This window comes from Schistocerca americana, chromosome 7 (assembly GCF_021461395.2).
Source record: "Schistocerca americana isolate TAMUIC-IGC-003095 chromosome 7, iqSchAmer2.1, whole genome shotgun sequence".
Taxonomy (NCBI): Eukaryota; Metazoa; Arthropoda; class Insecta; order Orthoptera; family Acrididae; genus Schistocerca; species Schistocerca americana.
The window spans coordinates 532,630,445-533,207,160 of record NC_060125.1 but is presented as its reverse complement, the minus strand read 5'-3'; the positions used below and the strand labels follow the sequence as shown (position 1 = coordinate 533,207,160).

General features: G+C 41.8%; 4 protein-coding genes, 1 long non-coding RNA gene, 4 other non-coding genes and 1 pseudogene across 22 annotated transcripts in view; 3 read left to right on the top strand and 7 right to left on the bottom strand.

The window, feature by feature from the left end:
* Nucleotides 1–23,050: 23,050 nt before the first annotated feature.
* LOC124621892 (SET and MYND domain-containing protein 4-like) lies at nucleotides 23,051–162,653 on the bottom strand. Of its 5 annotated transcripts, XM_047147365.1 has the most exons (12): nucleotides 160,636–160,764; nucleotides 134,156–134,366; nucleotides 92,445–92,616; nucleotides 84,059–84,191; nucleotides 79,647–79,855; nucleotides 70,475–70,679; nucleotides 64,347–64,579; nucleotides 60,695–60,889; nucleotides 36,194–36,401; nucleotides 29,872–30,087; nucleotides 23,972–24,023; nucleotides 23,051–23,641 (listed from the first exon to the last, which is right to left on the bottom strand). In XM_047147365.1, exons 1-12 carry the CDS (start codon nucleotides 160,650–160,652, stop codon nucleotides 23,444–23,446), a joined length of 2,049 nt encoding a protein of 682 aa, XP_047003321.1. In that variant the 5' UTR covers nucleotides 160,653–160,764; the 3' UTR covers nucleotides 23,051–23,443. The 5 variants fall into 5 exon arrangements, with proteins under 5 accessions (XP_047003321.1, XP_047003324.1, XP_047003322.1 ...); XM_047147368.1 differs by lacking the exons at nucleotides 23,051–23,641; nucleotides 160,636–160,764 and adding an exon at nucleotides 162,637–162,653 and having other exon boundaries at nucleotides 23,650–24,023; XM_047147366.1 differs by lacking the exons at nucleotides 23,051–23,641; nucleotides 160,636–160,764 and adding an exon at nucleotides 161,328–161,564 and having other exon boundaries at nucleotides 23,650–24,023.
* Trnap-cgg lies at nucleotides 134,924–134,998 on the bottom strand. The gene has a single exon. It is a non-coding gene; the product is annotated as a tRNA-Pro (tRNA).
* Trnap-cgg lies at nucleotides 135,225–135,299 on the bottom strand. Its single transcript has one exon. It is a non-coding gene; the product is annotated as a tRNA-Pro (tRNA).
* LOC124621894 lies at nucleotides 161,630–163,399 on the top strand. Its single transcript, XR_006980584.1, has 3 exons — nucleotides 161,630–161,676; nucleotides 161,807–161,908; nucleotides 163,091–163,399. It is a non-coding gene; the product is annotated as an uncharacterized LOC124621894 (long non-coding RNA).
* A 40,568-nt stretch (nucleotides 163,400–203,967) lies between these two features.
* On the bottom strand, nucleotides 203,968–459,199 carry LOC124622267 (beta-1,4-mannosyltransferase egh). Of its 3 annotated transcripts, none has more exons than XM_047147931.1 (4): nucleotides 459,021–459,199; nucleotides 457,376–458,208; nucleotides 205,458–206,072; nucleotides 203,968–205,421 (listed from the first exon to the last, which is right to left on the bottom strand). In XM_047147931.1, exons 2-3 carry the CDS (start codon nucleotides 458,177–458,179, stop codon nucleotides 205,500–205,502), a joined length of 1,377 nt encoding a protein of 458 aa, XP_047003887.1. In that variant the 5' UTR covers nucleotides 458,180–458,208; nucleotides 459,021–459,199; the 3' UTR covers nucleotides 203,968–205,421; nucleotides 205,458–205,499. The 3 variants fall into 3 exon arrangements, with proteins under 3 accessions (XP_047003887.1, XP_047003888.1, XP_047003886.1); XM_047147932.1 differs by having other exon boundaries at nucleotides 203,968–205,417; XM_047147930.1 differs by having other exon boundaries at nucleotides 203,968–206,072.
* On the bottom strand, nucleotides 395,148–395,231 carry Trnas-gga. Its single transcript is given in 2 exon segments — nucleotides 395,148–395,182; nucleotides 395,192–395,231. It is a non-coding gene; the product is annotated as a tRNA-Ser (tRNA).
* Nucleotides 447,918–448,035, bottom strand: LOC124623374 (annotated as a pseudogene).
* Nucleotides 459,200–492,586: 33,387 nt separating the features above from the next.
* Nucleotides 492,587–549,917, bottom strand: LOC124622105 (mitochondrial inner membrane protease subunit 1-like). 6 transcript variants are annotated; one of them, XM_047147712.1, is made up of 5 exons: nucleotides 549,722–549,917; nucleotides 517,037–517,234; nucleotides 507,168–507,318; nucleotides 493,995–494,051; nucleotides 492,947–493,085 (listed from the first exon to the last, which is right to left on the bottom strand). In XM_047147712.1, the coding sequence occupies exons 1-4, from the start codon at nucleotides 549,839–549,841 to the stop codon at nucleotides 494,035–494,037; spliced, it is 486 nt and encodes a 161-aa protein (XP_047003668.1). In that variant the 5' UTR covers nucleotides 549,842–549,917; the 3' UTR covers nucleotides 492,947–493,085; nucleotides 493,995–494,034. The 6 variants fall into 6 exon arrangements, with proteins under 6 accessions (XP_047003666.1, XP_047003663.1, XP_047003664.1 ...); XM_047147713.1 differs by lacking the exon at nucleotides 493,995–494,051 and having other exon boundaries at nucleotides 492,933–493,085; XM_047147710.1 differs by lacking the exons at nucleotides 507,168–507,318; nucleotides 517,037–517,234; nucleotides 549,722–549,917 and adding an exon at nucleotides 505,693–506,129 and having other exon boundaries at nucleotides 492,587–493,085.
* A 116-nt stretch (nucleotides 549,918–550,033) lies between these two features.
* The window catches only part of LOC124621757 (zinc transporter 1), a 262,842-nt gene continuing 236,159 nt past the window's right edge, over nucleotides 550,034–576,716 (top strand). For all 3 annotated transcript variants that reach the window (XM_047147169.1, XM_047147165.1, XM_047147170.1), the window contains exon 1: nucleotides 550,034–550,289. The gene's annotated coding sequence lies outside the window, so the exon portion shown is untranslated. The remainder of the gene's footprint in view (nucleotides 550,290–576,716) is intronic.
* On the top strand, nucleotides 564,384–564,458 carry Trnas-cga. The gene has a single exon. It is a non-coding gene; the product is annotated as a tRNA-Ser (tRNA).

Genomic DNA, 576,716 nt, shown 5'->3' with positions numbered 1-576,716 from the left:
ATGTGGCAAAGTCAACGAATATTAAAAAGAAAAAAAAAACTGGTTGTGGTGACGGATTGAACAGTAGCTTAGCTAGAGGTTTAGGTTACATTGCAAGGTGACATTTTGGTTGTGAGTTGGCAATGATAACGTATATGAATCTAAAAAGACTGCATGTTTACAGATAGACGAACTTCTCATACAGAACATTCCTCTATATCCTGTGCTACAATATTACAAAAATAATTATGCAGCTTAATATTGTTGGGATATTAGCTTTGCGTAATGCACTAAGATCAGGTATGTTGGTTACGGTGTGTGTTTACGATTTCAGCAGTGCTTTTTATTAAGGCATTAATATGTCGTAGACCTTTCACTCCCCATATATCCCAAATAACAAAGATGCACTGAGGACATCACACCTGCAGATCCAACTCTTTTTACACTCTTTCACACTATATTTCTTCATATACTCACTTTTTTAACTACCACCTGTAGCCTTTTGACTTACAAAGGCTTGTGACTGAATTGAATATATGAATTTGACATATATAAATTGAACTGTTTAAATATATTTAAATTTGATAATTAATAGTTTAACATTGCAAGGAATAAAATAAAATAGAGCAAAATAAAAGTGGTTGTGGCATCGAGAATCATTTCTGAGCCAACAAATTGGCTGTCAGTGCGCTTGATCATTGTATCATGGTACTGACACATTAAGTATCATATTCATCATCTTCTGCTTGTAAATATTTACATAGCATTTTACCTTTTCCTATGCCCCACTCTGGTGAAATAGTTTAGGAACTTGAAGGAGCATCTACCTGCTTCTACTCACATACTCTGAGCCAAATTGGTGTTCCCCGTCCCAAGCCTTCCCCTTGTTGGATTAAAGTTTGGGGTAGGTCTTCCTAACTCTTTAACTGTTACTTTCTCACCCAAAGATCTACTGGAAAAAATGCCTCATTAGCAGACCACTTATGAAATTTGCCATGTTGCTTGACAGTACTTTACACAATGTCATAGAAAAATGCAGACCTGGTTCTGTGAGGAACATAGCACCCATAGTGCCAGCAGGGGTGATGTCACATCAGAGCATGCACAGTCAAAACAGACAGCTGCATCCCTTCTCTGAGTTGATTGTAGAGCAGCTGACTAATATTTCAGCCCTCAACACTGGTTTGTAGTTATTACAGAGAGAGTGCTACAAAACATGTTTTTGTCTGTTTTATGTGCATGCCATCATGCATTCAAAGAGAAATTGAATGATTTTAGTGTGATTACCTGCTCATTTGAAGAGAAATGTGATCATTTTAGTGCAATGTTTTCTGTATGCTGTAGCATATTAGCACATGATAACTGGCCACCACAGCTAGTAATGAAGACATGGAAAACACTAATGTAGAATTCAACTAAATGAAAACTACAGAACTCAACAAAACCACAAAAACCATAAAATTGAAAAGGAAATGGGTATTGAAAATTTTACTTGACCAGTATAGCGTTACCATGAACCCACACCCAATTCCAAATCTTGGTACTGGAAATGTACTTGATATGTATAGCTCAAATGAAGCCCATGATACCAATGTATATGTATAGTAGAAATACACTGACAGAAAAAAATGCAGCACTAAAAAATAATTATTGTAGAGTAACGAAATTTCAGTAATACATTTGTCTAGGTAACATATTTAAGCGATTAATGTTGCAAAATCACTGGTTAATGTAAGGGTGAGACAAGTCATTGAAAGTGTGAAATGCTGGTACATTCATAACTGGTGTAACTGCCCAGAATGTTGAATGTAAGGATGCAAACGTTTATTCATTGTGTTGTACAGGTGTCAGATGTCAGTTTGTGAGATGTAGTTCCATGCCTGTTGCAGTTGATCCATCAATACAAGAACAATTAACAATGTTTGAGGATGATGCTGGAATTGTCATCCAATAGTGTCCCATATGTATGTCATTGCAGACAAATCTGGCGATCAAGCAGGACAAGGAAATATGTCAACACTCTGTATAGCATGTTGGGCTATAATTGCAGTATGTGGGTGAGCGTTATTGTGGTGGAAAACTCCCCCTGGAATTCTGTTCACGAATGGGGGCACAATGAGTCAAATCACCAGACTGAAGTACAAATGTAAACGTAGGCTTTGCGGCCATTGTCACAGTCAATAAAATTATTCTGAGTTTGTGACCGCATTGTCAACTATAAAATTTTGACATTTTCGCGACTATTGCAAGATGCCTTCCTCAGCATGTGTTGCTAACTGTTGAAAGGTGATAGTATAATTACTTATATAGTATGGAGCAGTGCTGTCATTGGATATGAGATGAGGAGGAAAGGTATTAGATGTTCTTTTATCAGCCTTTGCATTGTGTGTTGTCATGGGCAGAAATAGCATTTTCCATTGGAGTTTTCTTTATTGCTTGCCATTGGTGGAAATCGGCAAATAGGAAATTGAGCAGCGACTGCAGCTTAGCGGTGTTTGCTAACTGCCTAGTATCGGCTAGAGCATGTCAAACTCTGTGTATCCTCCACCGCTGTGGTCTACCAGATGCCTGTTCCTTTGGGAGAGCTGTGCTTCTGCAAGGCTATCAGTGTTGGCAGCCAAGACACTGGGAGTCGGTACCCGTCTTTTCTATTCATGTTGTCAGGTCGCTGGGCTATTTCTATAGCCCCTCTGATCTTTCTCCTCAAGCTAAATGGCTGTTTCACCTGTACGCAGGCCTCTCGAAATTCAGTCTTCATCCTGGAATCAATGGCTATGACATGAGGATGATACACAGAACTATGGTGCTGAAGGAGGAGGGCAATAGGGAAATGCAGAATGAAGCATGGAACACTGTCCTGCTACCATATGTACTAGAGGTCACTGAATGTCTGGCCAAAATTCTCCATCAGACAGGTATTAAGCCGATTTTTCATAGCAACAACAAAATAAAAGACTTTCTGGGCTTGACGAAAGATACAATTGACAAATTTCATGCCGCCACAGTTTATGAAATCAGGTGCGAATGTGGATTGGTGTATGTAAGTGAGACTTGGCGTCCAATAAGCACAAGGTTATCTGAACATGAGTGATATACCTGTCTCAAAAAATACAACGAATCAGCGGTTTGTGGAACACCGGCAACAGTGCAGGATGAAGACTGAATTTCGAGAGGCCTGCGTAGTGGCAAAACAGCCGTTTAGCTTGAGGAGGAAGATCAGAGAGCCTGTGGAGATCTGGGGTGCAAATTTCTCGACCTCCGCTATCGGGTTGAGAAATGTAGGGTCCCCCTGAATAGGTCAGGCGTGCACTACACGCAGGAAGCGGCTACAAGGGTAGCGGAGTATGTGTAGAGTGCACATGTGGGTTTTTTAGTTTAGAGAATTCCCTCCCTAGGCCCGACAAGACGCCTCCTGGGACGCGGCAAGGTAGGAGTAGGCAAACTGCAATAACAATATTAATCTGCTAATAGTAAACTGCAGGAACGTCTATAGAAAGGTCCCAGAACTGCTCTCATTAATAAACGGTTACAATGCCCACATAGTACTAGGGACAGAAAGTTGGCTGAAACCAGATGTAAACAGTAATGAAATTCTGAACTCAGATTGGAATGTATACCGCAGAGACAGGCTGGACAGTGAAGGGGGAGGCGTGTTTATAGCGATAAGAAGTGCAATAGTATCGAAGGAAATTGACGGAGATCCGAAATGTGAAATAATTTGGGTGAAGGTCACAGTTAAAGCAGGCTCAGACATGGAAATTGGATGTCTCTATAGGCCCCCTGGCTCAGCAGCTGTTCTGGCTGAGCACCTGAAGGATAATTTGGAAAATATTTAGAGTAGATTTCCCCACCATGTTATAGTTCTGGGTGGAGATTTTAATTTGCCGGATGTAGACTGGGAGACTCAAACATTCATGACGGGTGGCACGGACAAAGAATCCAGTGAAATTTTTTTAAGTGCTTTATCTGAAAACTACCTTGAGCAGTTAAACAAAGAACCGACTCGTGGCAATAACATATTACACCTTCTGGTGACAAACAGACCCGAACTATTTGAAACAGTTAACGCAGAACAGAGAATCAGCGATCATAAATCGGTTACTGCATCGATGATTTCAGCCATAAGTAGAAATATTAAAAAAGGTAGGAAGATTTTTCTGTTTAGTAAAAGTGACAAAAAGCAGATTTCAGAGTACCTGATGGCTCAACACAAAAGTTTTGTTTCAAGTACAGACAGTGTTGAGGATCGGTGGACAAAGTTCAAAACCATCGTACAATATGTGTTAGATGAGTATGTGGCAAGCAAGATCATAAGAGATGGAAAAGAGCCACCGTGGTACAACAACCGAGTTAGAAAACTGCTGCAGAAGCAAAGGGAACTTCACAGCAAACGTAAACATAGCCAAAGCCTTGCAGACAAACAAAAATTACACAAAGCAAAATGTAGTGTGACCTATGTGAGAGGCGTTCAATGTATTCAAAAGTAAAGTTCTATGTACTGACTTGGCAGAAAATCCTAAGAAATTTTGGTCTTATGTCAAAGCGGTAGATGGATCAAAACAAAATTTCCAGACACTCTGTGACCAAAATGGTACTGAAACAGAGGATGACAGACTAAAGGCCAAAATACCAAATGTCTTTTTCCAACGCTGTTTCACAGAGGAACACTGCACTGTAGTTCCTTCTCTAGATTGTCGCACAGATGACAAAATCGTAGATATCAAAATAGACGACAGAGGGATAGAGAAATAATTAAAATCGCTCAAAAGAGGAAAGGCCGCTGGACCTGATGGGATACCAGTTCGATTTTACACAGAGTACGTGAAGGAACTTGCCCCCCCTTCTTGCAGCGGTGTACCGTAGGTCTCTAGAAGAGCATAGCGTTCCAAAGGATTGGAAAGGGGCACAGGTCATGCCCGTTTTCAAGAAGGAACGTCGAACAGATGTGCAGAACTATAGACCTATATCTTGAACATCTATCAGTTGTAGAATTTTGGAACACGTATTATGTTTGAGTATAATGACTTTTCTGGACACTAAAAATCTACTCTGTAGGAATCAGCATGGGTTTTGAAAAAGACGATCGTGTGAAACCCAGCGTGCGCTGATCGTCCACGAGACTCACAGGGCCATAGGCACAGGTTCCCAGGTAGATGCCGTGTTTCTTGACTTCCGCAAGGCGTTCAATACAGTTCCCCACAGTCGTTTAATGAACAAAGTAAGAGCATATGGACTATCAGATCAATTGTGTGATTGGATTGAAGAGTTCCTAGATAACAGAATGCAGCTTGTCATTCTCAATGGAGAGAAGTCTTCTGAAATAAGAGTGATTTCAGGTGTGCCGCAGGGGAGTGTCGTAGGACCATTGCTATTCACAATATACATAAATGACCTTGTGGATGACATCGGAAGTTCACTGAGGCTTCTTGCGGATGAAGCTGTGGTATATCGAGAGGTTGTAACAATGGAAAATTGTACTGAAATGCAGGAGGATCTGCAGTGAATTGACACATGGTGCAGGGAATGGCAATTGAATCTCAATGTAGACAAGTGTAATGTGCTGCAAATACATAGAAAGAAAGATCCCATTTCATTTAGCTACAATATAGCAGGTCAGCAACTGGAAGCAGTTAATTACATAAATTATCTGGGAGTAAGCATTAGGAGTGATTTAAAATAGAATGATCATATAAAGTTGATCATCAGTCAAGCAGATGCCAGACTGAGATTCATTGGAAGAATCCTAAGGAAATGCAATCTGAAAACAAAGGAAGTAGGTTACAGTACTCTTGTTCGCCCACTGCTTGAATGCTGCTCAGCAGTGTGGGATCCGTACCAGATAGGGTTGGTAGAAGAGATAGAGAAGATCCAACAGAGAGCAGTGCGCCTCGTTACAGGATCATTTAGTAATCGCAAAAGCATTGCGGAGATGATAGATAAACTCCAGTGGAAGACTCTGCAGGAGAGACGCTCAGTAGCTCAGTACGGGCTTTTGTTGAAGTTTCGAGAACATACCTTCAATGAGGAGTCAAGCAGTATGTTGCTCCCTCCTACGTATATCTTGCGAAGAGACCATGAGGATAAAATCAGAGAGATTACAGCCCACACAGAGGCATACCGACAATCCTTCTTTCCACGAACAATACGAGACTGGAATAGAAGGGAGAACCGATAGAGGTACTCAAGGTACCCTCCGCCACACACCGTCAGGTGGCTTGCGGAGTATGGATGTAGATGTAGATGTAGAGAGAGGCTATAGAAATAGCCCAGCGACACAACAACACGAATAGAAAAGACGGGTACAGACTCCAAGTGTCACAGCTCTCCCAAAGCAACAGGCATGTTGTAGGCCACAGTGGTGGAGGGTACACAGAGTCTGACACGCTCTGTCCAATACTAAGCAGTTAGTAAACGGCACTACACTACAGTCGTTGCTCAATTTCCTATTCGCCTATTTCCACTAATGCCAAGCAATAAAGAAAACTCCAATGGAAAACACCTATTTCCGCCAATGACAACACACAATACAAAGACCAATAAAAGAACACCTAATACCCTTCCTCTTCATCTCGTATCCAATGATAGCACTCAACCATAGTATGTAAATAATTAAACTAGCGTCCATTCAGCAGTTAGCAGTACACCCTGAGGAAATCGTCTTGCAATAGTCGCCGAAACATTGGAATTTTATAGTTGACAATGAGGTCACAAACCAAGAAGAATTTTATTGATTGTGACATGCAAATATGTAGTTAGGAGTGTAAGATAACCAAGTGCTTCCGCTGCCACACGAAATCGCACCACAAACTATAACTCCAGGTGCAGGTCCAGTCTAGCATGCGGAGAGAATAGTTGCAGGCCCTCAACTGGCCTCCTTCTAACAATCACACAGCTATCACTGGCACTGAACCAACACCAGCTGTCATTAGAAAGCACAACCGACCTCCACCATGTCCTCCAGTGAGCTCTTACTTGACACCACTGAAGATGGAAGTGGAGGTGGTTTTGAGATCAGTATAATGCATGCTATATGGTGTCTGGCTCAGAGCTGTCCTTGAAGTAACTGATTTGTTAAAGATCATTGTGTCACTGCGGTGCCAACTGCTTCTCATAATGCTGCTGCAGATGCAGTATGATGTTCTAGAGCCATACATCGTACACAGTGCTCTTCCCTCTCAGTAATTCCACATGGCCATCCAGAGACTGGTCTTTTTGCAGCCACACATTCTCATGACTAGCACTGCCAGTAGTCTTGCACAGTGGCTACATTACTGACAAGTATTTCTGCAATATCTCAGAAGAAACTTCTAGCTTCTCATAACCCTATTAAATGACCTCATTCAAAACTAGTGAGGTGTTGATAATGGCATCTTTGTCACCTTAAAGGCATTCTTGACTAACATCAGCTCACCAAGTCAGATCTCAAAGGTAACTAATGTTCATGACTGTTAAAGCATATATTTAAAGCAACCCTGATTGCAGTGTCACTCTTATGTGACTGGTATGAAATTTGAATAGACTTCATCTTTAAGATAAAGAAACATGCCTACCCACTTCCATTTATGTCCCAAAACTCTTTCTTGGTGTTGCAATTCTTTTTTCTTTTTGGTCAATGTATTATCAAAGCCTAAACAGGCCAAAATAATTACAACACACTCCATAAGATCCACCACTATAAACCTATAAACTACTAAATATGAACTTCCAATACCAAGCCAAACTAGCCACAAACAATATAGAAACATGAATATTCCACACTAGAGGGCTTCACTGCTTACTGCAACATGGCCTCAGCGAACACGGTCCATTTCAAAGATGCTGCACCACAGTGACTTCACACGACACAATTATGTTACAGGTCAAAGCCAACATGTGGTGCTGCAACTAAGTATCACACCTGTAGGGATCATAAGGAGAAGATTAGATTAATTGCTAATGTAATTTTTATGTGTGCAGTGAGTACTGACACATGGACGTGGGTGGGCAGATGAATTAAGACACACACATTGTCATTCTTGATAAATGTATTACAGAAAGCACACACATACAATACACATAATGGCACTACCATCAACAACATTCTTTTTACAGAGATGTTTCTTGCACTCTACTTGAATTGCACCAAAGAAGCACATACAGAGAAGAGAAGTATACACTAGAAACCCTTGGCATCTGAATGCTCTGGGAATGGCCCTGAAGTCGAATGATGATCACCGCATTAAGTAAACATAATTACACCACGTCCTATCGGTGGGCATCATAAGAGAATAACTTTTCAGTTTAACATTGCAAAAATACATTATTAAACATAAGAACACAAATGAGACAAAATTTAACGGGCAGATAGTCCAGCATGAAATAATACTTGTTTTAAGGCTAACATGACTCTGAATCTCTCAGTTTTAATACCGCTAAAATCTTTAGTTAGAATGTCTGCAGCATTGTCATCAGTTGACACATGCTCAAATTAAGGAAACCATCCAAGACAGTCTGCCTGACTTTATGACAGTGCACTCTGAATTATTTGTTTCCTTGTGATACACCCGTTTTCTTGGTAATCCCAATGACACCTGTGTTGTCAGCACTGATCTGCAGGGATATTGTAACAAATTCAGAACACTTAATCTCATGTAAAAAATCTGCAAACCATTATACATGTTTCGAACACTGCAGTGTATTCAGCTTCTACTGTGGGGGTTGGCCTTTTACTCTTCTAGGTAATTGCTGCTACAGCTAACAGAATTTATTCCCATATGGAGGACACAGTGATAGACATCCCTGGGGTTGTGAAGCAGCTGAATGGGTTGAAAATAAATAAATCGCTAGATCCTGATGAGATTCCAATTCAGTTTTACGGAGAGTACTCTACTGCATTGGCTCCTTACTTAGCTTGCATTTATCAGGAATCTCTTGCCCAATGTAAAGTCCCGAGCGACTGAAAAAAAGTGCAGGTGACGCCTGTATATAAGAAGGGTAGAAGGACGGGTCCTCAAAATTACAGACCAATATCCTTAACATTGGTTTGTTGCAGGATTCTCGAACATATTCTCAGTTCGAATCTAATGAATTTCCTTGAGACAGAGAAGTTGCTGTCCATGCATCAGCATGGCTTTAGAAACTATCGCTCCTGCGAAACGCAACTCACTTTTCTTTCACATGATATCTTGCGAACCATGGATGAAGGGTATCAGACGGATGCCATATTCCTTGACTTCCAGAAAGCGTTTGACTCGGTGCCCCACTGCAGATTCCTAACTAAGGTATGAGCATATGGGATTGGTTCCCAAATATGTGAGTGGCTTGAAGATTTCTTAAGTAATAGAACCCAGTACGTTGTCCTTGATGGTGAGTGTTCATCAGAGGTGAGGGTATCATCTGGAGTGCCCCAGGGAATTGTGGAAGGTCCGCTGTTGTTTTCTATCTACATAAATGATCTTTTGGATAGGGTGGATAGCAATGTGCGGCTGTTTGCTGATGATGCTTTGGTGTACGGGAAGGTGTTGTCGTTGAGTGACTGTAGGAGGATACAAGATGCCTTGGACAGGTTTTGTGATTGGTGTAAAGAATGGCAGCTAACTCTAAATATAGATAAATGTAAATTAATGCAGATGAATAGGAAAAAGAATCCCATAATGTTTGAATAATCCATTAGTAGTGTAGCGCTTGACACAGTCACGTCGATTAATTATTTGGGCGTAACATTGCAGAGTGATATGAAGTGGGACAAGCGTGTAATGGCAGTTGTGGGGAAGGTGGATATTCGTCTTTGGTTCATTGGTAGAATTTTGGGAAGATGTGGTTCACCTGTAAAGGAGACCGCTTGTAAAACGCTAATACGACCTATTCTTGAGTACTGCTCGAGCATTTGGGATCACTATCAGGTCGGATTGAGGGAGGACATAGAAGCAATTCAGAGGCGAGCTGCTATATTTGTTACTGGTAGGTTTGATCATCACGCGAGTGTTAGGGAAATGCTTCAGGAACTCGGTTGGGAGTCTCTGGAGGAAAGGAGGTGTTCTTTTCGTGAATTGCTACTGAGGAAATTTAGAGAACCAGCATTTGAGGCTGACCGCAGTACAATTTTACTGCTGCCAACTTATATTTTGTGGAAAGACCACAAAGATAAGATAAGAAAGATTAGGGCTCATACAGAGGCATATAGGCAGTCATTTTTCCCTCGTTCTGTTTGGGAGTGGAACAGGGAGAGAAGATTCTAGTTGTGGTACGAGGTGCCCTCCGCCACGCACCGTATGGTGGATTGTGGAGTATGGATGTAGCTGTAGATGTAGAATTGTGTACCCAGTTAAAGATGTACTATTAGCTGGGTTATTTTCCCAGTCAGCATCATTGAATGCACTAGCATCAGAGCAACTGGCATTAAAACATAAGCTCAAATCTTTAGTGTGCTGCAGGTAACGAAACATCCTTTTTTCTTTGGGCTGATGAGAAACACTCAGTTTAGAGTTGAACTGAATCAGCCTTCCTGCATTAAAGGCAATATCAGGTCAAGTACATGTGGATACATAGAACAAACAACCCACAGCCTTTACGTAGAGTTTTTGGTCAAATGGCATGCCATTCTCATTTCACGAAAATGGTTGTCATTACGTGGTGTTGTTATGTCTTGCAGTCATGCGTTTTGAACACTCTCAAAATGGTTCAAATGGCTCTGAGCACTATGGGACTTAACTTCTGAGGTCATCAGCCCTTAGAACTTAGAACTATTTAAACCTAACTAACCTAAGGACATCACACACATCCATGCCCGAGGCAGGATTCGAACCTGCGACCGTAGCGGTTGCGCGGCTCCAGACTGTAGCGCCTAGAACCGCTCGGCCACTCTGGCTGGCTGAACACTCCATTTTGTACTGAATGTGACTAGTTCAGTTTAATTTCACTTGCCCTTGAGACTGCTCAATCTTAAGTCCTAAAATAAACATGCCATCTATTTCTTTAATGCTAATGTGAGATTTCAAAACATTCTTGAATTTTTCAGTTCTCTCTTCCTCACGTATTACAACATCATCAACATGAACCCCAATAATCAAATGATAGAGAAGAATGCACAAGGATCCTTTTCACATTGTTTAAAATGCAACTTTTTCATCACGGAGCAAAAAAATCATTACAATTTTTACCTGTTTGGTGAAGCCCATACAAACTCTTATTCAATAAACACACTTTATTCCTCACACTAAAGAATTTTGGTTGCTCCATGAAAATGGTGCCATTTATGAGCCTATTAAGATAAGCAGTTTCTACATCAATGTGTTAGATTTTCCATCCCCTAAGTATTGCAATTGGTATCAGAATCCTCGAGCTACTTTGTCTCATTACTGGGTTGTAGCTTTCTCAGTAATGTACTCCAAAACCCAGAGCAACTAACCTTGCTTTAAATTTAGCAATCTCATCTCTGCTTCTCATTGTAATAAACACCCACTTACTTTCTATACCCTGATCAGTTTTTGATCTGTCGATAAGTTGCCATGTATTGTAGCATTTTAGGGTACTCATCTCTGACTCAATGGTTTTTTGTACACCACTTGCCATGTCAACTGAGGCTAAAGCTTATTCTACTGATGTTGGATCAGGTGAATTCACTTGACACATGGTAGGAAAAAAACGTTCAGAGAGACACAAACCACACTTTTTGGTTTTGCCAGATATGAAGGCCGTCGTAGCCCTACTTCACTATTTGCTCTAGGAATTTCATTTCCGAACATGGTATCACACTCCTCACACACATCACTGTCTCCACTGCCTTCTACATTGTATCCACCTTCTTCTCCTACCTCAGATTGACTACTATCTCCTCGAACAGCTGTTGATTCAACTGCATCATCTGCTACCGGTTTTGCACTCCTTGGTGCTGTGTTGTTGCCATCTGTTGATAGATCAGGAAAGTTCATCTGCACCATACTGGTGTCGTCTGTTGTCACCTCATTGCTGTATGGATCAGCTATTGCCACCTTCTTTGTGATTACTTCCCCTGGAAGACACAGCTCTTTGTTGACTGTAGCTATACTCTCTCACCAAAGATGATATCTCTTCTCAAAAGGATTTTTCTTCGTCCAAGGCTCCACGGATGACATCCTTTTGATCTTGCTTCAACTCCAAGATAAGCACATTCTTCTGTCCATTCCCCAAGTTTGTCAGATGTCAATGTGCTTGTCAGGGCTCTGCAGCCAAACGCTTTGAGCATTTACATGTCTTTTTTAATAAGTTCTTTCTGCTTTCAGACTTCATATAGGATTTTTCTACCAAGGGATCTTGTTGGGCCTCTATTTCAGATGTAGCAGGCCAACATCAGAGCTTCTCCCCAGAAGTTGATGGGCAAACCACGTTGGAATAGTAAACACCGCACAATTGATGAGGGATGTAAACTTTGCTTTTCTGGCTTAATATGCCCTCTTTCTTGAACAACTGTTCAAATTTGCTGTTGATGTACTAAGTCCCATTGACTGATTGGAATCATAGTGGTTTTCTCTGTGTCTCACACACTGCCCTAAACTCCACAAAAGAGACAAGCTCATCGCTTTTCTGCTTTAATACTATTTCTACTGAACAGCTTGAGTGAGCAACCAGATAAGTAGCATGGGTGCTCCCCCTAAGGAGATCTGTCTAATATAGCCCACATCATTATGTTCTAGAACATTTTCAGTAGTAGTTTGGCTTGGTTTGAAAGGCTGTCTTTTCATTTTTCTTGCGCACACACACTTCACATTTTACTTCATACTTAGAGGCTCCAATACTTTGGGTAAAACTTCCCTGTGTCCAAGTCTTTGGTGCCACAGAATTTCTGCCTGTCTGGCTGTTGCTTCTTTTTCCAACGACTGATGTGTTTTGTCATTGTAGGACATCACTGTATTGTTATGCATTTTATAATATTCACAGTGCACTAAATAGACGTAACTATCTGATGATCTTCTTCTCAACACTTCCTTCTCACCATTAGACACATTAACATAACTGTTTTTGAATATAATGCACATTTCTTTCTCGTCAATTTATTTCACAGGTGACAAGTTCCCATCCAGTTCTTTCGCCAGAAGCACTGATTTATCCCCACATGACATTCTGATTTCATGACAATACTTCCCTAACCAGTCACTTCAGTAACTTTCCCACCAGCCAGTTTCACTTCTCCAAAGTTGGCCATGCCTAAGTCCTGTAGTATCTCTTGGGAATTAGCCATATGATGTAATGCTTCAGAATCCAGAACTCACACCTTTTCATCAGCATCTCCTTCACTCCTGGTCACAGTCATGACCACTATTTCATCACCTTCTTTTGCACTTGCACTTGAGTCTTCACTGTTTGGATAATTCTTAGCACTATTGAGTTCACACCCACCTGCCCTGTATACTGATTTTTTGGAGTTCAGTCTGCTTGCTTGGTGCACCCACTTCTTGTTTTCCATGGAAATGTGGGCACTCCTTGGCAATGCGAGAAACATAGTATGTCTTGCAGTCTGTGTTCTTGTCACCTTCTTGGTTTTGTTTATAATGTATGTAGTGGTTCCAGCAAAACTTGTGTTGTTTATGACTTCCACCTTGAGCTGCATATGCTTTGGTTTCTTCTCGGCTCTTTTTGGACTCTGAAACTTGTTCCAGACACTTCCCTTCTAATTCTAGTCTGTTGATGACAAGGTCTGTGGTCAATCTGTCTTTATCTCTTTCTAAACTCCTAATGAGGCCTTCATACTTCTCCAGAGGCAGTCCTAGAAGCATGAAGCCTGCTACTGTTTTGTCATCAAAGGATCCTTACTTCACTAATCTGTTGGCAGCCAGTATCTTCATTACATAGTCATACTGTCTTCTTTCTCCATATTTACAAGTCCCTTATCTTGGCTATAGTGTTAAGTAGGCAATTGTTGCAGTGTATTTCTTCCTGTTTCTTCCACACTTTCGTCACTAGTTTTAGAGTGCCAGTCATCTCTAGGCAGCGATCTTCAGCCAGCATTAGAATGATGGACAAGGCCGTCTCATTTTTCTTCTTTTTCTCTGCATCCAATTGATCATAACGTGTTCCAAATCCAGGTCCTGTGGTATCCCATGCCTGATGATGTTGCACCAGGGAACGAACATGAATTGACCATGAGGAAAAGTTAATGCTGCGCAGGCAATTAATCTTCACAGGTGTTCCATCATTCTGAATTGTTTCCTTTGTTGTCAGTTTAGGCAGACTGTCAAATACATCTTCTTCATCAGTTCTTGTACCTTGTATTCTTTTTTCACCAAATTCAAACAAGCTCATCACACCCATGCACAGGGCCCATAACCTGTTGTAATTCTTATGTGTGCAGCGAGTATTGACACATGGACATGCATGTGCAGTTGAATTAAAACACATACGTCGTCATTCTTGATAAATTTATTACAGAAAACACACACATACAATACACTGAATGGCACTACCATCATACTGCATGCTTGTTACAGAGATGTTTTTCTAATGCTATTCAAACTGTATCAAAGAAGCACATATAGAGAAGAGAAGCATACACTAGAAACCCTTGGTTTTCAAGTGCTCTGGGAATGATGCTGAATTTGAATGATGGTCATCACATTAAGTAAACATAAATGCAACAATTACCACTCACACAAAGGCATTTAAACTCTCATTCTTCCCATGCTCCATATGCGAATAGAAAGGAAAGAAACCTTAGTAATTGTTACAAAGGGCAGTACCCTCTGCTATGTTTTTCACAACGGTTTACAGAGTATGGGTATAGATGTAGTAGAATGCAATAATTAAGAAAGATTAATCTTCATTATGGATTTATGTAAATTGAAGAAGTGTGCTCTCTCTCTGTCTCTCTCTTTCTCTGTCTCTATGTATTACATATTGCCATGTCAATGTCCTTTTTTGTTATCACCATAAGTGATCATGAAACTTACTGGCAGATCAAAACTGTGTGCCAGACCAAGACTCGAACTCAAGACCTTTGCCTTTTATGGGCAAGTGCTTTACTGACTGAGCTACGGAAGTACGATTCACAACCCATCATCACAGCTTTACTTCCGCCATTACCTCATTTCCTCCTGTAGCGGTTTCCGGTGACTAAAGGGAGCAGTGTGGTGCTGATGTGCCAGACTCACACTCCCATTTTATTATTGAGCTTACGTGGAGTTGTTTTGCCGATCTTCTTCTGAGGACAGCCGGCTGCGGTTGTCTGCCCAACTCCTTCTTCGAAGATAAGATGCTGTTTTGGAGGAATTTTTTGTACTCTTAAAATAACTCCGTACACTGAGGATACTTTTAAACCAATCTCACTATATTTTCACTTTCACAAACAAGACACCGGTCCAACAGATACTCTTACAAACTTTATAACAAATACAATCTAGAAAGCTCTAGCAAGTCCACCATCCGGACCTCACAAAAGTAAGTAAGTGTCTTTTCTTTTCTTTAACAACATTCAACTGTTCTCAGTAATGACTGATGTAGCACCATCACGGAGTATGGCGCATTTGCTCCTTGTGCTGTGCGTGTAACTTCTGAGGCAAGCGCTGCGACTACCTGCCTGCACAGATCAACCATCTGATACACGCCAGTCCTGCACACACATAATCATGGTGCAGTAGACACAGTTACACTTTCACACACTCATCTTTAAAATAACGCATGTTCAAGGCGGTGGAAATATGAGTGTGTCTAGAATTGACCCCGAAATTCTCGAGGCACTACACTCCCTTCCAAGCTTCACAGAAGTCTCCTGTGAAACTTGCAAGACTAGCATTCCTGGAAGAAAAGATATTGTGGAGATATGGCATAGACACAGCCTGGGGGATATTTCCAGAATAAAATTTTCACTCTGCAGTGAAGTGTATGTTGATATGAAACTGTGTGCTGGCTCGATACTCAAACTCAGGACCTTTGCTGTTCATGGGCAAGTGCTCTACCGACTGAGCTACCCAAGCACAACTCACAACCTATCCTCACAGCCTTAATTCTGCCAGTACCTCATCTACTACCCTCCAAACTTCAAAGTTCTCCTGCAAAATTTGCAAGACTAAAATTCCTGGAAGGGGGATGTTTCCAGAATAAAATTTTCTCTGCTGTGAAGTGTGTGCTGATGTGAAATTTCCTGGCAGATCAGAACTGTGTGCTGGATTGAGACTTTAACTTGGGACCTTTTCTTTTCATGGGCAAGTGGTCTACTTACTGACCTACCCAAACACAATTTACAACCTATCCTCACAGTCTTACTTTCTCCAGTACCCCATCCTCTATCTAGCAGACTTCACAAAAGTTCTATGAAACTTGCATGACTGACATTTATGGAAGAAAAGATATTGCAGTGGAGTGTGTGCTGATTTGAAATAAAACTGTGAGAACGAGCCGCGGGGTGTGCTTGGGTAGCTTAGTTGATAGAACACATGCCCGTGAAAGGTAAAGGTCCCGATATTGAGTATTGGTCCAGCACACTGGTTTGATCTGCGAGGATATTTCATATCAGCATACACTCCATTGCAGAGTGAAAATTTCATTCTGGAAGTACAGATCATCTTTCCAATGGTTCTACGAACCATTGTAGCTTTCTTCTAAGCAGTTAACTGTAGAATAACACTTGATGCTGGCCAAAGTACCTTACAACTATCTGCTGAGTGTGATATGCCGATTTAATGAAGTTCTGCATCATGACATTGCTTAAAAGAGTTTAACACATTAGACATCCAAAACAAGAAACAATCATATGGAAATTAGATATGAATACTATCATCATAGCAGAGTTATGTTCATCATTTAGGTATTCCTGAAGAGGCAGTCTGAACTGATAAAACATGGCATACATCATCATTCTTGATAAATGTATTACAGAAAAAACACACACATACAGTACACTGAATGGCACTACCATCACACTGCATGCTTGTTACAGAGATGTTTTTCCCACGTTACTCAAACTGTATCGAAGAAGCACATACAGAGAAGAGAACCATACACTAGAAATCCTTGGTGTTCAAGTGCTCTGGGAAATGGTGGTGAATTCGAATTATGGTCACCGCATTAAGTAAACATAATTACAACAATTACAGCTCACACACAGGCATTTAAACTCTCGTTCCTCCCATGCTCCATATGTGAATAGAAAGGAAAGAAGCCCCAATAATTGTTACAAAGGGAAGTATCCTCTGCTACACTTTTCACAACGGCTTACAGAGTATGGGTATAGATGTAGTAGAATGCAATAAGTAACAAGTTCCATCATACAGTAAAACCTTCAGAAATGTGGAATGAGTTGAGGAATACAGTAACAAAAAGAAGCAGTTGTTTGAAAGTAATTCTCATTTTGTTGCCTTCTTCCCATGATTTTAATGTAAATCCAAGCTGCCTTCTCTCTGTGGTCTTGACTATGGCATGAGCTTCCAAATTCTGCAGTTTGACATAATTATGTCACAACTGGCAAACAAAACGTTTTGTTGACCTACTCGGTTCTATCTCTTCCAATGCTGTATTCATTAAATTTTTAATTTAGTATTGCAAACTTCATTTTGACCTGCAGGATAAGGGGGGCCTAACTGCTATTTATCCAACTTTTCCAGATTCTGTACAGAGGTGATTGCAAAGAGCAGTAGACTCTAGCTCTGCCCAGCATCTAGACTGCCTGGGAAGAGGAGCTGTACCTACAGATGCAACACTGAGCACCCATAGAACTGTATGTGCCATACAGAAATAACTCGTACTAAATGCTCCATGAAAGTGTCTTTTTCAACAGTGATACTTATCACTAAGAGTTCCAACTCTCAAAAGCAGCATTCAGTGGCATTCTTCTTAATTTTCCTCGCATTACTCTGTATTCTAATTGATGAGACATTATAGCTAACTTTTGCAATGTCTCCAGAATTATATAACCTCACAATCTGGAACAAAAAACTGACTTCACATCTCTGCATTCACTACCTGCTATAATGGCTGCTACACTACCACATATAGTACTGTTCTTGTTAGCTCTGTAATTTTGGCAGTGGCCACATATGTATCACTAGTGGCCTCCAGCTTTCTGACTACCAAAGGCTTCTAAAAATTCACCATTAAGGAGACTGACAACCAGGAAAAATCTGACAAATAGTAAGACAATTTTTGCATCATTGATTTGACCCTTATTACTATCTTATTGCACTCAGAGATACTATAGATTTGACCACTGTACTAGTTGCTTGCCATGTCATAAAAGCCTACTGGTTTCCATCAACATGTTTGAATCTCCGGAGTGTTGAGTATGAGGATAACAGTTTAAAAGGTGGGATTGTACTGTCACATAACAAGAGTTTGCACTGAAACAAAAAAGTTTGTTGTCACTATAATCATTGCTTCCTTTGACCAACACCTTTTACATTCATTAAATAGCTCTACAAACTAATGCCAGGAGCTTGCTGAAAAGTGCCACACAGCACGAGTGAAATATTTTGCAGTAGTCATTTCCACTTCAGCCAGTCATAAAACAAATATTAGTGTGATTTCCCACTACTTCTACATACTGTAACCTAAACTTCTTCAGGCCCTCAAGACCATAACTTCAACTTCTGAGAAAAAAAAACCATTAAAGAATTGTCATCATTCTCAGCTCACTGTAGGACAACCAGTTCAACTTTAGAAACCTATTCAGCTCCTTCTTTGTGCTTTTCCAGGTGAAAATGTACACAGGGAAACTAACAGGAAACACACAGCATTAAAAATAGCTGCTGCATACTTGGTTATACTATGTAGCTGCAATTTATATGCAACTGCTTGTTTGTGTTGTATTTACACTACTAGATACTGAAATGTTGGCTTGCTTTACAATGTCTGTTGTGAAATGAATTCATTGTTGGATATTAAATGCCCCTGAATAAAATAGGTATTTCTTTTATTATCTTGCATAAATGAAATGTTCAAATCTTTAACTGTGGAAAACCAGTGCAGTTATCTTCAAACAAAATAAAAAAAAAAAGCAGTTGCTTAGACAGTCATCACAGTTGTTGAGTTGTAAGGATTGCAAAAAAGTATTTACAACTTATAATATCTCATTTATAATACTGCTAGTGAGAGATGTTTGTAAATACAACATACATACTTGTAATTAAGTTCTATCAGAATGTAAATAATTTAAGAGAAAAGATAACACTTCACCAAATAATGGAGGCATTGAATCATTGGCAGACACACAAACAAGACTGTTTACATATCTGTTGGCAACTCATCATCTCCACTATTAGGTGAGCTATATCTTTAGTACTGTATTATTTAACTGTAAGTGATACAGTTAATCAGTAATATTTCTGAGCTCATTACATTGATATGTCCTTGTATTTGAATTACTGGATGTAAATTGAAACAATATTATGAAAAGGGTAGTTACTACTCTTATAGCAGAGATGCTGAGTCACTGATAGACACAACAAAAAGACTGTCAGAAAGTGAGCTTCCGGCTAACAAGGCCTTTGTCAAAAACAATCAACATATACACACATGCTCTCATGCAAACTCTACTCACACACACACGACCACAGTCTGTGACTGCTGAGGCCAGAATGTGAGTAGCAACACATGATGGGAGAGGCAGCTGAGTGGAGGGGGTAAGGAGGAGGCTGAGGCAGGAAAAGGAGGAGTAGCAAGGTAGGGGTGGGAGACAGTAATATTCTGCTTGTGGGAGCATACAGAGACATGATGGAGAGAGGGTAGGGAAGCTACATGCAGTCAGATAGTTAGATGGGGGTGGGGGCTGTAGCAGAAAAGGAGCAAAGTAAAAAGACCGTGTGTGCACTGGTAGAACAGGGGGCTGTGTAGTGCTGGAATTGGAAGAGGAAAGGCTCTAGATGGGTGAGCAATGACTAACGAAGGTTGAGGCCAGGAGGGTTATGGGAACATAAGATATGGTGCAGGAATAGTTCTCACCTGCGCAGTTCAGAAAAGCTGGTGTTGGTGGGAAGGATCCAGATGGCACAGGCTGTGAAGCAGTCATTGAAATGAAGAACCCTGTGTTGGTGGCGTACTCAGCAACTGGGTGATCCAGCTGTTTCTTGGCCACAGTTTGTCGGTGGCCATTCATGTGGACTCACAGCTTGTTGGTTGTTATGCCCACACAGAATGAAGCACAGTGGTTGCAGCTTAGCTCACAGAACACAACATTGCCTTTTTGGTATAGGTGATGCTTATGACCACACTGGAGTAAGTGGTGGTGAGAGGATGTAAGGGACAGATCTTGCACCTAGTTCTATTACAGGGGTATGAGTCAAGAGCCAGGGGTTGGGTGCGGGGTTTGTGCAGGAATGGATGAGGACATTGTGTAGGTACAGTGGGTGATGTAGTATCACTGTGGGAAGGGTGGGGAGGATAGCGGATAGGACATTCCTCATTTCGTGGCACAACAAGAGGTAGTTGATACCCTGACAGAGAACATGATTCAGTTGCTCCAGTCCTGGATGGTACAGAGTCCTCTGTGGCCGGACGGTGGGACTTAGGGAGATAGTGGGTGACTGGAGAGATAAGGCATAGGAGATCTGTTTTTGTGCAATGTTGGAAGGGTAGATCCAATTGTGATGATCTCAGTAAGACCCTCGGTGTATTTTGAGAGGGACTGTTCATCACTACAGATGCGATGGCCATGGGTAGCTAGGCTGTATGGAAGGGAGTTCTTGGTATGGAATGGGTGGCAGCTGTCAAAGTGGATGTATTGCTGGTGGTTGGTAGTTTTGATATGGGCAGAGGTAATGATGTAGTCATCTTTGAGGTGGAAGTCAACATCGAGGAAGATAGCGTGTTGCTTTGAGTAGGACCAGGTGAAGCAAATCGGGGAGAAGGTGTGAGGTTCTGGAGGAATGTGGGTAGGGTGTCATCACCCTCAATCCCGATCACAAAGAAGTCATCAGTGGATCTGAACCAGATGAGGGGTTTGGGATTCTGGATGTTTAGGAAGGATTCCTCTAGATCACCCACGAATAGGTTGGCATAGGACAGTGTTATTCAGGTGCCCATAGTTGTACCCCTGATTTGTTTGTAGGTAATGCTTTCAAAGGAGAAGTAATTGTGGGTGAGTTCCTGTTCCTGTTCTCTACATGGTGATCTGCTTGTCACTATTGATGCCACCTCCCTTTACACTAACATCCCTAATGCCTGTGGCCTACTGCTACTGAAAGTACCTTTCCCAACGTCCAACGGACCTACACAATGTCCTCGTACATTCCTACACAAACTCTGCCCCCAACCCCTGGCTCATGACTCGTGCCTCTGTAATAGAACTAGATGCAAGATCTGTCCCATACATCCTTGCACCAACCTCCTTCTTAGTCACCATGACCAACATACCCTCATGCACAGTTACTATTTCTTTGAAGGCTTTACCTACAAACAAATCTGGGGTATGGCTACAGGCACTCGCATGGCACCATCCTATACCAACCCTTTCATCCACATTCCTCCAGGACCTTGATGCCTCCCCATTTTTTTCATACAGTCCTGCTTAACCCAACAAGACACCTTTCTTAATGGTGATCTCCACCTCAAAGATGTCTAGTCAGTACCTCAGCCCATATCAAACCTACCGACCACCAACAAAACCTTCACTTTGATAGCTGCCATCCCTTCCATACCAAGAAATCCCATCCACACAGCCTAGCCTCCTGTGGCTGTCACATCTGTAGTGATGAGGGGTCCCTCTGAAAATATACTGAGAGTCTCACTGAGACCTTCACAGACTGTAATTGCCTTCCCAACCTTGTACAAAAACAGATCTCCCATGCCTTATCTCTCCAGTCACCCACCACCACCCAAAGTCCCACAGTTCTGCTACACAGGAGCATTCCCCTTGTGAATCAGCACCACCCAGGACTGGAGCAGCTGAATCACATTCTCCGCCAGGCTTTTGACTACCTCTCATCATGCCCTGAAATCAGGAATGCCATACCCACTATCCTTCCCACCCCTCCCACAGTGGCATTCTGATGCCCACCGAACCTACACAACTATTCTCTTCCATCCCTGCACAAACCCTGCTCCCAACCCTTGCCTCATGACCCAATCTGTGAATAGACCTAGAAGCAAGACCTGTCTGATACATCTTCCCGCCACCACCTACTCCAGTCCAGTAACAAGCATCACTATCCCATCAAAGGCAGGGCTATCTGTCAAACCAGTCATGTGACCTACAAGTTACGCTGCAACCACTGTTCTGTGTTCTACATGGGCATGACAAACAAAGAGCTGTCTGTTGGCATGGATGGCCATTGACAAGCTGTGTCCAAGAAACAGCTGGATCACCCCATTTCTGAACATTCTGCTGAACATAATGTTCTTCATTTCAGTGACTGCTTCACAGCCTGTGCCATCTGGATCCTTCTCACCAACACAAGCATGCCTGAATTGCACAGGTGAGAACTTTCCAGGCAATATATCCTATGTTCCTGTAACCCTCCTGGTCTCAAATTTCATTAGTTATTGTCCTTACCCATCAAGCCCCTTCCCTGTTCCCACTCCAGCAGTAAACCACCCTCTGTTGCATCAAAGTACCCTCAATCTTTTTACTTGTCTCTTTTTCTGCCCCACCCCCCACCCTCATCTAACCACCTGACTGTACCTGGCTAGCCTACCCTCTCTCCACCTCATCTCTGTGCTCTCCCATAAGCAGCACTTTACATCCCCCACCCCGTACCTTGCTATCTCTCCCCCTCCCCATCCCAGCCTCCTCCTTACACCCACCACCTGTTTGCCTCTTCGATCATGCACTGCTGCTCGCAGTCTAGTGTCAGTAGCCAGAGACAGTGGCCATGTGTGTGTGTGTGTGTGTGTGTGTGTGTGTGTGTGTGTGTGTGTGTGCCACGCATGTGCGTTGTGTATTTTTGATGAAGGCTTTCTTGGCCAAAAGCTCACTTTCTGACAGTCTTTATGTTGTGTCTGTCAGTGACTCAGCATCTCCGCTATATGGTGAGTAGCAACTTTCCTTTTCATAATATTGTTACATTTCTCCTAGATTTTCTGTTGTTGGACCCAAATGTGTGATTTTTAGTTAGTTTGTTGAATTAAAATGCAACACTTAACAGCATCTTCCATAATTCCTAATGTGTGCTTTGATTGCCTTCATGCTATAATATACTTTGTGAACTTCATGTTTATTCTCCAAAATTACATTCGCAGCTTCCAGATCTTGACCAGCTATACATTTTAAGTAAGTAAGGTATATATAAAAATGGTGGACATAAAAGTTTTAACTTGCAGTAATATCTGTGACACCAGTTGCAATGAGCTACCACAGCTGGTGTGTATAATCTTTATTTTCTGCAGATCTTTACCTTCAAACCATAATATTTTTCTCCCTCATATCTTCTCTCTTTTTATGATCTGGGACACCTACTCATCTATATTTTATTTGTATTTATGTACTAGTTACATTTTCAATTTTTCTTCCATTGTAATGTTTGGCAGTTCTTTAAAGATATTTATTTTTTAGCAATCAGATATGTATCAGTTTTTAAGGAGAATGTGGCTACTGTTTCAACACAAAAACATTGCCCTTATCAGCCAAACACAGATGCAGTGCGTCCGCTGCCAGCTGTGTCTCTCTGTGTGGAGGCCGCACACCTAGTTCATCGGTTGAGTTCACAAACTCTGCCAACAGCTGGGTGGCACGTGACACATCTCCTTCCTCCGTTAGATTCAGTGCAGGATCAAATAGGTCACATATATGTCTATATTTTATTTGTATTTATGTACTAGTTACATTTTCAATTTTTCTTCCATTGTAATGTTTGGCAGTTCTTTAAAGATATTTATTTTTTAGCAGTCAGATATGTATCAGTTTTTAAGGAGAATGTGGCTACTGTTTCAACACAAAAACATTGCCCTTATCAGCCAAACACAGACGCAGTGCGTCCACTGCCAGCTGTGTCTCTCTGTGTGGAGGCCGCACACCTAGTTCATCGGTTGAGTTCACAAACTCTGCCAACAGCTGGGTGGCACGTGACACATCTCCTTCCTCCATTAGATTCAGTGCAGGATCAAATAAGTCACATATCAGTGTGCCAAGTTGATTGTTGAGGTCATCTCTCTTCCTTCCAGTACCTTTTCTGCCAAGATAAACAAATAGAGATATGTTTAATGCAAAATTTATGGTATAATTTTATAAATACTGGAATAAATGTGAAAGCTACATGTTAGGATAATTACTCAGTATATTCACAATATTAAGACAGGATAAAATTGTGCTTACTTGTTACTGATCTTCAATATAAGTGCATGCAGATGTCAGCATATACTTGAAATTGTAGTTTCTATTTTAGTCATTTGGTTTTGCTTATTAAGCTTTTAAAGGTAAGTACTATAATTAGCTGATTGCTAGGGTCTAGGGTAACATCTTTGACTACCTTGTGGGTCATATGATTGCTCCCAGCCACTGCTTAAAGTTTTAATAATAACAGCCAAAGGCTTCGTATAAGGAGTCAACCTTGTTCTGCCAGCAGCCTTATCAAAGAGGGGGAGAATGGGGACAGACATTCAGGGCACTTTCTTGCCCTTGGAGGAGAAACTGCCTCTAAAAAGCAGCAGAATTGGGATTTATCAATGGCATGAGGATACAGGAGGCAATGAAAACCACTGCTTTAAGAACACACAATGTGTATTCATGGGACATGTGGCCTATAATTAAAAAATGATCTCTTGATTGGCAAAAAAAAACTCCGCATTAATCCTCCATTTTGGTTTGCCTAAGGGTAGGTCAGCATGAGAAAAAGATTAAATAACTAAAAGAAGGTTCCTATGAATTGTAGCATGGACTGTCAGAAGTCTCAATGTGGTAGGGAAGCTAAAAAATTTGGAAATGGAAACATAAAGACTCAAACGGATAGACTGTGTATCAATGAAATTAAATGGGAAGGAAATAAGGATCTCTGGTTCCATGAATGTAGGGCAATATCAGCAGGTGTACAAAACTGGGTGAGAGGAGTGGAAGATGACTTGTGATCAGATGAATATAGGGTAATATCAGCAGCAGTACAAAATTGGATAAAGGAGTAGATTTCATCAAGGTAAGCCATAGAGTGATTTATTATGAATAGTTCAGTCACAAGATTATTCTCATTAGAATCAACAACAGACAAGTGACAACAACAGTGCTCTGAATATAGCATACCAGCATCAAGAGCAGAAGATAAAGAGAGAGAGAAAGCATATGAAGATATTAAACTTGTTTTCCGTATGTAAATGGAGATGAAAATCTAATAATCATGGGTTATTGAAACTCTGTAATAGCAGTATGGGCTTGGTAATAGGAATGAGAGTGGAAAAAGACTATTTAAGTTCTGCAGTAAATTTCGGGTACTAATAGCACATACACTGTTCAAAAACTGAAGTTTAAGGGAATCAACTTGAAGAATCAATGTGGAGAAAGTAAGATACTGAAGTGCTGAGGAATGATGAGGGGCAGTTAAAAGTTCTCTAGGACTGTAGATACTGCAGTAATGAATGCCACAATAGGGAGTTCATTTGAAGAGTAATGGACATATCTAAAAAGAGCAGTCACAGAAATTGAACTGACAAATATAGGTACGAGAAAGGCAACTGTGAAGAAGTTTTGGGTAATGGAACAAATACTTCAGCTGACCTATGAAAGGAAATGGTACAAAAATGTTCAGGAAAAAATAGGTATGCATCCGTACAAGTCACTTGGGAACAAAATAAATAGGAAACACAGGGAAGACAATAGTAGCTAGTAAATTGTGAACAAATTGAAAAAGAAATGGTCATCAAAAGGACTGATTCAGCATATGGAAAAGTCAAAACAACTTTCAGTGGAATTAATAGCCAAGGTGTCAACAGTAAGAGTGCAAAAGGAAGTCCAGTGTTACATGAAGAGAAGAAAGTGGATAGATGGAAAGTGTAACTGAAGACCTGTATGAAGGAGAGGAACTGTCTGATGACGTGATGCAAAACCAAATGGGAGTCAATATGGAAGATATAGGGGATCCAGTTTTTAGAGCTTTGAAACACTTACAATTAAGGAGATAGAAGGCATAGATAACATTCTTTTGGAATTTCTAAAATCATTTGGGGAAATAACAACCAGTCAATTGTTGAAGTTGATTTGTTGAACATATGGGTATGGAGACATACTGTCACACTTTCAGAAAAATATAATCCACACAGTCCTGAAGATAACAAGAGTAGAGAAGAATGAAAATTATCACACAGTTGGCTTAACAGCACATGTATCCAAGTTGTTAACAAAGTAATATACAGAAGAATGGAGAAGAAAATTGAGGATCTGTTGGATGACAGTCAGTTTGGCTTTAGGAAAGATAAAGGCATTAGAGAAGCAGTTCTTACCTTGTGTTTGATAATGCAAGAAAGACTTAAGAAAATTGAGGACACGTTCATAGGATTTGTCTACCTGGAAAAAGTGTTCAGTAATGTAAAATGGTGGAAGATGTTCGAAACTCTAAGGATAATAGGAGTAAACTATAGGGAAACATGGGTAATATACAATATGTGCAAGAACCAAGAGGGAAAAACAAGAATGGAAGATCAAGAACAAAGTAATTTGGTTCAAAAGATCTAGGACAGGGATGCAGTTTTTTGCCCCTACTCTTTAATCTATTACATCAAAGAAGCAACAATAGAAATAAAAGAAAGGTACAGGAGTGTGATTATAATTCAGGGTGGAAAGAAATCAATGATAAGATACACTGATGACATTGCTGTCCTCACTGAATGTGAGGGTGATATGTGTAACTTGTTAAGTGGAATGAGCACTCACTGTGGATTGAGAAGAAAAACAAAAGTAATGTACAGTCACAGAAATGAGATCAGTAATAAACTTAAGACCAAAACAGACAAAGTGAAGAAATTCTACTACCTTGGGAACAAAATATACATTACAGACAAAGCTAGGAGGACATTAAAGTACATATTCACATGCAAAGAGAGTATTCTTGGCTGAAAAAAGTCTGCTAGTATCAGACATTGTTGTCAATTTGAGGAACAAAGTTCTGAGAATGTAGTCTGGGGCACAACATTATATGGAAGTGCATCTGTGAAAAAACTGGAAAAGAACAGAATCAAAGCCTTTGAGATGTGGTGCTATAGAAGAAAGTGAACTGAGAAATTAAGAAAGTCAGAAGTTCTGCACAGAATCATGAAGGAGAGGAACACTTGAAACATTGACGAGAAGAGGAGACAAGATAATAGGACATGCATGAAGACATGAAGGAATAACCTCCATGGTGTCTGAGGGAGCTGTAGAACATAAAACTGTAGAGGAAGACAGATTTTGGAATACATACAGGGTGCTTCACAAATATATGCAAATATTTTAATGTGTTATTCTACAAGTAAAACTAAAGAAAAAGTTTCATATAAACATAGGTCCGCAAATGTTTAGTTCCGGAGTTGCGGCTAATACAATATGTTGCCTGAAATTTAGCAACTTTGCTGATATGAAGCCATCATAAAACTGAACGATGTTAAAATAAAGCACCATTTCCATTTATTTTGTTGTTATTGGTCTGGTGAATCTAATAAAAAATGTCCCAGACGTGTATCTGCAGTAGTTTTCCAGAACATCCAGAGAAGCAAAAATTATTATACAAGTAAATTTGTTTACTTTCCATTAAGAATGTAAAAACATTTATGTCATTGTTGGCAGCTGTAAGTGAGTTGTTTCAGTCATTTCCCAACCTTCAAACAAGTTAGTTTTCTGTATTGTTCAATGAAAGAACATAATAACAACAGCGTATTGAAGTGAAACCACATAGTAACTGTTGTAGTTTTTAGATTATTTATGAAATAGGGACGCCTTTCAAATTTATGACAGAGGAATACACAAATATGGTGTTCATTTATGGCAAATATGATGGTAATGCTACGGCTGCAGTTAACGAATATCGCATACATTATCAAACTCAGAGGATTCCGAATGCACGAACCGTTAGCGGAATGTTACGGGAGACAGGTTCTCTTCCTAGAGTTCATAATCAGTGTGAGCGTTCGATATGAGTATATTATGGATGCTGTTCAACATAGCCCGGGTACTGGTACACGATGTATCTCTCAACGATTAGGCATTTCACAATCTAAGGTATGGCATACACTGAAGTACAATAATCTGTATCCTTACTATAAACAAAAAGTAAACATTTACATCCGGGAGATCCTGCCCTTCGCTTGGAGTTGTCCAGCTGGGTTAAATATTAATCAGCAGTTACACAAATACATGTTATTTACTGATGAGGCACAGTTTACTCGAGATGATGCAAACAGTTTACATAACGACCATGTATGGTCTGAAGCAAACCAACATGCAACAGTGCAACGCAATTTCCAGCAGAAATTTAGTATAAATGATGGTGTGGTATAATCAACACACACTTTATTGGACCATTCATTTTCCCAGAATGTCTAACTGATCCTTCAAGAAGAAATGCTGTGCTTGCTCAAAGATGTTCCACTTGCTACACAATTGCAAATGTATTTTCAATTATGATGGCGCACCTCCACATTTCACCAATGCCATTACTACACATTTAAATGAACGTTTTCCCCAGAAATGGATTGGTCATGATGGTACAAGTCTGTGGCCACCCAGATCACCCAATTTAACGCCAATGGATTTTTGTGTATGGTGGTGGATGGAGCACACAGTTTATGAGGACAGAGTCAATACACATGAGGCATTACTTGCTTGCGTTATGGATACAATAGACAAAATTAAGAACAACACTGTGAAACTGAAACAAGCAACAAAATCTGTTCATACATGTGCAGCTAAATGCATTGAACTCTGTGAAGATATTTTTAAACATTTTTTTGTGAATGTATTGTGAAATTGTATGTAGTCCATACAACTTCGTACAACTACAACACTGAGCTTTGTTTTGTCCTGTTTAACATGAATTCGCATGTGCTATGGTATTAATAAAAGCTGATTATCTGACATATTAATACAACATTACGATCATTTTTCCAAAATTACATTCTCTACGACATATGCTAAAAACCTTTGTGCAATTGTATGGCATTTATAAAACAAATTGGGCCAAGTAGTCAATAAATTTAAAAAATCATAAAATTACAGCTTTGCTTTTCTGGATGTTCAGGAAAACTACTTCAGATACATGTCTGGGACATGTTTTATTAGATTCACTAGATCAATAACAACAAAATAAATGGAAATTGTGCTTTACTTTAATCTCGTACAGTTTTGCGATGGCTTCATATTAGTGAAGTTGTTAAATTTCAGGCAAAATTTTTTACTAGCAGTATCCCCATAACTAAACATTTGTGAACCTATGTTTATATGAACTTTTTTCTTTAGTCTTACTTGTAGAATAACATATTAAAATATTTGCATATCTTCGTGAATCATCCTGTATAAAAAACAACTGAGGACATAGATTTCAGGTGCGACTCTGAAGTGAAGTAGTTGGCTCGTGAGAGGAACTGACATAGGCCATATTGAATCAGTCAAAAGAGTGATTAAAAATTAATAGAATTAGTAGATACTAGTGAAATGAAAGAAGGGATATGAGTGAAGACGCAAAGAAGCATCACTTACACAGTCTCAGTCTTCCAGGACATTAGATACCTGCTATCCACTTCACATCTCTTGATTTTACACTATTGTAAATCTTGCTTTTAGACTCTATTGTAAATGAGTATCTTATTCCATACATGGAAAATACTTTAAAAATTTTTCTACTGATTACAGACCATTCATATTATTGTCCAGCGTTTTATATGCTACAATATATTCCAGAAATAAGTGAGTACTTCCTTTCAAAGAAAATTTAGACTGTGACCTGCATTTTTGGAACTGTGTCTTACTAAGAACATAGTTTTTTGTAATACTAATAATGATTTGCAATCCTGGAATCCATTTAATGATGTTAAATATAGACACCAATGACACAAGTCGCTCCTTACCTGAATACTGGTTTGCTATTAGTCAGTTTCTCCAAGTCAGGCCAGTTCTCAGAGCATGATTTGCAATGACAACAAAACCAGTACCGACATTGCAGCTGTCTCTGTCTGTATTCAAGTGAATGTTTTGTATATACTGGACCATAGTTCTCAGGTACTTCTTCCCCTGATTTTAGGGGGCGAAGTGCATGCAGTATTAATGCAGAGCCCACAAAGTGTCTGAAAAAATTACAAAGACCATTATCTATGATTGTGATAGTAATTTTCATATTATTTCCATCTAGATGTTTGACTGAGTTGTGATGTTCCATTAACTATACTGTCGCGTTATGTTAAAGTAAGACCTCATCAATAATGTTTCAAATCTTTTAGCCTTTGTTTATGTGTGGCACACAGGTGTGATGACAGTATAGGAGGTGAGACACATTAGTTGGCAACATATATTTTTACAGAGAAGAAGTGTGGATACAAATTGTATGAAGAGAAGACACATAATGTTTGAGAGAATATCAGTTGTAGCAAATGTTGTAGAAGCCAAAATAATTTGATACAACAGTTTTTAAGGAATTGCTAAAGTCTAGTATGTCACTGGCAGAAGAAATTTTCCATTGGATATCGAATCTCCACAAACAGATATCTCACCTACTCTCTGCCCTCCTCCCCTCCCCCTGATTTTTGTATTTGTCTATCCTCAGTACAGTTGGGTCATTTACATCGTGGGACCTAAGTGACTGGCCTTTCCTTTATAACTTTCCCCAGCCCTCATTCATTTCCATTGAAGCTTGAGATCAATTCCGATTTTTAAAAATTTGTTTTCAGCTACTCACTAAATAATTTTGTCAGTCATTCACTGCTCTGACATGATTTCTCTTTTTCCTCTTAGCTTATACTGTCATTTTACAGTCATTCAACTTGTTACTTTGTGTAGAATCTTCCTCTCACTCCATTCCAAATGTCTTAGTGCAGCTTTTTCACCATTCAGAGCGTTTTATTTGTCTCTACTATTTATTTTATCAGTTTTTTCCCCAGTTATAGTTCTGTCCCTATCTTTCCTTTTGAAAGCTGGAATACCTGGTTCAGTACAACACATGAAGGTAAAAACAGCCACTGTTCAAGAAATTGAAAGAGTTATTAAATCCCTGAAAAGTAAAAACTCTGCTGGAATTGACAACATCTCTAAAAAATTATTAAAATACTGCTCCAGCCATGTAAGTAAAGTCCTTTGCCACATTTTTGATGCATCACTTAAGCAAGGAATAGTTCCTGAGAGGCTTAAGTATGCAGTTGTAAAACCGCTATATAAAAAGGGGGATAAGACAGATACTGCTAACTATAGGCCAATATCACTACTGACAAGCATTTCAAAGGTTTTAGAGAAACTAATGGATGCCAGGATAGTTAAGCATCTCAGTGAACACAATAGCTTCAGCAAAAGTCAGTTCGGATTTCAGAAAGGTTTGTCAACAGAAGATGCAATATTTGCATTTACTGGCAAACTCTTGGAATCTATCAACAAAAAACTGAAAGTAATTGGCATATTTTGTGACCTAACAAAAGCATTTGACTGTGTAAATCACCAAATTCTTTTACAAAAAGCTGCACATCTCGATATAAGTGGTGCAGCAGGGAAATGGCTCGACTCATATCTGTCAAACAGGAAACAAAAAGTTGCAGTAGATAATCAAGATGGTGTCCCAGTATCTTCGGAAAGGGGTACTATCACATGTGGAGTGCCGCAGGGCTCAGTTCTGGGTCCCCTACTTTTTATTATATTTATAAATGATCTTCCTCTCTCTACGGAATATTGTAGATGCACCATTTTTGCGGATGACACTACACTACTTATTGATACTTATTGATACTTATTGAAACTTGAGGTAACGGCAAATAAGGTTTTAAATGAAATGGTGAACTGGTTCAACATGGTCTTATTTTAAATTACTGTAAAACAAACTACATTCAGTTTCACAAAACATCCAGAGATGAGGAAATATTTGTAAAGATAGGTGAGCAGACAATAACCAGGGTAGATTCCTCAAAATACCTAGGCTTGCATATTGATAGCAAACTGAATTGCTCAAACCACATCGTGGATCTGTGCGAAAGACTAAGTTCAGCAACATACGCATTGCGCATTGTTTCTTCTTATAGAAATATGGAAACCATGAAGTCAGCATATTATGATTACTTTCATGCAATTATGGCATTTGGAATTATATTTTGGGGAAATCAGCCACTGGCTAAAAAAGTACTGTGTGTACAAAAAAAGAGCCATAAGGAGCATGTGTGGAGTCCATCCTAGAGCCACATGCAGGAATCTTTTTAAGAAGCTTGAAATACTTACATCCACTGCGCAATATATATTCTCATTGATGTGCTTCATAAGGAAAGAACAATCCATCTTTAAGCTGAATAGTGCATATCACAGTCACAATACTAGAAGGAAACGTGATATCCACTATGAACAGCCAAATCTAAGTATGGTGCAGAAAGGAGTCCATTTCAGTGGCTGTAAGATTTTTAATGCCCTCCCTTCAAGAATTAAGTGTTTGGTAGATGATGATCTCTTGTTAAAAAAAACCTTAAGGCAGTTCCTATTGCAAGGATCATTTTATACATTAGAAGAGTTCCTGAACTACAGTGTTTAACATCACTTGTATTGTAAATTGCAAATGTATGCCCAAATTTGTATTTGTAATACTGAATATTTTTACTGTAAACATATATTTTGCAATATTTATTTCTCTGTAACACTTACTATTTTGTAATCTTTATCTATCTCTAAAATGTATTTTTGTAGTGGGACCTATGTTACTGTTAACTGTTTTTTGTTTTGTAATCTCTATCTATCTCTAAAATGTATTTTTTTGTAGTGGGACCTAAGTTACTGTTTACTGTTTTTGTTTTGTTTTATGTATTACCATAAATTCTGACAAAAAGCTTGTAAAATTCACACATTCCATATCCTGTGATAGTGTCACAACATGGATCACCGGAACAAGAGATAAATAAATAAATAAATAGTTGTCCTTGAGTTCTCACTGGCATTTTTTGCTCCTTTTAAGTTGTCTGGTTTTATAATCTGTCTCTTGTTGACATTTCATTTTTTTTACTTCCATTTTGTTCTGTCCTACTGTTTGTCTGTTGTCCTTCCGCTCTGAACCAGTTTTCTGTATTACCCTTGTAAAACTCTAGTTAGAGAGAAAAGTGCTCAGTGAAAAAGAAGGCATTGAGACATACAGGCACACTTCCAAGTTCTGTTCAAACACAACTCATGAAACTTAGTACCTAAAGCCATAAAGAGAAAGAAAATGTTGAAAGCTTGAAAAGTCACAAAGGAAATGTTGCTTTTTGAAAATATTTATTGAATATGTTACATCGTTCTAATATTTATGAAAAGTTAAACTTATTTGGCAGGTTGGAACTCAAAACAAGGTTCCTACCTTTTGCAGGCACTGAACTACCAACTGTGCAATCCAAGCATATTTCACAGAGATGTTCATCACAGTGTATACTCCATTAAATAATAAACGAATGCCATCTAACTGTCAGATACAGTGATTATTGAATTACTTCTCAACACACTTAACTATGGAACTGATGGATTCTTATACAGTTGAATCATCTTTTGTATTCTTGACTGTAAAAACTGTCATATGAGATTGAAGAAATGTATGTAAAAGCTATGTGCAACTATTTGTTAGTGTGTAAACGGTGACTGAACAGAAGTTTAATCAGGGGTAGAAAGTAATGTGGAGCAAAATTATTAGTATGGAATGGATGATCAAGCTTATCCTAGTGTAAATATTGCAAAAAAAGAGTTGTACATTGAGATGTAAGTGGCTGAACATCTGTGTGAATCAATACAAAACCACTGACAGCATATTCTTAATGGCCTATAAATACACTCCTGGAAATTGAAATAAGAACACCGTGAATTCATTGTCCCAGGAAGGGGAAACTTTATTGACACATTCCTGGGGTCAGATACATCACATGATCACACTGACAGAACCACAGGCACATAGACACAGGCAACAGAGCATGCACAATGTCGGCACTAGTACAGTGTATATCCACCTTTCGCAGCAATGCGGGCTGCTATTCTCCCATGGAGACGATCGTAGAGGTGCTGGATGTAGTCCTGTGGAACGGCTTGCCATGCCATTTCCACCTGGCGCCTCAGTTGGACCAGCGTTCGTGCTGGACGTGCAGACCGCGTGAGACGATGCTTCATCCAGTCCCAAACATGCCCAATGGGGGACAGATCCGGAGATCTTGCTGGCCAGGGTAGTTGACTTACACCTTCTAGAGCACGTTGGGTGGCACGGGATACATGCGGACGTGCATTGTCCTGTTGGAACAGCAAGTTCCCTTGCCGGTCTAGGAATGGTAGAACGATGGGTTCGATGACGGTTTGGATGTACCGTGCACTATTCAGTGTCCCCTCAACGATCACCAGTGGTGTACGGCCAGTGTAGGAGATCGCTCCCCACACCATGATGCCGGGTGTTGGCCCTGTGTGCCTCGGTCGTATGCAGTCCTGATTGTGGCGCTCACCTGCACGGCGCCAAACACGCATACGACCATCATTGGCACCAAGGCAGAAGCAACTCTCATCGCTGAAGACGACACGTCTCCATTCGTCCCTCCATTCACGCCTGTCGCGACACCACTGGAGGCGGGCTGCACGATGTTGGGGCGTGAGCGGAAGACGGCCTAACGGTGTGCGGGACCGTAGCCCAGCTTCATGGAGACGGTTGCGAATGGTCGTCGCCGATACCCCAGGAGCAACAGTGTCCCTAATTTGCTGGGAAGTGGCGGTGCGGTCCCCTACGGCACTGCGTGGGATCCTACGGTCTTGGCGTGCATCCGTGCGTCGCTGCGGTCCGGTCCCAGGTCGACGGGCACGTGGACCTTCCGCCGACCACTGGCGACAACATCGATGTACTGTGGAGACCTCACGCCCCACGTGTTGAGCAATTCGGCGGTACGTCCACCCGGCCTCCCGCATGCCCACTATACGCCCTCGCTCAAAGTCCGTCAACTGCACATACGGTTCACGTCCACGCTGTCGCGGCATGCTACCAGTGTTAAAGACTGCGATGGAGCTCCGTATGCCACGGCAAACTGGTTGACACTGACGGCGGCGGTGCACAAATGCTGCGCAGCTAGCGCCATTCGACGGCCAACACCGCGGTTCCTGGTGTGTCCGCTGTGCCGTGCGTGTGATCATTGCTTGTACAGCCCTCTCGCAGTGTCCGGAGCAAGTATAGTGGGTCTGACACACCGGTGTCAATGTGTTCTTTTTTCCATTTCCAGGAGTGTATTTCTTGAATAAGGATACCTCCATGAAGTACTGAGTTCTAAAATCATAAAGTGAAACTTTGCATAGTGCATTGCTGCTCTTACTCTAAAAGGTGGCGATTAGTGCTATCATCATCATGGACTTCTTCAATTTACAAGAAATTTGTACATGATCATTTCACATTCTGTGTACTCACATCATCTGATGTGTGTAACAGACAGGGCTGACTGAACTTCAGGTAGGAATATGTTCTTTGTGGTCAGTGCCTTTTGTTACAAACTAATATTGTAGTTAATGTGAGAAAGAGTCAGAGCTGGTATTTTGATCTCCTAAGCAGCAACATTATCAATGATTGGGAGATCCCATTTCTTGTACTACCAACAGAGACACACTCACTTCCTGTAATACCTATATATTACCAACTCTGAATATCTGTAGTATCTTTTGCCTTTATTGTAGTAGCCAAAAGACTACAGTCAATTCCATGCAATGGTGCAGTGGGAAGTACAAGGTTCTTACCCTTGACACAAATAAAGAAAAGTGCTGCCTCATGCAATTCACATTTATGAATTGGGATTTTTGCAATAAAAGCAGTTTTTTGGAAATTGGTAATAGAACATTTGAAACTCCACAGAAGAGCCCAAATCATCTAATCATGAAAACTGTAATAAGGCACAAAATAAATCACTTAGAAGTTTATGATTCACTGACTAATATAATGTATATGCACCCCAGCCGTTACTTTTTAAAAGTTTTGTTTATTTTGTTTAAGAACTATGTACTTGAATCACTTCATTGCAAACATTTGAAACAAGCTTTACATACTTCTGTCACCTCATAATGAATTCATGTATTTTTCTACTGTGTAATGATACTTAACTACTGGATGCAAAACATTACAAAATACTCTTTGAATCATAGATCTCCCCTGAATGTCACTTTTAAATATGCAGTACTTTTTTTTGATGGGTCAGTAATGCTAGCTATTGTTCCATGTTGTATGATTTGTAAAATTACCTTGCAAGAGCAGGATAGCAGTCATGATTGAAGAATGAAACAGTTGGGTAAAGCCCAACTCCAAGGTATACTGTTTTTGATCCTTTTATTATACCTTTTTGTCTCACTACAGTCTCAAATATTTCATGTGCATTAAACTGCAGCAGTTGCAGATGATGAAGTAAGAGAGCACCAATGAATATTTCATCTGCATTAACACTGTACTCATCTGAAACATAATATAATACATATTACAAATCTCCCAAGAAATTATCTTAATTTATGATCCAGAGATTATAAGTAAAAATTTTGAAGCAGAGTCATAAGAAATGTTCAGTAGCTGTCTTTTAACAGACACTGTCCATTAAAAAACAGCTGTGAGCATTGCATATAAAAGCATTCATATATATAAAGGCAAATCACAAAGTCCTTTCCCCTATTTTTTTTTTTTTTTAGCAAAATTATGGCTGTAAATGCAAAGTTGACTAATCCATTTTCAGTGGTGGGCCTTTCTTGGACTGACTCAGCCATGTCTGCTGATAGATCCACGACACAGCGCTGCTGTCAGTTGTTGAATACAGGAGTTTTGCTTAACACCTCCCTGGTGTACAAGCAATGAAGTATGATTTCTATTGTTCGGAGCAAAGGACAAACACCCACTGAAATTCACAGGGGTGTCTATCTGTGAGAACTGTGAAGTGGTGATGTTGTGAGTTCGCAAAAGGCCATGAAGACTTGCATGACAATGAACATTTGAGGAGGCAGCATTCATCGCTGACTGATAACATTTCCTGCATGGGTGCAATGGTGAAAGGAGATTGGAGTGTGCACCATCTCATTACCAGTAACAATGTGTTCCAGGAAACTGTCACCCTCCTCAGCATACCACTGCAGATGATTCAGTGAAGCAATCATTTGCTTCCCTTTCATCATGTCATCCAGATACTTAAACACCCACGGACTTGAAACCTTTCGTTTACCTAAAGACCCATGAATGATGATGTAAACATTTTTGTATGAAATGCCAAGCTCCTGGGAAATATCCTTGTGGTGCACACAAGGATATTTCCCAAGAGCTTGGCATTTCATACAAAAATGCTTACATCATCATTCATGGGTCTTTAGGGTACACGAAAGGTTTCAAGTCCGTGGGTGTTTAAGTATCTGGATGACATGATGAAAGGGAAGCAAATGATTGCTTCACTGAATCATCTGCAGTGGTATGCTGAGGAGGGTGACAATTTCCTGGAACACATTGTTACTGGTAATGAGATGTGGATACTGCATTTCATACTGGAACTGAAGCAGCAGAACATGGTGTGAAAACACCTGGGTTCCTCTGTGACAAAAAACTTCTGTTCAGTGCCATCTGTTGGGAAAATGATGTTACGGTCTTCTAGTATCACTGTGGACCACTCCTGCTGGATTTCATGCCTCTAGGTGCAACCAGCAATGCCAACAGTTGTTGATCCACTCTGTCATGTCAGTGGGCTGCCATCAGGAAGTAGTTCCAAGTGATTCTTGGTGTGTACAGTGTGGTTAACCCCCGCAGCAATGGCAGGTCACTTGTGGCAATCAGAAACACTGACAAGCTCCAGTCATTTCACTGTGAGAGGCTGGATCACCCACCAAAAAGTTCCGACATTGCTCCTTTTGATTTCCATGTTTTCAGTCTGTTGAAGAATTTCCTGGCAGGACAGCAATTTGTGTGCAATTATGGAACCAAGACCGTAGTCCGATGATGGTTCAACAGACAGCCAGACAAATTCTACCAAAGGGGCATCTCAAATTTAGTGCAGCAATGGGTTAAATTCTGAACTGGTGTGAGCAATATGTCGAAAAATAGTGTAAGGTATGATGAATAGTACACATATTTGTAATTACCTCTATGTACCTTATTTCAGCTAATGAATAATAGGGCAAAGACTTTCTGTTTCACCCTCATGCAATGATCAGTAATTTATTATATCCATTATTAATATGTAATAGTAACAGTAGTAGATTTATTCATCCTTGGATCACTTTTATAAGTGTATTGGACATGTTGCAGTATGGTAGTGTAAGAACAAAAAACATAATTCGTACATGATTATACCAGGGCATTTACACATTTACAGATAGTTGACAAAAATTGGGCATCTCGTAGTCTTACAATAGGAACCATCTCAGCATTTACCTGAAGTAATTTAGGGAAACCAAGGAAAACTTAAATCTGGGTTGGAGACTAGAGCCAGCATTTTTTCAAATACTGTAACAGCCAGTCAAAAAAGTACATCCTTGTTCGGTTTATCCTAGTATGCAGTATTGTTTTGCTACTACATTCTTGTGAAGAATTTAATTCAAAATATAAAACAGCTAGTGCTACAGTATTCAGTCAGTCTCACCACCACTCCTGCACACACGGTACAACATTATCAACTGAGATCAGAACCATTTCATGTGCCACAACTTCACTTATGCTTGCCAGAAAAAAATGAATCAGCACCCTTCTGTACTGAATGATCTAATGCATCAAGTTAACAGCTCACCAAATAGTTGAGGTGCTTTCATCAGTAGGTACATGAACTAGACATAATGTTGCTAGCTTTTGGACAAGTCCTTCTTCAGAGCTACAAGGGATAGTAATAGTTTTAATTATCACCTTGAAAAAATAAAAATAAAACAAGTAATTTTTTGTTTGTTTGCAGGTGCATCTCTGCAGCTCTGGTACACATTGAAACCACCACATCTCGGTTTTGTACCACACCAGAAGAGGAGCCATATTAAATGGCACATCCAACTGATAAAACAGAGATGAGCTGAGCTATTTTACACACACACATACACATCCGTATGATGAGTGCAGCAGTGTACACCACAGTTCTGAAGAAAGATTCATCTGAAAGCTAGTAACATGCCTTTTTTATGTGCCTATCAACAACACCACACATCACCTATTTGGTGAGTTGTTGCCTTTACTCTTTAAATTTTTTATATTCAACTGCAAACTTTCTATTACCACAGTTTTATCCCTCTGGAGTGAATGAGATGTTGATCTCATAAAGAAGAGAAAATGTGCTATTATCTATTGTGGAGCTTTGGTGAAAGTTTTCTTAGAAAAAAGAAAAAAAGGAAAAAAAAACGTTAAATACAGAAGTCTGTTATGAAACATGAGAGGTAATTCACAGACATGTCTAAGCACCAAGCCACTAAAGACAGGCTTGGCTGATCAAATGCCCTGATTTGACAGTTTAGGGGTGCACCACATGTGTGGGTTACAGGTACGCATTGTTCACTTGGAGGTAGTGGCTAGGCTTCAGCCGCTGAGCCCATAGCAGATGATACACTCCAACTCCGCTACTTGCTGAAACAGGAGCCTGTGAAATAATATGCTTGCAGAAGGGCTTCAGATAGCCTGTTGGTTTCATGCTGCTGGGTAAAAAACAGTTGTCTGGCTTTTGGAAGACAATGGAAAGAAACACCCCATGGGTGGCACTTGGGACTGAAAATATTATTTTACAGCCACAAACTCAAAAAAACTAAACTAGTATAGCTAAAATTATGAAAGCAGACCAAATTGAAGAGAAAATTGAGACTAGAATGTGCATCATACATGGTATTGAGACAACCAGTAGTTTTTAAGTTATTCATGATGCTAGTTTTGTAAAGACCTATGAATTTTGAAAATTCTTGAGTGATTCTGACAAAGTCAATCTCTACAGATAGTTCTTAGTGAGCTCTATGAGAATATAGTAACAGATTTTTTAGATGCGGTTCTGTGAGTGGTGTGTTGGTTGCAACTTAAAAATGTTAGAAATTTATTGGAAGACAGTTTCGATGGACTACAAGAACTTTACCTGTTGCTCATGAGAATTAGACTTGGATGATATTTCACGAATTAGCTTGGGTTCAACTTTGATTTTGAAAGCAAGTGCTGAACTTGTAATATTTTACTCCAGTTAATTATTGCGGGACTTCGCTCTTGTGAGCAATGTTGAACTTGCAATATTTTCTTGCCATTTAACTTGGGTTTGTTTTTCATTCTGAGAGCAAGTGCTGGAGTTATATTATTTTTGTGAGTTAACTTGGGTTGGACTTTGATTTTGAGAACAGGTGCTGAACTTGTATTATTTTTGCCAGTTAGCTGAGGTACTTAAACATTTGAACACAAGCTGTGAACTTGGATAATTTATGATAGTTTGCTACAACTACTGAGTAGTTAACATAATGTGGTGTGCTGCTCTTAGAATTTTATTTGTAAAGTATTCAATCTGATGTTATGGTAGTCAGAAGCTAAAGGTATAATAAACATTATTTATTTCAATCTAAAACCAGTGAGTGTTGTGAACATTATTTGATCTCTGCTCACAGTCTGTCTGCATTTATTATTTTGTAATCAGTAGGACTGTTTATTGAGTAATGCAGGAGTTGTGTAGTTATCCCCTAGATTTTATCAAAGCCAAATGTTACTAAAATCAGCCGTGCATGTAATAAACCATTAATTTGGCAGGACTTTAGAAAAAGACTGGGGAGGCAAGTACTTTGCATATGACTTGTGTTGCATTTAGTAAGCTCTTTAATTGACTTTGTCAATTTATTTTACTAATTCATTCCTTGAGAAGTGAAGAATTACAGCTCCTCTGGCAGTAGAAACTGACGAAAGCGATAAATCGCAAATTAAGATGTAGAGGGTTGAAAACCAGACCAGTGTTGTTTTATATTAGATAAAATGGGGTCCACATCTTGCTTAAAGGAAAACCTTTATCTCTATTAATAATGTCATCAGATAATTGTATTTCAATGGATTCCTTGAGCACACGATCCCAGTAAAGAGAAGCCAGAGCAATAATTTGCGTCCCTTCAGATAACATGTTACGCCCTTCATTGAGACAATGTTCGGCGATGACAGATTTTTCAGGATGGAGCAAACGTATGTGATGCTGTTGTTCCATACATTGGTCATGAACAGTGCAAATAGTCTGTCCAACATAGGCTTTTCCACAATGACAGGGAATTTTATAAACTCCAGGATTTCTCAATCCCAAATCATCTATAACAGTTCCAAACAGGGCTTTAGTCTTGGCCAAAGGCAAAAGAACACTTTTAATATCATTTTTCCTAAGAATTCTAGAAATTTTTGAAGAAATACTTCCAACAAAGGGTAGAAAATCAACTGATTTACTAGTATCCATTTCTGATGTTCATTCAGTTCCACTGTGATTGTGTACCCAGTGACCGCACCTCAAGATGGCAGCCAGATGGATCCCTGAAATATTGTGTAGTGAAGACGATCATATCCAGGAGCATACCCATGAAGAGCATAAACATGTAAGATGCTGGGAAAATCTAAGGAAACACATAAAATCTACACTGTCAGGAAAATACTTACTGCTTGAGATGAAATTCCAATACTGCTAATAAACACGTTTAAAAGTGGAAACACTAAGCCTAGATTTTTGAACTGTTAGTTCTTGCCTCATAAAATAAAGAGGAACAGGTTGGAGAAGGTTAGAAATGAGTGGCAGGTCACCAGGAGTCCTAGATGAGAAGGTTGTGAGGATAAGGGAGGGCCCCAAGTGAGTTATGTGCTTGATGAATACAGGCTTCGAGTCATGTAGCACTATTTTCTATATTATTTCCTTTGTGCTATATCATTTATATATCTTTTCTGTTTATCTGCCTCAGTTATCTTTTTCTATCAATGCTATTCTCTTTGTGTCATGTACTTCAGAGTGGCTTGCAGGGTATGGATGTAGCTGTAGCTGTAGATGTGTTAGGATGTGGTAATGACAGAGGAATCACACAACATATATACTTTTGAAGTTATTGAGGACTGAAAGTTAAATAGCTTTTCTTTAACTTTTATGATGCATTATTATTATTATTATTATTATTATTATTACTATTATTATCATTCTACTTGGACTCTTATATCTTTATCTCAATATGGTTTATAAATTATCCGATAGAACTGCTGGCCCATACATATGTTCAAGAAAAAAATGTGTAGTACTATGAAAAGGATAGATTGTTACTCATCATATAGTGGAGATGGTGAGTTGCAGACAGACACAACAAAATGACTGCTAAACAACAAAATGACTACTAAACAACAAAATGACTACTAAACGTGTAAGCTTTCGACCAGAACGCCTTTTTCTGAGTAGACAACATATCCGACTAAGCACATAAGCTCTTGGCCAGAAGGCCTTCTTCTGAGTAGTCAACACACACACACACACACACACACACACACACACACACACACACACACACACACCAACTTAGCTCACACATACATGACCATTGTCTCTGGCTTCTGAGACCTCGGTAGCCAGAGACAGTGGCAAGAGCAACTTTTGATGTGTCAAGTTACTAGTATTCTCTATAGAAAGCCATATTCATGAAATGATTTAGTGAAATTACTGGTAAGTAACAGGAGAATATATTGTCTGTACAAGAATGCATATGCTGGTTGGCTCTTCAACAAAATAAACAACATCCTTCCATGACCAGTCTGACAGAGTAAAAAGGTCACACAAAAATGCAAGAATCTAACAAATAGAGCACAAAGGCCTCTTGGAAGAAAAATGTGTCCTCAGCATGTACTTAGCTGCCAATGGCATTATGTAATTAAATACATCAGTTTTCATCAGCTCATTGAAGTTAAGCAACTTCATTTGTGGCCTGGCTATACCATGTACTGCAGGCTGCATTCCCTTTGCTTTTATGCCAAAGGGGAGGAGCGGTGTTGGTGTAAACTCTCTGATTACTAGTCTTTACGTCAACATCCTAGATTAAACTTCAAACTTTTGTGTGGTGTTTCTTGAAGTAAAAGCATGTGATACACATACATTACAATTACCTGCACTTAACCAGATACACTTAAACACACAGGTCTCACACTTTACAAGGAAAAGGTACCACTGTACACAAAGGATAGAGAAAACCTTTACAATAAGGCAGATGAATCTACCCTCTGGGGTCTCCCAGCCAACAATGCCATAAGACTACATTTTACTCCATACTTACAAGTGTGTGCAAAACTACAAGGTGACAGTAGTTTTCAACTTTCAGCAATAGTACCAGGACTTCCCTTCAGTGGCAATATTGTCACTGACCATCTACCCTTAACTGAACACCTTGTATCACATTTTGCCAGTTTCTCCACATTCAGAGTAGACGTACTTACATCAGAAATGCATTTTGGAGTTTACATACCTATTCATCTCTTCAAAGCACATAAAAGGATATAATGCATCATTCAGAGAGTGGGAGCTTTATTGTGCATTATGTAAACTTCCATCACTGCTCATTATATTATATCTATTATAGTAATTAAAGCAACTGAAAATTATTTAGTGGGGTCAAGAACTTGCATACAAGTGAACAAGGGAAGGTTAAGAGCTGTGGGTGTATAGCCTAGTACCAATCACATTCCCCTGTTTTGGTTTTTATACTGTTTAATTATTGTTTAATAGATGATAGTAAATGCCTGGAAAACACGTGTAATTTTGAACCACTTTAAAATCGAATACTACTTGCTTAATAACTCCTTATTGTCATCTTTTCCTTTGGATCCTCTAATATTCTCCCTCTCATATCATTTCCATGGTTTGCCTATCACCAACATTTATTTCAGTTTTAATGGCTTGTCAATCACCAACATTTACTTCAGTTTTAATGGCTTGTCAATCACCAACATTTACTTCAGTTTTAATATCCACTAGTATTTAAAATAACTCTGTTCCTCAAAATTCAGCCTTCCTCCACCCATGATGCGACATACTGACTCATTCAACTCACTCTGACTACTATCCAACACATGCACTCTCAAATTGCAGAATTTATGTTGTCAACCCTACAATACCCAACTAATACCTCTCCCTCAAAAAAATTTGGCTCTCCACATATATGAAATGCTTACAACTAGCACAGTACCACCAGGTCCTGACTACATCCAAAATGGGGGCCTCAAATAAAAATGAGCATTCCTATTTCAATAATGTGAAGGCATCATTATTGTTTCTGTACTGAAACCAATGAAAGTTCCACATTCCATGTTTCTTCTATGGACCAGTCTGCCTCTCCAACAGATAATGCAAGCTACATGATAGCATGGTTAACTGGCATTTACACTGATGCTTCAGATTGTGAGAACACTTGTCTCAGCTTCAAAGTAGTTTCTGTAAGTTCTGATCCACCACCAACCATTGTGTGTGCTTGAGAATGGCAGTTAGAAAATCTTTCATGCACAGTCACCACTGAATTCATATTTTCTTTGACCCCAAGAACAGCAAATAACTCCTCCTGCAGGCACGACATCCTTGGCACACATTATGAATGGGGTTTCAGAGGCTGCATGCCAATATTGAACTGAAAATTTCTGTCACTTCTATTGTTCCACATCTGGACCATAACTACTGTCAACAATCACTGTGATCAAGTCAACGAACTGCGACAGGGATTGGTCCTCAGTGTGACCATTTTAGCAGTTGCCATCAATGAAATTGTATCTGCAGTGGGCCCTACAGCTCATTTTCCCTGTATGTAGGTGACTTTAGTATATACTATACTGTTTCATCAGAATGTGCCACTGAAAATCAACTTCAGGGACTAATCTTTAGAGTACAAAGTTGGAATTTGAAGCATGGATTTTGATTCACCCCTCACCACCCTAAAGGCTATTAACACACTTCTAAAGACTTGTGGGTTTACATAGTAATCTTGAATACTACTTAAGAAACATGACCCCTGGCAACTTGTTTGACAACAAGCTGACATTACACTACATATGTATTCTAAATATAGACTTATATTAAAATTAAATGTCATTGGTTACCTTAGCAGCAGCACCCGGAAGCTAACATCAAAGCTTTTTTTATCCCTGTATAAATCTGTGAGACTATCACGCCTAAAATATTGTTATGTTTCATATTGATCCACAACATCATTGGTGCTATGTGTATTAGACTCCATAAATTGTTGTACTGTATACACGGCATCCAAGAAATCATCATAACTCTCTTGACTTTGTTCACATGGAGAAGTAAAGGTTGTTTTACTGGCGTCTCTGCTTTGAAGTTGACAAATAGGATCGTTGTCAACATTGTATTGTTTTGTTTCAGCATTGCATCTTTTCAGTTGTGAAGCCATGGCTGATGTGAGTGGACATAGTTACACTGTGAACCATGATTATTGGCATTTGTGTGGGTACAATGATATCCACAGTCAGTGCAAAAGATGACAGAGATAACAAGAATGTTTAGAGATTGCTTTGCTTTGGCAAAGCCTCACTTCATTAACCATCCTTGCTTGATTTGCTGAAACATGCTTTTGTTTCAGGTAATGTCAAACACAGGCCATGAAGTGGACATAAAAAAAAAAAAATGAGTGAAATGTGTGCTGCCGTCAAGCAGTAAAGTGAGCTGTCTCAAATTAAATTCATTCTCAAAAAAGTAACTGCCTAATGCCTAATCACTCATGATAACCATTTGTGTTTAACTAGGAGTGACAGACACAATGAAATCAACTCACAAGGGAACCTCCCCATCGCACCCCCCTCAGATTTAGTTATAAGTTGGCACACTGGATAGGCCTTGAAAAACTGAACACAGATCAATCGAGAAAACAGGAAGAAATTGTGTGGAACTATGAAAAAAATAGGCAAAATATAGAAACTTAGTAGTCCATGCGCAAGATAGGCAAATTCAAGGATAGAGTGAGCTCATGAGTACAGTGGTCCTGCGGTTAGCGTGAACAGCTGCGGAACGAGAGGTCCTTGGTTCAAGTCTTTCCTTGAGTGAAAAGTTTACATTCTTTATTTTCGCAAAGTTATGATCTGTCCGTTCATTCATTGACGTCTCTGTTCACTGTAATAACTTTTGTGTCTGTGTTTTGCGCAAGCACCGCAAACTTGCAGTTAGGAAAATATTAATTGACCTTGTTATTGAAGTCGTGAGCTATATTTACTGGATTCATATTGCCCACGGAATACATCTCACGTATTTAATGCACTCTCCTCCAAAGTAGCGAACAGTCAACTGCCAGCCAGAGAGCCTCGTTAGCAAGAATACTCTCTCTTCCGTGCGCTGTAGTTGACTGAGGGTCGTGTGTTTCCATGTTTGCTTAGGTGTAGCGTCCCCATACTACGGCGCAGTTACCTCGCATCGGGCGGACAGATAAAAATTGTCTGAAAATAAAAAATTAAACTTTTCATTCGAGGGCAGACTTGAACCTAAGCACCTCTCATTCCGCAGCTGCTCACGCTAACCACAGGACCACGGCGCTCATCAGCTCAGATGGTCCGTGAAGTTGCCTATATTGCGCATGGACTACTCAGTTTATATATTTTGCTTATTTTTTTCATAGTTCCACACGACTTCTTCCTGTTTTCTCGATTGATCTGTGTTCAGTTTTTCAAGGCCTATCCACTGTGCCAACTTATAACTAAATCTGATGGGGGTGCGATGGGGAGGTTCCCTTGTCAGAACTGACCGTCTGCTAGGAGTGAGATTAAAAAAATTTAAGAAATAATCTTCAACGTTCCTTACTGGACTGCATACATAGGTCCCAGTCTCAAACACTTTCACAGCAGGAAGTCCATCTTGTAATGTGTTTCCACCTGTTCAAGAATTTAAAGAAAACTTGGTCCTAGCATCACAACAATTAATGAAAACCTCAACCTGGAATGATTTGTACAGAAGGATCTAGAAACAGTTAAAGAGTTGATTATCCATTTTTGCCCAGCTAAGGGGTGCAAGCAGTGCTCTTTACTGAACATGGGCAGAAGTTTTACAGCAGGGTTAGCATCTCTCACTCAAGTTGTAAACTAACTCCAGACAAGGAAGATAAAAATTTTACTTATGCCAGTGATTTGATGAGCTGCTTTTTTGGATCAGTATTCAGTGTTGTAATATCCTTGTCTCATAAACCTAGGACCTATGTGATGAGCTTCACAGAACAGGTACTAAGGTTTGTATTGTACCAGGTCATGCGGATATCTCAGGAAGTGAATTTGCTGAAATTACTAGACATAAAACTACAACTAAGATGCATCACCCTAAAAACCTGAGACATTGAGTAGCAAGCCACCACCACTCTCAGCAAACTAAGGACAGTTAAGAAAACTCCAGTTGTATAGTGTATATTCACCAAGTTTCCTGGAAGAGGTTAATTGCAATGTACAAATTATACATTGGCCAAACAATGTTCCCCCATAATGTGGTGTAGTGTCTGAGTGGTTCCCATCTAAATGTTGGATATATCTTCACTAGGTTTTCTATACTGGCTGATTTCTAATCTTTCCCTTATATTAGCAGATGAAGAAACAAGTGAGCTCTATGGTTTGTGAGGGAATGTAAGAAATGGAGTGTCTCCTCCTGTAGACAAGTTTTGGGAGGCACACCAGCCATTGGCTGTTCCACATTGAAACTCTCAGTCTACAGATTTACAGCAATCTCTTCATTTATTTGCTTCAGAGTAGTATATCGGTTCCTTGACTAGCTCACCTTCATGTTACTCAGAATTTTCACTAACTGTGCCACACCAAAAGAACTCTGTGCAAGTGAGAACAGTGATATTAATGGCTCTGAGCACTATGGGACTTAACATCTAAGGTCATCAGTCCCCTAGAACTAACCTAAGGACATCACACACAACAGTGATATTAATCTCACCATATATGAAACATCGTGAAGATAAAGATACTGATGAACTCAAAGTTTAATGAAAAAAAAAAAAAAAAAAGAACATAACAGTATTTGGGGAACAACAAGTGAACACATGAAACTCAGTATACCCATCCAGTGTGTTAATTTCCTCACACTAAGACCTCTGGTCTTTAAACTTGGTGTACCTATGACTATACTGCCTACCACTATCTCTTCATATTTGAGTGTGCAATAATTCTGTAAACTGAAATGGGATTAATTTGTGAGGAAACACCTTCCTAACATCATTCTGTGCCCTGTCCGTATGTTGCTGATTCCACAATGAATGGGCCCATCCATGAACTGCTCTAGGCAGGACTCAAAGGCTCACAGATCTACTCCTCTGAGCTTCTGATATACCATTGCAATTGCAACTCCTCGAAGATCATGAGACATAGCAAATTGGGCTAGCCCCATTTGCTAGAACTCTTTCTTAACTACATTTTTTTTTATCTTTTACACATAGTACATGTACAATAGTTACTTAAAATATCCAGTTTCTTATTTAAGCAGAGATTATTAAGGCTTTATTATTCACTGCAATGTTTCTTAAATACTGATAACAATAAGACGATTAGTTCATCCAGAAATATTCTCCTTTAATATTAGTGACCAACTATAAATGCAAACCACGTGAAGATGAAATTTACAGTGAGCAAATAGCTGTTTGTTTCTAAGATGGGTTAGTTCATTTGAAAGTCCTCATTCATGTCTTCTCAACAAACATCTAACTATTTCCAAAAACTCCACATTTAAAAAATTATTCATAATCAAAAAAATTCCTGTTTCAGAATGTTCCAGTTAAACTTGCAGTTATTTCCCATATTTAGTACCATAGTTTTGTAGCCTAGATTTTTCTGATTCCAAAAATACCCAATTTCATGAAAATGACTTGTTAATTTGGTAAACAATGGAAAATCCAGGATGGAATGTAACAATATTATGAAAAGGAAAGTTGCTACTCACCATATAGTGGGGATGCTGAGTTGAAGATAGGCACAATAAAAATATTGTCACAAATAAATAAATCTTTCAGCCATTAAGGCCTTTGTCAAGACCTTGTGTCTATGTCTATTGTTGACAAAGGCCTTAATGACCGAAAGCTTTATTCATTTGTGACAGTCTTTTTATTGTGCCTATCTGCGACTCAGCATCTCTGCTATATTGTTAGTTTGTTAATTATTCAATTTGGAAAATTTCACCATCTTTAAGCTTTCTGGCAGGCTTTGGCAATCCCCAATAAATAGCAGTCATCTTCATAACATAGTATGTATAATTTTGTTATTTTCTGGCCATCTAACTTATAATTAAATGGATGTGCTTCCTTGCTGATTGTTTCTTTATGTTTTTTTTAAAAAGTTCTCACATTTTTATGTTAATATTCAAAATGTAATAATAAATTACATTACTTATAATTGAATGTACCTATAAGTAGACATTAATACAATAGTAGTTCGAAAAATTTCTCTCGTTTTTGTGTTAATATTCAAAATGTAATAATAAATTACAATATTTATTATTGTATGCATCTATAAGTTGACATTAATACAATAGTAGAGTCAGTTCTTGTTTAGCTTCTAGAATATGAACATAATGTTATAAATCATTGACTCGTTCCCATTCAGTACAGCAACAAGATGTAACTATTGTGGTAAGTATCTGTGTTAAGTAATTAAACTGCGAACATCTCTGTGTCGCTATCAGTCAGTCAGATAATACCATTTATTTCATTAACATTATGCAGTCAGCTGCTATGTCCATGCCAAGCTGTTGGAATTTAATTATCTATGTGATTCAGTACAGCAACTATATCCGTTGAAGTCAAGGCTGAACAGAAAAATGGTCCAATTTGCCATGTAACAAACTTAAATCTCATGTTGTTTGTCAGTCAGAACTCAGTAGTGAAGGTGTACAGTAGATATGCTGCCACTGTGTTAAAACAATAACAGTGTAGGTGAAGTTCCAACCTGTGATATATGACCTATTAAAATTCCCGGATATGAGCTGATTGTCATAATGCTTCTTGTGTTAATAAATGTAAGAAGATGGCAAGTTAATTTTTGTAGTGTTGTGTTCATTATTTAACAACTTTCCCTTAAATCAAATAACCACAGGACAGACAATGGAATAAAGCAGCTAGACTTCTGACCTTAAGTCCAGGTCAGTAACACTTCAAGCATAATGGGGTAATAGCCCTATTGTGGCTTTGCTAATCTTTGTCAACTTTATATCGGCCTATGACAAATGTTTCCCATATCTCAGAACTAGTTTCAAAACCTTTAAATAATTCATTCTAGCACATTCAGCACTGCTTATTCTGCAAACTGTGTGTGATTTGTTTAAGGGCGTTCGAGGATTTTGCCCTGCAAAACAGGGACCAATAACATAATGCTAATAAATTATGTGTGAGTTGCTGGCCATTACTATGCTTCAGGAGGCAAAATGTGTAGTACTGTCATTATACATATATAAAAGTGAAAGTGATACTGTTGCTAGCTTTTGGAAATAATAATTCTTTTCTCAGGGAGGACAGAGATTGGTTGGGGAAGGTTAAAAATAAAGGGCAGGTCACTCTGATCCCACATATTGGTGGATGTATCCCTCTCATCAGGGGGTCTGAGTGACTTGACCTTCCATGTCTTGTGTTTTTACATTCATTGGATTACTTTATTATGAACTTTATAAGCTAACGGTCTGTAGACACTTGGAGCCAAACCAACCAAAACCTAGATATTACTTCTTTTATCTATTTTATTGACAGATCTGGTCTTTTATCAACGACTTTTCTGCAGGTTTAGCACTTTGATTAATAGTTGAGTTACTTTTGATTAAATATGTTGCTGTGAGTACAACTCCCCCTCCCCTCCCTGCCCATACCCCCTCTCCCCACCCACCCCACGAAAGCTCTTGTTCAGTTTGCTATTGGAGATAATAGAGCTTGCCTTGTTCATTAGTGCAGATTTAGTCTCTCAACTTTTCCACTGGGATGAAAGCTATAAGGAATATTGTACTCTAGCAGAATTCCTTTTCCTTCGCACCAATTCTTAAACTCACAACTGATGTATTCACCACATTTATCACACCTTGTTTTCGACGCTTTCTTACGGAACTGATTATCATTTTCTAACACATAGTTTCTTATGAATTTTGCAGCCTCTGACTTATATCTTAACAAATAGGTTACACAAAAATGAATGAAATCATCTAATACTGTCATGTAGAATCTGTAGTCAATAAATGCTGGGCAATCATCTTTCTATATACATCTTGTGTCAATATTGACTGCATTTCACGTTTAATGTTTTCTTCATACAATCCACTTCTTGTTTTTAGTCTTTTTAGAATGAGTATTTTATCTTTATAAATTTGAACAGAATGTTTGTTGTTGTTTCCTGTTGTTACTATTTTTATTGATTTATTTTGTTTGACAACTTTTACAGTACATACTATCATAGTCTTTCACGTTTGTTAATTTTTCCACTTTATTACACATCTATTCTGCACACGTGCTATCAACAGCCATGACTATCTCTTCTTTCTCGTTAGCTTCTTCAGAAACATTTCCTTTTTTGCATTCAAATACAATAAGTGCAGTGTTTTCTTTCTTCTTTTCTGTCTTCTTTCTTGTATTCTTCAGGGACGACTCTTCTCTCCAAAGGGGGCAAGGGAGGCACTTGCCCCTCCGGGGATCTGGATATAGACTTCTTATTTATTTATTCATTTTGATCCAACATCAACTGTCTAAGATCTGAGATTCATATATTTTTAGAAAAAAGGGTCTTCCATCTTATGAGTGTACTAAGTCTAGAAACTTGTGTTTTGAATACACAGTATTGTTTAGGAGCCATAATTTTAATTTCTTTTTTTAGTTCTATAATGGGCAGTTTGGAGATATTAGGGTGAAAGCAATTCACTAGTTTTATGTCTGCATAGTGAGGGCTTTTCTCATAAAGTGTAGTTCTTTGAGAGATATTGTGGGGTCTCTCTGTACCTCTAGTGTTGTGGTCATGTATTTCTTTATTAAGTGTTTTATTACTGTTTAGTGCCATAATGATTACATACTGTTTATGAACAGATAATATCTTAAATTCTTTAAACAAATTTCTGCAGGATTCCCTGGCACACTTCATTCTCATAATTCTAAGTGCCTTCATCTGTACGGTAAGTGCTCTTTTTGTATTACTTTTACTGCTGGATCCCAATACCTCTATCCCATAGTTTGGATGGGATTCAAATAGTATAAAATATATTTGCCTCAGAGTGGTAATGTTACAAAAAGATGTCAGTTTTCTTAGGCCATATATGGTAGGAGATAGGTTTTCACAAATATCATTTATGTGATCAGATTGATTTAACTCTGCATCAAGTGTCAGGCCAAGAAACTTGGTCGAGCATTCTTTTTTAATGTATTCATCAACCTCTAAAATTTGATTTTCATGAGCTTTTTGCCTCACAAGATCAAATTCAATGTAGACTGAATTGCTTGTATTTAATTGTAATTTGTTTTCATTACATTTTGCAGAATTATGCCTGCTGCAATATTGGATTCAAATTCAAGTTGTGAATAGTTAGCATTACAGTATATTAATGTGGTATCATATGCATATAAGATAGCTGTAGCTGGGTTTCTTGTAGACTGAATGTCATTAACATAAATAATAAAAGGAAGTGGTCCTAATACTGACCCCTGTGGAATACCAAAATTAAGGGTCAATTCTAGTGTCCAATACCACCCATCGGCTTTGACCAATGATGTAATGTGTGATGTTATTTTGTTTGTGCCGCAGATTGCTGTCGATGAACGTTAAATGATTTCTCTGGATTTCCTCGTTACACTCATATATTAAAAATTCGACGTAGATTGTTTTGTTTTCATCTCGTAATTTGTTTTCGGCATCTTTTGTTAATGAATGTAGTCATGATTTATAAGTAGTCGTGATTTATAAGGTCTTGTGTTCTCACGGTGTTCGTTATGGATGAGTCAGTTATTTTTACTGCGAAAATTCTGCTTCAGAAAATGAGTGACCGTAAATCAACTACAAAATTTTTGCAATCATTGGGAGTCATTGTGGGGAAAGAGAAGGATTTCACTGTTGCAAGGCCATTTAGATGAATATTGTTGGAGGAAGAGTATTCCTAAAGGTTATTGTTTATTTCTTGCATTTATGAAAGTAGTCAGCAAAATGTACAGGCCTCGTTTCGTTAGTTAGGTGTTGGTGGGTCCTATACTTTTTTCTTGTTTTACGTTGCGGTTTTTTTATGTTACTGTATTGTGCGAGTGCTACTTTTTTGGTTTCTCTGGAGGGAGCTTTTTCTGTCGTTTTAATATTTTCTGGTTACAATGGTGGGCCGAGGGGTATTGCTGTGTCTTTGTCGGAGGGTTTATGCGATTGACTCGTGGTTTCATTTTTTTTATTATTTTCAAATTTTGCGCCTGATTGAGGGCGGGAAGAACTGATTTGAGTGGTACCTCATTCGTGCCTGGAGTTTGTGTTTCTTATTATTTTTTCATTAGTTATTCTGGATTTTGCTTCTTTTGTAACAGTTTCACCTTCTGACATTATTATGCCTTGTTATGTTCTTATTTCGTTCTCGTCAGCCTCGATATTTAACTCCTTTGGAATTTCATATGCGGTATGTTTCTTTTTATATAGCCACTATTATGTTTTCCTTTTTGATGTTTTTGCTACACTTGCCTTAATTTTACTGTCACTCCTGGTGTATCGATTTTACGGAGTGTTATTTGGAGCTACTGCAGCTGGTGTGACTTTCGTGTAGTACAGTTATTGGTTGTAAGATTTGGTCTTTTTTGCATTTTATTTCTTTACATGTGCAGTAATCTGTGTAAAGATTTTCATTTTTTGAAAGTCAGGTAGTATTCTGTAGTTCAGTAACAAGATCATTTTTTTACACACGTTTCTGATATGTGATTTTTGCGCAACAAACAGTAATATTGGAATCGGTAATTAGAAATGACCTCCTACATAGGTTGCTTCTGGTTACCGATTCCAACTATTCGATGATGAATTATTTAGATCGTTTTTGCAGTACGTGTAGAAAATACAATAGAACAGGCTCTGCTAACGGTACACTACGCCTTCCACATCGGTGTCAACAGGTTCTACACAACGCTGTTCTATTATATTACATAATATACGCACTTTTAATTGCTCTCGTGTTCTTATTTATTGCAGTCATCTTCAACTCGTTTAAATGAAATTCGCGCGTACATAATAGTCACATTAAATGTATTATTTTATGGCATACTACATTCATTTGTTTACGAGTATAATCCGTTCCATTCATAGATTGTCCATTGCAGCATCTTTGCCTTGCATATGACGTCATTGGTCAAAGCCGACGGGTGGTATCGGACACTAGAATTTATCCAAAATTAATGTCAGCGGTATTTGATTTGTATGCTCCCTCTATAGTGCTAATAGACACAAACTGCTTCCTATTTGTCAAATAGGATCTAATCAGATTATGGGCTGTGCCTTGAATGCCATAGTTCCACAGTTTGTCCGGCAATATGGTCATATCAACACAGTCAAATGCTTTTAATAAGTCTAGAAAGATGCCACATACATGTTCTTTATTATCTATTGCTTGAGTGATGTCTTCGATTAAGTTGGATGTTGCTGTAATGGTGGATGACCCCTTGACAAACCCGTACTGCCCCTTAGAAATCACTTTTTTGCTTACCAGGAAGTTCCAGATTCTTATGTACATTACTTTCTCAAAGATTTTGGATATTATTGGAAGAACAGATATGGGTCCAAAATTTTCTGCTAGATTTCTGTTTCCTTTTTAAAAAATAGCAACAACTTGAGCAGTTTTCAACTCACCTGAAAATAGACCATCTTCCATATAAAAGTTGATAATTGCTGATAAAGGTGATGCAGTTTTATGAATACATTTCTAAAGAGTGTCCAGACTAAGACCATCATATCCTGTTGCTTGAGAATTCTTCAAACTACTCACTATTTTAATTTTTCCTCTTCACTTGTTGGTGCCAAAAATATACTTCCTGACACTGGTGTTCCTCTGAATTTGTATTTGTGGTTTTTAAGCTGACTGTTTCTGATGGAGCTAACAGAGGCAATAAGTAGTTGTTAAATAGATTTGCTATTTTTTCTGATCAGTTTCTATTTTACCATTTATCTGAAAGTGATATTCTGTTGTATGGTGCCCAGAATAACTATTTGTCTATTTTCTAGTGACCATGATGTTTTGGAAATATTATGGTCTTGCGGTAGCGCTCTCTCTTCCTGTGCACGGGGTCCTGGGTTCGATTCCCAGCGGGGTCAGGGATTTTTCCTGCCTCGAGATGACTGGGTGTTGTTGTGTCTTCATCATCATCATCATCATTCATCCCCATTATGGTTAGAGGAAGGCAATGGAAAACCATCTCCACTAGGACCTGGCCTAGTACACCAGTGAGGGTCTCCTGCATCGTCCCCTATACTCCTCGGAGTACAGGACCTCATCATCATCATTATTTGAGTTTTGAATGACGCCTGCAAAATGTTTCTGTTTTTCAGAATTTAGGAGGTCTCTATAGTGTTTCTAACCTTTTTTGAACTCTTTTTTTAATTATTTATTGCTCAAGTCATTTAACATAGCATAGTCGTACCATCTTAGTTTTTCTCTAGCGTCAGTGACTGAACTTGATATCCAGTTTCAGGTTACAGCAGTGATGGAATGCTCTTTTTTTATTAATGGATAGGGTTGGTTGAAAATGTAGTATAGTGCACATGAGAATTTGCTATAACTGTAATGTGCTGTTCCAATCTACACTGTGTAGCATATTATCAAATGAGTTATATTTTGGTCTGTATTCATCCTAACATATCTATAGCAATTGTGTGTAGGAGCTTTTTTTATGTTCACATCTAGTTCTACTGCATGATGGCTTGACAAAGCACTTATAACAACATAAGATGTTGGATCATAAAGATGAATACCACTGATTATGTTATCGATTGCAGACTGGCATGTTTCAGTCTCCCTAGTTGCAGTGTTTATCAGGTATCTTACATTATATTTGAGCTGAGGTACTTGAATATTCTAGTGTGTAACTTATCTGCTAATACATTTATGTTGAAATCTCCGATAATTACTAACTTATTCAGGTGTGACGTAAAAACATTATCTATCATGTCACAAAACTTTGTTAAAAAACTTCAAAGTTTCCACTTGGGAGTCCATACAAACATATAACATAAATATCATCACTTGGTATTTTTACACATGCTGCACATTATTCAGTTGTCCCTTCTAATGAATATTTACTTACATTCACAGAATTAAAATCAAATTTGCTTTTTACATACATTGATGCACCCCCACCTCTAGTGGAAGATCTGCAAAACTTATTAGCTAGTATCTTGTATAAAGGTTTAAAGAGTTCTAATTTGGCATCAGATAACCAGTATTCACTAATAGCAAGTAATCTGACACAGTTTCATTTACAAACACATCTAATTGTTCACATTTATTGCTCTGGCACTGTACATTATGTTGGATTATTTTAAAATTGTAAATACTGTGTTGTAAATTCCTCTGATTTTACGACTTAAATAAAGTCATATCTCTGTTTATCACGCGGGCTTCCTCCTCCTTCTGCTTTCCACTAAAAATATTTTAGATGGGATGGAGGTACAGACTTCCGTCTGATGTCTGCAGTTTTTTTAGTTGACAGTGATGGTTCTGCTAATGTTGGAGTTGGCTCTGCTGCTGTTATGGGTGGTTCTGCTGTTGCTCTTGCTGTTGATTTTGCTGCTGGTATTAGAGTTGGCTCTGCTGTTGATGGAGCTGTTACTGCATGTGTTGTTGTTACTGTAACTGTTCTTGACGTTTTTACTGCTTTTGGTGGAGATACTGCTGTAGGAGTTGGTTCTGCTACTATTGATTCATACTGTCTTTTGATCAATTCCTAAAAATAGTTGTCTGCAGTGCTATTAATGTTAAATTTAGTATTGCCGAGTGAAATGGGAAACATGTTAGCTTTACCAAGCACAACATAACTTCCCATTATTTGATTATCAATCTGCCATGGTAAATTATACTGTTCCCTTGTTGCAGTGGCAGTTTTGATACTGTTGGCAGATGTGAACCATTACACAGCTGAAATAGAGTCCCCAACCTTCCCTCTGCCATTTCCTTGTACAGACCTTATCACGATCCAGAAAGGGGCAGTCTCAACACCGAGCGTGAAGTAAACATGGCTGCAGAATACTTGTCCAACATTTGTCTCCAGTTACCAAAAGGGGATCCTTTCTACTGCTGCACAACTTAATGACAAAAGCGGCTTACCTTCTGTCTGAAGGCTAAAACAACCTGCCTAGGCTCACTGAGAATATACTCAGGTTTACATGCAAGAGCAATTGTAGTAGATTCTGAAGAACACAACCATCCAACACTGTAGATGTGTTCATATATTATACTTCATATGCGGGGCCAAATGCATTTGTCAGAGTACCATTCTCTGCTCTGGAAGAGGGCAAAAATTGTGAACAAAGAAATACTGAATGAATGGATGGGTATTAAATTTTGAAATGCAATATATCTTGTGTTCTTCCCCTCAAATTAAGTTCTCTGGGCACAAATTAGTAATATCAAAAGAGCAATTTTAGAAGTTTGTACCCTCTTGGGTAAATTTTTCAGACACCCATGTTTTTGTGTTTCTTTGTTCATAGAACAACAGTATTTTTTTATGGTTTGTCCTTTTGTGGTGAGGACAGGACTTTAAAGGCCTGCCTAGGCTCGCTGAGAATATACTCAGGTTTAGTATTGCTGAGTGAACTTTATTTTTGTTTTTAAAGTAGTGCTCTTGTTCTCTGTTATTACTTTTCTTTCATATAGAACAGTATTCTTTCTTCTTAGGCTTCTTGCATTCCCTTGAAAAATTTCCATGTCCCCACAATTGCTACATATTAGATCCTTCCTGTTAAAAAGAATATTAAAGATGATACTCTCTTCATCATTCTTCTTCTGTTGTGAGCCTTGGAAATAAATTTCCCACAATCTTCTCACTACTGGGTGACGAATCGCATAGTGAGGAAAACTGTTTAAATTCACCTGGCAAAATAGACAGAAACTTGGGTATGAATATACTATCTGACATCTTTTCTGACTGTTGGTAGTTCAGTTAAAGAACTATATTCTGCAGTGCCCTTACATTACTTGCCATCTCATTAGTTTTATCACATTTGAAACTATTAAGTTCTTGAAGCAACTGTTGAGTTCTTTGAGAAGCATTTCTTTTGTATGTTGCTTTAAGTTTATTGTACACAGACTTGGAAGTTTCACAACACAATACATGTGGCTTTACCATTTCGTCTCTTGTTCTCATAATGTTTCAATCTGCTGTCCCATTGCTGCCATTTCTTCTTTGTTTCTACTATTTCACATTTTTCAAGTGATTCATTTCCATCCATGGTATGACACAGATCTTGTGGTTAAACAATATTCTAATTTCTACACCCCACTTGCTAAAAGTACTGCTTTTTTAGATACCTGTTTATCACAAAGTTCTTTATTTTCTTGTGACATTTTAGTGTGACTTATTATTATTATTATTATTATTATCCCACCCCCCTTTCATTATTCACGTCTTCTATTTTTTACCTTTTTTATTTCTTTCTTTAGAGGTTTACACCCATAACCTGTTGTGTATTACTTTTATGTAATTACTTTATTGTGAACTTTTCAAGATACATGCACAGATTAGAGCTACATAAATTGTTGCATTGCCATCTTCCTACAACATAGACCACAGACAAATTTCATATACACTAACAACAATGTAAGTAAAGGTAGATTGCTACTTACCATAAAGACGACACATTAAGTTGTAGACAGGCAGCTCGGACCAGAATGCAACTGTCACATGGAATGGAAACAACAGTCTGGAGGAGGAGGGAAGGGAAAGAGACAGCACTATTCAAGTGGAGGGAGAGAGGGGCACTGTTTGGTGAAGTGTGGAGGGACTAGACTGCCAACAGGCACAGCGTCAGGAGGTTGTGGAGCAGGGAGGTGGGACAAACAGAGCAGAAAAGAAGAGGAGCGGAAAAAGATGAATGAGTGCAGTAGCAGAGGGCAGCACACAAAGAGATTGGGAGACAAGGGTGGGGAGAAGCTGATAGGACAGTGGGGGTGAAAACTGTTGGGGGAAGGGTGTGGGAACAGTATGTTACAGCAGGCTGAAACCAGGATTATTACAGGAACAGAGGGTATGGGAACAGTATGTTACTGTAGGTTGAAGCTGGGATAATTACAGGAAGAGAGAATATCTCATAAGGATAACTCCAATCTATGCAGTTCAGAAGATCTGCTGTTGGATGGGAGGCTCCAGATTACTTGAATAGTGAAGCAGCCATTGAAATCAAGCATGTTATGTTCAGCTGCATGTTGTGGCACAGGATTGTCTACTTCACTCTTGACCACAGTTTAGCGGCAGCCATTCTGTGTGCTGTCCTCTGCCAACACTCCCACCCATCTTTCCCCACTCCTCTCCTTTTTTGCCCTGTTTGCCCCACCTCCCTGCTCCACAACCTCCTGGAACTGTGCCTGTTGGCAGTCTACTCCCTCCACAATCTGCCAGACAGCAGTCCTCTCTTCCCCACTTAGACAGTGCTGTCTCTTTCCCTTCCGTATCCCCTCCAGACTGCTGCTTCCACGTTGTCATTATGGTAAGTAGCAATCCATCTTTCCCTACATTTTGATATTCCAACCTGGAGTTTCCATTGTTTTTATATACACTCTTAGATAATTCACATTATACTTGTTATTCCAGTTGCTGACCTTTAAAAACTCTCACAACAAGCTTTGCTTTTTTCCTGCTCTTCAACACTTTCAACATCTTCCCAACCTTCCCCATCGTATCCCTCCCTACCTTCTGAGGAAGAACTTACTAGTTCCAAAAGCTAGGAACTGAACCACTTTTACTTTTACTTGTGTCTATCAGCAGTAATACACATTTTGCCTCCTGAATGTAAGAATTGTCCAGAAATTATGTGTTGTAATTTATTAGTTTTTTCAGTTGAATTTCTCTTTGATGAAGTTATTTATAATATTATGTTGTTAACTTCACCAAGAGACTACACACTACTCACACTGAATGTACAAACATGATCTGGAGATAATGCATTTAATGCTTTGCTTTTCATAATTATTTCCTTATATGCATTTTTTAAGCAGAGACTACTTATACTTGAAGCAGGAAGTATTCATTCAAGTTTTGGGGTAAATTTTGTCATTTACAATGATTTCTCATCTTATTCTTGCCCTGCTTCCTTCTTTCCCCAATTATATTTACCTTTGGAAATTGTCATTGATTTCGTGCCACTATTGTAACCAAGACAGCATTACACATTGTTGATATAACACAAAACTGAATTTTTTTAGTAAACTCAGGTTCATCCATACACTGAAAAACATCTAACAGGCATAATTACCATGAAATCCTTTTTTCTTTAAATATCAAACCATTCTTCAGTTTTATGATATGGAGAAATAACCATGAAGCAAGTCTAATAAAAATCTTACCTTGCAATGACATGAAAAGGATAGTTGCTACTCGTTATAGAGTAGAAATGTTGAGTTGCAGATAAGGCCTTTGTAGTGTGTGTGTGTGTGTGTGTGTGTGTGTGTGTGTGTGTTTTGTCTATTTTTGACAATGGCCTTGTTCACAGAAAGCTTATTTTGCGACAGTCTTCTTGTTGTACCTATCTGCAAATCAGAATCTCTGCTATATGGTGAGAAGCAACTATCCTTTCATAATATTTTTACATTGCAGCTTCGATTTTCTGTTGGTTGAAAATCTTACCTTCATTCTTTCCTGCATTTTTCTCTTTTGCTGGGAAGAATTTTCCACTGTCTTGCAGAATTCGAAGAAGGAAAACAGCCATCAATGTACGCTGAAAGAAGTCATGTGGAGTTCTCTCCTCCTTGTGTGTTTCAAGATTCCAAACACGCAAGTACTCTTTAGCATGAGAATCTAGTTCACACTTTTTATTAGAACCTGGAATGTATTTAATGATATTATTAAAATTACTTTACATTTCTCTAACTCAAATGTTTAGTGCATAATTATTTTGAGGGTCATCCAGGAAGTAACAGTTGTTTTGGGCTATTGCAGCTGTGGGTGTGGCCACAGCTGCGATTTTGGTGGCATAACATTTCTACTCTCAGTATGTATCCTGTGGTGGTAGCATGTGGTCTGTGTCTCTGGTAATTTACTTTCTGTGATGTGTTAAAATATACACTGCAACAGAAAATCCCACCACTTGTGAGGTGCATTCTGTGATTAAGTTTTTGATGGAAAAGAACTGCAAACCAATTAAAATTTGTTGCAGTCTTTCAAATGCTTACAAAAGAAGAATAATGAGTGAAAGCTGAGTAAGGCAACGGAGTACTGATTTTAAAAATGGAATGGGAACACACAAATTCTCCTAAGAAACTGAGGAAGTGTTTGCAAATGCTGTCAGCAAGGAAGATCATAACTACTGTGTTTTGGGACTCTAAGGGAGTGATTCTCATTGATTTCCTTGAACATAGCACAACAACTAACTCAGGGAGGTATTGTCAAACACTGACAAAGTTAAGGTGGGTGATACAAAACAAATGTTAGGGAAAACTTAGCACAAAAGTTTTGGTTTTTCACGACAATGGACGTCCACACGTGGCCATTCATACCCAATAACTCCTATGGGATTTTAGAAGGGATGCATTTGACCATCCACTGTACAGCATCGATTTGGTGATGAGCGACTACCACTTCTTACCAGCAATGAATACGTGGCTCACTACGCAGTGCTTTGATGCTGACACCAAACTACCTGCTGCTATAAACCAGAGACTGCAATCACAGGTGGCAGGTTCCTACAGAGACAGTATTGAAAAACTTGTACCACAGTATGATACGTGCCTTAATTAGAATGACAATTTTATTGAAAAATAGCTTAAGCATTTTCCTTTAAAAAATATATCACAAAATTTGGTTTCTGTCATATTTTTAATTTTTTATTTCAGAACATCTGTTGTTTCTGGATATCCCTCGTAGTTACTAAATAACAAAAGTACCTAGAACCTGTACATTGGAAAAGAAAAGTATGTTACAACTGTGTGGCTTGTCATCAGGGTCAGTTTAAGGCCCAAGCTACAAAAGCTGCCATTTGGAGCACTAATCTGAGAGGGGGTCCCAAGTGCAAGATCTGTATACAACTTGTATCACAATTATTAGCGAAACCTGACATGGTGAATGTGTATAAGGAAATAGGAAGGGGAGAGGGCATCCCCAATGATTCTATTGAAAAAATGTTCTCAAACCTGCCTTGCTTCTGTTGTGAGTTTACAAGTATAGTTTTATGATTAGTTATGTAGACAATGGTTTTTGTTTCAGAACATATTCTGTTCCCAAAAATTATTTTCCAGCTTCATCATTGCAACCATCACCTTGTTTATTACTTTAAATGAAGCACAATCCAAATAGGATCATTTAGAAAACTCCTTTTGGATTTGAAGCTCAAGATAAAAATTCTAACCAAAGCTAATCAAACGGCAGAACTAGTTGCACAGAATTATAAAAGCCTAGTTCCAAGTACAGATGGGACAACTCTGCAACAAATGGAGAAATTCATTACTGGTTTAACCATGGGCTTAGCACCAACTGCAGTACCAGGAAGTCATTCTTAGATCAGTCATGGAGTGAACTTTTGGTCATTTCCATACCTTTCTCAGCTCTAAGGTGCTAAGCCACTGAGAAATCTATGAATAATAACAGTGACACAAGCATGCCACTAATTCTCTGCTTTGAAGCATTCTGTACCCTTGAACGTTCTTTTTAATGTTATGATCCAAATTTTTGTAGCTAATAAAATATTCCCATTCTTGCCCTTCAAAGAGTCTTCTTTTAAAATATTTTTGGTTTCTGAATTAGTTGCAAAAGTTTTTAAAACTTTTATGATACTTATTCTGAAAGAAAACAGCCTTGTGCCTTGCAACAGCAAATGTAGATCTGCAGACATATAACACAAATCATTAGTCTTCAGAATCAGAAGTTTCTGCATGTAGCCCAAGAGCAGAATATTTTTAGAGGCAAAAGGACTATTTAGAGTGCATGTTGAAAAGCCAGTAACAATCGAAGTTCAAAGCAGACAGCAGCACAGGATAAAGAGAGGAGAGGGGGGGGGGGGGGGGGGGGGGGAGGAAGAGTGGTGGAAGAAGGCATTACAAAATTTGGATGGGGAAGGAATGGTATGGACAGTAGAGAGAAGGGCAAATGTCTGAAAGTGAACAGAATCAATTTTCTTGTCTTTACTATGTCTGAAGGACAGTTTAAAATAGGTAGTAATATTTGAAGGATATGATGTATATGGTAAAACACTGAGATAATATGATATTTTTAAGGAGTGTAGAAATAATTTGCATGCTGTACTGAGAAAGAGTATGTATACATGTCATTCATAGATGAAGAGGCTTGTATAGGATAGTCCAGTCCTGTAACCCGGAAGGTGTACACGATCAAAGGCAGAGCCACGTGTGAAAGCACCCACGTGATTTACCAACTGACCTGCCTACACTGTGATGCATTCTATGTGGGAATGACCAGCAACAAACTGTCCATTCGCATGAATGGACACAGGCAGACAGTGTTTGTTGGTAATGAGGATCACCCTGTGGCTAAACATGCCTTGGTGCACAGCCAGCACATCTTGGCACAGTGTTATACCGTCCGGGTTATCTGGATACTTCCCACCAACACCAACCTATCCGAACTCCGGAGATGGGAACTTGCCCTTCAGTATATCCTCTCTTCTCGTCATCCGCCAGGCCTCAATCTCCGCTAATTTCAAGTTGCCGCCACTCATACCTCACCTGTCTTTCAACAACTTCTTTGCCTCTACACTTCTGCCTCGACTGACATCTCTGCCCAAACTCTTTGTCTTTTAAATATGTCTGCTTGTGTCTGTATGTGTGGATGGATATGTGCGTGAGTGCGAGTGTATACCTGTCCTTTTTTTCCCCCTAAGGTAAGTCTTTCTGCTCCCGGGATTGGAATGACTCCTTACCCTCTCCCTTAAAACCCACTTCCTTTCGTCTTCCCCTCTCCTTCCCTCTTTCCTGATGAGGCAACAGTTTGTTGCGAAAGCTTGAATTTTGTGTGTATGTTTGTGTTTGTTTGTGTGTCTATCGACCTGCCAGCACTTTCGTTCGGTAAGTCACCTCATCTTTGTTTTTATATATAATTTTTCCCACGTGGAATGTTTCCTTCTATTATATTGATATCATCTTTGTTTTTAGATATATTTATCCTATACATAGTTTTATAATCTCTTAAGAACATTTATTTCAGTTCAAACTACTATTTAGAATGAAAGTTTTTAACAAATAACAGTATTGTTACATGTTGGGATTTTTTATTCCAGGTCATTGTCATAGCACATTTAATTAGAAACAAAAATCTAGCATTGTTTTACCTTTCCCATCTGTAGTCAAGTGAGGCTTTAGTCTGCAAAAAAAGTGCAATCCTTCAGGTTCTTGTGTTATTATTCTCAGAGCAAGCATGCAAAGGATACTCATGCCTGATCCTAACATGAGTCCCAAGTAACGGCATTCATGTTGATGATAAGTAGTGAGAGCCTTATCACGGCACTCTGATGAACAAAAAGCAACACCTGAACATGTAGGGCAGCCCACTGCTGTTTCCAGCCTGCATGACAATAAACAACTGCATGTCATACCTGTATGATCATATATTTTTCATATATATATTTTATAAACATACAAAAGGTACAAATATAAACATACAAATAGGCAAAAAATGAGTTTAGCAATAATGGTAATTCCTGGATGGAATAATGCATAAAATAAGGGAAAGACAATCACTCATCTATAGCTGACTAATGTGCGGAGTATGGGATCATGTAACAGAAAACAGCATTCACACTAGCTTTCAAGTTCTTTTCCTGTTTTTCTTGAAAAAGTGTACATATTCACGCACAACCACACAGGCACCCAAAAGCACACTCCCTCATTAGGACTGATTCTTGACTAATGAAGGTAGTTGCCTGGGCTAGTGGAAGTGAGGAAAGGGTATGGAAGGAAACATTAGGCAAGATGGGGGTAGTGGGACAGAGTGAGGTATGTATTTCAACTGATGACTCGGCACTGCACAGCAAGGCAAAAAAAGAGGGGGGAGGGGAAGGAGAGGAAGGTAGATGTGAAGAGGGAGGCAGGGGAGGTAGAGAGAAAGGGAGAGGATTGAAAAAGGGAGAGAGAGAGAGGTGGAGAGGGGAGAAAGAGATAAAGAGTTAGAGTATGTAGGGAAGGGGGATCGTGAGAGTGCAGAATATGCTGGGGAGACAATTCTAATCTGCCTAGTTCAGAAAAACTTGTGCTGGAAGGGAATATCCATATGGCTCACATAGTGAAGTAACTGTTGAAGTCTTTGTGTTGTGGTGTGCAGTGTGTTCAGCAACTGTATGGTCAAGTTTATGGTTTCCCACAGCTTGGCGGTGGCCACTTGTGTAAGTAGGTAGTTGATTACTTGTCATGCACAAATAGAACACTGTATGGTTATCACAGCATATCTGATATACAACATGGCTGCATTCATATGCGCTCCTGCCTTTCATTGGGTAGGCCTGTGTCTGGACTGCAATAGGTGGTGGTGGGTGGTTGTATGGAACAGGTCTTGTCCTAGGCCAACCAGCAGAGAATGATCTATAGAAGCCAGATTGGGAGCAGGGCTGGAATAGGGATGGACATTCTGTAGGTTGGGTTGATGGCAGAACACTACTTTAGATTACGTGGTTAGCATTTCCCTCTGACAAGGTCTAAATTCTGGTGAAGGATGTGGTTGAGCCTCTGAGGGCCAAGGTGATGCTGATTGATGAGAGGAGTTTTGGTCAGTGGCTGCTTAACAGATTTACTGGTGTCAGAGGAGGAGATGCCACGGGAGGTCTGTTTATGGATGAGTTGGGTAGGATTTTCTCTGTCAATAAAAGTTCTGGTAAAGTTATTGGGATATTCCAAAAACTCCTGCTTTCCGCTGCAGATGTGGTATTCACTGGTGGTGAAGCTCTAAGGAAGAGACTTTTTGACTTGGAATGGGTGACAGCTGTCAGAGTGCAAGTACTATTGGTAGTTGGTGCACTTGATATGAACAGATTTATTTATGGAGCCATCAAAGAAGTGAGGATTGACAAGTAGGAAGGAGGCTGATTGAGTTGAGATGGACTAGATGAAGCAGATTTGGGAGTAGGTGTTGAGGTTATGGAGGAAAGAGCATAGGTTGTCCTTGCCATGCAACCATGTCATGAAAATATTATCTATTAATCTGAACCACACAAGGGATTTTAGGTGTTGACTGGATAAGATGGATTCCTCCAGATGGCACATAAATAAGCTGGCCTACTAAGGTGCCATGTGAGTACTTATGGCAGTACCATGGGTTTGTTTATAGATTTTAGCCTTCTAAGGTAGATTAATTGTGGGTCAGGATGTGTTTGGCTAGAAGGGTTAGGAAAGAGGTGGTGAGCTTGGTATCAGGAGGATGCTGTAAAAGATAGTGTTCCTTGGCTGCAAGGCCATGGGCATGGGGGATGTTGGTGTACAAAGATGTCACATCCACAGTGACTAACAAGGAGTCTAATGGTAGCGGAGATGGCGAAGGCAGTGAGCAATGTTGTGATTGTAGGGCAAGGTGTTACAGATGATAGTTTGGAAGTGTTGGTGAACGAAGGCAGAGGTTAATTCTGTGGGAGCATTGTGTCTGGCTACAATGAGATGACCATTAGGGATAACTATATTCTTTTAATTTGGTTTTGATGTCTGCTAATTTTTAATTTCCTGCTTGATGTGTACCTGTGACCTGTTATAGACTTTTGCACCAGAATGTAAAATTCCATTGTAGACTCTATGTACACATCGGTGTATGTGTCCTTGTTTGGAGCATTGGGAAATTTTAGTGCTATTGATTTTTAATTTTTATTAAAAACTTATTATTTTTTGCCCATTGTACAGGTGTTTTGTGGCAGTGTTTACTGATTGCTGTAATTCTTCCTTTCTTTCCTACTCTAATATAGTAGTGGTGTTGTCTGCAAATATGAAAGTTGTATGAGCATCTGTGTTTATGCTACGGTTGTTAGTATACAGAAAGGGCAGAGGTGGTCGCATTGCTGATCTTGGGTTACATCATTTTTAATTAGATTATATAAGGAAAAAAAGAAATTGTTACACACCATAAGATTACACATTGAGTTGCAGAGAGGCACAATGAAAAGACTGTTACACATTTGGCTTTCGGCCAAAGCCTTCTTCAGAAAAGGAAACACACACAATCATTCACAGACACAAATACACCTCATGTACACATGCCTGCCAACTCTGGCAGCTCAGACTGGAGTTGCACTGCCAGAGGTGGTGGTCACATGTGCATGAGGTGTGCTTGCTTGTGTGAATGAATGTGTGTGTGTTTCCTTTTCTGAAGAAGGCTTTTGCTGAAAACTAAATGTGCAACAGTAATTTCATTGTGCCTGTCTGCAACACAATGTGTCATGTTTCCTTATGTTATTGATAGTCCAAACTGGAGTTTCCATTGCTTGATTAGATTATACTCTGGTAAGTGGTCAGAAATAGTTTCAAGGTTAACACTATTGTGCTTGATACTGAATGCTTGTTTATGATTGTTCAGAAAGGAATTGATTCAACTGTTAGACAGACCTTGAATATCATACTTTTCAAGCTTTGATAGCAAATTCTTATGAACCATCTCGTCAAAAGCCTTCAGTTGGTCATTAAATAGTCCTGTTGATTCCTGTTTCTTGTCCATCAAACTTAGTATTCAATTAATTCACTCAGGCATATATTATTGACCTCTTATTTCTGAATCCAAGCTGTTCATTACAAAGGATTTTGTTTTGTTAACAGATTCCATAAATTTGTCATACATAACATTTTCAAGTGTTTTTGAAATGCCAGAGGAAATAGTGATGGGTCTATAGCTATCTACATACTTCTCCCACCTTTTTTTTATAAATTGGAATTACTATAGATGTTTTCAGTAACCAGGAAAAGTTCCTGCTTAAACTGAACAGTGTGTAAGTATTTCAGCTCAGTTTAGAGCACTCTTCTCTATGATTGTTACAGGAATGACATCAATGCCTGCTGAGTTATAGTTTTTTAGTCCTTTTATTGCTTTTCTACTTTATCTTGACAGTGCTGATGTACAGATCTTATTTTAAATTTATTGGTTTGGCCGTTCTTATTATATTACGTCCAACACCTCTGAAAAAACTGTTACATATGCTGGGTGCTTCTGAAGGATTTGTTACTTTTTCCATTTTTGTGTGATAGTGTTATATTTTTACATGATGCTATGTTTCCAACATTTTCTTTTTTTATATAAATTATTTTTACTTGCAGTGTTTTGGTTGTGAATTGCATAGTTCATTGTAAATTCACTTCTTTTTATTAATCACAAATGTACTGGTATGTAAGTGTAACAATTCCTATGAAGAGACTTGGTTGTCAACTTTACAGCATATTCTTATTGTATGCTTCTGCAGAAAAAAATACTTCTTTGACTTTAAGCTGCAATTCTCCAGGATGTTAATCCATAGCGCAGTATTGAGTGAGTGTATGAGGGTTCTTCAAGAAATATCTTGCCTTATTTTTTATTCTTGAAACCAACAATGGTATCACAGTGTGGACGCAAATGTCCAGCCTTGTGGGCAGTGGTGTGATGCTTCTAATTATTGGTAAAAGTAATTACAGTGATGTAGGCGCAACAAAGAATATTTATCACAAGTAGTGTAATGAAACTTTAGATTCCATGAGCTACTATATAAAGGAAAGATGCCATGTTATCTTTTTCTTATTGTTTTTCTTTTTGATCTTGTTGCTTAGCTCTTGTCCTACACTCGTGGTTCTGTATGCAGTTCAATGTATTGAGGCTTGCTGACTCTTCATATAAGTTGAATTACCATTAAATAATAATCAGTGCTGAACTTAAAAAAATTTGTTCTCGCTGTGAAACGGGAACCTTTTTGTCTCCTTACCATTTACATAAATGTGGCCAATGCTTTGTGCGGGTGGAAGTTTGTGTGGTATTTTAATTCCCAGAAGTAGCTTAAAATAAGTTTTCTTTCTTTTCTCGCACTCTACAGTCTAAACAACCTCCATTTTACAGTAATGTTATTTACAAAGTCCAATTTTCAGTTTACACAGCATAGTTATTTCTCATTGTTGAAAATTTATATTTACATAAAACCACCTCAGCATAAGGTTGCACTATTTTGGCTTGAGCCTGATGAAGTAATATTTCAGAATTAAAAGAATTTTCAATTTATTTTGAGTCAGAAAGAAAAATATTTAATATCCATACCAGATATAATTTTTTGTAGCAGTAAAATATATCTATAATCTCAGAATAATAATCCCAAACATAATAATATTTTCACTATATGTAAAGTATATATGTTTGAAGTGCAATCTCCATTATTAAATGTAGGAAGAGAAGTTCATAATAATAAAAGGTATTTATTCTTGTTTCCCCAATAATTGTTTAGGGAGATAGTTTCTCAATTTCCCATAATTAAATCAACCAGGGTTTTGTTCAGCAGGCAGTTGGCACCTTCACCATGATAATGCACCCACTCATCATTCTCAATTAATTCAGTTTCTTGGTGAAACACAACATGGCTGTGGTTTGTCAGCCTCCCTGTTCTGCTGACATTGTAGCAAGGGATTTTTGGTTTTTCCTAAACTGAAAATGACTCTGAAAGGGACCAGATTTCGGAACACTGATGATATTGTGCAGAATTCAACAGAGCAGCTATGCACCATAGCAAAAGAGGCTTCCCATCGATGCTTCCAGCAGTGGCAGCAGCATTACGAGAGATGCGCACAAGCTGAAGGGGACTACTTTGGAGGTGACTAGTGTCAAACAGTTGTATCTGTATGAAGACTGATTTTATAAATAAAGGATAGATACTTTTTGAACAGCCCTCATATGCTAGCTGTCTTGTCTGCAGGTCAGTAAAATGAGAGATATTTCTAAGCCCAATGCAGACAGAACTTGGCCTTTTACGTAACTTATTCTCATGTTTATTGCACCTCAGCCAACTACCTAAACAGTGGGGATAAAGCAGTATAATTCAAAGTATTTGAAGTATATAAATTAATCACAATGGAAAATTTGTTATCAAAGAGCAACAAGGACAAAGGCAATTTCTAACATGGTATGACACTGCAAATTTGTGAATTATTCCAGTGTCTGTGGACAATTTAATTTTTCAGTGTTTTATTTGAAAAATAAATGTCTCTCTCTCTCTCTCTCTCTCTCTCTCTCTCTCTCTCTCTCTCTCTCTCGCTCTCGCTCTCGCTCTCTCTTTCTCTCTCACTCTCTCTCATGCACACACAACACACACACACTTTCACTCCCTCTCCTTTTATAAAGAAACTTACATCAGTTTGATGGAGTTTGACACTATTAATAAATTTGTACTGCTCTGAATGAATTATTTAGCAGTCTGAAAATGTATGAGTAATTACTATTGATGTAAAAGATGAAATAGAAGGCTCTTAAATATTTATTCCTCACCTTTGGAAACAATGGTGGCAATGTGTTCCTCCCATTTCTGGGAGCAAAACAGATGCATAGGGATGCTCTGCTACAATACAGTCTCCAGCAGCAATTGCATTCCTGGTGACACAGTACCTCCCTTTGTTATCACTATGAGCAACCTTAAGATAGGATGATGCTCCTGGCATTGAGCGATTCTCACCACCAACTACAGCTGGTAGACCTGTATACAAAAAATTATATGTATCGGATACATTCCCTTCATTTTGTATTCCATCAGCATATTTGTCACATTCATTCAACACAATTAAATTTACTGCAGTTAGTCCTTACTGTTAGCTTTTTATATATGCCTGACAGTGAGTCTCACTCACATTGGGTACGCCTGTTCCACCACGTACAACAGCGACTGTTAACCATCCGTTACCGTGGGTAAACGAATCATTGATGTCAATGCTGAAGTTCAGTCTGCAACCACAAAACACTGCAGGTCCGTCCAGTAGAGCGTGTGCAGCGACAGATTTGATCGTATTCTTTTTCTTGTCGGCGGCAGATGTGGTCATTTCCACATCTTCAATTGTTTTATATATAGTCTGTCTTGCACGACGACGGCGACTGTATCTTCTGTAAGGCATCTTGGCAGCGTCTCACTCACTGTCAGGCATATATAAAAAGCTAACAGTAAGAACTCAATAAGAAATCCAGTATAGAATGACAATATTCTGAAAAGGATAGACTGATACTCACCACATAGTGGAGTTGTTGAATTATGGATAGGCACAACAAAAAGACTGTCTAGCAAGTAAGCTTTGGCCAAAAAGGCCTTCATCCAAATTAGAAAACATACACAAACGCACTCACGGAAATGCAACTCACACACACATGACCACTGTCTCTGGCTGCCAAGGCCAGAGACAAGAAGCATCACATTACGATAGAAGCAATCTGGCTGGCAGGGGTAAGGAGGAGACTTGGGTGGCGGGGGAGAGGGGGGGGGGGGGGTAGCGGTGAAGTGTGGGGGACACAGAAAAGTTCTGCTCATGGGAGCATATAGGGACGAGGTGGAGAGGGGATAGTGCATCTAGGTGCAGTCAGGAGGAGGTTAGACAGAGGGCAGGGGAGAATGAGGGATTTTGGGAGGGGGGGGGGGGGGGGGGGAGAGAAATGAAAAGCCTGTGGGTGCACTGGTGGAGTAGAGAGCTGTGTCATGCTGGAGTGGGAACAGGGAAAGAGCTAGATGGGTGAAGGACAATGACTAACAAAGGTTGAGGCCAAGAGGGTTACAGGAACATAGGATTTATAGCAGGAAGTGTTCTCACATATGCAATTCAGAAAAGCTGGTGTTGATAGGAAAGATCCAGATGGCACAGGCTGTGAAGCAGTCATTAAAATGAAGAATGTTTTGTTGGACAATGTGTTCAGCAACTTGGTGGTTCAGATGTTTCATGGTCACAGTTTGTAGGTGGCCATTCATGTGAACAGACCGATTATTAGTTGTCATGCCCACGTAGAACACAGCACAATGGTTGCAGCTTAGCTTGTAGACCACATAACTGGTTTCAGAGGTAGCCCTGCTGTTGATGTAATAGACTCTGCTTGTGACCAGACAGGAGTAGGTGGTGGTAGAAGGATGTATGAAACAGGTTTTACATGTAGGTCTGTTACAGGGATATGAGCCCAGAGGCAAAGGGTTGGGAGAAGGGGTTGTGTACATACGGATGAGGATATTGTGTAGGTTCAGTGGTTGCAAAATACCTCTGTGGGAGTGGTGGGAAGAATAATGTGTAGGACATTCCTCATTTCAGGTTATGACGAGAGTAGTCGAATCCATGGCAGAGAATGTGATTCAGTTGTTCCAGTCCTGAGTGGTACTGAGTCATGAGTGAATTCTCCTTTGTCATTGAACTGTGGGACTTGCAGAGGTGGAAGGTTACTGGAGAGATAAGGCATGGGAGATCTGTTTCTGTACAAACTTGGGATGGTAATTAAGGTCTGTAAACACCCCAGTGACACCCATTGTATATTTTGAGAGGGACTACAGATGTGACGGTCATGGGTGGCTAGGCTGTATGGAAGGCACTTCTTGGTATGCATTGGGTGGTAGCTGTCAGAGTGAATGTATTGCTAATGGTTGGTAGGCTTAATATGGATGGAGGTACTGCTCTACCTTTGAGGTAGAGGTGGCTTTTGGGTTGAGGTAAGGCCATGGACATTAGGGTTGTTAGTGTAAATGGAGGTGGACTCAATAGTGATGAGCAGGTCACAATGTGGTAAAGGAACAGGAACTGTGGAGAGTCTATGTAAGAACAGGTTATTATCTTATTCAGCTGCTGGCAATAGGCTGAAGGTGTTGGTCTGCAAGAGCAGAGATTCTCTCAATGAGGGCACAGTATCCAGCCATAATGGGGCATCATGGGCAGTTAGGTTTATGAACCTTAGCAACCATGTAGAAGGTGGGAGTGAGGGGAGTTGTAGGGTTAAGGAGAGAGAGAGACTCCAGGGAGAGGTTCTGGGACAGATTTGAGGTGAGACTGGAGATCCTGCCAGATTTTTGAAATGGGTTAGTGTGGCTTGGTTGTAGATGGATAAATCTGCCACCTGGGAGAGTCCTTCCACCAGGTAATCCTTGTAGTTCAAAACAACAGTGCTGGAGACTTTGTCAGCAGATAGGATTATAAGGTCAGGATCAGTTTTTAGGTAGTTGGTTGTGGTTCTTTCTGTGGATGTAAGGTTATCTTACATGTTGAGGGATTTGGAGAATGATGGTGAGGCACAGTTCAGGGTTAAGAAATTCTGGAAAATTAACAGAGGGTGGATCATAATTGGATGGATAAGTGAACTGAGTCTGGCAGGGTTCAACATAGGGCTACAGTTGAGTCTGATTGGTGGGGTTGATGGCAAGAAGGTGTTTCCACTGTAGGGACTGGGAGAAGGAGAGAATGTCTATAACAAGTCCTGCCTGATTGAATTTGTGAATGGGACAAAAGGAAAGGATTGATACTTATATTGGGCAAGTGAATGGGACAAAAGGAAAGGATTGATACTTATATTGGGCAAAACTTTTGGAGGAGTAGGTTCATGACCATGTTTTGGGTCTGTTTGGATTCTGGATTCTGTGTGGTGGTGGGAGAAATTTTTTGAGAGTGGGATAAGTGTAATAGGTCTATGAGGCAGGATTTGTCAGCTATGAGGGGATGTGGGGAATGTTTGAAGGTTGTGGTGGATAGTGGTAGTCCAATGAGGCAGTAGGTGGAGAACATGTTGGAAAGTTTTTTGAGGTGGCTTTGTGCATGATGCTCTAGATCCTGAAGGGCAAGTGTTTCAATGTGTGATATGGGATCCAGGAATCTGGGGTTGCATAGCAGCCCAACATCAGCTCCCAACCGAGAAATCCTACCTCACAAACCTAATACATTTATCCCACCCTCAAAAACTCCCTCCCTCCACCTTACAGAATCCAGAACCTAAACAGACTTGAAACACAGTTGTGAACCTTTCCTGTAAAAGCCTCAGTCCTGTGGAAGTATCAGTCCTTACCAAAGACCTAACCTTTTGCCCCACTCGCAAATTCAATCATTCAGGAAATGTTAAAGACCTTTCTGTCTCTCTCCCAGTTGCTACAATGGAAACACATTTCTGCCACCAACCCTACCAATCAAGCTCTACAAAAGACCAATGTTGAACCCTCCTGACTCAGTTCACTCCTCCATCCAATTGCAGTCACCACCACTGCCCCAAAATCACCTCGAACCTAGCCTCACCATGATTCCCAAAATTCCTCAACACACAAGAGAGAACAACAATTCAACACCTAAAAACTAATCCTGATCTTATAATCCCACCTGCTGGCAAAGGCACCACCACTGTTGTTTTGAGCCGCAAAGATTAACTGGCAGAAGGACTCTGCCAGCTGTCAGATTCATCCATCTACAAACCCTGTCATCGTGACCCCATTCCAAAAATCCATAAGGATCTCCAGTCTGACGTCAAATCCTAAGCACCATTCTAGAACCTCTCCCTGGAGTCTCTCTCCTCACCCCTACCACTCCCCACACTCCTACCTTATAGATGCTTCTTGAGGTCCATAAACCCACCCACCCAGGATACCCCACAGTGGCTGGTTACTGTACCCCCATTGAGAGAATCACTGCTCTGACAGACCAACAACTTCAGCCTATTGCCAGCAGCCTGCCCTCCTATACAAAAGATAACCTGTTCCTCCACAGACTCTCCACAGTTCCTGTTCATTTATCACATGGTGCCCTGCTCATCACCCTTGACAGCCTCTACCTTTGTCTAATATCCCTAATGCTCATGGCCTTGCCACTACTGAACACTACCTTTCCCAACACCCAACAGATTCCAAACCCACAAGCTCATTCCTGGTCGCCATGAACAACTATATCCTCACCCATAATTACTTCTCCTTTAAAGGCATCACCTAATTTACAAATCCATAACACAGCAATGGCCACCTGCTTGGCACTATCCTATGCCAACCCATTCATGGGCCATCTAGAGCAGTCCTTTCTAAGCACACAGAGTCCCAAGTCACTCACCTGTTTGAGACTCACTGATGATGTCTTTGTCATTTCGATTGAGGGTGAGGCCTCCCTATCCACATTATTCCACAATCTCAACACCTTCCCCCCCCATTTGTTTCACCTGGTCTTCCTCAACCCAAGAAGCCTCCTCTACCTCAAAGATGGTTACAACAGTACCTCCATCCATATTAAACCTACCAACCACCATTGATGTCTCCTCTTTGACAGCTGCCACGAATTCCAAACAAAGAAGTGCCTTACACACAGCCTATCCACCCATGCTCATCACATCTGTAGTGACAAGCAGTCCCTCTCAAAATATAACAAGGATGTAACTGGGGCGTTCACAGATCATAATTACTCTCTCAACCTTGTACAGAGACAGATCTCCCATGTCTTATCTCTCCAGTCACTCTCTATCTCCCCAAGTCCTACAATCCAGCCACAGGGGAGCATTGACTCGTGACTCAGTACCACCCAGAACTGAAGCAAGTGAATCATGGCCTGAAATGAGGAATGTCCTACCCTTTATTCTTCCCACCACTCCCACAGTGGTATTCCGCCACCCACTGAACCTATACGATATCCTCATCCATCTGTACGCAACTCCTACTCCCAACCCTTTGCCTCAGGGCTCATATCCTTGTAACGTACCTACATGCAAGACCTCTCTCATACATCCTGCCACCACCAACTACTCCTGTTAGGTCAAAAGCATCATCTACCCCATCAAAATCAGGGCTACCTGTGAAACCAGTTGAGTGATCTACAAGCTAAGCTACAACCACTGTGCTGTTTCTATGTGGGCATGACAACCAACAAGCTGTCTGTTCACATGAATGGCCACCAACAAACTGTGGCCACCAAACAGCTGGACTACCCAGTTGCTGAGCACCCTGCACAACAAAACATTCTTCGTTTTAATGAGTGCTTCACATGCTATGCCAACTGGATCTCTCCTATCAACACCAGATTTTCTGAATTGCATAGGTGAGAAACCTTCTTGCTATATATCCTATGTTCCTGTAACCCCTTGGCCTCAACCTTCATTAGTCGTTGTCCTTCACCCACCTATCCCTTTCCCTGTTCCCACTCCAGCACAACACAGCCCTTTATCCCACCAGTGCACACTCAGTCTTTTTATTTGTCTCCTTTTCCGCTGCCCTCCCTCCCCCAAAATCCCTCAGCCCCCACCCTCCGACTAACCTCCCAACTTCACCTAGCTGCCCTATCCTCTCCCCATCTCGTCCCTGTATGCTCACATGAACCCACGAGCAGCACTTTACTGTTCCCCCATCCCTCCCCTGCTACCCCAACCTCCTCCCCACCCTAGACTCCTCCATGCTTCCACCATCATGCTTCTCCCATCATGCGCTGCTTCTCACAGTCTGGCCTCGTCAGCCACAGACAGAGGTCATGTGTATGTGAGTTGTGTTTGCTTGAGTGAGCGTGTGTATATTGCCTAATTCGGATGTGGACTTTTTGGCCAAAAGCTTACTTGTTTGTCAGTCTTTTTTTTTTTGTGCCTATCTGTGACTCAACGTCTCTGCTATATGGTGAGTATTGATCAATCCATTTCCTAATACTAACAGTAAGAATTATTAAAATAAATTTGTGTTAATATGTGAGGAAATGTGCAAGCTTTTGGAGCAGTTAGCTCCTTATTCTGATAGAAGAGTTGAAGGGGAAGGAAGAGGGATGACAGAAATGGACTGGCAAGGTTTAATAAATGGGGAAAGTTACAGAACGTAAACCTCACCAGTCCTTTTCCTTCATCCTTCTGGATTCCCAATCAACCCTTCTGCCAGAACAAGGAGCCACTGGGTCTGAAAGCTTGCACATTTTCTTAACTTTTGTATGTGCTTTGTTCCTGCTGCCACTTGGTGAGTAGATTTTTAACCTGCCCGATTATATTATATTTTCAAAAACATTATTTTCACTGATAAATAAATATATGTGTGCTTCAGTACATGAGTGCTCATTGTTGCTATCCAAATGTCCTGTCATATTCAGATTTCACAACATCAATTCCTTCTTTCTTCTTTACTTTTAGTTTTGTATTTAATTACATTAAAATAAAAAAACTAAATTTCAAGTTATATGACATATCATTAGCTGGTTCAGTTAGGGATTTTGAAACTGAAGCATTTTATTACTTTATTTAATTATACCCCAATTTTGATAAGATGTTTGGATTAGAAGCTCAACAGGTGTTGATAAGAATAGACATTATGACTGTGTGTTCTTGTAGAACTCATCATATCAACATTCATATACTGGTATGTAACTGAGGACTGCTGTCCATATTTTTACAAGATATACCATCACAAGTGAAGTCTGATAATGTTGACAGAATGAATCATGTTGCCATTATTCTATTGGTGCTGAGTTAGAGAACTAAAGAGAACTGTAATTCAGAGAATCTAGTTCATTGGCAGTGCCATTACAAAAAATTCATGGCAAACCAAACAGTAGTACCAGGAAAAAGAACAAATTACTCAGAAAGCAAAACAGATGAAGTACATAGTCAAAATATAATATTAAGAGTTACAGCTTCAGAAATGTAAAGTGAAATTTTACATTCATTGGTCATTTTTACCTGTTTTTGAAATAGTATTAATGTTATTCAGAGCATTTATAATAACTGTGGCAGAACTGCCAGAAAATATTAATATCTTTGCCTTTTTGTACTTCGTTTTACTTACTTTGGTTGTTGACTAGTTGGTGTGAGACATTCGTCATGACTGTTACCGTGATTGTCGAAAACTATTTCTTTGTGTTTTGATTTATCTTGTGCCAATAAAAATATTGCATAGTGAAAGTAAATGGTGTTTTCGGTGTTATAAGTATAACACTCGCTATGATGATGATGGACAACTTTCTTAACAAATTTCAACCTTAATTACTCCACTAGAACAATAGTGGAGTTATTGTTCAGATAACTTACAGGAATGCAGCCAGATACTGTCTTTGAACAAGATGACATCTTCACCTGGCTACATTCCCATAAATTATTTGAACATTTTACACACTGGGAGAAACTCAGGTTTCACACTGAAGCCATTGTTTCTAGAGCTCAGATTTCATAGTTCTGAAACACCTACCCTACCTGAAGTTTTGGAAATGAATAACATGTATAAATTAAATTTGATCCTTGAAAAGCCAACATTATTTGTGGGAAGCTCTCTAAGTGTGTCTATTAAGAGCAGGAACTGCAGGTTTTACTCACATCTTAAAGCATGAATGAAAGAAGATCGATTCAGTGGGATAAAGTCATGTCAGTTAGAGTGGGTAGAGGGAGAAAGAGATGGAAAGCAGGATGAGGGATTGGGCAGATAGCTAGTAGCTTGGAGGGAGGCAGCAGGTGTGAATGCTAGGAATGCAGGTGGAGAGGCAGCAGGTGCATGGGCTAGGTATGTGGCACTCATGTACCGGTGCTCCTGAGGTGTGGCACACAATGAAGGCAATGTGGAGGAACGGATTGGGAGGAGGTAACAGAACACAGGAAGGGGTTAGAAGATGTCTACCCAACAATTTCCCCTTCCTCTGTCATATCGACCCTCCCAATCCACACCTCCACATCCTCTTCATTGTGCAGGGGTGTCTATCCAACAGTTTCCTCTTTCTCTGTCCTATGAACCCCTCCCAGTCAACACTTCCATGTCTTCTTGATCATGCGCCACATCTCACTGGCTCTGATACCAATGTGTCGAATGCTTAGCCTGCATCCTTTCCATTCCTCCCAGGCTTCAAATATGATTGTCTATCTACATCTATATCTACATGACTAGATTATCACCTATTAGCTGAACAGAGATTTATTATTTCCTCCTTACTTTCTAATATTAAATACTAAAACCTGTGAAGAAAGAATCATGTATGATCTAGTAAGTCAGTAATTAAGAATGGTAAGTAAAAAATTACCAAAAAATAAAAGAAGATGTATATTTATAATAATTCAGATTAAAATTATAATGAAAAGAAGTATTTCCCCAATAAACATTTTTCTCTTCTGTTCTGAAAAATGTTAGTTGATATCCACACAAAATTCCAAATTCTCCTTCTTCCATTAATCCACTGCTTCAATATGTTTTGCCTTTTGTGAGTTCCTTTACTTTTATATTAACACTCCTTTGAATTAAACTATTCATAAATGCCAGAATTCATTTTTCATTCTGTTGTCGAGTATGCACTGATTTGAAACTTCCTGGCACATTTAAACCCTATGCTGAACTGGGACTTTAATCTAAGATCTACACCTTTTACCAACATAAAAATGATAACTAGATCATAAATGATTCTTTCTTCACAGATTTTGGTATTTATCATTAGAAAGTAATGAGGAAATAAAAATCTCTGTTCAACTAATAGGTGATAATCTAGTCATATGGATTTTGACCGCAAACCTACATCCATGCCTGAGGTAGGAATAGAACCCTGGACCACCGATTTGCAGAGCAGTGCTGTTATCTCGAGCTCATGGAGACTTGTGTATGTGAAAGATGGAATACAGTAAATGGTAATTTTCTCCAAATTATGGACTGATAGTTCTTTCTGAAATAAGGACATGATAGAGCTGGGAATTAAACAGCTATACAGTTAGTAGTGCACATAAAGTAATTGCAAAGAAGAGTTTTCATGTGTACCTGGTTTCATTTCCTTATTTTCTTGCTGTGTGGTGCTTGTGACACTTTTCTGCAGCGCTTCCATTTCTTCTAATATAATTATCCTTGAATGTTGATCCTTTGATGAAGCGTTCTCCAGCAACTTAAGTGATAGTTGTAGGCAGACACGGGCTTTTGCAGTTTCTCCAAGATGTCGGTGGCAGCGAGCCATTCGCCAATATAGCTGAAATCTGACACATTGGTAGTTAGATAGTTATTCACACATAATGTACATCTTGTTTGCAATATCTCACTCTGATGTGGGACACATTATCTGATTTTTTTAAAAGAAATATATAATGCTCTCACTGACCTTATGACTCCTGGACATACATTTACAATACTGACTTACATTAACATCCATATCAAACACAGAGTGTATGTAAAGTGGCTGCAGTTGTTGCTACACAACATCATGAGGCATTTGACATCCACTGCTGGATAAAAGCCTATCTAGACTTCTCCATACTGATGGTTTTCAGCCATATGTATTCATGTATTTCTTGCCTGCATATTTTCTAATGTCGTTTGCCCTCTTCCTGTAGTTTGTCATCATGGTCTTTTCTCATCTCCTGGAATCTTGCTTGGTCCATCTATCATAACATTTACCTGGCTGCAGGTCCACTCTACCCCCACTTCATTTTCAAGATGAACATAATTACATCACCTCCACCAGCCTGTGCCTGAGTCATTTGTTTGTTTTCCCATCTCCAGTCTGCATCTCACTGCCCTAAGTCGAAAGGATAGATTGTTACCCATCTTATGGAGGAGATGACGAGCCACAATAGACACAACAAAAAGACTGCTAACCAAGTATGCTATCAGCCAAAAGACCTTCCTCTGAATTAAACAACATATACACACATGCACACAAACACAACTCATGCACACATGACCACTGCCTCTGGCTGCTGAGTCTGGCCTTGGCAACTTGAGACAGTGGTCATGCATGTATGAGTTCCATTTGTGTGTGTGTGTGTGTGTGTGTGTGTGTGTGTGTGTGTGTGTGTGTGTGTGTGTGTGGAAGGTCTTTTGGCTGAAAGCTTACTTGCTTAGCAGTCTTTTCGTTGTGCCTGCCTGCAACTCAACATCGTCACTATATGGTGAGCAGTAATCTATCCTTTTCATGATATTGTCATTATTCCACCCTTCATTTCCATTGTTTGATTTTGTCCTAACTCAGAACTAGTAATTCACACTGAATTTGAACTGTCCTTTGTTTTGAAGATCGTATTTAGTTTACCAATCCCACTCCCAGTCATATTTTTTTCTTCTTTACTCTTTTGGTGTCTTGTCAGTTTTTGCCTTTAATTGCTCTAAGTGCAAAAAATGGTCAACTAGTTCTCTGAATTAACAGGCAATTTGTACTGTTTTCTTTTTGATTTCTCAGCTATACATTACTGTAGTCTTATTGTACCTGGTTTTCAAGCCAACTTTCAACTTCATTTATTGTGAAATTGTCTGCAATAGAGGCCATAAAATAGAGTGTCATCCTTAAAAGAAAGATGATGCAGATATGATGTAGTTACACATATTTCTCCTTCTCTGTTGCAGCTTTCTAGGACTGCTAAGAATAGTTTTGGCGATATTGAATTTCCTTATTTCACTTCTCTTTCAGTTCAGGAAAAGTCTTGTTTCTCCTGCAAACCTTGCACAATTAGCACGCCTGCAAGGTTTTGCAGGAGAACTCCTGTGAAGTTTGGAAGGTAGGAGACGAGGTACTAGTGGAAGTAAAGCTGTGAGGATGGGGCGTGAGTCATGCTTGGGTAGCTCAGATGGTAGAGCACTTGCCCGTGAAAGGCAAAGGTCCCGAGTTCGAGTCTTGCTCCGGCACACAGTTTTAATCTGCCAGGAAAGTTTCAATTTTAGTGATTATCTTATACATTATGGTAAGGAGACAGTCAGTCCCCAGTACATCTCTCCACAAAGGCATGTTTGGAGTGAAAAACTGAAGAATTAAAAGTGTGAACTGTCTTAATGTTCAATAGACTCAGTATCACTTGTCTTCTCTTTTGCCCCACATTTAAAGGAATTTGTAACTGGAAAAAGGTTATGGCAACTATATATGGATATTTCTAGACTTTTCAGAACCACATTTTGGTGATAACATCTACTCACTGGAAAAATCTTGGACATAGTACATTGAGGTAAAAGAGTTTGATATGAAAAGACCATCACTGATAAACTAAGAAATTTTATGCTTCCACTTGCACATATACTTTCAGAGTACCTTTTTGGTAAGTACTGAGTGGTTGTGAAGAAATTGTCTGTACCAGTTGCATTTTTATGTTTATTTAAAACCATGACAGGTTTTGGCCTCCAAGACCATTTTTTAATGTTATACGAGTTGTGATCTAAAAGTAATGGGAATTTTTGTTTTTCTTGAAGTATCTTAATTTATTCATCAACATCAGCCTTGCTCTTTTCAAAGTACTCCCCCTCAGATAAGATGCACTTTTGCCAACACTTTTCCAATCTTGGAAACATATCTGGAACTCACTTTTTGGTATGGTGTTCAGCTCCTTCAGCAATATTTTTTTATATTATTAATGGTGGCAAAACAACGTCATTTCATGATACTCTTTAGCCTCATAAATAGAAAGAAGTCACAGGGGCCATGTCCAGTGAATATGGTAGCTGAGGCACCATAACAGTTTTGTTTTTTGCCAGAAAATCATGAACAAGCAATGAGATGTGAGAGGGAGCATTACTGTGGTGCTATTTCCATAGTTGGGCTTGCCTCAGTTGTGGTTGTTTTCTTCAGGCTGCTTCAAGTAACTAGCATGTAACTTCCAGGTAATATTCCTTAATGACTGTACAACCATAAAGCAGGAACTCATGAGGCACTATCCCATTGTGATGAAAGAAAACAGTGACAAGAACCTTCACATTGGATCTAACTTGTCAAATTTTTTTTGGTCTTGGCTCTTCAGGCAGTTTGTATGGGATGGTTGGGCTTTGGTTTCAGCTTTAAACCAATATATCCATGTTTTGTCACCTATTATAATCCTCTTTAGAAGTTCTGGATTGTTGTCAACTTCATTCAGCAGTTCCCAAGCAATGTCTATGTGATGTCATTTATGGTTGAAATTGAACAATTTTGGAACAAACTTTGATGCTGCACATTTCATGCCCAAAACATCCAAAAAATTGTTTGGCATGAGCCAAAGGATATGCCGACATCATCAACAACCTCTCTGATGGTGATTTTCCAAAACCATTTTCTTTACTTCTTCCACATTATCATCAGTAATTGATGTGCTAGGATGTCCAGGGTGGTCATCATCTTCAAAATCTTCTCAATCCTTTTTGAAACATTTATACCACTCCTAAACTCTTGTTTTATTCATAGTAGATTTGCCAAAAACCACAGTCAACATTCCAAATGCAAAGCTGTACTTTATTCGCTTTCTCAAGCAAAATTTAATGCAGTTTCTTTGATTCATATTTTCTGAATGCAAAAATTTGCTGAGCACTTGAAAACTTTTTTGAGTGTCAACAATAAACTAAATATTCAAAACAGCTAAAAATGAAAACTCACTTCAGGAACAAGTGTAACAACAAGATAAAAAAATTTAAAAATTGGGTGTATGAAGGCCAAGAAATTAAAAAATTCTTATTATTTTTTGAACTATGGAAAATCGAGGATGGAATGTAACAGTACTATGAAAACAATATTTGCTACTCACCATATAGTGGAGATGCTGAGTCACAGATAGGCACAACAAAAAGACTGTCACACAATAAGCTTTTCAGACAAGGCCTTCATCAAAAATAGACACACACACAAACAAATGCAACTTGTGCACACTTGACCACAGTCTCTGGCAGCTGAAGCCAGCTGGTTTGGCTTCAGCTGCCAGAAACTATAGTCATGTTTGTTTGTCAGGTATCCTCAGAGGGCACAGGACGTCTGACATATACCACTAGGTAATGGCCTCAGGTGCCGCAGCCAATCATGGTTTTAAATAAACAGAAAAGTGCAACTGGTGCAGACATTTTATTCAAAACTATTACCACAATTGCAGAATTGCCAACAAAAATGTTCCACTACTGCACTAAAAATTAAGCATTGAGTGACTTACTGTTGTTCCCACCTGTGCTTTTGATACATTCAAATATCATATTTAACTTAGTAGTAGTGGCAAAAATTTTGTGTAAAAAACTGATAGGACCTTTCTAGGACAGATTATAGAGATCTGATTTTCTCATAGATATTAGAACAGTTCCAAAAGTCAGTTTTTGAGCTGAAAATGATTGTGAAGAAGCACGATACATAGCTCATGTCCACAAAGAACGAAGATTTTTTTTGTTACTTCATTGATGAACTATAATCTTTTAATAAAGACATCAATTTAATCACAGCTGTGAATGAAACTGGGAATCTGACTCACCTGCGATTCTCAGGAAATCCTTCACGAATTGCTAACTGTATGTCTTTAATACTTTCTTGGTACTTGCCCATCTCAAACAAGACCTCAGACCTAGCAGCAAAGGCATGTGGCAGTGTCTTTGATGGTTCTGAGTCTGAAAAATGTAAACTGATATTAATTCACACAAACATGTTGTATACTTAATGCCACCTTAGCTCCACCTTCCAGTTTCAAGCAACTGAAGTATGAAGTCTTAATATTTTACTATAAGACAGGAATGTGGGAATACCAGTACCATAGCATTTGACAGACAGATAATTCCTGTAAATTAGATGAAGCCGGATGGATGAAATGTGGTGGCAGAAGCAGCATTCCAGTTGGCAATGATCAATATTTATTGATAATTTACACACGCTTTGTCTGAGGCAGTTGTTTACAGACTGTGGCAAGCAGGTATCACTTTTTCACCAATTAAGCCAGTAATATTTTCTAATGGAAAATCCAGGATGAAATAACAATATTAATTAGGATAGATTACTACTTATCTCATAGATGAGGCATTAAGCAGTGGAAAGGCACATTTGAAAAAAGAGACTGTTGAATATTATTATCTATCGGACCAAGTCCGTCGAGGGGCATGAAAGGGAAGCAGTGGTTGGGAAGGGAGTGAGACAGGGTTGTAGCCTCTCCCCAATGTTATTCAATCTGTATATTGAGCAAGCAGTAAAGGAAACAAAAGAAAAATTCGGAGTAGGTATTAAAATCCATGGAGAAGAAATAAAAACTTTGAGGTTCGCCGATGACATTGTAATTCTGTCAGAGACAGCAAAGGACTTGGAAGAGCAGTTGAACGGAATGGACAGTGTGTTGAAAGGAGGATATAAGATGAATATCAACAAAAGCAAAACGAGGATAATGGAATGTAGTCAAATTAAGTCGGGTGATGCTGAGGGAATTAAATTAGGATATGAGACCCTTAAAGTGGTAAAGGAGTTTTGCTATTTGGGGAGCAAAATAACTGATGATGGTCGAAGTAGAGAAGATATAAAATGTAGACTGACAATGGCAAGGAAAGCGTTTCTGAAAAAGAGAAATTTGTTAACATCGAGTATAGATTTAAGTGTCAGGAAGTCGTTTCTGAAAGTATTTGTATGGAGTATAGCCATGTATGGAAGTGAAACATGGATGATAAATAGTTTAGACAAGAAGAGAATAGAAGCTTTTGAAATGTGGTGCTACAGAAGAATGCTGAAGATTAGATGGGTAGATCACGTAACTAATGACGAGGTATTGAATAGAATTGGGGAGAAGAGGAGTTTGTGGCACAACTTGACGAGATAGGTAGGACATGTTCTTAGGCATCAAGGGATCACAAATTTAGCATTGGAGGGCAGCGTGGAGGGTAAAAATCATAGAGGGAGACCAAGAGATGAATACACTAAGCAGATTCAGAAGGATGTAGGTTGCAGTAGGTACTGGGAGATGAAGAAACTTGCACAGGATAGGGTAGCATGGAGAGCTGCATCAAACCAGTCTCAGGACTGAAGACCACAACAACAACAACAAGTCCTTTGTCAGATGAATTGGCACACACACTCATTCATACACAACTTACACATACATGGCTATTGACACCTCTGGGCACTGTCCCCCTACTGGGATAAGTAGGGATCTCAGTTGGATTGGGTAGTACGGTATGGAGAAGGTGGGGGGTGGGAATGACGAGGGACAGCACGGTAGGGCTGGGGAAAGATACTATAGTGCTGCCTGTGAGAGCACACAGGAAACTGGCAGGGATAGGATGGTAGGGTGCTAGCTGTAGCATTAGGAGACTGTGCTGGGAGAGGAGAGCAGCAGAGATGGGGAAATGATTATGCATGAGGGTAATGGAAGTTGAGGCCAGGCATGTAGGATATATTTTAACTGCAATTTTTAGCAACTTCAGTGTATAATATCACTTTTCACACACAAAAGCACTCCCAGGGTGGAGTTATATCAAGTGCTACGACCAACTGTCAGACTCTGAACTCTTTTATTTGAGACATACATATTCAGTAAGATGCCAAGCCACAAGCTTACTAGTTGTGGCAGTTAAAAACAATAAAAGAATATGTTTTCATCTTTTAGAATTGCAAATATTAGCCTCCAATGTTCCATGTATGAGGACACTTTTAAAAATTAAAAATTTCACAATACAAGTTGTAATGCAATGATGAACAGAAAAGTTAACACTTAACATTGAAAACAGTTGTCTAACTGAAGTTCATGTTGTTTACTTAAAATACATTGTTAAGCTTTCAGGATTAATGGTGGATTAATAGACAATGAATTTCATAATTTTCATAAGCATTATCAGCTATATACACAGTGAAAAACTATTGAAAATTTTAAATATCATTCTATGTAGCTAAAGGAAAACTCACTTGAGAAGTATATAAAACTAGCAAACCCAGCAGTGCTTCACAATTGCTAAACATGGGTGGGAATTGGACATATATCTTAATCTCCTTCTCCCCCCCTCTCTATGTCCATCTTCTCCTTCTTCCCCTTTCTCAGTCCACTACCTCTTCTCCAGTCTCTGTCTCTCTCTCCTTCTCCTCCTCCCCCCTCTCTTTGTCCAACTCCTCCCTCGCCCCTCTCTGCTCACCTCTCTTCTCCCTTGTCTCTGACCTTGAACCTTATTTACTGTTATTGCAAATGAAACTTTGGTTGGACATTGAAGTCACTTAAAATCTTAAAATGAATGGTAAATCAGTTGGGATCATTGGTACACAGTGTATGGGAAGGATCTTTCCAGCTGCTGGATATGTGAGAATAGTATCTTCAATGACAGTATTTCGCATAGTTTTAATCAGCAAACAAGTAGGATTACAAAGCACTGGATGATTTGATTCCATAATAGTATTCTAATCATAAGCCAATAAGCCGTAAATTCAAATTTCCTGTTTTCTGTTGTTGAAGCTGACTGCGAGGAGGGGGGGGGGGGGGACAGCACATTCTTGTGTGTACAATATTTGTTTGAAATTGTATGTAACGAGAAGGAATGTGTGGTAAATGGGAGAAACAGTTTGTCTAATGGTACAAATGCCCTGCTATTGTAATTGAAACCGACTGCGAGAAAGAAATCGATTTTCCGCAGTTTCACAGCACATCACAGTACAGAATTTTTTTTCTCACAGTTGGGTTTAACAGAAAACCTATACATTGTTGTTTTAAAAAATTCATAGCCTATGTCTGTCTGAAGATTTATTAGTGTATCATGTAAAAATTTGAAGTAAATCAGTCAAGAACTTTTCAAGAATGTTTCCCTTTTATACAGGGTGATTGCGTGATTATGTTACAAAACTTTCAGGGATGATGGCGGAGAAGGATAAATGAATCAATTTGATGTAAGGGACCCTGGTCCAGAAACTACTGAGTCAAAAGTTAGAAGTTACTATCTTTATGATACTTTTGACAGTGAAATACATGTACCTCTGCTGCTGTTGCTATAATAGTAGGGTAGGTATTCCATATGAGACTTAGTCATTGAGGCTGGGATGATAACTTAACTAATCCACTGCAGATGGCATGCCATGTAGTGACATGAGCAGTGCTGCTGTACAATGTCTGTACTATAGTACACTGCAGTCTGTGTATACAATTGGAAGCACTGATGTTGATCAGCCCTAAACAAACTGAGTTTGTACAGGATAAAATATGTGCACAGAAGACATTTGGCTCACACCATAAACCCAAAGATGGTCCAACAATAAAGTGAAACAGGGAAATTGGTGCCACAGTACAACAACCAAAGAGGATAAGGAACTACTTGGACTCCTAACATAGAAGATCCAGAAATTTTTATAGAGTCAATGAGGTGCCTGCAATCAGCGTCCAATTAGTTGCACATAAATGAATGTTTTGCAGAGTATTGTGTGGCAAGTGTTAAGGAAAATACAGCTACACTCCCACTATCCACAGAAAGTGCATGCTTTGACTCCTGCTGACTTTAGAGTTCATGTCACATTCAGATAATGGTTCTTGCAGCATCTTACAGTCAATTCTCACTTCCCTGCATGTGTATTTTTCATGGCTGAAACCTGTTTCACCAGAGACTGAATGCTAAATAATCACAATAGTCATGTTTGAGTCAATGAGAATCCGCATGCTATAGTTGTGAAGAGCCATCAACACAGAGTATTAGTCAATGTATTGGTAGGCATAGCCAGCGATTATGCACTAGGTCCATTTTTTCTTCCTCCCTGCATAAATGCGCCAGTGTACACAGTACTTATCAGAGACCTGTTTCTGCACATATCACACTTGTTATTTGTCAGTGGGTGTAGCTCCAACATGACAGAGCTCCACCTCACTTCAAACTGAGGGTTCGTGAGCACCTGGGTTAGACATTCCCTGAAAAGTGGAGAGGCAGAGGATGACCCGTTTCCTGGCCAGCATGCACTCTTGATCTCACCCCACTTGATTTCTTCTTGTGGGGCCTTGTGAATAGTCAGAAATTCAAGACACCTGTCAAGACTGAAGAGGATCTTGTGACAAGAATTCTTGCTGCCTGCGACACTTGTCAAATGACACCCGAGGTATCATAACAGGCGCGACAGAACTTTGTGCAATGATGCAATGCCTGCATTGACACTGAGGGTTGGCATTCTAAACAATTGTTGTAAAGGTAGCAGCTTGTGAAATTTAAGCAGGTAAATTGAATTCATTATTACTCGGCCTCTCTGACATCAAGTTGCTAGTCCATCAATAGGCGAAATTATCTGAGGATTTTGGAGAGTATTCGGCAGGAATTCTGCATGTCATGATCAGGGTTTGGAAAGTGGATCCTATGAGTGCTGATTGAGGCTAAGGCAGAACTTAGTAAATTTTTGCTTATACCTCTGACTTGCTCATTTTCAGACTAGGGCTCCGTACCTCAGATTGATACATTTATCCTTTTCTGACATCCCCAAATGTTTGTAACATCATCATGGAATAACCATGCGTGTATGTGTGTGTCTTAAAAATATGTAGCACCTGTCTGTCCCAACGTTTGTTAGAGTATCATGTAAAATACATCAGTCAAGAATTTTTCGAGATTTTTGGAAACAACTTTTCCCCTCATTTCCTCTTTGTGTGTTACAATAGAAGATTATGAAGAGACGGATGGCTGGTCATTGCCTTAACAATAAATGCATTTTGTGATTTATTATTATCAGCAATAAATATAGTTTAAAAGCAATGGAAAATTTTATGTAGTAAAAGGAAAACTGACTTGAGAAATGCACAAAAAATGCACAAAATTATGGAGAGGCAGATGGCTCACCAGTTCTTACCTTCAAAAGGCAAAGTTCAAGTACTGCCAACAGACACATTTAAAAGATATAAACTATTTGTTTTGGAACTGTTTGTTCCTTACTCTGCAATGGAAAAATCCAGGATGGAATGTAACATTATTATAAAAAGGATAGTCGGCTACTCACCATGTAGTGGAGCGGCTGAGTTGCAGATAGGCACAACAAAAAGACTGTCAGCCGGGTGGCAGGGGTAAGGAGCAGGCTGGGGTGGGAAGGGGAAGGGATAGCAAGGTAGGGGTGGGGAATAGTAAAGTGCTGCTTGTTGGAGCATACTGGGACGAGGTGGAGAGGGGGTGGGGCAGCTAGGTGCAGTCAGGCGGTTAGACGGAGAGCATTCTACATGGGCATGACAGCTAATAAGCTGTCTGTCCACATGAATGGCCACTAACAAACTGTGCCCAAGAAACAGCTGGACCACCCCATTGCTGAGCACACCACTCAGCACAATGTTCTCCATGAATTGTGCAGGTGTGAACTCCCTGCATTATATCCTATGTTCCAGTAATCTTCCTGGCCTCAACCTTCATTAGTCTTTGTCCTTATTCTCTAGCCCCTTGTGTATCCCCATTCAAACAATACACAGTCCACTATTTGACCAATGCACCCACTGAAATGATAATTAAATCAAGACCCTAAGCTGTAGACAGGTCTTGATATACATCAATGGGGACAGTTGAAAATGTGTACCCCGACTGGGACTCGAACCCGGGATCTCCTGCTTACATGGCAGATGCTCTATCCATCTGAGCCACATTACCAACTTAATGTCCACACACTACATTCGTAGTGCCCCTGCCCACTGCACTCATTACTCATGGCAGACAATCTGACCGAGTCCCGTAAGAGTTTGGGCAATACAAGTGCATCCTCACAGAAGAAGAAGGTCAATGGCCGGTTAGCTTTAACTATATATGGAGATATCTGTTATTTCGGACATGTTCTTCTTTCTGTGTGGATGCACACGCATTGCCTGAACTCTTACAGGACTCGGCCAGATTGTCTGCCACGAGTAATGAGTGTAGTGGGCTGGGGCACTTTGAATGTAGTGTGTGGACATTAAGATGGGAATGTGGGTCTCACGGGAAGCGTCCAAGGGATAAATCCCTGCAGTCGCACTATCCTCTGTGCCCTCGGTGGCTCAGATGGATAGAGCGTCTGCCATGTCAGCAGGAGATCCCGGGTTCGAGTCCCGGTCTGGGTACAAATTTTCAACTGTCCCCGTTGATGTATATCAACACCTGTTGACAGCTTAAGGTCTTGATTTAATTTCAATTTCATTCTAGAGAGTTGCATGGTCACCAATGATATCTGTTCTTTCGGACATGTCCAAAAAAACAGATACCATTTCCATATATAGTTAAGGCTAGCTGGCCATTGACCTTCTTGTTCTGTTCAGATGCTCACGCATTGCCTGAACTCTTACGAGACTTGGTCAGATTGTCTGCCACAAGTAATGAGTGTAGTGGGCAGGGGCACCACAAATGTAGTGTGTGGACATTAAGTTGGGAATGTGGGTCTCACGGGGAGTGTGCAAGGGATAAATCCCTGCAGTCACACTGCCCTCAGTGCCCTCAGTGGCTCAGATGGATAGAGCGTCTGCCATGTAAGCAGGAGATCCTGGGTTTCAGTCCCAGTTGGGGCACACATTTTGAACGGTCCCCATTGATGTATATCAACACCTGTCGACAGCTTAGGGTCTTGATTTAATTATCATATCATTCTAGAGAGCTGCATGGTCCCCAATGGTATATGTTCTTTCAGACATGTCCGAAAGAACAGATTCCACCTCCATATAATGCACCCATTGTCTTTTAACCTCTCTCCTTTCTTCCGTCAAACCTCCCAACTGCACCTAGCTGCCCTACCCTCTCTCCACCTAATCACTGTATGCTCCCAAAAGCAGCACTTTTCTGTCCCTCACCACTACCCTGCTATCCCTCCCCCTCCCTGTCCCAGCCTCCTCCTTATCCACACCATCTGGTTGCGCTGCTCACAGTGTGGCCTCAGCAGCCACAGACTGCAGTCATGTGTGTGTGAGTTGTGTTTGTGTATGTATATGTTCTATCTCTGATGAAGACCTTGTTGGCTGAAAGCTCATTTTCTGACTGTCTTTGTGTTGTGCCTATTGGTGACTTAGCATCTTCGCTATATTGTCAGTAGCAGCTATAATATTGTTAGTTCCTTACTCAGTGAGAAAGGAGGAAAACATTGAGAGGACCTACCAGTAATGAGGATGAGGGGAACAAAGGTGAAGGGCAAGATATCAGAGAGAATAGGGAGTCAAATATTGACTGTACCAAATTCCATCCACAGATGATATAAGATCAGAATGGGGCAAGGGGGAGGGAGACTGTAGTTTGCCCTCCAGTGGACATGTGTGTGTATAATGTGCATCAAGTACAAATAAAATTGTTTTGAACCATACGTTGTTGTTTCACAGTTGTGACCCCATACCTATTCACTCATTACTGTTTCAGCTAACATAGTAATAAATTGTGTTGTCATATGTCCAAGCGAGCAGCAGTAATATAAAATAAACAGCGAGCTAGATGAGAAAATATTTGTATTTCATGCAAGAAAATTGCTCAGATTATCAGTTAGTAACTCAATCCCACAATGAGGCAATTGTCTATGAGTTAATTAGTAATCAAATAAACAGCTGGCTGGGATCTGGTGCAGCTGCACTGTTTAATGCTTCAAGTGGGTGATTAGGTTGGTGTAACACTTATCCATGGCAAGAGAGAGATAGAATGAAAGTTTTTCTTTTCTTGTGTTTTAATTAAACAATGATCTAATTCATATAATGTAAGATTAGTTATCATTGTTCATTAAACTGAGATTAAAATGTTATTTAGCTCATACATGTTTATCTTGGTAATGTAAAGATAGGTACTCTTCACATGTGTACAAAGTATGCCACACGCCCGCTCATATTACGAGAAACGGTGCACCCGCTTGAGCATCAACAGACTTTAAGTCTTCTTTCTACACACACACAAAATGGCCATATCACAGTAAGGGTCAGTTAAAAATCAGTGCAATATTCAGACATGGATAGTGGCACTGACCTGCTGACATTGCCCTCAGGAGAGCCTGCGTGAATAAAATGAGTGCCTTGGCATTGTCTCCATTAGACATTTCCTTGTGTCCCTCCAGCAACTTTTGCTGTGCTATAACAGGATCCTTTGCACGGTACAGAGGACGGACGTGCTTCATTGTACTCAGAATTGCTTCACGAACCTAAAAATTATAACTACAGCTATAACAATAAATAACATTATCTGATATCAATTATGCATCAGCTTCATGAGTATCATACATGAGTCCTGTGTTTTATATTTAAAGTTGACAGAAAAGTTTCAAAACATACACACACAAATGACCCATGGTCAGTCCAATATATCAAAACAAAGTTGTTGGACAATGGTACTGTGCAGAGAGGCACATAATTTTCTTTGTGCATAACACTCTTCACTCTTGCATCAACTTATATACTGAACGAAGTATTGTTTTCTTCAGTTACATACTGGTTAAACTTTTCACAGAATCATCCGAGAAATGTGCTGATATTGAGCGACAAGATGATTAGAACTGATTACTTCAATGTAAACACCACTAAGCATGGATCTCAGGCCAGGCACTGTTGTTATATATAGCAACAATATTAGATATGTTTACACCACAGTAGTGGATTCGGGCAACCTTCCCTCTCAGTTTTAATATATTACTTGGATACTTTCATGAAATGTTTCAAAGCCAGCATTGACAAACATTATATCACTGCACCTGTCTTGTCAAGAGCTTTCGAATGCCATTAAAAAGTATACATTTCTATTAAAAAGTAATCATACTTTCTTCAATACCTTGGAGCTTAACAGATGCTCAGTGTTGAGCTTATCAGCTTTCAATATGTTGGTTGATAGAAATGTTATAAGTATTAATCATACAACAAAATTACATGCTTTTCTGTGTAGCTTCACTTCAGAAAAATGTTGTTTTATGTCTTGCTCCATTCATGACATAAAATGTGTATTACATTAATAATTTAGGAGTAAAAGCAACAACTTTCCAAATAGTAGAGAGGTTGAGTCACCAATAAGCACATAAACAAGACTGAAATCTTTGCTAGCTTTTGAATGAATCCATTTTCAGGCTTGAGCAAGTGTAAAATCAAACACACACACACACACACACACACATATATATATATATATATATATATATATATATATATATATATATATATATATATATATAACAAAGATGATGTGACTTACCAAACGAAAGCGCTGGCACGTCGATAGACACACAAACAAACACAAACATACGCACAAAATTCTAGCTTTCGCAACCCACAGTTGCTTCGTCAGGAAAGAGGGAAGGAGAAGGAAAGACGAAAGGATGTGGGTTTTAAGGGAGAGGGTAAGGAGTCATTCCAATCCCGGGAGTGGAAAGACTTACCTTAGGGGGAAAAAAGGGCGGGTATACACTCGCGCACACACACACATATCCATCCACACATATACAGACACAAGCAGACATATTCGGAAGTGCAGAGGCAAAGATGTTGTGAGGTATGAGTGGCGGCAACTTGAAATTAGCGGAGATTGAGGCCTTGTGGATAACGGGAAGAGAGGATATATTGAAGAGCAAGTTCCCATCTCTGGAGTTCGGATAGGTTGGTGTTAGTGGGAACAATCCAGATAACCCGGACGATGTAACACTGTGCCAAGATGTGCTGGCCGTGCACCGAGGCATGTTTAGCCACAGGGTGATCCTCATTACCAACAAACACTGTCTGCCTGTGTCCATTCATGCGAATGGACAGTTTGTTGCTGGTCATTCCCACTTAGAATGCATCACAGTGTAGGCTGGTCAGTTGGTAAATCACATGGGTGCTTTCACACGTGGCTCTGCCTTTGATCGTGTACACCTTCCGGGTTACAGGACTGGAGTAGGTGGTGGTGGGAGGGTACATGGGACAGGTTTTACACCGGGGGCGGTTACAAGGGTAGGAGCCAGAGGGTAGGGAAGGTGGTTTGGGGATTTCGTAGGGATGAACTAAGAGGTTATGAAGGTTGGGTGGTCGGCGGAAAGGCACTCTTGGTGGAGTGGGGAGGATTTCATGAAGAATGGATCTCATTTCAGGGCAGGATTTGAGGAAGTCGTATCCCTGCTGGAGAGCCACATTCAGAGTCTGATCTAGTCCCGGAAAGTATCCTGTCACAAGTGGGGCACTTTTGTGGTTCTTCTGTGGGAGGTTCTGGGTTTGAGAGGATGAGGAAGTGGCTCTGGTTATTTGCTTCTGTACCATGTCAGGAGGGTAGTTGCGGGATGCGAAAGCTGTTGTCAGGTTGTTGGTGTAATGGTTCAGGGATTCCGGACTGGGGCAGATTCGTTTGCCACGAAGACCTAGGCTGTAGGGAAGGGACCGTTTGATGTGGAATGGGTGGCAGCTGTCATAATGGAGGTACTGTTGCTTGTTGGTGGGTTTGATGTGGACGGACATGTGAAGCTGGCCATTGGACAGGTGGAGGTCAACGTCAAGGAAAGTGGCATGGGATTTGGAGTAGGACCAGGTGAATCTGATGGAACCAAAGGAGTTGAGGTTGGAGAGGAAATTCTGGAGTTCTGCTTGTGTCTGTATATGTGTGGATGGATATGTTTGTGTGTGCGAAAGTATACCCGTCCTTTTTCCCCCCTAAGGTAAGTCTTTCCGCTCCCGGGATTGGAATGACTCCTTACCCTCTCCCTTAAAACCCACATCCTTTCATCTTTCCCTCTCCTTCCCTCTTTCCTGATGAGGCAACAGTTTGTTGCGAAAGCTTGAATTTTGTGTGTATGTTTGTGTTTGTTTGTGTGTCTATCGACCTGCCAGCGCTTTCGTTTGGTAAGTCACATCATCTTTGTTTTTAGATATATTTTTCCCACGTGGAATGTTTCCCTCTATTATATATATTTGTGTGTATATGTATTCTCTAGCTCAAAAATGGATTTGTTCAGAAACTAGAAAAGTCCTCATTCTTGCTTTAATGCCTGTCAACAACTTAATGCCTATACTATTCAGTAAGTTTTTATCTTTACCACTGAATTATTTACATTCTACCAAAACTTTTCATTACCATATTTAAAATTTCTTACATGACTTACCAAGTAGGTATAGCATTTTTAGGTCTAATCAAAAAGGACCACATGTAATGTTTTCGAGGCATTAAAACACTTGTGCATCTAAAATGCTATCAGATATATTTTTAAGTAATTCTTATTGTGATCGGCTGCTGTTTATAGTCAGTGTTTAGGCTAAACTAATCATTCTTTTCAACATCTCTGGTGTTTCCTAACCCAGTTTTAGCCTGTGTTTAGTATAAGTTCTATGTAGTTTCATCAGACTGTAGAAAAATTGCTGCTGGTAATAATAATGGTCTGAGCCCAAACTAGGAAAAGCAGTCCTAGATTATCATGTCAGTTCCACTACTGTATGATACACTCAGATGATACCTTTTTCCAGGCATCTCTCATATCCATGGGTGCCCTTCTGAGTACCATGTACCACAACTTATCATTCTATGAAACCATCTTCCACAGCTCCACAGACCAATGACAGCATTATTGCATATTCATTCTTGTAATCAGTGGCTTCTGTGTAGCAACATGGTGGTGGAAACTGAGTTGCTTCATCTCTTGATGGACTGTTCTGTCACCAACAACGGAAGATATTCTGTAGTAGTGGACAGTGATGCGTGATCATTATTAGACCACATCTGTTAATTCCTTGACACAACCAGAGAGTTGTTTGGTTTAGTGCTCCTCTGACATTTCCATATTACAATAACATCACTAACAATGGACCTGGGAACATATGGCTCCTATGACATTTTCCTGAAAGAGTGTCCCAACTTGTGGACCACTGCACTTATGATCCATTAAAATTCTTTGGATTCTCTCCATGGACTAAATTCTCCTGATCTCATTTGTGACTCACTTTGCCAGAAATCTTAATAGCGTAAGATGGCCAAAGTGTTTGGAGACTTTTGCCACACTGTTTCATGAACAGTACAATAATCAGGTTTTTGGTAATAGTTTATGCTTTGTCTTCTTCTAAGAGTAAACAAAAATTAACATTAACAAAAATTTTATTATTTATGACTTATTTAAGTTATTTCAGAAAGTAGCATTGTGTTCTTTGGTTTGATTGTAGACCATCACAATACTGCTCTGCAGAACTTTTGGAATAAAATTTCTTTATTTCATTGATTTGATCACACCAGCAGCACAAATATACCATATGATATTGGATAATACAGTACACTATTACATAAGATGAAAAACACATTTACCCATCCAACAGTATTTATTTGTGCCTGAAACTTCTTGTCAATAACACAGTACACTGAAATATTGTTTTATTTTAAATATGAGAATAGTTTGCAGTGGAATACAATTTAGAAAAAGCTGGTTATATGTGAATTATAGTATTTCAGATATACATCCAGGGCATCATCATTTCTTCTTTTGTTGTTTTGGCTGAGAACCTCCCAGCCATTGCCAGGGCAAGTCAGTAATTGACTTCTGAGTGTGAAATCATACCTGGTTATTCATTGAGATGCCATATAAAATAACTGTTGCTAAATGAGATAAAGTTATTATCATATCTGACAGCTAAGGAAGAAACTGTGGGAATAAACTGCAGGACAAATTAGGTAACCATTTCTGTGTGCCAAGTGCTATAAAACCTGGTGCACCAATCAAGGAAATTATTTTAAAAAATGTGGACAAATTATCTGATGACTTCAGGAACCTATATGTTAATCGTTATTGGTGGCTCCTGAAAGATCTGTGGGAGAGTTGCAGAGAAATGCAATAGATTCTCTGGAATGCACACTTAAACTAAAACACAAAATGAATTTAATAATTCATCCAGTACCTCTTAGGCATAACTCCCAAGATCTAAATGGAAAAATTATCTTTGAATTATGTCATGTTAGAAAAAATCAGTACTGCCACAAATGTGTGTGAAGAAACTGACTGTGAAATTTGAAATCAAACGACTGGAAAGAAACTAATATACAACTTATGTTCTACATTTAAACAAATGAGGAGAGATACACATTTGTAATAGGCTTGTTTCTTTCATACACATAGCAAAATAAATAAATAAATAAATAAAAATAAAGCAGAAAGAAAGAAGAAAGTAAACAGACAGGTGTTTATGGACTGGTATATAAACAGAATCAAGCAAAAAGGAAGAAACAGCGGCACACTTTCCAAGCTGAATTTCAAACCAACAAATACAAGAGCAAGGCAGTTATTAATGGATAGACAGGTGGAAAAGGACTGCAATAAAGTGAAAACTGGAAATATCTCAACAAAAGAAAGGCAAAATCCCAAATCCAGTGAACCAACAAGCCACATGTCAAAAACTAAGAATACCACCCTGGAAAAAAAAAATCAGGATTTTCGCTAGAGACACCAGTACAAAAAGTGAGGTAAGCAGTCAAGCAAGAAATGATATATTCCCTGTGCCTAATTTTAAATTGCACCATCAGGATCTCCAGTCACTGTCTAATAAACTTAAGAAATAGAAATAATGTTAAATGATCTAAATGATATTTCTGTCCTACGATTTACTGATCACTGATATAAACAAGATATGTTAGAGCTGACATACATCCCTCAGTTCAAACCTGCAAACAAGTCTTGTATGACAAAAAGTAGCAAGAGAACTCATTGCACCTAGTTGTTTAAATCCATGGTAATCTTGTCTGTTCCATGTGAGTACATTTTGCAGACAGTGACCCACGTTAAAAGAGACATTGATCAGTACCCAACAAACAGGTCTCTGCACAAACATGGAATCGGATCCAGCCACCACTTATATCTCAATAGAAAAAACAAAACAAAAAACCAAAATAGTGTGCTATATAATGGAATTAGACTATACAATAAACTACCACAAGAGATCAAAGACAGAAGTGAAATACGTGCCTTCAGGAACACCAAAAAAATTATTTGTTTGACAAGTGTTTTTATACCATAAAGGATTACCTAAAATGATGTGTAAATTTTGTCAACATTTGTGCTAATGATTAATTACTTCAATCTAGAGGCATTTTACAATATGTTCAATAGAACAGTGCAGTACAATGTCTGAGTGGGTAGCTCAGTAAGACAAATAAAAAATAAATAAATATTAAGTCATGGGGGTACCTGTGTATATGTTAAAGAAGATATTGAATTCAACAGTGTAACTAAACTCCATAATCTGACCAGTGAGAAAGCTATAGAACTATCTACAGTTGAATTACCAAGACAAAATACAATTGTTATTTGCATGTACAAGTCACCAGATGGAGACATAAAGGTGTTTGATATCACATGAAGGAACTTTCAAGAAAAATATAATTATATGTGGTGACTTCAATATTGATTTCTCAGTGTCCAATAAATTCAAAGATGATATTATAAATGTACTACAGTCATTCAATATAAGCTCAGCTGTAACTGAAACAACTTGGAAAACTGCTTCTTTTGCATTTATAATTGACCAGATTTTTGATAAATGCACACAAATGTGCCTATAACACACAAGTGCTGAACATGGGTTTGAATGATCACTATTCTCACATTCTTATGAGGGGTTTGCAGGAAACTCAGGACCCCATGGAATACAATGCACTGTAAAGAATTTCAATACAAAAAATGTATAAAAAAACACAAAAGTGCTTCTAATACAAGTCCATAAAATTTTTTAATGCCATACCCCAACATATCAGGGAACTTCCAATTCAACAATTCAAAAAAAAAAGTAAAAGAATTTCTTCTTGAGCTCAGCATTTATGAAACTGATGAATTTTTAAGGGAGGCAAAGAATATGGTATGACTACACTTTGTGATCAGTTTTTATATGCTTCTGTATATGAGTAAGTCTGTAATTGGCTAAAGTTACTATGCAATATCAATTTGTACCAGAAGTTTCTCTGTTTTGTTTTTGTGTGAAGGTACCACAATTATTTGTGTAATATTTATATTGTGTAATATTTTTCTTGTTTTTGTAATTATTTGTGTAACATTTATACTATGTAATATTGACTTTTGTAATGCCTCAGATGATCTCTGAGGTCTCTACAACAATGAAAATCAATCAATCAACATTTTTGTTTTCTTCTGAAGGGTGAAAACTGGAATGGTGTAAACCACTGTAACAATACCAATGAAAATTATGATAAGCTTATAGCAACATTTAAGCACTTTTTAAAAATAGCTTTCCCCAAGAAAACAACTACACCCCAACTCTGTTCAAAAAACAAATAAGTGGGTTACAAAAGGGATCAAGATATTGTGTCAAAATCATAGGATAGTGTATGAGTACTCCAAGCAAAATATTCGTCCTGATTTTATTGCCTACTTCAAAAGATACAAATGAATACTAACACAAGTTATTTTAAAAAATTGACAAACTAATGTGTAATTCAAAGAATAAAAACCTTGCCAGGTCATTTAATCACAGTGTGGTGTCGATAGTGTCAAGTGTAAATATATATGAGCTGTGACATATATGGGAATTAAGTTCTCTATATCCCGATTACCGATCCTGTTCCCATAGCTTCAACCATGTGCGTGCGCTTACAAGCAGGTACCCCCTGCCTGCCCCCCTCCTTATACACAAACACAGTTAGTTTCTCTGCATCGCCTGAAACCAGCTTTTGTCGACCCTGATGGTCTCACACCACTGCAGTCAGACTCTGCAGACGATCCATCCTTAATCAAGAATGAAGACATGCTCCCATCAGCCTCACCACACACCTCTTTTGCTGAAGACAGTTCGCCGTTGTTTGCTGGTTTCCTGACCTCGCCCCCTGTTTCACCCTGTGCAGGTTTTGTGCTCTCACCTCCAACGTCAGAGACAAACACACAGTTTGTCCTGCAGCGTGCTACTGCACTGAGTGAATGACATTTCTATAGTGACGTTCGACGACCGAGTGCTCATTCTTTTGACAGATGCCGAGGTCCTGCCATCGGACGGTTCCTTACACATCAACATTGCACACAACCTCAAACTCCCATGCAAGTGTGACAGAACATCTCTAGGTGCTTTCATTTCTATGGATGGCTCAGTCCACTTAAGGGCCACACACGCCTCCACCAATCCGTCGACTGCCCCACCTGCTTACTCCCGGGCTGGCCGCCGTCTCATCCAAACACGGTAGCTGACTAACTACGAAGTGGACCTGCCTCTCACCGCTCCGCCTGCAAAACGCACCTTGTTCCAGATGGAAGTACCAGTGGAGCGCCTGCCTACGCGCACGATTTCCACTGACGTCGACGCCCACATGCCCTCACCCGTGGACATCTGTGGTACTCTGTACTGTGGGAGGGGAGGGGGGGGGGAGGGGGGCTGTGTGGCATCGATAGTTTGTATCAACCATGAAACTTAAGATCTGTGAACTCTAAGTGCTCTGTCGAGCCTCCATCTTAACTTTGCTTTAGTCAGTTCTTTGTTATACTTCATTCTGTATGGACACAGTGTCAAGTATAAATATATACGAGCTACAACATATATGGGAATTAAGTTTTCTATATCCCAATTACCTAACCCATTCCCATAGTAACGTAGAGCTGGTTATGAATGACAATAAACTAAGTGACTCCAGACAAATGGCTAGTGCTTTCAACTATTATTTCTCAAATATAGCACAGCAGTTGATAAATACACATCATGGGAAACAGCCAGGCAGTAAGAGTACAGTCAGATTGAAAAATGTGTGCAAATCCATTATTCATGTATCCAGTGATGCCTGAAGAATTGTCAAAAACTATAAAAGGATTGTATAATAAATATTCAGGGAGTGCTAATGATATACCAGATGCCATCATCAAAGGTAGCATGACATTTATTATGGAACCATTAGCAGACATAGTAAATTCATCATTTCCAAATAGTCTAAAAAGTGCAAAAATAACACCTCTGCATAAAAATGGTGCAAAATGTGAAACTCGTAATTACAAGCCAGTTTCAGTTTTTTCAGACTTAAGCAGAATTATGGAAAAATGTCCCTTAGAAGATTAATAGCATTATTAAATAAAGAAAGACTGATAAATGACTCACAACATGGGTTCAGAGATGGATTGTCAACCTAGTCAGCAATTTTTACCTTTTTGAATGAAATAATAGCAGCAGTGGATGATAAGCAACATGTATCTGGAATATTTCTTGATCTTAGTAAAACCTTTGATGTTAATGTTCATGTTCATGACATCTTCTTGCATAAGTTAAGTAATTGTGGAATTAGAGGCTAGTCTGAAAGGTAAATCCAATCATACCTCAATAGTCAATTACAAATTAGGGAAATAAAGTATATAGACAGTGAAACTAAAAAATATCTAGTTTTTGCAGTAATGAGCAAAAAATTAAGTATGATGTCTCACAATGGTCAGGTGTGGGACCTGTCATATTTCTGCCATATGTAAATGATTCGATTAATAAACTACATGATGGAACCACAATGCTCTTTGCAGATGACACTAATATTCTAATTATATAATACAGGGAGAAAAATTTGCAGGGATGCAACACTGGTTATGCATGGCTTAGTACAGTTGTTCAAAACCAACAGGCTGGTCATAAATTCTGAAAAAACTATGACAGTTGACTATCACAGAACACAAAACCTCCATCTTCCAAACCCTGTTTTCACCATTGAAGGAAAAATGTCTCAAAATAAACCACACAAAATTTCTAGGCATACATATTCTGGAGGATTTGAAGTGAAGATACACCTTAACCATCTAAATGAAAAACTGAATTCATTCATGTATGCTGCTAGTATTCTCAAGCAAAATATAAGCTGCTCATTAGGGTGGTGACAATGTGCCATGATAGTATCCAGTCCCTAGCAATGTACAAAATAATTTCTCTCTCTCTCTCTCTCTCTCTCTTTTGGAAAGGGGGGGGGATCTACAATTTTAAAAAAAATGAAATACTGAAAAAGATTATCAGTATGATAAAGAAAGCTAAATGAAGAGGTTCCTGTAGATCTTTTTTTAAAAATCTGAAAATACTGCCTCAGTCTTTTGTGTGTGTGTGTGTGTGTGTGTGTGTGTGTGTGTGTGTGTGTGTGTGTGTATTAAATACTACTTTTTACAAAAGGGAGCATCTTAAAAAAAGAAAAGTCCTCAAATGTATCTTTGATGTCCACAAATATGAAACTAGACATAGCTGAGCCTACATGCAAACACAGTAAGTAGTAGCTTATGCAAAGTAGAAATATACCATACTGGAATTATAGAACATAACCATATGCCTTTTTCTTTAAAATGCATACCACCATTTAATACATTTAAGGTAACAGATGTTGCTTGACCACCACTCCTACTATGTCTCTTGAATTTCTATAACATTATAGTAAGTAAACCTCATTTACCAAATATTGTTAATTATGTATTATGTCATTTCATACTGAATTTACTTTTTGTTAATCATGTCTCAAAATAAACCACACAAAATTTCTAGGTATACATATTCTGGAGGATTTGAAGTGAAGATACACCTTAACCATCTAAATGAAAAATTGAATCAATGTAGATAGTCAATTTACATTTTTATGTACTTTGATTGTATTGAACATGTCATCACGATGACTACTGTAATCATAAATTAATTATGTTTACCCTTGTCATGTATCATATATACAAACGATGTACTAAAATGATTTCTCAGACCAAATAAATAAATCAAAAGGCACCTACTAATCTATATTGGGGAGTTCAATATGTATGCATGACAGATTGCATTGTTATTTATTTATTTACACGTCAAGTTCCGTAGGACCAAATTGAGGAGCAAATCTCCAAGGTCATGGAACGTATCAGTACATGAAATTACAACATAAAGGTAATAACAGATAAAAATAAATGTTTATGAACCTGGAAAAAGTCAGTCCATAAGTTTAAGTAAACGCAATCAACAATGCAACAAGAATCAGCTTAATTTTTCAAGGAACTCATCGACAGAATAGAAGGAGCGACCCATGAGGAAACTCTTTAGTTTTGATTTGAAAACACATGGATTACTGCTAAGATTTTTTTTTAATTCGAGTGGTAGCTTATTGAAAATGGATGCAGCAGTATACTGCACACCTTTCTGCACAAGAATTCAACGAAGTCCGATCCAAATGCAGGTTTGATTTCTGATGAGTATTAACTGAGTAAAAGCTGCTTATTCTTGGGAATAAGCCAATATTGTTAACAAGAAATGACAGTATATATATACATATTGAGAGGCCAATGTCAAAATACCCAGACTCATGAACAAGGGTCGACAAGAAGTTTGTGAACTTACGCCACTTATTACCCGAACTGTCCACTTCTGAGTCAAAAATATCCTTTTAGAATGGGAAGAGTTACCCCAAAATATAATACCATATGACATAAGCAAATAAAAATAAGCAAAGTAGACTAATTTTTGTGTTGAACAATCACTCACTTCGGATACCGTTCGAATAGTAAAAATGGCATTATTAAGTCCTTGAACAAGATCCTGAATGTGGGCTTTCGATGACAACTTACTATCTATCTCAACACCTAGGAATTTGAACTCTTCAGTTTCATTAAACTTATGACCATTCTGTGAAATTAAAATGCCAGGTTTTATTAAATTGTGTGTTAGAAACTGTTGTGACAGTGCCACGACATTCAAAAGTGCCACTACGTTAGTACGCGAACACGGCGATAGAGGCGCTCCGCAGCTCGGCCAAGCGCGGGAGCGCCACCTGACTATGAACGGCGCCGGCCGCATGTCACGGCACGGCAGTCGAATGACAGATACGGTGTGAGTAACATATAACCCGCTAGTGTTTCTACTTTTGTATATCCACGCAATTTATTAGTGATTAAAGGTTATTACACTTTTTGGCGACGAGGTCGGATATTTTTTTTCCTGCGTTGTGGAATTGTGTGTTCATGTCGCGGCAGACATGGAACAGCTTATGCAAGCGCTTATTGAACAACAAACACAGCTGATGGCTGCTATTCAGGCGTTGTCGACGTCGCTTACTCATCGTCTGTCTTCCTCTTCTCCGCCTCCGTTCCCTCCTTATGACGAGGCCGCTGAAGACTGGGAGGATTATGAGAAGCGTTTGCGGCAACACTTCTTGGCTTTCGGCGTTGTCGACGCTCCTATGTGTAAGTCGTTATTTCTCTCTTGGATTTCCCCATGGATCTATCAGCTGCTATCTCAGTTAGCCCCTCTGCGGGAACCTGCCTCTCTGGCCTTCCAAGAAATGTGTGACTTATTGTCTAACTATTACCGAAAAAACACCCATGTCGTTGCCGCCCGCATGGCGTTCTACCGGTGTTGTAAACAGCCCCATCAATCTTACCGGGCTTGGGAGGTGGAACTACATGGTCTGAGTCGGAAATGTCAGTTTGTCACGGACACTCATCATGAGTCTTATGCTGATTCAGTGGTTAGGGACGCTATTTTACGGCTTGCTCCTGATAAAGAAGTTCGGCAACGTGCCTTACAATTGCCAAACCCGTCGTTGTCGGAAGTTCTCAGCATCGCTCAATCGTTTGAAGTGTCTCACGCTTCTGGTGCGCAAATAGACGCGTGGTGTGATGTAGGCGCTGTACAAACCACTTTCGATGCGGACAATTTGCCTGTTTCACAGGGAAACGACGATGTGGCGGCGGTGCACTCGCGTCAACAACGTCGCGTTGGGCCGCCACGCTCGCAGCAAAAACAGCAACCACAGAAGCAGGTTCGTTCCGCCCTTCCTTCTTGTCCACGTTGTTTCGTACAGCATGACAGAGCCGCGTGTCCAAAACGTTGGGCCACGTGTAATTCATGTAGGAAAAAAGGCCACATTGCTTCTGTGTGTCAGTCCCCTAAAGTTCCTGTCGACGAGGACGAGGCATCAGACATGGATGTTAACTGTGTGCTTTCTCAAACGAATAAGTTGTTTGTTACTGTTCGTGTTCTGGATAAAGACATTCGCATGCAAGTGGACACTGGCTCTGCAGTAACTCTCATTAATTCTCGCACGTATTTGGAGTTGGGCTCCCCTCCCTTGTCTCCAGTTACGCAAAAACGTTCCTTTCTGTTGGTCCGCCGAGTGTGAGAAGGCTTTTGTCCACCTGAAGGCTCATTTGCAGTCGGCGCCTTGTCTTGCCACATTCCGTCCGGGTCAGCACTTGGTTCTGGCAACTGACGCGTCACAGTAGGGCCTAGGGGCTGTTCTCGCCCATCGGTATGAGGATGGGTCGGAATGACCCATCGCCTACGCTTCCAAGACCCTCAACGATGCCCAACGGTGTTACTCTCAAATAGAAAAGGAGGCGCTCGCTATCATTTATGCTCTAAAAAAGTTCAGCGTTTTTTTGTATGGTTCTAAGTTTCACCTCATCACCGACCACAAGCCGCTGGTCTCTCTGTTGAGCCCCTCGGCGTCGCTTCCGGATAAGGCAGCTCACCGCCTGCAACGTTGGGCGTTATACTTGTCTCGTTTTCACTATGAGATTCACTATCGCCCCACGGCCCAGCACGCCAATGCTGACGCGTTGTCGCGTTTGCCGATGGGCCCCGACCCGGTTTTCGATCGAGATGAACTACTCTGTTTCCACATTGATGAGGAAGAACGTCGTGCGGTCGAGGGTTTTCCACTTACAGGTTCGCAGGTCGCGTCGGCTACTGCACGGGACCCGGTCCTGCGTCAGGTGATCGGTTTTGTTCAGCGGGGTTGGCCGGACAGGACCAAGGGCCGGGCATCGGATCCCCTTCGCAACTACCATGCCTTGCGCCTTCGTCTGTCTGTTCGTGAGGGTGTTGTTCTTCTGGCCACGGATGGCGCATCTCCACGGGTTGTGGTGCCCGCCTCTCTTCGCAAAGATGTTCTCAAACTATTGCATGAGGGCCATGGGGGGATTTCTCGGACTAAGTCCCTGGCCCGCAGGCACGTTTATTGGCCCGGTATTGATTCGGACATCGCCCACATGGTCGCTGCGTGTGATCAGTGTGGTCAACAACTGGCTGCGCCTCGTACTCTGCCCTCTCCGTGGCCTGATCCGGCGCAGCCGTGGGAACGGGTGCACGCTGACTTTGCCGGCCCCTTCCTCGGCACTTATTGGCTACTGTTGATTGACGCCTTCTCGAAGTTTCCGTTTGTTGTTCGATGTCCGTCGCCCACCACTGCAGCGACGACGCTGGCTTTGTCCAACATCTTTGCGCTAGAAGGTCTTCCATCCACGATTGTCACGGACAATGGCCCTCAGTTCTCTTCGCAGGCCTTCCGTGATTTTTGTACTGGACAAGGGATTCATCATGTTACAGCGCCGCCCTTCCATCCGCAATCGAATGGGGAGGTCGAGCGCCTTGTCCGCACTTTCAAAAGCCAAATGAAAAAATTCCTTAGTGACTTTTCCACACATGATGCTCTGTTGCAATTTCTGAGTTCTTATCGCTTCACGCCTCTGGGTGATCGCAGCCCTGCTGAACTCTTGCATGGCCGCCAACCGCGCACTCTACTGCACCTGCTTCACCCTGTCAGGCCTTGTACTGTGTCCCCTAGTGCGGGAAAATACCCGGTGGGCGCCGACGTGTGGGCACGGGGGTATGGATCTCGCCCTAAATGGATTCCAGGGGTGGTCCAGGCTCTTCGCGGCCGCCGGCTTTGTGAAATCCGTACGGACGATGGCATGGTTGTTCGCCATTACGACCAGATGCGCCCGCGAGTGGTGGCCACGCCGGTACCACCGCCCCTTCTTTCGTCTCCACCAGCCCGAGAAGCCAGTCCTGTCGCTGCTGCCGATCTTCCGGGCGTGTTGCTGCCGCCGCCGTCGCTACCGCTTCCGAGTACGCCGGAACCGGCCCCAGTCGCGACGCCGCCTTCTCCGGGACCCATCTCGCTGGAGCACACCCCCAGGTCCACGACACCTATGGATGCTGCTCCAGAGTTTTCACCCATCATCTCGTCCAGGAGGCACGTTCCACGCGCAAGCGTCCGTCCTGGACATTTTCGACCATACTCTCGTGTTTCTCCGCGGGATCTTCTCGGGGCCTCCCAAGAGGCCATGGATGTCTCCGCACTGTCCGTGTCTCCAAGGAAGTGAGTGTTTTTTTTTCGAGGGGGGAAAAGTGTTGTGACAGTGCCACGACATTCAAAAGTGCCGCTACGTTAGTACGCGAACACGGCGATAGAGGCGCTCCGCAGCTCGGCCGAGCGCGGGAGCGCCACTTGACTATGAACGGCGCCGGCCGCATGTCACGGCACGGCAGTCGAATGACAGATACGGAGTGAGTAACATGTAACCCGCTAGTGTTTCTACTTTTGTATATCCACGCAATTTATTAGTGATTAAAGGTTATTACAGAAACTGTAAAAACTTATTCTTACTGTGATTTAGCGTTAGTTTATTTTCTACAAGCCTTGAACTTAGGTCATGAACTGCACAGTTTGAAACCAAGCCAATGTTGCACCCAACATCCTTTACTATTAAGCTAGTGTCATCAGCAAACAGAAATATTTTAGAGTTACCCGTAATACTAGAGGGCATATCATTTATATAAATAAGGAACAGGAGAGGCCCCAACACTGATCCATGGGGCACCCCCCCACTTGACCGTACCCCACTCAGACACCACATCACAGCCATTCTCAGCACTGTGTATAATGACCTTTTGCTGTCTGTTGCTAAAGTAAGAGGTGAACCAATTGTGCGCTACACCCCATATTCCATAATGATCCAATTTGTGGAGCAATATTTTGTGATAAACACAATCAAATGCCTTAGTTAAATCAAAAAATATGCCAGCATTCGAAACGTTTTGTTTAACCCATCCGCAACCTCACAGAGAAAAGAGAAAATAACACTTTCAGTTGTTAAATGACTTCTAGAGCTGAACTGTACATTTGATAGCAAATTGGTGATATAAAATGATCAATTATCCTTACATACACAGCCTTTTCAATAACTTTTGCAAACACTGATGGCATAAAAATAGTTCTAAAATTATCTACATTATCCCTTTTCCCATTTTTATACTTGTAGAGCAGCTTTACTACTGAGCACTTTAATCATTCAGGAAACTGACCATTCCTAAAGGAAAAATTACAAGTATAGTTAAGTACAGGGCTAACATGTGCAGCACAGTACTTTAATATTCTGCTAGGCACTCCACCATAACCATGAGAGTCCTTAGTCTTCAGTGATTTAATTATTGACTCAATCTCCCTCTTGCCTGTATCACTGAGGAGTATTTCAGACATCAGCCTCGGAAACGCATTTGCCAAGAAAGTCATATGATTCCCTGTAGAAACTAAATTTTTATTTAATTCATCAGCAATGCTCAGAAAATGATTGTTAAATACTGTACATATATCTGATTTATCAGGAACAGAAATATTTTTACTGCGAACAGACTTTATATCATCGACCTTGTGCTGTTGAACAGACACTTCCTTCACAACTGACCATATGGTTTTAATTTTATCCTGTGAATTAGCCACTCTATTTGCATACCACATACTCTTTGCCTTCCTAATAACATTTATAAGCACCTTACAATACTGTTTGTAATGGGCTACTGTAGCTTGATTGTGACTACTTCTAACATTCTGATATAATTCCTGCTTTGTTCTACAAGCTATCCTTATCCCACTAGTCAGCTACCAGGCTGCCTATTGTTGCTATTACCCCATTTAGAACATTCTAATGGAAAACAACTGTCAAAGAGCAAGAGAAATGTGTTAAGGAAAACATTATATTTAACTTCCTGGCAGATTAAAACTGTGTGCCGGACCAACACTCAAACTCGGGACCTTTGCCTTTTGCGGGCAAGTGCTCTACCAACTGAGCTACCCAAGCACGACTCACACCCCGTCCTCACAGCTTTACTTCTGCCAGTACCTCGTCTCCTACCTTCCAAACTTTACAGAAGCTCTCCTGCGAACTTTGCAGAACTACCACTCCTGAAAGAAAGGATATTTCGGAGACATGGCTTAGCCACAGCATAGGGGATGTATCCAGAATGAGATTTTCACTCTGCAGCTGAGTGTGCGCTGATATGAAACTTCCTGGCAGATTAAAACTGTGTGCCCGACCGAGACTCGAACTCAGGACCTTTGCCTCTCGCGGGCAAGTGCTCTACCAACTGAGCTACCCAAGCACAATCCACGCCCCGTCCTCACAGCTTTACTTCTGCCAGTACCTCGTCTCCTACCTTCTGATCGAGTCTCGGCCTGGCACACAGTTTTAATCTGCCAGGAAGTTTCATATCAGCACACACTCCGCTGCAGAGTGAAAATCTCATTCTGGATACATCCCCCAGGCTGTGGCTAAGCCATGTCTTCGCAATATCCTTTCTTTCAGGAGTGCTAGTTCTGCAAGGTTTGCAAGAGAGCTTCTGTAAAGTTTGGAAGGTAGGAGACGAGGTACTGGCAGAAGTAAAGCTGTGAGGACGGGGCGTGAGTCGTGCTTGGGTAGCTCGGTTGGTAGAGCACTTGCCCGCGAAAGGCAAAGGTCCCGAGTTCGAGTGTTGGTCCAGCACACAGTTTTAATCTGCCAGGAAGTTTCATATCAGCGCACACTCTGCTGCAGAGTGAAAATTTCATTCTGGAAGCATTATATTTGTCATCTATGTTATCGGCACTATAAACAACCTGCCACTCTTGTTTCTTGACAAAGTTTAGAAAACTCTCTACTGCTGTTGGATTAATTTTCCTACATAGTTTGAAATTAAACGTGACATTTGTTTGAGTACTAAAGCCTTTTAGCGTTAAAATTTGTGCATCAAGGTCTGAAAGGCCATTCACCCTTTTACTAACAGAATGCCCATCCAGTAATTAAGAATGAATAAAAATATTGTCTATAGGTGTGCAACTGTTCCCCTGCACCCTAGACAGAAAAAACACAGTCTACATCATATCATGTGAATTTATGAGATTTATCAACATCCTTTTTCTTGCACCATCATATACAAAATTTATATTGAAGTCACCACATATAACTAATTTCTGGTACTTCCTACAAAGTGAATCAAGAACCTTCTCTAGCTTGAGCAGAAATGCTCTGAAATCAGAGCTAGGGGACCTATAAACAACAACAATTAGATGTTTAGTTTCACTAAATTCAACTGCCCCTGCACTACATTCAAATATCTGTTCGGTGCAGTGCCGTGATACGTCTATGGACTCAAATGGAATACTGTTTTTTACGTACATAGCCACTCGCCCACCCCACAAGAAACTAATTGAAAAACAGCCAGCTAATCTGTATCCTGGTAAACAAAGCCTCTGAATTGTCAAATTATTTAAGTGGTGCTCTGATATGCCAATAATTTCAGAGTCAACATCTATAAGCAGTTCACTAACTTTATCCCTAATACCTCTTATATTTTGATGAAATATGCTTATTCCTTCTCTACTTGGAAACATTACATCCTCAGAAGGTGACCACTTAGTCAGAGGGACTTCCTTTAAGCAGGTATACCTATCAGCTGACTTCAATCTAAAAAAAGACACAGCTCTATCACCAACTAGTACAGGAATTTTTCCATGAGTGGTCCCACCACCCAATACACTGTCACCTATAAGCTTTGCTAGTCTCCCCTTCCCATACCTATTGAGGTGCAGGCCATGCTTAGTGAATCCCGATCTACTGATAGACCCAACTGGCAGCACTGAGATGTGACCCATGATCTCTGCCATCAGCGCCCTCCCCAGCCCCACGTGCCTGACAGCCGCATTAAGATGAGGCCGTTCATGATGCTGTAACAGTTGCACAAAATGCACATTAGTGCCACCAGTTTGAGTAGCTATCGTTACCAGGTCACCACCTACATCATATTCCCCGTCCCTGTCAAGACTGTTTCCTGCTCCACCCACTATCACTACCCGATCCTCCTTCGTAAAATTCCTACATAACTCCCCTATGCTGTCAGTCACTTGAGCCAACCCTGTACCAGGCTTCACAATGCTGGTGACCTGATACTCGCTCCCCAACACTTTCTGCAACTGCTGGCCCACACCTCTACCGTGCGAACTACCTAGCAACAGAACCTTCTTCTTTCTGTTGGACTTTGCAACTAAACTACACCTCCTAACTGCTGAGGACTGCTGCATGTTCCCTACATATACAGCTACATGAGGCTGCTCTCCACTCAACTCTGACAGTTGGTCAGATCTATTGCATATATGCAAAGTATAACTGTCTGAATACCTCCTCTTCCTAGCTGCCTTCTTGCTAAGTGCCAGTTCCCATTTCCCACCACCCTTCACCCTCCTCAACCTATCTAGTTCCTCCTTTGCACATTGTAACTGCACCTGAAGGGCACAGATCTTATTTCTGCTCCTCTATCAACTTATTTCTACTACAGATTCTGCATTCCCAGGAGAGGATCTCACTATAATGCCTACTGGCTTCCCTACTGCATTCCCCCCAATGATAACACTTTGAACAAATCCCACACCATAACCCACTACTCACAAACCTATGACAAAGCCCACACTTCTCACTCATGGTAAAATTTTACAGTTACTGAAAAAAGCTATACGTCTTTCTACTTTACCGAAGTTTAGTTACACCAGTAGAACTATTTATAGAACTACTAAGAAAGCAACTACTTGTATTAATACTACTACACCACAGCTAATAACAATACCAACAAAACTTCACAAAATTATTATTTAAAACCAAAAATTCAAATGGCCACTGGAACACTCAATGAAGTTAAAACACTGAATGAAAATTTTACTAAAATATTTCACTAGAAACAATAATAAACCCCCTCCTGGTATCTGCACTGAAGACTTCCAATAAATTACAGAATTCTCACATGTTACGAGAAATAATTCATTTGATTCTTCTAAACTGTAAATTCACCATAGATGAGCATGAGAAGATGTACTTCAGCCTCAGCTATCACTCCATAATCTGGGTCAGCATGTTTGTTAGAATGTTCACAAGAAATTGTGCCATTTGCTTGGTGTGGTAGCACTTTTGATGCTGTCCTGCAGTGAAGGCTAATACAAACTTTCACAGATTGGTGCCAAAATATTGGCCCCTATCTTTTCTCTGTTGCTTCCTCATATAGCCTTTACCGAGCTGCAGAAAAGAAGAGCTCCAACACCCTGACATGCAATACCCATCCCAAATTCCCAGAATGCTTCTCTTCTTCCTCACTAGTCTAACATCTGTCCTCAATTCCCCCTTTCCCCACTTCACAATTTAATGACAATGGTAGTCTACCTTTCCTCGATGCTCAGACAAGACTTTTTGTGAGACTACATACAGTTGTAAATCGCAGAGTGATTTTACTAGACCTTGAAGAATGTGAAGTGTGTTCAGCTGTGGCATAAATGCAACAGCTGGAAAGAGAAAATTTAATTTCTACTTTAGAAAACAGAAAAAAGTGTGAAATATCAAATCAAAATAGACCTCCCCCCACCAGGATATTGCAAAATCTTGAAATCTGTCGAATGGAACAGAATGAAAGGTGCAGTCATACAGTTACAAATTTTGCAATTCTAGTTTGCATGACTGTACAACACCAAGTCTAACTAGGGAGACATACATTGCCTTGGTTGAGTCCTAGGCTGTTAAGTCAGCTCTGTCATCCAATATGCCCATGGTTTTGAGAATTTTCCTAAATTCACGTTGTTGAATGCTGGCCTGGGTTACCGAAACAGCCCAAAAATGTAGTTATCATAACATATTCTGCTCAACTTCAATTATGACACCAAACATTTAAAAAATAGAAGGCATAAAAGTGACCCATGACCTTGGTTTACCACAATCCAATGTAAAGTTTTATAACAAATATGGTATATGTATGGCATCAAAGTTGTATGAGCAATTTTTTAAACCTTATTTATTGTTCCTCCAGTTTTAAAGAGTGGCATTTCTTGATAGTTACTTTTGTTGACACATAGATAGGTATTCTGTTCTTCTGACTTGTTTTCTACTCAAAATTCTTAATATTTTAACATTTTTGGTACTGGTAAGTGAATACAAATACATTCAGTGAATACTTCACAGCTTCATTTCCTAACCTATTGGATATGTTTAATTGAATCATACAAAAATGTGATTTCAGATCATTAACTCAAGAACTGTGGCAGCCATAATAATATGAAAAATGTAAAAGATTTACTTTGCATATGCTAATGTTATATGCTTAGCTGTTAGGTTTCAAACTGTTTTACTTTCAAAAATATACTGAGTGGAAAAAATATCAGTCATTAAAAATATGTTATATTTAATGTACCTTTTAGCACTTTGTGCATAAGTCTTCCAATTTACTGAATCTGCTATATAAAAAAAAAGTCAATTTAAGCAACTTGCCTCCTCTTAGACAAGTTTCTGTGGAATTCCAGGGACTCTCATAGTCTGTGAAGAATGACAGCAGCTGAAAAGCTGCAAGTATAAGTCTGTACGGATGGGCTCACGGTAAATAAAATGTGCTAGACACCCTCTTTTGTTCTGTCAAAGTAAGACAGCAGATACCCATTCAATAGTAAACTTAATGTTCCCTTGGAGGGACCTGATAATTATGAGTACTCCATCAATTAACTTTCACCATGAGGCCACAATATGATGGCATCATGAACATATCTCAAGAATATCATCAGAAATTCAATATTAGGTGCATTTTCTTCAGAATCCTCCATAAATCAATTCAACACTATCAGTGAAAGTGCACTACCCAAGATGCACCATAAATTTGTTCAAAACAAATAAAAGTAAGTATAGCTTAACAAATGCATAATAATGATGCAACCAACTCAAATTTGGTGCCAGTCACTGACAAAGAATCAGTATACCAGAACCCTTAAATTGAAGCATTTTAATCCTTTAATAAAATTTGTTGAATTATAGTGATAGCATTCGTATTGTATTACAAAAGGTGTCAACAGAGTCGCTACATATTTGGCCAACTACTAAATAGTTGCACCTGCATTGTACACTTTTTGGACACAGTACACAGCTACAACTACAGAGGCACTACCAACTAAGCATTCGCCACAGTGACACCATATCATTCTGGTCATTCACCACATAGGAGGCTCACACCACAGTAACCTTGTTATGCTTCCACCATAAGACATTAAAATAGTCCAGCTATCTGCCGATATTTATGACTCATGCCATATGAAGCACTGAAACTAGGAGCTACTTTGTGCATCTGGCAAATAGATCATAAATGCACATTCATCTGCTGATCATGGGTAAGAGCAGCTGCACATCTTTGCCCAGAAGTTAATGACCAGTTTTGACCAGTTGTCACCACTGTCATAGTTGTCACAAATCTATAGTTATTGCAGTTTAGGCCTGAAGCTATTGACGAGTGATTACCGGACAGTCAATGCTGATTGTCAAAGTGGTTATTGTTATTTTAGACTGGACTACAAGGTGAATCTTAAGTTTTGTGAATGGTTTTGAACTATAAAAGAAACAAGATTTACAAATAAAATACCTTTGCTGACCTTCAAAGTGATCACCATTAGCTAGAACACACTTTTGACATCAGCTGTAAAGCTTTCAGAGACTGTCAACAAACACTTCTCGTGGAATTGCTCAAAGCACTGTGGTTACAGGTTGTTGGATGTCTCTATCAGTACAAGAGATGAGACCTGATGCCACCAATACGATTCAGAGAGAGTGATAGTCAGTGGTGTGGTGTTCATCATCTTCCCTACCTCCCTCGGGTAGAAACTCATCAAGGGTCAAGCAGTTGCCATCAAAAAAGGCAATCAACATCATTTTGATCTTGAATTTTGTCATTCCACTCATTTTGGGAGGCAGGGAAGATGAACTCCTTACCATTGAGTGTCTCTTGGTCCCTGCATCACATTGGTAACACCAGGTTTTATCTGCTGTGATGATGCAAATATTCGACAACACATGACCACGGCACTTCAAGTGATTCCACAAGAAGTGTTTGCTAACAGTTTCCAACAGCTTTACAACTGATGTCAGAAGTACATTGTAGCTAATGACAATTACTCTGAAAGCCAATAAAGGTATTTGTTTGTAACTCTTGTTTCCTGCATTATTTAAGACCATTCACTGATCTTTTCAGATGCACTTTTCTTAAACTGTTTAACAGCAGCCTTGTCTGAACTATTAAATTTATCAATCATCACTGACTCTAGTAGTATTCACCTGGTGATGAGTCTGGTTGAAGGTGTACAAGCATATCACTGAATTACAGTGCCCACTTTTCTTTAATAGTAGGTTCACTTTCTGCTACCCTTTATTTTGGGTGACAAATTTCTTTGGTGAATACAACAAAAAGCTGGTGGTGAGAATGAACCAGGGTTTTCTAAGGATGATTAGAAATTTTACGTAAAACTGCCATTGAGGATCCATGGATTTAAGGATTTCTGAAGAATTATTGCCAGACATAAAATTTGTGGCTACTAAAAGGTGAACAAGAGATTTGATGAGTGCATATGAACAATTTTTGTGGTAACACATTAGGCTAGCATGGCATACTTAAAAATTTTTCTCACTGTGGGCTACTAACCCCATTTCCTTTCCAGGAAGATTTTTAAGAATTTAGTGTACTGTTCTGACTCGTATTTTTCAGAATTGGCTTGTAAATTGTGATTTATTCATCTCATAATATACAATGCTAATCATTTGATTAGAGTTCAGGAGACACATCAAAAATTGGGCAATACAACTTCACTGATATAAAATTATAGTTAATAAGATAGAGTAGTGTTTAAAGGTTAATGTAACGTTTTTGTGAAAAGACATCTATATTTACATAACAAGACAACTGATAAACTATTTTCCTCTCAAATATTTGGTTCATCATGTATGAAATCTTCGACTGAGTAGTAGCATAACTGAAGTATAGTATCACATAGCCTTTTTTCGCCACTGAATCTGGATTTATACTCAGAATGTTCTGGGCTTTTAGTTTTTTGTAAATTTTCATTCTCACATACTGGGAAGTCTGAGCATAGGAGTTTAAACAATGAGCAGGAAGCATATGACACATGGGCACTTGAGTCGCTGAGTTTGTGCAGCGCACAATGATAATGAAGTGAAAGCACAGACTGGGGTGAAATGGCAAGACAGAGCACAGAGGAATGGGAGACTGTTAGGTAAAGGGTGTATTCACAGTGGGTCAGAAGGATTATGGGAGTGAAGGACGTGTTGCAAGCATAACTCCCTCTGATGAAGTTCAAAAAAGCTTGCACTGAAGATAAGGATCCAGGTGGCGTGGCTTGTGAAACAGCCATTGAACTCAAGCCTGTAGTTCTCATGTTCTGCACTAAGTGGTCAGCTCTGTTCTTGGCCATTCATTCTGGTAGACATCAGGTTGCTGGCCATGCCAATATAAAATGCTGTGCAGAAATTTCAGAAAAGTTGTTATATGACATGGCTGCTTTCATAAGTGGACATTCTGACCATCACCACTCTCTTGTAACACAAAGCGGATTTATTACTTTTAAAGTAAGATAACAATTTGTGTTGCTGGTCACATTTTCAGAGCACTTTCCATGCTGAGACACTGACACAATCCAGAGAGAGGTAGCAACAGTAGAATTTGAAAAAACAGTTTTTATAGTACTCATCTTTTATTCTCCTCCTCTGTTGTAAATTGTAGGCTTGTAGTCCATTCTGAATTGTAACTTTTTATACTGGTATAGAGGATGCTGATTTGCTTTTGCTAAATAATATGAACATTGGTGGACACTTTGGTGTTGAACACGTATATTTTCAGTCATTTCTCTTCACAATACAAATCAACATCAGCCACGACGCTAACATAATGCAAATAACTTGTACTCTATCCTTGCACTTCAAACTCATACTACTAACTGCCCAAACCCAAAGATTTACCTCTAATAACATGTAACAAAGAAAATACTATCATATATTGATCTTCTTGTGCAAAGTCACCTTTCAAACATACATCTCAAAAATAAAGTACAAATAATTGTATATCATGGCTTATCTTTTTAAGAAGTCTATTATCATCATCGTTATGACATTAAGTGTTTATTTATGTTGATGTTTATAAGAATCAAACAATGGAAAATCCAGAATTGAATCCCAACAATATTGTTGTTGTTGCTGCTGTGGTCTTCAGTCCAGAGACTGGTTTGATGCAGCTCTCCATGCTACTCTATCCTGTGCAAGCTTCTTCATCTCCCAGTACTTACTGCAACCTACATCCTTCTGAATCTGTTTAGTGTATTCATCTCTTGGTCTCCCTCTTCAATATTTACCCTCCGTGCTGCCCTCAAATACTAAGTTGGTGATCCCTTGATGCCTCAGAATATGTCCTACCAACCGATCCCTTCTTCTAGTCAAGTTGTGCCACAAATTTCTCTTCTCCCCATTACTATTCAATACCTCCTCATTAGTTATGTGATCTACCCATCTAATCATCAGCATTCTTCTGTAGTACCACATTTCAAAAGCTTCTATTCTCTTTTTGTCTAAACTACTTATTGTCCACATTTCACTTCCATACATGGCTACACTCTATACAAATACTTTCAGAAACGACTTCCTGACACTTAAATCTATACTCAGTGTTAACAAATGTCTCTTCTCCAGAAACGCTTTCCTTGCCATTGTCAGTCTACATTTTATATCATCTCTACTTTGAACATCCCCAGTTATTTTGCTTCCCAAATAGCAAAACTCATTTACTACTTTAAGCATTTCATTTCCTAATCTAATACCCTCAGCATCACCTGATTTAATTTGACTACATTCCATTATCCTTGTTTTGCTTTTGTTGATGTTCATCTTATATCCTCCTTTCAAGACTCCGTCCATTCCCTTCAACTGCTCTTCCAGGTCCTTTGCTGAATTACAATGTCATCGGCAAACCTCAAAGTTTTAATTTTTTCTCCATGGATTTTAATTCCTACTCTGAATGTTTCTATTGTTTCCTTTACTGCTTGCTCAATATACAGATTGAATAACATCAGGGATAGGCTACAGCCCTGTCTCACTCCCTTCCTAACCACTGCTTCCCTTTCATGCCCCTCGACTCTTATAATTGCCATCTGGTTTATGTACAAATTGTAAATAGCCTTTCTCTCTTTCTCTTTACACCTGTCACTTTCAGAATTTGAAAGAGAGTATTCCAGTCAACATTGTCAAAAACTTTCTCTACGTCTAAAAGTGCCAGAAACGTAGGTTTGCCTTTCCTTAATCTATTTTCCAAGATAAGTCATAGGGTCTTTATTGCCTCACGTGATCCAACATTTCTACAGAATCCAAATTGATCTTCCCCGAGGTTGGCTTCTACCAGTTTTTCCATTCATCTGTAAAGAATTCGTATTAGTATTTTGCAACCGTGACTTATTAAACTGATAGTTCGGTAATTTTCACATCTGTCAACACCTGCTTTCTTTGGAATTGGAACTGTTATATTCTTCTTGGAGTGTGAAGGTATTTCGCCTGTCTCGTATATCTTGCTCACTAGATGGTAGAGTTTTGTTAGACCTGGCTCTCCCAAGGCTTTCAGTAGTTCTAATGGAATGTTGTCTACTCCTGGGGTCTTGTTTCAAATTAGGTCTTTCAGTGCTCTGTCAAACTCTTCACGCAGTATCATATCTCCCATTTCATCTTCATCTGCATCCTCTTCCATTTCCATAATATTGTCCTCAAGAACATCGCCCTTGTATACACCATCTATATACTCCTTCAACCTTTCTGCTTTCCCTTCTTTGCTTAGAATTGGGTTTCCATCTGAGCTCTTGATATTCATGCAAGTGGTTCTCTTTTCTCCAAAGGTCTCTTTAATTTTTCTGTAGGCAGTATCTATCTTACCCCTAGTGATATACACCTCTACATCCTTACATTTGTCCTCTAGCCATCCCTGCTTGGCCATTTTGCACTTCCTGTCGATCTCATTTTTGAGACGTTTGAATTCCTTTTTGCATGCTTCATTTACTGCATTTTTGTATTTTCTCTTTTCATCAATTAAATTTAGTATCTCTTCTGTTACTTAAGGATTTCTATCATCTTTTTACCTACTTGATCCTCTGCTGCCTTCACTACTTCATCTCTCAAAACTACCCATTCTTCTTCTACTGTATTTTTCCCCCATTCTTGTCAATCGTTCCCTAATGCTCTCCCTGAAACTCTCTACAACCTCTGGTTCTGTCAGTTTATCCAGGTCCCATTTCCTAAAATTCCCACCTTTTTGCAGTTTCTTCAGTTTTAATCTACAGTTCATAACCGATAGATTGTGGTCAGAGTCCACATCTGCCCCTGGAAATGTCTTATAATTTAAAACCTGGTTTCTTAATCCCTGTCTTACCATTATATAATCTATCTGAAACCTGTCAGTATCTCCAGGCTTCTTCCATGTATACAACCTTCTTTTATGATTCTTGAACCAAGTGTTAGTTACGATTAAGTTATGCTCTGTGCAAAATTCTACCAGGCGGCTTCCTCTTTCATTCCTTACCCCCATTCCATATTCACCTACTACATTTCCTTCTCTTCCTTTTCCTAATACCGAATTCCAGTCACCCATAACTATTAAATTTTCGTCTCCCTTCACTATCTGAATAATTTCTTTTATCTCATCATACATTTCATCAGTTTCTTCATGATCTGTGGAGCTAGTCGGCATATAAATTTGTACTACTGTGGTAGGTGTGGGCTTCGTATCTATCTTGGCCATAATAATGCATTCACTATGCTGTTTGTGTAGCTTACCCGCATTCCTATTTTTTTATTCATTATTAAACCTACTCCTGCATTATCCCTATTTGATTTTGTATTTATAACCCTGTATTCACCTTACCAGAAGTCTTGTTCCTCCTGCCACCGAACTTCACTAATTCCCACTATATCTAACTTTAACCTATCCATTTCCCATTTTAAATTTTCTAACCTACCTGCCCGATTAGGGGATCTGACATTCCACGCTCCAATATGTAGAATGCCAGTTTTCTTTCTCCTGAGAACAATGTTCTCCTGTGTAGTCCCCACCCGGAGATCCGAATGGGGGACTATTTTACCTCTGGAATATTTTATCCAAGAGGACGCCACCATCATTTAACCATACAGTAAAGCTGCATGCCCTCGGGAAAAATTGCGGCTGTAGTTTCCCCTTGCTTTCAGCCGTTCGCAGTACCAGCACAGCAAGGCCGTTTTGGTTAGTGTTACAAGGCCAGATCAGTCAATCATCCAGACTGTTGCCCCTGCAACTACTGAAAAGGCTGCTGCCCCTCTTCAGGAACCACATGTTTGTCTGGCCTCTCAACAGATACCCCTCCATTGTGGTTGCAACTACGGTACGGCTATCTGTATTGTTGAGGCACGCAAGCCTCCCCACCAACGGCAAGGTCCATGGTTCATGGGGGGCGTGGAGGGGGGGTGGGGGGTGGTAACAATATTATGAGAAGGAAAATTGCTACTCACCATTTAGAGGAGATGTTGAGTCGCAGATCGGCACAACAAAAGGCTTATCACAATTAAAGCTTTCCCCAATAAGGCCTTCATTGACCACAGACACACATATGCATGCACACAAACACACTCACACACATGACTGCAGTCTCAGGCAACTGAAGCCACATTGCAAGCAGTAGTACTAGTGTATAATGGAAGTGGCAATTGGGTGGGGGTAAGGAGGAGGCTGGGGTGGGGAGGGGGAGGGATAATGTGGTGGGGATGGCGGACAGTGAAGTGCTGCAAGTTAGACGCTGAGCAGGGGAGAGGTGGGGAGGGGAGGGGGGGAAGTAGAGGAAAAGGAGATAAGTAAAAAGACTTGATGTGGTGGTGGAATGACCACTGTGTAGTGCTGGAATGGGAACAGGGAAGGGGCTGGATGGGTGAGGATAGTGACAAATGAAGGTTGAGGCCAGGAGGGCTATGGGAATGTAGGATGTACTGCGGGGAAAGTTCCCACCTGCACAATTCAGAAAAGTAGGTGGGAAGGATCCATATGGTGCCAGCTGTGAAGCAGTCATTGAAATGGAAGATGTCATGCTTGGCGGAGTGTTTAGCAACAGGGTGGTCCTCTTGTTTCTTTGCCACAGTTTGTCAGTGGCTATTCATGCAGACAGACAGGTTGTTGGTTGTCATGCCTACATAGAATGCAGTACAGTGGTTGCAGCTTAGCTCGTAGACCATATGGCTGGTTTCTCAGGTAACCCTGCCTTTGATGGGATGGGAGATGTTAGTGACTGGACTGGAGTAAGTGGTGGTGGGAGGATGTATGGGACAGGTCTTGCATCTATATCTATTACAGGAGTATGAACCATGAGGTAAGGGATTGGGAGCAGCAGTTGTGTAAGGAAGGGGAATCATATAGTATAGGTTCGGTGGACAGTGGAATACCATTGTGGGAGAGGTGGGAAGGCTAGTGGACAGGACATTACTCATTTCAGGGCACAATGAGAGGTAATCAAAACCCTGGCAGAGAATATAATTCAGTTGCTCCAGTCCTGGGTGGTACTGAGTTACAAGGGGAATGCTCCTCTGTGGCCAGACGGTGGGAGTTTGGGAGATAGTGGGAGACTGGAAAGATAAGGCACGGAAGATTTGTTTTTGTACATCAGTGAGACCCTCAGTATATTTCAAGAGGGACTGCTCGTCACTGCAGATGTGACTACCACGGGTGGCTAGGCTGTACGGAAGGGACATCTTGGTATGGAACGGGTGGCAGTTGTCGAAGTGGGGGTGAGTATTGCTGGTGGTTAGTAGGTTTGATATGGATGGAGGGACTGATGTAGCCATCCTTGAGGCGGAATTCAACGTCTAGAAAGATGGCTTGTTGTGTTGAGTAGGATCACGTGAAGCAAACGGGGGAGAAGTTGTTGGTGTTCTGGAGGAATGTGGATAGGGTGTGCTTACCTTCGATACAGATAGCAAAGATGTCATCAATGAATCTCAACCAGGTGAGGGGTTTAGGATTCTGGGATTTTTGGAAGGATTCCTCTTGATGGCCCATAAATAGGTTGGCATCGGATGGTGCCATGTGGGTGCCCATAGCCAGACCACTGATCTGTTCGTAGGTAATGCCTTCAAAGGAGCAGTAATTGTGGGTGAGGATATAGTTGGTCATGGTGATTTAGGAACGAGGTCGTTGGTTTGGAATCCATAGGGCATTGGGAAATGTATTGTTCAATAGTGGTAAGGAATGTTAGTGTACAGGGAGATGGCATCAATAGTGCTGAGCAGGGCATCGTATGGTAAAGGGACAGGAACTGTTGAGAGTCGATGGAGGAAATGGTTTGTATCTTTTATGAGGGAGGGTAGGTTCCAGGTGTTGGTCTAAAAGGGCATAGACTCTCTCAGTGGGGGCACAGTAACCACCCATAATGGGTCATCCTATGTTGTTAGGTCAATGGACCTTAGGAAGCTTGTAGAAGGTAGGAGTGTGGGGAGTGGTAGGGGTGAGTAAAGAGATGGACTCTGGGGGGATGTTCTGGCATGGGCCTAAGGATTTGAGTAGTTACTGGAGATCATGCTGGTTTACTGGAAAGTGGTCACTATGGCAAGGTTTGCTGGTGGAAGTATCTGACGGCTGGCAGAGTATGTACTATTCCTCTTGAAATACATAATGCATCACTGAGTCAGTTTAGTAATATTAAATGACTGAGAACAAAGCTAAGTCATTTGCAAATGGTACATGTGCAGCCATACTTAAACATCAATTAAGTTAAATCCCTATAAAGAGACTAGTTTATGATATTTCACACAAGTAACCCATGAAACATGTAACTATCTAACTTGTCAGTGGACCGTTGAGTTATAACATAAACATCTTTACTTTAGTCCAAGCCTTTCTACAAATTTCCTTTAAGAATGACTTTTTTAAATTTTAGTATTGTATATTTATGACCTTGCAGACAGTGTTATTTGTAATCTCAGACATTTCATATATGTGCAGTTATCTATAATGAAGTACTGTCTGAAAAAGACTGCTCAAATATTCTTGACAAGAACTCAAAGGGGTCAAAAGATTGGCTGCAGGTTTTAAAAGTTCATAGATGTAGTATCCTATGACTGCAATATCAGTAAGCCAAAATTTGAATCAGTCACCTCATACAAATACTTGGGTACAACAGTTTGTAAGTACAGTAGAACCTCAGTTATTTGGCCTTCAGTTAACCAACTCCTGGGATTATCTGACCATGTGTTCAACCATCCATCTACACCTCGTGCCAAAAAATGTGCTAGCATTATCGAACAATTTTACTCATGTCACAAAAGGTCCAAAGCACGAGTCACACTCCTTCAAAACTATAAACATGTCAGCTTTTCTGTTTATTACAAAGCTCAAAAAAGTCCTTTGATGAATGGTAATTCGTTTAAAGAATAGCTTTTGTTGCATTTGTTCCCACTGTTAAAAAATACTTGAGATCACAAAGTCTACCACCCCGCATAATTGTATTTTTAGACAAGGCCCCAAGCCACTCCTCTGAGTCTGAGCTTCAACAAGTTGGGATAAAAGCTATGCCCCCCCCCCCCTCCCAACATGGATTTAATAATCCTACCAATCGACAAGGGTGTTACTGGTTAAAATGACATTACAGGAGGAAATATGTCAGCACTTTGTTAGAGAATACAGAAAAGTGTTGTGAGACTTTTGAAGCAATGAAAAGCCTTAACATAAAAGATACAACTTACACAATTGTGCAAGATTGGGAAGAAGTTATAGAAACTACTCTACAAAAATCATCTAGAAATGTTTTCCTAGCCTAAACCATGAACATGAACTTCCAGAAGCTAATGAGTCAGACAATGCAGATTTAGTGACTGATTTGCAAACATTTCAGAATGATATTCAACTTGCTGATGTAGAGGAATGGCTAGTAGAAGATAATGTTGCTATTGTCACCAATGAAGAATTTGGAAGATGACTAGGTCATCGATCTTACTTTGTGACAATATAGTGTTGACCAAGAGGAGTCAGGTGGTGATTTATTTTATTTGTTTATGTATTTTATTTTATTTATTTATCTCTTGTTCCGGTGATCCATGTTGTGACACTATCACAGGATATGGAACGTGTCAATTTTACAAGCTTTTGGCCAGAATTTATGCTAATACATAAAACAAAACAAAAACAGTAAACAGTAACTTAGGTCCCACTACAAAAAAATACATTTTAGAGATAGATAGAGATTACAAAATAATAACATATATCTAAAAACAAAGATGATGAGACTTACCAAACAAAAGCGCTGGCAGGCTGATAGACACACAAACAAACACAAACATATACACAAAATTCAAGCTTTCACAACAAACGGTTGCTTCATCAGGAAAGAGGGAAGGAGAGGGAAAGACGAAAGGATGTGGGTTTTAAGGGAGAGGGTAAGGAGTCATTCCAATCCCGGGAGCGGAATCCTTTCGTCTTTCCCTCTCCTTCCCTCTTTCCTGATGAAGCAACCACTTGTTGCGAAAGCTTGAATTTTGTGTGTATGTTTGTGTTTGTTTGTGTGTCTATCAACCTGCCAGCGCTTTTGTTTGGTAAGTCTCATCATCTTTGTTTTTAGATATATTTTTCCCACGTGGAATGTTTCCCTCTATTATATTCATTACAAAATAATAAGTGTTACAGAGAAATAAATATTGCAAAATATATGTTTACAACAAAAATTATTGGTATTACAAATTTGGGCATACATTTTCAATTTACAATACAAGAAATGTTAAACACTGTAGTTCAGGAACTCTTCTAATGTATAAAATGATCCTTGCAATAGGAACTGCCTTAAGGTTTTTTTAAACAAGAGATCATCATCTACCAAACACTTAATTCTTGAAGGGAGGGCATTAAAAATCTTACAGCCACTGAAATGGACTCCTTTCTGCACCATACTTAGATTTGGCTGTTCATAGTGGATATCATGTTTCCTTCTAGTATTGTGACGATGATATGCACTATTCAGCTTAAAGATGGATTTTTCTTTCCTTATGAAGCACATCAACGAGAATATATATTGTGCAGTGGATGTAAGTATTTCAAGCTTCTTAAAAAGATTCCTGCATGTGGCTCTAGGATGGACTCCACACATGATCCTTATGGCTCTTTTTTGTACACACAGTACATTTTTAGCCAGTGGCTGATTTCCCCAAAATATAATTCCAAATGCCATAATTGCATGAAAGTAACCATAATACACTGACTTCATGGTTTCCATATTTCTATAAGAAGAAACAATGCGTATGTTGCTGAACTTAGTCTTTTGCACAGATCCACCATGTGGTTTGACCAATTCAGTTTGCTATCAATATGCAAGCCTAGGTATTTTGAGGAATCTACCCTGGTTATTGTCTGCTCACCTATCTTTACAAATATTTCCTCATCTTTGGATGTTTTGTGAAACTGAATGTAGTTTGCTTTACAGTAATTTAAAATAAGACCATTAATGTTGAACCAGTTCACCGTTTCATTTAAAACCTTATTTGCCGTTACCTCAAGTTTATCTACTGAATTATCAATAAGTAGTGTAGTGTCATCCGTGAAAATGGTGAATCTACAATATTCCATAGAGAGAGGAAGATCATTTACAAATATAATAAAAAGTAGGGAGCCCAGAACTGAGCCCTGCAGCACTCCACATGTGATGGTACCCCATTCTGAAGATACTGGGACACCATCTTGACTATCTACTACAACTTTTTGTTTCCTGTTTGACAGATATGAGTCGAGCCATTTCCCTGCTGCACCAGCTTTTAGTAAAAGAATTTGGTGATTTACACAGTCAAAGGAAGAAGACAAAAAGATCAGCCAGCCTACAGCAAAGAAGCAGTTCAAGACTGGCGTCAAATATTTGGAACAACTGCCAACTGCTACAGCTATGCACATATAGACAAGAAAGAAACGGCATGATCCAGTCGCAAAGTCAAAATTTAAGAAATAGAAAAAAGAATTGTTTTACATTTTTTAAAAATAGATTTTCAATGTCTAATCGAGGTAGTAACATACATAAAATGGAATGATCATACAGGCTTAGTTGTAGGTAAAGCAATTGGCAGATTTTAATTTGTTGGTAAAATATGAGGGAGCCTACAAAGGAAATCACTCACAAAATACTCACACAATCCATCCTAGTATACTATTGAAGCATGTAGGATCCATACCAAATAGGACTTACAAGGGATATTGAATATATACAATGAAGAGCAGGGTTTGTTTAACCCATGGGAAAGAGGGATGAAGATGCTTAGAAACTGAACTGGTAGGTGCCTGAAGATAAACGTGAACTACCTCCTGAAAGTTTACTTACAAAGTTTCAGGAACCAGATTTAAAAGAGGAATCTAAGAATACACTAGAAGCCTCTTTGTGTAGAGATCATGAAGACAAGATTAGACTAAATACAGTGAGCACTGAGAGATTAAGCAATCATTTTTATCGTTCTCCATATGTGAATGGAATTGGAAGAATCCCTATAACTGGTACAGTGAGAAGTACCCTATGCCATACACTTCACAGTGGTCATAGAGTATAGATACAGGATTGAGTTTTGTGTTGTAACAGAGCCAAATCCATATATCATAAAATATAATGCACAACTTATATAGAACATGATACACTTACATACAATACTAGCCATTAAAATTGCTACAGCAAGAAGAAATGCAGATGATAAATGCGTATTCATTGGACAAATATATTATACTAGAATTGACATATGATTACATTTTCATGCAATTTGGGTGCATAGATCCTGAGAAATCAGTACCCAGAACAACCACCTCTGGCAGTAATAACGGCCTTGATGAGACTGGGCATTGAGTCAAACAGAGCTTGGATGGCATGTACAGGTACAGCTGCCCATGCAGCTTCAACACAATACCACAGTTCATCAAGAGTAGTGATTGGCGTATTGTGATGAACCAGTTGCTCGGCCTCCATTGACCAGACGTTTTCAATTGGTGAAAGATCTGGAGAGTGTGCTGGCCAGGCCAGCAGTCGGAACATTTTCAGTATCCTGAAAGGCCCGTACAGGACCTGCAACATGAGGTCGTGCATTATTCTGCTGAAATGTAGGGCTTCGCAGGGATCGAATGAAGGGTAGAGCCACGGGTTGTAACACATCTGAAATGTAACATCCACTGCTCAAAGTGCCGTCAATGCGAACAAGAGGTGAGCGAGACGTGTAACCAATGGCACCTCATACCATAACGCCGGGTGATATGCCAGTATGGCGATGCTGAATACACGCTTCCAATGTTCGTTCACCGCGATGTCACCAAAAATGGGTGCGACCATCATGATGCTGTAAACAGAACCTGGATTCATCCGAAAAAATGAAGTTTTGCCATTCATGCATCCAGGTTCGCCGTTGAGTACACCATCACAGGCGCTCCTGTCTGTGATGCAGCATCAATGGTAACCACAGCCATGGTCTCCGAGCTGATAGTCCATGCTGCTGCAAACGTCATCGAAATGTTCTTGCAGATGGTTGTTGTCTTGCAAACGTCCCCATCTGTTGACTCGGGGGTCGAGACATGGCTGCACAATTGGTTACAGCCATGCGGATAAGATGCCTGTCATCATGACTGCTAGTGATACGAGGCCATTGGGATCCAGCACAGCATTCCGTATTACCTTCCTGAACCCACCGATTTCATATTCTGCTAACAGTCATTGGACCTCGACCAACACGAGCAGCAATGTCGTGATACAATAAACTGCAATCACGATGGGCTACAATCCAACCTTTATCAAAGTCAGAAATGTGATGGTACGCATTTCTCCTCCTTACGCGAGGCATCACAACAACGTTTCACCAGGCAACACCGGTCAACTGCTGTTTGTGTATGAGAAATCGGTTGGAAACTTTCCTCATGTCAGCACGTTGTAGGTGTCGCCACCGGTGCCAACCTTGTGCGAATGCTTTGAAAGCTAATCATTTGCATATCACAGCATTTTCTTCCTGTCGATTAAATTTCACATCTGTAACATGTCATCTTCATGGTGTAGTAATTTTAATGGCCAGTAGTGTATAACAGTTTTCATAGTTAATCTTTCAGTCCTTAAATTGCCTCATAGTACTGCATTATCATTTTTCAATTTTCTTATTTCTCTGTAATTTTTCTTTTTGTTGTACTCATCATTCTATAAATGAAATGGTTGACTAATTGTAAGTCAAATAATAATAATAGGGACATATAAAACACTGTGTCATTAACATCACATAATTCATGTAGTTTTCATATAAAGTTGTCAAATTTTGAATAGTTGTATTTTCTGGAAAGAAGATTACACTAATTAATATTCTAGTTCTTTTGAGTGAATATTAATGCTCAAAGTAAATAAGGGAAAAAACTGTTTAATTACGAAGCATGAAATGTAAATTTGAAAAGTTTTGTAATTTTGTCAGAAAAGGGAAATATTGATAAAAATTATTATTGTAATCATGGGAATATGCAGAAATTTTGCCAAGAGGGAGTAATATCAAAATTTCCCCATTTTGAAATAACTGATATGGTGGTATGAAAACATGTCATTCTGCAATAACTAAATTTGGCAGGAAGTACACAGAACTCATTGCATGTCAAAAGCCAAATAGTTATCTACTTAATATTTTTAAGGTAGATTACTTTCATACCTAAACGTTATCTTATTAATATGCCACAATCCGAACTTACATCCTCATATGATTAAATACATGTTATCCAATGAGTTATGAAATAGATCTAAATAACAGTCACAACATTTATTCATACTCCTATGATGTTAGGTCAAGATTGAAAATTAAAAATCTGAAATGTGAAACTTGAGAAAATCATGCTGGAAATATACAAAAATGCCATATTAATATTTCTCGAAGTGGAGAAACAAGGAATAGACTTTTTTAAAAAAGGTTTATGCCCTCCATAAAACTTTTCTTGCTTATTAAACTTCACACCTGTTCACATTAATGGATTTATTATAGTACTTTCATAATTTCTATTTTTTAGGTGAACAAACAGTGTTTTAAAAGCTACTTTTTTCAGTTGGTTAGATAAACTGTAGTCAAGGACCAATATATAACTAGATGAATGTGGGAAACTTTCCAAAACCATCCTCATACTGGCCAGTAGAATCAGCTTTTGGCAGGCTAGGACTACACCAAGGTAATCCTAGTCTCTCCAGTTTATAACTTTACTGTGCTAGATGTCATAGACTTTGAGAAGGCCCCATTTCTGGAGAGCATATTTTTTGCCCTTGACATTTCATTCTCTTTCCACCTCTTCAAACAGAGAACATTTTATTTTCTGAGTGTGCTATAACAGCTCTGTTGTAAGTGAATTCAGAATCAGCAAGCCATCATTGGGTTTTTTTTTCACAGGCAAATGGTGAGCTATTATTGTAGTTTCACTGTGCATCGAGAGGATGGGATGTCCTTATGGGAATTGGGGACCCATGACTGGCATGTTAGCTGCTGCCACGCTTATGTGATGAGAGTCCATGATGGAATCTGAGTGTCAGGGTGTTAGGCTGGCTTCTTTGAACACAACAGAAAAAGATTGAAGACATTATTTTAGCACTGTTCTGTAAAGGTGAGTATCCATCTTGATTGCAAATCAGCACCAAAAGTATAGCTGTGCCAAGGAAACAGCACAATTTTATATGGAGAGAATGACAACTAAGCAAATCCAAGATAATATAGTGACTGCTAAAGCTGCATATTTCTTTTCATGGTGGCAGTCTTAAGTCTGCTGTTTAGTGAAGACACAGACAGTGACTGCTAGAAATTCAGGAGAAGTCTGTAATGAATAAAAGGCTGTACCCAGATGCCAGGAACTATCTCTGTTCTTCTAAATCATCAAGTAAATTTTAACATGAAATCTTCAGTGATATTACTCAATTTATGATGCTGTATAATAGTGTAAAGCCAAACAAAGACAAACACAATTATGATTGCCAAACATTAAATAAATGACCATGGCTGCAACTGCATGTGCAATGTTCATCAGTCTAGCTGAGTTTTTAGTTCATCCTTGGCTCAGTGTTATCAGTACTAGGGCAAAATTGTTTGGTACAGATTTCTTATGAATAAATGTAAAAACCTGAAAGATTTCATCAACTGCCACGGATGCCTCCAATTCCGCAATATGAGGACCATTTTAACTACTGTGGCACACTGGACTCGCATTTGGGAGGACGACGGTTCAATCCTGCATCCAGCCATCCTGATTTAGGTTTTCCGTGATTTTCCTAAATCACTCCAGGCAACTGCCGGGATGGTTCCTCTGAAAGGGCACAGCCGACTTCCTTCCCCATCCTTCCCTAATCCGATGAGACCGATGACCTCGCTGTCTGGTCTCCTTCCCCAAAACCAACCCAACCAACTACTGCGGCTGCCCACCTCATACATCGTAGCACCTACTATCAGCACCCCACTTCATGTCCAACCAACATGGGATGTCTGCATCACAGGGCATATATTCACCAGGAAAGCCTACGTCATCTGTGTTGTCAGCACAAATATTTACCAGCTGCCGCAACACCACACAACACCAAGTCTCCACCAACAGCTGTCAGGGATCGCTACCCATTCGTGGAGCCTGCAGAGCAGCTTCACCAGAGGTCACAGCTAGCCCAGAAACTACTTTGATATGCCAGTCACGTGATCTGGCAGTTACATCCACCAAACGGGATTTATAGGGTGGCGCACTGCCAGCAAAGAGCAGTTCGACGCACCGCTTGGAAGTATACAGGGCTACAACACTGGCAGCCTCAGCCAGACACCTCTTCTAGCTGGCCGATCTCCTGGAGATGGGCTTGGTATAGTCGACAAATGTCTTGACATTGTAGAATTGTTTTAGTATGATCTCTCCCTGTGAAGAGATGGGTCTTTTCTATTATTATTTGTTATTTTATATTTATGACAATCTGCAGTTGGGATCTAGTCTGTTGTTCTTTTGGAGATTGTATTATTGTTTCATTTTGGTGAGAGCAATAAGTTGTTTTTGGACTTATGTTTTCCGCATTTCTGTTCTGCTAATGTCGATACTTCAGTGGTGACGAGGGAGCAATAGGAGTCAATAACAGACTGAGTGTTGACAGTGGCCTTAAAATTCTGTTCAGCTTCTCAAGGACCATGATGGGTGTGGCCCAACGGTTATGGTGGACCAGGGTTAGGATGCGGGTGAATGGTACCGAGCAGCACTTGTGGAACTAAGGGACTGCTGAGGATAGGAGTTCGATATCGGCTTCAAACCCAGAGACCTCCAGAGGTGTGGCAGAGGACACGTTTAGTAAGTCATCCAGAAGCTGCTGCAAGTGATTGTCTGCCAACAACGACTGGACAGCTGGGCCCATGTCATGTGTCTCGAGGCCCAGTAAGGGAAAAAGATCCATTCCCAATAAGTTGGTGGCCTTGGGGGCAGCGAGGACCAAAACCCAGGCTGTGACATCATGAGTGAGGTTCTGGACCTGAGCCAACAACCACCCCTGCAGTCAGATGAGGTTGCTGCTGTAGCTCTTCAGGGAAGTACAAAACGGATGAAGCAGTGGTGAATCCAACTTACGGTGGGAATCCCCATTGATAGCGGTAGCGGAGGATCCCATATCCACTTGAAAAGGGAGACGAGTGTCATTCAACTGCACAATCACAGTGATCACTGCCATCATGTGTGGAAAAACTGATTGCACGAAGGAAATTGGTGGCAGTGGGTTCATCTCATCCACCACGGAGTTGGAGGCATCCAAAGTAGTGAGGTCTGCAGGTGGCTCCTCTGCAGTCTCCATAGCTGTCGGCCCTTGGGAATGACAGTGCTCCTCTCCCTGCCTGACTGCCACCTCCACTACTGCTGCCAATCACACTCCAGGCAGACCCTCTGGCAGAGGTCCCTATGCCCACGGAGGTGGATCCTGCGCCTGCAACCATGCATGGTCTCCTGTTGCCGACCCACCCAGAGCCTGACATCAAGAAGAGCCTTCCACTCACCTCGCAGAGGGGGGAGGGAGGAGGGGGGGGGGGGGGGAGGTCTGCTGTGGCCGCCCACTTCATACGTAGTACCACCTACTGCAATAGCACCCCACTTCATGTCCAACAGACATGGGATGCCTGCATCACAGTGTGTATATTCACCAGGAAAATCTACATCGTCTGTGTTGTCAACACAAATATTTACCGGCAGCCACAGCACAACACAACACAACATCAGGTCTCAACCAAAGGCCCCAGGCATCGCTACCTGTTCATGAAACCTGCAGAACAGCTTCACCAGAGGTCGCAGATAGCCCAGAAACTAATTTGATATGCCAGATACATGATCACAAATGGTTCTCGCAGGTACATCCACCAAACAGGATTTGTAGGGTGGCACACTGCCGGCAAAGAGCAGTTCAATGCACTGCTTGGAGGTATACAGAGCTGCCACCCTGAAAGACAAGGCCAGACACCTCTTCTAGCTGGCCACACCTCTTCTAGCTGGCCAATCTCTTTCAGACGGACTTGGATTAGTTGACAGACATCTTGACATTGTAGAATTGTTTTATTGTGATCTCTCCCTGTGAAGAGAAGGGTCTTTTCTATTATTATTTGTTATTTTATATTTGTGATGATCCGCAGTTGGGATTGAGTCTGTTGTTCTTTTGGAGATTGTATTATTGTTTCATTTTAGTGAGTCCAATAAATTGTTTTTGAACTTGTGTTTTCCACATTTCTCCTCTGCTAGTGCAGATACCTCCTTAACAGAACACAACAAACACAATTTTTTTCAAAATGCATTTTTAACGGTTTCTGGTACTTTAATATGAGCTGCTTACAATTAATCAGCTGATTAGCTCCTGTACTGGCATGATGTCTCCACTTGTTGTTTTACTTATTTGTATTATTTTTGTACAGACACTGTGAACCATATGACCATGAAATTTTGCTGTATCCACCTTATTGTTGACACTCACAAATAATTCTATAGGTATAACTTTCTGAAGAAGGGCAGTAAGTGCCAGAAACCAGTAAAGAAATTAAATTTCTTTCATGCAACTAGTTTCTTATTATTTCATTATATACAACTACAGTTGCTGAGGATGTATAAAATACTAAATTGTATTAAAATATGTAATGTTTCTTCAGTCATCATTTAAATATATGACTATGAGTTTCATAATTGGTTTAAGATGTGAGAAATGGATTTTGTTACTGTGAAAACTTCTGTTCATGTGTTAAATTACAAGAAAAATATAATTCTCCTAATACATTGTAAACTTGTTATTCTGATATTGTCCACAGATTGTAATACTGAAGAGCTCATTGAATTTAAAACATCTAGCTTAATAAAAGAAGAAACATGCATGAAAAAGTTGGTATGCTGAGTTTTGTAAAAATGTGTAATTTGCAAACTTTTTCTCAAGAAAGCCCATTAGTGATGAACTTCAATAATTCCTTCATTAACCCCTTTCTATGGAATAAGCTGAATTATATTTTTGAAATTTTTTGAATCAGCAATATTGAGTACACTAAAAAATACTTTTTGTATAAAATTTTGAGTTTTCTTAAGTGATCCTCAGTTCCTGAATGAAATATTTCCTGCTCCAAAAACTACTTCTTATTACTTGTGATAACTCATTTTCATTATTGAGTATAAATGTGAATTTCCAAATTAATGTTTCAGTATACAGAAAAGAGCCAGTTGGATATTTTATGTGATTCACCTACAAAGTTCAATTTGCTCAGTTTGTAAATGAAGGTTGATTGCAATCTATTTTAATGTTAAAGCATTATCACAAAAAGCAGGATGCTAACAAAACAATAGTATTTGGCACACTATAAAAATTATAGTACACATTTTTTTTTTAACTGATAATTTCATGCCATGGCTTTTTATTTATACCTGTGGGTCTGAGTAGCAAATTGATATTCTTTCTTCATCTGTGCTGAGCTTTGAAAATGTCTTGTGAATCCATTTTTCTCCAAGCTGGTCTTCAACAGATTCTGCATAAACAAGGAAAAAACCTTCCTTCTTTGACTGCAGTGTTGCTTCAGAGCATATCCTGGTGAATTCTGGATCAATACTAACATTATTTGCTGCCATCCTGAAGAACCTACAAATAATTTTTCAAAAAGGAATAACTCATCAGTGTGCCTGACGCTAATTATACACACACACACACACACACACACACACACACACACACACACACACACACACAAATATATGCACTTTGCACCATACATGTACTTTAAAGTGCAGGAATTTATGTTATGGAATACTCACATTGTACATATAATGTTTTGTTTGAGAGCCACCATAAGATGAAGCTTCCTTTTGTATGAAACTTCGTGGCAGATTAAAACTGTGTGCCCGACCGAGACTCGAACTCGGGACCTTTGCCTTTCGCGGGCAAGTGCTCTACCAACTGAGCTACCGAAGCACGACTCACGCCCGGTACTCACAGCTTTACTTCTGCCAGTACCTCGTCTCCTACCTTCCAAACTTTACAGAAGCTCTCCTGCGAACCATGCAGAACTAGCACTCCTGAAAGAAAGGATATTGCGGAGACATGGCTTAGCCACAGCCTGGGGGATGTTTCCAGAATGAGATTTTCACTCTGCAGCGGAGTGTGCGCTGATATGAAACTTCCTGGCAGATTAAAACTGTGTGCCCGACCGAGACTCGAACTCGGGACCTTTGCCTTCCGCGGGCAAGTGCTCTACCAACTGAGCTACCGAAGCACGACTCACGCCCGGTACTCACAGCTTTACTTCTGCCAGTACCTCGTCTCCTACCTTCCAAACTTTACAGAAGCTCTCCTGCGAACCATGCAGAACTAGCACTCCTGAAAGAAAGGATATTGCGGAGACATGGCTTAGCCACAGCCTGGGGGATGTTTCCAGAATGAGATTTTCACTCTGCAGCGGAGTGTGCGCTGATATGAAACTTCCTGGCAGATTAAAACTGTGTGCCCGACCGAGACTCGAACTCGGGACCTTTGCCTTCCGCGGGCAAGTGCTCTACCAACTGAGCTACCGAAGCACGACTCACACCCGGTACTCACAGCTTTACTTCTGCCAGTACCTCGTCTCCTACCTTCCAAACTTTACAGAAGCTCTCCTGCGAACCATGCAGAACTAGCACTCCTGAAAGAAAGGATATTGCGGAGACATGGCTTAGCCACAGCCTGGGGGATGTTTCCAGAATGAGATTTTCACTCTGCAGCGGAGTGTGCGCTGATATGAAACTTCCTGGCAGATTAAAACTGTGTGCCCGACCGAGACTCGAACTCGGGACCTTTGCCTTCCGCGGGCAAGTGCTCTACCAACTGAGCTACCAAAGCACGACTCACGCCCGGTACTCACAGCTTTACTTCTGCCAGTACCTCGTCTCCTACCTTCCAAACTTTACAGAAGCTCTCCTGCGAACCATGCAGAACTAGCACTCCTGAAAGAAAGGATATTGCGGAGACATGGCTTAGCCACAGCCTGGGGGATGTTTCCAGAATGAGATTTTCACTCTGCAGCGGAGTGTGCGCTGATATGAAACTTCCTGGCAGATTAAAACTGTGTGCCCGACCGAGACTCGAACTCGGGACCTTTGCCTTCCGCGGCAAAGGTCCCGAGTTCGAGTCTCGGTCGGGCACACAGTTTTAATCTGCCAGGAAGTTTCATATCAGCGCACACTCCGCTGCAGAGTGAAAATCTCATTCTGGAAACATCCCCCAGGCTGTGGCTAAGCCATGTCTCCGCAATATCCTTTCTTTCAGGAGTGCTAGTTCTGCATGGTTCGCAGGAGAGCTTCTGTAAAGTTTGGAAGGTAGGAGACGAGGTACTGGCAGAAGTAAAGCTGTGAGTACCGGGCGTGAGTCGTGCTTTGGTAGCTCAGTTGGTAGAGCACTTGCCCGCGGAAGGCAAAGGTCCCGAGTTCGAGTCTCGGTCGGGCACACAGTTTTAATCTGCCAGGAAGTTTCATATCAGCGCACACTCCGCTGCAGAGTGAAAATCTCATTCTGGAAACTTTCTTTTGTATGTTACTCAACTATAAGTGACTTCACATGCAAAACTTTAATTTTTTGTTGTCTTGTTGAGATGTATCAACAAAGCAATGAAGCTCACATACTACTAGGTATAGTAAGATGGTAGAAACCTGAAACTGATTGTAGTGAGATTTTTGGAGTAAATCTAAGTGTGTATCAAAGGAAGAGGCTACAGAGAGGTGGAGGTGGTATTTTCATTGCAGTACAGAAGGAACTCAAATCCACTGAGGCAGAAATTGAAGCTGCATGTGAGAATGTTTGGGCAAGACTCAGTATCAGGTTAGGCATAAACTTATAATCTGTCAGCCACCAGATTCACTCCCTGATGTACCTGGAAAACTTTAGAGGAAAAGTCAGCTCACTAATACATGTTTACCCCTATCATGCCTTCATTATTGGAAAAGAATTTAAGCCATTCAGCAGCTGATTAGGATCATTACAGTTTTGTCAATGGTGCATGTGACAAGACATCCTGCAAAACAGTTCTTAATTACCTCTCTGAAAACTTATTAATAGAACAGGTAGCACAGATGCTGACTTATGGCAGAAATATATTAGTTCTAATGGCATAAATTGGCCTGACCTCTCTGAGGATGTCTGATATCACTGACCACAAGGCAGTTCTAACAACAATTGTTCCCAAAACACAAATGACAACTAAAACAAGCAGAAACGAAAATAATCCATTTTTGACAGTATAATATAATTGGATAGGTAAAAAAAATCTACTCACCAAGTGGCAGCCAGAGAATGCACACACACACACACACACAACACACACACACACACACACACACAAGTTTTAACTTATGCAAGCTTTAGCCAGTGGATCCTTCTTCTGGCAGAAGAGTTGAAGGGGAAGGAAGAAGGGTGAAGGAAAAGGACTAGAGAGGTTCGGGAAAAGGGATGCAGTTCGGAAAAGTCACCCAGAAACCCAGGTCAGGGGAGATTTAGCACTGCGCAGAGTGGCAGCGGTTAGAGGCGCTATGTCACAGATCGCACGGTCCCTCCCGCCGGAGGTTCGAGTCCTCCCTCGTGCATGGGTGAGTGTGTTGTTCTTAGCAGAAATTAGTTTAAGTAGTGTGTAAGTCTCGGGACTGATGACCTCAGCAGTTTGGTCCCTTAGGAATTCACACACATTTGAACATTTTTTTGGAGACTTACCAGATAGGATGAGAAGGAAAGCCTTTCCTTCTCATCCCACCAGGTAAGTCTCTCCTGACTCAGTATTCTGGGTGACATTTCTGAACTGTACCTCTTTTCCTAAATCTCTGCAGTCATTTTTCTTCACCCCTCTTCCTTCCTCTTCACCTCTTCTGCTGGAAGAAGGAGCCACTAGCTCTGAAAGCTGGTATAAGTTAAACCTTTTTGTGTGTGCATGTTTTCTCCTGCTGCAACCGGGTGAGTAGATTTTTGTATCTATCCACTTACATTATATTGTCAAAGACACATAGAAGGATCTACATGTTCAGTTAAATGGAAAATAGGCAGTAGTGTTGTGTCTCAAGGATGAATGTGAAACATGTAAGTCTTGGCAGGATCATTTAGAGGGACTGTGACTAAAATTTGGAAGGACAGTTGACCAAGTCTGAATAAATATGTGATCAATCGAAGTGTTTATGATGGAGGGACCCTCCATAATGTACATGCTCTACATGGAAGCTTCTAAGTAAACAGCAATTGCTGCTTAGTAAATATAAAACAGAGCATAGGTCTACAGATACAGAGATGCTGAAAGAAAAGCATTTAGCTGTCAAAAGGGCAAAGTGTGAAGTTTTCAACAATTACCGTAGGCTAATATTGCTTAAAGACTCCTCAGAATACCCAAAGAAACCCTGATCACAAGGAAAGGCTATCAGTGGCACCAAAGTTGTCCAAACTCTCAAGGATGACAAAGGAATTGAAAGCAAAACAAAACAAAAAATGCTAAAATCTGTTTTCAAATGTTTATTTACAAAGGAGGATCAATACTGCCAAAGCTTAAATCCCACATCACTACAAAGATGAGCAATACAGGTGCCGGCAGTGTTGGGAAACAGCTGAAATCACAAAAATGAAACAATACTCCAGGGCCCAATGGAATCCCTATCAAATTATGTGCAGAATTTGCAACTGAGTTAACACCTCTTTTAACTACAATATACTGTAGATACCTTGAACTAAAAACTGTGTCCAATATCTGGAAGAAAGCATAGGTCACTTCCATATACAAGAATAGTAGCAGAAGTGATCCATGAAAATTTTGTGCAGTATTATTGATATTCATTTGTTGTAGAATCTGAGAAGTTATTCTTAGCTAAAATGTAATTACGTATCTAAAACTGAATGACCTCCTTCATGCCAACCAGCATCCTGAAAGCCATGTGTCAAGGCAATCATAAATAGGCAGTCTTTCTCAACTTCTGAAAAGTATTTGATCTGTTCTTCATTCATCCAGAAAATTTCTTCCGATTGCGGCAATGTCATTTGCACATGAACATGCAGTCTGGAATACAAGCATGCACACCCACTTACACACACGCGCGTGCACCTACCCACACACAGACACAAACACACACACACACACACACACACACACACACACACACATTACATATAATATAAAAATATATTGTAATAGTCCAATAAATTAATTATGTTCTTACTGTAGGAGCACTTGCAGTTTTTGCACATTCTTTCTTTCAAGTCTGCTGTACTTCACAAGGTCTAAAAGTTCTGCAGCTGAATAGAAGAAGTGATCTAATAAAAATGTCCTTAGGGATTTATAAAACAAGGACAATGAGGAAACACCTTTTATTTTGTATGTCAAACCATTCTACATTCCTATAGAACTATTTGTAGTGAAGGTTTTAAAGGCTGATATTATTACAGACTGGACATGAAATTCGTCTTTTTGCCTTGTATTATTTGTGTATACAGAGAGGTCCAGAAAAATGTAAACACTCTTTGATAGTCAATATTAATGGAACAAAATTATATACCATTATACATCTTGCCCCATTAGCAGCCAAACAACACCAATGCCACTGAACTGTTGACTGAACTGGGGCTGTCAGTGTTGTTGGTGTCTTAGCCACACAGGATGCCTCAATGGTTTCTTGTAACTCATCCAGTGTAGCTGGCTTCTTTTGATAAACTTCAGTTTTCAAGGTCCCCCTAGGTAGAAGTCAAAAGGTGCAAGGTCTGAAGATGATGGTGGGTACTCAACAGTTCCTCTTTGACCTATCCATCATCCAGGTAGCTTTTCATCCAAATAGGCTCTGACATCTCTGAGGCAGGGCACCATCTTGTTGTTGGTAAAATCTTTCATTTCAAACACCTCTCAGATGGCAGGTAAAATCAATGTTTGCAGCATATGAAGATACATCTCACCAGTTACAGTACCTTCAAAGAAGAATGGCCAATCAAACCACAACGACAGTCCACACCAGACATTAACACCTGGTAGATAAACATTTTTGCTCACTTGAACATGAGGATTTTCAGGAGCCCAGTATGCGCAGTTGTAGTGGTTTACAGCACATTTCAGTTTGAATTGTACCTCATCAGACCAGATAACTGTCCCTGCAAACCATACACCCTAGCAAAACATCACTTCAAATGACCCATAGTACTCCATCCTTCAATCTGGGTCACCCTCGTTCGTAGTGTGCAGCAACCTTGGAATGCACGCCATACACTCTGCAGCCCTCAGTATGGCCATATGCTTGATTGGATAACCCCACTGTCACATGCACCCAGCTTCACTGATTTTTGAGGTAATCTAGTAAAATGTTGCAACACAGCAGTACTGGAAGCTGGACTTGTTGATGTTTTTGGTCGGCCAAACCTTTCCTTATGCACTTCTTGAACAGTACCACTGGCTTCAAATTTATGTTGAATACAATAAAGTGTTATACATGTTGGTGGCTGAATTCCATACACATTATGCCATTGCAATTGCACCTCCATCATGTTTTCGTACTTCTAGTATCACTCAATGACAATCTTACTTCACTGACTGCTGCACTGTCATCTGCTAGAAAATTCACACCAAGATCTGTTGTGAAAACAGTGGCCTATGCTGCCATGCAAAATTGCAATGATGTGTCATTTTATTCCACTCACTCACTCACTCACTCACTGGTCATACCGGACTCGAGAGCCCATTACCGCAGCAACGTATTTTCGCCATCTGTCCCTGTCTTGGGCTATTTCCTTCCATTCACCTTCAATATCTAGGCTCCTCAAATCAGCCTTCACATTGTCCTCCCATCTATGCCTCGGTCTCTCCACAGGATGTTTTCCCTGTAAGTGCCCTACCAGTACTCTGCACACTGCCCTGTCCTCATCCATTCGAGGTACGTGACCCGCCCATCGCAGCCTACCTGATTTAATAATACTGATTATGTCAGGGCTTGAATAGAGTTCGTGAACCTCTTCGTTATGCAGTTTTCGCCACTCTCCACTAATGTCATCCCTTTTTGCTCCGAAAAGTTTCCTCAAAATTTTGTTTTCAAATACTTGAAACAGCTTTTCATTTTGCACAGTGCGAGACCAAGTCTCACACCCATACAGCATAACTGGTAGAATAATAGTTTTGTATATTCTAATCTTTAAATTCCTAGACAATATCTGTGATGAAAGTAATCTATTCAGTAAGAAGCAGCACGCATTTCCTGCCCGTAATCTCTTCTTCAGTTCGGATTCAATCTCATTTCTCGAAGTGATGTCCACGCCTAGATACTTAAACGTGTTCACTTTTTCAAACTGCATGTCTCCAACTCTTAACATTTCCTGATCTACTGCTGTTGGCATACTAGTAGTAACCAGGTATTTAGTTTTGTCTTCACTTATCCTTAGACCTACATCTTCACTAGCCTTGATTAATGCATTCGCATTTGCTGTTACAGATTCTTTCCTATCGTTAATGATGTTTAGATCATCTGCATACCCTAATATCTTAATATTTCCATTTAACTCCACACCCTCTGAATTATCTGCTGCCATTCATACAATATATTCTAGGACTAAATTAAAAAGTAGAGGAGACAGAGCATCTCCCTGCTTAAGTCCGTTCTTTATTACAAATTCTTCTGACTCCAATTTCCCCACACATACTCTACCTTTTGTGTTTTTCAAACTCGCTTCTATAAGTCTAACATACTTCTTTGTTATTCCAAGTTCCAAAAGAATTCTGTAAAATTTTGATTGCAATACTGAATCATATACTTTTTTTAAAATCTATGAAAAGATGATGAACTGGTTTATTGTATTCCCATTTCTTTTCCAAAATTTGAAGCAGGGTGAATATTTGGTCTATAGTTGATCTGCTCCTCCAAAATCCAGCTTGGTAATCCCCCACAATTTCATCTACATATGGTGTAAGCCTGCTTTGCAGAATATTCGAGAAAATTTTGGAACATACTGGTAATGGCGATATCCCTCTACAATTATTACAATCCATTTTGTTGCCCTTCTTAAAAATTGGGATCAGAATCGACTCCTGCCACTCTTCAGGTATCATCTCTGAGTTCCATACTTATAGTTATCACTTTGTGAACTACTTCCATCAATTTCTGTCCCCCATTTTTAACTAATTCTGCAGTTATGCAATCTGATCCTGGTGCTTTATTTTCAATTAGTTGATTGCATCTCTTACTTCCTTTAACGTTGGCTCAGGTATCTGGGGTTCTGCTATATGTATTTCGTATGCCTGCTCATTCCTGCTTCCTGATGTACATTTAATAGATGCTCAAAATACGCCCTCCATTTACTTAATATAGCACTGGGATCTGTCAGTATTCCCCCAGCATTCCCTCGAAGTGCATTTGTCCTAGCCTTGAACCCCTCCCTATACCCATCTATGTCAAGGTAAAGTTCCCTAATGTTTTTTGTTTTACTGTTTGTTTCCATTTTTTTAATTTGATTGTTCAAATAATCCCTCTTCTTTACCCGTAGCCTACGACCAACTTCCCTTCTCATGTTCAAGAACTCCTGTTGTTTTCTATCTCCCATTCTATCCCAATCTAATCGCGCTTTTCCCCTTTCCTCTACCAATTTCTTGCATTCCTCGTCAAGCCACGGTTTCCCCCTGTTCTTCTTAATTGTTCCTATTGTGACCTTCGCTGCCTCTTTGATATTATTCCTCACAGTGATCCACTGTTTATTTACATCCTCATCTTGATCTTCATGTGTCCTGAGAGCATCAAACCTATTTGAAATTTCTATCATGTACCTTCTTCTAAAGTTGTCATCATATAGCTTGTTAGTGTTGAACCTAACAAGTTCTGCATTGTGACACCTTGATGTTGCTGTAGATAGCCATTGGTGAACTTTGGCAACTACAAGAAAATGATCAGAATCGCAGTCTGCTCCCCTGAAAGTCCTAACATTTTCTATACTAGTGTGCCATCTCCAATCTACAAGAACATGATCAATTTGGTTTCGGGTGTGTCCATCCGGAGAGACCCAAGTTGCTTTATGAATGTCCTTCCTTTTGAAATATGTGCTCCCAACAATCATGTCTTTTGAAACAGCAAAATTAACAACCCTTGTGGCATTATCATTCAAAATGTTATGTAAACTTTCTTTCCCAATTGTAGTCCGGAATGCTTCCTCCTTCCCTATCTTCGCATTAAAATCACCTATGATTAATTTTGTATTGTACGAGGAGAACTCATCCCACAGTTGATCTAGTTCTTCATAAAAGCTGTCTTTAACAACCTCTTCAGTGTCCTCAGTTGGTGTGTGTACATTAATTACTACTAGTCTATTCCACCTGCCGGACAACACTGCAACTGATAGTCTGTCACTAATGAACCTTATATCTCTGATTGCATGAAGCACTTTTCTCTCTACTGCGAAACCTGTTCCGAAACTGTGAACTTCTGCACCTCCATAGAAAAATGTATAGTTACCCCTCTTTATGCTACCCTCCCCCTGCCACTGAGTTTCTTGAATAGCTGTAATGTCTACATTGTATCTATCTAATTCATCTAATAATGTCTGGCACATTCCTGGCCTGTTCAAACTTTTAATGTTCCATGTTCCCAACCTGAAAGTTCCTTTCGGCCTGAATCTCTTCGAAGTAGGTTCCGCCCGGCGAATGGGAACCTAGTTTACCTCCGGATTATTTTACTTCAAAGGGATCCATGCCCATTAATGTTGCTGTTTCTTGATGAATAGATGTGATAGTAAGAGAAGAAGAAACAGGGATGGTTCATCACACCATCGCCTGCTCCCCACTGGCCGTCCGAGACTGCTTATTTTTTGTATTCGCAGCTACCCTTCATATCTGAAGGATACATATCTGAAGGATATATATATCTGAAGGATAGGGAAGGAGGAAGCATTCCGGACTACAATTGGGAAAGAAAGTTTACATAAAATTTTGAATGATAATGGCACAAGGGTTGTTAATTTTGCTGTTTCAAAAGACGTGATTGTTGAGAGCACATATCCACATATCCTCGACCTGGGGACGTGCTGTGCCGTGGTGGTAGGGGCCCACAAGACAGGTCATTTTATTCCAAAGAGATTAACTATCAAAGAGTTCTACATATTTCTGGACCTGTTTGTGTTAAGGCTTTTGTTTATCTCTTTTAAATTCTTTGTCACATATTTACATGTTTCTAGAATAAAAATACAGAGGAGTTGGAGGACATCAAAGGCTTTTGGAAAAGGGGCCCTCAGGAATCAATTTGTCGTGCACAGTGGATTACTCTTATAACTCTTTTGTGGGTCAAGAAGGTGACTGAGCTAGCAGTTGTGCTACCCCAAAATATACCATAATCTCATACTGTAGAATGCTGTGGAACAGGGTAAAGTAAGCAATTTGAATGATGTGGAAGCCCTGTGAAAGTGGTTAAAATGAGAAGTAATGGAAGAGGCAATGGCTGGATTACTGAAGGAATTAGAACTTCTTGCCAGAAAAAATCTGCAATGAAAATAATTGCACAGCAGATGTGCACATGCACTACAAAGCATTCTCAAAAATTTTACAAAAGGTCATAAAACAGGCAAAAAATTGTACAATAAAGTTAAAGCAATGTTGGGAAAAATAAGAAAACTAATGACAATGTTGTCTTGTTATTACAGAATAAGTGCAACAGTAAATACATTCAGCAGCTACTTCATTGGAATAGCTTAAAATGTAACAAAAACTAACTCTATTGGAATTCAGCTGCCAGCAGGAAACAAGATCACAGCTGAAATTATCAATGTTTGAGGATGATGTGAGCAGGGAGGAAACAGTCAAATATTTGCAGATTTAAAAACATACTGAGCAGGAATTGATGGCATATCTAACAGAATCTTACAGCTCTCCCTCCAAAACATTATTGACTCACTCACTCATATACGTGACTGCTCATTAGAGATGGGCTTCGTCTCTGATAAGCTACAAAAATAATAAATTATGCCAATATTCAAAGCTGATAACAAAATTAAAGTCACAAACTATCACCCCATTACGTTAACATACTGTTTTCCAAACTATTGGAAAAAATTATGTGGAATAACCTAATAAAGTTTATGAACATAAATGGGGGTAGGGATGGAAGACGGAAATTGGCATGCCCTTGCAAAGGAACTATTCCAGCATTTGCCTTAAGCAGTTTAGGGAAGTCATGGGAAACCTAAATCAGGATGACCAGATGTGGGTTTGAACACTCATACTCCCAGATGTAAGTTTGTTAATCATTGTGCTACCTCATTTGGTATAAACTAAAACTGAATATTTGCCAGTTCTCAATGTGGTTTCCAAAGTAAGAAATGAACTGAGCATACCCACTATTCTAGAAGCCACTGATGAAAAACAGCAGGTATATATTTAGACTTAAATAAAGCTTTTGACATAGTAAACCACAGAACTCTCTTAAACAAACTTGAGTACTATGGCATTAGGGGATTAGCAAATGAATGGATTTTTTTGTTTCTCAGTAAGCGCAAGCAAGAAGTGTGCATTAGATATCCAACAAGAAGTGAACTCTGTTACAGATCAATTAAGTAAATGGTCAGAAATGAATCAGCTTTTAATAACAACAGGATAACAGTAGCAATAAATTTCCATAAGTATCAAAACAACAACCAGCTATCACAATCAACCAACGATGCATATTGAATAAAGAAGTAACAAAATTTTTTGGCATTTGGATTAGAAGTGACCTTAAGCAGGACAAACATATTGAACACATTAATGCCAAGCTGAACACAAGCTGCTATCTTTTAAGGACTCTAAAAGGATGCGTAAATGAATAGGCTCTGATTTCTGCCTGTTACACATATTTTAATGCACTTCTAAAATATGGACTCATATTCTGGGGAAATTTACGAGCAGCCCTAAAGACTTCCAGAATCCAAAAAAGACCCATTAGGATTATTGCAAGGAGCAGGGCTAGACAGTCATGATAATCAATATTTAAAACACAATCTTTCATTGCACACTAACGAATATTTTAATAAATGTAATTGGAAATGATAACAGAATTAGGAAAAATGGTGACTTACATCCATCAGAACACTAGATTAAAAGGTAACTTGCATTTACTCCCAGCCGATGCAAGTTTTTTTCAAAAAGGTGTCATCGGATTGCCACATTGTGCATTGCGGTTCATCACTCCACACAACATTTTTCCTGTGTTTAATCATCCAATGTTTACTCTCCTTATGGGTTGGTGTGGATAGATGTCTGCCAATTACACATTACAACCCTCTCCAACTGTCGGTGGTCTCAGTCAGTCAACAGATGAAGACAGCCTGTATGCTTTTGTGCTGTATGTGTCCCTTCACATTTCCAATTCACTATCACATTGGAAACAGTGAACCTAGGGATGTTTAGGAGTGTGGAAATCTCGTGTACAGATGTAAGACACAAGTGACACCGAATCACCTGACCACATTCGAAGTCCGTGAATTCCATGGAGCACCCCATTCTGCTGTCTCACGATGTCTAATGACTACTGAGGTCGCTGATATGGAGTACCTGGCAGTAGGTGGCAGCACAATGCACCTAATATGAAAAATGTATATTTTTGGGGGTGTCCAGATACTTTTGATCACGTAGTGTAGAATGCTCCTGTGATATGGTCCCACGATACTATGCGTACCAGTATCTGGTGAGATGACAAGTCCCTCTATATACTGTAAAAATGATCAAAAACCGACCAAATATGATCAGCTATTGGCTTATGTAAAATTAAACAGTGCTGGTCCCTCATTGATCTAAACAGCTCAATCAGCAGAAAGCATTGCATTATAAAACCAGATGGCAGCAAGCTTCACTTACAACTGCATGCATGCATGCTGGATTCTTGATGAAATAGTGTCATTGTGACTGAGTAGAACACCCACTCCGTGTAACATATTTTTGGAGGAGAAGAAGACTAAGACTGGATAATTTCACATACCTTGTTAGTATTGTGGCAAGTGATGGTAGTGCCAACAGGGTAATCAAAAGACTCAAATTCTTCAATCTAGTACAAAGATGTGTCTGGGATAAAAAGTCTCTCTAAGGGCTAAACAGACCATATTCAAAATTTCCTTTTGCCTATCATGTCCTACAGCCTGGAGGGCTGTCATAATCAAAAGACACAAAACTTAGCTACAAACTTGTGAGATGGAATTCCGTAGGTGTGCTGTACAAAATACAAGGAGAGGCCAGTCAGAAATAAGCACATAAGGAGAGACCTGCCAGAGGAAGGCACCTTGGATTAAAGGCTGAGTACAGTAAGACTTAAGTGGTATGGTAATGTGAAAAGGAGGCAGCATAACAAAATTCCCTGTCACTACTTGGAAAGGAATGTGCCATTACAAAGACCAGCTGGACTTCCAAGAAAGAGACTGTAGGACCAAATTAAAGAAGACATTGAAAGGAAAGAAAAAATATGGAATGCTGTGATGAGGGAGGAGATCTACCAAGATAGAAACAAATGGAAGCAAATCATTTGAAAACATCAATCCAGCTTGTTGCAAGGACTCCCTGATGATGTTAAGTTCCTTGGGGCCCAGCTTGGTAAATGGTTAAAACGGAATTAATACATAAACAAACTAATCTACCTGTCCCATCCTTTGTCAAACTACAAAACTACATACTCACACACACACACACACACACACACACACACACACACACACACACACACGCACGCACACACACACAGTGTAGAAAAGCCACCCACCGGACTATCTGTAAATAAATATAAATGGGAAACAGTTACCTATAAAAAGGACAAACATGGAAGTGCCACAGCAAAACCGATTGAAAAAAGGGACTTTCTTGTTGTTGGCGACTCCATACTGAAAAATGTTACAGCTCCAGGCTGTGAAATCGATGTTCATCCTGGAATCAGATCACATTAGATCAACAGACACTTTTAAATAATTCTAAATTTGTAATGAAGTGAAACTGAAAATGGAAATGAAAAAAGGACAAATACAAAGGTGTTTTCATTCATGTCGGAACAAATTCCATCTGGAAGAGCAGTGAGGAAGAAATAATCAGTGAAACACAGAACTTGATCTGCTCAGCAAAAAATGTGTTTGCAAACTCAAAAACTGTCATTACTGCAATTTTACACAGAAGGTAATTAACTGATACATACATAAATATGATAAACAGTGGAATCAGGGAACAGTGCGAAAAGCTGGGTGCAATTGTTGTAGGTTCAAATAAATTTGTAAGTGGTTAGTGTCTGGGAAAGGATGGGCTAAACTTGAATAGGTAGGTTCAATGACTTTCAGCAGAATGATTGTAGACATCCACAGAATGATTAAGAGCAAGGGAAACTGAAAACTTACAAAAGGGGTGAGAAAACAAAAGTGGTGATCCAAAATTGAAACTGTAAATATAATGGAACAACTGAGGCTCTTCAAAGTATAAACAAACTCAAAAGTTCTGTCTTGATGCATATTAATATAAATGGTTTAGCAAAAAAATGTCCAAATCTAGGTTACTCTAAAATTGATGAGCTGCAAGTTATACATTCTGAACTGCCAAACATAAAGGTAGTCTGCTTAAACGAACACTGGCTCACAAAAGAATGGATATATGTTCTAAATAAAATAAGTAATTTCAAACTTGCCAGCAGCTTTTGTAGAAAAAACAAATCTCATGGTAGCTCCTGTATCTTACTGCATACCTCCTTAAACTTTAAGGTGAAAGAGGAATTTAGTTATCTAAATGAAGAATGTATTTTTGAAAGCTGTTGTGTAGAGCTGTGTGATTTAAATACTGTGATAATATCAATTTACAGAATTCCTGGGAATTCTGCTGCTAAATTGTTCTTAGATAAATTTCAATATCTCCTAGGTAAACTTAAAAAATAAAGAAAGAAAAAGATTGTGATTGCAGGAGACTTCAACTTAAATACATTAATTGAAAGCAGTGACATTGAAAAATTTTGCGATTTAATCCAAAAATCTGGTTTCAAGTTAAACTTTACTATGTGCACTAGAGAAAACTTCCGCTCAGCAACCAGCAAATTATCAGTTTGATGATACAAAGAAGTTTTGCCTAGGTCTAGGGATTTCTGATCACTCAGCTTTGTTTATAGAGCTCCTCAAAATAAAGAAACTAAAACCTGAATCTTATATAAGAAGCAATTTTAGCAAAGAAAATTTAGAGTTTTTTGTGATAAGTTAAGTGTTATAAGCTGGCCTTTAGACCACTTTGATTCAGGCAAGAAAAATTTTGATAAATTTCTAAATTGTTTTTTGGGGGTTTTCAGTTAAACAGTTCCCCCAAAATCATATCAAAAGAGAGTCAGGAATAAATGGAATTGGATTACACCAGGCATAAAAATTTGAAGTGCCAGAAAAAGACAGCTGCACAATGAGTTCAAACTAAATAGAAACCCTAACTTTGTAATTTATGTTAAGCGCTATAAGACTATATTCAAAAAAGTGATACTGGCAGCAAAAAAACTGGCAAATATTATATTCATAAAAAAAACAAAGAAATAAAACAAAGACAGTCTGGTCTGTTGTGAAATCAGAGTTGGGAGTCAATGTTAAAAGTCAAGAAATTTCTCAAATTAGGTTTCAGGGTGATATTATTGTAAATCATGTTCAAATGTCAAACTGCTTCAATGATTTCTTTGCCAATATAGCAAAATCTGACGTAGACATGACAGCCCATCCGGACAATATGATTATTAAGCATAGAGATGACATACAAAACATTTGTTTTAAAAAATTCAGAAAAATCACTCAGAAAGATGTGGAAGACACAATATTATTATTAAAGAACAAAAATTCAGCTGGATTGGATGGAATACCTTGAATGGTAATCAAGGCAGTACACTATATTATTTCATACCCACTGACTACTACTGTAAACCAGTCCTTTGAACATGGATCTTTCTCAGATGTCCTGAAATATGCAGAGATTAAGCCATTACTTAAAAATGGATCACCAGGAGATATGGGAAACTACTGGCCTACCGCTCTCCTTCCTACTTTTTCTAAAATATTTGAGAAACTTGTGGCAAAACAACTAGAAAACTTCCTTACAGTAAATGACATTACTTGTAAAAATCAGTTCAGTTTTCAAAGAGGAAAAAGCACCATAAATACCATCAGAGAATTTACAGAAAAAGTAAGCACATCACTAGACCAGGGTACAAAAGTCTTAGGAATATTCTGTGATCTAATGAAAGCCTTTGACCCAGTGAACCACTCATTATTACTTCACAAAGAGCTATGGGATCGAAAATACTGCATTACAGTGGATCAACTCTTATTTGACAGAAAAGAAACAAAGAGTTATTTTAACTTCAAATTCAGTTACCTACCACTCCGAATGGAAAACAATTTCCCAAGGAGTTCCACAGAGTTCAATACTGGGACCTTACCTGTTCTTCTTGTATATAAATCATTTATCACTGATGCTCATTCAGTCTTGTTCACAGATGACACATCAGTCCTGATGGCAAATGATACAATAGAAGAGATTCCAGATACCAGAATGAGATTTTCACTCTGCAGCGGAGTGTGCGCTGATATGAAACTTCCTGGCAGATTAAAACTGTGTGCTGGACCGAGACTTGAACTCGGGACCTATACCTTTTGGTGGCAATCGCTCTACCAACTGAGCTACCCAAGCATGACCCATGCCCCGTCCTCACAGCTTTACTTCTGCCAGTACCTCGTCTCCTACCTTCCAAACTTGACAGAAGCTCTCCTGCGAACCATACAGAACTAGCACTCCTGAAAGAAAGGATATTGCGGAGACATGGCTTAGCCACAGCCTTGGGGGATGTTTCCAGATTGAGATTTTCACTCTGCAGCGGAGTGTGCACTGATGTGAAACATCCTGGTAGATTAAAACTGTGTGCCAGACCGAGACTCGAACTCGGGACCGAGTTTTAGTCTCGGTCCAGCACACAGTTTTAATCTGCCAGGAAGTTTGAGACTCCAGATAGTACAGAAAATGTTCCGGGGAAAATGGAATCCTGGTTCCATAAAAATGGACTAAAGCTCAATGTCACTAAGACCCAGATAATGCAATTTGTCTCTAAATTGTCAGCAATATGTCCTGTACAAATAGCCCATAATAATCAACTGATGACAGACGTGAGCCATGTGAAATTCTTGGGCCTATACCTTGATAAGAGCTTTTGTAATGTTTATTTTATCTGGTGCCACTCATGTGGACACAAGAAAGACAGTCTACCACAGTTATTTTGAATTTGTTATTCGTTTTGGGATAATTTTCTGGGAAACTCTAGGAGCAGAACAAGGCTACTAATTCTTCAGAAGAAAATCATTAGAAACATGTGTGCTGTGCACAAAAATGAGTCATGTTGTCCACTGTTCAAGAAATTAAAAATAAGAAAAATTATTTCATTGTACATTTTTGAAATTTTGATTTTTGTATATAATGATCAACATAATCTTGAAAAGTTTCATTTTAAGCATAGCTATGGTACTCACCACAAGGAAAACTTCAAAATCCCTTCACATCACTTAAAGCTTTATGCTCAGACACCACTGTACATGGGGCCAAAAATATATAACAAATTAAAAGGAAGAAACAGTGAGCCTTGTTTTGCTGAAAAGTTTACTCCAAAATATTTTAATAGAGAAATGTTACTACACCATTGAAGAATTTATGAAAGACAGTCTGACCCTTTGAACAATAAACATCTATAGCTAATATTGCAGTGTTGTCTGTGTACAACAAAGGAAATTGGTAAACTGTTAATTTATAGTAAATATTGTAGTGTTGTATTTATTGGCATTATTCTTAAAATAGTGTAAAAAGAATGTCTGTAAATCATTACACATTATATTTTTGCTAAAATGGCCATGTCTCTCGTACAACAGACCATATGATCTGTACAATGTATGTAATGAGACTAATAAATCACATTTTACAGCCCCACACACACACACACACATCCAATTGTTGATCAAAAGATGGGTGTGTTAGCTATTATTTTTCCACTACCTGTTGTCTTCTGGAATTACCTTCTGACATAGTGCACCTAAAGTGAATAAAGTATTTATTCATCTGGAACTATTAGTATAAACAAATGTAAAGCAGATAATTTCACAACTTGCAGAGCACTTTTCAAGAGTCTTAATTTTTTGTATTGACTTACCAATACATTTACTCCTGAACTACAGCAATAATGAAATTAGTTATACAGAAAAGATAGCCCAGATCTTCAATTAACATTTCCTATGTGCCACTGAGCATGAGCTGTAGAGCTGGTCTGCATGAGGAGATGGATATTCTCAAACAGGAAGCTCCAAACACTCTTGGTGAAATAATATTATCTCCTATAACTAACTGAGAACTTATGAATAATATTGTGTCATTAAAAAATTGTCCTTGGGCAAGCTACTGAAACATTGCTCTAGTGAAATATGTAGGGTACTGACCCATATACTTAGCTCAGCAATACACCAAGATGTCAAGAACGAAATATGCCACTGTAGGCCTCTTGCAGAGGAAGGGGGAGACTCTTACAGGCCAATTTCACTTCATATAGTGTTTTCAAAAGTATCTGAAAAGTTGTAACATGCTAGGATTGACAAACATGTTGAAATATTCAGTATTTTAAATACAGTAAAAGACAATTTGGTTTGCAAAGAATATATTGAGTAGATGGTAATCTTCATATTTTTGGAAGGTATTTTAGAGTCCCTGAACAAGACTAGTTCACTAGTGGGTACATTCTTGATCTGACTAAAACCTTCCATTGGATTGGTCAGCAACTATTATTGGAGAAAGCCCAGCAGTGTGGCATCGGGAACCCATTAAGTAATCTGATAAAATTCTGTCTCACAAACATAAAGAAAATTTAATTTTGGAAACTGTGGATTACAAATCAGGAGTAACTGTCACATCAGACAGGGGTATTATTTATCACAGACTCCCACAAGGTTCTATCCTGGGTCTTTTATTGGTTCTGATGTATGTTAGTGTTCTGCCTGCACCTGTGAATAGTGTTGAATGCTAATTTAACATGTTAGCTGATGGTAATAGTACAGTAACTGAAAATCTGTCAAATACAGAATTACGAACAACATTTTAGCAAAAGTCTGTAACTAGTTTACTGTTATCTCACTTTCTGGCAGCCTAAACAAGACAAATGCACTTTAGATCATGTCACAAACACCAAGAGCAGTGCACAGTGACATTCAAAAACCAGCAGTTACAAAGCAATAAAAACACCAAGTTCCTGGAAGTTCACTTACTGTTTGACTGTGAACTAAACTGGAAACATTACATTCAACATACTGGGAAGAGATTGAGCTCAGCACCTTTTGCACTGAGAATGCAGTTATACTGAAGACCAAACAGTCACTAAGGCAGCTTATTTTGTTTATGTACATTTTTATTGTGTCATACAGAATTATTTTGTGCAGGAACACTCTTCTTCTATAAAAAAAAAACTCTAAGTCAGAAAAGAGTGATTACAGTTATATGTAGAGTAAACACAAGAATCTTCTGTCACTGCTATTTAGCCAACTGTGAAACTTTAGTATTGCTACTCACTTCAGTTGTTCTCTACTATTTTTTGGCTATAAAGAACCACAGTATCTTTGAACACAACTCAGCATCTCATCTGCATAACACTAGTCATAGGAATGATCCTCTATAATTAAAAATCTATACCTATTGCAAAGAGATGAAGTAAGCTGGTACAAAAAATTTTAACCTCCTTGTCCCTGAGGTTAATGACTTAGGGAATAGTGAATCCTTTTTTTAGAACCAAACACTGCCAATTTCTCTTGAATAACTCATTCTACACAATAATTGGATTTTATTTCGTATTCCATAGGTCCAAATGTGTTGGGATCACAAGCATGTAGAATGAGTCAGTTTTTAAAAAATACAGTATGATAATCTTATAGCATAAACAAATATTTGAGTACATAGTTATATAAAAAATTATACAGTAAAGACTTTGGACATCAATACAGAAAAAAGACAATACATATGGTGGGTTTATTTCAATAGTAGTACAAGTCCATTACCTACACTTTTCTGCCTATAATGCTTCTGCAGTTAATGATCCAAACAAACAGAAAGAAAGGTTCAGCTCTAGCAAGAAGCCATATGCTAGGATATTTCTGGTATATCAACTGCAGATTTTTCAGTGTTCATTTAACTTTAGGACTCTGTAACTCACAATGAATAAAAATGGACTTGTACCACTATTGAAATAAGCCCTTCATATTTTCTTTAAGCACTATAGGAAAACAGACACAGAGCACACACAGATACAGACCTCAAGTCAAATAACATTCTTAGTGGCATTATGTCAACTCGTATTATATAATTAAAATTTTACAATTTATTTATTTATTTAAAAACTCATCTAGACTGTAAAAAGCTTTTTGTAACAGAAATATTTTTAGCGCTTTCTTAAACTTACTCTTGTTATGGATCTCTGTCTTTATTTCAGGAGAAAGAGCATTGAAGAGTTTTGTTCCAGTGTAGGGACACCCTTTTGCACCAAGAACAAATTTCTATGCTTGCTGTGTATGTCATTCTTCCTCTGTGTATTATGTTCATGATAATTACTGTTTGGTTGATGTATCTCTATATTTTTACAGACAAAACACATGAGAGAAAAGATATATTGGCATGTAGTTGTGTATATTTTAAGCTTTTCAAATCTATTTCTACATGAGTCTCTCAAGTGCAATCCACATATAACTCCTAAAGCTCACTTCTGAGCAATGAACACTTTCCTTGCTTATGGCTGGTTCCCTAAAAAAATAATGCTCTATTCAACGAGTGAGTGAAAATAGCTGTAGTGTGCCACTTTTGCAGTGTTAGGTTCAATACATGAAGCGACTACCCGTAAAGCATAAACTGTGGAGGTAAGCCTCTTACAGAGATCTATTATTATGTGAAGACCAGTTCATTTCTGTTTTTGTACAGAACTGAATAAAGCTGGTCATACTGGAACTTAATGAGAGACCATTCACCTTGAACCAATTAACCACGTCTGAGAGTCTGCAATTAATGGATTCCTCAAGATTATTATCTGTTCTACTACTCATAAAAATTGTGGTATCATCAGGAAATAATGTAAATTTACACAGCAGGCTTGTACATGATGGTATATCATCTATAAAAATCAGGAATAATAGTGGCCCAAGAATTGAGCCCTGAGGCACTCCACATGTAACAGGACTCCATTTGGAATGTGAGGAAATATCACATACTCCACCTGAGCTATTCAAGACAATTTTTTGTTTTCCATCTTGGAGATACAACTGTAGCCAATTGCCTGCAGCACCACTTAATCCTAATAATTTTGCTTTTTGCAAGAGAATCTGGTGATCAACACAGACAAATGCTTTAGACAAATCACAGAAGACGCCAAGTGGTAGAATAGTTTCATTAATGGTTTCTAGGACTTCATTTGCAAGTGCTTAGATTGCATCTTCTGTTGAACGGCCCTTTTGAAAGCCAATTTGGGTCTTGCTGAGAACTCGACTCCTCATGAGATGATCAGTAATTCTTACATGTATTAGCTTTTCCAGAATTTTAGAGAATGCTGTCAGCAAAGAGATAGGTTGATAGTTAGTTCAGTTTTATGACCTTTTTGTACATGGGCTTCACAATGGCATACTTACGTCTACTGGGATCAACACCTTTCTGAAGGGAAGCATTGAAAATGTGACAGAGAATGTCCCTTATCCACACACAAGAATATTTCAATAAATTACTAGAAATATTATCAACCCCTACAGAGTTCTTACTTTTTAGAGGCATGATAATTTTGTGAATTTCACCTACAGTGACAGGATTAAGGTGCATTTCTGAAATTGTGTTTGAATATCCAGCTTGACAAAGAGTTACAGCTTCATCATCATTGGGCTTGCAACCAATTTGTTGAGTTACTGATGGGAAGTGTTTACTAAAAATCTCAGCCACACCTTTGGGGTTATCTACTAGGGTACCTTCATATCTGCTTTTATTTACATCTTCTTTGCTTGTTGTATCTCTTCCTGTTTCTTTTTTTACAATGCTCCAAATTGTTTTTATGTTATTACTCGAATTATTTATTTTCTTCTCATAATAAAGGGCTTTTGATTTCTGTATTAGTCTGTTTAAAATTTTACAGTATAATCTATAGTGTTCCCATTTTTCTACATCTTTAGATAATCTTATTGCAGCATAAGTTTTCCTTTTGGTTTTACATGACTGTTTTACATCTTTTGTAACCCAAGTCTTACTTACAAGATTAGAAGCACTGTTTCTGACCCATTTCTTTGGAAATATTTCTTCAAAAAGAGCACAGAATCCATTTATAAAACAGTTAAATTTAGTATCAGCATTATCAAGGCTACATACTAAAGACCAATCCATTTGGTGCACCCTATGGTTGAAAGTTTCTTTTGCCTCTTCATTCATTACTCTTATGAATTCCCATTGAGGAAATTGTTTTTTGAACAGATTAACATCATAAAGAGTGAGAATTTGTTCATCATGATCTGAAATCTCACTTATAACTTGCCTGACAGTATAATTCTGATGTCTACTTACATCTAAAAAAATGTTACGTATCATAGTTTGGGACTCGGATGTAATTCTTGTGGGGAAGTTTATTACCAATATCAGATTATATAAGGTCATCACAATCTAAAAGTCACTTTTATTCTTATTTTCTGTCATAAAGTTTATACTGAAATCACCTAAAACTACAATATCCTTTGCTTTTGCAAGTAACCCTGACAGCAGGAGTTCCATTATATGTAGAAAAGTATTTGTCACCTGAAGGTGCCCTGTAGACAGCCAACACTATTTAAATAGCTTACTGGTTTGTTGCCGGGTGACGTCGTCGACCACCACCAATATTTCGACAGGAGCACACCCTCCCATTCTCAAGGCACAACTGCAAGAGAATGGCAGGGTGTGCTCCTGTCGAAATATAGGCGGTGGTCAACGATGTCACCCGGCAGCAAACCGGTAAGTTATTTGAACATTCAATTCGCTGGGAAAAATTAAGGTGTCACAGCCAACACTATTATTGTGTAGAAATTAGTTATTATTTCAGCTGCACATGCCTCAAATTGCTGTTCCACAATATTTCTTAATATATATAGCTTTGTATGCTACACTATTCTTAACATAAATAGCTACTCTACCTTTGTCTTTACTTTCCCTGCAGTAGTATGACACTAAACTATAACTTATTATAGATGGCAAGGCACATTTGTCAGTAACATGGTGCTCAGTTAAGCACAAAATCTGAGCATTATTTACATAATACTTTTTGTGAAAGAATGCTTAACAGCACAAAAAAAGTTACAGCTAAACGATCTCACGATTGTCACTGTCAATATGAGTATTTTATGTAGAGCAGGGTATTTTCATTCAGTCATTATGCAGTGCGGTTATGTAGTTTTACTGTATAAGCATTGCTGAACATATTACCTGTAGTATGACAACAGCTATCCCTGTAAAATGTTCTGAAAGTGTCACCATGAAAGAGTGAAGATGATAATCTGTCAAATGTTAATAGACGTATTTTATGTAAATCATGTTATTTTCATTTAGATGCAGTTTAGTGTCTGTATATACGCAGTTTTACTGTACATTTTATCACTGAACTGATTTCCCAGTTGTATGACAACAACTATGTCTGTTTCTTAAATTATACTTTTGCACTAAAATATAGGAGCAATCCACACAAATAAATTGTAGTAATATAATTGAATTTTCACTTAAATAAGGAGGTTTTTAGCTTCCTCATAAACATGCTGGTCTGTTTATACTGAAATTTTATCTGATTACACAAATCACATGTAAAATGTTCAAATGTTAATGGACTCTGTTCTATTCACTGAGTTCAAAAGTGTTTACGCTTCTATAAAATTTCTGTAAAATTATTTTGTTCTGTTGTAGAAATTATTACAAATCAAACAGAAATTGTGAAATAGATTTATTTATTAATTAGTTATTTACTTAGCATCCTTGTATCTCATCATTATAAAAGTGATATAGGATTTGTCATACATTGCCTTACATAGAAAATAGGACATGAAAAGACTTACAATTATATGACCATAAATAAAATATTATTACATATAAGATGAAACCATATGCATAACAACATTCATATTATGCTAAATTAGAATAATAGATGAATACAATTTAGTTTTCAATGAGTATTTTGGGTCATTACGATGAAGGAAATAAGCTACTGTATATTCAATGCTGGTGATTTAATTATTCCTTGACACTATAAAAACTCTTGCTAATTAACATTTTTTTTAAATTCTTTTTTGAATATGTGGAATTTTAGTGTACTTTTAATTTCCTTTGGTAGTGCACTAAATACGATTTTTGGCTGATAAAGAACACTTTTTTGATACATAGGTTTTGTGTGACTTTCTCTATGAAAGTTGTCTCTATTTCTCGGTTTGTAGTTGTGAACTTGACTGTTTAACAAAGAATGTTCCTGATGTGCTTCATAAAACATATACTTTCATAAATATAGATACATGGTTGAGTCATGATTTGTAGTTCCTTCAAAACTTTTTTGCATGATTCTCTGTGTGTCATACCACTCGAGTGTTTGGCCAAACTGGTATTCCCCAAAAATATGATACCATATCTTAGTGCGCTATGAATGAGTGCAAATTATGAACATAACACTGCATCAACACTACAGGAATTTTTAGTATTCTAAGAACATAACAATACGGGCTTAATTTTTTGTTTAACATTTCTGTTTGTTTCTTGTTTAACATTTCTGTTTGTTTCTCCCACATTAAATATTCATCTAGCCATAATCCTAAAAATTTAGAGTGGGGGGGTTTGCTCTATCTTACACTGCCCAAGTCTTACAGTTAGGTCAGATTTTACTTTGTTTGTTATATGTCTGAAGTTCATCCAAACTGTTTTTTTTTTTTTTTTTTTTTTTTTTTGTCATTAACAATTAATTTGTTGTTTGTAAACCACATGTTTGCTTCTTCTGTGACTATTGTGCTCTCTCCAGTAAGTCAGTTTCATTTGTAGCTTTGACAAATATACTGGTGTCATCAGCAAACAATACTGCATCTGCTGTTGATAAATGGCTTGGCAAATCATTTATAAATATTAAGAACAGCAATGGCCCCAGTACAGAGCCCTGCAGCACACCATACCTGACTCTTTGGTATGCCGATGAGTAGACTTTCCCCGCATGCTGTATCTCTACCTTCTGATACCTATTAGAAAGATAGGATTTGAACCAATCATGTGCTACTCCATGAAACCTGTAGCAATATAGTTTCCCGAGCAGTAAATTATGGTCAATGACAATGAAAACCTTAGACAAGTCCAAAACGAGGCCACAGTTTAATTCATTTTTGTCTACTGAATTTATGATCAGTTTTAAAAAAGTTATAAATTGCTGTGTCAGTTGACCTATTTTTCCTAAAACCGTTTTGCCCTTTAACTAGAATTTGATTTTTACTAAGAAAATGAGACAGTCTTTCATGCATTACCCTTTCAATTACTTTTGAAAATCCAGATAACAATGATATTGGCCAGTAATTGATAACAGCATACTGGTCACCCTTCTTATAAATAGGCTTGACAGTCGATTTCTTTAGTTTTTCTGGGAAGACTCCTGTGCTAAATGACATGTTAATCATGTTAGCAAGTGGGTAATCTATGTATCTTGCACTGTTCTTTATTACTTTGTCTGGAATCCCACCACAACCACATGTCATTTTATTTTTTAACTGATTTAAGGCATTTTGTACCTCTAATGCAGTAACAGGGTATAGAAACATGGTGTTATCATTCATTGGTAGTTGCGCTCTGGAGTTGAAATCACATCTTCCTTGAATTAGTTTTGTTGTGATATTTGTGTAATGTGTGTTGAATATGTTGGTTATCTGTAGTGAGTCCTCAACTGTTTTTCCTTCACTTTTAATTACAAGAATGCTGTTTTTACTTTTTTGTTTACCTATGCTCCTATTTATTACCTCCCAGGTTTTGTAAGTACCTTCCCTGATATATGAGTCATTATTTAGTTTCTTAGCCGCTATTATAACTTTTTTATATACTTTCCTGTAAATTTTCACATATGGTTTTAATGCAACAGTATTTTTTGCAGATTTGTTTAACCTTCGCAGAGTGTCTGCGGATTTATTAATTCCCTGTGTTACCCATGTCTTTGTTTTGGTTTTAATTTTGACTCGTTTAATAGGAAATGTGATATCATAACAATGCCAATAATTTGCTAGGAATTACTCAAATTTTTTATGTACATCACAGGTTGATTCTGTGTACCAAGTTATACTTTTTAACATGTGATTAAAAACCCTTATGCTGTCTTCATTTACAAATCGTTTCTCTCTGTATTTTTCATATACCATTGGATCCTTAATAGATATATTATATAATGTTAATGTGACTGCCTTATGAGCCAAGAACCTCGTCTCTATTACTTCAGTGATATGCTCACATTTATTCTTATTGACAAATACTGGATCAATTATTGTTTCAGACTCATTAAAACATCTGTTACTGTTGCTGTCATATTATAAGATAAGAACAGATTGGTCAGTTGTTGTTGTTTACTGCAGTTAGTTTTAAAATTAACATTAAAATCTCGAAGGACAATTGTAATTGTTAATTGCTGTTTGAGTTGATTTACCAACATTTCAAGGTTGTGGAGAAAAGAAGTAAAATTCCCTGATTGTGATCTACATATGCACACAATAATTGATTGAAGTTGCATTTTAAAAAATCCAAGTATTATTAATTGCATGTAATTATAAAGAAACTGATCAATTCAGTCTTTTGAAAGAGTTATTGCTTCTGACCAATAATGGTGTTAGTATTTGATAATGAATAACATTGTGATTTCAGTCATGCAACAATGAGACTGACCTGAAGAAACTGGGCATAGGAGAAATGTGATCAATTCCTGCTTACATATGTTTACTCTACTGAAGAGAGACATCACCCACATTGTGAATAATCAATTAGTATTATGCACACTATCTTAGATACATATTTTCTTGAAAAGTTGTTCCAGATGCTATAGAAGTACAAGTGGAAAATTTGGAAAGATAATACTCAATACTCTGATATTTATATGAAGTCATTAAAGGCATATAAAGGATAAAATCAATTGCACTATCATAAAAATAACAAGAGAGTAGCAGTTAAAGGAAGAAAAATATAAGGAAAAAATTTATCTCACTGTCATATTGTAATATGAGTAATGACTGAAAGAAGTAAGTTTGTGGTGCCTTCAAAAGGGTTAAATGTAATCCAATATTGAAATAACACTATATGTAATTGTGTCATGTAATTAACTGAAAACATTAGCAAGGAAATGCAAAGAAACGTGAAGTCACATTTCTTGTCTTAACAGTTTAATTATAAGAGCATAAACTAAAGCAAGTATTATAGGTACTTATGTTTGGGTAGCAGCAAAATTTTAAAGAATAGTGAATATGTTATTTTTAATGGTTCTGTTGAAAATTCAGTTCTTGAGTATTTGTATTTAACTTTGATGAAACAGCTACAAATTAAGAAACAAGCCTAGCTGATATTTATTTCAGTACCATACTTACTGTAATTTTTTCACGCAATCTTTAGTTGCTGAAACTTCTTTTTTCACTTTATGTTGACCATGTGGTTGCAGTGCATAGTGTATGAAAAGACTTATTTAACCCTTTTCAAAGCGTACATATACACTAATAAGTTGTTACACTAAGCATTATAATTTGATTTAGCATAAGAAACACAATGATCACAAGTATTATTGTTATGCAGTCTACAGTATTCAGTTTGTAGTCACTGAGTCTTCCCACATGTGTGACAAAAAATATCTATAAATAACATTTCCTCCCTCCCACTCTTAAGACCAGTTTGTGACAGAAATAGAGCAGTAAAACAGTTTGCTTCAGTAAAGTTGTTGATGTCAGTAATCAATGTACACAGAAACATTTTAATGTAAAAATACAGTTATTTGACCCATATTAGGCTATGCCATGTAGAACACAGGAATTTTGTTCTAATTTATGCTGTTGATGTGAAACTACACACTCAGGCCATGATGGGATATTGGATAAATCAATGAAGATGTATGAATAAAATATGCCTTACTTGATAACTAAAGGAACTTGCTTTAACATGAAGAAGCTTAAAACAGGTATACAACGACAGAACAAATTGCAAGAGCTCTCAAATCTATCTCTGTATTTTACAACTGTTAGATAAAATTACTTATATTATTTGTTTTCCAAAAATAATACATGATACTCCCAAGAGACATATTGTTCTTGTGTACTCAGTAGGCTTAAAATTTTAATGTGTGCAGAAACTAATACTTTTACAGAAGCTGTTACTGTTGTTTCGGAATGTTTTTGGACTTCCACTAAGACATACATTTGCTAACATCCCCTTTCTATATCTGACAGTGTTTACGTTATAACTGGGCTTCTTCTATGAGAAGTCTTCATCTAATTTTGCATGCTAAGACCAAGTTACATTTTTTGTTATTAAATTTAACTTTATTTTCCAAGATATTTAGCTTCTTACTGTGGCAAATGACTGAAGACTTCCTTGCTGATGTAGCATCACCATAGACTAACAGTTACTGTTTACTGTACAAGTGCAAGCTTACTTACAGTATACATGGTTTTTTGTACTGATAATTGTGATTTACAAACCTAGAGGCCAGATACACAAATTACTTACAAAAGATATGGCTATTAAGAAAAACCTTTAATTTGTTTCTAATCTCTCTAGATCCCCTATTTATTGCTTTACATAATCTTTATTCTGAAGGGCATATCTCAGTTTATTGTTATTTTGAAGCCTTAAGATGGTGTCATTTAAATGAATATGTGAATGAGAAACTTCTTGTGGCTTACTTACCAATGTGGCAGCAATAATGAAGTATTACTTTTTATGTACAATGAAAACACGCATAGCCGGTGTAATTAAACTTCCATTATAGAAATATCTTCAGATGTAAAGTACATTTTGTAATTTTATACCACATGGTTTAATTTCATATTCAGCAAATGAAGGTAAGCTTGATGACTGCAGTTTAATTTGTTGCCTATTTGAACATAAAAGCATATTATAAATGATATTTCACTTAGTGAAATCCAGTAAGTTTTAAGCATAGCATCCATACATCATTATATTACTTTTTAAATGTAAAAGATGGCATCTTTTGTAAGATTAAGATTTATGTTATTATCTGTGAACTGATAAGAAACCGATTTAGGCATTGGCTGTCCCTGGTGTGGTTGAATTTAGTCCTTGCATTACTATACTTGTTCAGTTATTATTTCATTCATTCATTCTTTCATTTGTTCTGTAGATACCATCATGAAGGAGAACCTTCATGCACATGAAATAAGACAAGCTATACATTCACAAAGGCTGGCAACAGTGAAAAACTCAACCAGCACAGTGTATGAATGATAAACTATCACTACAAGTGTACTGCTAATCCCCATCCCCTGTGAACCATGACCTTTCTGTGGTGGGGGTGGCTAGTGTGCCTAAACAATACAGATAGCCATACCATAGTTGCATCCAAAATGAAGGGGTATCAGCAGAACGGTCAGAAAAACTTGTGGTTCCTGAAGAGGAGCAACAGTCTCGATTATTAACTGATTTGACCTTGTAACATGGCCTTGCTATGTTGGTACTGCAAACAGCTGTATGTAAGGAAAAACTACAGCTGTTATTTCCCCCAAGGGCATGCAGCTTTCCTATAGCATGGAGAGATGCATCAAACTATTCTTCAGAAGTGAATATCACAACATATTCTGCTGTACATTACTTGTGATTAAACGGACTAACTTTAGCATAAAATAATCAGTAAATGCGACCAATTGGCCAAAAGGTATTGCTTCCTCAGTTACAATAATTGGCTGTTGTTTGTCTACTGTCATTAGATCAGTAACTGTGTGATCATATTGACATAAATAAAGAGAACAGTTAGTTGCATGCTTTAAGAATAGAGGCTTATTTGAAATAATTATTCTTGCTTATTATAGACTTAACATGAATCTTAAACTATAAATCTAGATAATTAGATAATTTGTTAACCAAGTCAACATCAAAATTTTTAGACAGTCTCGTCAAGACTTCATTTATTTGCTCCTTTGTTTATATTTATTAGCTCTTTCTGTATCACTATATGATTAACAGTTACTTGAATACTGTAATACTGTTATCATCATTTGGTGATTACAGGCCTGAAGAATGTGTGTTGCCTTATCAGTGTACTGGCTTCTTCCAACTGCTTTAAACAGTCTACATGGTTAAGCTGTTTTGCAGCTCACCCACCCAACACAATCTTGGACTTCCAAGCAGACGTTCGATAACAGCTACTGCAACTCCTCGTATACTATTTGGTTGTTTTTGTCTACTACATCATATCAAGCATTTGTGAGCTTTACTGATATCTGAGAACACTATTGGCTGGATGTATAATGGATAGGTTAGAAAAAAAATCTATTTAATATCAAATCAAACAATGGAAAATCCAGGATGGAATGTAACAATGTGTCTGAATTGCATTTGCGTGTGTGTGTGTGTGTGTGTGTGTTTTACTGGCCAAAAGCTTTATTTGTGACAGTCTTTTTGTTGTGTCTATCTGTGTTATTTAATATCATAATTAGTGTTAAAGAGAAATTACATTCCTGAGTCCAGGTATTTTTGTACGTAGAAGGAATGTCTCATTAGACACCCCATTAATTTATTTTGGATTATATGTGGACTTCCTGTTTCCTGCCTGGTATCTGTAGGCACATTGTTTATAGATTTTTACTCCAAAATATAAAACTCAATTGTGAACTCTGGATATGGGCATATTGTCTGCTTTTAGTACTGCAGTTGTGACTTCACGGTTCTTCCTGAAGTCACACTTATTATGAACTAAAAATATCATTAGAAAGTATATATATGGCAAGAAAGTGTAAGATGCTTCTGTAGTTGTTAGATTATCAATTTTACAAGATATTCTTAGAATTTCCTATATTATAATTACTCTTTCTCCTTAACCACCTTACCCCAGATGATTATGTCATAGAACAGTATTGACTGAAAGTATGTGAGAAATATTGGCAGTCACACCAGTAAATCAGCACAGCGAGAGAGATTGCTAAGTGCAAAGCAGGCAAGACTGAATTTTTGACTAATTTTGTCATGTGCTGATGCCTACCACAGTTTGTTATTCGCTGGATGCCTTAGGACCTCAAACATCTACATCCACATCTACACTCCGCAAACCACCATGAGGTGCATGGCAGAGTGTACATCCCATTATACCAGTTATCAGGTTTTCTTTCCATTCCATTCACAAATGGAGTGTGTGAAGAATGATTGTTTGAATGCCTCTGTGTGTGCTGTGATTATTCTAGTCTTATCCTCATGATCCCTATGTTAGCGATGCATAGTGGGTTGTGATATATTCCTAAAGTCATCATTTAAAGCCAGTTCTTGAAACTTTGTTGACAAAATTTCTTGGAATAGTTTATGTCTATCTTCAAGAGTCTTCCATTTAAGTTACTTCCGTATCTCTGTGCCACTCTGCCATGGATCTATCAAATCTGTGACCATTCATGCTGCCCTTCTTTGTATATGTTCAGTATCCCTCGTTAGTCCTATCTGGTATGGGTCCCACACACTTGATCAATATTCTAGAACTGGTCGCATGAGTGATTTGTGAGCAGTCTTCTTTGTAGACTGATAGCAGTTTCCCAGTATTCTACCAATAAACTGAAGTCTACCTCCTGCTTTACCCGCAAATTAGCTTATGTGATCATTTCATTTCATAATCCTACAAAGTGTTATACCCAAGTATTTGGATGAGTTGCTAAATTCCAATTGTTTACTATGTTGCTTCTTTTTTGTTTTTGTTTTGTTAGGTGTACAACTTTACATTTCTGAACATTTAAAGCTAGTTGCCAATCTTTTTACCACTTTGAAATCTTATCAAGTTCTGACTGAATATTTATGCAGCTACTTCCAGACGGTACTTCATCAAGGATAACTGCATCATCTGCAAAAAGCCTGAGGTTACTATTAATATTGTCTGCAAGGTCATTAATACACAACAGGAACAGCAAGGGTTCCGGCACACTTCCTTGGGGCACACCTGAAGTTACTTCTACATCTGATGATGACTCTCCATTCAAGACCTGCCAAAAAGTTCCCAATCCATTCACAAATTTCACTTGATACCCCATATGATGATACTTTTGACAATAAGCATAGATGTGATACTGAGTCAAATGCTTTTCTGATATCAATAAATATTGCATCTACCTGACTGCCTTTCAGTATATCTTGTGAGACCTTTCAGTATATCTTGTGAGAGAAGTGTGAGTTGGGTTTCACATGATCAGTGTTTCTGGAGTCGATGTTGGTTGGCATTGAGGAGGTCATTCTGTTCAAGATGCCTCATTATGTTTGAGCTCAGAATATGATCTAAGATTGTGGAACAAATTGATGTCAAGGATATTGGACAGTTGCTTTGTGGATCATTTCTACTATCCTTCTTGTTGGTGGGTGTGACCTTCATTTTTTTCTAAGAACTGGGCATGGTTTTTTGTTCGAGGAATCTATGATAGATTATAGCTAGAATATGAGATAACTGAGCTGCAAATTCAATATAGAATCTGTTAGGAATTCCATCGGGCCCTGGAGCTTAGTTTAATTTTAACAGCTTCAGCTGTTTCTCAACACCACTGACACTAATACTTACTTCATTCTCTTTTCAGTGGTATGAGGACAAAATTGGGGCAATTCTCCTCATTTATCTTTTGTAATGGAACATTTGAAAATGAAGTTAAGTATTTCAGCTTTTGCTTTGGTACCCTCAGTTTCAGTTCCTGTCTCATTCGCTACGGACTGCACTCTAACTTTGGTGCCAATAACAGCCTTTACATATGACCAGAATTTCTTTTGGTTTTGTGAAATATCATTTGACACTATTCTGTTATGGTAGTTATTGAAGGCATCAGGCATCTCTCTTGACAGCCAAATTCGTTTCATTCAGCATCCCTCTTTATATCGCCTATGCAGTAATCTCTCTTTCTTTAGAAGTTTCTTTACAGTGACTGTATGTCATCAAGGGTCCCTCCCATTATGAACTGTTCTACTGGATACATATCTATCCAGTACATGGCTAACTATTCTTTTAAACTTGAGCCATAGTTCATCTGCCTGCTCCTGCCCTGTGCTGAAAGTTTCAAGTACCTCATTGAGGTATGATGCTACTGATTTTTTTCTATGTTACCAAAAATATATATCTTTCTGCTTGTTTTAGTTGTCCTTTGTATTTTGGTAACCATTGTTGCCACAACTGCATCATGATCACTGATACCAGTTTTGATGTGGACATAATTAAAGAGGTCAGGTCTGTAATGTTTCACAGGGTGTCTTATCACACCCACCACTAACAAAACTGTAATTTTCCCCATTAATTGTTGGATGATTAAAGTCTCCACCAATGATAAAGTGTGACTGTGGAACGTATGTACAAGAGAACTGATGTTTTCTCTAAAGTTTTTGGCTACATCAGGAGATCAGCCTGGTGGGTGATAAAAGGATCCAGTAACCATTTTATGTCCACACCTGATACTGAGTCTTGCCCAAACCATCTCACATGCAGCTTCACTTTCTGTCTTGGTGGATTTGAGTTTCTCACCTACTGCAACAAATACACAACCTCTATTTAACCATTTCTCTATTCTTTTGATATATCCTCAGATTGTCCCCCAACATCTCACACAAGCAAGCACACCTAACCCAAACATATGTTTCATAGATTTATTTATTAGCAGTTCAGCATGTCTACCATGCAATTGTCAAATTAAGTCGGGAGATGCTGAGGGCATTAAATTAGAAAATGAGACACTTAAAGTAGTAAAGGAGTTTTGCTATTTGGGGAGCAAAATAACTGATGATGGTCAAAGTAGAGAGGATATAAAATGTAGAGTGGCAATGGCAAGGAAAGAGTTTCTGAAGAAGAGAAATTTGTTAACATCGAGTATAGATTTAAATGTCAGGAAGTCATTTCTGAAAGTATTTGTATGGAGTATAGCCATGTATGGAAGTGAAACATGGATGATAAATAGTTTAGACAAGAAGAGAATAGAAGCTTTCGAAATGTGGTGCTACAGAAGGATGCTGAAGATTAGGTGGGTAGATCACATAACTAATGAGGAGGTATTGAACAGGATTGGGGAGAAGAGAAGTTTGTGGCAAAACTTGACTAGAAGAAGGGATCGATAGGTAGGACATGTTCTTAGGCATCAAGGGATCACCAATTTAGTATTGGAGGGCAGCGTTGAGGGTAAAAGTCTTAGAGGGAGACCAAGAGATGAATACACTAAGCAGATTCAGAAGGATGTAGGTTGCAGTAGGTACTGGGAGATGAAGAAGCTTGCACAGGATAGAGTAGCATGGAGAGCTGCATCAAACCAGTCTCAGGGCTGAAGACCACAACAACAACAACCATGCAATTGGCTTTATCAAAATACATTTTACATATTCATAAAAGTATAGTTGTTACTGATTTTTACATTGTACATTATGCATATATACATATACATCTTATTAGTAGTTAGTAATTTTTACATTTTACACACATCATCATTTTACATATACATGAACTTCTTATTAATCAGAAGATTTCAGCAATAATCATTACACAGTTTTACACATTTAGTCAATGTAGTTACATTATGTCATTGTTTATACATTCCTTCCAAATTACTTCCAAACTGCTCCCAAGATATTCTTCAATTGAGTAGTATGCTTTATTTTTCAGCCCTGTGTCTAATACCTCCTTAAATTTAAAGAAGGTGAGGGTTTTGATTGACTGAGGCAGTTTATTATATAAATTCCGACTTAGGTGTTTGTGACTGATGTGTGTCAGTGACAGCCTAGAATACGGTGTATTATGCATGCAGTTGTTTCTAGTGCTGTGCAAATGTAAATTCATTCTATGTGTAAATTGCTGTATATTCTCTTTTACATATATCAAGCAGTTAAACATACAGATACTTGGAAGGGTCATTATGTTTAATAGATTGAACGGCTCCTTACAGGTTCCTGACCACCATCTCCTATATGTGTGAGGTGTGCACACTTGAATGAATGAATGGGTGTGTGTTTTCTTTTCTGAAGAAGGCTTTGGCCAAAAGGTAAATGTGCAACAGTCTCTTCATTGTGCCTGTCTGTGACTCAAGGTGTCACTTTCATGGTGAACAGCAATCTATAATTTTCCTTATAATGTTGATATTCCGACCTGGTGTTTCCATCGTTCTCTTCTTGTCCAAACAGCTTATAATCCACATTTCACTTCTGTACAAGACTATGTATGTTCCAGATGTAAGGGTACAGAATTATTATGCAGTTAAATTTGATATCTTTCAATTTAAAATCAACTGCAAAATTTTCTGTACCCCGTCATTACGTGTAAATGAGAAATCGTGTAGTTTATTACTGGTAGGTTAAAGGGAAGTATTTCAAATAGCACACAGGTCTGTATTTTTATATGTTAATACAGACTTTTTTTTGGTATTGTCATCTATTTGGTATTTGCCTTGGGCAGCATGCAGTACTTTGAGTTCAGTGGCAGATGCCTTTACAGCACAGCAAAATCTCACAGAGCTTCCAGCATTGCACAGACACTATAGGGCCCCCTCAGAATAAGTGGCAACAAGATTTACCAATTCGGTATTCAGTTTTATTCAGTATTCAGTTTATTTCCCATTGACCACTTACAGCGGAATAGGTCTGAACATTAAACATACAATTAACAATAACTTTACCGTAAAGTTTTTACAATTTAATTCCTTTTCTTTTAGAAATATCCTTATATACTAATGTCAATGATTATTTCAAAATATTCTGTTATCTTATAAAATGGGTATTTGAGTAACCAGTCATAAATCTTACGTTTGAAAATATTACTGGTCAGTGACCAAGCAGATGCTGGAAGTTTATTGAAGAGTTTTAAACTCATTATTTTGTGTGAGTTTGCAGTCTTTGAGAGTCCGTGTCTTAGTATGTCGAAGTCCAGTTTGCCTCTGGTGTTGTGGGGATGTATGTTCTCTCTCGTCTCAATCTCATTTCAGTTGCTTTTGACATAAAGCAGTGCTGTGTAGATGTATAGATTCACAACAGTTAATATCATGTGCTTGATAAAGAGGGGGCAGCCGTGTTCCTTGGGCTTAACTTTGCTCATTATTCTGATTACTTTATTTTTTAATTTTCAGAATTTCACTGACAAAGCAAGAATGTCCCCATAACAATATACCATAGGAAATGTGTGATTGAAACAGGCCAAAATATACCACCTTTAGATACTCTTCAGTGACTACATCTGTCAGTCTCCAGATGAAGTAACACACTCTTGCTATTCTCTTGCAGATATGACTAATGTGTTCCTCCCAGTTTAATTTTGAATCAATGTGGAATCCTAACAATTTTACTGATTTGCTTTCAACAGCTGTAGTTAAACCCTTGAGCAATGTTGTGTCATCTGCATAACACACAGCTGTATTTTCTCCTACATGGTAAGGTAAGTCATTAATTGCAATGATGAACAGAAAAGGACCTGGGACCAAGCCCTGAGGCACTCCAATCCGAATTTCCTTCAGTGAGGAGGATCTATTTTTAATTGATACAAACTGTCTCCTGTTATTTAAGTATGATTCGATTACGTCTAAAGTTGGTTTGTGTATGCCATAAAATTCCAGTTTTGCAAGTAGGATGTTAGATGGTATGCAGTCAAAGGCTTTGCTAAGATCACAAAGTACAACTGATACTAGATCCTTATTTTCAAATGCAGTTAACACCTGGTTAACAACTTCAGTGACAGCAGTAGTGGTATTTTTACCATGTTGATATGCAAACTGTCTGTTGGAGAGGAGATCATGCTTTACAAAATAGTTATTTAGTTGACTGTACATTAGATATTCAAAAACTCTAGAGAAAATTGGGACAATAGAAACTGGTCAATAGTTTTGGGGCAGATGCTTATCTCCCTTTTTAAAGACTGGTATCACTTAAGCCGTTTTGAGTGCATCTGGGAAAACTCCAGATTCTCAACACATAAGGTATTAAAAATGAAAGGAAGAGGTTGACAGATAGGATGTATATTTTTTTCATTACATAGTTAGAAAACCAACAACAATCCATACTTTTGGAGTTGGTGAACCTTGCCACAGCTTTTACAATATCCTCTGGGGTGACAACATTCCAGTGGAAAGTATATCTCCTATGGGGCACAGCACCAAGATGATCTAGCGCACATGCCATTTTGCTTGATATTGTTTTTCAGCTCACTCACTGTGGTTAGGAAGTAATTATTTACTTCTTCTGGGACTAGCATTGTATCTTGTGTATGGGTTTGTGAATTATATTGGTTGATGATATCCCATGCTGCATTACGTTTGTTGGGAGCACTTTCAGTGTAATGTTCACATGCCTGTTTTTTGGGGAAGGGCAGTTTGTCTTTGTAGATTTTTTTTACATTTTATATAAGCTCTATAAGAAGTATTATCTAGCTCAGGTCCTTGCTTACAAGAATTTTTATATATTCTGTACAGTTTGAGCGTCTCCTCCCTAGTGAGAGCTACTTCATCTATATACCATTTTAGCTGTTTGTTTTTCTGTTTATGCTTAGGGTTACTTTTGATTAATGGTGAGCAGGAGTACTATAACTCTGTGAGTATTTTTCAGTACCCTTCTCATGTTGTGTGTTGTATACAAAGTCCCAGTTAAGATCAGATAACCTGTCAATAAATAAATGAATATATTCATCTTTCTGCCCTCTTACGCATGTAGCATTAGACTTGAGTCTGACTGATTTAGGCAACTGATCACAATAGAATGTTAAAATCAATGGTTCATGATCAGCTAGGGCTCCACTGGCAAGTCTGACATCATACATATCTCTAGAAAAATTTACTATAATATTATATAAGCATTCATTATCCCGTGTTGGTGTGTAATTTATACATTGTAAATTTAGTGATCTTAAGGCATTAAAAATGTTCTAGTAACATGTTCATCACTGTTGGCCATTTCAATGTTAAAATCGCAACAGATAATTCGTTTTATTTTAGATTTTAGTATTTTCCTCATATGCAGCTCAAATATTTCGAAAAATGTATTAACATCTCTTCCTGGTGATCTTATATAAGCTAACAATTGTGGTATTCTCTGCATTTAGTCTTATACAGCTAAATTCTCCATCTACTTCTGCACAGTAAGAGCTAACATCTATTTTGGTAAACATTATACTATCTTTAACAAATATTACGGCACCTCCATTCTTTCTTTCACTTGTACACACAATGTCTCCAACAGCATACCCTTGAGGAACAAAATATTGTACTTGATCTTCTGTCAGCCATGTTCTGAGATACAAACAACATCAACGTTTTCAACACTGCAAAAATGTTCTAATTGTAATACTTTGTTCCTAATGCAGCGAATGTTCGTTTGCATCACAGTAACCATGGAGGTAAAAATAAGAGGAGTTGTCATGACGTCACAAACTTGAAGCCGACCCAAGAGAAGGTCCGCCATGTTAGCTACCCCAAAACATTCGCTTCTGGTGGGTTGATTCCGTGTAGTCGTGAAGTGTTTTGATAAAAAATGCCGGGCTTGCGTCGCTCACGGGTGTACTAATCGTTCTGATTGTAGTCTAAAGTTTAAACAAATCACATTTCATTCGTAAGTGGACTTATTTAAGCGCTATTTTCTTATATATACTTGAAATTCTGATGCACTGTAAAGTTTTACAGTATGGTTTTATTTCTGTGATTTAACTTTAGATTTCTATCAATCCAAGGCGGAGAGCTGTCTGGAAGTGAGCATTACACTTGGTTTTCACTGTGTGGTTATTCTGAAGTAACTGAAAAGTCCTGGCAAGAAATATCCTGGAAATAGGGACTAATGTTTTAAAATGCAATAATTTAATATAAAACTAATGTAACTACATGTAGTTAATTAAATCTTAAGTAAAATGTGTGGAACACCTGTTACAGTGGTTAAATTATAAGTACTTAAATGGTTACATATTTGTTAAAGCAAAGTTCCCTATCGAAGTCCAGGCTTAGATCATTACATTAATCACTGTGTTGTCGTATTACCCTGTGAATGGTCGCCGAAGTGGCGTCAAATCGAAAGACCTGCACCAGGCGAACGGTCTACCCGACGGGAGGCCCTAGCCACACGACATTTCCATTTTTTTACCCTGTAAATTTCTGTTCTTTGCCACGCTGAATGTCATTTGGTAGGTACAATTTAAAAAGAAAGCAGATGTGGAAATTGCAATGGGCCCGACAATCTTAAATTCAGTTCTGTTCCTTCGTAATTTAACGTATTTTTCACTTTGTTGACATGACAGCTGGCTTGTTTATATCATCCCTGCATACATCTATGGGACACCAAAGGAAATAAGGTAAGTTTCTTGCAAACGTGAACATTTAAAATTTGCATTTGACTTGAAAATGCAACGAATACAAATCGGTGCCTCTAAACTATCAATCATTGTTTTTGGAGTTCTGGCTTTATCAATTATCGACACAAACACTATGAAAGTGAATAGAAATGGATTACAAAAGCACGCTTTTCATAGCACATACGTCTCTTCTCGGTTATTCTAAGTGTATAAACAAAAAGGAATTACAGTACTGAGGCAAGAAGCGTAATATTTTTACGTATTACTGTATCGAATACGCATTTAAGACCAGAAAAACGTTTGAAGTTGCGTTCCTTATGCTGTGTTGTTCACTAACACCGAGTAACATTTACTATATAAAACAAATATCACGTGCACACGACATAAATAACGAACAAGAAGCAATTGTAAACACTCGTCTGCTAATGTTTTGGGGGATCCAAGATGGCGGCAAGCCCCGCCCACTGGCTTCAAAACAACGTACAGCGCAAGTCTGTAGCGCCATCTCCCCTTATTCTACCTCCATGACAGTAACAGATTTATGTTTATTGTCTGTGAACACTCTCTCATTCGAATGTCGCTTGACGTACATTCCAGGTATTACTCAAACCGCTACTTTCGTAGATTGTTTTATTCCGTGTTAGTCTTTCTTTAATTATTTCGTTGACACGTTCGCACACAAACTTTATCCCTTGATACTTTAGTTGGTGCCCATGTCTGGTGTGAAGGTTACGCTGCAGTTTACTTATATCGACCACAGCACAATTTGCGTATTCAGTGCACAGTATTTTAATATTTGTTCTTCGAATTTCTTTATTAACGCACGAATTATACTTTGGATCGTGCCTATGAGGCACTGTAGCAACAACTGTATTCCTTGGTTTATTTTTTTCTAGAAAGTTCTGAAACACTTTTACGTAGACATCTGCTTCATTTTTCGCAACATCATTTGATCCCGTTATGCATACGACAAAGTCGTTTTCTTGCGTGGATTTTGTTTGAGTGCAAGGGAAATAAAACATGTTTAGTTCCCGCCATGGAGGTAAGAATCTCCATGGTTCCCGCTCCAGGTTTAACAACATTGGTCATTGCAATGTCTCGATTTATTTCTCGAAACATACTACATATATGCCCGCCATGGCTATCTGTTATAAAAAGCACACTGTTATTTTTACTTGATGTTCCCCGTTTATCATCATTTTCCCAGAATGATTATGCGTTTTCAGCGCATTGCCTTTTGAATGGTCTGGATCATTTCCACTGTCTTTAACACCGTCACTGGACTGCAGAATACCGTATTTGTTTTTATCCGTAAATGTAACTGCTGTTGCAAAGTTCGTTGTTTTTTTTCAGCTAAAGTCCTACCTTTGTGTCTCACTTCTTTCCACACGGACGATTTGTACCTTGAGTCAGGTGCCACTTCTCTTGATTTGTTCTTCGACCGTATTTCCCGATTTTCATTCTTAAGTGTGGTGATTTCGCTTCTTAAAGTGTTGACTAAGAATTGTAGACCTGAAACTAGTTCTCTTAAATTTGTTTATTTCGACGTTACAATTCTCGCAAACTCCCCTTTTTTAGCACATAACTAACATTTTCTCCTATAAGAGTTACACCACGGCCGCCTCTAATACAGGCGGCCGTGGTTACACACTTCCACACTCACGGCCATCTTGGCGACAGAATGAAGAACATCAAACAATAAAATTATAAATAAAATGTTCTGTAAAATATCTACAAGCCAATCAGTCTAACTGAGATATCCACACTGAAAGCAAATTTGTACGAACTCATATAAAAAGTGTTACAAACTGTGTAAATCAGTTGAGGGTTATCCCAAATATAGGAAAGAATGATTGATATATGAAAACCAAAGTTAATTCAAGAATATTTTTCAATTTTGCCATCAAGAATATTTTCACAGAAATAACGAAAATTTATGTCACATGTTAAGAAACTCATCTCTTTCAGAAATGTTTTTCTTGCTAAAGCCAATCTGCATTTTAGGCCATCATCAATTATTTGATTGCTCAGACATCAAAACTCATCTACTACTTTTAGTGTCTTATTTCCTAGTCTAATTCTCTCAGCATTGCCTCCTGTTACCCTTGTTTTACTTGTGTTGAGATTCATCTTATAACTTTTTAAGATGCTATCCATTCTGTGCAACTGCTCTTGCATCTCTGACAGAATCACAGTATCACTGGTAAAATTCAATAACATTGAGAACAACAACTGCTTCTGTTTCACGTCCTTCAACTCTTGTAACTGCAGACTGTTCTCTTTACAAGGTGTAAATAACCATTCATTCCCAGTATTTTATCATTGTTACCTTCGTAATTTTAAGGAGTTTATTCCAGTCAACATTGTCAAAAGCTTTCTCTAAGCATAAAAATGTGTTTGGGTTTCTTTAATCTATCTTGTAAAATTGTTATTATTATTAATTGTATGGCAATTACATACCACTTTAGAAATGCAGTTAAACATATAATTTACAAATTTATAGACATAATATTTTTATGTTTAATCACATCTGCTGTAGTGTCCAAGAGGTCGGAGGGGTTTCCAGGGTACAAATTTTGAGGGCACTCTTCAATAATGTTTCTGACACTCTTTCTTGCACACCATAAGAGTAGTCTTTCCTTGTCTATTGTAGGTGGCAGCACCTCCCATTGTTAGTCTGGATTCTGTTGAGTGTATTGTGTGTGTTCAAGGGCAGGTTGAGTGCCCATGGTTTTTTGTTGATTTGAAGAAAGCTATGGAGCTCTGGTGGAGTGTTGTTATGTTTGTTTGTTTATTTATTTTCATCCATTTATCTGTTGTTAGCCTACATACTTTACAATCCAAGTTCATCATATCACATTTAATAGTTTACCATCTTATTGTTAAGAAATTTGCTTTATAAATGTCAAACTGATGTGATGCATTTGGAACTGGTAAGTAAGACTGTACACACTCTGTGTTAAATGTGTCTGAAGTTTTTGTAGACATTTTAACTGTTTGAGGAATATACAATACTGAATTTTTGTTTCCTTCTTAGATTACATTTTACAGTAGGTGACTGAAACGTACGTGGGGATGAGGAGACTTACTATGTACATTCACATTCTGTAACACTATGAACACACTTATCAACTGACAATTTATGAGGTGCTCCTCGAAAACAGCACCAGATAAGCCTCTCACTGATGGTGGCAGCTTTTGACATAGCTTCTTTCCTGTGTGTTTAAAACTACTTTGGATAATGCACTGTCTTGTAAGTTCTACATGTAGGTAAGTTTTATTTCTAGTTTTGTGGGAATATATAGCGGTTCTGCAAGGTACAGTTTTTTTCCTTCTTTTTTAGGGGGGGGGAGTACATATTTTTATATAAATGAAAGGTACAGTCAAGATGTTTAGATCTTTACAGTGCTTTCGGCATGATTCTCAGATTGTAATTTCTGCAATTACTGTTATAGCTTTCTTCTGGCTCATAAACTCTGTGTGAGCACCAGGAGAGTTGCCCCATAGTTTTATTGCATACTGCAGATGATACTGAAAGAATTCATAGCTGTTTGTAAGAAGACGGTAGTAGTTGTTTGCTAACGAATGTTTTTAATTTGCTTAACAAAGAGACCACTCTAGATAGTTTGGTACATAACTGTTCAAGTGCAGCTGTTCCAAGCCGGTTTGGAATTCAGGTGGATTCCAAGAAGTCTAACATGATCATACTCATTTACTTTTTGTTTTAGCTTGTGCAGTCTTGCTATTTTCTAGGGTAGGCTTGTTATTGTGGAGTCATATGGCTCACTTTTCAGGTGTTGTTTTTGCTTTTTTATTCACAGTCTCCAAGTTGTTATCGACAGTAACCATGGTAGTTCAGCAGCATATATTATGGACTTGGGAGGCAAGAAAGTAGGCAAGTCATTCATATACACGAGGAAAAGTTAGGGTCCAAGCACCAAGCCTTGTGGCACACTTTAGTCAGGTATGAACTACTTAGTGCACTCTAGTGCCATGTCAAATGCTTTGCTCAGATCTATTAGTAAGGCACAAGTGAAGGAATTTTTCTCAAAACCATAAAAATATCTGTAAGAAGAGTTTCTACCACATTTACTGTAAATAAACCTGGCCGAAAACCACAGGCCACGAAGGAAATCAGATTGTGATCATCAAAATAGCTGCAAAATTGTGATTTAATACAACATTCTATTAACTTGGGTTCGTCTGGTGCCCAGTCTGTTGATTTAGATAGCAGTTATGTCTTCATGAGTTGGCAGCAGTTGGTTATCGCAAAATTTTCTTATATTCCCTCACAAGGATATTCTTTCTTCTCAGATTAGGTAGTAGAATATGGCTTGGGGCAGTTGAATACTGGAGTGGACTCAACTGTACCACAAACGATCCACATTTTTTTGTAGTGGTGTATCTATCAGCTTCTTGTGGGTGCTGTTTATCCACACAGCAGCACAGTATTCTGCCACTGAGTATACAAGACCAAGGGCAGATGATTGTAAGGTTGAAGCTGCAGAACGACATGTTGTAGCATATAATTTTTGCAGTGGATCTAGGACTGAACTTACAGCTGATAAACAATCCCGTTCTTCCACATGGTAGCATAAGCTGCAGCCATATCAGCAACTATAGCAGAGGTCTTCAGTTGTTTCTAGAAGCCAGCTTCTATGTAAATTGTCAATGAAAGTACTTGATCCACTCAACTACAGTTTGGTTAAACTCTAGCCTGTTCAACAAAAGTCTTTCCCAGTATCTCATTATGTTTTCTGTTATACAGCAGCCTTCCTTGTAATTTGTAAATCTCACTCAAAAGGGCAGTAGGATGATAACTGAGATTTGTTGTTGGGTTTACCTCATTTTAAGATACAATAATCTTCACCTGTTATGTAAGTCATGGAAAAAAACTGGAGCTTTACCTGATTTAATGTCTTCCAGACCCATTGAAATGTTTTAAGAAATGAACTGGAAAAAAAAAATGGGCTATGATGTGAACATACAGACATCATGGTTCTCAGTTCTCATCTCACTAGGATGACGGGAGGTTGGGGAATGGTGATTTTGATGTTGAGATGATGTGCGCACCAACTGTATTTGGTTTTATGAAGTGGTTGTTGCATGTTAACTTGATTTCCACTTCAAGTTATGTGACAGAGAGTAGGCTTTTCTACTTGATTGTTTGAAGTCAAGTTTTACAGCAGTGCCTAGCCATTTCTGGTAGTATATGGTGTCAAGACTACACAGCAGTTCATCTGCTATTTCCTGTTTGCCAGTTGGGAAGAAGTCATCATACAGTTTCTTACTAACATCAGGCCACTCTGAAATGTACCCCATCTGCTATTCTGTGGAATAAACTTTTTTCTCAATTTAATTCTGCACCACAAATCTTCCATATGTATTGCTCATTGGAGGTACCCGTATCATCCCCAGGTGTCGGCATTCTTTTGTTGGGTACGGGCTTGGCACATGTAGCCAGTCCTTCGGACTCAGGAGCGAAATCTGAGAGTATCATGACCAGTAACAGAATACATGCTGGCGGTCAGAATGTATTTTTAATTCTTAAAAGGAAAGAGGGCAGCTTCGAGAATGTTTCCCCTTTCTATATTCACAAAGGGCTCAAGGGCATCGCTGGCAGTTTGAAATCTGTTACACGATTGTGTAATGTGACACTGTTGGTGAAAACCGCTAGTTCCCAACATGATAATAATCTACAGAACGCTCAATCCCTTGGGGAATATGCCATCGAAACTGAGCTGCACACCACCTTGAATTATAGCAAAGGTGTTATGATCTGGTGGACATCCCCAAAGAGGAACTGAAAGATGAGTGGGCTCCAGCAGGAATAGTTCACTTTCAAAATATCGTGAAGAGGGTGGATGGGGTTCTTGTTAAGTCTGACTCCTTTATCCTGACATTTAATAGCACAAAACTCCCTGAGCATATTAAGGCAGGCTCCCCTCGCCTAAGTGTACGGTCTTATGTACCCAAAGCAATGCAGTGTTTCAAATGCCAGCGCTTTGGGCATACTACTATTGGGTGTCGAGGAGGAGCAACTTGTGGCAAGTATGGTTAGGATGCCTGTGAAGATGTCCATTGTTTGTCTCCATTGAATTGTGTAAATTGCTCTGGGCCTCACCCCGTCTGGACTCAGGACTGCAGCGTGTATCTGGAAGAAAGGAAGATACAGGAGCTTAAAATTATTAAGCGCATCCTGTATACTGAGGCAAAACAGCTCTATAAAGCAATGCTGCCCCGTGTTTTGCTATGTCCTTCACTTCAGTTGTGAAACAGCCCACATGGCAAGCTGATGCTGCTACACAAACAGAGGCTGCTAGTGTCGACAGTAGTACCTGCATGTGTCCACGCACTTGTGCTGCTGCAGTCATTTCTAAGCCTGTCCCTCGCCCGAGAACTTTATAAAAAGCTGTAAAGATGTGGTTGCTGACATTGTACAGCTCCCTGCCCCTCCAAAGGTTCCGTCTGGTACACTGTCCAATGTTGCCACACCTGCAACCACAGTTGTGGCTGAAAAGTCTACCCAGGGGAAAAAATCCAAGGCAAAACGTCAAATACCAGTGGAATCGGGCAGCAAACAGCCTGACTATGTTGACATCGGCCTCTCTGACATGTCTGTCTATTCTTTTTTAGAGGCTATGGGGCTTGATGTTGGATTGGGGCAACCATTTCGCCCCAAAACTGAACCTTCACCCATTGTGGGCTCCTCTCCCCATCAAAAAGTCAGAATGAAAGTACTACCCCCCTGATAATGGCTCCCATTATACAGTGGAACATGATTGGATTCACGACACAAATAGAGGAACTGAAACTCCTAGCGCAGCAACGCCCTCTGTGCTTCTTTTTGGAGGAAACACATTTCAAAGCATCTGATGCCCCTGCACTATGGGGCTATACTCAATATCGCAAGGATGACCTGACTGGGGAAAGAGCCAAAGGACGGGTTGCTGTGTTCGTCAATAATGGGCACCACTTCTCTGCTCTTCCCCTGGATATCAACCTGCAAGCAGTTGCAGTTGTAATTTCTGCACGTCAGAGGTTTACAGTTTGTTCTCTTTATTTACTTCCATTGGATGCAGTAGGCTCCGAGGCTATTACAAATCTTATCGCACAACTCCACCGACCATATCTCCTCCTGGGCGACTTCAATGCCCACCATCTCCTGTGAGGCTCAGTGTTTACTTGCCCTCGGGCTTGAGTTTTAGAGAGCCTCCTGATGTCTTGAGAGCTGTGCTGCATCCTGAATGCTGGTGCTCTGACTCATTTCTGCACTGCTACTGGGTCATTCTCAGCCATCGACCTATCTTTCTGCTCTCCAGACCTCGCCAACTCTGTTCACTGGAAGCTCACTGACGACCTTCATTCCAGTGACTGCTTCCCAATCTGCCTTCAGCTACTCAATGGTGTGTTGCTGGAACAGAAGCCACCAACATGGATGATCGGCAAGGGTAACTGGATGCTGTTTGGCCAGTTGGCTGTGTTTGAACACCATGACAATGTCCAGGAATGGGTGGATCTCATCACGGATGCGATCCACCATGCTGCTGATTTATCCATACCAAAGTCTTTCGACCCTCTTCAGAGGCGACCTGTTCCTTGGTGAACAGAAGAGTGCCATTTAGCTATCTGGGAAAGGCGTGCGGCTCTTCAATTGTTTAAATGCCACCTGACAGTGGACAGTCTTCACAACCTTTCGAATTGTGAGAGCCAAGGCTCACCATGTGATTAAAGAGACCAAAAAGCAGTCATGGCATGAGTTCCTGAACTCCATCAATCATTGCACTTGTTCTGCTAAAGTATGGGAAGCCATCCAGACGATTTCCTGTAAACACAGTCATTTACCAATAGCTGCAGTGCTGAACTGGGGGTGCCTCCAAACAACACCTAGAAACGTTGCTCAGGTTCTGGTCGACCATTTTGCACAAACTACTGCCAATGCAAGACAGAATCCAGCGTTTCGTCACTACCGTGCAACTGTCGAGAGTGAAAAGTTGGACTTTAGGTCAAACAGTTCTGAGGCCTACAACTCCCCGTTCTTCATGTTGGAGCTCTAACCGGCACTGACTGAGACTTCTGACACTACACCCAGTCACAACAACATCAGGTACTACATTCTTTGACATCTGCCAGCGATATCAAAGGAAATCCTCCTTGAAAGTTTTAATCTAATATGGCAGACAGGCGTCTTCACCAACTCGTGGAGGGAGGCAATTCTCATCCTTCTCCTCAAACCAGGAAAGGACCACACATGTCCCAGTAGTTATTGGAATATTGCCTTGATGAGCTGTGTAGGAAAAACCCTGGAACGGATGGTTAACCGTCGTTTGGTCTGGCTATAAAAGACCAGGCAACTCCTTAGTCACTCTCAGTGTGGATTCCGAAAATTTTGGTCCACGGTCGACAACCTGACCCTCGTAGAGGTGGCTATTCAGCAGGCCTTCCTCCATCAGCATCATTGATTGGCATATTCTTTGATATTAGTAAGGCATATGATACTACATGGAGACACTGTAATCTTGCACAACTGCATCAAAGGGTGCTTTTGTGGCCACCTCCCCATCTTCATTCAGCAGTTTTTTTTTTTGGACCCAAGTTGGTGACACACTGTCTTGTCGATTTGAGCAGGAGAATAGTGTCCTCCAGGGCAGTGTTTTAAGTGTTACACTCTTTTCCATAGCCATCAACAGTATAACATCTATGGTAAGGAGTCCAGTACAGTGCTCCTTATTTGTGGACAACTTTGCTGTTTTCTGTTCCTCCTCCAGTGTTGCAATAGTGAGCTGTCATTGCAACTTACAGTTCAGCAGTTAGAGGAGTGGGCTCAGAGATGGGTTTTCAGTTTTCTGCTGGTGTGTGTGTGTGTGTGTGTGTGTGTGTGTGTGTGCGTGTCCTTTTAATTCACCTGCCTTGCATATAGGGGACACTACCCTACATTTTAGAGACACAGTGCAGTTTATGGGCCTCATGTTTGACTCCAGATTGTCATGGTTGTCACACCTTCGAGACTTGAACTCCAGAACCCTGAAGGCATTAACATCCTCAAGTGCCTCAGCCACAGGTCTTGGGGAGCAGATAGAGAGCGTCTCCTCCATTTTATTGGGCTTTTGTGTGTTCGCGGCTGGGCTGCAGGTGCACAGTGTATGGGTAGCGTGGCCCTTTTATTTGCAGATCCTTGACACTGACCACCATATGGGAATTTGACTGGCCACGAGTGCTTATCGGACCAGTCCCATACCCAGCATCTGTGCTGAGGCCAGGGAACCATCACTTACCATCCAGCGGCAGCTCCTGCTGGTGAACCAGGTGTGTAAGTTTCTTGCAGCTCCAACCTCATCTACATCTACATACATACTCTGCAATCCACCATATGGTGCGTGGTGGAGGGTACCTCGTACCACAACTAGCATCTTGTCTCCCTGTTCCACTCCCAAACAGAACGAGGGAAAATGACTGCCTGTATGCCTCTGTATGAGCCCTAATATCTCTTATCTTATCTTTGTGGTCTTAACGCAAAATGTAAGTTTGCAGCAGTAAAATTGTACTGCAGTCAGCCTCAAATGCTGGTTCTCTAAATTTCCTCACGAAAAGAACGCCTCCTTTCCTCTAGAGACTCCCACCCAAATTCCTGAAGCATTTCCATAACACTCACGTAATGATCAAACCTACCAGTAACAAATAGAGCAGCCTGCCTCTGAATTGATTCTATGTGCTCCCTCAATCTGGCCTGATAGGGATCCCAAATGCTCGAGCAGTACTCAAGAATAGGTTGTATTAGTGTTTTATAAGCGGTCTCCTTTACAGATGAACCACATCTTCCCAAAATTCTACCAATGAACCGAAGACGACTATCCGCCTTCCTCACAACTGCCATTACATGCTTGTCTCACTTCATATCACTCTGCAATGTTTCGCCCAAATATTTAATCGACGTGACTGTGTCAAGCGCTACACTACTAATGGAGTTTTCAAACATTACAGGATTCTTTTTCCTATTCATCTGCATTAATTTACATTTATCTATATTTAGAGTTAGCTGCCATTCTTTACACCAATCACAAATCCTGCCCAAGTCATTTTGTATCCTCCTACAGTCACTCAACGACGACACCTTCTCGTACACCACAGCATCATCAGCAAACAGCCGCACATTGCTATCCACCCTATCCAAAAGATCATTTATGTAGATAGAAAACAACAGCGGACCTTTCCCTGGGGCACTCCAGATGATACCCTCACCTTTGATGAACACTCACCATCGAGGACAACATACTGGGTTCTATTACTTAAGAAGTCTTCGAGCCACTCACATACTTGGGAACCAAACCCATATGCTCGTACCTTAGTTAGGAGTCTGCAGTTGGGCACCGAGTCAAACGCTTTCCGGAAGTCAAGGAATATGGCATCCGTCTGATACCCTTCATCCATGGTTCGCAAGATATCATGTGAAAAAAGGGAGAGTTGCATTTCGCAGGCGCGATGCTTTCTAAAGCCGTGCTGGTGCATGGACAGCAACTTCTCTGTCTCAAGGAAATTCATTATATTCAAACTGAGAATATGTTCGAGAATCCTGCAACGAACCGATGTTAAGGATATTGGTCTGTAATTTTGAGGATCCGTCCTTCTACCCTTCTTATATACAGACGTCACCTGCGCTTTTTTCCAGTCGCTCTGGACTTTACGTTGGGTAAGAGATTCACGATAAATGCAAGCTAACTAAGGAGCCAATGCAGCAGAGTACTCTGTAAAACCGAATTGGAATCCCATCAGGACCTGGTGATTTATTTTTTTTCAACCCATTCAGCTGTTTCACAACCCCAGGGATGTCTATGTCCTCCATATGGGAATCTGTACGAGACTCAAACGGCGGTATATTTGTGCAATCCTCCTGCGTGAAAGCTTTCTCAAATGCTAAATTTCAGCTTTCGTTTTGCTGTCTTCCGTTGCCAGGCCAGACTGATCAGTGAGTGACTGGATGGAAGCCTTAGACCGATTTTACGTAAAACCAGAATTTCCTTGTGTTTTCAGCAAGATCTTTTGTTAAGGTATGACGGTGGTAGTGGTTGAATGCTTCATGCATCGCTCTTTTTACAGCAGCATGAATCTCTACTAACTTTTGCCTGTCCTCATTCTCCCAATCTTTCTTGTACCACGAGTGCAACTGCCTTTGCTTCCTGAGCATTCTCCGAATTGCACTGTTTAACCACGGTGGGTCTTTTCCATCCGTAACACACATTTTCGGCACATACTTGTAAAATGCATGATTTACAATGTGTTTAAAATTTACCCATAATTCTTCCATGTCCATCGTACTGGAAGTAAATGAAGTAGATTAATTTACTAAGTGGGATGCAAACAATTGCTTATCTGCTCTTTCTAGTAAGAATACTCTCCTAGCCTTCTTGACCGACTTCTTAACTTTTGTAAGCATAGTCGTAATGACAACATCATGATCACTAATCCCTGTCTCAAGACTGACACCGTCGATGAGGTCTGGTCTGTTCGTGACTACCAGATCTAAAATATTTCCATTTCGCATTGGCTGTCGATTTATCTGCTCAAGACAGTTTTCGGATAATGTGTTCAAAAGTAATTCACACTACAGCTTGTCTGTACCACCTGTAATGAATCCATAGACATCCCAGTGTATACTAGGTAGGTTGAAGTCGCCTCCGACTAATATAGCATGATCCGGGTACTTCTGCGATACAGAATGTAGACTCCCTTTGAATGATTCTAGAACTGTAACGGTGGAACCTGGTGGCTGGTAATAACACCCCACAATTAACTTTATTTCACCTAGCCCTGTTAAATGTGTCCAGATAACTTCACAATCACACTCTACTTTGACCTCAGTAGACACAATATTTTCGTCAACTGCAATGAAGACACCACCTCCTACGGTGTCTAATCTGTCTTTCCGATACACCTTCCAACCCTTACTAAATATTTCAGAACTTCCTATCTCAGGGTTCAGCCAGGTCTCAGTCCCAAGAATAATTTGCGCGCCACATGCTTCCTGGAGGGCAATAAATTCAGGAACTTTATTCCGAACACCCTGAAAATTTACTGCTAATATCTTGATAGCTGAAGTGTCTTTACACTCAGCGCGTCCTGATTTCCCTGCCTGCATGTCAACTGGTGAGTGTTCATCAGGACACCTCGCACTACTGACTAGCCTAAAAAACCCTCATGTGCTCGCCACAAGTACTCTGCTACCCGAGTAGCTGCTTCCTTTGTATGGTGCACCCCTGACCTATCTAGGGGCGTCCTACAATTCCCCACCCAATAGCGCAAGTCTAGAAATCTGCAGCCAAGACCGTCACAGAGTCGACGAAGCCTCTTGCTGGGACCCTCCACTCAGCTCCAATCGAAGGGACCCCGATCCACTCTGGGAACCTCAGCCGCTCACCATATTGCTGCTCATCCACCTCTGGACCATCTTTTTTCCCACCACCCCTGAGCCATGATGCCTTTTGGGATCCATGTGCAACGTTTGCTGGAGTTCCTCCATGTGGAGCCCTTACAGCTCCAATGCCAGGGTTTTAATTGTCTGCTTGGCCCAAGAGTGATTTTAGATTTGGTGCAGTACAAGACAGATTGCACTCCTCCCACCGTTTTTAATTCAATATTATTTGCCATTTTACCGAGCACCGCGACCATGTAGCTGTTTTACAGATGGGTTGAAACAGGAGGATTCCGTTGGTTGCTCTGTTATTTTTCCGGATCATGCCCTCAAGGTCCGAATCCCCCAAGTGTTTACTGTCTTTGATGCAGAATTGTCTGCGATCTTGCAGACACTGGAGAAGATGAGACGCTCTAACCATTCTAAATTTCTTGTCTGTTCCAATTCATTAAGTGCCCTTCACTCATTGCAACATATGTATCCAGCAGATAAAATAGTCCAGACCATCCAGGATGCCCTCCCCCAACCACAATGACTGAGGAAGGAGGTGGCTTTCTGCTGGGTTCCAGGGCACATTGGTGTTGCTGGGAACAAAAGGGCAGATCTCACAGCCAAGGAGGCGTGTCTCGATTCACAAATATTTCAGTGTGCCATCCCCCTGCACGCACTCACCTCGCTGTTGAGCCCACGAGTCATGCGCCAGTGGGGGGATGAGTGGCTGGAAATGACTGACAATAAGCTCCGTTTAGTCAAGCCCACAACATGTGTGTGGTGTACTTGCTTCCATCCCCATAGACAGGATGAGGTTCTCCTCACTTCGTTTTGGATAGGCCACAGTCCTACGAGGCATGGCTTCCTGCTCCAGCGAGAGGACCCTCCAATGTGTGGTGGTTGTGGCGTCCAGGTCACTGTGTGCCATGTTTTATTGGATTGCCTTTCATTTTCTGACCAGTGGGTGGCGGCTGACTTGCCGGTGGATCTGCCATCTCTTTTAGGAAATACTCAAATGAATGTGGTTAAAGTTTTAAAGTTCTGTGACTTGGCCAATGTTTTTACCAAGATTTTAGGGAGAGGGTCTTAATTTGTTCACTGGGTGACTGGCTCACCCATATTTTACATAAGTGGCCAGCCAGTGACAATTTCCCGTGGCATCCTGGACACTCCTTTCTCATTTTCCTTGCATTTTATTTTCTTATACAGCATTTTTCATTTTTTCCCACTTTCTTTGCTTGTATGCTTCCATTTTACTAAGATCGTCCACATTCATTTCTTTTTTGATGATCTTGACATTGAGTGCCTGTAAGCCCCAACACACACACACACACACACACACACACACACACACACACACACACACACACACACACACACAAAACTTATTCTTGCTGTATTATATTTTCCACCTGCTCTTCATCTGCTTCCTCTTCCCTTCCTATAATGTTGTCATACACTGATACTGGTGCAATCCATATGCCTCTCCTTCATGATTGCTTGAGAATCTGCATCTGACCACATGTGTGTATTGTGGTAATTTACTATTCAGTTTCTTGTGGCAGCCTACATCACCAAATACTACAATTACATGTCACACATAAAATGGTTCATATCTCAGCAGTTATTGGTTTCCAGACATATAATTCTAGGAATTTTTCCTTCTATTTCTGACCAACACTGCCTCCTGTAGGACCATGTGACACATTTTTAAACCTCCTGTATTTTCTCCTTTTGTCGATTAAGTTTAATCTTTAAGTTTAAGCTTTACCTTTACCTATTTGATCCTCTGCTGCCTTTACCTCTCAAGCTATCTATCTGTCTATTATTGCATTCCTTTTACTTTTACCACTCAGTCATTGCCTGATGTACCTTCTGAAAATCTCAACAACCTATGTTTCTTTCAGTTTACCTGGCTCCCATCTCCTTAATTTCCCATATTTTTGCTATTTCTTTAGTTTTCATCTGCAGTTCATAATCAATAAATTATGATCAGAGCCCACATCTGCCATTTAACATTTGTCATAGTTTAAAATCTGGTTTCAAAATCTTTGCTTTACGATTATATAATCAGTCTTGAACCTACAGTGTCTCTAGGTCTCTTCCAAACACCCTTCCTACACGATTCTTGAACCAAGTGTTAGTGACAATTAAATTATGCTTTATGCAGAAATCTGCTAGGCATCTGCCTCTTTCATTCCTTTTCCCCAGTCCATATTTTCCTACTACTTTTCCTTCTCTTTCTTTTCCTACCATTGAATTCCAGTCCTCATTACAAATTTTTGTCTCCCTTAACTATATGAATAATTTTCTTTAACTCATTGTACAGTCTTCCATGCCCATCAACTGTGGAGCTAGTTGGCATGTAAATGTGTACTACTGTGGTGTGCATTGGGTCTGTGTCTGTCTTGGCTATGATAATGGATTCATTGTGCTGTTGATAGCAACTTACCTACATTCCTATTTTCTTATTCATTATTAGGCCTATTCCAGCATTACCCAGATTTTTTGTTCATAACCTATACTGACCCAACCAGAAGTTTTGTTCATCCTGTTACAACACTTAGGTAATTGCCACTATAACTTTGACCTATTCATTTCCCTTTTTAAATTCATCAACCAACCTACCTGATTCAGGACTCTAATATTCCATACTTAAATCTGGAGAATTTCAGATCTATTTTCCTTGATGACGACATTATCCCAAATAAAGAGATCAGAACAGGACACTATTTTACATCTGGTATATTTTACCCAAGAGGATGTCAACATCATTTAACCACACAGTAGAGCTGCATGCCCTCTGGAAAAATAATGATTGTAGTTTCCCCTTGCTTTTAACTGTTCATAGTTCCAGCATAGTAGCTAACATTACAAAGCCACACCAGTCGGTCATCCACACTTTGCCCCTGCAACTGGTGAAAAAGCTGCTGCTTCTTTTCAAGAACAATAGGTTAAATGGAATCCAACTCAAGTTGGTGTTAAAGTTTATCATCAGAAAGAGTGTTCATTATTTTGCTACAAGCTACCTTCTCAAAAATTTTGAAGATGTAGTAAAGACAGAGATGGTTCTGTAATTGGAGGTCATTTGTTTATCTTCAGTTTTATAAATAAATGTTCCTATGTATATTCCAGTCTCGGTGGGAATACACATTGACAGTTCAACTCATTACGAAGGTACCTCAAGAAGGGCACTATCAAGCTGCTCCAGGATTTACCTCTTCATCTACATCTGTATTAGGTTTCTTCCCGTTTCATTCACATATGGAGCATGGGAAGAATAATTACTTAAATGCTTCTGTGATTATTGTAATTAGTCTAATCTTATGATTGAGGTGCCTGTGGGAGCAATGTGGCAATATGAGGAGATCACAGTTCATTTCTAGACTTCTCAATTACTACAGGTTCTTGAAAATTTGTAAGTATGCATTTGCACGAAATGTAAGTCTGCAAGTTGATACTCTTCAATATCTCTGTGACACTCACCCACAGGTCACACAAACCTGTTACCATTCTTGCTACCCTTAGTTGTCTACAATCATTATTCCCTGTATTTTTGGCACTTCACATGAAATACCATAATAATGATAGAGTTACTACTTATCAGTGGCCTAACGATTTTTGTGATATTGTCAACAATTAATTTGACAAAACTGATGTCTGCTGGTGAAGTACACAATGCCTGTCAAAATAAAACAAACAGATGCTCTAGTTTTTCCCTCTTTGTTTTCAACTATACACTAAATTGACCTTAACATCAACTGTCTCACTGTTGTCATCAGTAAGATGAACATCATTTGCCTTACCAAATTTATTAATTTCATTTCACACATAGTAATGCTTTTGTGCAAGGTGTATTCGTTGGTGATACAGTGTAGACTTTTGCAATATAATTTGCAGTGCACCTGTAAGTCTTTTTAAACAAGGCTCTCTCTTCCTAGCACAAGATACTTTGATCCCAAACGTTAATAACACCTTCTCTTAGCTTTCACTGTAATTGCCCCTAATCAAACTGGATTCAGTGACTTCCACGAATACTTTCAGGTAAGAATCAAGTTCTCGCGTCTTGTGTGTCCTTGCAAATTTGTTCCTGTTGTGCATCCAGTAAATTCTTCCTGAGTAGTGTGGATTGAGGCAGTATCTGGAGTTCTTTGGAACTGTACTTTGCCCTTCTTAACATAATTAATGATGAAGCTTTCTTGTTGCAATTTGATAATAATGGACAGACAAACCACTTTTTAATGGGACTCGTCTATTTCATGAATGTTAGCTGGATTTAGAAATCAATTACCAACTATTGATACATGTCTACCTATTCCCTGTTGGAAACAAACTAAAACTGGAAATTAGTAACTCTGGACTGAACACAGTCAGTAGTGTGTAAGAGGAAATCAACATTGTTATCTTCGCATAAAACTTCAACTTTCCAATGTCTTTTCTGTGTAAACCTTAACTTCATCAGGTATTGCCTTCAGGCCATCTTCACTTGTGACACATTACTTATCCTCCAACAATAACAGTGAGAGATGAGTGATAATGGGGATGAATATGAGTATTATCATCTGTTTCTGAAATATGATCTGAAAACTAATTGCTGTCAAATGAATGAGGACACAATTACAGTAAAGAGTTTTAAGATATTTTCTTGATGTAACTCATCGGTGATTTCTCCAGGAGTTCCTGCCAAACTGTTCATTACATTTTTGCACTGAAAATTTCAATAATCAAGTTTTCACATTGTATGTCACTCACCAAACATCTGTGCACAAAAGTAGAATATTCAATTTCAGTGGAAACCTGGAAAGCACTATTAGTCTAGTACAAGTTTGGACTTCATAACTTTATCATTCTTTTTTCACAGTACATACTTACAGTAGGAACTGTGTGTGTACAATAGCGCAGTTATCAGTAACAGCTGTGATGCAAAATCCAGCATTTTGGAAGTACAACTTAAATGCCTATAAAAAACTGATACCACCTTATGTGTAATTAAAATAATAATAATGATTTCCCCATTGTGGTGCACGCAGCAATGCTCAATGATTGTAATGTATGCAATTCATTTGCCACTGAAGTGTAAGGTGGTAGGATTCAGTGGTCATTATCTAACATGTACCTAAATTTTTACAAACCTTTTATATTAGTTCCATTGTATTTTACCTGAAAAATACGTTTTACATCACAATTTAACCATTAAAAACTGTTCTTGCTTTATATCCTTTTAATGATTGCTCATTGTGAACAAGAACAATTTGTCCATCACAGACTGTTTCATTTTAGATTGTAGCTATGTCTACAGTAATTCCAATTGCTGTTGGAAAGGGATGAATTTACCAGGTTATGATATCACTTGACAGTGCTAGTATGAAGGATAAGAAATTCAGTGTGTGATCTTCTGTGCACTTGCATATTTTGGAATCAAATCAATTGGTGGAGTTCACAGAATTATCTTTTTCTTCTTTCTAGAGCAAATAGTATTTGTAAGAATGCGACAAAGAAAGACACAACACAGAGATACAGTAGTGTCATGACAGAGTTGTCACTTGTATGGAGATGGAAGTGGGGAAAAAGCCAACAAATCTGTTGAATTTTTAAACATGCTTATACTCATGGGCAGTTTAATTATGGACTCTTGGCAAGCAGTGTGTAGCATTCCATTTTGTTCTGATGACAGTGGCAACACATTGTAGCATGGAATTCACTAAAACACTGAATGTTGGGGAGCCATGCTGATCCAGAATTGCTGAAGTGCTACCCACAGTTCACAAAGATTGGTCTGAGCTCAGTCCAAGGCACACCTCTCACTAATGGGTCCCAGATGTACCCAGCAAAATTGATGTCAGAGAACATGGGAGCACAGATGTCCACAGAGTGTTTCTCAAATGTTTCTAATACCATGTGGGGGGTGATATGATAATGCATTATCTAGCTGAAAGGACAGATCACTTCTTGTGTGCTCTAGGTGAACAAATTGATATACATGATAGAACTGTAGGATCCCATATTATTCAATAGTGAAACACAAGAGCATATCTATTAATAAATGGAATATACAGCCTAAAGGAGTCTACAATCATTATAAATTTTCATTGTGAATAAAGCTGTTTATATCAGGTAATATACCTGTATTGGTCAGTACGTTTTGGCTACTCCCATCATCAGTTATATAACTAACATCAAAGTAATATATGACTGAGAGGTGCAATGTATATACTACTAGTCAGAAAAAGTAAAAAAGTAGAGCATTCACTAACCAATACTTAGAACATATACAATAAAGTTCAAAGTCAGTTACAATAAAACCTATGCTTAAGTAGAACATCAGCTGTAAACCTGTCTCTTAAAGTTTACAGAAATACAAGTGGTAATAAAGAGTTGTGCTGGTGGAGAATATGTTCCCTTTGTTTTTCAAACTACAAATACTACAATTTCAATTGCAAAATATGATTTTTACAAGTACACTTCCATAAAGTGCACTAATCACAAAAAACATTGTTTTGTACCATGACATTATTCTTTTACGATTGCAAGCCACACCTATATGTTACTTTACACTTTAGCTGTTAAGGTGTGCAATTTAGAGCCCATGTTTATTAGACTTTTTTGCTTCAAATGATCGTTTCTGTCATATACCCGAATACTGACCATTCCTCTTGGGACACCATGTTATCAACTAAGCTAGACAGCTTCATTCACAAAAACAGCAAACCTATCAGAGATGCCCATTACACTCCATGTAAACATTTCTCTCACAAAAATACCTGTATGGCCTATTCAGATGGTATCCCATTGGCACATGGGATGTATAGTTTCCATGTGACTTTCAGTATACCTTTATACTGTTGCTGTAGTGTGCCAACATGTATCACAACTCATCAGTCCAGACAAACCTTTTTCCAGACAATGTTCACATGCACATGCCCATGCCAGTCTCTATGCCTTGTAAAAGTCAGAGAATAGAGGTGCAGTACATGTGTGTGGCAGTGCCTTTTGTACACATAGCAAAGATGTGAAAGTGAAAAGAATGGTTGCTGCTATTTAACACTGAACTGACAATTGATTTGCTGCATTGTGGATGTGTGTTCTCAATTACGGTTCACAACAGTTAATGGCAATGCCTGTCATCAACATGTTGCCACCCACAGAAGTAGATTCTGGTGGTAGTTTTCCCACAAATAACAGTACACGTGGTACACTCTTAACTTTGTGGAATGTGATAATACCAGAGCTTGCATGAACTCCGAGATGGTGTGTCCTACACGTCAGGTGCTACCAATCTGGTCAGTTGCATAGATACCACGTCTGTCATGCAAAAGGCCGGTATGAGAATCAATGACTTACCATTCAAGTTGAAACATAGCCAGCTGAAATAGCTCTATTTACTCCAATATCACCCTAAACACAGATATTAATTTCTTTTCGTGCTTCCTTATCCAAGCCAAAAAATGTAGTTCTCGTAAGCAACACAAATTGCATCCTGTAAACCTTTCCAAGATCCAGTGTTTATGTTTTGTGGCTATTTTTTATTTACATGTGTACTGAGAAAATACTTCAATAAGAATCGTTTTTGGAATAATCTTTGTGGGCTTTGTTAGAAATAAGAGAAATTTGCACACTGAAAAATTTACCTACAAAAGTTGAATTTAGTAATAAAGTCTTTTAAAGTATACGTAGTCAACAGTTCAAAAAATTCACATATTTAATTTCTAAATGTGTGTACGTACTACCTGTGATACCTGTCATTTAGTCATTACTAAAAATGTAATTATTCCAAATTTTAACATAGTGTAAATAATTTGTAGAAAAGTTCATGTGTGTGCATATTTAAATAAGCATCACAGAAAATGCTACAAACAGGCAAAACTTCAGCGACTGTGAAGCCACATTCAAGTTCAGTCAGACAGCACCAACTCAAAACTGGCATTAATCACCACTCGTATTAATAAGTTAGACTCTGTTTGTATAAGTTATTGATGTGATTATGTGAAAAGTAATGAAGAGTGTAAACTGAAAGCTGATCTTCATTTGCGTGGCTGTCACAATAATTTCATACTGATTATTCATTAAATTTCTGATATGTCACCTTGTTTAGTGGAAATTCATGTCCGCATCTATTTTATTGTTAAACCAGAGAGGATACTTGAAACAAGGCAAACAGGTCAGTAATGTTTCAAAGTGACACTCAAATTATTCAAATTACAATAGCAATAGGATCACATTTTCTCAAGTACAGCAGCTGTCTCTAAGCTGTTGGTTGTGAGTACAATTTGTGTAGGTTCTTCTGTCAGATTCAGGAATAAATGAATTCAGCATCTACAAAAACATTTCAGTTATGAAAACTTGCAAAACAAAAGGAATACTCCAAAATGTGCCATTATATGTCAGTAACAATTTTTTTCAACACTGAAATCTTGTCACTGCCATTACCACAGCATTGCATTTTGGTTTTTAATCTTGATTTATACAGCCATATTCCAAATTATTGGGAAACAGAGGGATGAAAATTCTTGTCATTCAGTCCCTAGAGGTGGATATGCTTTGGTGCTCTTAAAAGATTTCATATATGCTACTGCACTAGTTTATACATTCTTTATTTGGCTTCATATTGCATCATTTGCTAGTCAAAACTTCCACTAAGAATTAGCTTCCATTTATAGTAAATAATTTTTCATGGTTTTCATACTATCCTTCCCCCAGGAGTGTTACTCCAGCTCCAGTATCTGAAAACTTCCTAGGTGAGAATTTTGTCTTTCTGTTCTTGAGATTCGTTTGGCCCCTTCATTCGTAAATTACTCTCAATTTTATCTTTCCCCTTCTTGTCTTGGCTAATATATTTTCTCTCATCTCTTCTCCTCACTTCAACAAGAGTATGGGAAAGCTTGCAGAAGAGCTTCTATTAAGTTTGGGAAGTAGGAGAAAGATACTGGCATTAATAAAGCTATGAAAGAATGTTGTAAGTCATACCCATATAGCCGAGTTGATTCTAGCATTCACCACGAAAGTCGAGGTCCCGAGTTTAAGTGCCACACCGTTTTCATCTGCTGGGAAGTTTCAGAATAGGGGAAGTAAATGAGACTCATCAGTGGTTTTGTAGGATTTGTAGTAGAGATAGGAAGATACTGGAACAGGAGGGGAAAATTGCTGCCCTTCAGGCTGAGTTAGACAAGGCCAGGGGAGATCTTGACAGGTTAAGGAGGGAGAAGGGTAAAGAGAGGTGGGAAGTGGCAACAGGAGGAACAGGCCTAGAACTTTGTCTGACAGCTTTATGGTGAATGTGGAAAATAGATTTGACCTGTTGCTTCAGTTAGAAGCTGGTGAGCCTCAAGCAGTTACAGGTGTAGACAGGGCACAACAAACTTTCAGCAGCAAATTGAAAAGTAAGAATGTAGGGAAATCAGTAAAGAGAAAGAAAGTGTTGTTGTTAGGTAGTTCCCATGGAAGAGGTGTTGGCCAACTCTTGCAGGATGAACTAGGATCAGAATACCAGGTCACCAATTTTTTTAAACCTAGTGCTGGTCTGGAGCAGGTGACAGAGGATTTAGGATCACTTTGCAAAGATTTCACTAAGGAAGACACCGTGGTTATAGTGGGTGGGGCAGGTAACAGTATTGACAGAGATCCTGGGTACAGCATAGAGTGTGACCTGGCGAAGATTGCATCAGCATCGAGGCATACCAGTGTTGAGTTTGTATCTGTTCTTGGGCGCCATGACCGACCTCATTTGAACTCTTCTGTCAAGAGAGTTAATTTGGAGCTGGAACGGCTGCTCATGTCGGGTGCGGGGTCACACATTGGTGTGGTTCATGTTGATTCTGTCAGTAGGTGGGATTATACTAGGCATGGCCTTCACCTCAACAGGAAGGGGAAGGGTAAATTGGCTGGGGAAATAGCAGGAAAGTTAAAGGGGGGAGGCACTGTCATGAGTGGTAAAATACCAGTGGTTATAGGATTCAGAAAAGACCCTTTTTTAGGGTAGGGAGGACAGAAAGAAAACAAATTTTAAGAGAGGTTAGAACTGAGACAAACCTTCAGTTTGAGAAAGAAATCAAAAAACATAATTCCAGCTTATTACATCAACATAAACAGCCATTGGTTAAGAATTTTCAACTGTCAGCAGATATTTTAACTCCATCCAATTTTAAGTCAGTCAATGTGAAATGTCAGCTATCTTTATTGCATCAAAATATTCGAGGACTGAGAAATAAAATTAATGAATTAACTATCTGCATAGATGAATTAGAGTCTTCAAACCCAGCTGACATAATCTGCCTCTCTGAACATCATGTGACCACTGGTATAGAACTTTTAAGTGTTACAGGGTTTAGGTTAGCATCTCACTATTGTAGATCAGAAATGGAGAAAGGAGGAGTTGCCACATTCATCAGGAACTGTCATAAATTTAAGAACATAGACATTCATAAATTTTGCCTAGAACAGCATATGGAAGCATGTGCAACAGAATTAGATTTTCACAAAAAATCTCTCATAATATTAAGTGTATATCGAGCACCTGCAGGTAACTTTAATCTGTTTGTAAACCACCTTGAAGCTGTACTGGCCCATTTAACAACCAAAAACAAAGAAATAGTGGTTGCTGGTGATTTCAATGTAGATTTCCTTAAAGACTCTCCCAATAAGAACCTATTTGAGTTAGTAACACTATCATTCAACTTAATTCCCACAGTAAAGTTCCCCACTAGGATAACCACTTGCTCACAAACAGCCATTGATAATATCTTTATAGAAAAGTCAAATGAACAAAATTATATTACAAAACCAATAGTCAATGGCCTCTCAGACCATGACATGCAGTTCCTTCTGTTAAATGTTAATACTGAACAGGATATAAAATCTGTTAAATCTGAGCTCAAGAGGGTAATCAGTAAGCCAAAAATTGATTATTTTAGGACACTCCTCAGAGACATTCACTGGACTGATGTTTACAGTGCTCATGGCATGAATGAAAAATATAACATTTTTGCTAATAAAGTGCTTACCTTATTTGAACACTGCTTTCCCCCAAAACTTACCAAGGTTAGAGCAAAGTCTACAAAGAAGCCATGGATTACTCGAGGAATAGGGGTATCTTGTAAAACAAAAAGAAAACTGTATCTGTCAATCCGAAACATTTCCAATGTTGATGCTATAGCACATTATAAGAAATACTGCAAAATATTAAAGACTGTAATACGGATGTCAAAGCAAATATATTACAAGGAAAAGATAGTCATATCAGATAACAAAATAAAGACAATATGGGATATAGTGAAGGAGGAGACCGGTAGAACCAGACATGAAGAGGAACAAATAGCATTAAGAGTAAATGATGCATTGGTGACAGATGTGTATAGTGTTGCAGAACTTTTTAACAAACATTTTATAACTGTTACTGAAAAGATGGGGTTGTCAGGTTCGGTAGATGCTGCTATGGATTACCTTAGACCAGACATTTCAAGTAACTTCCATAATATGAATTTGACCCTCACTACCCCAACAGAAATAATGTCCATCATAAAATCTTTAAAATCAAAAACATCTAGTGGGTATGATGAAATATCAACAAAGTTAATTAAAGAATGGGATTCTGAGCTAAGTAACATATTAAGCTATCTGTGTAACCAGTCGTTTATCAGTGGAATATTTCCCGAATGGCTGAAATATGCTGAAGTTAAGCCACTGTTTAAGAAGGGAGATAAAGAAATAGCATCAAATTTCCGTCCAATTTCACTGTTGCCAGCATTCTCAAAAATTTTCGAAAAAGTAATGTACAGTCGTCTTTATAACCATCTTATCTCAAATAACATACTGTCAAAGTCACAGTTTGGATTTCTAAAAGGTTCTGATATTGAGAAGGCTATCTACACTTACAGTGAAAATGTACTTAATTCATTAGACAAAAAATTGCAGGCAACTGGTATATTTTGTGATCTGTCAAAGGCATTTGACTGTGTAAATCACAATATCCTTTTAAGTAAACTAGAATATTATAGTGTAACAGGAAATGCTGCAAAATGGTTCAAATCTTATATCTCTGGCAGGAAACAAAGGGTGTTATTAGGAAAGAGACATGTATCAAGCTATCAGGCATCATCCAACTGGGAACTAATTACATGTGGGGTCCCACAAGGTTCCATTTTGGGGCCCTTACTTTTTCTTGTGTATATCAATGACCTTTCATCAGTAACATTACCAGATGCCAAGTTTGTTTTGTTTGCTGATGATACAAACATTGCAATAAATAGCAAATCAAGTGTAGTCTTAGAAAGATCAGCCAATAAAATATTTGTAGACATTAATCACTGGTTCCTAGCCAATTCTTTGTCACTAAACTTTGAAAAAACACACTACATGCAGTTCAGAACTTGTAAGGGGTGTCCCAAGAGTATATGTCTAACATATGATGACAAGAAGATAGAAGAAGTGGACGGTGTTAAATTCTTGGGATTACAGCTTGATAATAAATTCAACTGGGAGGAGCACACCACAGAACTGCTGAAGCGTCTTAACAAATCTCTGTTTGCAATGCGAATTTTGTCAGACATAGGGGATATAAAAATGAAAAAGCTGGCATACTATGCTTACCCAAGCTAAAGTTTTCCGGGCACAAAAACGTGCAGTAAGAATTATATGTGGTGTGAACTCAAGAACATCCTGCAGAAGCCTGTTTAGGGAACTAGGGATACTAACTACAGCTTCCCAATATATTTATTCCTTAATGAAATTTGTCATTAAAAATATATCACTTTTTCAAACCAACAGCTCAATTCATGGAATCAATACTAGAAATAAGAATAATCTTCACAAGGATTTAAAGTCACTTAGTCTTGCACAAAAAGGTGTGCATTATTCAGGAACACACATTTTCAATAACTTGCCAGCAGCCATAAAAAGCTTAACAACCAATGAAATTCAGTTTAAGAGAAGCCTAAAGGATTTATTGGTGGCCAACTCCTTCTACTCCATTGATGAATTTCTGAGGAAAACCAACTGATTTGTATATAAGTACAACATAACTTCTGCACAATTTCAGTGCAGTAATGTGTTCACTGAAAATTTGTGTGTGTGTGTGTGTGTGTGTGTGTGTGTAAGTATAATCTAACTTCTGCACCATTTCAGTGCAGTAATGTGTTCATTGTAAATAAGTATTACAGTAGTTGTATTACATGTTTCTTACCTTATAAATAAATAAAAAACTTTTTTATTTTAAATTCAGTGCAATAGTATTTGTAAAATGACTCTTAGTGTTCATTAAAAAATGACGATCATTCCACTTGGGACCTGTGGAATGGTACATTAGCTTATTTGTTTTAGTTTAAATATTTGTCATGTATTGTTGTTTTTCTGACATGTTCCACATCCTGGAGGACCTCCTCACTACGGATCAATTGGAATGAAAGTAAATCTAATCTAATCTAATCTAAGCTATAATCATATGATTAACATCTTACTAATCTGAGCACTAAAATGCAGTCAATAACAAGGTCTCAGTAAAGCCACTCTGCTCATGCCAGTCAAATTGTACTTATATTTGAGCACTGTGAACAATGTTATAATGTTTTGCTAAGTTTTATTTAACATATGTAAGTATCACTATTCATTTTAACAGATACATTGCCATTGGTGTAAATGTGTTTCTGGCCAGTAGCATTTTCTTCAGAGTAGTAGTGTCATCTTTGTATGTAAACTGTTTTTGTTTTTGACAATGCTCAACTACAATAGCCTTGTAATTATCTCATGTACTTTAGTACATAAAACATTACAAGTTCTTTAATTCATAAGCAAATGAGCAAATGTATAACTTTTTTTATGCTGTTCTTATCTTCAAGAATGATCTCACTTAGAATCTGTGCCAGGAATATTTGCATGACACTTCTTTTGTAAATATGTATTATGAATTTTTGTCTTTTGTCATGTTCCAAATCCTGAAAAATCTGCTCACTTTGGCTTTACATAATGAATACTGTATTTAATCTAATCTGATTGTAGTAGAAAACCCACCCAAAGTAAGAACTTTCCAGTGTTGCTCAAGCCATCTATGAAAGCAAAATAATATCTACATGGAATTCGTATCATACCAGCTTAAAAGTTTACTTTTCACTTTCCTATTCCAGCATGATGATCAACAACTTGCCAGTGAGGATGAATGATAATGGGTGTAATGCGTAACTATGTAGCAAAATTTTTCCTACCATCAGTACCTGGGAATTTGCTCTGTTCTTGAAATCCATTTTACCACCTTCTAAGCAGTGCAGTTCATCACCTTTAGTCTATGACTTTTTGAAACCATGTTTGATTGTTGCTGTTTAAATAATTTGTAAAATATTAGACTACTGTTCACAGAGTTTGCCCATCATAATTTAAGTCATTAATTATTTGTTTTATTATACTGGTGTTTCTCAGGTCAAACTTAACAGCAATTGCCGTACTTTGAGAATCAACTCTCAAAGTGATTAATTTTATTTCAGAAGTTTCACAGCAGAGGTCAAACAGGTGTGGTTGTAAGATCCAGATAATAAATATCCAATATTACATATACTTCTAATCTATTAACCATGAAATCACTTATAAAATTTGTGAGCCTGTGGTCAAATGTGAAGACATCTATTTATCTTCTTGTACATTTTCTCTGCATTGGATTTTATATTTTGCCTCAGTGTACTCCTGTGTATGGCAGCTCCGAGAGCGAAACTATGAATATGATAAGTATTCGGTAACAGTGTTCCTGAACATTGAGAAGGCATATAATAATGTGGAAAGGAGAAATATCCGGAAAATCCTTCAAAAAGGGGGGATTTGAAGGTTAGCTTTGAGAAGAATGGAGGAAACGTATCAAAGAAGTGTGAGTTGTTTAAAAAGTAGGAGAATGGAAAACAGAATGGCCTTAACAGAAAAATCAATGAGGTAATGACAGGAGTGAGTGACACTATGAATGTGAGATGAAAATATAAAAGCAACAGTGTAGGAAAGGCTACATGTATGGGAGGAAGTGGTGGAACAATATTGATGGAAATTTAATGCAAAGTAGTGTGAAGTGATTGTGTCAGTGAGGAATAAGGAGATAGTAGCAACAGATATAAGTGTTGGAGGGCAAGTACTAAAGAAAGTGGAATGTTTCAAGCATAATAGATGACAGTAGAAGGTTTTGTTTTGTTCTGGGGTGCTAAAACAATTGAGGTCATAAGTGATGACAGTAGAAGGAATGATGTAAAAGCCATATGTAAACCCACAGTTTCCTGCAGAGTGTAAGCAGCTCAGTCTGGTCAAAGATGTACAGCAAAAAGTAAGCAAATGACTCATGAATGCATCAGAATTGTGGATAGTGAAGGAAAGGGAGGTGATCGAGATACAATCTTTTGGGATGAAATTTTGAAGAAGCAGAACGGGGCTTACTAGAATGGATGGCATAAGAAATGAGATGGTGAGAGAAATAGTGAAAGAGAATACCAGGTAAGAGACTCTAGAAAAGACAAGATTAACATGGTATTGGCACATTGAATGAAAGAGAGTTGACAGGATACTGAAACAGGCCCATTACATGATAGAATTTGTATGAGGCAAGGGATGAGTGGTTGGCGGTAATGTATGATGAAGAGAAGACTGGGACAGAGTGGAATGAGAGATGAGCTGGGACTGCAGGAAAAGATGGAGGCTTCCGTTGCAAAGAGATCCAGGCAGGGGATGTAAACTGAAGAAGAAGAAGAAGAAGAAGAAGAAGATGATGATGATGTGAAAGTCACCTGTGCTTGCTTATACATTCCACATCTCTTCTATATAATTTTGAATTAAACATTGCCATTTTTGAGATGGGCAAATCCCTACTCAATTTATCTTTTCTGCACTTTGAAACAGCACAACTTCTAACATCCCACACTCTCCATCTTAGTGATCCAAAGATTGGGAGAAACACGTTTTCCAACTTTGTGATGACAGATCAGAGTCGTATTTGTGTTGTAACTGTGCAACATTCCATCATTCCAGATACAACCTCTCACTACTGCCATTCTGGCAAACCTGGATTGCTTTGCTTACTGGTACAGTGACTGCTAACAGTGTTCATAATGCCAAATTTCACATACTCCACAAGGAGGCATGAGAAGATGCATACACACTACAGTACTGGAATTAGTAAAGTTACATAAGTTAAACTAGATCAGTAAGTAAAAGGAGGGGCTGAAGAGTGTTGGAGGAAGTGAAATTACTGGTTAGAGAGAGAGAGAGAGAGAGAGAGAGAGAGAAGGAGAGGGAGAGGGAGAGGGAGAGGGAGAGAGAGAGACTAGACGTGATTCCCATAATTATTTGTGTGAGTAGATTAGCACCAGTCATAATTTGTTCTGAGTATAGTTCACACGGTAGCCTGCATTGGCTGCTTCTGCCTGTTAATGTATAACTTGACTCATTCCACATCCCTGATCATTGTCCTTCATGATGAGATTCAGAGAACATTGTGTGTGAATGAATGATTGTATTTTATCTATTATTTGACTATGTCTGAATTTACAAAATATAAATAGTAAATACAAGCTTGGCCTCCTTTATATGTATAAGTGGGACAGAAAACTTCATTTTGGCAGCCTGATAATAATACTGATAGAATTTAGAAAATCTGACATAACGTTATACATGTGAAGAATAACAAAGTGATTGACAGCCTCTTGTTTACAGGACAGCAACCATAACCATAGTTAAACAGCAAACAGTATTCTATTTTACTCACCATTGCCATATCCCTGTGATAGCAGAGTAAGCTGCAAACAGCATTACAATCTGTAGGATAACTGCTGTGATTCATTTCCACTGTGTGCTTCTTTTCCACTGTACAGCACATTTTGTTTAGGCACTTTTTTATTTCATCAAGTAATGACAGATGTACCGCTATTAGAAAGCAGTCCGTTTCCAGAAATAAGCATTGCAAGCATAGTTTTATAATACAGTTAGTTCCTTTTTCTAAAAAAAAAAATATTCAGTTTTTGAAAATATGTAATGTAATTGGACAGATAAAAATCTACTCATTAAATGGTGACATACATATAAAGAGTTATTAAAATTTGCAAGCTTACAGAGCCAGTGACTCCTCCTCCTGGCAGAAGTGTTGAAGGGAAAGTCCTTTTCCTTCACCACTCTTCCCCTTCAACTGTTCTGCGAGAGGAGACACTGGCCCCAAAAGCTTCCAAATTTCAGTACCTTGTTATATATGTGTTCTCCTGCTGCCACTTGGTGAGTAAATTTTTTTTATCTATCCAATTCCATTAGTTAACTTTTTCTGTTACATTTGTGTATATTTTGAGTATGTTACATCAGTTCTAACTACATTTTACGTGTTTTGTTCTGTATGTAATGTAAGTACTTAAATTTGTAATAAAATTGATCTCTTATTCATTATAGTTCCTTTTTTGGTTTCTCCATCCACCAATGATGAACAAGATGCTATTAATTTTAGCAGCAGTTGTGATACTTTCTTTTTGAAAATGCTATTATCAAAATCATTTCTCCTCTACCATCTGTGCACATTCGGTTGTGTTTTGTGTTAGCAAGTTAAAAGTTTTTATGCCTTCCATAACTAGTTCATGACAGGCGGCCATAGGTGGTGAAGCATCATGATGTGAAACCAACACTTTTGCTGATAATTTATTTATTTATTTACCTGCAGCACAAACAGGGAACAGGAGTGTGATTTGTGTCAAAGGACTTGTGGGGAAAAAAACTGCATCCACACAATAGTTACAAGGATCTGGCATATGTATTCAATCAACATTTAGCTCCATTTCCTGTCTCACCCTTTGAACAGTAAATCTGTTACTTAACCAAATGATTACTAGTGTGTTCTACATGTATTTCATTCAACCTTTCAAATTGCTGCACTTCTTGCATCAATATTGACCTTGCCTTCAATTCTTTCTAATACTGTCACCACTTTTAAACAGACACTCTCCAAGCTCAAAGACTTCCAGAGCAATCCAAACATAGGTAACAGAGAGCATCAAGTAATATTACAAATCCATCACATGAAGCTACAAGGACAGCATTTACAAGATACAAAAGGGCCAGTATTTTAAATATTGATTAATAGGGGCATCTGAGTGGTATCAACTATCTGGAATGGGTACTGTAGTATTTTTGATTGTAGAGTCAGTAGCAGTTTCTTTTATTTTGAGATTACTTTTCTTTTCCTGATATAAATACAGCATTTAAATTTCAAGTTAAAGGAATTTGCATCATATCTCCAAGAGTTAAACTTTTATGATGCCTTGAGTACAGCACAGTGCAGTTTCTGAACCACACTAACAAAAAGTGAAAATTAATGTAGCTGGAATCGCATTAAAAATCAAAACTGGTACTGAAGTCAAGGTGAAGAGAAATTTAATTTTCACAGACTTAAATGACTTTTTTTATTATCAATATTTAACATTTGATACAAGATTCTTGAGTATAGTAGCACAAAGTACACAAAATATGGAGTGCATGACATAGCTATGATGAAAGTGGGACCCACAGTTGCCTCAGTAGTAACACAACAAAAATTAAATGTGATGTATAACATTTACTGCCCAAATTAAAATCAGAGAACATTATCTTCTTTATAAACTGCACAACAGTTTCAGCTCCTTCTGGCAGTTTTAGGCTGCCAGATCTGAAGTTAAGTACATCTTTAATTTGAATGTGAAATTTAAAATTATGAAACAACACCAATCAACTGTGCAATGATAAGTGTTTATAAACCACTCACTTATTAAATATCTAATTATCAACTTTTCATAATTACAATTTGTACTTCACACCAAATTTAAATATCTGTACATTAAGAACAAAGTTATCACCCAATCATCACATTCAGTATTAGACAGTGACAATTCAGAAATGACTGGGAAATACCATTTCGAGTTTGCAGTGCGTGGCCCCGACAACTCTTAAGGACCGATAGATATAAAGTAATCTGTCGGGAGATCAGAAACGGCAGAGCAGTGTCTGTTTCACATAATACCTCTGTCAGTTACGGAAAGTTGGCTGGCCTAATGGAAATAGCTAAGCTGGGAAAAAAGTGGCAGGCTCACAGGAAACTTTCAACAAAAATTGCAGAGGAGACTGCACGCAGGGCTCTAATCACTGTGGCCAGTCTCACTTCGGACTAGGACAATGCGATCACCATAGCAGTGCTCTGCCTCAATATGAGGCATAAAAATTAAACCAAGATCACAAAATTGTCCAATAAAACTAAAGGTGCAACAAAAATAGCTTCAGTAGTAAACATTGCGAGGAAAACCAGCGCCCCATACAGGGAAAAATACGACTTACGAGAGGGTCAGTGTAACAGTTGTTACAGGAGGATGTGCAACAGGTAAGTGACACTTCAACAGGTGACAGATGTCTCACCGTATTCCTGTCTCGGTGACTGTACTACATTTATTTTCTTCAGCTTTCAGATGTGTCCGAAACAAGAGAATAGCTGCACAACAGCTGAAAATCGACAATGCATATAACTCTGCACAGTAGGTCATGTATGTAACAGAATAATGGAAAAAGGGTAGTTCCAGTCTATTCTCTTCAATGAGGAGTACCTACCCCAACCCGTAGTAAGATAGGACGCTGGTTTTGTAACTCCCCCCTCCCCCTCAAAGCAGTCAATGGCCTGGTGGCAGAGATCAACCAACCCCTTATCTTCTGGCCACTCGGCGCAAGATAAGATGAGGGTATGGGCAATTTCTTCCCGGCACATGTTAATAACAACGAAAATACTGACATTATACAAGGGCACCAAGAAAGGTGCACATTCCACTTGTTTCAGATTTCTCTCTCTCTCTCTCTCTCTCTCTCACTCACTCACTCACTCACTCACTCACACACACACACACACACACACACACACACACACACACACACACACACACACTCACTTCTTTACACTGTTATAGGTGGCCGGAACTCTTTGTTAACAACATAAAAGCGATGCTTCTGTCCAAAGAGGCCTAGAACGACAGCCACATTCTCTATGATGATGTTGAAGGGAATGGTGGAGAGGGCGCCACATATGCACATGAGGAAGCGCAACATGCCGAAACGGTAGAGCGAAAAGGATTTGACGACGCCGAAGACGTACATGTAAATGTTGACGGCGCCAATGAAGGCGCAGGCGAAGTCCATGAGCGGTGGGCAGGGGATGGGGCAGAGTCCCGCGAGCAGCACGTTGGAGGTGGAGAGCGGCATGGTGACCCAGGAGTAGCAGGAGACGGCGAGCAGCCACTTGTGCCGCAGCGGGATGGCCTGGGAGTGTACCACGAGCAGGATGCCCTGCAGCCAGCGCTTCCGCTGCTGCATGAAGTCCCACAGCGAGAACGGCGACTTCTCCCACATCTCGCCCTCCACGAAATTGAAGGAGTACCCCTGCGTGTAGGCGCGCATCGCGAAGAAGCAGTCTTCCGCCACGGACCCGTCCGGTCCGTTGTCGAAGGACACCTGCCGCTCTGCGCCCACCTGCGAAGCAAGAACGTCGTTCTCAACAACTGCGCAAAAGGAAAGGAAGCCGTAGCGCCCAACACTTTCAAACACAGCTGTTTCCTTTTATGAACACAAACACGATCAGAGAATGCGAAATTTATGTGACCAACGGCAGTGCACGAAATTGATTCTGGGATTCAACACCGATTCGTTTTTCCAACAACTATAAATATTACAACTATAAAGATCAAGGGCCCAAGCCATCATTAAGCGAAGCTTATTACACACGCGTTTTAACACCACGTTTATGTGGCACAGAATTTTGAGACGAAAAGCGAATTTCGGAAATCACTTTTGCTGCTATTTACATGTCAGACTTTAAGCTACTAAGTTTTCTCGACCACATATCTGTTTTCCGAGCGTTCTTTGTTTTAGGAATGTTTTTCAGTAAGGAAAGAGTATGATTTCGTACTGTTAAAGTGTAATGCAACTGCTTCGAAAAACGTCTGCGACCTGCTCTTGAGTACTGTTCGAGAGTTCGGAATCCTCAGCGACAGGGAGATAAGCTGGAATTTTGATGTGTGTCTGCCTTTCAGTCAGTACAAGAATGTTACGCAAGTGCTCAGGAATACACCCACTGAAATCGTCGGAAGACAGATGGTGTTCTTTACTTGCAATGCGCCGGCCGCGGTTGTCTAGCGGTTCTAGGCGCTCAGTCCGGAGCCGCGCGACTGCTACGGTCGCAGGTTCGAATCCTGCCTCGGGCATGGATGTGTGTAATGTCCTTAGGTTAGTTAGGTTTAAGTAGTTCCAAGTTCTAGGGGACTGATGACCATAGATGTTAAGTCCCATAGTGCTCAGAGCCATTTGAACCATTTGAACAAAACGTACCGGACCGTTTCTAGTCTAGCCTGTGGGCTGAGCATGACACGGTGGCCGTCGGTACCACTGGGCCTTCATGGCCCATTCGGGAGGTGTGTGTGTGTGTGTGTGTGTGTGTGTGTGTGTGTGTGTGTGTGTGTGTGTGTGTGTGTGTGTGTGTGTGTGTGTGTTCGTTGGGTCAGAAGCTGTGAGAAGCTCGCATTGTTGAGTTGTTACAGAAATGGGGCACTTTGCATTATAACAGCGGATCGATATTGTGGAGTATTAGAAAGAGACAGGTCCCAAGGAATGTAAAGAAATTGTTCAAGTGACGTATCCTGCTAAGAAATTCCCCACGACCTGCACTATTCAAGAGATAGATAGGAACAGGCTACCGATAGGGAGAACTCTTGCAATTATAAACAGATTTCTCAAGCCAGCGCAAGTCGGTAAGGAGATTATCGCAGCAAATTGGTGCACCTCGTGTACTAAAAGATATAAATTTAAACGCTTATCGTGTGAGAGTGGTGCAACAGTTGAAATTTCAGGATCAGGAAAACAGTTCAGTATTGTAACTGGCTGTTAACATCGCTTGCTAAAGGCCCCTTGCTTTGCTTCATGTCAGATGAGTCTTGGTTTCCTCTGTCAGTTTAGGTAAACTCCCAGAATTGCAGATATTAAATCGCAGAGCAACCCACATATTCTGCAAGAAGAACCTCTCCATTCTGAGATGGTAAGTGTTTGGTGTGCGTTGTCCGGCATCCGCATTACTGGCCCCATATTTTTCAATTACACCTTTAACATTGTCAGAGATGTAGAGCTCTTTCTATGCACAATTAGCAAATGCAGAGAAGTTTTACGCAGTATTCCAATAAGATGGAGCAACCGCTCATAAACCCAAACGAAGTATGGCCCACATCAGCAACGTGTTCCATGAAGACAGACTTGTCAGTAGGGGACTCTCGCCCTCAAGGTCTCTGGACTTACCACAATGTGTTTTTTATTTGCGGGGCACACTAAAAAGCAAAGTGTGTGCTGACAATACTCGCATAATAGACGGTCTTAAACGGAACGTTACTAGAGAAATTAACATCACGCCTATAGAATTACAGCGTTTTGTTTGTAGCGTCATCACAAGTAAAGTCATTACACGAAGTCAGCGATGCCTGGATGCCCATGGCCACCACTTCCAGTACCTGTTATTTAACGTTATCATCATCTATTCCCTTTTCGTTGAAGTTACTTGAATTTCGGGCGTTAGGCGTAGCGGTTGTGTATGAAACCCTGTACAACTAACTTCGTGCCTGTACTCTTACTCGCAAGAGTAGTTTCAATTACATAAAAATCACTGCGAAAGGGAAGCTCTTCAACGAATAATCGTCCACCATACACAACCCAAAGCATTTCGTATAATTTGTATGCAAGAACATTAAGATCTGAGACCAAGAACACGCAACCAGTAACGTAGTAACTAGCCAGTGACACAGTAATTTAAGAGTTTCACGCGGCGAAAGTTAAAACTACAGAAAAATGGAGACACCCGTGTGCTAATTCCCGCACTTACATGGCACTTAACCAGCTGAGGTGCGGAGAACTATTACTAGTGCACCCCGTATTTAAAAGAGAGGTTCTATATGGTAAACACACACAGAATGTCGTACTCAGTGCTGTCGCTAGATGGCTCGCCCGCTGCTCCAACGCGCATAGTGAAAAACATCTCTCTGCAGAGGCGTCGAGCAATGCGGCAGTTTTTGCTTTGGCGCTAGACGACAGGCTTCCGCCGTGACTTGTACGTCTCTTGACGAAACACAAAGGAATATTTAATCGATGTTGTTACTCTGTCATTCTACGTTCATCTTTCAACTCTGTGGCGCCAAGGATGTAATGTTGTTAATAATTCATGTACAAGTCTGTATGATCGTACTTACAATGCTCGGTAACAAACCTAATGACTGGTGGTATGCAGGCGCGCAACATTTGACAATTGTGCTTGCTTCCAGTACATTTCTCGCCGGCCAAAAACTTGTCACTACACCAGTATAAAGAAAAGTAGAAACCGACACGTGGTTTGTATTTTACTCCACACTACGATGAAATATCAGCTCCGATGTTAGGATGTACTATGAAACTTCGTTCATCATTTACTAAAGCACGAACACTTCGAAATTATAATTACAATTATAACAATAAATGATGTTATCGAAGTGAAAATCAGGGCCAATCATAACTCTGGCATGCAGCGTAGCTCTGGCTTTAATGTAAAAACCAATTACTCCAATACTTTACTGTGTTTATTTTCAAGCAATTGTGATGTATCCTGCTCAAATGGCTTAAGAAACAGAAATGTAACCTTTTATTTTTAGGGTCTTCCCTACGTTCGACTAGGCAAATGTCTGGTTGCTCCCAATTTTCGCCTCAGATAAGAAAAATATAGAAAATATGATAACACGCAGAACAAAGCTTACGTACGATTCATAAACAGGTGGCGCATATGACTTTCTGCCACTCTTGAGTTCGTTGCAGTGGCAGAAACAAGGCGAGCAGCCAGAAAATCATCTTCGCCCATGATAAATAACTCAGCAAGACCCATACTCTTCAATAAACATCGAGGCACTGCAGATATGCTTACTTTATCAATTAAGAATGGTATGGTGTGTAATCTTCGATGCGTGCAGCTAACACTGACGTGCGTTGTTATAGCTGATACGGAATAAAAGAAAGGGAAAGTAATGGAGATGCGTTGCCGGCACAGAGTCTACTCCTCGCTACAGTAATAGAGAGGCGCCACCGAGTTTAGCGTCCCCATTTGACGGCGGAACAACAACAGCTACAGTATCTCAGTCCGAGATACACTATGGAGAGATGTGGGATATAAAACAGCACACTGCCGCTCAATTGAATGATTAGGAACTATACACCAATAGGGTCGTATGGAATGCAAAAAACTACAATGAAGCCGTAGAATCCGTCTGAATTAAAGCGTTGTAGAATGAATTATTACAACGAAGTTAGCTGGCAAAGCAGGCAATATTTTTAAAGTGTGATGTCTTAGTTTTAAGCTTCCACACGACGAAATTTGTCTGTGTGGCACTGATAATAATACAATATGTGAAAGGTCTTTCGGTACTACGCGGAGGTGCAATCTATCAATCTGTCTCAGACCTGGTTTAAAAGTTGTGGATGTGTCAAGACGATCTGCCAACTCTGCAGAAGGCAGTTGACCAGGTTGTTTCCATTTACACACTACGTGATCGAAAGTATATGGACACCCCCAAAAAACACATGTTTTTTATATTACATGCATTGTGCTGCTACCTACTGCAGGTACTCCATATCAGCGACCTCAGCAGTCATTAGACATCGTGAGAGAGCAGAATGGGGCGCTCCGAGGAACTCACGGACTTCGAACGTGGTCAGGTGATTGGGTGTCATTTGTGTCATATGTCTGTACGCGAGATTTCCACACTCCTAAACATCCCTAGATCTTCTGTTTCCGATGTGATAGTGAAGTGGAAACGTGAAGGGACACGTACAGGCCGACCTCGTCTGTTGACTGGCAGAGACCGCCGACAGTTGAAGGCTGGGTCGTAATGTGTAACAACCAGACATCTATCCAGACCATCACACAGGAATTCCAAACTTCATCAGGATCCACTGCAAGTACTATGACAGCTAAGCGGGTGGTGAGAAAACTTTGATTTCATGGTCGAGCGGCTGCTCAGAAGCCACACATCACGCCGGTAAATGCCAAACGACGCCTCGGTGTAAGGAGGGTAAACATTGGACGATTGAACAGCGAAAAAGGGTTTTGTGGAGTGACGAATCACGGTACACATGTGGCGATCGAATGGCAGGGTGTAGATATGGCGAATGGTCGGCGAACGTCATCTGCCAGCGTATGTAGTACCAACAGTAAAATTCGGAGGCGGTGGTGTTACGGTGTGGTCGTGTTTTTCATGAATGGACTTGCACCCCTTGTTGTTTTGCGTGGCACCACCACAGCACAGGCCAACATTGATGCTTTAAGCACCTTCTTGCTTCCCACTGTTGGAGAGCAATTCGGGGATGGTGATTGCCTCTTTCAATACGATCGAGCACCTGTTCAACATGCACGACCTGTGGCGGAGTGGTTACACCACAATAAAACCCATGCAATGGACTGGCCTGCATAGAGTCCTGACCTTAACCCTATAGAACACCTTTGGAATGTTCTGGAACGCCGACTTCGTGCCAGGTCTCACCGACCGACATCGATACCTCTCCTCAGTGCAGCATTCCGTGAAGAATGGGCTGCCATTCCTCAAGAAACCTTACAGCACCTGACTGAACGTATGCCTGCGAGAGTGGAAGCTATCATCAAGGCTAAGGCTGGGCCAACACCATATTTAATTCCAGCATTACCAATGGATGGCGCCAGGATATTTTAAGGCGTTTTCAGCCAGGAGTTCGGACACTTAATCACATAGTGTATCTGCGTACAATTAATGCAAATAAAATGTCGTTCTATACTGTGACGATGTGGCTGCCGGTAATATCAATCATCTGTTGTTCCCATGTAACATATGAGAAGATTACATGTCTATGACATTTATTAGCAACAAATGTGCGCAGACATCACTGCTCTGTTTCGGCATGCTTGCTCGTAAACTTGTGTTACGTTAAACAAAGGTTTCTTTTGAGCAGAATGACGAGTCTGTCATGGGTATCCCTCTTTCCTCTTTCTCTCCTGGTGGCCAACTTCTTTAATGGAGGATCCTTAAACCAACTGGAACACCTCCAAAATACATAGCGTGGTCTCATGGAGAAGATAAATTAACGGCGTTTTTACATCTCCTCAGCTCCATTCGTAAGAGCATTCAATTCGTTATTTAAACAGAGAATGGTGGTCTGCCTTTCTTGGACTTTTTGTTTAGACAAATGAATGAGAGCTCTCTGTGGAACTCAGTTTATCGTAGGCGCACTCATTCTCATTTGTACTTGCAACCGTCGAGTTCCCACCAACAGTCGCACATGAAGAGTGTGCTTAAAACGCTTACACACAGAGTTTACAGTCTCGGATTCAGACAGTTTTCGTGGAGTACTCGCCCACCTAAAGGCAAAGTTAAGAAAAAAAAATACACATTCTATGCAGCTGATTAACAGGACATTGTCGGTAAAAAAAAGGGGGGGGGGAGTGGATGACGAAGATAGCACCCCGGGAAAATCCCTAGATTTTTTTCCTTTGCTGGCAATATTTTATTAAAGACGGCCAGAATTCTCCAGAAGCTTCAGGTCAAAGTGATTTTCCGCCCACGGTCTAAAATTGCGGACGTCCTGGAATCAGTGAAGGACGATTTGTTATTGCGGAAGGTTGGAATCTACAAAAGTCGAGTACCTTGCCGCTGTGTTACATAGGCCAGAGCACCGCACCGTGGACTGAAGATGCACCGAAAGTCAACGCTGCACACGCCATATACAAACAATCGAGCCTGCTGTTGTTGAACACTGCATCTCCACGAACATTCAGTGGAATATGATAAAACAATTGGCCCGCAGCAACATCATTTTGAGAGTGTATTATTGAAGAATCCGTGTACATACGCAAGGTAGAAAATCTGATGAACCATGATAACGACGACCAGCTGCGGATAATGCGCAGCTCCCCATCGTTACCCAGATTTACTCCAAAAAAAGAAAAAAATGTGCAGATGGCCACAGCGCGAGGCAAGCCTGAGGACGGTAGAGTTCCGCAATTCCACCAGCGTTGGCACTGCCTGGGTTGTAGTATGCTAAGTCTGCTAACACTACCTTATCGCATGGACGGAATACACAGCGCGCTAATATATTTCTGGATGGGGCATTCTTCTTCGGTCTCCGATGGCTCACCTGAAGGTCATTGTCAAGTGCCTAATCGAAATTCCGTGCATCGTAGTTAACGACTACCGTCTACAATTACGAATCGTCTTGCAATATTACATATTCAGTTCTCTGAACCTGAAGTGGAAACACGATTTCTTTCAGTGTCTGATGGCTGAGGACTCAATCATAACAAAAAAAATTACATATATAACGGAAAACCAGCCAAAGTTACAAATTTTCGGGTCGGGGCCTGTTTTCGAATCATAGAAATAGTCAAATGGTATTTCCCAAAATATAAGAACCATGTCAAGGTAACAAACATATATGTACACCAAAGAGCAAATAAGCCGTTACAGAGCATTCACACAGTCATCTGTATACTCTGTAACGTATCTTGATATGGTTCTTACGTTTTGGGAAATATCGTTTTGACTATATCGATGATTTGAAAATGGGTCCCGATCCGAAACTAGTCATCAAGTAAATACAAGTGAAATTTGCAAATTTGGCTGTTTTTCCGTTGTATTTATTAATACATGTTGTTGCTCTGCAATTACTCCAGCATGCTACAAGTTCATAAAAAATTATATAATTTCTTGACGTTTGCTGTGTATTCTAGCAGTCTTATTCACAGATATATATATATATATATATATATATACACACAACTAGATTTAAGAAGTTTTGCGTAGTTTGTCTGACATTCGGGGGACTATCGTTTTGACGCGGTGATGTCGGTGTACAAATAGAATTATTTTATTGCCTTACTGAACCAAATGTCAAAAGGATAAAAACAAATTTTACGCATATCGTGTGTCCTCTCCTTGCCAAACGAATACCGACAGTGCCTTCAGGGCTCGAACTGGCTGCCTCCGGCTTTGCGTTAGCGACCTCATCTACGGAGACAGTGCGAAAGCGACTTGTCACCAGAACATGCGGAGTTCTGCACGGCATGAAACGTATTCCGTGCCTGCAGCAGGACGTCACGAGATTGAAAACCCATAGAGGATTTGGTTCATCGTAAATTGAATGAGCAGTCAGCGGCCCGTATTAATGATGCCCTTGTACACCTGTCAGCGGGGCCAAGGATTGCTTCGCTGCGGGCTCCCGCAACACAGCACTGGCGTGCAACAAGCCTACCCGTAGGCGCTGGCGGCATTTAATTGCCTCTATCGCGGCGGTGACAATTTTTTCTCTACGGTGCGATTGGCGTCGTCCCAGAACTAATTGTGGAGCGAGGTGAAGCTGAAAGTTATCTGAGCTGGCTGAAGGTCTTGCGCTTTTGATTTCCTCCACAGCTCCAGTGACGACGTGAGATAAATGTTAGGTTGTTTTCGGTGTTTAATACAGTCTTCAAATTTGTTCCCCTCTGTCTATATGATATGAAGTTGGGTTCAGTCCGAACAGAGTTCTCATGAGCTTTTCGTACGACACCGGTTTCAAGGAGAAACGTTGTTCTGATTCTGATTCATTCTCTCTCTCTCTCTCTCTCTCTCTCTCTCTCTCAGCAACCACGAAGAGCCGACGGTTGCACACGATAGTCACACCACCTCTCTCAAAAGCAATTTCGCTTTTCGCAAAGAAATGTCTGTCTGCTGGTGTTAGAAAAAACTTTCTGGATGACCGCTGTATATAATATGCGACTGGTAAATTTTTGTATATTTAGCTTACTTTTGCCCACGAGTACCAAAGTGCAACATTGCTACAGCCACCTAGCACAAAGTTAACTTGATCGGGTAGCAGTGGTATGACGCTGCCTTCTTGCGACCTTTGAACAGACTGACCCAGTCAGTTATAAGGGACTTACATTTTAACGCGGACTTAACCAAGTGCATCTCCGCATTTTTCCACATTAACAAACATTGCTATAGGTGAAAGAAGTGGCAAGTGACAGAGAAAAATCCTAGTACGGACTGGAAATCGAACCCTAGACCTGTGGACTTGTTGTCTGGCTCCTTAGCACTGAACCACATCTCCAGTATTCTGGAGTTTATCACGCTAATGCCTTCCATACAGTTTTTCTCTCAGGATGATCCGCACGTTTCCACAGCCATTCCAACAAATGTATGTTTTCTGTTCACCTTTCGTACAACTGACTGCACGTATCCCGCTCGATCCATACCGCTTCTCTGTATCACCCCTAAGCATCTGAATGTTGTGATAGGCTACAGACGTTTAACACTGATCTTTTATTCCAATACTATCGGATTCTCTACTTTCGTTGTGAGCACTGTCTTTAATTTATTCACATGTAACTAGAGGTGCAACTCAGAACATTAAGGAGATATGCTCTTAATGTCATTCTGCACTCCGTTACGATAACTTTCCCAGAATTGCATCGATCAGTGAGCAGTTATCTTGACCCACCGGTTCAAATGGTTCAAATGGCTCTGAGCACTATGGGACTCAACTGCTGAGGTCATTAGTCCCCTAGAACTTAGAACTAGTTAAACCTAACTAACCTAAAGACATCACAAACATCCATGCCCGAGGCAGGATTCGAACCTGCGACCGTAGCGGTCTTGCGGTTCCAGACTGCAGCGCCTTTAACCGCACGGCCACTTCGGCCGGCTGACCCACCGGACAAATAGTTTACGTAAGTCGAGAACACTAGTCCACATCTTATGCCTGACTGTGCAACGCCTCACACTGTGATCTCTCAGGTTTTGATTAATTTTAATGATCAAAATAGAGTGCTTCCGCGTGTTCTGCCGAGCTGTTGTTTTCACTTTATGTACAATATTTTGACCAATCTCCACACAACGAGCCATCACCATCCGTCACAAGGAAATTCGGTGCCAAAGACTTCGATCCATAGAGATCGAACATTTTCGGGCAAGGAGAGCCTGGCCGAAGAATTACAACTACGAATTGTGTTCCAACGGAATGAGTATTCATATCTGGGCGATGCAGTACGAATTAGTAACGTCTGAGAACGAGGTTGAGACGTAGACCAAAGAAGAGAAGCCAAAATTCGCTTATCTACCTAACGCTGGCCCAATACCTGGAAAGATCGGTAGATTTCTAACGGAAACATGGCATCCAATGTATTTCGCTCCCTTCAACTAAAATAAAAAGTATTATTTGCAATGTTAAAGACGATCTAGGCCTCCGGAAGCTTGTTGTGTATCGTATCAGAACAGTCGAGGATAAATGGAAGCGAGGTACCCGACTAAAATAACCAAGCAAATCAACTATCGCCGAACACTGCCCCGAATATAGACATGAAATAAAATACGATGAGACCAGTAACGTGGCGCGAAAGCCAAGTTCCTGTGACAGCATTATTAAGGAGTTAATCGTAATGAAGGTGTCAGAAAACGACGGTTTCAAGTTGTATAGCGCTTGGGGGCTGGCACACAATTTATTAAAATCTCAACGGCCACCATAGCTACCAGAGTTCGAAAGCGCCGAGAGAATTTGCGTTTCACGGAATATCTGTGCGAGCTCTGAAAAGCAAAAGAGCATCAAACGGCGTAATGGACGACGGGATCGGGTATCAAGCGTGGCATGAGATCAACAATAATTCACTGTCTCGTTGGAGTCCAGGCAGAGTGTACACACAACAGAAAAACTAGCAGCAGCCGAAGAAGACGGCTGGGTCGGTAGTCGAAATATTGTGCATAAAATGAAAACATCTCGGCAGACACACCCAGAAGCACACTATTAATACACCTACTATTACTTTACTTGATGTCAAACATCTGCCGTTCACCATACTGTAACTGGCATGTAGCAGACAAAACTTATTAGAGACAATCATAAATACTGAAGAGCCAAAGAAACTGGTACACCTGCTTAATATCGTGTAGGGCTTCCGCGAGCACGCAGAAGTGCAGCAACAGACGTGGCATGGACTCGACTAATGTCTGAAGTAGTGCTGGAGGGAACTGACACCATGAAACCTGCAGGGCTGTACATAAATCTGTAAGATTACGAGGGGGTGGAGATCTCTTCTGAACAGCATGTTGCAAGTCAGCCCAGATACGCTCAATAATGTTCATGTCTGGGGAGTCTGGTGGCCAGCAGAAGTGTTCAAACTCAGAAGAGGGTTCCTGGAGCCACTCTGTAGTAATTCTGGACGTATGGGGTGTCGCATTGTCGTACTGGAATTACATAAGTCCGTCAGAATGCACAATGGACATAATGGATGCAGGTGATCAGACGGGATGGTTACTTACGTGTCGTATCTAGACGCATGAGGGGGGGGGAGGAGGGGGGAGGGTCCCGTATCACTCCAATTGCTCACGCCACACACCATTATAGAGCCTCCACCAGCTTGAACAGTCCCCTGCCGACATGTAGGGTCTATATATTCGTGAAATTGTCTCCATACCCGTACACGTCCATCCACTCGATACAATTTGAAACAGACTCGTCCGACCAGGCAACGTGTTTCCAGTCATCAACAGTCCAATGTCGGTGTTGATGGCCTCAGGCTTTCTGTCGTGCGGCCATTGAGGTTACACGAGTAGGCTATCGGCTCCAAAAGCCAATATCGATAAAGTTTTGTTGAATGGTTCGGACGCCGACATTTGTTGATGGCCCAGAGTTGAAATCTGCAGCAATTTGCGGAAGGGTTGCACTACTGTCACGTTGAACAATTCTCTTGAGTCGCCTCATTGTTAGTATGGTAAGCGGGCCAACGTTGGTAGTCGAGGCTGTAGCGTCGGGCGTGTAGCTGTCAGTTGCCCTTTTGTGCAGCCGCTAAGGACATTTCACAGTCCACCGGTGATAATTGCTTGTCCTTAGCCCGGGGTTAACCCCGCGGGCGACGGCCACTATGAAGCTATTCGGGGAGCGCAACGTCCTCATCAGGGTCACTGCGACGCGATCCGCTGACCAATAGCTCAGCCGACAAACTAAATCTCGCCGCGAATCCATATGGATTAAATGCACATCATTTTTGTAATAAACGACAGCAAATGTAACACTTCCATGTTTTTCTAAATGTACATTCTCAGTAGCGTTCTGAAATATTTCGATTACGTAGTTTTTACAGTAATCCATTGAATGATCGAAGTATTACAATGGCAAAAAAAAAAAATTGCATTAGCTATGACAATGACAAAGAGGGCAGCTAATTACCGTACTTGGCAAAGTAAGTCCAGAACAGTATGTATGCTTTTTCAGAAACGAACAAGTGGCAACAGCGAATTTAGGTGATGATTTTCGTGTAAGCATAGGTTAATAAAGATAAGAGTGACGGGAAGTCCTGTGTTGGGTGTTGCATCGTTCTGCAATTTCATGGGATTTCGACATCCGCGCTGGATTATATTGTACGAGGGGCGTTCAATAAGTAATGCAACACATTTTTTCTCGGTCAGTTTACGTTGAAAAAAACGCGGAATTTATTGTTGGACATCGTGGAATATTCCCACTTCAGCCCCTGTAGTTTCATGGAGTTCCGATAGGTGGCGGCGCTATGCGTAGCCTTCAAAATGGAGTCGCTTTCCAAGCAGAGATCTGACATTGAGTCCTTTGGCGGAAAACTAGAGCATCGCAGATATTCGTAGGCGATCGCAGAACGTCTACGGAGACCTGGCAGTGAACAAACGCACGGTGAGTCGTTGGCCGAGGCATCTGTCATCATCGCAACACGGTCGCGCAAACCTGTCCGACGGCAGCACACAACTGTGCTACCCTCACGAAACTCAAGAAACGGCTCCAGTGTGAAAGGATACGAACTACTACTTCTCCACAACACAAGGCCTCACGCACGTCTGCGCGTGAGAAAGGAGCTCAAATGGTTCAAATGGCTCCGAGCTAGGGTGACCATACGTCAGGATTAATCTGGACATGTCCTCCTTTTTAGCTCATTGTCCGGGGTCCGGGCGGATTTTTACAGTGTCCGGCTTTTTCGCAAAGTTGAGCGTAATACAATTAAATTTACAATTCGTCCGATTCTAGATTCTAGTGCTCTTTTCTTAAATACTTTAACTATTGGCACAGCCTTCGTGATAAACACGATTATTTAAAATTTTCGTATCTTCGCTTTGTATAGGGTTGGCTTCCAGCGGACACACCAGGAACCGCGGTGTTGGCCGTCGAATGGCGCTAGCTGCGCAGCATTTGTGCACCGCCGCCGTCAGTGTCAGCCAGTTTGCCGTGGCATACGGAGCTCCATCACAGTCTTTAATACTGGTAGCATGCCGCGACAGCGTGGACGTGAACCGTATGTGCAGTTGACGGACTTTGAGCGAGGGCGTATAGTGGGCATGCGGGAGGCCGGGTGAACGTACCGCCGAATTGCTCAACACGTGGGGCGTGAGGTCTCCACAGTACATCGATGGTGTCGCCAGTGGTCGGCGGAAGGTGCACGTGCCCGTCGACCTGGGACCGGACCGCAGCGACGCACGGATGCACGCCAAGACCGTAGGATCCTACGCAGTGCCGTAGGGGACCGCACCGCCACTTCCCAGCAAATTAGAGACACTGTTGCTCCTGGGGTATCGGCGAGGACCATTCGCAACCGTCTCCATGAAGCTGGGCTACGGTCCCGCACACCGTTAGGCCGTCTTCCGCTCGCGCCCCAACATCGTGCAGCCCGCCTCCAGTGGTGTCGCGACAGGCGTGAATGGAGGGACGAATGGAGACGTGTCGTCTTCAGCGATGAGAGTCGCTTCTGCCTTGGTGCCAATGATGGTCGTATGCGTGTTTGGCGCCGTGCAGGTGAGCGCCACAATCAGGACTGCATACGACCGAGGCACACAGGGCCAACACCCGGCATCATGGTGTGGGGAGCGATCTCCTACACTGGCCGTACACCACTGGTGATCGTCGAGGGGACACTGAATAGTGCACGGTACATCCAAACCGTCATCGAACCCATCGTTCTACCATTCCTAGACCGGCAAGGGAACTTGCTGTTCCAACAGGACAATGCACGTCCGCATGTATTCCGTGCCACCCAACGTGCTCTAGAAGGTGTAAGTCAACTACCCTGGCCAGCAAGATCTCCGGATCTGTCCCCCATTGAGCATGTTTGGGACTGGATGAAGCAGCGTCTCACGCGGTCTGCACGTCCAGCACGAACGCTGGTCCAACTGAGGCGCCAGGTGGAAATGGCATGGCAAGCCGTTCCACAGGACTACATCCAGCATCTCTACGATCGTCTCCATGGGAGAATAGCAGCCTGCATTGCTGCGAAAGGTGGATATACACTGTACTAGTGCCGACATTGTGCATGCTCTGTTGCCTGTGTCTATGTGCCTGTGGTTCTGTCAGTGTGATCATGTGATGTATCTGACCCCAGGAATGTGTCAATAAAGTTTCCCCTTCCTGGGACAATGAATTCACGGTGTTCTTATTTCAATTTCCAGGAGTGTATTTGGCTATGCCTAAACGAAAGTGTACATTTTCTGATGTCTTTTACTGCAAATATCCGGCTTTAAGAAAGGGAGAAATGAATTTGAAGCGGAATGTAAGATATGTGGAGCTGGAACGTACGTCTCAGTGGCCATTAAAGGTAAGAAATAACTCGACAGATTAAGTGTCATGGTTTTATTTCATTGTTTCATAGTCATTCATTTTATTTGTATTCGGGAGGTTAAAGTGCAGTTTACATGTCGTAAGCTGCTGTTTAAATTGCAGATGTTAGTAGCGGTGCGTCAAATGAAGGGAGGTGAAAGGTCTTAGTTTTTCGCTTTGTAAACAATTCCGTGTTGTTGACATAACAACTGGCGCCACACTGTCACCACAATCAATGTTTTTAATTTTTTTTATATTGCTCAGCTAACCACCACCTGACGATCAATAACAATTAACTTAGTTTTACCGGTAATAACCAGCAGTCACGTGACTTGTCCAAAGCTGACGGGTGGTATCCTCATCTGCAGTTGACCTGTTTGATGTGTCCTCTTTTTTTCTTCCTTGTCTTCCTTTTTGAAGGTGTTTGTCCTTTTTAAACAACTGCATCTGGTCACCCTACTCTGAGCACTATGGGACTTAACATCTGAGGTCCCATCAGTCTCCTAGAACTTAGAACTACTAAAACCTAACTAACCGAAGAACATCACACACATCCATGCCCAAGGCAGGATTCGAACCTGCGACCATAGCGGTCGCGCGGTTCCAGACTGTAGCGTCTAGAACTGCTCGGCCACCCAGGCCGGCGAAAGGAGCTCACTGTTCTTCCTCATCCACCTTACAGCCCAGATCTCGCACCCTCCATCTGTTTGGCCCGATGAAGGATGCACTCCGCGGGAAGCAGTACGTGGATGGTGAAGAAATTATTCACGCAGCAAGACGTTGGCTCCGACATCCACCAGTAGAGTGGTACCAAGCGGGCATATAAGCCCTCCCAGTAAGGCCAACCTACTGAACGGGAATTACGTTGAAAAACAGGGTTTTATAGCCAAAAGAATACGGTATACGGTGTATTGCAATTGTGAATGAAACGTACTGCTTTCAGAAAAAAGTGTGATGCCTTACTTATTGAACGCCCCATGTAGTAAAAATTACTCTGTTCTCGAAAATTTTTTACTTCGAAATCACGTCGTTCAAAAATCAGTAACATTTAGCGCGACGTATAACGGGAAAAAAAATCGATTCTTCCAAAAAACCGTTACGGTGATAGTTCAGTAGGTCAGTTTACGGCTCGGAGCACAATGGGACTTAACATCTATGGTCATCAGTCTCCTAGAACTTAGAACTACTTAAACCTAACTAACCTAAGGACATCACACACACCCATGCCCGAGGCAGGATTCGAACCTGCGACCGTAGCAGTCGCGCGGTTCCGGACTGAGCGCCTAGGTCAGTTTAAAAAAGTTTCTCCGGAACTGATAGTATGGCCTCAAATAATGGCTTCCATCAATGTTATTTAATTCCCCCGTCCGCCCCCGGTAGCTGAGTGGTCAGCGCGACAGAATGTCAATCCCAAGGGCCCGGGTTCGATTCCCGGCTGGGTCGGAGGTTTTCTCTGCTCACGGACTGGGTGTTGTGTTGTCCTAATCATCATCATTTCATCCCTATCGACGCTAAGTCGCCGAAGTGGCGTCAAATCGGAAGACTTGCACCGGCGAACGGTCTACCCAACGGGGGCCCCTAGTCACACGACATTTACGTTTAATTCCACCACCAATGACGGCAAAAACCTACGGATATTGTCTAGCTCAATAATTTGTCTTCATTTTATGTGATCTTACTCTTCCTGTTCTTATCGGTGACAAAGTAACAGTCGCTTACAAGAATCAATTAACATTTTTCAGCAGTGCTTGATACTCGAGCTGATTACGAACAACTGAAAGTTTGTTTTTGCAACGAAAGCCTTAAATACAAAATAATAAGAAACAAAAACAACAGTTCGTGGAAAATAATGCGTAACTTTGCTCATTGTAACTTCCTTTAGTTTTGCGTAACTGCTGAGACTTCTCAGAAAAGAGTTTACTCAAACCAGTACAGATAGCAAGATAACGTCATTATCTCGACCCATTACTTGGAATGATTTCCAACAATCTGTAATTACTGAGATTACCAGATAACGAAAACGTGGCGACGAACTGATACATTACAGACTCACAGTGAAGCAAAAAACTTGTTCTGGGAAACGCACAACATTTAATAAACTATTATTCTACCACAGTCTTAAGTGCGACAACGATTACCACGATTACATTGCTTTCCAGAAGTTCTTCACAGACAGATTTGTAATAAAACAGAGCAATTCGTGCATTCACAACGAATTTAATGAAAAAAGTAGTATGATGTAATGGATGCTTGTACAAAATTTAGTCGCGTAAGATAAATGGTCACGTGGGCTAGAAAAAATGAATTCGCGAGGAAAAATCAAAATCACAGCGCCGGAAGTAGGAGTTGAGGCCCAGTCCTCCCGAAAAACAATTTCTTGGCTTCTCTGACTCTGAGCCACCTCGCTCGGTAATAATGTGATACTTTTCGTTTCTATAATGCTTACAAATATGTGCATAAATTTATATACAGCTACTTGCTGCCACTTATGTGGTACTGATTAGGGGTTGTACGGTCAAGGGACGGAGTAGACGAAAGAATTTTAATCTGTTTTTAAACGAGTTGATTCTGTGTGCCAGATATTTTAGCTTTTGTGCGTGCTTGTCTTCTGATCCAAAATTAGATTTTATAAAAGACAGTTATGAATACTTTCTTCTTAGTGTTGTACCACATTTAACAAAATAATGGGCGGGCACCAGCTCCACAGTATTATTAACATTTTTCGTATATACGACCTGTTCCGCGTGGTGTGCCAGATATACGCGATAGGCTAAATACACTTAGATTTACAGAAGTATGTACTAACTAAAATACCTAAGAAGGCAAGTGCTGACAGGTGTGTGTATATTGCAGAACTATCTGTTTAAGAAGTCATGGTTTGAATATAAAAACTGAACTCCGTCCGAAGGCCCAACGTCACCGACCGACCGTCGTGCCATCCTCAGTCCTCTGCCCACAGGCGTGACTGGATGCGGATACGGAGGGGCATGTGGTCAGCACACCGCTGTCGCGGCCGTATGTCAGTTTACGAGACCGGAGCCGCCACTTCTCAATCAAGTAGCTCCTCAGTTTGCCTCACAAGTGCACCCCGCTTGCCAACAGCGCTCGGCAGATCGAATGGTCATCCATCCCAGCCCAACAGCGCTTAACTTCAGTGATCTGACGGGAACCGGTGTTACCACTGCGGCAAAGCCGTTGGCCAGTTTGAATATAATGACACAAATTATTTACGGAAGAACGGAAAGACTGGTAGATGAGGCATTGGGGAAGATGATTTAGGCTCCGGAGGAATGCAGGAACATGCAGTTGCCAGTGATCGTACCACTTAGCTTATAAGGCAGATTAGAGAAAGGCAAACCTACATTTACAGTATTTGTAAAGATGACAGATACACTTTTCGAACACAGGGAGCGAAAGATTATCTGCGACGCGTACCACATTCTCAGTTATTCAATCCGTACAACGGGACAGAAGGAGAAACTCGAAAAAGGAATTAAAATTCGGGATAAATAATTTAAAACTGAAATGTTGGAGATGACATGATAATCCTGTCAGAGATATCAAACGACTTGGAACATTTGTTGAATGTATCTCTATTGAAAAAGAGGTTAATACGAATATTAACAAAAATACAATAAGTGTAATTATATGTAGTCAAGATAAACCAGGTGACGCTGAGGAAATTAGATTAAGACATGAGATAATAAATTTATAACAGCAGGCAAGATCCTTTAGTATCGTGAACATTATATCCACAATGGGCGAATCTACCAGATGGCATGACACGTTGGATATTTCAGGTTCAATATATTCAGAAAAAGACAGCTTTCTAATGGTACGAGGACGTGCTGAAAAATAATGCATTCAAATTTTTATGTGAAAACTCTTCAAGCTTATTAAATAAATCAAATGTTATTAACGTTCTACAGCTTTATTCTTCATGCCCACATATTTATTTCTCAAAAATACCGTCATTGTAGAACGTTTGTTGACGGAGTTGCGTTTTCACCTCTGCTTGCACCACTTCATCTTCTTCACCACCACCACCACCACCACCACCACCACCATCAAAGTAGTGTTCTCTAAGGAATTCTTGAAGTTTTAGAAACACATTAAAATCGGATGAGAGCAAGTCGGGACTGCATGGAGGATGATCTATGACAGTGAATCCAAGGCGTCGAATTGTTGAATGTCGCAGAGCTCGTGTGTGTTCCGGCATTGTCATGCCGAAGGTAAAGGTGCTTCATGCATGGACTAGCTCTTCGAATTCGAAACTCTATTACAGTCCTCTAGCGGTAGACACGAAGAATAAAGATGTAGAATGTTAATAACAGTTATTTTATTTAAAATGCTTTAATAGTTTTCACTTAAAAATTTGGAGGCATTACTTTTCAGAACGTCCTCGTATTTTCGTTAGAGACATAATACGACAGCACGGAAGATATCAGTTCATAAATGGTGTCACGAAACCACTTCCGCAAGTGAGAAGTGTATTCCGCTCAATCCCTAAACGTTACACCCGGCGATAGTGTACACTACTGGCCATTAAAATTGCTACACCAAGAAGAAATGCAGATGATAAACGGGTATTCATTGGACAAATTATTATACTAGAACTGACATGTGATTACATTTCCACGCAATTTGGGTGCATAGATCCTGAGAAATCAGTACCCACAACAACCACCTCTGGCCGTAATAACAGCCTTGATACGCCTGGGCATTGAGTCAAACAGAGCTTGGATGGCGTGTACAGGTACAGTTGCCCATGCAGCTTCAACACGATACCATTGACCAGACTTTTGAATTGGTCAGAGATCTGGAGAATGTGCTGGCCAGGGTAGCAGACGAACATTTTCTGTATCCAGAAAGACCCGTACCGGACCTGCAACATGCGGTCGTGCATTATCGTGCTGAAATGTAGGGTTTCGCAGGGATCGAATGAAAGGTAGAGCCACGGGTCGTAACACACCTGAAATGTAACGTCCACTGTTCAAAGTGCCGTCAATGCGAACAAAAGGTGACCGAGATGTGTAACCAATGACACCCCATACCATCACGCCGGGTGATACGCCAGTATGGCGACGACGAATACACGCTTCCAATGTGAGTTCACCGCGATGTAGCCAAACACGGATGCGACCATCATGATGCTGTAAACAGAACCTGGATTCATCCGAAAAAATGACGTTTTGCCATTCGTGCACACAGATTCGTCGTCCAGTACACCATCGCAGGCGCTCCTGTCTGTGATGCAGCGTGAAGGGTAACCGCAGCCACGGTCTCCGACCTGATAGACCATGCTGCTGCAAATGTCGTCCAACTGTTTGTGCAGTTGGTTGTTGTCTTGCAAACGTCTCCATCTGTTGACTTAGGGATCGAGACGTGGCTGCACGTGCGAATAAGATGCTTGTCATCTCGACTGCTAGTGATACGAGGCCGTTGGGATCCGACACGGCTTTCCGCATTACCCTCCTGAACCCACCGATTCCACATTCTGCTAACAGTCATTGGATCTCTACCAACGCGAGCAGCAATGTCGCGATACGATAAACCGCAATCACGATAGGCTACAATCAGACCTCTATCAAAGTCGGAAATGTGATGGTACGCATTTCTCCTCCTTACACGAGGCATCACAACAACGTTTCACCAGGAAACGCCGGTCAACTGCTGTTTGTGTATGAGAAGTCGGTTGGAAACTTTCCTCATGTCATCACATTTTGAGTGTCGCCACCGGCGCCAACCTTGCGTGAATGCTCTGAAAAGCTTATCATTTGCATATCACAGCATCTTCTTCCTGTCGGTTAAATTTCGCGTCTGTAGCAATTCATCTTCGTGATGTAGCAATTTTAATGGCCAGTAGTGTAATTAACTGGGAAACGATCCGTAAAACAAAGATCACACACTCTCCGGTTCCCCCAATGCGTCTCTCACATAATCATGTGATATTCAACGGGGCTTCACGGAGCACTCTGTGTTTATAGCGTAGGACCTGATGCACCGCTTCAAGAGAGGAGTAAGGGGGGGGGGGGGGCGGCAGGGAGGAGGGGTGGATGCCGAGGCGCTGTGCTGCTTCGGAGAAGAATCGCTGCGGAGGGCCCTTCGCCCTCGAGCGCCCACCTACTTGTTGCTCCCAGTTAGTTTGTACCGCAGGGCTCCCACCTCATGCTGCAGACCCAAGCGGCTGCCGTGTGTGTGTGTGTGTGTGTGTGTGTGTGTGTTTTATATTTCGGCTAGCTTTTTTCCTCATTCGGCACACTATAGGGTAATTGGATTCGTCTTTTCCAAGACGCCACCTCCTAACGAATGTTGGCGATCCACGTAGCTGATCTTGATAGTGTAGCATGGAAAGCTTTTGACGAACAACTCTACCATTTTCGAATGGTTTTCAGCCACAAGGTTCTCGGTCTCCCAATGGACCTTTTACCGTATCTTTCCTTCAATAATAACGTCAAATAACTGATGTCTCTCCCCTTTCATATTATGTCACAGGTACTGAATCTCTCTTAGTTTTATAATGTGTAGCGATGCGTCGATACAAATACATTTCAAAAGTCTCAGTTCTTTTTCAGTACTTAGTACAAGGTTGAACTTGCATACCCATAGAGCAAAACGGAGAATAGGCCGCTATGCTGCACAGAATTAATCTCGTACTCAGCTGGAAGCTGACGTCTGGCCTCGTCACGAATTTTGTCATTCTCATGAACTGTTTCCTGGACTGTTCAGTTCCGCATTTCATCTCTCGCTTTGGCTCTCATAGTTAGTTCAAACTATTTCCAAAGTATTTAAGGGAGCACACTTATGTACATGATTACTCTGCCATTTAGAATTAAGTGTCTGGCAGAGGGTTCATCGAACCACCTTCAAACTATTTGACTGCATTACATATACTGCGCGATTTGTTTCGATTTCTCTTTTAGAGAATGTCATGATTTTGGTCTCGGAAAATTTAATGCTAAGGCTGAACTCTTCGCTGTGCTGAATTACGCAGTTTGTCACGCACTGAAGAGGATACAGCTCGTCTGCTATTATTATGGTGTGGTACGCGTATCTGATGTTATTCATAGCTTACCCACTTATTCTGATCTCTCCTTAAATGGTTATGTTAGTAAACAAGTAATGACCTCTAAGAGGTTTTTGGTGACCTACTGAAACACCACATATTTACTTGCTTAAGGGAAACAGCAAATTTACTTGCGTATGTAATGCAATTCTAACAATACACTCCTGAAAAGGAGTAACATACATCTACAATTCCCAATCCACCTTTTAGTGCATAGTGAAGGATACTTCTAGTGGTATTGCCCTCCCCTTTGCCTGCACATGTGCCACGATCAGCAAACTGTTCGAGGGAGGAACGATTGTGGCAACAAGCTGTGTTACCGACTCTCCTTGGAACACACGCTCTGGAAATTTCAACAGTAAACCTCTCCGTAATACATAACGCCTCTTGCAGCATCTGCTACTGTAGTTTGTTGGGCATCTCCGTAACGCTCATGTGCTCGCTTGACGGTTATGTGACGAAACGCGCCGCTCTTCTTTGGATCTTGATCTCTTCAATTGATGAAACATAGTAAGAGTCCTGGAATGATAAGCAACACTCAAGAACAGGTAGACAAAGTGTTTTGTAACACACTTCTTTCGTTCACGAATTAAATTTTCACAAGTTTCTTCCAGTGAATCTCAGCCTTGCTCTGCTTTTCCTACAATTAATGTTATGTGGTCATTTCACGGTTTTCCTACGTATTTTACTATACTTACTGTTTCCAACTATTTACAACCAATAACGTATTCCAACAATGATACATCTCTTCGCCTATTTGAGCGCTAAAATTACTTATTTACGTTCAGCGTCAACTGCAAGTCCCTATACCAATTATCAATCCTCTGCAGGTCTTTCTGCATTTCGTTACAACGGGCCCATAACACCCGAATACCAGCAAAAATCTGCATCGAATGTCTTCCCGAAGTCAAGGAACACTGCACAAACCTAGTTTCTGCATTTCTGAACGAACAGAGAGAGCTGTGTTTGCAAGATCTTCGTTTACAGAATCCACATTTATTTTTATAGCGGAGAGTTCCGTTCTCCTAAATCTTACAACGCGTGAGCGTAAAACGTATTTTTATAATTCTAGAACAGTCTGACGTCAGCGCAAACGCATCTGTTCGATGGCATTTTTTGGGAACAGGAGTGACCTGTGCTTTCTTCCATTCGTTTGGTACTTTTCGTTGCTCTAGCGAGCTACGATACGCTACTGCTAGAATGAGAGCAAGTTCTTTCCCATCGTCACTGTAAAATCTCACAGCTCTCGTCAAATCTAGATGCTTTTCCACTCGTGAGCGATTTCAGTCGAATTTTCTATTCCGCGATCACTTATCTCAACATCTTATAATACAGCGTTCGTGCGGCGGTTGGAACTCTTAACGTAACTCCGTACGGAGTTGGCGAAAAGGGAAGCGGATGGAGATCGACCTTCTACCACTGACAGAGAGCTAAAGACCGCGCAGTTTTAATAATCAGATAGCACTTGAGAGTAGTGCGTCATATTTCTGCTGTTGTGTTGTACTTTACAAATAATGATTCCGATGTTCCTCCCCTGCATAATTTTCGTATACAGTTTGTTATACCAAGAAATGTGACGATCCGTGATCGTGTTATTACATTCCATCAAGCTGAATCGTTTCGAACAACAGAATTTTTTATGCCGTGCCCGTGCAGTCAGAATTCCGGCAAATGTTGTAAACGCGAGAATGGCAGTTGTTCACAGTTGCGTTTCGGCTATGTTCCTTGAACTGCCGGCCGGGGTGGCCGAACGGTTCTAGGCGCTACAGTCGCAGGTTCGAATCCTGCCTCGGGCATGGATGTGTGTGATGTCCTTAGGTTAGTTAGGTTGAAGTAGTTCTAAGTTCTAAGGGACTGATGACCTTACAAGTTAAGTCCCATAGTGCTCAGAGCCATTTGAACCATTTTTTTTCCTTGAACTCCTTGCTGTCAGGACCCCTCTGGGATATACTCCTCTGCGCTATATGCAGTCCACATTTCGTAAAACAATTGTACGGTAGACCATCTTTAAGTTGGCGCTCATAAAGAAACTGTACCAGAAAAAGTAAACTGAGTACCTAAAGTAAACTGAGTGGCCGAAGTCACGGAAAGGGTTTTCTGACTTGAAGATTTAGTCTGCAGGACACCCGATGACACGGCTAAAAGTGCTGTATGGCGATATCTGCGCAGTATGTTAAAGGCAGGTGTGTGTTGAGCACATCTGCGTATCGCGAGTCAACCGACTCATCTAGATACATACTCAGCTAGCCAACGGCGGGGAGAGTTTCTTGCACCACTACTAGGCATTTTCCTTCCTACTCCACTCGCGAACACAGCGAGGAAAAAATACTATCTACATGCCTCGGAACGAACCCCCATTTCTCGCATCTTATCTTCGTGGCCCTTACGCAAAATGTACGTTGGGGGCAGTAGAATCGTTCTGCAGTCAGCTAGTCAGCTTCAAATGCCGGTTCTCTACATTTTCTCAACGGTTTTCCCCGAAAAGAACGTCGCGTTTCCTTTGTAACGTAAATTTTCTAGACAACAACCGCAGACTGCTTCTCATCCGTCCGATAGATCATTTATGTATATTGAGAATAACAGCGGTCGTATCACACTATCCTGTGATACTCATGACGATACACTTTTCTCTGATGAACACTCTCCGTCAAGGACAACATACTGCGTTCTATTAAGAAGTTTTCTAGCCACTCTCATATCTGGAAACCTAGTCCATGTGCTCGTACATTCATTACCACTCTGACCTGCAAGGCGGATACAACATGCAAAGGTCAGATAGCTTATCGGGGATTCTAGAAGATTGCGGGTTTCTGAGGTCAACAGTGTACAGGGTTCATGTTTCGACACGCATAAACTGCCGTACATGACGCCTACACGTGTTTGATGAACCGACGTCACCTCAAGAATTCCTTTATACCAGTACTGTACTGAGACGAACACCACGTGTGCTTCAGGACTAGACGACGGGCATCATACCCAGGGCCTGCTAGTGACGTTTATCTGCTCCACTGTACTCGTACTAGTAAATGCAATGCGGAACACTGCAAGAGGTTCCGGATTTCTATACGACAAGCACATCATCGTAAGTAATTGAATTCAAAACTGCACTTATTAGTAAGGATGGTGCATTTATTAATGAGGATGTTTTCGGTGTGAACATTATTTTTAATACTAAAAACCTGTTAAGTTACACCTTTTCGAAAAATGTGGTAGAGTGAATTCATGAATAAAAGACAAAATTCAATTGGAATCTGGCGCTGAGTAACATAAAGGTAATCGGAACGTTATAAAAAGGAACGATAGCCGCGGTAATATCTACAGGCGCTAGACACAAGAGTTGTGAAACGAGACGCGAGGTTCCGTACAATCGATAGCAGCGTGGCAGCGCCTCCAATCAGCTCCAATCACGGCTGATTGGACGGCACACGTCACGGACGCGACAGCGCGCACTCGGCCCCGTTTGACGCTCGCTTTTCGCCCGCGGCCCCTGCCGATCAAAGCGTGCGACTGCCCTAGGGCAAAGTCCAGCACCTGCTCTCAGGCAATGTCATTCTGTGACTCGTCTCCTTGCACTCGTTCCGAAGGCAGCGAATCGTATTTCGAAGATTGCTTGCTTGGTGCATATATCTATATTCACCATAATGGGTATCATCCTATACAAACGTGCAAGCTGTCCAAATGGAAAGGGAGGGGAGGGGGGGGGGGGGGGGGAAGGTGGCAAACTAAAAGAAGAAAGACAAAAGCACGTAATACGAGGCTCAACCGGTACGGAAGTTCTCGTGTGATGTGGGGTAGGTGATCAACATGACAGACACACACACACACACACACACACACACACACACACACACACACAAGAGCGCGCGCGCGCACGCGAAACATGTAATCGCGTAATCGCGATACAAAAAAAGAAGTGTATCATTACTTTCCGCACTCCATCTAGACGAAAAGTCTACTAAATATTTTTTCTAGATCGCTACATTTTTGGGATACTGAAGCACGCTGGCTTCATCTTTCTCACGCAATGTATGCTTCATAAAGGCCACGTACTAAAGTAAAAGTTAATACTGAAGTAACGAACACTTGAATGTTCAGTTAATCGAAATCTAATGTACCTCAGTGGCATGTGTAGTCATGGCAATTATCGCTACAAATAACCTATTAGTTCTAAAAAAGTTCAAATGTATGTGAAATCTTATGGGACTTAACTGCTAAGGTCATCAGTCCCCAAGCTTACACACTACTTAACCTAAATTATCCTAAGGACAAACACACACGCCCATGCCCGAGGGAGGACTCTAACCTCCGCCGGGACCAGCCGCACAGTCCATGACTCCAGCGCCTGAGACCGCTCGGCTATTCCCGCGCGGCTTATTAGTTGTCAAACACGTGGCGGTCACTATGGCTACTACAGTGCTAACTACACACAGTATTTTTGGTCGTTAAGACTTCCAGTGCTGATTCAGAACTACGCGGCAAAAGTGTATACTCCGCACGCTGTTGCTGGATTAACATTGAGTCGTTACCCATCAATCAGATCACACGCATACTTTAACACCAGCAGAGAAATACTCCTTTCGGATCAGAAAAAGACTGACAGAAGAGTGGGAAACCATCAACCCTCATTCCGCCTTTCTCACCAAAAATCTTGGCACGCGAACACACCGTCTCCTTTTTCTTCCATTCTCTCTCTCTCTCTCTCTCTCTCTCTCTCTCTCTCTCTCTCTCTCTCTCTCTCTCTCTCTCTCTCCCCCCCTCCCCCCCCCCCACCACCGCACTGGCAATGTCTTACGTCTCTTCCATCACTGTCTCTTATCTGGTACTCCCTTTTAGCACAAAATAGCGCGAATATGTTTGCATGTCAAAATTTTTTGGTATGAATGGCGGAACGAGGATTGACGCAGCTGGTTCCCCACTTTCCTGTAATAGCTTTCAAAGAGGAGAATATTCGCCCTTTTTGTGCTCCAACATGACCATTTTTCAGCTGGTTCCCTTCTTTTCTCTGTTACAGCAGGGTGTGCTGCTTATCGAAACGAATTCTGTACGTCGGTGAAGTTTTGACAGTTTATAAACAAACTTCGACTCATTAACATACACTGAGACGTATAAATAACAAATAAGTACGCAGCTTATAACGTTGAAACAAATTCGTCTCTTATACAACGCAGTTTCACTTTACACTATCTTATACAAAAATTTACAACATTTTAAGGCTACACCTACACAAAAACACACATCTCCTTTAAGCTACACCTACAGTATCGGAAAAATGCGGTGTTCGATTTGCAAGTAAAGCGCACCTGATGATGGCAACGTGGTTGATTGCCGAAATATTGTGTCGTATGCACACTCATACCAGACTGTTCACCCGAGATTTATATCGTCAAGTACAAAGAATTTCATCTGGCAAAATAATTTTTGTAATGTGTAAGGCACCATCGAATAACTTCCAGATCAAACAATCTGTATGGGTGTGATGCGCCCATTATACAGAGACAGCGCGTCATAAAATTTTATTTATGAAAACAATTACGTCTGAAACAGTTTGGTGGCCTCAGAACACTTGCTTGACCCCACAGCCCATGCCAGTTAAAACTACATTTACATCGGAAAAAGTTTCAGGTTCCAGGAATCATCGTCTTAAGAACAAATTGTAAAAAGTTCGACGATTTGCCAGGAATAAAAATTGTAGAAGTGGCTATCCCCACAATTAGTATTGTTGGAACCTTAAAGACCCCCCCCCCCCCCGAGACCATACTTAAAAGACACAACGGATTTGCTCAAGTTGCCTGAACAGGAGTAAGTGTGTAATGTTGAAATTTTGACACTGTACTGTAGGATAGGTATAGTATGTCTGTTCTTCCGATAGGTATACAAATGATCGCTAGGTCAAATGTTATTCAAAACGCTTGACCCTTCATCTCTGTGATGAATAGAACCCGAGATATTTCCCGCTGAAGAATCGCACTGTCGCGAGCGACTTTTCGGAACGTACTGGTACCGTGCACTGTCGTGCACGGGCCGACAAGCGGAGAAACGTTGTGCTCTTGCGAGATCAGTCTGACTTTGGCAACGAACAACTTTACAACAAATGCATTTTACTAAAGGAAAATACGAGCTGCGGGGACCAGTCCACATGAAGGAACATCGAGAAAGAAAGTAAAATTTTTCTACTGATAATAAATGTACAGGGAGCCCTCTCCAGTGCTTCCACTGAGGCCTACCTGGTCTTGGTTTAGCTGTGGCTGCTCCTCCGCGTTTCCATTTTACAATCACATCACCAACAGTTGACTTGGGCATCTTTAGAAGGACTGAAATGCCTCTGATGCCTTTGCTACTCAGGTGACATTCAATGCCTAGTGCACGTTCTTAATCACTGAGCTCTCCAGACCGACCCATTCTGCTGTACTGCTTTTCTACTGACAACACAATACTCACCGATTCGCTATTTAGTGTCGGTTTCGCCTCTAGTGACATCTAGTAGTTAAATTCCGTATTACATACGGATGTACGGACATTTTTGGTCAGACATCGTAGTTGTAAGTGATGTGAATCGCAAGTACCGTTTTATTGGTGGGATAGAGGTACCACCGATGCTTGCCAACCAAGAAGATTGCTTGTTTTGTCTATAACGGAATATTTCCCAGAGGTTTGTGATTTTTTTCAAAGGTTTGGGATTAAGTATAGATCGGACTATCAGAGATCGACCGAAGGTTTACAATCTTTAGCTTTTTCATAATTGCTGTTGGTAAAATACAGAAAATCTGCTTAATAGCTGCTTCTGGAACACAAGACTTTAGGGGTGTGAAACGTGGACCATAAACACAGAGAAAACGAAAACCCTTGCAGTGTTTGGGCTATGGTGTTGGACACGGTAGAACGATGAATCTGAAAGTCTAGAAATTTCGTAGATCAGGTTTTTATACGAGACTCTTCTCCCCCAACGTATCATTCCTGCTAAGTCCGTGAAGATAAATTCAGAACACCATTAGCTTGCCACACAAGCACGTTAGCAATTATTCTTTCTATGTCCCATTCGCGAAGGGAATTAAAGGAAACCATAATGTCTGATTCAATAATAATTTAAAAAATAAAAATAATAATCTCAGGAACACTGTTTATGATACATCGCTGTATATAGATGTAGATCTGTTCCGGTGTAACGAAAAGCGCAGGCATGAAAATGAAGAACGCAAGAGTAGAGAAGGCTGTGAGACGACGACAGCCTATAGTTCGCTGACTAGGACAGCACCATGACAGGAGCGGCCTCTCCTGCCACTCTCGGGCGGACAGTAGAAGACGGACACTTAGTAGACCCGGACTAGAAGAGAGCACTAGAAAGAGCTGTTACTTGTGATACACATCGATTACTTGCATGGACATTCTATATAGGGAAATATACTGATTATTTGCATGTAGCCGGCAGCTTGCAACACGACACTGTGAACCAAAGTTAAGTATTGTCAATCTACTTTACTGTAGTAAAACCATTAACGTAATTTTCTTGAACTGTTGTACAGCTATCCTAGACAGTAGCATTCCTTAATACCCTATAAGAGACGAGTGGGCAGGACACTACAAGATCCATATCCAGGACTTCTGTCCCTATAAGCAGAGACTTGTTCAAACTAGTGTCTACCTCCGCTAAACATTCAAATCGTCTGAGAAATAGTACCACATAACTGAGTGTCGAATTGCAGCGTAAATGCCAAATCGCGCGCAGCCACAGTGTATGGTTATTGCACGTTATGTACCTCTCCGCGTTGGAAAGTAGTTTCCAAGTCATGGCTTCTGTTGTTAATGGACAGCGTTTGACAAGCCGATCGATTCACCGAGAAAGAAATTGTTGCTCACTTGAAAATAAAAGTGGGGATTTGTTTCCGAATGTGACCGACAGTTGATAGCCAATGCACCTTTCGCCCGAACCTGCGCCGGTCTTCCTGCATTCTGATCCTCCTTTACAGACAACAGCTCTGGCCGCGAACAGCTTCCAACGCTCCAGTTGCGCAGGATTTACACTTCTTTTCACCTTGTTTGACGTACGCGGATTTCTTTCTGCTTAATTTTCATTGTAAAGAATTTATCAAAAACCGTTCACGCGGCAACAGCAGGTGTACATAGTTAAATATACCAATTAATCGGTATCGAGAAAATCTGAAAAGTCAGCTACGCTGTATTGTTTCTTCAATGACGACACGATCGTGAAGGCTTCCAACTTTGTGTGCACCCTTCGCAGAATTCTTGCAGCACTACATGCAAAACGAAACTTGCTCATACGATAAAATCTAATTGAGGACCGCTTTCACAAAATTCGACAACTACAAAATTCTCAAAAATGAGTTAAATGTGTATTCGTACTCTTCTAAATGGGGCAAATTTATTGCAGTATACAGATTTCGTGGAAATGTTTAACCTTGTACACGAAACGTAAATTTTTCCAAACCCATTTACAAAAACGAGTTTCGCCTAATGTGAACGTCTACTGCTTCTGGTAGTTACTTATGAACAGTTTTTGACAAAGTGGCTCAGTACTTCCCGATGAGGGGCCAGAGTTACGTGCTCCCTGATAGAGTATTTGATACTATTAAAAAGGGTCTGAGAAAATTTTAAGCAATAACTTTACCATCAATTTTCACGAGGTTCTGACCAACCATGGTACCTGTATGGTTCTCGGCAAGCGCTGTCCTGTGTACGATTCCAAGACACTGCTCACTGATTAATTAAAAAGACGCTACCGTTCAAAAGGTCTGAAGCTAGAGTTCTTATTTATAAAAAAATCAAGGTAGTGCCATCCGCAAAGTCGAAACAATGTGCTTTTCCACTCCGATCATTACTGAAGAAAACTAACATAAATAGTTTCAAGGACATTGGTCAATCACCTACAATAAAACCGAGAAACCTTGATTGTGTCAAAAAAGGCTGACGATGTAAAGAAACTAAAGAGATGTTTTGATGCACCATCAGAAGCAGCCCGCGAGTTCTATGGGATGGTCCTAGAATGTTCTGTTGAATATGACAATGAAAATAATGAGGTACAGTACCTTAATGAACCAGTTTATTAAATTATTAGTTGTTCAGTAAATTAACATTACTGCTATAAAATAATCTGTAGATATTCCTTTTTGGGAAAAATTAATGATTTTTACATGTTTTTTTATTTGCAACTGAAAGCTCACAGAAATGTCTTTCCGCCGTAGTATTATGCATCTAAAGTTTGTGAAATATGATTTTGTAAGGCATCAGCAATGTATACTGCCAAGTAATTCAATAAAACTTTTTTGCTGAAAATTTGGTTTTTTGTAGATGTGGACTGTTGTGAAAATAATGCTCAATTGTAATCTGTGCGTGCAACTGGTGCAAGAGCGCAAGTGACCTGATAAAGGCGACCAGTTTTGCAGCAGGAAAAAGCGGGCGGTACTTCTTGTGGAAACGTTTACGAAGGGCTCAGCTCCCATGTGTATTTCTGTTGCCAAGCAGGAATTATAGCATGTAGATCCGTTGGCCTCAAAAGCCTCCGTCGCGTTTTGCGTCGCTGCTCACGAGTAAAATTAAATGAAATATGTGACAGTGACTGCCAAGCGTTCTCATAAACTTTCCGCAAATCTGAGCCTCGTTCCGAGTGTTTAGCCTGCAAATCTTCATTCCGTGCGGCAAAGCAAAAGCACCGCCGCCTCTTATTTATTTTCCTATTTAGTTAATGAACGGCTGCATCGCAAGAACACTGCAGCACGACACGAAGCAGCACGCGCGGTCTCTCTCTCTCTCTCTCTCTCTCTCTCTCTCTCTCTCTCTCTCCCCCCCCCCCCCTCACACACACACACACACACACACACACACACGCACGCACGCGCGCGCGCGCGCGCGCGCGCGCGCGCGCAGGGGATAATTTTTTTATGATGCCTACACACATGACCTTTGTATACAATTCGTTATTCAACTGACTACTATGTATTAAGTTGGTACGTTCGTTCGTAGAGTTTATGTTTCACATTTTGGATTCCGGTTGCTATGGGTTTATTTATCAATTGTCATTTTCTACTTGTAGTTCACTATTGCTATTTGAGTTTACATCTGCCACTTTGTCATCCGGAGATAAGGAAAGCTGTGGACGCTACAAAATGGAGTGACAAATGGAGAAATCTGAACATTTCCGACGTATTATTCTTTTTATGCTCAACAGCAGCTGAGACAGAAGAGTTCCTAGATAACAGAACGCAGCATGTCATTCTCAATGGAGAGAAGTCTTCCGAAGTAAGAGTGATTTCAGGTGTGCCGCAGGGGAGTGTCGTAGGACCGTTGCTATTCACAATATATATAAATGACCTTGTGGATAACATCGGAAGTTCACCGAGGCTTTTTGTGGATGATGCTGTAGTATATCGAGAGGTTGTAACAATGGAAAATTGTACTGAAATGCAGGAGGATCTGCAACGAATTGACGCATGGTGCAGGGAATGGTTCAAATGGTTCAAATGGCTCTGAGCACTATGGGACTCAACTGCTGTGGTCATCAGTCCCCTAGAACTTAGAACTACTTAAACCTAACTAACCTAAGGACATCACACACACCCATGCCCGAGGCAGGATTCGAACCTGCGACCGTAGCAGTAGCGCGGCTCCGGACTGGAGCGCCTAGAACTGCACGGCCACCACGGCCGGCGCAGGGAATGGTAATTGAATCTCAATGTAGACAAGTGCAATGTGCTGCGAATACACAAAAAGAAAGATCCTTTATCATTTAGCTACAATATAGCAGGTCAGCAACTGGAAGCAGTTAATTCCATAAATTATCTGGGAGTAGGCACTGGGAGTGATCTGAAATGGAATGACCATTGAAAGGTGGCTACACAGTCACAGCGCCAGAGACTGCGCCAAAGATTATTATTCCGCCGCCTCCACTGGTGCAGTAGTAGTTCAGAGGATGTCGAGGGCAGTTCTGTTGGGCGAGAGAGTAGATGCTATTCGGTTGGTTTACTGTATAGATGGAAGAAGTTGCAACTGTCACAGTGCACTTGAGAGAGGAGATGGGCTTTTGATTTACGATGCTGGTGTAATGGACAATTTTCGTCAATATATAATGAGGTAAAAAGGTATTACAGTTTTCTTTAATGACAATGCCTCTTGCTCACAGGTACAGTCAACAAAGCATTTGGCTCGTGTTCATTTATTAGACCTGTAATTCTGGTTTCTATGTGCAATTATAGTATTTCTGGTTTTTCAATTAGTTCATTGTAAATGGTGTTTAAAATATTTTGTCGTATTGAGAAAGGACTGAGCCAGATACATGTACGTTGAGTCACACTACCACACACAGAACAGTTACACTTGTGCTTTGTTGTTTCGTAGCTTTTATAGTTGCAGAGGACATAATCAATTGTGTTAATGGAAATTCCTTGTCATTCTTTATTTTTATTTTATGCAGTCAAATTGCGTGCTAATACTAGTCAGGGCCAACCGGTTACCAGACTTCGTAACCGGTCACATAGCTACTAAAATTACTGCATTTATTCTTTTAATTAAGCCCCCATGCACCATATAAAATTAATCGTCGGTAAAGTAGATGCCAGACAGAGTAATTGGAAGAATCCTAAGGAAATGCAGCCCGAAAACAAAGGAAGTAGGTTACAGTACACTTGATCGCCCACTGCTTGAATACTGCTCACCGGTGTGGGATCCGTACCAGATAGGGTTGATAGAAGAGAGAGAGAAGATTCAACGGAGGGCAGCGCGCTTCGTTACAGGATCATTTAGTAATCGCGAAAGCGTTACGGAGATGATAAATAAACTCCAGTGGAAGACTCTGCAAGAGAGACGCTCAGTAGCTCGGTACGGGCTTTTGTTGAAGTTTCGAGAACATACCTTCACCGAGGAGTCAAGCAGTATATTGCTCCCTCCTACGTATATCTCGCGAAGAGACCATGAGGATAAAATCAGAGAGATTAGGCCCACACAGAGGCATACCGACAATGTTTCTTTCCAGGAACAATGATAGACTCGAATAGAAGGGAGAACCGATAGAGGTACTCGAGGTACCCTCAGCCCCACACCGTCAGGTGGCTTCCGGAGTATAGATGTAGATGTCGACAGCCAGAAATATTCGCGCAGTGTGTGGGGATAATGCCATTGGACAGAGCATGGCAAGAAAATGGTTTTCGCCCTTTAAGGATCGTATTTGACATTAGTGACTCTCCACGACTTTCCGGGTTCCATGAGGATCCTTTAAACGCATTAATCCACAATGATCCACGTCAGTGTACTCAGGATCTGGCAAATGTTATGAACTGTAATCATTCCACCATCGTGCGACTTTACATGCAATGGGGAAGGTTCAAAAATCGGGTGTATGGTACCGCATGCTTTAAGCCAACATCACAAAAGTCAGCGGGTAGCCATCTGTGCGTCTCTGCTTGCTCGTCATCAACTGGCTCGTGAAAAACACCGACCATTCCAATCCTGTATCGTTACTGGCCACGAGAAATTGTGTCTTTGTGCAAACATATGGAAAAGAAACGAAAAGTTGGAACCCAAACAAAGCAGAAACTCTCCGCATAAAAACCTGCGCGCATTCAGAAAAGATAATGGTTAAAAAAAAAAAACGCTCTGAGCACTATGGGGCTTAACTTCTGAGGTCATCAGTCCCCTAGAACTTAGAACTACTTACACCTAACTAACCTAAGGACACCACACACATCCATGCCCGAGGCAGGATTCGAACCTGCGACGTAGCGGCCGCGCGGTTCCAGACTGTAGCGCCTGGAACCGCTCGGCCACCCCGGCCAGCAGAAAAGATAATGTTATGCTTCTGGTGGGACAGTGCCGGTGTGGTTTACAATGAATTGCTTCCCTGACGTGTAGCCATCACTGCTGACATTTACTGCCAACAACTGATTTCTTACACACGCAATCCAAGAACAACGACGAGGCAGACTGCGTGAAGTGATGCCACTCCATGGTAACGCCCATCCGCATTCTGCTAGATAGAGAAAAAAAAAAAAAAAACACACAGGAACTGGGTTGGGGAGTCATTCCGCTTCCCCCGTATTCGCCTGATCTTGCACCCTCATATTTCCACCTTTTCCGCTCCCTATCGAACAGCCTTCAAGGAACTTCCATTTCGGATGAAAATGCGCTCCGAACATGGCTCTTCGAGTTCTTCCCCCGACAACTACATGATTTCTAGTCACGGAATCTAAAAGTTACCCCAGCGTTGGCAGAGTATTGTGAAAATATTTCAGGATAACGTATTATTGATGAGCAAAATCTCTTATGTGTATCTGTTCTGCAGAACTTTGTAGCTCCTGTCACGAAACGGGTATCTGATGAATGCAAAGCCTCTCAGGTGATTAGCTGAAGATATTTGGCAAGAATTCAACCATTCATTCCTATAAGAACATTTTATTCTGACTTCAATTATTATTCACGGCGTCACACACATCAGTGATAAGAATACGCAATGGACACACAAGTTACCCTGCACGTCTCAATACACCCAAAGTTTTAAACTGTCCATATTGCTAAGACCATTCTTCACAACTGGGGAGATATAAATCGTCTACTCCTCGGCTGTCCCCCATAAATCAGTCAGTAGGCCAAACTCTAGAATGAAACTGCCAAACGGAATTCCTCTTGGAAGTGTCTCGAACTTTACCAGACAGCCAAAAAAGGATGTCCACAGTGCAAGATATTTCCAAGAGGGGGACATTCATCTATAAATCCGAAGATCTGAAAATACCACCCTACAGCAGCCGCTTCGCTTGATTGGATCCACAGGCGGACATAAGGAGTTAATTCCACAACAATAAACCATCTGCACAAATTTCCATTAACTGAGTATTTGTTCACATTGTTAATCCTGGCCCTTAATAGCTATCTCCAAGAAGAAACCGCATAAAATTTACTAGAAGTGAAATACGACTGCCAGTTATTGACGTTCTCGAGACAAGACTGAAACATCACTTGATAACGACAAACAATAATAAATAGTAAGGAAGTTTACATTTTTCTATTATTTGGTGTGGCTATACGTAATTAAGAGAGATTTTTTATCGAAATTTCACATAACGCATAACAAATTAATATGTAATTTGCACACAAATGGTGTGGGTTCGTGTAGTCATGTCCTAGTTCATGAACCACGGGCAACGAATGAGTGGCAAAGTAAGTGGTCCCGACAGTCGGGATACCAGTTACTTTGGAATAAGGCTGGGCATCTCGGACATATTCTGAGTCGTGGTCACCTTTGTGCTCATACGGCAAAGACTACCAAATCCACCGGTTAGTCCCTCAGCCGTTAGGGGTAAAACCCAATGGGACTCGGGGCAAGTAAGGCTAGCAACCTGCTTCCCTGGTACTTTAAATATGATGCTGGCAACAATCAGAGCAAAATGCCTCGGACCTTTGGAGGTGACGGAGTCCCACCTCTAACTGACAAACCAGGGACTCCTAAGATACGACTTGGCAAACAAATGGTAATGAGATGGGGAGCTATTAATATCAATGGGGGCTACTCTTGGAAGAAGGTAGAGCTGGCAGAGGCTGCAAGTAAGATGGGGCTGGACGTTTTAGCTGTTAGTGACATTCGGGTAAGGGGGTGAGAAAGAAGAAGAAGTGGGAGAATACAAGGTCTACTTGTCAGGAGTCAATGCAAGGAATAGCACAATGGGGTGTAGGGCTTTACATCAGGAAAGAAATGGAACCCAGCGTAGTTGCAATAAGGTATGTAAACGAACGACTGATGTGGATAGATTTGACAGTGTCTAACAAGAAAATTAGGATTGTGTCAGTATATTCGCATTGTGAAGGGACTGATCAAGATAAGATGGATAGTTTTCATGAGGCACTCAATGATGTAGTTGTTAGAGTAAAGGACAAGGACAGTGTTCTGCTCATGGGTGATTTTAACGCCAGGATTGGAAATCGAACAGAAGGGTATGAAAAGGTTATGGGTAAATTTGGAGAGGATATGGAGGCCAACAGGAACGGGCAGCAACTCTTGGATTTCTGTGCCAGTATGGGCTTAGTAATCACAAACTCCTTTTTTAAACATAAGAACATTCACCGGTATACGTGGGAAAGCAGGGGAACCAGATCTGTCATTGACTATATAATAACAGATCAGGAATTCAGGAAGGCTGTGAGGGACACACGTGTATTCAGGGGATTCTTTGATGACACTGATCATTATTTAATCTGCAGTGAAATTGGGATTGCGAGGCCGAAAGTGCAGGAGGTCAGGTCCATATGTAGGAGGATAAGAGTGGAGAAACTTCAGGATAAGGAAATCAGGCACAAGTACATAACAGCGATCTCAGAAAGGTACCAGTTAGTTGAATGTAGTCAATTACAGTCATTGGAAAAGGAATGGACAAGGTACAGGGACACAGTACTAGAAGTGGCTAAAGAATGTCTTGGAGCAGTAGTGTGTAAAAGTAGGAGGAAGCAAACAGCTTGGTGGAATGACACAGTCAAGGCAGCCTGTAAAAGGAAAAAGAAGGCATATAAAAAATGGCTACATACTAGAACTCAGGTAGACAGAGAAAGTTATGTTGAAGAAAGAAACAAAGCCAAACAGATAATTGCAGCATCCAAGAAGAAATCTTGGGAAGACTTTGGAAACAGGTTGGAGACATTGGGTCAAGCTGCTGGAAAACCATTCTGGAGTGTAATTAGCAGTCTTCGAAAGGGAGGTAAGAAGGAAATGACAAGTATTTTGGACAGACCAGGAAAACTGCTGGTGAATCCTGTGGATGCCTTGGGCAGATGGAGGGAATATTTTGAAGAGTTGCTCAATGTAGGTGAAAATATGATCAGTAATGTTTCAGATTTCGAGGTAAAATGGGATAGGAATGATGATGGAAATAGGATCACGTTTGAGGAAGTGGAGAAAATGGTCAATAGATTGCAGTGCAATAAAGCAGCTGGGGTGGATGAAATTAAGTCGGAACTCATCAAGTACAGTGGAATGTCAGGTCTTAAATGGCTACACAGGATAATTGAAATGGCCTGGGAGTCGGGACAGGTTCCATCAGACTGGACAAAAGCAGTAATCACACCAATCTTTAAACATGGAAACAGAAAAGATTGTAACAACTACAGAGGTATCTCTTTAATCAGCGTTGTGGGTAAAATCTTCTCAGGTATTGTTGAAAGGAAAGTGCGAGTATTAGTTGAGGACAAATTGGATGAAAATCAGTGTGGGTTTAGGCCTCTTAGAGGTTGTCAGGACCAGATCTTTAGCTTACGACAAATAATGGAGAAGTGTTATGAGTGGAACAGGGAATTGTATCTAGGCTTTATAGATCTAGAAAAGGCATATGACCGGGTTCCTAGGAGGAAGTTATTGTCTGTTCTACGAGATTATGGAATAGGAGGCAAACTTTTGCAAGCAATTAAAGGTCTTTACATGGATAGTCAGGCAGCAGTTGGAGTTGACGGTAAACTGAGTTCATGGTTCAGAGTAGTTTCAGGGGTAAGACAAGGCTGCAACCTGTCTCCACTGTTGTTCGTATTATTTATGGATCATATGTTGAAAACAATAGACTGGCTGGGTGAGATTAAGATATGTGAACACAAAATAAGCAGTCTTGCATATGCGGATGACTTAGTTGTGATGGCAGATTCGATTGAAAGTTTGCAGAGTAATATTTCAGAGCTAGATCAGAAATGTAAGGACTATGGTATGAAGATTAGCATCTCCAAAACGAAAGTAATGTCAGTGGGAAAGAAATATAAACGGATTGAGTGCCAAATAGGAGGAACAAAGTTAGAACAGGTGGACGGTTTCAAGTACTTAGGATGCATATTCTCACAGGATGGCAACATAGTGAAAGAACTGGAAGCGAGGTGTAGCAAGGCTAATGCAGTGAGCGCTCAGCTACGATCTACTCTCTTTTGCAAGAAGGAAGTCAGTACCAAGACTAAGTTATCTGTGCACCGTTCAATCTTTCGACCAACTTTGTTGTATGGGAGCGAAAGCTGGGTGGATTCAGGTTACCTTATCAATAAGGTTGAGGTTACGGATATGAAAGTAGCTAGGATGATTGCAGGTACTAGTAGATGGGAATAATGGCAGGAGGGTGTCCACAATGAGGAAATCAAAGAAAAACTGGGAATGAACTCTATAGATGTAGCAGTCAGGGCGAACAGGCTTAGATGGTGGGGTCATGTTACACGCATGGGAGAAGCAAGGTTACCCAAGAGACTCATGGGTTCAGCAGTAGAGGGTAGGAGGAGTCGGGGTAGACCAAGGAGAAGGTACCTGGATTCGGTTAAGAATGATTTTGAAGTAATAGGTTTAACATCAGAAGAGGCACCAATGTTAGCACTGAATAGGGGATCATGGAGGAATTTTATAAGGGGGGCTATGCTCCAGACTGAACGCTGAAAGGCATGATCAGTCTTAAATGATGATGATGATGATGATGATTAAATAAAAATTTAATTAGTTAAATAGCTGGTCAGCAAGAGGCTAAATAAATAGCATTTAAGAATAGTTAATAGCTCTAGCAGGCGGCAAAGGACGTGCGCCCTGAGTATTCCAAGAATCTCAATAAATTCAAGTATCGCGCACTGCATGAACAACAAAACTATTAGATGGAAACACAGAAGACGAAGGGGGGCGTCAATAGGAAACATTATGTGGTGAGCTGCCAGTTCTCGTCAGATTAAAAAGTACGTACATGTGGTGTCCAGCACGATAGAGGCCCGTATATTAATATCCTTCCATCATTTACATGGCCAAATGCAAAGTTTCCTGATCTTACAAACAATCTGATGAAAAGACGGCTCCATTTCGATAGCAGAGTAACTGAATTGTGAAAATAATGACTACAGACAGTTCACAAGCTGTAAGAAATCTTCAGCCGGCAGGAGTGGTCGAGCGGTTCTAGGCGCTACAGTCCGAAACCGCGTGACCGCTACGGTCGCAGGTTCGAATCCTGCCTCGGGCATGGGTGTGTGTGATGTCCTTAGTTTAGTTAGGTTTAAGTAGTACTAAGTTCTAGGAGACCTATGACCTTAGAAGTTAAGTCCCATAGTGCTCAGAGCCATTTGAACCATTTTTAAGAAATTTTCAACCTGCATTGCAGGTAAACATAGAGTTACAGTGTCAAGTTAATGGCATTGTAATTTCTTAATAAAATCAGAAGCTGCTTTCCATAGATCTGCGGAAAGGCCTAAACGTGCAATGCAAATGTTTTCAGACGGCCATCTGTCCGATGGAGCATAAAACATGATTCATCTGGGAAGACCACCTGCCGCCACTCAGCGGACTCAGTTGCTGTACTGGTGTGCAGATTGCAGTCTGCGCAGCCGGTGGACAGCATTAAGCATGGGTGCTTGAACCAGGCGCCCGCTGCGCACGCAGTGTTCACTGAACCGTCGTTGAGGAGACAGTGTTCGTAGCCCCTTGGTTTACTGGGCGATCGGTTGCTCACCAGCTGCACCTGTATTCGCGCGTACACACGTCCGCAGCAGTCGTTCACCATTGTTATCTACGGCCTGTGGTGCACCACAGTTGCGTCGGCGTCGTTGTTGTATAGCGCCATCTTGCAATGCACGGTATACTTCACACACGGAACCACTGGAACAGTTTACAAACACAGCCGCTTCGGAAATACTTCACCCTTAGCCGAAAGCCAATGTTCACGTCCTTTTGCACGTCACATAAATCGCTCCGTTTCTGCATCTCCACTATCCCCCCCGACAAGTTTTACATACCCTCCACTGCTAGCGCTGCTATCTGCCGTGTGTGAGCGGTTATTGCACGTTGATGTCCAACATAGACAGTGCCAACATTGCTGTGACTGGACTGTTTATTTTATCCGTTGAGCTTACACTTACATGGTTATTGTCTTAATCTGTAGATGAAATGAGGTTTTAATGTTTTTACTGGTTTCGTACAATCCAGGACCGCTGTTCTCGTAATCCTCGGAATAAACATCAAGTCACAGCATATCAATCACTGTGTTAAATTTGTGTTCTGTACTTCGCTTTTCTAGCATTTTTCACTTCCGCGAAGACCACCTCAATACGAACCTATTGGAACCGACCGTTAAGAAGAGACAGTGGCGCTTTGCGCAGTGGACGGAGGGCGTCCAGCCTCAGTCAGACTGTGGTCTGTCTTCAGTGACGCCACTGGCGGAGGCGGAGGCTCATTTGGAGATGACGGCACGGCGTCCCGCGCACGCGCGCTTCAAATTAGGATTTCCCCTCCACCGGCCCACGCCTGGCTCGTTATCGCAGTTAATACGCCAGGGCGCCCGTGTGTCGCGTGTCGCGGCAGATGGATCACGCGCGTCGGCCGAACTGGACTAGGCCCAGCTAGCAATGCAGCGCGTACCTCGCAGCGTCAAATGGGGCGCGTGACACGCCGCTGTGGTGGGCTAGGCCTGGGCAGACACCTGCAGCAGTAGCCACGAGGCATGCGAGCGGCCACCGTCTCACGAAACAAGTTAATTCTCTGTTGCAAAAGCTTCCGTGACACTCTTACTCCACAATCTCTGACGTTACAATTTGACTGCTGCTTTAGCTCCAGAGCGCTCCTGATGCAGGAGGAGACGGAATGTAAGGCACAGAAAAATGCCTACAACCACGGTCTAACGCCCCTAAAACCGATGACACCAAGGATAAAACACTACAACGGTCTGAGGGGCGGCCAACGGTCACTGAACTTCGTGGATGCGGTGCCGATATACCAGTTACCCACTGGAATCACACTGCACCATCCGTACTGCGACTATCCTCAGCTGACGCGTTACCAACCGTCGTGTACTGGTTTCCCACAAAAATACCAGCACAACTGGTCGGTTGTGCCCGTCCCAAACTGAACCCAGTTATCCGTGCTCCCCTGCTCCACCAGCTGCTTCAAGTTGATACATCGTTGTAGTGCAGTGAAAATCTCTTTTGTTACCAGCTTATTGTCAAAAGTGTAAAATGTTACGGGCTGTGATGGTGGCGGACGGAGCGAGCAGTCCTGTCACCAATATCGCAGAGTCCTTTCAGAAACTGCAGAGGCAAGTCCATGTGTGGTATAACCATCTTTGTCAGATTGGACTACGACTGAGTGTAGCAAGAAATGAATGACTAGTAACAGTTGTCACTTCTGCAGTGCTCTGTATCATGCAGTCAACCTAAAGAAGGTGAACTAACCGATGTGGTATGGACAAGGAAATGCCAATTGTGCTTCAACGACATAATATGAAAGACTTATTTGTCCTCTACTTCTGAAAAGTATTGACTATTGTGCAATACCAGTGGCAAAATAAAATTAAAGTAAATAAAATGAAAAAGGGAACTAACGGAAATTAGAAAAACTGAAATACACGACCATGGGATTACATATTGAGAACATTAACAATACTCTCGGTGATGAAATTATAGAATATAATGATGATGATGAAGTCCCATACTCCTTGACAGAGCGTAGGGGAACGAGGAGGGATACCCGCGGTGGTTTGCGATTGCCTTCCTCCGACCGTAATGGGGATGAATGATGATGATGGTGGTGAAGACGACACAACACCCAGTCATCTCGAGGCAGGTGAAAATCTCTGACCCCGCCGGAAATCGAACCTGGGACCCCTGCTCGGGAAGCGAGAACGCTACCGCAAGACCACGAGCTGCTGTGTTTTTAAGAATCACGATGCCGTGCACGCACTACAGCAAAATTGGTTCAAATGGCTCTGAGCACTATGGGACTCAACTGCTGAGGTCATTAGTCCCCTAGAACTTAGAACTAGTTAAACCTAACTAACCTAAGGACATCACAAACATCCATGCCCGAGGCAGGATTCGAACCTGCGACGTAGCGGTCTCGCGGTTCCAGACTGCAGCGCCAGAACCGCGCGGCCACTTCGGCCGGCGCACTACAGCAACTACAGCCGTTATGAAACAAAGGTAATGGATTCGCAGTCGCAAATACGAACAACCATCAGCTGTGTAAGGGAATAGCGACAGTCAAAATATGTGCCGGACCGGGACCCGAAACAGGATTTCCCGCTTTACGGGAGAGCATTTCAACTGAAAGTCGTCGTGTATCGGCGGATAAATACAACATTGCACCGCCTGTGTTAAGAAGAACGATGCGATGTTCCTTTGGACACGTGTGCTTGCATGTCAAGAAGGCCAATTGGAGGGATGAGAAGGTGGAAAATGACTAGGAAGCTCGAGAAAAAAAAAAATCTGGAGATATTACTGTAATTAGAGGACAGGAGGCCAAATAGACAACAAAGAGAAGGAAAGTTAGGTTTTAGGTCATTTCTATGGGCATAAACATATTTGACAAGGCGTTAGGCAAGAAGCCAAGAGAACTCCCGAGAAAAATGGTCGAGATCAACGTCAGATCTAGACGTGATACTCGGAGAGAAGCAACTGATGGAATAGGTGTTTTCTTTTAGAAAATGAATAAATGACAACCAGACTCCTCCGTGCTGGGCAAAGGTGTATGTTCCTGCGCACGTGTAGACACCTGAACCTCCTACTTATGTCGTCAAACTGTGGACTATCGGAAAACGAATGACAGGAGACGATATGATCGATCCAAGCATATGTTGCAGGCTATAGGAAAACGGGTTCTCCCAAGATCGGAAGAAGTGGACCCTTAAGTGACTGGAAACCGCTTCGGTCCAGGCGAAGAAGTCATTTCTTGAATGGCACACACTGAACTGCGCTGCGTACTCGTGCGTGAGGCAGTGGGGGGCGACACAGATGCAAGCGGCGCCTTGTGGCTTCCCAGCGCGGCGGAAAGCGCCAGGTTGCAATCTAGATCACGCAGGCGTGTATTCCAGCGTGTAGGCGTGTCGTGTCGTCGGGTGTCACGGCATTGAACGGAGGGCGTGGCCGTGCGTCGTATCGAGCGCCCCAGTTCGCGGCGCCAGACCGCCAGGGGAACCACCAGCCCCCCATCCCGATGCCGCTCTGTGCGTTTCGCAGCAAGCGAGCAACGCACCGGCATTACACGTGCAGGCGTGATTTTAGGCCTACTCAGTCGCCGCCCCGCCTAGCTTCTCGGGTGCAACCCGGGCCACATTTCCGTGTACATCAACAGTTTTATACTGCTGGACACTAAAACTGAAACAACATAAAGAAAGGCAAATAAAGAAATACCAGTATTTTAGTTCTGAATAATAGATATTTTTGTTATTTGTTCGGTCTCGGTTGTAACATATATTTTTATATTTTACTGATTGCCGGGAGTAAAACCGATGCATGAATTTTCCATAGCAGTGGTACAATTTTTTATGGCTTTTAATTAAAACTTAAAAAAACGAGTTTAGTAGGAAGTTCTTAAAGACTGGTATCGTCTTTGAATTCTATAGATAAAAGCAGTCAACTTGCAGATCAACATATTATAGAACGAGTATTTTCGAACAGACAGGACATTAAATATTCACCGACGGATTAATTAATTTATTGAAATTTTAACTACTGTCATGTAATTGTCCGTAGTAAATACTATATTTCGCCTACCACCTAAATTCTTCATTTAAATTTTTGGAAAGAGCATAAAAAATTAATTACATTCAAATTCCCATTAAAAAGTAAAGATATGTATTTGAATAAAAGAGGTTTTCATCCGAAATAATTGATGAAAAAACGCTACAAATTTTACACAAAAGCCTGTCATTTCTACGAAATAACAAAAGAGAAGGGAAACAACAACAGATTTCCTTTAAAAACTTAACAGTTCATTCATAGTTTATAATAAAATAGAGTGTGCTGATCTGCTGCCTGTGTCTACGTAATGCGCCTCTCTCTGACTGTAGCCCTAGAGAACCCACAATTTACTACGAAAAACAGTTCTCCAGTCTCAGTTTTCACCCTTTAACACTAACTGTTTAACACTGACTAATTCCCAAGTATTGGTATGATCCTCGAATACAAGATTTTTGAGCAAAGATTTAAAAAACTAGAATCAGTAGGAGAATACATGTAATTTTTTTTTGTAGTATTCAACCCCTCGTTACTTTTCGAGAAAAGGAGGGAACGGTGGATGGACTAAGTTTTCTTTTAAATCTCAGGGAGTCTCAGAACTTTTCAATCTTTGTTCGATGTGTGCGTTACTGCAAGAAGCATTAAAAAAACGAGAATAACTTATTTCAGAAATCTGTTATTTTGACTGGCTTTAACTGTCAGCTTAAATTGGCGATGAAAACATTGGTATAAACGAAAACCGGTTGTTGAAGCGTTCCGGTCATCCGTAGCGGCCATCCCTATTTTGTACCCAAGGGCAGGCCATACCACCACACCAGGTGCTGGACCGGTATGATAACAATACAGTTTGGCAACGTTTGTTTTCCTCGGAGCCTCAACAAGTCCATATCGATGCTGTAAGGAGGCCAGGGTGCCGCTCCTGCGGCCATTGTTGTTGGGCGTCCCACTGTCGGCATGCCTTTCTCTCCTGCCGCGTTAAGAGAAGCCGCAACAATGTCCTCGCGCTGGCAGTCCGTGGAGCTCCAAACGTCGTCGCACTGCCCCTATGGATACTTGTCTGACTTGAGACAAGCCTACAAGGGTAGGTGACGTGGCTATGCAATCGTGTATCACTAGGTGAACAATACGTCTGTGGTATCGGGTGCTAGTCACGTATGACCAGCCACTCCTTGGATTTCGATCACCGCGAGCGGGAAACCTGTAGATCAAAAAACCTCAGTCTCCTGTTTCTCACACAATGCAAAACACTATCTTCTCACAAACGAACAACCAATATCCAAATGCGATTTTCGAATGAGAAAACCACTGTGTAATCTATCCGTAACGAACTAAATCTACATGGCGCCACTTATACACACTTCGGGTGGTTAACTTAAATGCTAGTCATTTTCATATCAATTGTGAAGATGTATTATACTAGCAAAGTTTTCCTACAACAACTGTAAGTATTGTACACTACTGGCCATTAAAATTGCTACACCACGAAGATGAAGTGCTAAAGACGCGAAATTTAAGCGACAGGAAGACGATGCCGTGATATGCAAATAATAAGCTTTTCAGAGCATTCACACAAGGTTGGCGCCGGTGGCGACACCTACAACGTGCTGACATGAGGAAACTTTCCAACCGATTTCTCATACACAAACAGCAGTTGACCGGCGTTGTCTGGTGAAACGCTGTTGTGATGCCTCGTGTAAGGAGGAGAAATGCGAACCATCACGTTTCCGACTTTGATAAAAGTGGGATTGTAGCTATCGCTCTTGCGGTTTATCGTATCGCGACATTGCTACTCACGTTGGTCGAGATCCAATGACTGTTAGCAGAATATGGAATCGGTGGGTTCAGGAGGGTAATACGGAACGCCGTGTCGGATCCCAACGGCCTCGTATCACTAGCAGTAGAGATGACAGGCCTCTTATCCACATGGCTGTAACGGATCGTGCAGCCAAGTCTCGATCCCTGAGTCAACAGATGGGGACGTTTGCGAGACAACAACCATGTGCACGAACAGTTCGACGACGTTTGCAGCAGCATGGACTATCAGCCCGGAGACCATGGCTGCGGTTACCCTTGACGTTGCATCACAGACAGTAGCGTCTGCGATGATGTACTCAACGACGAACCTGGGTGCACGAATGGCGGATGAATCCAGGTTCTGTTTACAGCATCATGGTGGTCGCATCCGTGTTTGGCATCATCGCGGTGAACGTACATTTGAAGCGCGTATTCGTCATCGCCGTACTGGCTTATTACCCGGCGTGATGGTATGGGGTGCCATTGGTTACACGTCTCGGTCACCTCTTGTTCGCATTGACGGCACTTTGAACAGTGGACGTTACATTTCAGGTGTGTTACGACCCGTAGCTCTACCCTTCATTCGATCCCTGCGAAACCCTACATTTCAGCAGGATAATGCACGACCGCATGTTGCAGGTCTTGTACGGGCCTTCCTGGATACAGAAAATGTTCGACTGCTGCCCTGGCCAGCACATTCTCTAGATCTCTCACCACCTGAAAACGTCTGGTCAATGGTGACCGAGCAATTGGCTCGTCACACTACGCCAGTCACTACTCTTGATGAACTGTGGTACCGTGTTGAAGCTGCATGGGCAGCTGTACCTGTACACGCCATCCAAGCTCTGTTTGAGTCAATACCCAGGCGTATCAAGGCCGTTATTACGGCCAGAGGTGGTTGTTCTGGGTACTGATTTCTCAGGATTTGTGCACCCAAATTGCGTGAAAATGTAATCACATGTCAGTTCTAATATAATATATTTGTCCAATGAATTCCCGTTTATCATCTGCATTTCTTCTTGGTGTAGCAATTTTAATGCCTAGTAGTGTATTTACTTTTCCCACAATCGAATATGAGCTGTCGTTGTACGAAAAACCGGGATTATTCCCTATCTCTTTTCCCCTCTCCTGATTCACTTCGATTCTTTTGGATACAGTGAAAGATGTGATGCGGTAACGCATTTAAGAAGGGATTAGTTGAGTGGTGAGAGGGAGGGGAGGTGTGGTTGAAACAGCGACTAGCAATTAATCTTGCAGCGCAAACAACCCATCTTTAACTACGTAATGATATCGAACAAACGTCTTGCTAATTAGACAGGGCGATACGGCTTCCCCTGCCTATTCGTCTTATGCAACCCGCACTACGTCTGTATCAGGAACAGTACCCAGACAGCCGACAGCCACGTAACGGATGGTAAGTTCCGTCTCAGAACTTTGGGCGACTGTTAACAAACGGAATCATACGGTAAAAAATACGAGAGAGGATTGGCGATTAGTTACAGGTTTTCTTTGGACCAAGACATGCTTTACTTCTACCATACTAATTCAAGTGTCGCCACAATTTCTTTGTGTAATTAGGGGTGCCATTTCACATGTTTTGGATGTCTCCATAGGTTTATTGCGTTTATAGTACTTACGCTTTCTAAAGTGATTCAGATACGTTGCCTTATAAAGTTTGTTTCACTATCGGAAACCACGAAATTAACAGGAGATATAAAAATGGGAAGTGTGGAAGTAACAACTTTTCAGTTGATAACCAACGAACCGCTTGCGAAAAGATTAACTGCTATGAATGGAATAAAATTACAGAGACATTCAAAACCTTATGACTACACCGCTGTCTGGATACCGTTTCAGATACTGATCTACGTCTGTACCAAAGGAATGGCTAGCGGCAGCTGAATAACCCTCTATGTCGACAGGTACCATACGTCTCGTGGAATACACACTGAAATGCTTCAACGGATCCTAGGATTACAATAAACGCACGCGTTACTGATAAGAACACAGGGAAAACATTTCTTGGAACGGTACAAAAGACTGACTTATGTAAAAATCTTACTGACAGCGTATTTATCTCGATGCCAGTGTTAACTGTATGCCGTGTCATAAACTCAGACGAATATCATTCGACGCCTTTATTACCAATAAACGTACAATGCATTCGTGGAGCAGTAAGACCTGCAGATAAGTAGGTGGCGCTCGGCTGGAGGGGATTCCCAGAAACCGGCTGAGGAATGCGCACGCGCAGTCGGGGAAGGGTGATGCGCGCGCATCACGTGCGCACTGATTCACGTTACACGTGAGGCAACCGAAATCGTGCCACGGCTGCTATCTGCGCCTTGACGCCAGCGCCACGATTTAACACCCTGATAAGCGCACCTTTCTCCGGCTGGTAACAAACCCAAATACGGACACCCACAACCGACTGTGAAAGACACAAGTACGCATGTACTTGTACCTTTTCCTCCCTACACGGCGCGCACACGCAATGTCATAAATTTATCAGAATCTGTATTAGAGAGGAAATATTTAATCAGGTGAACATCCGCAACTGAAGAACATATTTATAGAATAAAAATCCACACCATTTGCCAGTAATTTTCTCGATTTATTCCACGACTGGTTTCGAAGCTTAAAGTTATGTTTGCTGGTCCTATGCTTCCATGTGTGCATTTGATGTGGGTGTGATCCCCCATAGCTGACTGTCCCGACTGCCACACAATTATGTTCCCACAATTATTTGGTGTCACTGAAGATGAAGCTATAAACTCCGAAACAACAAGTCGAGGAATAAACTAAGAAAATTACTGGCAACTGAGGCAGTGTTTTTATTCTATAAATGTGTTAGAGAGGGTGTACTCTGACGAACAAATACACACGTAAACTGTTTAACTATTTTTTTTACTTATTTGCGGGGTGCACTCAGCCTCGTGATGCCAATTGAGGAGATACTCGACCGAATAGTAGCGGCTACTCGAGCGAATAGTAGCGGCTTCGTTCAAGACTACCATCATAACGACCGGGAGAGTCAGATATTCAGTCTGACTAGGAAAATAAAAAGCGATCTCATTTTATCTTCCGGCGTTGTGCCTCTTTGAATGACAAGTACTGAATATATGAATTACTGAGATGTGATCAACAGCATAGTCACCCTCTACCCTACTGTAGAACACGAAATCAAAGTTTTGGAACGGAAAGGACGTAACTTCGTTCTGAAGGAGTTTAAACTTGACGAGTTACTATGCTGTGGTTTAAAAACGACCGTTCGTCTGCCTGTGAATGATGTAGTTCCAGTCGTTAGTTCTTTTGTTACTCGAGTGATGTCGCTGTCTAGCTACTACTTTGTTGCAAAAAAGAGGTGTATCCTCTTTGGTGCGGTGTTAGGAACAGCAGAGTTTTCAATATTATCTTACGTTTCTGGCTCTAATAAACGTAAGGGTGTATATTTCTGATATAAGAGCGAGTTCAGAAGAATAAAGTTACCTGGATCCAGCGATTTATACGATCCCGCTGGTGGGAAGAAATCATTTAGGCGTTCGCACAAACTGCAGTCGCATTCGGTATTAAAAAAAAGTTTTGAAACCAGAAATGGGAAAGATAAATTACGGTATGTTACAGACCGTGGTTGTAAGTGTGAATAGCAATATTTCGGTAATGTTGGCGATTATGAAATACCCTGCCTACTAGAGTCTTTTTATAAAATGGGTGAAAAGCGAGCACAGCGTTTATATAGGGTGCCTCATTGGCTACCTACACAGTTTGCGAGTTGAGCGAGACGTGATGAAGATAATAAATGAAAAGGGAAGAAGGAGGCGAAAACGGAGCTGCCAAAGGGGCTGCCTACCTTAATCCTCTGCGCGGAACACCAGCCTATGGGCCGATACAGTTTCGAATTTGGGCCGTAGAGTGCGCTGGGCGTCGCGGTCCTCACCCCTCCACTACGGGAGTGGCAGTGCACCTTTGGACAGCACGTAGGTTCATCAGCGTACGGGTCTTTGAACCACGTGGTCGCCCAGTTCCACCTCTCAGGCACCTACTGGTTCTCCTGGACCAGTGTTCCACATAGGGTCTGTTCCTTACTGGTGTGACAGACCGTTGTACCTCTATATGTGTATTATTGTATTATTCAACCGGTCGTAGATATCAGTCTTCCCTTTATCGTGGAGCGGTCTATGAGACCTATGTTCCTCTTTACGTACATTTTTCATGTTTGTTTTATTCATGTTCAGTTGTTCTATCACATTCATAGAATTTATATCATGTTTCAGATTGGCGGACACGAGCGGAGTACCCAGCAACGTATCTGCACGGACCAGCAAAATTTTGGAACTTGCTTTATCTGAAGACTCTTACGTTCCACGGAAATTCCACAACACAGAGAACTCTCGCGTGATGAAGACCAACACTAAACTACATTGGGGTAGACGAGGTGGGATCGCCTACCGACCAAGAGGACCACAAAAGTGGGGAAAAACACCCCGTCCATCCCACGAACAGCAGCTCCAGCAAAAATATTATAAAAATTAAAACGTTCGCACTCAAAGGCCCCGCGAAAAATTTACTTCATACCAGCCGTGAAGACGTTTGGACACTCCTTTTTACTCCTGATATTCTCGATAACTTTGTGACATGGACTAATATGAAACAATTCATTGTAGGAGAATACTAAATTGAGTAATAACTTACTTCACCCGACTACAAATCGACTAGAGAGCCGCTATCACAGCTTTTGCCCACAGAGCCCACAGGCAAGCGAATATACTGAGCTGTGAAAAACAATTTCAGTATCCTTGTCAGAGCATGACTAGTATCCGCCGAAGCAGGGAAGGAAAGGATGCGGCAGCTGCGATTTCTCAAGTATCCAATAGGTTAATAAAACAAAGCCAGCCATTTAGCGAAATCGGAGCCTTTGCTTGTGTCAAGACACTTATGCTGGGGAAGATGCAAATTCAGGGTGTATATGTGTAACAAACTAGCTAAATGGCATAAAATTAGTTCGTCCGATTGACACTCGAAATTTTTACCTTTCAAACGCCTACATTTATGTCGGAAAAGATAGTGATGGAGTGACTCTCAGAGCTGAAGAAGCCGACGTAATCAGTGGTACAATTAGGCAAGCCTTTGTACAGAACCGTTATGATCACACTGTAGATAATCGGTTTAATGAGTATGACACTAGCAATGTGAGGCAAGTCTACGACAGCCGCAGGGACTGCTGAGTCTTCTTGAATGGATTCACAAAAGCATTCACACTTTTATTGCGTGTGCCAAAAAAATTGAAGCCTGTCAAAGCACCACGACGTATACGTGGAGAACAACAAACCAGAAATCATTTCACTTTATAATTGTACGAAATCTGAAGTCGACACGTTGGATGTGGAGTGTAACGTGTATACTGCCAACCGGAAAACCAGGAGATGGGCTCTGCCAATTTTTTATCATTTAATATTCATTAGCTACATCAACGGCTAAGTCATCTACAAAACATATGACTCATCTGTGCAAAAAGCGTAAAATAAAAAGAAACAGAGGAAACAATAAGTGCGGAAAAATATACAAAATATAAAAACAACTTAGACGATAAATTAGTGTCACAAGAACATACGAGACAATTTGAATGTTTGAATTATGATTTTGTTTGAATTATGATTTTGACAAACATTTCTTGCGTATTTCCATTGAGCACTTAATGTTTCATTTAAAAACCTGGTAACTGAAATCTACTTTAAGGCGTGTAAATGGCTAACAAAATTACACTAGTCCGAGGGACTGGTGTTCCACTTAACTGATGAAAAAAAGATGTTCCGTGCACAGGGTTAATGTCGAATCAAATAATGTTTCTCACAGCACATATCACTATTGAGAGGGCCAAGATTTAATTCGATACTCTGGCGCACAGCCTGGTTATCCACTCGAAAGCATTCCACCTCTCGAAGATGAAACACGGGCAAAGATAATTTCTTCCACCACCGTGATAAGAACCGGCGCGCAGTGCCACCACCTGGCTATTGTTGACATTGGCGACGTAGGCGGGTCTACTGCCAGATCGCCTTAATAAGGCGTGTTAGAAGACTAAAACGCTATCTCTTGCTTCAAGGAAGCGATATGTCCATCCTTACCGGAAGCTCGCCGCATCCCATCCTTATGTAAAGGCGGCACAGCCATTTCGCCATCTGCCCGTCTCAAGGACATTGTGCGCTTTGCGTCAGCTCGCTCAGCTTCGCATGTACTCGCCGAACAATGTATTTATCTAAATACATGGTAATCCATAATGGTGAACTCAACTTCATGTTTGTATTCTCCACGAAAAATACGTGATAGGTGAGTTGTCTAACTTACATTTCATTACACTATCATTCAAGTTCACAGCTGCTCTACTTATCGCGATCCTTTCTTAGGTGTCAGAAATAACATCCACAACGTATGAAAAAATCTCGCGTGCTTCAGTTCACGATAGCTGCGACATTATTTTCCATTAATCCACCGTTGGTGATAGGTACGAAAGATTTCTTTACGCACCGCCCCCCCCCCCCTTAAAAAAATTAATGTAATATTAGGGCCAGTGCAGAAGGATCGAGTCTTCTTTCAGTACATCAGTTTCATCAAAACGTTCATTCTGTCGAAGAATATTGTCTCTCTTTGGCAATGGGATGTTAATAAAGAAATGCACACTGCACCACTGTTACTAACTCGATTTTACAGAACACTCAGAAATTCAAAAAATCTTGTATGCCCATAGTAGCCATCTTCCTCACGAATATGCTGTGCAGTAAAACCATTCTAGCGCTTGGTGGTGGGACTTTAGTGAACACACTACCGATGGTAAGTAAATTTCAGCAACGCCCTAGCGATCTCACTTAAAAACTTCATTTTCGCTCTAGTGGAGTCACTTGAAAACTGTACAGCGCCCACGTCCAATAATACCTTGTTCATTGAGTAGGTTGTGTCGAACGAGAGCAGCTGGCTTAACCAATAGGCGATCCGAACATACCTCTGGGTCTTAACCAAACATCCACTTAAGTTCACCGCATCTTTCTCTGTAACATGTTTAAAAAATCAGAGAAAGGAAGAAAAAAGGAAAGAAGATTAGGGTTTAACGTTTCGTCGACATCTAGATCATATGAACGAAGCAAAAGTGTGGATTCGTGAAACGACTGGGAAGGAAATTACGCATGTCCTCCTCAGAGGAGATAATAAGAACATTTACATTAAGCTATTCAGAAAATCCATGGAAAGCGTACATCCGCATGGCTGGATGGCTCAAACACCATCCTACTGGCTCAGTAAAGTAGCAATAAAAGTTTCCATCTTTCACAACAACAACGAATATGACACAGGATCAGGCTTACGTTGCCTTAACTGGTTAAGGTGACTGTCTGCAATACGCAGGGAATGTAGGTTCGCCTTCCGGTTTGGCAAAAACATTTAAATTGTCACCGCATATTTATTACACTGTAGTTTCAGCATATAGATTTCATCGACGTTATTACATTTCAATGCTGTAAGCACCATTGATTCCATTAAACCCTATTTAAGAGACTTTAATTCAACTGGAATAGGTAGTTCATTCAGATTCGATTTAAGGTTAGGGTAGTGTGACCTTCTGAAAGTAACACAACCCTTTCACTTTTATAATATGTACAGCAAAGGCACTGGCAGCTGTTGTTTGTTTACCTGACGAACTTAAACGTTTTCTTCTACTCTAGCAGTTGGCAACTCTCCTTCACAAAATAATGGCCACGATCACTAAGTGGAATTATTCAAAGTAAATGTGTGATTCAGGCACTGGGTTTGCATTTAGGAGTGTGAGGGTTCAAACCACGGGCCGATCATCAAGATTTTAGTCTTTTCTGATTTCCCCCAAATCACATCTTGCGAACGCTGGGGTGCTTAGGACACGGTCGATTCTCCAGTTGAAAATCCAGCGCCAAAGTTGTCTGACACAAGATGATAAACAACAACGTAAGTCTGTCTACGTGCGGTTTGATTTTCAAGAATCGATTCATTGGTCCCTTTTTACTGACGGTTCTCTAATAGCAACAAGTATCTATTTTTCTAACAGGTACGCCGCCATAATTATTGGAAGACATCCAAGGGGACACAAGGCACATGTCCCATCAACAAGACGGATGTTCCGTTCACTCCATACTCACAATTACAGATATTCTTAACAAAACAGTCGGAGAAAAACAGTCAGAGATCCAGCGTTCGGTTTTGGAGGGCAGGGATGGAGGGCAGGGATGGGGGGCCTTTTTACTGTATCCCCCCCCCCTCCCTACATAACTGTAACTTGGCGTCATGCTTTCAATGATTCTATGACTCTAACAATACCAATGTAATAAAAGTTGTAACATAATAATTACAATAAAAGAACTATCGAACAATGAAATCCTAGCTATCAACGGAGAAAAGTCCCCAAAGTATGCGTTGAACAAGGCTGGACTAGAAATCTCTTTTGAAAAAAACTGAGTTCACTTGCACTAAACGTAACTTTCAAATATTAAACAAGAAGTACGGGCAGATCAAGAGGGTCCGCCACTTCAAGTATTTCGGTGAGATCATAGAACCAACAAGGGTAGAAAAGGGTGGGCACAGTTCGATTACTGAAACTCTAGAGAGTGTACGGAAGAAACATGATATTTACATCAAGTGGTGTATGTTCATTCTCCACATATACAAACATTAGACACTACAGCACCGTGATCAGACCTGAAGCTCTGTACGCACGAGAAAATTCCCAACAAGAAAGCTGATCCGGAAAACAAGGAACGCCGAGCGGTTCTAGGCGCTTCAGTCTGGAACCGCGCGACCGCTACGGTCGCAGGTTCGAATTCTGCCTCGGGCATGGATGTGTGTGATATCCTTAGGTTAGTTAGGTTTAAGTAGTTCTAAGTTCTTGGGGACTGATGACCTGAGATGTTAAGTCCCATAGTGCTCACAGCCATTTGAACCATTTTGGAAACAAGGAACAACGAAGGATTACGAAGAAAATTGTTGCCCCAGAAAAAAAGAGGACGGATACAGTGTATTAAAGTAACAGAAATTATCAAACTTGGCAGTAAACATTAAAAAACGAAGACTGAAATTTTATGGACATATTCCGATTCCACAGGAAAAAGCGTACACTTTCATTATAAAACAAACACAATCGGTGTCATAATTCGGAAACTATAAATGTTAAAAATAATAGTAATTATTATTATAATTCGTCACATAGTTCGCTACAGCTATCCGAAAACCGCGCCTTCACTTATTTACTCCTTCTGGATATAGTTTGTGTCGCGCGCCACAGCTGCCTCATCTTATAAGGACTATTATTGCGACAACAGAAGCACCAGACCCATTTAGGATCCAATGACATAATATTTAATTTTTTTGTGCCGTTGAACCAGAGATGGAGGGGTAGAGGGGGGGGGGGGGGGGGGGGTGGGGGGGGGGGGAAATTACACTATTCTGGTTGGAAGAAACCGTGGTACCTGGAGTCTCTGCTGGGCAAGGGTAACAGTGAGACTCGCTCTTTCTCGAAGTACATGGTATCTAAAACACGTGTTCTTTTTGCTGGCTCGTTCAGTATTAACGACAATGCGTTTTTCTCGATAAACATGAAATTAACGGAGTTGGGGTAAGGCTGCGGTTGGAACGAGTTGTTGGGAAATACGTTTTCTTCTCTAGTAGCACTCTTCGTTAACATTATCCAGCTATCGGAGCATTGCTAACATTCTTTCACTGCTGAGACATTCGGAAACTAATTCAATGCACTTGCGGTCAACCTCCGGCCTCCCCCCCCCCCCCCCCCCCACACCGATCCCAATTTCCAAACTATCCTGCAAAAATCAGGCAACAAAAATTACTTCCCGAACTTCAGGTTCCGAACCGGTTGAAAAAGGGTGTTAAGGTTTACGTAAAAAGTAACTCGTATGAGCTCACGGGTCGGACGGGTCGATTGGACGGTGATGATTGAACCTGTAAACTTAAATCTGGTGTAAACGAGTTTAACAAACCTCAGAGTTCTGAAGGTTAGTTTCTGTGGAAGAAGGGCAGCGAACGCTGATACGGTAACTGTCATTTTGGCGGAAATTTAATCAACGGGCGTAGCGCGAGGCGAGGTGCAAAACAACGCCTGGATGACGTCGGCGCTGACTCAACGTCACAACTCGACGGCGTCACAGCTCGCTGGCCGGCACGGAAGAGCGTGGGCAAGGCGAGTTCCAGTGGCTGTGAAGAGGGGCACTTCCTCCGAGACGCCGTGCGGGTTGCAGCCGCAACAGGCGTCACTACTGTTCGAATCGGCAGCCTACTGGAATACTTCCGAACTGCACCTCTTCCAGAGTAAATTAGTTTAATGTAATCAGTTTGGCACTACGGCTCCTAAAGTACCTTAGCTGAATGTTTCTTAGTGATGCATGCAGAACAGTAACGAGATAAATTTTCAGACTTAAAGCAACATCGAGCGCACCCCGAAGGAGTATTAAAAGACCATTACCGTTCACAATATATAAAAATGGTGAAAAGAATTTCACTGGCAGTATTTGGCCGGCAAGGGGGGGGGGGGGGGGGGAGGCGGTGGCATGAAGTTCTCGCGAAGACACCATGAAGGTAAAATTTTAGATCACATGCGGAAGTTTCCACCAACCGTTCTTTCGGCACACCATTGGCGGGTTGCACGGGGGGAAAAAATAACAGCGGTACACTAAGCACCGACAACTACATACCGTAACATAGCTTGCGGTCTGTGCATGTGGATGTAGATACACTAATAGGACGAGTACTTCCTACATTGCACAGGAGCAGTAGAAAAGGAAAACAGTACGAGCAGACCAAGAAAAAAAGATATCCGCGTATAGCAGTTATTTACAGATGAGAAGATTAGTACAGGATAGGAAAAGATGGACGGCAATATGAAATACACCAACAACTGATAATTAGTAAAATTTAAATAAAGGAAACTTAAGCGTGATGCTCCGAGTTTACTTTTAATTTAGAAACCTATTTATTTTGTTACTTTATTATTTTATTCCAGCGTCGAGCTTAATATAAGTAAACTAGATTCCTTAAGCATCAATTTAGATCGCTACTGTGACGAGAAGCGAAGCAATCCCCACGACTGAAAGCCACGCAACGAGGCTGGCAAAGACGTAATTACGTTGAAGCTTCGAAGTTGGGTTGTTCAGCCACGGCTTAAGCCGTGAGACTGGCTTCAACTCTGCGTTCTTACACAGTGAGGACCCACTAACATTTTGCGATAAACTAGGACATTTTATTTATCTAATATTAACTGTTAGATTCCAGTTTTGGCATATTAAATGCTATGCGAACCAAAGTGTCATTGAAGTTTCGTTACCTTATTAATTCCACGGTGTAGTGAACTACCGAAATCAGGACACAAATGACTATTAATAATTTGTCGACAACGTGCAAATTATTCCGAAGTTATACGAATAGCACTAGAGGTTTCTGTTAACCGCCAAGCTGTTCAGTCGACGTTAGAATGCAGTCAGAGTCTGTTCTTTCTGCAAACCATGCTATCAATGTTCAGTACCTTTTTGAGACTATTTGTATCAAACCGTTTAATTGTTAACTATTTTACGGTTTTTGCTAATAAATGCATCGTGATGGAATCCAGAAATTTTTTAAAAGTAAATTAGCTTTCAGCGTTTCCATTCGTAGCCGCATAGGTGGGCTGTTTGCATATGCTAACGAATCCAATACACAGACGGAACTGCTTCAAGTGACTACATCAGCGAACACATTTAGCAGCATAAACGGGAGGAAATAGTACCCTTAGGTTCACTAAGATGATCCAGGGAATGGTTAACGTTTACAGTTTCGAATATGAACGACCAGTTCTACAGTACGTCGCCTAAACCACTTTCTAAGTACTCTTAACTAGACTGACTAGATTGAGGTTTAGTGCCACACGGGATCCTATAATGCGCCACCACTATTCATCGTCCTTGACTTAATCGAGAAGACAGCACTATCGCCGATCAGATTTCCTTCACACAAATCCGTAACTGCCAATGTTGTTTGTACGAGGGGCGTTCAGTAAGTAATGCAACACATCTTTTTCTGAAAGCAGGCTGGTTTTATTCAGGATTCCAATATAAATGACTCCCCACTCTTGGCTACAAAACCCGATTCTTCAACATAATCTCCGTTCATTGCGGTAGCCTTACGCCGCTTACTGGGAGGACCTGTATGCCCGCAGAGTACCACTGTACTGGTCGACGCAGCATCAGTAACCTCCCCATCAACCACGCTTTGCTTTGCGCGGAGCGCATCCTTCATAAGGCCAAACAGATGGAAGGTGCGAAATCTAGACTGCAGGGTGGAGATGGAGTTTTGTGAGCTTCTCCCGTTTGCGTTGTCGTGGAGGAGATGTTAGTGACGAACACGCTTAAGTCGATTCTTCAAATTCCTGAGGGATATCACAGCTGTTTTCGGCCGGCCGATACGCGGGAGATGGGAGAGTTTTGTGCGACCTTGTTGCGCTGATGACAGCCGCTCGCCCAACGACTCACAGTGCTGTTGTTCACTACTAGGTTTCCGTATACATTCTGCGGTCTTCCCCCGAAAGAAACTCAATGACAGCTCTCTGTTTGGAGTGCACCTCCAAAACAGACGCCATTTTGAAGGCTACGTACACCATCGCCGCCTGTCGGAGCCTCATGGAACTACACTCCTGGAAATTGAAATAAGAACATCGTGAATTCTTTGTCCCAGGAAGGCGAAACTTTATTGACACATTCCTGGGGTCAGATACATCACATGATCACACTGACAGAACCACAGGCACATAGACACAGGCAACAGAGCATGCACAATGTCGGCACTAGTACAGTGTATATCCACCTTCCGCAGCAATGCAGGCTGCTATTCTCCCATGGAGACGATCGTAGAGATGCTGGATGTAATCCTGTGGAACGGCTTGCCATGCCATTTCCACCTGGCGCCTCAGTTGGACCAGCGTTCGTGCTGGACGTGCAGACCGCGTGAGACGACGCTTCATCCAGTTCCAAACATGCTCAATGGGGGACAGATCCGGAGATCTTGCTGGCCAGGGTAGTTGACTTACACCTTCTAGAGCACGTTGGGTGGCACGGGATACATGCGGACGTGCATTGTCCTGTTGGAACAGCAAGTTCCCTTGCCGGTCTAGGAATGGTAGAACGATGGGTTCGATGACGGTTTGGATGTACCGTGCACTATTCAGTGTCCCCTCGACGATCACCAGTGGTGTACGGCCAGTGTAGGAGATCGCTCCCCACACCATGATGCCGGGTGTTGGCCCTGTGTGCCTCGGTCGTATGCAGTCCTGATTGTGGCGCTCACCTGCACGGCGCCAAACACGCATACGACCATCATTGGCACCAAGGCAGAAGCGACTCTCATCGCTGAAGACGACACGTCTCCATTCGTCCCTCCATTCACGCCTGTCGCGACACCACTGGAGGCGGGCTGCACGATGTTGGGGCGTGAGCGGAAGACGGCCTAACGGTGTGCGGGACCGTAGCCCAGCTTCATGGAGACGGTTGCGAATGGTCCTCGCCGATACCCCAGGAGCAACAGTGTCCCTAATTTGCTGGGAAGTGGCGGTGCGGTCCCCTACGGCACTGCGTAGGATCCTACGGTCTTGGAGTGCATCCGTGCGTCGCTGCGGTCCGGTCCCAGGTCGACGGGCACGTGCACCTTCCGCCGACCACTGGCGACAACATCGATGTACTGTGGAGACCTCACGCCCCACGTGTTGAGCAATTCGGCGGTACGTCCACCCGGCCTCCCGCATGCCCACTATACGCCCTCGCTCAAAGTCCGTCAACTGCACATACGGTTCACGTCCACGCTGTCGCGGCATGCTATCAGTGTTAAAGACTGCGATAGAGCTCCGTATGCCACGGCAAACTGGCTGACACTGACGGCGGGGGTGCACAAATGCTGCGCAGCTAGCGCCATTCGACGGCCAACACCGCGGTTCCTGGTGTGTCCGCTGTGCCGTGCGTGTGATCATTGCTTGTACAGCCCTCTCGCAGTGTCCGGAGCAAGTATGGTGGGTCTGACACACCGGTGTCAATGTGTTCTTTTTTCCATTTCCAGGAGTGTATAAGGACTGAAGCAGAAATATTTCACGATATCCCACAATAAATTCTGAAATTTATCAATTGAAATTGTCTGAGGAAAAACGTGTGTTTCACTACCTACTGAATGCCCCTTGTAGCTATACTTCTCTTGGACCACGCATCGCCGAGGGCGTCCTAGGACGACTCGGGGAAGGCATGTTGCTTATTTCCCCCCCCCCCCCCCCCTTCGAAAAAAAATTCTGCAAACCGAACTAGCATTCGAAGAAAGCCAGAATATTTATTGTCTACTGACGAATAGTTAATGTACTTATAGGTATCTGTCATGAAATCTCTAAGATCGCAAAATGAATTTTCGTAGCGGAGTGTGCGCTGATACGAAACTTCTTGAGAGATTAAAACTGCGTGCTGGACTATAACGCAGGACATTAGCTTTTCGCGGCAAGTTCTCTACTAACTTAGCTACCCGAGCACTACTCACGACCTGATTAGCCGAGCGGTCTCAGGCGCTGCAGTCATAGACTGTGCGGCTGGTCCCGGGCAGAGGTTCGAGTCCTCCCTCGGGCATAGGTGTCTATGTTTGTCCTTAGCATAATTTAGCTTAAGTAGTGTGTAAGGTTAGGGACTGATGACCTTAGCATTTAAGTCCCATAAGATTTCACACACATTTTTTGAACGACTCACGACCCGTCCTCGCAGTTTAGAGGGTAGTACTTTAGATGAGGTACTGGCAGAAGTCACAATGAGGGTAAATCGTTCTCGGGTAGCTCAGTCGGCAGAGCACCTGCCCGCCAAACGCAAGCGACGTGGATTCGAGTCCTCGTCTACCACACAGCTTTAATCTGTCAGGAATTTTCGTATCAGCGTACACAGCGCGAGTGAATATTCACTCTGGAAACAATCCCCCAGGCTGTGGCTAAGCTATGTCTCCTCAATATCCTTTCTTCCAGCAGTACTAGTGCTGCTAATTTCGCAGGAGAGCTGTTGTGAAGTTTCGAAGGTGGAAATGAGGTACTGGCGAAAGTGAAGCTGCGAGGGCGGACCGTGAGTCATGCTCGGGGTAGCTCAGTTAGTAGATCACTTGCTCGCGAATGGGAATGGTCCTGGGTTCGAGGTTTTCCATCGCCCCGGTTTCTGATGGAAACTCGTGCCTGCCGCACAACTGCAACTAGGCTGACATCCTGATTTGTCGCATTCGCCGGCCGTATCTTATCGCGCGAGTCACCTTCTGCTAGCGGCCACTTCCATCCAGTACGGCTGAGAGTGCGCTGGAAAAGAACACGCTGTTACGCAACGCCTAACAGGTTACCTTCTAGCAACGCATTTACGTACCTCCTCAGACGAGACGCTGTGAAAACACATGACAATGGTGCGCACCATTCATGCAGGCCTTGGCACGGATTTACGAGGTCAGCCCGGAAACTAACTCCTATCTGGTCATTCAGACCACGCCAACACACGAGATCATCCTCAGCCTTTCGACATGTCGAATCCTGTACTCTGGCGGAAGATGGGAGTACTGAACACCCTGTGTCGCACGTGGACCTTCCGTAATAAACAGCAAACGACAATTAAAAGTTGCTTCGTCTGCCATACTCCATAACTCACAACCTAGCCCCTTCCGAATGCATATTGATATGTCATTCTCACTTTTATCCAAGGAATCCGATCCCTAAGTATTACATGTTATTTCTTTTATAAAATTTCTTCGATGTAACTGATAATGTTCGAACACAGCACATGTTCCAAAATCCTACTGCAAGTCGACATCATTGATATGGGTCTGTAATGCAGCGGATTACTCGCATTTGCTTTCGTGAGTACTGGTGTAACCTGAGCAACTTTGCAATCTTTTGGTACGGATCTTTCCTCAAGCGAGCGTTTGTATATGATTGCTGAGAACAGAAGTTCTGCTCCAAGTTTCTTGAAGTTTCGCATACGATTCAACTTGGATTAGAAATAATCGCGCGGTCTGCTTATGTAGCGAGAGGTGCCTGGAGAACGCCATCCGACGCCCACTGCACAATTTGGCGCAGTGGTTACGGCGCTGGATTCATTTACCTGTTGGACGGGCTTCAGATACACTACTAGGACAGAAGATTCACGGTTTTCCGCGGTTTGCCTTAAGACGAGCGCTTAAATTGTTCCCTTGAATGGGTCGCAGTCGATTTTCTTCCCCATCCTTGGTCAGTCTTGTTCTACAGAAACGATAGTAACGTCGGGTATGTCTTAAGAAAGGGTAATAGGATCTCCAGTGTTCTCAATATACATAAGCGTTTTATAAGTTAGGATTAGCAGCACTACGAGACTCCTCGCTGACAGTGCTCTTGTTTACAGGAAAAATTAACGACTGCAAAAAAATGCAGAAGTATTTGCACAAAATTTCCGCCTAGTGTAATGAAAGGCAGCTCTCTTTAAACGTGGATACATGTAAGACAATGCTTGGTTAATGTTAAGAAGCAATATGAAGACGGAACGATCACGTAAAGTTGTTGTTAGCGAAAGCGGATGGGAGATAGATTTGTTGGAAATATTTTGGAAAAATATAAGCACATGTAAAATAAATTGCGTACAAGACACTAGCGCCAACATTATTCTTATTATTGTTCTGCAATTAGGAGTGTTACCAAGTAGGCATAACGGTGGACTTCGAATGAATGAATGCCCACGTGGAACTTGAAAGGGAACCTCGGGAAGAAATACGAAATAGTTATCGCGACAACCTGTTTGGTAAACATACTGTCAGCACCCACATCTCGCGTGGTTGTCACAGGTACAAGAGAAGAGATAGCTGAGTGCACAAAGAGACATTTTTCAGTCTCTCAGTCAGCGATGGAATATAACAAAAAATCTAGGATACTAGTAGGAAATACTCTGTGCCATACACTGTCGGTATAGGTCGTTGCACTCTGATTCTAATGGCCTCGTTGTCAACGGCATGCACATTTTTTTAATCTTGCTTTTTCTTGCAGTTCGATGCCCATATCTGTCTCTCATAATCAGATCATTTCCTTATTTTCAAAGCCATTTCAACATTCACGCAGTCAGGAGCGGCTCGTAATTACAAGCTCTAAGGCGGAGCCACCCCAAAAAATATATTAAAATAAATTTCTCAATAATGTACTACAGAACTGAAGTTATCAGAACGCATTTCGCATATTTACCACACTGATTTCAATAATTCCAGTGAACGTGTTTCGAGCTGTTGATATGTGATATGAAGCGATGTTTTTTGAACAGGTATTAGCTAGCCTTAAGGCCGCGCCTTTAAGTGTCGCTTAGCCCTATGCAGCAGAGGTTTGGGGGCGTGGCTTCCTCAACGTACAGCTCGTACGGGCGTCCCGAAGGCTCTGGTGTTTCAGCCTAAGGGTGTTCTACCAACGCACAAATAATTTTCACGTTGCACTGCTTACATCAAAGGGAATGAACAGAGATGCTCAGACTTTGCTAACGAAATCCTGTCTCTGCATATCTCTATTAGACTTTGATGTGTCACTAATCGACGTTTACTCTTATTGTTCAGTTGGTGTTTTACACAGTTTTTTTTGTTCTGTCATTGGCTGCTCTATCCACCATTGGAATAAGGTTGGGAATTTCTCGCCAGATTGCACTAGTGTACGACAACGTAAGTACCACCGTCTAGCGAGCATTTTACGAATGATAGAGAAAAAGGGGGCGCGAAATACGTCCCTTCAGTTTCCTTGCTTTTTGGCTGCGGTTAGCAAGTTCCCTTTTGCGAGTGTACTACAAATGACTTTACTAAGTCTCGCGAATAACAATAGCATACCAAAAGTTCTAAAACAAAACAGTATGAATTCAGTGTGCAATTTATCAGGCAAAATTAGGAACATGCAGTTAGGACGAAAGTGAAGGAACTTCGAGCGTTCAGACTTGATGTAAACATGAATCAGGAAAAACAAATAAGTCTAAATCCAGGCAAGGTATACACGCAATTTCAACGGAGCATGTACAATGCAGCTGAATGGTTGTGTCCGTTAGATCACTTAAAATCTATATATACGGTGAAAATTACCATGGCGGTTGCTCGGATTGCTGATGCCAGCCAATCACAGGATAAGATCCCCGACGTCATAGAAACATAACTATTGCGTCACGCGAACTCAAACGCTGTGGGTTGAACGCACAAAACATGAAACGTCTTAAGTTCAGAAATGAAAATACCAAAAACATTAAGCATGCAGCGAAGCTAACCTACATCTTATTAAAGATCTATCCAAAATGCGACTTTTAATTCGATTTGCTGCGGTAAACTGTCGGGAAATTTGATGCTGGTGTATAAATAAGCCGCCCATACATTTTACCTTGGAGTTAGCTTTTGATGTTATTTAGCAGTTGATTGCTAAACGGAATGAAAACACAGTATGTAAACATTTAGCTAGTGTGTGATGTTGCCTTCCCTCCTCTGCTGAAATCTTGCTTGTGATGACAGACCGATCTGCAGTGTAGCCGGAGATCTAGGTTAGTTCCGATCGACGAATGTCCCAGTATGGACATCACGAGCCGCTCCTGCACGCAGTCCTAACATTTTTTCAAACACTACAAAATGGTATCCTGCTTAGAAGCTGGATTTTTTTTTTATATGTACGTATCCCCCTATTCTCCTGCTCTGGTGGATGAGAGTATCAGTGGCATCGAATGCTAGGTACTTCATCAACTGCGTGAGAAATATCTGCTGTCTGTACTGATAAAGGGAAGACAATCGTATCGCACATCCGTTTAACTTCAGAAACAATCTTTTTAAGCCGTGAGAAAAAAAAAATCATTTACTTTTCCCTTGCCTGCACATGTGCAAGTAGGACAATCAACGAACATGGGAGTAATGCGGCCACCACTACGAGGACGTGCTGAAAAGCAATGCCTCCGAATGTTTTTGTTGTTCCTCTTAAAGCTTTTTACATGAAAAGAACTTAATTAACTTTCTAGCCAACGTCCTTGCCGCAGTCGTAACACCGTTTCCCGTCAGATCACCGATGGGCTTTGGATGGGTCACGGTCTCAGTCTGGCGAGTGCTATCGGCAATCTGGGTGCACTCCGCCCTCGTGAGGCCAATTGAGGAGCTAACTGACTGAGGAGTAGCGGCACCGGTTACGAAAGCTGACAACGGCTGGGAAAGCGGTGTGCAGACCTGCTGACCACATGCCTCTCCGTATCCACATCTGGTGACGCCTGCGGTTGAGGATGACAAGGCGACCGGTCGCTACTGCTGGAACTTTTGGGCCTGTTCGGACGGGGTTTATTTGTTTTATTAACAATCTACATCTTTATTCTTCATGTCTACATATTTATTTCTCCACATCGTCACCCCGGTGACGAACACATTTCTCCAAACGAGAGACCAGTTTATTCATACTGTCATTTAGAATGCTTGACTTTGTTAACGGAGATACAACCTCACCTCTGCTTGTACCGTTTTCATCATTGTCGAAGTCAAGTCCTCGAAGGTCTACTTTAAGTTCTGAGAACAGATGAAAATCGGCGCGGCCAATTCCGGACTATATGGAGGATAATAGATAACAGCGCACCCAAGGTGCCGGATTGTTGCAAATTTCGCAGCGCTCGGGTGTGGTCTGGCACTGTTATACTAGAGGGTGCCCCATGTGAGGACGGAACTCTTCGAATTCAAAACTTTATTACAGCACGCTGTTTCTCACGTACCGACGTAGTTACGTCACCTCTGCCACGTAGAATGTTAATAGTGCTTGTTTTATGAAAAAAGTTTACGAGTTTTAATATAAAGAAGTTAGGAGGCTTTACTTTTCAGCACGCCCTCGTACAACAGTTATTTCTGTATGACTCCTTTACTTCTTCACCAGTCAGTTGCCTTCTTGATTATGGTAAAAGTGGTTATTGTTGAAAGCTCGAATTTTCACAGAGAATCGAAGTGACACGTACAACGCGAGAGCAGTTAATACAGCAAAAAACCGACCGTCTCTCCTTCTACTAATTCTGCAAAATGAAAGCCACAATGTGCTAATGATTCCATTTTGGAAGTCGCATCTTTAAAAGCTTACTGACGACAAGGTGCCACGTCCCACACTTGAAAGCGATTGGATGTAGAGTGGAACTAGCACCCGAATTTTTATGTTAATGGTTTCTTTAATTCGTTCATGTTGAAAGACGGGATTTTTCCTTGGAACAGGACACGGCGCGTTTCCTTCCCTATCCTTGCCTGTTCCTGGACCGCGCCCCGTCTCTAGTGGCCACGTCGCCGACGAGACGTGGGACACCATTTTTCTTTTGTTAAGAGTTAGGACGCTGACAGAATTAGATTAGGAAACGAGACAGTAAGAGTATTAGATAACTTTTGTTATCTGGGCAGCAAAATAAGTGACGGCAGCAGTGGAGGAGATGTAAAATGTTGACTGACAAAGGCAAGAAAAGCGTTTCTGAAGAAGATAAATTTGTTAATATCGAATATAGATTTAAGTGTTCAGGAGTCTTTTCTGAAGATATTTGTCTGGAGTGTAGCCATGTATGGAAGTGAAACATGGACGATAAACAGTTTAGACAAGAAGAGAATAAAAGCTTTCAAAATGTTCTGCTACGGAAGAATTCTGAAGATTACATGCGTAGATCACGTAATTAATGAGGAGGTACTGAATAGGCTAAAGACCCTAACAACATAAACGGGAAGAGTTAGTATAACACTGCTGCCTTTTCTTCAGATATCTGCAAAATTCCACACACGATGGACCGTGGCTCACGTGTTCCCTGACACGTATTGATTCATTTGACACGTGATGGGAACACAAGGCTGCTTATCCAATATCTCACGTTTTCAGAATCGAGTGTTTTTCTGCTTATCAGTTAATGTGCTCCGACACCTCTGTTCACTGAACTTCACATCAGCCACAAAAGCCACTAAAGCAAGCTTTCCGCTTGCGAAAATGTATTGTCTGAAGGCCTGTAACTACGTCCTTATCTCCAGTCCTGGGCAATATCCAAGAGAGGTTGTTATTCTACTTACTTTGCTACAAAAAAATGCTGTGAGTGGCCAGAGAGGAAAATGCAATGAGGATAAAAATATATGAATTCTGATATAAGTAGGACTGAAGTTTTTATGTCACTTTTTATGACGGTATCGCAATATAACAAAAGTTTAAACTACGGGTAAAAGTGCAGGCGAAGACTATAGTAATACTGCGTTTCTAAAGACAAAATTGTCGTCCTAATATAAAGGACAAATGCCCGGGGTGAATATAATGAGTCGCGAAGAACTTCACTTCGAAAGAATACTAAGGAAGGCAAAGTTAATGAGGAAACGGGAGAGAAGGAAGGGTGAAGCAAGCACAGAGAAAATCTACTGGCACTACAAAGATGAGAGGTAAAAGCAATGAAATACACTAACGACACAGACACTGTAGGGAAATCACAAAACGCGAACTACTGCAAAATAAGACCTACTTCAGCAAAAAATTTAAATTACTCTTGGGTAAAAAGAGTTTTCTGAAAGTCTTCATTAAGAGCAAAACTTGAAAGAAACTTTAAAAATGCGGAAGTCAAATGCACGAGGCATTGTAAGGGTTCTCGTTTTGGATTAACATTATACGGATAATGATATTAAATATGAGAAGCGCTGGTAACTTAACTTTGAAACGACAAAATGTAAAAAAAGATTAATGAGTACAGAAAAATGCGGAACAGAAAAAGATAAGTTAGTCAGAAACTTTTGTACCAGTCAAGCATTTGCTAATGGTTACAGAAGTAAGAGATGTTACGGGATTCAAGGCAGACAAATGTTTAAGCTTCGCTGGTGAAGGCGGAGATCATAGTACAGACAGAAAAAACGAAATTTAATTTTGAACAAAACAATAAGATATTCGGACTGCATCGTGTAAGGGAAAAGTTGATTACTCAAGAACACGCATTTTCGCAGTCTTAGAAATAAACAGATGTTCCTGTTTACTGTTGCAAGTAGTTTGAAAAGAGAAAATACCAACTTAAATACGCTAACTGTCGTGAAAAATTCCGCTCAGAAGAAGAAAAACTGTTTAAGCTGCATTACTCTTCATTCCACAACGAATAAGTATTTTAATAAGAGTGTCACGTCGATCTGTTACGTAACTGACTGGCACGTGAAAGTTCCTGTCACTCATCGGATGATATACACTGGTCAGAAATGTAGAGGCCTCTGCAGCGATTATCGAGTTTGTGCTGAGGTCCATCTTCTATACATAAGCTCCGTGCTATGTCAGTCATTGAATTTCATATTTTACAAACAACCGCCTGCACGACTGAGACGGGCCGTCGATGTTCTCTTCCGGAAGCTCATGGAATAGTCCAAGCAGCCGTTCCTCCGTAGCCAAAATTCTAGCACTAATGGCGACAGCTTAGGGCACCGCTGGCTTATCGCATTATCTGCTTCCGTTACCAGATTTCCAGTACTCATACACTCACTTTCCGATGGCAGTTATTCTCATCAATCGGGCTAAATTATGTCTATTATATCTTAAATTTCCTAGCTCTTCCTATTCCCGCACTCAATCACGTCCATGCTTAATTCCAGGTGTGACTTATTGTTTTTATATTTAAAGTAGTGGGAGGCAATTGGATGAGCAGCAAAATAACAAGAGTAAAAATAGCCTGAAGTGTTTTGTTGGAGAAATGAGGCTTCAGAACGACGATTCCAACGCGCCTGGAACGTAAAATTTACAATTAGTCCGTATTATTAACTTCGATGAACAGCAGTGAGACATGGACTTTTAACGTGATAAACCATTAAAAACAGAGCTGCTCAGCGAGCAGTGGAGACAGGGAAAGAAACTCATTTATTTGGGAATAAATTCAGGTGGGAAGACTTAATTGTGCTTGTAATGAAAAATAAATGGAGGTGGACTGAACATGTAGCCAGACTCGTGAATGGTTGCTGCGCCAAGGGAGTTTTCAGCTAAACTGCAAGAGACAAAAGACCGATATGATGATTTTACAGACGGTGGGTGAATAGCATTAGGGGAAAAAAAAACCTAGGAGAGCGTGGATGTGCATCAATGACGGGTTGTGTATGGAAAAGTCAAGGAGGTCATTATGCAGCACTTGATGTCGAACTTATGTTGATGATGAATACCTCCAGAATGGACGCAGTATGCTTAGAACACAATACCCCAAACACTACAATGAGATTTGTGCATCCGCGTGGACCACGAACGAATATAATGAAACAGGGAGATTCGCAGTTACTTATCAATCAAATATAGCTAAAACATGAAACGGGGGGGGGGGGGGGGTTATTTAACATCCACGCTCTTGGCTTCTAGTGCCATAGAAAGTGCTACCGGAGGCTGTACCATATTCGTCGTAATCAAGCCGTCTCAGCCGTTTAATGGCAGCTTACTCTGAACTGACAGTGGTAACTGGACATTGTCTTCAGTACCAACAGAAGTCTGTGTCTCGCCGCGGAAGGGACAGACACTTGCGTAAGGGCATTTTCCTGCTGGCAACAGCTGACCGTGTTATCTGCAGCCAGCGATAAGCGACATACTCGCCCATCAGTAGACGCAATACACGGCTAATTACTAACCTACTTACAGACGACGTTTCCGTCCAGCTCACGTAAGTCCCAAGGCGATTAGCAGGTGGAGATATAATTTTAAGTACATGTCACTGTTTCGCCGTTGTGCAATTTCCTCACCACCTTTCTTCCTACTATAAAACAATGCTGCGTTTTCATATAGCCTACACAAATGAAACGTTGTGAAAACGTAAACCAAAAAGAATTTCACACATCTAGAGTTTAGAGTTGGCCTAAGCACAAAAGTACGGCAAAGTAACAGGTACAACGGCAAGCATTCGACGCGGAAACATTATCTACTCTCCTTCTCTATACGGATTTTGTATATATAAAGAGAACACTCTAGTGACGTTTGAATATGCATTGAATGGACTCTTAAGTAGTAAAAGGGAAATTATTACGTAGTTATCCAACCAAATACCCTAAACCATCGATGATCCAACAATTTCTGTATACATGGAAAGGCAAGTTCCTCATAAACAGTTACGAAACTAGGAATTGGAACTTCCTCGACATATTCACACAAAATACAAATATATTAACGGCATGCCATGGCTGCCTCCGAAGCTACGTGGTCAGCGTGCGAGACTGTTACGTGGAGCAGTCGGGTTCTGCCAGGGATTTTTCCTTGGTGGGAGGGGTGGAACGGGGTGCACTCAGCCTCGTGATGCGAACTGAGGAGCTGCTTTAGTGACAAGCAGCGGATCCAAGGTCTGGGAAACCGGCAACGGCAGGGAGAGCGCTATCTGACGCCATACCTCTCTATACCGCATCCGAATGACGACACTGGGAGAGGACCACCCGGTGGCGGTCGGAGACATACTCTACAGTCCGCCACGGTCAGTCTGTGTAGCTTTGCTTTGGCAATGATACGTCATAAGAAAGCCATGTTGGTCAAGCGTTAGCAAACTTTTTGCATCTCCAGTGGACTACTGAAGGCATCATGCACTACTGGCCATTAAAATTGCTACACTACGAAGATGACGTGCTTCAGAAGCGAAATTTAACCAACAGGAAGAAGATGTTGTGATATGCAAATGATTAGCTTTCCAGAGCATTCACACAAGGTTAGCGCCGGTGGCGACACCTCCAACGTGCTGACATGAGGAAACTTTCCAACCGATTTCTCATACACAAACAGCAGTTGACCGGCGTTGCCAAGTGAAACGTTGTGACGCCTCCTGTAAGGAGGAAAAATGCGTACCATCACGTTTCCGACTTTGATAAAGGTCGGATTGTTGCCTATCACGATTGCGGTTTATCGTATCGCGACATTGCTGCTCACATTGGTCGAGATCCAACGGCTGTTAGCAGAATATGGAATCGGTGGGTTCAGAAGGGTGATGCGGAACGCCGTGCTGGATCCCAACGGCCTCGTATCACTAGTAGTCGAGACGACAGGCATCTTATCCGCATGGCTGTAACGGATCGTGCAGCCACGTCTCGATCCCTGAGTCAACAGATGGGGACGTCTGCAAGACAACAGCCATCTGCACGAACAGTTCGACGACGTTTGCAGCAGCATGGACTATCAGCTCGGAGACCATGGCCGCGGTTACCCTTGACGCTGCATCACAGACAGGAGCGCCAGTGATGGTGTACTCGACGACGAACCTTGGTGCACGAATGGCAAAACGTCATTTTTTTCGGATGAATCCAGGTTCTGTTTACAGCATCGTGATGGTCGCATCCGTGTTTGGTGACATCGCGGTGAACGTACAGTGGAACAGTGGAAGCGTGTACTCGCCATTGCCATACTGGCGTATCACCCGGCGTGATGGTATGGGGTGCCACTGGTTACACGTCTCGGTCACCTCTTGTTCGCATTGACGACATTTTGAATAGTGGACGCTAAATTTCAGATGTGTTACGACCCGTGGCTCTACCCTTCATTCGATCCCTGCGAGACCCTAGATTTCAGCAGGATAATGCACGACCGCATGTTGCAGGTCCTGTACTGGCCTTTCTGGATACATAAAACGTTCGACTGCTGCCCTGGCCAGCACATTCTCCAGACCTCTCACCAACTGAAAACGTCTGATCAATGGTGGCCGAGCAACTGGCTCGTCACAATACGCCAGTCACTACTCTTGATGAACTGTGGTATCGTGTTGAAGTTGCATGGGCAGCTGTACCTGTGCACGCCATCCAAGCTCTGTTTGACTCAATGCCCAGGCGTATCAAGGCCGTTATTACGGCCAGAGGTGGTTGTACTGGGTACTGATTTCTCAGGATCTATGCACCCAAATTGCGTGAAAATGAAATCACATGTCAGTTCTAGTATAATACATTTGTCCAATGAATACCCGTTTATCATCTGCATTTCTTCTTGGTGTAGCAATTTTAATGGCCAGTAGTGTAGCACACCCCCCTCCTGTTTGCCTTGCCTTATACGTAAATAGAGTACCTCTCTCCTTAGAGTCGTCAAGCGCTTTTTCCTTGCCGTTTCGGTGTATATTTGCATTTTCTTTTTTGCGTTGTGTAGCTGGATTCAGCCCAAAACAATTAGTGCTCATGAAGTCTTTCATGCGGCGTCCAGTATTGATAGAAAGCGTTTGTTTGTTTCCCGTAGCAAACAAAATAATTTTTAGATCGGAGCTGTACGTGCTGGTTGGTACTCCAGTAACGACAGCACCACCGTGCACGCCGTCTGTCTGCTACCACCAAGCATGCAGCGCTACGGAGTCGCTGCTGAACAGCTGTTTATTCTTCGTGTATCACTGTCCCTGTTTATACATATCGACTAAACGAATGTCGGACTAGACTGATTTGGGAGTGCTCTGTCGAATGGACACACAGAAAAACTATTTAAAAATAATTTTGTTTGTAATTGGAAACAAACCGATGCTTCTGTTGACAGTGGGCTTCGCATGGTATGACGAGCAGGAATTGTTTGGACTGACTTCAGCTACACTGTACAAAAACGGAATTGCAAACATCTGCCGAAACACCAGGGAAAATGCGCCTCACGACTGTTAGGGGAGTCATCCGGCATTTGTAGAAAGCTGCGTTTCATTTCTATGTAACTGATTCATACTTTCTACGGCTAAAATACCTAGACAAAAGACACACCGTAGACGTTCTTCACCATTGATCACAATACTTAATTCGTTTCGCCATGTCTGAAGTATCTTTACAGGCACTGCTACCTTGTAAGTTTTCAGGCAATTGATAAACAAGCATAAACAAATCACTCCATAATAAAGGAAAAACAACTAGACAGAAAATGTAAAAAAAGAAAAAGTAGCCTCACGGCAGTTTTGATCTTATAAACCAAGCCATTGTACTTTTGTTTCTATTTAACCATACTGCGGGTGCTTACATGTGAAATGGTCTACAACACGTTTTGGTCCACACTAGTGTAAAAAATTAGTCCGCCCATTATACGAACGGAGAACAGAGAGCCAACGCAATCACTTCCAGTTGCAACACTGAAATATTTAACGATATGTAATGTTTGGCGAACCGTCCGGGAATCGAACCCGGGTGCCTCCAGTCAGCAATCCGCCGCGCATACCGCGCAGCTACCGAGGCGGACTTTCAAGAAAAGTTAATCCCATGTCGTGAAAGTAGGGGAAGTGTACGTTTGTATTGTCACAGCAATAATCTGTTATTTCCGTGGAAGTACACATGTAGCACAGTTAATCCGTTCTTCCATACATGGTCACATAGCGATAACCAGAAGTGCGAATTTTGAAAACAGATGATGAGGGCAGTATTGGCAGGGAATGGGTTATTACAGTAACTGCAAATACTCAATAACCGCTTACCTGTTCCACTTAAATTATTTCTTGCCATCTCTATTAATATGTCAGTTGTTGCAGCGCAAGGTAATTAGGGCAGTCTGCAGTTACCCATATCGTTTTCAGACTGCTGTCAGAAAGCAAACTATTTTATTAATATTCTGAATTAGTTACAATCTACAATATTTCTGAAACTGAAATGTCGTGAAAGAGTTCAGGAATAATCGTTTCTTATATCACAGCACGTGCCGACAACATGGCCATCCACCGAAACGTTGGCAGACATTTTCTTTCCGTACAGAAAATACATTCTGAATTTTGCACTTTTTCGAAACCAGTTCTACGAACGCATGAAAAAATATTGTAACTGGAGCATATGAACGCCTGCCTTCACTGGATACATCTTCGCGCCTCACAGTTCGACTATTTATTATGAAAGCAATTTATTGTTAGGATGATCCAAATTTCGAGAGGAGAGAGAGAGAGAGAGAAACTCCATGACACAAAATTAAAGTAATACTTCCAACTAGTCACTAATGCGTACTACAGAAGACCTTTGATATCGGTGTGGACTCAGTAATAGGCAGTATGTCTTCGACATCTTTTTTTTATATCATTAATACTTATCCAATATTTAATCGTGAGATGTAATTATTTATTAATAGATAATATCGCACACCTTTCGACGGAGATTCCGTGCAATATTCTCTGCACATCATTTACATTTTTTAATATTCAGATGAACTAATAATGTAATATGACCCTGCCTGCAAGGTTATATGCTAAACGCAATATGAATAAGTAAATAAAATAAAAAACGGAATTTTATCAGATGTGCTGTAAAATGCTTATTTAAAATACGTACACTGTAAAACAGTTTTGCATCCAACACACATTTTCGTGGGATACACTGTAATTTGGATACACAAAATTGTTACATAATTAATGGAATGAAGTTCACCAACTTATTACGTTTACCAACTTCCCCAAGGGTGTGTTGTCCACATGCATTATTATCCTCTCTGACGATTTTCTTATCTGGTTTCGTATCTACACCTTTACGAGTTTTCCATATACGCACACGCACACAAAATCGCGCGTTCTAATGTTACGTAACGTAAGATGTTCACGTACAAAGCTTATACTTTCATGTTTTTGTTTTGAATTGAATTGACTTTCATCTGTTTAGATTGGAACTCGCAGTGTTGCCAACAAATCTGCTACATTACGTACGTGGGTGGGTATTACAGATATTCTCTCTCTCTCTCTCTCTCTCTCTCTCTCTCTCTCTCTCTCTCGTGTTTTTATGCCCCTGGCACTTGTGCGACTATCCATGTTTCCGATTGTCACCATACAATTAAGGGTCGTTTCCTTCAGTGACCTGTGGTAGATCGTAGGTGTGACGTGTCAGAGATGTCTCTGCTAATAGTACAATAATGCTTAAAGAAGAGAAAACAAGAAACGGGCAAGTTTAACAGCAGGCAGCGCTGGTAAGTCGCCGCCGTTGTTGTTAAAGCGATATAGCCGCTCTTTGGTTACGTCCGCTCGTAGCCCAATATTTGTGTCCGCACTAACGCTGTTGTACAACAGGACTAAGCAGCGAGGCGCATTACGGCTCTTCTGGAACGACTCTTCGTAAGTCGGCAGCCTCTGCAGCAAATACGTTCCCGTGCCAAGCAAACAAGATACCGTCAGAAATATACTGGTAGATAAGTTACTCCAGGACGTCACAGTGACTCACAAACGACCTCTCAGTACGTCCTCTTCCAGAATTTGTTCTCTTCTGTGGTTTACTTTAAGTGACTGGCCTCCAAAATATTGCCTCATATGCATTACTGTAACCTCAAACACGTGAGTGCGCTCTCCGAGCAGTTGCCAGCTTCCCAGACCTTGGAGTCGCTACTTTTCGTCCATGTAGCTCCTCAATTGACTTCACTGGGCTGAGTGCACCACGTTACAGTCCTCCCATGAAAGAAAAATCGTTGGTATACCGGAAATTGAAATCGGGTCCTGCGCTTAGCTGCGGAGGGGAACACACTAACATACAGCCACTAGTATTTTGTTTATTTGCTGTTTAGTTGTGCTTTTGTCTATTTGGTATTTAGTTGTGCCGGAACTACAGTCGTCTACATGTTGAAAAGTTTAGTTAACACAATTATATAACAATATACTTGAATGATATTTTCACTCTGCAGCGGAGTGTGCGCTGATATGAAACTTCCTGGCAGATTAAAACTGTGTGCCGGACCGAGACTCGAACTCGGGACCTTTGCCTTTCGCGGGCAAGTGCTCTACCATCTGAGCTACCGAAGCACGACTCACACCCGGTACTCTGCCATGAAGTTTCATATCAGCTCACACTCCGCTGCAGAGTGAAAATCTCATTCTGGAAACATCCCCCAGGCTGTGGCTAAGCCATGTCTCCGCTATATCCTTTCTTTCAGGAGTGCTAGTTCTGCAAGGTTCGCAGGAGAGCTTCTGTAAAGTTTTGAAAGTAGGAGACGAGATACTGGCAGAAGTAAAGCTGTGAGTAGCGGGCGTGAGTCGTGCTTCGGTAGTTCAGATGGTAGAGCACTTGCCCGCGAAAGGCAAAGATCCCGAGTTCGAGTCTCGGTCGGGCACACAGTTTTAATCTGCCATGAAGTTTCAAAATCTGTACTGTATGTAATTTTTCTCTCGCCGTTTTTAATTAATTCTATCTCTTTTCCCAGTCCCGATGGATTGAGTTCGTGACAATTTCATTAAGTGTAAGGATTTTTCTTTAAATAAATGCTGATATATTTGGTGAAGTACGAAAATCGAACTTCTTGGCAAGAACCTTATATCCGCACACCTGTACACAATCACTGGCTGGTGACAAAACATTCGCTAATTGAGTGCAAAGGATTAAGAATATGATGGGTCACTCATTAGGAATTTTTCTAGCCAACAGAGGTCTCCAAAATGTTGGGAGTGCAACAGTTTTAGCACAATGATCATTTCGCACCATTTTTAAACAACTCGCGTGATCTACGTGGCTGTAATGAAACAATTTCGCACGCATTAATTGGCGTAGATAAGATTTTTTAACTTCTCTTCTTGCACAATCTGCTTCACTACCTCCACCTCTTCTCGAGTTCACCAACATCTATACAGAAACCGAATTTTTTTCTTTATTAAAATTATTTTGAAAGTACTGGTAACTCAGTTCCACTTGCTGAAGAAATCCGAATAGCTGATTTTATAGACACCATTGCAAAATAAAAGGTTTTCCGGAAACCGACACTTTATTGTGTTAGCAAAATCTATTTAGCTGCTGAAATGACAAATTCATGGGATACCTCTTAATATCCTGTCGGGCCTCCTTTTGCCCCGCGTAGCGCAGAAATTTGACTTGACATGGACTCAAAAGTCGTTTGGAGTCCCCTGCAGAAATACTGTGCCATACTGCCTCTTCAACCGTCCATAATTGCGAAAATTTTGCCGGTGCAGGATTTTGTGCACGAACTGGTCTATAATGTCCCATAAATGTTCGATGGATATCTGACGATATAGGTGGCCATACCATTCGCTCGGACTGTTCCTCAAGCCAACTACGAACAACTGTCTCCCAGAGTCATTCCGTATTGTCATCCAGAAACATTCCAACTTGTTTGGGAACATTACCACCATGAATTGCTGCAAATGGTTTCAAAGTAGCTGAACATCAGGAGGACCAAGTCCATTCCGCGTACACATAGCCACACCATTTTGGACCCACCATCAGATAGCACAGTGCCTTGTTGACAATTTGGGTTTGCGCCACACTCTAACCTTACAATCAGCTCTTACCAACTGAAATCGGGACTCATTTGACCAGGCCACGGTTTTCCAGTCTGTTAGGGTCCAGTCAATATGGTCCAGAGACCACGAAAGGCGTTGCAGGCGACTCGTGCAGTTAGCAAAGGCACTCGCGTCGGTCGTCTGGTGCGATTAACGCCAAATTTCGCCGCACTGTCCTAAAGGATACGTCCGTCGTACGTCACACATTGATTTCTGCAGTTATTTCATGCAGTGTTGTTTCTTTGTTGCCACTGACAACTCCACACAAACGCCGCTACTCTCGGTCGTTAAGTGAAAGCCGTCGACCACTTCGTTGTCCGAGGTGAGCGGTAATGCCCGAAATCTGATGTTCTCGGTACACTCTGACACTCTGGATCTCGGAATACTTAATCCCCTATCGATTTCCCAAATGGAATGTCCCACGACTAGCTCCAACTACCATTCCGCGTTCAAAATCTTAATTCCCGTCGTGAGGCTATAATCACGTCAGAAACAATTTGACATGAACCGTTTATGTACGATGACAGCTCCGCCGATGCTCTTCCCTTATATAACTTGTGTACTGCATACTACAGTCATCTGTATACGTACATACAGGGTGAAAAGTATTTAAACCGACAAACTCTGGGAGGTTGTAGGGGACATCAAAATAAATATTTTTCCCTAAAGTCATTTTCTTCTATGAGGAGTATTTAAAGCGGTAGCGGAAAATTTCTCTGGCGGCAAATTAATTAAACCAACAAACACTTTTCCATTTTTTTTACGACCAAGAGACAACTAGGTAGCAGATACGGCCCAATTAAACAGTCTCCAACAACACCGACCTACACATTAACGAAGAACCGCACTTGATGAGCGCTAGTAACTGTGGCATGTGTGTTATCCTCACTCCAAACGTGCGAATTGTACATTTGAACCCTCCATCACGCCCGAACGTTGCTTCTTCGGTAACCAACACAGAGGATGGAAATGTAGGATGCATTTCAGACTGTTCCAGGTACCACTGCGAAAACTGTGCTCTGGGTGGATAATCAAATGGTTCCGAGTTGTGGACACGCTGTAAGTGAAATGGAAGTAACAATTTCTCCAGAAGGACTGTTCTTACATTCGTCTGATTCGTCCCCATGTGAAGTGCAAATGCACGAGTGCTGATTGAAGGATCCCGCTCCACATGCTGCAAGACAGCTTCCTCAAATTGCAGCGTTCTTACCGTGTGGTGGCATCCCTGTCCAGGTAATCTGCTAAATGACCTGGTCTCACGCAGACGTTGGTACACAGCATCAAAGGTCGTATGGTGCGTGAAACGGCGATTAGGATATTGTTGTTGATAAGCCCGTTGTGAAGCTCGTCCGTTGTGGTGAGCAATGTAGTACGCGCCAACCATATCAATGTACTCACTCCAGGTGTATCGCTCCATTAGTAAACAGAGACAATGCACTACTACACTGGTGGACAGCAGTTGCCTACAACTGAAGTGCGTAATACGGCCTCCAGCGGTTTAAATAATCCTCGTAGGAAAAAATGACATTAGGGAAAAATATTTGTTTTGATGTCCCCTACAACCTCCCAGACTTTGTCGGTTTAAATACTTTTCACCCTGTATAGCTATCGCGCGGCTTGTACCTTCAGTGTATTTTCTCTTCATTAAAAGTAATTCGAAGCAATTGGTAATTTCAGTTCATCGTGCTTAGCAAATCGGAGCAGTTGTTTTTAACAGATACCATTGTAAAACAAATGACGTTCGGGAAACAGAGATACTGATTGTGTCAGCGATATCTATTCAGCAGTGTCATATAAACACGACGGCGGCGAAAGTAGTTTCCTAAAATTCCATTCTCGTTTCCCGCAAGCTGTGTCGCAAGCAAACGCAGTGCGTGCGTGTGGACGGGTGTGGGGCACCTGCAGAGAGTGAGGGGCTGACCTAGGCGCTGACGGGGAAGCGGCGCAGTGGGTCAGGCGAGTCGAGGCAGGCAGCTGCCGCCCTTATCTCGACCGGGGGCGTAGCGGGGGCGGCCAGATAGCCGGGGAATGCGGGCCCGCCCCCAGCTTGCGTTACACAGGGACACACTGCCCAGCAGTCGGCTGCAGCACGGACCACAGCAGCGGGGGGGGGCGAACTCGAACCTTCCCGCGTTACGCTGCCACACGCCGCCGATTTAGTCGACTGTGTCAAGTATTGGCAACGGCGATCTTAAGTAAACTGTTGTCAAATTATGAGCTACTGCTTTACGTTGTGTTAAAGGCACGTGGCGGACGTCCTCCATTATTATTAGGTTAGTGCACAAGTTAGTGGCGTTTTTGTTTTGCCTATTGGTATTCCGGTTGGTATGGGTTTACTTGTCGAGGGTCACTTTTACTTTTAATTCTCTGTTGGTATTTCAATTTAGAGATAGTCATTTTTGTCATTTGGATATAGTGAGTGGAGTTGTGGACGCCAGAAAATGTAGAGCCAATCGAGAAATCCAACCATTTCCGAGATATTGTTCTTTGTATGTCGAACAAAGAGGTGGCAGCAGCGGAGACAGACAAACACATGCGCCATGTATGGAGATAATGCCACTGGCCTGAGCACGGCAAGAAAATGATTTAAGGAAGATCGTTTTGACGTTAATGTTCCTCCACATTCAGGTGAACCTTCGAGGTTTGATGAAGATCGTTTAAACGCATTAATCCACAACGATCCAAGTCGGTGTAGTCGCGAACTGGCAAACGTGATGAACTGTGATCATTCCACTATCGTGAAACATTTGCAAACAACGGGGAAGGTTCAAAACTCGTGTTACGCGTACTGCATGTTCGAAGCCAAAAATCAACGGTTGGCTATATAAGTCCATCTCTGCTTGTTCGTCAACAATTGGCTCGTGAACAACACCAGCCACTTGCATTCTGTAGCGTTACTGGTGACGAGAAATGATGTCTTTATGCTAACAAAAAGAAATCCCCCTGTACAAAGACAGGCGCACATCGGAAAAAGATAACATTCATCTGTTGATGTAACCACTTCTGACATTTATTGTCAACCACTGAGATTTCTTGCAGACCCAGACCAAAAACAACGACCAGGAAGTCTGCGTGAGGTAATGCTACTCCACGTTAACGCCCGTCCACATTCTGCTAGACTGAGAAGAAAATACTACACCGGAGTTGGTTAGGAAAGTCATTTCGCACCCACATTACTCATCTGAACTTGGACTCTGATATTTTCACCTTTTCCGCTGTATTTAACAACCTTCAAGGGACTTCCTTTCTCGATGAAAATGCGCTCCGAACGTAGCTAGACGATTTCTTCGCCTCGAAGCCACGTGATTTCTACAGTTGCGGAATCGTTAAGTTACCCCAGCGTCGGTAGACATGCAAATAGCGAAGTCTGTGTGTGTGTCTGTTGTGTTTATTAAACTTGTGGTAAGACGCTACGAACTATCCATCAACCTAATATATAGTTTAAGTCTAAAGGGAACCAATGTTTTATTTCTCTTTTTTAATGTAGTTTTTAAGAAATCCGCAGCTTTTCCTTTTTTGTAAATTTCCGTCTTTTATTGGTATTCTCGAATTAGCCTATTAAAGGTTTTGGTATATCTTTGCCACTCGATATTAGGCGGTTCCTATCTCCCTAAGATGTCTAACACATCGTACACTATCTGATCAAAGTAGCCAAACACCTATTAATGGACATTAATATGGTCAGTGACCACCCTCCGCCTTTATGACGGATTGAACTCTGCTGGGGACACTTCCAATGAGGCAACAACGCCTGTGCAGGATTGACAATCCATTCCTCTTGAAGCGTCGAAACCAGGTAATGTTGCGATGTTGGACGCTGGGATCTGGAATAAAATCCGTGTTATTTGAGTCATAGCAAGAGTGTCCCATTGGGTTCAGGTCGGGACTCTGGACAGGTCAGTCAAATTCATGAATGTCGCTGTCCACAAACCCGTTGCCCCATAGATTTGCCTTTAAGACAGGGTGCATCGTAATTCTGATACAACCAATTATCGCCTCCAATCTGTCTCTACTGCATGTAAGACACAATAAAATGTGTTCATATCCTTCCACATTTAGAGGTATGTGGAAGGCGACCACACGCCATGTAAGAAACTACAGTAGTATCAGTAGTATCACCTCCTTCGTACTTCACTGTTGGCATTACACACGATAGCGGCTTATGTTCTCCGGGCATTCGCTAAACCCAAGCCCTTCCATCAGATTGCGACAGAGTATAGCGCGATTCATCACTTCATATCAATCGTTGCCTGTTATCCACTGTACAGACACATCGCTCTTTACACCACCTCAAGCGTCACTTAGCACTGAGTACAGAAAGAGGTTTGTTTTAGGGCCCAAAAACAACTAAGGTCGTGCGCGCCCATGTCTCAACCTTAGAACACTAATACAAAAAGGAGTTAAAAGCGACCACACGTTAAACCCAATCGATGGAAGGAAAGAGAGCTAAGAACAACGACTTCCTCTTGGAAAGTCCACAAAATACGCCGTAGAGACAACGGAGATCCCGAACTAAAGACTAAATATCCTTCGCCGTATCGCTTTGATCTATGAAAAGTAAAACGCGGCCGACAGTCCGCGCGTCGTTCGCTAAAACGGCCAATAACTCAGACGGCAAACATACATTAGGACGTAAGTGGTTAAAAAATGGGCATTCGGTCAGGAAATGGCGAACCGTCAAAGGTTGATGACAATGAGCACAAAGTGGTGGGAGAACACCACTTAACAAATGGCAGTGGCTAAAATGACAGTGCCCAATACGCAGCCTAGCTAAAATGATCTCCAGCGAGAGGTGGTAGGCCAGGGTGCTGGAAGAGGTTTAATTCCACGCAGAAATATGTGGCTTATCACCTCTGTGGCTCGACTATTGTACCCCACGCGTTTTAATTTCCTATGCACTGTTTGTAGCACTCTGGAAGACGTAATTGGTTCCTTCCGCTGATTTCATGCGATCTTTTACGGCCATCTTCGGGAACGCTCGACGGTCCCTGTTCATCAATACATGAGGTCTGGCTGGTCTTGGTTCAGCTGCGGTTGTTCCTTCACGTTTCCACTTCTCAGTCACTTCACCAACAGTCGACCTAATCAGCTTTGGGAGGGTTGTAACGCGCCTGATGCATTTGTTACTGAGGTCATGTCCAGCGACTAGTCCACATTCGTCGCCACTGATTTCTCCTGAGATTCATTCTGCTGTAACTACATCTTTACTGACAGCACAACACTCCACGTCTCCTGACACTTACAGGTTAATTCCGCATTACACAGGGATGTGCGGACGCTTTTGATCAGACGATGTATTCTAACTGGCCTGTGTTCTTGTCCCGTGGCTATTGTGTTCGCGGTATCCGACACAAGAACGCTTTCTTCTAGTCTGGAGATGATGGTTCGATCCCCATAAATGTGGCGTAGGCCTAGGAGGTTGTTTCAAGGCCACGTGATTTTTTCTAGGATCCCATGTGTTTCACAGCACCTGTTGCAATTAAACTTTAGGTAGGAAGCAGAATTTGTCAGTGCAGTGTTATCGGCGCAAGCGGGAAGTAGCCAATGAAAATGCCTACGTACGGCTACTCATTGACTATCTAAAATGGTTTAATGTTTTCGTGAAGCAGTTTGGAGTTCGCGAAATCAGGAAGGGTTGTAATACGCCTGATGATTCAGAGGAGGGGTGTCTTCTATCAAAGATTGGAACCATTAGCTAGCTGAAAGTAGTGTTCACTATGAGAAGCGGACTTGGCAAGGTTGCACTGAAACATATAAAAAATTTGTTTCCCTGGAAATCTGAAATCTTTTCATATATTGACTCTGAACTGTAATATTTGTTGTGAACATTACCGGCAGTTGCTGGAAGCCAGCTGCGGTGTCAGATGTGTGTGTACATATACATATTGGTAAAGTAGCCAGATCTACAATTTTTTTTTTTTTTTTTTTTATGGACTTGTAGTCCTCTGCAAACCTTCATGACACTAGATAACTGTGGAGAAGTGAGACGCGACTGCGAGTGGGGTGTCGCTTTTGGGTTCACGGAAGCTCCGAAGAGGGCCGTTTCAGTTGTCTAACAGTGCCACGTTAATTGTTTTGTCGCGGGGTATTCTGGATCCCTTGGATCACATAGGATGTCAGCTTCAAGATGGACTCGGATGTTTACATTTCTAGTAAAGATAGGGGCGTTTACATTCGGCCTTAGGCATTTATTCTGAACTACTTGTAGATTCTTTAACTGACATTTGCCTGCAATCTCCTACGAGGGCCTGCCGTATATGATTGCTGGGTGAAAGGCTGCTGTTTGAAATCAGACTTAGGTGTTGATATTCAGTTCTTTGTTAACATAAAAAACACAGTAGAGATTTTACCATATCTAGTTTTTCCATGCATGTGCTGCTTAAATGTTAGTTTGGAATCTGAAGTTACTCCCAAGTACTTGACTGTTTTATCGCTGTTCATTCTTTGTCCACGTATCCGTAATCTAGTTTGCAATGTTGGTCTTTCAGCTGTGAAGTGTACAGCCACCGTCTTTTGTTACGTTACGCCTCCGTATGTCTCGCCTTTGTTTACGGCACAGTCCGACTTCCTGCAACCGCCAAGTTCCTTGCTGCGCCATTTACTTTTCCACCATTGGAAACGAAGTTCATATAACCACTCAGACTTTTTACAATTGTTATTACTCATACATTTAAGAGGCTCACGTATCCTGATACCCAGCTGTATGTTGCAGCATTTCAAACATTAATTTGTTACACATATCTCTAATACTACGCAGTTTCATTAGTTTATTATACATATCACACATAGTGCTTTCAAGTGTCACTGAAATGATTACATACTGCACTATATTTCATTTTGTTGTTAATAAAATAAATAACTTCCATGTGTGAATCCTTGGTCATTATGAAGATTACCAATAGTGTCTCGCTGTGGAAAATTCCCTTTGACATTTAATTAGTGACTACCGATGCTATCACGGGATCTGTGGTTGCGCGAATGTATACTGCTGACTGAAATTTATACACGCTGTGTGTTTTTGGAACTCTTGTCTTTGACAACTTAAATATCTGATAAAGTCGAGTATAGGAATTTCACAATTACGTTGTTGACCTTTGCTAGTTGCTCTACCTTCTGTTCTACTCTAACGTTGCTACGGATCTTCACCCACGCTAGTACAGTTGCACTTTCAACAACTACCAGCTTCCGTGCAACTCTCACGTTCACCCATACACAATGCTTCTCATAATTACACTTGAAATTGTTTTCTGGCGCTCACAAAGCAGATCGATAATCCGATATGATCACGATGCTATCTTCTGGTGCTTCTTATGTTTACGTCTAGTGCCTTCACGACTGCTAACAGCTCCGACGGACGAGGTCTTCAACACAGTGTATCGGATTCCGCGAGGGTGCTTTCTCTGACGGACCCCTTTATGTTATTCCATAGGAGAAGTCTATGTGCCGGCACCATGTTCCACCCTCTCTTTTCCATCATCCACAGGCAACACAAAAAATGACACACACACACACACACACACACATTACAGTCACTTACATTCAATACACACACTTGAGAGACAGTTTTAATACACCATGTGAAAAGAGACCATTTTGTGCGGAAGAAGAAAACCATTTTCTGTCAGGCGGATGAACAACTTTTTGGGATATGGAATAAAGATGCACTATAAAGGAATCATCCGAATGGGACTAAGGTCGGTAGATGTGCTGTACTATTACTGACAAACAGATGATTTGGATTGAAGAGTGCCTAGATAACAGAACGCAGCATGTCATTCTCAATGGAGAGAAGTCTTCCGAAGTAAGAGTGATTTCGGGTGTGCCGCAGGGCAATGTCGTGGGACTGTTGCTATTCACAATATATATAAATGACCTTGTGGATAACATCGGAAGTTCATTGAGGCTTTTTGCGGATGATGCTGTAGTATATCGAGAGGTTGTAACAATGGAAAATTGTACTGAAATGCAGGAGGATCTGCAATGAATTGACGCATGGTGCAGGGAATGGCAACTGAATCTCAATGTAGACAATTGTAATGTGCTGCGGATACATAGAAAGAAAGATCCTTTATCATTTACCTACAATATAGCAGATAAGCAACTGGAAGCAGTTAATTCCATAAAATATCTGGGAGTAGGCATTGGGAGTGATCTAAAATGGAATGACCATATAAAATTAATCGTCGGTAAAGCAGATGCCATACAGATTCCTTGGAAGGATCCTAAGGAAATGCAGTCCGAAAACAAAGGAAGTAGGTTATAGTACACTTGTTCGCCCACTGCTTGAAAACTGCTCACTGGTGTGGGATCCGTACCAGATAGGGTTGATAGAAGAGAGAGAGAAGATCCAACGGAGAGCAGCGCGCTTCGTTACAGGATCATTTAGTAATCGCGAAAGCGTTACGGACATGATTGATAGACTCCAGTGGAAGGCTCTGCAAGAGAGACGCTCAGTAGCTAGGTACAGGCTTTTGTTGGAGTTCCGAGAACGTACCTTCACCGAGGAGTTAAGCAGTATATTACTCCCTTCTACCTATATCTCGCGAGGAGACCATGAGGATAAAATCAGAGAGATTAGAGCCCACACAGAGGCATACCGACAGTCTTTCTTCCCACGAACAATACGAGACTGGAATAGAAGGGAGAACCGATAGAGGTACTCAAGGTACCCTCCGCCACACACCATCAGGTGGCTTGCGGAGTATGGATGTAGATGATAAAATGATCACAATTTCCGAGAACTAGATGATATATTCAGGAGAAAAGAACCTCACAAATTGAACAAGTGTACAATGCGTTGATCCAGCTACGGTCCTTACGCAAGCACGTATTAAGCTTGGCATTGACCGATAGAGTTGTTTGGTGTCTTCCAGGGGGATATCACCCCAAATTCTGTCCAATTGGTGCGTTGGACCGTGAAATCCCGAGTTAGTCGCCGGACCCTGCCCAGAATGCTCCTCCGAATGCTCTCAATTGGGATGGGCACCGGAAACCTCGCTGGCCAAGGTAAGTTTTGGTAAGCACGACGACGATCAGTAGAAACTCTCACCGTGTGCGGGCGTGCATTATCTTGCTGTAATGTAAGCCCAGAATGGGTGCCATGAAGAGCAACAAAACGGGACGTAAATATCGTCGGCGTATCACTGTGCTTTAAGGATGGCTTAGGTGACAACCAAAGGAGTCCTGCTATTAAAGAGATGACAGCCCAGACTCGCTCCTGGTTGTCGGGCTTCATGGCGGGCGACGGTCAGGTTGGTATCCAGTCGCTGTCTGGGGCGTCGCCAAACACGTCTTCGGCCTGGAACTTCATTCACTGCAATAGGTGAGCCCTCACTGAGGAGTCCCGCTTAGAGCTGAGCACTGCTGACCAGCGAACACGCGTCTGCAGGCTCCCCGGAAGGCAGTGGGATACCAACGTGACTGTCGCCCAACTTAAGGACCGACAACCAGGAGTGACTATCTGAAGTCCCATTTCATTTCTTAGCGGGACACCTTTGGTTACCATTCGCGGCACAACATAATGTCCGCCCACTCTAGGCCAGTTTTTCCACTGCTTGTCTTCGTGCTTGCCAAACCCTATCTTAGCCAGCAAGATCGCCAGAGATCTCTCCACTTGAGAGCATTTGGAGCGTTATGGGCAGGACCTTCCGACCAGCTCGGTATTTTGACGATGCAACGCGCCAGTTGGACAGAATTTGTCACGATAGACGTCAGGCGGGCATCCCACAACACCACCAATCAGTGCCAAACAGATTAACTTCTTGAATAAGGGCGAGAGGTGAACCAAAGCGTTAGTGACTTGCCCAATTTGTGAAGCTCTTTCTCTTGAATATATCATCCAATTTTTCTGAAATTGGAATCATTTTATTCGTCTGTAGATGTACCGTCATGGACAAAACGGGCGAGACCCCTCCCCTTACCGTTATGCTGATCCGCACAGCTTTAAAGTCTGCTACACAGCATAGCAGGCAAGGCGACGAAGTGCTACCAACATACTATGCACAGGCGTGAAATTGAAAAACTATCCGAAATTTGTCGCTTTGTTTTCAATCATGTGTAAGACTATATTAATGCTGATTAGTGTGTTAAACACAACACGTAAATATAAGATGTAAATGAAAGAAGATACGCTAATTAGTATGAACTGTACTAATAAAAATGAATTTCAGCTTATCGAAATAACATAACTGTTTTAGGAAGACAAAGTACCCCAGATCGTTACGAATCAGCGAAACGGCCTGTGTTAACGTTCAGACCTGTCATACTAGATTACCGTTGCTGACCTACCATGAAAGTGTGCAAATTTAGAAATGCGTGAAGATTCATAACGAAATTCAGTTAAAAATCATTCTATGCCACACGTAAGTTAATTCAGTCATTGACAGAAGCGGAAAAGTAGGCAATAACAAGTATGAAATTCTACAAGATTTTCGTATTCGTATTTAAATCCACAGGTCGCCAGTACAGAATAAAGGTAGCAATGAAACGTATTTGGGAGGGGGGCAGGAATTTCTTGGCCGGCCAGAGTGGCCGAGCGGTTCTAGGCGCTTCAGTCTGGAACCGCGCGACCGCTACGGTCGCAGGTTCGAATCCTGCCTCGGGCATGGATGTGTGTGATGTCCTTAGGTTAGTTAGGTTTAAGTAGTTCTAAGTTCTAGGGGACTGATGACCTCACATGTTAACTCCCATAGTGCTCAGAGCCATTTTTGAGAATTTCTTAAAATTGCTTTACTGATAGTATATCTGCATCCATCGAGATTAGAACCGAAAACAAACCAGACCTCCCTTGCAGTAGCAAACACCTTTCACTACGCTAGCAGACAAAACAGGCAAACAGCCCTCTATTATTACCCCCAGACTTGAATAAGCCGACAACTTCGCAATGAAAATGGCAAAATGATTTGCAGTTTCTGTTGCATAGAGCTTTCTGGACTCAAAAACAAGAATTTTCTACCTTTATGTCACCGCTTATGTGACAATCACTGGGGACGTTTATCGAAACAACAAAATACTGTTATTAGCGAGTAAATTTAGTAGGATAATTCTGCACCAGCCCAGGAAATAAACGGCGACATAGCTGCCAAACGTATTCTATAATGTTTCGAATTCTCCATTAGACTCGCCACAGCCAGAAAACGTTCATTAGCCGAAGTGTTTCTTAAGCTAGATAGCAATGGAAATGCTCTCACTACTAAAACGCGGTGGCATTAATGCTGGGATCTGAATTACCACGTGTATAGGCAAATGGATTTTATTTGCATTCCTGTAAACGTGATTTGGATCGAAAGCATAGCCACGAGTAATATGCTGATGTATCGACTGCAACTAGAACATTTCCAATAAAGAGTATGGGAAATTATTTATGCGGCCCTCATCTTCAGTAACTGTCGTAGCTATTTTCGTTGTTAGGATTTCGTCAACAAAATCGGTAAATAATGGAACCCTACTAGTCTCACTTTCTTGACCGTCTATCTGTCTGCCCAACCCTTAAAACCCGTTTTGCTAATTCGTAACGATCTGGGGTACTTCGTCTTACTAAAACAGTTGTGTTATCTCCATAAGCTGAAATTCATTTTTATTAGTACAGTTCATACTAATTAGCGTATCTTCTTTCATTTACATCTTATATTTACGTGTTGTGTTTAACACACTAATCAGCATTAATATAGTCTTACACATGATTGAAAACAAAGCGACAAATTTCGGATAGTTTTTCAATTTCACGCCTGTGCATAGTATGTTGGTAGCACTTCGTCGCCTTGCCTATTATGCTGTGTAGCAGACTTTAAAGCTGTGCGGATCAGCATAACGGAAAGGCGAGGGGTCGCGCTCGTTTTGTCCACGACTGTACATCAGATCCGCCAATTTCCGCCCCCATTCGGACAATTCCTTTATGGTGCGTCTGTTTCTCCCTCTTATTTGAGTGTACATCACTCGACTAGGCAGCGATTGGTCTGGGATCTGGCTATCATTCAATATAGTAAGCTCACGGCAATTATCTCATCGATCAGAGTTGAAAACGTTTAGGGGATTCAGAAGACGGGACACACGCGTGTGTCACAGCGCGCAGCGGAGCAGAGGTTCGAACGCTGGAAGTATTGAAAGCGAGACTGCACGAGCTCCCAGTCCGGCTACAGTTCCAGTAGTGGGCGAACACGTGAGACCACCCCACCACCGGCGCAACACCTGACGAAGTCTACTTGCAGGTCGGTCTCCGAAGTCTCGCGACCCAGATAAATTAATAGCCAACGCGTTCCTTACAGTGAAACATACAGTTCGTCAATTATACTGTGAAACTTCCGAAACTTCATTAGGAAAATGATTAACTGTGCATGTCCAAAACAAGACAGGATGGTTACAGTTTGGGGTCCCACGGGTATCTAGGACATCAGAGATGGAACATAACATCAGAAAGTAAAAACGAGGCATAAACTGGCAGTGAACTTGTTTGAAGAAGTTATCCCAGCATTTTCTTGATGCGAAAAACCTATATCGTGATGAGCGGTCGGGAATATGAAGGTCGCTCCTCATATCAGGGGTGTCAGCAGCACCTAGTGACCTCACTTAGGTGACAATACATATGCGCGCGATCTGCGACTAAGACAGCCACCGTGTGTGTGTGTGTGTGTGTGTGTGTGTGTGTGTGTGTCACAACAAAACACAAAGGAATAAATGGGTCCCTGACTTGGAGTAGAAAGAGATATATATTTGAAACTTCCTGGCAGATTCAAACTGTGTGCCGGACCGAGACTTGAACTCGGGACCTTTGCCTTTCGCGGCAAGTGCTCTACCAACTGAGCAACCCAAGCACTTCTCACGTCCCGTCCTCACAGTTTTAATTCTACCAGTACCTCGCCTCGTACCTTCCAAACTTTACAGAAGCTCTCCTTGCCGGCGAAGGCAAAGGTCCCGAGTTCGAGTCTCGGTCCGGCACACAGTTTTAATCCGTCAGGAAGTTTTATATCAGCGCACACTCCGCTGCAGAGTGAAAATCTCATTCTAGATATATATATATTTGTTTAGATTTACCGTCTTCATGAGGAAACGTGCACACGTCACTGCACCCCCTAAGCCAAGTAACGGCACATAGTATCGTATTCGCATGCATAATACTTGGGCAGCGAAAAATAATGTATCCTGGCAGGAACACAAGGAGGAAGAGAAGGTAACGCCCGACAGCACAGCCTGAGTACTACCTATGCAAGACGGGGCAGAACGGATCAGCTAGGTCCTTTTTATCGCAGTATTTTACCTGGACAGGAGCTACCGAAGGTATTTGTATCACATTGAAACTAAACTACAATTTAATATGGGCATCCCAAAGCATCCAATAAAGTGCCAAAGCAGCAGTACAAATTTCATAATCACTTCTGCGAATATCTGTCCGGATCTCTAGCTGTATTGTTCAGTGAACGGATGCGATATGAAGTGAAATGCCAGCAACGCTAAAACGCGTCAATAGTATTCAGAAACTTCGGAATCTGCACCTGAGGTGACGCATCGCGCGGACAAGGCCGTGCTAATTCGTAGCTCTGACGGGTAAGCAAGAGATTAAATTCTTGGCGTGTGACTGGTTGTCCCCAGTCACGTCAGCACCGATAAAGTCATGTGTCACACGACCCGATGAAACAACTCACATTTTTTTTCTAACAGTATTAGACTGATAGTAGCTTTCTCTCATTTTTCACGCAAGCCTATTTCATCCACTATGAACCCTACAGTGTATGAACTCTGCAGTGGAGTGACCGCTATTTTGAAACTTGCTGTTAGAGTCAAACTGCTTGCCAGACCACGACTCGAAACTGGGATCGTCTTTGGCCAGGTACTACTCACAGCTCCACATGTCACCCCTCTCCTTACTCACTCACTCACTCACTCACCTGGCCCCACGAACTGCAGTCTGTTTTTCTCCTCGTCCAGTGCCCTCATCCACAGCGTTCTGTCCCTGGCATCTTCTTCCCTTGCTCCCAGTATTTCAAGATCCTTGGCCACGTGCTCTCTCCATCTCATTTTCAGTTCGCTTAAAGGTCTTCGTCTTTCGGGTTTCTTGTCTACAGTTCTGTCTTCCATAGGCGTGGCCGGCCCATTTCAGTCTCCCTGTCTTGGGGTCAGCAACAATATCTGGTTTATTATACATCTGTCTGAACTTCCTCTTCCTTCTTCGCCATTCACCTCGCTCACAGATTGGTCCAACTATATTCCCCGGGATTTTATTTTCAAAAACTTATCTTTCTCTCTGCATATTTTCTATTCTCCCCATTTCTGCGTCATTTAATATTATTACTAGTCTGATTATAATTTTATATACCGTTATTTTGGCTCCTCTTGAAAAAACTTCGAATAAAATACCTCTGGATGTCGCTCTGATCTTCGCTTCTATTTCTTGTATCTTATCATTTCACTTGTTAAGTACCGGATCCAGATATTTAAACTCGTCTACTTCTTCAAACACATGCTTATCAATTTGCAGAGTTCTCCGCCTCTTTGTCTTTTATTTTCTTTCTACACTCACAAGTCACCTTTTCTCGTGATTTACCTCTAAGCCAACATCCTATCCTTTTTTGAAAAGAGATTCATTGACACTATTTTCCGCTCATCCAGATTTCAGCGATTAGAGCTACATCGTCTACAAAGATCAGATCGTTCATCTTTATTCCTATGCTAATTGCCTATTCTGCTTCGCTTGCTGCGTCCACTGCTTCCTGTATTATAGTGCTGAACAAGAGATGATAGTCTATCTCCCTGACTCCTGTTTTTTGTCAAAAGCCCTGGAATATTCTCCATCGATTTTCACTATCCCTGTCGGGTCTTCCACTGTAGCTTTTACAAAATTTGTAATCTTCTTTGGTAATCCATACTTTGTCAATTTCTCCCGTAACTTTTCTGTGTCTTTTGTTGTAGGCTTTCTTAAATCAAGAATTAATATTGCCATTGTTATACCGTGTTCTCAAATGTTTTGATATTGCTTCTTTCAGTACAAATATCAGATCAATGGCGGATCGATTCTTCATAAATCCCGCTTATTTTTCATCTATTACCTCTTTTGAATGTTGTTCCATTTTTTTCTGGAGAGTCTAGAAGACAGGTTGTGATAATAAGATGCCTTTATAATTGCTACATTCCTGTTATTACGATCGCTTCTGCCCACTCACCTGGCATTCTTTCTCCGTTCCAAATTTTGGTAGCGAGTTTGTCTATTAGTTTTGCAATTTTATCTGCTCCCTTCTTTAGCAGTTCAGCTGTTATTCCGTCTCCCCTGGAGCTTTGTTGTTTTTTTAGGATTTTGATTGCGTCTACTATCTGCTTCATTGTAGCGGTGCAACTGTTTTCAAAATCCGCGGAAGCCATCTCGCGTACCTCCGCGGATTAGCCACCTGGAAGAAACGATACTGTAGAGAAACGGCCTACAAGGGGGCACCGATTTTGTTCATCATTCGCACTACTGTCATGACAAAACGTCATGCAATAGCGATATGCACATATATAGGTAGCAGTAGTGTCGTGTACACATTATAGATAAGGACAGTGAATTGGTGGAGTTTCCGACATGATTATATGGCCACACGGCGGGAACTAATATACTTTTAATGCGGGATGATAGCTGGAGCTAGTCGCATGCGACATTCCATTTCGGCAGGCGTTGAGGAATTCAGTCTTCCGAGATCCAAAATGTCATTAGTGTGCCGAGAATACCTAATTTCACAACTAAGGGCCCGAAGGTCTTCACTTAACCGAGAGCAGTGGAATTTCTGTAGAATTGTCAGTGCTAACAGGCAAGCAACACTGCGTGAAATAACAGCAGAAATCAACGTGGGACATACGACGAACGTATCCGTTACGACATCCGTGGGAAATTTGGCAATAATGGCCTATGGTGGCAGACTACCAACGCGAGTGCCTTTGCTAACAGCAAGACAGCGCCTGCAGCGCCTCTTCTGGGCTCAAGATCATATCGGCTGGATCCTAGGCGACTGGAAAACTGTGGCCTGGTCAGACGAATCCCGATTTCAGTTGGTCAGAGCTGATGGTAGGGTTCGAGTGTGGCGCAGACCCCACAAAACCGTGGACCCAAGTTGTCGGCAAGGCACTTTGCAAGCTGGTTTGTCTCCATAACGGTACGGTCTATGTTTACCTGGAACTAACTGGGTCCTCTGGTCCAACTGAACCCATCATTGTCTGGATATGGTTATTTCAGGGTACTTGGAAGCCATTTGCAGCCATTCATGGACTTCATGTCTCCAACTATGATGCCATGTCACCGAGCCATAATTGTTCGGGTTTGGTTTGAGGAACATTCTGGACAGTTCGAGAGGATAATTTGGCCACACAGGTCGTCTGACAAATCCCATCCAACATTTATGGAACATATTCGAGAGGTCAGTTCGTGTACAAAATCTTGCAAGCGGCAACACTTCCGCAATTACGAACCTCTATAGCGCCAGCACGGCTCAGTATTTCTACAAGGGACTTGTAACGACTTGGTAAGCCCAGGCCGCGTCTAGCAGCTGCACTTTACCAGGGAAAAAGAGGCCCAGCAGGGTATTAGGAGGTATCCCATTAATTTTGTCACCTCACTGTACTTTATCTAAGAAACGGCATTGTACTACGGTACGCTTCTTTAACGTTTTCGTGAAATCCAAGTTCTAAGATTTACGAACCCGCTGAAGATAGTACAGGCTCGTACAGACCATGCTTTGCGAATGCCATTTCCCGACATTTGATTTCTAATAATGATATCGGAAAACCCATCACATTACCTCTAGAAACGAATAGCCGTTCAAATATACGCAAACCATCAAAACTTACGTTCTACAATAATGAGAAAAATGAGCAGAATGAGTGCCTCGTTGGGTGTATGCATCCCTTGTTAGAGTCTGCCTCCACTCTGCAGCAGAGTGCGCTGTTTTACTCATTTACTCCTTATTTGACGAATCATCGCGAGGCCCAAGTTTGAAGTACCAATGAGAAAAACAAATTGTAATTCCTCTAGTGAAAGAGGAATTCACCTTTTCAGATCACTCTGCTCTACAGAGGCGTTGTTCCACATTATATGATTCATAACTACGTAAGAGTAGGCGACAGTTGCACTAAAATACTATTTAACGCTTATTTTCCCACAGACAGCTATGTCGTACGACCAAACGACGCTGACTATACCTGTTTTAGTACGCAAAAGGCGAAGACGTTACAATAAGACTCTGGGTTCGGATCACCGTCCGTCCTACACTTTTAAGCTGCCAGCGTAGAATACGCTGCTGAATGAAAGATCCAACCCGGTAACGATCGCCATGTGAGACATTCGTCATGTCTCAAGGTCACTGAAGTCATCCACATCTACTGTAAGTGACAACTGCAGCTCTGGTGGCTTCACACGCCGCACTGACTTACATTACTTTGCTGTTATCTACGGCCATTACGACAAAGAAAGCCATATATTTTGGTTCCGAAGTGCACTGAAACGTTACTGTATGTCAGCCATTGTCACGACTAATTTTTACCAACGCGCTAGTGGGCATGAAAGAGTTCAGGAAACGGGTTGAGAAATTTCAGATGGCAGCAGAAGGAAGATTGCGGGTTTAATGTGCCGTCCACGATGAGGGCATTAGAGACGGAACATAAGCTCGGATGGGGAAGGAAATGGGCAATAACCCTTTCGAATGACCCATCCCGGCATCTGCCCTAACCGGTTTAGGGAAAAGGGGAAAAAGTATATCGGGATGGACGGACGGGGATGTGAAAATTCATCCCTCCTGAGAGCGAGTCCAGTGTTGTCTTAAACAGAGCGCCACATCTCTCGGTCAGAAAGCGAAGCATAACATCTGTATTGCTAAACGGCCAACCTGCAGCAGGATTTCAGTTGCAAGTTGCCTATCCAATGGCTTCCAGCGGCGACAAAAATTTGATTTTCAGTATTTCAAACAGTTACTGCCAGAATTTAAAATACTATAATAAACCACTCATTAAGAGGTATAAGCGCCAGTCAAATGAAAAACGAACACCCGCAACAACGGGATCACGGAATGGTTCCTTATAAAAGTAATCACCACTCACCTTCAGACATATACACCACTGGAACGATCGATTCCAGTTTCGTAGAACGCAGTCTGCTGACGGATCCACAACCGCACCCACTCCTGCACTTCCGCGTACGACTGAATCCGACGTCAACGCACGTCTTTCTTCAGGACACCAAAGACGTGAAAACCACACGGTGATAGATTCAGGCCGTACGGACGATTTTCAGTGTTTCCCTACGAAATCGCTGAAGCGCATCCTTCGGCCGAATAGCAGTGTAGGGGCAACAGGAGGATTCCGTCCGACAGCATTCCTGGGAGCTTTGACTTTATGGTGCGTTGCAGTTTCTGCAAAGCGTCTTCAAAGCGCTGCACACTGATTGTGGTGTTCCATCCTTAAGGAATTCTACTAGCAATAGGTCCCTGCAGTCGAAGAAGAAAGTCGTCATGACCTTTTCGGAATCTGTGTGGACAGCTTTGGATATCTTTGACAGGGGAGATGCTGGATATTTGCACTGTTGACTTTGTAGTTTGCCCTTTCGGCTGTCTGGCGGTATCATCCCGTTGCACGATGGCTCCCGCCTTCATACTGTCAATTGGACGAAGGCTACACTTTGATTGGGAAACACTGAACATCCTCCGAACAGCCCGGATCTTTCACAGTGTGGTATTTTACTGCTTTGGCGACCTGAAGACAGACGTGCGTGGGCGTCGGTTTCAGTCGGACGAGGAAGTGCACGAGTGGGGTGCTGTTTTGGATCCGACTGCGGCCAACCTCTTGCCAGGGAACTGGGATTGATCTTTCCAGTGGGAACCATGTCCTAACGTCTGTGATTACTTTTGAATGGAACCATTCCATGGTCCCGTTGTGGCGGGTGCTAGGTTTTCATTTGACTGCTTCCACATAATCTAAACGTTAAAGGTGTAACACTGTAAGACAAGTATTACCTTTAGAAACCGTGTATGTCTCCTGAGGCAGAGCAACTCACAGCGCGCAATTACCCAGGTTATATTTTTCCAGCATTTGAGAACGAGAGAATTCAGCGCCTTCCAACAAACTTTAAATGTAATTTCCAACCTTTACAAAACATGCCCGACGAAATGATGGAAGGAAAAAGGTTATCGCTTGCAATATCTTCATACAGTAAAATTTCAACATCTAGCATAACTTTTTAATCTGACTACTAACACTGTAGGCAAAACATTTTGAAAACAATATCCACTTATAATGCCAAAGATACTTGCAAAATTATAACACTGTACAACGGCTACTTCTTGAAATATGATGTTAAAGATTCAGGTGTGCGACGAACTAGCTTTTGCTTAAAATTGAGCTCAAATTATCCAGACTATACGCAGCCAATATTTGATGACAAGAACACAAGTTGGTTCGCACTAGCCCAATAATATAACTGGCGAGTGATTTACTACGTCTTGCAACTGGGAAAAACAGCAAGAGACGAATTTCTCATTACGTTGTTCGTCAAGTTTCGTTAGCTGTGGAGTGCGCAATACAGAACGATCTGATAAAGTGAAGCAAAGCGTGCAGTAATGCTTGTCATAGGCGTGGCAGAAGAAGAGGTTGAAAAGAAAAAGTTGTTACGAGAGTGCATTCCTAACAGAAATTTGCATCCAGGCCCCACATGCGAATTTTAAGTAGCTCCGAACTGAATATCCTAAATAATGTTTAAAAGTGGGTTTAATTTTCTAATACAAATTAAAATTCAGAGCATCGGACAATCACCTAAAGGCATTTTTGCAAAAACAAAACAAGAAAAAATATCTTAAAGCCTTAACTTTTCATGGTTAGGATCCACAGTCATATAATATTTCTTAAATGACATCATAATCGCCGTTGACTGTATGAAATATTTATTATTACGATTGCAATTTCGGCCTTAGGGGCCATTTTCAAGTAACACTGCACCAGTTACCTAAACACAAAAAATAAAAAATGAAGCACAGGGTGTATATACCACAAGATCGACGAGTGCGATACTTATTACACCGTAAAATGTTGTTAAATATGTGCTGAATTGTCAATGTTACCATAATTCTAATAATCTATCACAAATAAAGCTCAGGTTTGTTTATAATTACGCTACTATCTTAATGAAATGTTAGTTTAATTATGTATATACACCCTGTGCTTCATTTTTGTATTTTTTATGTTTAGGTAATTTTTGCAATGTCACTTGAAAATGGCCCTAAGGCCGACATTGCAGTCGTAATAATAAATATTTCATACAGTCAACGGCGACTATGAGGTCATCTAAGAAATATCTTAAAGCCGTTCAGCTGGGTGTAGTTTAGCGACTGTGGAACACCTCTTTATTTTCTATCTGACCTCCCTCCCTCGAAATCTCGTTACACTTCCTACTTTTTGGATTACGATTGCGTCTGCCTTTGTTTTCTTTTTTATTTGTACTTATACAGACGAGTTTGCACAATCTTGTCTATCGCAAGCTACAAAGATCGTCCTGTCGTAACTCCAACTAACAGTGCGGCTGATCGGCAAGAAGCCTAGATGACAAGTAAGAGAGCGTAATGAAGAGACGAACTACAAATGAGCTGCATTAAACAGACGGCAGTGACACCGTCGTGTGGAAACCTACTCTACCATCTCCTATCCAGTTTAGTGGATCTAGTCCACAACAGGGATTTACTAAACAACTTGACAATGCTTTCGCTCCAACACTATCTGGATATTAAACTGCACGCCACTCCACTACAGTAGCTGTCTAGTGTGAACAGGTTTTTAAAGTTACTGTCGTGAGCATTAGTACGAAGATTGCTTTCATGCAGCTCTCCACGCCAGCGTATCTTGTACAAGCCGCCTTATATCCGAGGAACTCCTGCACCCTATGTCCGTTGCAAATTACTGTATTCAAGCCTTGGTCTTCCTCTACAAGTTTCACTGCCCCTCGATTCCCTTCATTCTCAAACTGACTATGCCTTGATGCCTTAGGATGTGATCTGTCAACTGATGTACAGTTATTCTCTCTCCATTTCGATGGAATACCTCTCAGTTACTCGGTCTTCCCATCCAGTCTCCAGCATTCTCCTGTAGCACATTATTTCAATAAGAAACTTTCTCAAAATGCATTTTCATTCTGCAACGGAGTGTGTGCTTTTGTGAAACTTACTGGCAGATTAAATCTGTGTGCCGGATCGGGAGTCGAACGCGGAGCCTTCGTCTTTCGTGGCTAATTTGTAGTCCGCTTGATACAGCGTGTTGCGTCTGTCCTATGCTGAGTGGTATAACTATCCATTTTCAAATGTCTGAAGATAGAGGACTAATCTGAAGACCCCGCCAGCCTTTAATAAAAGACACTGTGGCAGAGGAGACTAATTTACTATAATTAATAACTGCCAACGCGTAAGTTTTCAAGAGCACTTAGGGAATCAGACGGGCGAAACACCATGAACACACCCTCACTACAATGAGAGACTGCGGAGAGATTTGAATTTAACCTGAAACACCGTCACGTCTCCCTCCCGCCTGTCCGAGCACGGACATCTGCACAACGCCCCTGGCGCGCCTCGCCTTAGCAGTTCCTCAACACCTGCAGTACGCAAGGCCAAGGTGGCCGGCCGGGCCATCTCGCCGCTTGAACGCCTGCAGCGCCAACGACCACAGGAGCAGCGTTGCGTTCACACGCCGCCGTGGTCGTGACCGCGCGATAAGCGAGCCGACCCCGCAGCATTGCACGTGCTAAATGCCCAGAGACTGTGCACTGAAAGATACAAGGTTACATGCTTCTATTTACATCTCACAACTCTGTCTTCTGTCTCAATTTCTTACTAGTTCTGCACACACTAAGCATTCAGCAACGGTAGATTTGAAGAACCTCTTTGCCATTCAAAGTCAACAAAAGACACACAGAAGTTTGTTTACTTACAAATAAGATTTAAGGGCAGTCTGATACCCATATTCATTGGTAAAACATGTAGTTTGCACATCAGCGTAGAGAGTCAACGAAGTACTTTTTGACACAACGAGAGCTATTTACATATGCTGGAACCTTTCACGTTTTAAGGTACACATATGCAAGATAAGAATTCCCATTCTGAATCACATTTCCTCCACCGTCTCAACAATCAGAGGGTAAAAAAAAAAATAAAAAAAAAACGAATTTTGTTGAAATGGCAGTCGAGGCACCGAAGAGATGATTAACAGCATGTTACAGGTGGATTAAATGCACTACACAATCTATGAAGATCAGTAAATATATATGGAGCTCACGAATAACTGGTTACAAACACTCTGCCAAAAATATTCAAACGAAAACATGGTGGTACGCGTGCAATTGTTTTAACACTAATACCTATCGTGAAAACAAGCTCATAAGTACATGTATATGCAATCACCAATAAGTACTCTCATGTATCATAGAAGTTATGTGTAGAACCATACACTACACAACAGCTGACTACTGTAACTAAGTAACTACTTCGCGCAAGTAACAAATTTAATAGCAAACAGGTGTTATGGCTGAAGTACTTCAGAAACAAAGATACCGTTGTCACTGATGATATACCTACGTATTATGTGAAGTGTTTCACACAAATTATGCACAATTATTTCCATCTACGCTGTAAGCAAACTTATTACATAGAAAGATACAAGATTGCATGTCTCTATTTACATCTCACAACTTTATGCCTCCCGTCTCTGTTTCAACATGAAAAGTTACTTCACCGCAAAATGTGTAACATGTACGAAAGTGCAACGCAGCAAAGCTGTATAAAGAAGTTTGGGTCCCCACATGATTCACTCAATTATCACTAGCAACTCACATATGTGGTACGTAAGTGGTAAACGCAATAAAATTGACGTGTAATATTAGCACATGAATCACTGCCGGTAAAAGTACAGTAGAATTTAATTACGTGTCCGTGTTCATAAGGACGTAATTATTACAGAGCTCCAAATCGGTTTATTCTGAGAATGTAGAGCCCCGTTAAAGGTCACACTGCAATACTGTCAAGGTAGGTTACTTTAAGTACCTCCTGAGGTAATGCGTCATGTTAGACTTAATTACATGTCCATTTTTATCCGTCAGGTGAAGCTGTGACAATTTAAACACACACTCAGTGCCATACGAAATCATGAGCCTAATAATTAAGTTTACAGTTTTTCGTGCCTGTACAAAAGCTCATTGCTGCATCCTGGAACTGAAACAGCAGACAGTCTAGGCTAAGCATCCGGTCACTACGGAGAGAAGGAAACTGTAGGGATATTAGCTGTGTACCTCTTAAGCGTCCTCCTACTAGTAACCAGAGAAGTGTGGAACACAGAATATCAAGTCATTCAACATTGAAAGGCAGATATTATGCCGAAACTAACCCGTTGCTGGTGACTTAAGTTCAGGGACGGTGAAGATTAATGCTGCAGAGATTCAAGATCTTTGTTAAGGTGCTCGCTTTCACCCACGGTTACTACAGAAAATACCGACTTCCCACTGACTCATTCCCTTGATAACAACAGCACTACTGGCTGTCGTAACTCCAGTAGGATTGCCGGTGTCTGGCCTCATATATACGCCCGGCCTGTCGAGATGTTGTTAGGGGTCTTAACAATGAAGTGGAGAGCTCACAACTAAGGAACGTACCAAGCTACTGAAGTAAGCGCGAGGAATAGGTGAAGGGAGGAGTAACATATGGATGTATAGCTACACCATACAGAGATATTCTTATGTCTGTGTTCCGTGTTTTTCTTCGTAGGCAGAACGAGCCCAACCACACCACGCGCAGAGGGAGCAAGGCAAAGTAAAACGTGCCGATCAGCCAATGACAATCCGCTCCGCCCCGCCCCCGACCGAGCGAGCGAGATAGCGAACTCGTTAGCACACTGGACTCACGTTCGGGAGGACGACTGTTCAAACCTGCGTCCGACTGTCACGATTCAAGTTTTCCCTGATTTCCCTAAATCGCTTCATGCAAATGCCGGAATGGTTCCTTTGAAAGGGCACGGCCGACTTTATTCCCCATCCTTCCCTAATCCGATGGGACCGATGATCTCGCTGTTTGGTCCCCTCCCTCAAATCAACCAACCAACCAACCAACCAACCAACCAACCAACCAACCCCCGACACGCACGCGCGTAGCACCTATACAACTGCACACGAGAGTTGGTCTGCGCTGCGCTGCGCCGCGCCTTCGCTAGGAACGCGTTCGTTTTACCAGTCAGTGGCAGACCAGGAAAAAGACTCAGCAATTTAAGAACACTGAGCACTTCGTTGCTATCAGAATTCCCGAGTTGATTGCGCTTTTAGTTTAAGCACTCTTCACTTCGACCTCGTAGAAAAAACTGGCTGCAACTAATTACTAATAAACGACTGAAAGCCCTAACTGACAATTTTTACTCAAAACTGGCAGTCCGACTTTTCTATTTTTGGAACCTAGCAACCCTACAACATACAATGCGGAAAACATAGGCTGCCCACTGTCGACTTCTATAACCGTGCTGCAACATCTGTGTACAGCACGTATGGGCAACAGGCGGCCCGCAGAAAAATTCGAGGAAGGGAGGGGGGCGATATATATATATATATATATATATATATATATATATATATATAAGCGTTCACATTGAGCTGCGCCCGTGACTTGTTTTCGGATATTCTTCATTCTGTCTTTAGCTTTATTCTCGTATGGCTTCAGCGTAATACAGCCAATGTACGCTAAGTGCGAGCGATTTACACTTTAAAACTTTTCAAATGAACAAAGAAATTATGGCTTAAATTATTTAGTGTTCCAGAAACAACCCACGACTAAGCTATCTGATATCAAAAGTACGTTTGGGCAAGTAATTAAAAGTGCTTGCTAATAGCGTTCGTGAATAATTAACGCACTAAATTTTAAACAGTCCCATGACCTTGCCTGTGGCCAAAAGTCGCAAATTTATTTCTAATCGCTTGTCAACTGGGATTGTCTGTATCATTGCCGTACTTTGTTTTTCCTATTCTTTATCGTATAATATTCTTTCCCAGTGTAAACGTATTATAACACTGCAGCTGTTTAATTTATAATGAATTAGCTACAACCAGCAGCTTTTATAGGCGTTTACTCTTCACGATGAATTTCAAAATGCCTGGCATTTATTCTTCAAATGTTTACATTTATTGGTGTATCGTGAACATTACTTTTTTCCCAGAATTTTGCAGCTATTGTAAAACATCGTAGGTAAAAAAGAAAGTTCACAACGTATAAATAAATGTAGATATCTGAAGATGGGGGGGGGGGGGGGGAGCTAAAATGAATAGACCTTAAAAATGCCTATCTTGAGGCCCAATTTGTTGGGATGTCGGTGAATTACCTCATTAAGATTAATGTCGGGGGGCTACTGTTCTGACGTCAGCAGCGCTGCTGTCTCAGGTTACGAGCAGGCCCTCGGGTGTCAAAGGTTGCCCGTGCCTCCTTTACAGTATTAAGAGTATTCTGTCAATTATATTCATTCTTGATTTAAGCGCATACCACCTATTAATATGACGCAACTGTGTTTCACTTAGTATGTCAACATTGACAAAAAACTGTTTAAAATACACCAGCTGTAAATTTTTGCATTTATCTTATGTATCTTAGTTAAGTACACGCACAGAACCGTTATCATCAACAAGAACTTTTCTGTTTCACGCGTCGTAATTTTTTGGTATTCGCTGCTTCTTTGTACTCGTGGTGCCAAGAACTAATTTTTTTCTGCTTCTGTAAAAGCGTAGCCGGTAGAAGTGTCGCAGCAAACCGCCGACACACTGGTTCGCCTGCGCGATGTGCCAGTTTGCTTTCGCGCAGGGCCCCCGCTAACCGCCGCGGATGCTTCGCAGCTGCCATTAGCACGTTGTAGCGCCTCCCCCTGCTAGCTTCCGGACTACAGCTGTCCTTGACGGTCCGACCTCGGCGGTAACGAGCCGGAAAGCACATTCTGCAGTTTTTTTTTTTTGGCTTCTGTAGGAGTGCAGTCCCAAGGGCAACGACAATGTTAGCATCCACGTTTTGTTTTTGCATTGTCCAACACTTGACGCACGAGCGTATGTCATAACGTTACTAGCGTGAAAGCAGACCTGACTACAAAAAGCTAAGTCTGTGACTGTAGAACATCAGACCAGCCGTATGGCCGAATTTATTGCAGCTCAGCCGAGTTCAATACTGGTGTGTCCGGAGGAAGTGTGGTAGGACCGTTACTAATGATAATGCGTGATGAAACAGCTACGGCCGTCTGGCTAAAATATATCCAAAACGAAAAAGTATGTCAAGGCACAGTCTCCGCTAAGTTAAAGCGGGCAATGTGGCGATTTTCTTATGTTTACGTGTAACTTATAACGTTTGTATCTGCTGAATTATGAAACAGTCTTTTTCCTTTTTTAAAAAAAATAAACTATCTACTTTATAGAAAAAGTCTTTGAAGAGGACTTCATCGACATAATGTACGTGGAATTTTATCAAACATCAAAGTAACAGCCGGAGTGTAGGTAATTGTACATATGCTGCAGCAGGGTAACGTTTGTGAGACCCCCTCTTCGGAAGACGAGACAGTGATTCGAGTCGCTGTTATCTTCTTATCTGTACAATTCCACAGAAAAAGTATTAGTCCCATAAAAAAGTCCGGTATCGCGCTTCAGAAGCTACAGCCCTCAAAAAATTTCTTACGTGCCCCATCCATCAAGAAAGTTCCGAGACTTACTTTATTCATGACGTCAGCACAGTTACTAACAAATGTAGGCAACATGCGCATACGCCTAGTCAGTTGTGAACAGACAAATGGCTTTGAGCACTATGGGACTTAACTACTGAGGTCATCAGTCCCCTAGACTTAGAACTACTTAAACCTAACTAACCTAAGGACATCACACACATCCATGCCCAAGGCAGGATTCGAACCTCCGACCGTAGCAGTCACGCGGTTCCGGACTGCAGCACCTAGAACCGCTCGGCCACCCCGGCCGGCATGAACACATCGTTCGACTAGAGTGGGCAGCATGTTCTATCAACCATATCGAACATGCCTGGGAGAGATAGAAAAGGGCTCTTTATAGACGACGTGACCCACCAACCACTCTGAGGGATCTACGCCGAATAGACATTGAGGAGTGGGACAATTTGGACCAACGGTGCCTTGATGAGCTTGTGGATAGTATGCCACGACGAATACAGGTAGGCATCAATGCAAGAGGACGTGTTACTGGGTATTAGAGGTACCGGTGTGTACAGCGATCTGATCCTCCACCTCTGAAGGTCTCGCTGTATGGTGCTACAACATGCAATGTGTGCTTTTGAATGAGCAATAAATAGGGCGGAAATGATGTTTATGTTGATCTCCAATTTTCTGTACAGGTTCCGGAACTCTCGGAACCGACGTGTTGCAATATTTTGTTTATTTACTCGTTCTGGATAGATTTGGAGTCGCCTGCCTTAGCTCCCTCGTGCTGTATAGTACAGAGTGTATCAACAGGTACGTTAAAGGCTTCTTGGTTGGTAGATGGGTATCATGTGAGCATATTTTGATCCTAAACTTATGTTCTGAACGATTTCGTTTGTGTATTACTGTCTCTGAAATGTGGAGGAGGCAGTTTGAGACACACAAGCTAGAGAAGGAATAAGGGAGACACTGCACATTACGGTCAGCAAACACCAGTTAAATTCACTTACAGAAGGTATTCAATAGGATCGCCTGAGATGTCTTGTCGATTCCTTGGCCTCCTCACTCACCGAATCTGACACCACTGGATATTCACTTTTGGGGCTACATGAAAGCCCTAGTGTATTTGACACCAGTGGAGTCACCAAATGATTTTGGGGCACAATACAAGTAGCAGCTTGAGCCACCCATGAAATGCAGGGATTCTTTCAAACTGTTCGGCAAGACATCATCAGGCGGTTCACAAAACGTATCGAATTGGTGAGTCTCATACTGAGCACATTCTGTGATTGAATTAAACTGATATTTACTGACAGTAATGTACATTGTCTCTTTTACTTGTTGCCTAGCTTGTGCGGTCGAAACTACCTATACTTCCTCTTCCACATTTCAGAGACGCCGCACAAAAAGGAAGCGGTTGCGAACAGAAGTTTACTAGCACAATATGCTCATATGGTACCCATCTACGAACCAAGCCGCCTTGTAACATGCTTTTGATACACGTTGTATAAAGAATTTCCCAAACCTTCATGGCCAAAATAATATAGTGATAGATAGATGCTAAAGTGAGTATTTTGAGATACGACACCAATGGTCACAAATTAATGTCTGAGGGTAGGAAGGCTTGACAGAGTAATGTGTGTGAGACGTGTGTAAATTGCTTGTATTTCCGCAACAGACAACTGCCTTTAAACACGATGCAAAGCATACCTGATGTGTTCGCGGTGTTTACCGCCGTCCACTTTTTATAAAAGGTGGTCCAAGATGGAACTTGCAGGCGTATAAATAAATGTGTTGTACTAGGATGTAGTGCTCACTAAGCTAGACGAATATACACGGAAAAATTTCGCAGCAGGTGCCCTCCGAACTAGAACAAAAGCTGTGGATGGAAACTGATACAGAATCTGGGTCGCTTACGTCACAGAGCTGGCCTAGCTACTCGACAAAGAAACGTTCACACAGTAGAATTTAAGGAGATTACGGTTTGATCACGTGGGAGCACATCCAACAATAAGCACCCGTCAGCTTTGCCGTAAACTGCTCGCTATGAAGAACACAGCGTGAAGATTACTGGTCGAACGGTAAATGACCCCCAACCCTTGTCACAACAGAACACGTGCAAGCAACTGGGCTAAATTATTCTGAGCCCATAATGCAGTACTGTCTATGCATGATTTATGTAATTTGTACTGCGACTAGTGGTCGTCACTTTCAACAGCTATGAAGTTACGTTTTTACCATAAGGTTTCAGTTATGTACATCAAGAAGAGACTAAATGTTCATTCCGACCCAAATGGTTCTTCATTTTGAAGTACTTGGTTTCATGATCTTCTACTGTCTGTATAATTCCGCCTCCAAAGATCTGGGACGCCCCGTATACTGACAGACTTACAATATGTAAGCTCCGTGACACACCGAATGAAGGCCTACGGAAAGCTGGTGTAGATAACGGTCACCAGACATCGATTGTGTGCTAATAGCATAGGTCGTCCGTGAATGGCTTTTCTTATCGCTGAGGCGAGAATCTGCTCGCCATGTGACGCGTGAGTCTTGTGGGCCTTTAAAGCCCGCAAAGCCTTTATAGTGAATATACTTCAGTCACATGTTGTAATACTCTGTTTTGTCACACAGCACCATTCACTCCGCTTACTTATTACAGAAGCAATTTCCCCGACATTGTCGCCTACCACAAAGCACATGCCGATTGCAACTAAACAACTACAACTTCTTCTCTCTACACTGTTGGCGCAAACTGTCATCTGCAGAGAACATAACTTTCGCCACTAAAATGAGTTTCCAGAAACTGCCGCTGCTATTACTGAGTGTTTGATTACCATTTTATCCCACCCTTGAAAATCGGAGTGACTTTATGCGCTACGAGTTATGAAGGAAAGTCTTAAGTACGATATTGTCCATCAGACGTGCAAGGAAAGCGCAGCTGTTATCGTTTTGCTAGCGAAATACAGGACTATGAATACGAGTTCCGGTCCGGCATAACACTAACACAGAGCAACTCGCAGAAAATCCTGGACCTACCGACACCAATAGTCTGCCTCGATTCAGAGCTAATGCCACCCGCTGACAGCAAATATGTGTAAAACAACGCCCATAACAATAATTATATTGTCAATAGTCTGTTCCATCTCTGCACACCTAATCATGCGGAGTGTGACGTCAACGGATAAAAGCCGGCGTCTGCCCGTAGAGTCTCTTCTGCTGTTCCATCCTGTATCGTTCGTCACTTGTTCGGTGTATTTATGCATGCTTCTTCCTCTGCTGTTCTTGCCCATCCATCGTACGTCCCAATATTATTTTCTCCGCTCTTTGCTGCCTTAAACATACCCTATCCTAGTCTTTCGCCTTTTTCTTGTTGTACAACGTATCATACAGATCTTTTCCATGCCCATAGACATTCGACGACAGTCCGACATTTGGAAGACCTCAGCTCTCCTGCTCTCTGGATCTCCCGTTTTCAACTTCTCCTCTGCTGCTGCTGCTGTCATCATCAGATAGTGTACTTCCTGAGTAGGTACATTCTTCTACATTTTCCATTGGCAACATGCTCCAGTTTTCTTTCTATACCAGTTTTTCTCACCTCTAAAGTTTAACTTTTTTTTTCCAGTGCCATCTCCACCTTAACTAGTAAGTCTCTAAGTTGTTACTCACATTCCACCAGTATCGTTGTACTATTTGCGACTGTTAGAGATCCTTTCTTTTCCACTGAATATTTTTCTGCTTGTCGAAACATTCTCCGATTATATCTAATGATTTTCAGATGTAAGCACTGAAAAACACGATAGAGAACTATACTTTGTAACATTACATATTTACCTGGCAAGCTGTATCGATTATAATGGTCGGCGAGGAAGGCATCAGTGGCCTTAATACCAAATGGAATACGATGTGACTACGCCCTGTCAATAGGTCTAACAGCATACATCCGACAGTTGAGGCAATGAATCCGTGTACCGATATTTCATTTAGAAGACTGCTGTTTTCAGGAAAAGGCATAAGTAATAATATGCTGAGCCCCGGCCATTCTTCATAACATATTAGACTGCACGATAAATATCTGGCATCCTTCACGTTTAAGCGCACCCAGCCAACACAGTCTAGTAAAAAGAGATTTTATTGTGCAATGCGACAGCTGGTTTATACACTCAGTGTAAAAAAACGAACGCAAAATCAAATACTTATTTCTGACCACAATCATTACTGACGTCACTTCAGTTTGACGAAAGATATTAATTTTTTCATCCCAGAAAGGATTGTTTGCATAATCCCCATTTACGTCACGTAAAATCTCATTTGATGAAAATAATTTCTCTCGGCTTTCTTTATGTAACATTTTCGGTAAGTGAGGTTCCAAACCTGTTAAGCTCTTGTAAAGAAATTAAGTCATGTTATCTGCGTTTTTAACAGTATCTGAGGATCGGAAACCAAATAAACTTAAATGGAGCCGAATCTAAGGATCAGAGTGTGCGATAACTACTTGGAAAAACGTCTCGTCTCTATAACGATACTTAATAATGTTTTGAACCATTGTCTCGCCTTCCCCCCCCCCCCCCCCCCCTCCATCTTCTCGAAACAATCATTTGAGACCATACACCCTGTGTGTACAGTACTCTCCATTAATTTATCTTCCAGCCGACAAAACATTTTGTTTGTAAATAAGTTACACACAACTGCAACCAATCACTTTTTTGAATAAAGCATTATTATTCAAAAAAGTGACTAGTTGCAGTTGTGTATAACTTATTTACATTCAACATACAGTCACGGTTCTAAAATATCCGTAATGGATAGGCATAAAACATTTTGTTTTTTTCCGGTACACTTTCACCTCACCGATTTATTATTTGGATGTAGTTTTTCCCGACAAGTTGAACTGGGGGTCCACGTATCACATACTGTTGAATAACGACATCGTATGTACTGTAGATATGTATCGAATTTCCCAAGAGAAATTTTTTAAATGCCTTTCATGTAGAAAGTTTTTGTGGAGAGTCAACAAGAGCTTCACTTCTCATGTAGAGGCTTCTCTATACGTCAAATGTGATTCAAGACATTGTGTACTCGTTCTTATGGGAATCAACCAACTGAAATACTGGAATCTGAATACTACAATCTGGTAGCACGGTATATTAAACTGTACTGACCATTCTTTCAGAACAACTCAACACGGAATGGTCAGTGGTAGTACGAGCGTACTCCACATGAACGCATCTCAACTCACTTGGCATTTGGCCGCGGCTTGTCTTTTAAACGAAATGATTCATCACGGAAAGATACCGTCTTTATCGATTTCCAGGAAACGTTTGGAGCCTATTTTTTGACATAGCTGCCAACAAAACTATTTCTCCTTACGTCAGTTTGAAATCCTGATAAGAACCGTCACAGGAATTACGCTTTCCGATAGTTATTGCACTTTGCAAGTCTTCGAACTCTGTGAGACATTTACCACATTTATCAGTCCATCGTGCTACTCCGTTTGAAGCTACAACTACGGAAACTACAACAAACGGCGTTAGCTAACGAGGGAATCCATATGGTACGTGAACATGGTCGTTTGCACGCGGAGCACCTTGCTGTTCGTCGCTACTTCTGAATCCACTGCAGGGGTGGGTACGGTGGAGTCGTTTATAAGACGCGAGGAGCAGCGGCTTGTAAAGACACGGGCTGCGGGGCGCCAGCACAGCGAGGTTTTACTTATGCAGCGACTGGGGGAGCAGGGCGGGTGACTCAGCAGCTCGGCAGAGTGCACGCACCCTCCTAGCAAGCAGTTGAATGAGACACGGGCTGGCGCTGGCGGGGTCACGTGGCCTCGGGCGCTACTCCGCTCTGCCCTCGACACGAGAACCACGCGCCGGCACGAGAATGGAGGGAAGCAAACGTTACAGTGCTGCGGTGGAGGAGGAGGAGGAGGAGGAGGAGGAGGGAGCAGCGAGGCTGACAGTGAAAGGGAGAGAACTCGTGTGTGGACGACGAGTGGGAAGAGAAGCAAGAGGACTGAGAAAGAGGTGGCGGACAAGCCAGACCGAGGAAAGAGAGAGGGAGAGAGAGAGAGGCAAGCCTGCTTTTGAAAAAGCATCGATGGTAAAGGTGGTGGGTAAAGGTAGTTAAAGAGAGATGGAGCGAGAGGGGAGACTATATCTTTATTTTGTAGTGACTGCAGTTTTTGTTGACACTTATTATCAGGTGCACTTGAGTGCAGCATTTGTACAATAAAAGAAGTTTACAGAATATTTGGACGCATTTTGAACCAATACGCACACTACTTCTCGCCTTGCTACATCATTTAAACTCGGACTTACCGACGTCTTTCAGCAAATAAAAAAAGGAAACATGATATATTATACTGATAGTGCTGGTTTTCTGTGACAGTATTGTAACTGGGTTATTTGTGTACATAGCAACCAGTTGCAATGTTTATGATTATTGATTTCATAACGTTAACTTACTTATCTGCGATACGTTTCGATCCACCGGTGGTAATCTTAAGACGTCACCAAATACGAAACACTAGTATACTTTTTTTTTACATTACTACGACACATTAAACCTACGTTTCTAGCATTTGTAGACTTGGAGAAAGCTTTTGACAATGTTGACTGGAATACGCTCTTTCAAATTCTGAAGGTGGCAGGAGTAAAATACAGGGAGTGAAAGGCTATTTACAATGTGTACAGAAACCAGATGGCAGTTATAAGAGTCGAGGGACATGAAAGAGAAGTAGTGGTTGGGAAGGGAGTGAGACAGGGTTGTAGTCTCTCCCCGATGTTGTTCAATCTGTATATTGAGCAAGCAGTGAAGGAAACAAGTAGTTCTGTCAGAGACAGCAAAGGACTTGGAAGAGCAGTTGAACGGAATGGACAGTGTCTTGAGAGGAGGATATAAGATGAACATCAACAAAAGCAAAACGAGGATAATGGAATGTAGTCGAATTAAGTCGGGTGATGCTGAGGAAATTAGATTAGGAAATGAGACACTTAAAGTAGTAAAGGAGTTTTGCTATTTGGGGATCAAAATAACTGATGATTGTCGAAGTAGAGAAGATATAAAAAGTAGACTGGCAATGACAAGGAAAGCGTTTCTGAAGAAGAGAAATTTGTAAACATCGAGTATAGATTGAAGTGTCAGGAAGTCGTTTCTGAAAGTATTTGTATGGAGTGTAGCCATGTATGGAAGTGAAACATGGACGATAAATAGTTTGGACAAGAAGAGAATAGAAGGTTTTGAAATGTGGTGCTACAGAAGAATGCTGAAGATTAGATGGGTAGACCACAAAACTAATGAGGAAGTATTGAATAGGATTGGGGAGAAGAGAAGTTTGTGGCACAACTTGACTAGAAGAAGGGATCAGTTGGTAGGACATGTTCTGAGGCATCAAGGGATCACCAATTTAGTATTGGAGGGCACTGTGGAGGGTAAAAATCGTAGAGGGAGACCAAGAGATGAATACACTAAGCAAATTCAGAAGGATGTAGATTGCAGTAGGTACTGGGAGATGAATAAGCTTGCACAGGATAGAGTAGCATGGAGAGCTGCATCAAACCAGTCTCAGGACTGAACACCACAACAACAACGACGGTTTTAATAAAATTATTTTACGGGACTTCATTTTACGTTTACACTGTTTTACTTTCTCATTACGATAGCGATGACCTGAAAATGGTCTTAAACCAACCGAATTCGGTATTTAATAAGGAAACCGTACAGCTGTGCAGACATACAAGATTCTGGAGTACCTGAAACCTGCCGATGGTTAGTAAGCCTTTGCGTACGTATGTCGTCTGGGTGTTGTGATGGTCGAGCATTTGCCCTCGATTTGTAGCATTCTTTTGCACTAGTTTTTAAGTAACGTTGGATTTTTCACAATGTTTTTACGCGAGGCTATACTCAGTACATTGCACTCGTACTGACAGATAGGCTAGCACAAGGCATACAGCGGCATCTCTTGTTTGTGTTGTGAAGTCTTCGACTCTCAGTCTCCTCACCTTCTATAAGACACATTCAGATCCTATGTACGAGTACAATGTTCTATATATATAAAACGTACGCAAAACCAACCGTCAGAAGCCAAACATGTCTGAAAAGCAGTGAAGAAAATCCAACGTAAGGAGCACAGATGTGCGACCATCGCAGCAGTCACGTGACGTAGGTACAAGAGGAATATGATCCGAAACTAAAGATCTTCGCAAAACCTTAATAAAAATCTTACTGACGTAAATGGTACAAAAGTATTTCGTATTCTTTCGCTCCTGTAGATAAGCACTAGTAGTACAGCAGTTTGAAACGCGACGCAAACACATTTATTTTTAAAAAATTAACGAACTGTAACCACTGTGACTGGCTGCGCTACACACATGTAATCTCCGTAACGAAATAAGATTTGAGGTTGGGGTCAAATGGTTCAAATGGCTCTGAGCACTATGGGACTTAACTTCTGAGGTCATCAGTCCCCTAGAACTCAGCACTACTGAAAACTAATTAACCTAAGGACATCACACACATCGATGCCCGAGGCAGGATTCGAACCTGCGACCGTAGCGGTCGGTTGGGGTCACGTCGACGTCAAGATCACTACGGACGGATCAACAGTTCAGGGGTCAAGAGTGGCGGAGAGAAACGAGCGCCGCTGGATTTGGAGAAAATTCACAATGATTATATCAGCATGTCGGGTGTGAGCGCTAATCTTCATAAATTCAATAACCCGAAAAGATATCCAAACTTTCCACAGGTAAGGGTAGCAATGGAGCGACTCAAGCAGCTTCAGCCTGGCAGTGCTTGCGGTTGGAAGGTGGAGCGGGGGAATGTTCATCCGTAGAAATATCAGTAGTAATCGAGGACGTTATCCACATTCGTTTAAGTTATTTGAACTGCTCGTGCACGCCTCCAGCTTTCCCAAACTGTACGAAACTTTTCCAAATGCCAAAAGGGACGCGCTTGCTGCACGATGGCGGAAGCGGTGTTGATCTTTGCTACAGATGGAGCGAAAGCTGTACTTCATTAACACAGTTGATTGTGGCGGAGAAAATAAGAAAAAGGGTGCAAAAATGGGAAGAGAGAAGAGAAAGAGCAGATGGTGAGGGGAAACAAAGGATAAGCAACATTGATAAAAGCAGAAGAAATACAGAAGCAACAAACAGAAAGAAAAATTAAAATAATTTGCAAGAGGAGGAAGTGACGTGAGCTGCTTCGTAGTTAACAAACATCCTCTAGGATTACTTTTCACTCTGCGGCGGAGTATGTGCTTATATGAAAGTTCCTATCAGACCGAAACTGTGTGCTGGACCGAGATTCGTATCTGGACTTTAGCCGTTAGGGCACAAGTTCTCTAAAAACTCAGCTATCGAAGTTAAGATTCTCAGCCCACACTTATACCGACCCGCCTTCACTACCGTAATAAAGCTGTGTGGGGGGTCGTTGAGCCCACGAAAGGCAAAGGTCCCAGGTTCGAGTCTTAGATCGCCACAACTGTAATCCCCCAGACCGTTTCAACAAAAATCTTGTTAACATACTGGGGGTGGACAAAAATAAATCAGATTCTTGTCGGGTTTCTAGCCGGATCAAACTGACATCTGAGCACAATATTCTAGCAGTCCACCTGGCCGCAATCATCAGGTGAGAAAAGCTACGCTACTCTCGCCGATAACTGATTACACTCGCAAAATAACTGCACCTTTATATGCAGCAGAAGTACAACAGCGCATTCGCTAGATACAGTGCGCAGGCGCTAAATCATTCCTCCTGCCCCCTGGCGCAAAAAAGAGTTGCAGCGCCTACGGTGGTGAGTGCTGTTCAAAACGATATATCGTTACAAATGATTATTCACAGCCGTGAGATTCCACGTTTTACTTAGCGGGTATCCATTATCGCAAATAATGTTTTGTCTGCTAGTCTGATTTCGATAGATTCTTTTAAAAGACAATCCCAATATCGGGAAGCATTTGCAACTACTTGCGTCTCATTGTATAGCATCCTGTGTCCCTCTGAAAGGCAATGCTCAGCCACCGCAGATTTATCTGGTTGTAATAATGGCGTATGGCGGTGATGTTCAATACACCTGTCGTTGACGGTACGAATAGTTTGGCCTATGTAAATATTCCCGCACTCACACGGTATTTTGTAAACGCCAGACTTCCTCAAACCTAAATCATCTTTGACAGAGCCAAGAAGTGTTCGAATCTTAGCTGGCAGACGAAAAAAACTATTGATCTCATATTTCTTCAAAAAGTCTACCACCTTGGCGGACACATTCCCAGCATACGGAAGAGAAGTCACAGACCTAAAGGTGTCTTCAGAAGGTTCAAGTGGAGGTCCAAACTCAAAAGCACGTCGAATTTGTCGGTCCGTATAGCCGTTATTATTGAACACGTCCTTAAGATGTTGCAGCTCCTGTGGTAAATTTTCAGCATCTGAGACAGCATATGCTCGTTTAACTAAGGCCCAAGGACACCCGTACGTTGAAAAGGTGGATAGTAACTGGTAGCATGTAAATACCTGTTTGTATGAGTCGATTTGCTGTAAACACTATATCCAAGAGTTCCATCTCGTTTTTTATAAACGAGTACATCCAAAAAAGGTAACTTTCCCTCCTTTCCAATTTACATCGGGAATTTGTTGTTCGGATGAGGGCAATTAAAATGGTCCAATAACCGGTGCAAACAGTCTATTCCATGTGGCCAAACAAGAAAAAATATCGTCAACATCTCACAAAATACGAAGGCTTCAAAAAAGTTATTTTCAGGGCCATATCCTCAAAGTCTTCCCTAAAAAGATTAGCGACTATGGGGGATAAAGGACTCCCCATAGCCACACCGTCGGTTTGTTCAAAGTGGTCGATTTGCGAGTGGAATCAATTAGCGGCGAGAGTAGCGTAGCTTTTCTCACTTGATGATGGCGGCCAGGTGGACCGCTGAAATATTGTGCTCAGATGACAGTTTGATCCGGCCGGAAAACCGACAAGAATTTGATATGCTCATACGCCGGGAAAGTCTATACAGGGTGTTACAAAAAGGTACGGCCAAGCTTTCAGGAAACATTCCTCACACACAAATAAAGAAAAGATGTTACGTGGACATGTGTCGGGAAACGCTTAATTTCCATGTTTGGACGTACCTTTTTGTAACACCCTGTATAGTCAAATCAAAAGCGTAACATTACCAAGCCTAAAAGGACCATTGGCGTTCGTAATAATTTCCAGTTATCTTGGAATGCAAAAATGCAGGTCCTATATGGTTTTCAAGGGAACCTTATAAAATTCTTTCTGTGAAACAGTTAGAAGGTAAGGTAACAATGATGGAGATGGATAGCGATCACGTACCCTTCTCTCCAAAGTAAACCACAAAGGCTCAGTACTATTGAGATCCAGTGACTTGAGGCCAAGCGAAATGGGACAGGTCATTCTCGTGATCATAAAACCAGTCCTGGACAACGCGAGCAGTGTGAACAGCTGCCCTGTCGTCTTGAAACACAGTATCACCACTGGGGGACAAATACTGTACCGTGGGATGAACCTCACCAGCCAAAATGGTCACATAATGATTGGAAATAGTGCAACGTTGCTGAATAACAAAGGAATAACACGATATGGTCGCCAATATTATCGTCGAATTCCCGATTGTGTTTCACTTTTGAAACGCAAACTCGGCCGGACGTTGGAAACAACGTGACTCGAGTCTAATCCGACCGTATTCCATTGTTGCGTAGTCCAAGTTTTACGGCACCAACAACGCGTTTCCCTGTTACGGGCATTTGCATCACTGATGAGAGGTTTTGTAATTCCAGCTCACCATGCAATTGCCTGCTTGTGGAGTTCTCTTCAAGTTTTGGTGCTGACATGGTCCGCGAGTGGGACGTTCAATCCTGCAATGATTTTTGCAGCTGTGGTCCTCTTATTTTTTGTCAAAATCCTCTTCAATGACCGCCCGTCACTATCACCAAACACACACACGGTTTCGGCCGCGTTGTGACTTGGCGGATTACGGTTTTCCGCTTTCCTTGTACGCGGCATAAATCTTCGATACGGTATCAGCTACCTTGGTTACGGAAGCAGCCACCATAAGAGCACCAACAATTCGGCCACGCTCGGATTCTCTCAGCTCCGACGTCACGGAACACCGTCCTCACCACGATTGACAAAGTATTGACGACATTGTGAGACCTTAACTTTTCCCGGCGAATTGAATGTTCAAATAACTTACGAGTTTGCGGCCGGACGACGTCGTCGACCACCGCCGATATTTCGACAGGAGCACACCCTGCCATTCTCAAGGCACAACTGCAAGGAGGAAGCAATGTGCAAGGGAATTTAATACCTTGGTTCACAGAGGAGAAACAAGGAAAGATACCACACACAGAACAAGTAGCCGCAGAGTCAACACACAACCAAAGATAACCAAGACCAGAAATATCGGTAGTGACTATTATTCAACAGGTGAGATAGCACTAATTCTGTTCCTATGTTTTTTGATTAGAGACAGTCACGTATTCCAAGCAGCATTTAAACAAAATCCAGCATCTCTGTTTATAAGGTTGCTTGATAGTTTGATTCCAACAGCTTCCTTAATAACACTATCCCAATAGCTGGACGTGCAAGCCAGAAGGTCCGTGTTTTTGTATTCCATAGGATGAGCGGTGCCAAGGCAAAGTTCCGCAATAGCGGATTTGATCGGCTGTTGTAAGCGTGTGTGACGCTTATGTTCAATACTCCGGTCTTCCACAGTCCTGATTGACCAATATATGACATGCCACAACTGCAAGAAATACGATAGACACCAGCCTTACGCAAACCAAGATCATCTTTTACGGACGCCAGCAGGACCTTAATCTTAGAAAGTGGTCGAAAAACTCGTTTCACACCATATTTCCGCAAAATATGGCCAATCCTGTTGGAGATGCTTCCTGCGTAAGGAAAAAAGGTCGTAGACTCAGGTGCCACTTCGTTGCTATCGTCACTCACCCGTTGCAGAGAAGGCTGATAGCGCAACGCACGTTTGACCTGCGTCTCACTATAACCAGTCTGACGAAAGGCGCCTTCGAGATGTGATAGCTCAGCTGCCAAACTTTCAGGGTCTGAGATAACGTGGGCCCTGTGGACGAAGGTACGAAGTACTCCTTCACGCTGAGCTGGATGGTGACAACTATCAGCTCGCAGATAAAAGTCAGCGTGAGTAGGCTTCCTATAAACAGAATGTCCCAACGTACCATCAGTCTTCCGTCTGACCAACACATCAAGGAAGGTAAGTCAACCATTCTTTTCCACCTCCATAGAGAACCGACTATTCCGGTGGATTCAGTGCAGGTGTTCCAAAAACCGGTTTAAATTCTCACTACCATGAGGCCAAACAACAAAACTATCACTTTCGAATACATTACGGGAAAGGCAGTGATCAATGTCTTACAAATATTTACTATTAAAAACAGTCTTGATCACGATTTATTTATCAAGGTGACCGGTTTCGACCACTACTGTGGTCATCTTCAGACCATTGAATAGGAACCTCTTTCTGTTGGAGAATCACTAGTGATTCTGTTGGAGAATCACTAGTGATTCTCCAACCGAAAGAGGTTCCTATTCAATGGTCTGAAGATGACCACAGTAGTGGTCGAAACCGGTCACCTTGATAAATAAATCGTGATCAAGACTGTTTTTAATAGTAAACAAAAGTATCGTCTACATATCTGAAAAAAAAACACGCAGGTTTCAAGGTCGCTGACTCCAATGCACGTTCCTCAAAATCCTCCATAAACAAATTGGCCACAATGGGTGACAACGGGCTTCCCATTGCAACTCCATCAGTCTGTTCGTAGTACTGACCATTGAATAAAAAGTAAGGTTGGTTATCTTTGGTTGTGTGTTGACTCTGCGGTTACTTGTTCTGTGTGTGGTATCTTTCCTAGTTTCTCCTCTGTGAACCGAGGTATTAAATTCCCTTGCACATTGTTTCCTCCTTGCAGTTGTGCCTTGAGAATGGCACGGTGTGCTCCTGTCGAAATATCGGCGGTGGTCGACGACGTCACCCGGCAGCAAACCCGTAAGTTATTTGAATATTGACGACATTGCTGAGGTGCAGTTTGAGGTCAAATACAACAGCGCAACCTACCGGCTTGACAGCATGCGTTGCTCGCGGTGTTTCCGTATTTTTTGGCCAACCTCTGTAAATACGAACCAACGCCTGGAAGGCAAATAAAGATATCTTGTTTGCATTTGCGTAGAGCTTTTCAGATGAATCTCGTACACAATCCGCCAGCCCGTCCGCCCTCGGGGTCAGGGATTTTCTCTGCCTCGTGATGGCTGGGTGTTGTGTGCCGTCCTTAGGTTAGTTAGGTTTAAGTAGTTCTAAGTTCTAGGGGACTGATGACCATAGATGTTAAGTCCCATAGTGCTCAGAGCCATTTGAACCATTTTTGAACCCGTCCGCCCCCTGCAGGTGCGAGGACAAAGTGGCTCATAATCTAGCCAGCTGTTGCGTGGCCGAGTGCGGAAAACCGCCTAAAATCTCGCCCTGAGGACAGACAGGCAAAGCGCGCCGACCCGACGACCGCTCTGAGACGGCTGTCGGCGCCGCGTCGCGCACCGCACCGCAGCGCAGCACAGCGCGCGATCGATGCCACGCCAAGGCCGCTGGAGAATTCCACAGTCGTCTCCGCGCCGCGCGCTCTCGCCGCTTACTCGAGCGAGCTGACGCCGTGATTGACGCAGCGGGGCAGCGCGTTCAACCAACACCGACTCAAGGGAAGGCCTCGGCGCTTGTTCGTGACGTCACGTCAGCTAGGCACGGCGAACGCCAGGTCTGTTGCAGGCATACTCATAATGGTGGTGTCTCCCTCTCTGACCCAGGAAAATGTGAAACCATTGGCGGTAGTTGACCAACACACATTGTTCTGAGTGATTTGTATAGTCAATGAATTGTGCAATTCATTACACTTCTTAACAAATAGTGTACTCCTGAACTTAGATTTCCACATGTTTTAAGGATTGACATACAAAAACAACTTCACGGTCCAGCAGCAACAGAATTCGTGCTTCTTTACCTTATTTGTAAATCTGAGGAAGTTACGTTTGTACTGGGTTGCTTTTACAAGAAACTGTGAACATATTGGTGCTTTTCTTCAGGTATCTTGGTTGACTATGGGGTGAGGAGCACTGAATGTTAATGAAATATCTTGCGATTGTACACGCTGGGGGGAGGGGGTGCGGGACAGAAGAATAGGCAAAAGAGACATACTTCTTTTATCGAACGGTCTACCCGACGGGGGGCCTTGGCCACACGACATTTCATTTCATCAAATAATTTTTTTTATCTTATAAAGTTTCTCCTTTCAGTTGTAAGAAGGGAATATTTATCTTTTCTAATGTGCATGTTTAAAAAAGGTTTAAGCTCAGCAGTATTTTCGATGTATGAAGCTATTTTGTTTCCTGTTTAGAATTCCTTTCGTTGAAAACGACTGTAATCTAATGACTGGCAACAGTTGGACATTTACACATGTAAATTAGTTCACATTTCCAGTGACGAAGTGAAACGAAAATAAATAAATAAAAGAAACGAGTTAATTGTAAGGGGGTTGGGTTAAGTTACGATAACAAAATGGATCAAGTAAATATAGTTACTTGAATGTAAAATTTTCGAAGCCTGCAATGGGGCAAAGCATCTTCTCATATTGATTTACGTTTGTTTCGACAGGATTCAGTAATACAGAACTATGATCTTCACTTGTAGCTTTACGATAGTAAGAAAATCTTTCATCTAAATAAAACTGCAGAATCCAAAACAGTACCAAACATTTTGTCCAAAAATTGGAGACTTATAGTGATAAGCACGGCCAGGCGTTTCTGCCTGCAACAGAGTTAGCGTTCGCCGTGCGTAGCTGACGTGACGTCACAAACAAGCGCCGAGGCCTTCCTTTGAGTCGGTGTTGGTTCAACACGCGCACAGTCATCCACATGAAGGTTTCCGTCGCTCCCGTAAATCGAATAACAGTAAAATTCCTTTGAGGAAATCACGGTCGATGCGCTTCCACGTCGTTGTCCAATTCGAGTTCCAGAGCCATCTACGCTTTTCACAGGGTGTATACATGGACAAAGAAAAAAAATTTCCGGAATTTTCTCGGATTTCCCGGTTGCAAATACACTTTCTCCCGGATGGAAAAACACTTTTTCCGTGTTAAGTGACAGTACACTTTTCCTTGGCACTGTAAAACTTAATCCTTCGATGGTTTATGGTTTTATACACCGCCGTAGAATTTCCCAGCACTTTAGAAAATGAAATTCAGGGGAAAAAAAAACACGTTTTGGAAAGGTCTTTGATGTGCAGCAACATGTACGCTGCACATTTTGGTGTTACGAAGCTATAACTTCGAATTTCACCAAACACCGCATGTTACTTTCCGAAGCATTGAAATGGAGATTGCGACGCGCTTTTGCAAGGCAGTCACAGCTCTAGTCACGTGATCTCACCAGCTGATGACAGCATAGGACACGAGAGGTAGTCAGCCAATAGCAAGATCACTCAAGTAGCGAGAACACACAAATAAGAAAAGTTAATGGTTTAAATTAATATACACATTGTTGCTACAAGAAAAGAAAAGCTTTCACATATAATATTGGTCTCTAAGATTAATTAGCTGCAAGAGCAGCTAAGCTTCCACATATAATGTTGATCTTTATTGCGCGTGTTACATTTTAAGATACATAACACAAATGTGCCACTGAAATTTTTAATTACGTCGTAAATGTCTTATGATCTGGGCTCGCATTTCTTCTAGATGGTCGTCCCCAAAGAGTTGATTTTGAAATGAAAGTCAAACACTTTGCGATTTAAGAAATTCGTCGTACATTCTCGCATGTAGTTCATCTTGCATATAAGGAAATTTACTTTGAAAGTAACGCTTTTCAAACCACCATTCGCAATATTTTCCCGTCACCTATCAGAAATAGGTTCGTTTCAGCAGTTGCCAGAGAGCGCCAGATAATAGGCGTCACTGCGCCTGCGCAGCTACGATGACGCAGGAAGCCCGTATGTTCGTACGTGTAAAACATTTAAAAGATCTTGCATTAAAACTAATCTAGTGCAAACAGCTGTCACGTCACGCTCGTCGGAGGCAATTTGTTGTTACGAAGCATTGTATAATCTTCCTAAAGCCTATGAAACACTTTGCTGTTGGTATGCGCTTGTATGAGCACTGTGTTTTGTTGTATATGGCACATTTCCTTTCCGACTTTTAGTTTTATTTGTTACTGCAGTATTATTCTGCAGAAGCGGGATGCAGTAATATTCTTTGTTAGATTATTCGTTTTTACCAGTTAAAATCACAAAAATTTAACTGAAAACTAAAACAATGAAAAATTCCCGTAATTCTAAAAAATTCCCCCCTTTTTCCCTGTTTTCTCCCGGATGAAAAAATTCCTGGGTTTTTCCCGGATCTCCCGGTTGTCCCGGGTCGTTTACACCCTTTTTTCACCATCACAACTGTAACCCCGGGAAGGTTAGCAATGCAGCATTGTGGGAAATATACGTAAGTAAATGTCTGGGAATACACGGTAAGAAATTTATTACACGGAGCAACAACAGCTCTCATCCGGCTAGGAATAGAGTCTAAAAGAACTCTAACAACAAATATAGGAACGTCATTTCATGTTTAACTCTTTCTCCAGAGCTCACCATCAACCGTACAAAAAAGTGGTTCAAATGGCTCTGAGCACTATGGGAGGTCATCAGTCCCCTAGAACTTAGAACTACTTAAACCTAACTAACCGAAGGACATCACACACATCCATGCCCGAGGCAGGATTCGAACCTGCGACCGTAGCGGTCGCGCGGTTCCAGACTGTAGCGCCTAGAACCGCTCGGCCACCCCGGCCGGGTCAACCGTACAGTCTGGCAGCTAATGGCGTGCCATTCTCTCGTCAACCAATGGATGAGACACCTGGAAAACGAGCTGATCTGTGCGACAGTCCAACATCCTCTGCATCGAGGTACAACACTACAGCACAGGCAGCATGCGGTATTGCGTTATATTGTTGAAATGTAGCGTCACGGAGACCTAGCAGATAGGACACAGCCATCGGCTAGGAACATTAGAAACACGAGGCCTAATGTCCAAATTATAGGCTATGCGAATAGGAGGTGATCGCAATATATCCAGTGGCACCCCATACCATCACGCTAGGTATGGAGTCTGTACGGCGATGATGAAAGCAACCTGGCAACATCGTTTCTTCTCCACATACGTGTACCCCCGTTGTACGGCCGTACGACGAATTGGACCTTCCCGAGAAGACGACATGGTACCACTCCTGTGTCCAGGCTTGTCGTTTGGCGCCTCTCTGCTGATGTGTCAACGGAATCTGGAATAATGGCTACCTTCTTGCGAGTCGGTGGTGTGTCCAGATGTCGTCACACTGGCCGTGTGGATACTTACTTGTCGTGCTGTAAACGTGCCTATTTCCTGATTCGAAGTGAATGACGTGGCGACGATCATGCATGACACCTGTCGTCTCGGGCGCTTGTCGCGCGGGGTCGGTGAGACCTTGCATGGCGTTTCGTACGGCCCTCCTGAACCCATGGATTCCATATTAGCATGGCAGTCGCGGTATCCCGGCCAACGGGGACCGATAAACCACGTTTCAAATAGGCCACGATCCTGCCGCAAATTCCAACCGATCTACTGCAGCTTTAAAAAGATCACTAGATCACATCTGTATTACTTTCGGTAAAGCACTCTTCACCCCTGGCTAGTCTTCAGACATACTCTCTTCAAGATTTATCAGTGTTTTCGTCATGGGCAACGCCTTCATGTACAAGGTGTGGCAATTAAAAGGGCCAGGAGAAGAGAGTTCCAGGGTACAAAGAAACACAGCGTAGGGAAGGAAACAGTTCTAACTTGACCACAGCAGACGTTGGAAGTGACCATTTATTTCTTGGCACTTTTGGGCCCTGATCAGCAAGTAGCAGGAGGTGGGTCGAAGGTGGACTGCTCGCATTGCTGCAGTCTCATCCGAAATGTTCTGCAGCAGTTCTTGAAGACGATTAGGGTTGTTTCGACACAACTTAGACTTGAGGGCTCCCCACACAAAGTAATGGCGCACTGACAGATCAGGTGACCTAGGTGGGTAGCTAGCGCCACAGCCAAACTGACCTCCGATAACAATTCTGTCAGGCATAGAGATTATGTAAATGTGCTCCCAGGTTCGGCTGGCTGTATGGGCACTTGCTCCATCCTGCTGGAAGTAGCTGTAGGTCTTTTCCTCCTCCGTTAATTCTGTCAGAGCGGTTTCAAACCGTTGGCAAATGTAACGCGCCGACGTCAGCGTCGTCCGGGCCACTTATTTGCCCCACCCTGTACAGTCTTGCAGTACAGATTGTAATATGTTCCTGCGACGCTTCCTATTCAAGAAACAAGAGTTGAGGAATAAAATACACGTACGTAGCGTAGTATTCAGCATTATACAAGCGAATTCCGCCATGGATGAACTGCACTTACACTAGATTCTTACAGGAAACCTCAATCTCACATGCGCGTTTAATACAAGTAGTTTTGCGAAAATGTTTAGGCTTAAACAGATCCTACTCATTTGAAGATACTATAGGATTCCAGTGAGTGGCGATCGGTTATGTAATCAAACATTGAGCACTTTTGTCTAGTACTGTAAGATAGGCTGTAGATCATTTCAGCTAAAAATAAATAAATAATAAAAAAAGTGTGACGAAATAGATAACTCGTTTAAATCTACCACTGTCACTGTTGGGCGTTTCATTAACACTCTGAAGACGAGAAAGTCTGAAACGTTACTAAAGTTGATGTGATACTATAGCTTATGTTGCTGTACCTTACACGACAGGCTGACCGGTGTGGCCGAGCGGTTCTAGGCGCTTTAGTCTGGAACCGCGCGACCGCTACGGTCGCAGGTTCGAATCCTGCCTCGGGCATGGCTGTGTGTGATGTCCTTAGGTTAGTTAGGTTTAAGTAGTTCTAAGTTCTAGGGGACTGATGACCTCAGAAGTTAAGTCCCATAGTGCTCAGAGCCATTTGAACATTTGAACCTTACACGACAACCTTGGAAGCCAAAGCACACTTGTGAGGAGCGTATCATCTGGACTGCGAAAGAAGAGAGAAAATCTTCTCGCGCAAAGTAGAGTCAAACCCAGAATTCTTTTAAGAGTCACATCGGAAATGCAGTGTTTGTAACCTAAGAGTAATCGGGCACATTTTCTCTGGTGGTTTTGCAGATGTTTGTAATTTTGTTTGCACGAAAGACGTGATGAGCAGTATCTTGTATTTGGGATGGCTCCAGCTACACAATGCGGAAACGAAATTGCAAACGTCTGCTGAAACCCCAGAGGAAATGCGCCTGACTACTCTTTAGGACAAACAACCCGTATTAAGTTACGTACTTGCTTCATTACTACCCCTCGCAGTCCTTTGAAACAGTGAACTTCGATTTTCGCTCATAGAGATCACAACGTACACCTCCTAAGTACTACAGCACCCCGCCCCGCTCCCTTCAAGATACTGAAGGAAGGAGAGTTGGGTTGGAATTTAATGCCCCGTAGACATCTTAGTCACCAGACCACCAGACTCTGTCCACTATCTCATTTAAGGTAGAGGTGTGTGTGTGTGTGTGTGTGTGTGTGTGTGTGTGTGTGTGTGTGTGTGTGTGTGTGAGAGAGAGAGAGAGAGAGAGAGAGAGAGAGAGAGAGAGAGAGAGACAAGTCTGTCAAGGTCTGCTTTGCAGAAGGCGCTTTGGAAGCGCGCATCGAGCACGCCACTTGCCTGGGAACATTTCCCACTCGCAGAAATCGATTGTCGCAACTTGACTGCATGAGTACGGCTCGCATGCGGCCTCCCTAATGCACGACATTCGGCGGAATCAACGCGTTATTAACTGCTCAATATTTACGTGGCGCATGCTTTGGCAGGAGAGGTATCTGGCACACGCTAGTGCTATGGCGCTAGACAGTGACTTGTATGCTGATCTGTACGTCGCATGGGGACGTTGAGCTCGGCGTTCCCCATGGTGCTATTTGAGAGGACCTGGCCACGTGCCACCTAAGGCTCCTTTTATTTACTTAAGTCATTCGTAGTAACATGAGAAAAAAACTATACTGCACACACTGCATGATACAGTTACAATGTTTCAGAAACCACCTCAGTTTTTAATTCTACTCTTCATGTCTACCACCTTACTAAAAGAAGGGATCAGCTGACAGTACACATACTGAAGGACTACTGAACAGTGAATACTGTTTCAGAGGCAACTGTAAAGAAGAAGGAAAGTTTTATGATAGCAACCAGGATTAAGTGGCTTGCACGTTCTTGGTATGTAACTTACCGTGAGAATTGGCAATTTCTGCTACATCGGCATTCTAAAACACATCTCCTGCGCATGCAGTTACTTTGACCAATCAGACCTCGCGACCACGTTCCGGTCACCGAAGTAATCTCTCGTGTCACCAATGTTTCCCTCCCATTACTCCCAAACACTTCAACCAGAGGTCATCCCACGAGATGTGTGGGAATAGCACTGCTGGAGGAACGGATTGTGTGGAGGAACGAGGATGTACAACAGACACGGATGTTGATATCTACGGAAACGCTGAAACCAAAGAAATACATTTACATCACGGTCTGGCACAAGTTTTAAATTGTCACGATAGATACAAGTACCGCAGCTTAGTTGCGTGGAGGACTGATTTCCTTGTTTTCAACGTTTTCGTAGCCATTAAATTGTGGCGACAAGCTGAAATATCGGGTGATGCAATTTTAGCAGCAGTTTGCTTTCTATTTTCATTTGCTAGTCAGTGATTTTTTTTTTACATTCTTAATCAGACTAACAATTATCAACAGCTTTTTCTGAGTTCTTGTTTGTCTAGAAACTCTTTTCTTGCCGAGAGAGGTTTCGTACCCGAGAGGACTAGAATTCAAGTCGGCGTCCAGCCACCCTCATTATGTATTCTGTCGTCTCCCTGTACCACTCAAGGCTTTTGACGGGATGGTTCCTTCCCTAACGCCCATTCCTTCCGTCACACTTCACGAACTGAGGTCATACGACGTCTGTAATGATCTCGCTACTGATCAGATTTTTAACTGTAATTTGCTTCTGTTGTTGCACGTCAAGTGTTCAGTATCGCTCAGGTTTCCGGGCGCTCAGCTCCTCTTAAAAATTGTGTGTTTTGTATTCTAGTCTCCGCCTCCTCCTACAGTTTTTATCCTCTAGAGCTCCCTCTAGCACCGTGGAAGTTATTACCTGGTGTCTTTGGATACGTCCTGTCGTCCTCTCCCCCCTCCTTGTCCGTATTTTCTGCATGTTCCTTTCTTCGCCTTTTCTGCGCAATATCTCCTTATTCTTTGTCTTATCAGTTCACAGTTTCCAACATCCTTCTATTGCAACACGTCACAAACTCTTCGATTTTCTTCTTTTTCGCTTTTCCAACAGTCTGTATTCACTTCCTCACAGTGCTGTACTCCAAACGTACATTCTCAGAAATATCTTCCTCGTACTGGGGCCGTTGTTTAACACCAACAGACTTCTTTTGGCAGCGAATGCTCTCTTCGTCCGTGACAGTATCTTTTTTATGACCAACTTACTTCGTTTTTTCTTCCCGGGTTACACTAATTCTTCACTACGTCTACTTCTTGGTAACCAATTCTAATGCTAAATTCATCGCTAATCTCACTTCTGCTAATTTTGATTACTTCAGCATTTCTTCGTCTTGTCAGCCTCCGAATGTGAGTGTTCAGCGCGGCTGACTGCCACTCAGAAGGCCGGGTTCGATTCCCTTTGCTTCCAGGGATTTGTTCTTGGTGAGAGGGCTGAAACGGGGTGCAGTCAGCTCCATGATGCTATTTGAGAAGCTACGTGGCAGAGTAATAGCGGCTCCAGGTCCTTACACTGACAACGACAGCGATGGCGGTGTGCTGATGTCACGCCCCTCCATACTGCATCCAATGACGCCATTGGCGAAGGATGACACGGTGGTCGGTAGGTGCGATGTGCCCGTCAGGGCTTGTAGGCGAAGTTAACGTTTACATATCACTCTTTCCCCAGTACTTCACACCAATTTTTCTGACAATTTCGAATATTTTGCACTATTTTATATAGCGAACACATGTGCTAGGTCGACATATCCTATCAACGTGTCTTGGTTTTTCTAAGGTCTTACTTCTGTTATTATAGAGTAACGTCAGAAGTGCCTCCCTGGGGCGTTTACCTGTTCGAAATTAAGGTGACCGTAATTTCACGTTTCATCAATTCTCTTTTCCATTTTTCTGTACATTATTTATGTTTGCAACTTTGATGCACGGGTTTTTAAGCTAATCGTTCGATAGTTTTGGTAGGTATGCTAATGGATTAACGTGGAAGCAATTTATGCTGGAGAAAAAAGTCGTTCCAATTTCGGCCATTAGGCACAAATCTGGCACTGTGAATGCAAGAAAGACATACAGAAATGTTTTCAAAGGTAATGAATTAGGACTGGGACGTGGGCAGGAAAGATCAAACAAGTGAGAAAGGTATAATGTTGATATTATTAACCGCTGCTTAAACAATTCATTCAATATGACCACCGGAGACGTCTACCAAGATGCTGTGGAGCGCCAGATTTGCACCTGGTGGCCAAAACTGTAACTAATGTTTTTTCAGAGAAAATCAGTTTCACATTAACGCGTTAGAATATCTGCCAATTTTCACTGGCTTACCGTAATTACCGCCCACACTAGACCTCCATGTGCTGCAGCACTTAATTATAACCACCGGTACTTCAGCCTACACCACGATACCTCCCATGTAGTCCGCAGCTCGTGGTCGTGCGGTATCGTTCTCGCTTCCCGCGCCCGGGTTCGATTCCAGGCGGGGTCTAGGGATTTTCTCTGCCTCGTGACGACTGGGTGTTGTGTGATGTCCTTAGGTTAGTTAGGTTTAAGTAGCTCTAAGTTCTAGGGGACTGATGACCATAGATGTTAAGTCCCATAGTGGTCAGAGCCATTTTTAATCTCCATGTAGCTCACTAAAGCAATGTTTCCGTTTGCCTTAATTCGTAGACGCAACAGCTAGCCAGGACTAACTTTAAAGGGACGAACTTTGCATAGCCCCTTCAAATGGAAAAAAACTAACGTTTACGCGCAAATTTTAATTTGCTAAATTTGTAATACAGTTTGATTTTCCAACTTATGCGTTATCCCGAGACTAGGTTGTAGCAAGGAACCAGTTAAAAGTTACGTGAAGAACGTAGTGTCGTATTTTCAGATAGTAGTGCTCGTTAGATCAGAGCCGGAAGATGTGTGGTTAACTAATGTTTTCTCGTGAATAAAAGCGGGGACCGTAATCAAAAAAATGGCTCTGAGCACTATGCGACTTAACTTCTGAGGTCATCAGTCGCCTAGAACTTAGAACTAATTAAATCTAACTAACCTAAGGACAGCACACACATCCATGCCCGAGGCAGGATTCGAACCTGCGACCGTAGCAGTCCCGCTGTTCCGGACCGTAATCCTTTTCAAAACTATTTCACACGTATAGGAGCGGAAGGAGGTCGATTCGGGCCAGCTGAGAAAATGTTTCCTTGGTCGACTGGGCATATCGGAATGGCGTGCATTACTCGTTAGCGGGGTCCAGTGGGTTACGCTAGCGGACGGTTATTTCGCTATTTTGTGGCAACGGAGGAGAAGAAGCGTAACGAAGGCAAGCTAGCGTATTTTTGCAGTTGTTTACCGCACTCTGCAGCGTTCTATGACTTCAATCTTTCCTTTCTTTACTAGGTCCCATAGCTCTGCCGTGTCACAAACACAAACCAGTTTCATCCGGTGCGTAATCTCCAACCGCGCACACAAATTTCGCGTTGCGGCAGGAACGACAGGAAGGTGAGAGCCAGTGTAGGTGTGTGTATCTCATTCTGAATTAGTCTGGTGTGTTATTACTAAATACTCTGTCGTTAGCTACTCTATGTTTGATGATTCTAGGATGCTGGACGCGTTTCGAAGCAAAGCTGTACTTCGGGTTTTCGCCTACATCTACTCCAGTTTTCCGCCTAGCATTAAGTAAAACAAAAAATGTTACTTTTCCGAAATTTAACGTAAAAATAATTGTGGTTAACTATTTAATATGGTGTTTATTCTGACGGCGAATATTTGCTACCTGCATTGTTGAGAAACTCCCGTCTCTGCAATCAAATTTCACTGAAGTTGATACTTAACGGAGTGAAGACCGCTCATAGGTTGCCCTTCGTATTTTTTGGTAATTCAACCTCTCTGAACGTGCGACCTAACAAGCCATATGAAGGTGAACGGACGGAATCCGCGCACACAATTAACGACCAGTACGAGTGTGGTTTCAGGTTCTTTCCGCTCTTTGTTTAGGCAAATGCCGAAAAGGCAGAAAACATGATACACTTACAGCCAGCAAAAGTATATTTGTATGGCACGAATGGTTGGGAGAGTCAATACGGATATTCAGCTGCCTCTTTTGCAAGTCCCATCAACTGGACGCTCCTTCGGCGATTTGCGCGCCTTAACCTAACCCAAGTAACGCTTTTGGGGAAAGGGAGCCTACAGTTCAACATTGAACCCGGGCCACGTGTCGTTCCTGACCTCTCTTCATTCTTCACATCAGGCTAGCGTTAGCAAACGAAGGCTAGCATAAAAGTAGACAATTTCCGTGATCCGGTCGGTATTCGATACCGCGACCTCTGTTTCCAGTTAAGCACACTGCCACTAGACTATTAGCTCCGACGCACAACAAAGCATACACGAGCCACACAGATGGCGTAGGGAACTTTCCTCCCTTAATTCAACGGTCGGCTGTGACGGCGTGAAGGACATCATAAACACTAAGCAAAAAGAATGACTCAGTTCACGAAACATTGTACGGAAGCATCCTCCATTGAAAATCATTACATCCTCGATCGTTCAAATGAACGAACTGAAATGTCCGACAGGTGTCGAAAACAAATTGGGCACAACCACTCAGCCCATCATCCTGGGCGAGTTTGATTGGACTTTGAGAGCATCAACAACTTTTATGCCCTACGTGACCGTTTACCACTGCGTGACACCTACGTGGTACGCTCCGTGTACGTCTATGGAGATCGCCCTGTGGTATCCATTCCCATTCTTCAATGAGGGCCCATAAAGAGTTCTTGGAGAGTCTGTGGTGGAACAGGACGATCACGAACACGTCTGTCAATCAAGTCCCACAGATGCGCGATGGGGTTTATCTCGGGAGTCGCCGCCGGCCAATCCATTCCTTCAATGTACAGGCTTCGCAAGACATACTTACTTAAGCCTACCACATAGGTCCTAGCATTATAAGGAATTCAAGGCCACCAACGTATGCAGCAGTCACTATATGGTGCAACAGGATCTGTTCGACGTACTACTTGGCGGTAAGGCGACCACAGGTAACAACGAAATCCATACGGCTGTCAACACTGCAGCCTCCTCACATCGTCACAGAAACCTGGAAATAGGCCGACAAGTATCGTCCACCACCGGTCTTCGCACACGAACACGACCGTCTCCTTGCACCAGAGCATATCCGGACTCTTCAGTGAATAAAACGTTTCGCCGCTGCCGAGGTTGCAAGCTGACATGGGAAAGGAAGAAAACGGCTTTAAGTACTATCGGACTTAACATCTGAGGTCATCAGTCCCCTAGAGTTAGAACTACTTAAACCTAAGTAACATAAGGACATTACACACAGCCATGCCCGAGGCGGGATTCGAACCTGCGACCGTAGCGGCAGCGTGGGATAGGAACTGAAGACGAGATGCAAGATGACGCCGTATCAAGGTGGTACTCGCTCGAACAGAACGTCTGAGTCATAAGGTCCTTTCCTGTTCCATGCTCGTTACAGGGTGATCAGACAGAAAGACTCCAGTTGCCCTCCTGAGATCATCTTGCTGTGCTCTGGCGTTATCCGTACCACGCCGCAATGCAGAGATGGCCAGGTATCTACCTCCACGTGGAATTTTAATACGTCAGCGACCTTGACCAGCTCGCCTCGTGTACTGACCTGTCTGTCTCCCTGTAGCGTGTTCACAACCTACGGATGACGGAGACGCATTGTCATTTGCAACAACACGAAGGAAGTCCGTCCTTTTAGGATCAAACACACAGCCATTGCACCTTGCGCTGTTGCATTGTATATGCGTGGTTGAATGCAACGCCCTTCTGAGGGATCACCTGACAGCATAATGCACAGCACAGCCAATATCGGCTTACTACCGCATTCCGGTCCCGCGTATGCTTCTCTGCAGAGGACATCACTTCAACGCATTGCTCGGAACAAGTCTCGTCCGGCGCAGTGCTGAACTGCCGATGCGGGTAGAGCCGCCCGCTAGGAAGGAAGCCCTGTGTGTGTGTTGTGTGGTGTCACGTGGCCGCGCCTTACACAACACTTCGCGGCCTTGGCAGGTGCGGCTGCTACCGCCCCCCCGGGGCCCTGCGAACCCGCTCTGGCCACGGCCGAGAGGAGGCGGTCAGGGCAGAACAACAACAAAACGACGACGCAGCTCGCTGCCAGCCGCGAGCCATAAAAGATGCCAAATGCTCAGCTCTGGAGTGTAACGAGTCTGAAGGCCGCCACTCTAGCAAGGGAAGTAGTCCAGCCAGAAAGGCTGTAGACTTCAAAACACGAAAATGTATCGGTTGTGTCATCCAACACACATAACTGCGAAACTCTGGGTTTATTTAAAGATCGATGTTTGACGGTTAATGAATCTAAAAGCAACAGCGGAAGTACAAGTCGCTGAAGAAGCAATACCGTGCAATAGATAATCATGACCAGCAGATTTACGAGTGTAATAAATGAGGTATTACTGGCCAAATAGCTAATCTTTTCCTTGAAACAATTTATGGTTCTAATGTCTCTGAGCACTATGGTACTTAACTGCTGAGGTCATCAGTCCCCTAGAACTTAGAACTACTTAAACCCAACTAACCTAAGGACAACACACACATCCATGCCCGAGGCAGGATTCGAACCTGCGACCGTAGCGGTCGCGCGGTTCAAGACTGCAGCGCCTAGAACCACTCGGCCGGGGAAACAATTTATGTTCACACATGCAGTACTTCCAGAGTCATACTTCACAAAATACAAGTTGATGTGTTGTCGTACGTTCATAGCCGGCCGCGGTGGCCGAGCGGGTCTAGGCGCTCCAGTCAGGATCCGCGCTGCTGCTACGATCGCACGTTCGAATCCTGCCTCGGGCATGGATGAGTGTGATGTCCTTAGGTTTAAGTAGTTCTAAGTCTAGGGGACTGATGACCTCAGATGTTGAGTCCCATAGTGCTCAGACCCATCTGAACCATCTTCGTACGTTCATACCTATTCGTCGTGGAAGAACATATGGGGAGTTCCAATGAAGTGATCACAGCACGGCGGAATGGAGCATTTCGTGACAGTGATCTGAATAATTGATGGCTGTGGTTTCTAGGACTGTGAACTGCAGTGTTGATACATTAAATATTGTATCAGTTCTCAGCATGTTTCCCGCGCTAAATGAGCGCGTTTCATTTTGCTCTGTTTGAATCACTTCATTGCTTTCTGACACACTTGATACATCTTCTATGAAACGCATTACATCCACATTTTCTAACCACAGAACTGTACTCTTAAATGTGTTAAGTTTTCCTCTTCGTTTAATGCTCGCTGCTTTTACATATTTAGTAGCGTAGGTGTTCAGAGGAGTTCCCTGCTTCACTACTCTTAATTCTGGCCTACTCGTCATGTTGTCCACATCTCAGAATTGCAGCTTCTACTTTAATAAGGCACCACCAAATAGGTCTTCCCACTTTACGTCAACTTTTCTCCTTACCCTAAAAAGACGCTTCTAGTCGACGCTCTAACGCAGTATTTAAAGTTAACAAACGTATGCGAGGTGTTCTTATTTCTCCTCAGTCTTTCCTCTAGCAGTGTACTGGAGACAATTGCTGCTTCCCTGGTCCCTCTGTCTATTCTGAACCTGAACTCGTCTTGGAATCAAGTGAGCTGCGCCACTGCAACAACGGAAAGTAGACACGCGCGAACTGCGTACCGTACACATTCACCGAAGTGATTACCATGTTGTTACGAAAGTACAAGTGGGCCAATTTTCTCTTTCCTCTGCCTATCAGACTGTTTCGTTGGTAAGACCTGTACGATAAAATCCTAAAGAGATACAGCAACATCTGTCATCTGTAATCATTGAACTCTATTTTGCAAATTGTTCGCGACTGATCGGAGCTTTGCGTCAGTACATACATACTATCTATTGTGACTATAGTTTTTTTTCCCCCCATCGCTGTTCACAATGCTTGGAAGTCATCGGGAAAAGTAGAGACGTATGGCAGCCTTTTACTGTATGGATCAAATCGATGCAGCTACGTTTCGTCACCAGCTCAAATTATAATATCGCTTTTGACATGACAGAGTTTAGCATCGCTTGACAAAAATTAAAACGCTGATTGACCTTTTCCTCTATCAGACGTTGCAGTATCCATTCATCTAACTGCCTAACAGGAAGACCGCCTTTGAGGGTATTGGAAACTGACCTCAAGACGAGGCCTAGGTCATGATGTACTGGTAAATACTATTAAATGGCGAAGGTTGGCTGGCAGTCTAGTGGTAAAGCGCGTGCCTGAAAACCGAAAGGTCGCGGGATCCAATCACGATCAGACCACGGAATACTTCAGTCTTCCTTTAGCATAGCTCTCACTTCCTAATTTTGTAAAGATTCGCCAGGAATGACACTTAGTTCCGATTTCACGTTAAACTGTAGGTCCGTTTTTTCGGTAGCATTACCGTGATATGCTACGGACACGCAAGTCATCGGAGTGGCGTTCGATTGAAAGACTTGCACCACGCCATTGAGTCACACGTATTAATAACAATAAATAATAATAATAATAATAATAATAATAATAATACGGAAGCATCTACAATAAACCTTCTTTAACTACTGTCTGTAATTTTCTTAGAAATAGGACAACTGTCAAAGTTTCAAATCTGCACATATGTTATGCAGTTTTAGTACATACTTGTCATGTTTCGAGATACTCGACTTTGAAACTGGTACTGTCCTTACTAGAGATACAACCTTGTATCAGCTTTTCGCTTGCATGAACAAGCTTATAGAGGTCAATCTATTCACTTTAAATCAGGCTGATGGGCCGAAATTCAGTAAGAGCAGATGTAAACTAGTACACGAAAAGTATGCAGGTGACTGGGGTGATATACATGCTATATTCTGACGTTCAATAATGTGTCCAGGATATCTGATGCATTGCGCACCGCACTTTCCATCTATTTCGTAGAAGATTTTTTCGGAACACCTTTACGCTGGATGTAAACTATTTATTTAACAAATTGAACGCTTTTTAATAAATGTTACCTGTCCAGAAAATTTCCTATAATATACTGAACAGGCTAAAGGCGCTTTCCTCACAAAGAGCACAAAACTGGAGATAGAAAGGAACACAAAGATGTCACGGAGTCTTTCCAAGTTGTCCCCTTGACAAAAGTAACACTTGGCGGTTGCTAGGCTGACGATGGGCTACACAGGTTTAAGAAAAAGATAGATAGAGAGAGAGAGAGAGAGAGAGAGAGAGATTAGAATTTAACGCCCGTCAACAGCGTTATCATTAGAGACTGAGCAACAGCTCGGTTTACGAAAGGTTGGGGAGTGAAATTGGGCGTGCCCTTTTCAAAGGAACCATTCCGATATTTACTGGAGCGGTTTAGGAAAACCACGGTAAACCTAAACCTGGATGGCCAGACGCCGATTTGAACCGCCGGCCTCCCGAACGTATGCAACTTAAAAGTGCTGTTTTCACAAATGTCGGTTATCAAGAAAATGTCGAAAACAGTCAGTATGGTACTGGAACCTGCAATGTCATCTGCAACGCAAGCGAGTACTGTGTTTGTTAAGTTAAATGACCGCCATAAATGGCAGCTGGTTGTTTTTATGTTACAACTAAACCAAACTAATAGGTGTTACTTACACGAAACAGACGAAGTGAATGCATCTGTCATTAATTGGTGCACACCGTCCTACGAAAGCTATGAGAAAATTTCCCTTCTTGATCACTTAATCGACAATCAAATATCTCAAATGGTTCAAATGGCTCTGAGCACTATGGGACTTAACTGCCGAGGTCATCAGTCCCCTAGAACTTAGAACTACTAAAATCTAACTAACCTAAGGACATCATACAGATCCATGCCCGAGGCAGGATTCGAACCTGCGACCGTAGCAGTCGCGCGGTTCCAGACTGTAGCGCCTAGAACCGCTCGGCCACTTCGGCCGGACACATATTTCATCAAATGTTACAATAAATTATGATTACTTCTGTAACGGATGTCTTAGCAGTTTCTCTTATTATTTCCTTCAGTGCTTTTCCGTACGGGACACAAAATTTACGCAATTTACTTATTCAGTTTCTTCCTTCCGATGAGAAGTAACACCGAAGCTTTTCACCACAAATTATCTTAATGCTACAGAGAACTTCTGAAATCCGTTTCAATCAAGAGGAAGTAAGATCAGGGTATTACCAGGTCCTTAGTAACGGGGCTCAAATTTTGATGGCAAAGCAAAAAGCCCTGTCCTTGTCAGTGGAACTGTCCCGGCACTCGCCCTAAGCGAATTAGGAAAATCTAATTTCAGTTATGTTGGTACCGAAAAATCCAAGAATAAGAAAAACCTGCAGTCTTATTGTCGTTGTAGTCTGGAACAGGTCACCTTGAAGGAATGCAAACTGTGGATTGTCTCCACGCCAGATAGTGTGACATATCAGATGTCTTACTCTGTTCGGGATGCTTCATCGGTAGCCAACTGATTCGAGTCCCGGTTTTTCACATACTTTTAAATCATGTTCACAGAACAGCAAGGGTTTCAAACGCTTGGTGATACATTACCCAGGCTGACACTAACATCACGTACCCCCCTCTTTTCATAGAGTGCTCGACCGGCTTTTGGCATCGGGACTAAAATACGCGTATAGGAGGCGCCGCATATGGTCATATCTTACGTCACAGCTGCACAGGCGAGCATCGCAGTCTCCCATCTCACGACGGAACACTCACCTGAAACAAGACAAACATTCACTGATGAGTTTCGTGTACAGGCAAAATGTAAAAGCAGCTGTTGAAACAAAATACCTTTATAGACTTAAGTCACACAAAACTTGGAGTTCTATTTTTTAGACATCATATTCTATTATCACACATGATACGTTTCAACAGTCTTAATCCACGAGTATTCTCACGTTGACGGAGGTCACTGCCCTCTACGAGCAGGTAATCGATGGGTATACGTAACGCCAAATCCCAAACATGCGATGATCGATCGATCAGAATCCAAGCAAAGTGCCATACCTGTCGTGTGAAATGACCAATGAGCATGCAGGTGCAAAACAATAGATATGCTTGGGGCGAAATTTATATTCCAGGAAGTAAGATATATATACTCTAATGTCGTAAGACGAAGATTAAAGGATTCAAAACTATACAACGCGCTGAGAATACGATGGCGAATGTCTTGGGGTCAGGACAATGTGAGCTTTTTTTAGTGCTCAAACCACTGCGGACATTAACAAACTTGGATGTGAAATCTTATCCCATTCAGCGTACAATCTGGATCAAGCCCCATCACACGGTCGCCTGACACGACCAATAAAGAAACCATGTTCCAGTCCATAGGGTGGATCGCAGGAGAGATGCTCAGAGCTACTGTCGTCAATTTGTTGCATGATTACGAATCATATATTCATACAATACGATTATTTTTTACTGACGGGTGTGAACAACTCCCCTGTAGAACCAACGCCAATTCCCTAAGCATCAAACTGTTTTAAACCCAGCTAGCTCTCTCTGTTAAATAGTTCTGTAAACCAACAGGTAACGGAATTGCCGTAATGATCCATTCTTTGGGTTCTGAAATGCATTCTACAGTTTCGCATCATCACTTGCCCAGCACAGTAAGTGGTTACGGAGTTTCATAAAAAGGTATGCGGCTGGAAACAGGAAAGAAGATTATCATTTAAAGTCACGTCGATCATAAGGACATTAGCGAAAAGCAAGAGCTCGGAATGGGGAAGAAAATCGGCCATGTCCTCTTTAAAGGAACCATCCTGGCACTTGTCTTCAGCGATTTACGAAAGTCACGGAAAACCCGAATGTGATCGACGTTTTCTCGAATGCAGTAGTTTATTGAACTGCAGAGTTTCTTGTGAACAGAACTCAGTACGTCGTTGTTAATGCATAATCGTCGGAAGGGAAAGCGATGGCAAATTAACTTTATTGGCAGTTTGTATATGACCTAACAATCAGTTGTCGAGTATCTTACAGCCCATGTCTATATCGACTGAAGTTCGAATGACGACATAAATGTCCTCGTGGGAAAGACAGATGCTCGAGAGAATCAGGAAGAAAAACTTATTCACTCATGAAGAACTTAGTTTGCAAAATCTTTTTCCTGTACGTTTCTTTTAGTATTACAGGTCAGCCTGGGGCCCTTGCCAAGTTTATTTAACGAGAGAGGGAGGGAGGGAGGGAGGGGCGAACGGCGGAATTTTTAAGTCATCACGTGAACATCGGAGTAAAAGGTGCTGCAAGAAATGCGTTTATCGTGGAAGACTTGGCCAACACTCAAGAGAGCCAACGTTCACGTGAAAACCAGGAACAAATTAATATCGCACAATGACCTCGTTGGTGACTTAGTAAATCTGTGTATCATTCGAAAATGAAATAGGGAAGAGAGGAAATTAATTTCTGGTACAGTATACGAAGGGAGTTTGAAAAGTCCGTGCAAAGGCGGAGAGATGGCACCACCGGCGCGTATCGAGGTCATGTTTAGTTAGTAGCATCTTTGGAAAGAATGCACACCAAATTTCACCCATATTGGTCTATTTCTTTGTGTTTGGCATTCGTGTGAATCAAGGAAGTCGAGTGATTGTCAAAAAATGGACGAAAAAGAATTTCGTGTGGTGATTAAACATTACTTTATAAAAGGCAAAACGCCTGACGAGACCAAAGAAAAGCTTGATAAACATTACGGTGATTCTGCACCTTCGATTTGAAAAGTTTATAAGTGGTTTCAAAATTTTCGGAGTGGCCATATGGGCACAAGTGATGCTGAACGTTCTGGACGCCCTGTGGAGGTTACGACTCCAGAAATCATTGATAAAATCCATGATATGGTGATGGTTGACAGAAGAGTTAAGGTGCGTGAGATTGCTAGTGCTGTGGGCATCTCGAATGCACGCGTACATAATATTTTGCATAAACATTTGGACATGAGAAAGCTATCCGCAAGATGGGTTCCACGATTGCTCACGCTTGACCAAAAACGGAATCCTGTGAAGTGTTGCAAGGATGATTTGCAGCTGTTCAGGAAGAATCAGCAGGACTTTAAGCGTCGTTTCGTCACTATGGAAGAAATATGGATATTCCCGACACCAAAGAACAATCTAAACAATGGGTTACCAAGGGAGAATCTGCTGCAAAAAAGGCGAAGACCATTCCTTCGGCCGGAAAGGTTATGGCGACTGTCTTTTGGGATTCGCAAGGGATAATCTTCATCGACTATCTGGAAAAGGGTAAAACTATTACAGGCGCATATTATTCATTGTTATTGGCCCGTTTGAAAACCGAGCTACAAGAAAAACGCCGGTGATGGACTGCAAAAAAGTTCTTTTCCATCACGACAATGTACCAGCACACACCTCAGCAGTTGTGGTCGCAAAATTAATGGAAATAGGATTCCAACTCGTTTCACGTATCCCCTATTCTCCACAATTGGCTCCCTCAGACTACTATTTGTTCCTCAATTTGAAGAAATGGCTGGCGGGACAAAGATTTTATTCAAAAAAAATGTTGAAATGTGTGTGAAATCTTGTGGAACTTAACTGCTAAGGTCATCAGTCCCTAAGCTTACACACTACTGAACCTAAATTATCCTATGGACAAACACACACCCCTATGCCCGAGGGAGGACTCGAACCTCCGCCGGGATCAGCCGCACAGTCCATGACTGTAGCGCCTAAGACCGCTCGGCTAATTCCGCGCGGCAAAAGGTTCAAATGGCTCTGAGCACTATGGGACTTAACTTCTGAGGTCATCAATCCCCTAGAACTTAGAACTACTTAAAACAATTAACCTAAGGCCATCACACACATCCATACCCGAGGCGGGATTCGAACCTGTGACCGTAGCGGTCACGCGGTTCCAGACTGAAGCGGCCGGCTGCGCGGCAAAGATTTTATTCAAACTAGGAGGTGATTGCAGCAACTAATAGCGGTTTTACAGACTTTGACAGTTCCTATATTCGGAAGGGGTCAACAAATTGGAACAGCGTTGTACGAAGTGTGTAAGTCTAAAAGGAGGCTATGTCGAAAGATAAAAAAAAGGTTTACCCCAATCACCTAAGTAGTTTTTATGTTTGCACAGACTTTTCAAACTCCCCTCGTATACTGCCACACGCCATACGATGACTCGGAACACGTGACGAGTGCCAGTATCGAAGGTGGTTAAAACTGTTGAGAAGGGCTGATATAGTGTCGAAAATTGAGCAGTTTCGCAAGAATGTCGTGACTGATTGAGCAATAAGATGTGGACGGCTTAACCTTACACCTCGCAGCTTCGGTGAGCAAGTGGCGTCAAGTGAGCAATACGAGCTGCTTGCAGTGACGCAACCTGACTCTCATTCCGTTGACACGGGGACCCCCATCGGTCAGCCTAGAGTTTCCGCACGGAAATGTGCTACGTCTGGCATGAACGTGTGTGGTGCTCCCAGATCACCCTATTACCGTGTGCAGGAAGGGGAAATTAAAAACTACTATCTGTCCACAGGCCGCAGAGAGTTCGAGTCTTTGTGACATGCCGTCGAGGGTGTTGTCAGCTTCGAAGACTATCGTAATGCGGCAGTATCGCCGTTTACGGCCTGAAACGGCTGGTTGCGGCCATCACAACAAACATTTCCCCTGCGACGGGCCAGAACGAAGATATTTTTTAGGGATGCGGGCTGCTCGTTTTCCACCAGCCTGCAGACCGTACAAGATCTGTCCGGAGGCCGGGCCCCTTCGTGTGTGTGACGTAAATCTGCGGGCTTCGAGCCCAAAAAGGCTGTGCATGCCAGGGGCCATAGTCGACGGGTTTCAGAGTTGCTACTTTGTCTTGCAGTCAGACATTTTTGTGCATTTGTTTATTGTACTACAGTTTTGGATGTTTAAACTCATCTACATCGTCGACAGGTTAGTTAGTATGATGATAGTAGGAAGAAACTTTGGCAGTTATCGGCGTTCTGTACGCTATTTACTCAAACATTTCGCGGAAGAAAAATGGCACAAAATGTGTCCAGAAGTAGATTGCCGAAAGGCAGCATCCCAGACTTGTGGATCTGATTCAGAATCGTGGTCACTCCACCGAAAATCTCGAAGGTTCGATAAGCTAGGAAAGGGGCCTTCTTAATGCTTTGTAAAGTAGCGTAATTCGTAATACTTATAAATCAATTGAGGCAACACAGTTACGTGTAATAGAACAATGATCAGAGGACAAGTAACTGTTTATTCACACTTAACACAGTCTTGGCTTATAGAATTCATCCTTCCCTTTTATTCCACTTCTAAGATGTCTCCACCTTTCGGAGCTCTTTTTTTTTGCGAAAATTATTAAAGATATTTTAAATCCGTCTTCGAACTACAAGGAAAACCATTTCTTTTTGTCACCAAACGCGATTCTTTTCACTGAAATAAATCATCATCGGTGATCTGTAATGAGTTGCTTTCTAGATCTAAAAACATATCGTTACAAAATATGTTGATTTTACACAACGGTATTTAATATCAGAGTTCCTCTCAAAGGTCGCAACGCCGTCTACTTGCAAGTTTTGAGGTATTCCCTTGTTTGACACTCGTGTTTTCCGCCTAATCCCACACGGCTTTGCAGAACTATACTTTTCTTGATGTGAAACAGGTACTGTTTATAGATCTAGGAAGCACGCCACATTGTTAATATGTTTCATTACATGCCGCTGATGTTTTATTACAACAAATCTAAACGCGTTTGGTGACAAAAATACGCGTTTTCTTTTAGTTGCAAAGACGAATATATACCTCCAGCTAAATATAAAGCAACTACAGACAACATGGACACACAAACGAAGAATTTTTTTCTGAAAAATTTTGAAGCTCACATTTTATTATCCGCGCGGGACTAGCAGAGCGGTCTAAGGCGCTGCAGTCATGGGCTGTGAGGCTGGTCCCAGCGGCGGTTCGAGTCCTCCCTCGGGCATGGGTGTGTGTGTGTTTGTCCTTAGGATAAGTTAGGTTAGGTAGTGTGTAGGCTTAGGGACTGATGACCTTAGCAGTTAAGTCCAATAAGATTTCACACACTTTTTTTTTTAATTTTATTACACTTTGATCCACAGTTGGAATATCGTCTAGAAATGTTTCAGCCATCTCTTTGTATGACCTATTTTTTTACATTCTAGTTAGTGTAATGCTTATGATAATTTCCACAGACAAGGTGTTTCGCAGTACAATGTGGTTTTCGATGTTGTCATTGGTGCACTCTTTAATGTACCTGCAGCAATTAGAACTTGCTGTCACCTGAAAACAACAGGAAAACTCACGGACATTTTGAACGTGGCCCGTCACAGAAATCCGCACATGTGCCCAGCTGAGAAGGCGCGATCGCCGGTTCCAAGAACTGATGGTAACGGCTTTCAGGTCGTACAGGCAGGCAGGTGATTTATTGCAGAATCCGTCAGAAATGTCCGAGGCCCGTCGCTAAACTCCGCTAGCGTGTGGTCAGCTTATGGGTGGGGCGGTGACGGCAAGATGGTGTGGAGGAGTGGGTGATTGGAGAGGCACAGAGCACCAGCTACTTTAGTTACGAGATGTGGTGCCGGAAACACAGACCACGTGGTAGCGTGGCACGCTTCGGTATTACTAAAGGTTTCGCGCAAACACGCTACTTTAGCAAATGGTTAGTCAAGTGATTACGCAGTACTACAAGGAAACGAGCAGGACATGCTTGTTTCTCTTTCTCAGCTGCTTACACTTTAAACACCCCATGAAAATCATTTCTGCAGCGATATCACGATCTTTGTCAGCTGAAGCGGGCAACCGTTGTGTGCAGATTCTGCTACTTCGCTAAGGTTTGTTAATAATGGTTCTCAGTTTCAGCACGTCCCGTATGATATTAAGCCGTTTCAAACTGAATTTAGCATTCAAGACATCAAACTGTAGTCGTCGTTCGCACGCATTTCTAAAATAATTTTCCAGTTTCCTCATACAGCATTAGAATGATAAGACGTTTTATCTCTTTTCCTTGAACAGTAAATGTTATTTGTGTTATTTTTAAGTGCTTTCTTACGGACGGCTGTCAGAGTTAAAACACTTTTCTTGCAGTATGAAATCTGATTGCACAAGAGAATGTATCTCAGTAAACGTCTCACTAACGCTTAAAAAGTTATCTGATTGCATGTTGTCGCTTTGTTGACACCAGTTCACCGTGTAATGTATGAATAACACAAAGGGTGTGTGTGTGGCCTCTGACCGTTCGTTTTATCGCCAAAAGGATGTGTGGCTGGTAACTGCCGGTCTGACTTAACACACGTCTAACTCCGTTCCCTGAGAAAGAAACATTGTATGGGAACATTTATTAGAACAGTACAGAATATTGTTGACCCACTTCTCAAAGTGATAATGACTTTTGTTTTACCAACACTTTCGACTAGACAAAGTGGCATCAACTACTGCATTTCTGTGTCTGCTTCTTGTCCATGACGGAATCTCTTCTCAAGAATGTAGTGGTACTATATTTTGCATCACGATTAGTGAGCCAGTGTTTTTTTGTCAATCAGCATAGCACCCCTCAGCATCACTTGCTTCACCAGGCCACGATAAAGCGCTTCATTTAAAATATCTCTGAGCCCCAAACATGAGCTATTCACTCTGATTTTACAGGTGGTGGTTCTCCTCCTCCTCCTCCTCCTCCGTCATCCTCCCACCCGATCAGCCATAGGGGACCACATTACGTTATGATCAAAGCTCTTTATTCTGTTTTGCTCCATACTCTTACAACTGTAGCACACCGCAAGTTTTGGCTTTTACTCCGTCTGTCACTCTCCCACCTGGTCTTCCCACTGAAATTCTGCCAGCTGATGTCATGTCCATATCAACTTTTGTCGATCGTTATTCAACCCATCCAACCGTACGATGTTGGACTGCTGGTACACATGCTGCAATTCTGTGTTGTGGGGAATTCTCAAGTCCCCACTCCAAGGCCCTCTCTCCCCCAATCGATGTCTATAGACAGTCTGCAGGTTTTGCTACGGACCTTTCTCTGAAAAATGAGGAGCTGGTTTATTTCTCACTTTCCTGAGCCCAATGCATGACATCCGTACAGAAGAAAATACTAGGGTCACGTACTGTATCTTGGCAGATTCCAATAGTTTGTCGATAGCATAGGAGGTTTTTTTTCCCCCTCAATCTCTGTTTCAGTCAATACAGTAACCATAGTTGCTGCAAGTATTGTTCGCATGTTTTTCGAATTCCTTGATCAGCTTACATTTGTTTCCCACCTCGTGCAGACCTAGTAGTACTGCTTTTGTCTTCTCATCACACTGTAGCCTATTTTTGAAGAACTGACATAACTCTAAGTTGTCTGCTGCTGTTTCTATGGATTCCATAATACTTTTCAGTTCCGTTTAATTCAGTGGAACCAACACTATTTCGTCAGTACATGCAACACAATATTTTTCAGGCGGAAACTGACGCTAAGAGAGTTTTACTTGTGCATGTCTCTTGCGACTTCGAGTATCAGATTAAAAACAAACTGATGATGGCCAATCATCTTGTCTTAATCCCGACACTACGTGGACTGTTTATTTGCGGAACTCGTCCACGTTAGACGAATTATAACTACCCTGTCATGTAAGTGTCCTGATAATTTCGATCACATACGGTATGCTTAGATCGCGTTTTATAAACTGACCGAACACTTTTCAGTTCTCTACCGTAAGGCCCCTCCCCATTGGATAGCGGAGTACCCATGTCGATGATAACCTCTTTAAGTGTGTTAAAACTTTTTGAGTCCAGTAACTCCATTATAAGAGAATTTTGAAAAGGCATGTACTTCTCTAGGTTGTCAATAACTAAGCTTCTATTCTGTAGTTACACACAGCAACGTTACCTGTATCACTTCATACATTTTTAAGAAAATGTTTATACTTCTCCCTCCAAATCTAATAGAATTTGGAAGTTTACAGTGCCTAACATCGAAGTGTTTAGGAGTGATTGTTAGGCTTGAGAATTAAATTTTCATTCTGCAGCGGAGTGTCCGCTGAAATGAAATTTACTGGCAATTAAAAACTGTGTGCCGGACCGAGACACGCAAACTGAGACCTTGCCTTTCGCGGGCAAGTTCTCTACCGACTGAGCTACCCGACTCGTTCTCACAGCTTCAATTCCGCCAGTACCTCGTCTCCTAGCCTCCAGACTTCACAGAAGCTCTCCTGAGAACCTTGCAGATCTAGCACACTCCAGGAAGAAAGGCTTGTTTCAGATGGACCGAGCGAGGTGGTGCAATTTTAAGACACCGCACTCGAATTCGTGAGGAAGGACGTTCAAATCCCCGGCTGACCAACGAGACAAGCTTTTCTGGACTTCCCCAAATTGCTTAAGGTGAATGCTAGGATCTACATCTACATTTATACTCCGCAAGCCACCCAACGGTGTGTGGCGGAGGGCACTTTACGTGCCACTATCATTACCTCCCTTTCCTGTTCCAGTCGCGTGTGGTTCGCGGGAAGAACGACTGCCGGAAAGCCTCCGTGCGCGCTCGAATCTCTCTAATTTTATATTCGTGATTTCCTCGGGAGGTATAGTTGGGGGGGGAAGCAATATATTCGAGACCTCATCCAGAAACGCACCCTCTCGAAACCTGGACAGCAAGCTACACCGCGATGCAGAGCGCCTCCCTTGCAGAGTCTGCCACTTGAGTTTGCTAAACATCTCCGTAACGCTATCACGCTTACCAAATAACCCCGTGACGAAACGCGCCGCTCTTCTTTGGATCTTCTCTATCTCCTCTGTCAACCCGAACTGGTACGGATCCCACGCTGGCGACGAATATTCAAGTATAGGCCGAACGAGTGTTATGTAAGCTACTTCCTTTGTTGATGGACTACATTTTCGAAGGACTCTCCCAATGAATCTCAACCTGGCACCCGCCTTACCAACAATTAATTTTATGTGATACTTTCACTTCAAATCGTTCCGTACGCATATTCCCAGATATTTTACAGAAGTAACTGCTACCAGTGTTTGTTCCGCTGTCATACGATCATACAATAAAGGATCTTCTTTCTATGTTTTCGAAATACATTAAATTAGTCTATGTTAAGAGTCAGTTGCCACTCCCCGCACCAAGTGCCTATCCGCTGCAGATATTCCTGCATTTCGCTGCAATTTTCTAATGCTGTAACTTCTCTGTATACTACTGCATCATCCGCGAAAAGCCGCATGGAACTTCCGACACTATGTAGTAGGTGATTTATATGTATTGTGAAAAGCAATGGTCCCATAACACTCCCCTGTGGCACGCCAGAAGTAACTTTAACGTCTGTAGATGTCTCTCCATTGAGAACAACATGCTGTGTTCTGTTTGCTAAAAACTCTTCAATCCAGCCACGCAGCTGGTCTGATATTTCGTAGGCTCTTACTTTGTTTATCAGGCGACAGTGCGGAACTGTATCGAACGCCTTCCGGAAGTCAAGAAAAATAGCATCTACCTGGGAGCCTGTATCTAATATTTTCTGGGTCTCATGAACAAATAAAGCGAGTTGGGTCTCACACGATCGCTGTTTCCGGAATCCATGTTGATTCCTACGTAGTAGATTCTGGGTTTCCAAAAACGACATGATACTCGAGCAAAAAACATGTTCTAAAATTCTACAACAGATCGACGTCAGAGATATAGGTCTATAGTTTTGCGCATCTGCTCGACGACCCTTCTTTAAGACTGGCACTATCTGTGCTCTTTTCCAATCATTTGGAACCTTCCGTTCCTCTAGAGACTTGCGGTACACGCCTATTAGAAGGGGGGCAAGTTCATTCGCGTAATCTGTGTAGAATCGAATTGGTATCTCGTCAGGTCCAGTGGACTTTCCTCTGTTGAGTGATTCCAGTTGCTTTTTTATTGCTTTGACACTTATTTCGATGTCAGCCATTTTTTTCGTTCGTGCGAGGATTTAGAGAAGGAGCTGCAGTGCGGTCTTCCTCTGTGAAACAGCTTTTGAAAAAGGTGTTTAGTATTTCAGCTTTACGCGTGTCATCCTCTGTTTCAGTGCCATTATGATCCCGGAGTTCCTTTGAAAGCGTACGTTTAATTTCCTTCCAATCCCTTCCCAATCAGCGCTAAAGAAGAAATCTTCCTTCCATCCTCCTTTCTTACGCATCCAATGTTGACGGGAAATGCAGTAGAACCAGCCGCAGGAATCTGCACGTGACAGCTTGTTTGTCGCATTTTCCCGATGGCCGGAGTCGCGTACCAAAGTACACAGTGGGCGGCAGTCTCCGGGACGTAAGCAACCTTTCCGGGAAGTACTCGCTCCGATAAAGTAGGCGCGTCACGCACGTCACCGGTGGAGAGTGCTGGGTGGGTCCCGGGAACACTCCCCCCCACCTCACCATTTATCTTGATTGGCTCACCTTTGCAGGCGTCACGTGCGGAGGGGAGCCAAGCTTCGCGGAAGCGCCGCTAAAACGTGCAAAGAGCCTCACACGGCGCCGCTGAAATGGGAGGCGTTTGCCTACCTGCTATCAGCGTCCACGTCAATCGCACTGATTCCAAGGCTCACATGAACTTTAGCTCCAAGTCCGCGATATGCGGTACGGCCGTAACATCGATTTGTGATCCTCACATTCTGCTTCAGTGCAGAACGATCTCCCAAACGGTGGGTACCAGTTTCATTCGCACAACCACGAACGAAATGCTGACGCAGCAGCACATCGGTAACACACTGGACTCGCATTCGGTGGAACGGCGCCTCAAATCACAAATCCTCGTCTGGTCATCCACATTGAGGTTTTCCGTGGTTTGCCCACGTAGCTGAATGCAAATGCTAAGATTATTCTCGTCAACAGGACACACACCCGAACTACACTACTGGCCATTAAAATTGCTACACCACGAAGATAACGTCCTACACACGCGAAGTTTAACCGACAGGAAGAAGATGCTGTGATATGCAAATGATTAGCTTTTCAGAGCATTCACACAACAAGGTTGGCGCCGGTGGCGACACCTACAACGTGCTGACATGGGGAAAGTTTCCAACCGATTTTTCATACACAAACACCAGTCGACCGGCGTTGCCTGGTGAAACGTTGCTGTGATGCCTCGTGTAAGTAGGAGAAATGCGTACCATCACGTTTCCGACAGGTCGGATTGTAGCCTATCGCGATTGCGGTTTATCGTATCGCGACATTGGTGCTCGCGTTGGTCGAGATCCAATGACTGTTAACAGAATATGGAATCGGTGGGTTCAGGAGGGTAATACGGAACGCCGTGCTGGATCCCAACGGCCTCGTATCACTAGCAGTCGAGATGACAGGAATCTAATCCGCATGGCTGTAACGGATCGTGCAGCCACGTCTCGATCCCTGAGTCAACAGATGGGGACGTTTGCAAGACAACAACCATCTGCACGAACAGGTAGACCATGTTTGCAGCAGCATGGACTATCAGCTCGGAGACCATAGCTGCGGTTACCCTTGACGCTGCATCACAGACAGGAGCGCCTGCGATGGTGTACTCAGCGACGAACCTGGGTGCACGAATGGCAAAAAGTCATGTTTTCGGATGAATCCAGGTTCTGTTAACAGCATCGTGATGGTCGCATCCGTGTTTGGCGACGTTGCGGTGAACGCATATTGGAAGCGTGTATTCGTCATCGCCATACCCGGTGTGATGGTATGGGGTGCCATTGGTTACACGTCTCGGTCACCTCTTGTTCGCATCGACGGCACTTTGAACAGTGGACGTTACATTTCAGGTGTGTTACGACCCGTGGCTCTGCCCTTCATTCGATCCCTGCGAAACCCTACATTTCAGCAGGCTAATGCACGACCGCATTTTGCAGGTTTTGTACAGACCTTTCTGGGTACAGAAAATGTTCGACTGCTACCCTGGCCAGCACAGGAGGAGGAGGAGGACATTAGTGTTTAACGTCCCGGCGACAACGAGGTCATTAGAGACGGAGCGCAAGCTCGGGTGAGGGAAGGATGGGGAAGGAAATCGGCCGTGCCCTTTCAAAGGAACCATCTCGGCATTCGCCGGGAAACGATTTAAGGAAATCACGGAAAACCTAAATCAGGATGGCCGGAGACGGGATTGAACCGTCGTCCTCCCGAATGCGAGTCCAGTGTGCTAACCACTGCGCCACCTCGCTCGGTGGCCAGCACATTCTCCATATCTCTGACCAACTGAAAACGTCTGGTCAGTGGTGGCCGACCAACGGGCTCGTCACAATACGCCAGTTACTACTCTTGATGAAGTGTTGAAGCTGCATGGGCAGCTGTACCTGTACACGCCATCCAAACTCTGTTTGACTCTATGCCCAGGAGTATCAAGGCCGTTATATTACGGCCAGAGGTGGTTCTGGGTACAGATTTCTCAGGATCTATGCAGCCAAATTGCGTGAAAATGCAATCACATGTCAGTTCTAGTATAATATATTTGTCCAATGAATACCCGTTTATCATCTGCATTTCTTCTTGGTGTAGCAATTTTAATGGCAAGTAGTGTACTACTATAGTGATTTGGTGTGGCATCTATGCCCCATTTCAGCTCACTTTATATCATTTTATTAAACAGTGTATGAAGGTCCACATTGGTGGGAGCTATCGAACGGACAAGATCTGTACACCAACTCCAGCCAACAAGCGACAGATAGCCGGGGAGCGTGAGAACGAAGTCGACTCGCACTGAATCGTGCACAGAGAAAGCTGTGACTCACCTCTTAGCACTGGCGCCAAGCGCTTAACTTTGATTATTTATATTTATTGTCTGAATGTCTGTGCGCATTTCCAGCTATTGTGATGACTGTTACCTTTGCAATTATGTTTTCAGTAACTCTAATTTCACCCTCAAAGCATAGTTAAAGATTTCGTTGAATGTCATTTCTAATTGGCGGACTGAACCGACCGATCATCACCGCGCCCTAAGTGGGCAAGCACTAGACAGGCTACCTCACTCACCATCACTCCGTATAGAACTACCTCCCACGCCAACAACATGTTCCGTGATACGAGTGGATATTGTGTCTTGTTCCAGTTAAGTTAAAGTTTAAACGAGACTGTAAACAGTGACTGCAATCAGTATTTTGAGAGTCAATACGTGTGCGAGGTACACATTACATTGAAACTTCCCGGCAGATTAAAACTGTGTGCCGGACCGAGACTAACTCTAGACCATTGCCTCTCGCCGGTAAGTGCTCTACCATCTGAGCTACCCAAACACGACACACGACTCGTCCCCTCAGCCCAATTTCGCATACCTCGTCTCCTGTCGTGCTAGGGTAGCTCAGTCGGTAGAGCACTTGCCCGCGAAAGGCAAAGGTCCCAGTTCGAGTCTCGGTCCGGCACACTGCTTTAATCTGCCAAGAAGTTTCATATCAGTGCACACTCCGCTGGAGGGTGAAAATAATATTATTATGGGCGCATTACATTATTTACCACAGAAGTGAATTGTTAATTGAAATTGCATGGGAATCTTTTTCTGTGCGATTTCTGTATGCCAAAAACTTGTGTTTAGGCAGCTTTTACATATTATTATGGTGCTCGATACAACTGATAATTAGATTGTGCGATCTTTCATGGAAACCACAGTACTATATTGGCTCTTACAAAATGTTCATTGTAACATGTCATTTCCTGATTTTGGCTGAAGTAATAAGTAATCACGGAGCATCCCACTATTTTCAACTGTGATTGTCGTAGTGTCGAAGTATTCCCCCACGCTACTCCAAAGACTGATGTTTAATACATGCATGATAGGATCAAATCCAGTGGGACTGACGAGACAAGTTACAGAAGACACGAGGTGAGCACATCTATCCCAAGTCACACTACGAGACGATCTGCGGAAAATGCTCGAGTGTTTGCTCACGAAATACTCAACATAGTCCTCCACAAGAAACAATTAGCAAACAACTTGCGCTGTTATGTCCGAAGCGGTAATTTGTCACTGCAAGAAAATTCCACATCTCAGCTTAATTGGTTAGTTACCGAAGGGTACGAACCACTACACTAGTTGCGGAAGGCACGTTCAACCCTTATCTTCCTCCACAGACGAACGCACACAGAAACGAAAAAATAATAAAATACGTTTCTCGGTAGTGTGTATATCTTTTAACAAGTACCAAATAAACTACATCACCTTTACCACTAAAATCACACTAAAGGGAAAGTGAAAAAGGAAAACAGTAGTTCTGTCTGGTATGCAAAACTCCAAATTAGCGCTTAAGTTAAATAAAGCTTAAGAAACGGTAGAAGTTTGGACCCGCTCGTATAGCGTAATGAACCAGGGCTGGATTAACGAAAACTGGTCTGGTACACAGGCCACCCTGGAAGTGGTTTATAGGCGGCTTGACTTAACCGTTCAGGCAATTGTTGGACTAGTCTTCACATTCTGCCTCATAGAATACGATACGCGAACAGTTACAGTGCGATGAAATGAAATGAACAAAGCTTTCAACGATTCAAACAGAAGGCGCGCACGACTTCCCTTTCTTAGATAACCACGACCACTGTGGCATCAGGAAGAGAACATCCGGCAACAAAACTGAACAACAAAAATAAAATCTGCCAGACCCAGAAGAAGCGGACGCTGTACTAGACGAGATAAACACTATGGAAAAGAAACGAAGAGGAAACAATAGAAGTTGTATTATTCTACTCGCTAACTCTTTGATTCGCTGGAATCACTCAGAACATTTAATAACTGCCAGTTTCTAGCTGCCCTTGCCTGAAACACGAGAGTTGTATGATAATTCTCGTAAAAAAAATTAAGGAGAACAAATGTTTGTTTCGCAAATAGCTCATTTACTTCTCGATATACACTTTCTCCAAGTAACCTCCAGCTTTTTTTCATCCCATCGGAAAAATAACTTCTGTCAAACTCTGAAAAATAATCGTTGAGTGCAAATATCACGTCCTCATTTTATGAAAATTTCTCTGCACCAGGATAAAGTTTCAAGTTATGGGACAAGAAGAAGTCACTTAAGAGTTGAGTTTGGTAACTGGGGTGGATGAGGAACCGATTCAAACTCCAATTCACGCACTTCCGCCATTGTTATCGTTGATGAGTGTGATAGCGCATTATCCTGTTGTAAGAGGACTTTTATGATTGCCAACCATAGTCTTTTTTACAGCCAACGCAAATGATCCAACAGTCAGCATAATAGGATCCAATTATGGTTCTGCCACTTTCAAGGTAATCTATGAGGATCATTCCTTGGGAGTCCCAAACAACAGTGGTCATCAACTTACCAGCTGATTAAATAGTCTTCTCGTGTGTACTTTCACTAGCCTTTGCCGATTGTTTCGACCGTCGTTTTGACTCTGGAGAGTAATTACGAAAGTTCAAATGTGTGTGAAATCTCATGGAACTTAACTGCTAAGGTCATCAGTCCCTAAGCTTACACACTACTTAACCTAAATTATCCTAAAGACAAACAGTCACACCCATGCCCGAGGGAGGACTCGAACCTCCGCCGGGATCAGCCGCACAGTCCATGACTGCAGCGCCTGAGAAAGTGTAATTACGTACACAGGCTCCATCAATAATCATAAATCAGTGCAAAGAGTCTCGGGGATTGCTACTGAACATCGCCAGACATTGTGCTGAAATGTTTTCCCAAACGAGCTTTTGGTCGATTATGAGTAATCGCGGCGCTCACCTCCCACGCAGTTTCTTCACAGCCAATTCTCTGTGCCGGGTGATATGCACTCGCTCAGTCGAGATGCCTACCGTCTGCGGTCTTGCATTACATCTTGGATTTTGTCAGTGGTTTCCTTTGTGGTGACCTCAATTGGACAGCCGAAGCGCGCTTCGTCTTCGGTGTTTGTGCGACCACATTTGAATTCATAAATTCATAAATAAATGGTTTTCAGTTGTAGTGCAGAGTACGCGTGAACTTCATGCAATTCTGTTTTGATTTGTGCGGCAATCCGACGCTTCAAATGAAATTGTTTAATAACAGCCAGAAACTCTTGTTTTCTCCATTTTCAATTGCAGTCGACACACTGACCAACTCAGACAGCTGTCAACAATGACCTGTACCCTATACATTGGTGAAATTCTTTATACAATCCTTGGAATAATCAAGCTTACCAACCACGAAGGCGACAAAAACTGTTCCGTTCTTTCATGGAAATTTAGCAGACGTATCAAACCACCCTTGTACGCGTTTATACAGAATGTCCCAAAAAGAACGAACCGATTTTAACTTTTAATAATATGGGGACAAATGTCACTGTATAACTGAAACAGTGCTAGATGTAATCGGCATGGTCTAGAGTTTCAGAAACATCCGCTAGATGTCGCTACGAGCGCTGACCTGGAGCGTGCAGCCAGTCTCGCGCAGTATGGCGTCCGCGTAACAGAAGGCGTATTGTGTTAATGAATTTAGCCGTACTCAATCAGTGATCGCAGTTCAGCGGGCGTTTCATATTCGATTTCCCGCTAAACCACCATCACCAAAGAACATTCGACGGTGGTATAACAGTTTGAAGAAACAGGGTGCCTCTGCAAAGGCAAAACTCCTCGCCGGCCACGCGTTCCTGAACAAACAGTGGAACAAATCCGACGAGCATTTGATCGGAGCCCCCGCAAGTCTACGCGTCGTGCTAGCCGAGAACTGGCGTTACCACGCATCACAGTGTGGCGTGTGTTACGGCGTCGTTTAGCCCTCAAACCATACCGATTACAACTGGTACAAGCTCTTCGAGATACTGACAAAGTGAAGCGAGTGGACTTCAGCAATGCTATTCTAGATGACACTTTATGTCACGGTTGATATTCAACGGTGAGGCAACTTTCCGTATTAGCGGTAAGGTTCACCGTCATAATGTGCGTATATGGGGACTCGAAAATCCTCGTTAAACAATGGAACACGAACGTGATTCACCAAAAGTGAATTTTTTGTGCTGTTTCGCAAAGCATGGTTTACGGACCCTACTTTTTTGCGGAAGAAACCGTAACAGGACAATCACGTCTTGCAATGCTACGGAACTGGTTATTCCCACAACTTGACTGACAATTTAATCTATCAGCAAGATGGAGCACCACCACACTGGCACAACAACGTGCGCTGTTTCCTCAGTGCCAACGTGCCTCAACGTTGGATAGGGCGCACAGGACCGCGAGACCAGGCTGTACACTCTTGGCCTCCTAGGTCCCCTGACTTAAAACCATGTGATTTCTTCCTGTGGGGATATGTTAAACAATGTGTTTACATTCCTCCCTAACCTCGTGACATTGATGAACTAAAACCAGAATACCAGCTGCTGTAGCTTCAGTTACAGAAGACACCTTACGCTCAGTTTGGGATTAACTTGGCTGTCGGCTACATGTCGTCCGTGCAGCCAATGGAGGACATATTAAAAATTTACGATGGATTTTTATAAACTTGTCTTTTCTGAGCAATTTAGTATGCAATTTGTTGGTGCTAAGCCCTTCTTCTTAATAAACAATTCTATTTAAAATCGCGTCATTCTTTTTGGGACACCCTGTATTTACCATTCTCGATCTTCTTTGAGACGAAGTTCCGAGGGACAATATAGAGATTCAGATTTTACTTTGCACAACGGTTTCCCACCCCATAGACGACTGCATCTTGAGAATATGATCTTGGCTGTTAGAGAAATAAGAGCTAACGTCCGGTGAGTTTTCCAGAATCTCTTCAGCTCGAGGTGTTCGCTTTGAGGCCTGCAGCCCTAAGATTGTATTATTCTACTTCAAGCAGCCCAAAGCAACTGAAAATCGAACCGATATTACACGACTTTGCATACTTCTGTCGTGACGTTCGGCCATTATCAATAAAAAACATTTTACAGACTCCACACATCTTAAATGTCACCCATTTTATCAATGAGAAGAATTCTTGGGCATATGAAACGCAAACCGCTTCATCTGTATGTGCCGAGATGCCGAATGCTTCATCGCACAACCCGTTAAGATCAGGCTATTGCAGCGCAATGCAAGCTAAACTAAGTCATCACACTGAAGCAAAAGCGCAACAATGCGCTCAATTTGTTCAGCAAGCAGAAACCGAAAGCGCGTGGTAATTTAAATTTTGAGACTTGCTAAGAAGTATAGACGTAGAAAGGGTCATATGAGGAAATTCTTACTAGAGGACGGTGGAGCACATTTGTTGTAACTGTGCCAAAGCATAGATAAATAATTAACTTGACAACGAGAGCAGGACACGGGAAATGTTGTAGGAGGGAGATAGAATCAGTTGAGCAAATTAACAAGAACGACAGTGCTTATGCAAGTGGAGATGAGGATATTAGCCGAAGAGAGGAAGGGTTTGAAAATGGCAACAAAGGAGGAGAAACACTCGGCATTTTAATCGTACGTAGGAATTTCATCAGCAGCGTCAAAGTGTTGAATTGTTTAGCCAAATTATTCAAAACACGAACACATGGATGGCTGTACGAGTATCTGATTCGTCGTCCTCCCGACTGCGAGTCCAGTGTCTTAATCAACGCGCTACCTCGCTTGATGGAAACTGCTGGAGATTTCACTGATGACAGAGAAATCGCTTGTTTCTAGAAGCCATCGTGGCAGGAGACGAAATGTGCTGCTACCGACATGAACAGTTACAGGACTGGCAGCGATCACGATGGCAGTGCACAGCCGGACGCGTGTCATTTGCGTGCGTCCGAAGACACATGACGACAATTCTGCAACAGTTCATAAGATCACTCACTCTGAATATCACAATCAGCTCACAAGCTAATGATGTTCCTTTTCGTTCAATACTTTTCTTTCTTCAGAAAACTGAAAATTATGAACGCTAGGACCAAAAACAAACCCTACAAAGACTTCAAGCGATTGACATTAGTAGAGACAAGAGTTACATAAGTGGGTGCACATGCATCCAAAAACCGTATCAGAGCTATTAAACGTCCTGAGGTAAAGTTTAAGACTCTGTTTTGTAACTTTTCAAATGGTTCAAATGACTGAGCACTATGGGACTCAACTTTTGAGGTCATCAGTCCCCTAGAACTTAGAACTACTGAAACCTAACTAACCTAAGGACATCACACATCCATGCCCGAGGCAGGATTCGAACCTGCGACCGTAGCGGTCGCGCTGTTCCAGACTGTAGCGCCTAGAACCGCTCGGCCACCCTGGCAGGCTGTAACTTTTCCTACTCCACAGAACAATATCTTTAAAGAAAATATTTATGTTACAGATTATAAAATAATTAACGTAAGCACTGTAATACAATAATATTTCACAATGTCAAGTCATTTAATTGTATTGCACATAAATAAAACGTACAGACAGTACTGACTTCTCTCCACATCGCAGACACCCCTCTCCGCGGGATTCATACAATACGAGTAATATGCTTTCGTCTAATGGCAGCTGTAGTTGACCCAAAGTTCCTGGCAGATTAAAACTGGGGCCGGCGCTTCCGCGGTCGGAGTGCTCTACCAACTGAGCTACCTAACCACGATTCGTCCTCACGGCTTTACTTCCGCCAGTACCTCGTCGCCTACATTTCGAACTTCACAGAAGATCCCCTGCGAAACTTGCAAGACTAATACTCCTGGAAGAAAGGATATTGCAGCGAAATGTGCACTGATATGAAACTTGCTGGCAGATTAAAACCGCGTGCCGGGCATAGACTCGAACTCTGGAGCTTTGCCTTTCGCGGGCAAATGCTCTATCAACTGTGAGTTCACAACTTGTCAGCTGCGGTGCTCACGACATATTGCTGTACGTGCTCTCTAACTGGCGAAAGTTGCGCACACCTGAGAATGACTTAAGACAGAAACCCGGTCGTCTAAAAGTTTTCAGTACAACTCCAACAGCCATTCAGTAAGACTACCACTTGCAGTTGCGCATCCCTGGTGAACAAGGAAAATACTGTACAACTTAACAACACGATTAATCTAATGTAACGTAACAATGAAATGATGTTTTCTATGGGAATTTCCAACATTTTCATAAACAAAATTGTTAAGGCTTTCGTGGCCACTTGTTGATAAACTGCCTATTGCCTTCGGCTGACGTTCATCTAATGATTTTATTGACGTTTCGCCAGCATTAGATAGAAGCCAATTTTCATAAACGCCGCGATAACTACTGCGAGGATGTCGAACATTACGTTGAAGGAAAAAGAAGATAGTTTCTGTCTGTTTGATGATGCCATTCACCAAACACTTTTAACGCACATAATACGCAAAACAAACTTTCAGCATTTTTATGACGTATGATTTGTAGTTGGCGGGAGCCCCATATTCCCACTTTATGTTTCCGTTCCCTGCATCGCTGGCAGTACCAACTAATTCAAGATGTTTCTTGTCGATACACGGGATGCACACGATAGTCTCTGTGCGGCCTTCCGCTCCAGTGTGTCCATAGGTCGTGGAAAGTGCCGGACTCGGGTCGGCTTATCGTTGAGTCACACACTGGCTTCGAACAGCTCACGGTCGGCTGTTTTGGCGGCTCAGTGACCACTGAGGGGCAGAGTCCTCGTAGACCGCGTGACGTAACGTACCGTACCGCGTGCTGGGGGCAGCACAAAGACGTTGCGTAGCGCCGAGCTGGTAACAGCCTGGGTACAGGAAATCCCCTTCGGGAATCGTCTTGCGGTTTCCGTTGGGCACACATCAAACTATCACGTGGCAGGCCGCCCGCAAATTGTACCTGCGCGAGTAATGCAAAGAAGTGGTGTCCCTTGTAATATTTCTGGCTTATTCAGCCATCATATTAGGCTCCAGGAAGCTATTCTCAGGGCAGTGGAGATGCAAGAAGCAGAGAGATGACGCAATGTGGGATGAGGTACCGGTGACAGATGTTAGATTCGGTACCATTCCCGTGAGAAATACCGCCTGCATGATGCTGCTGCTCCTCTGTGATTGGCTGCTGTGTTCGGCGGTAGGGCGCCAAAACGTTAAACTTTAGTTGCTATTATTAATTAAACCTGTCATCCAAATTACTTCATTTTTTTAAATAAACATCTCTCAACAGCCAGCTATCAATCAGTCATTTCAAAATTATTAAAATCAAAGTATTACTACAACAAAAGACTGACGATATTACTGCCGATGCACTTTGGTGGCGTTCGGGTCACGCCTTGCCGGCTTGGCGCGCGAAGTGTCTCGGGCAGTCCGGCTCTCCAGTTCTGACCGTTCCAGTAGACAGACATTTTGTCTGTGGCAGGATGTATTTCATGTTATTTTAGCCAGATATAATGACTGTGGAAAGATATGTTCAATACGTTGTGATCAAGAATAGTTTCTCGTGTCTATATCAATAAAAACGCGAGTGGCATCCCAAATGAGTTATAGTTCATTCGTAGCAGCAGTTCCTTGCGAAGTTAATTTCAGCCTCAAGAAAAAGAATCCACGACCTGCGTGCTGTTTTCTGCGCTGGGGACATCATCGTCATGAAGACAGCAGGTTAGTGAAGTGTACAAGAACTTATGTATTCCACACAGGCCAGTGGAAACAACTAGGCACCTCACGTGTACTGCATGCACAGTACAAATGTGCTCAGTGACACGTCATCTGCAGTAATGCAGAGGAGGTAAAGAAGGATGAAAGTATTAACACTATCTCACTTCTATCCTTTTTCTTGCCGTACCATGCGCGTCTCCTAATGGACGGGCGGTCGTCTCCGTGGACTTGGGTCATTGTTACTGGAGAATGTCTACGTATCAGCAGGTGACAAGCCAGCAACTCGAGGCCTAGTGGTTAGTGTTGCTGTCGGGTTCGATTCCCGGCCGTGTCTGGGTCGCCGAAGTGGCGTCGAACGGAAAGGCTTGCACCTGCTGGTTGAACAACCCGGTCTCCCAGCCAATAAAGCAGGTTTAGTCCGAGAAGGAAGCAGTTAAGGAATATACGAATTTCATTCCGAAATTTTAGAAAAATGGCTCTAAGCACTAATGGGACCGAACATCAGAGGTCATCAGTCCCCTAGAGCTAGAACTACTTAAACCTAACTAACCTAAGGACATCACACACATCCATGCCCGAGGCAGGATTCGAACCTGCGACCGTAGCGGTCACGCGGCTCCAGACTGTAACGCCTAGAACCGCACGGCCACTCCGGCCGGCTACGAGGTAGTGTGGTGTTTGAGTGACTGTAAGGGGATGCAGGATGGGTTGGACAGAATTTCTATTTGATGTGATGAATGACAGCTTTGCCCTGAATGTGTAAAAACTTAAGTTAATGCAGATGGGTAAAATTCGATAAAGTTTTAGTATGTGCTGCTTGACATAGCCACGTCGACTAAATATCTGGGAGTAACGCCGCAAAGTGACGTGAAATGGAACGCGCGCGTAAGGACGGTAGTAGGGAAGGCGAAAGGTCGATTTCGGCTTACTGATCAAATTCTAGAAAGGAAAACAGCGTACAGGACGCATTCCTGAGAAAATACAGCTCAAGTGTTCGGGACGCCACCAGCCAGGATTAGGAAGACATCCTCAAATGGAAATCCCTGAAGGGCAGATTTTTTTTCCCACAAAACACTATTTGAGAATTTGGAGAACCGGCATTTGAGGCTGACTGCAGAACGATCCTACCGCCATCATCACAAACCTCGCCTAAGGTCTACGAAGACAAATTTGTTTATGGAAGACTTCGACGAACGTGCATTGGAGTCGGCGCCTTTAAAACCCGCCTGTTTCTATAGATACGTTGACGATACCTTCGTTGTTTGGCCTCACGGTAGGGAGAATTTGAATGTCTTTCTAAAATATCTGAACTCGACCCACCCGAACATTCGTTTTACGATGGAGGTGGAAAAGGATGGTTGCCTTCCCTTTCTCGACGTGTTGGTTAGGAGGAAGGATGATGGATCATTGGGACATGCAGTCTACAGGAAACTTACAAGCTAATAGTTGTCACCATTCGGCTCAGCGTGAAGGGGTACTTCGTACCTTGGTACACAGGGCACATATCGTTTCTGACGCTGAGACTTTGCCAGCTGAGCTGTCCCATCTTGAAGTTACATTTCGTCAAAATGGTTACAGTGATAGACAGATTGAACGTGCGTTGCGCTATCGACCAACTGTACATCAGGTGATTGATGATAATTCTGAGTCAACACCTAAGTCTACTGCCTTCTTGCCTTACGTAGGAAACACGTCCAATAAGATCGGTCGTATTTTACGGAATTACGATGTGAAATGTGTTTTCCGACCTCCATCTAAAATTAGAGCACTTTTGAGTTCCGTTAAGGATGATCTTGGACTGCGTAAGGCGGGTGTATATCGTGTCCCTTGTAGCTGCGGCATGGCATATATTGGTCAAACTATCAGGACCGTGGAGGACAGATGTACTGAGCATAAACGGCACACACGATTACAGCAGCCAAATAGATCTGCTATTGCCGAACATTGCTTGGATACTGGTCACCCCATGTTATATAATAACACCGAGATATTGGCATGCACGTCCAGCTATTGGGACAGTGTGATTCGGGAGGCAGTTGAGATTAAATTAGCGAGCAACCTTGTTAACAGGGATGGAGGTTTCTGTTTAAACTCTGTTTGGAATCCGGCTCTCTCCCTTGTCAAGAAACAGAGGGACAGACTCAATGCTACCTCACCTGCGAATTCATAGTCTCACTATCGATAGCTCTGACTTTGGCCATCTTTGGTGGCACTAGTGTTCAGTGTGTGTGTGTTATCTTTCCTGCTTGGGTCCGAGAACCGAGGTATTAAATTTGCTTGTACGCCGCCTGTCCGTTGCAGTTTGCCTTGAAAATGGCGGGGTGTTCTCCCGCCGAAATATCGGCGGTCGCTGAAAGTGTTACCTGGCTGAATTCCCGGAAGTTATTTGAAAGTTGTATACGCCAGGAGAAACTCAGGAAACAACAAGATATATCAGGTTTCGTTCGGAAGCACGTAGCAGTCGTTTTTGCCCTAGCTCCCTCAGCAAATAGCATCTTGTACAAAGTATTACTAGCCATGCATTATATCGTGGCTTGCGGAGTATAGATGTAGATTTAAAACCGTGGTGCATCACTGATAATTTTCGTATTGTAATTCCAAGACCGCGTTCCGGGAAGAGCCGGACAGCGTATAACTTGCTCACAGATACGTCTCGCCAAATTATTACAACGAGAAAATCCGAGAAATTGAAGCTAATACAGTGTTTTACGGAGAATGATTCTTCCCGTGCGGCATTCGCGAATGAAATTGTGAAGGAGGAAGTGGTACCAGACGTACCCTCAGCCGTAACCCGTGAGAAGCCTTACGAAATGAAGATGTAGATGAAGCGGTACATTAGGGAAATGTTTGGACTTCATTTTTGATCGTTTACAATATTGTTACAGAAAGCCAGGAGGAAGAGTCTAAAACATCCAACTGTTTTAACTTTAAGTGCATGGGGACCAATATTTTCTTTGATCTTCATTCACGTAACTACTATAATTAAAAGCTCTTTACACGAATGTAACTGACGACAGATTGAAAAAGATGCATTTAGTTTCTCAGTCTAACTTTTTTCCTGTGAACCACCATCTGTTGAGATCGAACGAGCTTTTTACGTTGGAGGTACTTCTCTAATTGCTCCTGTGCGTTTAAGAGGCTATCTTGTGGAAACAGCCGCAGACATCCGCGTCTTTACTTTAAAATTGCCGTTTTTTGTGTAAATAAGTTGGTCTATTTCGCGAGGTGTCATGACACAAGAACTAAAATTTACGGGAGACACGAAAAACTTATTATTACCCGCATAGATGCTGAGGCTATAGATTGATCATTAACAGTCTAATAATAATAATAATAATAATAAAACAACGTCACCACGAGATGAAGCGACAAAAATTAAAGTTCCAGGCCACATGAATACATTACGAGCCAAAAACTAAGTCCCACATTACCATATGGTGGTGGTGGTGGTGGTGGTGGTTAGTGTTTAACGTCCCGTCGACAACGAGGTCATTAGAGACGGAGCGCAAGCTCGGGTTAGGGAAGGATGGGGAGGGAAATCGGCCGTGCCCTTTCAAAGGAACCATCCCGGCATTCGCCTGAAACGATTTAGGGAAATCACGGAAAACCTAAATCAGGATGGCCGGAGACGTGATTGAACCGTCGTCCTCCCGAATGCGAGTCCAGTGTGCTAACCACTGCGCCACCTCGCTCGGTCCACATTACCAGGTGGCGTGCCAAAAAACTGGGGCACGCCACTCAGAAGTTCATCTGATGCACTCAGCTGACGCAACTGATCTTCGGATACTAATAAACAGTCATATAACCAAGAAACGAAACTTCATAACAATTCCATCAGTTCTAAGAAAAATACATACAGAATCATCTTTCGACAGTTTGCACATACGTCGAGTATTTATGCTCATAGGTATGTCAATTAAAAAATTAGCAGACTTATCAAATCCCGTAGCAGCGTAAGACTGAGTAACCAAAAATGGCCTGTATACGATAAGGTCACGAGATGAAAAATTGTCCAAAGGATAACGACAGTCAACCAAGCTTGGTCAACTTCAACAACAACAACATTAGTTAAAGTAAAATGAATACGTCCACCACGGAACACTGATGAACCGTGGTTCAAATGTTTCAAATGGCTCTGAGCATTATGGGACTTAACATCTATGGTCATCAGTCGCCTAGAACTTAGAACTACTTAAACCTAACTAACCTAAGGACATCACACAAACCCATGCCCGAGGCAGGATTCGAACCTGCGACCGTAGCAGTCCTGCGGTTCCGGACTGCAGCGCCAGAACCGCACGGCCACCGCGGCCGGCGACGAACCGTGCAAAACATCAATAACTTTAGCAAAAATCAACATTCGTATTAGTCAGTCTCAACATCTAAGACAGCCTTGCACATAGTTGAACGCCAATGTTACACTGATTCGCTATTCAGTTCTACAAGTGTATGCGAAGGGGACAAGCGCCTCCCCCCCCCCTCCCCCCCTCCGTGTATCTCTCTCTCTCTCTCTCTCTCTCTCTCTCTCTCTCTCTCTCTCTCTCTCTCTCTCTGACTGTGTGAAGCAAGTACAGATGGTACAAAAAAGTAATCCGATTGCGGTTGCTGTATGAATGGAATAACAAGATATCCAATGAGAATAAATAGCACACCAGCTGCGTTAAAAGCCGGCCGTTGTGGCCGAGCGGTTCTAGCCGCTTCAGTCTGGAACCGCGCGACCGCTACGGTCGCAGGTTCGAATCCTGCCTCGGGCATGGATGTGCTAAGGTTAGTTAGGTTTAAGTAGTTCTAAGTTCTAGGGGACGGATGACCTCAGATGTTCAGTCCCTTAGTGCTCAGAGCCATTTCTTGCGTTTAAAAGCAATTCTGAAGGCAACTAGTGCGCTATTTCTTGACATCGGGATTCTTCAAAAACAGCTGCTGAAACTGATGAACAAAAATCTAAATGACTAGATTGGTCTTCGCGGTGGGCGGAGACGTGTGAGGAGAAATGCTGACGTAATTCGGCGTTCGACTTTACCAACAGAAACTGCAACGTTTCGCTTCACCACGCAATATTGACGTTACTACTGCTACGTCGCAGGCGTTTGCAGAAATGAAAACAGGGAAGTCGACATGAAGTGTTCCAGACAAATCCGATATGTGACGAGACGGACCCATCGGACACCCGCTACTGTGCCACTTACCTGCAGTTACCATTGCTAGCAAAGTGGTTATCGCCGGGTGGGAACGTGCATCGTTTTCCTTTTAATTCTTGCACTAAGGGGGATATGCTGGCTGCTAGCTCGTTAATGTACAGAATATCTAATAATAAATCACTACTTAAATATACAGCTCTAAAACTGGCACTACATTTAGAATGTGCAGCCGATATTTTATGTTTGGCTGCAGGTCGGTATTTTTTTTTTTTTTTTTTTTGTAGATACATCGATAATTTTTCCGTTATATCGATGGCTGGCAATTATACGTTTTACATATCGATGTAATAGATTCCCGATATTTTTTGAAAATATCAACAGTCCTACTAGGAACGGCAGCGTCAGCTCACGCGACGCGCGGAGGTGGCGAGTGCGGCGGGTTGAGGCGCAGACGGGGCTAACCAGGAGCTGGCCAGTACTAACGAGTGAGCGGAGCCCGTCTTCTTGCCTGCCGCGCTTGAGCTCGTTATTTGATTTTCAAACAGCTGAGCAAAACTGAACGTACTAAGACATTTCTCTCTTTATTTATTCTGATCAACACTAAACTGACACCGAGCGAGGTGGCGCAGTGGTTAGCACACTGGACTCGCATTCGGGAGGACGACGGTTCAATTCCACATTCGGCCATCCCGATTTAGGTTTTCCGTGATTTCCCTAAATCGCTTCAGGCAAATTCTGGGATGGTTCCTTTGAAAGGGCACGGCCGACTTCCTCTCCCAGCCTTCCCTAATACAATGAGACCGATGACCTCGCTGTTTGGTCTCTTCCACCAAATCAACCCAAACCAATTAAACTGACACACAATATTTTTAGCGCAGCGCAATCTGACTTTCAATAATCCCTACAAAAGAATGGCACTGACTAACAATAACCTGTACCTTTCATGAATCACTTACCTCACAAAAATCTTCGTTGCTCTAACTACTGCAATACAGCGAGCGCCAATACTGGCAGCTAAATCAAAGATTCTAACTACTGAAGGCACCAACAACTGATAGGCATAGTTAGCAAATGAAAGATTTTGATGGAGAACAAACAATGTATTTACCTTAATAGTGTTCAAAAGTCATAATATATATAGCAGTTCATGACATACAGTCTTACAAATTTACTTTTTCTGACGGACACACGTCCAGACCGTCCGCTCTCAAAACTCTGCCATCTCTCTCCCCACATCCACCATCGCTGGCGGCTCACTTCCAACTGCACAACGCTACGTGTTGTTTACATCCAACTGCCCAACACTACAATAAAGAATATTCCAACAATGCAAACCAGCCACAGACTGCACACAGCACAGTCTGATTTTCATACAGAGCGCTACATGGCGTTACCAACATAAAAACCTAAACAGCCTACTTGCAAAATTTACAGAAACACTAGGCTTTCATATTTTTCGGTGGACACTGCCCAAAATAAAAATAGATTCCATCCTTCTGTTCTGAACACGGTTTTCGGGAGGTTTCCCTTGATTGTGGGATAAATTGTGGAACTGGAAATCCCCTCTGCCCCACAACCAGTCTGCTTGGTATTTGGCTGCAATGTCCCATTACTCGAAAAGCCTAATGCACCCTTAAAGCAGAGAAGGGAAAAAAAGAAACGTACAGCTGCACAAGAATGTCGTGTCACTTAATAAACGAAAAAATAATAATAAAAGGAAGAAAGTTCGCAGGTTAGCCATACTTGAAATGACAATGTTATTGTGCTGTAGTACAGTCATCCATTTGAACTTTTCTTCTGTACTCCTGTCTTCGTCTACCTCCACAATTTTTATCCCCTCCCCCCCCCCCCCCAAACACATACCTCCGTCCGTTATCAAACTAACCATTCCTTCATTTGTCGTATCAACTGATCCTTCTTTTAGTCGAGTTTTGCCACAAATTTGTGTTTTCCCCTACTTGATACAATACCCTCTCATTAGTTACTACATTTAACCATCTAATATTCAGCATTCTTCAACAGCACCACGTTTCGGAAGCTTCTGTTATCTTCTTGCCTGAAATGCTCATCCTCTACGTTCCACTTCCGCAAGGCTAATGCGTAACTAAAAAAGAGAGCTATGTACCTAAACTTCACTGTAAGCACATAAAATGAATAAGTAACTAGTTATTACATTAAATATCTATGTACTTGGCTACATAACTGGGAAATTAGAGGCCAAATAAAAACTATTAAAATACGCTCATGCGTCAAGTACGTATTGTTATTTGGAATAGGCACGTACACCAAGATGGACCCAAAGTTGAATTAATGTACGTTCGTAAAATCTAAAGTCGATCGTACGGCAATACAGATAATAAATGAGTGAACATCTTAACAGAGGAGAGGAGTTCAACAACTGTAAAAAATATCTAAGGATGTCCAGAATGACAAGCGTTGGAAAACAGTCCACGCCACCACAGCTCTTTGTTGCGTCCCATCAGGACTTACATCAGTGAGCGTAAAAAGTATTTGGATACCATGATATTTCGGTTTTGGAGCATCTTAACATTTTGGATGCTAAAGTTAGAATTCGTACACGTTAATAATGAAATATAATTGAAAAGGTGTCACTGTGCTCACAAAATTGTTAAAAATCTTTTAGTTCTGGCGCGCTACAAGCAGTCGCGAAATTAATTCCTACGTGCAAAATTTCTGATCACATGAATCTAATGTGCCTAGAAAATTACAAAAAGGGCTTTGGTACAGAAACATCTTGATGACTATTATGCTGGTGTAAATAGGTGTCTTAGTGTAAGCTTGAAAATCAGGCTGAAATTTCGACATGATATGATTACTGCTAAAAATATCTTTGTCTGTGCCTGAAGCCACTCGTGCCGCGTCGAGCAGCCCTGAAAGACGGGATCGTTGCTCAGGTGACAAAAGGCGGAATTAGCGCAGGAGGCGAGGACGAGTCGACACCCAGCTACGAACACGGCCGCTTAGCTGCCTGGCCAGAGGAGGGAGGGGGCGTGGAAGGGGAACTCAGGAAGGGAGGTATAGAGGTTCAGAGAGGAGGGGGATGCGAGAAGTCAGAAAAAGGAGGTTTTATGAGGTTGGCGACAAAACTGGAGATTGAGAATATGTAGAATCGCTGACTAATCTCTCTCTCTCTCTCTCTCTCTCTCTCTCTCTCTCTCTCTCTCTCTGTCTCCCCTTCCTTTCCCTTATTCGTGTAACCCTTATTTTAGTGATCGGCGTAAATCGCAACATAACGGGTGCTTATAACTGAAGTGCACCTATTCACAGACTTCCAATGGGAGCAGTAATTATCCTATGGCAGCGAAAGTTGGTTAATATTAATGTGGAACCTACTTACGCTGGAATAAAACTAGCTTCAATTTTGGTCACCAGGTTCAAATCTGGTGTTGTACAGCATATCGTCGACGTCTCCAATGCTCATATTGAACGAACTGTGTAAGCAGCAGTTAATAATAAGATCAACATTATCCCTTCCTCACTTTTTTTAATTTTCCTGCTCACATCCCGTTCCTAATCCGTTACACATGGAAAGATTTCTCTACGTCTTTCTTGCCCTCACAGCGCCAGAGTTACACCTGGTGGTCAAAACTGGAATTAATTTTTTTTTTTCAGTGTAAACTGGTTCCGCATTAGCGTATCTACCAGGTTTCGCTGCCCACACTTCACGTCCGAGTGGCTGCAGTTTAATTATAACCAGCTGGTATAAGGCGGAGACAAAAAGTTTCGTCTGAGAGCGTTGCTGCAGCCTATATGCGACGTAGCGTGTCTCCGATGTGACTACGTATGCACTGACGGGTAAACGAAGAATTCGTGCGGCATTCGTGTCTTTCCGACGAGCTTACGGTAAACGCGGAAACCACCTATGACAACGTTATTACCATATGCGTTCAAGCAGGACCAATGTGGTGTTACTCTTTTCTCACCTGCCGAAGGACACACACAGGTGAACATCAATCTGAGAATGAAAAACGTGTTCGGGGCAGCATGTTGGTTAAAAAAAAAAAACCTTAAAGAGTCAACGATTCCTGTAGGACAAGGATGTGAAGATGTGCAGCAGGCAGTTACAGACTTCTTCAGCAGCAGGACACAGTGTTTTACCTAAAGGGCCTTTTCAACCTGATGCGTCGGTGGATGACCCGCCTCAATGCTCACGGTGATTTTTCCTAATGGCCTACCGACATGGACTGTACGCCCTTCGAACGGAAACTTTCTTATCGTTTCTTAAAGTATGGGAAAAGACACGGCAAACTGAGGCCGTCACAAATGGACAATACAGCGGCTCGTGTCATACAACAAATTAATCAACAGCTCCTAACCAATTTAATTTGCAGATTAATATCTTGATTACGTCGTCGTAGCGAAAATTGAATAAGTAACGAAAGTGAAGCTTCGAGAGTTGGTCCACTGAATCGACATTAGTTCGGGTTGTTACGCTATGTCCTAAGGAGCATACCATAAGATCGGCCTATAGAAAGAGGTATAAGCGGTGCAATTGAAAAACTGAACGCAGAAAGGGTTGGAGCGTTCAGACGAGTATAATGCTTGTGTCACCGCTCGGGTCGCAGCGTAAACTTTGTAATACTTCTAGACCGCCTGGCGAGCCACGGGGAAACCGAAAGTGCTACGATGGTAGGTCGAAGTATATTTATTACATTAAAAAATAGAGTGACGTACTTAATTATCTGTTTCTTTGCAGGAATATACCTGCAGTCCTGCTAAACACTGAAGTCCCCGCGTCACAGTATTGTACCATGTCGAAATGACGCAGCCCACTGATTAAGTAGAATGGCGCGCCGTAACTCGCGTTCTGTATTTGATGGAGAAAACCGCTGCAACAATCCACGCTGAGTTGGAGGAAGTGTACGCCAGTAAGACGCCATCACATAACACAGTAATCAGGTGAAGCGGATCTAACGTAATCAAATGAGTATCAACGACGAAGAACTAGTACATCAGTGCAATGTCTGTATTTGACAGTTTCTGTATGTCCGAAGGAACAGTCCGTCCAACTGCACAGACTCGGTGAAATACGGACATTGCCCTAATGTACTTCGTGCCAGAGCCAAGGCAACCTGACGAGAAAGAGAAACAAGTCTCTCCCCGTGTGGGGACCACATAGCTGCGCGTGCTCTATGGCGAGAGGACACCGGGTCTTATGGAGATTTGGGTCGACCGCTTGCAACAAGCGGGAAATCCGGGTTCGAGTACCGGGCCAGCACAAATTTTCACATGTTTTCAGTAAATTCTATAGCTGTTGTGGTACCGTATTCGCAACTTGCGAATACATTTCATGAAGAACGAAGTGGCAGACAATCTCTTTGCGAAGAACCAGGGGAGAAGCTGAGGCCACGATCCAAAAAGATCGGTGTGTAACGATGGAGGCGATAGCGGAAAAAGTGACAAAATCAATCATGGATGAGTTCTCAACATCTTGCACGACATTATGAACATGCTTAAATCCGTTCCAAAAGCCCGCCGATTCTAAGCATAGTAACTGTTACTTTGGCCTATGTAATTTTTACTCATCCCCCCCCCCCCCCCCCCCCCCCGTATTAATTTTTGACTTGGCACCCAGTGACTTCCTCTTCTGTCTTCAGATGAAGAAACCACTGCTTGGCAGGCTTTCCTAGAACGACGAGGAGGTGATTTTTCGAGCCGATTTCCTAGACAGCCAAAATGTAGACGTCTAGAACGAAGGTCTCCGCTAGTCATTCATCGCTGGGGAAAAATGGGTGACACTGAAGGGTGGGTTCGTGTAAAGGACTGACGCTGTTACAAAATTTCTTGGTCGCAACGTAATGTTCTAGAGATAATAATTAAAATTTTGTGACAACCCCTCACAGGGGGCGCCAATACAGCTTATGTAGCCTAAGTCTTGAGTGAGGTTTCTAGCTGGTACCTGCCACATGAAAAACTCTGCCAATCTCCACATACACAATTAATGTATGCGGAAGATTACACGCCAACTCCGGAAGACAATAATCAATAACAATTTTCCTCCATCTGTCACTCTTACGTACCATTTCAGATTACACTGTGCTAAAGTCGTGTTACAGTATTACGCATGTTGTTATCTGGAGCATTTCTCACGGTTCTAATCCAGTCAGAGTTGATATGCACGCCACAGTTTGATAAATGACGTACAACGCTGCATTGAGGCTACAGAGAGAATCGCGTCTTCTGGAAGAGGCAATTCTGTTGTCCATCACGTACTCCAATTTCATGACAGACTCGGAAACATGTCACGGGCCGATTTTGTAATGCCTTATCTGTACTTACCAGGAGACCACAAAGAACTCAGATTTTTGTAATGTTTTGTGGTACGTGAAGTTCAGAACTCTAGCACCGATTACCCATAGCGGTTCGACGCAATTGACACTGAAGTTTTCAGAGTGCCTTTAATACTTTCAGAACGGGCGGCCGACGACGTGCCAAACTTCACGCGAGCCTGCGACGAGCAGGCCAAGGCCCCCCTGCATCGCCTTTGCTCGTTTCTTCCCGGAAGTATTCGCTACAGCGCGACGTTCCATCTGGTGATGCATTTTTCCGTCGGCGGAACTCTCTTCAGTTTTCAGTTCGGCAGAATTATGGTGTCAACGCTCTTTACCCTTCGCTGTTTGTCCAGAATATGAAGGACGTTCATAGGTCTAGTGGACGCTTGCAGAAAAAGAGGCAGTCTAGTGATCTATCGTCATTAAAAATTAATGGGAATGACAAAAGATGCGGATAAGAATTCTCGATGTATAATACGCAGTCTGACAGCGTTTGTCGCTACTTGCCACACGTTTCTGTCGTTACGCTTGTTAGTGGCTGATGCGAACGTTGCTCACCACTAGTAATTTGCTTTCCAATCCGAAAACGTTGCATCCTGTCGTAAAAAATATTTCCCGATTGTGGCTCTTGTACCGCACACTTTCACATCGCCATGTTTATCTCCGTTGATGATTGTCGCAATTGGTTCAAATGGCTCTGAGCACTATGGGACTTAACAGCTGAGATCATCAGTCCCCTAGAGCTTAGAACTACGTAAACCTAACCTAAGGACTTCACACACATCCATGCCCGAGGCAGGATTCGAACCTGCGACCGTATCAGTCGCGCGGTTCCGTACTGACGCGCCTAGATTCTCGGCCACTACGGCCGGCAGTCGCAATTGGCAACCAATGTGGATGATCATACAACTTGCTTTAAGCAGTGCCTCGAAATGACGAAACTGGGTGTTGTGTTGTCTTCATCATCACCTCATCCCCATCGACACGCAAGTCACCGCAGTGGCTTCAACTCAAAAAGACTTGCACCCGGCGAACGGCCTTCCCGACGGGATGCCCTAGCCACGACATTTCCATTTTTTTTCTCCAACCAATGTGAGCGTTTCTACGTTTTAAGAACGTCAACAGCAGCCTATCTCGTTAACTACCTTTTTTACGCTGTGTAGCATGGCAGGGGTTACGCAGCGTTGTACGTCTCAATGTGGAACCGTGCGTGGTCTTGGGCCCCTTTTTGTCCTGGATGGGGGGTTTGCCGAGACCAAGACGGAACTGGTGTCTCTGAGAATTCTGGAACTGTCCGAGGCAGTTTAATCGAAACGATGATGAAGTACTGCACTTCCTGTGGTCCTTATATGAATAGAATTTAAAGCTTTTGGGATATTTTGTCGGTCTAGCTGTGCGTTCTATTTCCTTCTAAATTAGCGACCTTTTTGTACGAGTTACCGGTCCGTATTCCTCTTACTGTTGTGCGCAACGTGTGTGTCCAACCAACATGGGATGCAAGCTGTCGTTCGTATAAAAAGAGGCCCAACTTCATACTACGAGGGTCACTCCAAAAGAAATGCACACTATTTTTGTAAAAATACAGTTTTCATTCTGCATGTGTGAAAGTTTTATAGTGTGTAGATACATCCTTCCCGCTTGTTTTCAAACTTAGTTCAACCTGTTCCCGTGAGTTGAGCCGTCACAGCATGTCTTCAAGATGGCTGCTACACTTGACGTTCGTCACAAGCAACGTGCTATCATATAATTCCTGTCCTGTGAAAACGAGACAGTGGGAAACATCCACAAGAGGTTGAAAAAGGTGTATGGAGATGCTGCTGTCGATCGCAGTACAGTTAGTCTGTGGGCAAGCAGGTTACGTATGACAGCGGACACGGCAATATTGAGGATTGTCCCCGCAGCGGCAGGCCTCGTACTGCACACACTCCAAACAATGTGCAAAGAAAAACGGTATGCAGCGAACTTTTGGAACAGTACGAGAATGGTGGAGATGAACTTCTGGGAAGAATTGTGACAGGTGATGAAACATGGCTCCATCATTTTTCACCAGAGACGAAGAGGCAATCAATGCAGTGGCATCATGCAAATTCACCCAAGGAAAAAAAAAAAAATCTAAACCACACCTTCTGCTGGAAAAGTTATGGCTACGGTGTTTTTCGATTCCGAACGACTCTTGCTTATGGACATGCCAAGTGAAACCACCATAAATTCTGATGCATATGTGACGACACTGAAGAAACTTCAAGCTCGACTGAGTCGTGTTCGACCACATCGGAAAAAGCAGGATGTTTTGCTGTTGCACGACAATGCACGGTCACATGTCAGTCAAAAAACCATGGAAGCGTTCACAAAACTCGGTTGGACAACAAAAACACCCGCCTTACGATCCTGACCTGGCTCCATGTGACTATCATCTCTTTGGAAAACTGAAAGACTCTCTTCGTGGAACAAGGTTTGAAGATGATGACTCCCTTGTGCACGCTGCCAAACATTGGCTCCAAACGGTTGGTCCAGAATTTTACCGTGCAGGTATACAGGCGCTGGTTTCAAGAGGGATGGAAATTATGTGGAGGAATGAAAATATTGTTCCTAAAGGATGTATCTACATACTGTAAGACTTTCAAACATGTAGAATAAAAGATGGATTTAAAAAAAATAGTATGCATTTCTTTTGGAGTGATCCTCGTAATAATTTGTTATCTTTTTCAGTTATTTAGCTAGTTACTTTACGTGTTCCAGAGAATGTTCACGATATACGTTATGAAATGGAACATATCAGTTGAAACAACAAGGAACATGCATTTTAAAAAACGCAGAAAATATTTACCTGGCTACATGCTGCCATTTACATTTTTTTCTGTATAAATGAATAAGAACCCCACATTCACACTGTTTAGTTCAACTCGCGTGCATCACAGTGACAAGGGACATTTGTCGTAACACTTACGTCCTGCCAGATATTCTCCACCAGTGATTTACCTCACAGCGTTTAAAACTAGTCAAGTGTAGTATCGGGTGCAGCAGGGAGACAACCACAAAACTGGGAAATCAGTCACACTTCTAATAAATCTGACAGCCACAGAATAAGAGAGAGACCGGGGGGGGGGGGGGGGGGGGGGGGATTCAATGCCCTCAACGCCGTGTGGCCATCGCAGCACGATACCCCTGCGGCGCTGCGGTTCTTGTGGCTTGTGGTTGCGGACTCTCTTCACTATTTTATCGTCGCTGACACAGTACACCGCGTAGTCTTCAGGAAGTGAGACGTGCCTTTAATATTGTTACAGTAGCACGGACACGATCGGGAAGTACTGCAAGCTGTAAGAAATCCTGACCGCCAGGGTTAACAACACGCTCTTTCGACCGAGTTTCTTTCCAGCACCAGAGGAAACGGCCACCTGACCTTAATAGGTTACGAAATATTTTAACAGTATTGTGAGTCTCGTCAAAAGCAAGTAAGACTTTGAAGAACGGGTGCATGGGATAGCTATCCTACGTATTACTTGAAATGAACAACGGGTAAACAAAGCGAAAAATAGTTTTGAAAAATACTAGAAAGATGAGTAGCAACTCTGCATCAAATTAGGGGAGATGTAGTACGAGAAATGGAATAATTTTGCTGCCTATACGAAACGTTATGGCAAAACCAGGGAAGACATGGTAAGTTTACCAAGGGCCTCTTAGCGTTAGAAAACCTACCTTTTGATCCTTCATCATTCATTCAGTATAAACAGTTTACTGTTATGTAACAGTTGACTCGCGTCCAGTGAGAAGCTAGTCTACAGGAACTGTTTCCTAAATAATATACATCGACTGTCATACACCGATTAGCCGAAACATTATGACCATGTAGAATGAGAATTTCACTCTGCAGCGGAGCGTGCGCTGATATGAAACTTCCTGGCAGTAAAGCTGTGAGGACGGGGCGTGAGTCATGCTTGGGTAGCTCAGTTGGTAGAACACTTACCCGCGAAAGGCAAAGGTCCCGAGTTCAAGTCTCGGTCCGGCACACAGTTTTAATCTCCCAGGAAGTTTCATTATGACAATCTGCTTATAAGCGGTTGGTCCACCTTTGGAAAGCAATTCAGCAGCGATTCTGTATGGCATATTCGAAAAGTCCTTCGTAGGACTGAGGAGGTACCTACGCACAGCTGGCGTAATTTTTGTTCATTAGGAGCTGGTGTTTTGCGGGCGCGGAGCTGGCACTTAATAACGCCCCACGTGTGTTCATCTGATTCAGATCGAGCGAATTTGGTGGCCAAGACCTCAACGTCACCCTCTTGAAACCACCACAGCACGGTTCTGGCCGTGTGACACAGATAGTTATCTTGCCTGAAGATGCCATCGCCGTCGGGAAAGACATCAACCACAAAAGGATGCAGGTGGTCCGCAAAAATTTTCCTATAGAGCTCATCTCGTGCCTCTGATTACGACCGAATTACGATGCAACGTTATTCAAAGGAACTTTGCATCGTAATACGGAATAAAACAGGCACTGCAGTATCGTATTTATCAGCCGATAACGAGCAAGCGATTTTCAAGTAAGATGTCTCACTTGTACGAGAATATACATGATGGCTGTACGAGTACAGGTCACAGAGACATGGTTGACGACATATGGTTTGGGTCCGACTGTGAGTCGTGTAAGGATAGCCAAATGGTAAGTCGATAAGCGGGAAATCCGGGATCGAGTCCCCGTACGGCAGAAATTTTCATTGCCATTCCATTCTATAGCTGATGTTAGTCCATATTCGCAACTGCGAATACATTTAATGTTGCGACAAGTAATTACGTCAATGCTGGGACAACCTCACTCAATTTACATCGTAGCAAGTACACTGTCCAGTCACGGATCTCCGACAGATTGCAGTAACACACTGTCCAGTCACATTAATGTAACCATATGTCAAAAGCCTGAATAACCGCCGGCCGTGGTGGCCGAGCGGTTCTAGGCGCTACAGTCTGGAACCGCGCGACCGCTACGGTCGCAGGTTCGAATCCTGCCTCGGGCATGGATGTGTGCGATGTTAGGTTTAAGTAGTTCTAAGTTCTAGGGGACTGATGACCACGGATGTTAAGTCCCACAGTGCTCAGAGCCATTTGAACCATTTTGAACCTGAATGACCACCTTGTGCAGTGCGAATATGAAAGAAGAGAGTAAACAAGGTTCTGGGAGGTACTGACTTCAGAGCCTTGGCTGCCCTAGATTTCACGGTTGAGTATCCATGACTCGAACAGCCCGATGTAAGTGGCGCCACAGATTCTCGATTAGGTGTAAATACGGGTGGGGCGGGGGGGGGGGGGGGTCATTGACCAGTGGAATACTGTAAACTAATCCCGGTCTTCTTCGAACCACGCACATACGTTGAGAGCTGTGTGGCACGTTGCATTAGCCTTCTGGTATATGCCATCGTGACGAGGAAGGAAAAAATGCATTTAGTTGTGGACATGGTCACCAAGGACAGCTGCATACTTTTGCTGACCCTCTGTACCACAATGACTCAAATCATTCAGGGAATGCCATGAAAAAATTCCCCAGACCATAACGATCTCTCGTCAGACCTGGATCCTGTCGTTAATTGTTACAGGACTGTACACACCGAAGGTCATCTGCACGATGGAGCATAAAACGTGATTCATCTGAAAAGGCCACCTGTCGCACTCACCACTCAGTGGACGTCCATTTGCGGTATTGGCGTGCAGATTCAAGCCTTCGTCGCCGATGAACAGCAGTCAGCATGGGTGCAAGAAAGGCGCCTGCTGCAGAGGTCCATATGCAGCAACGTTCGCTGAATGGTCGTTGAGGAGACACTATTGGTAGCCCCTTAGTTCATTTGGGCGGTCAGTTGCTCAACATTTGTACGTCGTTCACCCGTGTCATCTATGGCCCGTGGAGAACCACAGTTGCCCCTTAGCGCCGGTTTCGCATAGCGCCATTTTGCCATGCACCGTATACGTCATACCCCGCTGGACGTCAGATAAATCAGTAAGTTTCCGCATTATGACAACGACTGCACTGTTTGCCGCTTCCCCAGATACTTATTATACGTGATGGGACAGTAAAGTAATGAGACTTATTTTCTTTGCAAGACGTGACAACACTGCAAGCTTGAGTAGGCACAATATCTTTGACCTTGGTCTAAAAGCTGCTTCTAGTCCAAGTGGTACATCGATGCAACTGCTCAGTCGTGAGTTGTGCTGCAATAAGTTAACACGTGTTTGTGTCTCTCGTCACGGAAATGGAACCGTATAATATTGCCCAACAGTATGTCATTTCTTTTTGCGTTAAATTGGGTAAAAACGCGACGACAACTTACGGTATGCTTTAGAAGGCTTTTGGAGACGAGGTTATGTCAAAAGTTCATGTTTTTCGTTGGCATAAAGTGTTTAGTGAAGGCAGAATAAATGTTGCAGATGAAGACCACAGTGGACGACCATGCATGCTTGTGTGCTTCTTTGATTGCAAGGGAATTGTTCATAAAGGGTGGGTGCCTCCTGGACGAAGAGTTAACCAATATTACTGCAAACAAATTTTAGAAAGAGTTCGTAAAAGAGTTCCTCGTGTCCATGCCAACATTACTGATAGTTGGATTCTGCATTACGATAATGCGCCATCCCATACTGCTCTGTGAGTACAGCAATTTTTAACCTCAAAACAAATTTCAGTACTATCACAGCCACCTTATTCACCAGATATTGCTCTGTGCGACTTTTTTTATATTTCCAAGAATCAAAATGGCGGTCAAGGGACACCATTTTCAAACAACACAAGATGTCCAAAAAGCTGTGACGAGGGTCTTTGAGAATATTACAGAGGATGAGTTCCAGTAATGTTACCATCATTGGCAGAAGCGCTGGAAAAAGTTTGTGCATTCAGAAGGGAAACATTTGGAAGGAGACTACACTAAACTTGACTAAAACGGTAAGCAACCTTTTTTTTCACGTCAGTCTCATTACTTTATTGTGGCACCTCGCACACCTACCACTGCTAGTGCTGCCACCTCCAATCTGTGAGTGGTTATTGGGCGTTGACTCGAACATAGGCGGTGGTCATGTAAATGTGACTGGTCCGTGTATGTGTGCCAGTATACGTCGTACAGTGACTATCGTTTAAAAAGACATTTTTAGTCCACTCTTTACTTTCTTCACTTTCACTCCACTGTACTAAATAAACACTACTAATGAGGTAGTGATTGTTAGTTGTGACACATTTGAGAACACTAACCAAGAGCCCTAATTTTATTTACTGCCCAAGTCGTGATGAAAGTCTATGTATGATTATTAATATGTCTAGTTTTAGAGACCGCCTTTGTACACTTAGCTGACGTTCTAAGAAGGCATAATGAGAAAAGATTAGTGTAATTTACGCATTCTGCGTGATTTTTCATCTTGGACTCCTGGAAGTAAGTTAAACACATCGCCCCTCGCCAAGACCATTGTGCAACAAGAGTGCTGCCTTGTCAGACGGAGTACATGTTCCGGCTATCGTGCAGAGCGATTCTTTTGTGGTACGAATGGCAGACAGGTGCACCACAACGTGCGAGTGCAATGGCGCGGCAAGTGGAAAAATTCTCCACATTTTAAGTACGGCGGACAGTAAGATTCTTGTAGGCAAAACGTATCAAACATAAAATTCACCGTGAAATTCAGCTGGCATGTGGACCAAATGCAACAACGTATCCAGCAGTAGTGAAACGATACCAATAGTATGACCAGCGCCGCATAGACGTGGCTGATGCTGAAATGGACGTCCAGATCTTGCACCATGCAATCTCCACATTTTCGGCAAGCTGAAAGATGATCTAGTTGGAAAGAGATTTTCCAATGGTGAGTACTTATACACAGCTGATCCAATGGCTCCATGGCCAAGGAGCGAATTTCTATCATCCAAAAACTGAATGATTGGTAGAACGTTCTGACCATTGTGTACTTACAAGGGAACCTCCCCACCGCACCCCCCTCAGATTTAATTATAAGTTGGCACAATGGATAGGCCTTGAAAAACTGAACACAGATCAATCGAGAAAACAGGAAGAAGTTGTGCGGAACTATGAAAAAAAATAAGCAAACTATACAAACTGAGTAGTCCATGCGCAAGATAGGCAACATTAAGGATAGAGTGGGCTGAGAAGCGCCGTGGTCCCGTGGTTAGCGTGAGCAACTGCGGAACGAGAGGTCATTGGTTCAAGTCTTCCCTCGAGTGAAAAGTTTAATATTTTATTTTCAGACAATTATCAAAGTTCAGGCACTCACATATAATCAACTTCGCTCTCCAAAATTCCAAGACATGTTCAGATTTGCTTGGACATATGCAGTATTTGACGGTCTACACACGGTAAAATTTGAAAACGTTAAAAACATATGTTTTGACAGAGCACAGAGAAAACTGTGCGACTGTGAAACTGTTGCATTCATTTGTTGCAGTTTATGTGACACACTCTTATGTTTTCATCACTTTTTTGGGAGTGATTATCACATCCACAAGAAAACCTAAATCGGGCAAGGTAGAAGAATCTTTTTACCCATTCGCCAAGTGTGCAAGTTAGGTGGGTCGACAACATATTCGTGTCATGTGACGCACATGCCGTCACCAGTGTCGTATAGAATATATCAGACGTGTTTTCCTGGATCAAATGTTTTCGGTTCCCATTGGAGTGGCACGTCCTTTCGTCTACTAATCGCACGGTTTTGCGGTGCGGTCGCAAAACACAGACACTAAACTTATTACAGTCAACAGAGACGTCAATGAACGAACTGACAAATCATATCTTTGCGAAAATAAAGAAAGTAAATGTTTCACTCGAGGGACGATTTGAACCAAGGACCTCTCGTTCCAAGCTGCTCACGCTAACCACGGGACCACGGCGCTTCTGAGCTCAGGTTAACCTTAATGTTACCTATCTTGCACATAGACTACTCAGTTTGTATATTTTGCTTTTTTTTTTTATAGTTCCACACAACTTCTTCCTGTTTTCTCGATTGATCTGTGTTCAGTTTTTCAAGGCCTATCCATTGTGCCAACTTATAACTAAATCTGAGGGGGGTGCGATGGGGATGTTCCCTTGTTAGAAGTGTAGCGCAGCATTCAATAAAAGTTACTTGGTCTGGCCATTGTAATGTGCGACTTACTTTTAGAAGTCTTCTGGTAGATTGGTTAGGGTGCGGAAACTGTTGCTTTATCCCTCCCCTTGCCTCTCCCCAACGAAAGTGAATCTCCGGATTTTCGAGATGTTCTCATCGAGCGCTAAAAGATGATGCTTTCTCTGTCCTAAAAGAGCCACCCTAAGTTCACTTGTCGGTGGCGGTGTTGGGACTGCTTTCGTTTGGATGACGCCGTTCCTTACTCGCTCTCTGGCCGGTAGTGCGCCTGGGTCGTATCTTATCCGGGGGAAGCGCCTTGGCTCCCGATGTCACACTATTTGCGAACTTCCCACTCCATCTGCAGACTCCCAGCTACGACATACATCCAACGCCGTACTCTAACTTCATTCTGCGATGCATTTCTCGCTTTTACTAAGCAGAAACCGAACAACAGAACGCTCCTCGTCCCCTGTGCGAGCTATCAGTGCGATTGCCGTCTTCTCACTGTTCCTGTGCAATTTTTTTGTGCATCCGAACTATGCTGCCACCTGCAGAACATCTGACACACTGTTAGGAACATCTTTTCTAATTTCAACGCTCTCTTCATTCTTCGATTGTTTGTTCCATATTCACTCTCTTATTCTGTGTCATTTCAGCATGTTTTTTTTCGGAGAAACTAAATCTACAGATTTTCTGGATATCATCATTTTCCATCCCAATCACTTTTCGACAGTTTCCATTTTAGGTGAACTCACTAGCTTCATTCAAACTACCACGTTAGAAGGAACCGAGATATGAACTCGGCGCACTTAATTCGATTTCGTACGAGGGGAGTCAAATGAAAATCTTTAATGTGTAATCAAAAATCAACATTCCGCGCCGTTGTTCTGTAAGCTGGCACTGCTCTGAGCAATGATGTAAGGAATGCCCTACAGGCTGCAGCGAACCACAGACAAGCGAAACGCGGCCACAATTCCAGTTCAAAATGGCTGTCCCGCTTGCAACATGCAGCAAGCACGACCAGCGACCTTTCGGACGATTTTTGATTCAAAAATAGTTCAAATGGCTCTAAGCACTATGGGACTTAACGTCTAAGGTCATCAGTCCCCTAGACTTAGAACTACGTAAACCTAACTAAGTTAAGAACAACACACTCATCCATGCCCGAGGCAGGATTCGAACCGGCGACCGTAGCAGCAGCGCGGTTCCGGACCGAAGAGTCGAGAACCGCTCGGCCACAGCGGCCGCCCCAGACGTTTTCTGAGAAGTGAAGATACGGAACCTATCGAAATCCATATGCGAATGAAGATCCAGTATGGTGATACATGTCGATCACTGCAGAAAATGTATGACAGGTGTAGGAAGTTTGGAAATGGCGTGACCCGTATGACAAACACTCAACGCCCGGATCAGGCACATCGTGTTGTGACACCGGAGTGCACTGCAGCAGTTGAAGCCATTGTGATGGAAAATTGCTGTGTGACGGTGGGTGAAATTGCCGCATATCTGAACATTAGTCATGGCTCTACACATCACATCATTCGTGAAATGCTTACGTTTCGTTAAGTGCCTGCATGATGGGGGAGGAGGAGGAGATTAAACGTCCGGTCGACAAAGACATTAGAGACGTAGCAGAAGCTTGGGAAGTATGGAAAAGGAAATCAGCCGTGCACTTTCGAAGGAACCATCCCGACGTTTGCCTCAAGCGATTTAGGGAAATCACGGAAAACCTAAATCAGGATAGCCGGTAGCCGGACGCGGGTTTGAGCAGTCTTCTCTCCCTCCCCCCTTACCTCCCCGGATGCGAGTCCAATGTGCTAACCACTGCGCTACCCCTCTCGCTCGCGCGACATTGGAGCCATGACAGCTCACTTCAAAACTGAAACAGTGACGTGGCGATATCTTTGAAGAACTTTTGCGGCGAAACCTGGGTACACTAACTACCGTCAACACGGAACAAAGGGAACAAGCGAGGAATGGCGTCGTTCCTCATTAGCAAAACTCAGGAAGTTCCGGATGCAGCAATCTGATGGGAATGTTACCAGTGTGGTATGTTCCAATACGGTAAAAAAAAATCTGGACTTCTGGTGTCACTTTCCAACATAACACGGCTCTGCTGTATATTGCCCGTGGAACAATTGCAACCCTCGGTGACCTGCACTCTTGATACTCTGCCGCATTCGCCATACTCAGTAGACCTCGCACCAAGCGATCACCACATGCTTTGACCACTCAAAGGGGTGATGGGAAGAAAGGAATTATGTTCCCGAGAAGGTGTGCAACAGGTGGTGCACGAATGGCTGCGCACACGACCGAAAGATTTTTTCCTTCCTCCAGAGGAATCCGTGTACTTCCTTCGCGCTGGAGGAAGTGCAATGAACGACAGGGAGATGATGCCGAAAAATTACACAGTTGTGTTCCACTTTTATTCATAAAGAAACAATTCAAAATATTTCAGGTTTTCTGCTGACTACTCCTCCGAAGTAAAGTTACCGTTAATTCGAATATTTGTGTCAGTAATATTTTTCTCTTACTTTTTAGAAAACTTTACAATGGATTCGTGTCTTCCGAAACTGTTCGACAGTAAATAGTAGACTGCAAGTGGGGATATACGACATACAGTACTATACTATGTCCGGATAACTGCCCGAGATTAAGTCTGGGAGCTCGTACTCTCGAAAAATTAAGAGCAAGAACTCTAAATTTGGAGATTTTCTGCTGATATTGTCTCCACACTTCGAGCGTGGAAGCAGCGGAGAAGTTTCGCAACTGCTTCCGTTTGCCATTTCCGAAGGTTTCACTTTAAATATTTAATGGTTTTCGTTATTATTTCTTCAGATAAATTCGAAGCCAGGTATTAGCTTTCACTTCCAAGGATGTGCTCTTTCTTCTTCTCTCTTTTTTTTTCTTCAAAAAACTCTATATTGTTGACAATCCAATTTCGTATCCTGTTTGCAAATTTCTCGGAACGATCTCCTGCTGCCGCTGCTTGGAACTAATCTGTACAGATGATAACGTTTCGCAGAATTCGGTTGAGCGATCAGTGTACGAGGTTCCCAGGAACGTGAGTGAATGCGAAGGCACAGATTTATCGTACAGAGCGGGGGCTGGTACCCATCTGGCTACGCTGAACACGAGATGATGTACAGAAGTGCGTACGCTTTCCGGTAGACCTCAGAATGCGGTCCGCCACTTCAGACGGCAGAGCTGCATCGGTAATTGAGGAGTCGATTCGCGAAAATGGGCTCGCAAACCGGTTGTGTGGAGTTAGCGGGAAACGCCACAGCCGGCGACCTTGTTCCTCAGGCGTCGGCCGCTGCTTGAATGGCGGGGCGTCTTCCTAGTCGGCTACATCGCTTTGCGCGGCGGCTGTGAAAACCGATCGCGAAAAGTGCTAACCGACCGTAGTGAAATTTACACTACGCTAGAAAAGCTGCAGTCAAGTCTTTAACAGATTATCAGGGTCTCGTAAACGAACAGATGACGTCCGAAGGCAATGACGAAAGACACACCAACTAATCTACATGGATCACCTAGTACAAAGTGTTGGAAGCTCTTTACGGCTGGTCGCAGATGATGCGGTTGTCAGTAAGCAGGTAGCAGATAGCAATGCCGGAAGACGGAAACGATCTGCAGAATTACCAACAGAGCATTAATGAATGGTGCAGGGACTGGTAGTCGACGCACAATGTAAATATATGTAACGTATTGCACGCACATAGGAAAAGAAATCCACTACCGGACAGCTACATTGTTGTTGTTGTGGTCTTCAGTCGTGAGACTGGTTTGATGCAGCTCTCCATGCTACTCTATCTTGTGCAAGCTTCTTCATCTCCCGGTACCTACTGCAGCCTACATCCTTCTGAATCTGCTTGGTGTATTCATCTCTTGGTCTCTCTCTACGATTTTTACCCTCCACGCTGCCCTCCAATACTACATTGGTGATCCCTTGATGCCTCAGAACATGTCCTACCAACCGATCCCTTCTTCTAGCCAAGTTGTGCCACAAACTCCTCTTCTCCCCAATTCTATTCAATACCTCCTCATTAGTTATGTGATCTACCCATTTAATCTTCAGCATTCTTCTGTAGCACCACATTTCGAATGCTTCTATTCTCTTCTTGTCCAAACTATTTATCGTCCATGTTTCACTTCCATACATGGCTACACACCATACAAATACTTTCAGAAACGACTTCCTGACACTTAAATCTATACTCGATGTTAACAAATTTCTCTTCTTCAGAAACGCTTTCCTTGCCATTGCCAGTCTACATTTTATATCCTCTCTACTTCGACCATCATCAGTTATTTTGCTCCCCAAATAGCTACGTTATTGATGACAAATTTCTGGAAACAGTATCTACTGTAAAATATCTGGGAGTAAGCATTCGGAGTGACCTTAAATGGAATGACGGTATAAAACAAATAGTAGTGGGAAAACCAAATGTTATACAGATCCACAGAAAGGATGTTAAGAAAATGTAATTCGACCATTAAAGAAGTGCACATGCATGCAAGGTGCTTTTGGGCCTATTTTTTTTTAGTATTGTTCAATGTAGGACTATTACCAGATACGACCCATATAACATATACAGAAGATCCAACGAAGAGCCGCACGTTTCGTCACGGGATCGTGAATTTTATTTTATTCATCGGTTATTTAGCCTGACCAGCAAGAGCCTTAAGGTCTTCTTTTACATCTGACCAGGGAAAACACATGCCAAAAGATATTGCAAAACTTTCCCAATAAAATAATAATAGCAAAGGACATGAATGATATAGATTAGTTTAGCACATCTGAAGCCGTGTTTAGTACTATCAGAAGAGGAATGGATAAAGAAAGAGGAGAAGACTGCAATGACAGTCACAGTGGCTGTTAGGAAAGAACAGAACACAAATAGAGAGCTCTGCAAACAAGGGGTAGGGAAAAGTTGTGGGGGGAGGGGGACTGTCGAGAATGAGCTGCACAGAATGTACGAGAGATGGCTATTACGAGATAGAGCATTAGCCAGGAAGAGCCGATCAACATTTTACTTCCTCGCACATATATCTGACGAAATGACCACAATGTGAAAAATCGAGAATTTGAGAGCTGGTACAGAGGCTTACCGACAGTCACTCTTCCCACGTGTAACTCGTGGCTGGAACAGGGAAAGAGAGGGGGGGGGGGGCGGTGAGATCAGTTAGGGGTAGCAGAACTACCCTCTGGAGTACTGATGTACGTGTAGAGTAACTGTGCAACTTTTTTATATTCATTCGGTTTATCGGTTTCGACTATTGTTTCAGATCGTACTTAGATATAGTATCTCATTACTGCGAATCGTAGTTCGTCATCATGGGCTAAGATTTAGTAACAAGTTGTAACTGGATCTTCGTCTTGCTGAATAACTACGATTCGCAGCAACTGGATATTGGATGTACAGATGGCCTGTAACAAGAATGGAAACCGATAGTCCGAAAAACATACAAAATGTCCCATAAGGCGTCTGTCTTTATTCACAATATCACTGTGATGCAAATATTGTTTTTGTAAAGAAATGTATTTTAAAAACACTGCAGCTCCGTCATCAACGAGGTCTGGAGTCATGACTCAAAGTCACTACCTCGTGCGACGCCGACTTGTTAGCACTGGCCACGAAAGTGTGGGTTACTGAGGAGTTGCTTGGCCATTGTACCTAATTCTTCATAACCCCTTACGCACAGTCATTGTGGTAGCTGGAAGCGGCTGGAACTTTGGAACTCGCGAGTGATTCCTTCCACTGATTTCATGCGATTTTATACCACTACCCTCTGCAACGCTCGACGATCCCTATGCATCCGTACATGAGTTCTCCCGGTCTTCATTTAGTTGCGATTGTTCCTGAGCGTTTCCACTTAATCACATCACCAGCAATCGATTTAGGCAGCTTTAGAGTCGAAATGTCGCTGATGGATTTGTTGCACAGGTGACATCCAGTGCTAGTCCACGTTCGAAGTTACTGAACTCTCCTGATTGATCCATTCTGCTGTTACTGGTTCTCTACTTACAACACAATACATCCCGCCTCCTTTTATACTGCCGGATCCACCTCCACGTCTAGTGTACACTTCCGCATTGAGTATCGGTTTCCGGATACATTCTATGAGGCAGCATGTGGTACTATAATCTTCTGCCACGCACTCTGTATTGACTTGACAAGTGCAGGTATAGATTCAAAACTGCTCATCTGCGAGAAACGGGCGAGGATGATGTACAGCTTCGTTCATCCTACTTATACGTGTCGTATGCAGAATTCTGCCGTGAAGAATTACACTGTCACGTGTCTATACTGAATGTTGGTGCTGCAGACGGCCGAATACCAAATTAGTAGATGCTATATGAGCCGAGCAATTCTGAGAACGACTTTCCTGTTTAGCAAGCATTAGCTAACTTCTTTTCTCGAGCGCTAACCAGTGCAAATATGAGATCCACATGTTACGTCTTCGTCGTTGCTGGCAGATGAAACAAAAGAAGTGCATCTCTTTGACGTATACAGTATTAGACAAACGTCTGCAGACCAGTGATTCATCATTTACACCTATACGCGTACTCTCCAAGTCACTGAGTACTGTATGGCAGAGGATACTTCGCATGAAGCGTCCACTTCGGTTACCTCGCCGATTCTACTCGCAAATGAAGCGGTTATTATCGCCCGTATGTCTCCGTAAATACCTAAGCTCTCTTAGTCTGCCGATACGCTAAATGAAATTTGGATACAGCGGAATTGATCTTCAGCCTGTCGAAAATGGTGGTGCTCTGAAAGCCTTCAGTAGTGTTTCCCAAAAAAGTACTTCTTCACTACAAGAATTCCAATCTAAGCACACGGACCTTTTCGGCACGACTCTGGTACTGCTCGAAGCTGCTCTGTCTTTCAGAAGATACCGTACACGGCCATACACAGAAGAGCGCCGAGCTGCCTACACTCAGACAATTGATTTAAGGCCAGCGCAAATGTGGGGCTTAACAAGGCAAGGTCAATTTTTTGGTTCAGCCATAAGTCATTTATTGGGGATGAGACGACAGAGGAAAGCACAACTGGAAGAAGAGTGAGAAAAGCCTGCTGCCTCTGCCCAGAACTGTTTAATGTATTTTTGAAACGAAAAAGAGTCAGAAATTTTTGAAACGAAAAAGAGTCAGAAATTTTTGAAACGAAAAAGAGTCAGAAATTTTTGAAACGAAAAAGAGTCAGAAATTTTTGAAACGAAAAAGAGTCAGAAATTTTTGAAACGAAAAAGAGTCAGAAATTTTTGAAACGAAAAAGAGTCAGAAATTTTTGAAACGAAAAAGAGTCAGAAATTTTTGAAACGAAAAAGAGTCAGAAATTTTCGAAACGAAGAAGAGGAGTGCGGGTAGGAAGACAGATGTATTCGATTTTCGGTTGATATGGTGTTATTAGCAGAGAGCGAAAAAACAATGACTGAAATGTTAAAACAAATAAGACTCGTGAGGAATTCGGAATGAATTAATAAGAAAAAGGCAAAATGTGCTGTGATATGTGCAAGGAAAGTAAGAACAACTGTAGCTGTGATATGTGCAAGAAAAGTAAGAACAACTATAAAGCTAGGGCAGGAATATATAGAGCAAGTTAGTGCTTTCAGATTTCTGGGAAGCGCACTTACGGACGACATGAGATGCAATAAGGAGGTGAAAACACACACAGAAATTGCCAAGGAGGCATTTAATAAGGAGCAGCTTCTATGCGGGTGCATCGACAAGAACCTGGAGCGAAGTCCTTTGTATGGAGCTGAGATATGGACACTGACGAAAGAGGTAGAAGGATGAATAGAAGCATCTGAGATGTAGATTTGGAGGAGGATGGAAGTGATAAAATGGTTACACAAAGTGAGAAATGAAGGAGTGCTCGGAAGAGTTGGGGGAAAAGGTTATCAGGAAGAGGAAACACAATTGGCTTGGACATTGGATGAGAAGAGATTGTTTACCGACGATGCAATGGGGGGAACGGTGAACGGGAGAAGAAGGAAAAGAAGAAGATTCCAGATGGTGTATGATATAAAGACCGGAAACAATTATGAGCAAACGAACAGGACAGCAAAATGATATGAGTGTGTGGAGAACTACATGTGAAGACCTGCGCTAGAGCAAAACATTGATGATAATGATAATCACGACGATGATCCGTCATTCAAACAGTTACCAAATGGACTTCCATCGACAAAACTCCGATATAAGTGCACACATGATTTCTCTCAGACAACATGCGCACAGTATCAGTACTCATCCACAGTCACTTCCGAGGAGAGCCAAACTGGAGATTCTGCAAATGATTGTTGTTATCGATCACTGGATTCAGGACTAGACCTAGGCAACACATACAGTAGTGCAAATGAACACTGATCGACATTACCACACACCACCTTCATACTACAGTCCAGCAACGTAATGTCCTATCAAAAATTGAAAATTGTTGCTGAGTTGGCAGCATTTTGCAATTGATGTTGCCTATTTAACGCTATTTGGCCCTATGACGAGGCTGTACAGTTGCTGCGTGCAAGCAAGCCATTGCACCACAGGAAACACTTTCGGTGGTATGGCGTTTCCTTCCTGACACACATTTACGTTTGACGCTAAGAGCATTTGGTGAATACGAAAGAAACGACCCGTAAAAATATAGCACTTCTCTTTTGAATCGTTTCGATATGTTCCTTGCAACAGATCTGGTGGAGATGCCGGAAACACTCTACAATTGGTGGCGCAAGTGTTAAGTACTCATTCCACTTTATAGGTGCTTTGCGGTTTCCCAGAACTCTCCCGATAACCCGTACTCAGCCGTTCAACTTTCTCACAGCTCACCTTATGTGCTCGTTTTATTCGGTGCTTCGCAATGTTACGCCTGGGTATTTAATCAAAGTAGCCGAATCAAAGAGCATACTATTAATACTGTATTCGGACGATACATTAATGTTTTCCCTACAGATCATCAGCAACTTGTATCGACATTTAAAGCGAGCTGCCATTCATGCAACCAAATACAAACTCGTCCGTGTTATTTCGTATCCCCCCTACATTCAGTCAACATGACACTTGCTTACACGCAATAACGTCATCAGCAAACAGTCACAGATTGCTGCCCACCGTGTCTGGCGGGTCTTACGTGCATGAAGGCTAGGGTCAGTCCTATCACATTTCCGTCCGACACCAGTCATCATCTGGGTATCCGACGACCACACGCCGTCCAGAATGACGTTTTCATCAGTCCTAATGTCTTGTAACCATCCAAATGCATTTCAGAACCTATCCCGTACGCTACGACATTCATTAACAATACACAGCGTGTCACAGTGGCTTACGCTCTCTGCTAATCTACGAATATGGAATCAGTCTGTTGACCAGCACCCATGGTTCGCAGATTATCTTACGTGAAAAGGCGAAGCTGTTGTTCACACGAGCGATGGCTTCTAAATCTGTGCTGATATACTGACAAGTTTTCTGTTTTTGAGAAATTCATTACAATCGAGATATACTCAAGTATCCTGCAACAGACTGACGTTATGTAGACACTGGACTATCATTTTGCACCTCCGTCCTTTCCGCCTTCATTATACACGGAAGTAATCTGCGCTTCGTTTTCCATTCGCTCGGGATTCTCCGCTCTGCGTGAGATTTGCGGGAAGCGCGAGCTAAGAAAAGACGGCAAGTTCTTGTTGGGTGACTGCTTCTTCGCCCTTGTTGCAGAGCGGAAACCGTTAGCCAGTAATATTGGGCCGATGTTGGGTCCGTGGTGGTGGGGGGACACGTTGTAATTGCAGATAACCGTCACTGATCACAGGCCATTAGCGCCGGGGCTGAATTCTCGTTAAGCCAGTCTCTGAGGGAAGTAATGGGACAACCCATCATCATGAATAGCTGTGTTCTGGAGCTTCTACAGCGACAGCTAGTACCGATAAGCACAGAGCAAAAGTTTTAATTCTTTAACGGGCGTCATTTTTTGTTAATGGCTATAGAAGTTCTTATTTCGCAATTGTCATTTAGACGTCAAGCACCTACAATTACACGAGGCAATAATTCAGGAAATTATAATGGAAGAAAACGCTAGGATGAACGAGAAACTCCGGAATCTTAACATACTTGCACTTCGGAATATGTTTGAAACACTGTCATGGCACAGATACAAACTCTAAGGAACGGAACCCTTGCAGAGTTGCGTCACATTTTATAACCTGTTAACAAGTAAACGGTACGTAAGTTACATTCAATGTTGCACATTCAAATTCTATGTGAGTACGAATGAAGCGATGACGGAGAAAATACACTGCACAACAAAATTGTAGGATCTCTTTTTCGAAACCCTTTTCCGTCTGAAGGCAGCAAACCCCACCTAAGACGTGTCTAAAGCCTAGTTTCCACGACGACATTGGGTTGCGCCACTCGTTGCGTGGAATGAGTTGCACGCAAGTGGTTTCATATTTGACTGTAGACACGGCGACACCAGTATACACTTCAGTTTCGTCGTTATGTGGGTCCCTGAGTCGTGCCTGAAAAGAAAGTTTTGGCAGCTGCACATCGCACGAGTTGTGATGGAGTTGTAGCTTGTTGCGTGGAATCGCTGCACGGTTCTAGGCGCTACAGTCTGGAACCTCGCGACCGCTACGTTAGCAGGTTCGAATCCTGCCTCGGGCATGGATGTGTGTGATGTCCTTGGGTTAGTTAGTTTTGAGTGGTTCTAAGTTCTAGGGGACTGATGACCTTAGAAGTTAAGTCCCATAGTGCTCAGAGCCACTTGAATCGCTGCATAAGAAAAAAATAAACGTTTCGATTCGTGAATGGACGAAGAAAAGGCGTCAGCTCGGTTGCTCAGCATCCTTGCTGAAATAAGTTACAACAGAAGATCCAAGAGGTTATTTTAATTATCTTGGATGTAACCAGAACTGTTCAAGTTTCAAGAGTTAATTATGCGATAAGGAATAAAGGTACTGTCATAATGCATGAAGCACTACCGCCAGAACTGACATCACGTCTCATATTACGTGCTTTACAATCAGGAACACTAGGCATGCTATGGATACGGATTTAGTTGGCGATGACTATTTCATTAACACCAATTGTTATTAAAATTAACAGTAATAATTATTAACATTAGTAACAATAATTATTCGAAGCAGGCCGCATTAAGAAGAGAATGGTTTACAAACTACTCTCTTCAAAATAGATCTGTACAGTGGCAATATTTCAAAATTCTAACATATGTGAAAGGAGAGCACTGCAGCGACGTTTTAAAAGATGAATATCGAATAAAGAATGCAGCTTCTTGAATTGGTATAGCCTTCCCTCCTGTCAACAATATTCCTTGACAAAGAGTAGGCCAACTTGGCCGTCTTGTAGACAAGTGCATTGCCACAGCTAGAATTACATTTGGTTGTATGTTTCTCAATTGAGTTGTATATGTGCTCCTAACTGAATGAATTTTGCCCTGCACCTCAGATATTGTCAAAGCATCTATGTTATGATTGGATGTGACTGTCTCAACCGCAGCAATATATGTTGCTTATTTTTGTAATCGGCATCACTTCAAAAATGGCTCTGAGCACTATGGGACTTAACGTCTAAGGTTATCAGTCCCCTAGAACTTAGAACTACTTAAACCTAACTAACCTAAGGACATCACACTCATCCATGCCCGAGGCAGGATTCGAACCTGCGACCGCAGCGGTCGCGTGGTTCCAGGCTGTAGCGCCTAGAACCGCTCGGCCACCCCGGCCGGCTCGGCATCACTGAAATCCCACAAACACCTATGCAGAGCATAGATATCCAAAACGCGAACATTATTCTCCGTTCCCCACTTCATAGTTCAGTTTGGCTACACTCTACGAACACACACAATCTCAAAACTCATGCAATTAGTGTCGCCAAAGTTGGATCACGCCGAAAGTGTTTAGTTTCGCCAACGAGTTACGCAAACGCGCGGCGCGGATGTACAGTGGCCGGTAGCGCAGTTGCCTGCAACCTAGTGTGGACGTGTAAACTAGGCCTAAAGGGTTGCCTAGCCCTAAGCGCAAGCGCAGCATCGAGGCTGAATGTGAGTGTACATTTCCGGATAGGTACATTTGTAAAGGGCTCAACAACGTGGGTGTTGTCGAACTGGCGGGGTCATATGAGGGCATTCTGCTGTTTTATTCATGCACATGTTAATGTTGCATCCACTCCTCCCTCCCACCCCCTCATCACGTCACAGGAGGGCGTGAAACGGGAGAAGTGGAAAAGCAGAAACTCTCTTCGCTGCTTCGGATCGCGTTCAGATTGCGTCGAATGATTTGAACAGTCCCTGTATACCGGAGCGAAAACTGCCGTCGCTTTACACTCCAAAGGGGTCAAATCACGTTCGATGGGATTGCAGCCTCGTGATGTCATTAGGATACGGCCGAAACGCTGACAGAGTAGCAACAGTGTCTGAAGTTGTGAGGAACGTCGTCTGGTGCTCATCGCACTGCGCATTGTCGTTTTCGACCACTAAATGCGTGTTAATCAACGCCTCAAGGGTTGATGTCATCGATGGCCTTCATGAGACCCCCTTGATGCCTTTTCGTGTCGACTGTGAGCGGCGGTGTGTCTAAAATGTTTTGTTTGGCCACCCATAATGAAACCACGTAATCTCAACGCTGGGTGTCGCGGTTCTGACTTTCGCCACAGAAGTCTCAAAAGAAGGGGTGGAATGTGAAGCAGAGGGGCTGTGACGACCTTCTCATCAAGTGACACGTCCCCGGTGGCGTCTGGCAGAATTGTGGGGATGGTTCAAATGGCTCAGAGCACTATGGGACTTAACATCTGAGGTTATCAGTCCCCTAGAACTTAGAACTACTTAAACCTAACTAACCAAATGACATCACACACATCCATGCCCGAGGCAGGATTCGAACCGTAGCAGTCGCGCGGTTCTGGACTGAATTGTGGGGAAATTTGATGCCAGTGTGACGCCATTAACCGACACAATGAACTTCTGAGCTGTGTGGCCTTTGTCCTGGGTGTAGGCGACTTATAACCAAATTTCAAAGTTATGAGTCGGAATGGAAGGCAATTACGGTGTTTCGAAAAAGCGATCCTTCAGTTTTGTAGTGCAGTGTACTTGTTAACAAACTATAGAGCGGGACACAATCGCACAGAGGTACCGCTGCTTTATAGCTTCTATCTGTTGCCATGACACTGCATGACGTATTTACAGGTGCATGCATGTTAACAGATTCCTGAGTTCGTTGTTCATACTATCATTGTCTTCCATTATAATTTCCTGATGCTTTCTGTTGTATGCTCGTTGGACAACGTAACGCCGACATTGCTAGAACATACGATCTTCTACAGTCACAAGCAGAAAACGACGTTCATTTAACAGTTAACACACGCTGCGGACCCGTAGTACGAGAACTTAACTGAAATTTTTTGTTCGGACTAAGGCAGGGTGATCATTGGACGTGAATTCGGGATAAGTCGGCTCAAATCTGTCTGACCATATTGATATTTAGTTTTTCTGGTTTTCTTCAGTCAGTTTAAATGAATGCTAGGATAGTTATTTAAGCAGTCAATAGCAATCTGATTCCCCCCCCCAATCCCTCCTCGTGGAAGTTCACTTCGAAGTCAATGTCTAACATTTGAAAATAACTGTTGAAAAAGCACTGCATAGTGCGTGTCCGACGCTGGAAATAGTACCGTGTGCTCTCATCTGAGTTTCAAAGGCTGTCTACATTTTGACATGGAGTACGTTTTCACGAAAATGGACTGATGAGTTATAAACCGGAACGCAAACAAGTCGGGAATTTTACTGGCTTTTCTTGAATGCCGGTTAGTAATATCTAATATAAAGCTTACATTTAGGTTTCTAGTCTTTTTTGCATTCTTACCCATAGAACGTGTCCTAACTTTAAAAGAATAATTATCCACGTTACAATTCCAATCATTTCCCTGTTTTTAGAACATTTCTTATAATTCAGGTCAAATTTTCAATGTACATAACATGCGGAAACGAACTGAACCTAAGCAAAGAGAAGGCTGGAAGAGGAACAACTTGGAATCCTGGCTGATTTAGTTCACAGCTGTTACTGCAGCTGTGGCGGCTGTAGCGTTATCCAGGTAAAGAACAAACTCTTGTTAGTCTGCCGTGGTCGCTATTAAACCAACCCCCATTTCAAACGATCCTGTAAAGACAGGAATCCGGTACAGATTGCCTCCGTCCGAGTCACCTTTCAGGATTACGCCCTGAGACAGGAAGTAGGGAGTTCCATCACTCTGTACCCAACAATAACGTTCCAAGCCTTAGCTTATGATTAGCATTGTTGTCTGGACACATGTGATGATGTTGGATTCAAGTTCCCGCCAAGATCACGAATCTGCGCAGAAACGTCTGCAATTTTCTACAAAATAATGTGCGATTCAGCATTCTGATTTCTTTCAGCATTTCTTTCTGATGCAAAGTCAACTGCGCTGACACACAAACACTAAGCATGCAATTTAGTCGGGATGCCTACAGTATGAGGCACCTTGCTCTCGATCATTTTGCGCTCTTCCCTTACCATATCATGAGTTTTTTTTATGACTTACTATGTTATGACACTAAGTTCCTGCCTGATACGCTTCAAAATTGTTTACTAATAGACAATGTTTATCTCACTAAGCCAAAAATAAGTAATCGTATACATCAGAGCTCAGTTCACGCGAACCTATGAAATTCTATTTTGACTCGTGAGCGTGTGGAAGTCTTCACATGAGTGTCTTAATAGCACTAAACTTTCTTTTTTTCTCCGCTGTGTGTCAATCATCATTTGAAACAGGCGTCAATTATTAACAGTTCTACATCATGCCCATTTAAAAATTTTGCTAAGAGTATTACGGTAATTTCGATTGCTAGCACAAACCTTGTTTAACAAAATTTCCGGTTCGCTCTTTCACAAATATTTATCAACTTTAGTGGTTCTATGACCTTTCTGCCAAACACCAGAGCGAAAATTGTAAAGTGATTAGGGCAGATATAGAAATTTATCAACTGGCATTCTGTTAGCAACTTAACACGTGACCTGTTACATTGTATGTAAAACCAAAACATAGTTTTCGCTCTGAGTCGGTCAAAGCGTTGCATGAATTATTTAAATATTTCCAAATACAATGGCTATATTATTTCTATGGGTTTTTTGCTGCCAACTTCTATAACGTGCAGAGTTGGCAGGTTATCATTTAAGTTCATCTATTTGGCCAACAATCTCTAGCACTGATATTGACAGTAGCCAGTAGCGAAATATTTCTTTGGTGATTGCATATTCATACCCACGAATTTTACGAAAGAAATCCTGCTTAATCAGAATGACTGAGAAGTGGAGAAATTGCTGAAACATTATATAGTTATGAAAATGCAATATTGCAGTTTAATAAATATTATATTGACGAAGTTTAGAGAGACAATTGCAAAGCGCCAAGGGAAGATGAAACGAGGAACCTGTCAGAAAATACCTGGTATCCTTGCACTTTTGATATTATATTACATATTCCCGCCTGATATCACCCTTGTTCCTATCAGCAGAGAAACGTGGGCGCAGCCATCACAGCCATTTAATCAAAAGTAGCGCAGGTTTGCGTAAAATCCGGTTTGAGGAGAGCGGAGGATGGTTCCAGCCTTGGGTTTAGTGATAGAGAGGAGTTTGTTGACAGCAAGCCGTACCCAGAAATGTCTCCGAATGCTGGCGCTAAGATCTGCTCGCGAGTCGGATGCCCCATCTGACGTCGGCTCTACGACGCGCCAACTTGGCCCATTCTCCCGCCTGTTCTCTAAGGCTGCGTTCACACTGCCGGCCGGGCCGGGCCGGGCTGACGCGTACTGGCTCGGCTCGTGCCTATCCTGCTCAGGCCGACGAGTAGTGCATTCACACTGCGCGCCGCGCCGAGCCGGGTCGGCGAAATGGGGGAAAATCCACTTCTCCGATTTTCATGTTCTAAAAATTCTTAGCGGCATATAAGACTGCGCCACATCGTTTTATGAACTCATTTTTTCCTTAAAAGCGTTACTTACGTCGTGAAAAAAGAAAAAGTCTACTTTTCGTTTCGCGTGATTTCTTAGTTTCGTAACGCGTCCCAACCGATTTTGAAGAAAGTATGCGGCTAAAAAATCTGATTTTTGTACACGTGCTAGTGTAACATCTTAGCTTCGTATTGAATCATTTATCTTTTCATATTTCTTAACAGTCATTGTGAAATGATGCTATTTGTCAACGTTGTGCACTTGATTTACAAATCTTGTAGTGAAAAAGTTATGTAGCGGGTAGCTTACTGTTAGATGCGTTTTACACCATACATTGTTGCGAATGAAATGTAGCTAAAAGTACCAAAAAGTTTATGAAATGATAATGACACTGATATCTGTCTCTGGTCACAAGGAATGCGAGATATTCAGTGGCGTCAGTGCCGCGTCCGCAAGCCACGGAGTTCGAGCGGTTACAGCTTGGTTTAATGTAGTCATATAATGCAGGACAGAAAAAAACTAATTACTAGTGATCAGTGGTGTAAAACTAATCACAAAAACAAACTGGAGATTTGTGATACGTTTACTGCAGAAACTGAAGCGCAATTCTGTAGTCTCGTTGTCTACTTTGACAGAAAAAATAATGGAGAGTTAATGAAACTACTGTACATCGACACAGATGTGCGTTTCATTGTTCTTCATTGTTTGTTTTTTTTCTTCCTTGGCGGGCTGCGCTGCACTGTCAAGGTAATACCCACTCTTTGGCTAAATGGATGTCAGCTGCCGGAGGCCAAATAAATAAATTTTAAAAAATCCCCACCCCTCGACAGCTGACAAGCAAGTCAGTAGAAAACGCAGCTGCAGCCAACAGCTGCTCGCCTTTACCTAGTCTGTGCTGTGTAGATCAATGTCTTCACTCTTTTATTGGTATTGTTTTGACTCTGCATTTAGGAGAGTTTTTCTCTTTATATGAAGAACTTAAAAACTATCCTGAAAAATTTTATTCAAATTACAGAATGAATCATCATACATTTCAGTATGTGCTGCAGAACATTCAAGACAAAATTTCTAAACAGAACACAAATTTTCGCAGAAGTATAACAGCAGAAGAAAAATTGTGTATAACGATAAGGTAAGATTCGTTAGTACACACTTTTTGGTTTGCAGTAGAACTTTGTACAGCATTCGCTACCTCCAGTTAATTGTAGTCATGCTTTTGTATTTTAAATTTCACAAACACTAACCTCTGAGGGGAAGAGAGTTTATGGGACTCCTGAGAATCATTAGGAAGTAATTAGCTTCGTCATTTTGGGTAATGTCTTGCTGTGCCTTCAACGAAGAATCGCAGAAATACTCCTTCAGAATTTTCCAACTTTTTTCTTCTTTTTTCTTCATGATGCAGCGCTTGGCAGTGGTGATGGTTCATCATGTGGAGCCACTGATGACCTCACAGAATTCTTTTCATTACCTTGTAAGATAGACAGATTGATAGGCGAAGAGTTTTGAGATAATGCCCTTTGAATCAGTGGTTCTATCTCCACTGATAAGGAACTGCCACAGCATGACTTTACAATGCATTATCATCTGGTAGGGACACCTTTCCGTCCCTCAGTGACACTCATATCTGTCTCCGTTTACAAGTAAATGCGAACTATTCAGTGGCGGCAATGCCGCGATCGCTGGCAAGCTATTGTTGTAAATGCATGCAAATACGGTAGATTAAATAAATGAAATAAAAGTAATTTCGCATGTATCATCATAATAAACGTAATTTTTCCTCACTGATTGTGAAATGTGAGGTAACATCTTAAAATAAGACGTGTGCAGTCACACTTGTGAAGAAAGCAGAAGGGAGACGTGTGATGCGTGTACTGCAGAAGCTGTAGTGCTGCTCCACAGGCTCGCGCCTGCGGTCGGCTCGCGCCGGCAATATTAAACACTCCGAATGTCGTCGGCTCGGCTCCGGGAGGCTCACGCCGTGTCGGCGCGGCCCGGCCGCCGGTGTGAACACCGCAATTCAAAACCATGTGTTTGATATCGAAGCGGGCGGCGGCCCGGCCAGGCTCGGCTCGGCCCGGCCGGCAGTGTGAACGCAGCCTAATGTATTCTCTCGGCAGCTGCTAAACGGACGGACACACACACACACACACACACACACACACACACACACACACACAGAGAGAGAGAGAGAGAGAGAGAGAGAGAGAGAGAGAGAGAGAGAGAGAGAGAGAGAGAGAGATTAACTCCCACAACTCCACAACTTTACGGTTACTACAGTCAAATTGTGTGGTCGTCACTCCTCTAATTCAGATGTTGATGCCTCAATTTCCGAAAGTGTTTCCCAGTTGACACAGAAACTTTGTACAGAGATATTCTATGGCAAATATGTTAAGGTACCAAAAATGGATTTAAAACAACAATAGTGTCCAAGAAGTACTGTACTCAAGGCACAACTACGCATATAGAAATTTTTGTGTTTTTCATTGCGTTGGAGTAGCTACTTATACGAAGTTCGAGGAGCGATAAATTACTAGAAAGAAATTACGCGTTGAAAACATCAGGTTTTTCCTTTTCTCTAGGGACATTGGTGAAGTAGAAAAAGTCCAAGAAGTCTTAACGCTAGCCATTGAGTTTGGAGCACTTTATATTACTGATATATAATAACCGTTATTGCTCCACATTTCCACACTCAACATTCAGGGCGAAAATGTCTGTGTTACGAACAAAAAAATTCTCTGTTTGGTTCCACATGAGATAGTCCACCGGTCTCAAATTTGGTGATCCCGGTGGCCAGCCAACAAGTCCTTTTCAGATCCACCTCTCACACATGCTACACCAAAGTCCTGGAATTCGCTCTCTTACAGGCATATCTTTCAGGTGATATTAACTTCCAAGAATCTCATTTACACAAATAACCAAGAGTTTTCGACCTATACTTTCTTATATCAAGCCGGCCAGAGCGGTTCTAGGCGCTACAGTCTGGAACCGCGCGACCGCTACGAACGCAGGTTCGAATCCTGCCTCGGGCATGGGTGTGTGATGTCCTTAGGTTAGTTAGGTTTAAGTAGTTCTAAGTTCTTGGAGGCTGATGACGCTCAGCAGTTACGTCCCATAGTGCTCAGAGCCATTTGGACCATTTTTCTTATATCAAGCAGTTATAAGGAGCACTCAAATGAAAACTAGACAGATCGACAAAAAGTAAACTGTTTATTAGTTCGTAAATACTCGCCATAGCTGTTAATACATTTATCCAACTGTGAGAAGAAGACCGTCAATCCTTTCGAAAAAAATATTTGCGGTTGCCTGTGGAGCCATGGTTGTACCCACGCGTGCTCCTCTTCGTCCGAAACAAATCGACAGCCACGAATGTCTTTCTTCTGAGCTCTGGAAATACGGAAATCGCATGGAGAGAGATCGGCAGAACATGTAAGGGATTTCCAGAGAAAATTCTGCAGTGTACTCGAAACAATCGAGGTAACATTCATTCATTCTGTGGCAGGATAATGCCCGCCCACGTGGTGGGCAAAGTTGTTTCGAATACCGTCTATCTCTCCTCAGGCGATATTTTTGGAGACGCGAAAAAGACATTGTGGCTGTCAGTTTGCTTTTGCATGCACGCCTGGGTACAATTATAACTGTAGATAACGGCGAACATTTTTCCGTAACGGATTGACCGTATTGCCACACAGTGGGATAAATATATGAACAGTTACGGCAATTACTTTTGAAATAATAAAGTTTAATTTTTTTTCATCTGTCTCTTTTTCATTTGACTGCCCCTTATAGCTCTAATTTACTGTATCAATCTGTACAAGTAGTTTTTCCGGACGTTTTATAAGAATTCTTTAAGACAATGTGTCTACAAATTTTATTCACAAAAATAACATATTGCTTCCGCTCACGTACATATAGAGGATGCCGAAGACGTTCGAGATCATTCTGGGGATTACCGGTGAAAAATGTGGACTATTATCTTATTCGAATGTTCACTAATAGATTCTAGTTACAGTGTGTCATTTGTATACAACAGCATATAAATGAAGCAGTGGCAATGTGTAATAGTATTGAGTATTGATATTGCGTCCACTCTGTTCCCACATCAGATTTTTGATTGAGCGATCGCTTCACACCTGCAGTTACGTAATGCGGTGGCGCCAACGGCACACAACACGCCTCTGTAAGGACGGGTCGTTATCTGAACAACAGGCAGGGTTCTGAGAACAGATTGTGAGGACACACACACACACACACACACACACACACACACACACACACACACAGGTACGAGCGTCCTCTGCTCGCCAGTCCCTATCACACTCCGGAACACCAGGACGGGGTTGCATTCGGAGGTGCGCGATTTCTACCCGCTGATCTGTACTTCGCTTCTCTGTCGCTTTCCCTACTGCACTTAAGGCAAATGTTCAGTATGAAGTTTCCGTTTGAGGGCGTTACCGCAGTGCACATGCAACGTAGCGACCGCAGTGTACATGCAACGTAGCGCGACTCCCATGAGGCTATGTAAGCAGCGACATGTAGGTATGGATTGGTGTGGCGTGTGTCCATACAACAAGCGTGCGATAAGTCCAGAAACGAACTATGGTGACGTTATTACCAAATGCGTCGAAACAGGATTAGAGTGTCGTTATTCTTTTCTTGGCTGACGAACGACACACATCGGGAGACATCCCTCGGAGAATGACGAATGTGTGTGGGGCAGCGTATCTGTCGAAATGCACCATTGTGGAATGGTGTGCCAGGTTCCGTGCTAGTCGCGATTCGACATTGAATTTGGAGGCGAGTCTCATGCAACTGAAGCAGAAGACATTCTAGCACCCGCCCTACAGTCCTAATCTCTTCCCATGCCATTATCACGCCGTGGTCCCTAAGAAAAGGCCGTAAAGTGCCGACAAGTTTTGTCGGACGACGATGTGCACAAGGCTGTTACGGGCACCTTCACGCAGCAAGCAGGACACCGTGTTTCATCACAGGATATCTTCAACCTCATTCGTCGGTGAGATAATTGCAATGATGATCACGGCGGTTTTGCCAGATTGGCATACCGATGCTGGACAGTATAAGTTAAGTTTGGAATTTTACACTCAGCTGTCTTAATATATGATGCCCATATTTACAATACGTTATCGATTTCAGTGTAATAAATTGCAACCTCAAGCGTCCTGCAAGAACTCATTCACAAAGGACAGTATGAACCCATTTCACTGTTTAATGCTCGTATACGCAACACACAAAACTTGATTCAGTGAAAAAATAGAATTATTTAATAAACGAAACCAAAACATAGGTGATATCGGGGAGAACGTTGCACGAAATACGAAAGAAGCCAAGCGTTCATTTCTTTAGATGTGAGGTCGCGCGGTTCCAGACTGAAGCGCCTAGAACCGCACGGCCACAGCGGCCGGCAATGTGGCACGACTTTGTCGCTGGTTCTACGTGCATTGATTAAGCTTACGTCACAATAGCGTACCCGTATAATCTTTAGGAGTATCCCACATGCTTAGTCCAACGGCGAGCCACCACGGCGACAAAAGCAGTAACTGCCTGAACTGATTTCTTCAGCGCACTGCGCACCTCTAAGCCAGATGCAGTGGCTAACCTTCCTCGCCGAGCCAAAGAACAGACCCGCGTTACGACAGCCGCGGCTATTCACCCATCTCGTCACTGTCCACAAACGCATTGTCTCGGGTCGTCAAATGGAAGCCTGGCAACAGCGGTGTTTTGGTGGCGAAACAAAAGCTCGCTGTTCGTGAGCGGCGATGAAACTGGGCCCGCTTCCAGAACTTCGCGTTTTCCCCGCGCGCGATAGGCGCCGCAGGCACAAACGGCGCCCCAAGTTTTAGCCTTTGGGATCCTTTACACGCGGTGAGTCGTCCGTGAGTCCTTTCTCGTACTGAACTCACTTTTGTCCACAGTAGTCCAGACACAGGGTGTCGCAGGGATATGACAGAACGCTTACCTGAAGCAAAAAAAAACTTTATACGGACATATGCCCTACTCTGAATGGTTTTCGAGGCAGAACACTTTTCAGTTTACACTGTATTATTAAATAACTTCTCAGGTTTACACATGTACAACAGTTAGTAAACAAAGCAATATCCGATTTATAAAGTATCAGTCGAAAAATACATATGTTTAATACACTCGCCTCTAAATGTTATTGTGAAGGGCACATTCCAGCAGTTTTACGGTTCACAATAAGTGTTCGAATATCCCACCGTCGACTTCAATGTCTTTGTGAACTGTTGGGTCAACATTTTGTGTTGCTTGTCTGGGTGCCACAGCACGTTCCTTAAAGAGAGCAGCAGTTTCCGTGATGCGACCGAGCAGTTCATTCCGCGCACTCACCTTCCGTTTGTACACCTCAGACTTCATCTAAACCCATAAACAAAATGGCGTATAGTCTGGGGTTATTGGTAGCCAATTAATTCCACTACCACGACCAGTCCAGCGATTTGGGTAAGTGCGGCTGAGGTGTTCCCCCAAATGTCTGGTAAAATGTGGAGGTGCTCCGTCATGCTGGAAGAACATTGCACTCCGCGTGGCCACAGAACATATTACAAAAAATGCAAGTAATTCTGTCCCGTCATTCCCTCTTCTAAAATGGCTGGACCTACCAACCTGTTGGTTTCCACTGTAGCGCGGGCATTTTCCTGCGGCCATCGCGATGTTGACTCCATTCAGTGCAGAATAGGCTTCATCAGTGAATTGTATTAATGGAAGCAAATGACAATTGTCATTTAACCAGAGATAAAATTCAAGTCGCGTGACGTTTTCGCAAATGTACAGATTGTAGACACGCTATATGTGAATTGAGTACAAGTTCTCCGCATGTAATGTTCTCCATACTAGTGCCCGTGAGCCACTGATGCGTGCAGAAATTCGCCGTGTCTTGGTAGTGGCCTACGCTTGAGCATTTCAACAACCTGTAACTGAACTAAACGATCAGAAGAAAAATGGAAACTTGATCTGTTAACGCTACGTGCTGAAAACCTTGGTAAACATTATACGATGAAGAATTCAAACTGTCGGAAAACACCACGGTATTCTTCGATACCAGCAGAAGCACTACCATAGCAGACGCCCATAAACGCCGGCCGTTGTGACCGAGCGGTTCTAGGCGCTTCAGTTTGGAACCGCGCGACCAGTACGGTCGCAGATTCGAATCCTGCCTCGGGCATGGATGTGTGTGATGTGCTTAGGTTAGTTACGTTTATCCTTAGGTTAGTTAGGTTTAAGTAGTTCTAAGTCTAAGGGACTGATGACCTCACATGTTAAGTCCCATAGTGCTCAGAGCCATTTGAGCCATTTGAGCCATTTGAACGCCCATAAACACACACCATATCTGCATATTCTTGATTAGTGAGGATGAGTGGCATTTTAGCCAGCGCTTGTACGAAAGCAGTTAAACGTCGTTTCTCGGTAATACAGTTCCAGTCCCTCGCACTACTTCACTCACGCCATACCACGGGCAACTGCACGTTCAACAGGCCTGTTTTAGAGGCAGATAAGACATCCAAGCGACGCTCAAAGCAACGTGGTACAATAAAACGTCCAACAGGTTGGGTGGTTAAGATATACGTGCCCACCATTAGCCCAAAAAACAAATTTACGTTAAATGTATTCTATCTCGGAAGCCATTCGAAATAGGAAATATGTCCAAATAAAGTTTTGCGCTTCAAATGAGCATTGCTCTCATATCCCCGAATACTGATCCTTCCATCTGTGACATCCTGTAAACGTGTTAGTTCTGTTGACGGACGTATTTGTTTCTCCTCGCCTTCTGTGTTTAATACAGATAATCGTATTAACTGACGCTTTCCAGCGAATTTTATATTAGGGATAACACAACATTTTTTTATTTTCAAAAGAACATCCGAATTTACAAGCATGCATATATATATATATATATATATATATATATATATATATATATTTTAATGCACTCTCTTACAACCGCGTGGAACACTTTACAATTACGTTCGCCTTTCACAAATAATCACTGTGCCCTCCATCGGAAGAACCGAAAAATCCACATAATAGTCGAAATCGCGAGCATGTTTCAGTTTACTGAGAAAACACACACACACAGAGAGAGAGAGAGAGAGAGAGAGAGAGAGAGAGAGAGAGAGAGAGAGATATTAGCGATATATTCTCGTTTCTCAACATCGGTAGACGTAAAACCCCCACTCGCAGACGACTTATAACGCGACAGTCGATCAAACCACGTTCGCGTCACTCATGCTGTAATCTCTTGCCCTTGACAGTCCGGATTAACACATCACGTCGACAGATGAGCGCAAGTGTGGAATGAAATCAGCTTGCACGTTGCCCAAATTTCATCTTGATTAGCCGTAATTACGAGAATATGTAGCCAGGAAAGAAAATGAGTGCTTTAAAAAAAATTGTTCTGCCCTCGCAATCCCACGTCAAAAGTCTAACACTTTTTTAAAAAAATTCATTCATCACACGCTATTGACTCACCTTTGGCACAATTTCAAGCCTGTTCTTCCTGTACGGGTCCGTACGATCACTGACAGAAAGTCAGTGATGCTGAGTATATTTACTGAATTGCGCTTCCTGCTTTCTGTACACCATACGAGCACTGAGGTGACAGAAATCATGTTATACCTCTTAATATCATATCGGACCTCGTTTTGTCCGGCGTAGCGCAAAAACTCGCCGTTACATGGTCTCAACAAGTCGTTGGAAGCCCCGTGCAGAAGTATTGAGCCGTGCTGCCTCTATAGCCGTCCACAACAGCAGAAGTGTTGCCAGTGCAGGATGTTACGCATGAACTGATATCTCGAGCCGCGCGGCTAGAGGCGCCTTGTCATTGCGAGGGTGTATATGCTGTTCTTAGCACAGGTTAGTTTAAGTAGTGTGTAAGTCTAGAGATCGATGACCTCTGCAGTTTGGTCCCTTAAGGGGCTCCGGAACGCCCTATACTTGCAATGTTAAAATAACGCTTATAAATTACATCTTTCCTCACAAAGTATTTGAGGTAGGAAGTTGAACTTTTTACAGATTGTTTATTGGAATATGGGCTACAACTTAACACACGGATTTTACAAAATTTTAGTTCAGTTATTAAAGATGATTTTTTTTCAATTGTAATGAAAATTCACAACATTTTTTGCAATTTTTTATTTATATATTCAAAAATATACAGTTTTTTGGAAAAAGGCTGTGTTAAATTATGCAGAAGGTACTGTGCAACATTTACTGAAAGTTTGAAACAAATATGTTTGGAAGATCCTTAGAAAACATGTAATTAGTATGAGAAAATAAAAGTTTTGGGAATCGAGCGACAAAGATTGGATTAACTTTTTAGTGCATTCCAGGTCCATAGGATGGATTATCTTCATCCTCTGCAAACTCCTCCTCCAGCTTCCTCTTGTTCCTCCTCCTGTTTACTCTTGCTTGTATTTCTAGACTCTTTACAGCCCTGTCTGCAGCCCGAAGGCGTTCCTTGTCTAAAGCAAGCATCGCTCGTACCATGTTAGAACCTATCTTCATTCCCATATTTCTAAATACCTTGCACCTTACAATGGTCTCCTTTTCTTAAAAGCCTTCAGAGGATTTCTAATAACTTTACTTTTACTCATTATTATACTTCAACAAAACAGAGACTCTAGAAACAGAATTAATTACGAATATTTTCGAGATAACGACAGAGTAAATAAACATGAAACAATCGACAATCCCACCAGCGATATATATTGAACCATCACAGGTTAGCCACAACACATACTTTATCTCACATCACTAAAATGTACCTGATGAACACGGACGTTAATAATAACACCATTTGACAGCAGTTTAACAGCGCCACAGTGGGTCACGCCCATGTAGAACACATTTCAAAAAAAAATTTAAAAATGGTTGTAGTCTTCGGAATTGAATAAATTATACATCTATTAAAAGGTAATAGTCTGCAGATTCAGAAAACGCAAAAAAGTAAAAATTGAACTTTTCATGATTTTGAGCCTTTCCGGAGCCCCTTAAGAACTCACACACATTTGAACATTTCTGACCTCTCGATTACGTCCCATAAATGCTCGATGGGATTCATGTCGGGCGATCATTATGGAGCCGCCACCACCTCGCACCGTGCCTTGTGGACAACTTGGGTCCATTGCTTCGGGGGATCTGCGCCACACTAAGCACACCATTAGCTCTTACCAACGGAAAGCGGGACCACGGTGTTTCAGTCGTCTAGGGTCCGACCAGTATGGTCAGGAGCCCAGGAGAGGCACCGCAGGTGAAGTGTTAATAGCAAAGGCACTCGCGTCTGTCGTCTGCTGCCATAGCCCACTAACGGCATATTTCGCCGCACTGTCCCAACGGATACGTCCGTCGCAGTCCCACATTGATTTTAACGGTTATTTCAGTGTTGCTTGTCTGTTAGCACTGAGAACTCTATGCAAACGCCGCTGCTCTCGGTCGTTAAGTGAAAGCTGTCGGCCACTGCGTTATCCACCGTGAGAGGTAATGCCTGAAATTTGGTATTCACGGCACAGACTTGACATTGTGGATCTCTGAATACTGAATTCCCTAACGATTTCTGAAACGGAATGTCCCATGCACCTTGTTCAAACTAACATTCCGCATTCAAGGTATATTAATTTCTGTCGTGTGACCATAATTACATTGGAAACGTTTTCACATGAATCACCTGAGTACAAACGACAGCTTCGCCAAGGCACTGCTCTTTTATACCTTGTGTACGCGATACGACCGCCATTTGTATATGTGTATAACACTATCCCATGACTTCTGTCACCTCAGTGTTAGTAAACATCTTATGGAATCGGACAGCAAATCTCTAGAATGAATCTTTCACTCTTCAGAGACATTGTCGCAGCTGTGAAACTTACTAGCAGTTTAAACTCTGCGTCGGGCTGACACCCCAAACCCAGTACCTTGCCTTTCGCAGGCAATGAATGCTCTTACCGGATGAACAACGCAGGCATGCCTCACGATATACCTCACAGCTTTAATTCTGCATGATACTGTAACGTTTAGGAAGTAGAAGAGGGGTATTGAGAGAACTGAAGTTGTGTGGGCGGGTCGTGACTCGTGCCTGGATAGCTCAGTTGGTAAGAGCTTTGTACACGAAAGGTAAGGTACTGACCGAACTGAAGCTGTGAAGACGGGTGCTGAGTCGTGCCTCCATTCTCAATCGGCAGAGCATTTGCCGGGGAAGGATACCGGGTTCGAGTCTCGGTCCGGCACACGGATTGAATCTGCCAGGGAACTTCAATTGAAGGAAGTTCCTGCAGCATTATAACCTCTTGCAGAACTGGCTACATCTGTTTAAATGTAAACGTCGTCTGCCACTGTGGGCTGGGATGTCCTGCGAGAGGTGATCAGCCGCCTAGCTGAAACGGTGTTGGGTCCTCCACGCACACTGACCGCTTTCCATGCAGATATGTTGTGTCGTACGTGTATTTGTGCAGTATAGGTGTTTTGGATGCGTGTATACTGCAGTCTTATATTTGTGTTTTATGATCTTGATGACGAAGATAGAAGGTAGACGGTGAAAACTGATGGCAGCAGATAGCCTACTCCTCTCAAATACTAACAAGGGGGCCGCAGGGCTTAACTTCACAATCTGGCGGACGCTTCATTATCAACAGTCTCTCATAAGTATGAGACACTGAGGAAAGTTTGCAATTTAATTCTGGGCAATGACACGAAGATTGGTGATCAAAAACTTAACTCCACAGCTGACCAAATACGGGCAGTGAAAATTTCATCCACCACCAGGATTCGAACCGGCTCACCGCCGATTTTAGCGCTACCGCACAGATTAGCGTTAATGAATTAATTTTTGTGTTTTTACTTTAGCTCTTTTTCTTCGTCACTATGTCGTCAGCGGTTCTCTGCGGATGTCGCATGAGATGTTTCCAATTATTTCAATTAGATCTTCACTCAGTTTGTTTTTTATTAAAGCGAACACGCTGAGCTACCGTGCCGGGTGCTCCCGGCTACGTGCTACGTTATTACTGCACTCGTTTTTACACTGTCTGGCGAAAGCAGATAACAATGAACTGCGACAGAATAGTTCATGTTACTATCGGTATTGCCGCTGGCCAGGAAAAATTAGTACAGGGGAGGATCTGTGAATAGGGAAACAAAATTATTCATGGGTGATTTTGGCATGAGCAGCGTAATTCATGCAATGTCGTCTGTTGAATATATATGTTCAGATAGAGAGTCTAAAGTAAACGACAAGGAAAGTGGAAAGAGAAAATGCGAGTACAAATTGGAATTAAGATGCAGTAACTTCACTGAAAACATAACGACAGAGGAGTATGTTTGACTCACATCGCATGAGACATGTTTGCGCTTACTTTTGGCCACACTGCAGTGTCTTTCTTACAGAAAGGAAGGAAGATTAGACCTTAATCTCTCGTCGATGACAAGAATCTCTCGTCGATGACAACGTCACTAGAGACGGAGCACAAGGTCATACTGGGGAGGGATGGGAGAGGCAGTCTGCCGTGTCATTTTGATGGAACAATCCCGGAATTTACCTGATCCACTGCGCCACCTCGCTCTGTGTTTACGCCACAATCATCGTGGTTAGACCGCGAATCTCGCGTCAGGTTGCAGAATAAATCCCATCCTACATTCATCTGTAGCGAATTTGCTAGCCGGTACAGTGGCAGCAACACAGCGGGAAGGTGAGCTTTCGGCTGTCGAGTGGCTCTGAGCACTATGGGACTCAACTTCTGAGGTCATCAGTCCCCTAGAACTTAGAACTACTGAAACCTAACTAACCTAAGGACATCACACACATCCATGCCCGAGGCAGGATTCGAACCTGCGACCATAGCGGTCACGCGGTTCCAAACTAAAGCGCTTAGAACCGCACGGCTACACCGGCCGGCGCTGTCGAGTGGTCTGAGTGAGGAGGTACAGGGTACCCTCCGCCACGCAGCATACGGAGTATGTATATAGATGTAGCAAAGGGCTGTGCTGTTAAAGCCCCGAGATACGGAATTACAGCGTTATGCGTTTATTTGTAAGTGGAAGCAAATACTCTCGGTGCATGATGTCAAGCTTGTATTCCAGCTCCAATGACCTCTTCACCGACGGAACGTCAAACTTCAATCTTCCTTAAACGCTTTTCGTTCTTTCCTCTTCACTGACGATCATACCTGCACTGGTGGATGTAGTTCTCGCTAGTGCAGCTACCCATCTGCGATGTGACCGATTATGAGACGTTTAGAACATCTACGAGATGCAATTTTTGTATTTGAGAGGGGCAACGTGGAAATGCCATCCTGTCAGCTGCCACCGAAGTTACTTTCAACGTTCTGCAGAGCTATTTCTCACGAATGAGATAAGCTGTCAATGGAACTTTAAAACCTTCTCGCCCCCCGCCCTAACTGTTACTGCAGAAAGATTTTTCCCTTTTCATTGTTCTTTTTTTAATTTCTATATTCTGTTTAACATTCATTCAAATTATAGGTTTTGGATATTATTGCGTGTCAAATGACCTAATGATTAAGCCCTACTTCTTTCTGCGATCGTCCCGAAAGTCTCTACGCGACATTTGCTCTTATTTCTTGCTTACACTTATCTCTCGTGTACATGCTCAAACCGTCGAATGTGCTATCCTCTACTAGGGCAACGTTCAAGCGCCGTGTCTTTCCACTGCAAACGCCCATTGAAATAGTTCATGGTGCGAATGTTTAGAAATATCGTCAACATGCCTTTTGCAGAGCGAGGCTGAAAAGGGCAGGGAACGCTACAAAAGCAAAGGACAGAGTGTCGTTAAAGGCTTTTCAGCTATACATTCTCGCGTTACTTTAAGCGCAGGAGCAGTGTGGAAACACAGAGCACTCTCACGCTTTTGACGAATACGCAGAGGTACGGCCGTGGCACTTGCGGGGATAAAGACCGCAGGCTCTTTGAAGTTTTGCGTGCCTCCTAGCGAAGAGTTAAAAATAAAAAAAAAATAAAAAATCACGAAGAGAGCCGGCACTGCAGATGACAGCAGGGGGAATAGCGGGGACATCAGAGACGCCAACTGCTCACTGTACAACCTAACGTGCGGTGCGACGCAGCTTCCACGAGTCCGTACCGCAAAGTAATGGACTCACTGAGCAAAGTGCGCCGTCCAAGTCGACGCTGGCTCTCTAGGTAGGAGCGAAAAAGACACGGTAAAAAATTCTCCGACCAAATTGAGTACGTAGATTTTTTCTTTCTTTGTATGTATTACTGGCGGTGCTTTGCAATTGTTAAATACGTACGCGAATTGCATATACATCGTAAACTCGCCCCTCCCTCCCCAATCTCCTGTCCACCTGCTTCTCCCCTCTCTGTCCTTCTGCTCTGAGTCTTATTGTTATTACAAAAGAAACTTTGAATTTCAACTGAAGTCTATGAAAATGAACGGGTAAACCGGTTCGCACCATTGCTATAAGAGGTATGAGAGAAACCTCTCCATCTGTTGGGTCTGAAGACAGTAGCTTCCATTACCGTAGTTTGCATGGTTTTAATCAGCGAGTGGGTAGGACAAAGTTTCTGACGATTCAGAATCATAAGCTTACAACCCATAAAAACAGCGTTCTTGCTTTCTGTAAAAACTTACGACGAGGAAGGAAACAAAAAACAACACATTATGCCACATTTATATTTAAAATACGTGGCCTATTTCCCTCCTAATTTTTATTCGAGCAGCGAGTAAAAATCTGAAGTAAATCGGTCAAGTAGTTTTCTAGATTTTTTATTATAATTGTATATAAGGAGGAAGAATACACATGGCAAAACTCTCACTTAAAACTTACCGCTAGAAAGAAAACAAAACCGCATATTGTCACAGCATATCGCAATATTTTCTTTCTTGCGGTCGGTTTCGGCAGAAAACCTGTACATTATCGTTTAAAAGATATATATCCTTTGTGGACTGAATGTTTCTTACACTATCGTGTAAAAATTTGCTCTAAATCGGTAATCGGTCAAGAGCTTTTTGAGTTTTTTGCTAACAACACTTCCCCTATATATGTATATACACTGAAGAGCCAAAGAAATTGGTACACGTGCCTAATATCATGTAGGGACTCCGCAAGCACGCAGAAGTCCCGCAACACGGTGTGGCATGGACTCGACTAGTGTCTGAAGTAGTGCTGGAGGGAATTGACACCACCGAGCCTGCAGGGCTGTCCACAAATCTCTTCTGAACAGCACGTTGCAAGGCGTCCCTGATATGTTCAATACTTTTCATGTCTGGGGAGTCTGGTGACCAGCATAAGTGTTTAAACTCAGAAGAGTGTTCCCGGTGTCACTCTGTAGGAATTCTGGACGTGTGGGAAGTCGCATTGTCCTGCTGGATTGCACAAGTCCGCCGGAATGCACAATGGACATGGATGGATCCAGGTGCTCAGACAGGATGCTTACGTATGTGTCACCTGCCAGAGTTGTACCTAGACGTATCAGGGGACCCGTATCACTCCAACTGCACACGCATCAGACCATTATAGAACCTCCACCAGTTTGAACAGTCCCCTGTTGACATGGACTCATCAGGTTGTCTCTATACCAGTATACTTCCATCAGCTAGATACAATTTGAAACGACACTCGTCCGACCAGGCAACATGTTTCCAGTCATCAACAGTTCAGTGTCTGTGTTGACAGGTCCAGGCAAGGCATAAGGCTTTCCTTCGTGTAATCAGATTAGGGGACACGAGCGGGCCTTCGGCTCGGCTCCAAAAACCCATATTGATGTTTCGTTGAATGGTTCGCACGCTGATACTTGTTGATGGCCCAGCATTGAAATCTGCAGCAATTTGAGGAAGGATTGCACTCCTGTCACACTGAACGATTTTCTTCAGTCATCGTTGGTCCCGCTCTTCCAGGGCCTTTTTCCCCGCTGCAGCGATTCCTGACATTCACGGTACACTCGTGAAATAATCGTATTGGAAAATCCCCACTTCATCGCTACCTCGGAGATGCTGGGTCCCACCGCTCGTGCGCCGGTTATAACATACGTTCAAACCACTTAAATCTTGACAACCTGCCACTGTAGCAGCAGTAACCGATCTAACAACTGCACCAGACGCTTGTCTTACATAGCTGTTGCCGATTGCAGTGTCGTATTTTGCTTGTTTAAATATTTCTGTATTTGAATACGCATGCCTACACCAGTTTCTTTGGCGCTTCAGTGTTTTACACATGTGGAAAACTATACATTGTATGTCCGTCCTAATAGTTATTAGTGTATCATGTAAAACTTTGAAGTAAAAGGGTCAAGTACTTTTCGTGATTTTTGCTAGCAACGATAAACAATGATCTGTCTTGATATAAAGTATAGAAGTATAGATTTATCAATGAATGTCAGTGTCAGTAGGTATTACATAGCTATTAAACCTCGTACGTTATTCTATAGCGCCCGATGTAATACAACAGGCATTAAATAAAGTGTATAATATTCTCAGGATTTGTGAACTGACCCCCCCCCCCCCCGAACACTCTCCATAAGACACTGGCCGTACACCACAACTCAGCCAGCCGCGAAAAGAACGATGCTGAGGTGGAGAAGACGGGGTGAATGGATGTGGGTGGGCAAGCGGTTGGCAGCCCTCCGTCAATCTTCAACAGTGACGCGTTTAAGCTGAAAGCAACTTCCGCAGCCGAGATAAATGTGACGAGAGATGTGTGTGTTACTTCCCGGACCTTCAACTGACTCACAGACACGCTAACAGCTTCCGGGACGTATGTGTTCTGCGTAGAGTCCAGTTACACCATCGCTGCTACTCCAGCCTCAACAATAAAATTAGATAACGGCCGTAGGCTTCGATTAAGGGGGGGGGGGGGGGGGGTGCTTGCACTTGCCCTTCCTCGCCCTCGGTCGGGAATCTAGAGGACAAATTACTCATCGCCGAATTCTCACACACTTTTACAAGTGCTTTCCCGTTAATCTGCTGCACCTCTCGTTTACAAATTTGGAAATTTGTCGTAAGGTCTTATGGGACCTAAGCTTACACGCCTCGACACGCGCCCTAGATTTTATAAATAGCACATGTCAGTTTTTCCATATTACTGCTTGTTAATTTACAATTGAGAAATAGATATATATATACACTTACTGACACCAGTGTGTATTACAATAGCTGAAGAAAGAGACACTCTGCCCTAACACAAATACTTTGACATAACTTTAGCCATACTCTTCGGTTTATTTACGTTTTGTAAAGCATGTGGAACGTATTTCTTATGGCTAAGCGTGTAAAGTGCAGTACAGTTAACGTCACTGGAAAATATACAATATGTTTTCCAGAATACTGTGTACACCAACCAACAGATACTAATCACTGTAAGTAAAGTAAGAAAATCTATCTCATAACGTGAATAATTCTCACCACACTCTGTGTCCGCCTGCTTAGTTGGGGATAACGTGCTTGCTCCCATGCACGGGGCCCGGGTTCGATTCCGGGCCGGGTTGGAGATTTCCTCCCCTCGGTGACTGGGTGTTGTGTTGCCTCATCATTTCATCCTCTTCTTCATCCTCATCATCGGCTGAAAGTCGTCCAATATGGCGCCGACTGAAGTAAGATTTGCACTTGGCGGCCGAACCCGAATGGGGCATCCCGGCCAACGATGCCATCGATCACTTCATTTTTCACCACTCAGTACTTACATGTTTCGTTTAGACATCTTGCCACAGCTACACGATTCCCATACTGCTGCAGACAATCAATAAATATGTACCCCCTGATGATGAATCGCTAGGCGGTTCGAAGCCGGTAATGGAATTAAATAAATGAAGAACAATACAAAAAGCGACTGGTTGCAGTAATTTCAAGGAACCCTTGCTCCGTATTACGTATTACAAATCGCTGCTTAAGCTCTTGGTGCCGACGACGGAGGTTGGACTAGTTTGTCACGTGCTCAAATGGTTCAAATGGCTCTGAGCACTATGGGACTTAACATCTGAGGTCATCAGTCCCCTAGAACTTAGAACTACTTAAACGTAACTAACCTAGGGACATCACACACATCCATTCCCGAGGCAGGATTCGAACCTGCGACCGTAGCGATTGCGCGGTTCCAGACTGAAGCGCCTAGAACGGCTCGGTCACACCGGCCGGCGGTCACGTGCTCAATTCGCGGATCTACATCTTACACGAATGGGGGCGTGTCGATAAAGGGAGAGCATCACGTTTTAGTGTCAGTCCTTTGGGTTCAAATTCGATGTCCAACTGCTATAGCCGGACTACTGACGAGAAATAAACAACCGGTGAAACTTCCTGGCAGTTTAAAGATGTTTGCATGGAAGTACGGGATCCATACCAGATACGATGAATAGAACAAATAGAGAAGATTCAAATAATAGAAGCACGTTTCGTTACAGGTTCATTCAGAAAGCACGAAAGCGTGAAGGAAACGATGAAGCAAATCCAGCGGCAGACGATGCAAGAGAAGCGTTCTTTATCACGGTTAACGTTCCGAAAGTACGTTCTCAGGAGAGTAACGAATGTCTTACTTTCTCCTGCCTATAGCTCGCGATAAGAAAGTGAGGGTAAAACAGAGGTTTGAGTCCACACGGAAGCTTACCAGCAATCGTTCTTCCCGGGAACCATTGGCGACTGGAACAGGAAAGGTGGCAGTGGTATTCGAATTACCCTCCGCCGCAAAGTAGCTTGCCGAGTGTAGACGTAGACACACAACGCGAAACCTTTCCTTACAGCGACTCAGCTATCCAGGCATGACTCAGGGCTGAAGGCTTGCCTAGGTAGTTTAGTCGATAAATGCTTTAGTCACGAAAGGCAACATCCCAGGTTCGTGCCGCAGTCCAACGCACAGCAATTCGCCAGAAATTTTCACCGTGCCACTTTGTAAGAGGTTCATGACTAAGGAATTTATTGCTATCGCACTCGAGCAAATGTAACTTCGATGGATTGCTCACGCGCTGCCTGCGATATGTAAGCTACAATAGAATCGCAGACCAGAGAGCAGTGTCAGCAGCTGTAGTAGTAGTAGTAGTAGTAGTAGCTGGCAGTCGGGCGGTTGGGTCGGGTCACTCGTAGAGAGCAGCTGTCGAGTTGTATAGCTCACAGACAGCGCTTGTGTCCTGGAATGCGGACAAAGCAGTCCAATAGTGGTGTTTTGTAGCTCGAGAAGAGCGGTGGAGTTACGGTATTACCAAGGCCGGTCGTGGAGAACGATGGCAGTGCCTGAGCGATGTAGTATAAGGTAAAAGAAAAATATTTTTCTTTATTGCCGCGTGCATATGTTAATTGCTACAACTGAATTTTGTAATACTGTTAAATCGAAGTCCCTTGTAAACGTTTTCAAAAATCTTTCAATAATAATCTTTAAGAAAGATAACTTATGACAGTCATTCATCTGAATTTAAAGATTTTACTAATTTCTCCTATCCATAGTCATGCCGATTATCGCAAAGAAAATGAGTTTTTTCAAACATAACAAAATCTAGTGGCCAGCATTGGACTGGGCTGTGCCAGAAGAATTTCTTGTAGGAGCAGATATATACCCGTTATCCGGCGACATCATTGAGGTAAGAATTTTCAGTTTATTCAGAATGATTTTTCAGGGCCATGACGCAGCACTGCTGACGTCCAGATTTACCGGTTTAGATTCACAGTCAGTCAATTATTGAAAGGTTACATTACGAGATTTCTTTTGAAAGGTTATATATTAGTCACATTTTTATTGGGAGGTTACGGAATTTACCTGTTGGGAGGTTACAACTTCCTATTCGGTTCATAATCTTTCACTGCCACTTTGTGCCTGTTTCAGTATCGCTGTAAGGAGAATGGAGACGCGACGATTTTGTTTTGTGTCAAAAAAGATTCTGATGCTACTATATTTAAATTAAACTTTCTTTCACAATAAAAAATACACAGAACTTTATAGTACTACTCATACTACTACAATTTCGCCATCACACACAACAATATTTCGACACATAGCTAGTCAATTTAATGTATCTATCGCGCTTTTGAGAGGTGTGGGTCACTCAGCATAATGACGGTTAGATACCTGAAGATCATGGAAGTACTTGCGAAACGGCTACGTCCAAATCCGTATATCGTGTACGGCACTCGTTTCCTGTCCACCCATTCAGCCAAGGCACGCGGGAGCACGATATCAACACCAGAAATTGAACCCCCGAGAAAGTTCAGATCCTCTGAAAGTACATCTTTCAAAAGATTCGCCCGCACCGTTTGTTTGTCACTCGCTCCGCCCCACTGCAACCGCTTAATGACCGAGCACGAAGTGCTGTATAGTGGAGAATGACTAAGAGCCTTGGGAAACACTTACGACATTGGTAGCATGCTCTGTTCATTGCATCAAAGTGCGCGGTTTCTAACCTGTAACTGGCGCCAGAGATTTATTTGCTTCGAACATTTTCATGTCTGAATTCACAAACGCAGTGTGAATGAATGAAACGAATTAGTATGTCATTAAAGAAGTAGCGCAACGCTGTTTCGTTATTAACATAGCCGTTGTGCGTTATTATTTATATTTTAAAGTGAAGTACATTTGCAGGAGATATGTTATTCTTCCGTGTTATTAGCATGATTAAACTCGAATCTAAGACGTTTAAGTGTATTACACAGTAATTCTTCAGTTGCTTAGATTTAGTCATTTTCTCTTTGAGGTGAATATATAGCTGCAGAATATAAATGGAAAAGTATTGACCTTGTGTGTGTGTGTGTGTGTGTTTCATATTAGTATTTTTCGCGGAGAATGTGCTTTCGAACAAGATTTCAAAACATGTTGAGCACATGTATTCACCTTCTCCCTCTTCTTCCCTAACTTTGACAAAAACGGTGCGCGCAGAAGTTTAAAAGCTGTACTTTCAAGAGGTCGTAACTGCGTACTATCAGGATTATGGCTCAGATTTTCGCACGGGATCGACTGCTGGCGCTGATGTCTTGCATGTGTGCTTTTGCCTCCTTAACATACGAGGTCAGTTTGGTTCTTACTCCTTATTAAAAAAATTACTGGAGTATGCATGTAGTCTTCTACGTTTTACGTTTTAGAAACGATTTCTATTATTAATGAATGAAAGTGCGAAAATAACATTTTTCGATTTATTTTTTATTGAATAGAGCAACTCGGTGACAGTACTTTCCTGAAGTTTCATAATCCAAATCGCATCCTATGTGCCACAAAAAAATTAAATGCCCGATGTGTCCATGCTGCCACGTACTATAGATTGTGTCGTTATAAGCACGGCCAGAGGAATGACATTTGTTGCACTCACAAGGGAAGTCTTCCTGAACCGATTATGATCGTCATCAAGCCAACATTCAGGTTTCTGTTCAACCCCGAGCTTCTCAAGAAATGCGTTTGTGGCAAAAAGCAGAATGTAATGAGTCTTTCAATGCCCATCTACGGAAACGCAGCCCCAAAACAACGTTTTGCTAAGCCCACGTAGTTAAAATTGCAGTTTATGATGCGGTTACTGTATTTAATGGAAGCAACTCAGGGACAGTAAGGAAGGGTCTTGAAGAAAATTGGCTTGAGGGCTGAAGCTTTTACTCGAGACTTCCTGAAGAGAATTGACACAAAGCTTAAGTTATAATTGCAGCTGAGAAATCCACTTGAAGAGCTTGCAGAGATCGCAAGACAGAAAAGAAGAAGGCAGAAAATAAGTCTTGAGGAAAAGGACACTCAGTTCAGTCGTGGAAACTTTTGATACAGGGAATGGCGAGGAAAAATTAAGTTCAACTTTAAAGGGCGTTTTCTGAGAATTACCATTTCCATTATTCAGGAACATTTTTCTCAGAGACTACTGCTTTTTGGCACGTTCTGTGCAGTATGTGAAACGTACACTCCTTTATGCCACAAATACAGAATTTTCATGCATATCTTTTCAGTTAAAAATTATTAAATGTAAAAATTCATAAAATATCTATTTATTAAAATGATTCATTATATTTGTTTCTGTATATATTGAGGTTATACTGTAATATTTAAAACATAGTTTGTTGAAAATTTTCTGAGAAAATGGTACCTTTCTGAACCATGGAGTTATAAAATGTAAATATACCAGACAGCTTAAAATTTTCCAGTTAAAATTATGAAAAATGGTCAATAGATCCACTGAACTATTGTTAACCTTTTGTACAAATTTCAGCCATGTGTCTCAAAAATGGTCGATTTGACCAATGATTGTATTTTATACCTGCATTTCGCTTACGCTCCTCCCAAATTATTAGTAATGAGCACTAGTAAATTTAAGGCCATTTTCGGAGCTTCTCACCTACGGCGTAGTTTCAAGTGGGCCTTTTGTCAGGGGAAACTGCGAAAATAAGTGGAGCGAAGTTTATTTATTTTTGTACAGCATAAATACGTTCACCGCGCAGCAGGCTTGTGCTGCTGGAGTTTGACCGCGGGTGACCTGTTTCCCCTGCACGGCTGAGTAAGTACCTGCTGCTTCGTTCGCGACTCGCCGATCACACAGCTTCACGGCTCGGTGCCCCACCGCGTCCGAAATGCCGCGCTCAACACCTAATCGGATTCCCCGTCACGAGTGGGAAGCTGACGCGCACAGCTTTAACGTACCTCATTCCTACGCCACTCCCTCACTTCGTACCGTTACCACCGCGTCCTTGAGTCATATTTCTACGCTGTATCTGCTCAAATTTCCTCTTGCAAATTTCGCACCTGCGCTGACATATGCCTTAAGCGATTAGGGCACTGATTCCCAATTCCTCTGATATCAGTACCCCTGAACAAGATGAGACAGCAGTAGGCATTCCCCAATGCAGAAGAACTACTTGTAGCTAATTAAACATTTGTTTTAGACTTTGCTTGCAACAGACCTATTAATACGTAGATAACAGACTTATTTTACACCTGACTATCGCTGTTTTTACTATTTCAAAATGACTATTTTCGGGCAATGTCATCGATCTTATTACCATTTTTCGTAGTTTCAGAGTAACCAATACATGACAGTGAAACTGATACTTCTGTTAAAAGAGATTTCTCCGTGACTATGAGAAATGATCTGAAGATGGGTGATAATGGCCGTAACCGGTCAGTCTGAAATAATAAAAACAGCAATCAGGATACAAAATAAGTCTCTTTTCTACAGATACACATCTGAAAAATGCTAACGATTATATTACACGAAAAAAGTATTTGTCATTCGTTAGCTGACTGTCCTCCTGTCAAAACCCCTATTTCTCAGGCATATCTTGCCTGTATAGTTAACAGCAAAAATCGTCAGGATTCTCAATTCGCGGAATTGATGACCCGTCTACAGGCTGTCCCAAAAAATACCGATGAACTTTAGGGACTGGTTCAAAATGGTTCAAATGGCTCTAAGCATAATGGGACTTAACATCTGAGGTCATCAGTCCCCTAGACTTAGAACTACTTAAACCTAACTAACCTAAGGACATCGCACACATGCATGACCGCGGCAGGATTCGAACCTGCGACCGTAGCAGCAGCGCGGTTCCGGACTGAAGTGCCTAGAAACGCTCGGCCACAGCGGCCGGCCCTTAAGGAGACGCTCAGCTCAATATCAAGTATCAGCAAATACTAAGATCGGAATATAGCACAGTGAAATGTGCAGCAGTCACGTATGGTTCAGAAACCAGGAGCATGAATAAAGAAGAAAAGGAAAAACTATTAATATATGAAAGATGAGAAATGAGGAAGATAGGGAAGGCCATCTTAGGTAAAGGAGAATGGAGGAGGGAGGAGGATAATCTGACTTGATGCAACAACCAATAATCCTACAGAAGCCCAAGAGCAAAAGAATTCAGTAGGCGGGCCATGTAGCCTGTATGCCAGAAGATAGACAGATGAAGAAAGTACTTGAGGGGAAACCAAACACTAGACGCCCCACAGGATGACCAAGGCAGCGCTGGGAATTTAAACCACCTGGAGGAACCAAGCACAAAACAGAAAGGAGTGAAGGCAGTTTGTGAAGAATCGCGTGGTCTCCAGGACCTGACATGGCTCGATATGTATGCATGAGTACATACAAAACGCTCTAATAAACTTCAAACAAAGTAAAGCAATTGTGGTATCTGAAAGTAATGTGAATACAACGAGCCCCCCCCCCCCCTGCACAAACCGAGATACATGCCATTTTACACAAAACGGACCAGTTGAGAAAACGGGTGTTGACGGATGTTTGAAGATTACAGGTCATCAGCTTTGGATTGCTACATTGAGTGTAGATGTAGAAACACTGTCATATGCGATTTTGTAGGCCTTCAGCGACAGTCGCGGGAAGGGACACGGTGCACTTTTACTTGCGCGGCAGTGAAGGCGGGAATACTGGCACCGGTGCGACCCCGCCATGGCTGGCGGTGTACCAGGAGCCCACCGCAGCGCCACTGACACAACTGAAGGCCGCCGCCACAGTTTCAGCTCACGTACCCGCGAGACACGCCGACCCTGTAGTGAATGGATGGCACCGCCGAGTGAAATCGCCGCCCAAAGTACTTCACTACAACTCCATTTTGCGTTTGGAAACTAATGTACATTGAACACTTAAATGCTGTGCTTCGAATATACATATACGACTTGTTAAAACAAGGAAACTGCCTCATACAATATAATTAGAGTTAGTTCTACTCGTCGAATAATAACAATAACAACATTCAATAACCATTCAAAATATCATAAAACCTATAATAATTCAAAATTCAAATGTGTGTGAAATCTTATGGGGACTTAACTGCTAAGGTCATCAGTCCCTAAGCTTACACACTTCTTAACCTAAATAATCCTAACGACAAACACACACACCCATGCCCGAGGGAGGACTCTAACCTCCGCCGGGAACAGCCCCACAATCCATGACTGCAGCGCCCTAGACCGCTCGGCTAATCCCGCGCGGCTACTGTAATAATTAGAAAGTCAAGAATGATGAGTTGTTTCCAAAAGCTTCATAGCTGTATGATCGTGCTTTATTAGTAATTACCGGTTTCAGATCAGTATATATGCATATTCAGGTTTATAATAGTTATACTTCCATACTGTAGATGGAGAATTACGGGATGCCGGCCGGAGTGGCCGAGCGGTTCTAGGCGCTACAGTCTGGAACCGCGCGACCGCTGCGGCGCAGGTTCGAATCCTGCCTAGGGCATGGATGTGTGTGATGTCCTTAGGTTGGTTAGGTTTAAGTAGTTCTAAGTTCTAGAAGACTGATGACCTCAGCAGTTGAGTCCCATAGTGCTCAGAGCCATTTTGAACCAATTACGGGATCCCAGCTTTCGGGAGGTTGACCACATTAAGTGTCAAACCATATTGGTGGGTTATCATAATAAAATTGAGTACACCCAAAACATATACACGTACACTGATGAACCAAAACATTATGACCACCTACTTAATAGCTTGTATGTCCGTCTTTGGAACGAAATACAGAAGTGATTCTGCGTGTCACGGATCCCACAGTTTGTAAGCTTGTGGAGGTATGTGGCATTAGATGTCTACGCACAGGTCATGTTATTCGCGTAAATAACGGGCCGCTGATTTGCGTAAGAGTGATGGCGCCCGACAGCGACCCACATGGGTTCCATAGGATTTTTGGTAGCCGAGACATCAACATGGGTTCACTATAATGCTCTCAAACCACACTGTTATACTCCGAAGCACGGACAATTACACTGCGTGAAGATGACATCGCCGTCAGGGAAGAAATCAAGCATGAAGGGATGCAGGTGGTTCGCCGCTGTCAGCGTGTCTTCGATTACTACCAAAGGCCCCATGCAAGCGCAGGAAAATGTCTCCCACAGCGTAATACTGCTCCCACCAACGTGCGCCCGTAGCACGCTACAGTTTCGAGGCGCCGTTCACCTCTATGACGCCGTTTGTGGAGAAAACCATCGACCTAGTGTTGTAAAAATGTGATTCACCCGAAGAGCCGATACGTTTCCTTTGGCTGATGATCGAACCCCGATGGTTCCGTGCCCACTGCAATCGCACACGTAGGGGTGGTCTGCTGCTGAGCTCCATAGCTAAATGTTCAACAGTGTACGGTGAATGATGTGGTCCGAAACCCTTGTGCGTGCAGCAGCATCGTGCTCTTTCGCTACAGATGCGACAGACCACCATCTATCCTACTTTAGAAAGCACACAAGCATCCGATCCCCAGGTTCTGTGAAGAGTCTTGGACGTCCAACCATTTGGCACTTACTGGTAGTATCACTGTCCTACCTCATTCCGTAAATGCTCACGACAGTAGCACGTGGACATTCGACCGGCTTCTCCGTTTTCGAGATACGCGTTGACGGACTCTGCGTAATAGTAAACTTCCCTTCATCAAAGTCGCTTATCTCAATGGATTTCCCCAGTTGCAGCCCATATCTACGCTAGGGTGATCCTCCGTCCGTGTCTGCTCCGCATACGTACTTTCGTTACCTCGACACGTGCCAGCAGTGCCACCAGGCGGCATCCAATGTCGCGGTGGGCAGCGATCGTAATGTTTTGGCTTATCAGTGAAAACCTGAAAATGCGTCCATACTGACCTGGTAGTTGCGAATAAAACACTTTCACGTAGCTATGCGGCTTGTGGATACACCTCATCATTCTTGACTTTTTAATTGTTACAATTTTTACGATGCTTTCAACGGTTATTGAGTGTTGTTGTTGTTGTTATTCACTATGTCTCTGAGCTACTGTTGCCCTCCCCAGAAAGTTGTTTGGATCTCCTCGTCGAGACCAAAATAAGTCCAACAGACGTAGGTCCGAAAACACATACCTTCTGAGACCTTAACAATTGTTCACGGGAGATACTGATAGATGTTCAGCCGCAGTTGAGCTCGTCGTTACAGGTGCACCCCGTCAATTGGAGTAACAGATTGTTTCGACCTCTTTCTGTATTATAGAACCCTACGTACACATTAGACTGAAGACCGTTGGAATTGTGTTTTTACTGCCACTGTTTTAAACTGTATAGTAACAAATCTACGTATGTATCGTGGTGACTCACCACCTCATACAAACAATCTCACTTTCCTGTTTACTGTTATTCTGGTGTTTGTAAGTATAATTTATCAGTCCATTTCCTTCTCTCTCTCTCTCTCTCTCTCTCTCTCTCTCTCTCTCTCTCTCTCTTCCACTACATTTTAACAACTGAAGCCTAGATATGATTTCCTGCACGTTTTAGCAAATGAGGAAGTACTCTTCACTGAAAACCATTAGCGTTGTAGCGTACACCTCTGTAACATTCTCATTCAGTCCGCACATCTGAGATATGCTATATTTAGTAATCCGAAATATGGTGGTACCAAGTGGAGGCGAAGGCCTGAATCGTCCTCTTGACTTTGCGGTACGTTGTGAACAACAGTTATATCCACATTACCTTCAGTGTGATCAGACCCTAAGGTTACAAAACCACTGTCGCAGACTGCCGTTCAGTCAACGATCCTTGAGAAAGTGTGGTTGACTGTTCACATTTAAGATTTTTATAGTAAGACCGTATGTGCTACCACAGAGATTAAATGGGACTTATTATCAGGATTTCTCACTACGATATACTGATTGCATACCATCATCCTGTTTGATGTGCCATTTCAGGAAAGACTACAAAGCGTGGCTCATGCACACTGGCTCATTTTCATAGCCATGTTTGTGCACGTATGTCACGACACTTCAGGACCAACGGATTTGCCGGGGAGGCCCACACCTCGGCTTCCTCGTTCGCCAAACCTCAACTGCCTAGACTTATGGTAATGGGGACATTGGAAGAAACTGGGCTTCGTCCCGCCAGTCAGCCATGTGTAGACACTACAGGATCGCGTCTTCATTACATTTCAGTACATGCAACAACAACAAAACATTAAAGTGTGCATTTTCCTTGCGCCAAAGACCAAGGTAACGCCCTGCCAGGAATGAACGTCATTTTGAGCTCCTGCTGTGAACAAGTTCAGATCTCAGGAAGTATAGGTTTCCGCCCCATGTCTACTGGATTTGTTTTACTTGTTTCAATGGCTACTACCAACTCTCGGAACATTCGACACACTCTTTTTAAACAACAAACAGTACTTTTCTTCGAGTTTGCCCATCGTGGCAGGGGCAACAGCAAAACCGTGAGTTTGCAATTATTTTCATTTCAAATTCACGGCCGGATGCTCTGCTTGTCTAAGCAGAAAAATCATCCTCCCATGACAAGCCAACGCGAACTCTGAAGCGGTCGCAGACTCCAGCGCTCACGAACCATCACTTGGAACGTGCTCGTCAACGTGGTCCACCGAGTGTGGTGGCACAGTGTTTAGCACACTGGCCTCGCATTAGGGAGGACGACGGTTCAAACCCGCCTTCAGCCCTCCTGATTTAGGTTTTCCGTGATTTCCATAAATCGCTTCAGGCAAATGACGTGATGGTTCCTTTGAAAGGGCACGCCCGGCCGAGTTCCTTCCCCATCCTTCCCAAATCCGATGGGACCGATGACCTCGCTGTTTGGTCCCCCCCATCAAATCAACCAACCAATCATCGTGATCCAGAGCAGCACCTACCATTAACGGCATTCGTCTGCTGCATCTGACAGGCGCCTTGCACAGATTTCGTTTCTGAAAATGGACACGCGTGTAACTGATGCCTTAACTTTACTACCTACTGATGGTTGGAGGAAATCCAGAAAAACAAAAAAAAAAAAAAAAGTCCAAATGTGTATGAATACCTAAGGGACCTAACTGCTGAGGTCATCGGTCCCTAGACTTACACACTACTTAAACTAACTTATGCTAAGAACAACATACACACCCATTCATGCCCGAGGGAGGAGCCGCGCAATCCGCGACATGACGCCTCTAACCGCGCAGCCACACAGCGCGGCCCAGAAGGATATTGACAAGAGGTCATCAGACTCAACGGAGCTTAATGTGTTAAAATATTTTGCTAAGCTTTAATTTTCTGCTACACAACAGATTTCAAGAAGCAAACAATGTTACGAATTTAAAATTACATACCCATCGAGGACACTACCAAAATCTCTGTTTTTGCTGGCTAAAGAAGTCTCCCTTCGTGCACACTTTATCAATGCACCCAGATTTGTATTTCTCATTTTTCCCCTGGAGATGCAAACAGCGAATGGTTGCGTGAAACTTCTGGAGAGATTTTTCTCTTATTCCCTTCCTAATCTGTGCATTTAACAAGAAAGGAAACACCTTTAACCCTCTAAGTAAAATTCCCGATATTTTACAATAATAAATCTTACCAGACAACAATTTTTCATACACTAATTTCCTCAAAACTTTGAGGCTTTCGAATAGCAAATGTTGATGCCAAACTAGGCTAACGTAAAGGCCGCCGAATACGGCGCTATATTCTATTCTACTGTATTGTCTGCTCAGCTCGGCCTTTGATGTTCAAGCTATCTTTGTATGTGAAGTCCAGTAACACCATGCCCGGCAAAGCACCGTGATGTTCGAAACAACATTTCAGCTTGATAGCAGCTTTACTTGGATAACACTTCCCACAATCCATCTAGTTAGCTACATTCCGGAAACTTGCTGTCTACACTTGACGACACGTGCTGGAGAGACAATGATTCATTTGGGTAGCGGTATGCAGCCAATTAGTAGCACTTAGCAGCAGCGGTGACGCCACAACTGCTGATGACGTCACAGTGTAATCCTGCTTGCTAGTGCTGTAGGGCGAGGGAACTTCCGACAGTCCGTGAGCGCAACACTCCTGGGTCACCTTTTTTTGGGGGTCCCGTACCTCAGCCGGTAAAAACGGAAGCCTAAAAAGATCACTTTGTTGTCCGTCTGATTGCTAAAGCCTTTATCTCAGGAACGGGCAGACGTCTCAAGCTAAAATTTATGTCACATACTGAGGTCTATGGTCCCTTGGCGGTGTAAAACAATGAAGCTTCTACGTCGATGCAGTCAAAATATACGGCCATTTACGTCGCATGTTTTAATACTCGCAAACTCCCTCACCTATAGGGTACTTCCGGTGGCCTAGAATCATGAAATTTGGCAAAAACAAAAGTTCAAAAGCACAACCAGCGGAAGAAATCCGAATCCTGTAAATTTGTAGCCGGCCTGGGTGGCCGAGCGGTTCTAGGCGTTTCAGTCTGGAACCGCGCGACCGCTACGGTCGCAGGTTCGAATCCTACCTAGGGCATGGATGTGTGTGATGTCCTTAGGTTGGTTAGATTTAAGTAGTTCTAGATTCTAGGGGACTGATGACCTCAGATGTTAAGTCCCATTTTTGTAAATTTGTAATTATATCACACGAAAAAATAGTTTATCATTTGTTATCCAACGCCAAACAAATTAAAACAATCAGTTGTTCTCCATTCAGGTTGACGGGGTCGCAATGGGAAAAGTCAAACACAAGGTAAAGAATGACTATTGGTTGTCTGACGCGATTACTGCACTTACATACGACGTTTCAAATTGTAAGTGATACAAACATTCGATGGGGTATGTTTGTTTCACATACGACTTGAAACGCCGTATCTACGTGCAGTAATTTCTCTTGGAGATGTGATGACGGATAAATTCCGAAACGCGTTATGTGAGTACTAAAGTCATTCCTTGGCTGATGTTTGACTTAGCACTGCGGCCCAGTCAGCCGGAGCGATGAACTACTGATTATTATAACAATGCTCGCCTGACTCATACATGACTGTGTCACATCTACACTATTAAAATTAAAACATTCTCGAAAAACTTTCATTCCGAGGAGTATCAACGTCGATAACAAGCAAAAATGGTGCAGACTGTCGATCCCCGGAATGGATGAACTGTCTACACATAATTAAGTTTGTACGGAAACCTCAGTGCGCGAGTCCTGCTCGCGCCTGGCCAATTCTTTTCTGTTAATACAATATCATGTAAGAACTTCACAGTTACACAACTTGAGCACTTTTTATGAAGAACGACGTCGACTTTACAACTACCGCCACTACAGATCCGTGTCAACGAGTGCTGATAATACTGTATGTTCACAATTTATTTTTCGAATTTTAAATTTAATACAATGAAACTGTAATCTCTGCGTTTAACTTTTGTAACAAAATGCTTACACGATGGTAGAATAAAAATGAGCTAAAAATTCAATGTAGTGATAGTGAGACCCATTGTTAGATAGTGCTCCAGTGTTTGGGATCCGTACCAGGTCCAATTAAACGAAGACATCGAAGCAATTTAGAGAGGGATTCCTATATTTCATACCAGAAGGTTCGAACAAGACGACAATAATACGGAGATGCTTCGGGAATTTAAATGGTAATCCCTGGAGGGAAGGCGACATTCTTTTGTGAAAATGTAGGCAACTGGCATTTGAAACTGACTGCAGAACGATTCTACTGCCCCCAACGTATAGTTCGTGTGAGGACCACGAAGAGAAGACAAGAGAAATTAGGGCTCCTGCGGAGAGCTATACCCAGTCGTATTCGCCTCACTATTTGCGAGTGCAACAGGAAACGAAATGTCTAGGAGCGGTACAGGGTACCCTCTGGCACGCACCCCGCTGTGGCTTGCGGAGTATGTCTATAGATATAGACCACAATCTCTTTCACATATTAAACTTTTATTAGATGATCATTTAGAAGCAGAAACAGCAATCTGTAACAATTTTCTGTCTCGTAACACTTCTTTTTATTATTGTCCCATTCCCAGACGTGACGAATAACACTAGAAATCACACATTCATCGCGGAAAAGTAACTATAACACACCTTTAGTGATACTTGCGGAATCTTTCGCGCTTAACGTTATCCTTACATAAGCTTTGAAGTCTTTCTTACAGAGCAAAACAAAGCTCTTAATTACAAGATAAATAACTACGTCCGGCCTACATCAATTTTGTAAAAACTTTAATGAGATAAGCTCTAGTTTTAGGCTTTTAATTCTTCTTTACTCTGTTTACTGAAGCACCAGTCTTCAAAATTTTCCTTAAGAAATTACAGGGCCGTAATAGAACGCGAATTTTCTGCCACATAACGACTGCGCACGACTCCAAAAATTTCCTCGTTATTTCTGTTTGCAGTCAACAGCATCGTAATTACGTTGTCTAATCAATTCTAGGAACAACGGTTTATGTACCAAACTACACTGAAGAGCCGAAGAAACTGGTACACCTGCTTATATCCTGTAGGGCCACGCGAGCACGCAGGCACGGACTCGACTTGTGTCTGAAATAGTGCAAGAGAGAACTGACACCACGAATCCTGCAAGGCTGTCCATAAATCTCTTCTGAACAGCACGTTGCAAGGCATCCCTGATATGTTCAATACTTTTCATGCCTGGGGAATCTGGTGGCCGGCGGTAGTGTTTAAACTCAGAGTCACTCTGTAACAATTCTGGACGTGTGGGGTGTCGCTTTGTCCTGCTAGAATTTCTAAAGTACGCCGGAATGTACACTAGTCATGGATGCATGCATGTGATCAGACAGGATGCTTACGTACGTACGTCTCACCTGTCAGAGTCGCATCTAGATGTATCAGGGATCCCATAGCACTACACCTGCACACGCGCCCCACCAGCTTCAACAGTCCCCTGCTGACATGCAGGGTCCATGGATTCATCAGGTCTCCATACCCGCACATGTTCATCCGCTCGATACAATTTGAAACGAGACCCGTCCGACAAGACATGTTTACAGTCATCAACAGTCCAATGTCGGTGTTGGCGGGCCCAGGCGAGGCGTAAAGCTTTGTGTCGTGCAGTCATCAAGGGTACACGAATGGGCCTTAGAAAGGCCATATCGCCGTTGTTTGTTTGAACGGTTCGCACGTTGACACTTGTTGATGGCCCAGCACTGAAATCTGCTGTAGTTTGCGGAACAATTGCACTTCTGTCACGTTAAACGATTCTCTTCAGTCGTCGTTGGTCCGGTTCTTGCAGGATCTTTTTCCGGCCGCAGTAAAGTCTGATATTTGATGTGTTACCGGGTTCCTGATATTCAAGGTACACTCGTGAAATGGTCGAATGGGAAAATCCCCACTTCATCGCTGCCTCGGAGATGCTGTGTCCCATCGCTCGTGCGTCGACTATAACACCACGTTCAAACTCACTTAAATCTTGATAACCTGCCGTTGTGGCAGCAGTAACGTACGCCAGACACTTGTTTTATATAGGCGTTGTCGAAGCAGCGCCGTATTCTGCGTGTTTACATATCTCTGTATTTGAATATGCATGCCGGTACCAGTTAGGCTCAAATGGTTCAAATGGCTCTGAGCACTATGCGACTTCTGAGGTCATCAGTCGCCTAGAACTTAGAACTAATTAAACCTAACTAACCTAAGGACATCACACACATCCATGCCCGAGGCAGGAATCGAACCTGCGACCGTAGCGGTCACGCGGTTCCAGACTGAAGCGCCTTTAACCGCACGGCCACACCGGCCGGCCCGGTACCAGTTTCTTTGGCACTTTAGTGTAATTATCTGCTAACAATAAAAGGTTCGCTTTCAGAAAGTGGAAGACTGTTTGGTGTAGAAACGGTATTGGTGTCTGCAGGAAACTTTGCTGGCGACGTTTTCCGGTATGTGTGTTGTAAGTGCCCAGCAGGGAAAGACGGAAAAAAGAAAAATAGGACCAACCAGCGCTTTAGAAAAGAGCTCGCCTTCTAATCCGCTCTCAGTTCGTGAATATGCAGTTCTGCGCCAGTGTCAATAGGAAGAATAAACCTAGCAGACGGGAGATGAATGGCGTCCCGTTCAGCAAACAGTCTCTTCAGTGCATTCGAGAAACTCTATGAGAGTTCTGACAATTGGTACGTTACGTCACGCTACTTACGTGGTGGCATTCTTCGGTTGGTGTTACTCGGTGGGCAACTAGCAGACTACAAATCGGAAGGCCAGATGTTCAATCCTCGGTGGTCGTAGGATTTTCCTCGTGTACTTACCACTGCTTCTGTATACTTACTGTTATTTTTCAATAGTTATTACTGGTTTCGTTCATATATAGCCACATTCTGAAAACATACGTCACAGGGTGTAGGCGGAATTATGACGAGAATACTAAGGATGTTGTGAAAGCTATACGCCACCAATGACGGTGGATTCTGAAGATTACCAATATATGGCCGAAACTATTAACAACTTGAATCTTATCAAGTGTTTGTGTCTAAAGTCAAAGAAGCTATGACACGCCAGTTACTTTTTTTATATTTACGAAATGTAGTATAAAAACTTGTCACTTCTTACGCTTCTAGCAAAGATCTGTTGAAAGTGAAAAATGCTGAGGAGCAAATGGTTAACTTTAAGCTGTCGCTCTCACTGAGGTCGGAGAGCGGCAAGAAAGAGGATGCAATCTCCGATAGGGCTCTACTGTGTTCAAGCCTTCGGGATAAGGGCAGGTTCACTTTCTTTATTCTTAATTTGTAATCAATATTTCTTCAGGTGGCACTTCGTTAGGACAACAGGCGGTAATAAAATATTTAAACTTGCTTCAGGTCCAGACCTAGATTACTCAAATGATGGTGTGAGCAGTGAGCAACAGTATTACACAGCATTCTTTCGCTCTGCCGGCGAACTTGTTAGTACGAGTCTAAAAGTTAGCATCCGTCCGCCTCCGGCGCTTCTATTCTAGCGGAACTACTTACGCAGTAAATGTCACAAAGTAGCGTCAAGATCTCGGCTCACACATTTACTCGTCGCCCGAATCCGGACAGAGAGTGACAATTAAGACCAGCTAAGAAGATTTTTTTTTAAGTTTTTAACAACAAGAGCGTCAGCCAGCTGTGACCTGTGTTTCAGGCATTTACTGGCCCAGTAGTCACCGTAGTAGTAAAACGGACGTCGTGGACTTTCTGTCCACAATTACCTCTGTGTAGATGCAATTGTAATTGCAAGCGTGCCGTATCACTGGAAAGACAAGTTGTTTGGAAGGCTGGGTGGGCTAGCTTCTGAATCACCTTTTTTTTATACACTGGTAACTAGGAGTGCGCGCTGAGAACCAATGAATCCGATTTTTTAAATGTCAAAAGACCTTAAAGTTCTTCTTTAAATGATACAGACTTCATTAAAAATCTACATCGTTATTTTTTATGCCTACATATTTATTTCTCAAGTCACCCTGTAGACGAACACATTTTCCCAACCAGAGACCAACTGTGAAAGATTCGAATTCGTTGACGGAGACAAAACCCACCTTTGCTTGCGGCGCTTCATCAATAATCGAAGTGAAGTCCTCGAAGGTGTTCTTCAAAGTTTGGAAACAAATGAAAATCGGATGTGGACAAGTCAAGACTGGATGGACGATGATCGATGACAGTGAAACCGAAGGCATCGAACTGTTGCAGATGTTGCAGCAGGTGTGCGTGGTCTGGCATGTCACGCTGAATGACAGGTTTCTCCATGTTTGGACGAAATCTTCGATTTGCACACTCCATTACAAGACGCTGTTTCTGTCGCAGAGATATAGTTACTTCGCGCACCGATAGTTACACGCTACAATTCGCGGCCCTATAGCAGCAGTACGTACGAGGAAGCAACAAATACCGACAAATAAAGGAAAATATTGAATGTAATAAATCAGAGCTGGAATATATGTACTCATGTTATGGCACGATTCCTTGTTCAAATGGCTCTGAGCACTATGGGACTCAACATCTGAGGTCATAAGTCCTCTAGAACTTAGAACTACTTAAAGCTAACTGACCTAAGGACATCATACACACCAATGCCCGAGGCAGGATTCGAACCTGCCGTCGTAGCAGTCCCGCGGTTCCGGACTGCAGCGCCAGAACCGCACGGCTACCGCGGCCGGCGATTCCTTGTTGGGAACTGTAAATGATAGAAGTAAACTATCGTAGCAGTAGACCAAGATATGAGTACGTAAGGAAGATCCTCGGCGACGACGGATGTAGCAGTTTTTCTGAAATAAAAAATCGTAGCTGGCAAGCTGCAGGAATGAAAGTATGCGTTAAGGCTTACTTTTAGTTTGATGACCGAGAGAACTGAGCTCGCGAAATTGTAGACTCGCAGATCCTGGTGGAAGCAAGAGCTACTTTTGACTTTGGTAGACAAACATGGTCATTAAGCCCATCTGAGCAGTAATTGTCACCTGAGAGAGATGCTCGTCTGAGAAACTAACATTTCGAGGGTAACTCAAGAGGCTATAAACTACATTACTTCGGTGTAAAATAATGTGTTTTGAGCGTTTTGAGACATCCAGGTGTTCGAATTCTCATCCCGACACTTTTCGTTTGCTGAAAATGGCGTGGACTTCGCAAGGAGTTAGTTGGAGGTTGAGGTTTCGCTAATAAAGAAATGGAGGCACCTGATCCGGTTCCGCCGATTAACAGCTCTACTCTATGGTGCCACCAGCACCAGTGTCACGTACTCCGTGTTGGTCCATTTCTGGCCCTTATGCAGGTAGTTACTCAGCTTGGCAGTAATTGAGAGAGTTGTTAGATGATCTGCTGAGGCATTACTAAATTCTGTCAAGCTGGCGCATTTGATCGTAAAGAACCTGAGCTGGTAGGAGGGCCCTGCCCATAATGCTCCAAACGCTCTCCATTTGGATGTGATTCGGCGACCTTCCTGGCCAACATAAGATTTGACAAGCAGTAGACACTCTCGACCTGTGCAGGCGGGCAATATCTTGCTAAAGTATATGCCAAGGACAGCTTACCATGAAGGGCAACAAACGGGGCGTAGAATATCGTCGACGTACCGCAGTGCTGTAAGAATACCGCGGATGGCAACCAACAGGATCCTGCTGTGGAAAGAAATGGCACACCCAGACCGTCAAACCTATTTGTTGGGCCGTATGGCGGGCGACAGTCTGTTAGTATCCCACCGCTGTTCAGTACGTCTCTAGACACGTCTTCGCTGGTCATCGGAGCCCATTTCGCAGCAGGACTCCGCACTGAAGACTATGCCAGTCAGTGAGATTATTGGTCGTGTGCAGACGCCGCTGACAGCTGTGGGGATACCGACCTGATTGTCGCCCATCCTACGGTCTGACAACGAGGATTGATGGTTTCGGGTGCTTTTTTTTTAGCAGGACTCATTTGGTTGTCATCTGCAGGACCCTTAAAGCACAAGTAACGGGTAAGGCGAACTCTAGATTGCGGTTTATTGGTAGAATCCTGAAGCGATGCAGTCCTTCGACAAAGGAAATAGCTAACAATACGTTAGTTCGTCCAGTCTTAGAGTACTGTTCGTCTGTATGGGACCCTTACCCGTTGGGTCTGATTCAAGAGATTGAGAAGGTCCAAAGAAGAGCGACAAGATTCGTGACTGGTACATTTAGCCATCACCAGAGCGTTACAAATCTCATAGAAAGTTTGAAGTGAGACACACTTGTAGATAGACGACGCGCTAAACAGAAGGGGCTGCTCACTAAATTCCGAAATCCAATCTTCGCCGAGGATGTAGAGCATATATTTTTACCACCAACTTTCAAATCGCGTAATGATCATCATTCAAAGATAAGAGCTCGTACTGAGGCGCTCAGACAGTCGTTTTTCGCTCCCGTGATTCGCGAGTGGGAGAGATGGGGGCGGGAAGTATGACTTTGGCGCGAATTGTGCCCTCCGCCACACACCGCTTGGTGGCTAGCGGAGTATATATATAGATGTAGAAAGCGCAGCGGTACGTCGACGATAATCTGCGCCTCGTTTTGTTGTTCTTCATGGTAAGCTATCCGGAGCTTACATTTCAGTAAAATATTGTCCGCCCGCACACGGGAAGAAGTTTGTACTGCTTGACTTCGTGCTTGTCAAACCGCACCCTGGCCAGATCGCCGGCTGCCTCCCAAACTGAGCATTATGGACAGGGCCCTCCAACCATCTCGGGAGTTTGACGATCTAACACGATAATTGGACAGAATTTGACACCCTAATCCGCGGGACGACATCCATCCAATAACATTATCATTCAATGCCAAACCTAATAGTTGCATTCATAAGGGTTGGAATTGAATCAACGCGTTATTGATTTACTCACTCTGTGAAGCTCTTTCTGTTGAACGAATCAACAAATGTTTCTGAAGGTGTAACCATTTGCTTGTCTGTACATGTACCTCACATTTACCGATTTCCGTCCCATTCGAATAGTTTCTTCGTGGTGCGTCACCTCTTTTTTTTCCATTAGAGTGTATTTCACGACACGTTACCGACAAGGTGACAGGTGCTTCAAACGTGAGGTTCAATTTAACAAACTTGAGTCGTACGTCTATGCGCTTCTTTGACAAACCTATGGACAGAAAAAAGATGTTTGACAAATAGGTGCGATCTTCGCACCAATTACTGGTCATCTGCCCCACCGAAGAGATATTTCGAAATCCCGTAAACTTATATTTTGTTTACTAGGCACGATGCGGAACTGGAACGAAGGTTTTCCCAAAAATTAAGAAACTCGGTAGCAATATGGAATGCGGTATCGAAAGCTTTCTGTGTCTCGCCTGCGAACAGATCCTGACAAACGAGCGGTGCTTTAGGAATCCATGTCGACTGCTTTCGGTCTCAAAGCAAACACAAGAAATATTCCGTAATATTACGGCAAACCGACGTCGGTGTGACAGCACTGACGTTCGGAACATCTGCCCTGCAAGCAATGTTTAAGACCGGATTAACCTGTGCTCTTTCCCAATCGTTCATTCACGGTGTAAAAAGCGGTTGAACTGCGCATTCGTCACCTTGCAGCTTGCACGTCAACACGTCTTGCTCCACCGTAGTCAGCTGTTTGTCAGGTGGTGCTTTGGCGTCTGAAATGGCCGGCGTTCAAGGTCTGCGGCGAGACGCGTAATTTGCAGTGGAAGTCTTCCGTCGCTCTTCTATTTTTGCTGAAAGCCTCTTGGCGAGGCTAGGAATAATTTTTCCCGCCGCAGGCAGGGAGTAAAAAGACGCCCGGCGGGGGCAGGCGGTGGCTCGGCACGCCCGCAGTAGGCGTGACTGCGTGGGGCAGTCGCGACGAGGAACCGGCGCTGGCGCGGCGGCGGAAGTGCGTGCCCGCAGCTTCCTGCTCCATTGTGCGTTTCCGGTTGCACGTCACCCGTTACTTCTGACATCTTCCTGCCTCCTATCTCGCCTGTGCTGACTCGACGCTGCGATCCAGGATGGAGTTCTGAGGGGCTCGACTTTCTACAGTTGTGGTGACAGTAATGAAAATGGCTCTGAGCACTATGGGACTTAACAGTGACAGTAATGAAACATCAGCTTCAGATGAGTGGTCATGTGACCTGTATGCCAGCTAATCGTGTGCGCTCAACGGAACGGTGGCCTACTTGCTCAGGGAAGGTATAACAAAATGACATAAAATGCCCTGGAATGGAAAAAAAATACTTAATTGATTAGGGGGCTACAGCATCTAGTCGGCAAGTATGGTTTAGACTTGTTCATGAAAGCTCATGACACTTCGACAAGGAACGGGGGGAAAAAAAAAATCGCTAGGCAGCGGGCAAAGGAGGAACAAATGATCAGTCGAAGAAACATAGCGGAGGAATTCACGTCTTCAGCCAGAACTGACGCAGCGACCAACGAACTCCTGAAGTTTCAAAACTCGTCGTCCATTAGCGTAGGACAGCCTATGATGGTACAATGTTGACAATTCCTACATCCCAGAATGCGTAACATTTAGGAGTGTAAAACTGCCATAGGCTAGCCGGCCGGTGTGGCCTGATGAACTCAGATGTTAAGTCCCATAGTGCTCAGAGCCATTTGAACTATTTTTGAGGATGGCAGTTCAAACTCTTGTTCGGCCATTTCAACGTCTTACCTCTGTACCACCTCACTCGCTCGCACACGAATAAGTTACTTGTGTAAATACTGTGCACAAAAACGGCGAAGATGTGCGGACATCAAAAAAACTATGATTATCGCGCTAGGAGACCCTTTGAAACTACACGAATCACTGTTATTGGTAACACACCGACTCTTAGGCCAGCATGTAGACGCACTCTTGGATGCGGACCGCTGCGCATGTTTACGGGACAGGAGCTGGAGTGACACAGCGGGACGCCCACCTGTCGCGGGAGGCCTTGGCAACGGCCGGTACAGACCCCTCGCACCTGCGAGCTATTCCTGATCGCGCGCCGCCCTTGTCGCTTTTATAGACCCTGGCCAGCCTACTCCACTCCCATCGCCACCATTACTGGGTCGCTACCGTCCGCCTTTGTAGCTTTGCGGTTAGCGTGTTTTCCTACCGTCTGGAGAACGCGGGTTCCATTACCGGTTCTACCATGTGTTTTTTCTTCGCGAAACGGTTGGAATGTGTCGCGGTCAAACCCTCGAACGAGAAGTACAGCGGCTCTTGTCTGGGTAAGCCGGGAGCGCCCTACACCCACCACATGTCACTCTACACTGACGGGCCGGCCGTAGTAGCCGAGCGGTTCTAGGCGCTACAGTCTGGAACCGCGCGACCGCTACGGTCGCAAGTTCGAATCCTGCCTCGGGCATGGATGTGTGTGATGTCCTTAGGTTAGTTAGGTTTAAGTAGTTCTAAGTTCTAGGGGACTGATGACCTCAGGAGTTAAATCCCATAGTGCTCAGAGCCATTTTTCTACACTGACGCCACAGGTAGAAGGGTGACATTGACATCTGCATGGTGCGAAATTTGGCAACTGATCCTAAACAATGAAAAGTGTGAGGTCATCCATGTCGGTGCTAAAACGAATACGTTACACTTCTGTTACAAGATAAATCAGCCAAAGCTAAAGGCCGAAAATTCAACCTAGGAATTACAACTAAACTGGAAAGAACACATGAAAAAATCATTTGGGGAAGGTGAACCAAAGACTGTCTTTTATTGGTAGAACACTTAGAAGATGCAACAGATCTACTTAAGATATTGCGTACACTAACTATTGTCCGTCTTCTTGTTGGAGTAATGCTGCGCGGTGTGGGATCCTTACCGGATAGGATTATCGGAGTATATCGAGTAAGTTCAAAGAAGGGCAGCACCTTTTTATTATCGAGAAAGAGGGGTCACAATGTCACAGAAATGATACATAATTTGCGGTGGACATCATCAAAACAAAAGGCGTTTCTCGTAGCAGCGGGATTTTCTCAAGAAATTTCAATCACCAACTTCCTCCTCCGAATGCGAAAATATTTTGTTGACGTCGACCCACATCGGGAGAAACGCTCGCACGGAAATATAGTGGTGTTCGTTTTTTACCGCGCGCTGTTCGAGGGGGGAATAACAGAGGATTATTGTGCAGGCGGTTCGATGAACCCTACGCCAGGCACTCAAGTGTGATTTGCAGAGTATCGATGCAAATGTAAATGTAGATTGGTCAGCCGACTTGACATGGATTTCTAGGCCTCGCAGTCTCTGTCATTGTTGAATCATTAGTGTTGTAAACGCTATTGGAATGTTTAGCCATAAAGGTATAAACGTCTATGCCCACTCAGTAACTAACTGCAACAGTATACAATGAATTGCATCTTAATATATGTAACAGCAACATTAAACCGTTATTAATGGCAGTAGCAGCAGCAGCAGCAGCAGCAGCAGCAGTAGTAGTAGTAATAATAATATTATGATGATGATGATGATGATGATGATGATGATGATGATATCATAGGACCGTCTCTAGAGTTCTCCACACATTACAGCCTTCGACTGTTCTAATCTATGTTCCTCGAGCAGGTTTCCGAGTTAAATATTGACAAAAAAATATACGCCAGAGCTGAAGCTTATTCATAGCAAACGCACAGTGATACACTAGTTTGGTAAGAGTCGCGGCTGAGCGAAGTATTTTGGTACGAAAAATAGTATTTCAGTGAGTTCAGTAGTTTTAGAGATATGACGTAGTTAAGTTTAAACACTTTCTCGGACGGGAAAATACCGCCAATTGAGAAACAATTACAGTTTTCGACAGGTTTTTACCATGCTTGGCATCCCAACCGTTGATTCGTATCATAAGTGAATTTCAGTTTATTTTTTGGCGGGAGTTTTGTGTAGGAGACGGAGGCTATAATGCGGATCTCTACCGCCGTGTAGGCGTAGCTCTGTGGCAGGCAGTTCAACCTGTTGTGACATTGTGGCAACTCTGTGTGCGAACTAATTTAATGAAGAATGAGTGTGTGTGTGTGTGTGTGTGTGTGTGTGTGTGTGTGTGACGAAGTTTTGTTGTTATTCTAGCGCGAATGATACACAGAGCTATACCACAGCATTAAAAGTATTCCGTCTATAAAATGATCAAATTAGGACAATAGTAACAATAAAGATCCCATTTCTAGATCATGAAACGGCCACACGAGGTATCGTGGTTCCTATGTGCTGTGAAAATAAGCCAAATGGCTTGTCTTTCGCAGTGATACGTACACGCAGAAAACCGATAAAAACGGCGAGAACAAATATTTTGTAGACTTTTTAGGGAAAGAATCCGTCTCTCCTGACAGGGCAGGTTTAAGAAATAACACCTCACTTTACTGCCGGCCGGTGTGGCCGAGCGGTTCTAGGCGCTTCAGTCTGGAACCGCGCGACCGCTACGGTCGCAGCTTCGAATCCTGCCTCGGGCATGGATGTATGTGATGTCCTTAGGTTAGTTAGGTTCAAGTAGTTCTAGGGGAGTGATGACCTCAGATGTTGAGTCCCATAGTGCTCAGAGCCATTTTGGCTCTACTTCTGTGTAGAGTGTATTAGGTACATGAGAAGAACAGGACACCCCTAACTTAAGTACTGTCTCCAGGGTCTTCGATATTTGGTTACACATAGAAATCTCTCAACAGGATATAAAGATAAAAGTCCTATGTTTGCGATACGTTTCCTGTTTTAATATTTTATTGTCATTAGTCAGTTTAAAAAAGAATAGGTTTTCGACATGATTAGAAATACTACAGTGTTTTATACATACATGAATCTCAAAATTTTTTACGTAACTTTTGTTGGAGATAGTGACTAGACTTCATACTTCTTACGAGTTAAATATTGACGAATTTTTATAAATGCTATGCATCTACGACCCAAGCTGACATCTTACAGAACCTCACCGACTTTTTCCTGCATGTTTCGCAGCGGCCCGCACTGCCAAAGGTTGTTATTCAGGTTGTCGCATTAATGAGATCGGACAGTGTACGATCCCACGGCACTGCACTCGGCACGGTGTAGTTTCCGTGGAATGAGCAGCCAAATGCTTAACAAAGAACATCGAGCAATACCTAGAACAACGTTGAGTTCCGTGTTAAGCTTGTGATGAACAGGGAAAAGGGGTGGGGGGGGGGGGGGGGGGGGGCGTCCCTGAGGGCAGTGAGCTGTTCGGCGATGTGTTGCCGCTCAGTAGACATTTTTCTTCCTGCACTTTTTTTATTCCCATTCGCAAAGAAGGTAGAAAGGCCCCAACGACCTGGGGTAGATGGGCCAACTGGGAACACTTCGCGCCAGTTGCCTGATACTGTTCGCTTGTACGAAATTGACACTCGGGACAGTGGCTGATGGGAGCGACCGTAAATGGAAATGCCTTTACTGTCGGTTCCATCGGCCACCGTGCCAAGTGTCAACTTGATTTTTGCGAACAGAAACCTGCGGGGCTGCGGACCGTCGAGTGCGGTGTGCTGGAGCGGGCTCCGAGACGGCGGCTGCTATTTCGGTAGGCCCTCCACACTCGACCCTCCCATTCCCTCCCCCTTCCGGCGCGAGACATGCCGCAAGCCTCGAGCCACAACAAACTCCAGCGCGAACACTCAGCGTCACGACACTGCCGGGAGCAACAGCCGGTGACCCCCACTCACCCACAGAGCTCTCGGATTGACGCAATGAATCCCAATCAGCTAGCACAAATGAAAACTGGGTTTCAACAACGAAATCGCATAAGCAGTTGAGGGGTTTTCTATTTTGGGCATTTGAGGAATACCGAGTGCATAGAAAGCAACAGAAATAAACAGGGAGAAGTAAACATACGTTTCACAAGAAGAAGACTGCTGCGTTATAGCCAATTATTTCAGTCACAGCTGCATTTTAATTTGGACGATTATCTGTTTCTGCCGTTATCGGACTTTCACTGTTTTTCAGTTGTTACAGCGTAACAACTTTTTCAGCCTTTTGACCGCCTCAGTATTACAATACTGCTACACTGATAATGTTAATACAGTTGTTATTCTGTGAAAAAGCTGAAAAGTTCTGAAGATGTCCGATATGTAACACACCATTTTAGAAGATATATTATACTAAATGATAGCACAACTCTTTAGTTTCTTAACAAGATGATTATATGTCAGTACCAGTAATCTCTACTTTGTGGATGATATAAAATGTAAATGATTGTGAAACAGCAACACATCAAACCTTTAACACTCTTAACTGGCAAGAATGTCTGAAATGAACGTATTCTGTACCAATTATTATATAATGAAAGCGTCTAAAACAAGAGTTTGAAAAAACTTGTAAAGCACTATTATGTATTTGTATAACAGATACATGTAACGAAAGTCACTACCTTTCAAACTAATTAACACAATTTGCCGTATTATGCAACCTAAAACACGACAGCAAATCCTCCAAAAATAAGTTCTGTGTAAAAGACAGCATTACTGTTAGCACTATTAAAAAGCTCTGCCAGATATAAATCGGAAAATAGTATGGGGGCTATGCTTAATTTAGTCTTCGTATAATTAAAGAAATTATAAAATTCATCGTTCGTTTTGCACATTTGACGTAAACTGGTGTGATAACTTTTTTTCTTTTTTTGGCTGAATTGTAGATCTGAAACTCACGAGCATTTGAATCAATATTGTACGTGTGTGAAAATAACTTAATACAATGATTTTTAACTGTAGTATCTAAAGATTGTAGTGGGACGATTTTTCAAAAGCCTAAGAGAGGGAGTTGTTCACGGGGAGCCGCTCTTGATCAGAGGTTTTGTGACGCACCACCTCTGTCACTTTGAGAAATAAAAAATGCAATGAAAATAATAAAGGCGTATCTGTTACTTATTCCACATAGCACGCTGAATGGATAAGATATGAATCCAGTTCTTGGGACTACAATGAGCAGAAGACACGATAAATACCTGAGATACACCACCCACATGAACAATGTGTATTTTGTCGACATTTCAACTGCAGCAAGTTTACGTAAGTACACTTTCATTTAAAGAAGAAGACATTACGTCATATATCGTCCGAAATCGCCTTATTCAATCGCAAGTGTGACTGATATAAATAATCACCTGTAACTTTTCGATAGTTGATGCCTCTTTCAACAAAAAAATTCTAGCTTCCAATAGATTCCTATTACAGTTTCAGTCTCACCACATAATTTGTCCAATTGGAGTTACTTGGGCAAGTGTGAAAAAAAAAACTTCCAAAGCGGAAACCACTGGAAAACTGAGCGTTTTATCAGCGAAAGATATAGAGATGTATATCCCTTTTACCAGGCGCATGCAGACACTCATCTGCATTACACAGTCCCACCTCCAAGTGAACAATTCATTATATTTTGTGTAGATCAGTCTTATTTTTAACGTCTTAATATTGTAAATAGTTCTGTAAGTTAAACAAATCATGTTCACCGATATGGCTGGAAATCCGTTCTCAAGATATAGAGACCGAGCAATCAGGGCCACTGCTACACCTGTGCCTTCCTTTCGTGGAATATAGTGTTCAGGAAAAAAACAAGAAACCAGCGACTGCGGGCCGAGAAGAGAAATCAGCATGACGCCGTCGGGGTGACGTAACTGCGCTGGCGGAAAACCTCGGCGTCCCTCTCAATAGCCGTATTCCACGATTCCGGAGAGACGAAACTTGAGCACACAGGCAGCTCTGGTCTGGCAACGCCAGGCATACGGTTGGTCTAGCTCTACCATACGTCTAGCACTTAATGACAGCGGGCTTCTGGACAAGTTAAAGGATCGCGGCCGGTAGTACGGCCGCATTCGACTGCAACAGTCGGGAGAGTTACAGCAATGGCGGACGCTGTAAAGTGCGAATTGCTTTTGACGCGTGACGGAGTTTTAAAACAACGTCGAGCGGTCCGTAAGTCCAACAGTATGATGTCACATTTTTGTAGTCCCATTTGAACCAAATAACACAAAAAAACTATCACAGTCGCACGTGGAATTTGTTTTGATCTAATTAAGAAACACAATGCTATCTGCACTTTGTCCTCGCTTGTTAAGTCGAGAACGAGCTCATCAACTTTTTTGGGTGATCAGTCTTCTGACTGGTTTGATGTGGCATGCCACGAATTTCTCTTCTGTAGCAACTTCTTCCTCTAAGTTTTGCACTTACTTTTGTAAACCTTCGTCGCTACTGCTGTGCAGGCCGAGTTGCCACTGTTGTTACGGTAAGCCGAGTTTGTGAGTTCGTTCAAAAATGGTTCAAATGGCTCTGAGCACAATGGGACTTAACATCTTTGGTCATCAGTCCCCTAGAACTTAGAACTACTTAAATCTAACCAACCTAAGGGCAGCACACACATCCAAGCCCGAGGCAGGATTCGAACCTTTGACCGTAGCAGCAGCGCGGTTCCGGACTGACGCGCCTCGAACCGCTCGGCCACAACGGCCGGCGGTACGTCAGCCCTTTATTCTCTGGACAGCCCACGTTGATGTGCCAACAAACGGTGTGGTCACGAACACGTCTAAATTCGACAGCTCCTTTCTGCCAGTCTGTGACGTCTCTCCATTGCCATGCAACCTGCTTGCAAATACACACCACTTGTCTGCCATGACTTCAGTCAGCGGTGGACTGTCACATGACGGTCTGGTACCTGTTATATACTGCCTATAGCACTCAAAATCGACAAATGTGGCGACTAGTATGGCGCTCGGTCAGCTTATAAATGCGGCACAGCCAAAGTAGGTATGGGCATAAAAAAAAATCACGTATGTGAAATGCTGTATGCAGAACGAAAAACGTTGCATGTAACACATTAAAGTAGGAAAGTGCAACTCTCGAATTAAATACACACATGGCATAGTAAGTGTCTTGCTTTAATACATTTGCGTTAAGCGATTTACGCAAACCACGTCCGAAATAAATCTCAGTTGCCAGACGAAGACAAATCCTGCATCATACGAATATACACCCGGCTTTACACCCGGCGAACAGTCTTCCCGACGGGAGGCCCTAATCACACGACATTTACATTTATAGAGCGCTCTTCGGCACTGGTCCCTTAATTAGCTAGCATTTAATGTGAATCTCTCGCCAAGCACAAAATCCCAAGCGACTGGGAAATAGCGCATCTGATGACCGTATATAAGAAGGGTACAACAAAGGACCCACAACATCGTTAGAGTGCGTTTGCTACAGATTTTTGAGCACATTCCAAGTAAATGTACAACATTTCCTTGATAGAGTCTTATCCACAGATCAACACGGAATTAGAAAGCACCGCCCGTGCGCTAAGCATGCCCTTTTCTCGTTCGATGTCCTGCGAGCCAGGAATGAAGGGTGACAGGCAGATTTCACATGCCTAGGCTACCTTAAAGCGTTTGACACAGTGGCACACTGCTAACTGATAAAAGATCGAAGAAACGGTATATTTTCACAAGAACGAGCTCATCAACTTCAAGTGGCTCGAATTCTTCAAGTAACAGAACCCAATACGTTGTCGTGGAAGGCAACAGACATGGGCATCGTCAGTAACGCCCACGTTAAGTGTGATAGGGCCATCTTGTTATCTGTCTACATTGACGATCTGGCGCATGTGGAGAATGTTTGCTGATGATGCTGTAGTGTACGGGAAAGGGTCGTCGCTGGGTGACTTTAGGACGATACAAGATGACTTAAAAACACTTCTAATTGGTGTGTGAATGACAGCCTGCTCTAAATGTCGAAAAAAGAAAGTAACTGAATGCACACGAATAGGAAAAACAATCCTTTAATGTTGGATTACGGCATTAGTAGTGAGCTGCTTTACACAGTCCAGTTAAAGTCGGTCCAGGTATCACGTTGCAGAGAGAGATTAAATGGAACGAACACGTAAGGATGGTAGTAAGTGAGGCGAATAGTCGACTCGGTTTATTGGGAGAATTTTAGTAAAGTGTAGCTCATCTATAAAGAAAACCGCGTACAGAACGCTAGTGCGACCCATTCTTGAGTACTGTTCGAGTGTTTGGGATCCCATCAGGTTGACTTAAGACAGCGAAGCAAATCAGTGGCGTATTGCTTGATTTGATATGCGATTACTACGGAAATGCTACGGTGAACACAAATGGCACTCCCTGGAGGGAAGAGGGCGTTCATTTCGTGAAACAACGTTGAGGAAGTTTAGAGAACCGGCACGTGCGGTACAGTGCAGAATGATTCTGCTGTCACCAATGTTTATCTCGCTTGAAGACCGCGAAGATAAGTTAATAGAAATGTGGGATCGTGCGAAAGAGTACAGACACACTTTTACCTGTCTCCATCAGACAATAGCACTCCGTCTTCAGGCCACGAGTGGCGTACCGGGACCATCCGACCGCCATGTCATCCTCAGTGGAGGATGCGGATAGGAGGGGCATGGGGTCAGCACACCGCTCTCCCGGTCGTTACGATGGTATTCGTGACCGAAGCCGCTACTATTCGGTCGAGTAGCTCCTCAATTGGTATCAGGAGACTGCGTGCACCTCGAAAAATGGCAACAGCACATGGCGGCCTGGATGGTCACCCATTCAAGTTCAGACCACGCCCGACAGCGCTTAACTTCGGTGATCTCACGGGAACCGGCGTATCCACTGCGGCAAGGCCGTCTCCATCAGACAATGGAGCGGCAAAATGGATGACTAGCAGTAGAATAAGGTGTCCACCGACACGTGCCACGTGGTTGCTTGCGAGGCATGTATGGAGATGCAGAATGCCAGTCCAGCTTCTCGAGCAAAGCGCGACCTCGCTGGAGGAGGAAGAGGGAGTTCTATGAGGAAGTGCGGAGAGGCGCCGTGGGGAGGCGTACCCAATGGCCCGCTGACCGCTCAGGTGCCGGAGCAACCTACCACACCAGAGGACCTCCAAGGGCAGCGCGCCGCTTCCTCCTAGCTCCGGCGAGCAGCGTTGCGCAACGTGTCTGCGACGACTCGCGAGCCGTCGGCACACGGGTCGCACAGTCGAACTAGTGACTGGCGTATTGTGATGAGCCAGTTGCTCGGCCACCAGTGACAAGACGTCTTCAATTGGTGAGAGATCTGGAGAATGTGCTGGCCATGGCAGCAGTCTAACATTTTCTGTATCCACAAAGGCCCGCACAACACCTGCAACATGGGGTCGTGCATTATCCTGCTGAAATGTGAGGTTTCGCAGGGATCGAATGAAAGGTGGAGCCACGGGTCGTAACACATCTGAAATGTAACGTCCACTGTTCAAACTGCCGTCAATGCTAACAAGAGGTGACCGAGATGTGTAGCCAATGGGACCCCATCCATACCAGCACGCCGGCTGATACGCCAGTGTGGCGATGACGAATACACGCTTCCAATGTGCGTTCACCGCGATGTCGCCAAACACGGATGCGACCATCATGATGCTGTAAACAGAACCTGGATTCATCCGAAAAATTGACGTTTTGCCATTCGTGCATCCAGGTTCGTCGTTGAGTACACCATCGCAGGCGCTCCTGTCTGTGATGCAGCGTCAAGGGTGAACGCAGCCATGGTCTCCGAGCTGAAAGTCCATGCTGCTGCAAACGTCGTCGAACTATTCGTGCAGATGGTTGTTGTCTTGCAAACTTCCCCCATCTGTTGACTCAGGGATCAAGACGTGGCTGCACCATCCGTCACAGGCATGCGAATAAGATGCCTGTCATCTCGACTGCTAGTGATACGAGGCCGTTGGGATCCAGCAAGGCATTCCGTATTACCCTCCTGAACCCACCGATTGCATATTCTGCTAACAGTCATTGGATCTCGACCAACGCGAGCAGCAATGTCGCGATACGATAAACCGCAATCGCGATAGGCTACAGTCCGACCTATATCGAAGTCGGAAACGTGATGGTACGCATTTCTCCTCCTTACACGAGGCATCACAACAACGTTTAACCAGGCAACGCCGATCAACTGCTGTTTGTGTATGAGAAATCGATTGTAAACTTTCCTCATGTCAGCACGTCGTAGGTGTCGGCACCGGCGCCAACCTTGTGTGAATGCTCTGAAAAGCTAATCATTTGCATATCACAGCATCTTCTTCCTGTCGGTTAAATTTCGCGTCTGTAGCACGTCATCTTCGTGGTGTGGCAATTTTAATGGCCAGTAGTGTATTTTGCATCTGAAAAAAATTGAAATATACAGCGTCATAAATGTTGAAAAAGGTTTGGTGACAAACTTTGCTTTTCTGTCGCTGTAGTGTGTATTGTTACGCTATTTTGATCGCATTTTTTTTCCAAAATGGGTGATGAGACGATTATTTGACATGTCAGTACAAACAGCGAGCTGTTTCGATAACAAAAGCTACTTAAATTGCTTGGACTTTCGTGGCCACTTGCTGACAAACAGCCTGCTATCTCTGGTTCTTCGACCGACGTTCGTTTGATGATTTTTCTGACCTTTTGCCAGAGCAGGTGGCTGGCATTGGCAAAGCTTCACCCTCCATTGCTGATGCAGAACTTCACCAGCAGCAATGAAGGGTGAAGTTTTGACAGCGCCAGTCCACCATCAGCAATGGAGGGTGAAGCTTTCACAATGCCACCCACTCGTGCTGGTGAAACGACAGAAAAATAATCTAACGAACGGTAGCCGAAGAAACCGAGACAGCAGCCAAAAGGTATTTGTCAACGAGGTATTTAACTGATCACTACGGCGTTATGCACATTGTCATTTTGTGGAGGCTCGAAAACAGAGGTTTGTGTTGCGCACTGGGGCAGAGCTTGTCACTCCCACTCCCCCCCCCCCCCCCCGCCCCCCCCCCCCACCATTCCTGCACAGCACGCCGCACCTAACGCCGCAGTAAACCCTGAGCGTTGGCCACTCACCTAACCTCCGCTGAAAACTTGGGATGTTACAATTAGCCATGCAGGAACAAAGACTTGTTTGATGTGGGCGTTAAAGGTGGTGAAATGTAGGTGGCGACGAGAGAGGCAGAGACACTGTTGTCCGATTTACCACCTACAAATACCATTCGAAACACTCACCGTCAATAAATTGGTATTTTACAAGAACAGCTTATTGGAACTGATTTCGAAAGATCGGCTCATAAATCCAAGGCGATCGACCTAGTCGATCGCGATCGAGCACCCCTGGTGTAACGCAATATCGAGCGTGTCATTCTGAACCTGTGTTTGAACGTATACCAATGAGATGAAAGCGCCTTTTACGTCATATGCGCGTCATATCTTCAGTACAGAGAGTAGAGACGCGGTATTAGCTTTTAGATAAAGCCGACATTTGGTGGATTTTACAAATTACGTTCTATGAATATATACCATTTCAAAGTACCAGCAAATTTATTTCTCTAAAATCCGCCATTACTGTTTAGAGTTATAAAATGTCGCGAAACGTGATATAGCTCGAAAATAATTTTCGAATTGTATCTAGGATGTTATTAAAGTATGTCGTTTAATGGCAAAGGTACATTGAAGATCCCTTAGAAACATTTTTCTTGCTAAGATTTGTTGTAATTAAATGTCAGTTAATAACACATCTGCCAGTAAAGCCTTCAGAAAATAGCAACATACAAGAGAATGTCGCATATTACCCAAGTTTGGTGTAGCGTAAAGGGTAGAGTTAACAAAGAGAGGTGTGATGTGTTGCAGGTTTGCGTCTCACTACACCAAAAGTTTTTTACTCACCTTCGCGTTTTCCGCTAGGTTCTAGACTTTCTAATTAATTTAAAACAAGTATATTCTACAATATTCGATGTTGTGTAAATGTAAGTGCGTTTTCTCTTAAGAATGTGTGTGTTCGTTTGGCTTAACGTACAAGAAAACTTGCACCGATATATTTTTTACTTCCTTGTTTAGTCTTTTATTTCACACGTTTTAAAGATTCTGATACTGAGTAGAAACAGCGATCAAATAAGAATGACATTGAGGTTTTAGCGAGAATGACAAACATTATTTCAGCTTATGTAGAAGGTTATCAGAATTTGTATCGCACTATTTGAAATGGAAATTTTGTAAGCTCATGTCCCTACCGACTGTATATGGATATGTCCTTTTTGCCTTTTAACATGTTCATGAATATTGAGGCCAGAGGAGGAAATCGGCTTTTTAAAAAGCTGCCGTACGCATTTGACGCCCGTAAATTTCGTAAATATTATGTCCAGGCACGCATACCGTATGCACAAGCCGCATCGTTCCTGAGCGTTCAGCATCATGATGAACTCGGCATGCTCATCGCTGATGTTCGAATGCACGGTCCGTGTGCCAACGGCTTAAATTATCATGTTCCTCGTCCCTTCTCCTCCTGCTTCTTGCCGTGTGGCCATACAGCCAGCTCACAATACCAACATATTCACTCTTATCATAATAGACAACAAGCAAGAGGACAGTTGAATAGTATTTGGACTGGCAGTGAAAAATATGTTTGTTACAGTTCGAATATTACAACATTTATCCCTGTCAATCACTTATTTTCTTCAATGACTTATGTCCAGAGGTTACACACGCATGTTCGCGAGGGGGGAGGGGTCAGTAGTTTAAACCATTATTTCTTTTCGTGGATGTTCCCAGTGCTCTATGAAATACTCATGTAAACCATTAATATACCTCAAAATGAGGGTGTTAGCCCTTGAAACGCATCGTGGAAAAAAGAGGGTAATAAAAGTGACTGACGCAGGTAACTCTTAATTGATGTTTTATGTCACAGACAGACGCAGTATGGAAATCACAGGTCAACATAGACAAAAAGTTTACATTAAAAAATCTTTATGTAGTCCATGTAGTGCATGTTGTGTGCCCTGAATTGCAAAAATCATCCCGTATACTGCGATTGGTTTTTGTGTGAACGTAAAAACGTTTTTCCAACAAAAATTTACTTATCTGCCGCAACAAGTTGAAGTTACAGAGCGGCAAGTCTAGTAAATAGTGTGAATAGTTTAATGAAATGTGCTCAAAAAGGTCAATTGTCCCAGTGCCGGCAACATCCCATTGTTAACTCGCTCAGGTGAGATGGACAGGAAGGAACCAGGAAAGAAGCAGACGAAGAAGTGTACGCAATATTTGAAAGTAATAAATTCAGTCGTAGTAGAAGGGAGAAACTGGTTATGTTAATGAGTGAATAGTAAGGGGGGGGGGGGGGGGGAGAGGGGGAGTTTTCATAGCCACAGCTGCAAATCTGTAGAGCTTACCCACTTGTATAACGCGTGGTCTGCTGGTGTGCAACCTTACTGGGCCACCGGAGACTTTGGCTTCGCAAGAGATTTACTTTCTTACGACTTCACAGCCACATCATCCCGTGTGTGAGTGTGTGTGTGAGAGAGAGAGAGAGAGAGAGAGAGAGAGAGAGAGAAAATCGTGCTGTGATGTTATGCATGTTAAGAAAAGAAAGTCCTGAAAGGACTGACAACGTCACTTGAAGATCATGTCACATACTTCGATCTTCGGTGAATTTATTACGTTAGTATCCTTTACTATCGTAAAATATTCACATTAACAATGTTTCGTCCAAACAAAGGTAATAAGTTATGTACACATGAATACTGATGGACAAAATTTTACCAAAATGCAGGTACATTTCACTGGACAAAGTAACCAACTGTATAATAAAACGTACTTACATCTTACTTCATACCACATTTGTCGAAGGCAAAAAACAAGTGAATACTTTATCATACAAAGCGATTCTAACAAAATGTTTGTTACTGAAAACGTCAGCTGTCGTTAAGGCACATTACCTTCGTTTCTATTCTACACTTGCCGTGCAGTACGAAAGTACTGGGCTCTGCTGGTCCAAAACTCTTCATGCTCATCACATATTCGAAATGACACTCCGTACTCCGCACCCTTTGTCATCATTTGGCCTTTTAGTACAGAGTCGAACGCCCAGCAAACAAATAGCTGAATGCAATCTACCTGTTCGTTCGCATATACCACTTGAAAAAATAATAATAAGAAGAAGAAGAACTGTTTCAAGTGACGGTGCTCACTTGTTATAGGGTGCTGCAACAAACGGACGCATCAGTGCTTGCAGCTTGACATGACGCAGTTGACGAGAGAGGAATATAAATACCTCCGAATAACAGAAGAATCTTCTTTATTTACAGTGCATCGATAAAAACACTTTGAATTGATGACACAGAAGGTGGTTGTTCGGTGAATTACTTTTTGGCGTCGTAAAGCAGTTGTGAAGCTAACTAAGTTTTTTTGTGGGTTGATTCGTATCGTCTTGCAAACTTTCGCTGGATGGATAAAACGGGCATTTCCTCCCAGTTTACAGTGGCTTTTCTCAGAGTATACTCGGAAATTTGCTATCCATCAAGTAACATCACATTGGACATGACGCGGCTCAACACAAAGAAAAATTGTATGTTAGCAGATACAGCTTGTTTAAATTTTTCTTTTTGTACAGAAGCAATCATTTTCCAACAAAATGTAGGAGTCACCGTACCATCAAACAGTATGGCGCTTCATAAACTTCAATAAATCTAAGGCCTGACTAAGTATAGAAATATGTATTACATTTTATATTTTTAGTAATGGTTTTCATTCAGTGGAAAGGAATTAGCGAAGTATAACTCGTGACTGAATGAGTCATATGATCGTGACAGCTGCCACACACAAAGAACGTTTTCATGAATCCGTTATCTTCAACAGCAGCCGAGAGAGGTTACGCAAAGATGAAGTGGCGGATGAACATTGGAGAGGTTCGTGGTTCAAATTCCCATCATGTTGCTCACATTTAGGTTTCATGGTTCCCCTAAATAGCTTTAGACTTATCTCAGGACAGTTCCTTTAAAAATGACACTAGAGATTTCCTTCATTAATCCGACCTGTTGTGAGTAATGACCAACTCGTCGACCGAACTTCAAACCAAATCATCTTTCCTTCCTGTAACGGCTGTGTGTTTGCCATCGTGCGTTTTGGGATCGAAGTCCTATCCTAATCGCTGCAACAAAGTGCATTCCACCTGACAGAATGAGATAAGTGGCCGCAATAAAACTAGGCTACTTACGCGGGCAGTAAATCCAGTCTAATTTTTCGTTGGCGCGATGCTTGTATGCTCTGAGACTAGAATAATTATTTTAGTCTTCAAGTTGCATTTAATTAGGTGGTAACCATTAATCTCGGCAACTAATTATATATAACTATTATTAACTAACCTAAAAATTGGGATCTCGTCCTAGAGCATTCTAATTTTATCGGCTACTTATGAGAAGATTTGTTAAGAGTTAATATTTTCTGCTCCCAAAATACAATTGCCTGTTGAAGACAGTTATTTACTTTCCCTTGTCGCTTTACACAGTCTGCTGTACCGCTACGTGCAGCGGCTGGTTACGGTGAAAATGAGAAAATTGGAAAATATTTAATTTCGTCCGTCTCATCTTCGATATACAATCTTTGCTGCAGTGGTTACCGGTTTCGGGCTGACACGCTCATTTTCAAACCACAAATCTTGTTATCAACCGTAACTAGCCATATAATATGGTGCCAAAAGGCAGGAATAGATTCTCCACATAAAGTTAAGACGTAGACAACAAGTACTCTCATTGATACAGGCTCATATCAATGGAACTACTTGTCCACAGTTTAACTTTCTGTACAAAAGCTATTCATGCCTTTTGAAAACCACCGCAGCAAAAACTTAAATGCAACTGATACGAACGAAATAAACAAATATCACATTTCTTCAATACTGAACAGTTGTAGACCTACCATTCCGTGGCACCATACCTTGAATCAACTGTGATAATGAACAAAATAAACGCTTATTTCCGGTTAATTATGAAATATGATAGTCTTTGAATGTCAAGTGTGGTCAACGCAGGCGACGCCAATAGCATGCTCACAACAATAATATGGACGGTTAGAAATATTTCCAGGGAAACAAAAATTACATTCATTACAACAACCATGTAATCACCTACAGCAGAGGATTCTACGACGCACTCACTGACATGCCCGAAAATGAACTTATTCGAGATATGGCAGGGCCTAAATACCAGGGCTTCACACAGAAACTATTAATTACCTTCATCTATGGAAACCGATATTTAGCAAGAGTCTCTTGGACGAAGTGGCACAGAGAGAAGACACTAGGCTCTTTCTTTCCCGGAAGATGGCTGTTCAAATTACCTTCCGGCCATTATGATTGCGGTATTTCCCTAAACCGCTTATTGCGAATGCTGGGATGGTTCCTTTGGAAGGGCACGGCCGTTTTCCTTCCCTATTCTTCTCCACTCTGAGCTTGGGGTCTCTCTCTCTCTCTCTCTCTCTCTCTCTCTCTCTCTCTCTCTCTCTCTCGTGACCTCGTCGGCGATGTATATTGCACCCTCATCTTCCTCTCCCTCTGCGCCTGATGATATGCCGTTAAACAATTGCAGCTGACAAAAGCAGATGATAAATTCACAACACTGTAATAAGAGAACATTTCTAATCAATTTCCATACAATTCTTATGGCTTCATTCATTCTACGACGCAGAAAACTTTTATGAAGGTTGAATCCCACCGCGACAGCATACAAACTTACATTACTAATCAATATTGCAATCAAAGGAACAGCACGACCGTTCAGCGCGCATCCGTGGCACTGTGAGTCCACTAATCGCTGCAGCGCGCAAAAGAGGATGTTTGTCACGTATAAGTGATCTTTAGTTACTATCACGGACTGAGCACGAAAAGTATTATTATTATTATTATTATTATTATTATTATTCCCTGATGAATGTCTGCTGTTTGAATCAGGACAACACCCACCGAAGCAATACATCAGCATCTGCACGATATTCATACATCTCTCTCTAGTAACCAGTTTTTGGAATTCTCCCGGTCAATTTTGGAACAGTTTATTTCAATGTTTCATTGAGCTTCTGCCGGTACAGAATTTTTCCTGCATTTCTATGGGGCAATTCCACGTATCAAACACACCTATAACGAACTATATTACCTTTATCGCGTACGTTCGTATACCCTGACAGTACAAATAGGCACGCAATCCACAAACCAGAGCATTTACCCGAATTCTAAACCCTCCGCAAGTAGTACAGCACGGGCCAATAAGCGCTAGACCTCACCAAGAACAATATAAATTCTTTATCACAATTAATTATGTCAGTGCAAAGGCAGATTAATTTGCAATTCACCTGCAAAGAAAGTACAGCTGGAATGGTGCGAATTATAGGCCAATACATAAAAATAAACATTCTGTTTGGAAGACAAGTTGAAGGTACCTTTGACTATATGGTTTTCAGCAAACAGCTATCAGTCACTAAACTGATGAAAAATCATTACATTGGGTTTTTGCCGTTCCTGCTTCGTATACTCATCGCATGTTCAGAAGCCTGCAGTTCATTTACGACAGTCGGTGTTGATCGATTGTTACATTGCAACATATTTTTTTAAAATTAAAAAAGGATTATCACATGTTTTTATTGAAAATGCCTTGACATCACTAAATATTATGAAAAAGTTAACTGGTTACCACTGATAATCGGTCATCATCGTAACTCCATGCAATTTTTTGCAGTTTGTATTTCGTGACTGACGTGAGTTGTACACACCAACGACTGTGACACACTTTTGTTGTAACACACCGGTAGAGTATTCAAAACCGATCAAATGTATCATCATCAGAGTTTGTTTAACTACATATTTCAATAACAATGCCAAGATTCATTGACGACGGGATGTGAAGAAATTGAGTTAATTGTTATTTGTGTTTACTCTGGCGTTTTCGCCTCTTGTTATAGCAATTATTTTTGTATTTATTTCCAGCATTTATGATTAAAATGCTTTTGGCAATTAAAAGCTAGGCAGGCTGTTCGAAACCGGTAACGACAACATATAATGAAACAATTTATGTATTTAGTCGATGGTAACTATTTCACGTTATATATCTACTACATTACAACCTCTGCCGCATATATTGAAAACTCAGTATCAGAACACAGTCTGTAAATTAGTTTGAGTAACACCTTGCATCCCATGTAATGTAATATGAAGATACTTACCTGTGTTACAACGTATGAGCCCTTCCAGCTGAAGAGCGGCTTGTGGAACATTGAAAACTGCAGCCGAAGTTTCCCCATGTCATCCGCAACGCGAAAGCTGTCAGCCAATGTTGTGACCCAGTTCACGACGTCTTCATTGGCGTACGTGATTAATCCTTGGCCAAACTGATGCTTGCCGTCCAGGACGAAGTTCAAGATTCCTCGAACGGAGTTCTCCGTCAACAGAGTCTCTTCGTCGAGGTGCACAACCCAGTCGTTGTCGGCGAGTATGTTCACTCCGTCCTCGAGGCAGTACTGTAGTGCGCGGGCCTTGAACAGGGCGCCGCTCTTCGGACGGTAGGTCGCGGGCACCACTACTTCGCGCACCCGCCTGTGGTTTGCTAGCCCGACCACTTTGTCGGTCACCACTTCTATGAGGAAATTTTCGAGACCGGCCTCCGTGCAGCATGTCATATTGCGAGCCACATTGTTGCGGACGAGTTGCGGGTAGTCACCTCGTGTAACGACTCGTATGCAGATGAACGGCGCCAGGAGTGGCGAACCCTTCAGCGGCACTTTGTCGGGGAATGCATTGTACAGGGTGAGACCGGCGAAGTTGAATAGCACCTGTGGCAGTGGCAAGAAAGTTAGCAGGCGTATGAGGTATAGTGAGAATGCCCCAAAGTACCCGTAGCGTTCCCAGGGATCAAAATCTTGTTGCTTGTCACTTCCTAATCTTATACCACCAGTGCAAATTTCGAAGATAGCTATTACTGTAAGCAGTAGGCAGCAATGCAGGATGTGTTTCGTTCTGCTGCTAAGCATGACTGTTTAGTTCCTGTTGATTCTGATATCTGTAATGAGAAAACATTAAGAATGTGTTAAAATAATTAGCGAAACGTTTAACCACGAAAAAAATTCAAATAAACAAGTGGTATAAAGTGATTTAGTATTCTACTCTATACACAACACTCTCCACAACAAATTAAAAACTGCGACGTTAACAACAATGTCGGGCAACGCTGTTGTTCTCACCATGTTTATGCCACTACTATTAAATTTACGATGTAAAAAATTACTCACTCAAATGTACCAGTCTTTCGAACTTTTGGGTCCTACAAAAGTTTCAAACGCTTGCTCTAGAATGCAAGACTACACTTTATAAACATATAAAAACTAAGAACGTTAGCGCAATGAACACTGCCTCTCGCTTCCCGACGTCTAACAAAATCTGTCTTTTGGTACAAGGAGAAGCTCGCAGCATCCGAGAGCTACATTTCTCTGCCGTCACGTTTCTCGTTAGTCAGTTCTGTTCCCGATAGCATAAGGGATTCATAAATAGTCCATTGCATTATGCATTTACAATACATGTGTGTAACTAATGTCCTACACCAACGCCTGTAAAGTAGTTGCTTCTCAGAGGGAACATTCTTTCCGCGATCATAATTCTCACATTATTTATATAGTCATCAGCCGCTCTAATATTGCCTTCTGTAAACCTGCCACAACAGCACATAATCGAGCAGCATACTATGTTTACAAATATTTGAATAAAATCAACAGTAGTAACCCACCGGCACTACGAATGTATGCTACAAAAAACTTTGCGACTGAACTCCAGCACCTGAGTAATGGATGGCTTAGCACACTGGATTCTGTTTCTCACCTGAGACAAATGATACACTGGGTAGGCACAAACTTCCACACAAACACTGTACATGCACACACTCACTACACCTCACACTACTGTCTACTCTTATAACCCCACTGCAACCGCCCACCCGGCAAGTGCACCTGCACTCGCCGTTTCGATTTTCTGACGCTTTCAGTTGCCTTGCCTTCAACACTCCAGTAGTGGGGAATGCACAGCCTTCTGTATGAGTCGTGTCGCTCACTGATAAGTTTTCGAAACGAAACTACAGATCCATCTTGTTTTCCTTTCACATAATCAGTTAATATGAGGAAAGAATTTCACATTCCGGTTTATCCAATAAATTTAACCATATTTTAGGAAATAGTCATTTATTACATAAAACTAAAGATGAGGATGTGAAATATTATTTATATACTTTTCCGAAATAAATCTTTCGGAAATTCTCATGTACATAGATTAATTAAATATATGGGTGGGAGAACAAAACGATATACGCATACTGCATTTTTAAAGCCAATCAAAGAATGTTTGTAAATGACTTTGAACAACAGAAAAACTAACTCTGGCGTCGAGACAACATTGAGTATTGCATTGATATCTATTAACGAGGATTAGACAATCGGCTGCAGGCTGCTAATGTGGAGGTGTTTGGTGTCAATAGGTTCCCAAAATCTGTTAGAATAAGTGAATTGGAAGTTAATATGTTTCCTCGTCTGACCCAACGTCATGCTTTTGTCAGGGATATTATCTATGGAATATGAATTAAACAACTAGTTATCAATGCGAGCCAACTGTATATTATTTGAAGTGTTTTAGGCGATAGATGTATAAATTATCTAAATGAATTGTGCTGTCATATGTTACGTCTGGAATGTTTTTATTTGTTTCAGTTGTAGATGCCTGTCATGTGTTTTTTGAATTAATATCGGTATGTCATTTTTATTTTTGTGCTTAACCGCACCTGTGCGGTGGTGGCGATGTATTTTTGGGGAGGGGTTCATGTTTTTGCACAGCGGCCCTATATATATATTATTATTATTATTTTGCTCACGTTTAGGCCCTACCGAACCATGTGATGTACAAGCAGTTTTTTGTGTGTGTCCATAGTACTACAATTCATCAAGAATAGGCTCATTTACGCTCTTCAGACCAACCTGTTCTTCGATTTTTCTGCCAGGCCAGTTGTCCAGTTGCAAAATTTGTGTGTGTGGCGTATCAGGTTGTGTTGTTCGTGCTTCCTTGAGGTTTGGTTTAGCTGGACTGAATCATTATTAGCTTTACCTTGGTTTTATTAGATTTCAACTCTTAACGGCTCTTGATATCCTATTTATTACGATGTTTGTTTAGTTTGCAAAGAAAACGAACTTGGCTTCTGGTACTGTTGCTGGTGAAAGGTCATTGATATCTGTATTTATGCAAAGAAAGGGACCTTTAAGATGGAACGTTGTGGGATGCCATATGTAATTAGTTCCATTTGGATGATGCCTGAAAGCGTAATACATGTCCTTTCTAATGACACCCTTTGTTTCCTGTCAGAGATATAGGACTTGAACCATTTTGCAGCTTTTCCTGTTACATTAAAATAGTCTGATTTACTCAGAAGGATTCAGTGATTTACAAATGCCTTTGACAGATTACAAAATATAACACTAGCCTGTAATTTAACGACTAATAGCAGTACATTCTCACTTCATGAGCCGGCCGATGTGGCAGAGCGGTTCTAGGTGCTTCAGTCTGGAAGTGCGTGACCTTTACGGTCGCAGGTTCAAATCCTGCCTCAGGCATGGATGTGTGTGATGTCCTTAGGTTAGTTAAGTTTAATTAGTTCTAAGTTCTAGGGGACTGATGACCTCAGCTGTTAAGTCCCATAATGCTCAGAGCCATCTGAGCCATCACTTTGTGTAGATAGCCTTCTCAATAACAGAACATTTTAGAAATCCAAATTGTGACATTGACACTATGTTGTCAGATGGTTTTCTAAAATTTTCGAGAATGCTGGGAAAAGTGAAATTTGATGGAAAGTTCACAGCATTTTTTTAATTTCCTTTCTTAACCAAAGGCCTAGCTTCAGCGTATTTCAACCATTAACTCAAAAGCACACTATTTAATTAATTTTGTTGATATTTTATCATAACCACTAGAACTTTTTTGTATTTTAAAGTTTGTATGGTGGACATTACTTCTACTGGTGTAGTGAGTACCATATTCTTGTTTGTGAAGTTGTTTATGATGACTCTGAGGCAGTCCATTTTGGCATCTACTGAACCTGACAACCCCACTTTTTCAGTAACAGTTATGAAATGCGTGTTAAAAAATTATGCAACAGTGCACATGTCTGTTACCAATGTATCATTTACTCTTAATGCTATCTGCCCCTCTTAACGTCCAATTCAATCAGGAAAGGCTCAGAATAGATTGGAATCTAAGATTTGATTTTTGAGTGGTGTTCTAGAATTTGGTATCTACACCAGGTCAGATTCAAGGAAGAGATCGAAGCAATTGAGTGGTGGGCTGCTACATTTTTTACCTTTACATTTGATCAACATGCAAGTGTTACAAAAATGATTCTTGAATTCAAATGGGAATTTTAAAGGGAAGACAATGCTCTTTCCGCAAGGCACTATTGTGCAAATTTAGAGAACAGGTAGACTGTTGAATGATTCTACTGTTGTCAACATACATTTCGCATAAGGATCATGAAATTAAGATGCAAGAAATCAAGGCTTGACAGAGGCTTTTAGACCGTTATTTTTCTTTTGGTCTAGGCCTATATGTAAGTGGAACAGGAAAGGAAATGACTAGTAATGGTACAAGAGTGCCCTCTGCCATGCACCTAATGATGGTTTGTGGAGTATGTATATAGATGTAGAACTGTCATTAACTATATCACAAATTCTTTGAAGTGAACACTGTCGAAGAAATTGTAAACTATATGAAGTTCCCCTTGTTTGCAAATCAACTAAGTGCACACAATTATTGGTTCACAATCCAGACACTTTGAACACTTTCCAAGTTCCACCATGGCATTTTACAGTTAAACATCGGCAGTCAACAAATGAGTGGTGAGTAATTTATATGTGGAAACTAGAAGGAACCAAATAATCATATCCATCTTTGCCTATTTGCTACTCACCACTGAATCAACATCCTGTACTTTCCAATATCAAGAGTGCTGCTACTCAAACAGAAATTAGGGCTTAGTGTTATTTGATGTGTGTTTTTGTTGTACCACATACTTGAAAATATAGTGACTCTTGGGGATGGGATTTGGGGGGGGGGGGGGGAGATGCACTTTGCATGCTATATACTATACAATTGTTATGTAAGGATAATATAATTGAATAGATTAGAAATCCACTTACCAAGTGGCAGCAGGATAACACACTTATAAAGATACATTATTTAGATTTGCAATCTTCCGGAGCCAGTGGCTACTCCTTTTGACAGAAGGGTTGAAGGGGAAGGAAGAGGGGTGGACGAAAAGGACTGGGACAGCAGTCTGTCTTTCCATTTCATCCTGTCCAGTAAGTCTCCACTGATCCAGGTTTCTGAGTGACTTTTTCGAATTTCTCCATTTCGTAAATCTCACCAGTCCTTTCCCTTCTCCCTTCCCCTTCAACCCTTCGGCCAGGAGGAGGAGCCACTGGCTCCGAAAACTTGCAACTCTAAATACCCTACCTATATATGTGTATTCTACTACTGCCACTGGGGAGTACATTTTTTTTATCTATTCAATTACATTATTTATTCAAAAATGTATTATTTTCATCGATGAATTGTTATGTAGAAGCATCGCAACTGGTATTTTCAGATTAGGTTACTCACACCGAGCGAGGTGGCGCAGTGGTTAGACACTGGACTCGCATTCGGGAGGACGACGGTTCAATCCCGCGTCCGGCCATCCTGATTTAGGTTTTCCGTGATTTCCCTAAATCGCTCCAGGCAAATGCCGGGATGGTTCCTTTCAAAGGGCACGGCCGCCTTCCTTCCCCATCCTTCCCTAATCCGATGAGACCGATGACCTCGCCGTCTGGTCTCCTTCCCCCGAAACAACCAACCAACCAACTAGGTTACTCACATTGTGAAGGCAAATTGCTTCAACTTAGTTTCATATCCCGAATTCTTTTACGATTCTGGTGAGAAAACAGTGTTCAATAAACCCCTGGTGTGTAAACGATTGTCACAAATCCCTTTTCCATCTTGATCACCTGGAAACTTTTTTTTTTTTCTTCCAAGGGAGAGTCACATGTGGGTACACCCAAATTGTTTGTTTGCTCATGTACAAAGAATTTCAAGAATAAGTAATAACATGACTGTCATTATTTCTTCAGCAAGAATGAATTATCATTAGCAATGAACAAATCCAACATTTTGTGCTGCAGTAGATGATCTAAAGTGCAAAATCGGAGACTAGTTTACTAGTTAGATTCCACAAACTGTATAGAAGAGATATCCTTATAGCACTCAAATTTAAGAACTTTGGCTTGCGTAATTGCTTTCTGGTCATATTTTGACGCTACCTGCTAGCCTGACAGATGTTTTCATTTTCTTTCTCTTCTAATTTCTTCTTCCTCGCTTCCTTTCTGGGTCACAAGGAGCAAAATGATGACATTAGGTAAAGGAATTGCAATATAGAACCTGGGCTGGGCAGCAGCTCAGAGCTGACAGCATCTTCCACAGCTTATGCCAAATGTCTGCTGATGCTGACTCAGTGGCAGACAACTGTCATAGCCACATTGCTCAGGGCAGCAAGGCATTACTGTTTTCAGTCATAGTGGTGGGTTTGCTAACACCAAACATTGACATGTGGGTGGTGGTTGATGGAACAACCAACATTTGCCTAGCAGACATTGGGAGGGATGAATGGTCTGGTCAAAAGTCTTGAGCTATGATGCCCTGGTGGCTGGATGGGGTGGTTGGTGACAATTTGTTTTGCTGCTGCTGGTGGTAATGCCACTTAGTGGTGGTTACTGCAATGCTGATTAAATATCCCGTGTAATGGAATGCTGCAGTGCCATTGCAGTATAGCCCATCAGTGTTCTGGTGATGTCAGCTGTGAGGAAACTCCAGAAAGGAGAGAGGCATTTGTTAGTGTGCCAAAGGCAACCTCACTGTGAAATGAGAGACGAGGATGATCATTCACACGTCCTATTGCATTTTGATTGTCCTCAGAAACAAACTATCCTGTTTGTGAATCAGAATTTGAATGCTACGTACCATCTCCACATAACCAATTACTGAATTGTAGGACAGTACTTTTAAATTATTAGTATTTTAGATGATAGTTAAAATAATGAAGATCAACATCTACTTAAATATAAACGCGTGTATAAGATCAATAATCTCGTTCAAACATAGAAACATCTATTTTAACCAAATTCTTCACCAATGAGCTGTTGACTTTACATTACCACATAGTTTTTCTGCTGATAAATGCCACCTGCTTCAAAACACAAACCATTCCCTTCAGGTACATCTGTCTCATCAGCCTCCCACAGAAAAACTTCTAACATCCTCTATGCAATAGTATTGGAAGCCTACTGGCCCTTATGGATCACAATTCAACTTCAAAAAAGATGCCACTGCCAAAAACTATTGTTCCCACTCTACTTCTCATAGGTCACCACAAAAACTCACAAATTTATCCTGCTGTAGATTGTTTTAAATTTCATTTTCGGGTTTTCTAGTTACCATTGTTGACATAACAACACTAAAAACTTCTGACTGGCCAATGCAGCAGGTCTCACCAGGGTACTTAGCACTTTAACCCTTACAGCCAACAAATTCACAAACTTTTGCCAATTTAGGAAACATCTCAAAACTGGATGGACCTAAAAAGTGTTTCCTCTAGCTGTGGTCTCGCTCACAAGAAATTACCTGTCAGTTTCGTAACATTCTCATCTGTCACACTCAGTTTCCAAAAATCATCCCACAATTTAATGTCTAGACCAGAAGACATCCTCCTACACAACCTGTTCTCACTTAAATTTCAACAGGTAGCTAAAATGGGTAAGTGATAATTAAAATTTTGAATTGATTCGTTTGTGAGTCTACAGAAACTGTTATTTTCTCTACATTGACTGCAGTAGCGATTCCCTTGTTCAATAAATACTGGTATGCTCTTTAAGTGGTTTCCATTTTTATGCAGTGGTGATCCCTGCAGTTAATGATGGCATTATCGTGTTTGACAATTGTTATGAATACCATGCAGCATCTATAATTTGTTTCTGCAGCTGTTCTATGTTTTGCCAAATTAAGTGTGTCGTATTTTGTATGGCACACTTAACTGTAACGTACTTGATGGAACTGATAACTGCTGTAACAGAACTGCTCGTCAGTAACTGAATTCCATCGAGGAATAACTGGATTGTATCTTTGTAACACTGTTAACATTGGAGTGTATGCTAATAACTTGGTTTTAGTTTATATACTTATAACATACAGCGAGAAAGTGAACGACTTATGTAAATCAAAGAATATATATAAAAGTCAGTAAACAAAAATGAAATCGAAGAATAAACAGGATTCAGTGATATACATTGCAACTCACCCTAGTGACATAGAATCTTTACCACTCCTCATCACTTCTCACAAGTTCTTATGATACTTCCTATTGAAAGGTACGTAGCAGCCAGATCAGTGACGATTGGTGGATGGGTAGGTGATTCTGCCAAACCCGTTCTAGATTCATCAGGAGTTTCGCCCAACACGTGTCGTGGCTTGTTTGGTTTGCAGGCACCGGCATAAGAGGTGCATAAAGCAGTTTAAGGCAACCAATAGAAACCACAATTGAGGTAAAATTACCATTGACTTTAAATGTCTTCTGGTCTTGCCTAAGAATTGTCATATAGAGGCTGCAGAGGTTTGTGCAGTGTCAGGCCTAATGAAAACCTGCTAGAGACTGCAGAGTTTTGCGCGCAGTGTCAGGCCTAATGAAAAACTGGTTTCACATCCAAAGGATGGAAATGAAGGTGTGGTGATTATGCTGCTCTCTCGGTGTAACTGGATGTAGTTGGTGACTATACAAATGTGAGTTTTGAACAAACTGTGATGCCTCAATAACGTCATTAAGCATATAGCCAAAGAATTTGTTGGGAAGTTGAATTGGTTGATTGTTGACTAGTTCTGCTGATGAAGCATTAAGACTTTGATGGTAGCATAGAAACCTAGTAGGACAATTGGCAGGGTGTCCAACATTGTGATTCATTTATTTTTATTTACACGTCAAGTTCTGTAGGACCAAAGTACATGGAATTACAACATAAAAGTAACAACAGATAAAAATAAAATGTTTATGAACCTGAAAAAAGTCAATCTATAAGTAAATGCAATTAACAATACTACAAGTATCAGCTTAATTTTTTCAAGGAATTCCTCGACAGAATAGGAGTGACTCATGAGGAAACTCTTCAGCTTCAATTTGAAAGCACATGGATTACTGCTAAGATTTTTGAATTCTTGTGGATATCTTATTGAAAGTGGATGCAACAGTATACTGCACACCTTTCTGCACAATAGTTAAGGAAGTCCAATCCAAATGCAGGTTTCATTTCTGCTGAGTATTAACTGAATGAAAGCAGCTTATTCTTGGGAGTATTGTTAACAAGAAGTGACAGTAAGGAATATATACATGTATATTGAGAGGCCAAAGTCAGAATCCCCAGACTCATGAACAGGGGTCGACAAGAGGTTTGTGAACTTACACCAACCGTTTCTGAGCCAAAAATATCCTTTTAGAATGGGAAGAGTTATCCCAAAATATAATACCATATGACATAAGTGAATGAAAATAAGCAAAATAGACTAATTTTCGTGCTGAGCGATCACTTACTTCAGATACTGTTCGAATAGTAAAAATGGCGGCATTAAGTCTTTGAAGAAGATCCTGAATGTGGGCTTTCCATGACAGTTTACTGTATATATGAACACTTAGAAATTTGAACTGTTAAGTTTCACTAATCATATGCCCATTCTGTAAAATTAAAACATCAGGTTTTGTTGAATTGTTAGTTAGAAACTGTAAAAACTAAGTCTTACTGTGATTTAGTGCTAGTTTATTTGCTACAAACCATGAACTTAAGTGATGAGCTGCACAATTTGAAACCGAGCCAATGTTGCACACAATATCCTTTATTACCAAGCTAGTGTCATCAGCAAACAGAAATATTTTAGAGCTACCTGTAATACGAGACGGCATATCATTAATATAAATAAGGAACAGGAGTGGCCCCAACACTGATCCCTGGGGCACTCTTCATTTGACCGTACCTCACTCTGTTGCTAAAGTAAGAGGTGAAACAACAGTGAGCTACTCCCCGTATTCTGTAAAGGTCCAATTTCTGGAGCAATGTTTTGTGATCAACACAATCAAATGCCTTAGTTAAATCGAAAAATGTGCCTAGTGTTTGAAACCTTTTGCTTAACCCATACAGTACCTCACAGAGAAAAGAGAATATAGCATTTTCCATTGTTAAATGACTTCAAAGCGGAGCTGTACGTTTGATGGCAAATCATGTGATATAAAATGGTCAATTATCCTTACATTCACAACCCTTAGGAAACCCTGATGGCATAGAAATCTCTCTAAAATTGTCTACATTATCCCTTTCTCTCTATTTATAAAGCAGCTTTACTACTGAGTACTTTCAGGAAACTAATCATTCCTAAAGGAAAAATTACAAATACAGGGCTAACATGTGCAGCACAGTACTTTAATATTCTGCTAGGCACTCCATCATAACCACGAGTCCTTAGTCTTCAGTGAGTTAATTATTGGCTCAGTCTCCCCCTTGTCTGTATCACAGAGTAGTATTTCAGACATCAATCTTGGAAAGGAATTTGCCAAGAGAGTTATGTGATTCCCTGTAGAAACTAAATTTTAATTTAATTCACCAGCAGTGCTCAGAAAGTGATTGTTAAATACTGTACATATTTCGCATTTATCAGTAACAGAAATATTTTTACTATGAACTGACTTCATATCGTCAACCTTGTGCCGCTGGCCAGACACTTCCTTTACAACTGACCATATGGTTTTAATTTTATCCTGTGAATTAGCTATTCTATTTGCGTACCATGTACTCTTTGTGTTCCTGATAACATTTTTAAGCACTTTACAGTACTGTTTGTAATGGGCTACTGTAGCTTGATTGTGACTACTTCTAACATTCATGGCAGTGTAGAGATTTGGCAGTGCAACGCTCACCTCAGCCCTGCTGGACGACAAGCTACAGTTTAAATACACTTCATGCCTAACAAAAACTGAGGAATTTGAGTAGACATGACTCAAAGTGGCTTTGTTGGTTGGTGGTAGATATGGAGAGGCTCTCATAAATGAGTGAACCATCCACAAAAAATGTGGTTGCAGTGGCTTCATCAGTGGTATCGGCCACAGGAAAAATTTCAGGCCAATGGATTAAGCAGTCAATGGCAGTTAGCCTTGTGTCTTCAGATAGTGATAACACTCAGACGATGTCCATGTGAACATGTTCATATCATTGATTGGGAGGAACAGCTGTGCAGTGATGTGGCTGGTGATCATTGACAGACCATATACTGGTGCACAAAAAGCTTTCCAGTTTCTGTCCATATTCAGCCTCACAAAAACTTGCTTAACCAGTGCTGTTGTACTCTGGTTGCTGTGATGGGACAAATGTTGCAGGGACAAGCTTGCCTATTGAAGAAATTTCTTTGTCACAAACAGGCATACATTTGATGCAGAAACATCACAATGCACTATTACATTCAAATGAGGTATCTGGATGTGATGAAACTTTAAATCAGATAGGCATACAAGTCAGTCTTGTAGCTTGCTCTTATATTATTGTGCCAAAGCGAGTGCTTTGTAGGAAGTTTCAGCTGTAATTGCATTTATACAGCAAAGGGCATGTGCTGGTGTATTCAGTTCTCCAGCAACATAGACAATATGTGTTGTGAATTGTGCTGTATAATCTGCTACAGTTCACATGGTGATGCTTTGTCTAGCCTCTTACAAAAAGTATAGATTAGCTTGTGATGATATGTTGTCCAGCTCTGTTGTGACACAGAGAGTTTGTGGCTGAAGAACACTGAAGGCTGTCAATGTTGGTCTGTCTGTTGTTCGAAGTGCAGCACCTAACGCAGTTGCAATTGTATCAACCATCAAAGCAAGAGAACTGGGTGGGCTAAAAATGTGGTCTCAGTGATAGCAGTCTTAACACTAGTATCTGCTTTACTAGCCCTCTGTAATTTGTTACTTGGTTTAAGCGAACCTTGTAAGAAGTCATTTGGTAGAGTGACCAGAAGAGCATGGTCGACAAAGTGACAATAATATTAGTAAGGCTGAAAAATCTTCACAACTCATGGACTGTTACAGGCTGTGGGAAGTTGTTTATGGCTTCCACTTTCCTCTGTGGCAGATGATTTCCTTAGGCATTCCCAGGAACTGAACTCCTGGTGCTCCAAACATACACTTCGATGGGTTGCTGACTAAACCATGAGAACTCTGCCTCGGAGGCCAGAGCCAGTGGTCATATATGTGAATGAAAGCTCTGCTACTTAACATCTCCTCTATATAGTGATTATATGCCGTTTCTGTTCACTGTCTATTTTAATCACAACTTTAAGTTATGTAGGGAAACAATTTTACCTCCTTTTACTGGATGTCCCTATGTTGTTGGTATGGATTCCTGTTAGCCCACAAAAATGTGCAGATGTCAGTGTGATCATTGAATTAAGGCCATTCACATGTGCCTCCTTTTGCATTTAATACTCAATTAATCTAAGATGGCAATGTTATAATAAAATATCTGTAGCAATTTGTAGTGTGGCTAGCCTCACCGAGAAAGCTCTGTCAGTGTTAATCTGGGTAGGGGACATATTTGGTGAATACATGTGCTATTCAATAACATTTATTGAGTGAATGCGAGTGCTATTCAGTGAATGTGCCCCAGTGCTCAGTAATGTTGAGGATTGGTGTTTTTTCTATGTAGTGGTTAGATGAGTGTAATTTTGAAGGAAAACATTGTCATTTGAGAAAAAATGCATGTTGGTTGCTTACATTCAATCTTAAAAGTTTTGTAATGTTAATGTGCATCACCATACTGTAAGATGAGCACATGCAAAATCATTCAAAGTTTCAATACTTTGAGTAAAATAACTTCATGATTGACAGATTGGCAGTGGTGGAGGGCATAGTTGCCTGCATGCAGCTAGTCAAACTTGACAAGGCTCTGCGTTTTCTACAAAACAGTAACACTGTGAGCACATGGCACTCGAGAAAGGACTACGATTGGCTGGCAGCTGGCCCCACCTCTCGGCCCACTATAACATCCAATTTCAAAGCTAGTTTAATCAAAATGTAACAGTGAATGCTAAATGTGAACGCACTTGAAATAAATACCGTGGTTTGTGAGAGCCATAAAGCTTTTCAATTTGTCCAGTGAAGATGATTTTCCGATTTTAGTTCTTTTTTCCTGATGCATGAGACACACTATATGCAGTAGTAGTAGTAGTTTATGGTCCTGAAAAGGACTGCTTCGTTGGTTAGTACCTTGTATTTGGTGGTCAGTTAGTGTGTGTACACTGCTGCATCTGTTGGTACATTCCAGTCTCTGAACTTGTAATTGCCTATGCTTGTAATCTGTTGTAAGGATTCAATGATAGTTCTCCATTAAGCACTGGTAAATTGTTCCCTGCTCTTGCTTGAAAGATCACTATCCACTATTGACATACACTCTGATTTGTACTGATTATCATGTGGCCAAGTGGCTGAATTTATAGGTTTAGTAAATACTTGTAAGTCACGATTTCAGTGTTGTCATTTGGAAAATACTTCAAATACATGAGATTTTTAAATGTCATATTTTTTATTACTTATTAGGCTTATTTTCTCATTACATGCAAGAAATACCATTATTTCACCTGTCATCCCAGAACATTTCTCCCTAGTAACCAGAAAAGAGCTTAAAAGAGGGCATAAAAAAAACATTGACACTACTTAAGAGGCCCTTGCAAATTTGGTAATATTGTCAAACATCAATATATTGGCCGTCTGTGGGGTTGTATTGACTTATCTTCAGTACTAGAAATATTGACGAATAGTATTGTCAATACATACTGAATGTGTGAGATCAAGTTCTGACAGTATGACAATGTTCTCCATTCAAATGTTGACAGAGCTTCATGAGCCATCCACACAGTGTTAGTGTGCACTGTTTGTTTTCAATTTGACTTTGTATAGATCATCCCCTCTCATTCTGTTTTTCGAGTACCAATAGTAATTTAATGCAGAACAGTTGTAATAGACCTATGTGAGAGTAATCACTATATATACCACTTAACAGTGGTCATTGGAGTATTCTCTATGACATTCTTAACTTTATTAATTTGAAAATATAATTCAGGTTAGTGAATTAAATAGCAGTTTGGAACACAACTTCCGCTTTGAAAAATACATCATCTATCTAGAATAACTAGGAAGAGGTCTGTGAAATACATGCCATTTTCACAAAATGTAAACAAATGTTTTATGTTAATTGCTTGAACCTATCCTTGCCAACAGATTTACTTGTTTCACAGGTTTCCATAGAGTTTTAGTAATAATGTTTGCTGATATTACAGAACAAAACTTTGAGCCCTTAAAAATAACCTGTGTGTCACCAGGAATCTTAAAGTTACTCCTAATCTCTTGTTGAGTGTAACTGCCTCTCTCATTAATGTATTTTGCTTCTCTGTTTTATCTCATATCAACATTAATAACTTGTCGTATGATGCAGGACACACCAGAAAATAGTTCATGAGATCTTTCTGGTCTGTGGTACTGATTCGTTAGTAAATTAACAAGTGACCTGTTGCTTCTTTTTTTACCACCATTATTTCCTCTTTTTCATTGTTTTCTGTTGCTTGCAAGCTAAAGCTAATTTAATTGCACAAATTATTTCTTTTGGGTTTTTAACATCTCAGTCTTACAAAACTGCACTGTCAGCTAACAAGTTTTATCATTATTATTGATGGTGTGAGGCCACTTCAGTATATTGAAGACTTAAGAAACTAGTATTCTCAATAAACATTTCTGGAAATGCTTAGCTTGGGCCCTGTGGGGCAGCGAAGTATGGATAGTACTTGTATCCTAATTCATTATGCACCTCATTACACATCAGTCCGAGGTGGATGCATGGACTGCAACTGCACAACACGTGGTATGTTGTAAGATAGTATGAGGGCAGTTCAATAAGTAATGCAACACATTTTTTTCTGAAACAGGGGTTGTTTTATTCAGCATTGAAATACACCAGGTTATTCCCCAATCTTTTAGCTACACAACACTATTTTTCAACGTAATCTCCATTCAATGCTACGGCCTTACGCCACCTTGAAATGAGGGCCTCTATGCCTGCACGGTACCATTCCACTGGTCGATGGCGGAGCCAACGTCGTACTGCATCAATAACTTCTTCATCATCCGCATAGTGCCTCCCACGGATTGCGTCCTTCATTGGGCCAAACATATGGAAATCTGACGGCGCGAGATCGGGGCTGTAGGATGCATGAGGAAGAACAGTCCACTGAAGTTTTGTGAGCTCCTCTTGGGTGCGAAGACTTGTGTGAGGTCTTGCGTTGTCATGAAGAAGGAGAAGTTTGTTCAGATTTTTGTGCCTACGAATACGCTGAAGTCGTTTCTTCAATTTCCGAAGAGTAGCACAATACACTTCAGAGTTGATCGTTTGACCATGGGGAAGGACCTTGAACAGAATAACCCCTTCAGCGTCCCAGAAGACTGTAACCATGACTTTACCGGCTGAGGGTATGGCTTTAAACTTTTTCTTGGTAGGGGAGTGGGTGTGGCGCCACTCCATTGATTGCCGTTTTGTTTCAGGTTCGAAGTGATGAACCCATGTTTCATCACCTGTAACAATCTTTGACAAGAAATTGTCACCCTCAGCCACATGACGAGCAAGCAATTCCGCACAGATGGTTCTCCTTTGCTCTTTATGGTGTTCGGTTAGACAACGAGGGACCCAGCGGGAACAAACCTTTGAATATCCCAACTGGTGAACAATTGTGACAGCACTACCAACAGAGATGTCAAGTTGAGCACTGAGTTGTTTGATGGTGATCCGTCGATCATCTCGAACGAGTGTGTTCGCACGCTCCGCCATTGCAGGAGTCACAGCTGTGCACGGCCGGCCCGCACGCGGGAGATCAGACAGTCTTGCTTGACCTTGCGGCGATGATGACACACGCTTTGCCCAATGACTCACCGTGTTTTTGTCCACTGCCAGATCACCGTAGACATTCTGCAAGCGCCTATGAATATCTGAGATGCCCTGGTTTTCCGCAAAAAGAAACTCTATCACTGCCCGTTGTTTGCAACGCTCATCCGTTACAGACGCCATTTTAACAGCTCCGTACAGCGCTGCCACCTGTCGGAAGTCAATGAAACTATACGAGACGAAGCGGGAATGTTTGAACATATTCCACAAGAAATTTCCGGTTTTTTCAACCAAAATTGGCCGAGAAAAAAAATGTGTTGCATTACTTATTGAACTGCCCTCGTAAATTGAGATTATCTAAAGGAAGCCAGTGTTTGGAAATTCATCATTTGGTTGTTGTCGGGTGTCCAAATTTGAGAATGGTTTGGATACAGTTGTAGGTGTACCATCCACATTTCATTAAGAAACCCAACACGAGCATCATACTGCACTGTAAATTATTATTAAATAGATTCAAAGGTATGACCAACTTGATTGCAGAGTGTATATTGATGGTGTAGAGACTGATGCACACATTGAAATAAGTTCGACTATGTACTTGGCATGGATTTGTGTGTTAAGGTTCTCCTCTGATGTTACAGGCACAGCATGCTCCATAGTCTTCTTAGTACCTAACAGAAAATAGTTGAGAAGTGTGAAATATTATGACCATGTTATCCATAGAACAAGTCCGCCACTACAGTTGACAAATTTGGGTTCACAGAATTCAGGTGGTGGCACATATTTGTGTCACGGTGATTAGAGCTCCATTGTGTTGCAGCCATATTACCTTATAAATCTGCAATAGTAAGTGATCAAGTAGGGGAGGAACAATATCTCCGAGAAAAGTAGCACATTTGTCTTGTACGTCTGCTGACATTTAATATGGAGCAAAGTCTGATCACAAATCTTTCCAGCTCATACATTTACATTTAAGTTGTGTTTGTTATTTCTGACCAACTTCCGTGCACAGTTTCTTTTGTCTGTTCAATTGTGAGTGTTGTGCAAGTTCACAGTGCCTTCGTGAGTGAAAGTACATTTGTTGGTAAACAGCTTCAAAGCCCTGTGGACTGGCAATAACATCATGGTAGAGAAAGGCTGGAGGTCATTCAGGAACTGTCGCAGTAAATGACACTGCACAAGCTGTACTCATATTGTAATTTCCTACTATTATTATCTGGGCTTTCTACAGATGTTATGGTTGTAGCTTGTTTGCAGGCAATGCTCTAAATGTTAGCATGACATGTAGCCAGCTCTTTCGCCTTGTGTCAAATTATGATGGATTCTTTTTGTAACTGTTTGAACTAAGTGTGGGGAGCCAGCATTCATTTTTGATTCTTAATTCTGTCAGAATAATTGATATAATATTGCTATGGCCCACAATACTGTGAATTGCAATATCATCCAGTATATACAGGATAAATTAGATTTGTATGGTGTGACTGACTGGAGTTCCTCAAGAGGGATGTCCAGTTACATGTTTGCAAGTTCCTTAACATATCCCAGTAATCCTACTGAGTGGGGGATTTACAGTTTAATGTGGACTTCAAACCACAAATTGTTCTTACCAAATGTTCACATCACTAAGAACTGAAGACTAAAATTGTGGTCTCTAAATGGAATTTGATCCTGTGACCTTAAGATTATTGTCAGATGTTTTTACCAGCCAGCCAGATTATCCTTTAAACTCCATTATCCATTTTACCTGAAAACCACGTGAATGTAAAATTTCAGTAGTGCTAAATTTTAAGAGAGGGCTTTCAAAAAAGCTCATGTTTGTGTTCACAAGACATCCATAGCTGTTTTTTGTAGTCGAAGATAAACTCCGCTACAGTTGTGAACATAATCTAGGTCATTATTCATTTTTAAAAAAAAGTGTGTTTTTCAAAAACCTGATAGTTCAAAAGTGATTTGTATTTTAAATTTTCATGTTACAGACTTCCAATTATAAATATCATTTCGGAAATTCAGTGTCATAGTTTTGTAGCCCCATTTTTTGTGTCTATCAATATATATTATTACGTAAAAAACCTGTTAGGTCATTAATTGTTTCAGTTAAAAAAATTCACTTTCTTGAAACTTTTGGGAGCCTCTGTGCACATTCAAACTGCGCTTCCATAAAATAGTACCAATAATTGTTTGTAAGTTATGCAGTTTCTGATTTAAAAAAAAAAAAAATAAAATAAAATAAAAAAAAATTGCTTCAGTAACCTATTGTACCTTTGCCCCTTTTAATTGTTCTCTTTTTAAGTTAATGGCTAAAATATAATAGTCTTGGGCAAAAAACTAACTTTATTCCATGATGTAATTTTCAGCTGAGCAAGAGTTTTCAATCTACACAGTTAGTGTGTCAGTGTATAGTAATTGAAATGTTAATTTCCATATCATTCAGAAGTGATTGAACAGTTACAGTGTATGATACAGGGGCTGGACTAAAATATGCTTATCCTTAAACGTAAACACACATGCTAGCCAAGTCTGCAGGTAGTGCTGTTGTATTTGACCATGAACAGCACCTGTGCATGCCCTCAATGTGTTGCAAGTGGTACTCGTGGCCACGTCAGCGTTCTGTGTAGTCCGAGGTAAGTGAATTTGAATGTGGGCGAAAGTCACTGTCAAACTGAATGTCACACTTGTGAGTCATGTCAGCGTCAAAACAACACAACGAGATCGCCAGAAGTAGAGTATTGCTGCATGGTGAGCTAAAATTTCAAAATGACAAAAGTGATGCAGATACCTAAGAGTCTTCTTTCACACTGTTTCCAACTTCTGACTGAGTTTATGCTGGCGTAAGCTGTCCCAACCCTATAATGCAGACTGCCTTGCTGTTAAGAATGAAATATTGGAAGGGGTTTGGTGATGATTCAGGTAGCCATATTGCCGTATTCCATGGACCTTATGGTTACTATGCAATGTCACATTGCCATACATTACGTGATCATTTTGGCTGATCAGGTCCATCCACACACTACAATATTTGTTCCCCATTGGTGATGCAGTGTTCTCAGAAGGCAAGTCCCCTGTTCATACAGCTCGCACCATCCAATATGGTTTAGTGAGCACGAGTACGAATCGTCGCCTGTCCTCTGGCCATCACAGTCACCAGATCTCAATATTATTGAGTGTTTGTCATCTACTTCGGAGAAATGTGTGCATGATCACTGCCCACCTCCATCATCATTACCTGTAGTTACCACTATTTTGTACAAAGAATGGCATCAGGTTCATTTGAAAAACCACACGGGGCCTGTATCTATCCATTCTGAGAGGACTGGAAGCTATTTTGAATGGGTACAACTTCCCTACATCATATGCCAACAGCCTACCTGCAGCGTATTAGGCATGGTGTTTCTGTTATTTCCATATTTTTCTTCACCCCCTGTACTACATGTTAGCGTGGTGAAGTATACAGTGAATGTCATGACAAGTACAATTGTTTTGTTGATTAATGCCACTTGTGAAATTGAGGTCTCTGCGTATATGTTTACTGGCCTGTGCAAAGATATTGATGTCCTATATTTTGCAAAGATTATCATTGTTCTAAATTGTGTGTTAATAAATGTAGAGCAAAATGAAAACTAAATTCTAGTGCCATTTACATTATACACTAAAGAGCCAAAGAAATCGGTACACCTGCCAAATATCACGTTGGGCCTCTGCGAGCATGCAGTAGTGCTGCAACACGACGTGGCTCGGATTTGACTAATGTCTGAAGTTGTGCTGGAGGGCACTGACACGGTGGTGAATCCTGCAGGGCTGTCCATAGGTCTGTAAGAGTACAATGGGTTGGAGATCTCTTCTGAACAGCATGTTGCAAGGCGTCCCAGATATGCTCAATAATGTATATGTTTGAGGAGTCTGGTGGCCAACAGAAGTGTTTAAACTCAGAAGAATGTTCCTGGAACCACTCGGTAGCAATTATGGACATGTGGGATGTTCATTGTCCTGCAGGAATTGCCCAAGTCCTTCAGAATGCACAATGGACACGAATGGATGCAGGTGATCAGACAGGATATTTACATATGTTACCTGTCAAGAGTCATATCTACACATATCAGGGGTCCTGTATCACTCTAAATACATATGCCCCACATCATTACAGAGCATCCGCAGCTATTGGTCTAGTGGCTAGCATTGCTGCCACTGGATCATGGGGTCACAGGTTCAATTCGTGGCCGGGTTGGGGATTTTCTCTGCCCGGGGACTGAGTGTTCATGTTGTCGCCTCATCATCATCATCATCATCTGTGACGATGGCTAGATTAGACTGTGTAAAAAATTAGACTGTGAAAAAAAATTGGAGCTTTGTAGGGTGCTGATGACCACACAGTTGATCGCCCCACAAACCAATCATCATCATCACTATTACAGAGCCTCCACCAGCTTGAACAGTCTCCTGCCGACATGCAGGGTCGTGGATTCATGAGGCTGTCTCCGTACCCACACATGTCTATCCACTCAATAGAAATTGAAACAAGGCTCGTCCGACCAGGCAACGTTTCCAGTCATCAACTGTCCAATGTCAGTGTTGACGGGCCCATGCGAGGCCTAAAGCTTTGTGCTGTGCAGTCATCAAGGGTACACGGGTGGGCCTTTGGCTCCAAAAGCCCATATCAATGATGTTTCATTGAATGGTTTGCACATTGACACTTGTTAATGACCCAGAACTGAAATCTGCAGCAATTTGTGGAAGGGTTGCTCTTCTGTCATGCTGAACAATTCTCTTCAGTCGTCATTGGTCCCGTTCTTGCAAGATTTTTTTCCAGCCGCAGCGATGTCAGAGATTTGATGTTATACCAGATTCCTGATATTCATAGTACACTCGTGAAATGTTCGTACAGGAAATCCTCACTTCATCACTACTTAGAAAGTGCTGTGTTGTGTCGCTTGTGTGCTGACTACAACACCACATTCAAACTCACTTAAATCTTGATAACCTGGTGTTTTGTAATTGATCTAACAACTGCGCCAAACACCTGGTGTCTTAATAGGCATTGCCGAACGCAGTGTCATGTTCTGCCTGTTTACGTATCTCTGTATTTGAAGACGAGACCAGTTTCTTTGGCGCTTTAGTGAATTACAACAGTGTACCACCATCAATAACTGCAAGCAAGAGGTTAAAGCAGAAAGTCTGAGACTTACGGGCATATGAACCAGATTATAACATATGCCATCTCTAGTCATTCACGCCAACTTGTAATAGACTAGTTGTCTGCCTCGGGCTTCCACTGCAGTTACACATTTATAACTATAAAAGCAACAAAATACTGTCCATTTGAAAGTCCATCCCATTGCTTCCTGATTTACAAAAATACCTTTGAAATTCAGCTGACAAATCATATTACTAAATTATAACAGAGAATTAGAAAAATTGTTTGCATTAATTAATGAACTCAAACAATGGATAATCCAGGATGGAATAATGAGAATATTACGAAAAGGAATGATTGCTACTGGTCGCGTGCGTGCGCACCCACCCACCCACCCACCCGCCCACACACACACACACACACACACACACACACACACACACACACGACCACTGTGTCTGGCTGCCAGGGCCAGACTTGCTATTTTAGAAAAAAGACCTTCTGGCCGAAAGCCTACATGGTTTACTAGTCTTTGTTGTGCCTGTCTGTGACTCAACATCTTCACTACATGGTGAGTAACAATCTTTCCTTTTCATAATATTAGTAAATAAATGAATGAATGGATATCTTAAGTAGATGGTTTTATAGTGTGGTTGGTAAGAACCCACATAATTAACCCATTGGCTTACAGTGGCGGCTATGACGGTCATCACGCTCGCATGCATTTCCATACAAAAATGGGTATAATTGTCATCATGCAATTGCCTTGTGCAGTGCTTGGGCATGTACTGCACTACCGATGGTTCTATTTTTAGTTCAGGCATTATGTTAATAGATGGTAGCAGCTGTATCTGCCTTGAAATCAATCGGAAATGCTCAACTGCAACTAAATATTACAATGCAAAGGTTGCACATTTTTGCAGATTCAGTAGTGCATCATGGCTGATACATATGAAATCCAAGCCAAAAGAATACGTCGATTTCTTGAAGAAAGTGATTTGAGTGGTATTGATGGGGAAATATTGTAGATTTTGAAAACAGTGAAAGTGCAGAATTAGAAGAGTGACAACATGGGTTGTGTTGACAAAGAAGATTTCTCCCTCGATATTTGAGATGCCATAGTGGAGCCAGCAACAGGTACGCCAACAATTACTGATGAGTGGAAATGGGACAGTGTTTGCAATGATCCTTACATTATTGAAAGCAACACTGAAAGCGAGATAGATGTTACCATTCGCAAATCCCTAGGCCAAAACCCATCAGCATTGCATGTAATTGATCAGTTTTGATTGACACAGTTCTGGGAGATGGTGGTCAAGGAAACAAATTTATTTACGACAACAATACACGCAGAAACAACTGTACATGCAGAACAGAGAAGAATGGTTACAAAGTGCACTGACACAAGCAATATGTCTGCTTGTGTCTGTATATGTGTGGATGGATATGTGTGTGTGTGTGTGTGTGTGTGTGTGTGTGTGTGTGTGTGTGTGTGCGCGCGCGCAAGTGTATACCCGTCATTTTTTCCCCCTAAGGTAAGTCTTTCCGCTCCCGGGATTGGAATGACTCCTTACCCTCTCCCTTAAAACCCACATCCTTTCGTCTTTCCCTCTTTCCTGATGAGGCAACAGTTTGTTGCGAAAGCTTGAATTTTGTGTGTTTGTTTGTGTGTCTGTCGACCTGCCAGCACTTTCATTTGGTAAGTCACATCATCTTTGTTTTTAGATATATATATAACTTACGTACTAAGACAGCTAAATCACTTTCACCACTATTTTGTAAAAAATCAAAGATTTTAAATTTTTCCTTAACTCATTCTACAAATTTGTTGATACACATCACAGAAAAACACTCAAGAATAGCTTATGCATACTGAACAGTAACCTACTGAAGCATACAAGCCATGGAACGTAGTTAAAGACTGTGGAATCTACTTTTATTCCATTTTGTTAGAATTTTCTAGGTGTCTATTCATTTTTCACTGAATAAGGTCTTTCTGTGAGATAAAAAATTTAATGACTTACCTGCATCTCTGATATACCTTGCTCTGAAACAGATGAAAATGTAATGCAGCAATCAAAGCAAATGACAACTTTGGGGAAAAAGGGTTCTAAGAATATGCATGGAGTCTAATTTATTTTTCCCCATTGCTACAAGAAGCATCATTTGCAAGATTATTAATAAACACTCCTTCCACCACTAAAACTACATCAGAACAATGGAAAGTTGTGTTACTGAAAAATTGTTGTTAAAACGTACAGGTTTGTCTTCCACTAACACATGCAAGGTGTAACGTTATCATCAGTCTAAAGGGAATTCTTTAATTCCCTACACTTTATAATACAGTCACCATATACAACCTAAAAATGTGAGAAACACGCAAACGGACTCATTAATAAAGCTGTGAATAACATGGAATCACCAGAAATGCATTTACGTAGCATACCAATATTTCCGTAACTCTTACAGTATTGTACAAATGTTCAGTTCATTTTGGTGAAGCAGTCAGCCAGCCTTCTGAAAAATGTAATATTTATAACAAAGGTACAATGAAAATAAAAGCTTCAGGAGGAAGATGAAGGGTATGGAACTAGTTTACGACTGAACAACTCGAGCAAAACATGTAGGTCTAACTACAGTTCAACTAACAAAACCAAAAAGGAAAGTAGGATATGAAATTGAAACAAAATTTTGATTTATTGCCATGTTTCTCAATGTAGAATGAATAAATCAAAAGTTATTGAGAATTGTGCTTTCAAGTGGTAACGTAAATCTATAATATTATACAGGGTGTCCCCAGGAGGAATGGTCAGTATTCAGGGACATGACAGGAATGATCATTTGAAGGAAAAATAGTCTAGTATAAGCGCTCTCTAAAATACATGTGTGGTGGCATTGATCACTGTAATTGATACAGATGTATTTGCATGTATTTTTATCTTTGTCTCTTGTGTTTTCATGACTGTCTAGCTGTGTATAGTTATGGCTGAATGATTTGTAGCTTTTTATATGTGGATTTGTGTTGATGAAGTAGTAAGTCTTGGCAACAGTATCTGCATGTTATCTGCACACTCACTTGTGACCCAAGACAACTGTACATTTTCTATGAATTAAGCGAACATGACACACTACTTCCCACCACAATTGACCACCAGATGTTACTGGGACCTGGTGCTAGTTTTGATTGTGCTTCTCATGGATAGTACTGCAAACAATATGGAGCCACTGAAGTCTGAAGCTGCTAGTGAAAGTGGCTAAAACACTCTTTCACCCTGTCCAGATGGACATGTCGATTCCACATGGCAACATTCTGTGTTACCTTCCATGGATGTGATAAGTTTATCTCCAATGGAGGAACAGCAGAGGCTGATACCTGTCAGTGTTACAGGACCTCCACTAGATCCTAGTATATGGGTGCAACATTCTGTTCTTACTCCTCCCAATTTGAAGTGTGTTTCCATGCTGGTTTTCAAGGTAATGAATCTGTTCTTACTCCTTGATGGAGTATGGATGGCAGCGTAACAGCAGATTTCTTGTCATGTCATGGCCAGTCAGTGGGGTTATGCCCTATTATACTTGTGGATCGACTCAGTTAATGCCACAAGGACACTTTTTCAGTAATGTTTTTGCTGTTCAGCATGTATTACCAAAACTGCACGAGTTCCTGCCAAAAACAACAAACTTAGTTTGGCATTGCAGAATTATTGTTCTCTGCTCACAACATTATTGATAATACAGTGAAATATTCCACATCACTGAGTCACAAGGAGAGCGTGCTTCTATCATTAGTGATTTTACCGTATCTGCTGTTAACAAATATGAGACAGCCAAGATGGCATCATTTTAAAGGCTGTGCAAGTAACTCGAGCAACAAATGTGACTTCTCAGAGTCGTTGAATAGATGGACACCCTCACAGTTTTGGTACCACGAAGTCTAGTGAACCCTACATTAATACCCGACAATACACTATGGGTCATATGGGCAAGTAAACTACCTCAAAGGATTTAACTGTCCTTAACTGTAACAAAGACTCTCACAAGAGGGTGAATTACAGATGGCAGACCATGTTTTTGCAGTACAAGGTGGACACCTTACCTACCCAGCAGCCACCAGCAGGACATGTACTCGGCAGTCATATTGTGCTTCAGTGTAGTGGGCAGCTACAAAACGGAGTCAACCATGTCCACAGTTTCACAAAACCCCACCTACAAACCTGTGGCAGTCACCTTGGCTTTCACATGGCTGGCAGCAGACGAGTAGGACTAAACGCATCCAGAGACTCCCATCATAGGTCAAAGCCTCCTGTCCCATCATAGGTCAAAGCCTCCTGTCAAACAGGATGCACAGCAATCAGTTGACAACAACAAACCGACCAGAGCCACTCATCAATCAGAGTGCTACCAGCGACTGACAGGGCACACAATGGTGCTGGTTCCATGCATGCTTCAGAACTGCTGCTGTAAGTATTCTCCTCCGTGTGAGCACCCAAATGCCACCTGTGATCTTCTTTAGGTGTCAGAGGTTGCCTTATTATGAAAGTACACCAAAATTCCAACCACCTGAACCAAACTAGTTTGCTTCCAGCATCTGACCACAGTTGCTGCTTTTGTGTACTTGGTAATAGTACCAATCAATATTTTCTGTCCAACTCGGGTTCTGAGACCAGCATGATCCCAAACACCTCTACACTTCCTGAACTAAATGTGGCAAAGGGTTTGATCATTACAACATATGGCTCTACTGTATGCAACACTGACTTTGGAAACTGCCAGACTGTCATGTGGACTTTCATGCAAGTAGATGTGAATGAATCCTCAGTTAGGGACACATTTTCTGCGTCATTTTTACTTACACCTCAATTTGGGAGGAGGAGTGCTCTTCAACAGAACACTTATCAACAGCATTCTCAGTATGAATCAGGCGACCTTTGGTTCAACTGCTCCACAACATGCAGAAGCATTCAAATCCCCTGTGTGCAAACTTCAACAGTTATGATCCACATGTGATGAGCAACTTGCTGCAACTAACAAATTATACGTGGACACCAAAACGGAACTCTTGCACTGCAAAATGAAAATTCCTTGTTATGCGAGTCACTGGGCAACTGACACAACAAACTGGCAGATGTTAAATGTCAGCCTTCTTAGTAAAAACTTCATCTCTTACCAATGCTAATTGTCACCCATCAAAGTACTTCTGCCCCATGAGCATTTGGTGAAACATGAAGAACATACAGATGAGGATACAAAACTTCATCAACAATCGCAAGGATGATGACAAATGTAGATACGTTGATGAGCTGCTCACCCAGGCTTTATTGGATTTGCATATAGGTCTCTAAATGCAATGAGGTCACATGCTGCTCCCGAAGGGAAGCTGTGCAAACCATCCATCAATGTGTCACCCAGCTGGAATCATCACGGACAACATCAGAACAACACATCCACAGGATGTTGACGGTCCACCCAGTGACGGATGTTCCCATGCATGTGTATGTTTATTGCTTCCCAACCCCTTACCCACCATGGTATTAAGGGAGATACGGGGCATAAGACTGAAAATACAGAGAACCTAACCTTTTACATCATGGCAGTTATGCCGTAAAATGTTACAGATAGTGAAAGCTGCCATTCACGAATTTTTTCCTTGCAACAGTATATGGGTTCCCTGATTCATTTGGTTCAGAAAAGAGACTGTACTTTTCGGATGTGTGGAAATTACAGAGCCCTCTATGCACAAACCCTTCCCGATCGTATCCTGTACCGAATATGCAGGACTTCTCACATTCATTATCTGATGTTTCGATATTCGGCAACCTGGACAGTCAAAAGGCTTACTCACAGATACCAGTGGCTGTAAATGACATTCCAAACGTGTGTATAATTACCACCTTCAGGTTGTTCGAGTTTTTGTACATGATGTTCAGGTTGAAAAATGCAGCTCAGACTTGCCAGTGCTTCATTGATTCTGCTTGATGACATGCTCACTTTTTCATCTTCACCAAAAGAACATGATGAATGCCCCCAGCAGGTTTTCAGTACTCTGGCTCAATTAGGCATGGTGGTGAACAAAGAAAAATGTCAATTATACAACAGACAGCAACGTTTTTTGGTCATTCTGTATTTCTAGCAGGAATCAGACCAATGGAAGAGAGAACCAAACTTCAGTGATACCCCGCTTTTTCCACTTTTCAAGGGACTTCAAAAAAGGTGTAAAATGCGGGAAATACAGTTTTAAGCTGTAAAAGTCACTTATAGGATAACCCCTTGCTTTTTTGACCTTATGTATGACATATGTAGATAACAGGTATCAAAAGACTTGTCAGGGACTCGTTTATTGTCTGATGAAGATTTCTTTAATAAAAACTGCTGATGTAACTAGAATTGATAACTGTCTGGGAAAAAGGAACGTTCAATTTCATACTTTATAATCGATGTTTTTGAAAGCCTGTAGCTGCCATTCATTATTTAAATAATGAAATACTGCTCTAGTTACATATTTTTTCATGCTTAGCGTGACGCGTTTCCAGAATTTTTTCTCATTGTCAAGTGCAAATATGTACATAAGTATTTAGTGTAGTGTTTGAATATGTGTTATTCTGCGTCTCTTGCACTGTGATAGTCTTTTGGAGGTTACCAGATACTGTGAGTCATCCTCAGCTATGTGGAAAAACACACACACACACACACACACACACACAAACAGAAGAATGTGAGTGATTGTAACATCATAAAAAAAATACATACATAAATACTGCACTTGACAACAAGAATAAATTCTCAAAACACGTTTTGCTCAGCATGAAACAAATATGTAACTGGCACTGTGTTTAAACTAAAAATGTTTGAGCAACACATAGTGAATGGCGGTGTCAACCAGCGTTACAAGTGGCCAAATGCTGAAACATGCTCTATATGGTTTGACAAAGGTGTCACGATATAAAAACAATTACGAAACTGTGTTTGCGCAGTAGAGACAGTTTAGAAATAGTTGTCATTGGTCATGACATCTTTATTTGAACGAACCTAGTCATTCCCATCAGCCACCACACCACGTAAAGCTTGGCAGCGGTGGGACATCCGGGACGAATTTTTACATGTTTACCGCTTTAAATCCACCGAGTAGAGTGCCCTGGTGTCAAGATAATTAACCACGTAATATTTGAAAACACTATTGGACAGCCAGCATTAATCTTTCTCCACAAATATTTTTTCATAATGTGGAAACTGTGGGAAATATAAAAATATGTTGACACAAAATGGGGTGCAAATTAACATTGTAGACATAGGACATTTGATGGGAACGATAAAAAGTGTCATAAACGGTGGGGAAACGTTAATTCCAGGAACGTAAAAGCGGGGTTATACTGTAACAATATGATGCATAGGCCTACACCATACGAAGAATTAAGAAGGCTTTGAGGTATGATAAACTTCTACTGGCGAAATTTTCTACAGGCTGCAAAAATCCAGGTGCCACTATCCAGTGCCCTAACTAGGAAGAATACTAAGGGGAAACAAACTGTACAGTGGTCAACAGAGATGATTCACGCTTTCCATTTGATTAAATAGTCATTACAGAACACACAGACCTTTGTGCCATCCCTCACCTATAGTACAATTCTCTCTTATGGCTAACGTGAGTGAGGCTGTTATTGGCAGAGTCTTGTGACAGACAGTTGACAGTATCCAGCAACCCCTACGGTTCTTTTCCTATAAACTAAAGGGGATCCAACAGTTGTAGTTGGTTTATGAATGTGAACTGCTAGCATTATATGAGGTAGTGAAATGTAGATGGTCAGCCCGGCCCCTTACTCTTTTTACAGAAAGCACAGTAGTCCACATTATTTGTAACCCAAGTTGTGATGTGTCCCCCCCCCCCCCTCCCCCCCCATCGTTTCAGACACCTAGACTGTAGATGTCCACATTCATACCCTTAGTGCCTAGTGCCCTGACTTTGGCACATTGGCTACAGAGCAGAAATAGGACGGACCATTAAGGCCACTCTTGGGTGACTCTAACACAAGTTTACAGGTGCCTAACTCTAGCTTGTGACTGTGGTGCGATACATCACAGACAGGCCACACTGCTTGACCCCAGCGAAATTCCGCAAATCCACTTCCGACAGCTTGCATAATTATCACACCTGGCAGTTTTTCCCAGTGCAAAGCTTGTTATGGAGTAGTTTGTTTGGCCTGGGGTAAAGGCAGGTTGCAGGAAGTGGACATGTGCCTGTCGTCTTGCTGCAAGGCACCTTTGATGTACCTAAAAGCCACTTTCATCGTGTACTCTTGGATTTGGTCAGACTGTTACCCAAATCCAATGGTTTTGGATATGTTCTGAATGATGCAGTTAGTTGAAACCATTCCCTTAAATGATATAACAACAAAATCTACAGAATTGTCTTTCATCAATATGTGGATAATTCGTTTCGGGTGTCTGTTGTCTATCATAACTGATCACAGGCATCAGTTCAGATCACTCCTCTTTGAAGAATTGTGCAAACTGTGTGGAGTGCAATGCTTCCACACAACCACCTACAACCCTCAAAGCAACAAGTTGGTTGAAAGGAGACACTGAACCCAGAACGCTGTGTTATGGCTCATGGTTCACAATGGACCAAAGGATTACCATGGGTTTGGGTAAACAGACAACTTACAAGGATGATCTGAAATCCTCTCTTGCTGAAATTGTGTATCGTGAATGTCTGACACTACTTGCAGACTTGCTCTTGACATCTCTGCCAGTGGCAGCCTCAGAGTTGCCATCACTCATAACCACACCCATAGGCCATCTGCTCAAGCTCACCTGTACAACAAGTTTTTGTGCAGAAGGCATTAAACGACTGCACCCACGTGGTGCTCTAAGATGACAATGTGTGCTGCATGGCAGCAACCTTATTCTGGCCCCCTAAAATACTCTGAGGTTGGGAGCAGACATTTTACATCCTACTTAATGGTAAACCTTCAAGGAAGAAGAAAAGAAGATTGGGTTTAATCTCCCATCGACATCAAGGTCATTAGAGACAGAGCACAAGCTCAGATTGTGTCAAGGATAGGGAAGGAAATCGGCCATGCCCTTTCAAAGGATCCCATCCAGGCATTTGCCTGGAACGATTGACAAAAATCATGGAAAACCTGAATCTGGATGATTGGACACAGGTTTGAACCGCCGTCTTCCCGAATGCAAGTCCACTGGGATAACCACTGCCACCTCGTTTGGTGGTCTCTATCCAGCATGTCAAGTCAGCATGGGTAGGGGGGACCAGCAAGAAGATTACACTTTGACACCACTACCAGTGGATCCTTCAACTACATCCACTCCAAATGACAAGGACCCTCAGATCAAGCATCCTACATTCATGGTGGAATTCGACATCCAGTCACCTGCATCAGGTATCGGCAAAGGCAATCTGCCCTGCTCTCACTATGGCAGGCCCCTTCACCTCCCCACTATTCTGTATGATTATGTTCTGGAATAGCATCCCCCACCTATCAACTCTTTGGTGCTCTGCGCTGTAGGGGGGTGGGGGTGTGAGGTTTGTGGCTGTAATTGATATTGACATTAAGAACAATGATTGAGTGTATCTCTTTGTATTTATCAGTGTCTGTTTTTATGTGTACTCTCACGATTGAAGTGTTCGTATCTTATTGTGTTTGGGTTTGTGTTAATAAAATGGTACAGTTCATGGCAACATTATCCACATGTTATTCTGCATACTCTCCACCTTGAAGTTCCCACATATATAAGAGATATGAGCACTTTTTCATCTTTGATACCGTGAAACAAATCTCTTCGACTACCAGCTCTTTGCTTTGCATATTTTGGGAGGAGGTAGTACGGACCAAAACAAGAACAAAATGTCCAATGCTAAGAGCAGTTGTTCATTGCCGATAATGTGAAAAACATACCTTGTACAGTGCTCACAGCTCTTAAGGTTTTCATTTTAGAGCCCATGTTTACTTGAATTTTTGCTTCAAATGTTTGTTTCTGTCATGTACCTGAATACTGGCCATTCTTCCAGGGACACCCTGTATAGGTATTAGATTGTAACGTATGCCAAAACAAAGAAATCATACTTAAGCTCAGGAAAAATTAAACTTTAAATCTGAAATTCAATGCTCAAGATTTGAAGAAATTGTATGTGGACCCGAAGCAGATGAAAGTAGTCTGCTTGTTCCAAATCATCACTTTGAGAACAATAACATATATACTGTCCCTGCCAAGGATTAAGTGATATAGTACTGTATAAATAACTCAGTCTCTCACTTGATTTGTCCTGTTATTAAGAATGGGAAAAAACCGCGTATACTTTGGTTGATATGCCATCCATACTGTCTTGAACAGGCATTATTTAAAAACAACATTATAAAACTAATGATAAATACTATGGAGATGCAGTATGTTAAAACATGTACAAAAACAAAATCAGTATTGAAATTATGAACATATGAGAAAGTGTATTTGGCGCTATAAAGCAATGTGATTGTATTTTATCTGTTATAAAATACACATTGAACGCATGTGACAGTGCCGGATGAGGTGGCTGAGCGGTTCTAGGCACTACAGTCTGGAACTGCGCGACCACTACGGTCGCAGGTTCGAATCGTGCCTCGGGCATGGATGTGTGTGATGTCATTAGGTTAGTTAGGTTTAAGTAGTTCTAAGATCTAGAGGGCTGATGACTTCAGAAGTTAAGTCTCATAGTGCTCAGAGCATGTGACAGCCAAAAAATTGCTTCTTCATTTGAAACATGAATGGCATACTAACCAAATCAGAGACTAAATATATGTGGAATACACAGTCACTACTTAGGAAAAAGGAACAATTTTTCACAGTTTTGAAGAGTGATTTACCCCCAAACCAAAATCAAAACAAGTAATACCACAGGTTGTCAGTTGTACTTGGGCTTAGTTGGTTAAAGCACTTGCCCACTAAAGGCAAACAACTCACGTTTCAGTCACAGTCTGTCACATAGTTTGAATCTTCTAGGAAGCTTCGTATCAGTGCAGACTTGGCTGCGTTCTGGAATACCATTACTGAATTCGAACAGGCTGGTAAAAAATATAATTTTTCCCATTTTGGAAGGTGATCTGCACTCTATTCTAAATAATTTTAACAGATAAGTATTTCGTGTAGTGTGCCATTGACACAAATTTATTGAAAGACAATTTCATTTTCCACAGTCCTAGTCATTCATATTACATGATGACCTGATTTTAGTGCTGTGCCATTTTCAATTGCTGCTCCTGTCATCGTCATTTTACATCATCCTGTGTGGGTGTACACAAATTTGCATCTGTCATTTTAATATGTAACTTCTGTTGCAACAGACAAGAGTGAGAACAACATTCCATACTAGTCAACGATTTAAAAAACAACACTATTTTGCCGAAGCACCATATGTGCATAAATTAAAACTCAAAAGAAAGACTGCTACTTAGCCACGCAGATGACACGTTAAGTTGCAGAGAGGATAACAAAAGAACACTTACATATTAGCTTTTGGCCGAAGCCTTTGTCAGAAAAGGACACATGCACATATTCATTTACACCACATGCACACACACGACCACCATCTCCGGCATCTTGGACTGGAATGCCAGAGAAGGCAGTTAGTTGTGTGTCCTTACTTGTGTCTGGAGTTTCCATTGTTTGAGATCTCATAATATATCGGACAGAACATTGCTCTACGGCTGATTCTACACTTGTAAGCCACTTAAGCAGTAATCTAGTTTTAAATCATTGGCAAGCGTGGAATGTTACTGTTGTTTGCGTCTTATACAACTGTGATTATACACTAAAACGACACACGCATATCTGTGTAAATCCACACAAGATGAGGATGTAAAATTATGACAATAGGAGCAGCCTTGAAAATGGCACAGCATTGAATTCAAGTTCTTGTGTAATACAAATGAAAGTGATTCTGTAACAGCCACCAGAGGAAATGAGCTTCTAACAAGGTTTATGGAAGTATTGAACTACAGCTCAAGCACTGCCTCCTTCCATCACAATCACCAGTGAGTTTCTGCAGAGCTTAGAACATTTCCCAACATTGGCAGTTGCCAGCCAACTACAAACATCGATGCTGAAATCCAGTAATAGACTCCAATGTGCCAGCACAACTTTGTCGCCTACAGGAATGGATTTTCATTAATCATAGCACCAGCACCTGAACCAATCTGTATGCATACCAGTCTATGGTAATACCAAATCAAATGAAGAGCAAGGTAACATAAGGGCAACATTTGACGTGCAGTATGTGACTATGATGCTCTACGGAGAAATTCCACGAGGACAACACAAAGCTACACCACCTGTGCAGGACAATAGCATGCCACAATTGGCAACTTTGCAAGCTGACGCCTATTGACAAGAGGCATGTTGCAGCTTGTTGCATGCAATGTAAGTGGGCAACTGAGAATATGACAATTTCTTGAAGATTGGAGTAACTCCCATGAGCTCTGGAACATTAAAAGTAAGTACTACAAAGATAAGATATTGAGATACAATAAACTAGGTTAGCTAAGTAATATGGCTGAAGTGTCAAGAAAGAAAAGAAGAAAGTCTATAATTTAGACAGCTTTTTATCAGTTACCAAAGAATCAGAGGGCTGAGGTAAGTTCAAATGAGCAAACCACACGTTCACTCAATGATACTGGTATTGTTTGTAGTGATCTCTCTGGGTCTGCAGATTTAACACCAGCATACTTGCAAGACACATCCTGTTTTGTTTTGTAATTCCCAAACATGTTTCAATACTTCTGTGCCATCATCACTAAGTTTTATTTTTCTTACATTTCACATTGTACTCTGGACACTGTTTATCATACTGTGTATTGAGATTAGCTCTACAGCATGTCATCTTCACCATTATGAGGAGTGAGTTACAAAATTATAGCGAGTGTCTTCTGTGTTAAAAGTGCTCTCTGGAATTGTGTACACTGTGACTGCATATGTCGTAATTGCACTACACACTGCTAACAGCCACAGTAGAATCCAACATTTCATAATATAATCCAGAGAGCAAGAACAATATCTGCTGTGTGTGTGTGTGTGTGTGTGTGTGTGTGTGTGTGTGTGTGTGTGTGTGTGTGTGTGTGTACATACACACACTCCAAAATGAATCACATTGCATAGTCTTAAGGATATAACAGCTGGCAGGCACAACCTTAGTACAGTCATTCAGGTCAGGGACAGGTTAACTTTGAAAACTCAGAAATACCTTAATCAGGTAGTGGTGGTGGTCGTCATCGTCGTAGTAGTAGTATAAAGTGGAAAAACTGTGCTTACATTATCAGCAGTAAAAACGAACAGCCCTTTGAATTAATACTGAACATAATATCAGACAGCTTCCTTAAACAACAAGTCAAACAGAAAAATATTTTAAGTTACATATATACAAACAGATAGAATCTTTTCTACTGTATCATTATAGATACATGTATTTATGAACACAGTGAAATTATGACAATTACCAACATCAAAAGCAAAAAATATCAAAAAGGCTTGGAACTCATTAGTGTTTGGTAAAAGTAATAGATGATTACTAACATCCTACTTATATGACAAACTGAGAACTGACAAAGCAGCAGCCTTTTAAGTAATGGCTTTCTTTCTAATGTAATCAATTACATTTACCTGTCACAATCACATATAGTGTTGAGCAGTATAATAATGTTGTATTTAGTACAGAGTAAAGAGATATTTTATTTGCTTATCTCTAGTTAATGTTATTGACTAGTTCCACATCTGTAAGGTTCTCCTAGGCAAGAGTTGTGCAGCATATTGACACACTTCTTGTCAGCTTTCTCTGAATTGCCCAACTGACCCCAGAGTGTTACATGCAGCCAGTAAATAAAACTACTTGTTTTCTGTAGTTCTAACAATGTGTAAACACAAGAAAAGGCAACCGGAGTTTTATTCAGGCACAGCTAGTAAATTCAACAGCCATTTTATAGCTGGTTAAATCTGTTAACAACGTCTGAAATTACCAACTTCAGGAGCAAGATTCTTATAGGCAGTACCCTGGAAATTTCCAATCTCTTTCTGAGAAGTCACGATGCAGAGTCAAGTTGCAAATAATAATGACGAACTAAGAGCAACACTCAAACTTTGGCTACCACATGCAGTTACAAAGATCTTAAATATCCTTATAATATTTTACTTCACTCTTTTGGCCAGACTGTATCCAAGACCTATCATGCAATATATTCATTGCTTGACACTGATTATTTAAAGGTAAGAACATGAAATACATTGTTATAAAATATTTATTTAAAATATAATTCCATGTGTAAAGATTTCTTCAAAGTGCTCACAACATGGTGTACACGACTGCAAATTCAGTCATCATATTGCTGCATACCCATGTCAATTTACGTGTTTCCCAGGAATTTTAATAACTGTGTCATACGTGAGATCCTGCATATGTCCATGAAATATTACCTCTGAGATAAGTTTTTCTGCAATAATACATTGCATATTATTCATATTGGACATTTTACGCATTTTAAGAGCAATGCTCATTCCAAAGTGGTAAAATTCATCGTTTTCCATTAAGGGTGATGACTGCTGCTCGCATGCTACCTTCTGTAGCTCATCATTTTTTGATTCTTGCCACATTCTCTTAGTGCATACCGTAGGTAGCACAGTGCGCAAAGAAAGGGCAGGTGGAGCAGACACTGAAGATACCACACCATTATCTGCAATTCCACGCATAGAAGCAGTGGCCTCCGACTCATTTCCGGCATCCTGTAAAAGAAAGACAATTTCATTACAGTGCTATGAAATGTCAGTACTGACATCTACATAAATTAATCATTTCAAACAATGGAAAATCCAGAATGGAATAACAATAATATGAATCAGGATAGTTTGCTGCTCACTACACAGAGGTGTTGAGTGGTAGACAGGCACATTCAGAAGTAGACTAAGCTATTTGTCAAATGTCAAAATACTCCAGATTAAGAGCGCGCGCACACACACACACACACACACACACACACACACACACACACACACACACAGACACCCCCCCCCCTCTCTCTCTCTCTCTCTCTCTCTCTCTCTCTCTCTCCCTCTCCCTCCCCCCCTCCTCCCTCCTCCTCCTGAATTGGGCCTCAGAACCTGCAGATGAAAATGGCCATATGTATGTGAGCTGGTGTGTGTTTCTACATCTGAAGGGTTACTTTGTCCAACAGTTTGTTCTGCTTTTAAATGTACCTTATACCAATCAACACCCCCCCTTAAATTGATCATTTGACATTCATGTATCAAGTGGCAACAGTATTCTTCAACATGTTGACGACCCCATGAAATATGTTAAACTGTCTTCACAGACTGACTACATCATGATAGTTCTGGGAAGCTATGTGACGTTACACTGATGATGATGATGATGCAGAGAGTAATGAGAAAAATATGTGAAAAGAAGTACATCCTAGCCATTTACTTGCAAGCATATGCCCTGAGTGAGTATTTGGACCAGATACTGTAACTACTGCTCAAATAGCAGCAGAAATGACTGAATGTCTACAGGATGCACTTTTATTCACAACACTGAAGCAGTTAAGTCAAATGGACTCCTTCACCTGCAGCAGCACAAAGCAAAGTAGTGCACACATTGTACAAAAGGAAACAATATAGTGAAATAATACTTACTTTGAACTGCTTAAACTCTTGATAATGCCCCCCCTCTCCCTCAAGAAGTGAGGATGCCTGAAAAGTATTTGTCAATGATTTTTTTGGAGAATGTGGAGAATTTCTGAAATTGCTTGAAAGTACATGATGGCAATAAATGCAGATCACAAGTCCAACAGACAGCAGCACATTGTAATGTAGCTATGACAGCTTTTTGCAAAAGTTAATTCTAATTACAAATTTAGTGTGGTAAATGTTGGAAAAATGGTAGCAATTAATTAGTTAATAATACTCCTTAAAAATTCATCACCAAATTCTTTGTTGAAGCTGACACATTTTCATTGCAAAAGCTTTCTGAAACCATAATGAATGCAGAAATTTACCTATGAGACAAATATAATTAACTTCAATATTCTTGTACATGGAAAATATTAGAGTACCCACTTGGAAATCTAATCCTGAGATTCAGAATTATTTGCTCTGGTTGACCCTTGACCAAATGCCATGCAAAAATCACAGAGCCCAATGGTCTGAGGTGTGGATCTCCTCATGTTTTTGGTACCCACTATCTTGTCAGGAACAAATTTACTGATACCGTGTCTCTCACACAGCTGTCATGTTGCCAGCTGCTACAATATCTGATGGCAGACCAGCCATGTGACACTATTTGACATGACAGACAATCTCTCTCCTCAACAGCAAGGCTAATTGTAATTAAATTGACCACAGAATGGAGATCAGAGACTCAAATTACTGAGTTGCAAGTGAGAACTGGGTACAAGCAGGCGTAACAGCAAAATTGTTAAATATTAACAACTGTGAAGACATTGCTGTTATGCAAGGTTACTGTTTGCACCTAAAAAGTGGGTACACCATCGAAATTTACAAATTCTGAAACTATCAACACTTTTCTATTTGTCACCAGTTACTGTCTTCACACGTACCCCACAAAATTGTAATACTGACTCATTTACAATTTCTGTTGATATCATTGTTGGCACTAATATTCCTCACAGATAGCAGAACTGCTGAGTCATCAATAGGTGCACACAAAAAGAAAGAAAACTTGCCTGCTTTCAGTGTAATCTTTTTACGAGCTAAAGTGAAATACACAGAGAGAACACATTAAAATGCCTTTTCCCCTACATAATACCAGCTAGACAACAGTTCACCCAGCCACCACCATATAGAGGCATAGGCTCATGCACCTCACTCTGTTGCAATGTGTGAAAAGTGTGAATGTTGGAGTAAGATAGTCAAAGAGGGAGTGGAATGTGTAGACTGTGGGTTGGAATTTCACTGAGGTGACTGTATGGGGAACTGAAGGGGAACTCAATGACGCTCTCCCACAGAAATGTAAGCTTTGCAAAAAAATACAAGAGAATCACTGAGTAGGAAGCAAAGATTTGTGTCCTTCAGGCTGAATTAGATCACATGAAATTTGAACTAGATAGGTTGAAGAGGGGAAAAAGATCTTGGTAACTGCATAAAGGTAACAAGCAATGGGCGGAAGGAGAACAGCTCTTCAACTTCATCTACATCTGAGGTAACAGTATCAAATAAATTTGATTGTTACCTGAAGTAAGAGGGGAAGAGCCTCAGCCAGCTGTAAGTCACAATAGGGTGCAGCAGACTTCAAGCAAACAAACCCAATGTAGGGCAGTACCACATATAGTAGGAAGATAGTCTTGCTGCTAGGTAGCTGTAATGAGCTGTATTGGCCAGATGATACAGAACAAATTAGGGACAGGGTAACCTGTCACAAGAATTGTGAAGCCAACTTATAGCCATAGCTAGGTGACAGAGGACATAGGGAATTTGTGGAAAGGTTTTGGCAAAGAGGCTCCCGTGATTATAGCGGGTGGAGCAGGGAACGGCCTGGCTAAGAACAGTATTTACAGCATTAGGAGTGATCTGAACGAAACAGGTGCAGCAACTACATACGCAAAACTGAGTTTTGTGGAGGTGCTGCAGCACCATGACCAGCTCTGGGTAAATACTGCAGTGAGCTGAATGAAAACTGAGTTGAGCAAGCTGCTGCTGACTGAAACAAAATCTCATATCATATCAGTGCAGTGGCAGCTGCTACAATTGGAAAATGGGAATATCCATTAGACCTGGCCTAGACCTGAATAGGAGAGGGAAAGCCAGATTCTCTGAGCTTCTTCCAGATAATATGTGGGGGTGGGGGTACCACCATGCATAACAAGATCCCTCTGGTTACTGCTGTCAGAGGGGCACCTATTTTAGGTTAGAATCAGGATTCAAGCACCTTGTTTTGGAAAAAGTGAAAATAACCGAGCCTCACAAAATGCTTAATAATGCACAGAAAAGTAAGGTTCAATTATCTCATCAAAATATTAGAGGATTGAATAATAAGATAGGATAGCTTCTTGGCTATTTGCAAAATTTAGAGAGTTCTGGAAAGAGAGACATCCTGTGCCTGCCTGAGCACCACATAATCACAGGGTTAGATAAGTTACATATAGAAGATTACACTACTGCAACTTGCGGAGGCATTGCTACATATTTAAAGATAGAACACAAGTCCAAAAACATTTTGTAGTGATCAGCACATTGAGGCACATGGTTGCGAGTTAATACTGAAAAATAGTTCACTTTTAATTGTAACTGTATATGTAACTGTATACAGATCCCCAATGGGAAATTTTGAACTATTTATGAGTAATCTGGATTCATTGCTGTGCTGTCAGATAGCAGCAAGCAGTTATAGTCTGTGGTGACTTCAACGTATGATCTTGGACCTTATTTGGATCCTACAATTTGATCTCGGTAATTAAATTTCCAATACGGGTGTATGAAGACAGTAGAACCCCAACTGATAATGTTTTCTTTTTATGCAGCTCAAAGCAAGAAAATAACTGTTTACCCAATAACAAATGCTCTTTCTGATCATGATGCGTAATTAGTTAGGATAAATAACATAGCAACTTACAGTAAGAATACTCCTCAGTGGAAATCAGAATAATTAATGACTCCAGGACAAATGTTTTAGAAATAGTTTAAGGAGATGACACAGGGTGTAATTTATAAAGAATCAAATGCTAACAAAAAAATTAATCTATTCCACGATAAATTCATATCATTATTTGAAAAAAGCTGTCTGCATATGTGAATCAGAAGGGAAACTAAACAGCCATGTAAAAAACCATGGGTGACTAGAGGTATCTAGGGAAATGAAAAGGGAAATCTATCTTTTGGCAAGAACAAGTAGGGATCTTGCAGTAGTTGCACACTACAAAAACTACTCAAAATTACAAAGAAAAGATATGAAAAACTCAAGGAATATGCACATAATGTCAGAAATCAGTACTCCCAACAATCTTAAGGCTATAAGGAATGTAGTGAAACAAGAGACAGGATAACCAGCCATAGAACAAGATAACATCGCTATTAAACTGAGCGGGAAGACTATAAATGATGAATCACAGGTAGCAAATGCATTTATTAATCATTTCTTAAATATAGTAGAAAGCACAGGGACATACAGTTCAAGAGCAAAATCGCAGCAGTATGTTGAACATGTAACTTTAATAAAATTCATATGAATGTATCACCAACTTCTCCTTCTGAAATTATGAAAATTACACATTCTCTCAAAAATAAAAGCTCATCTGGTTTTGACAGTGTTACTAAAAATTTGTTCCCATGTAATAAGCCTAATCTTATCTTAAATATGTAATGCATCGCGTTTTTCCAGGGAGACTGACATATGCCATTGTTAAACACCTCTTTAAGAAAGGTGATAAGAGAGGTGTCAATAATTACCAACCTGATTCATTGCTGACATCATTCTCCAAAATTTTTGATTGGACAATGTAATCTAGACTAGTGCTTCACCTTAGTAGCAGTAGTATCATTACCATCTAAACAAAAGAATGCAGAAAGTTGTACTTAGTAACTCAGGAATACATTCTAGGGACATAATTCTGACTTAGGCGAGATCACGTGTAGGGTTACCAGTGTTTCAATCTTAGGTCCACTACTGTTCCTTATATACGTAAATGCTCTTCCACCTAACATACAAGCAGAATTAGTTCTTTTTGCAGATGACACTAGTATTGCAATCAACACAAGCATACACACAAAGTTCTTCAAAGTATCATGGACTGGTTTTCTGCAAATGGTCACACATTCAATTTTAAAAAGACACAACATATTCAGTTCAGCACATCTAGAGATACTACAACAATTATACGTATAACACCTGGTGAAGAAATAGTAAATAGGGTGGTACCTTCAAAATTCAATTTTTAAGGTCCCATATGGAAGAGAATTTAAATTAGAAGAAACACATTTTGGAGCTCCTAAAACAATTCTGTTCAGCCACATTTGTGCTGAAAACCAGGAGTGTGGTGGGGGAGAGGGGGAGGGAGAGAGAGAGAGAGAGAGAGAGAGAGAGAGAGAGAGAGAGAGAGAGAGAGAGAGAGAGACCAACTTAGAAATGTTCAGAATGTAACCGTATGTACAAATTAATTTGCAATCTAAATGCAAAAGACTCATTCCATACCATTACAAACTATTGTGCAAAATGACCCATGGAACATGTAGCTAACTAATCACTATGTGTGTGGGTCTACAAAAGCTAGCAAGTTTTCTTTCTTTTTATATGTGCCTTTTTTTCAGTGAGTGGTCTCCTCCAATCCAAAAATATTTACATTATACCAGAACCTTCCTACAACATTACTGATGGAGATGAGGGGGATGGATTCGAGACAATGTAGCATGGAGGAGGAGTCTGATTCCCACAGATTCCAGCTTTTGTGGTGTTCTTTAAATCTGGTGCACATTGATCTACAATTTTTCTTATATACTATGAATCCAACTCTTTGCAACTGATCTTACAGGTTTCACTTTTGGTCATTGTGGACTGAGTTTGTTAGTAGAAACTTGCCTACTGTCTATATGGTACAGGTGGTCACTGACTAGTACAACATATTTCTCTGGCACTTGTTTTAGCTCTAGTTTCTTAGTTTTTTTGGTACGAATATTGTTAAAATGAGGGCTCATAACACTCATCTATAGTTGTTGTTTTGATGTTGTGTAGTCCTGCTAAATATCAAGAGTGGACACTGGAAGTGACATCAAGCAGTGATCATGAAATGGTAAGCAGTGTGTTTGTGGGAGGCATGGTGCATTGAGGTAGTTAGAATGTAGGAGCTTGTTTATGTGTCTTTCCAGTATATTTCACATTGGTGACTTCCTCTGTTGATGCTAATATTAATGTCTACAAAGCTGATGGATGTGCTTTCTATTTCCACACTGAACTCTACATGCTCTTTACATTCTTATTTTTCATAAAGGTTTGGAACTGCCTGGTTGTTCTTTCTGTACATATAAAGCACACTGGGGCAGTTTGTTCTTAAGGCCCAACCAGAAATTTTATGATATGACTTTATTCGGTGCATGTTTTCCATTTTGTATCATGTGAGTTTCACATGACTTGATACAGTATGAGTAACTGAGATCAGAGGTAATCAGGCCCAGTTTCCCATGCTCCTTTGCAGAGAAATTATGTAACTCTGAGCTGATGACAGCAGGGCTAAGCCTCACCACTACCCTTTTCTCACCGCTCCCCTCAGCGTACCCTTCTACAATCCACAGTGCCGACCATTTTCTCCTTTCCCCAATCCATTCATCCAGTGCCAGGGTGCCCATGTCAGGTAGCCCTTACTCTCTCCACACCACCAGCCCGCAAAGCTGCAGTCACAGTGATGTGACCAAGCTGTCTCCCTTTCCCCACTTCACCCTTCACCATAACATAGCTTTAGGGCCAGCTCAGGCAGGTCTATTGGAGGGAGCAGTTCAGACACACCCCTCCTCTTTTCCCTCCACCACAGTGTCCGTCTCCCACCTTTGTCCACCTGTCTACACAATGTTTGGGGCCAGGCAGCTAGGGCCTGTAGCCAGAGCTGTACTGAAGTGATCCTGCACTTCTGGCAGAAATGCCAAAGCTGTCTTTTAAACCATGACATATTGCGATCTTCTAAAAATGCTTTTACATTGTATTAATTCAAAATCGTACCTAAATTTGACTCAAATTACATGAGAACAGACTTCACTAAAATAGAATTTCACTCATAGTTGAGTAGTTACAATGATTTTTATAAGTACAGCAATGAAGAAACTTTTAATTCTGTAGTCATTTTGACTGAGCTTGATGTAAAAGGCTACAAATTTTTTAAAAGTTTAAAATTTCACCATTCATCTACAAATTACCAAGATTTACATTATCTGAACTATAATGATTTGAAACTAATAAGATTGATGTCCAAAATTATTTTTTAACAATTTTTATTGATGTTCAACCATTAATTGACCATGAATATTGTGTGTCATGCTCCTGTCTTTTTTGTCTGTATCAGCAGAAGTCTTCTTAATGACTCTGAGCTGCTGGTGTTATGTCTCTGGCCACTGCCAATGTTACAAATCTAAAAATAACACTACTATTCATAGCATTATGTTGTTGTTGTTGTTGTCTTCAGTCCTGAGACTGGTTTGATGCAGCTCTCCATGCTACTCTATCCTGTGCAAGCTTCTTCATCTCCCAGTACCTACTGCAACATACATCCTTCTGAATCTGCTTAGTGTATTCATCTCTTGGTCTCCCTCTATGATTTTTACCCTCCACGCTGCCCTCCAATGCTAAATTTGTGATCCCTTGATGCCTCAAAACATGTCCTACCAACCGATCCCTTCTTCTAGTCAAGTTGTGCCACAAACTTCTCTTCTCCCCAATCCTATTCAATACCTCCTCATTAGTTACGTGATCTACCCACCTTATCTTCAGCATTCTTCTGTAGCACCATATTTCGAAAGCTTCTATTCTCTTCTTGTCCAAACTAGTTATCGTCCATGTTTCACTTCCATACATGGCTACACTCCATACAAATACTTTCAGAAACGACTTCCTTACACTTAAATCTATACTCGAAGTTAACAAATTTCTCTTCTTCAGAAACGATTTCCTTGCCATTGCCAGTCTACATTTTATATCCTCTATATCCTAGCATTATAGTAACCATAAAATAGTGTTCACACAGACACTTTAGGTTGGAAGACACATTTTGTGAAAACATTAGCTTCATGAAAGCTATTTCATGTAATGGATGACTCACAGTGTTTGTGCACACTTTAGTTTTGACATTTTTTCAGTAACTGGACACCACTACTTTGCTAGGAATGAAAGTTTTTACACATGAATTATTATCAGTAGTTTAGTAAATGTTAGTCTACTTGAAATCAGTATAAAAGGATAAAGATAAGCATGTTTGGATTTGTGACAAGGTAAAGAGAAGACATCAGAACTTGTCTTCGGGACGACACCAGAGCTTCTTGAAGCATCTAAGTATGATGTTAGAACAGTTCAAATTTCAGAGTAGCAGGGAGATCTGCATCAAACTAGTCTCTGGACTGAAGACCAGAACAACAACAAGTTAAATATGCAATAAGAGAGAATATATTGCAATATGTGAACCATTATTGTCAGAACAAACTATAGATCATATTGAGTTTTTGGCAAATGTAGATTCTTACTTGTCTCTACTGCATCTGTATTGAGTACCAAAATTCGCAATAGCCAAGTTTGAGCCAGATTTTTTTAATGATGTCTGTAGGTAATGAATTCTACTTTTCAGGTGTTGATTTTTCATTTGAATATGATACTGAATCAAAAGAAAAGATATAAGAGTAAATAAATCTGGTATGTAATCACTTGTGACAGTCCCACCAACAGACCCTTGAACATGAAAGAGTACCGACGCACAAGTTTCTTTTCTCTGTCCTTCGGAATGAAAGCTTTTTGCTTCACAGTCATTTTTTATTTTTGCCATTAGCTATACACAGTGTATTTTTCACATGGCTTGTACATTTGCACAGATGTGCTCTCAGCAAAGTGGGCTAATTTTCTAGTCTCTTTTATCTTACAAATTCTAAAAGAGAGCTGTATCACTGGAACACTGCTCTTCCCCTCACTCTTCTTTATTGTACTGATCACCAATCACTGATTAACTGGACTTGTTCAGTCTCAATAATTTCATTTGTATAAACCACTGTGGATGATTGTGCTAAAACCTGAAATGATACAACGAGACCACTTGTGTTACCCATCATTTTAGGGAAAATTGTGTGTTACAGCCTCTGTCCTTCTAAATGATGAAATATGATCATGATATTTAATATTTTTTAAATTAATAGTCAAGTTTTGTTTCCTTAACATGAGACGACAAGTTTAACATCACCACGTGTTATGGGCCACCTGTTCTTTAATGTCGCAGCCATGGAAGAATGGTGCTCATAACAATAGTGACATCGTAAAAGCAAACAAACGTAGTTTTTAAACTGTCATCCTGACATTCATTCTATCATGTTTGATCTGTCAAAATGTATTCACATTCTACAGTATAATGAGACAAGACATCTGCATTGACTGTAGTTGACATATTCATCTCTTGGGAGTCAGCAACTCTATTGATATTTGAGATAATTCTCATTTATTGTTCATCTCAGTTGCACACTTAATTAGATTCCATGTTTTGATAACTAAGGATCATCTGCAGATGTAAGTTATTGCATCAGCAACCCATCTCGTCAACTCAGATATGTGGTTCTGAGAAGACAAGGTAAGTTGTTGACACAATTACTTTGATCTGAAGATGATGCTGGGTGATTGAATATGGTTGTGTTATACATATCTGATGGGAGTTATCTGTCAATGTATGAAGAACCTGGTATTAAAAGAAGAAACTTTTTTGGTCAGCACGTAGATCTGGAAAAAAAGGGGGGAGGGGGGAAGGTAAAAGGAACATATCACAGTTATTCGTAACTATTTATCAAGTCCGAATCATAATTAATTCATGATGTACGTGATCGCAGAAACCGTATTACATACCACTTATTGATCAACTAAATAGACAGATACACTCCACACTGCAAATTTAAGTGGTTTAACAGTTCTGTCTCATTAATGAAGCACCATGCATGGATAAATAATCCATTCTTTGTTAAAGATGTTGCAGACTGATAAAGCATGTAAGAGAATAATGAAGAACTACCAGGATCCCATACAAATTTATGGGAAGCATGTGCTTCAGAATTCCACAGTTACATGGGCATACTAGGCAGTATCAGAGAGCAATTAACTATTTTGCATACATCGTGATGCAAAGTAGGAAGGTCCTATAAAATCAGACACCAAGTTCAAAACTTGGCCTGCCAGAAGATATACTTTTACATGGTGATGACAATTCCTTTACCTTCCTATTTGATTAAGTTTTTCAAAGCACTGCCTATCGTGCTGCAAAGAAAGAGTATTCGACTATAGAGAGCACATCATGATGAGAAAAAGGTATTCAGAATAGTAGTTTCTAAGTTTTGCTTGTATAAGAAGCCAATACAACCATGCTCACAAATAGCTAAAATAGCTGTTACAACTGTGTGTGCAATTCATAATACATGCAGCCATAATTTACTGATCTGGAGCGTGTCAACGAGAGATTACCTGCCAAGAACATGAAGCATAGATCCAAAGGTACTGACTGTTGTAAAATACATAATTTAGTAACAATTATTTGATAACACATTTGTTTAGGCACATAACAACTATGTGTGTAAACCTCACACTTAATTTCAGTCAGTGGAAATAAGAAAGATAGACCATAAAATTATAATACACCATTTCCCCAGAAACAATGTGTGCACACACATCCATGTCACTCTGTGTGAAATCTATTGTTAATTCTGAACTGTCTGATAAAAAAGAGAAATGAAACAATGAAAGATCTACAATAGTATAGCAGAAAAATGTGGTTAGCTGATTAATGGACTAAAAATGGCACACTGGAGACATCCTACATAATAAAAGCTCATGCTGGACTCAAAGACACTAGACAAAATCTTAAATGTTATAACACAATCATTTCAATTTACAACTGCCCTCCTGTCATAATATGAAATGCACTCCATTACAGTATGATATACCATAATAAAATGAGTATTGTATGCCACAGGCACTACCAAGAGGTGGGCCCTCTTGTGGGAGTAAAATGCATAGATAATGGTGCTATGTCCAAAATGGAGATCGTTGAGGAGTAGTTCATTCTTTCTTTGCGACCAGGAGAAGGAATGTCACAGATGGATAGTTTATTTCATGATCCATAGCAAGGTGTCTTTCACCTCCAGCCACTCCTCATTGACACAAGGCCTTCATGTCCAACAGCTAGTTCACAACTTGTAGGAAATGGCACATATTTCAAATGTATCATCCCTATACGCCTCTTAAGCAGTTGTGTGAGCTTGCTCATGTCTCTAAGTTCATTCTCCTAAGTGGCAATGGAAATTCCTATGTAAATACTAGCTACATGGTAATGATCTTTTGGGCTTTTTGTGCCGAAACTTTGTTAAATTGACATAAAAAGGACGACACATGGTATGGGAAGCACGCTAGTACCGCGCGTAATCACTGCTGATAAATGCTAGATTCATGGAAATCTGACAAGGAAATGTGGCAAGGACTGGTAAGCATTGACAAGCCTTCACCAGCAGTCACACTCCTTTGGCAGTATTCGATGCTACTGGGTCGCCGCTTAGTTACGTGGCGTACTTAGTATCTCTAGTAAACTACGTCTTACACTCACAGTGTGTCATGAAAACCGCGTTACGCGGTCGGGATTCTTTCCTATACCGAAAATTCCTTCATCACAATTCCTTACCCATCGCGGGCGCTACCTAAAGCCTCACTTCCAGATGGAAGTGACGTAATTTTATATGGGTCTATAGGATCATTACTGAACACGTACAATTAAGTATTCGTTATCACGTAAACATTTCACCTCGTAAGGATGCTGCGAAAGGCCTCTGCCAAGTTGAGCGCACCGAGCGATACGTTTATTTGGTATGCGCATTCCATGGATCTGTACATGCGAGTAATTCGCGTTTCCCTCTCTCCGTGGCATTATTCGATATAAAACGACTTACGTATTTTATTTTAAACAAAGCGTACCGATATTTTTAGATAACTGAGTGTTAAAATGTCATTTCTACTACCGATTGTGTATTACCTTTAGATACCACTTAAAAAGTATCTTTAAGATCGTAACCCAGTTTGCTACGATAAAGTATGAGCATGCGAGGCAGAATTTTACATACTGCTTTCCGAACAAATTAAACTCGACAAATAGCTGTTTGATCATTCCTGACCAAAATAATTACACACAGTAAACTGTCGGTATGTGCGTGGTGCTTCATTGCAATTTATAAATCTGTATCACCTACCTCTGCATCTGCTTCACTATCTTCGAAATTACTAATGTCATCTTGTGCCAACTCGACTTCTTCCAGTGTTGACTGGATGGACCGTGGGGAACCTTGCAGAACTGTCGGTAACAATATGTCATAGTACCACAAAGTTGGCTTGTGTACGTCAGCTGTTCCGGTAGCACACATTTTGCTTTCAGTTACTTTTCTGTGTTCCTTACGAAATGTTGTACGAAACGAATTTATCTTTCTTTGTACGAAAGCTCTGTCTGCTGTCGGTTCGAATTCGCGACACATATTTGCCAATATAGCATAGCACTGGTTTTTCTTGACTCTGTTGTTGTAGTCTGGGGACCTAACTTTCCACAAACAAGGCATGGACATATAAGCAATCAAAAAATCTTTCCAAAGCTGCCTACTCATAATAGAAAGTGAATTAAATTACGTGAAAAAACAAGATCAGGACTGTGAAGTCATCAGCCATAAGTAGCCTGAGCTTACGCGGACGACACGCAGTGCGCATGCGCGACAGGAAACTGCCAAGCTTGAAATGAAAACATACAAGCTGATCGCAAGCCTCACGGTGTAGAGTACAGGTGTTATGGCGGCCGCGCCTCAAGGAACCTTGCGTTAAGCACTTCGGCAGCTTCGCCTTAACATCATCTCATGCTTAATCACTTAATGTCCAGGAAGCCTGCTCGAGGCTTGCTGGGAATTTGATCACGCCTGTAAATCCACAAGGAAATCGGCTAAAAATTTGATGGATGGGCCCCTTAACCTATGTAACTGTTCGTCATCCATTCCAACATGGAACATTTGTTGGAGCCAATGAATACGGCACTAACCCTGTCAGACAGTTCCTCTATTTTTCTGTCTATTTTGTTTATCTATGAATCACATATTGATTTGCAGTGTCTGTGTCATTACCTTGAACTTGTAGATTGTTTTGACAGGATGCGATTAAATTTCGTATTCAATCTTATTTTCTTGTACACTGCTGCTTCGCGAAAAGCTTGCACCGAATTAACATAATTACTAGTTCTTTTAAATTCGTTCGTATCTTCGGTTTTACTATTGCGTATTTTTAAAATGTCTGTTCATCTGGAACGTCGAATTTCCAGCACGAACATCGATTTGCACAGTTCAAAACTGTGACGTATTTACTTTATATAATTCGGTTTTTTTACACTTTTTGCTGCCGCCGCACGTTTGGCCTCTGTATTGTTGGTCTGTTTTCCATATATATTAAGCTGCAGATTTTCCTCGACACACACACACACACACACACACACACACACACACACACACACACAGAGAGAGAGAGAGAGAGAGAGAGAGAGAGAGAGAGAGAGAGAGAGAGGAATTGAGGGGGGGGGGGGGAGGGAGGAGAGGGGATAGTGAGGGAGATGACGTTACTATCACAGGATACGTAAGTATTAGTTACGAGTACCACATGGATTTCTCAATTTGTGACAATACACCAATACTATTTGAAGAAAACTTTCCCTGGAGAAAAAACTGTAATTCATCAACATAAAAACTTATATTCCCAACACTTTCATAAGATCCTGGACACGAAAAGAAAATGTTAATAATGAATAACGTATTATTTCATCAGTCTTTGGTTACAATAGTAGGTACAAGAAGAATATATGAATAGATACACTACTAGGAAAGAGTTTTATTAAAACAGTACAAATGTCTAATGTCCTGAATAGGCAAGATGTGACCTGCTTCTTTACACTGTCATCAGAATACATTTCAATAAATACAGCTTTGGTCCAAATATGGTTGTGGGCAGATAGCACATTATTACAAAAAGTAAGATTATTTTTATCATAGAATTTCTTTTTAAATTAGGTCACTTTTGCTCTTCAGGTGTCATAAAAGGTCCATATTATTCTGATAGTTCACACTTGCCTCTATTTGTCAACATGCAAATTTCACTGGGTGGCCACACTTTACAAACTGCACGGCCTCTAATGAGTCCATAAGGAACAGGTCCATAGTTCCTGGAGTCGGTGGAATTATTACGGTTGTCTCCTTCTAACCATACATGGCCTGGTGGAACCTACAGCAAAGGAAATACATCTTCATAATGAGCTTGCTAGAAAAATATCTTCAACAATAATACCAAATTTAGTACTGTTCAAAAATTACTTTGACTGCAACAAATACATGTGTAAACCAAACACAAAATTGTCTGATATTTGATAAGTTTCTCTCTTCTTGTAACACAGGAAGAGATGTTTTAAAAGGAGGTGAAGAATGGGTGATGGGTGACATGTGAATAGCAAACCAGTTCTCTTTTTTCTCTTAGAGGGCGGGGGGGGGGGGGGGGGGGGGGGGGGGGGAGGGAGGGAGGGGGAGGGAGAGAGAGAGAGAGAGAGAGAGAGAGAGGAGAGAGAGAGAGAGAGAGAGAGAGAGAGAGGGGGGGCGAGAGAGAGAGAGAGGGGGGGGCGAGAGAGAGAGAGGGGGCAAGAGAGAGAGAGAGAGAGAGAGAGAGAGAGAGAGAGAGAGAGAGAGAAATCAGCCTTAGCCTTTTCTAAATGTATCATCCTGGTATTCACATGACAAGAATGCAGAAAATTTAAATTGGTAAGAGCAAGAAGGTATCTGAACTGCACTACTTTTGAAGAAAGGACAAAAGACTAGAGTTTCACATCCCCTTGGTCACAAGATTACCAGATGCAGAGTAAAATCTGGACTAGGGCAAAAATATGGACATTGGTTGTGCCCTTTTCAAAATGACTATCCTGACAATTGCTCTAATTGATTTTGGAAAATTGCAGAATCAGTCAGGATGGCCAGGTGGAGATTTGGATGCCACTCTTCAAAATGAGAGTCCAGTATTCTATTTGCTCTATTAGCTCACCACCTTGCTCCTCTAGAACATCAGTCCTCTGTCCCAAGCACTGGGCCGCCTGGATGGGTGTATCGTGGAAGAGGTTGTCTTTACTCATATCACTAGTTTTATTTCACGATGTGATGGAACAAGCTGGGATAATTTTACTTCCCTTCTTGTTTTGCCATCTGCCTACTTAATTTTTATTTTTTATTTTAACTAATTGCCATTAACATACATTAATATAATCGGCATTTCCATAAAAGAGAAAGGTTGGCCCTCAGTTTTATAGGATTTTACACCATGTCTTATTTTTTGCTTAGTTTTATGTATGTAATTGATTTTCTAATTTATTTTGACTATTCCTTGATAGTATCTTTTGTTATAGGGCGAAATCAGTAATTGTTTCTTAACTTAAATTCTATTGTTGACATATAAACAAATATAAATTCAGCACTAATTATAAACGTTGGGAAGACGAGATGCTAGTAATCTTAAAAGTTATCTATTTGGCTCTATTCGAAAACATGTTAGCAAAACTAGCTGTAATTAACAGCTTTGTCAAAAGTATTGTTTGCATAACTATATTTGTTAATTTCATGATTTAAACAAAAAATTCGGCCTAAGTCTTGTAGTAGAAGAAACTGTTAAAAAGACGCAATTTTTCGATGTATTAATGAGTTAGGTTTTAATTGTAATTTCTGTAAATTTAACTTTGAACAATGTGTAGTTTCAGCACCTATTATTGTGAGGATATATATAAGGGCCCGGGTTTCGATCACGACTCAGTCAGTCCACGGCCGAGTTTCAGACGAGGAACCTGTGTTGGTTAGAACGACAACAATGCATCAACTTAAAAGTGAAATAAGGATTACACCAATAGGATTTGTGTTAAAGCAATGACAGTGTCTGTTCAATTTAATCGAAAGACTGAACTGTTTGGTTAGGCTTTTACTGATCACAGATGTACAACAGTAAACTACTGTAGCAACTAAATACCTAGATATTACAATTATGAACAACTTAAATTGGAAAGAACACATAGAAAATGTTGTGGGGAAAGCTAACCAAAGGCTGCGTTTTATTGGCAGGACACTTAGAAAATGTAACAGACCTACTAAGGAGACTGCCTACACTACACTTGGGTAATGACAGTGGCACGTAAAGTGCCCTCCGCCACACCGTTGGGTGGCTTGTGGAGTGTATATGTAGATGTAGATCCTAATCTATCCCTATGTCACTCCCACCCCCAATCCCCTGCCACTGGGATCATAACCTTGTGGAAGACCCAGATGCAAGACCTTCCCAATCTACCCACCCAGCACTTCATATTCCACTTTTGCCACAGGCTTATACTATCCCATCAGAAGCCGGGCATGTTATATCCCAGCTCTGCTGCAACCACTGCACAGCGTTTTACATTGGTATGACAACCAATCAGCTGTCAACGAGAATGAATGGCCACTACCAAACTGTTGCCAGAAACATGCATGATTTCAATGGTTGCTTCACAACCCATGCCATCTGGATCCTCCCCACCACCACCAGCTTTTCTGAGCTATGCAGATGGGGGATTTTAAATTTTTCATATCCTTCTCCTTTAAAATTAATTTATGGTATAACTCAGTCTAATGCATTATTTTTAGCAAAAGAAAGTTTTCAGTTGTTTTCATAGGTTCAGAATTGCACTCTATAACTTTGCTGGTGCAACCAAGAACACATGGAAAACTTGGGTCATTAGTGAGCATGGAATATTTTTATTGATTATATTTGTGTTCTAACACCTATTTAAAAAATATATATATATAGTAAAATTTTTAATTGTTCATATTTACCTGGTAGGTATTTTCCATTTATTTGCATAGTTCTAAGATAAACTAACACACGATGGCATTCTAGCCTACACTCAACGTAGACACAGAGTCTCTAGCACATGTGGTATGTTTCTGCTATGTAATGAACATTACTAGGAAATAATGTATGTTCTTCAAGATTGTAAAAGTCATTTTAACCAAATGCAATTTTCCATTTCTGGTACTTTCACAGATCCACAGATGGTTGTTTATCAACTGAAACTAGTAATCAATTGTAACATACTACGTTATTGTAATCAACACAATTAAAAGATTATACACATAATTTTTTTAAAAAAAATTTAGAGATACATATCACTTATCTCCCTCATATGATGTCAGTTCTTACTAACCTCAAAATGGTACAACAGAAAGTATTCATTTTTTTTTTTTTGAAAGATCTAGTGAGCTGAAGAGAGGATTCCTACAGAGAGCAGACTTCTATAACGATAAAGATGGAAATCAAACTGGAGATTAAAGCTAAGCTTTGGAAAGATGGAAAAAGCATTTTACTGAGTTACTAGATGGAAAGGGGGGGAGGTAAACAGAGGAAGTCTTGAATGAGGAAGAGGAGGAACTGGAATTAGAATTAGAAGCGCACGAGCAGAAAATTGAACCACTGCTCTTAGAGGAAGTGAGGACTACAATTGAAAACTAAAACAATAATCAAACAGCAGCAGAAGACAGCATAGAGGGTGAATTATCAAAATTTTGGGTCAAACACGATGGAGATAGCTGTTAATGAATTAATGAAAGAAATATGGATAAAGGAAGAGAATCTAAGGATCTGAGTGGGGGAATAATCTGCTCATTGTACTAGAAACCAATAAGCAATTACTGTTGGATTACTGTCTTGCAAACAACATGTAAATTGTTTGGAAAGATTTTAGTCTCTTGGCTAAGATGCTGGGAGATTATTAGGCAGGATTTAGGAGAAACACGCCTACACTGGACCAGATATTTTTAATGAGGCAAGTGTTAGAGAAATTTTATGAATGTAACAAGCAACTGCATTAGTTGTACATTGATTTTAGACAAGCATACAAAAGTTTAGAAAGGGATAACATTCTAAAAAGCTTGATACATTCTGGAAACCTACTAAAATTAGTGAGGTTGACAGAAATGACAATGAAAGCAACAGTTTGCGTGGTCAGAATAGATTTAGAGTTCTCACGACAGTTCCATGTATGAAGGGGTCTCCAGCAGGGTGATGTGGTCTCTGTGCTACTTTTAAACTTAGTACTGTTGTGTTGTGGTGGTCGTCAGTCCTGAGACTGGTTTGATGCAGCTCTCCATGCTACTCTATCCCGTGCAAGCTTCTTCATCTCCCAGTACCTACTGCAGCCTACATCCTTCTGAATCTGCTTAGTGTATTCATCTCTTGGTCTCCCTCTACGATTCTTACCCTCCACGCTGCCCTCCAATACTAAATTGGCGATCCCTCGATGTCTCAGAACATGTCCTACCAACCGATCCCTTCTTCTAGTCAAGTTGTGCCACAAACTCCTCTTCTCCCCAATTCTATTCAATACCTCCTCATTAGTTATGTGATCTATCCATCTAATCTTCAGCATTCTTCTGTAGCACCACATTTCGAAAGCTTCTATTCTCTTCTTGTCTAAACTATTTATCGTCCATGTTTCACTTCCATACATGGCTACACTCCATACAAATACTTTCAGAAACGACTTCCTGACATTTAAATCTATACTTGATGTTAACAAATTTTTCTTCTTCAGAAACGCTTTCCTTGCCATTGCCAGTCTACATTTTATATCCTCTCTACTTCGACCATCATCAGTTATTTTGCTCCCCAAATAGCAAAACTCCTTTACTACTTTAAGTGTCTCATTTCCTAATCTAATTCCCTCAGCATCACCAGACTTAATTCGACTACTTTCCATTATCCTCGTTTTGCTTTTGTTGATGTTCATCTTATATCCTCCTTTTAAGAGACTGTCCATTCCATTCAACTGCTCTTCCAAGTCCTTTGCTGTCTCTGACAGAATTACGATTTCATCAGCGAACCTTAAAGTTTTTATTTCTTCTCCATGGATTTTAATACCTACTCCGAACTTTTCTTTTGTTTCCTTTATTGCTTGCTCAATATACAGATTGAACAACATCGGGGATAGGCTACAACCCTGTCTCACTCCCTTCCCATTCACTGCTTCCCTTTCATACCCCTCTATTCTTATAACTGCCATCTGGTTTCTGTACAAACTGTAAATAGCCTTTCGCTCCCTGTATTTTACCCCTGCCACCTTCAGAGTTTGAAAGAGAGTATTGCAATCAACATTGTCAAAAGCTTTCTCTAAGTCTACAAATGCTAGAAATGTAGGTTTGCCTTTCCTTAATCTTTCTTCTAAGATGAGTCGTAGGGTCAGTATTGCCTCACGTGTTCCAACATTTCTACGGAATCCAAACTGATCTTCCCCGAGGTCGGCTTCTATCAGTTTTTCCATTAGTCTGTAAAGAATTCACATTAGTATTTTGCAGCTGTGACTTATTAAACTGATAGTTCGGTAATTTTCACATCTGTCAACACCTGCTTTCTTTGGGATTGGAATTATTACATTCTTCTTGAAGTCTGAGGGTATTTCGCCTGTCTCATACATCTTCCTCACCAGATGGTAGAGTTCTACATCTACATTTACACTCCGCAAGCCACCCAACGGTGTGTGGTGGAGGGCACTTTACGTGCCACTGTCATTACCTCCCTTTCCTGTTCCAGTCGCGTATGGTTCGCGGGAAGAATGACTGTCTGAAAGCCTCCATGCGCGCTCTAATCTCTCTAATTTTACATTCGTGATCTCCTCGGGCGGTATAAGTAGGGGGAAGCAATATATTCGATACCTCATCCAGAAACGCACCCTCTCAAAACCTGGCGAGCAACAACACCGCGATGCAGAGCGCCTCTCTTGCAGAGTCTGCCACTTGAGTTTATTAAACATCTCCGTAACGCTATCACGGTTACCAAATAACCCTGTGACGAAACGCGCCGCTCTTCTTTGGATCTTCTCTATCTCCTCCGTCAAACCGGTCTGGTACGGATCCCACACTGATGAGCAATACTCAAGTATAGGTCGAACGAGTGTTTTGTAAGCCACCTCCTTTGTTGATGGACTACATTTTCTAAGCACTCTCCCAATGAATCTCATCCTGGTACCCGCCTTACCAACAATTAATTTTATATGATCATTCCACTTCAAATCGTTCCGCACGCATACTCCCAGATATTTTACAGAAGTAACTGCTACCAGTGTTTGTTCCGCTATCATATAATCATACAATAAAGGATCCTTCTTTCTATGTATTCGCAATACATTACATTTGTCTATGTTAAGGGACAGTTGCCACTCCCTGCACCAAGTGCCTATCCGCTGCAGATCTTCCTGCATTTCGCTACAATTTTCTAATGCTGCAACTTCTCTGTATACTACAGCATCATCCGCGAAAAGCCGCATGGAACTTCCGACACTATGTAGTAGGTGATTTATATATATCGTGAAGAGCAATGGTCCCATAACACTCCCCTGTGGCACGCCAGAGGTTACTTTAACGTCTGTAGACGTCTCTCCATTGATAACAACATGCTGTGTTCTGTTTGCTAAAAACTCTTCAATCCAGCCACACAGCTGGTCTGATATTCCGTAGGCTCTTACTTTGTTTATCAGGCGACAGTGCGGAACTGTATCGAATGCCTTCCGGAAGTCAAGAAAAATAGCATCTACCTGGGAGCCTGTATCTAATATTTTCTGGGTCTCATGAACAAATAAAGCGAGTTGGGTCTCACACGATCGCTGTTTCCGGAATCCATGTTGATTCCTACATAGTAGATTCTGGGTTTCCAAAAACGACACAATACTCGAGCAAAAAACATGTTCTAAAATTCTACAACAGATCGACGTCAGAGATATAGGTCTATAATTTTGCGCATCTGCTCGACGACCCTTCTTGAAGACTGGGACTACCTGTGCTCTTTTCCAATCATTTGGACCCTCCGTTCCTCTAGAGACTTGCAGCACACGGCTGTTAGAAGGGGGGCAAGTTCTTTCACGTACTCTGTGTAGAATCGAATTGGTATCCCGTCAGGTCCAGTGGACTTTCCTCTAATGAGTGATTCCAGTTGCTTTTCTATCCCTTGGACACTTATTTCGATGTCGGCCATTTTCTCGTTTGTGCGAGGATTTAGAGAAGGAACTGCAGTGGGGTCTTCCTCTGTGAAACAGCTTTAAAAAAAGGTGTTTAGTATTTCAGCTTTACACGTGTCATCCTGTGTTTCAATGCCATCATCATCCCGGAGTGTCTGGATATGCTGTTTCGAGCCACTTACTGATTTAACGTAAGACCAGAACTTCCTAGGATTTTCTGTCAAGTCGGTACATAGAATTTTACTTTCGAATTCACTGAACGCTTCACGCATAGCCCTCCTTACGCTAACTTTGACATCGTTTAGCTTCTGTTTGTCTGAGAGGTTTTGGCTGCGTTTAAACTTGGAGTGAAGCTCTCTTTGCTTTCGCAGTAGTTTCGTAACTTTGTTGTTGTACCACAGTGGGTTTTTCCCGTCCCTCACAGTTTTACTCGGCACGTACCTGTCTAAAACGCATTTTATGATTGCCTTGAACTTTTTCCATAAACACTCAACATTGTCAGTGTCGGAACAGAAATTTTCGTTTTGATCTGTTAGGTAGTCTGAAATCTGCCTTCTACTACTCTTGCTAAACAGATAAACCTTCCTCCCTTTTTTTATATTCCTATTAACTTCCATATTCAGGGATGCTGCAACGGCCTTATGATCACTGATTCCCTGTTCTGCACTTAAAAGAGTCGAAAAGTTTGGGTCTGTTTGTTATCAGTAGGTCCAAGATGTTATCTCCACGAGTCGGTTCTCTGTTTAATTGCTCGAGGTAATTTTCAGATAGTGCACTCAGTATAATGTCACTCGATGCTCTGTCCCTACCACCCGTCCTAAACATTTGAGTGTCCCAGTCTATATCTGGTAAATTGAAATCTCCACCTAAGACTATAACATGCTGAGAAAATTTATGTGAAATGTATTCCAAATTTACTCTCAGTTGTTCTGCCACTAACGCTGCTGAGTCGGGAGGTCGGTAAAAGGAGCCAATTATTAACCTAGCTCGGTTGTTGAGTGTAACCTCCACCCATAATAATTCACAGGAACTATCCACTTCTACTTCACTACAGGATAAACTACTACTAACAGCGACGTACACTCCACCACCGGTTGCATGCAATCTATCCTTTCTAAACACCGTCTGTACCTTTGTAAAAATTTCGGCAGAATTTATCTCTGGCTTAAGCCGGCTTTCTGTACCTATAACGATTTCAGCTTCGGTGCTTTCTATCAGCGCTAGAAGTTCTGGTACTTTACCAACGCAGCTTCGACAGTTGACAATTACAATACCGATTGCTGCTTGGTCCCCACATGTCCTGACTTTGCCCCGCACCCGTTGAGGCTGTTGCCCTTTCTGTACTTGCCCAAGGCCATCTAACCTAAAAAACCGCCCAGCCCACGCCACACAACCCCTGCTACCCGTGTAGCCGCTTGTTGCGTGTAGTGGACTCCTGACCTATCCAGCGGAACCCGAAACCCCACCACCCTATGGCACAAGTCGAGGAATCTGCAGCCCACACGGTCGCAGAACCGTCTCAGCCTCTGATTCAGACCCTCCACTCGGCTCTGTACCAAAGGTCCGCAGTCAGTCCTGTCGACGATGCTGCAGATGGTGAGCTCTGCTTTCATCCCGCTAGCGAGACTGGCAGTCTTCACCAAATCAGATAGCCGCCGGAAGCCAGAGAGGATTTCCTCCGATCCATAGCAACACACATTATTGGTGCCGACATGAGCGACCACCTGCAGATGGGTGCACCCTGTACCCTTCATGGCATCCGGAAGGACCCTTTCCACATCTGGAATGACTCCCCCCGGTATGCACACGGAGTGCACATTGGTTTTCTTCCCCTCTCTTGCTGCCATTTCCCTAAGGGGCCCCATTACGCGCCTGACGTTGGAGCTCCCAACTACCAGTAAGCCTGCCCTCTGTGACCGCCCGGATCTTGCAGACTGAGGGGCAACCTCTGGATCAGGACAAGCAGCCATGTCAGGCCGAAGATCAGTATCAGCCTGAGACAGAGCCTGAAACCGGTTCTGTCAGACAAACTGGAGAGGCCTTCCGTTCAGCCCTCCGGAATGTCTTTCGCCCCCTGCCACACCTTGAGACGACCTCCCACTCTACCACAGGTGAGGGATCAGCCTCAATGCGGGCAGTATCCCGGGCAACCACAGTCGTAGTCCGATCGGGGGATGCGTGGGACGAGCTGGCCGTCCCCGACAAACCCCCATCCGGCTGCATTAACTCACAATTTCTGTTCCTCCCCCAATCTCTCCCCCACTCACTTGCCACTCTGTTGTCAGCCTCAGTATTCTCAAAGTAAAATTCAATATCTTGTCTAAAGCATTGCATACACTTGTGCAATAGGACTGAAGGCCAGCCTCTCTTCTGTGCGTCTAACAATGTACAGTCATTACAAAAGCTGAAAGAAGAGAATACATTCAAATGTACAAGTTACACTTTATTGTTATGGCACGCTTTTATCTGTAAACAGAAATCATTTATCAGTAAATGCCTCCCCACTGCTAAATTAAGAAAGTAATGTAGTTATTTCTACATCTACTGAAAAAAATTGTGAACTGCAAAACAAGACACTTAATTTTTAACAAATAATTTACTTGGATGTAGCACTGCTTGCACTGGTCTATCATATTTTCCATTTATGTTCTGTTACACTTAAACATTAGCGCAGAGTGACAACATGTTCCCTGTTCCCTCTTACATGTTCCACATTTCAAGTAACTGATAACTTCCACTGTCTATTTTAATCATCACAGTAGACATAAGTTTCTAAGAACCTACAGCAGAGAATAAAACTTGACAATAATGACAACACACTTACAAAATAATTGATAGGAAAGCAAGGTACTTGCAGTTTTGTCTGAATGAATCTATTAAAACAAAGTGAAGGATTCTGCAACAAAATATTAAAAAATGCATGACTATGAAACATACCACTTTACATGAAAATCCCATCAGTTTCCTGTCCCCAGGAAGGCCAGTTACTCTTTTACAAATATGCTGTCTTGGATTTGTTGGCGATCTTGATATAACAATGTCTCCTTTCTTGATCTGTTGTAGCCTTGGTGTTATATGTTCAGAAAGCAGAATATTGTTGGAGAAAATAGTTGGTTCCATTGAAGGTCCTGAACACTTTAACCATAAACAATTATCATCATAAAGAGCAGAAACCAATATTAATAAAAACAAACATTTCATTACCTTACAGGTCTTTTTATATTATTCACTTCAGTACAGAGGTCCTGTTGTCTTATTAATGCTAAAGCAGATACCAACAAAACAACTTCACAAAATATTTCTACTTTTTGTCATCTATGAATTCTCTTGAATGCTAAAGAACATCATGTTTAGGATGAATGGAACAGTTAAACATAAATATATTACATTAACACTAATTTACAAAATAATAAAGACAATCAACCTCTCGCCTGAAAATAAATGAAAGGTGGTGCATAGTTCTCAGAATTTAATATCCTTATTATGAAGTATTAAAATGTTACAGAACATAAGAATACTGAACCAACAGACTTTCTGTTAACTTCTTACTTATTCCCATTTGGACTGTCTACCAAGAAATATATTTCGTCACTCCATGTCAGACATTGTTGTTGTTGTTGTTGTTGTTATTGTCGTCTTCAGTCCAGAGACTGGTTTGACGTTCTCTATGCTACTCTATCCTGTGCAAGCTTCTTCATCTCCAAGTACGTACTGCAACCCACATCCTTCTGAGTCTGCTTAGTGCTTGGTTGGTTGGTTGGTTGGTTGGTGTGTTGAAAAAGGGGGGGGGGGGGGGGGGGAGAAGGACCACAATGCAAGGTCATTGGTCCCTTGTTCCCAGTAGAACAATTACCCAAGGGAAAGAAGAAAACAAAGAAGATGTATGGCACAATAACATGAGAAAGGAAGAACCAGAAGAATGACAGAAGGACAACAAACACTACAATGGGCTAAACAGGTCAAGAAAGCCACAGACACACACAAGAAACAGGGAGAAGAGACTAAAAACAAGAAAGCAGATTAACATGGCTGACTGACCATGAGATTAAAAAGGAGAAGCCAGCCACTCTGAATAAAACATAAAACTAAAGCTGCTATTGAGTCATTCTCACCCAACACTGATGGTAGGGTGCTGAGAAAGTTAAAGGTCCATCGCAGAGTGGCTAAAAGTGGGCAGTCCAGCAAGAGGTGGACAACCGTCATTTGGGAACCACAGAGACACTGAGATGGGTCCTCACGACGGAGGAGGTAACCATGTGTGAGCCACGTATGGCCAATAAGGAGCTGACAAAGGACAACTGATTCCCTGCGAGAAGCCTGCACAGAAGACTTTCACACATTCACAGTCTCCTTAATAACACACAGTTTGCTGTGCATACTGTTTGCCACTCTGTCTCCCAAAACCGAAAAACCTTGTAGTGTAAGACAGAACGCAGGTCAGTTTCAGAGATGCCCATCGCCAGGAGCAGTTTCCACATAGTCTGTTTCGCCACCTTGTCTGCAAGTTCGTTGCCTGGTATTCCGATGTATCCTAGGGTCCACACAAACACCACTGAACGACTGGACCGTTCCAGGGCAGGGATGGACTCCTGGATGTTCACTACCAAAGGATGGCAAGGGTAGCACTGGTCGACAGCTTGTAAGCTGCTCAGAGAGAGAGAACAGAAAAGAAACGACACACCAGAACAGGAACGGATGTACTGAAGTGCACGAGATATGGCCACAAGCTCTGCAATGAATACACTGCAGCCAGCGGGCAAGGAATGCTGTTCATTATGGCCTCTGTGGACATAGGTGAAGCCAACATTACCAGCAGCCACCGAGCTGTTGGTGTAAACAACTTCAGAGCCCCGGAACACGTCAAGAATCGAGAGGAAGTGACAGCGGTGAGCGGGGGGTTAACGGAGTCCTTAGGGCCATGCAAAGGCTTCGGCCGAGGTGTACACCATGGAGGTGTACATGAATGGACCTCAAGTAGAGGTAGTAAAGGGAAGGACTCCAGTTTGGAGAGAAAGGATTGCACATGAAGCGCAATCATGAGCCATGACCTGGGCCGCCGATGCTGGACATGAACTGCCGCACGTGGGAAAAGGAGACTGTAATTCGGATGCTCAGGAGAACTACAGATGTGTGCATGTCGGATCCACAATGGAGGGACTCTGGCCTCCACCGGACTTGTTCTAAAAGCTCCTGTTGCTAGGCGAATGCCACAGTGGAGCACTGGGTCAAGTAAACGCAACGCTGAGGATGCTGCCAAACTGTAAACCAAACTCCCATAGTCAAGGGAGGATTGTACAAGGGCTCCGTAAAGCTATAGCAGCTTAGAGCGATCTGCACCCCAGTGGTGTTGCTCAGGCAGTGGAGAGCATTGAGGCGCTGCCAGCATTCCCGCTAAAGCTGATGAAGGTGAGGTAGCCAAGTCAATCAGGCATCAAAAATCAGTTCTAAGAATCGATACGTCTCCACTACAGTGAGTGGATCATCATTACGATAAAGGTCAGGTTCTGGATGAATGGTACGATACCGACAAGTGCATGAGACACGACTTTGCAGCTGAAAACTGGAAGCTGTGGACTACAGCCCACGACTGTGCCTTGTGAATGGCTCCCTGTAGGTGCTACTCAACAACACCAGTACTGGAAGAGCAATACGAAATTCAGAAGCTATCCACATACAGAGAAGGGGAGACCGACGTCCCTACAGCTGCTGCTAGGCCGTTAATGGCCAGTTAAAATAACAGATCACTCAATACAGACCCCTGCGGAACGCCATTTTCCTGAACAGGGAGGGGAAGGACTATGGAAGGCAGGATATGATGTCACCAGGTCATGTTGTATGCCTTATGTGAGTCAAAAAGTCGGCAACCAGGTGTTGGCATCTGGAAAATGCTGTTTGGATAGCAGACTTGAGGGACACAAGATTATCAGTGGTAGAGCAACCCTGGTGGAAGCCGCCCTGACATGGAGCCAGTAGGGCACGAGACTCCAGAACCCAACCCAACCACTGACACACCATACGTTCCAGGAGCTTACGGAGAATGTTGGTGAGACTGATGGGCCGATAGCTATCCACATCAAGCTGATTTTTACTGGGTTTTAGCACCACAATGATGGCGCTCTCCCACCATTGCGATGGAAAAACTTTCATCGCATCAGATTCAGCTGAAGATAACGAGGAGATGGCACTTGTAGTCAAACGAGAGATGTTTAATCATCTGACTGTGCACCAATCCGGCCCAGAAGCTGTGTCGGGGCAATGTGCAAGGGCACTGAGGAGCTCCCACTCTGTGAATGCGGCATTCTCGAGTTGACTGTGACATGCAGTGAACAAGAGGACTTTACTTTCCATCCACCGTTTGAGGGTGCGAAAGGTGGGGTGGGGGGTAGTTCTACAACACAGAGGCTCAAGCATAGTTCTCAGCGAAGTGCTTCGTCCAGATTTGGAAAGGTGATGTATGGCACCCAATGGTCAACATGTACCTCTCCCAACACTCCTGTTTCAGTCAGTTTGTAACCAGGTGAACGCGGGCATGGGGCCTTTAAGGCAATTAGGTACTCTAGGGAAGGGTGCCACTTATGTCGCTATAGAGCTCGCCAATGCTCATTAATTGCCTCAGTGACTTCTGGTGACCACCAAGGGACTGTCTTTCACCGGGGGCACCCTAGAGAATGAGGGATTGCATTTTCCACTGATTCAGTCTCCGGGACTGAGGATGATCGTGAAGTCCTACAACCAGCTGCATTTGGGCACTTCAGCCACTAGTGACTGTCATCTTTCCCAATAGCAGAAATCTGGGAAAGGAGTGACCCAAGGGACCCCTTCTTCACGAGGGGAGCCAAAGAAGACTTTCGCTTCTCCATCTGAGAAGTGGGGACTGGTGTCCCTGATAGTTGGAGGGACAGTGCTCCTGAGGTAGGTGGTGCGGGAGCAACAGGGAGTGAAGTGCCCCCCACCATCAAGGGGACAGGTGCAGTCTTCCAGTTCTGAGAGTCGACTGGAATTCACGGAACTGTTAAGGCTACAACTGTTCTCATAGCAGCGGCATAAGACTAGGTTATAGCCATAGGATTTAGGTGCTCAAATTTCCTCTTGGCCTCAGTGTAGGTCAGTCGGTCCAGAGTCTTTTATTCCATGATTTCCCTTTCTCGCTGTAAAATCCTGCAGTCTAGTGAGCAAGGGTAATGATGCTCTCCGCAGTTGGCAAATATGGGAGGTGGGACACATGGAGTATTGGGATGGTATGGACGTCCACAATCTCAACATGTTATGCTGGAAGTACAGCAGGAAGACATATGGCTGAACTTCCAGCACTTAAAGCACCGCATTGGGGGAGGGATATATGGCTTGACATCCCAGCGGTAGACCATAACCTTGACCTTCTTGGCTAATGTGTCACCCTCTAAGGCCAAGATGAAGGCACAGGTGGCAACCTGATTATCCTTCGAACCCCAATGGACGCCCCGGACAAAATAAAACTCCTCGCTGCTCTAAGTTGGCGGGCAGCTCATCATCAGACTGCAAAAGGAAGTCCCTGTGGAATATGATACCCTGGACCATACTTAACCCTTTCGTGAGCCTTGGGAAACATGATTCCCACTACAATGAACTCACTCCTAGTCCCGTGGGATTCACAGATCCCACCTCTGTACGGTGCTACCACCTAGTAAACAGTATAGGGTACTACTTCCAATCAGAAGTTCCCATCGTTTTTGCTGTACCTTCGCGCAGAGGCATTGTATAGCTGAGTGTTGCTCTGTAGAGGAGCCTTTCAGTGCTGTTTGCTTGACTTTTGTGATTTTTTTCTCAAAGCTATAGTATAAGATAAATACTTATGATTTACCCAAATTTATGAAGGAAAACATAAGATTGGAACGAGGAGAATTCCAGTTTTAAACAAAAGGAGTGATTTCTGCAGTAAAATGGATGGATAACCATCCAGTCACTTTCCTGTCCTCAATTCATGACCCATGAGAAACAGCCACAGTGAAAAGGAAAAACAAGGATGGTACTAATACAGAGATTTCTTGTCCTGAAGTTGTGGCAGAATACAACAAAATAATGGGTGGTGTCGATAAGTTTGATCAATTACGAGAAAGGTATGCTACTGGCAGACGTTCTGTAAAATGGTGGCACAGAATATTTTATTTCCTGGTGGATGTTGCTGCACTGAATAGTTTTATCCTGTGGAAAATAAGTAAAAGAGAAAGTGGACAGCATGATCAGCTCCCATACAGGATCCATCTAGCCAGAAAATTGATCGGTGCTTCTCATCCCAAAAAAGGCGTGGGCAAAAACCTGTCTTTCTGGCAAAAACAGGTAAAGTACCTGAAGATTTTCGTCATTTGGCTGTAGGGGAGCATCAACCCATTTTAGGAGAAACCTACTGGACGTGCCATCATTGTAGTACCAAAGCTGCGGAAATGAGCACTCGCTGTGTTTGTACATATTGTCAAATACCACTTTGCATAGACTCATGTTTCACATAATTTCATGGCAAGTAATTGTGAACAATCATTGTAACAAGAGAAGTAAATTTATCAAATAAATATAAAGTTGTTTTTGTCATTTAACTCCAAGGAAGGGCAGTGGGAAGAATACTTCCCACCTTGTTGTGGGACCTCACTTTCACAGTTGGAGCAAATTTGATATTCTGTATGATAAATATAACTATCTGTTAACCACTATCTGCTCTCCATTCATCAAAAAAAAACTGGTCAATAATTTTGCCCACAAAAGGGTTAAACTCTTATGAAGCTGAAGCGTGATGGTAACAGAAACCCCCCCCCTTCCAGAGGATGCCGTTGTTTATTAAGACTGAGCCTGACCACATTTTGGACAAGCCTTCCACCTCCCCAAACTTGTCCTCTAAATGCTCTACAAAAAACAGAGGCTTCATCAAGACAAAGGAGTCCCTATCAGCTCTCATACATACGAGGTAACGGGGTGAAGAAGGTTTGCTGCAATCCTTAGCCTGGCGTCCCTCCCATGGTGCGGACAGGAAGGGGAACGATTTAGGATCATACTTCCTTATTTAGGATCATACTTCCTTGCATTGTACTGAGACCTGGAACGCTTAGAGACTGCTGGTGTTTGATCACCAGTAAATGATGATGTGGTATGCTTCATCGCGCATTATCCGGCCTGATGCCACCCACTCCAATCAGGGACCCTCCCCCACAGGCACCACCCAACTGCAGCAAAGGCCACCTAGCAGGGTGACCATTGCCAGGAGTCCCGATGCCCCAGGGTGATGGGCATCTACTCCTTGTCATACGTGGGGAGTTAATGGTGCAGTCATCAGCAGAGCGATCCCTGTGTAGTCAGGGGGCTACAGGGGGGTACAACCAACAGGGTACATGGCGGCCCCACCACAACGGACTGGCTACTGTGCTGATATGAGGTGCAAAGAATTCCATGGTCTTTGTTGGTGCAGAAAATGACACTCCATAGCGGGTGGGGGGAAAACGCACCCAGAAAGGTGTCCTCGCTCAAGAGATGGAGGATGAGTGTGACTGCAATGCCATGACGAAAAAGTGGGCTAAAGATCTCAATGCACGATGGGTGCAATGCACCATGTAATGTGCCCATCTCCAATTGGCTCGCTCTTTGGGAAACTTTTGAAAAATAGTGATCAACCCTACAGGGAACCATCACATGAAGGCCGAAAGGTGTGAGACTCCTTTTCGTCGCCTGTTACGACACGCAGGAATACCTTGGGCCTATTCTAACCCCCAGGCCAGCAGGGGGCGGGGTCTCCTTAGTGTATTCATCTCTTGGTCTCCCTCCATGATTTTTATCCTCCATGCTGCCCTCCAATACTAAAATTGTGATTCCTTGATTCCTTAAAACATGTTCTACGAACCGAGCCCTTCTTCTGGTCAAGTTGTGTCACAAATTCCTCTTCTCCCTAATTCTAATCAGTACCTGCTCATTAGTTATGTGACCTACCCATCTAGTCTTCAGCATTATTCTGCAGCACCGCATTTCACAGGCTTCTATTCTCTTCTCGTCTAAACTATTTATTGTCCACATTTCATTTCACTTCCATACATGGCTGCACTCCATACAGATACTTTCAGAAAGGACTTGTTGACACATCTACACTCGATGTTAACAAATTTCTCTTCTTCAGAAACGCTTTCCTTGCCAACTTGCCATTGCCAGTCTACATTTTATAAGCTCTCTACTTCAACCGTCATCAGTTATTTTGCTCCCAAATAGCAAAACTCATCTAATACTTTGTGTGTCGTATTTCCTGAATTAATTCCCTCAGTGTCACCTGATTTAATTCGACTACATTTCATTATCCTCATTTTGCTTTTGTTGATGTTCATCTTATACTCTCCTTTCAAGACACTGTCCATTCCGTTTAACTGCTCTTCCAGGTCCTTTGCTGTCTCTGACAGAATTACTACGTCATCACCAAACCTCAAAGTTTTTATTTCTTCACCATGGATCTCAATTCCTACTCCAATTTTTTCCTTTTGTTTCCTTTACTGCTTTTTCAATATATAGGTTAAATAATAACATCAGGGATAGGCTACAACCCTGTCTCACCCCCTTCCGAACCACTGCTTCCTTTTCATGCCCCTCAACTCTTATAACTGCCATCTGGTTTCTGTACAAAGTAAATAGCCTTTTGCTCCCTGTATTTGACCCCTGCCACAATCAGAATTTGATAGTATTCCAGTCAACATTGTCAAAAGCTTTCTCTAAGTCTACAAATGCCAGAAATGTAGGTTTACCTTTCCATAATCTATCTTCTAACATAAGTTGAAGGGTCAGTATTGCCTCACGTGTTCCAACATTTCTAGGGAATTCAAAATGATCTTCCTCGAGGTCGGCTTCTAACAGTTTTTCCACTCATCTGTAAAGAATTTGTGTTAGTATTTTGCAGCTGTGACTTATTAAACTGATAGTTTGGTAATTTTCACACCTGTCAACACCTGCTTTCTTTGAGACTGGAATTATATCTGAGGATATTTCGCCTGTCTCATACAGCTTGCTTACCAGATGGTACAGTTTGTCATGGCTGGCTCTCACAAGGCTATCAATAGCTCTAATGGAATGTTGTCTACTCCTGGGGCCTTGTTTCGACTTAGGTCTTTCAGTGCTCTGTCAAGCTCTTCACGCAGTACCGTATCTCCCATTTCAGCTTCATCTATGTCCTCTTCCATCTCCATAATATTGCCCTCAAGTACATAGCCATTGTATCAACCCTCTATATACTTCTTCCATTTCTGATACATAATGTATATCCAACGTAACAGCTATTGGGAAGCTCTGCCCAAGTCATGCTTTCCTGTATCTTTCTAGGCAAATTTCTCTCACATATCAATCTTTGTAAACTGAAATAAAATTTGTATGCTGCATATGCTGCTGTTGTTGTTATCATCATCATCATCATCATTTGGTGTATCTTCTTTCAACATTTCATGGGATGCTCACTTGTTATCCCAGGGGAATGGAAACCCAAAGTAATGGAGACTCAGAGGTGTGCAGCAACTACTGAAGGCTGTAACTTTGCTTTGGAACTAACAACAACTGTAATTCTTCACCTGCGTGTTTGTCAACTTTTAATTCTGTTTTACCTGTTTAATACACTGGTATCTCTAATATATTGTAAGATGAGCAGTGGATGAATGAACAAATAATATCTAATTTTCTTTTCTTCTTTTTTTGCATACTGTAGGTAATGGCTTATTTCATGATTGCATATCTCCAAATGGAATAAAAATAAATAACCAAATAAAATAAAATGTTTAAAGTTGTAGGAAGAAAACAGATAATGCTTTTTTATAGTTTCACAGTTAGTCGCTCAAACCTGGTGGTAAAACAATTGGGTTCTGTTTTTAATATTGCAGCTAATTGTGCAACACTGTTGGCAAATATAAAATGAAGAGTAACATTATGAATACTTTAATGCAATATGTTAAATTCTAGATCGTCTAAAAACTGTATTGGGAGAAAAGTTACGCCATGAGGAATACACAGGTAAAGCATGAAATATGAAATATTTAACATATTGCACTAGTTGTAAAAGTAAACTACATTTTGAGCCAAAATAACCAACTCATTGCAACAAAATCTGTATATAACAAAGGCCTCAGCTCATTGATACACGAATGCCAATGAGGAGGTGAAGGAAAAATGGTTTCTGTACTTTTACAAATAATACCGGAAAATTGTGGACATTATTTTACTATGCATCACTTGTTGGAATAGAATGCTGAAGATTTCTGAAGGCTATCATTTTTGTAGGCAGTGAGAGACATTGGGTGACCATTAAAACAGGGAAGACTGCAGATACCCATTGTTTCAAACTGTTACTGATACAGCTTTAATTGCTCGCGTGACTTGCCCAGATGCAAATTGATGTCTTATCAACCTACAACTCAACTGTCTTGAAGTTAAATGTAGTGAGGGAGCAATATAGAGTCCTATTTGTGTTGATAATGGCAAGAAACAAATGAAAAAATGAATCCCAGTACAAGATATAACTCACACATCTCAAAAGTATCAAGAGGTAAGAAAAGCTTATTGCCTCCCTACACCAAAAATAAAACCAAGAACAGTGTTAGATGTCCCCACTTAACGATATGGTCTGGGTAATTCTTGAATTTAACACATGACAGTAGTACAGCTACTACACGATCATTTTCTTCCCCTCTCTTCCACCAGTAAGATTCAAGCCACTTATTTCTGAGTCAAAAGCACAACAAACACATGCACTAATAGCCCCAAATATCTAAGGAGATTCTTACACTGTGTTAACCACATTACACATATTTAAATCACTGGCACCAATGAATTACTTACCAATAAGTCTTCTAACTGAACATTGTGTATAGCACCTAAAACTGGTGTGCCTTATTGAGCTCTGCAGATAGCACTCACCAGCATTTAATCAAGCAGATCCAAGATGAGTGCCACCTCATAAGCTGTTTTAAGACCTTGGATAGGAAGGAAGGTTACTTTCTCTCTCTATGTGCTGTGTTGGTTGGTTGGTTTGTGGGATTTAAGGGACCAGACTACTAGGGCCATCGGTCCCTTTTTCTATGAACTTGAAACACTCACAATGAATAAAAACAAACAACGGAGATGACAAGAGAGGACACAGGACAAGAAAGACATAGACAGAGACCATTAAAAAGGAATTAAAATCACACCGAGTGCGATAGTGGTTGGCTGACCATAGAAACAAGAAAGGAAAAGCCAACCACCAAGAAACGCACTAAAAACCCCAGTCTAAAATCGTAGGCCAAAGGCCAGACTCAACACAAAAGGACAAACACTTAGATCAAGCGATAAAAATCCCCTGTGCATGAATAAAACTCAAAACTAAATCCGCCATTGCAACGTCATCTGATAAAAGTGCAGGAAGTGTATCAGGCAGTGCAAACGTATCCCTGAACGGAGTTAAAAGCAGGCAGTCCAACAAGATGATGACCATTGTCAAAGCTGACCCGCGGTGACATAAAGGTGGGTCCTCGCAGCACAATAAATAGCTGTGTGTCATGCAGGTGTGGCCAATGCGCAACCGGCAGAGGACAACAGAGTCCTTGTGAGAGACCCGCAAGGAGGAACGCCATGCACCCGTAGCCTCCTTGATGGCCCGAAGTTTGTTGGGTGAAGGAAGGGTGCGCCATTCTTCACCCCAGGAGCGAAGTACCTTCTGCCGCAGAACTAACCTGAGGTCACTATCCGAAAGGCCAATCTCCAAGGCTAGTGCACCGATAGCCTGTTTGGCCAGCGTGTCAACACATTCATTTCCCGGGATGCCAACATGACCCGGAGTCCACACAAAGGCCATAGAGCGGCCGCAACGGGCAAGAGTATGGCAGGACTCCTGGACAGCCATCACCAGGCAAGAGCGAGGGAAATACTGGTTGATAGCTCGTAAACCGCTCAGGGAGTCATTACATATAACGAAGGACTCACCTGAGCAAGAGCAGATATACTCTAGGGCGCGAAAGATGGTGACCAGCTCGCCAGTGAATACGCTGCTGCCAGCTGGCAATGAGTGTGGTTCATAATGATCCCCTAGAGTAAGAGCATAACCAACATGACCAGCAACCATTGAACCGTCAGTGCAGACAACATCAGAGCCTTGAAATGCGGCAAGGATTGAAAGATAGCGGCGGCGGAGGGCCTCAGGAAGGACCGAGTCCTTCTGGCCCTGTGCCAAATCGAACCGAAGGCATGGGCGGGGCATACACCACAGGGGTATACACAGAGGGGCCCAGAAAAGAGGTGGAAGAAGGAAAACCTCAAGCCCAATGAGAAGAGATCTGATGTGAACCGCGATCATACACCCTTACAAGAGTCGCCGTTCCGGAAGATGGACGACCGACTGAGGGAACAGGAGACTATAATTGGGATGCTCGGGCAAGCTACAAAGGTGTGTAGCAGAAGCAGCTAGTAATCGTTGGTGCCCGAACCGCAATGGAGGGACACCTGCCTCCACAAGTATGCTGTTGACAGGGATTGTCTGGAAAGCTCCAGTGGTGAGTCAGATCCCACTGTGAAGGATGGGGTCCAGCAACCACAATGCGGAAGAGGATGTCGAACCAAAAGGCAAGCTCCCATAATCTAGACAGGACTGAATTAACGCCTCATTCAGCTGTAGAAGGGTAGACCGATCAGCACCCCAGCTGGTGTGACTCAAGCAACGAAGAGCGTTAAGATGCCGCCAGCACGTCTGTTTAAGCTGCCGAATATGAGGGAGCCAAGTCAACTGGGTATCAAAAACCAATCCCAAAAACTGATGCGTCTCCACCACAGCAAGAGGTTCGCCATAAAGATAAAGCCATGGCTCAGGGTGAACAGTGTGTCACCAGCAGAAATGCATAATGCAGGTCTTGGCAGCCGAAAACTGGAAGCCATGCGCTACAGCCCAAGACTGTGCCTTGCGGATAGCACCCTGCAGCTGCCGTTCAGCAGCCGCAATGACAGTGGAGCTAAAGTATAGGCAGAAGTCGTCAGCATACAAGGAAGCTGAGACAGACGTTCCCACCACCACAGCGAACCCATTAATTGCAATTAAAAAGAGGCAGACACTTAAGACAGATCCTTGCGGTACCTCATTCTCCTGAACTCGGAACTATGGGGGGCCACAACTTGCATGCGGAGGGAAAGAAGCAACAGAAAATTTTGCATGAAAATCGGGAGCGGACCCCGAAGACCCCAACCACGAAGCGTAGAGAGGATGTGATGTCGCCATGTCGTATCGTATGCCTTCCGCATGTCAAAAAAGACAGCAACCAGATGCTGACGGCAGGCAACGGCCGTACAGATGGCAGACTCCAAACACCAGATTATCGGCGGCAGAGTGGCCCTTGTGGAACCCACCCTGAGATGGAGCCAGAAGGCCCCGTGACTCAAGTAGCCAACTCAACCTCCGGCTCACCATGTGTTCAAGCAACTTGCAAAGAACGCTGATGAGGCTAATGGGGCGGTAGCTGTCCACCTCCAGTGGGCTCTTGCCAGGTTTCAACATGGGGATTACGGCGCTTTCCCACCATTGCGACAGGAACTCACCCTCAACACAGAGACGGTTGAAAAGGTCTAGGAGGTGTTGCTTGTTGCTGGCAGTCCACCGATAGGTGTTTGAGCATCTGACAGTGGATGCGATCTGGCCCAGAAGCCTTATCAGGGCAAGTGGCTAGGGCACTTTGGAATTCCCACTCACTGAACAGAGCATTGTACAATTCAGGGTGGCACGTGCGAAATGAAAGGCTCTGACGTTCCAACCACTCTTTCAGAGAGCGGAAGGCCAGTGGGTAATTCGCAGAAGTGGAACTCTGAGCGAAATGTTCCGCCAAGAGGTTTGCAATTGTGTCAGAGTCGGTGCAGACTGCTCCATTCAGTGAAAGTGCAGGTACGCTGGTGGGGGTCCGATATCCATAGAGTCACCTAATCTTGGCCCAAACATACAATGGAGAGGTACGAAGGCCATACCTTTCCCAGCACGCCTGCTTGCGTTGGCGAATGAGGCGGCGGGATAGTGCACGGAGCCGTTTAAAGGCAATGAGCAGTGCCCATGAGGGATGCTGCTTGTGACGCTGGAGTGCCCGCCTGCGATCTTTAATCACCTCAGCGATCTTGGGCGACCACCAAGGCACAGTCCTCCATCGAGGGGACCCAGAAGAACAGGGAATGGCAGATTCTGTGGCAGTAACGATGCCGGTGGTGACTGAGTGAACCACTGCAGCAACAGCATCATTGGAAAGAGGCTCAATAGTGGCAATGGACGTGACCAAGTCCCAGTCAGCCTTATTCATAGCCCACCTGCATGGGCGCCCAGAAGAGTGATGCTGTGGCAGTGACAGAAAGATCGGAAAGTGGTCACTACCGCAAAAGTCGTCATGCACACTCCATTGGACAGACGGTAAAAGGCTAGGGCTGCTGATCGAAAGGTTGATGGCTGAGTAAGTGCCATGCGCCACACTGAAATGTGTAAAGGCACCAGTATTTATAAGAGAAAGGTCGAGCTGTGCCAATACTTGCTCAACGATGCTGCCTCGTCCTGTTGCCACTGATCCACCTCACAGAGAGTTATGGGTGTTGAAGTCGCCCAGTAACAAAAAAGGTGGCGGCAATTGGGCTATCAGCGCAGCCAGGACATGCTGCGGGAAATCACCATCTGGTGGAAGATAGAGACTGCAGACAGTAACAGCCTGAGGATCCCACACTCTAACAGCGACAGCCTCTAAAGGTGTTTGTAGAGGGACAGACTCGCTGTAAAGAGAGTGAACGACATAGGTGCAGACTTCGTTAGAAAGAAGCCTGCTGCCACATCTTTGGACTTGTGTTTATCCTCACCATGGCAACCACTAGTTTGCCTATCGACTTTACAACAACTTCAGTGGGAAGAAGCCTTCTGCCACATCTTTGGAATGGCGTCCAACTTCAGCATAGCAACCAGTGGTTCCAAATGGTTCACTAACAGGGCTTGAGAGGGCAACCCATGTACTGTCAAAATGAAGTTCATTTACCCTACATTTTTAAATATTTTTAATGCCTCTTAATTGACAATAGCTGTTAAACAAGGTAAGTTTAGTGTGTGTTTATTTTCCTTTCTTGACAATCTTCTTTTAACTAAGAAATTTTACATTGTTATTTGACCTATAACCGAATGGTTAGTAATGACATTATTCCGTCAGAAGTTGGCGGAGCCTCCATTATATATAGCAAGATGTGCACTGGTTTCTCCAGTGGTGATTTACCGCCAGAAGGAGCTTCTTACCCATTTGTAATTCATTGTTATATATATATATATATATATATAGCCCTCTAATTAAAGCTTTGTGTACAACTTGTAGGTCTGAAGATGATCACAGCAGTGGTCGAAACCAGTCACCGTAATAAATAATGGCCTCTTACTGGGACTGTATCCATCGCAAATCTTTCATGCAGTGCAAAGTCTTGAGTGACTGGAAAAAAGTGTAGTTGACACCCGTATACAGGAAGGGTAAACTACATATTCGTGAATTTACAGACCAATATCCATTTAACATTGGTTTGCTGCAGAATTCTTGAACATATTCTCAGTTTGCAGCGTGCAAGAAGTTGGCAATATGAGTTGGTCAGGGAACGTGTCCGGATGGCTGAAGCAGTTAAGGCATCCACTCATCAGAAATGGTAAATCTGAGTTCAAGTCCCAGTCTGGCACAAATTTTCAACTTTTGGCATTGCATTACTACAATACCCTGTGTGGGTGGATTTCACGCATTCCCACCCATTCCTCCCTTTATTTGCCCATTCTCAATTTCATAGAAAATCTTCTGTCCACAGATTAGCACGGATTTAGAAAGCATTGCTCGAGTGAATTTTAGCTCGCCTTTTTCCCCCTCACGACATGCTGCAAACCACGATGGACAACAGGATGATCCCACATTCCTAGAGTACTGTAAAGCATTTGACATGGTGCCTCAGTGCAGGTTGGTAACAAAGGTACTAGCAAACAGAATAGGCTGCTAGATATGCGAGTATCTCAAAGACTTCTTAAATAATAGAACACAAAGTGTTGTCCTTGATGGTGAGTGTTCATCACAGATATCGGTATCGACAAGAGTGCCTAGACAAGTGCAATAGGATCACTCTTATTCTCTATATACATTGATGATCAGACAGGCAGGGTAAGCAGCAATCTTTGCCTGTTTGTTGATGATGATGCTATAGTGTTTGGGAAGGTGTTGTTGCTGAGTAACTTCAAGAGGATACAAGAAGATTTCGACAAAACTTCTAGTTGATGTGATGAATAGTGGGTTGCTCCACATGGAGAAAAATGTGCATTAATGTGGATGAGTAGGAAAAACAATCCCATAATGTTTGAATACAGTGTTAGTTGTTTACTGTTTGACACATTCATACTGATTAAATATTTAGGCGTACTGCTGTAAAGAGATATGAAATGGAACAAGCACACAAGGGACAGTTTTGATTTACTGGAAGAAATTTCAGAAAGTGTAGCTCACCTATATGAGTGGACCACATATAGAACACATTGATGTGACTCATTCTTGAGTAATGCTCGAATGTTTCAGTTCCTTACCAGATTGGATTAAAGGAAGAAACTGATGCAATTGAGAGGTAGGCTGCTAGGTTTGTTACTGCTAGGTCTGATATATGAGTATTATGGAAATGCTTAGTGAACTTAAGTGGGAATACCTGGAGGGAACACGATATTCTTTTACAGAACACTTTTGATGAAATTTAGAGAACTGGCATCTGAAGGTGACTGAGGAACAATTCTACTGCCCTTATGCATAAGGGACATGATGGTAAGATAAAAGAAATTAGGGCTCGTATGGAGGCATATAGACAGGCTTTTTTCCTTGCTCTGGTTGCATGTGGGACAAGAGACGAACTCATTAACAGTGGTACAGGTTACTCTCTGCCATGCGCCATATGGTGACTTGAGGAGTGTGCAGATGTAGATTTTTAACAACATTTACATTTTGGATGCGAAGGGGTGAAATGTAGGATTGATCTTTGGTTGTCACATTCCTAAAAGCCTTCTTATTGTGACAAGGAGCAAGTCTTTACAAGATATCCATGTGCCTAGTAAAATTTGAAGTGGTTTTAATTGAGTTTTTGAAAACTGATGAAATATCAAAGGATGATTACATGCTATTTTTATCAACAGTGGTAAAGCCTGAGTGGAAAACATAGCCTGTGAAAGGTTACAAGGACCGCAGAATGATAGCACTCCTCCATATAGAAGGACATTTTGAACACACATGGTTCCCTGATATGTCAATGCTTTTTAGCTATGGAGATTTCACTTTCCAGTATAACCTCTTGGACTGTTACATTTAGAATAACAAATATATGCAAAACAACACAGTATCTCTCAATGACATCATGAATCAGACCTTCAATAAGATAAAAAGAGAACAATTCCCTAACATGTATCTGTCACTCAAGTTCTCTGGTTTTACAGTAATACTTTTTGACTATGTAGGAAAAGGTAGATTGCTACTTACTGTAAAGATGACATGTTACATTGCAGATAGGTGCAATTAAAAGACACTTACACATTAGCTTTTGGCCACAGCCTTTGTCAGGAACAGAAACACATGTCATTCATTTGCACAAGCAAGTGCAACTCACATACATAGCTCCGGCATCTCGGGCCAGAGATGCTGGAGTTGATAGTCATGTGCATGTCATGTGCTTCTTTGTGTGAATGAATGGTGCATGTTTCTCTTTTTCTGGTGAAGGCTGTCGCTGAAAGCTTATGCACAAGTGTCTTTCAATTGTGCCTGCCTGCAACTTAACATGTCATCGTAACAGTAAAAAGCAATCTATTTTTTTCCTGCCTGGAGTTTCCATTGTTCAAGGACCACTTGTATTCACACAGGGTGTGACTTTTGCTTTCTCGGGTAAAGCCACATTTGTGAATTAAATAAGTTTTCTGTGAGGGAAAATCTGCACAGAAGGCAGTGCATTGTAAATGCTACTAACCACAGTGTAATAATTAAGGAACAAAACATGCTCACAAAGAAATATCACATACCTCCATCTACGCCCCACCAATCACTGAACTGCTTGGCACAGGGTAGGTCCCATTGTACCACTTATCAGAGATTTTTCCCATTCCTTTCATATATGTAGTGCAGGAAGAATGATTGCTTAGACAGCTTTGTACACACTGTAACTAGTCTAATAAACTTTGTCTTTGTAATCACCGTGGAAGCAATACATAGGGGGTTGTAGTGTATTCCTAGATTCATCAATACAAGTTGGTTCTGGAAACATTCCAAGAGACTTTTTTGTGATAGTTTGCATCTGTATTCAAGTGTCTGCCAATTCAGTTCTTTCAGCATCTTTGTGACACTCCCCCAAGGGTCGAACAAACTTGTTAACATTAGTGCTGCCCTCCTTTGTATCTGTTCAACCCCTGTTTAGTCCTGTTTAGTAAGGATCTCAAACACTTGAACAATATTCTAGGATGAGTCACATGAGTGTTTTGTATGCAGCCTCCTTTGTATACTCATTGCATCTCCTTATCATTCTACCAATGAACCGCAGTCAGCCACATGCTTTACCTACGACTGTGAGTAGGTGTATCATTTCATTTTATAACCCTAAAAATTCTTACAGCCAGATATTTGTACAAGTTGACCAATTTTAATCAGTTGTTTCTGTAGTCATAGGATACTACATTTTTTTCCATTTTCTTAAGTACACAGTTTTACATTTCTGACATTTAAAGCAAGTTGATAATCCCTGCAACGCTTTGAAATCTTTTCACGAGCTGACTGAATATTTCTGCTGAAAGCATGGGGAAACTACAGCCGTAATTTTCCCAGAGGTCATGCAGCTCTAACATATGGTTAAATGATGGTGGTATACTCTTGGGTAAAATGTTTCAGAGGTATAATAGCCCCCCATTTGTATCTCTGAGCGGGGACTACTCAGGATGGTGTCAACGTCAGGAGAAACAAAACTGGCATTCCACAGATTGGAGCATGGAACGTTAGATCCCTTAATTGGGAAGGTAGGTTAGAAAATTTAAAGAGGTAAATGTATAGATTGAAGTTTGATATAGTGGGAATTAGTGAAGTTTGGTGGCAGGAGGAACAGGACTTCTAGTCAGGTGAATATAGGGTTATAAATCCAAAATCAAATAGGGGTAATACAGGAATAGGTTTAATAATGAGTAAGAAAATATGAATGTGGGTAAGGTACTATGAACAGCACAGTGACTGCATTACTGTACCTGAGATAGACACGAAGCCCACATCTACCACAGTAGAAGTTTACATGTCATCTAGCTCTGTAGATGACGAGGAGATAAAAATTAAACCATGATGGGGGACAGGAATTTGACTGTAGGAAAAGGAATGAAGGAAAACAGTGGTGAATATGGACTAGAGGAAAGGAATAAAAGAGGAATTTGCCTGGTAGAATTTTGCACAGAACATAATTTAATCATGACTAACATTTGGTTTAAGAATTATAAGAGAAGGTTGTATACATGGAAGAGACCTGGAGACACTGGAAGGTTTCGGATTGATTACATAATGGTTAGACAGAGATTTAGGAACCAGATTTTAAATTTTAAGACATTCCCAGGGGCAGATGTGGGCTCTGCCCACAATTTATCGATTATGAATTGTAGATTAAAACTGAAGAAACTGGGAAAAGGTAGGAAATTAAGGAGATGGGACATCAATAAGTTGAAATAACCAGAGGTTGTTGAGAGATTCAGAGGGAACATTATACAGTGGTTGACTGGAACAGGGGAAAGGACTACAGCAGAAGATGAACGAGTAAATTTAAGAGATGAAATAGTGTAGGCAGCAGAGGATCAAATATGTAAAAAGACAAGGCTTAGTAGGAATTCTTGGAAAACACAAGAGATATTGAATGTAACTGATGAAAGGAGAAAATATAAAAATGCAGCAAATGAAGCAGGTGAAAGGGAATGCAAACGATTAAAAAATGAGTGACAGGAATTGCAATATTGCTGCGCAGGACACATGTAGCAGCTGTATGAATATCAAGAGCTCAGATGGTGAACCAGACCTAAGCAAAGAAGAGAAAGCTAGAAGGTGGAAGCACCATATAGAGAGTCTATTGAAGGGAGATGAACTTGAAAGCAATATTACAGAAAAGGAAACAGACGTAGATGAGATGGGAGAAATGAAGACATTGACAAAGCTCTGAAAGATCTAAGTCAAAGCCCTGGGAATAGATGATGCTCTGTCAGAATTACCGATACCTTTGGTGGAGTTAGCCATGACAACTCTGCCATCTGGTGTGCAAGATGTATGAGACTGGTAAAATACTCTCAGACTTCAAAAAGAATGTACTAATTCCAATTCCAAAGAAAGCTGTTGCTGACAGGTGTGAAAATTACCAATCAATCAGTTTAATAAGTCATGGTTGCAAAATACTAACATAAATTGTTTACAGAAGAATGGAAAAACTGGTAGAAGCAGACCCTGGGAAAGATCAGTTTAGATTTTGGAGAAATGTAGGTACACATGAGGCAATACAGACTCTTTGTCTATCTTAGAAGATAGGTCAAGGAAAGACAAACTTACGTTTATACCATTTGAGGACTTAGAGAAAACTTTTGACAATGTTGGCTGGAATATTTTCTTTGAAATTCTGAAGGTGGCAGGGATAAAATAAAGGAACAAAATGCTATTTACAACTTGTGCAGAAACCAGGTGGCAGTTATAAAGAGTCGAGGGGCATGAAAGGGGAGCAGTGGTCGAGAAGGGAGTGACACAGGATTGTAGTTTATCCCTGATGTTATTCAATATGTAGGAATTAAAGTTTGGGGAGAAGAAGTAAAAACTTTGAGGTTTCCTGACAACACTGTAATTCAGTCAGAGAGCAAAGGAGAAAGGAGGATATAAGATGATCATCATCAAAAGCGAAATAGGGATAATGGATTGTTGTCAAATTAAATCGGGTGATGCTAAGGGAATTGGATTAGGAAACAAGGAACAAAGTAGTAGACAAGTTTTGTTGTTTGGGTAGCAAAATAACAGGTGATGCTCAGAGTAGAGAGGATGTAAAAAGTAGACTGGCAATGGTAAGAAAAGCATTTCTGAAGAGGAGAAACTTGTTAACAATGAATATAGATTTAAGTGTTAGCAAGTCTTTTCTGAAGGTTATTGTCTGGACTGTAGCCATGTATGGAAGAGAAACTTTGAGGATAAACAGTTTAGATAAAAAGAGAATAGACGCTTTCAAAATGTGGTGCTTCAGAAAAATGTTGAATATTAGATGGGTCGATCATGTAACTAATGAGAAGGTACTGAACAGAATTGGGAAGACAAGGAATTTATGGCAAAACTTGAACAAAAGAAGGGATTGGTTGCTAGGATACATTCTGAGACATCAAGATATCACCAATTTCATATTGGAGGAAAGAGTGAGTGGGTAAATCATAGAGGGAGATCAAGAGATGAATACAGTAAGCAGATTCAGAAGGATGTATGTTGCAGAAGTTATTCAGAGATCAAGAGGCTCACACAAGATACAGTAGTATGGAGAGCTGCAGCGGTCTTTGGACTGAAGACCACCACCACCACCACCACCACCACCACCAACTGTAGTCATAGGAAACAACATTTTCTTCCATTTTTGTAAGTACACAGTTATACATTTCTCAACATTTAAAGCAAGTTCCCAATTTCTGCAATACTTTGAAATCTTTTCAAAAACTGACTGAATATCTGTGCAGTTTCTTTCAGACAGTACGTCATTACAGATAACCGTATCATCTGGAAACTGAGCTTACTATTAATACTGACATATTAATAACAACATATTAGAAAACTTTGTAAATATTGAAAGTCCTGAGAACCAGCCACAGCCTCCTGATCAAACCTTTGTAGAAATAATCTAAAACTCATTGTTATGGTGAAAATTTATTTTATGTTCCCAAAACTGAATTTTACAATTTATTATTCATATCAAGGCCACCAGTTTCCTCCAAAATGCAAAGCATTCTCATTTCAAGTTCTCGGAATTGGTGAACTGCTAAACATTGTGTTCCACATGAAATTAGGGAGTGACAAAATCACCAGTTATTTTAAAAGCTACAAAAAATGCTGATTTCTGTAAAGCTTCCAAAACAAGGAAAGCCAAAACATTAGTCTTTATAACAAATGCCAATGCTGATGTCACTGAAACATTAACTTAACTTCGAGAAGGAAATCGGCACTAAGCTTGGTGAAGAAACTATCACAGAAGTTGTCAAAAACCTTAGCAAACCCATGTTAGGATGGCTATATAGGGATTTGAAACTGACTCTTCCTTAAGTTTTAAAGAAAGAAGACTGACTGACTTCACTATCACCCACAATACCTCTAGTATTACAGTGATACAGTAATGTGTGCAAACAATTCTGCCAGAGTAGCACAGTTAATAGCCATTTGTACAGCCAACCCTCCACAGCAATCTTTACTTCGACCTATGCAATGGCAGCCAAGAATGTGACGTCATTAGCCACCTGATAACCGAAATAATCTCTTTTGCGACAAATCTCGTGGACACCTGGCTTATATTTCTGTATTTGTCACCTTTCAGCATATATTTTCTTCATAATTTACTTTTATTTTGTGGAAAACAAACTTGCACTTGCAAAGCATTAAGACTTGCAAGAATATTTTAACTCACCTGCAGGTCTAATTAACGTGTCTTCAAATGTTGCACCTATTATGCATGGGTATTTTAATAAACTGAGCACAGTTTATCCACCCAGCACATCCTGTTCCAGTCCTAACACTGGAATAACCAGTCAGATATAGGCAGGAGCAGCTTTGACAGCAACAGTATCATACATCAACTTAAATTACAATTGTTTCACAGTTTTCAGTGGAGAAATGACCAGCTGGTTCTCTCTTTCTCCAACTTATCCTGCCTTCTTCCCCAGCTGTATACCAAACACTGCAATGCTTGAGATAATCTTCAGAGATCAATAGGTTCCACTGCTCTACTGGCCTGCCCCTTTTTCTGATTTGTCATCAATTAAACAAGTTCGGTATGTGGCTGACCAGCAAATTCTTTGTCACAGTATTCCACAATGCACTGTTGAGGGTTTGTATCCTTTTACACCTACTGCAAGAAGGGAGATTTCCCAAGAATATATGATAGCTCTCTTGGATTCCATGTCACAACGCATAGGATCCCACTGTCGTATGTGCGGGCACAGTTTGGCAATCCCTGTAATTTGTGTCTTGCCATATGCCATATAAAGTTCATCTCAGTCACATTTATACTCCTTGGTACTGAAATTACCACAAATGATGTTTCTTGCACCTTACAGAAGATGACATTTAAAAGTATCATTACTTGAAAATGTGTTTGGTTCCTTGCAAACTGCAACCAAGCAAATCATATTCAACCATTCCGACAGAAGTGAAACTAAACTCTTCAATTTTCTTTAACCTTTAGTTTTTGGAAATTAATTTGTTGCAGTAAAGTTCAAAGTTGTATACTCTGTATAAAATCCACACGGGAGCACTGCAATTTCTTCTTAATTGTGGATGAAAATTAAGGTATATGTTAATATGAATGCAAGCTCTTCAGAAACAGTTTCAAGAAGACAATTTTTCTATAGTATGTTATGATTAATTTTCACATTTTTATTTTTATAAATTCTTTAGGTGTTCTGTTACTAACATGTATAATGTAACTGTTATGGTGTAATGCAAAGATGTCTTTTAATGCTATCAACAAATGTTTGTTTTATTGTCCCAGTCCGTCACAGCAAAACAAATAAGTCTGCATTATTTAAAAAAAATACTACAGACATTTTCAATACAGCTGTGTGTCATAAGTATGAAATATTGCTCGCGTGCGCGAGGCGCAAGTTACTGGTACTGAGAGGCCAGCACAAGCTACTGCCAACTCCCTAAATGACCTACAATAAAGGATGTATGAGATATAAAGCTGATAAGAATGGATTTTTTGTATAAAGTCAATGTTTAAAGGTTGTGGAGGCAATTGCAAGAAACAATCACACAGAAAATGAAGTCACACTGGAGTTGGGTGGCTGGTAAGAGACCACAGCTCGCACTGCAGTTGGGCAGTCAGCACAGCACATTACCTCGCAACTCCCATCACTACCACAAGACGTCACTCGAACCACCAATTAAATGTGGAACAGAGAGTGCCTTCTGTTAACTTTCTCGCGTGCAGTGCTTAAATAGTATAATTTATCTGAAAGCCATAATATTCAGTCACCTAACACCGTTCTCCAGATTTTAATCATAACTCTATGCAGTGCTCTATATACAAAATTATCAATATGCCAGTCAAGCTGTCTAGCCATGGGTACTTAGTGCTAATCATGCAAGTCGCTAGTAATTTGTAAAGTCCATTCTATCACCAAAAATAGAGTTGTGTTTAATTTTGTTTCAGGGAAAATTGCAAGAGTCATTCCCGAGCACACTTTAAATGATGAAGCTGATGGGCAGACGGGTTACTAAAGATATTCATGTGGGTTCCTTTGTTGTTAAATTTGGAACCAACATGGCAGTAGTACTTCACAGAAAAAATTTGAACAGCAGACATTGATGGACAAGAAGTGACAATTCTTAGAAATAACAGTGCAAATAACAAACCTACATTTAAAGATGATAAAAGTGCATCAGTGCCAAGGTTTGATATTTCTCAAATTTTTGACATGTCCGATATTGACCATTGACAAAGGTTTTATTTTACTGTCCTGGATATGAATGATATTTCTTAGGGTGGTATATTTTTGTTAAAATTTGTATACTTGTTAATGCTGGAAACCTAAATTTTCCCAATGAAACACATTAAAATTAATTTTTTTGTGCTATTCGCATTCTGTTAATGAATGTGTACTAGCACCTACGGGTGATCTGTGCGGCACTTAAGCCGTGCTGAGGATACTGGAATTCTGCTGCACTACTCTCACATGTTCTTCTCAATATTTATTAAGCTTTGCAGGTAACCATGGCTAGCGACAGAACCAGTAGGGTATCCTGTGATTGACTCTTTACAACCCTGACTTGCTACCCCTGGTGTTAGCACACCTGTCAGCAGGTCTTCAATAATCCTTCCCTGATCAGTGGCTACAGTACCACCCCACAGAGGGTTATGGGTGTTAAAATTCTCAAAGAGAAGGAAGGGGAAGGGATCTGTGATGGACTCTTTACATCCCTGACTTGCTACCCCTGGTGTTAGCACACAATGCTTCAGGGGTTGACCTTGTTTTACAGTTTATTCACCTGCCTTTCTTCCATTCCCTCCTCTTCCTTGTTTCTCTGTCTAGGCGTTACTGATCTTTGGTAGACCTTGGCGTTTTCTTTCCTTGTGTTTCACGCATTATACCCTTTTTGGCATGTAGTTTTGTTGACTTGCCTAAAATACACACTTCCATCCTAACCATTTTAGTTGACATTTTACAGCTCCTCACTTCTCATATCTCTCTCTCTCTCTCTCTCTCTCTCTCTCTCTCTCTCTCTCTCCCCCCCTCTCTCTCCCCCTCCCCCTCATTCCCAACCTCCTCAATCTCCTTAAATCCAAGCAATGGAAATGGATCTTTCTCTTTAAAAAAAAATTAATAATAATTATTATTACTTTGTACAGACAGAAATTTAATTACCAGAGCATTACTTAAATGCTTTGAAGCCTCACTAATCAACAAGATCATTTTTTTCTTTTAAAATCTTTTAATGATAGCAGTTGGAGCTTTGTGAGGTTATGATATAGTTGGTCATATTGACCCAAATTGTTTGCAGTGCAGATAGTATTAGTTATTGACATGTGTGTTAAAGTGCCCACTTCCAGGGTGAGGAACTGTGCCGACCCCAGATCAAATCAGCCCAGTAGGTTGGCAACAAGGGCCAGTGTGCAGAAAGATGGGGTATGCTGATTCCGTCCTGAGCGATGAATAGGAGACTAATGGCCTTAGATGTTTAGTCTTCTTAAATCCATCATCATCATCATCATCATCAGCATCAGCATCAGCATCAGCATCAGCATCAGCATCAGCATCAGCATCAGCAGCAGCTGCAGCAGCAGCATTAGGAATTGCTAGTCCAGCAAAATGTGGACCACAGTCAAATGGGCACCACAATGAAAGTGGGGCAGATCCTTGCAATGGAGGAGATGACTTCGGCTCAGCTACATATGTCTGGCAAAGGACGACGGAGTCCTTTTGAGAGGCAGACTCATCAAGGCCATCGTGTAGTGGAAAGGTTGGGATGGAGGTTGGGGAAAGGGCATCCCAATCCGCATTAGCAAAGGCCCATCTGGGATGGGAGGGCTTCCAGGCAAGGGATGGTGGAGAGAAGATAGGACAATCGAAAAATGATTGCTGTTGCACAAATCACCATGAACTCCCCACTGAACAGAGGGGAGGAATCAAGGGCTACAGACAGAGAGATCAATGGCCAAGAAACTGCTGTGTGCTGCACTAAAGTGTGTGCGGGGGCTCCAGTGTTGAGAAGGCAGAGATTACGACCTGTCAGCAGGTCTTCAATAATCCTTCCCTGATCAGTGGCTACAGTACCACCCCACAGAGGGTTATGGGTGTTAAAATTCTCAAAGAGAAGGAAGGGGAAGGGATCTGTTGAAGGAGTGCAGGACGTGTATGAGGCAGTCTAAATGGATCCGAATGGCAGCCAATCCCAGTGCATTGTGAAAAGGAACTGAGGAACTAACAGCGGCCATGCAAACCAATGTAGACACCACCAGAGGCTCACAAAAGACTAACAAGATTCTGGAAACTGAAAGAGGTGAATGAATATCCACAAAACAAGATTCCTGAAATGTAGCACAAGCAACAAAGTAGAGAAAAAGAGGAGACAGAAATTCTGGAAGATGATGATTATAATCATTACGATTCCACTGAAAGAGAGTATTACAAGAGGCCGGATGGACACTGAGCAGGCCAGAATTGGTCATTATGCCGAGTCAGTGTCCATCAGCTGTAAGGACAGAGGGGCATCCATGGTTTTGTAGCAGGTGATTTCGCTGCCGGAGGCAAAGATTTCGTGTCTTGTTGCACAGCTGGAGGAGAATGCAATTGGGAAGCTACCATCATACCAGGCGATTTGACAACTGCAGTAGTGAATTGGAGGTTGCAAGACTGTGTGGCCATGTCTTCTGTGGAGCAAGGCGTAGCAAGGATGGTACTGGAAGTGCCAGATGCTAAGATTCCGCAGTTCCGATTAGCTAACAAATGTAAGGTTCTTTCTCCTTCATTTGGATAGCCTGCTCTTCAAGATACACAGGATATTCACGGAAGGACGTGGCACGGTCATCATTACAATTGGTATTGCAGGGATAAGGAGACGGGTAATTGCCCTTGTGAGCATCCCTACCTCCCTACCACAAGTAACACATTTGGCCGTGTTTTGACAGGACATGCGAGTGCGGTTGTAACGTTGACACTGGTAATAACTTCATAGACTGCTTTGAACTTCGATGGAAGCTCTACTTGATCAAATGTGAGAGAAAGAGTGCATGTGGGCACTGGAACTGCATCAACACCTTTCTGCATAATAAATGGATTAATTATAGCAGAGTACTGACCCACTTTGGTACATGTTTTCATAAGGAACTGAGATGCAGCTGGGAGAGTCTTTGGATCTATAGCCTCATTCTGTTTATGTTCAGTAGACACAGCCGGCCGGAGTGGCCGAGCGGTTCTAGGCGCTACAGTCTGGAGCTGCGTGACCGCTACGGTCGCAGGTTCGAATCCTGCCTCGGGTATGGATGTGTGTGATGTCCTTAGGTTAGTTAGATTTAAGTAGTTCTAATTTCTAGGGGACTAATGACCTAAGAAGTTAAGTCCCATAGTGCTCAGAGCCATTTGAACCATTTGGTAGACACAGACTGAGATGGTGATTGGCTCATTGCAAAAAATCCCCCATGATTGTCAGTGTCTCCGATGGTGTGCTCCTTCGAACTGGGAGCCTCCCTCAGAGGAGGGCGCACCAGGCTTAGGTGATTGTTCACACCTCATGAACTCCTGATAGAGGGACCAACTAAAAACTGGGAAGGTAATAGCTCGTGCAATCTCCCCTCCCTGGGCCCGGGCTATACCAGAGGGTAAGTGCGAACCTTGTCTGTCAACCAAGTGCTGGGAATAACACATCACTCAGTCACCTGTTAAGCAACAAATGTATAAGCTGGCTTCCAGGAGTGCACGTGGAGGAAGAAAAAACAGAGAAAAATCAAACGCCGGAGTGTAGGAAAGGGAGAAGACATGGAATGAATAAAGAAAGAAAAAATAGGTGAGAGACTGTTCCCATGCTGGGCTACTGACATTGCAACACGTGTTCCTGAAAAAATTCAAGACATGTTCCCCAATGGAGGGGGAACAGGAGGATAGATATGCAGCACAGAAAGGAAAGATGTGCTGCAAAGGCTGTGGCCTGTAGCCAAGCACAAACTCACCAAAGAGTGGTGAGCCCCCCCCTCCTGGGAGGCACTCAGGAATCGTGCAACCTTTGTGCAGTGCTGTGGCTTTCCCCATTCATCCAGTGGAGGGCGAGGGGGCGGGGTGAGGCCCTTACAGGTTATGCTTGAATAACCAGGCTCTGAATTCTTCTTACACAATCCCAGATAGATACCCAACACCCGACATTCAGCATTATGCCAACACAGTAGCCAGTTAATCAGTTTTCAGTGTTCTCGACTGGCAGAAGGCACTCTTATGAACTCCTATGGCCCCAGAGGGCACATCTAAAACAGCTATTATTAAGCAATTTGAGCTGTAGCAATTTCTTTTCATGGCATTTGAGCTGAAGAATGCTGCCCGGACATTGTAATGTTTCACTGACAGAATTCTCTGTTAAGTTTCCTATCTGCTTTCCCTATTTGGAGACGTCCTCATATTCTCATCTTCTAATGAAGCGAAGTTCACTTCCGGCAAATCTTCAAGGCTTTGGAGCAATTCAGAATAATTTTCAATGAAGAAAAGTGCCAACTACACAGACAACACCTAACGTTTCTAGGTCACTTGGTGACATGGGCAGATATCAGACCAACACAAGAAGACACAGACCTTATCGAGCAGGTACCCTGACTGACAACTTTCCACGACTGTCATTTTTGGGCATGACAGTCTTCTAATGTCACCACAGAACACAAGCAGTCACAATCCAAGCACCATTAACAAATGTTTTAACTGGGAAGAGTGCTCGTGGTAAGTAAGCACTGCAGTGGACCAATCGGATGCAACACTCATTTGATAAAATAAAGGATTGCCTTTACTAAGCTGTAATCTTGGCACACCCCATATGTTTGGCACCTTTTTGTCTATTACACAAGATGCAAAAAAATTGCCATTGGTGTGGTTTTACAGCAGAGGATAGCCAGTCAGCAACAACTACTCCGGTTCTTCTCACAGAAACTCAGCACTGCAATGCAAATGGTCCGCCTATGACGGGGAATTGTTGGCGCTCTATGAAGCAGTCAAATGTTTTTGCAACAACATGGGAGGAGACCCCTCTCAATTTTCAGGGTTCATCGGCCTCTTGTGCACCCAATCCTTGACCCAGAAAGAGATTGTACCCCTTATCACTCCCGCCACCACAACTATATCGGACAATTCACAACCCTCTTCCTGACACTTAGATCTACACTTGATGTTAACAAATTTCTCTTCTTCAGAAATGCTTTTCTTGCCATTGCCAGTCTACAGTTTATATCCTCCCTACTTCGGCCATCATCAGTTACTTTGCTTCCCAAACAGCAAAACTCATTTACTACTGTGTCACATTTCCTAATCTAATTCCCTTAGCATCACCCAATTTAATTGAACTACATTTCATTATCCTCATACTGCTTTTGTTGATGTTCATCTTATATCCTCCTTTCAAGGTGCTGTTCATTCCGTTGAACTGCTCTTCCAACTTCTTTGCTGTCTCTGACAGAATTAAAATGTCAATAAAACCTGGTGGCAACATTGTTGTTTATGTTACATTTTAGAGTCGTCAGTTGCCTTCTAACATGAGTCCAGAATGAAATTTTCACTCTGTAGGGGAGTGTCTACCAATATGAAACTTTCTGGCGGATCAAAACTGTGTACCAGACTGAGGCTCAAACTCGGGGCCTTTGCAGGCAAGTGCTCTACTGACTGAGCTACCCAAGCTCCTCCATATACATGCTCAGTGAATTATGCAGTAAAGTACTCCAATTTTGCACTTCTACATGTGAGTGTTGCCTGGGTACCTATTCATCAGGACTTCCTACAAATGTAGGCGATGTTACTATCACATTTGCCGATGTAATGTTTCATATTGTAAATATTTTACTAAGCTTAAACTAAATATTTTAAGATATTAGGTTAAGGTGACTTGTCCTATTTACAAGTACCAAATAAAAAATAAATCTACCTAGCTAGCTATTTAGCTTATAATGATCACAGCTGTTATGCGTAAATTCAAGCTTTGAAGAAAACCTAACCTACAGTTGCAGTGACACATCCTTGTACCATGCACTGTCAACATCCAAGGTACAATAAAATGGTTTATATTCTTTCTAATTCAATCTCTTTTAATCCAAAATATATTAAAATATTTAATGTAAAGTCTGTAATAATTGTTTTCATTGTTACCTTAGATGCCAGAAATTAAGGAGAGAATCATTTGACCCATAGTTTCAAAAGAAAATTTAAGAGAAGCTTCGTTATTGGTTGATATAAATGGGATGTCTATCAGGGCAGTGGCTAAAAAGTGTTCAGTGTGTTTAGAACAACCCTTTAAATTCTTATAAATGCATCCTGGAAGAGGGGGGATTGGGGGATTATGTTGGGTTTTTTTTTTTTAAGTTTTATTCATCAGGTTTTTACTACAGAAGAAGAGTCTCTAAGGTATCTCATGAGCATCAGTTTAATGCATGTCAGTCTTTCAAAAGAAGCTGTTATGAAGGTAACCTGTCAATACATGAAGTTCAAAACAAAGCAGTATTAAGATTCATGGTACATCAAATGTCCAGTTGGAGAATAAAACCTAGGCAATTTTCTAGAGCATAATCTAGAGTTATCATTACGAACATCATCTCCAAGTAGTATCACATGAGCATCTGGATTTAATAAGACTAGGCCTATCATAAAGCTGATCTAAAAACTGCTTGCCCTCTGTATAAAATATGCAATACATCTTTAATGAATTTATGATTATAATGTGGACAAGATTGGGATTTCATCTGTAAGCAAGTCTCCCTTGGTTATTGTTCCTAAACAGTGAAGCATCCACAAAAAAAGGGTTTAATATCACAATTGTCACACATATTAATGTAATTAGAAACACTGTACCCCATGCATTTCTATTTCCACAAGTGAATTTCAAAGGTCATGTGTTGCATAGACCTCCTCACAAGAGTTATGTGTTGGTATGGGTATCAATAGGAGTGATGTTTTTGGTGTTCTTGCACCACTTCATAAAATATGTAAAACAAGGAAAAAAAACTGTTTTGATCGTGGATAATCATGTGACCTATTCAAGATTGAAACCATTAACAATGATAGGGTTACTGAATCACAAACTCCAGCATCTAGATAGAGTTGTGTTTAGCCCACTCAAGAAATACTAGGACAGAACCTGTAAAATATAGTTACTAATCAGCCAGGAAAACATCTGACAACTTCCAGTTCAGCTTAAATAACTGGGAAGGCCTATACTTTGGCTCTTACTCCCTCACACGTAATTTCTTTTTTTCACTTTACCATCAGGAATATGAACCATCAACTCAAACATATTTTCTGATGGTGAATATTTAGTGTACTCTATCACTGACAGAACCAATCCTGGACTAGCTGCTGAATTACGAGTCCAGTGAAGGGCCACTTTCAACTCCAATTCATCTGGAGATCCCAGCCATCACCACGCCGAAGTCTCTGGAAGAAATAATGCTGTTTCTGAAAGATGTGCATAAGAAAGTTATGAACAGTGGCAAAAAACTGAACAAGTGCAAAATTCCAATTAACATCCCAGAAAAAGAAGTGATAGAATTAGAGGCTGAGAACAATCTAGGAAAGCGTACAGAGATAAAAGGAAAGGATGAAGATACATGTCAAGAAAACTCACTCTCATGATGTAGGTAAACAGCAGAAAAATACCAGAACGATACACAGCAAGACATCGTATTAGTGAAGTAGTATCAGTACTAAATGATAGTATTCAGACAAATTTGTTAGAAGACCGAAGAGGACTTCATTGTTTGTGTGGTCTCAAGAAAACAATGAATTTGAGGTACAAAAAGAAGAAACTGTAGTTTTTATCACCAATGTGTGGAAAACAGGGTTAATTGTCTTTCCCTATATGCTTTTATGGGTTTAGTGTTTCATGAAATCAAAATGTCAAGAAGTTGAAATCTGACTGAAAGATTTAAGATTTTTACGAATTTTTAATAACTTTTTAAGAACAGGTGGGCCTCCAAAGCTTCGGTTTCGAAGGGTTATACGAGATATATTTAACAGTTACGTTATTAAACAAATATTTTCTTGCCTTCCACTGTTTATATGTTACTTAAGCCTTGTTTCTCATCTCTTGGAGTTTGACCACGAGTATAAGGTACGGCCCAAGGTACAAGGTAATCCACAGCGAAACAAATACAATTGTACGAATACCTTGATTCACATGACCTTTTGTTCAACTGGTAATAAAGGCAGAAAATACGGATATATATTTTTCAAAAGAGCAACATGGTATTAGAATAACATGAAATCTAGGGTACTGCTCCAGATTTTAAAATATCTTTGTTATTTGGGAAATTATGTATCTCGAAAGGAAAGTATCCGAAGAACAAAAATTCCCCAACTTGATTTATAAATCATCTCTTTACACGATGTAGGCTACTTTGGTTACTAGATTACCAAATTAATAATTCAAGCTGCAATTCTCAAGGAGTAGGAATGATAATGGCCAAGGCGAAGAGAGAGAACAGGAGAGAGTTAAAAACTTATCGACATTCGAGCTACTGAAAGTGTTGTATATAATATAGAAATTGTAAAATTATAGGCTGTATATTGACACACTGTACCGATCGTAGCGTTCTTAACAGAGCAAAAAAAATTATAATTTTGTGTAGCAACATACATCATGTTCAGTATATATGGGTGGTAAAAAAAGGCTGAATTTAAACTGACAAACGCAATGATAATGGTATAGAGCTACTACCACAAAAGAGTGAAACATTTACTATTCAGTATGTAAGTCGAAGTAATGTGGCATTATATTCCTGACCTGTTCGCTATATCACACCACTGACATGGGAGCCCAATACACTTACTCTTTATTGGACAGTTAACTAAACAGTAGGTGATAGTAATTATATGATGGAAATAATGTAACAACCCTGGCAACTGCACATTATTAACCTTCACCTCCCTCCAACATACGGTAAAATGTCACACATTTGGCATGGCACTTTCAGTTCCTACAGCAAGAACTCACTCCTGATAACAAACACCTTCTAAATCCAAGGTTTTTATTGGCATTGTACGCAGTTCTACTGCTACCTGAGTTCTTGGAGCGTCAAATCTCTTTATGTTTTCTTTGATAGGCGATAAATCCTACAAAATAGGATCCACAGCACAAGGAATAACACCTTAGTTTGCTATAACATCACACTTAAAAAGTATAAGTTATTGAAAAAACTTACAACGACAAAGTCTGCAACATGTTCGACTGTAACATGCATTATACAACCGTACTGAACCACATACGTTAGTACATTAATTGCTTTCACAGTACTCTGTTTCAAATAATTGACAAATGCCATGAACTGTCAATAAAACTATCCTAAATTCAATTTTAAATCTGCGGTCATAGCACCTTTCCAAAGATGTTAGCATCGCGTATACGGTGCTCTAAGCTCTTGCTCTTAAATTCGCCGATGTTGTTTATATACACATGTGACAGAAGTATCTTCTAGTGGAGTGCTTTGTCGAGTTCATTTACTCTCTGGTAAAGATTTGCAAGTCGCGTGAAACTGGAATGAGCGAGTGTGTTGTGGAATTTTCAGTGGAATTCGATGCTGTTTACTAAGGCAATGATTATCTGTGAAACGTGAGCTTAGCAACGCTTATTATTCCATAAGCGATGCAGGTTGTGAATCAGTGCAAATGAATAAAATTTGGAAAGAATATTTCGAGTGGACGTTAAGATGACAGCTGTAAATATAATCTAGAATCATCTACTTGGAGGAATTCGTTGGCTGGTTGAAGCTGGTAAGAGTTCTTTCTGGCGTACTAATGTTTACATGTTCAGTGAACTGATTCATGTTTTCTAAGCGACAGTATTATTTTCGATAAATAAAAGCCATTCGTGCCCGTCTGCTGTACGATATGTCACTGTTAACATTTTCCTGTAGATTTAAGTGTTCTGCCGGATAGAGTTAAAGGTATTGGTTAAAAGAGTAAAAAGAGTAACAGGATAAGTTTAATGAAAGGAATGACATTTTGTAAATTCTATCTTGGATACGAGGTCTGTCATTGTTTTATTGGAAAATGTGTGTGTGGTGGTGTTAGGTTTCTGTATTTTTGTGGTTTTAATACTGTTCCTTTGATCTCAATTTATGCTTTCAACGACAAAGGTATCGACAGAAATAATTGCAGTCGCAACATTCTTTTTAATTTTTTTAGGCTGTTTCATGGAAGCTATTAGTCCATAACTCTTGGATTTAACTTGTCAATTAATAAACAGTGCGCTATTACAATGGCATTCACGTTGATTTATCGCCAAGCTCTGCTACTGGTGAAATTATTTCCATCAGAAGTAGTGTGTAGTAGGGAACTTCATTGCCTCAACTAATGATAGTTTATGATACAATGCCTAGTGACACGTTCGCTTCCACACGTGCGAACAGTATAGGCCTATGTACCGTATTCATCGTAAGGGTGAAGCTCGGACTTGTATCCGTCTGTGCTTACAAATTTGTTTTTGACTGGGTTCCGCCTTGAGCACACACAGTTTTTTCTTCTTTTAACCCATGAAGATAGGAGAAAAGATTGTTTACCCAAGCCGGAACCTAGTCATAAGCAAACATTGTATGTGCCGTTATTACATTAACAACAAACAACATTTATTATATTTATACACAGTAGTATTAGAAATATTGTCGTCGCCCTCAGTTTGACCTTCACAACAACGTTGTCCTTATCAGTGCTCCAATTATTTGGAATGTACACAGTAAATAAAAAATAGGTTCAACCTAGTATTTCCAACTTTTTAACTACACACCTGTAATTTGATATCGGCTAGATACTGGAAGTACTTTTGACTGTATTAAATATTCATGTAAGATCGAAAGACGATATCATAAAAAAAAAGAGCTCAGACCGTGCTTTTAGGATTATCACAGTAGCACCATGAGAATATACATTGGCTTATAGTTACACAAGTCACGTGTTTTAAGTATTTGCACTGATGCTGCAGGCTAATTGCACAGCAGGTGATATGCGCCAAAATAAAAGCCTCTTGCGCCAAACCGAATAGATCTCCTCTGTAAGAGAGCTAAGTGACAATCACGGTCAGCATTCGCCCGTTGTATGGCTCTCTGCTCAAGTATTCCTGTCCAAAAACTAATACTTTAGTGCAGCAAATGCCTTAAATACATCCGCTTATGGTGGTGTCATTCGCTAAACAGATATCAGTGTAAAATCAATTAATAGCGTGAGAATTCATGACTGATTAAAACTGTGTGCCACCCCGAGACCGTGCCGTCGGGCAATGCTCTTTACAGACTGAGTAGTAACGGTACAATTCGTGGATTTATGTGAAATTTGGACTACAGGAGTAAAGCACTGGTGGGAAAGTTACGTCTTGAGTCCTGCCTTGGTAGCTCAAGCGTTAAGCACATTCCCATTCTACTAAAGAGCAGGGTTCCGCCGGCCTTGGTGGTCGAGCGGTTCTAGGCTCTTCAGTCCGGAACCGCGCGACTGCTACGGTCGCAGGTTCGCATCCTATCTCGGGCATGGATGTGTGTGATGTCCTTAGGTTAGTTAGGTTTAAGCAGTTTTACGTTCTAGGGGACTGATGACCTCCGATGTTAAGTCCCATAGTGCTCATAGCCATTTGAACCATTTTGAGCAGGGTTCCGCGTTAGTGCGTCTGCCCGGCATAACGTTCTAATGTGCTAGGAAGTATCGCAGCGGACATTCTGCTGCAGAGAGATTCATGCTGGAATTAGTACCTTCGCCATCAGTGGTTGTGTTGCATTGGTCGTGGCCAGTTTTTGTTGAACCTTCCAAAGTGGCGATATAAGAATAAATTTATCCGTCTTTAGATCGACTGTTCAGAGTAAACATTATTTTGCTGTTTACTTGCCCACAGTGTGAGCTGTATTTGTCCTAAACTGACCTTCTCAGAACCTACGGGAACGATAGTAAGTGCTGAAGCAATTTCCTAAGTTCTTCACTTAATACTAGTTCGCGGGTTAATCGGCGCCTGTCTTCGAATGTCTGACTATTATGCATTTTCGTGACGCCATCTCGAAACCTGTGACCATAGGAGTGTTTTTGTAAAAAGTCTACTATGTAGATGGACTACATTTTGCCGGTGGCCTTCCAATAACTAGAAGTCTGTTACTTACATTTCACACAACTGAGCGTTTGTAATCATTTTATTTCAAACTTACTCCCCTCGCCCTCTCTTTTCCTCCAAATTATTACGCCCTTGTATTTGTAAGAGTTGGTAGATTATAGTTGTGACTCATTGTAGTCACAGGATGCTACGTTTTGTGACGTGCATGATTTTCCATTATCATTTGTGAAAAATCTACGATTAGAATTGTCTGCATGTTCAGTATTATACAGCATAAGCAGCAAGAGTTCCTATATTCACGCCTGAAATTACATCTGTTAATCATTCACCATCCAAGATGCCGCGCGGGGTAGCCGCGCCGTCTCAGGCGTTCTGTCACGGTCCGCGCTGCTCTTCCGTCGGAGGTTCGAATCCTCACTCGTGTGCGTGTGTGTGTGTGTGTGTGTGTGTGTGTGTGTGTGTGTGTGTGTGTGTGTCGTCCTTAGCGTAAGTTAGATTAAGTAGTGTGTTAGCTTAGGGACCGATGACCTCAGCAGCCAGCCGTTGTGGCCGAGCAGTTCTAGGCGCTTCAATCTGGAACCGCGCGACCGCTACGGTCGCAGGTTCGAATCCTGCCTCGGGCATGGATGTGTGTGATGTCATTAGGTTAGGTTTAAGTAGTTCTAAGTTCTAGGGGATTCATGACCTCAGATGTTAAGTCCCACAGTGCTCAGAGCCATTTGAACCATTTTCGAGCCGATGACCTCAGCAGTTTGCTTCCATATGACCTTATCACAAATTTCCAACCATCCAAGATGAGGCGTATCTTCGGTCTGAGATCTCATTGAGTGGAGTAAATTGTCTTTAGAGATGAGTCCCACTTCGAACTGAAGCCCGATGGTCAGTGAAGACCTGTCTGGAGGCAAAGCCGTACAGTGGTGGGACGATCTAATACAGCAGTTGGACAGAATTTGGCATGATATTTTTCAAGAGGACATCCGAGAACTCTCAGTCAATGCTAAGCCGATTAACTGAGTGCATAAAGCCCAGAAGTGGACCAGCATCTTATTGACTTGCTCTATTTGTGAAGCTCCTTTCCTTGAATAAATCATCCATTTTTTCGGAAATTGTAATCATTTGTTTTTCTGTGCATGTGCATTATATCTACCGATTTCCATCCCATTCGGATAATTCCTTCGTGGTGCGTCGTTTTTTTTTCTTGTTTATCTTAGATTGTGTTATTAAGAGAGGGCTAACTCAATCGCAAATTCGATGTAGACTCTGGCACTGAGTCTGTCAGGCCCTTTTTAACATTTCAGCTGTTTCTCAACGCCAATAACACTAATACCTATTTCATTCATCTTTTCAGTGTTGTGAGAAATACACTGGGACAATATTTCTGTATCTTTCCATGCAAAGGAACATTTGAAAACTGGGTTCAGTATTTTTGATCTAACTCCATTGTCACTTTCACTGTGAGTTCAAAAGACACCGTTTCATCATTGATGTCCTCAATGTGATGTACGCGTGTACACAGCAACTATACTGGTGCACCTATCACACAATGGATGGTTATTTTTTCCCGATCTTCAGAAGGTTTATAGTACCACTTCGAAGCATAATAGCCTCGAACGAGCCAGTGCTTGGTAACGACATTGGACATCGTAAATCTTAATGCAGTCCTTCCTCTTCTAATTTGATTTCAGATTTCGAACCGGTCATACACTCAAGGACTGGTGTCAACAAAAAAGAGAAAGAAAGGTAAAGAAAAGTGTTCCTTAAGGCATTCGTGGGGAAGATAAATGTTCAGAGTTCTTTTAACAACCGCACACCATTTGCATCTCACAATTAAGACCAGTGGAGCATTAAATACGAGCCACGCTAAGAAAATGTGGGACAGTTTCCTCTGTTAGAGATCCAGAAAGCATCAGAAAATGCGATTAGCCAAGACTTCATAGCGAACAGTCCGTCGTTCGCAATGGAGATATGTCTGCAGTACCTCTGGGAAATGTACACCATTACTCTTCGCGATATATGGGTTGAAAATGACGAATCAGATATCGTTTGTAACTAGCGAATAATGGTGATAGTGGTGGTGATGTTATTATTATTATTATTATTATTATTATTATTATTATTATTATTATTATTATTTCGTGCGCTCCACGGCCTGGCTGACGTTTTTCAATTGGACGCCACTTCAGAGACTTGGGAGTCCCTAACCCACCACAGTAATCGTACCAGGGAAAGGAGGACTTACGGTTTAACACTTCCATCGTTAAAATTTATTTTGCATATATCTGAAAAATACAAGGTCGAAAATTGACTTCCTTTGAGATAAAAAACTTTAGCTGACCAATTAAGAAATATGGCAAAATGGGACAAGTGTGTCCCCCGAACGGAGCTAGATCCACGTTAAATGTTTAATATTAGAATGATTTTATTAGCATGTCAGTTATGGGAAAAGCGTAACAAATCAGTACCAAAACACATCTATTCTCCCGGTAATGAAAAGGACAAAATATTGCACACAAATTTTCGACATTGCGTTTGAAGATGGCTTTGACGTACCACACACACACACCAATGTTTTCAACATTGTGTGAAGTTTTATGGGGCATATACGGCCCACTAATAAAAATTGATGTGCAAGCCATCAAAATTACCGAGGTGGGTAATAATGTTTCAAATCAATGTCTGTGATGTATAAGAAAATACATTTAGTCACTTCAGACATTCTTGGAATGGAGACGATAGCGATGGTGATTTGATCTGATTTTCGTGAAACAGGCGCACTGTGCCACCTGTAAACACACGCCGTCCCATTTGATCACTCACAGTCTTCTATATATCTAGCCCGTGGTCCGTAATATTTTTCTTTAAATTTCAAAGCAAATCGGTTCATGCTAGTATTAGACAGATAAGAGATATATAGACATCGCAACGCACAAAACTGCGTATTACTGTAGTGGGGCAAACCTGTCCCATCAACCACGAAAGGGCTAACATAGAATTCAAACCACGTGTAATTCCCAGCGAATTTTCAAATCATTGAGAGGAGGTCACACCGTTAGAATATTTTAACAAAATGAAGCGAGTATTGCAAATGACCAACAACGTATTACAAGCAGATAGGATGGCAGCTTACTAAACTTATATGAAATTTAGTGTTCTTAAATAGACGAAAAATGAGCCAACATCGCTTGCCGACGAACTACGTTATGGAGCAACAGGAACTGAATAACTCTCAACCATTAAGTATCTAAGAGAATCTAACCGGAACCTATCAAAGGTGACGTGACATCAGTCTTGCAGTGGGAATAACAGGCGGCGGAGATTTGTCGGAAGAACACTGAGGAAGTGTAATTCATAAACGGAGGAGGAAACCTTCAGAACCCTTGTACGATGTTCAGGTCTGTTTGTCGTTGTGGGTCCCTCAAACAGCCAAATTAACGGAACAGGTAGAAATTCAGCAAACAGCTGCAGGTTTCTTCACGAGTTGGTTTTATCAGCGCAAAATTGTCACAGAGACAGTAGAGGAAATGCGCTCTGTTTCAGAAAGAGCCGTACTCTGAAAATTCCACGCTCCAGTAAGAGTCAAGAATGACCGCGAGGGTATAAATAAAGAAATTCTGGGTTATGCAGAGGCAAACCGATAGTCCTAGTTCCCGATCATCATCCGCAAATGTAACAGGAAGGAAGAAACGTTAGTAGGTACACTGTGTTCCTCCTTGCTCCTCTCCACCCCGCCCCACCCACCAGACTGTGACATATGTAGTGGAGATAGATGTGAACGTAAGTACCGTAATGTTATGCTGTTTCCTGAAGTTTAACCGTTAACGTCTTTCCACGTCTGTCGCTCCAAGTTCTGTGTTCGCAGAGGAACTTACACGAGATTATCTGGCTCATGTGACATAATACTAAAGAAAGCCAAGGAGAAATTTAGAAAAGGAATGAAAGTTCAGGGAGAAGAAATAAAAACTTTGAAGCTTGCCGATGACATTGTCAGAGCCGACAAAGGACATGGAAGAGCATTTCAGCGGACAGGATAGGGTCTTGAAAAGATAAGATAAATGTCAACAAAAGCAAAGCCAGGGCAATGGAATGTAGTCCAATTAAATCAGGCTATACTGAGGGAATTAGATCAGGAAATGAATGAGACACTAAACGTAGTCGAAGAGTTTTGGCATTTGCCCGCAAAATAACCGAAGATACAGAGGATATAAAATTCATATTTGCTACAGTAAGAAAAGCACTTATAAAAAAAAAATTATGAACGTCGAATATAATTGCCGTATTGTAGAACCTGCAGCCTAATATATGTCGCAGTATGACATTTTAATGAATAGTTATTTCCAGTTAACTATTTATTAAAATAAATTTAAGTGTTAGGAAGTCTTCCTGAAGGTATTTGTCTGGAGTGCAACTTTGTACGGAAGTGAAATGTGGACGATCAGCATTTCAGACGAGAAGAGAGTTGAAGCTTTTGAAATGTAGCGCTATAGAAGACTGCTGAAGATGAGGTGGATAGACCGCACAACTAATGAGGTGGTACTGAATCGAATTGGTGAGAGAAGTAAGTTATGGTACAACTTGACTACAACAAGCGATCTATTGATAGGGCACGTTCTGAGGCATTGAGGAATTGTCGATGTGGTAATGGCAGTAAATGTGGGAGTGGATTGGGGGCGATTGTAGGGGGAGACCAAGGAAAGAATATAGCAAACAGGTTCAAATTATTGTAGTGTGCTGTAGTTATTCGGAGATGGAGGCTTTCACAGCATGCATTGTAGCGTGGGGAGCTGCATCAAACCAATCTTCGGATTGAAGGCCACACCACCACCACCACACGCCATTCATTAGTTTATCGAATTTTTCAGTATTTTACCTTCCAGAGAAATGTAAAGACTGGCCTTGTGGTGTGCGGTGTGCTATCTGTGCTCATTTAAGGCCTCCTCCATATCTCCTCAACTGCTTATCGCTCTGGTTCGACGTCCGCTTGCCATGCTGGCCCAGTTTCAAAGCACGTCATACCCATCTTCCCAAAGTTGAATTATAGCTGCATTTACCATGTATGTGATCTTTCACATAGTATTTAAACGTGAACTTTTTATAATCATTAAACAGTCACTTACATGGTGAAACAGCAGTCATTTGAGGAGCAGACAGTGTATATGTTAAGATACACAGCTTGCCGATTGCTCATCTACCAGAAAGTTAGTGTCAGTACTTCATTTGACGTTTACATAAGAATTAGAGTCCATAATAATAAAAAAAAATCGATGCCGCAGTCTGACATAGTTGCGACCCTCCTGCATTCGTCGTGACAAAAAGGAAATATGTGTTTATAGCCGTAAAAAATACACATAGTGAGGTTAGTACAGGTTCAGACAGCGAAATAATTTGGGTGAAAATAAGGTTTAAAGGTGGATCAAACGTAGTCATTCTGTGCTTCTATAGAACCCCCTGCCTCTGGAGCAGTATGGGCGAAATATTTGCGAGGAATATTTCGTGTAAATTTCCTGGTCATGTTATAGTATAGTATAGTAACCTACAAGTGTGCATTCAAGTTAATTAAGGCGGCTAGTGAGGACAGAGAATAATGTAAATTGCTTAAATGCCTTATCTGAAAATAACCTCGAGTAGCTAATGAGAGAACCTACTAGTAAAGATACAAAAAAAAAAAAAAAAAAAAAAAAAAATCCGAACGAAACCAAAATTAATGTAAGGAGAGCCATCTCAATGTCCCATCTATTGTTCTGTAGAGGGATCAATACGAAATTCTCCTTGCCATGCACTCTATTGGAGTTAATGCTTCGCTGGGTTACCGTTATCTTCTTTGGTTCAAAAATTTTTAGTCGGACTAGTGCTCATTGATCGTGACAGTTAAAAACGTTCGTTCAATTGTTACCTATTCACAGCTGAAAGGCAAAAATTTTCACCGTTCAAGTGTCAGCGGTAGAACCTTATCTGTCCTCATTTTCCATCAACCAGTCCGTGTTTTCAAGAAGTTATATACTTCCAACATGTAAACTTCCTTGGCAAGACTTTGGTCATTTAGTGAACTATTTAATTCGAGCAGTTACTTTACCCTTCGAGAATAAATATTTGAATGTTCATCGATCGGGACTACGTCAAAATTGTTATCTGTTCCCTTTCTTTATCAGTAATTCACATCTGTTACCACTTCCGCTATCCAGATAAAGTGCAAGAAACAAAAACATCATCCTCATTAAACAAACAAAGTAAATTCTTCCTTGTGGCCAACTTCTTAGCTTCCCTTGATAATAGCCGGCTACGAATTGTCCGCTTTGCTGCTTTTCTCCAGTATCTGAACAGGCATCAGTTCCCTTTGCTCTTACTACCCACAACGCAAAACACATACATACTTAAAACTTCATCGCTAAGAAAATATAAATTAATACTTTCCTGTATGTCAAATCTTGATATAGTGCGATAACATTATACTCGTGACTGTCACCATTCCTGGCAACCATAACATTCTACTTTGACCCATCACACCATGCATACTTCACAGAAATCGTAAGAAGTTTTAATCTTGTGTTAAATGAATAAACAGATCGAAGACATATGTCCAGGCACTCTGTGATCTTAATGGTATCGAAACGGAGGGTGATACAGAGGAAGCTGAAAGACTTTACCACCTTTCCCAAAACTGTTTCATTGAGAAAGATTGTGCTGTAATTTCTCCTTTAAATCGTCTCACTAATGCCCGAATGACAGATACAGAAATAAATGACAGTGGAATAGAAAAGCAACTGAAATAGTACAACAGAGAAAAGGCTACTGGAGCAGAAGGGGTAGCAATACGAGTCTACATAGAGAATGTGAAAGAACTAACACCTTTTATAGCAGCAGTTTGTTCCTGGTGAAGAAGTGCTGGTCATTGCAGTTGACGAGGGCTGTTGCACAGACACAGAACAACATGGTCCAGTCCTATTAATGTGAGGACGATGGTTGACAGAAGACCATGCAGATGGATTATACAAAGGGAAAATTGGTTGCAGTACAGTCGACAGGTTATTTGCGAACAAAAGGATTGTGCACAGGAGACAGTGACCCATTCACTTGAGATCCAATGGGCTGCCGCAGAGTCCTTGGTGGAATGATGATTGTCTATTGGCAATCAGGGCCGGACGAACAGCTCTGTGGACCTTCAAACACTGTCCAACTACAGGTACCTTTCACGCCTTCAGATCTGCGAGAGCACTTGTGAGGCAAGTGATAAAAGATCAGAAGAGCTCCTGGAAGGAATCCACGACTTTCATTAATCGGTCCACTTCCACTGCACAGTTTGGTACTCAGTCCGACGGATTTTCGGCAAGTGCAGCACACATCCCTTTACAGCCTTGTCAAGTAATGGGATCTTAATGGACATGCCAGAATACGTGGCTTAGGTTTTAACTGAACACTTCTTTACTGCAGCTTTGTCATCCAGACAAGCTCCTGCTTTTCAGGTGTTCCGTAGGACTGTGGCGATGAGGAAGCTCAATTTCTTCTCGCATAATGAGTAAGTCTACAACATTCCATTCTCGATGTGGGAATTGGAATTATCTTTGTCTGCAGCCAGAGACACTGCTCCAGGACCTGGAGATCCATTATTCTATGCTTTGTCATCTGTGCCCTGAAGCTAAAGGACAGCTCCTCTCTTGATTCAATCAGATCGGGTTTGATGGACAGTACACTACGACTTGGAAGGAGGCAGTATTAATTCCATTCTGGAAACCGGGCAAAGACCTTAGCACACCTAACAGTTACCATAGTGTAGCCCTTACCAATTGTATGGGTAAGACTCTTAAATGTATGGTCAACCACCACCTTGTCTGGCTGCTCGAATTGCGATGTCACCTGAGCCGCTCCCAGTGCAGTTTAAGGCGCTATGATTCTACGCTTGACAACTTAATTCTGCTGGAGACAGCGATACAGGAGTCCTTTTTATGCCGAAACCATTTGGTTTATGTGTTTTTGACCTATAAAAAGCATATGACACTATTGTAGGTTCAACATCCTTCACCAAGTTCATGAATGGGGATTATGTGGATGCCTGCCACTTCTTATACAATCTTTCCTCGAGGACCGGCGTTTTCGATATCGCATTAGCAATTCCTTGCCTGAGTGCTATGGTCAAGAGAATGGAGTCCTCCAAGGCTGTGTCCTCAGTGTCACATTGCCATCGCTATCAGTGGCATTTCCTATGCAGTCAGGAGCCCTGTCAAATGCTCGTTGTTTGTGGATGACTTTGCAATCTTCTTCTTTCCTCTGATCTTTACAACAACAAGGCAGCTACAGCTGACCATTAGGAAGCTGGAAACTTGGTCCAAGACAACTGGTTTTCGGTTCCCACCAGGGAAGAGTACATGTGTCGATTTTAACCGTGCTTGTCAAAGTTTTAACCAACCAATATTTTACATTTACAAGAAACTGTGTACTTTTTCGGTTTATTATTTGATTCGAAATTAACTTGGCTCCCACACCTGAAAGATCTGAGGACAAAGGGCTTCCAGTCATTGAATATTTTGAAATGCCTTAGTGGAAAAACATGGGGAGCTGACAGGTCCCGGCTCCTGCACTTTTATAGGGGATTTGTTCACTCACATTGAGAGTATGGCAACGTGGTCTGTGGATCAGCCCATACTTCCTACCTCAAGAAGTTAGATGCTGTCCACCATGGGGTTATCTGGATATCGACTGGACCCTTTCGGTCCAGCCCAGTTTCAAGTCTGTGTGCAGAGGCTGGTGAACCACCACTCTGGATTTTGTGACGTATTCTTTTGGCTCGACAGGTGCTGAAATCTTGGCATCACCTCAGTCATTAGCATTTAGTTCAGTGTTCCAACCCAGTTTTGAACTTCTGTTCAGGAATCGGCCCCATGTGATCAAGCCATTTGGGATACGTGCTACAGGCTGTCTCAAGGATCTAGATCTGACGCATCAAAATACACAGCCAGGGATGGAACGCATTGCCACCTTTGTGCCTTCAGAGGCCCAAAGTGATTTTAACCTTGACACAGTACAAGAAAACGTGTACTCCAGATTATTTTTCTGTAAGTTTGGTTTTGTCCATTTTAAGTATATACCACAGTTTTATCGTTGTTTATAGAGGTGGATCCCAGCAAGAGAATGTCCTCAGTTGTTCTGCTGTTTTCCCTGATAGGGTTTTTAAAGTGCATCTTCTGGAACAATTTACAAATTATGATGCAGAATTAGATGGCATTCTGATGGCACTGGAGAGGGTTCACAGACATCAATGTACAGGTTTTTTTGTCTGTTCTGATTCACTTAGTGCACTTCAAGCACTTCACCAAATTATCCAGTAGATCAGCTGATTCAGCTCATCCATCACTCCTTACAGCAGCTCCAACACCATGGCAAGAAGGTGATCTTTTGCTGGGTACCTGGCCACATCGGGACACAGGGAAATGATTTAGCCGCCAAGGAAGCATGTCAGGATGGTGCTGTCCTTCAATGCCCCATCCTGTTGCAAGCCATCATCTCATTTTCTGACAGACGCATCATGCATCAGTGGGAGACTGAATGGTCGCAGGTGACAGAAAACAAACTGCGGTTGATCAAATTGACCACAAAGGCATCGTGGACTTCATGTTGGCCTCACCATTGGAAGGAGGTTCTGCTTACCAGACTGCACATCATACATACCCCTTTAACACATGGCTTCCTCCTCCGGCGGGAGTATTCTCCACTATGTGAAGTTTGTGTTGTGCCATTGTCAGTTCAGAATATTTTGGCAACGGCTGTCCTACCTATACATCTCGAATCCAGTAAGGACACTGATGACAATGCTGTTGAGTGCCCTAAATCCGCCATAATCATGAGGCGAGTTGATGTTCCTTTCCTCAACTGATGCAAGAAGCACTCGTGGCCGCCGTCCGCAAAACCCGTGCCGTGTGACAATCATGGTCGGTAAAGAAAAAAAGACGCATCCCTTACAATATCCTAGACTACTATGTTCATGAAGTTGTCAAATTTTGTGTAATCATCCCCACTATGGCCGACGAAACACGCATGGCCTGTCCGACCGTTGTCGCTGTGTGCACTCAGAAAACTGCCAGATCTGACCATAAGGACGCATATTGACATCAGATAAAAATTCCCGGAAGCTCTGGAGTGAGTAGTGTCAACATAATAGCGATAATGGACGAGAGTCCACACTGACTCAAATGTAGATAGGCTAGCTTCCACTGAAACAACGCAGTTTATTCAAGCCAAGCCTGTTCTTTTGGCCGTAGACTTCTCCACCTAGCTGCTAGCAGCACACCTTGTCACTGGTCAGCCGTCGTAAAGCTTCGCGCACTATACCATAGCCGTGTCTCTCCAGGTGCACCTCACACGTTAACTGCATTCAACAATCATAACCGCCACTTTCTGTTCCCTTTACGCACTCGATACATTACGTTGCAGGTCTACCCTTAAAGATCAGAGCTTCCGAAAAAACTGCCACCCTCTGCAGGACATCCCAAAACTTAACCCGTTTTTCACTTCCCGCATTCAGTGGTCCAGAGCGTCTCTGCAAGGTTGTTTGACATAATGCCTTATAGCTTCTCATCACTGCGGTTACAGATAGATTAGCCTTTTGACTCATCTGTCAGTTGCACATCTTTGCATTGCACTACCTCCTAAGACGTCATCTAGCTACAAAAGCGTACATCGCAGTGTCGTGAAAAGTTCATGGGAAATCCTGACTCAACCAACTCATTTTGAATGAGTCAAAGTGGCCAGCCGGTGTGGCCGTGCGGTTAAAGGCGCTTCAGTCTGGAACCGCGTGACCGCTACGGTCGCAGGTTCGAATCCTGCCTCGGGCATGGATGTGTGTGATGTCCTTAGGTTAGTTAGGTTTAATTATTTCTAAGTTCTAGGCGACTGATGACCTCAGAAGTTAAGTCGCATAGTGCTCAGAGCCATTTGAATTTTGAGTCAAAGTGTGCTTCCATGTTATTGTCACCTGTTGGCCAATGACTTGTAATTACGTCAGTGCTACAGCAACGACATGCATTATACTCGATTTAAGTATGTATAGTTCCACCGCAATTTATTACCCGTGCAGGTTGATACGTTGCTACGAAGAAAGGTCGTTCCATGGTATCGACGATACTGTCCAGTCACATTAATGTGACAACCTGTGGAAGGCCAAAATAGCCAGCTTTTCCAGTGCGGACTTCTGATAGACGCGCAGGGAGAGTGTCTGTGAGGTTCTAGAAGGCACCTACTGGGATGTGGAGCATTGGTGGGTCAAGTGCCATGGCCAGCTGCGTTTGGTTTCTCGGTTCAGCATCCATGGTGCGAACAGCCCGATCGATTGTCGATTGGATTTTAATCCGTGGAGTTTCAAGGCCTCATCCTGGTGCTTTACGAACCACGCATTTACATTGCGAACTATGTGACACGTTGCTTTGTCCTGCTGGCAAGTGGCAACGTGCTGAGGATAAACTAACTCCAGAATGAGATTTTCACTCTGCAGCGGAGTGTGCGCTGATATGAAACTTCCTGGCAGATTAAAACTGTGTGCCAGACCGAGACTCGAACTGGGGACCTTTTCCTTTCGCGAGCAAGTGCTCTACCAACTGAGCTACCCAAGCACGACTCCAGAGTGAAAATCTCATTCTGGAAACATCCCCCAGGCTGTGGCTAAGCCATGTCTCCGCAATATCCTTCCTTCCAGGAGTGCCAATTCTGCAGGATATGCAAGAGAGCTCCTGTGAAGTTTGGAAGGTAGGAGACGAGGTACTGGCGGAATTAAAGCTGTGAGGTCGGATCGGAAGTCGTGCTTGGGTAGCTCAGTTGGTAGAGCACTTGCCCGCGAAAGGCAAAGGTCCCGAGTTCGAGTCTCGGCCCGGCACACAGTTTTAATCTGTCAGGAAGTTTCGATAAACTAACTGCATACAAGAATGTAGATGGCCTCAAGGATAGATGCATACTTGTGTTGATCCATTGTTTCTTCCAGAATGACGAGATCAATCATGAAAATATTTCCCAGACCATGCCGTTCCATCCTCTGGCCTGGACCCATCCGACGATACTTTCCAGACGTTTTACGTCTTACACACCAACGGCCATCTGTCCTATGGAGCATAAAAAGTGGTTCATCTGGAAAGACGACATGTCGCAACTCAATGGACGTTGAGTTGCGGGACTAGCGTGCAAATTCCAGCCTTCGTCGCCGATGAACAGCATTCAGCATGAGAGCATGAACCAGGAGCCGGCTGAGGTGGACCCTACGCAGCAACGTTTGATTCGAGCCACTGTTGGTAACCACTTGGCCAGTCTGGCCGGTCAGTTGCTCAAAGATTGTACACGTCTTGCATTCTCCCCCCTCTTCCTACTTCCATCTATAGTCCACATTACACAATGGCTTTTATGAGGATTCGAGAGAAGCGAAGATTAAAATAAACTTTCTAGTTTACATAGCTTGTCATGTTGAGTTGGCTGCAGTGCTTCTTGTCTAGAGGTCTGATTCTTGAAGATTAAAATGTCACATCAGATTCTCAATGCTGGTTTGAACTAAATAAATCTGAAGATTGTTGTTGCAGCATTATTTTAGTTAAATGTATTATCTCACATTTTAGTATATCATATATGATTTTTCACATTAACAAAGCCGAAATTACATCGTTCGCACAGAAATACAAAAATGCGTCCGATCGCATCAGAGACATGCTTACGCGTGTCACCTTCTGCGGAAAAGAACAGTATTCCAAAATATTTAAAATTTTTCTTAACAAATGAATTTCTGCTTGCTTTAATTTTGATTATTATTTCATAAATGAATCCAGAAATAAATATTATTTCATAAATGAATCCAGAAATAAATATAGTAAACCGTACTGGATTCAGTAACTAATAATAGAAATTTTCAGTGTGGAAATAATTCATAATTTAAAATGTTTCTAAAAAAATAATTTTAACTGTACATTCGGAACTAGTAATTATCGATTATAACATCGAAACTAAAATATCTTATAGATAAATTCCTTTTCATAAACTTTAGTTTGAAATGTGACATACTGTGTATAAAATTATATGAAAGTTTTCAGAAAGACAACTGAGATAATATTAATCCGTCCAAAATTCGAAAACTAATACTGGTATCGACAACTACTGTTGAGGTAAGGTAATGCTAGAGGAGGAAGTCCTGTTACAATCTCCAAAGCTTTCACTGACTTCTGTCATTTATGACCTATGATGCACCACAGTTGGCTCGGCGCCGGTTTTGGACGGCGCAGTTTCGCCATGCACCATGTGCTGTAACCATGGCTGCACGCAATCAGTTTACAAACGTGGCCCTTTCTGAAATGCTTCTACACCTGGCACTAAAGCCAATGATCATACCCTTTTGGACATCAGATAAATAGCTCAGTCTCCGCATTACGACAACGACTACACTGTTTTCCGCATCCCCCGACACGCTTTATATATCCTCCACGGCTAGCGCTGCCATCTGCGGTCTGTGAGTGCTTTTTGCGCGTTGACGTCGAACATAGGCGATGGCCACATTACTGTGACTGGGCTTTGGGTTGTCACTAAATTAATTTCGCGTTTAGTTTCAGTTTCTATTCGAAATTCGGCCTTACAGATTTAGGTTCTTTACGGTTTTCCTGAATCGCTTAAGGTAAATGTCGGAATAGTTATTTTGAAAACGACACGGTCAATTTCTTCCCCAGTCAGATTCAATTTTTTCCCGTCAGCCTGTGCTCTGATACTAATGACTTCGTCGTAGATAGAATGTTAAATCCTCATTATCATTCTTTCCTCTCGACCCAGAATAGTCATTTCCTCTATTACCTGTTCTAAGTAAGAAATTGCACCGTTGGCATTAATCTCAAAATTCTTAAAACCCACGTTCTAAAAGGAGTCAATAAACGTACACCATCTGGTCAGAAGTATCCGGACACCCGTATATAATGCTTTACGGGCTTCTAGGTGTCATGGGAGGCAGTACTGCCAGTATAAAAGGATGCGGAGTGTATTGAGTCGAAACACTAGAGTGAATCGGTCAAGAAATCCCAGTTACTTCGAACGTGGGCTAGTCATTGGACATCACCCGAATAACATATTCATCAGGTACATTTCAACCCTTCGAAAGCTCCCCATTCGACTTCTGGTAATGTGTCTGTGAAGCGGAATGAGCAACCACAACTTAACCAAGACCAGACTGATCTCATGTACTGACGACCAGGGACCGTCGAACATAGCGGAAGCTGGTTTAATACATGAAATCAGCTTAAGGACTCACTCGTGAGATACACAATGCTAGCAGCTGTCCAGTTAACTTCATGACTGTGCGTAGGCGTGTAAAAGGAATGGGGTACAATGAGCGGGCAGCTCATCGTAAGACACACATTTCTGTAGTCATTGCTAAGCGACTCGTGAAGTGATGTAAAGATCGACCCCCTTCGACAATGACTGACTGAAAGCGCGTGATTTGAAATGATTAATCGCGGTAGAACCCGTGGAATCAGGTGAACGGTTTGCGTTTGGCGAATGCGTGAACGGTGCCTGACTTGTATAGTGCCAGAAGTGAAGTACGGAAGGCATGGTATGGGGGTATTTTTCTGGTAAGAATGGGGTCTCTTATTGCGGTTAAATAAACACTAAGTACAGAAGGCTGTGAACTCATCCTACAGCACTGTCCACTGCGTACAGTAGAGGAACATTCGGAAACGGTGACTGATTATTCAGTATGAGAATGCAACCTGTCATTACAAAAAGCCAGCATCGGTAAGGTAATGGTTGATAGGCAGTAACATTCCTGAAACGCAGCAGCCTCCCCATTCCCGACCTAAACCCAGTGGAACATCTCTGGGATGAGTTAGAACATCGACTTCGCCCCAGATCCGAACATCCAACATCACTACTTCCTCTGGTTTCGACTGTTGAGGAATAATGAGTGGCTATTCCTCCACAGACATTCAGACGGCCCATTGAAGTGTTCAAGCTGGCATAATGGCGAAGGATGAACACAAAAAAAGAAAATGGTTCTGAGCACTATGGGACTTAACATCTATGGTCATCAGTCCCCTAGAACTTAGAACTACTTAAACCTAACTAACCTAAGGACATCACACACATCCATGCCCGAGGCAGGATTCGAACCTGCGACCGTAGCAGTCGCGCGGCTCCGGACTGAGCGCCTAGAACCGCTAGACCACCGCGGCCGGCCGAAGGATGAACACACCTCATATTAATGTCCACTACTAGGTTTTTGGACTCTTTCGATAATGCAGCGTTCACTGATCATCCGAACACCTCTCGTGACATCTTATAGTCAATTCTGCGTTGTATAGCTGTGTCCGGATACTTTTGATCGGTTAGTGTTACTTTCCTTACCGCGTGACGTGCCCGCGACATCATAGGCGGTGGGCGGTAGGCGTAGTGTTTTGGCCCATCAGTTTATTACTTACCCCATCGTACCTCACGAGATAAAAGTTAAAATAAAACTTAGTGTTCACCAGGGTACCATCTGCGAATGAAACAGGAAGCTGGTACTTCTGGAACCCTCCGTCACACACTTACCGGTGGTTTGTGGAATGAAGATATAGCTGTAGCGTTCTGTCCCAAGTGACGCGGGTATCGTCGAGAAGTTTTGTTTCTTTCAACACGCAAGCGTCCGCTCTTTCGTGATTACACGTGAAATACGTAATGAAATGGATATATTTTTTCACCTCCAATGGCTCTACTTGCTTGTATACTGTGACTATTTAAACACTCTAATTTTGAGCGAAGGCGCTGACATGGTGATTGGTTGTACCCGTGGACCTAATTTCTTTGTCGCCTTGGATGAACAAACTTAGGTAACGTGTAGAACGCTGTGGCTCGGTGATTCAGTTGTAAAATGCCAGACTACAGAACCCAAGTCTCGGACTGTATGCCTCAGGTTCCTTATCTGTTGCTTATACGAGGCGTGTCTTTTTAAGTAAGTACCGTTTTGAAATGCTAAGATATCTCAATAACTTCATTTTTACATGAAAGCCTGTACCTTAATCTACGCACTGATGCCATTACAGTCTGATTCTTCCTTGTTTACGTTGTGTACTGAGTGTTTAAGATGCCTCCGATAATCGTGAGTCCCGCCGACTGTGAAGTACGGGCTGTTATAAGATTTCTTAGTGATAAAGGCCTAAAAGCGATCGATATTCATCGTGAGATCTGTGCAGTTTACGGAGAAAACATTATGAGTGATGGAATGGTTAGAAAGTGGTTGAGAGCATTTAAAGATGGCCGCACAAATGTGCATGTTGAACAACGGAGTGGGCGTCCTTCGGTCGTTAATGAAAGTTTGGTGCAGGAAGTGGACAATAAGGTGAGAGAAAACAGACGCTTTACGATTTCCTCCTTGCGGAATGACTTTCCTAATGTTTTTCGTAATGTTTTTTATGGCATTGTGACCGAGCAATTGAATTACCGAAAATTGTGCGCACGTTGGGTACCGAAAATGTTGACGGATGTGCACAAAACCAAGCGTTTAGACAGTGTATTGACTTTCCTTGAGCGGTCCACAACGACAGTGATGATTTCTTAAGCCAAATTGTTATGGACGATGAAACATGGGTGCCCTACGTCACACCAGAATCAAAGCAACCGTCTATGGAAGTTGAGCAAGGGCATCGTTTTGCTGCAAGACAATGCCCGTCCGCATGTGGCGAATCAGACCAAAGATCTCATCATATCTTTTCGATGGCAAACTGTAGATCATCCTCCATACAGCCCCGATCTTGCGCCCAGTGACTACTATCTGTTCCTGCACTTGAAGAAACACCTGGGTGGTCAGCGTCTTTGAGACGATGACGGAGTAAAAACAGTGGTGATGCAGTGGTTAACAAGTCAGGTGGCAGACTTCTATGAGGAGGGTATTAAAAAACTGGTACAACGTTATGACAAGTGCCTCAATATTGACGAAAATTATGTAGAAAAGTAGATTAAGGTACAGGCTTTCATGTAAAAATAAAATTATTGAGATATATTAGCACGTCTTTTATTAATTTCAAAGCGGTACTTACTTAAAAAAAAAAAAACACGTCGCGTAATTTCTTTCGCATTTGGTGGTGTTTGTTGCTTTGAAAAATACTGAGTTGTTCTGTAGTTGCGAATAAACGTTAAACTGTGAACAGGCTGGATAAGTCAGTCTGACGGACGGAGGAAGGCAGCGGCAAATCACCTCCAGCAGGACCATGCCTAGTAGACGTTGAAAATCACCCTTCATGTACAATTTCCGGCAGTAAGAAGCGAGAGCACCGGCACTGGCTGAGTGACATTAGTTTCGAAGCATTTGTCAGTGCAGCATATGTCTAAAATTAGCAAAACCGGGTTAAATGTCTTTGTAAGAATAAATTAAGTACGGGTACTTGCCGCTGCTATATAACCTCAAAATTTGAGCCATTTGCGCAATCTAATTTTTGTGACAGGAGAAGTCCAAAGCAACTAGCAGTGAGGACACACTCCCTGACTGCGCAAAGAAACACACGCTCTCGTATTCCGGTTTAAGCTCCTTGTTTCAGCAGAGGACAGAATTTGATTCAGTTGCTTAGTCGTACGCTGTCAGGAGGGTTTACTTGTCACATCTGTCTTATAGACAAACAGTAACTCTGCCGGCCAAAAATTTCTGGAACGTATACGTTTCAGAAGTCTTTGCCATTCATATTAATAAGTTATTTAATTTGTTGTACCCGTTGTGATTTTAAGTATAAAATAGAAACAGTGTTCGGGCAGTGCAGTTTACTAATGGAAGATTAATGTTTAGGTTTTCTCTTCCCCACATGTATATCCGGAGCCGCTTCTCAAACGTTCCGCATTGCATTTCGTAATATTTCATCTGCCACAGATGTATTTCCTTCGTTAAGGACACTTTCGAGCTCATCTAAAAGGTTTTGAATTGTAAGTGTAGTTCAGGTCATCTTAAAGAAGAAAAAAATTGGGAACAAATAGATCTGGTAATCAAGGGGGCAAGGAAGATCGCCGATCTTTGAGATCGTCGCAGATGTTTGGGATGACGTGGTGTGAAAATGTGTGTCGAGCAACTTGTGTTGCAATCGATGCAGTGTGGACTTCGGCTCCCTGTTTATGGAACCACATATCTTTTATGTTGACAGATTGTAGTAGACCTTTTGCGGCACTTTGATATGATTTTCGGCAGTCACTGTTATTGGAGCCCCCGAACTGTGGAAATATTTATTTGGGTTCCCCTCTGCCCAAAATCGACAGTTTTTCGCGTTGACGTAACCATTAAAACGCAACATGGCTCGTAGGTCATAATCAACAAGACGTTACCTGAAGCAATGATCCTTCCATAAAAGATCGCATACTGGACAAAATCACAATCAATCATACCACTGTGAAGTGAAGTAAACCTAAGGCAGCACTCTGAAAACACCCATTCTGGAATTTTAAGTGTACGTGGACTGACAGTTGATAAACTAATGTTAACTGATTTTGTTGTGCGTAATAATTCAACTAAATGTATAATCACTGGTCATTCCAACAAAATCATTGTTCCTACAGTACTATTCGACTGAAGAACACGTTGCTACACATTCCATTGCAGCATGCTAATTACAACTGAAAGCTCTAAATCACTCGTCCCATACTCTTCTAAAGTAGCACGTGCGCCAAACCGTTTGTTACTTCTGTCGCTCCTTGTGAGCTATGCAAGGAGTATCCCAAACCTATAGCGTCAAAATTGTATTGCTTGTAGAGGAATTAAAATACGGTACTGTGACAAAGGAACTAATGATCGAAATGACTACTCAGTTTTTTTTAATTGACCGGCTACACCTTATACCAACAACTTTTGCTCACAGCAACTGTTCATATTGGCGACCTTCAGTTGCAGCATACGACAGCGCATACAATTTTGTCGCACGCTCTCAGATACCCATACTGTCTGTTGTATAGTAACAGGCAGATAGGGCCTAGCCAGCTAATTCCTCTTCAGATTCTTCTGGGATTTTGTACGCCTACATAATGTAACCACACAGAAAGAAAAAATTAAAACATAAGAGTAGGAATAAGGTCCAGCAATCGCCTTGGCCATAGGATTATGTTTCCCCTTCCAATGTAAATATGAGGGTATCGTTGTTCAGGTTCTCACGGACAGTAATATCGAAATTTGATGGTGCACTAATCACGCTCTCTCGTGCAAAACAAGACGTACAGTCTCCAACAACTATGGCAGCACATACCAAGTGAATAATACCATTCAAACGGGATTACAACAAATAAGATCCCATTACTTCATAGTGTACACATGTAGCCCAAAAAATGACTGGTAATCTTTGCTAGTTATCCGAAACGACTGTAATGTATGGGTTTTCATCACTCTAGACATATCTGTTTCGGCAATTGTAAACACTGTCGAAGCTGAAAGAGATCTCATCCATAAAGAATACGACCTGCAGTGCTGCGCTAGATAGTCCATTGGTAGAACCGAACTATAGGTTCGAAATTAGTCTCATTGCTTGCACGCGTAGTTTATGACAGAGGTGTAATTGGCGTTCCATTAGTAGACTTCATGCTGTATCTTTTAGGAGTGTGCGTTTAGTGGCAAGTTGACAGATGGTTGTTGATGAAACCTCTCCTATCCGATCCGACACAATCTTATTAAATTCTGCTATTCGAATAAATCGTAGTGAAGATCCTTGGCCAGCTCTGTAAGGCTTGAACCAACCAGTTTCTCGTAAGTTTTAGACCAACACGGTAAATTTCTTCGAATTTGAATGGCTCATGTTCTGAAACTCTTTCTGTACATTTTTTTCAGCTTTCAGAACACTAGAGCCTGCTGCAACGTACATTAAATCCATTTATCTACAATATCCATTAACGACAAGTATCAGATTTCCTAGAATCAGATATGAACTGTAAATAGTGGTGAGGTCCATTTTGGCCATACGACAAGCGACTGCACTTTGTTTTTCAAGGTAGCAACTCCAAAGTCATTGCAACAGGCATTTTTGTGAAACAAAACTGTTTACAAACACACTCTGCACATGTTTCGTTCTTTGAAGATGTAGTCCGCCAGAAGTATTTATTTCCGAACTTAGGTTAAAAAGTTTCGGGATGCCCTGTATGCTGTGAGATGAACTAGTTGAGTTATCGCGCATGTCCGGTATGTTGTTTTTGCATCCGCAGCGCAACCAATCCGTGGATCTAGCAGCGTCGATCAAGGCACTCCCAGGCTAGTTCTCAGGTAAGATATATAGGTCACATAAATTTGGTTTAGGAACGCCACAAAAAATTGCTTATGTGTAGTCCCTCCCCAAAATGCGTAGGGCTCCTCACATCCCCGTACGAGGAAATACTATACTGTTTTGGTAATTAACTTGTCCGAATAATTGTAAGGTTGCTTCATCACTCGTAATGATTCGTTCTATAAATTATCATCCTATTCGGTAATGACGCAAAATTCGTAGAAGATGGGTTCAAATGGCTCAGAGCACTATGGGACTTACCATCCTTAAACCTAACTAACTTAAAGACATCACACACATCCATGCCCGAGGCAGGATTCGAACCTGCGACGGTAGCGGTCGCGCGGTACCAGACTGAAGCGCCTAGAACCTCTCGGCCACTACGGCCGGCTCTTAGAAGATGCCGGTTTCTTTATGGTACAGTCGAACTAAAATTTATCCATCTGTTGCAGTTTTTGCGGAATCTTTAACAATCGACTGGGTGATATACCGATGGAAGTTGAATCATTGGATTAATTTCTGCGCCTTCCGAAGGAAATTTTCAGGCACACTACCGACAATATCTCCAGATCACTTTGTTAACAGAAACGCGTCTGCGTGGATATAAAGTATATCCCCGTTCCGAGTGGCCAGTAATGTCATGTTATGTTGTTGAGCTGCACGAACATAAATATTTCCCCTAGGTGTTGTATAGCAACATCGAAACGTAAAATTTCCCTCTCCGTATCACTATTTTACTACGTATTCAAACGTGACTGTCAGTGGACAGTTCAATAATCGCTTTCTATTTTGTATTTAATTTTTATTCGGCATAGCATAGGTCACAGAAAATGTCAGAAGATAGTCCTAAAATACTTAAAAGAAAATACGTCAGATCAATAAAAAACTGAACTGAGAAAGTTCCAATGAAAACCATTGATAATATTAATACTGATGTATTCAGAAATCGTAAGCCTTTACCTGATGTTGCAAATCTTAAGAAATGGATAGAAAAGGATGCGTCACAAGGCTTATTAATCAGGACAATCACGCCATTCGATTGAAGTTTTGAAGTAAACTTGAACCAAGATTGCTGCTCCTAGGAAACAGGCGTGAATTCTCATCAGAAAAACAGTTTTTGTGTTTGCAGTTATAATGTGATAGATTTCCCCAAAGTACTGATGTATGAACGGCATTCCCTGCTGGTCTTTTAATATAGGTGAACTGTTTTCCCATAATGCAGTTAAGAAGGCTTAAGGTATATCCATCGGGAACAGGAATTTCCCACGAGAAAAAAGCTTACAGCTTAGGTTTTAAAATGGTGAGTTGTAACAGCCGTCAACTTTTAGTGGAAGCTAATTTGGAACGAATGTGGAAGCTAATTCGGAACGAATGTTGCAGTTACCTCGAATGTGTGTCAAACTATTCTTGGAGTAGTCATTATACGAGGAAGAACATGTAGCTCATAACGTAAGATGTAAATAAATGTATGGCTCCCAGCCTGGTTTAAACCTCTCGATCTGACGCCGTTTTGATGGTTTACGTGTAAATCTCAGTGTTTCTCTGTTAACAATTTCTCATTTTTCTCTACGAACCTGATGGTGCACTGTTGGTCTTCGCAACTGTGTGTATTGGACGCGTGCTACCACGGGATCGTGCAACTGTTCAGTATTGAGGAAATTGGGTAAGTTATTATTTCGTCGGTCTCAGTTGTGTTGATATAAAATTCGGCTGTAGTGGTTACCGGTTTCAGACTGTGACGCCCATTCTCAAACCACACACACCTTGCTATTAACTGCAATTACTCATACAGTATGGTGCCATAAGGCACGAACAGCTTGTGTACAGCAAAGTATTCAGTGGACAACAAGTACCCTCATTGATCTTAGCCTGTGTGTATGTTGCGATTGGGTGTATTGTCAATGAGACTCCGGTCTGGGAAATATGGTCATCGGAGGAGGAGGAGGAGGAGGAGGAGGAGGAGGAGGAGGCGATGGAGCCGCCGTAAACGTCCAGATGCGACAGCTGTTCGGCTGGGCAAGATGTGTAGGTGGAGGACACAGTTTGTTGAAACAATTGACTTTGAGTTTAATTATGGTGGGAAGACTGAGAAGACAGCTGGTCGTTTTGATTAGTTTGCTGTTCAGAGGATGACTTGTAGACACTATAGTACTAAGAATGAACCAATATTTTTTTAAAAGAATAAATATGACAGTGTAATAGTTAACAAGGTAGTGACGTATATTTACAGGATTAGCTGTAGAATAGAGCGTATAACAAATGACAGCCAGGCACAAAAGTAGTCTTTTGAGGAAGCTGGAGCTATTGAGAAATTGCGATTGTGGTTGTCTGTCAGTTGCAACAGACACCTGAGCTAAGATCAATTAGGGTACTAGTTAACCGTTGTATACTTTGCCGTACAGAAGCTGTTCGTGCGTTTTGGCACCAAATTGTGTGAATAATTACGGTTAATAGCAAGGTATGTGGTTTGAGAATGGACGAGACAGCCAGAAACCGGTAACCACTACAGCTGACAATTGAGATGGACGGAATAAATTATCCAATTTCCTTCACAGCTATAAAATATCGGAAGTTGTTACAGGAATTGGTCCATACCTGAACAACAGACCACAAAGCGGTCAGAAGCAAAAATTACTGTTCAGTGTTTTGTGAGGTGGTTGTAATTGGTTTTTGAATCCCGATGTGTGGACATGCATCTGCAGATGATGCGCGCTTGGAGCAGGGATTGGCAGTTGACGCTCAACATAAACAAAAGTAGCGTATTGCTTGTAAATAGGCGTAAGGACTCGTTATTGAGTGATTGCACGATCGTCAGTCAGTCACTAAAACCAGCCTCGTCAGTTAAGTATGGGAGAGTACAAAAGGAATGATTTAAAATAGAATGATCACGTATAACTGGTCGTGGGAAAATCGTCAGGATGCGTAGTCCACTAATGAGGAATATATCGTACCAGACCCCCGTTCTACTGATGAGTATTGCTTCTCAGACTGGAACAGTTAACATGAAGGATTGATAGAGGGGGAAAAATGGAAGATACAATGAGTGGCAGTATGTTTCATCACGCCTTCGTTCGGTATGAGGGAAAAAGTCAGATGTCGGGACAAGTCCAGTGGCACAATGCACAGAAGAGACAATGTGCATCACGGGGCGATTAACTTAAAACTCCGTCAGCGTGCGTTCCTAGAAGAGTTGACCACTATATTGCTTCATCCTACGCATTTGTCGCGAAAAGACCGTGATGGGGAAGTTAGAGAGATTAGATCACACTCGGAGGCTAGGCTTACCAGCAATCACTCTTCCTGCACATAGTTCGCGACTGGAACAGTAAAGGGGGACGTGAGACTGGTACAGAAAGTACACTCTGTCACACACCATAAGGTGACTTGCAGATGGTACATATATTGAAACGCAGTGTGATAATGGTGCGCGTTTTGTCCTTATGTTTCTTCAAAGAAGCGCGGCATGCGTAGTCACGGAAAAGCGTCGCTAAGAGAAGCAGGTGTGTCGGTGCATCATTACGTAGCGACGGTGTCGGCGGCTGGAGCCTCTAGCGGCCTGAGGAACGCGTCTTGAATTATTATTAGGGACGTCACATCCGGCGATGGGGCGCGGGCCGGCGCTGTTCCCAGCGCACGGGTCTGATGGCGCGAAGATGTTGGAAGGTGCTGTGTCTTCAGCCTACACAGAAGTCTCTCTTTTGGCACAATCCAGCCTTACATCAGTACGAATGGTAGTCATAATGTACAGTGACGGAAAGAAATCGCTACACCAGCAAGGAACTATGCGACATACGCGAAAGTAGGTAGGGTGTTTCTACATCTGAAAGATGTTTGAAAAATTTCGAGCCAGTCGCATAGGAGTGGCGCTAGTAGCGTCACTAGGAGGATGCAAATCAGGTTTGCATTAAATACGCGCTG

Excerpts from the sequence above, each read along its gene's own strand:
- LOC124621892 (XM_047147365.1), bottom strand. Across the intron at positions 60,890-64,346 it reads CTTGACTACAGATGGGAAAG|GTTCTAATAAAAAGTGTGAA; the intron begins GTAAAACAATGC and ends AATACATTCCAG. Across the intron at positions 36,402-60,694 it reads AAATGCAGGAAAGAATGAAG|ATGAGTACAGTGTTAATGCA; the intron begins GTAAGATTTTCA and ends ATTATGTTTCAG.
- LOC124622267 (XM_047147930.1), bottom strand. The coding sequence starts at position 458,179 with ATGCTTAGCAGCAGAACGAAACACATCCTGCATTGCTGCCTACTGCTT. Across the intron at positions 206,073-457,375 it reads GCTCATACGTTGTAACACAG|GTGGGCGCAGAGCGGCAGGT; the intron begins GTAAGTATCTTC and ends CTTGCTTCGCAG.
- LOC124622105 (XM_047147707.1), bottom strand. The coding sequence starts at position 505,670 with ATGAGTAGGCAGCTTTGGAAAGATTTTTTGATTGCTTATATGTCCATG. Across the intron at positions 494,052-505,265 it reads ATAGTGAAGCAGATGCAGAG|GCATCCTCACTTCTTGAGGG; the intron begins GTAGGTGATACA and ends AATACTTTTCAG. Across the intron at positions 493,086-493,994 it reads AAGAGTTTAAGCAGTTCAAA|GATGCCGGAAATGAGTCGGA; the intron begins GTAAGTATTATT and ends TTTCTTTTACAG.